The 576,716-nt window shown below is 40.5% G+C and overlaps 7 protein-coding genes, 1 non-coding gene and 1 pseudogene across 16 annotated transcripts; 4 read left to right on the top strand and 5 right to left on the bottom strand.

Moving 5' to 3' along the window:
* Positions 1–33,332: 33,332 nt before the first annotated feature.
* On the bottom strand, positions 33,333–61,107 carry TBX19 (T-box transcription factor 19). 2 transcript variants are annotated; one of them, XM_065879139.1, is made up of 9 exons: positions 60,785–61,107; positions 53,357–53,621; positions 51,840–51,974; positions 49,260–49,321; positions 47,994–48,055; positions 40,119–40,310; positions 37,728–37,863; positions 34,502–34,646; positions 33,333–34,147 (listed from the first exon to the last, which is right to left on the bottom strand). In XM_065879139.1, exons 1-9 carry the CDS (start codon positions 60,979–60,981, stop codon positions 34,073–34,075), a joined length of 1,269 nt encoding a protein of 422 aa, XP_065735211.1. In that variant the 5' UTR covers positions 60,982–61,107; the 3' UTR covers positions 33,333–34,072. The 2 variants fall into 2 exon arrangements, with proteins under 2 accessions (XP_065735211.1, XP_065735204.1); XM_065879132.1 differs by lacking the exon at positions 33,333–34,147 and having other exon boundaries at positions 34,361–34,646; positions 60,785–60,981.
* Positions 61,108–94,486: 33,379 nt separating this feature from the next.
* SFT2D2 (SFT2 domain containing 2) lies at positions 94,487–112,684 on the bottom strand. Its single transcript, XM_065888742.1, has 8 exons — positions 112,559–112,684; positions 104,301–104,387; positions 103,969–104,054; positions 100,538–100,619; positions 99,048–99,083; positions 98,902–98,960; positions 96,927–96,956; positions 94,487–94,829 (listed from the first exon to the last, which is right to left on the bottom strand). The coding sequence occupies exons 1-8, from the start codon at positions 112,619–112,621 to the stop codon at positions 94,790–94,792; spliced, it is 483 nt and encodes a 160-aa protein (XP_065744814.1). The 5' UTR covers positions 112,622–112,684; the 3' UTR covers positions 94,487–94,789.
* A 23,044-nt stretch (positions 112,685–135,728) lies between these two features.
* On the bottom strand, positions 135,729–169,778 carry TIPRL (TOR signaling pathway regulator). Its single transcript, XM_065894593.1, has 7 exons — positions 169,675–169,778; positions 163,229–163,408; positions 162,444–162,543; positions 155,108–155,239; positions 139,202–139,297; positions 136,769–136,831; positions 135,729–135,872 (listed from the first exon to the last, which is right to left on the bottom strand). The coding sequence occupies exons 1-7, from the start codon at positions 169,776–169,778 to the stop codon at positions 135,729–135,731; spliced, it is 819 nt and encodes a 272-aa protein (XP_065750665.1).
* Positions 169,779–221,819: 52,041 nt separating this feature from the next.
* On the top strand, positions 221,820–242,788 carry GPR161 (G protein-coupled receptor 161). The gene is made up of 6 exons (XM_065900923.1): positions 221,820–222,193; positions 228,964–229,688; positions 235,430–235,534; positions 238,804–238,920; positions 241,483–241,744; positions 242,605–242,788. The coding sequence occupies exons 1-6, from the start codon at positions 221,820–221,822 to the stop codon at positions 242,786–242,788; spliced, it is 1,767 nt and encodes a 588-aa protein (XP_065756995.1).
* Positions 242,789–249,561: 6,773 nt separating this feature from the next.
* DCAF6 (DDB1 and CUL4 associated factor 6) lies at positions 249,562–422,338 on the bottom strand. 7 transcript variants are annotated; one of them, XM_065874519.1, is made up of 22 exons: positions 422,010–422,106; positions 396,396–396,457; positions 376,174–376,266; positions 366,517–366,702; positions 345,208–345,321; positions 343,139–343,274; positions 340,575–340,789; positions 333,760–333,853; positions 332,121–332,240; positions 330,509–330,772; positions 320,897–321,067; positions 313,206–313,265; positions 299,073–299,190; positions 294,460–294,575; positions 293,201–293,287; positions 292,641–292,968; positions 287,556–287,597; positions 261,502–261,640; positions 259,507–259,663; positions 258,786–258,874; positions 256,745–256,850; positions 249,958–250,022 (listed from the first exon to the last, which is right to left on the bottom strand). In XM_065874519.1, the coding sequence occupies exons 1-22, from the start codon at positions 422,104–422,106 to the stop codon at positions 249,958–249,960; spliced, it is 2,859 nt and encodes a 952-aa protein (XP_065730591.1). The 7 variants fall into 7 exon arrangements, with proteins under 7 accessions (XP_065730620.1, XP_065730591.1, XP_065730598.1 ...); XM_065874526.1 differs by lacking the exon at positions 287,556–287,597; XM_065874541.1 differs by lacking the exon at positions 320,897–321,067.
* Positions 422,339–422,450: 112 nt separating this feature from the next.
* Positions 422,451–448,305, top strand: MPC2 (mitochondrial pyruvate carrier 2). The gene is made up of 6 exons (XM_065881608.1): positions 422,451–422,492; positions 423,129–423,293; positions 436,922–436,962; positions 445,742–445,826; positions 446,205–446,316; positions 448,088–448,305. Exons 1-6 carry the CDS (start codon positions 422,465–422,467, stop codon positions 448,122–448,124), a joined length of 468 nt encoding a protein of 155 aa, XP_065737680.1. The 5' UTR covers positions 422,451–422,464; the 3' UTR covers positions 448,125–448,305.
* On the top strand, positions 426,275–426,377 carry LOC136140361 (U6 spliceosomal RNA). Its single transcript, XR_010657598.1, has one exon. It is a non-coding gene; the product is annotated as a U6 spliceosomal RNA (small nuclear RNA).
* LOC136128516 (ferritin heavy chain pseudogene) lies at positions 437,381–438,050 on the bottom strand (annotated as a pseudogene). The gene has a single exon (XR_010656206.1). The product of XR_010656206.1 is annotated as a ferritin heavy chain pseudogene (transcript).
* A 20,246-nt stretch (positions 448,306–468,551) lies between the features above and the next one.
* Positions 468,552–563,832, top strand: ADCY10 (adenylate cyclase 10). The gene is made up of 32 exons (XM_065873683.1): positions 468,552–468,723; positions 469,417–469,521; positions 470,760–470,798; positions 471,000–471,143; positions 474,187–474,392; positions 476,442–476,538; positions 480,015–480,103; positions 483,295–483,486; positions 486,153–486,271; positions 487,297–487,373; positions 489,216–489,405; positions 492,561–492,616; positions 503,369–503,522; positions 505,706–505,898; positions 506,418–506,504; positions 510,483–510,757; positions 512,868–513,004; positions 523,551–523,679; positions 525,308–525,589; positions 525,712–526,002; positions 538,819–538,888; positions 539,681–539,912; positions 541,805–541,912; positions 542,403–542,584; positions 546,063–546,219; positions 548,251–548,455; positions 548,534–548,630; positions 548,886–549,001; positions 549,813–549,930; positions 551,835–552,030; positions 562,925–563,113; positions 563,671–563,832. Exons 1-32 carry the CDS (start codon positions 468,573–468,575, stop codon positions 563,830–563,832), a joined length of 4,845 nt encoding a protein of 1,614 aa, XP_065729755.1. The 5' UTR covers positions 468,552–468,572.
* The last annotated feature ends 12,884 nt before the right edge of the window (positions 563,833–576,716 follow it).

Here is a 576,716-nt window from a genome sequence, read left to right as displayed (position 1 = left end):
AAATAATTGAAAAACAAGGTGTGAAGAGTATGAAATTTGAATTTAGACAGATGACAGGTAAAAGATCCGCTCTTCCACTTCCTAGCTTAAGCTCTGCTCAAGAGAATGGGACCTTGTAAATTAAACAGGGGTCCAAATTTGAATAATGTACTTATTAGGAAATTACTGAGTCTCGGTTTCCTCATCTGTAAAATGGAGATAATGATACCCACTCTGCAGACTATTGTGAGAACTAAATGGCACCATCTGTCAAGGACCCAGCATAGGGCCTGGCTTGAGGCACAGAAAGGCTCCATTCTCTCCCCACTCGCTGCCCCCTGTAACTAATGCAAATTTAAAAATACCTATTACTGGTGGGTAAGCTTTACTTTCAAATATGTATATGTTTCTCACAATTCTAGATGCTGCTAATTCCAATATCGAGGTGCTGGCAAGGTAGGTTTAATTCTGATGCCTCTTCTCCTGGCTTGTAGGCCCCTACACTCTCACTGTGTGCTCACAGGACCTCTCCTCAGTGCATGCTCACGGAGATGGAGAAAGCTCTCCAGTGCCTCTTCTTATAAGGGCACTAATTTCATCAGGCCAATGCCCCAACCTCATGATCTCACCTCAACCTAATTACCTCCCAAAAGCCCCCTCTCCAAATACCATCACATTGGAGGTCAGGGCTTGAACATAACAATTAGTTGGGGTGGGAGCGGGGCAGGGGGGAGGCGGTAACACATTCAGTTTACAGCAACATTATTTAACAATGCCTCTATCTATTATTATAGGATCCCAATATCTCTCCTAAGTCTCTATATCTATTTTGGGTAGTCCCCAAGAAATGTCTCCATGTGCTCACAAAACTGACATCAGCCAGTTTTCTTATCTCCTACTCCAATGCTGAGATCTCTGAAACTCTCAAAAATTTCTCCAAGGCATTAAGTTTCCAGCATTCCCAGAGAAAGGCCTTCAGTTATAGCCAAGGCTGTGTTGCCTCCTGTTCCTGCTTCTTCTGGGTCTGCTGTGCCAGCCCCGAGAAGCTACTCTGTTGCCAGAGCCGCAGATGTTGTCCATGCCCACCACCACCTCACAGCCAGAGACGTCAGTGTCCGACCCAGTGAAGCAACAGAAGACCCCCCACTTTGGGGCTGGGTGTCTCAGAGATTTCAGACAAACAGATTTCCTCCTCTTTCTCAGGATCCAGGCAAGGGCTCACTGCACAGGGAATGGCATTTAATAAGCACTCAATAAGCATCATTTAACTCGTGGTGCTTGAACTAGAGAGAGTCCTGAAGAATGAATGTTGTACTCAAAATTGACCTGATCTCTGACTCCAAGGTGTTATTCTTCAATGACACTGTAAGCCTCAGTTCTCTCTCCCCTGAGCAAGACAAGTTGGTTCCTCATGTCAAAGCTTTCTACCAGCATGCTGCAAATGGGTCACTGCTGGGCCAGGAGAGATCATTCCCTCAAAGTGTCCAGAGTTGCTGGGCTGGGACTGGGGAGAAAGAGTTGCAGAGCAGAACCCCTCAGGTGATCAGCAGCCCTGACAGTTAACTCCAGTGTGCCGTACAATTAATTACTGTCATTCTCTCTGTGCAGCATAATTACAACCATTACTATCTAGTATAAAATGGAGATGGTTGAGAAGCACTTCCTCGTGCTAAAAAAGCCCCCCAAACAGGCCATTCCCTCATTCTGTCATGTCTGTACCCTAAGACAAGTTCTATTTAGGGAACAGGCGTAGTTGGGAGCCTTGAGGAAAGATTCGGGGACTGACCAGAAATGAGAAGTGGGGGAGGCAATGGAGAGGGAGGAGTGAGAATGACTCTGACCGTGGCCAGCTCCATCCTTGGATGGCAGAAATCCGGGTTTGGGTCTGTGTTCAGCTTTTTACTTTGCACAGGATGGGCGTTGGGATGGGGATAAATTTTCTCATCATCTGGTGGCTTATCTGTAAAATGGAAATGGTAATACGAAAAATATTTCCTCCTTTTCTAAGTCATGTTTGTTGGTGAGAGCCAAGCGAGACTGTATCTGTGACGGTGTTTAAGCAACTGTAAATACCGTGGAAATATTATGACTAGTATAATTTTCTATCTCATTGAAGCCTTGATTCTCTAGCATGCCCTCAACTTTTCCATCTCAGGGATGTTTGCATTTTCAGAGACAGTCTAGAAAAAAGTCAAAGGAATGAATGGTGAATGCTGAAATACCACCTTTATGAAAGAGAGCCTTCTGATCTTTTTTCTTTTTTAATGAAGTATGGTTGATTTACAATATTATGTTAGTTTCTTGTGTAAAGTGATTCAGTTCTATATCTATCTATCTATCTACATTTCATATTCTTTTCCATTATGGCTTATTATAGGATATTGAATATAGTTCCCTGTGTTATACAGTAGGACCTTGTTTATCTATTTTATACATAGTAGTTAGTATCTGCTAATTCCAAACTCCTAATTTACCCCCTCTTCCCCTTTGGTAACCATAAGTTTGTTTTCTATGTTTGTGAGTCTGTTTCTGTTTTGTAAATAAGTATCATATTTTAGATTCCACATATAAATGATATCATATGATATTTGTCTTTCTCTGTCTGACTTACTTCACTTAGTATGATAATCTCTAGGTCCATCCATGTTGCTGCAAATGGCATTATCTTATCCTTTTTTATGGCTGAGTAATATTTTCCATTGTATATATGTGCCACATCTTCTTTATCCATTCATCTGTTGATGGACATTTAGGTTGTTTCCACGTCTTGGCTATTGTATATAGTGCTGCTGTGAACATTGGGGCGCATGTGTCTTTTTGAACTACAGTTTTCTCTGGATATATGCCCAGGAGTGGGATTGCTGGATCATATATCAACTCTATTTTTAGTTTTTTAGAGAGCCTTCTAATCTTGAACAGGGGACTCTGAAAGCTCAGTGGGAAGAGGCAGGGGGAGAGGGTGTCATAAACAGAGTGGCTATAAAATGCTTCGAAATTTCCATTACTTTTTTGAACTTCCACAGTTCTTTTCCTCTTTTTTTTTTTAAACTCTTTAAGTTGTAAAGTGTCACAGAGGGTCAGAATGAGAACTCTCTCTGGTGAGGCTAAGTAAAGGTGAGAGCGGGAGTCAGCCTAGGGAGTGTGGAGCAACGTGGGCCAAGCCAGGACTAGTTCTGACTAGGACTGAGGGTGATGGTTGGGAGAAGAAAGTGTGGGCTCTGTGATTTCTTTGGTTATTGTGCCTTTTCTTCCCTCCACCAATTGGAAAGATGCCAGGGAGATAATGGGCCCTGAAGAAATAGACTTTGATAGAAATGTCTCCGACATTTAGCCGCACAGACCATTGTCCAAACGTGGTGAAGTACACTTAGTGAAAGATACCCCTTGGATATGCCTTTTAACTTCTTTACTGGAGTATAATTGCTTTACAATGTTGTGCTAGTTTCTGCTGTATAACAAAGTGAATCAGCTATATGTATACATACATCCCCATATCCCCTCCCTCTTGCTTCTCCCCACCTCCCACCCTCCCTATCCCACCCCTCTAGGTGGTCACACAGCACGGAGCTGATCTTCCTGTGCTATGCGGGGATGGACCTAGATTCTGTCATACAGAGTGAAGTAAGTCAGAAAGAGAAAAACAAATACCGTAGGCTAACGCATTAGGTTTTTATTACCTCCATTATATATATGAGGAAGCTGAGCTCTTGGCATTTCTGTCAGATTCTCTGGGAACCATTTGCTAGTTCGTGAGCTCCTAGAAGCTGGGTCTACCTTTCACTTTTCTGCCCCAGGCGCCCAGCAGGCACGTGGCAAACGATCGATCGTTAAAGTGCACTGGATTAACAAGCCAGTTGGGCATTCCTTGCAGCCTGTCTCCTGATAATATTCATTACAGCTCTTGCTGTTCTGAGGGCCCTCTGTCGTTCATATTCACGCAACAGAAATTGACATGAACACCAGACACTACCAGAGCTTTGCAAACTAGGAGTGGCTAGAAATCTCACCCTCCCCACGTCTCCCACAGAACAGAACCAAAAGCAATCATCCAGGGTTAAGGGGTGAGCACACAAGCAGTGAGGGCCCCTGCCAGCCAGGTCCCTTCCTGAGGAGGTGAGCTTTCAGCCCGGGTACCTGGAAAAATCACACGCACAGTATCTGCTGCTTCCTCTTGCCCTGGCGGGCTTGACGGCTGTCAGCTCCCTTCTGACAGATCCTGATGATAATGAGCCAGTCATGCCACTTCGGGGCCTTGCTAAGTCATCAGATCCCTGGGTGATGCCATCTGCTGGAAGGAAGAACACCCAGAGATTCTGATCCCAAGGCCAGCGGCCTTTCAAAGGGATTTTAGCCTCGGACTCATGCCAGACACAGAGGCACTAAAAGTCAGGGCTAACCTGACACTGCAGGGTTTGGAATTCAGAGCCAATAGACCAAGTGCCCCCAAGGAGAAAAGCAAATGATTTTCTGAAGACAGTGAGACCTGTTGTTTCCCCTCAGGAACCCATTAATGAAATGATCACAAAAATAAAGTATCATTAAAAGAAGATATTTAGAACAATTGTTCCCTTCAGCAGGTTGTAATCCCTGTAACTCTCAGGGAACAGCTTTGAGCTCTGCATAGCCGCTCCCACGCAAGACTCAATCTGTCTGCCGCAGAGGGGAGTGAGTCAGCCTGCAGCAGGGAGGGGGCAAGGACAGCCTCCACCCTCCCCACCGTAACTCAGCAGCTTGGCTGGGTTTTCATGCAAAATGAGCTTTTAACCCCAAATAACAGGTCACTTCCCTGTGTTTCAAAAGGAAGAGTATCTCAGAGGTTTCCAAATTATGAGGACAGTGGCCCGCCTCAGAAGCAACTGTCTCCCTCCTAAGCAGGAATGATGCCCACCCAACTCCTCCCCAGTCTGGGTTTCCAAAATGCAAACCTCTGTATACATCTTTGATCCCTCATATCTGTCGGTCCCTGGTGTCTTCAATATCCCCAGCTATAAATTGGACTTCACCAGACTTCTTGATATGCACTGCAGGCATTCATCCATCCATTCATCAAGGCTTATTGAGCAGGATTATAGGCTAAGTGCTGTGCCAGGTGTTAGGGAATTCGGGCTGTGAAGGTTGACACACAGCATCCTCCCGGATCAGCCCCATTCGGCCATTTTTCTCTATCTCCCCTTCCCACAGTAGCAAAGAGGGACACCCTGCAGGTGAATAAGCAAGCCTGGACATTGGCGGGTCAGCCAGGATTGGAGGAGCTCCTGCCTTCTCCCAGCCCACTGTCTGCCTGAGTTACTCTCCCTAGAGGCTCTGCCCCAGAAGCCCAGCAGCCAGTGAGGGTCCAGGCCAGGAGCGGTGATGCAGGCGGCATTACACAGCCTTGTGTGGACAGAACACAGAGCTGAGCTGGGCAGAACAGGGCCTGTTTCTACCCATTACCCGTTCCAGCCCACTCTTACACTGGACAGAGGGGCCGATTCCACCAAGGGCCCCCCTCCCAAGCCTCCCCTCCCTGTAGCTGCGGGATGTCCCCTCTTCTGAATCCTGCCCATACTGGGAACTGTGCCCCAAGTCCCTCCCCCGGGAGTCCCCTGAGGAGTCCTCTGCACATCCAGGGTTCATGGACTGTTGCCAGGGCCTTCCCCTTTCTGCCCTGCCCCCTCCTGCTTTCTGTCCACCTGACTCCTTCCCACGCTTTCCAGGGAGCCCTCGGGAGGCAGTTGGCTCAGTGACACCTAACTCTGTCACCATCCCTCCTCCATTTCCGCAGTCATCTCTGTTGCTCTCTCCTAAACACCCACAAATCTGCATCTAATCCAACATCTAAAAAGGTAACAGGAACCTGTCATGAGATGCTCCTGTCCACACCATGTAGGAAGCAGCTGCAACCTCCAAATTCAAGGAGAGCACTTCCCGGTGGCTGCAGCTGACGACGATGTTCTTACACTTGGACCTTTCTCCAAGCAGCTCCTCCAGTCAATTTCCCCACTGGCAGGTCTTCCCTCACTGCAGCCAGAGTGGCCCTTCTCAAAACTCTGCCTGTCTGGTCATGTCACTTCTCTGCTTAAAATCCTGAAATGAGGCCACACAGGGCAGCGGCTAAGCTCATGGACCCTGAAGCTGGACTGCCTGGTTTCAAACCCCAACTCTCCTATTACTACCTGGGTGACCCTGAGCAAGTGACTTAACTTTTCTGGGCTTTGGTTTCCTCATCTGTAAAATGGGGATAATACTAGTGTCTGTCTCATTAAGAATTGCTTGAAGGAGTGATTAAAGTTAATATTCGGCTTAAAACAATATGGGGGGGCTTCCCTGGTGGCGCAGTGGTTGGGAGTCCGCCTGCCGATGCAGGGGACGCGGGTTCGTGCCCCGGTCTGGGAAGATCCCACATGCCGCGGAGCGGCTGGGCCCGTGAGCCATGGCCGCTGAGCCTGCGCGTCCGGAGCCTGTCCTCCGCAACGGGAGAGGCCACAACAGTGAGAGGCCCGCGTAACGCATTAAAAAAAAAAAAAAAAAAACAATATGGGGCACAGAGTAAGACTCCCGTAAATTCTTTCTTTTTTTTAATGAAGGTTGTATTTATTTATTTATTTGGCTGTGTCGGGTCTTCGTTGCTGCATGCAGCCGTTGTCTAGCTGCGGCGAGCGGGGGCTACTCTTCATTGCAGTGCACGAGCTTCTCATTACAATGGCTTCCCTTGTTGTGGAGCACAGGCTCTAGGTGCACAGGCTTCAGTAGCTGTGGTACGCGGGCTCAGTAGTTGTGGCACACGGGCTCAGTTGCTCCATGGCATGTGGGATCTTCCCGGACCAGGGCTCGAACCCGTGTCCCCTGCATTGGCAGGCAGATTCTTAACCACTGCGCCACCAGGGAAGACCAAGCTCCCATAAATTCTTATTGAACAGAAGAATAGCTTCCCACTACCTCCCATTTAAAATCCAAGTTCCTTAAATGGTCTCAAAATGTCTTTGCTATCTGCTTCACTGACATTTTCCTTCTCACCCTCACACCCCCAAGCCAGCAGGCAGAGCTTCAGACACTGAGCCTAGTTTAAACCCTGAGTATACCTCTGCCTGCACCCCTTCCCCGTCTATCTCTATCTCCTTCCCCATCCCCACCTTTATTTGGACTTCTCTTCTGCCTGGAAAGCTCTTCCCCACTAGCTCTTGGCCTAACTGTCCATCACCCTGCTCAGCCCCTGCCCACACTGAGTTTAGTGGCCTCTCCCTGTGCTCAAATGGCTCTCTGCTTTTTTTTTTGGGGGGGGCGTGTTATACATTTTATTATCCCTCCCTGTTTTGAAGTCTCTTTCCTAAACCAAATACGTAAATGATGAATCATTTGGCCAAAGTATTTGTGAACACTGAATCCAGTTGCTCAGTCAAAATCAAAGACTAAGATGCTGAGTTTTTTGAAGAAAATGATTCCATATTCACCCCTAAGCTGTTCACTAGCTTAGAGGCTTCACATCAACTGTACTGGCAAAGAACAAAACATGCACTGGCCTGTACAAAACAAGCAACCAGCTCGTTATGACAATGAAGAGAATGCAAGGTGAATCCGTATCAGGTGATGGCTGCCTGTTTTGTACCTCCGTCATGGCACTTCCTAGACTGTATTCTAATCGCTTGTTTTCCACTAGCCTAAAAAACACAGTGGTCTCCTCAGTCTGTCACACGGTGCTTATTACCTAGTTGGTGCTCAATGAATATTTGATGAAAGAACAAATGTCCAAGCTGTATGACAAGTCAACCCTCAACCATATTCCCAACCCCCAGTCATTCCAGATACACTCACTGTTTGGACAGAGCTCTTAGTGCCGAGAGGAAGATTCTTCTCTTCCCAGGATACTCAAGCCCCAGATGGATGGGGAGGGTGGCCAGGTGGTGGCAGGGAAGGGGCACAGGCTGAGGCTGGTTGACCAAGAGGTGACAACAACGAGCAGACTCGAACCTCATCTTCAGAAAGGCAGTGTCCCAAAGACCACCGGACCCTGCAACATTGAGGGAAAGACACCTGGACCACTGGGTAGGATCAGAGACCTGGCCGTCCCACTCAATTGCTGGACAGTTTTCCTGCCTCTCTAAGCCTGAGTTTCCTCACCTATAAGATGAGGGGCTTGATGTTTATGCTTTCCAAGGGTTCTTCCAACTCTAAATATATTTGAGTCTATACAAAGTTTGAGTATGACGTGATTCAAGCCATGTCATTCCTCCTTGCCGAACATCGTCAGTGGCTCCCCACTGCCTTTAGAATCAAGAATCAATACTACGCTAGCTAATATGGCTGTGTGCTCCCACTGGCCTCTTGCTGCCTAACACCCAATTTCTCATTCAGTTGAAACTCTTCCCTTTACCCATTAGCCAGATCCATTCTCTGTTCCTACATTAGCTGGTTATTCTTTCACCCAATGTGCCTTCCCTCCTCTCTGCAAATCTGGCATCCTCCCCCTTTTCAAGAACCAAGTCAAGTCTCAGCTCTTTCGTGCAATTTTCCCCAACCATCCAAACCCATGGGGGCCTTGGCCTTCCTTGTTTGCCTACATTTATGGTCCGTATATGTGGTATCATGTAGCATTATTTATTGTCTTCCATCTCGCCGTCGCTGATTTCTATATATTGCTATTTTCTTCTCATTAGGAATGCGAGATTCTCAGGGAAGAGTCCCTATCTTCTTTCTTTTCACACTTTCCTCTCATTCTGCCTCATGCCTGTTAGGCAAAGACTAGCATTTAGTGAACACTGGCTGAATAAGTAACTTGCTGACCGAATCATACATCTTCCGAGTGTTCATGGGTGCTCAGAGAAGGATGCTAGATGCTAGTGACGCTATTATCAACCACGATGGTAGTTTTCGAAAACCGGGATGCCTCGGTGTTTCCTGATAGGCTCACAAGTAACCACCCAGTGGCCCCCCTTGTGAGCCTGAGGCCCTTTCCACTGAGAAAGCTACAGGTTCCTAATTCTCCTCTCTCTACTCTCTCCTGCCTCACCCTCACAAAGCCTTGGCCCCATCGCTGACGTTACCAAAGAAATCAAATCTGAAAGGAAATGCAAAAGAGGAGAATCTATCAAACTGCCCCACCTCCCTTGGGGCCTTCTGCCTGATGCAAGTCCAGCTCTGAATTTGTGGACCCCGCCTACTTTTCATGACTAGTTTTTACCTAAAATGGACTCTCTTGACTGTTTATTCTGAAGTATGCAGTGTTGCTGTTCCTTCCATGAATCTTCCAGCTTCCAGAGTCTTCCAGTCTTCCAGTTCCAGAAGAATCGAACACTCACCTCCTTCTTCCTCTCCTTCTCCTGCACAAGCTTTCCATCATAATCGTCATCATAACCACACTGGCCACAGGTAGCAAAGCACGTTCACAGTCCTTATGTCATTTCACCCTGCATCTTCCCTCTGCTGTCAGGGGAGAAGCAAGATTCTCAGTGGCCCTGTGCCCCCATCCCCCCACAGTGCCATCCATTCCCAGACCACCGCCTGACTTCTATGGACAGAGTGGCTCATGGATGTGGTCAAGGGGAGTGTCCCAGACAGATGAAGAGTGGCAGGAGCCAGGAAAGGTGGCAGAAGAGTGGCCGTGACAGGAGGATGGGCAGAAAGCTAAAACCCAAAGACTAAAGCGAATTGCTGGTGTAGATAATAAGATCCACTTAGAAACCTGTATCTACCTCTTTGGGTATCATTTCCGGCTTGGGGTTTTCTTGGTGTCGGGATAAGGCCAAGTCTTAGAATCAATGTTGAGAGAAGCACTTCCTTTCCTCCCAGACACCAGATGGTGCCAGATACAGATTTCTGTTAGCCACAAGTCAATCTTAGAGACTTAAGAGAAGCGCTCCAACAAAGCCAGCAGGTACGCAGCCCCCACCTACGAACGGATGGTGCCCCATTTGTGTCAAAGTCAGTTTTTGTGAACTGAAAAGGCATTTCCCCATAGAGTTATTTTCATAAAAGATGTCTGGGTTCCAAAACCACCTACGAAAACTTATTTCCACCCCCCAAGGTAGCTGAAATGGTACACATTTTCAAAAAGAAAAACCACTTGAGGGGAGGTGGTGAGTGTGATATAAGAAATGAATACCCAATAGGTAAAGAAGATGTGACACATATATGCAATGGAGTATTACTCAGCCATAAGAAGAAATGAAATTGAGTTATTTGTAGTGAGGTGGATGGACCTAGAGTCTGTCATACAGAGTGAAATAAGTCAGAAAGAGAAAGACAAATACCGTATGCTAATGCATATATATGGAAACTGGAAAAAAAAAAAAGGTTCTTAAGAACCTAGGGGCAGGACAGGAATAAAGACGCAGATATAGAGAATGGACTTGACACCGGGAGGGGGAAGGGTAAGCTGGGACGAAGTGAGAGAGTGGCATGGACATATATACACTAACAAATGTAAAATAGATAGCTAGTGGGAAGCAGCCACATAGCACAGGGAGATCAGCTCGGTGCTTTGTGACCACCTAGAGGGGTGGGATAGGGAGGGTGGGAGGGAGGGAGACGCAAGAGGGAGGGGATATGGGGATATATGTATACGTATAGCTGATTAACTTTGTTATACAGCAGAAACTAACAAACATTATAAAGCAATTATACTCCAATAAAGGTGTTAAAAAAAAAAAAAGAAATAGGTACCCAAAAATGATTTTAAATAATGAGTAAAATTAGACTGAGAGTTCATTGAGGGCATGAACTTTTCTTATTTATTTATCTTTCAGCTTTCCTGATCTTAGCTCACAGCCTACCACTGAACGTCTTTGCTCACTGAATTCCTGTGCTTGAGAATAAAGCAGGTGGGTAAGGAGGAATCTGAAGACTTGGGTGGATTTTCCAAACTGACTTCCAGGACTTTACATCCTAGCTGTCCCAGTTGTCTAATGTCACTTCAGATCTAGAACTTTCCTTTCCTTTACACAGATACATTGGTGGCAATATTCGTGCATTTATTATAATAAGATTCCTCTTTTTCTGTCCACAAATCAACTAAGCAAATTAAAAGGGAAAATGGAGGAGACAAAACAAAAAGAAGTTAGTGAATGGAGGAGATTTTCCTAAGGTATCTGGGAAAAAGAGGGGAAAGAAAAGGAATATTCTTAAGCTAGAAGAAGAAAGACAACAAAAGGAAAGAAGAGAAGAAAAGGGAAGAGGAGGGGAGAAGAGGGGAAGAGAGGGGAGAGGAGAGAAAATCAAGACAAGACAGGAGCAGAGAGCAGGCACCACACTGCATGTTCCTCCCAGGATGGGGAAGGAAAGGTGGTGGCCAGGAAGAGATATGAGAGGCGACACACCCAGCCTCCAGCACCTTCACCAGGGTGGCTTATCCATACCTGCTGGGACTTGAGTGTGCCTATATGGCTGGGCCAGAGGCCAGGGTTACTTTGGTTTCACTGTTTAGGAGTTTCTTTACATTTTTGTTTCATGAAATTAGAGAAGACCAGGCTCCAGGCTAAAGATCTTCTATTGGCATTTTGCAAAGGTAAAGGTGGAAGATCCATTCCTTCACCTTTGGTTTTCCACCTATATGATAGGAGAAGAGAATACAGACTCTGGAGTCTGATGAAGGCTTACAAATCCCAGTGCCACACTTCCTCACTCGACGACCTTGGGTAAGTTACTTAACGTTTACCGGCCTCAGTTTCCCCACTTATAAAATGGAAAAACAATAACTTCCTCAAGGATGTGAGGATTAAGAGAAATATGGCATGTAGCCAGGCTCAGTGCTTGGCATCTGGTGTACTCCAGACACGGTAGCAAACATTTTTGTTAATATTATAGGACAACCATTAGTGTTCCAAGACCGTTAAGGTTACAGTGAGAACCAGGTCACCTCATGCCAGCTCTCATCTGCGGTCCATGAAGAGACACACCACACATCACGAGGCAGGATGACGGGCAGAAGAAGAAATAGCAAAAGGAGAGGCTGCTGGCTGGGGACCAAGCACAAAGTCACATCATGACCCAGGCCTGCAGGACAAGACTGTCCTCCCAGCACCAGGGCTCACTGGGAAGATGGACATTCAGCAGGTGGGGACAGAAGAAATTTGCCACACTGCCCAGAAACGAACCCACTTTCTACTTGGGAGAATTTCCTCTTTTGTGAGTCTTCAGAGGAGAGAATCCACCCCATTCACACTACAGACGTCGGTGAACCGTATCACCCAGGATTATGACTAAAGCACCTTGTGCTACCTGCCTCATGACCCACCAGGGCCGACCTCGTCCCCGCCTGTTTGCCAAGCCTGCTTTTCCAGCTTCCCAATGAGCGGCAAGCCCCAGAGTCTGTTTCTGTTCTTTACACACAAAGGATCCCTTACCTGGCACCAAAGTCAGTGATGCCCTTTACCCCTTCATCAGATCACTTCCCCACCCAGAAGCTACAGATCCACCTTGCTACCCTAAGCAGAGATGCTCTGTACCCCACCCCCAAATCAAGGACCACCAGCCCCTCCCTCAACGTCTTGGGTGGCTGGATCCATTACCTCCCGGACAGTCTTTCTGACCTTGAAGAGCTTTGATTTGGGATAAGTTCCCACTTACAACAAAATACCATCTGGCTGCTTGAAACTTCCACCCATTAAACATATTGGCTCCGGCTTCCCTGGTGGCGCAGTGGTTGAGAGTCCACCTGCCGATGCAGGGGACGCGGGTTCGTGCCCCGGTCCGGGAAGATCCCACATGCCGCGGAGCGGCTGGGCCCGTGAGCCATGGCCGCTGAGCCTGCGCGTCCGGAGCCTGTGCTCTGCAACGGGAGAGGCCACAATAGTGAGAGGCCCACGTACCGCAAAAAAAAAAACTGCCCAGAAACAAGTAAATATAGATGTTCACTTGCTAACATGTGCTGTGAAGAAAAACACAGTAGGGAGTGGAGTATGGAAAAAAAGATGACGGGCTGATGTTTCTGCCAGGTGCCCAGGTAAGGCTTGTTAGAATGGAGCTGCTGGGAATCGAGAGGGTGAAGAAGGGATTAGAGCAGGTTTCGAGAACTAGTTCTGGTGTGTGATGTTACCTAAAACTAGTCAATCCCACTTCTATCTAAAATCTCTTTCAATATTTAAAAGTGACTCTCATGTCCCCCTTTACACTTCTTCACTCTTTCTTAAAACACTCCTATTTTTGTGTTTTTGTGCTTTGTTTCAAATAACCCTCCTGGGGGCCTGCTCTGACCACACTGCTCACTCTGAGTCTCTCCCTCCGGTGCCAAGACCACAGGGGACCCCAGGCCCGGATGCGCTGGACCGGCATCCACAGGCGAATGTCTTCACTCTTATCTAGAGCCTGCTTGTCTCTGAATCCCCATTATCTCTTTAGCTGCTGCATCTCATTACTCCCAGATCTTTTCCCAGGAACAGTTCTCCTTCTATATTTGCACAACTGCTTTTTTTAAATCTCTGAAGTTTTTAACTTCATCATGTTAGTTTCAGTTTCAGCCTAATTCCAGGCCACTAAAATTATTTTCAAATCTCCGTCCTGCCATCACTGTTACTAGGTTCCTCTGAGCTTTGTCACGTCTGCAGGATTATAAAATGCGTCTTTCCTCAATCGAGTCATGTTCTTGAAGAGAACAAAGCCAAGGTCAAGGACAGAGCCTTCCGCCTCAACCAGAGACTGTCTCACAAGCTGAAAGAGGGTACTATTTGTTCCAGCAGGTCTGGGTACATCTGACCACAATAACATCCAGTCAAATAGTATACACTCTTCTCCACCTAGACAGCACAGAACACACTTTCCTAAATGCCAGCAGAAACAGCAATACACCGTATCCACAGCCTTCCCTGAGCTTGCAAATTAATTGCCCTGTTTTGAAAAGTAGAATGATGTTCATTTCTTATATTTTCTTCCTGTACGAAGTGATCGCTGCATTCATTTCAAAATGTAGACATACCTCACAGACACTGAAGGTTTGGTTCCAGACCCCTGCAATAAAGCGAATATTGCAGTAAAGCTAGTCACACAATTTTTTTTTTTTTGGTTTCCCAGTGCATATAAAAAATTTTATTTACACTATAATGAAGTCTACTAAGTGTGCAATAGCACTATGTCTTAACAAAAACAATGTACGTACCTTATCTGCTGTATAGCACAGGGAACTATACTCAATATCTTATAATAACTATAATGGAAAAGAATCTGAAAAAGAATATATGAATCACTTTGCTGTACACTTGAAACTAACACAACATTGTAAATTAACTACACTTCAATTAAAAAGTAAAATTTTTAAAAAGAACTAAAAGATGTACATACCTTAATTTTAAAATAGTTTATTGCTAAAGAAAAATGCTAACCATCACCTGGCAATGCAGAGATGGCAACCTTCAATTTGTAAAAACTGCAACATTTGCAAAACATGATAAAGTCAAGCATAATAAAACGAGGTATGCCTGTGTTCAGAGTCTCTTCAAGAAATGGGTTTTTTAAGCTGACCTTTGTCAAGAGCTTGCTTCTCTGCCTGCAGCTCTCTGTGATTTCGCATTGTTATCTGCAGTAGCTCTGAGGCTGTATCTCTGTATCTCTTCAGCAGAGCTCCCCACTGCCTTGCCTGCGTTGAGAGTAGCCTGACTCCTTTTTAATTTTCCATTCTCCCTCTGGAGAAAAGGCAACACGCATCAGACCCTTTCTGAAACTGGGGTCTGGGGAATAAATATGCATGAATAAATGCAACAAGAGAATCACAAGAGATCTTTTAATCTTGAATCAACTGCTCTACAGAGTGAGGATTTCTGGATCCGAACAAGATTTCAAAAGCCTTTTCTATTAAGCTCAGCAATGTTTAGAAGCCGGCCCTGCCTATTGTGCCTTTTTCTAGGTATTGAATATAATATTCTTTCCTTTTCTGCAGGTCTTCCTGCAGGCAGCACCCTGAGTGGGAGGGCCAGTGGCGGAAGCCCAAACACCAGGTGCCGGACCTGGCCTCTCCCTGAGTTGGTGCTGGTCTGTTTTGAGTCACTGGGCAAGTTCATGTCACCACCCCCAAACCCACCACCTGCTCACCCCTCTGTTCATATGGTCTGTCTTCAAGGAACTTGTTGGAGGTGTTAAAGCAAAAGGATGATATGAATCTGAGTCAAGGGCTGAACATTTCCCCTCAACTGAAAATACTGCAGTGAAAGAAATAAAAGACAGCATAATTACCTGATTAAGACCTCACTGACATCACGTAAGCATGACCTGAAAACAGATGACTTCGGCAGTAAACTCTGCTTTCTCCTGACCGTTTTAGAGTTTTGTGTGAAATTATGCCTTTAGAAAAACAGTAAAAAATGATAATACTTAATGCTAGTAGGCATATGGCAAAATTAGTGTATTCATGTACTGCTTGTCACAGATATACTTGTTCAATCATTTTGGATTGGTAATGCAAAGCATTGGTCAGAAAGAATTCACAACTTTCAGCCCAGTTATCCCACTCCAAGGAAAATACCCTAAAAAAAACAAAGAGAAGAAAAAAACACACAGGCACAAACCTGTTCATTACAATGTAAAAATGTCGGCCTTGCACAATCCCAGGTATCTATTATGCACTAAAAAATATTTGTTGAAAAGCTAAATATGTCCAACAGTCTGATAATGATTTAATAAATTTTGATACATGAACAAGATGGAACATTACACAGAAATTAAAATTATAATAGAAAGTTATAAAAATATGGGGAAGATTACACAGCATAAAATTAAATTAATATATACTACATTTCAAAATAATATTCAAACTGATTGCAATTAACTAGATATGTGTGTGCATAAGGAGGATAAGATGGAAAAGTAAAAATATTTGAGCAAAGTGAGAGGATTGAAAGCAATTTTTATAATTTTACTAAATTTTCTCTAATCTTGTTGTATTTTCTTTGCCACTTTAGCAGCGCTTCTTAAAGAAAGAAAACTACACCGCCTGTAAAGACAAGAGATGGCAAAGATCTTTGGGGTTAAATTTCAACAATCATTTTTAGAGTCATTTTGTATGACTCTTGGAGGGTTAACCCACCTGTGCAGGTGTGGGGCTGCCCTGGTGGGAGACATCATAAGCATCACTTAGAACTGCCCAAGTTAGATTCCTCCTTCTGGAAACTTACAGTTACTTGACTTAATCTCTCAATAAAGATGGAGGTTGAATAACTACTTTGCCCCTGGATTCTTGTACTGTTTCTGAAAATACATCACCCTGTTTTTTTGTTTAGTTTTAAAGGTTTTTTTAATTTTTATTGGGGAATAATTGATTTACAATGTTGTGTTAGTTTCAGGTGTACAGCAAAGTGAATCAGTTATACATATACATGTATCCACTCTTTTTTAGATTCGTTTCCCATATAGGCCATTATAGAATATTGAGTAGAGTTCTCTATGCTATACAGTAGGTCCTTCTTTTTCTAACGTTGTCACCTTACCTTCCTGTGCTCGTTTTGCAAGTGTTTAACAGGGCTCTTCTTCCCTTCCAGAAAGTCACAAAAAAGAGTGGCCCCTGTTTGACACATCACCAAGACAGAGCAATGTGCAGGGCAGGAGGCACTGAGATCAGGTATCTCTTGGGCTTAGGGAGCTGGGAGAATCTACTGTGGCTCTCAGATGCCTTCTTCTCCCCAAAAGCACATGCAAAAGCCACATTTTTAAACAGGCAATAACCAGGCTTAGCTAAACATGGAGGATGCCGTGGCCAGAGGGAAAACTAGGTACAAATCTTGGAGCCCAGGAGAAGAGTATGGAAGGGAGAAGGGAACTCTTCCCAGCTCAGCCTCAGCGTTGCTGGGAGGACAGGTAATGAAGTGATTGCACACATGTGAGCCTCATGTAGAGGAGGAGACACAACCCTCCTGCCCAAGCACTGAGGAGTTCTGATTGAAGGGGAGCAGTGATTCTGCCGACGGATCTCAGGGCCAGGCAACTGTATGATATCCTAGCGCCTGCCTCGATATTAGACAGGAGATTGGGTCCATTTGCTTTTGCTTTAGAGCCACTACCTACAAAGTGCCAGGTGTTTGACAAGTATCATCTCCCTTTAATCTCCCAACAGCCCTGCAATTTAAGTATTATTATCCCCTACTCTATAAATGAGGAGGCAAATGTTCGGCAAGCTTTAAAAGTTGTACCAAGCTGCTCACCATAGCAACAGAGTTTCAAACTGGGTCTGCCCCGCTCCCAGTATGGTGGTGCCTTTTGCACCCCCCCACACACACACTGTTTTACAAGACCCAGCAAAGGAAGAACTGGGGGTAGATGAAGAGTTTAGTCCTTAGCAGCGCCCAGCAGTTTGCCCAGGGTCCCCAAAATAAAAAACAGGCTGCACTGGTTTGTGCTTGATCTCCTCTTTTTCCAGTCTTCCCAGTCACTTTCACTGCCTCTTTTGAATTTGGAGAGCATTTGTATGGCTTTTCATAAATAAGATTCCCCTTTTTTTTTTTTTTACAATAAGCATGCCAAGTTTGATATTCAGGAAAAACAATGAATAAAACTATGTTTTAAAATCAGGAAACAGACGAGACAAGGAGGGAAAACATCACAGCAAATTAACCAACAGACAGCTCAATTTTCAATTTGGATTTTACCTATCTTACCACAGCTCACAACATCTCCATCCATCATCGTCATGAGTGGGTACCCAGGACCTAATTATGGTAAACTTGGAACAGCTTAAGCCACCCGACCAAGACTTGGACTTCAGCGACCATGGAATTGTAATTTGGTAGGTGCCTTATTCATCCAAGAGTCCACCCCTAAGCCATGGCTTTTCCCGACACTTACCCTCTTCCGGATCCCTGGCTGCAAGCACATGCGCACTACGCGTCCCTTCGGAAGGCCTTGGGCAGCCTGGTTCTTCCAGGTCAGTGCTCTAGGCACGTGCCCCAAAACCTGCCTATCCTCCAGAGGAGAAGGAGCTCAGCACCAGCGAGTCGCTCTGAGGCGGTAGCTGCAAATTGGCGATAGTCTGACCCCATTTGTAGGTGACGCATGATGTGACCCGAGGCTACTCAGCAATCAGGGCTCCCAGGAGTGCCTTATGGGAGGATACCCAGGCCATCCCGCCGGGTCCCACCTGAGCAAGGCAGTCAAGTTTCTTTAGCTCTACCTTCAAGGGAAATATGCACCATTGGGTAGGTTACGGCTTGGTATTAGGCAGATGTCTCTCCCCCAAGAATCCACACCTTTGACCTCACGTCTCCGAACCTCTGCCCTGTGCCAGATCCATGGTTACCTTGAACTTTGGTAAATGCGCATGTGCACTTTGCACCCTTTCATCAAGCCTCCAGCAGCCAGGGCTCTTCAGGTCTTCCTGCGGAGCTATCGCCCGGCCCCAATTCTTCCATAGCCTCCAAGATGGAGGAAGAAAACGCCCTGCAAATCACTCTGAGGCGGGAGATGGACATGGACAACAGGTGGTCCCCGTTCAGATTTGCTGCGTGAAGGGACCCAGGTCTCTCCAACAACCCAACAGGGCTCCCAGGTTTCTATTATGGGAGGATAACCTGGCTAGCTGGCCAGACAGCCAATTCTCCTGCAGCTCTGCCTTAACGAGGAATATTCTCCAAAGAGTAAGTTAGGGCTTGGAATAAGGCAGAAACCTGGTTGCTCTAAGAACCGGATACCATGACCAAGACTCTCTGGAACCTCGCCCTGTTCCAGATCCCTGGCTCCCGTGAACCATGCTACACGCACACGTGCAGGACAAACACCCTCAGTGGGCTTTGGCCTACTAAGTCCCTTAGGTGTGTGGATCGAGGGCCCAGCACCAAGAACCTGCATAGCCTACATTGTGGAGGAAAGCCACATGGAAAATCACACAGAAGCAATGGCTGAAAATGGGCAACAGTCAGTCCCCAATTGGACATGCTGCCTGATGGGGATCCAAGGGTTCTCCAGCACCTAGGGCTTCCAAATGACTCTTACTGAGGGATACTCGCGCCAGCCTGCCCAGACCTGCCCTGGCAAGACAGTGCAGTTTCCTGCAGCTCTGCCTTCAGGGGGAACGTGTACACGAGAGGGTTAGGGTTTGGGATTAAGCAGAGGCCTTGTACCCCCAATAGTCCCTCCTGTAACAAGTCCTCTCCAGACCCAGGCCCTGTTTCAGATCACTGGATCCCCTGAGCCGTGTTTGCTCACGCCTGCACAGCACCACCCCTTCACCAGGCACTGGGCAGCTGGAGCCCTCCGGGTCTTGGAGCTACAGCTGACTCCAACCTCTTGCATAGCCTCCAGGAGGAAGGGACCTACCCCCGCAAGTCACTCTAAGGAGGCAGCAGCAAAAGGGTCACTCCTGTTAAATAACAAAAACTCAACGGAGTAAATTTAAAAGATCTAAGTGGCTTTATTGAATCAGCACCATCGCACCCAGCACGTAGGGAGGAGCTCCAAAGAGCTGTACAAAATGAAAGGCTATTATAAGTGGGAGGGGAAAGGGAAGAGGAGAGCGCAGATTACCTCATCCTCCTTTCAGGACGGAAAGGGCCTATGTGCCAGATTACCTCATAAATGCTGACCAGAAAAGTCCAGACTGACAGGTTAAGACTGCATTACTGGGGAAAGTTGAAACTGCAATTAGGTTAGGTCTTAAACCTTGGTCTAGTGATAGGAGCTTAGCACAACTGACTCTATTTTGAGCCTGTTGTTTCTTCTGTAGCGGTCCCCATTTGGACTTGTTGCCTGATGGGTCCCAGGCTTCTCCAGCAACCAGGACTTCTCGATGTCTCTTACAGAGGGATACCCTGGCCATTGCCCCTGGTCCCACCCTGGTAGGGGAATCCAGATTTCTCCTGCTCTGCCTTCAGTGGGCATACGCCCATTGGGGTAAGTTAGGGCTTGGACTCAGGTGGACGCCTTGTTCCCCCAAGAGCCTACCCCTATGACCTGGCCACTCCTGTGACCCAGCCACTCCCACCCAACCCTTGCTCTGTTCCAGATCTCTGGCTCCCTCGAACGGTACTGTGCACACCTGCAAAACACACACCCCTTAGGCAGGCAGCTGGGGCTGTCAAGGTCTGTAGAGCTAGGGCCCACCCCAGTCACTTTCATAGCATCCAGGGGAGGAGGGAGTCCGACACACATCAGTCTGAGGTGGCAGCTGCCAACAGTCGAGTGTCAGTTCCCACTAGGACTAGCTGCCAGTTGGAGCCCTGGGCTCCTGTGTCAACCAGGGGTCTCAAGTGTCTCTTACTGATGGATATCCCCTTAGCCTGGCAGTCCCTGCCCTGGCAAGGCAGTGCAGTGTCCTACAGCTCTGCCTGCAGGGGAAACATGGGCACTTGAATAGGTTAGGGATGGAATAGAGTAGATGACTTCCTGTGGCCTGGCTTCAGCAGACCCTCGTCCTGTTCCCTGCTCTTGTATCCCCTGAACTGCTGTGCTCCAGAAGCCGTATGCACCTTAAGCAGGCCTTGGGCAAGATCGAGTTTCTTACCCTCTGTAAACTTACAGAGTTGCAGTCTCAACTGCATTGAAATTCAGGGCAACTTAGATGATGGCGAAACAGAAAGAGAAAAGGTATCTGAGAGCTATCGCCCTTGCTCTGATTCGGGCTTCCTCTCTCTGGCCTTTTGGCATCAGCATGCCATCTCTAGAGCCCCATGAATAGCTTTCAAACAAGCTGAAAACCTCATCTTCAGCAAGAACATGGCCTCTGCAGGTGTCACAGCCTCAGCTGAAACAGGCTGGCTTCTTAAAGGACTTTGACGGCCCTCTTTAAAAAAGTTCTGTTGAAGCAGCAGCGTATGGGGGTGGGAGTGGGGAGCAGGGATGATGGGGTGGGTGCACTAAATTCTAAAGACCATTTGGTCTTTGGCGGACAGGACTCAGGTGTTCTGGACCCTAGCAGGGTGCTCTAGTCTTCACTGTCTCCTCTCTCCCCATTAGTCCTTTTCCTTCCTCTGGGATGCAGCTTGCAACAAGGTTGTGTCACGTGATAGGCTGAATCATCCACTCCCTGAAGGCTCTGCCTTAAAAGCAGACGGATTTTTCCTCCTGAGCTAATCCTTGTCGATTAGAAAGCCCCATCCTGACATCTGCCTGGGGTCCGTATATTATCTACAAGACACTCACTAATACTGCAGGCATGGATCAGAAGCTGGAGATCCCTAAAGCATGTAGAACTACCTCCTCTAGAGCCAGCAACCTTTCAGGAAACCTTCACCTTTTAACTGTCACGCGACCCAGAAAAAGGGCCTCAGAAAACCACAAGCTCTGTCTCCTTGCACACCTGCAGTATCGGATTGTCAGGCCCTAAGCATCAAGAACAAAATTGCATTGTATTCTCAGAGGTGTTTCATACGTGATGACTTGGTTTAGGGGTTTTTGTTTGTTTCTCTGTTTTGATTGTTTGACTACCCTATTCAGAAGGCAGCTGTCATCCTGATGACGTTTCAGGTATCGCCATGGCTCCCTTTAAAACTGATAGTTTTGCATGGGTAGCTCTTTCTCTGAAAGGAAAATCTGCAGTATCACTTCTTTTTTTAAGTTCTGCGTCAGAAGACAGCCAGGACGCAGTGAGGGGCCGTTGGTGAACCGGCGCTTTGCTGCCACCTAGTGTCGGCATGCGAGATTGACGCGGTAAAGAAGCAGGGACAGCTAATGGACGTGGGTGGATCTTCAGACGTTCTCAGTCAGTGGTCCACAGATGGAAGATTTGCCTACCGGCTCTGGGCCTAATGCGGCATGGCGGTGGGGGTGACGTTCGTGCAGAGTATTGGGTCACATGGTTGTTTCTGAACCGTTCAGTTGCTAGGCCCTGATTTAAGAAGGCTGACCACACACACCCACAGACAGAAAACGAGGCTGGCACCTGACCTCCTATCCCATCACCAGGGCAAAGTTGGTGTGACCAGCACTTTCCTCCACTAACAACAGAACTTTTCAGTCTCCTTCTGGTGAATTCTCCCTCCCACTTGAATCCAGTAGGCTTCCCCCTTGGTGTCCTTCCCTGGTGAATAAGTGGAAAGACAGAAGAGAAGGAGGCAGAGAAACATAGCAGTGTGATTTTCTCTGGGTTCCTCAGTCCCCTACAGAGAGAATGCAGAGCACTAAAACCATGACTGTTGAGAGAGAGAAAGTGATCTTGAGTCCATGCACTGAAATCTCCAGGAGAGGCAAGCTATCACGGTGATACAAGTGGCTTCTCACCAGGGAGGGCTGGAGAGGACCCTGCGAGTCAGCTAGAAACAAACACTCAGGAAAAATAGCTTCAACCTAACTTAATATGTCTGTGGTTCATCGGCAAGTTCAAAGCCCCAGTTGCAGAACCTGGTGTGTATTTATGTATGCCCCAATTTGGGAAAACTCACACAAGACTTCTTCACACCTTTAACAAAAATACTGCGAACTTCAACTAATCAGAAGGGTCAGGTACCAGAAGGTTGAATTCATTTTTCTAGTTAACTGAGAATTAATGAAGAAATTGCGTCTCTTATACCAAGAAAATGGTTGCTGGTACATAGTTGCAACTCTCACACATCTGTGCTCTATTCAGTATTTCTCTTAACACAGAAAACTTTGAGACATGCTGATCAAATTTGATACAGCATAGAGTGTGGAGGATTGATGGTGCATTATATGGCAAAATTCCATCGAAAAATAATTCAACAGGCTAGAATTCAACAGACTTCTCTTATAAGAGATAAGACTAAAGTCCTGCAAATAGGTGGGGTTTTTTTTTTTTAAGTTGACCACACAGATACAGGATGTACAAATTTGACTTTATAGCAGTCAGTGTGGGGAAACCCAGGTGTTTTAGTTGCCTGATACAGCGGCCCAAAATGGCAAAACAGCCTCAGGCAGCACTGATAGAGGTGTCAAAGATAAACAAAACCAGACGCTAGTTAAAGGACAGATTTTAACCAGTAGTATACTATTGCAATAGGGAAAAGGGTCCAGTGTGAATTTGACTCAACTTTGACTTGCACAGAGGTGACCGGGTGTTTTAAAGGGAGAATAAGGGAATAGGGAGGGAGGGGACGCGCAGGGGCTCAGTAGAGTCAGGAAAGTGAAAAAAAACAGGAAGAGAGTTGATCCATGTGAAACCCATCTGGGTTTGCTAACTGGCGCTTACGGAAGTTAAACTCCAACATCCCACAGAGGCTGGGAAACAGAGACTCTATCTTCAGGTGTTGGCTGGAACAAACAGTCGATTCTTTGGCAGCCTTGTTTTCTTTGGCAGGTACTTTAGTGGAGCTAAAGTCATCCTAGGGATATGCCCCTGAGCTGTTAGAAATCATATTCGTGTTTCCTTTAAATCTTTATAGGCCAAAGTTAAGGCCTAGTTGAGAAAGGGCTCAGAGGAGTCCAGCTACAGTTTGGTCAAGGAGAGAATTTTTGTCAGAGGTAGTGTTTGGAGCAGAGAAGATAGGAGTTCTACTGATTACTGCAATGCTAGGATCATGCCTGCAGTCCTGCATTCCGTTCTGCCCACCACAATACAAAATGGAAAGGGGACCGGGATGATGAAAGTTCCAGAAATCATGTCACACGGGGAAAATCTGAAGCTGCTGAGGATGTTTAGAACGGGAGACCCAGGAGAAAACTAAAGAGCTGTGGGGAAGGGGGAACAGAATTAAAAGCTTTCTAACAGAATTGTTTAGAACAATCAAGTAAACTGAATTGTGAGAAAATGGGGCTCCCACTGAAACCACGGGTAATCATCAGTTAAATCCATTACACCTGTAACCTGCCTTCACTGACCAAGGTCGTTTTAATTGTTGCTACAAAAAACTTGCATGTCCTCCAAACAACACTTAGCCTAAACAATAAGATGTTTGCCGCAGTTGTTTTCCAGAAGCTTGGAGTCACCTGTGTCTAGTTCGAGCTGAGCCAGGTAAAACTGGACAGGACCACTGACCCTAAAACTGGACCTGCACAAGTGTCTAATGAATGACCTCGAAGTCAGAGGGCCAAAAACTCTAGTGCTAAATGTCACCATTTTTTAATGTGCATCCTATGAAGAAGCATACAACTCAGATATGCCTGCAAAGAACACCACCTACCTCACCTTTTCCCTACCTCCCATCACCTTTCTCCAGGCCTAAGACCACCCTGCTTCTTTATCCCATAAATATCCCAAGCCCCTCACCTTCGGGGAGGCAGATCTGAGACTTGTTCTCCTATCACCTCACTTGGCTGCCTTGTAAATAAACTCTTTCTTGGCTGCAAACCTCGCTGTCTCAGTATTTGGTCTGCTGTGCATTGGGCAAATGGACCTGGCTCAGCAAAACCACCATATATTGGTTTGGCCAAAAAGTACACTTGGGGGACTTCCCTGGTGGCGCAGTGGTTGGGAGTCCGCCTGCCAATGCAGGGGACACGGGTTCAAGCCCTGGTCTGGGAGGATCCCACATGCCGTGGAGCAGCTAAGCCCATGCACCACAACTACTGGGCCTGCGCTCTGGAGCCCGTGAGCCACAACTACTGAGCCCACATGCTACAATTGCTGAAGCCCGTGTGCCTAGAGCCCATGTTCTGCAACAACAGAGGCCACCACGTTGAGAAGCCCACACACCACAACTAGAGAAAGCCCGCACCCAGCAACAAGGACCCAATGCAGCCAAAAATAAATAAATAAATAAATAAAAATTTAAAAAAAAAAGGTCACTCGGGTTTCTGGTTAACATCTTACAGAAAAACCCGAACGAACTTTTTGGCCAACACAATAATTCACAGAGTCTAACCACTGTGAGAGATGTCATAGAAATAATTCCTGTCCTGGACAGGACTTGGTCACTCACACACACACACACACACACACACACACACTGAAGTCTCTTCCTGACTCAACTACTTAACCACCTGTGTGAACTTAAGAAAACATCTTAACCTCTCTGAGCTTGTTTCCTTTTCTATGAGAAAATAATGGTGCCCATGTCATAGAATGGTTGTAAGAACTAAAGGAGATAACAAATGTACGGCATCTAATTCTTGGTACATTAGCAAGTGTTCAACAGATGTTACCTCTTACATCAACTCTGAGAGTTAATGATCTGAATTTCCCCATTAGCTATGGAGAGGAAAATGCAACACAGTGGGGCAGATCATAGACTCACGAGCCAGATTCCCTGGATATCATGCCCAATTCCACCACTTAAATAACTTAACTTCTGTTTCTCCATTTCTTCATCTGTAAAATAAGTATCATAACAGTCCTTACTTCATGGGTTTGTTGTGAGAATAAATGAGTTAATATATGTAAAGTGCTTAGAAGAATACCTGGTATGTGTAAGTACTCTATAAAGTGGTTTGACCCACTGGATTAGTTAGGAATCTTTGGTGACAAGTACAGTCATTCCTCGGTATCCTGGGGGATTTGTTCCAGGACCAGCCCCCTGTCCCTTGCGGATACCAAAATCCATGGATACTCAAGTCACTTATATAAAAGGGTATCGTATTTGCATATAACCTATGCACGTTCTCCCGTATAATTTAAATCATCTCTAGATTACTTACAATACCTAATACAATGTAAATGCTGTGTAAATAGTTGCCAGAACATGGCAAATTCAAGTTTTGTTTCTTGGAAACTTCTGGAATTTTTCTCCCAAATATTTTCAATCCACAGTTGGTTGAATCTGAGGATGCAGACCCCACAGATACAGACAGCTGACTGCAAAAGAAACCAAAGCAAGCTGTATTAAGCTAAAAGAGGATTTACGGCAAGGATTCAGGGAACTCTCCTGATAGTGGCTGATCTTCAGCAAGAGACTGGAACCAGAACCTGAAAAGTGCATCCACCCTCATAGAGCTTAAATCTAGAGGGGAGACAGATATTAATTCTATACTCACACATGTTTAATGTAAATTCTGGTAAGTGGGTGTGAGATAATATAACAGGGGACTGACCTCTTCAGGGGGACTGGGAAGGATTTCATGAGAAACTCAGTGAGGTGAAACGGTTCTCAACCGGCACAATACCACGCACCCATGGCCACTGTAAAATCCAAGGGTGCTTTTGGTTGCTTCAGTGCCTGGGACCACTACTGAGCGGGACGCTGTACACCCTGCAAGGAGCAAACAGTCCCACGCGAAGAAGCACTTGTGCTACCCAAAATGCCAGTGTGGCCCCGATGAGAAACAACGTGTCATATCCAACTAGAGCAGGGCTGGCTTCCTTACTTCCATCGTGGGCTTTCTCCTTGAGACCCAGCAACACGTGTGTTTCTGCCTCTCTGCTTTATTCTTTCCCATCTGGTTTATTTACTGAGTGTCTACTAACACTTTATTCTTTCCCAAAATGAACTTACAAAGTGTTAGAATTTGGGGGGGGCCAGTCCCTCACCACCCATGCCTCTGGGTCAAAATAGAGGAGTATAAATACAAAGAACAGGTAAGCAGATAAAGGTTGAAGGATTAGTAAAGTTGGGTGTAGCAAGCAGGTTTCAAAATAGAAGGAGGTACACTATGACAAAGATAGGTGGGTAAGAGGGAAAGAGAGAGAGAGAGAGATTTGTTATACAAATTTGACGACGCAATTGTGGGAGCAGGTTAAGCAGTTACAAGCCTGTCGTCTTCACATCTCATGCTGGAGCTCGAAGTCCTCAGGGCAGGCAGTTCGGAAGGGAAGTGGAGAGCAGGGACAAGCTGGAAATCACAATTACGAGCCAGAGCCCATGAAGATGGACTGAAACCAGTGTCCGTTTCAGTTCTTATTGCCTTGACGCTGATGACGTGAGTGTCCTGCTGAAGCCGGGGCCCTTCATCATGGAACTAAGCCCAGCACCCTGCCCAGGAACCAGAGAAGTTGAAGGAGGGTCAGGGAGGATAGAGCAGATGCAGGTCCTACCACTGCCTCACTCACCCAGGTCATCCAGTGGATAAGCAAAAACATCTGTGAGTTGCAGAGTGGCTGCTCTTTACCTCTGCCCATAAGAATCTCTCTCATGGCCTATCCTTACTAGAAATACATAGGAAAAGAAATTCTGGGAAATATGGTACAGTCTACCTAAATTCACACATTACAAAGCCACCACACTGGGCTGGAGAATGCGTCTTAGACCTGAAGCCAAAACAAGACACTTGTCTCAACGCAGACCTTGGGGCAGGTCTGGGCAGCCCTGGTCTAGAGAATGACAGTGAGGGGAGGGGCCTACGTCACATCCTGGTGGATGGCAGAATGGAGAACTCTGGACAGGGGATCCAGGCTGCTTTGCCAACATGGTGGCCTGCCCTGGGGCTTATCAGGAAGCTAGTGAAGTTTAAGTTTTAGAGCCCTCACTTGCAAAAGCCTTTCCAAAGCCCTGGGGGCACTACCAATTTTGTACTCACAATTTTGTATTCCCAACATTGTTCATATTCAGGTACTACACAACTTGAGTCTGTCCTGCAACCTGTACTCTAGTTAACCTGGCCCAGGGGTGTCTGATTGTCACTGATCTCCCTAATAAGATGAGCTATTTCGCCTCTCGTGGGGAAAAGCAAGTGAAGAGTGGAGAGGTGGCAGAATCTTTTTCCCCCAGAGCTCTTAGGGGAAAGAAATATTGCCTGAGTTTGGTTCTTTAAGAGCGATGATGGAACACTAAAGAAGGAGGGAAATTGTAGCATTCTGTGAAGAAACCAGCCACCCAATGAGTTTGCTCGCAAACTTATTTCCTTTTCTTCATAGTCACAGATCTAGACATTTCCCATCCTCCGCTGTGGCCTGTGACAGATTTCTAATGGAATATGAGAGGAAGTGGTATGCGCTATTTCCACCTCTCACTGATAAGAACCATCTTTACACATCTGTCCATGTTCTTACCCCTTCTGGCTGATGGGAAAGAAAGAAGACACCCACCGCCACTACCACCAAAGGAAACTCACTCTAGAGTCTGTGTTAAAAACGGTGGGTCCAGGGGCTTCCCTGGTAGCACAGTGGTTGAGAGTCCACCTGCCGATGCGGGGGACAGGGGTTCGTGCCCCGCCGGGAAGATCCCACATGCCGCGGAGCGGCTGGGCCCATGAGCCATGGCCGCTGAGTCTGCACGTCCGGAGCCTGTGCTCCGCAAAGGGAGAGGCCACAACAGTGAGAGGCCCGCGTACCGCAGGAAAAAAAAAAAAAATCTGCTACTACAGAACATTGTTTTATAGATGTGGAAACTGAAGTCCAGTAAGGTGTAGGAACTTGCTCAATGCCAGTGGCAGAACTGACATGTAAATTTCAGGTTTCTTCCTCTGTGCCCATTGCTCTCAAGGCTCTTTCCTCTGTAGTTTTTAGACTGTCGTCCATGAGAAGTGACACTGTATTGGTCTGCAAGATCTTCACTACAGAGAATCCCTACTTTTTATAGCATTAAACGTCAAAATCTTCTGCACAGGCCCAGATACCTACCTGTCAATGCCAAAAGCCCTACAGAGTTGCAGAGTCAAAGGCAGCCTATTGCTCCCAATGCAATTCCAGGTATTGGGGGGGTCTTGATAGTAATTTAGAAATTAGGAGTTGGCTACCTGCTCACTTACCAGCTCCTCTCTGCCATCACCACCACTGCAGAGGAGTGAGAAGCAGTGGTTTTTTGAAAAAAAATGATTGCCATAAAATGCCTTCCATATCTGCTGATTTTCTCCTCACTCTGCCCTGCCACATACACTCTATGCTTTCTTATCGTCTCTTGGCTGACATCAGCGACTTTTTATACAGTCATCAATGGTCTCTTCACCTCAGTAAGTCAGAAAGAGACAGACAAATACCATACGATATCACTTATATGTAGAATCTAAAATAGAACACAAATGAACTTCTCTACGAAACAGAACCAGACTCACAGACATAGAGAACAGACTTGTGGTTGCCAAGGAGGAGGGGGCGTGGGGGAGGAAAAGATTGGGAGTTTGGGGTTAGCAGATGCAAACTATTATATATAGAATGGATAAACAACAAGGTCTGATTGTATTAGCATAGGGAACTGTATTCAGTATCCTGTGATCAACCTAAATGGAAAAGAATATGAAAAAGTACGTATGTATGTGTATAACTGAATCACTTTGCTGTACAGCAGAAACTAACACAACATTGTAAATCAACTGTACTTCAATGAGAGAATTTTTTTTAAATAGTAATAATCTCTTCACCTCAATAAAACTTACCTCTGATGTCCTTCTCTCAGGAACTCAATTACTAGCTAAATAATTTGATAATTTATATCGCCTGTGGTAATGTAGGCAACAAACAGGTCAAACAGCTATTCTTCACAGATAATATTTACACAGTAAAATGATTTTTCTTGTCTCAATCCAAAAGAAACACAAACTGGAAAAATAAGTTGGGGTAGGTCAGGCACCAGGAGATAAACTCTTAGGGGATCCTAAGTCAGTGCCTTTCAAATCCTGTCGCATACACTGTGACCTACTCCATTCATGGATAATGTTAAACCAGTGTTTTGTCATCCCTAAACTGAACGGACAGCAATCAACGCTTTCTAAGGTCCTTGCAACAAAACAGTCCTTTAACTGCTCGAAGTGTTCAGAGGCTGAATTTACTAAGCTGCATTCTGTTGTAAGTGTCTTGTGGAGGTGGGGGAAAAGTGAGAATCTACTACAAGAAGGTAGACATTGCCTCTACCAGTCAACCAGAGAGAAGGTGGGAAACCTCAGAAAAGAAACTCCTACGTTTTTCTGGGCATCAGTCTCTTGGTTTGAACATCAAAGAATCGAATTAATATACTGAGAGTATTTGTACTAAAAGCTGAAAAGATGATCTGATTGGAGGGCTAGATGGGAGGTAGACAGGGTGCCAGAGACAGAGTTCCTACTATTTGATTCCATTTATATGAAGGTCAGGAACAGGTTAAACTAACATGCGGTGATGGTGGTCAGAGTAGTATTTATCTTGGGGGCGAGTATTGCCTGGGAAGGGGCACACGGAGCCCTCTAGGGTGCTGGAAATATTCTATATTTTGATCTTATTAGGAGTTTTACAAGTAGGTACATATGTAAATATTCATCAAGCTTTAAACATTAAGATTTGTGGGCTTCCTATCATATATGTCCATCTCAATACAAATAAAAATGTTAAAATCGATGCTAGTAAATTGAAGATGATTAACTTGAAAGCCAAGTTATGCAGATATATATAATATAATCCTTTCTGTTATCGAGTTTCCCTCTATAAGCCTCTAGAAAAAAAGACAGTACGACTTGGCTGGTGCATCCAAGTGGGGTGATCGTGGGTCCACAGCTGAGGCAGTGATAGAGCCCTTTGCAGTGGAGACTGTAGTGATTCTGAGAGATTCCCCAGGAATCTAGAAGCTGCAAAATCTAACTGCCCCTCTCACAGAATATTCTCCCTCCATTGCCAGCTGAGGAGGATCTGGGTTCACTTTGGTAACCGTGGTTTTCCTTGCAGCCCCTTCTGTATGTCTGTAATCATGATCCAGGATCCTAACCACAGCCTGAGAACCAAGATGTCGGTGATGTTGCCAGGCAGACACGCTGACCTGCAGACGGAGGTGATTAGAACACACCCACTGGGACCCAGCCACATCACGGAGGTGATCTCCACTAGTCAACAAGAAAGAGGTGCATTTGCCCAAGTAGCTGTGTAACTAGTGCTTAGCACAGAATCCAGCCAGTACAGATCTGCAGAAACCATGTGTCGGATGCCCCAATGGGAGAAACTTCACTTAAAAGGAGCGTCTCAGTCCCTTTTCTAGGCGAGACTAGTCACATGTACTAACGAAGCTTGCTAATTGCCACAACTTTTAACCACTGGCCTTAACAGGTATTTCCAATTCCATTTTGTTTACGATAAATGCAAGCTCCACTTTTTCCATTTTTAAAGCATCTTCACAGGCCTAACATAGCCTGTAACGTAGTGAAGCTTGGAATTAATGAGCCTCTGCGTGTTTGCCCGTGTTGGGTGGCTTGTTCATCCCATAGCAGATGGGACTCTGGCAGCGAGTCCCTCCAACCCAACCAGCTCGGCAGGATAGAGTATGGGCATGGCAGCCCCCACTGCAGATGTAGAGAGCAGGTGGAGGGGAGGTAGTTCCCCCAAGTGCGTGGGAGGGGTGTGGGAATTTGTACCCAGAAGGTTGGGGTACGTGGCAGACATCGTGACTGTCTCTACAGCGACGGTAATGGGAAGGGTTTGGAATCTTCAGACCCCAGAGGCTCTTCCCTTATGCCTTTTCCAGCACTGCATACACCTTCCCTGACCTCTGCTCCCAGATGCCCATATTCTGTTTACCAACCTGGCCAGGAGCCAATGAGTGGCTCAATGAGTGGAGAAAATAAAAGGGAGGGAGTTGAAACAAGTGCCACTGGAATGTCCCAGTTGCCCTTCCCCAACTTTGAATAACCTATGGTTCCATAAGACAAGGACTAATAGTCTTCACAAATGTGAGATGCTATTATTCACCCAAAGTTATTCCAGTCTTGGGGAAACGTGACAAACATCTACCAGACTTCAGATATCTTTTATTGAGTTTTTTTCTTAATAACCTAGTGTTCTCACTCTCCTCATATCACACCTCCCCACCCCTCCATCCCAGGTCTAGGAGGTACCGAAGGGAGTGAGCAGTGGCTGCAAACTCCTGGCCTAAATCCGGTGGGCAGAAGTGTTTGATGATAAGTGTGGCTCAGCAGGACACGGGAGAGCCACGGAGATGACGTGAGGTCCCACAAGGGGAGACGCTTCCAAATAGACCAGGCCTTCAGGAGCGTTAAAATCTCTACCACCTGGCTAAAGGAATTGTATTAACTCTTTCTATCCAAGTGGGATTTAAATTTCTTTTAAATGTCATGTGATAGAAGAGGTGTAGACGCCTAAAACTCTGAAGTGGCACCGTTTTTGAGTCAGATAAAGAAGGTGCATGAGTAAGGAAAGGATGTAAAAGGCTTCAAAGTTTGTCTAATATGTCAGAGACTCTATCATTTATTAAACTGATGTAAGCGATTAATCAGAAATTAGTCCTGGACAATCTGGAGAAAACACCAGCAAGTATATGACTCTAGCTGCATGGCTAACACCAAATAGAGATCCTCCATGTGGAACCCACTATCACGTTGTGTTTAAAAATCATCGCAGGTTCCAAGCTGAGCATCCAGTAAGACTGATAAGGTATAATTGCCCCAAACTCAGCTAACACTTACATTATTGCTTCACAGAGACCCCAATTCACCTGAGCAATATAAATGAAGAAAGGAAGGAGGTTATTGGCTTCTTTCTGCTCTGTGCCTCTGGGCCACATCTTCTGGCTCCTCCAGGCCGGGGGGAGGTGCAGGAAGGTGAGACTAAACGTAGGTTTTCATAGACCTAATTGTACTTGCTAAGCACTTAGGTGTGTGACCAATCACCGCAGTGACTGGTAAAGAGGCCTAAACTTCTGATTTACCAAAATACCATCTTGCAGAAATGCTAGTGTATTAATATCTTAATGGCCTCTAATGATATCACAGAGGGACCAGGGAACCAAAAACAGTCCTGCCTCAGGGAGCTTTTCAAAGAGCAGTCGTGTAGGTACATTGTGCCTCGGTCACTCACACACCAGTTAGGGACCCAGAGCTCCGGCCAGGCAACCCTAAGTGTGGTCAAGTGGCTTCCCAGGACACCATGTGGTGGGACTGGCGTCGTTTCTAGAGATCCAGGTCCAAAAATGGAATGGCACCAAAGTATCAGGGTAACCGCAACATGTTAAAAGAACCTTCTCTGCAGAAAGAGCCATAGACTCAACAGGACATCCCAGGCTAAGGCTTGGCCTGCGTGGGTTTGCATGGGCTCCACTGATGGAATAGCGGTGGGAGCAGCTGAGCCATTGCCAGGCCCCGAGTGGACCCTCAGACTCCCTCAGGGATGACCCAAGAAGGCCACCAGTCAGTGCAGCGTGATGTTGATGATGGGAGAACCGCCCATCACCCAGGTCCGGAAACCTCACTCCTGCGGCAATCAGCACATGCAGTGGTGGATAGAAAAGGAAAAGGGAAACCAATGAAACCGTGATTCTGCCCACTGGCCACAGCAATGGCCTAGGCTGGGGCAGAGGTTGAAACTCTTATCTGATGAGGTTCCTGGAGTATTTATCATTCTCTTTCTCTATTCCAGGCAAGCTGTTTCCAAGTTTGGCTCTGAGGTCATTGTCTGGAGCACTTGTACAAAACATAGATTCCTGGACTCCAGCCCCAAAGACTCTGACCCAAGAGGTACGCAGTACGCCCAGGAATCTGTTTCTAACAGGTGTTCCAGGTGATGCTGGCACAGGGGATCCAAGGACCAGTGTTTGAGAATAACCGCTCTAGTCCACACCGACTCCTTATATCATCAGTCACTGAGAATGGGCTGCATCTCATATGCAACACCAAGCATGACCCCGGGATCCCACTCTGACCTGCTGCCCTATCTCGGGACACGTGTCTCTGAGCTCTGCCCCCCTAGTGAGCTCCACAACTGTCCATCTAGCACATGCACTTCACACGCACTCAACTCAACCAGTGTTTATTGGGCACCTACTACAGGCAAGGCACAGAACCAGATGCTGCTATGGGGAACAGAGACAAGAAGGCTGGGCCTCACCCTCGAGGGGCTCACAGTCTAGTGGGAGAGAGACACACGCACAGGTACTAAAAATACAAGGCAGATTGAGGTGAGCTCTAGAACAGAGGCAAAACCAGTGGGAGGTCAGGGAGCCCAGCAGATCAGATGCTTGATGCAGTGGGTGGTGCTCTGGCCAGTCCCTGGGAGATGGGCAGGATTTGTACAGGTAGGGCTGAACAGAGAAGGATATTTCAGGTACAGGAGTAGGTATAGAGCTGGGAGAGTACACTGAATGTTCAAAAGACAGGGGCAGAATGTATGCCTTGACTGAAATATAGGATGCTAAAGGGAAAACAGGTAGCTAAAGCTGGAAAAGTGGTTTGAGGGCAGATGGCAGAGATCGACTTCAATCTGTAGGCAATGGTGAGCCATCGAAGGTTTCTAAACCAGGGAGTGACATGATCTCATTTCCTCAACTCTCTACGCTGTAATATGTGATTAGCTCTGTTTTTGTTAACTTCACTCCACGGACTTACAGCCTTTCTTGGTCTCAAAGCAGAGGCTCTGTGGCCACACATACTTTCAGGACTGCACAGAGCTCCAAAGCAGTGGCCTTAGGCTAAGTAAATTTTGAGCTCACTTAACAGCCTTGCATCACCTCCACAGAACAAGAAGGACAGCCGTCTAGAATCACTTGACAGTAAGGGGCAGGGCACGAGGAAAATACTCAGCGAACTTTTGTTGCCTGAGCTTAGCATGGATAAGCTGCAGAGAAAATGGGAGCGCAAAAATGGTGGAGAGATGCAGGTGACAAAATTAGCATTATCCAAACTAAACCATCTCCCTGTAGGCTTCCGGTATAACCCCGTTCACTGGGTGGGGAGACTCTGCAGTCTGACTCACTGGGATTAGTAGGTGAGACTTCTAAGAGCTCTACACCTAGCAGGTTCTCTGCTGACAACTTTCCTAGGATCCTGCTTAACTATCCAGGGAGGAGGGAGACTGGCGCCCACCCCGACCCGGGCTACCACAGCCTGAGAAGGGATGCGAGGTCACTGCCGTCCAGGTAGACACAGCGATGCTGGTCAGCGAGGGCTCCCCCAGAACCTCCACACCAGCCGAAGCAGGAGCCTGGGTGGAGAGGGGCGAAGTCACAGCTGGATTACCCAGGAGAAACGCTCCCGGGGAGCCGGCGTGCACCTCTGAGCCCGACCCGGAAGGGCCCCCGCCACCGTTACTGATGGTCCACAGGCACGGGTAGGGGCTGCAGAGAAACAGAAAGAGAGAGAGAGAGAGAGAAAATGCTTGTCGACACACCCAGGAATGATTGCCACCTGGCAAGCACGCGCGCAGTGCTGAGCGGGGCACAGGTCTAGGAAGAGGGCATCGGACCATGGCGTTATTTCTAGCTCTGACACACACTGGCCCAGTTTCTGCAGAGAAGCAGCAGGATGTAGTAGAATAAGCATACGATTAGGTGTCCTGAGACCCGCATTTTGATGCTGGCCCTACCTCTAGCAAGTTGTTCAGTTTTGAACATGGCATTTTATTTCTCTAGGTCTCACTTGCCACCTGTGTAAATGGACAGGGAAGTGAAAGGATGATATTTGGGCAGTATGATCTGTGAGTAAGATCCCTCACTGACCCAGAGAGCTGATGTGGCCTAATAGCCAGGACACATTGTTGTCAGAAAACCTAGGTTTGAACCCTCGCACTACCACTTATTAGCTCCGTGACTCTGATCAAATTATTTAACGTATGAGCCTCAATTCCCTCATCCTCAAGATCTGGAGTGATAAATTAGACATACCTTACAGATGTTGCTCTGAGGATTAAATTAAAAAATGAGTATGTGATGTCTAACACACAGGACTCAGTAAATGATGGTTCTTATAATTAATTCTTCCATTCCAGGTTTCTACCTGTCAGCTCTGGTCCCTGGTAGAAAGGCTGGGGAGCTGTACCACTATCTTGGACTTCTCTTATCCTATGTCACTGGTTCACAAACTTGACTGCATACGGGAATCACTTAGTGAATTAAAAAAAAAAAAAAAAATACCGATGCCTGGGTTCTATCCCCCGAGATTCTCATCTAATTAGTCTGGCATGCGGTATCAGAAGTTTTTAAAGCTTTTCTGATGACTGTCACGTGCAGCCTGTTTTGTGCCTTCACATAGAACCTAGATGAAAATGACTACAGGTGACACAGGCAGAATAACCTCCAGTGCTTTAGTCCTCACCGTGCTCTGACCTTTCAGAGTCTCCATTTTGCCTGATACTGTATTGCTTGAAAATAGGCTCATTACCTAATGTCAGTACTGAACACATTGGTTTCTCTCTAGCAAAACCTTCATAGCATCAGCAGCGGGTTAAACATGCCACTGATGAAGCCAGAGGTGGCAATGCCACCCTGCACTCGCTGCTATATTTCAGATACCGCAGACCTCACTGGACCGTATGAAACCTGCAGGAACCCAAGCTTTGGGGCGTTGGTGTTTTTGTTTTTGTTTTTTAGCCAGCTCAGCTTGCTGGGATTCTGACCCCAATTCCCCAGTTTCCAGAAGAGACTCTTCTACGATATCGGTCAGAGCCCCTTTCTGATGCTTCCTGGGCCAGTGGGAAAACCATGGGCTCTGAGTTACATTACTTACTGTATGACCTTCAGGCAGTTTTTTAATGCCTCCGAGCTTTAGTTTCTCCATCAGGAAAATAGGAATTTTAACAGCAGCCTTATGGATGTCTTTGAATCCTATAAATGACTTACATAAAGGATCTAGTACAAAACTTAGCACATGGTTGTTTAATATCTTCAAAGACACTCTTTCCCTCACTTTCTACACAGTCCCAGTCAGTACATTTCCCTGAGGTCCTCCTGTCAAGCACTGTCCAATAGGCTAAATTTTTGAGTAGCCACATTTTAAAGAGAAAAAGAATGAAAAGAAAACCATGAACTTACTGTTAATAATATTTTATGTAACTGAGAATATTCAAAACATCATTTCCACATGCATTCAGTATAAAAAAAATTGTTAAGATTTTTATTCTTTGTTTTGTACTAAGTCTTCAAAATTCTGTGTGTTACACTTACAGCACATCTCAGTTCGGAACAGCTGCATTTCAAGGGTCCAGAGCCAGAGGCGGCTGGGGGCTGCTGTACAACGCTAGACCCTCGGGGGCCCCAGCAACATTAACATCAAAATCAAGATCACGGTTTACAGCAACATCAGCTGTATGGAAGCTGGTTAAACCTGGAAGCTGGTTTTAACCAGCTTTAACCATTTTAACCTGGAAGCTGGTTAAAAATGCAGAATCTCAGGCCTCAACCCGAACCTATTAATCAGACTGTACAGTTGAACAACATCCCAGGTGATTCTAATACACATTAAAGTGTGAGAAGCACTGCTGTGGATCAAAGTTCTACCTTCCCCAAACTTTTTCTAGACCTGCAAGTCATAAGTCATCTACCATCTGCCCCCTCCACCGCCAAAAAAAAAGGATGGGGACATCTTTTAATTTTGAATCCCTTTTTGGACCTTCTCAAAATTCTGCATACTTACATTGAACGTAACAGCTGACATGTATATACTGATAGAACGTTACTGCTTACAACGCATTATAATGCTTTTTCTAATTTTGGTGCTCACCATACTCTACAGGGTAGCTCACATTATTGCCATGTTACAGATAAGAAAGCTGAAGCTCAGTGAGGCTAAGAAAATTGCCCAAAGTCACAAAGTCAATAAGGAGTAAAACTGGGGCTCAAGCCCACATTTGTCAGACCCCAGGCCCCTTCCCTTTCCCCTCCACCACGCGGATTTCCAGTCAGAACTGAATGCAGGTCTCTGGTGTGAGAGGTATGCCATGGGTCCTACAAGCTGCACTCAGCCCTATTGCCTGGGTTGAGGCCCGGACACCCAAAATCTGTCCCCCTGTTAGAATGAACAGCTTGTAAGGATATGGACAATCAAGGGTCTTGAATTCTCAGTGTGTATTTACACTTTTCCCCTTCAGTTTCCCAATATTCGGTATCTATCTGCTACCACCACAGTTCACAGTATTTCTTCCTGGTTCGAGATAAATGATTCCAGGCCATAATATCTTTTCCCTTCTAAAAATAAAATACGGAAGCTACAAAGAAAAGAGTACATGACTGAGCACGTGCTTTCCCACCACCCTTTCTCCAGGGATGAAAGGTTGATCCTGTCGTTACTTTCACTTCCTAGTGGCTTAGAAGTCAGGACAATAGCTTAGACCAAGCCACCCCAGGAAAAAGAATGAACTCGAGTCCCCAGTGCTAAAGTCAACCCTCAAGACCAATTGAGCAAGTTGCTTGTGTTGGGCTTACCTAGGCCCTGGATTGATTGGTCCGCTGGTGTGAGGTACAGACAGGATGCTGGCGTGGGGTGTGGAGGGTAAGGAAGTCCAGCTGTCAGCTCCAGAGAAAACTTGCAGATTATTGCTGGAGCTTTCTATCAAATTCACTTTTGGGAAATAACAACAGATCAATTGATGGAGCATGGAAAACATAAAGATGGTGACCAATGACATTATCCTAGGTCAAAATATAACCATGGCCTGTGCCACATGTGCCAACAGTTGTTCGTCCTTTCTGAAGGCCACAGAAAGGAGTGAGGAGCTTAGGTTAATTCAGTGTCAGCCATATGTCACGTACCATTCATCTCTTAACGTTCACAACAATGACTACTCATCGCCATTTTATAGATGAGGCTCAGATAGGTGGGAGGATCTGTTCTTTACGACACAGATCTAGCCCGTGTCACCACACTCACCTCCCCTTTAAAACGGGCCATGTCATCATCTCAGGACAAGCCTAAGGACCACCAGTGTCCCAGATGAGATTCTGAGGACCAGGACCTATCTTCTCAGCAACCCCAAGGAGATTTAAACATCTCAAGAATAGTGCCTTCTGTCTTTGAATCGCCATTTGCATAAATAGTGCCTATACAATAGAGAGGAAGAAGGAAAAGAAGGAGGGGAGGAAGGAGGGGACAAAGGAAAGAGAGGAAGAGGATTCCATGTATATCCCTGGCCACGTCACTCCTTTTCATGATGTGGCCCTTGCAACTTCCTCAGCTTCAGCTCTTTCATCCACCACCTCGCCACCCCCTCCCTCTACACTCTTTTCCCAAACTATTCCCCAGACAACCTAGGTTCTCTCCTCCTTCTGTGTCTTTGCTCAACCACTCTCTCACCTGGAATGCCCTTCACCTCTGCCTGTGTCCCACATCATCCCTCTTTCACATCTGCCCACTCCCACCCCTGCCCTTTTCTATTTATTCTTCAAATCTCAACTTCAACGTTAAGCCGTCTGGGTAGATCTAGCTGCTCTTTTTCCTTCATCCCCATAGCACCTTGACTTGTGTGTTCTATAGAATGTTTCTCAAACTTTAATGTGCATAGGAATCACCTGGGGATCTTGTTAAACTGAAGACTCTTTCAGAAGGAGAACCTGAGAGCCTGCATTTCTAACAAGTTCCCAGGAGATGCTGCAGGTCCGAGGACCACATTAGAGCTCTCACTACATTGTATTAGGATTAATCATTTATGTATTCGTGTAGCACTGAGCTCCTTCAGGGAAGAAATTAGACCTTAATCACCTTCCTAGCCCCACTGCCTAGAAGAGTGCCTGGTGCATAGCATTTGACCAGAAGATGTGTTTTGTGTGCTGACCATGGGAAAGAACCAGAAAGTAGATGAGAACCCTGCTCAGTTTCTGGTACATTAACCTACATTTTCTCCCTTCCTGGCAGCAGCTGTCAAGGCTGCCGAGAGTAGCAGGCGATGGGGCACAGGGACAGGTACCTGGTGACCAGCAAAGCCCTCTGCAGGTACAGAGCTCAGAGTGTCCCTGAGGCTGGAACTTTAACACTCTCCTCCATCTCCCATGCCATGAACTTTACCTATTTGTTTCATTTAGTGTCAGTCTCCCCATATGAGAATAGAATCTCTTTGAGAGGTAGGTATTAATTTATTTTGTTCATGGACAAAACCTGGCTCATAGTCAGCCCTCAATAAATATTTGCTGCATGAATAACCGAATGAGAAATCAACCCTTGGCTTCATGTCTCCCTTCCTTCATACAAACCTAATAACCAGGCAAGATCTGGGCTTACACAAGGCCAAGGCAGACAAGGCAGCAGTCAATGAGGAAGAAACTACACAAACAACAGCATCAGCTTAAAAAATAATCAGACTGCAAAAATTATCAAGGTTGAATTTGCACGCCTCCAACTGAATCAAACCAAAGCAAGGATGTTGAGTCATCCACCTTCCCAGAGACCTTCTTAATAGCTCTCCAATACTGGGCCCAGTATTCCCTGGACTGAGCCATACACTACAAATGTAGAGAAGAGCCATGTGAGGGCAATGAGCTGAGGGTCTCAGAGTCCCACGACTTAACTTGGCTTTTAGAGATGCAGCCTGAAACTGCTCAGTACACCAGCGCCCTGGGAGGAGGACTTTCACAACCATTCGAAACTGGGTGTCTCCCAGTTTTTGTAATTATTTGAAGTAATTACAAAACACTAATAATGTTGTAACTATATAATCAACTATTAGTATAAAAAATTAAAATATTAATACACAATAATTTTACATATATTAGATGAAAGGGATTCTATCTTCAGGTATTTCCCCATTTCTAGCTGTTTATCCATTTCTCACCACCACCACCCACACCCACACCCCCAAGGGTTTAATTAGCAGAGTCACACACCTGAGGGAGAATGGTTTCTGTGCATGTACGCAGAAGGGTATGGAGCCTGCCGGTGGTGTCCTCGGAGGCCGGAATAGTGCTCACAGCCATGGTGGGTGTGGGGAGCAGATAGAGGCAAAGGAGTAGCATACTGGTAATTGGCGTTTCCTGCTGTGCATACTCCATCCGGATTGGAGAAGATCCAGCCTCCCACTAGAAGAGACAAGAGGAAGACACAGAGAATGACTCTGTGAACTTCCACACCAAAATCAGGTTACCAGCCACTTTGCATAGTTATGTTTCTGTGTGAATGACACAATGTCTGTCCATGTGGAGTTACATACCACCACCCCAACTGCCACTCCCCTTCTATGTTAGCAGCAAAGTTGGCTTCTTTGGAAGTGGATGAAGAAGCAAAGTTGGCTTCTTTGGAAGTGGATGACAGGTCCTATCAAAGTTTGCAAAACCTCTTCAGAAATACTGTGGAATCACGGCTATATAAAATATTATTTGAATGTATAAGTCAATAGAATTGCAAAAGTTAAGTTGCTTCTGACTTAATTGGATTAAATTAAAAGTCAATCTAAGAAGGAGGTGTTAGATGTATATCCTACTCACTGATCTACAGCTACCGAATGTTTAATTTGGTTACCCAGAAAGAGTGAAGGCCTCTCTGTTTCTACCCAGTGGGAAGGTATCTTTAGTTCTCACTCCAAGCATGAGGAGACATGATCCCTCCCATCAACACCTCACAAAGAGGATTCTGAAAGCAAAAAGAGAGCTGGCTAGACAACTTGACAAGAATCTTGTGGCACATTTTGGGAAACTGCAAAATATTTCACAGAAATGCGTTTGTGAATGACCGTCTCAATAGATGCAGAAAAAGCATATGACAAAAGTTAACACCCTATCATAATAAAAACACTCAACAAACATAGAATACAAGGAAATTGCCTCAACATAATAAAGGCCATATGGGACAAGCCCACAGCTAACATTATACTCAATGGTAAAAAACTGAAAGCTTTTCCTCTAAGATCATGAACAGGACAAGAATATCCACTCTCACCACTTCCATTCAACATAGTACTGGAGCAAACTGGAAAAAAGGAAAAGAAAGAAAGAAAAAGCATCTGAATTGGAAAGGAAGAATAAAATTATCTCTGTTCACAGATGACACAATCTTATATGTAGAAAACCCTAAATATTTCACACACACAAAAAAAACTTTTGGAACTAACAAACAAATTCAGCAAAGTTGCAGGATACAAAATCAACACACAAAAATCAGTTGCATTTCTACACACTAACCATGAACGATCTGAAAAGTAAACTAAGAAAACAATTCCATTTAGAATAGCATTGAAAAGAGGAAAGTACTTTGGAATAAACTCTACCAAGGAGGCAAAAGACTTGTACACTGAAAACTACTAAACATTGATGAAAGAAATTAAAGAAGATACAAATAAGTGGAAAGACATCCTATGTTCATGGATTGGAAGACTTAATATTATTAAAATGTTCATACTACCCAAAGCAATCTTTATCAAAATCCCAATGGCATTTTTTTCAGAAACGTAAAGCAATACTAAAATTCTAGTATTCTAGCTAGTCGGTGAAAGTATGTGCTTCTTGTTCCAGGGCCTGTATTACTAAGTCTCAATCTTTTCCCATGAATTCACTTGAAGTAGAGCCTTCTATTCAGAGTGTTCACTAAATTTTTTTTATTGTGGCAAAAAACCATGACATAAAATGCACCCTCACGACAATTTCCACATGTACAGTATAATACTGCTAACCACAGGCACATTTTAGTGCAACAGATTCCCAACACCATTTGCTGAAGAGACTATCCTTTCCCCATCATGTAATCTTGGTACCCTTGTTGAAAATTATTTGACCATATAAGCAGGGTTTATTTCTAGGCTCTCTATTCTTCCATTGGTCTATATGTCTTTATGCCAGTACCATACTATTTAGAGTATTGTAGCTTTGTAATGTGTTTTGAAATCAGGAAGTGTGAGGCCTCTAGCTTCGTTCTTATTTCTCAGGATTGTTTTGGCTATTTGGGGTTCTTTGAGAGTCTATATGAATTTTAGTATCCGGTGATATCCACATGCAAAAGAAAGAAGTTTAACTCTTATATTACACCATATAAAAAAATTTAACTTAACTTAAAACAAATAAATTAAAAAATGTAAGACCTATAAAACTCCTAGAAGAAAACACAGGAGAAAACTTCATGAAATTGGATTTGGCAATGATATCTTGGATATGACACCAAAACACAGACAACAAAAGCAAAAATAGACAAACTATGTCAAACTTTAAAACTTCTGCACAGCAAAAGAAGCAATCAACAGAGTGAAAAGGAAATCTACCGAATGGAAGAAAATATTGGCAAACTATATACCTGATAAGGGATTAATGTCTAGAATATATAAAGAACTCCTACAACTCAACAATAAAAACAACAACAAAACTCCAATTAAAAATGAGAAAAGGACTCGAATAGACATTTCTCCAAAGATATACAAATGACCAATAAGTATATGAAAAGATGTTCAGCATCACTATTCATCAGCGAAATGCAAATCAAAACTAGATATCACATCATACTATTAAGATGGCCATTATCCAGAAACAAAAAAAACAAAATAGGAAACAACAAGTGTTGGTGAGAATGTGCAGAAATTAGAACCCTTGTGAACTGCTGGTGGGAATGCAGAATGGTGCAGCTATCATGGAAAACACTATGGAGTTTCCTTAAAAAATTAAAAACAGAAGTACTGCATGATCCACCAATCCCATTTCTGGGTATATATCCAAGAGAATTAAAGACATTTGCAACCTGTGTTCACTGCAGCATTATTCACAGTAGCCAAGAGGTAGAAGTAATCTAAATGACCAACAACAGGTTATTGGATAAGCAAATTGGTATATACATGCAAGTAAATATTATTTCAGCCTTAAAAAAGAAGAAAATCCTGTCATATGATACAACACGGATGAGCCTTGAGGGACATTAGGCTAAGCAAAAGAAGCCAGTCACAAAAAAACAAATATTGCATGATTCCTCTTACACTAGGTATCTAAAGGATATGCAAATAGAGATAGAAAGTAGAACAGTGGTAGCCAGGGGCTTTGTGGAGCGGGAGATGTGAAGAGATGTAGTTTGGTGAATATATGTAGTTTCAGTCATGCAGGAATGGGGGCGGGGGGCGGGCAGGTGGTTCTGGGAATCTGTTGCACTAAAATGTGCCCGTGGTTAACAATATTATACTGTACATGTGGAAATTGTTGTGAGGGTGCATTTTATGTCATGGTTTTTTGCCACAATAAAAAAATTTAGTGAACATTCTGAATAGAAGGCTCTACTTCAAGTGAATTCATGGGAAAAGATTGAGACTTAGTAATACAGGCCCTGGAACAAGAAGCACATACTTTCACCAACTAGCTCTCAACTGAGGGGACCACAGATAAGGATTCAGACACACCAGAGATGTTCCTTAAAAATAATGACTAGGGATTGTCACCAGGGCTTCAGTAATATGGAAATGGAACTTTTATTAAAAACCATTTGCTTAATACTTTTTAAGTATAAGTAAGCAAATTGTACAGAATTTATATTACAAAATGTATGTCAGTCGTTCTCAACAAATCCTTTTGTTATCTTCATTTTCTCATTTTTGTGTAGACACGTGGCCCAAGGGATCCCTACCTGAACAATAGATCAAGATTCAGGTGTCCAGAGAGGAAAGCTAGGCAAGTGGTCCCACAGAACTGGACTTTTGTCCATGTAGTTTGCCGCATATAAGGTATATACCTTAAGAAGCTTACTAAGAAGACTGCAACATATGAACTTTGAAAAGGTATGGTTCCACATGTGATCCTATCCTATACAAAAATGCTTTTTATTCCAGGTCACTTAAAAAGTGCTTTTTCTATGGATAAATTTCTAGAAATGTACAATCTCCCAAGACTGAATCAGGAAGAAATAGAAAATATGAACAAATTGATTACCAGTAATGAAATTGAATCAGTAATCAAAAAACTCCCAACAAACAAAAGTCCAGGACCAGACCACTTTACAGTTTAATTCTCCCAAATATTTTAAAAAGTTAACACCTATCCTTCTCAACTATCCCAAAAGCTGAAGAGGAAGGAATGCTTCTGAACTCATTCTATGAGTCCAGCATCACCCTGATACCAAAACCAGACAAAAGCACCACAAACAAGAAAATTACAAAACAAAACAAAAAGGAAAAAACAAAATTACAGGCCAATATCTCTGATGAACATAGATGTAAAAATGCTCCAAAAAATTAGCAAACTAAATTCAACGGTATATAAAAAGGATTATATATCATGATCAAGTAGGATTTATCCCAGAGATGCAAGGATGGTTTGATATCTATACATCAATGAATGTGATACACATTAATAAACTGAAAAATAAAAAATCATATGATCATCTGCATAGAGGTAAAAAAAAAAGCTTTTGACAAAATATAACGTCCATTTATGATAATAACTTTTAACAAAGTGGGCATAGTGGGAACATACCTCAACATATAAAGACCATATATTGACAAGCCCACAGCTAACATCATACTCAATGATGAAAAGCTGAAAGCATTTTCTCTAAGATCAGGAACAAGACAAGTGTGCCCACCCTTGCCACTTTTATTCACCATATTATTGGAAGTCCATAGCCACAGCAATCAGACCAGAAAAAGAAATAAAAGGAATCCAAATTTGAAATGAAGAAGTAAAACTGTCACTGTTTGCAGATGATACTATATAATGAAAATTCTAAAGACACCACCAAAAAATTACTAGAACTAATAAATGAATTCAGTACAGTTGCCGGATACAAAAATAATATACTGAAATCTGTTATTTCTATACACTAACAGTGAACTATCAGAAAGAGAAATAAAGAAAACAATTCCATTTATAATTGTATCAAAAAGAATAAAATATCTAGGAATAAATCTAACCAAGGAGGTAAAAGACCTGTACTTGGAAAATTGTAAGACACTGATGAAAGATAGTGAAGAAAACACAAACAAATGGAAAGACACACCATGTTCATGGATTGAAGTAATTAATATTGTTTAAATGACCATGCAACCCAAGGCAATCTACAGATTCAGCGCAATCCCTGTCAAAATACCAAAGATAATTTTCACAGAACTAAAACAAATAATTCTAAAATTTTTATGGAAACACAAAAGACCTTGAATAGCCAAAGCAATCTTGAGAAAGATGAACAAAGCTGGAGGTATCATGCTTCCTGATTTCAAACTAAACTGCAAAGCTACAATAATCAAAACAGTATGGCACTGGCACAAAAACAGACACATACATCAATGAAACAGAATAGAGAGCCCAGAGATAAACCTACACTTACATGATCAATTAATCTATGACAAAAGAGGCAAGAATATACAATGGGGAAAAGATAGCCTTTTCAAAAAGTGGTGCTGGGAAAACTAGACAGCTACATGAAAAAGAATCAAACTGGACTACTTTCTCATATCATATACAAAAATAAACTCAAAATGGATTAAAGACTTAAATGTAAGGCCTGAAAGCATAAAATTCATAGGAAAAAACATAGGCAGTAAACTCTTTTGACATCGGTCTTAGCAATATATATATATATATATATATATATATATATATATATATATATATTTTTGGATCTGTCTTTTCAGGAAAGGGAAACAAAAGCAAAAATAAACAAATGAGACTACATCAAGCTAAAAAGCCTTTGCACAGAGAAAAAACAAAAAGGCCACCTACTGAATGAGAGAAGATATTTGAAAATTATATATCTGGTTAATATCCAAAATATACAAAGAACTCATACAACTAATCATCAAAAAAGCAAACAAGCCAACTGAAAAATTGGAAGAGGAACTGAAGTGACATTTTTCCAAAGCAGACCTACAGATGGGCAACAGACACATGAAAAGATGCTCAACATCATTAATTATCAGATTAATACAAATCAAAACCACAATGAGATATTAGCTCACACCTGTCAGAATGGCTATTTTCAAAAAAATAATAAGCGTTTGTGAGGATGTGGAGAAAATGGAACCCTTGTGAGTGGTTGGCAGGAATGTAAACTGGTATAGCCACTATGGAAAATAGTATGGAGTTTCCTCAAAAAATTAAAAATAGGGACTTCCCTGGTGGTCCAGTGGTTAAGAATCCACCCTCCAATGCAGGGGACGTGGGTTCAATCCCTGGTTGGGGAACTAAGATCTCACATGCCGCAGGGCAACTAAGATCATGCACCACAACTGCTGAGCCCGCACACCCTACCGCCTGCACGTCACAGCTAGAGAGAAGCCCGTGTGCCACAATGAAAGATCCTGCATGCTGCAGCGAAGATCCTGTGTGCCATAACTAAGACCTGACACAGCCAAATAAATATTTTTTTAAAAAATTAAGTTAAAAAATAAAAAATAGAACTACTGTACAATCCAGCAATTCCACTTCTCAGTATTTTTCCAAGGAAAACAAAAACACTAATTGGAAAAGATATATGCACCCTTATGTTCATTGCAGCATTAATTTACAATAGCTAAGATATGGAAGCAACTTAAGTGACCATCAAGAGATGAATGGATAAAGAAGAGATACAGATATAGATATATCTAGAACTATCTATATCTATAGATAGATAGATAGATAGAGATATAATGAAATATTACTCAGCCATAAAAAAGAATGAAATCTTGCAACAACATGGAAGGACCTACAGGGTATTATGCTAAGTGAAATAAGTCAGATTAAAAAAGTTAAATACCATATGATTTCACTTACACGTGGAATCTAAAAAACAAAATAAATGAGCAAACATAACAAAGCAGAACGGACTCAGATACAGAGAACAAACAGGTGGTTACCAGAGAAGAGGGGGGTGGGGAGGAAATAAATAGGTGAGGGAGATTAGGAGGTACAAACTTCCAGTCACAAATGAGTCATGAGGATGAAATGTACAGCATAGGGAATATAGTCAATAATACTGTAATAATTTTCTATGGTGACAGATGGTAAGTAGACAAAAAAAGACTCCTGAGAAAAGTTTTTTTAAATGCTTTTCTGAGAGCTGCTTCTCTTCATGTGGCTATACTGCCACTTCTGCAATGAAAAATGCACTGAGGTTTAGGGGAAGGAGAGAGTGAGGAATACCATAGCTGGAAAACTGCAGAAGGAATCCTAGCAAGCCACTATCATCTAAATTAAAGAGTATCTCAGACACTGATGCCACTGACTGTGTGTTACTGTTGCAGGTTTAGAGGACCTGCTCCACCATGGGACTTTCTCTCTGATCTGAGACATGGAGAGAGTGGCACCCTGTCAGGAATATCCAACCTATCTGCAGAATCCCAGGTATATTACTCCACTAATACTGCAGCTTTCCAGTCAACAAATGTAGAAGCTTCCTCATATGCAAAGCGATGGCCTTCCTGAGGCATTGCAACAGTGACCAACTCAAAAACTAGCAAGCACTAAGAACAAGGGAAATCCAAAACAGAGAGGCGAGAGCGGAGTGTAAGGGTAGGAGGTACACCCAGAATGCATTTTTATGAGCTCTTTAGCCACACTGACACAAAAACGAGAGTCTAAGAAATTTACTATTTCCATTCTTCTCTCCTGCCTAGGATTTGAGTAAGCCCCCCATGAGCACTGGTTCTCTCTAGGAATTCTTGCAAGGGAATATACTTGTCTTGAGTGGAAGAAATAACCTGTTGGGTCTTGATAGAAGATTTGGAACAAGCCTGAAGCAGTCATGAGAGGTAAAAAGTCTGAGTGCGGTGGAGATGCTCCTTGTGTAGCCCCAGGCCTCTCCCACCCAGTGTTCACCCAACTCACAGTGAGAATAGGCCACATGCTGGCTCTCAGACATAGCTTCCGGAACATCTTTGAGGTGGTTCCTGAAAGAGCAATGAGAGTGCACCATGGCTGTCCAGCTTATTATACAAGTCTAGTATCAAGTGCACCCAAGATTCTCTTCGGAGAGCAATACATTTCTTGGAATAAGAAAATCAAACACCTTTTTTTCCCCTCAAAGCTATTATCTTTCCCACAATATCCTTCTCCTACTTTATCTACTTGTGCAATTGCTATTTGAATTGCAATTTTATAGTCACTCCAGTTTACCTTATTTACACCTATCCCTATTTAGCTTGATCTTACTGATTTGTGATCAGTGCTCCTGCTGACAAAATTCAAGCAACAATAACAATAGCTAAGATTTGCATAGGACTTCAGGACACAATCACATCTGTGATACGCTAGATCCTCCAATGATCCTGTGAGAGAGTATTACTATGCCCATTTCGCAGATTTAAAAAATGGGTCCCAGAAAAGTAAACTGACTTATGCAAGCCAGGAAATGGCAAAGCCAGGACTCAAAGCTACGATCTCTCACTCAAAGTCCTAATTTTTTTTTATTATACTACTTTTCTTATCTGAAAAAGTTATTTCTTCTACATCGTCAAAATTAAATCAAGTATTGACAGCACAGACCTCTGTAACACATCACTGTAAATATCTGTCTATTAATCTAGAGCCTTTAAGATGAAAAGGAAAAATTAGACAGTTATAGGAGTTAGTGTAAAGATTTGAGACAGACAATAAAATCTGAACACTTTAAAGGAAATCATTCACACCCCCAAAAGTCTCTGACTTCTCTTCTCTCAGACCTGAAAGACATGAGCCTCTCACCTTTACGAATATCTCATATGAATTACTCACCTTTCCTAGGTGAAATCTAGTTTTTTTTAAAAAAAACTTATTGAAATCATATTATTCAGATAATTGTAGGAAAGACAGAGTGAATTATTAAAAATTTAAATCACTTATTTTTTTTAATGGGATTGTACTACTTTTAAGAATCTGTAGTAAAACAGGGCTAATGAAACATGGCCAGTTCCGGGATCTCCTGGACCCATATTATAAGGGACAGGTAATTATGACTTTGTTCTATTTTGCTGATTTTGTTGGACATTGAATTGAATATTAAAAACATGCTTCTATCAAAGGTAATGCAAGTGCTACTAGTTAGTTCCTTTTAAGATGATTATAAATTTCACATTTACAGAAATCATAAGATTTCACTGAAATTTCTCTACTCACCTTTCCTTAGCATCCAAGAAGGCTTTGGCAAAAGGGTTGTACTTGATTTTGAGAGCTGTTATCTTGTGTTTACAAAGACAAGAAGTGTTAGTGAAAGTAGAACATGCACGGGCAGACAGAACCCTTTATCTTCACCTGTGAATTTCTGTAAAATCAGAATAATTCTCCTTTCTCTTTTTTTCTCCCTTTCCATGTCTCTTTGCTTACTTCTGCACAAAATCACTATTGCACTGTCCAACAAGAAACGTTTTATTGTCACATGTGGTAAAAATGCCAAATATAGTATAAAGTGAGCAAAGAAAGGACAAAGCATTAGACATGCACAAGCCTTAGGTGCCAAACCCAGCATTCATTCCATTACTCATTCATTCTTTTCAACAACAATTGAACACCTACCATCTGTCAGTTAGTTTTCCAGTCACTGAGACAGAGAGGAGAGTTGTACGGGTGAGAACCTGCCTCCAGAGTCTTGAGTACAGACTAGTATCAACTCCCTAACTCTTAAATAATCACTTACCCTTTGGGCCATGTTAGCACAAAAAACAAACTATCACTTCCAACCACTGTCACTCTTTATCCTCCCTGGCCTTAGCCTGCTTCATTTTTCTTCAGAGCCATCTGACCAAATATATATATATGTTTGGTTTTCATCTGTCCCCACTGGGATTTAAGTGCCTTGAGGACAGTGCAGTATTACCAGCATGTAGTAATACTCAGCAAATATTTGCTGAATAAAGGAAGATTTTGGCTCCCTTATCCACCCCTGTGGCCACTCTCCTCTCAGGGTGCATCTACATCAAATTGGCAGGGATACATCGTCAGGAGACGGAGGCTCTGAGGTTAGATTTTCCTGAGCTTGATTCCCCTGAGTCACGTTCAAGACCAGAATTACAGCATCAGGCTGGTAGCTTGCTGGAGGTGTGGCCTTAGCCCTGCCTGTAGTTCAGAGGGAACTGTCCAGCCCACGTCTAGGAAAAGCTTCTGAGCACTTACCCAGAGGGCAACCAGATGACAGGTTCCACCAGCCAAGCATAAGAGAGCAGGCAGCATGTAAGTGGATAAGGGGCATTGCCCGGAGGCCAGAGGAGGCCAGGATGGGGTCCCCAACTCCTCCCTACTTTCCAAAATCGCAAAAGCCCACCCTCCCCTCATAGACCCAGACTCCATCCTACAGAGAGTAGCAGAGGGAGGAGGGCAATCTGATGAACAAAGTGGTTCAGCCTATAAAAACTGAACAGTACTTGAGGGCCTATTTAAATGATCAGGTATTTAGTTAATTTCTCTTCCCACTGACCTGCTAGAGGGGCTCAGCTAAGAGGCCAGATTACCTATAGAAGAGAAATTACATTTCCCTGCGCATCTGTAGTGAGTTAAATCTGCAACTAATTTCACCTGTAGGCACTAAGGCAGCAGTTTCCAAACCTGGATGATTATCAGAATCCTTTAAGGGGACTCTTAAAACTACAGATTCTGGGCACCGTCACTGGAGATTCTGACTCAGTTGGCTGGGTGGGATGCCAAAAATCTTTTAAAGCTTCCAAATAGGGCTTCCCTGGTGGCGCAGTGGTTGAGAGTCCGCCTGCCGATGCAGGGGACACGGATTCGTGCCCCGGTCCGGGAAGATCCCACATGCCGCGGAGCGGCTGGGCCCGTGAGCCATGGCCGCTGGGCCTGCGCGTCCGGAGCCTGTGCTCCACAACGGGAGAGGCCACGGCAGTGAGAGGCCCGTGTACCACCAAAAAAAAAAAAAAAATGTTTAGGGGTGGGGGAGGAATAGACTGGGAGTTTGGGGTTAGATGCAAACTATTACATATAGAATGGATAGACAACAAGGTCCTACTGTAGAGCACAGGGAACTATGTTCAATAAGCTGAGATAAACCATAATGGAAAAGAATATAAAAAAGAATGTATATGTATAACTGAATCACTTTGCTGTAGAGCAGAAATTAACAACATTGTAAATCAACTACACTCCAGTAAAACAAATTTTTAAGTTTAATCAAAAAGAATCCAACCCATCAGGTGTCCTGGTGACCGGCAGGCCTGGAAACTCCTAAAGTATGTGGATGGACCAAAAAATCCTGCTCCCACAGAGTTCACGGAGACCAGATTCTGGCTACTCTGCTCTAACCACCAGAGCCGCTCAAGTTAAGCAGGAAAAGACCTACGTGTGCCCCAAAAAAGCTAACAAATGGGACAGATAGCATAACACAAACGCAAAGAAGGTGCGCGATTGGATCAATTCCCGCAGAATTGCTTTAAAATAGGAGAGACACGCAGCTCTTTGTAGGCCAAGGGCCTGGAAACAAAGACTTCTGCGTTTCTGCTAATTGTATTACAATGCACAGCTGTGCCTTATTGGCACCAGGAAAAGAAGCGCTGGCGGGCCTTTGGCAAACAAGGAGGAGAGTGTGGAAAGCGACTACCGCACTGTTTAACTTCATCTCTGCTGAGTGTATCTGAGTCCTGGAAAACCTACCTTTCGTCCAAGCTTGGTCATGGCAATAAAAGCACCACCACCCAGTCCTACCACATTCTCCCAGGTGACATCTACACACACACACACACACACACTCACCTCCTCGTTCTGATAGGCAGTCACAGCTATGAACTGGGTTTCAGGGAAGGAGCAGTTCATCACCATTCGATGGGCACCTCCAACACGCACTATGTGAACCTGGGGTTCATATTTATGCAGAGAATTCAACATTATCTGTTGAGGTGGAAGGAGAGAGAGGACATGCAAAGCCTGGGGCAGCACAAGTGACAGATGACCCAGCGTCTTTGGTTAGTCCCAAGCTCAGCACGCACCTCCATTAAGGCTACACACACCGAATCCCCAGTCGCCCGAGCTGCCTCCACCTCTCTGAGAAATTACTGAGGGGACATTTTTTAGAAGCTCTCAGGGAGCATAACTTTGGAGCTGCTTATAGGAGGGTGAGGGGTGGGTTGCCAGGGAAGAGCTGGTCTAAAGAGTGTTCAGTTTTCTGCCAAAATCCTGGCTTCCTTTTTTTTCTGTCCCATTTTCAGCACAATGATGTGGATTTTGCTCTGTTAAAACATACTGTTTTTCTTCCTATAAAGAATCCTAATAATCTCAAAATCCTGACACGGGCTGCATTACCTAAAGTATAATGACAGCTTGACATCTGCTGGCTACATAAAATCCACTCTTTGTGATTCAAACCAGAGGTTTATTGAAAATCTCACGTTGTGAAATCTGGGGGGGGATAATAGTTTACTTTTCAATTTCCTGTTTTAATAAATAACTGGAACCTTCTGAATATTGCAAAGACTTAGGTGGATGACTTCTGCTCTTAAAACAAGAACCCCTATGTCCCAGCTAGGTAAGCACAGAGATCAGAGAAGGGGTGAAAACTCTGAGGGCTAAGAGGCTGACCAAAGGGAAATCTGGGGGAATGAGACCTCTTCCTCCCAGCTGTGTCTCTAATCCCCCAAAACAGTCCACATTTTATAAAGCAAATAACAACCTCGCACAGTACACTAGTATTCACAATCCTACCAGAGAAAACAAAAGAATAAAAAGCCTCAAAATCTTGTTTACTCTAATTGGAGACCTTAAATAAAATCTTCCTTATTTAAGGTTTGTTTGGATATTTTTTTCTGCAAACCCAAAGCTGATTCAATATTCTATTGATAATTATCACAATGCCCAAGTGGAGGGAGCAATTATTTCATTTCGGAGCAGCTTTTTATTAAGGTAGTTGTCTCTTGCCAACATGCCACTTACACCAAAAAGAGGGGAGAGGGAATAACAAAACCCTGGTACCCACAAACATCTCCCTCCTCCCCAGCTGGGTAAAAAGCACCACACACAAGACAAAACTCTGAAAGGCCCCCCGGTGATGATTAAGTAAACTACTGCGCTCTCTCACTCTCTCTTAACATCAGGAAGTCCATTAAAAACTGAAAGCACCAATTAAGAGCTGTTTATTCCTGTTCACATTTGGACTCCGGGGAATAATTGGCTTCCGTGAGAGAAGAGGTCGGTGAGGACCCCCTAATTGCCTAAATGCACCCTTGAAATTTCTTGATTGGTGTAGTGGGGTTAGGGTGGCCGGGCAACAGTCGTACCTGCCCACCTCCGTTGAGCTTGTTGGTCAGCTTCACTTTGCTGAAAGAGATGGGCGCCTTCATCCAGTGGGCCCCGAAGTTGGGGGAGTCCGGGTGGATGTAGACACAGCTGTGGCTGGAGACCTCTGGCTTGCCCGCGGGCACCCATTCCCCGTTGACGTACTTCCAGCGGTGACTGTCCGTTGGGACAAAGTCCAGCAAGAGCGAGTACATGGCATTGGGGTCCAGCCCCGTGACACTAATCTTTAGGACCGGGAACATCCGTCTAAAAGAAAAGGCAGAAATTGAGCCACAGGAAGGATGTTAGAGTGTTAGGGACATCTCCCTGCTTGTTCAGCCCTCTCTCCACTCAGAGGAGACCTTGCATTTTCTGTCCCAGGGGTGCAGAAAATGCCCCGGGGGAGGCCAAACAAAGAGGGGCCAGGCCAGCGGCCCCAAGTCCAGCTAAGCCTCTTTTTACCAATGTATTTTATATTGGGATTTTACTTTTAAATGTTGTGCTCCACTTTAAAGTCTGAAAACCACTGATCTAGTCACTTGACTAAAATGAAGTACCTCCTGAAGCTTAAGGTATATAGTCAGATGCCAGGTTCTCACAGAGCTTTCTCCAGAGGTTTCCTCCCAGCCTACGTCAGATTCTCATGCTAATGACACAAAGCAGCCCTTCTCCATCTCACAAAGAACACCAGTTCTGAATAATAGTAATAGCGTTATAGGGAAAACATGGTTTTTTGGTAAAGTGAGTGAAGGGAACACTTGGCTATACATCAATTCAGACCACTTCCTTTCCTGCAGGACTTGTCAGAGGCTTTAATGTGCACCGTGAACCTTTGGAAAGGAGGTTCGGGGTTGTGCACAGTCTGCACTTATGTACCAGTGCTACCTTCTCACCTATCATCTTGCGGGAATGTGCATTCAAAAAATACACTTTGAGACACGCTGATCTGGATTTGCTGGTCCCTTCTCCCACCCTCTAGGGCAACACCAGCAAGCTTACTCTCACAAATATTTGGAGAAGCTATCTCACCTGGCTTCTGATTCTCTTTAGTTGCCTTTCCCTTCACCAAACTTTCTAAGTTGCTCCATTACTCTCACAAATATTTGGAGAAGCTATCTCACCTGGCTTCTGATTCTCTTTAGTTGCCTTTCCCTTCACCAAACTTTCTAAGTTGCTCCAATCTCCTCAAAAGACCTAGTTTCCAGACAGACCCTCACCACCTTGCAATTGCCCCAGAGGCTGTCTTATTTGTCAATACATCTTTTAAAATCTGAATCCCCAAGTTGAGAAGCTAACAATCTAGGGTCTAGACATGTGCTACTCAGAGTGGTCCATGAATCAGCGGCATCAGTATCAGCTGGAAATTTATCAGAAATGCAGAACCTCAAGTAGCACTCCAGACCTACTCAGTCAGGATCTGTGCTTTTACAAAATCCCCAGGTGAGTCATTGGAACATTAGAGCTTAAAAGGTACTGGTCTAGGGAATCTTTAGCTTTTAAGACAATAACTAAGGAGATATCCAAGGGAATAAGGGGGAGTCACTCTGAGGATTTGTGCTTCTGGTGAGGCTGGGAGGAGAATGAAAAGGGGGAAACTGGAATGTGTCCACTGCTAAGAGAAGGGGTTGCCAGGAGCGGAAGTGTTAAAAGCAGAATGGCCAGGAACTGGAGGGTCACAAAGAGCACCTCCTGTGTCCAGAGGTTCCTGGTTTTGAGGTGAGGTACAATGGGAATTGGTACATATGTTAAGTGATGAAACTGACAGATGACAAAGGATGGATCTAGAGATGGACTCGACCCATCCAGGCTTCTCAGTCTCCTGAGTTCAAATTACATGGGCTCCCTGAGCTCTCTGGACAGAAAGGAATTTTTTCCCTTTGGTTCGCCCACCTCATCAATACTTCCTTTCCAACTCCTTTGCTGGATCCTCTTCCAACTTAGTCCTCCAGTTGTGGATGCGTAATGGGGATCTGTTTTCAGCACCCCCTCTTTTCTAAATGTCTTACCTTAGAGACCACTTCTAATCTCATGGCAGAATACAAAGAGCCTGGAGGATTTTATACCAACCAAGTTTCATACCCCTGGTATGGCGTTTAGCAAGCATTTAATAGATAGTACCTTTGAGTACTAGAGGGTGGGTGACTGAGATAATGAAATTGAAGCTTGCTGAGTTTAAGTAAACTAGCTTAAGTCCATATATTCAGGAAGGGTGGGAGTTGAAACCAAACAAACGGAACCAGGACCTACCCTTGAAATCATTCTTCACACTCACTAGGATGGCTATAATAAAAAAGGTGAACAACAGCAAACACAGGTAAGGATGTGGAGAAATTGGAACCCACATACATTGCTGGTGGGAATAGAAAATGGTCCAGCCACTTTGGAAAAAAGTCTTGCCGTTTCCTCTGTTAAAATACAGAGTTGTCATGTGACCCAGCAATTCCATTCCTAGGTGTATATGCAAGAGAAATGAAAACATACGCCCATAAAAACTTGTATACAGACAGTCATAGCAGCATTATTCATTACAGTCAAAAAATGGAAACACGTGTCCATTGATGAGTGAATAAATAAAACGAGGTATATTTATACAATGAAGTGTAGTTTGTCAATAAAAATGCTATAACATGGATGAACCTTGAAGACATTATGCTATCCTTTAAGTCGGTGAATTGTACGGTATGTAAATTATCACAATAAAGCTGTTAACAAAAGAAAAGTAAAGAAGTAAAGAAGCCATGGTGTCCTGGCTCTTAGAAGGACACATCCAAAACGTGGTAGAACCATTTGTTGCTTTATTCTCTAGTACTTCATTTGCCAAGGATTTTACGATTTTTATTTTTTATCACAACACAAATGAACTAAGAGATGCTATATATTTTTATCTCCATTATGCCACTGAGGAGTAAATATAAGTCAGTCAACCAGCCAAAAGTCTTGTAACTGGCAATGGAACTCATCCTGCCTCTAAGCCAAGTTCAGTTCCTCCTGCCTCCCCCCTGCCTCTTTCTCTGGCCTCACAAGGACCGGGACGTGTTATCTATTTACTTATGGGCAGCACTCATGACCAGGCTATGCTTTCAGGGATAGACTGCACTTCTTATCAATTTGATCTTTTTTCCCTTTTCTTCCCAAGGTGTGGCTAACCACAGAGATGGCCAAGAGTCTTTGAGAAGCTAAGAAATATGTAAATCAGACCCCATATCAGAGAGAGAGAGAGAGAGAAGCAAATGTGGCAGGGCATATAAGCACTCCCCAAAACCAGGCTTGAGGAACCACACATGCTTAGGCTTGGCCAGTGAACTCTGTGTTGATTTGCTGTGAGGCTAGTTTTCCAGTTTGCATTTCTCTAACAGAGGATCTTGAGAGCCAGCACTGCCGGAGAAGGCTCTGAGGAGTGAGGTCTGTGGGAAGGAAGAAAGAGGGCAGAGGGCTTCCGTGGTGGCACAGTGGTTGAGAGTCCGCCTGCCGATGCAGGGGACACGGATTCATGCCCCGGTCCGGGAAGATCCCACATGCCGCGGAGCGGCTGTGCCCGTGAGCCATGGCCGCTGGGCCTGCGCGTCCGGAGCCTGTGCTCTGCAACGGAAGAGGCCACAACAGTGAGAGGCCCACGTACCGCAAAAAAAAAAAAAAAAGAAAGAGGGCAGAGATAAAGCAGATTTTCTAGGTGGGAAAAAACAGCAGAGACGGTTAAAGGCAAAATTCAGGAAGTTTCACTTGTAAACTCCTTCTTCCATTTCCCCACAGAACTATTAATAATCCTGAAACACTCACCAGAGCTTTTGGAGTGCACATGCTTGTGTTCCCATAGGACATGGATGTTGAGGCTTATGGGGAGAGCAGCAAGAAACCAAAGTAGCCTGGTTAGAGGCCGATCACACAAATACATATGATCCTCATAAACTGCAATTGTAAACTTCAGAGAAAAATATCCATGGACTACAGGGACATGGAAAATTATTTCCTGATGTGCAACCTTGGTTTTCTCTCCTCTTGCAACTCCATCCCTGGAAACTATGAACATCAGCTCACTGCACTAACATCACTTAATCACTGGCAAGTTCAACTTAATGATCCTAGCACTTATTTTATGACAACAAATGGATACACCAATTACATCAGAAATCCTTCCAATTTCTTAAAATCTCCTCAAGGCATATTTAATCCAAATGAAATTAAATAATTTAACTGCATGGAAATACACATGAAATACAGCTGTTTCCCCTAAGGTGAAGATGTTACCGTAGAGAAAACAAAAGGTGCAAAAGATTTCACTTACTTGCCACTGAAAGCTGAAACAAATTTTTTTCTGCAACCTAAAATATAAGTTCCTAGCTTAAAGGATGGAGATAAAAGGAAGCACTTACAAGCTGGATGCACTAGTGGTGATTCAAATGAACTCTAGGGGAGTATTTTAATTGTTATTGTTAGTTCTGAAAGACTATTGACTATGAATAAGTAAGCATTTTAAATAAAAAAGAAAGAAGAATGGGAAAAGAAATAGTAAAACGGGGCGGGGGGAGGGACAGGAGTGGGAGGAATGAAGAACCATCATAATCCCAGTTTCTGGGGATAATTCAATGATTTTCAGGGAAAATCTCTGTTTACTACTTCTGATCAATGTCAGAAGCAAGCCTCCTATTTATACACATAAATAAGTCTCCATTTGAAAATGACTCTTTTAATTCATCAGCCCGTCCTATGCTGGGTTTTTTTTTGCTTTTTTGGGGTTTTTTGCGGTACGCGGGCCTCTCACTGTTGTGGCCTCTCCCGTTGCGGAGCACAGGCTCCGGAAGCGCAGGCTCAGCGGCCATGGCTCACGGGCCCAGCCGCTCCGCGGCATGTGGGATCCTCCCGGACCGGGGCACGAACCCGCGTCCCCTGCATCGGCAGGCGGACTCTCAACCACTGCGCCACCAGGGAAGCCCCTATGCTGTTTTAAAACTTGCTATTACACAAAACAATTACACTCAAGTGTGCAAGAGCTATCTGATTACCCTCAAGAGCCTTTACCCTCTAAAGCTCACTGAAGCTTTAGAAAAGTCAGAAAGTCAACTGCCTGCAGGGGCAGGCGAGTAACGCGAATGAAAAGGGCGAGGACTGGGTGTTAACAACCAGGAATGTTTTTCTCCCCAAAGAAGGGCCACAAATCCATCTACCTCAGGCTCAGGAGTTTGTGTGAAAGGCAGGGATGCTGCATCTAGAGTAGACATCATTCTACAGCCAGAGGAAAATGGGTAAAATGGAGAGATACAGGAATAGATGGTGAGGAGAAAAAAAGTGGGGGGGAAAGAGATGAAGATGAGAGTAAAGAAAACAATGAAACAAGAAAGATGTGTCTATATCCAGAGCAGGAAAGTGTTGTTAACAACTTATTCTGAGAAGCTAAGAGATTGAGAGTAATTCCAAACCACGCTCATTCATTAGCACGCACATCAATTTCTTAGAGATTTGTCTTCCCTTCTTTATCTGAAGTACAAAGGGAACTTTCTGTCTCCTGGCAAAATCTAGACGCTAAGGGGTTCAGAAACCCTAAGAAAAGATTCAGTTCACTAAGGAGGTGAAACGTCGCCAGGACCTCCACAGAAAATAAGAATAACCATGTTGACCGTAATTAGACTCTTTCTACAAAGAATAATTTTCACATAGTTAATGACTTTAAACATGTGAAGACTTTTCAGTTTTAAATATGAAGGAAAAATTATATAGGCGCAAAAAGGCAAGAGAAAGCTCTTCTGAAATTATAAAAGTACCTACCAATGTGACATATTATTAAATTGAATTTTATAATGGTTTTAGAAACTGATTTATTCCTCATTGAAACAGATTAACTATATATTTTTTTTGACGGTTGTACTTATTTTACTTCCATATATGACTGCTTTGACAGCCAAACAGATAGTATGAGGCTAAGTATTAGTGTAACTAGAAAGAGTAATGAACAGAAAGTTCTACCTGTCATCAGACATCATAAAATTTTTACCATTGTGTCATCACTCATCTTTGAAAGGGAAGAAAGTAAATCCAATTAGGAATTGGGAGTGATTCTTTGAAACTAAAAACATGTTTTCTATTTCTTTCTACCAAAAATAATGTGTCAATGCAGATCAAGAGTAGGAACAGGTGTAATTATAATTACAAATATTAAAAATAATAAATCCTATATATGAAATAAATAGGGGACCCATTTAGAAAGAGAAAATAGAAGCGTCAAGCAAGGTTGATATTCCTGCTACTATTAATAATCACAATTTATTGAAACGCCCTTATTTCTGGAACACGTTTTACTTACCAAGCACTTTAATGTCACACAACAACATTCGAGTTCATAATTTTCCCGGATAGATGGGAATGGTTCATTCTCTATACCGTGCATTTTATGCAGAAATGGAAAAGTGAGACATCAGCAATGGAAGCACTTTTCACGAGGACAAAAGCCTGCCAGAAGTTCAACTAGCTTGGACTTTTCTGTCATTGGAGAACAGAATTTCTCTCAAGGGTCATAATCAAAGTTCTGCTGAAACTAACCATATTGAAAATGCCTTTCGACGTTTTGTACTTTTGTGACCATGTGAACAGAAAGATCAGTGTCAACTGAATGTTGGGACCTGTTTGGCCAAGCTGGGAGCACTGAGATTTTCTTTCTAAATATTTTTATCTCCTCTACTAAATAGAAGCTCCTAATATTACCTAGACGTCACTTGGCAGGGCTAGATTTAATAGAACCCAAGAAATGCCAACAGAGATCCATTTCAGTTAATCCTTAATTTGTTGCAATAAAAAAAAAAAGGAAGGCATCTTCTCTTTTCTCAGGTCAGTATATTACGGTTTCATTAACTATTACTGCAACAACTCTCACATCGTCATAAACACACACAATCTCAAATGAACACTCACCACAAACACACAGGAAGAAGCAGATGCAGGGATAGGCAGTGAGATTAAATTTGCCTTTTTGCCTCTGAATCTTCAACTAGTCAGAAATGTCTGGCAAGTTCGCTACACTTCAGAGGAAACCATCCAGCTTCCAAATAAAGTTGCCTTTTATCTTATCTGAACAGAGTTGGGGCTCAAAGAATAATAATCTGCTCCAGGATACACAGTCAGTCAAAAATTAACATTATTTTCTGACATTTGAGTGCATTTCCCAAACCCATGGGACATGCCCCCCTTTATAATAATTTCCCAGAATTTCTTCATTTAAAATGCACGCAGGACAGGTGGCTTCACCCTCCACTTCTCTGATGATCTCAGAGAAATTAATTAAGTTGGCTGGGGGAAAGCCGTGGGAGACTGTCCTTCTCCGGAGCATGTTTAATCAGACCCCGCTGCCTCTGAGTTAAGAGCGGCAGCCTCAGCAATCCTCAAGGGGCTTCGCTTCCCTTGCCAAGCCCCGCCAGCCCAAGCAGGGCCGTGGATAAACTCACCTGCCGTTCTTGGTCACGATCATTTCATTAGTGACTTCCTTGAACCTCTGCCAGAGAGGGGCATCCTCCAGGATGATCTGAAGTTGCTTCTCCGTAGGGTCGCCTTTTTCCCTCCCTGCCTGAAGCTCACTTTCCACCACATTGAGCAGGCGAGAGACAGTGCCATCGCTGGTCTTCTGTGTGCCCAGCTCACTCATGGCCACAGGCCCCTCTCAAACTTTGCTGAGAAATGTTACCTACTTTGCCCGCTTCCACCTCTTTCCTCCTGTCACTTGCCTGCTTTTCAAATCCAGCTGGACATGCCTGGGGAGCTGGGGAAGAGACGGCCTGTCTCTTGCCTAAGCTCCTAGCATGACACCCCTGAAAGTCTCCAAATTATAACACCAACCTGTTAAGCTTTAGTTGGGGTGGGGGGTGGAGGGAGGGTAGAGATGGGGAAGAAAAAGCCCTCTCTTAATTACTCATTGGATCAGGTGGGAGACAGCCTGGCTTTCCCATTGGCTGCTGTGTATAGAGTAGACATTTAAGAAGAGTACTCCATCCAAATTATCAGGCTTTTATCTTGCTGTACCTGAAGAGGTCTAATCGGTGTATTGAGGACCATTTTCCTGTTAATTAAAACTGTTCTGGGCCCAGACTGCAACAATCAGGCAAATCATGTTTGTGTATAAATCATGGCATGTGGCACCTATAGGGAAAGAGGTCCTGGGGAGGATCGACAAACTTGATGCCAATACAGGCTTTCCTGACCCAGTCGAGAACCTAAATCCATAAGCTGTTCGCTAGCTCTGAATAGAACAACATATATGGAAGGCCAAGGGCACTGTGCCAAGGAATACAACTGTGTTGCAGAATGAAGGAAGGTACTCTGTGTGCTCTACCTCCTCAACTCTGAGTAGATCCTGGGACTTTGTGAGTTTTTCTCTTGCTACAGCAGAAAGCTATAGAAGATCCAAACAAAAGGAAAACAGTATAACTGACTCACTTTGCTGTACAGCAGAAACTAACACAACAGTGTAAGTCAACTATACTCCCACAAAGGAAATTTTTTTTTTTTTAATTTTTTTTATTTATTTATTTTTTTTTATTTTTGCTGTGTTGGGTCTATAATTTCTGTGCGAGGGCTTTCTCTAGTTGCGGCAAGCGGGGGCCACTCTTCATCGCGGTGCGCGGGCCTCTCACTATCGCGGCCTCTCTTTTTGCGGAGCACAGGCTCCAGACGCGCAGGCTCAGTAGTTGTGGCTCACGGGCCTAGTTGCTCTGCGGCATGTGGGATCCTCCCAGACCAGGGCTCGAACCCGTATCCCCTGCATTAGCAGGCAGATTCTCAACCACTGCGCCACCCAGGAAGCCCGGAAATTTTTTTTAAAAATGTATTTTTCCTTAAAAAAGGAAAATAAAAGCAAAAAGGTAAGATAAAGTCAGGGTGAGGATAATATACAAAATGCATTCAGTGCCTCCAAAGTGCCAAATACCAATGAAGCATCCAATGACGAATGAAGCAGAAATGGCCCTGCCTTCGTGGAATTACCAACCTGAGAGAGAAGATGAATGACATAAAGTAAGCACCTGAGTAGTTACCAACAGTGATAAGTCTATGAAGACTATGTAAAGGGGTGAGGTGGTGGAGAAAAGCGGGTGCAAAGCAATGTGGGTTTGTATGGACAGTCATCTCTGAGGAGGAGACATTTCAGCTGAGACCAAAAAGATGACGAGGATTTAGTCAGGAAAGAGTTGGGGGAAGAGTTCAAGCAGAGGAACCACATGCAAGAAGCATGGCTTGGGCCATTTAGAGAAAAATGAGGGGGGCTGGCGTGGCAAGAATATGGTGGTGAAGAGAGCAGAGTGAGATGTGCTTTAAGAGGGGCCTTATGAGCTATAGGAGGGAGTTTGGATTTTATTCCATATGAGAAAGGAAACTACTGTATTAGTGTGTATTAAAGTAGGAAGATGGCATGTTTTGCTTTGTGGTTTTCGTTTTTTTTTTTTAATCTGGATGATTTATAGAGAATATAGTAAAAGGCAAGAGTTGAAGAGAAAAATTAGAGAGCTGTTATGGTGGTTCAGGCGAGAGATGGTGGTGGCTTAGCCTAGGGTGGTGGCTGTGGCCACAAAGACACATGATTGGACTCTAGATACATCTTAGAAGTGGATATGGCAGAACCACATGAGGGACTGGATGTGGGGGGAGGGAGGGAGTGTCTGCGGTGAATGACTAGTAGATGCGAGGGCCATTTACTGAGATGGGGAAGGACGCAGGGAGAGGGGTTTACAGAGGTACTGCTTTAGTTAGGGAAAGAAAAATTTTCATTTTCACGGAATTAATATTGAGAAGATTGTGACAGTCTGAATAAGATGACCATGCCCTAATCCCCAGAACCTGTGAATACGTTACCTCACGTGATAAAAAGGAACTCTGCTGCCCGACATCGTATGTCATCAGGGAAACGCAGGTTAAACCAATGATGAGTTAACACTACGTGACTATTAGAATGACCGAAACCCCAAACACTGACGACACCAAATGCTGATAAGGACGCAGCACAATAGGAATTCTCACTCACCACTGGTGGGAACGCGAAACGGTACACCCACTTCGAAAGACAGTTTGGTGGTTTCTTAGGAAACTAAACATACTCTTACCACACGATCCAACAATCACACTCCATGGTATTTACTCAAATAAGTTGAAAACTTACGTCCACACAGAATCCTGCACACATGTTAACAGCAGCTTTATTTATAACTGCCAAAACTTGGAAGTTACCAAGAAGTCCTTCAGTAGGTGAATGAATTAATAAACTGTGGTACATCCCAACAATGGAATATTATTCAGTGCTAAAAAGAAATGAGCTATCAAGCCATGAAAATACTTGGAGGAAATTTAAATGTATATTGCTAAGTGAAAAAAAGCCAATCCAAAAAAGGCTACATACTGTATAATTCCAACTATATGACCCTCTGGAAGAGGCAAAACTATGGAGACAATGAAAAGAACAGTGGCTGCCAGGGGTTGGGAGAAAGAGATGAATAGGCAGAGCACAGATGACTTTTAGGGCAGTGAACATACTCTGTATGATGTCACAATAGTGAATACCTGCCATTATACATTTGTCCAAACCCCTAGAATGTACAACACCAAAAGGGTACAACACCAAGAATGTAAACAACGGACTTTGGGTGATGATGACATGTCAATGCAGGTTCATCAATGTGACAAACGTACCACTCTGGTGCAGGATATTGAGAGTGGAGGAGGCTATGCATGTATGGGGGTAGAAAGTATATGGGAAATCTCTGTACTTTCTGCTCAATTTTCCTGTGAACCTAAAACTGTTCTAAAAACTAAAATCTATTAAAGGGGCGGGGGGAGGAGGCTTTGCAGGTATGACTAAGTTAAAAATTTGAGATGGGGAGACTTTATCCTGGATTATCAGGGTAGGCTCAAGGTAATCACGAGGGTCTTTATAAGAAGGAGGAAAAAGGATCAGAGTCAGAAAAGATGTAGGCACAGAAGCAGAAGTCAGAGAGAAGAGAAGATAACGTGCTGCTGGCTTTGAAAACGGAGGAAGGGGTAACAAGCCCAGGAAGTTGTAAAAGATAAGGAAATGGATTCTCCCCTACAGTCTCCAGAAGAAACACCTGCCAACACCTGGATTTTAGTCCAGTGAAACTGATTTAAGATTCCTGAGCTCCAGAACTGTAAGGTGATAACTTTGTGTTGCTTTAAGCCACTGAGTTTATGGTAATCGTTACAGCAGCAACAAGAAACTAATAGAAAAACCACAAGACATCTAAGCAGAGATTTCAAGAAGGAACTGCTTAGAACTATGGCACAAGTGTGGCTCTGAGCTTCCTAGTAGCCCATGCAAAGTGGGGGAAATACAATCTGGCATACATTACACTGTGCTCCTAAACTAAAAACAAGCCATTTGCCCAAGAGAAATTTCTCCTATGAATCTTTAGAGGAAAACACTGTGTGATACACTGAGCAGTGTTTCCTCAAACAATCCATAAATACCAGTAAGATGAGGATCCCTACCTTCAAAGACTGTAACAATCTAGAAGAGAGAAAAAGGCATATGCCCAGGGAATTCCAATACAGATATGCGTGAAGCGTACCAGTAAGGGAGAAAAGAAGGAAATAATACTATTTTTCTTATCAGTTATATCCAAATCAGTGTGCTGCTGAAAACTAGGTTAGCACATGAATATCTTCAACCAGTGGGCCCTTGGAGAATAGCACAGGCAATGGCTCTGGGGTGAACCCCAAGAGTCACCTAGCAATAAAAGATGGTTTACATTCTCTTGACTTTTAATCTGACCTGAGTAGACAATGGCTTCACTTTCCAGGCTATGTCACCTCTAAGGTCTGTACTATATTAGATAGTTTAGATTGAACCATATGAAATTACTGTTATTCAACCTCTGTTTTATTTGAAAAAATAGCAATTTCATATGATTCAACTAATCATTAGATTTGAAACTAATATAAAATGCTTTGACTGAGACAGCTATCTAATAATATCATTTTACTTAGATCATTGTTTTCTAGTTACTAAGTATCTTGCTATAGATAATTTTGAAAAATATAAGCAAGTAAAGAAAAACTACCCATAATCGCAACACCCAGAGATGACCTCTGCTAACAGGTTTGGTGTAGATACTTTTTATTTACAATATATGCATACTTTTTCCTTTAAAAATGGAATTTTTAAATGCTTCTGAGTAGGCATGGCAGATGGAACACATTCTTTTCTATCTGCTCTCCAAACAGCTCTGAAATGGTACTAAGGTCAAATGAAATGTAAACCCACAACGTTGAGGAGTACAAGAGAGGAAACAACAGCAGATAAGAGATGTCAACAAAATTTTGGAAACTGACAAAACAAACGGCTGAGTCGTAACTGACGAGGCAGATCAGAGAAAGTTGAAATCTAAGTTTCAAGGTGAAGAAGCCAATAAGAAGCAAGCCAATTGTGCCACAAAACTCTGAAATATCTCAGGGATTTGGTGCATCATATACCTCTGAAAGGAAGAGTGGGCAGGTAGTTCTGGCTAGGACCAAATAGGAAAATTTCTTGAAATTTTATTTAAGAAACAGTTAACTTTTGAGATCTTTACCCCTCAGCCAGGCAATTGTGCCTCCCCATCGCAGCAGAAAACAAGAGAATGACTTTCAGAAGAGAGGGGATTTGAGAGGATTTGTACTCAAAGAACAGCAGTCGCTGGTGGGGGTAGTGGTGAGGAACATACTGAAAACAGAGTATTATGACACACTCCTTAGATAATAGACTTGGTGATTCCTCAATGCAATGACCCATCCCCAATGATCACCAACCCCAATCAAATGGGAAAAGCCAACCTTTGTAAAACTCTGCCCATGCACATAGGCATTCCATTGGCATTTACAGGCACACCTCAGAGATATTGTGGGTTCAGTTCTAAACCACCACAACGAAGCAAATATTGCAACAAAGAGAGTCACATAAATTTTTTTGGTTTCCCAGTGCATATAAAAGTTATGTTTACACTATACTGTAGTCTATTAAGTGTGCGATAGCATTATGTCTAAAAAACAATGTACATACCTTAAATAAAAAATTCTTTATTGCTAAAAATGCTTTATTGCTAAAAAAAATACTTTATTGCTAAAAAATGCTACCCATCAGAAAATGCTAGCCTTCATGGACTTGCCTGGTGGTCCAGTGGCTACGACTCCACGCTCCCAATGCAGGGGGCCCGGGCTTGATCCCTCATCAGGGAACTAGATCCCACATGCTGCAAATAAGGGTTCACATGCCACAACTAAAAGATCCCACATGCCACAACTGAAAGATCCCATATGCCGCAACTAAGACCTGGAGCAGCCAAATAAATAATTTTTTTTTAAAAAAAGAGTGGGGGCTTCCCTGGTGGCGCAGTGGTTGAGAGTCCGCCTGCCGATGCAGGGGACACAGGTTCGTGCCCCGGTCCGAGAGATCCCACATGCCGCGGAGTGGCTGGGCCCGTGAGCCATGGCCACTGAGCCTGCACGTCCGGAGCCTGTGCTCCACAACGGGAAAGGCCACGACAGTGAGAGGCCCGCATACCGAAAAAAAAAAGAGTGAATTTAGAAAATACTAGCCTTCAGAAAGTTATAATCTTTTTGCAATAGTTACATCACACAGATCACAACAAATATAATAATAATGAAAAAGCTTGAAATATGGTGAGAATTACTAAAATGTAACACAGAAACATGAAATGAGCAAACGCTTTTGGAAAAATGGCACTGATAGACTTGCTTGACACAGGGTTGCCACAAACCTTCGATTTGTAAAAAGAACCCACTATCTGTGAAGTGCAATAAACCAGGTATGCCTGCATGTGCCTCAGCCTTAAATATGACAGTAAGAGACCATCAGACATCAGATGCGGAAGCCAGAGACCAAAGCAATAAATAAATTTAAAAAGGAATTCTGAGTAAACAGAGACCATGCAGGGAGCAAAATATAACAAAAGAAAACTATAACTATTTTCCAGTTAAACATAAAAGAAAATCTTGCATTCATGAAATAAGACAAAGAGGGAGGAAGGGAGGAAGGAAGGGAGGAAGGAAGGAAGGAAGGAAGGAAGGGAGGAAGGGAGAAAGAAAGGAAGGAAGGAAGGAGGGAAGGAAGGAAGGAAGGAAGGGAGGGAGGGAGGGAGGAATTGTGGAGGAGAGGAGAGAAGGAAGGAAGGAAGAGAAAAGGGGTCAGAAAGGAAGGGAAGGAAGAACTGGAGGACAAAATAGAGCTCTTGAAAATTAAAGACATCAAAACATGAATTTAAAATTCAATAAGAGCTTGGAAGATAGAGTTGATGAAATCTCTAAGAAAGTAAAACAAAGTGACAATGAGTTCCAAAAAGAAAGAACAGAGAAGACAAAGGGGCAGAAATTCTCCAATAAATAATACAGGAAAAGTTCCCAGAATTGAAGAACATAGGTTTCCAGAATGAAAAGTCCATGGAGGGCCCAGCACAATGAACAAAATATATATCTGCTCCAAAACACATACATCATTATGAAACTTTAAACACTGGTGATAAAGAGAAAAAAAACATAAAAACCTTTATAGAGAAAAAAACAGGTCATATACAATAAATCATAAATTATAATGCCATCAGCCTTCTCAATAACCTGAAAGCTACAAGAAAATTAATTAATGCTCTCAGAATTGTGATGGAAAATTATTATTCATTCAGAATTCTATACCCATTCAAACTATCCAGTGTGAGACTAGAATAAATACATTTTCAGACCTACAAGGTATCAAAAATTTTACAATACTTCCCATGCCCTTTTGCTCAGAAGTTGCTAGGTAACTTCTTTTAAGTGTTCACCTGATTAGGCCAGACCCACCTAAGATGATCTTCCTTATATTAACTTAGAGTAAACTGATTAGGATTCTTAATTACATATGCAAAGTCCTTTTTGCCGTATAATTAGCATAATCTTAGGAGTGATGTTTCCTCATATTTAGAGGTCCTGCCAACACCCAAGGGGAGGGGATTACACAGGGCATGTCCACCAGGGAGCCATCTTCGAATTCTGCCTACCAGAGTATATTAAAAACCAACAAGCAAGAAAACAAATGAAATAAACTGAAGCAACTATGAACTACAAGAGAAAAAACAAGTTGTCCAAGTAAGGAAATGTAATCACAGTATATAACAGGTCAGCTGGAACCAAAATTGTAAAAAAGTAAATATTAAATGTTGATTTAGTAGAATGATGACAGTTGAATGATGAGAAGGGGAAGCTTGTATTGTGAGAGGAAGGGGATGCTAAATTCTCATCTTCTATGGTAGGAAGACAGTAAATATTGCCTAAAATTGAAAAATCAAGAAAGAGCAGTACAAATACGATGTTTAAAAATCTGGAGATAAATGGCTGAAGAAAGAGTAAAAAGAAAGGAAAGTGACTACTTTTGGAGAGAGGGACAGATGAATGCTGGGTTTTTCCTTAAAATAAGTTTTTAAACATATGAGTAAATAAAATACTAATAAGATTTATTATTTTTAACAATGTATAAAGAATATTTTCCCATATCATCAAATAACTTCCTATATTGTTATTTTAATGCTTGCAGCTTATTCCATCTTATGAATGGGTCATGTTTTATCTAACCAATCTTTTATACTTACATATATGCTGTTTCTCCATTTTTTATCATTTTAAATAATTAGATAAGAATTCTGGACAACAAATATTTGGGAAAACATGATTGTTTTCTTACACATTCTAAAATTACACATGTAATTTTAGAAGCAGCGCTAATTGACAAGAACAAAATATGCTAATTATGTTATATGCATTATCTTATTTAATCCTTATAACAAGTCTATAAGGTAAGTGCTATAATTATATCCATTTTTTAGGTGAGAAAAGTTGAAACTCAGAGTGGTCAAGTAACTTGTCCATGGGCATCTAGACAATGAGTAGTAAGGCCAGTATTTGAGCCTAAGGATAGTTTATTCTCTTAACCGTTACATTATACTGATTATTTACTATAGACCAGGCACTGTATTATGTGTTATATGAGTGACCTCATATAATATTCATAACCTTGTAAAGAATCATTGCCATCCCCTTTTTTTAAAATGAGGAGGGCACTCCAGCTCTGAGAGATTATGTATGCTGCCCATGTCACATAACAATTAATGGTAAATCCATTTCAGTCTGGGTCATTCTCGTTCTGAAGGCTGAGTACCAATTTATAGTCCAAATAGATAGACCTTATTTTAACCCATCTATCTCCAGGAATTTATTCATTCAGCAACTTAATGATGAAATCAGGAGATCCTAATCATCTCCATATTATAGTAGATGAAAAAACTAGGTAAAGAAGGAAAAATGATTTGTCCAATAAGACGTGAACCAGGGAAAGTGTTAGAAAAGAAATGACCCTCCCACCCCCAGTGAATCTCCACCTGAGTACAGAGCATCCCAGTGCACAAATAAGTGCACTTTTAGGGATCAAGGAATACCTCATGGGTGGTTCTCTATCCCCTTGCTAGGCTGGACAGTTAACAGGAAACTAGCAGGTGGGAATCTTCACCCCACCTTCCTCTTGCTCCACTGAACATCCTTCAATCACAGAAATTTTTTTCTACATTAGATAATGGGCTGCCATGGAACTTTTTGTTTGTTTTTTAAAGAAAAGGTGGGAAGGTGTTCTCATATTTTAAGAATAGATATATAAACTTTAAATATACATTTCAAAATCCTTGGACTAAATGATGCCAAAGGTGTTTCCCAGCTCTAGCAATCTAGCATTCCCTTTGATACATATTGGTGGTACTACTATAACTGTTGTTATTTTACGTACTAGCAAAGGACCTTTTTTTTTTTTTTTTGGCTGCATTGGATCTTCGTTGCTGCATGTGGGTGTTCTCTACTTGCAGCAAGCCAATTATTTTACATATTAAAAAAAAAAGCTCAAAACCCCTCTTGGAAGTCTTCTCTTCCTCAGATATAATATGCTATTCCAGCTTTCCATGACAGTGAGTTGCCACTTTCTGAATTATTTTCTAAAAGCCTCACATGTGGGTCCCTGGCATATTTTATAAGTAGGGATTCTGGTCAAGCTTCTTAGAAAACAAATCACTCGTTTCTTTCTCTCTTCAGGTGTCTTTACAGCACGATGCCTACCTGTAGAGTTAAATCTTAGACAATATGTGATTCGGTATCATATCTTCGACAGTTTAAAATAGAGGTTCATATCTACATGTTAAGATTAAATCACTAAATTGTTTTGCCTCCAATATCATAAGCTCTTACTACTTTTAACCATAAAGTCAAGTAGCTAGCATATAGTAGGTCCTCTATAATTAGTGATTGATTTATTGTTTAATATGTCAGAGGCAATGAAGTAAAAATTCATGTTTATTAAGAAAAAACCATTGTGTTTATTTAATGACATACTTTTAGAGGCATCATAACATATTTTTATTAAAGTATAGTTGATTTACAATATTATATTAGTTTCAAGTGTACAGCATAGTGATTCAGTATTTTTACAGATTATACTCCATTAAGAGTTATCACAAGATAATGGCTATATTCCACTATGCTATACAACGTATCTTTGTTGCTTATCTATTTTATACATAGTAGTTTGTATTTCTTAATCCCATACCCATAACATGCCCCTCCCCCCTTCCCTCTCCGCATTGGTAACAACTAGTTTGTTTTTTATATCTGTAAGTCTGTTTCTGTTTTGCTATATACATTCATTTCTATTATTTTTTAGATTCCACATACAAATTATATCATACAGCATTTGTCATTCTCTGATTTATTTCACTAGTATAATATTCTCTAGGTCCATCCACATTGCTGCAAATGTCAGAATTTCATTCTTTTTATGGCTGAGTAATATTCCATTGTGTGTATATATATATATATATATATATATGTATGTATGTATATATATCTTCTTTATCCATTCATCTGTTGATGGACAGTTGGGTTGCTTCCATATCTTGGCAATTATAAATAGTGACGCTACGAATGTTGAGGTGCATATATCTTTTCAAATTAGCATTTCCTTTTGTTCTGGATATATCCCAGGTTGGGATTGCTGGATCACCTGGTAGTTCTATTTTCATTTTGAGGAACTCCCATACTGTTTTCCATAATGGCTGCACCAATTTATATTCCGACCAATAGTGTATGAGGGTTCCCTTTTCTCCACATCCTTGTCAACATTTATTTGGAGGCTTTTTCATAATAGCCATTCTGACAGGTGTGAGGTGATCTCTCCTTGTTGTTTTGATTTGCTTTACTCTGATGATTCGCAATCTTGAGCATCTTTTCATGTGCCTATTAGCCATGTGTATGTCTTCTTTGGAAAAATGTCTACTCAGATCTTCTGCCCATTTTTTTTTTGATTGGGTAATTTTTTTGATGTTGTATTACATGAGCTGTTTATATATTTTGGATATTAACCCCTTGTCAGTCACATCATTTGCAAATATTTTCTCCAGTTCCGCAGGTTGTCTTTTTCTTTTGTTGATGGCTTCCTTTGCTATGCAAAAGCTTTTAAGTTTAATTAGGTCCCATTTGTTTATTTTGCTTTTATTTATTTTGCCTTGGAGACAGATTGCAAAAAATATTCCTATGATTTATGTCAAAGAGTGTTTGTTCTATGTTCTCTTCTAGGAGTTTTATGATTTCAGGTCTTACATTTAGGTCTTTAATCCATTTTGAGTTTATTTTTGCATATGGTGTGAAGAAATATTCTAATCTCATTGTTTTACACGTAGGTATCTAATTTTCCCAGCACCATTTATTGAAGAGACTGCCTTTTCTCCATTCTTGTCTCCTTTGTCAGAGATTAATTGACCATAGGTACATGGGTTTATTTCTGGGTTCTCTATTCTTTTCCATTGATCTATGTGTCTGCTTTGGCTCCAGTACCATGCTGTTTTGATTACTGTAGGTTTGTAGTATAGTCTGAAGTGTGGGAGGGTTATAACTCCTTTTGTGTGTGTGTGTGTGGTTTCGTATGAATTTTAGGATTATTTGTTCTACTTCTGTGAAAGATGTCATGGCTATTTTGATAGCAGTTGCTTTGGGTAGTACAGTCATTTTAACAATATTAATTCTTCCAATCAAAAAGCATGAGACATCTTTTCATTTCTCTGCATCATCTTCAATTTCATCAATTTTTTTACAGTTTTTAGAATATAGGTCTTTTACCTCCTTGGTTAAATTTATTCCTAGGTATTTTATTGTTTTGATGTGGTTTTAAATGCGATTTTTTTCTTTACATTCTCTTTCTGATAGTTCATTACTAGTGTACAGAAAAGCAACAGATTTCTGTATATTAATCCTGTATCCTGAAACTTTGCTGAATTCATTTATTCTAATAGTTTTGGGGTGGAGACTTTAGGGTTTTCTATATAAAGTATTAAGTCATCTGTGAGTAGTGACAGTTTTACTTCTTCCTTTCTAATTTGGATGCCTTTTATTTCTTTTTCTTGGCTGACTGCTGTAGCTAGGACTTCCAATACTATGTTAAATTGGTGAGAGTAGGCATCCTTGTCTCATTCCTGAATTTAGAGGAAAGCCTTTCAGCTTTTCACCATTGAGAATGATGTTAGCTGTGGGTTTGTCATAAATGGTCTTTATTATGTTAAGATATGTTCCTCCCATACTCATTTTCTGGAAAGATTTTATCATGGATGTTGAATCTTGTCACATGCTTTTTCTGCATCTATTGAAATGATCATATGATTTTTATTCTTCCTTTTATTAATGTGGTGTATCATATTGATTGTGAATGCTGAACCATCCTTGTGTCCCTGGAATAAATTCAACTTGATCATGGCATATGATCCTTTTTATATATTGCTGGATTTGGTTTGCTAATATTTTGTTGAGGATTTTTGCACCTGTATTCATCAAAGATATCATTTTCTTTTTTTGTAGCATCTTTGTCTGGTTTTGGTATCATGGTATTGGTGGTCTCACAGAATGAATTTGGGAGTGTTCCCTCCTTTTCAATTTTTTGGAATAGTTTGAGAAGGACAGGTATTAGTTCTCCTTTATATGTTTGGTATTATTCCCCTGTGAAACCATCCAGTCCTGGACTTTTGTTTGCTGGGAGCTTTTATTACAAATTCAATTTTACTACTAGCGATCGGTCTGTTCAAATTGTCTGTTTCTTCTTGACTCAGTTTTGGAAGGTTGTATATGTTCAAACAATAACAAGGAGTCAAGCCTGTGGAATATTAGACTAGAGAGGAAATGATAAATGGCTTTGGATATTCAGTATTTCCCACAAGGAAACAATTTTAGGTGGCACGCAGCCTAACACTGATTATTATAGTAGTTACAGCAGAGAACTGTAACTAGCACGTGAAAACCATGCCTTTAAGGATAGTATTTCCGAGGACAAGTAAAAAGTAAAACTAAAAGGAGAGATGTGGTTTAAATTAAAATAATAATAAAGCAAAGTTGTTTGCAAGGCAGAAACAGAGACACAGATGTAGAGGACAAATGTATGGACACCACAGGGGGAAAGTGGGGTGGTGGTGTGGTGGTGGTGGGATGAATTGGGAGATTGGGATTGACATGTATACACTAATATGTATAAAATAGATAACTAATAAGAACGTGCTATATATAAAAAAAATAAAAAATAATAAAGCAATAGTGAAGGTAAAATTTGAACATCACAAAGATGGTAAGAAGATGACTGAAGTTTAGCAAAAGCAGCTATAGGTGATTAGGAGCCACTGTGTAACTTTAAGCAAGTAGACAACCTGAGGAGATTGACACTTTAGGAAGAGTGCTTTGGTGGCAATGTGGAAGCTGGACAGGAAAGTGATGGGATTTTAGGCAGGCAAGGGGAATGCTGCAGAAACCCTCAAGGGGGGTGGTGAAGGAGAACAAGGCAGGTGCGATGGAAAAGGAGAAGATGCAGTAGATGCGAGAGCTATTTAGGAGGTAGAAGGCATATGCAATGATATCAAGCATCTGGCTGGATGACTGGGCAGACAATAGGACCATTCTCAAATAGAGAAAACACAGAGGAGACGAGTTGGGAGGAATGGTGTTCCACATTCACCATGAGCTGGGGCATTAATTTCCAAGAACAGCCAGTAGCTCACAGGCTGTCTGTGAACACACCCTTAGACACCACTTGAATATTCAGAACTGGGAACTTGAGAAAGCAGATGCCCAGTTCTGTGACCTCTGGTGCTGAATGCTGCTAAAGGGATTAAGGGGGCTAAATGTTCCTCTTCTTCCTGATGACTTAGTGGAGTTATACCCCACAGGCCCAGCAGCTGCCCTGCTGGAGGTGGGGGGCTACTAATTAAGGTGTGCGGTCTAGCTGATACCTGATAGCACTGCTGTGTCCTCTGGCACACGGCAGCCCACGTCTCAGACTTAAAGGGCAGAAATTGAACTCCACGCAACCTGAGCTCATGAGCTTGAGCTCCCCTGAAAAGTGTCCACATCCCTGGCCATACACCAGGCAGAATTCATGTCTGCACATTCAGTCCTTGCAGCGTGCAGAAACCTAACACCTTTCTCCACCCACCTACAGTGCCACCAGGAAATTAACACTCACCCAGGTACTGGGTCATAATTAAACTGAACAAAAAGACAGCTGCTCCTACCTTTCTTTTTTAATCACCAACATGCAGCCCTAGGGATTACTAGCTTTGGGGTGATTTAGGGAGGATTACTCTTTCATTAGTGTCTGGGGTCAGTTCCAAATCAACGTCACAAGAGCTTTTTAAGATACCCTCCCATGTCAACAGCTCATCCCTTTTCCACGTCTGAAAGGTTAGATTTTACAAAGCCACTGGCAATCTATTTGTCAGACCCCCAAATATCTGTGATTTTTCCACCAGAAACCTCACTCAAAAATTAATTTGGCCCTGAGTTTCTAGGTGGCAAATGGCAAGTTGGAGCCCACGATCATAAACACAATTTGGGTTGCTTTTCACTGTATGCTTAGTCATCTACCACTTTTGTGACAATTCATAAGATTTGGTTGGATTTTCCCATCAGCTCAGAATTTTTACTTTTCAGATGGATTTTGCATTATCTACAAATTTCTCAATTTCACCTGTAATTCCTCTGGAGGAATATTTATGAAAATGTTGAAACAGAAGCAACCTCAAGTTTGATCCTCAATGGACCTCACGGTTTGACACATTCCTTTATTTCTTACTTTAATCCCCCAATCTCATGATAATTGAGTAAAGTTTTACTTGCTTGTTTAGAAAATAAGACATTTCTATGTAGAAACTTATTAGTGATTTTTGGAGATATTGCCCATTTGTTGATTGGCTTATCTACCTTAAATCAAGTTCTCTGATGTTCTTCCTAGAGGCCAACATTCTTCCCTTCTTCCTAAGTGAGCTTTAGGATAAACATAACTCCAGAAAACAGAATCATGAGTTCCATGAAATAATTCAGATGAAAATAAATTGAAAGTAGATTTTTATTAATTACCCACTATGAATATATATGTCTAATGAGAATTTTAAAATTATATATATATGAATAACCAAAAGATAAGTTTTTTAAAAATGTACAGCTCAAGCATTTTACCTAAATTACTAAATATTATAGTACTTCTAATACTAAATTCCCAAACAAAAAGTTTCTAAGGCCCAACAAACTACTCTTTTTATGAGGAAGACAGGAAGAATGAAAACAAATTTTACCCTGCATATATAGACATATTCACAACACAATTTTTTTTCTTTTGCATTCAGCTTTGATATAACTCGAGAAAAGATGCCAAATAAAAAAAGAAAATGTGAAAGCTGAACAAAAAATTCAAATAAAATAAAAAAAGGCAGGGAAGGAGGCTAAATAAGGTCATTACTCTTATTAGTCAAAAGCTTAAACATCATAAAAAGCATGAAAAGGCCATTTGTGACTATGATAGAGGGCATCACAAAAAGTTGATAGGAGGGCATTTTTGCTTCCATTAATAGCAAGCCAAATAATCTGAACCAACCCTCATCCTGAGGACAAACAGAAAATCTGGACAAAATATAATTATCTACTTGAAAGCATCAGAGATGCAACAAAGTGGTGAGGAATTATAAAGTCAGGATAGGGAAGAAGACAGAGTCTGGGGAAGTGATCTGGGTGTTTGGAGTGCTTTTTCTGGGAACGTTTTGCTGATTCCAAAAGAGACTAAGGGTCTAGCAAGCACTTCTGAAGGCTTCCTGAATCTAGGTAGGGGCAAGGAGACTAGGATATAACGAGGGGAACAAGCGATGGATCCTCCTTATCTTTGGGTTTGGCCTTGAAGGGCTGTGCACCAGGAGATAGAGTAAACCAGGAGTAACTTAGCTACCAATCACCTTGAAATTAACCTCAGTGCTGGTACTCCCAACCACTTGCCAGAAGTAAATGTAAATCATCTGTGGAAGATTCTAGGCTTCAAATTATTTCAACATAGCTTTCTGCAAATGCAACACCTAGCACAAAATAAAAATAGTCAGGCAGGGGCTTCCCTTGTGGCGCAGTGGTTAAGAATCCACCTGCCAATGCAGGGGACATGGGTTCGAGCCCTGGTCCGGGAAGATCTTACATGCCGCGGAGCAACTAAGCCCGTGCGCCACAACTACCAAGCCTGCGTTCTAGAGCCCGCGTGCCACAACTACTGAAGCCCACGTGCCTGGAACCCACGTTCGGCAACAAGAGAAGCCACCATAATGAGAAGCCCACACACCGCAACAAAGAGTAGCCCCCAGTCACCGCAACTAGAGAAAGCCCGCGTGCAGCAACGAACCCAACGCAGCCAAAAATAAGTAAATAAAATAAATAAATTTATTTAAAAAAAATAGGCAGGCAAACAAGGGAACAAGACACGATGAATGAAAACCAGAAAAACCAAAAGACACTATAAACAGAACTATCAGGGCCTTCAGAAAATGGATTTAACAGACACATGCTGACCATTTTCAGGGAGATAAAAGATAGTATAGGGATCTTTCAGCAGAAAACTGGAAACTATTTTTTAAAGTACTAAATGAAAACTCTAAAACTAAAAACACAACTGAAATTAAGTATTCAATGTGGATAGGTTCAACATTATATAAGACACAGCTGAAGAGCAAACGAACTGGAAGAAGCCAGAAAATAATACCTAGAATTAAATGTAAAGAAATAAAAGAACTAAAGCACACAGAAAATAGGGTAAGAGATATAAAGTATAAAGTGAGACTGTCTATCATATTAATTAGAGTCCCAGAAGGAGAGGAGAAAACTAATGTAAGAGATAACAGCTAAGACCCTTCCAAAACTAATGGAAGACACTGAGGTAAAGGTTCATGAAGCCCTAAAAGTTCTAAAAAGATAATAAAAAGAAATGGACATTTAATTACATCACAGTAAAATACGGAGTACAAAGAGCCAGGTGGGAAAAAATAAGACTGCTTTCAAAGATGCACCAACTATCATAAAACTGATTTCTTAACAGAAACAATGCAAGTAAAAGATAATGAAAATTCTGAGAAAGTGGCAGAGTAGAAAGCACCAGGAATCTGTCTCCTCACCTAGACAATAACTGGACTGGCAGAATCTGTCTGATATAACTATTTTGGAACTCTGTGGTCTGTTGAAGGCTTGCAACTTTGAGGAGAAGGCTTGGACAATAAATTGTGGTTGATTTTAGTCAATTTCAGCTCTTACACAGTAATGGCTACCCATCACCCATCTCCAGCCACCTGGAAGGCAGCTATGCAGTGTTCCTGGAACAGCCTGCATGCAGCTTATGGGAGCTAGGGTGGTAAAAAGGATTCAAAGGTGGATTTAAGCAGGTAGAAGAATCAGTGGATTTAAATATAAGACAATGGAAATTATCAATGCTGGGAAACAAAGAAAAAAAGATTGAAGAAAAGTGAACACAGTCTAAGGAAACTTTCGGATACCAGCAAATACACCAACATATGCATTGTGGGTATCCCAGAAGGAAAAGAGAGAAAGGGAAAGAGAAAATATTTGAAAAAATAATGGCTGAGAACTTCCCAAATTTCATGAAATACATGATTATAAACATCCAAGAAGCCCAACAAACTCCAAGTAAAGTGAATTCAAAGAAACCCACACCAAACTTTCAAAAGCCAAAAACAAAGAGCAAATACTGAAAGCAGCAAGAGAGAAGCTAATCATCACATACAGGGGATCCTCAATAATATCCTCAATGAGATTTCTTATCAGAAACTTTGAAGGCCAGAAGACAGTAGGCCAATCTATTCAAAGTGCTAAATGAAAAAAACTGCCAGCCAAGAGTCATATTCAGCAAAACTGTCCTTCAAAAGTGAGGAATAAATCAAAACACCCAGAGATAAACAAAAGCTGAGGGAGTTCATGACTACTAGACCTGCCCTACAAAAAATGCTCAAGGGAGTCCTGCAAGGTGGCATGAAAAGATACTAAACAATACCTCAAAGCCATATGGAAGAACAAGGATCTCAATAAAGGTAAATACCTAGGCAATTATGAAAACTTGTTTTATTGTAACAATGGTTTATAATTGTATTTTTGTTTTCTACATGATTTTAGAGACTAATACATTTAAAGAAAAAAAGCAATTATTAGTATAAGAGCTTGTATTATAACTTTGGTTTGTAACTCCAAATTTTGTTTTCTACAGAACTTAGGAGACTAATGCATTTAAAATAATTATTAGTTTATGTTTTCAGGCACACAATGTATAAAGGTGGAATTTTATGACATCAGCAGCCAAAAGAGGCGACGACAAGAGCTGTAAAGGAATATCGTTTTTACATGTTACTGAAGATAAGCTGCTATACATTCAACTTAGGATGTTAAACATAACTCCCAAGGTAAACACAAAGAAAATAGCTATAGAAAAGCACCAAAGGAAACTGTGAAGGTTTTTAAATAATTCACTACTAAAAATTCAACTAAACACAAAAGACAAAACTGCAGGAAATGAGGGGCAAAAAAGTTGTAGGGCATATAGAAAACAAATAACACAATGACAAAAATAAGTTCCTCCTGATCAGTAATTACTTTAAATGTAAATAGATTAAACTCTCCAATCAAAAGACGAAAATTGGGGCTTCCCTGGCGGTGCAGTGGTTGAGAGTCCGCCTGCCGATGCAGGGGACACGGGTTCGTGCCCCGGTGCGGGAAGACTCCACATGCTGCGCAGTGGCTAGGCCCGTGAGCCATGGCCGCTGAGCCTGCGCGTCTGGAGCCTGTGCTCCACAACGGGAGAGGCCACAACAGTGAGAGGCCCATGTACCGCAAAAAAAAAAAAAAAAAAAGACAAAACTTGGCAGAATGGATAAACAAACATGGTCCAACTACATACTGTCTACAAGAGACTCACTTGAGAGCCAAAGACAAACAGGTCAAAGGTAAAAGGATGGAAAAAGATATTTCATGCAAATGGTAATAAAAAGAGAGGAGGAATGGCTATACTTATATCAGACAAAACAGACTTTAAGCAAAAAAGTTTACAAAAGACAAAGAAGTACATTATATATTAATGAAAGTTTCAATACAGCAAGAGATATAACTATTATAAACATTTATGCACACAATGACAGAACGTCGAAATATACGAAGCAAAAACTGACAGAACTGAAGGCAGGAATAGGCAGTTCTACTGTTATAGCTGCAGACTTTAATACCCCACTTACAATAATGAATGGAACAACCAGACAGAAAGTAAGGAAATAGAGGACTTAACACAATAAACAAATGAGATTTAATAGACATACAGAACACTCCAACCAACAACAGCATAAACATTCTTCTCAAATGCACATGAGACATTTTCCAAGATAGCCCATATGTTAGGCCATCAATTAAGTCTCAGATTTTAAAAGATACATATATCATACAGAACATCTTCTCCGACCACAAAGGAATTAAGTTAGAAATGAATAACATAAAGAATACTGGAAAATTCACAAAATTATGGAAATTAAACAACACACTGTTAAACAACCAATGAATTAAAGAAGAAATCACAAGGGAAATTAGAAAATATTTACAGATGAACGAAAATGAAAACACAACATACCAAAATTTATGAGATGCAGCAAAGGCAGTCCTGGGGGAAACTTACAGCTATAAATGCTTACATTAAAAAACAAGAAACAGTACTTCCCTGGTGGTCTAGTGGTTAAGAATCTGCCTTCCAATGCAAGGGACACAGGTTCTATCCCTGGTTGGGGAACTAAGATCCCACATGCCACAGGGCAACTAAGCCTGCACACCACAACTAGAGACAGCCTGTGCACCGCAACTACTAAACCCACGTGCTCTGGAGCTCACGCGCTGCAACTACAGAGTCCACTCACCACAACTACAGAGCCTGTGTGCCACAACTAGAGAAGCCCACGTGCCACAATGAAGAGCCCACATGCAGCAATGAAAGATCCCGCATGTCGCACTAAGACGCAACACAGCCAAAAACGAAAGGAAGGGAGGGAGGGAGGGAGGGAGGGAGGGAGGGAGGGAGGGAGGGAGGAAGAAAGAAAGATCTAAAACCAACAACCTAACTACAACTTAAGGAACTAGGGAAAAAAAGAACTAAACACAAAGCTAGTAGTAGAAAAATACTAATAATAAATGTTAGAGCAGAGATAAATAAAACAGGAAATAGAAAACAATAGAAAAACATCAACTAAAACAGATCAACAAGATCTATGAAAAAAAGAGCAACAAAAAGATCAACAACAAAAAAAGATCAATAAGATCAACAAACCTTTAGCCAAATGAACTAAGAAAACAAGAGAGACAACAGGAATTACTGAAATCAGATATGAAAGTGGGGGCATTACTACCAATCCTACAGAAATAAAAAGGACAAGAGAGTTCTATGAACAATTATATGCCAAAAAGTCAGATAACCTAGTTTTAAATGGACAAATTTCTAGACACACAATGCTTGGTAGTCCTTTACCAAGACTAAATTACAAAGAAAGAAAAAATCTGAATAGACCTATAACTAGTAAGGAGGTTGAATCAGTAATCAAAAATATCTCCACAAAGAAAAGCCCTGGACACGATAGATTCACTGGAATTCTACCAAACATTTAAAGAAAAAAACTAATCCTTCACAAACTTTTCCAAAAAATTGAAGAGGGAAGACTTCCTAACTCATTCTATGAGAACAAAGAAACCATTAAAAAAAAACTAGAGGCCAATACCCCTTATGAACATTGATGCAAAAATCCACCCCCCCAAAAAGAAAAAACCAGCAAACTGAACTCAGTATGATATTGAAACACACACACACACACACACACACACACACACACACACACACACACACACAGGAATACTATTCAGCCATAAAAAAAGAAGGAAACCCTGCCATTTATGACAACATGGTTGACCTTGAGGACATTATGCTAAGTGAAGTAAGTCAGACAGAGAAAGACAAATACCGTATGATCTCACTTATATGTGGAATCTTAAAAGACAAACAAACAACAACAAAAAATAAAACCTCATAGAAAAAGTGATCAGATTTGGAGTTAACAGAGATAGCGGTTGGGAGGTATGAAAACTGGATGAATGTGGGTAAAAGTTACAAATTTCCAGTTATAAGATAAGTAAGTGTTGGGGATGTAATGTACAACATGATAACTATAGTTAACACTGCTGTATTGGTGTATCTGAAAGTTGTTAAGAGAGTAAATCCTAAAAGTTCTCATCACAAAGGAAAAAATGTATTTTTCTTCCTTTGATTTTTTTTTTTGGATCTAAATGAGATGATACATGTTAACTCTACTTATTGTGGCAATTAATTCAAGATGTATATAAGTCAAGTCATTATGCTATATGCCTTAAACTTATATGCCTTAAACTTAAAGTACTGTTATGTCAATTGTATCTCAACAAAAGTGAAAGAAAAAAACTCTGAAGAAAACCAAGGAAGTGACAGTATAAAATCAGCATACTGGTCACCTTTGTGAAGGAGGAATACAAGAAGCAATAACTGGAAGGAAGCATAAGGGAACTTTGGGATGCTAACAACGTTCTATTTCTTGACCTGGGTGGTAGTTATACAATCATTTCATAATAATCATTGAGCTATACATTTTTGTTTGTTTCATATTTTATTTTGTTTCTCTATGCATATTTTATTTTTTAATCTTTCAAATAAATTATTAAAAAGCTGATTGAATGGATAGTTAAATTCAAATTATAATTAACACATCTCTCTCAGTAATTTATAGAAGTAGACAAAATCAGTAAGGTTAGAACGTAAACAGTACTATCAACCAATCTGATCTAAACTGATAGCTATACAGCACTCCACAGAGCCACTGCTTAATATACATGCTTTTCAAATATACGTGGAACATCCATCAAGATGGACTATATGCAGGGCCATAATACAAGTCCCAATATATTTAAAATCATGAAGATAATATAGAATATGTTCTCTGACTACAATGGAATTAAGTTATAAATCAATAACAGACATCCAGAAAATCTCCAATATTTGAAAATTAAACACACTTCTATATAATCAACAGGTCAAAGAAAAATAATCATGGAGGAATAAGAAAATATACTGAACTGAATTAAAATGAAAATACAATGTATCAAAATTTGTGAGATGCAGCTAAAACAGTGCTTAGAGAGAAATTTATAGTATGAAATTATATTAGAAAAGAATGATCTAAAATCAATTATTTAAGCATCTAACTTAAAAAGCTGAAGACAGCCTCATCCACCACAGGGCAGACAGCAGAAGCAAGGACTACAGTCCTGCAGCCTGTGGAATGGAAACCACAATCACAGAAAATTAGACAAAATGAAATGGCAGAGGTATATGGCCCAGATGAAGGAACAAGATAAAACCCCAGAAAAACAACTAAGTCAAGTGGAGATAGGCAACCTTCCAGAAAAAGAATTCAGAAGAATGATAGTGAAGATGATCCAGGATCTTGGAAAAAGAATGGAGGCAAGGATCAAGAAGATGCAAGAAATGTTTAACAAAGACCTAGAAGAACTAAAGAACAAACAAATAGAGATGAACAATAAAACAATAAAGTAACTGAAATGAAAAATATCCTAGAAGGAATCAATAGCAGAATAACTGAAGCAGAAGAACAGATAAGTGACCTGGAAGACAGAATGGTGGAAATCACTGCCATGGAACAGAATAAAGAAAAATGAATGAAAAGAAATGAAGACAGTCTAAGAGACCTCTGGGACATTAAATGCACCAACATTCACAGTATAGGGGTCACAGAGGAGAAGAGAGAAAGAACCTGAGAAAATATTCAAAGAGATAATTGCTGAAAACGTTCTTAACGTGCGAAAGGAAACAGTCACCCAAGTCCAGGAAGCGCAGAGAGTCCCAGGCAGGATAAACCAAGAAGGTACATGCCAAGACACATAGTAATCAAATTGACAAAAAGTAAAGACAAAGAAAAATATTAAAAGGAACAAGGGAAAAACAACAAATAACATACAAGGGAACTCCCACAAGGTTAACAGCTGATTTCTCAGCAGAAACTCTGCAGGCCAGAAGGGAGTGGCATCATATATTTATGATGAAAGTGAAGATCCTACAACCAAGAATATTCAACCCAGCAGGCTCTCATTCGGATTGGATGGAGAAAGAAAAAGCCTTACAGACAAGTAAAAGCTAAGAAAATTCAGCACCACCAGACCAGCTTTGCAACAAATGCTAAAGGAACTTCTCTAGGTGGGAGAGAGACCAGCAACTTAGAACAACCTTGTACATATATAGACTACTATATTAAAACCTCATGGGAGCAGCAAACCCAAAAACTACAAGAGATACACATGCAAAAAAGAAAAAGCAACCCAAACACAACACTGAAGAGGATCATCAAACCACAAGAGAACAAAAGAGGAAGGGAAGAAAAAAGACCTACAAAAACAAACCCAAAACAATTAAGAAAATGGCAACAGGAACATACATATTAATAATCACCTTAAATGTAAATGGATTAAATGCTCCAACCAAAAGACACAGACTGGCTGAATGGATACAAAAACAAAACCCATATATATGCTGTCTACAAGAGACCCACTTCAGCCCTAGGGACACATATAGACTGAAAGTGAGGGGATGGAAAAAAGGTATTCTATGCAAATGGAAATCAAAAGAAAGCTGGAGTAGCAATTCTCATATTAGACAAAATAGACTTTTAGATAAAGACTGTTATAAGAGACAGAGAAGGACATTACCTAATGATCAAGGGATCAATCCAAGAAGAAGATATAACAATTGTAAACATATGCACCAAACATAGGAGCACCTCAAATACATAAGGCAGGTACTAAAAGTCATAAAGGGAGAAATCAACAGTAACACAATAATAGTGGGGGACTTTAACACCCCACTTTCATCAATGGACAGATCATCCAGACAGAAAATCAATAAGGAAACACAGGCCTTAAATGACACACTAGACCAGATAGACTTATACTTAATTCATATTTATAGAGCATTCCATCCAAAAGCAGCAGAATACACATTCTTCTCTTGTGCACATGGAACATACTCCAGGCCTGACCACATGCTGGGCCACAAAGCGAGCCTCAGTAAATTTAAGAAAATTGAAATCATATCAAGCATCATTTCTGACCGTAACACTATAAGATTAAAAATAAACTACATGAAAAAAACTGTAAAAAACACAAACACGTGGAGACTAAACACTATGCTACTAAACAACCAATGGGTCACTGAAGAAACCAAAGAGGAAATCAAAAAATTCCTAGAGACAAATGAAAACGAAAGCACAATGATCCAAAACCTATGGGATGCAACAAAAGCAGTTCTAAGAAGAAAGTTTATAGCAATACAGGAAACAAGAAAAATCTCAAATAAATAACCTAGCCTTATACCTAAAGCAACTAGAGAAGGAAGAACAAGCAAAACCTAAAGCTAGTAGAAGGGAAAAAAGCATAAAGATCAGAGAAGAAATAAATGAAATAGAGACGAAGAAAACAATAGCAAAGATCAATGAAACTAAAAGCTGGTTCTTTAAAAAGATAAACAAAATTGATAAACCTTTAGCCAGCCTCATTAAGAAAAAAAGAGAGAGGACTCAAGTCAATAAAATGAAAAAGGAGAAGTTACAACTGACACCACAAACATACAAAGGAGCATAAGAGACTACTACAAGCAACTGTATGCCAATAAAATGGACAACCTGGAAGAAATGGACAAATTCTTAAAAAGGTACACTCTCCCAAGACTGAACCAGGAAGAAGTAGAAAATATGAACAGACCAATCACAAGTACTGAAATTGAAACTGTGGCTTCACAGGACAATTCTATCAAATATTTAGAGAAGAGCTAACACCTATCCTTCTCAAACTCATCCAAAAATTGCCGAGGAAGGAAAACTCCCAAACTCATTCTACGAGGCCACCATCACCCTGATACCAAAACCAGACAAAGATACCACAAAAAAAGAAAACTACAGGCCAATATCACTGATGAACACAAAAATCCTCAACAAAATACTAGCAATCCGAATCCAACAATACATTAAAAGGATCATACAAATGATCAAGTGGGATTTATCCCAGGGATGCAAGAATTTTTCAGTATCTGCACATCAATCAATGTGACACACCACATCAACAAATTAAAGAATAAAAACCATATGATCATCTCAACAGACACAGAAAAGCTTTTGACAAAATTCAACACGAATTTATGATAAAAACTCTCCAGAAAGGGGGCACAGAGCGAACCTACCTCAACATAATAAAGGCCATAGATGACAAACATACAGCTAACATCATACTCAATGGTGAAAAACTGAAAGCATTTCCTCTAAGATTAGGAACAAGACAAGGATGTCCACTCTCGCCGCTATTACTCTACATAGTTTTGGAAGTCCTAGCCATGGCAATCAGAGAAGAAAAAGAAATAAAAGGAATACATATTGGAAAAGAAGAAGTAAAGCTGTCACTGTTTGCAGATGACATCATACTATACATAGATAATCCTAAAGAGGCCACCAGAAAACTACTAGAGCTAATCAATGAATTTGGTAAAGTTGCATGATACCAAAAAAATGCACAGAAATCTCTTGCATTCCTATACAGTAACAATGAAAGATCAGAAAGAGAAATTCAAAAAACAATCCCATTTACCATCAAACCAAAAAGAATAAAATACCTAGGAATAAACTTAACTAAGGAGACAAAAGACATGTACTCCGAAAACTATAAGATGCTGACAAAAGAAATTGAAGATAATGCAAACAGATGGAGAGATATATCATGTTCTTGGATGGGGAGAATCAACACTGTGAAAATGACTATACTACCTAGGGCAATCTACAGATTCAATGCAATCCCTATCAAACTACCAATGGCATTTTTCATAAAACTAGAACAAAAAATCTTAGAATCTGTATGGAGACACAAAAGATCCCAAATAGCCAAAGCAGTCTTGAGAAAGGAAAACGGAGCTGGAAGAATCAGGACTTCAGACTATACTACAAAGGTATAGTCATCAAAACAGTATGCTACTGGCACAAAAACAGAAATATAGATCAATGGAACAGGTTAGAAAGCCCAGAAATAAACCCATGCACCTATGGTCAATTAATCTACAATGAAGGAGGCAAGACTATACAATGGAGGAAAGACAATCTCTTCAATAAATGGTGCTGGGAAAACTAGACAGCTACATGTAAAAAAATGAAATTAGGACACTCCCTAACACCATAAACAAAAATAGACTTAAAATGGATTAAAGACCTAAATGTGAGACTGGACACTATAAAACTCTTAGAGGAAAACATAGGCAGAACACTTTCTGACATAAATCACAGTAATATCTTTTTTGACCTGTCTCCAAGAGTAATGGAAATAAAAACAAAATTAAACAACTGGGACCTAATTAAACTCAATAGCTTTTGCACAGCAAAGGAAACCATAAACAAAATGAACAGAACCCACAGAATGGGAGAAAATATTTGCAAATGATGTGACTGACAAAGGATTAGTCTCCAAAATATACAAGCAGCTCATGCAGCTCAATATCAAAGAAACAAACAACCCAATCGAAAAATAGGCAAAAGACCTAAATGGACATTTCTCCAAAGGAGACATACAGATGGCCAAGAGGCACATGAAAAGATGTTCAGCATTGCTAATTATTAGAGAAATGCAAATCAAAACTACAGTGAGGTATCACCTCACACCAGTCAGAATGGCTATCATCAAAAAATCCATAAGCAATAAACCTAGAGAGGGTGTGGAGAGAAGGAAACTCTCCTACACTGTTGGTGGGAATGTAAATTGGTACAGCCATTATGGAGAACAGTATGGAGGTTCCTTAAAAAACTAAAAATAGAGCTACCGTATGATACTGCAATCCCACTCCTGGGCATATATCCAGAGAAAAACATGGTTCAAAAGGATACCTGCACCCCAATGTTCATTGCAGAACTGTTTACAGTAGCCAAGACATGGAAGCAACCTAAATGTCCATCTACAGAGGAATGGATAAAGAAGTTGTAGTACATATATACAATGGAATATTACTCAGCCACTAAAAAGAATGAAATAACGCCATTTGCAGCAACATGGATGGACCCAGAGATTGTCATACTGAGTGAAGTCAGAAAAAGAGAAATATCATATCACTTATATGCAGAATCTAAAAAAAAAAAATGATACAAATGAACTTATTTACAAAACAGAAACAGACTCACAGACTTAGAGAATGAACTTATGGTTACTGGGGGGAAGGGTGGGGGGAGAGGGAAAGTTAGGGAGTTTGCGATTGACATGTACACACTGCTATATTTAAAATAAATAACCAACAAGGAAAATAAAAAATGAGACTGAGCCTTAGTCCATTGGGTTTTATCCCCAAAGTCTCCATTTTTTAAACTAAATATGTTGTTTTAAATTTTTATAACTTGAATGCTGGATGTATAAGAATAAACAGGAAAAATGTAAATAAATTTTAAAAAGCTGGAAAAGATAAATCTAAAGTAAATATAAGAAAAGAAATAATAAAAAGAAATCAATTATTGTAAAAGCAAGCACAATAAACTGCTATTGGACCAAAAACAAAAAGAAATCAATTAAATAGAAAACAGACAACCAATAGTGAAAATCAATGAAACCAAAGCTGGTTGTTTTATTATAAAATATAACACATCACAAAAGTGCACATACACAGAAAACACACAGTGCAATGATTTACCAGTGAACACCTTGTAAGTACCACTTGATCAAGAAATAAAACACAACCAATACCCAGGGTTTCCCTCCACATCCTGTCCCTTCCCAATCATTAACCTCTCTGTCCCTCTCAAACCAATCACTATGCAAACTTTTATGCAAATAACTTCCTTGCTTTCATTATAGTTTTACCACCTAAGAATGTGTCTTTGAAGTCTAGAGTTGAGTTTTACCTGTTTTTATTAAACTTCATATAATGATAACATAGTATGTATTAGATGTGTTTGCTTGCCATTCACATATCTTCTTTAGTTAAATGTTCAAATTTTTTTAACTGAGTTATCTTTGAAACTATCAATACAATTGATAAACCTCAAGCTAAACTGATAAAGATAAAGAAAGATACAAATAACCAGTATCAGCAATGAAAAACTGGCATAACTACAAGTGCTACAGACATTAAAAGAATAAGGAGATATTATTAAAAACCTTTTAGTAATTAATTTGACAACCTAGTTTACACAAAGTGACTTATCCAGCTAGGTGTGTGGGAATATTCCAAAATAAACACTTGAAACGTCTTACCTTTCAAAAACCTTCAGAACTGTCCTTAGACTTGTCTTTATCCTGAAGTCATTTGAAAGAGAGGCTAAACATATCAATTTATCTCAAAAAACATCTTTTAAGTGCCTACGATGTACACTACCATTAAGGATTCATATTAAAGACATGGTCTTTTCTCATAGTCCTGCAATCTTCATTTGGCTCAGTGACTCCTGGAAAAACAAACATGAATAAGAGACAACACTAGATTTACTAAAGATCATAATGCTGTCATTTATTGGAGGAAAAAAGCAAAAAGAAGAATTGTTTCGTGATACTTGGGGGAAAAAACCAGCTCAATTCTTTCTCTGAAATGAGTTAGTAAAAAGAAAACAATCTTCATTGTGTGAAACAGCATCTCAAGATAGGAAAAGCAGCACACAAGAATACATTTTGCGATATGAAAATTTAGGTATGCCACCAGCAGCATTCAAAATTAGCTGAGTATCTATACAATTACAAAAATTGATGTTTTAACAAAGTGTTTTAAAAGCTCATCACACTAAAACAGGTACAACATTCTGAACGCATATAAACTCCCCATGGGCTTTTGAGCATCCTTACCCTTAACTGCAGAATCAGAAGGTACAAAAGCAGTGAAAGACCAGAGGTTTTAATTTTTTTGTTTTCCTTGTTCCAAATGGCAAAGTCAAGCAGAAATATTGAAAAAGGCGAAATAAGCACTTCTCATAGCACAAAGACCACACAAGATTGCATGTAAACTATGGTTCCCCTTTAAGACATTACACAAGGTTCATCTGTACTTAAGGCTCATTACTTCTTGCAGTATGGTAGTTCAACAGGCAGAGGGCAACATTCTCTGACAAGTCTCAGTTTGGTCTCAAAGGATACCTCCCAAGGATCCACAAGGATATTAAGTCTAGGCAGCCATTTATATCAGGGAACTTTTGTCCATGCTATGTCTATTTTTTGGTGCTGTTTATTAAGTGTAGTGTCATTACTTTGTCGTGAATATCCACATCGGTAGTAATTGTTTATTATGATGCTGTGGACTGACCTTTCACTCCAAATAGCCATGTTCCTCCTGTCTAGTGAACACACTCTTCCCTGCTTTCAGCTCATCCCGTCTATAGAAAATGTTTTGTACATTTCCAAGCCCATCGTCAGTTTATCAGCTCCTGCTAAGAAGGACATAATTTTATTCAGTCAATTTACATTAACAAAGGCTCTGACGGACCATAGGCTCTGCTCACAAGCTCTGTGGTGAGACCTCTGCCGGTGCTTTGTGAGGCCCTTTGTGAGGTCAAGGGACAGAAATCTGAGCCATCAACAGCAAAGCTTAAGAGTACCAGGGGCTTAGGAGTGCCACCTATGCATTCAGGGTAGAACCGGAAAAAACCGCAAAGTGGGACTAAACGCCCTATCTCAAGTAAACTGGAGGCAAGAACACTGCACGGCACTCTCCACTTGACAAAAAAATCCTCCAGATCTCAGAATTGCATAAAAGTATGAATTAGAAGGTGCTTGAAAGTCACATGATTCAATCCCCCAACTTTTAAAATAGAAATTGCTAAAAAATTTAGACTTCTAAATGTAAATTCTTTTGTCAGTCTTATCGAGAGCTACACAGATATCAGTATTTAACTTCAGGTGAAGGTCTGTTCGCTTTATTAAAAATGCTATCTGCAAGGAAGCTACGGCACATCTTCAAACTTATCTTAAAAAGTCTTGGATTTTTAAAACCAAAAGAACAATGCCTGTAATCTAGCAACATGGCTCTATAAACCTTAAACACTGATTTCTGTCGTTGTTGATTTGCTGAAAATGAAGTCGAAGGATGGGTTGTGGATTCTGAAGTATCTGTAATCCTACAGCAGACTCTAGTCAGAAGTTATCTAAGGAAAGAGACGAGAAGGCAAGACTGGTGTAGGCGGCCCCATAGAAAAAGGACTCCACAGCCACAGGGCTGCGGCTCCATTCCCTAATTCATTTTACCAAGTCTCATCACACGTGTTCCAACACGTCACTCTCGTGGAGCTATCAAACGCAGAAGCAGCCAAACCGGTATCCCCACATCCCTTTTGTTTTTTTTAAGGTATGACCCACTTCTTAATTATCTTTTCGAACAGAAGTATCCAAAAGTAATTTTATTTAGAGGCATTTCATGATTGTATTTCCTGCTCCCTGAGCATGTACCGATTAGGGTGGAAGGTAGCACTCAGGTGGATAACCCACAGTCACCACACAGGCGTGATGCACAGGAGCTCCAAGCACTGAGACAGTGAAGCCGGTGAGAACGCTCAGCTGCGGAGAGTGGTCGGTCCTTCCCAAGGACAAGACGGCCCGTCTGTGGGAGGGAGGGAGAGCAGGAACCTCGGCCGGGTCTCAGCAGCAGTGGCCACAGGCACAGCCACGCAGAGGGGCTGGAGAGCCAGAGGTTCCCCTGAGCACATCGGGCAAAAGGGGAGACCTCTTAGACAGCGAGACAGGAGGAGATGGGAAGCAGCGAGTTAGTAAACAGACCCGCCCAGTCTCTCAGGGGTGGGATGAAGGCAGAGAGGGCCAAGAGCACTGGAAGCCGGTTCTCCAAGTCTGGAGAGCAATGCTGCTCCCAACACAGCGGTCACAGGCAAACACGGCCAAGGAAGAGCGTTCAGGCCAGCGCTCCCACCCAGCTGTTGGAAGCACAGCCTTGCACGAACACATTCCTTGTCTACAAAAGAGCTGCCTCAAGGGTTCCCTTCGTTCCAAAACGCAAGGATCTCTCCTTCACCCAGCAGTGAACGGGGTAGGATAGAAGGCAGGGGAGCAGGGAAACAGAGACCACGACCAACCACAGGACCTAAAACCCTAACTCTCCACTCGTCATCTCACCCACGAGGTTGCTTTTAACCAGCACAGTTGCTTGGTAACAGCTTTCAGCATATTTGAAATGGATTTCTTACTCCTACAAGGCCGGCAGACAAAAACAAGTAGGGAAGCAACCAAAGGGTAAGGCGGCAGAAGGAAAATTTCAGTCTGGAAGATCCTGGAAGGCGGGATCACCCACAAGCTGCCGAGGTGTCCGGACTGGAGCTGTCTGAACAAACTGGACACAGGCCTCCAGAGATAAGGCAAAGCACGAGCTTTCACGCAAGAGCTAGCGCCCTCGGCTGGTGAGATCTGGTACAGACCCCTTACCTGCTCTGAGGCTGTTCCTTCTCTAATAATGGAGACAAGACTGCTAGCCTGGCAAAGTGATTGTGAATGTTCAACAAGATAGTGCATGGCAATGCCTACAGTGCCGGACACATACTACCAAATGAGCTTTTTCAGATAAATTAACGGCCAGAGATAGTCACCCTATCACCTTCAATGGTCATCCATTATTTCCGGGATTAAATAATAATACCCACCTTTTACGGAGATATCATTTACCTATGCTGGGCCCCATGCTAAGCCCTTGACACGTTTCTCATCGACATCCTGTGATGATCCAGCAGGAATCATTATCCCCATTATTTTTAAACAGACGAGCGATGTGAGGACGAGAGGTTAAGGAGCTTGTTCAACATGACACTAGCAGGTGATTGAACCACAACTCACACCCAGCCCTGTTTCATAGCCCACGTTCACCACCACTACATTACACAGGCCTGGTGACATCTTAACCTCATGTCTCACAAAGTCAAGTCCAGCCTCTGAAAAGGGCCCAGAGGGGTCAGCCTCTTAGGTGTATTACTCCAGGCTATTTGAAACTCATAACGACCAGGCTAGCCTCCCATCAGCTCTAAAGAGAAGATGACTTCTGACCGCCTTCACAGAGCCCTTCTGAGATCCGAGCTGTCTCCTGGAAGCACCTGGCCTGTGAAGGAACCCCACACAAGCCAGACGGTAGCATATACTTTCCACTCCTGGCTGAAGGTAGGTTAGGGGCCTCAGCAGAAGACAGGATGCCCTCAACAGCCTGGAAAAGGACCCAGTAACATTGGCTCCACACTCTGGCCCCGTCAGGCCTGTTCATACCTCCCCAGTTCAGAAGAAAAGCCGCACCGGTTTGAGGTCTTGGCCGCAGCAGGAAAATGAATTCAGCCATCAGCCACAAGCAAGGAGACAAGCAGTGGACCACTGCCTTTGGTTTGGAGATTCCCAGAGCGAGAGCCTGAGTGGACCGGCCAACCTGGGAGAAGAACAGAAAGGCAAACCCGAACAGACTTCTCCTCTGGAGGTGACTTTGGAGGTCCTGTAATGCCACGAACTCCAACGATCAAGATAGGGCATTCTGATCGTCAGGCCTCAAGGAGGAGCTAAAGGGCACAAAAGGCATGATGGAGATCCTACAGATCCAGGAGGAAGCTTCCCAAAGGGAGACCGAGCAGGAGAAGATACGATGACGTAGAGAGCTTGCAACCAGAAAAGGCACAGGCTTGGCTGATGAAAACAGGGAAAACAGTTACAGGAGGTAACACCAGAGCCACACTGGCAAAACGCGGTGTCATGAAGGGGACAGAAGCCGGGGCACCCAGGCTTGGGGCTCAGTTCTGCCATCGGCTGTGGCTCTGGGCAGATCTTGTAACTTCTCTGAGCCTTGATTTCCTTGACTTCCTAGTGGGATAACAATCCCTGCTTCATCACAAGGCTCCTACAAGGACTAGACAAGATCAGGGACATGAAAGCACTTTGTCTGTGGCCAGACATCAAGTTGCAATATGGCCACCCCGCTGCCCCTGGTGTCTTCTCCCACCGTTTCCAGGACAGGCTCCACTGCAAACGCTGTGACTGTTTAAAGGTCACCGGGCAGGCGTGCCTACTTCCTGCTGCCTCCACGGCAGGGCTCTGTCTTCCCACCTAGTCTCCCCTGGCCCCGTTTTAGGGGAGAATGGAAAACAAAACCATTTTAAAAGCAAACATTTATAAATAATGGAGGGAAAAAATACAGCAGAGAGCAGCAACATTTTTCACCTCCTACCAAGTCTTGTCCAAAAGGAAGCAGTAGTGTTTCCTGCTGCTGCGTTGTTCTCTCTCAATCTCGTTCCAAGAGGTCAAGAGTAAAGACATGTGGCGGGGAGAAAGAAAAACCCAAGAGAAAAAAAGTGTGCACTGAATGTTAGAAAATACATTCTATGGGCAGGTGTGGAATCAGAACAGCAGAAGAGACACGGCTCAGGTCTAAAAACAACACACATCACCAAAAAGTGTTCCTTTTCTACTTCAGTCCACGGCCAGACTCGCCACGGGCTCGTGTGCAGCTGTCAGGAGGGCAGAAGCACTTGTTCCCAGACACCAGAGTAGAAGCGTGTCCACGCTGTGTGGGGCAGGGGTGACGGACGCCACGCTGAGGAACAAATCTACAAAGTCCCTGTAGACCCCTAAACTCTATCCCTTTCTCTTGCACCCCTGTGACTCCAACAGGGCGGCCTGTTGCCAGCTGGGAATCACTGGCTCCCAAGGCTTATCTGCTGCCGCTTAACAAGGTTTTTATTTACGAGAACTCAGTGGAACACCATGCAAAGGCGCACGAGGAAGATTCCACTCCATCAGATACAGAACCCACCTCTCATATCGTGCTACAGACATGTGGGTTTGGGAACACACCGTTGCCTCCAAAAGCAACCCTCAGGTGTTCAGAATGCAAGCAGCATGTCACTGCAAGATCAAAGGCACATGTCTGTGAGACAGAGATTTAGAAGATATTTACAACACGGTCCACGAGCTTCCATCCACCATGCCTTCCAAAGCTTTGCAAAACCGGCCGTGTGTTATGAAAGACATACAGCAAAACACTTCTTCACAGCGTTCCTAGGAAGAAAAAACACAAAGGTAAATGGGAGATCATCACTCCAGAGGCTCCCGGAAGTGGTAAAGACCTTCCTTGAGATTTTCTGGGTACCCAGAGTAGCACGCTGCAGAGAAGAAAGCACCCAGACCATGGAGTCAGATCTACATGGCATCAAACCTCAGCTTCAACATCTACTACTAATATTATCCCGGGGAAGGGACTTGCCTTATTTGAGTATCAAATTCCTCATCTGTAAAAGGGCACGTCCCCACTTACCCTGTAGACCAGTCTGGGAATTAGTGCATTGAACAGAGTAGGTATTTAATAAAGAATAGCTACCATGACCATCAGAGGAAAAGATAGGAAGAAAGTGGAAACTATCTAAAACCAAGAAATTAGTCAGGACTGTATACTTTAATATCAACCAGAATCACAGAATGCACCAAAAGCATTAAGTCAGATAGGCACTAGGGCCTTTCTCCTTTCTAAGCAGGCAGCAGAAACTTGTTAAGGGACATCTTGCAGGAGTTCCCTAGCACAGGGAGCTCTCTATAGGTACTGAGCACTTGCTACCCTGATGTATGAGCTCTATCCCAGGCACTTGCTCCTTGGAATTCAGTGTAGAGAGTGCAAGGAAAGAGTGAGGGCTCAGCAAATTACTATTCTATTCAAGCAGGCACACCCATCCCACCGCCGTATCTGGCCATGTTCTAGGGCTTCTCACCCCAGTTCTACTCCTTGTGTTCTCAGCTGCATTTGTGCCAAGGACACTGGAGTCACATGAGGGAGAGAGGGAGGGAGGGAACATGAGAGAATGTATTCGCATGAGCGGGCACTGCATTTTGCTATCAAGATAATTCTAGGACAGCATTAATTTTTTTTTTTTTTTCGCGGTACGCGGGCCTCTCACTGTTGCGGCCTCTCCCGTTGCGGAGCACAGGCTCCGGACGCGCAGGCTCAGCGGCCATGGCTCACGGGCCCAGCCGCTCCGCGGCATGTGGGATCTTCCCGGACCGGGGCACGAACCCGTGTCCCCTGCATCGGCAGGCGGGCTCTCAACCACTGCGCCACCAGGGAAGCCCTAGGACGGTATTTCTTTTTTTTTTTTTTTTTGACAGTATTTCTTAAGATACGCTCTGCACTGAAGTCCCAGCAGATGCTCTGCACAAGAAAGGGTTTTGACAAATAAGATCCCTTGTGGTAGCTCACAGTACACATATTAAAGGACCTGGAAAGCCTACTCACAAAGCCACCCAGCTGCCTTTAACGTGGTGGGCTGGTTAACTTCTCATCTAATCAGTCACTCGCCACCATCGTCAGCAACAGCCTCGGAAGGCCTAAGCCTGCTCTACCTCCTTCCCAGCTCTCGCACATTTCTCATTGCCTCAACACAGGGAAAAGCCTCTTTTTAGTTCACAGGTCATGAAAGAGAGGAATGGAAATTAAATGGTGACATGAGAACAGAGTCAGAGGCAAAGATCACTGAAAGTGCTAATTAAAGGAGGTTTGGAGGTCAGAAGCTCGGAGTGAGAAGGGGCCAACCCAAGTCAGTTATCACGAGTCCTTTCAGGCCGGGGGGTGCGGGGGGGGGCGGCGGGGGCAGTCAAGTGAGCTGCTCAAGGTCACACTGCTAATTAGGAAACCCTGGTCCTCCAGAGTCCTGGCCCTGTCTACTTTCCCTTTATGAATTCTTTTCTGAAATGTTCCCATCAGTGGGATAGTATAAGAAAACAAGCATGAACGTAGACCCCCTCCATCCCTCGCTCAGTGATATTAAGGTGATATTCACCTTTAGGAAAATCTCCTCAAACCTACAGGTTAAAAGAGTGATAATGAGCATATACATACTGTCTATCACAGCAGAATGTTCCCAGCGCCAGGAATCGGTAGACCTGGGTCAATGCCCATCATTGGCTGTATTATGGGGTGGGGGGGGGGTGGGGGCATTAGCTTACTAACCTATAAAATAGGTGTATAACATCTGCCTATTCGTCTCAAAGGATCTTCATAAAGATAAAATGGCATGAACTCTCTGAAAGCACCCTAACCTAAAAGGCCCCATGCAAACTATCATCATCCCCAAATGACAGACATTATAATCCCAAAGACAGTCTTACCTTGCGAATGGTATGTAGGAAAGGCTATACCTACAATGAAAAACAAACAAAAGATCAAGTCAAATGAAGGGAGTGGAAGATTCCACAGTGGATTGGGTTTCTGAGCTTCAAGAGCACCTGCGGTGATGTATCCAGACCCCCTCCCTCCTCAGTGTGGAGGGTGTGTGCACACACGCACACATACAGGCGTGCGTGGTGCCACGTGTACAACAGGGAAGGGGGTGTCGTCTGTAGCCAAAGTAGGAGGGCAGAAGGCCCGTATGGAGACAACTCTGTCACCTCAGCCTCACGGGGTTACTGCTTTAACCAAATGAGCCAGCAGCCTTACCTACAACAGGCAGATTCCAGATAGCCAGATGACCTAGAAGCCCTATTCCAAAGGAACATCAAATAAAATGCGGGTCAGCTGTCCTCCAACATGTTACAAGTTCGCAACAGAATACAACTTCTACCCCATTGGCATAAATTTTCTGTTCTGTACCTAATCATTTTAAAAGAAGAGAAAAGAGAGCAGGAAAAGAAAAGAAAAAAAAAGACGCACTACCAACTGCCCTATGGATGAAAGTATAAGCCAGCTATGATTCTTTAAGAACCCAAGCCCACAGATATCTTGGCGGTCCCAGTTAGCTCAGCCCCCTCGCCCAGAATGGAACCACAGAGGGGAGGAAGCTGGCCACGCCCCCAAAGACCAGGCCTGGGTGTCAGGCGGGCTGGAAGCCAATCAACTCTAAGTTGGAACACATATAGTTGGAACACATCAGGGTTGGAATAGGGCCATCTGACTGTGCACATATGAACGCTGAACCTTTAAAAAAATGGCGTCAGAATCAGTCTATATGCAAAGAAAGGCATGTGTACGTAGGGATTAACTTCTGCCCCGAGAAGATAAACCAAAATATAAACATAAGCCATCACACCAGGCCCTTTCAGTACCCACTACCACACTGTATGTGTCCCATTAAAATCAGGCCATCATTCTTCTCCGTAGCTGACACTCACCACGTACAAAAGCTGACTTACTTGGAATAAATTCCAAAGGGCATTTTGAAAGTACATTTATTCAAAAGTCCAAAATTACTAAAAGGAAGGATGGGTGTTAGGCTTGCAGCCTCAAGATGCATTTCTATCAAATAAGACAACATTTGATCCTTGGAAGCTTTAAGACTCTCACAGTCTTCCTTTCTTCGCATTAGAGCCAACATTTTTTCCCAAAGTAGATCAAGTCACATTTTTATGAAACTGTTCTGGCAGATATCATCCCTTGATAAACCGTGAACATATTACAGAAACGTCTCAGAAGCTATTGATTCCATACGTGCCACCACCCCGGTACTTTGACATTGGACAGGTTTGAAATGGCCATGAAGCTACAGCCCCATCCATGGTTCTGAATGATGACGTCTCCAGTGGTCCTCTCACCATGCTTGGCCCCTAGGGCGCAACTCCCTGGTTTTGATACGGCGCACAGCCACACGGTTTTCCATTGCGTCAGTCACTGCTACTCATCTGTTGCTGACAATTCACTCTTTGTCCTTCTGTTAAATGATTCATCCCACCACAAATGTAACACTCACGATTTTCCTTACCAGTTTCCTTTTTCTTTAATGCCTGTTTGACTCACAAGCCTCTCTTTACCAGTCCCTACACAACTTCATTGTCCTTGCCCTTACCAGACGTGAGTGGTTGAATAACGTTTGTAACATCTCAAAATCAACCCTGAGCCCAGCAAAAATGCCACAGTGGGCAAAGAGCCTCCCACGACCACTCAAGGCCACTAATGCCACCTACTGGCGGTGGGCTGAGTCGACAGGCTTTGGTGCTCTACGGTGTGATTTGACTTGCATCATTAAGGATTCTTAAGTCGAAAAGCTTCTGTTTTCCCAATCCTCCTACCCACACCATGTGGGATTTTATCTCCTTCAGCTGCGTTAGTCAGAGATCGATGTGGGAAGGGACTGTCGAAAAGGTTACTTACCACATCAGGGCCAGAGACTGCAAAATGCAGAAGATGAGAGCAAGCCCTCTGTTGTGCCACTGGAAGAAAAATGATACGGTTACAGGTACGTGTGTGACAAGAGGCACACACCAAAAAGGTTAAGGAAAATTAAAATACACACTTACCCAAAAGGCAGAACACAGGGTAAGCGTCATGCACAGCTAGAGAGAGAAAGGAAACATTATTTAATTACAACAGGGAGGGGAAGAAACTGTAAAGACATCATTCTTGACAAACTTACAACAACACATCAAACTGCAGTAATCACATTCTGTGGTTATCACAGCAACCAAATGCATCCTTCGTTTCAAAGCACTGAACCTACGCGAGCACCCATCTTTGGCAGAGGAGTTCAAATCCCAGTGAAATGAAACTGGCCAATAAGGATTCATGTAGATTAAAAAGAGAAGGATCCTCTCCTACTTTCAAATTTTCCCGAAATCTCTGCCCAGCAAACACAAGCACATTTCTGGTCCACCCATCCATCCATCCTTCCATTCCAACATATACTAAAGTAGGTTAAACACACACCTCTTTAACTCCTGCCAAACACTAGTGTCTGGAGTAGAAAGCGCATGTGAGGACAAAGGTTAACGCTAGATGTCAATCTCACAGCCAGAGAGTCAATTATTTGTTTACACGTCACCTAACACTGTCCCTGAGTCCTTTCTTAGTAAGTTCTTTTTGCAAGAGACTTATCCAGGCCATCTACATCCAGGGATGGCCAAAAACAATGAGTAGTCCAGCTGTCGGTCATGCCTGTCCTCTCCATCCTGCTGTATCAGTAACTACTCAATAAATATGACCAAAATAATTTCTTGGTGTCCAGCATGGTGCCCGATGCTCTGAAAGGATACAAAACCGTAGCAAGTGTGGCCACGGCCTTAGAGAACTTACCCACCTGAACAAATGAGATATACACAAATGAAACTACAAAGTACGTTGCTCAAGGTCTGGACATTGCGATACTGATAACTGTAACAGCAGTCCAGAGGACGTGGTCTGGAATGATGGGATGGTCCCATGGAAGGAAAGGGCCCAAGGAAGGGAGAGGCATTCTGGGTTAATGGGACAGGAAGATAGGACAAGACTGAAGACACTGTGGTGAGAGCAGGGAACGGGGGTGCTGGGCCATGAGGAAACCAGACCTGCTTCAGGAAAACTGACAAAAACAAACAGGATCCCAAAGTCAGAGAATGACAAGGGGAAAAAGAGCCCATGCTAGGAGACTGGACACCTACTTGAGAGAATGAACCCTGTGTTCCCCAGTTATTCCCTCTAAGCTTTCCTTGTATGTGGCATCACCCACCACCAGGAGGGTGTCAGAGCCCTCTTATTACCACATGAGTTTGCCAAATTTAAGAAGCAACACCTTCTGGAGGGGCTTTATAGAAATGGCAGTACCTTAACACCAAGTGAAACACAAGTCGGGGGAAGAGAGGAAAAATTATTAGATGAAGAATGCTCCCTTCTGCCACAGTGGTTACAGGAATCAGATAGTAAGTCAAGATGAAAGGGAAAAGGACAGGAGTCTTTAGGTTTAAGAGGAAAAAAATTGCAAACAGCAGAAACAAACACTCCTATTTTAGACATCCAGGTAACAGGCAGACCTTACCAGCACCATGATGGTTGCAATCAAACGCGTAGGCTCTGTCATTCGCTTCAGCTGTTTCATCGGTCCCATGAGGAAGAGAGTGCTAAGAGGCAAACACACACAAGCCGTTCAGCCCAGAACAGAACCACACGAGGTAAACCAAGGTGCCTCCCCATCACCGCCCCCAGCTCACCTGTGGCGATAATAGCAGTAATAGTAGCTGACCCTTGAAAAGCTCCGACTGCGCTAGGCAGTGTGCCTCAGGGCCTTTTGTGCCTTATTCTTATTTAGTCCATTAACAGTTTATGAAGTTGATTATAGGAACAGTCATCATACTTATTTTGCAGACAAAGAAGCTTAAGTCCAGAAAGGACCTGTTACTTATCTGAGGCCACCCAACTAGAATACGGTAGAGTGAGGATGTAGAGGCACGTAGGTCTGACTCCGGAGCCGCGTCCATAACCACTAGGTTAGAGGACCCTTCCCTTCCAGGTGCTACCTTGCCTCCTTCACAACCTACCCATGGAAACAAACAAACCAAAGTGACTCCGGTAATCTAAAAAAGAAAAACCACATCTTACAGGCTTAGGTAGTTTCTGTTAAAAGGTAGAGCATTTCATTTTCTTTTGTAAACTCCAGAAGATAATTCTAATTTGATAGGAATATCATCTGTGATGTGTGGAATACTTGCTAAGTGCTAGATACCACGTACATGATCTCACTTCATCCCCTCAACAACTCTGTGAGTTAGGGATTATTACACTTATTTTAGAGCTGAGAAAATAAAAGCTCAGAAAGGTTAATTTACTTATCCAAGATCACACAGCTAAGCCCATAAAAGAGCTGGCATTCCAACCCACATCTATTGGATTCCCAAGCTCCAAAAGACAGCCCCAGCATGCCTTCTGTAGGGATGGAACTCGATAGGTGGCTAGTGAGAAAGAGTAAACACAAATGAAGCAGACACTCACGCCTAACACGGCAAGTGCCAGGGCCCGGTATAGGTCATGCTTCCCGACTCCTAACAGAAACGCCCCGTGTGGCATCACCCCACTGGTTTACAGCCAGCATTTAATACAAGCCAACCAGCAGATGACATTAGCTACTGAGTGTTCTAAAAACAAAAATTTGTTAAATAAGTCTACCTCTCTTTGAAGTGCATTGTTTCCATTTGAATTCAAAGCTGCACTCCCAGGTCAAGGGTTTGCGCTGAGTGCACTCTTGAGCCTACGTTGAACAAGAAGCGATAGCCAAGGGTGGCCTTAAAAATTACATGCAGCATATATACAAAAATATAAAAGATTACAGGTAAAGCCACAAACTCCTAGACACACCCTGGAATAACAATTCGCTCCCTTTATTATCTCCCTGGGCAATGCTTCAAAAAGTTGGTCCCATTAGGATTGCTAAATAGTTCTTTTGGACTAACCAACACACCCATATATTTATGCTCAGTCTAAACTCTACATTATAACCTATGCCGTCTGCCCAAAGCAAAACCCTCCAAAAGTTAGTATTTGAGAGAACTTTGGAGGCAAGATTAGACATCTCCAAGGGCCAGCATTATACTATCATAAGAATTAATAAATTTAGAGATTATCATACTAAGTGAAGTAAGTCAGACAAAGAAAGACAAATATCATATGATATCACTTGTATGTGGAATCAAAAGAAAAAAATGATACAAATGAACTTAAAAAACAGAAACAGACTCACAGACTTTGAAAACAAACTTATGGTTAACAAAGGGGAGACATGGTGGGGAGAGATAAATTAGGAGTTTGGGATTAACATATACATACCACTATATGTAAAATAGATAATCAACAAGGACCTACTGTATAGCACAGGGAACTCTACTCAATATTCTGTAATAACCTATATGGGATAAGTGTCTGAAAAAGAATAGATATATGTATATGTATAACTGAATCATTTAGCTGTACAACTAACATAACACTGTAAACCAACTATACTCCAACATAAAATAAAAACTTAAAAAAACAACTTAAAAAAAACAGAATTAATAAATTAAGTTTAAGCAGGTGGCCAGTGCATTGCACTTAATCATTTGGTTAACAATTCCAGGCAGAAAAAGACCTAGGTTTGGGGACAATTAGGGACAAGTAAGACAGAAGTGCAGCCCTTGTCAAGTGGTAGACTTGTAACAAGTCAGTGTAATAAAATGCTATCTCTGTTGTCACATAAATATATATGGGACAGACAGAGCCCATATAAAGGAGGAGGTCATTGATTCTGGAGGGGAAAAGGGAATTAAGAGAAGTTTCATGGAAGAGGTGACTTCTGAGTCAGGTCTTGACAAATGAGCAAGTACCCATCAAAGGGGGTGGTGCAGACGGGGCAGCACCCCAGGCACAGAAAACAGCCCAAGTAAAGCACAAAGACGTTTGGAGAAATGCAAGTTCAGCCTGGCTGAGGAGAACGACTCGAAGAGTCTGTCCTGTATGCATGCTGAGGGTTTTGGACTTCACCCGTTGAGAGGGAATGGGAAGCCACTAAGGGGGCTAAGCAAGGCTATAAATGAATGGCTCCACAGCTCTGTGGAAAATGGCCTGGCGAGGGTCCATAAAAGAGGCAGAGAAGCCCAACAAGGAACTCCTGTAGTGAGCAGTGATAGAGGCCAGAGCTAAAAGCAGCTCAGATATCACCTTCTACGGGAAGCCCTCCTGTCTCCCCAGGTCACGTCAGACCAGCTCACCTGCCCTTCCCTGAGCATTGCTCTCTCCATACCCTATTATATTATCAGTTTATATGCCTGGCCAACCAGTGAGCTCCATCACAGCAGGAACCAAACCCTGCTCGTCCTTGAATTCTCAGAGCCCAGCACAGGGTGTGAGCATGTGAGTCAATCAGCAAGGGGCAGCCTCAGTAAGACTAGAGCAATGGAGAGGGCAGTGTCGTAAACTCTGAAGAAATCATTCAACTCTTCCGTGCCATGTAAAACCACAATGGTAGTACAGTTCCTGCCTTCTCCAGTGGTACTTCAAGGATGAACTAAGATATAAAAATATGTTGAAGTTAAAAAAGAAAAAAATATATATATATATATATGTTGAAGTGATAGGATATGAAAGTGATGTTTTGTGGGGGTTTTTTTGCGGTACGTGGGCCTCTCACCGTTGTGGCCTCTCCCGTTGTGGAGCACAGGCTCCAGACACACAGGCTCAGCGGCCATGGCTCACGGGCCCAGCCGCTCCACAGCATGTGGGATCTTCCCGGACCGGTGCACGAACCCGTGTCCCCTGCATTGGCAGGCGGACTCTCAACAACTGCGCCACCAGGGAAGCCCGAAAGTGATGTATTTTAACTACCTCTTTTCTCTTCAAATCCTTAAAACTATGGAAGCATCCTCTTTCACCTCCCTCCAAACACAACGCACATCCATTTTCCCATCTAATAATTGGCTAAGGTTAGATTTTATAAACTGTTACCTCCCAAGAGATGCGATGTTACCAAAGGTGTAAAACACTGCGAAGAGGTATAGTCCCTTCCTGGGCACCCAGAGCAGAAGAGTTCCCTGAAAGATAAGGCACAGAGTATCCGCACGTGAGGAACACCCCACCACAGCCACCGAACCAGGAGTGCACAGAGGAACCTTTTCCCCTCCGCGCCCCACTTCCTCCCTCACCACTTCCCTTTCCTCCCCCTCCTCTTATCCATGCATTTCAGTGAAGAGCAGAAGAGAAAAGGAGGTAGATGAAAGTGGAAAGATAGAGGGAAGGAACGCAGGGGGAAAAGATGGCGGAGGGGTGGGCTGTCTTACCAGCAGTGAGCAGAGAATTCCCGCAGCAAAACAGGCAATGAAGCCTTTTATTCTGGTGCCCGAGCTTAATGAAGCTGCCTCCACAATCTGAAATATTTAAAAAACTGATTACATACATGTATATGCATATTTAATCACCAAAAACAAAGGACACATACTTAAATTTAGTATTTGTACAAAGAAAGGCAGCAACACAGAATCCTAGCTGTGCATAGCTTACAGGAGCCCTCATGATCACCTGAGTCCAGCCATGAATCTCTTCTCCAGCAGCCGATTAGAGGCTACCGAGCCTCTGGTTGGACATCTCCAGAGGTGGAAACTCTGCCTCAAGCACAATGCACTTCACAAACAGTGAAGTGGATTGAAGCGATGGGCTGGTGGGACCCGAGCTGTGTCCCACAGCTGTGCCGTGTCTCATCCAGGAGCCCAAAGTTCACGAACCGGTTTGAATTGCCTATGACAGGCCTCGGGGTCGTCCCGTGTCCAAGAAGAAGAAACACCAGGACTTTGATTTCGCCCAGCAGAAACTGACCGACAAGAACCTGGGGGTGCAGATGCTACAGAAGATGGGCTGGAAGGAGGGCCACGGCCTGGGCTCCTGTGGGAAGGGCATCAGGGAGCCCGTCAGCGTGGGAACTGCCTCGGAAGGGGAGAGGTTGGGTGCCGACAGGCAGGAGCACAAAGAAGACACGTTTGACGTGGTCCGTCAAGAGGATGATGCAGATGTACAGACACAAACGGGCCAACAAATAGTTCCAGGGTCTCTTCCATGAGGACGACAGGCATCCGGAAAGCGCTAACTCACCACTTTGGGTGCCTACTGTCTCTGCCTTGTTTCCATCACTGGAAATCATATAGAGAAATTTAGCATTTTTGGTCCTTGGTAAAACCTGTGGCACAAACGGAAGTCCCTTAACTTTATCTTGACAATGTATAGGTATTATCTACTTTCCTACTCCATAATGAACTGCAAAATTGTCCGTGGAAATTTAAAGATAACTTCTGGTTTCTTACTCCGTAGGGAATTATAAAATTATCCAACAGATGCTATTGAGTTCGAAAGAGGAGTTCAAGAAAACTGTGGAAAAATAGTGAATGGAATGATCACTGGGTTCTTTCTTTTGAGTGCACTGTTCTTTATATTACAAAATTTTTAAAGTTTTATTGCTTTAAAGATATATGCCTTTGTAATAGATTTAGATCTTAGAAAAATTATATTTGAAAAACACATGCATTCCATTTTTCCTAAAGAGTGTTTATTATAAAAAAATCTATCTAGTGCTGTACTGTGTCATGTATGCTATACGTACTTTCTCTTGTTTTTACCGCAAAATGATTTGACCATGTTTATGAGGAAATCACTGTACTTAGAATAAGATACCGTTAAACCACAAGTCAAATTATGCCAAGGTTGACCTCAGAGACTGTTCCAGAATATTATCCTATGCATAAATGCTCCACCATGTTGTTTATTATAAGTAAAATCATCTTCAAGTATCTTTGACATTAAGTAAGGACAAACATATTAGTATGGGATATTATGTAGCATGAGACAGTTATATTTCAATTTAGATGATTCAAATTCCATGAGAAGAATGGTCACTTATTACTGTTTTAATAATAGTAAAATATATATATATATATATTTTTTTGCGGTACGCGGGCCTCTCACTGTTGTGGCCGCTCCCGTTGCAGAGCACAGGCTCCGGACGCACAGGCTCAGCCGCCATGGCTCACGGGCCCAGCCGCTCCGCGGCACGTGGGATCCTCCCGGACCGGGGCACGAACCCGTGTCCCCTGCATCGGCAGGCGGACTCCCAACCACCGCGCCACCAGGGAAGCCCAGTAAAATATCTTTTGATAACATTTCCACTCTCTTTGATGTGGAAGATATTAGGTGTGTGAGTACAAATATGGCCATTTTCTCTTGGTCATTTATTAAATTATGTATACTATTTGTTGTTATATATGAAGTAGATATTCAAATACAGAAGCAGAATTAAAGGATCCAGGCCAACATAAAGAGCTGACAGAAACCATACATGTGAAAGAAAATACAGAAACCTGGAAACGCTGAACTCTAAAAAGGACCCATATTTAAGAAAGTTTTGGCTACGCATGTCAAAGACTGTTACGTCCAATTTTCTGCTGGTTTCACAGCTATTTAGAAGTGTAGGTTGGCGCTTCATTAAGGTACAGCTATGTGGATCCCATCCATGTTACTTCATTTACTGTCCTTAGAATAAGATGTACTTTATTATAAGCACCACTCCCCTTTAATTAATTTAATTAGTCTTACATTGTAAATGAGCTTGTTTCCTCAAATTTTAGGTAGATACAATTACTCAGTCTTTGAGCATAGCATATGATTCAGTTTTTTAAAAACTGCAGTTGATTTACAATGTTGTGCTGGTTTCTGCTGTACAGCAAAGTGATTCAGTTATACATGTATGTATTCTTTTTCAGATTCTTTTCCATTATAGGTTGTTATAAGATATTCACTATAGTTCCCTATCCTATACAGTAAGTCCTTGTTGTTTATCTATTTTATAAATAGTACTATGTATCTGTTAATCCCAAACTCCTAATTTTATCCCTCCCTTCTCCCCCTTTCCCCTTTGGTAACCATAAATTTGTTTTCTATGTCTGAGTCTGTTTCTGTTTTGTAAATAAGTTCATTTGTATCACTTTTTTAGATTCCACATATAAGTGATATCATATATTTGTCTTTGATTACTTCACTTCATATGATAATCTCTACATCCATCCATATTGCTGCAAATGGCATTATTTCATTCATTTTCATGGCTAAGAAATATTCCATTATATATAATTAATATGTATATTATTATATATATTCCATATAAAATGGAATATATGTATATATATGTGTATATATATATATATATATATACACACACCACATCTTCTTTATCCATTCCTCTGTCAATGGACACTTAGGTTACTTCCATATTTTAGCTATTGTAAATAGTGCTGCTATGAACATTGGGATACATGTACCTTTTCAAACTACAGTTTTCATCTTTTCTGGATACATGCCCAGGAGTGGGATTGCTGGATCATATGATAACTATATTTTTACTCTTTAAGGAACCTCCATACTGTTCTCCATAGTGGCTGCACCAACTTACACTCCCATCAACAGTGTAGGAAGGTTCCCTTTTCTCCATACCCTCTCCAGTGTTTACTGTTTGTAGACTTTTTGATGATGGCCATTCACGCTCTAGGCGCGTGGACTTCAGTAGTTGCAGCATGTGGGCTCAGTAGTTGCAGCACACAGGGCCTAGAGCACACGGGCTTCAGTAGTTGTGGCATACAGGCTCAGTAGTTGTGGCACAATGGGCTTAGTTGCTCCGTGGCATGTGGGATCTTCCTGGAGCAGGGCTCGAACCCATGTCCCCATGGACACGGCACCCCACGTCTGCAAGACAGCAGACCCTAGAGCAGCCTCAGCCTTTATGGCAGCCTAGGCAGGATGAGGACCACAACTGGGAAAGCTGTGAGCTCCCCCAGGCAGGGCCCAGGGAAAGGGGAAAAGACAGGGGTGGCACTCACGCAGTTGGATCCAAGGGGCACCATCTCCTAAGTCAACCAGCCAAGCTTCAGGACTCACTGCTCCTGCTGGCCTTTCTGGGACCCGGGAGGGCTCAGGCTCTCATCCTAATCAGGACTCTCAGCCGAGTCTATTCACTCTTGGTGCAGAAGTTGTTCTTCAAGGTGCCGGCATCAGCCAAGTCACCCACGTGTGAGATGGATCCTAGTTAATGACTGCCCTACTCATCCCTCTGTCACCATGATTAATCCTTCCCAAGAGCAAAGTTCAGAGGAGGCCGAGATTTCCAGAAAAGCCCCACTAAAACAAGGGAGCCTGTGAGTAACTCCTGAGGATTTTTTCCCCATGTCAAAGATGACAGCCAAGTGTCTGCACCAGAGACCTTCCTAGTCTGTCAACCTCATGCAGTGGCCACAGCTGCTCCAAGTTGCACAGGCAGCTGCCAGGGAGACCAAAGGCCTTTCCTCCTGCCCAGCCAAGGCAGGGCAGCCAGGCCCCCTGCATATTCATTCACCCAGGGCTCACCTCAAGTGGCCAGCACAGTCCCCATCTGGCAATGTGGTGACCACACATGCCCCCAGCTGATGGAGGAAGGCAGTGGCGGCAGAGGTTCCCAGGGTCACCAAACCGGCAACTCCCTCAGCCTTGACTGCTCCCAGCTCAGGGGCCTATTCTCAACCCTGTCTCTAAACTTCCCGTCAAACTAGAAGCTGGAAGACCAGAGGCTTCCTCAGGCGTGGCAGGCTTCCCTACAGCATGGCTTCCTCCCCACTCACGAGACAGGTATTCAGGGCAGGTTATCTGCCCCATATGTTCACACATATTGAAAGTGGGGCTCATCTCACACACACACAGCACTTGCAGAAACATATGGCACCTTATGACCCTACACAGAATGGCACGCTCAGGATGGTGACACTCCGGGGGAGTAGGGTGTTAGGAGCTGACAGAGGCGCCACCTGGTCCCACGTTAGGAACCTCTCCCCCAAAATGAGCCCTGTGATGCTCTGTTACCAGTCTTCACTGGCTCCCCAGACACTCGGGTTAGACCCCTTCTGACTCACCTGTTCAACCTCCCACAAGGACAGGAGAAAATCGAAAGCCACCACTCTTCCTACTCATGCAAGCACCGAAGAACTTACCTTGCCAAGGTGGAAAACTGAACAGGGCTATGTGGAAGAAGAAAATTGTGGTAGTGGGATTGGACTGGATTCAATCCAATGCTTGCCTGAGCATTACTTGGCATCAACAGAGACATTTTAAAAGATTCACCCGTTTGTTTGTTTTTTGCGGTACGCGGGCCTCTCACTGCTGTGGCCTCTCCCGCTGCGGAGCACAGGCTCCGGACGCGCAGGCTCAGCGGCCATGGCTCACGGGCCCAGCCGCTCCGCGGCATGTGGGATCTTCCCGGACCAGGGCACGAACCAGTGTCCCCTGCATCGGCAGGCGGACTCTCAACCACTGCCTCACCAGGGAAGCCCTCACCCATTTTTTTACAGGATAAGCCACAAGGTTAAGCATCAATTTGACACGGCCTTGGTATTTAGAGCACAAAACAGTCTCAACAGGACAGTGAGATGCCAGCTCTTGTAAAAATTAAAATCACTCGTGATAGGAAGCAGTTCTGGTTTCTGCTTCAAAAAGGAAAGTAACGCGTCGGTTGGTTCTACATGTCTCTCAAGCTGATTCCCATCCAAATGTCACCCTATTTGCCAAAATGAGGGAGGGGGCGATAACTTTTCATCTACGCGGTTGCAAGTTCTTTCACTAAGCATGCTTAGTCACAGGCCAGAGGAAGCTGTTGCTCCACTTCCAGCTGGATCCAGTGAAAGCTAAACACTTCTTTGTGCCAATTTGCGAAAATCAACTCCATTGATGTAAAATAACTCCTTAAATTCATGGTTTCTGGAAACTGTGCTAGCGCACTTTTGGGAAATTAGAGTAGCTGGAATAGCACCTGGATAGAATCTGTAGGCAAAGAGCTCACAGGCTGTCTGACAGGCAGTTATGCACAAGGGTCCCTTTGACTCTGGGATGTGGAGAGAAGAGGGGCTCTTGCCAAAAGAAGAAAAGCTGAGAACTGTTCGGGGAAACAGGGTTGGTAACAGGCAGAAGGTGAGAAAGGAACACTGCCTCATTCCTGTGCTTTCAAACCAGGTACAATTCAGACCCTCCGCGTCCCTGCAATCCTGTAGAGAAAACATAAAGCCCGTAGTTTCAGAAAGAAGCCCATAGAAACTGAATTGAAGATTGAAGGTGGATTTATGAAGACCAGGTATCAATCACAAAACTCATCAAGAGATCATCTGTGATTAGACATCACCAGGCAAGTTTTATAATTCCCCAGTTTCATATGTAGGAGAAACAGAACTAGTCATATTTTTATTTTTTGCATTAAAAGAATAACAATTTTTAACGTCTTTATTGGAATATAATTGCTTTACAATGTTGTGTTAGTTTCTGCTGTATAACAAAGTGAATCAGCTACATGCATACGCGTAACCCCATATCCCCTCCCTCTCGTGTCTCCCTCCCACCCTCCCTATCCCACCCCTCTAGGTGGTTGCAAAGCACCCAGCTGACCTCCCTGTGCTATGCAGCTGCTTCCCACTAGCTAAGAGGATAACAGCTTTTTAAAGCACTCACTTCTGGTGACGTCTGACTGTTTTTATAACTGATTGTGAAGAGACTTTAAGGCCACCAAGTCCAATATCCCCCACAAAACAGAAATTTCACCAGCATCCTCCAGCCTTGTCAGCCTCAAAACCATGGGAAATGTGAGACAATCAAGTCAGTACCAGCATTTTCAAGGAGGCCCTGACCTAATAAGTAAAAACGGAGCCAAAAACAACCCTGAGAGTGAATTCAGCTGGACACAAAATGCTTCCTGGTTAGTTGCGGACTCAGGAAGTGCCACACAATAATATAAACAGGAATCTCACACTCAGAGAGAGGAAACTGACAGCAGTGTTTTAGAACCAGACAGAAGCACCTAGTCTTTCTAAAATAGATTCTACATGCCTGAGCTTACAACTCTTTAAAGCCCTTCATTGTGTCCAACACAGGCATTCACTATTTTAGGTAAAAACTAACTCAGCATTTTATGTTTTCAATCTGTACTACATCATTCACTCGAGTGTCCGCTTCATGGTGACTTTCTAAATCAAAATATCTGCATCATCCCCGCTCTCCTCACAAGAGTCCACAGAAAGAGAAAGCATCGCCCTCTTGAACCCCAGCTGCTCTAAAACCTTACTGACAGTCCGTGCAACATAAAGCTTTAGATAAGCATGGCTGTCAACCACATAAGTTTTCTTAGGCCCAGTCTGAGGTTTGGCTTGTGAGTTCATACAAGAAGCCAGATATCAAAAAACGAGGAACTCATGAAATTATTAGCGAGCCTTGACCAATTAATAAAGGCAACAGATTTAAAAGAAGCCACAGGCCGTTCTGAAACGTCAAAAAAAGTTAAACTCCGATTTCTAAAGCACTCAATGTCTGTAGTGTTGCTTCTTCAAGGTGAAGATTCAGAGAGCAACTTTTAGGGTTCCGAGATTTCATGGTGGGCGTGGAGGTATCAGGGTCACACAAAAGTCAGAATAAAATCAACAACCACAAAAGCAAGTGAAAGCAGCATGCTGAGATAGCCGCTTGAGACAGTGATGACAATCAGAGGAAAAATTAGGCTCCAACTTGAAAGAAGCCATATTATCTTGTACACATATATATCTGAGGCCCACGGAATATGCCAAAAAATAAAGAGAAATCTTATTTTATCATTCACGGAGAAAAAAAAATAACAAAACTCTAAGCATTAGAAATAGGAAATAAACATCCTGTGTGGCTCTAGAAGATAGGGCATTAATGCCCAAGTTTCAGCTCGACCAAACCTTTCTAAAAAAAACAAGTGTGCAGGCGGCCTCATGAGGTCCTGGGCGTCTACGGAGTCTACGTGAAGTGTGTGCACAGAGAAACAAGATGTGGTCCCAGCCGTCCAGGAGTTCACGATTTTCCTGGGGGTAGTTTACAGCAACAGCGCGCACAAGGTCGGGTGCGAGTGTCACACCCCACAGCCTAAACTGGGCAGGAACGCAGCCGGGAGCACCTGGGCGCGGCCACCAGCCCCACCTCGCGGTGGGCAGCGAGGAACGGCGGTCACCCAGGCCCCCGGCGCAGGCGATCTACCCTAGAGGCCCCAGCCTAGCTCGGCCCTAAAGCCCTTTCCCTGGCCTGCAGGGATGGGGCCGCCGAGCGGGAATATCCGCCCTCCCCTTCGCAGATGTTTCTAGGTTTTGCTCCAGCTCGGCCCTCCCTTTGTGGGGGGATGGGACGCGGAAGGCTGAAGGGTGCAGGACAAAAAAGTAAACAGGTGCCGACTGTCCTGTGCAGAGTGTCTGGGCCCTGGTACCTGAGGTGGGGAGTGGGGGGAGCGCGGGGGTCCGGAGCTCTGGAGAGGAGGGGGAAGGAGCAGGGGCAGAGCTGCTTTCCACGAAATCCTGGAAGTCCTGCTTGCCTTTACTACCCGCCAGCAACAGGCGCCGGCGGAGCTGGGGGCGGGGCTCCGGTGTCACCCGGACCCCCGAGCCCCGGCGCGCTCCCAGGCCCCCCGCCGACCCTCCACCGAGGCGGGGGCGCAGCAGCCTCGGGGCGGAGAGGGCGCGGCCAGGCGCCGCGGCGCACTCACCTCTGACAGGCCGCCCCGGTCCTCGGTGTCCTGCCCGCTCAGCACCTTCTTCAGCTTGTCCATGGCGGGCCCGGTCCACCCCGGTTCCAGCCCCCGGCCGGCCGCCTGTTGCTCTGGCTGAGTCGCGGGCTCTTCCGAGTGCTCGGCCCCCGCCGCAGCCAACCACGGCGCGCCCCGCCCAGGTACCTGCCCACCTGGCGGCTGCCAGCGCAGGCGCCCGGCGATCCCCGCACCCGCCTCTAGCCTGCGCCTAGCCCGCGTTTAAGGGCTGGTTTTGGTCCGGGAAGGAGGGGCGGGCAGGAAGAGGTGGGTTTGAGGTCGACCGAGCGTGGATAAACCTCAGTTCTGCGTCCGGCGCAGCGTTCCACACCCTAGCCGGCTCCCCTTCCTCCCGGGGCCCTCGTAGGTGCAGTCGACAGACGCGGAGTCCCTAGCACATGCGAGGCACTGCAGAAACAAAGACGGTGAAGCCTGGACCCCCCTCTCCCCGTATCCTACACTCCCTCTGGTGTGGTTGCAGACTTGTGAACAAATGCTGTGGGGAATCCGCGTTCTGATTGTAGTTATACTGGAAACAACTGTTTAAAAATCACTTGAGGCCAACTGGAGCAAATTCAATCTATAACAAGCTTTGTGGAAACGTTAACAAGAAAAATACTACTGTAGTTCCAACTGAAAATGCATCGAGAGGAATGATTTGGGCAAAAACTTGAGAAACGGGTAGAACTTGGGTGAGGGAGTGGGGAAAGGTATACCAGATCGTTTTGTGTTTCTTGGATGGTTTGTTTTACTGACCTCAAACTGGACTCCAGCGCTAATGATTCTATGTTGGAGAATACATGTAACCCCCAGGATGGTGCCAGAGACAGGACGTGGGCTCACATCTCAAACTGCTTGCTGGAGAATGTCTGGAAAACTAACTTGGAGATTAAATAGGCTTAGAAAAAACAAATCCAAGAGAGGTTACCAGGAATACCCACTAGAGAATCTTCCTGCACCCTCCTGCACCCCCATACACACACACACACACACACACACACACGCGCGCGCGCGCACAGGAGAATATTTATGAAAGAGTAGGAATCTGTGTCTGAATGGAGAGAATTTAGATGTTACCAAGAACTTGTTAGAAAGTATTATATGTCAACCAAGCAAAGGGATTTGCAAAGGACCCTATACAAGTCAGTCAAACGGCTGTAATTACACCCTATGTGATTTCATCTTTATGGAAGGCAAATATGCTATGCTTTATAATTTTAATTTACACCTGAAATCTTGAATAGCAAATGTCGGTGCTCTTGCCTGGATGCTCTTTACCCTCTTGTTTCATTCAAGTAAATTCCTACACATCTTTCAAGACTCTTGAAATATCAGCACAGAGTGGAAAGTCCATCCATAGTGGAGTTAGGAAGATCTGGGAGTTACAACGCTAACACCACCACATACTAGATGTGTGGTATTGAGTTACTTAACCTTTCTGGTCCTCAATTTTCTCATCTGTAAGATGGACATAAATGACTACCTCTGAAAGTTATTGTGGGAAGTAAACATGACAGTATATGTAGAGAGCCTGGAACATGGCAGGCATTCAGTTAGCAACTAATGGAAGCCAATATTACTTTGCCATATCCTCTGAAGCCTTCTGTAAGCCAACCCACACTGACGTTGCAGTTGCTCTTTCCTCTGTGTTCCCAAAGCACCTTAAACACACCTGTAAGTACTCACCTCACAGTGTTACCTTTATTCATGGTCAAGTCTGTCTCCTCTACATTGTGAGACCCACCTCACAGTGTCATTCAGCTCTTGACTCCCTGAACCCAAAAAACACCCACAAAACAGGTGCTCAGAAAATCCACATTGAGTGAGTGAATGAATGAATGAGAGACTTTGCGTCTGTCTTTTGCAATTCAGTGAGTTGTAGCAGCCAGATTGGCAGAAAGGGCAACTCTTAAATGACTAGGCTACCCAAGTCAGCCGGGAAAGCCTATTTTTGTCAGCAAAGTGAGAACACTGGGCCGCCCTCCACCTCCACCTCCACTCTGCATTCCTCACAGAAAATGAGATTTTGATCAGAAAGATCATATACCTGTAATCTCACCCCATGCCTAAAATCAGTATTTCTCTTAGGGCTGGGTAGGGATAGACTCCGCTCTTGGCCCATGCTTGCAGGGGAGCCTGCCAATCACAAACACACACAAATGCGTTAAAGAACACACGACTCTTTGGTTACTTGGGACCTGACACTCAGCACTGCGACACCCCCTCTCATGGATAACACTGCTCAGGTCCCAGGGAACTGCTTCTTCATGTTTCCTGCCCAATGTCCTTGACACAAAAGGTGACAACATCTGAATGCTGTGAGGCTCCTGGGTTGTGCCACTACCTGTGCACACAGAGACTGTTTCAGAGCCAGTAGGATACAAAACAATGCAAGAGCTTCGGTAACAGAAAAAAGACAAGTGCACTTGTCAGATCCCTCCACTAAGATGCCTTGGATGCAATAGATTCTTGTATGAGAATACACCACCTCCCAGTAGCACCAAGTATACATTTTCTTGTTTCTCTACATACTCTAATTTAAGGTCCCAGAGGTACGCACAAATTAATGCAGTATTTGCAACATACCACATGGAGGCTGATGAGTATTTTGCAAAATTAAACACTTCATATTACTCTTAAATGTATACATGTAGGTCTAGGCATAACGTATGTGAAACGTGACACTGACTTGACACTGAACACTAGAATCATCAGTAGCTTTTGATAAAAATATTTAATAAGATTTTATTGCATTTTCAAAAAGTCAAGTAAAAAGTTTCAACTTTATTTAAATACTTGGTTTAATTTTTAACATTTGTTAATTATAAATTATATTTCTTCCCTTTAACTTTTGATTTTGAATATTTTAGAAAAATAATTCTTGAAAACATAAAAAGTGACAATTTTATTTGAAAATTGAATTTATGTTGTCATGATAATACCTTCCAATTTTGTAATAATAATTGGATTCAGTCATCTTTGATATTTTGCCAATTGTCAGTCATATGAAAACTACAGAGAATTCCCTGGCGGTCCAGTGGTTAGAACTTGGAGCTTTCACTGCCAAGGGCACAGGTTCAATCCCTGGTTGGGGAACTAAGATCAACAACAAAAAGAAAACTATAGCTCTACGTGTATTTGTCAATGTAGGAGGATCAAACATAATTTAACAATTGTTTAGCTTGATTTATAGCTTTAAAATATTTAGACAGGGGCTTCCCTGGTGGCGCAGTGGTTGGGAGTCCGCCTGCCGTTGCAGAGGACGTGGGTTCATGCCCAGGTCCGGGAAGATCCCACATGCCGCGGAGCGGCTAGGCCTGTGAGCTATGGCTGCTGAGCCTGTGCGTCCGGAGCCTGTGCTCCGCAATGGGAGAGGCCACAACAGTGAGAGGCCCCCGTACCGCAAAAAAAAAAAAAAAAAAAAAAAAATATATATATATATATATATAAATTTAGACATATGGACTTCCATTTGTACTATTTCCCAGACCCTGCAAATCTTAGGGGCACACTTGCCTGTAAGTGGTCCAGTCAAAGGATTTGGGTTGCCTGAGAGGAAATGCTAGATGCGTTCAGATGTAAAAGGACAGGATTTTCTGTTTTAAATTAGGAGAAAAACAAGTCTGCTATCAAAGTATCAGTGTACAAGCTTTATGTTCAAGCAGTGATGAAATTACCTGAAGCAGGAGATTATAAGTCTTATAACCCAGACAGCCCCACCTACAGCAAAACTCTTAACAGAATTTCAGCCTGAGGAAGACGGGTGAGGTATCTGCGTCCAGCAGGATTGGAACATGGGATCTTACCCCAGGGAAAACCTGGTCAGTCTCCTTTCCCTCCAAGGTCTCTCTACTTTCTCCAAGGCAGCCTCCCTGTCCCCCATTGACTTAGCCTCACAGAGTCCTTCAGTCCTTTCACATTTATTGAGCACCTACTACATACCATACACAAGGCCAGGTGCTTGATGTACAAATACAAAACTAAAGAGACATTATCCCTGATTTCAAAGAACTTTAGAGACCAACCTCCTCTCCTGCTGGAAAGAGGAAGGAAGCACTTTGAGTTAATTGCAGGACCCATAAGAAAGAGGGAAGGAGGCAGAATATTAGAATCTGCGCTGGAGCCCAATATAACTAGTTATATCACTATGCAATTAGTTATGTAATGCTTGAGGAACATTATCTTAAAATATAAGGTATCTTAAAATATCTTAAAACTAACTTCCTCCCCCCTCCTTGTTCTCAAAGTTGCTGATTCATTTTTTTAATTGGTCTGTTATTCAGTTAAAAAACATTTATTGAGTGCTATGTGCCAACGAAGAAATATGCAGTTCCTATTTTCAAAGAGGATAAAGTTACAAATGATGACTTTTTGACCATTTTAGCAGGGATATTTTAGCAGGGAAATGAAAAAAGACAAAACAGTACCCACAGGACATATGTCAGCGCTTATGAAATATTTACTATGCAGTATATGACAATGTGTCATGTGTATGTGGTGGTATAATCTCCATACTTCTTGGGAAGAATTGTTCTTTTTTCTGTAATTACTGTTGATTTTCTGAAGCGATAATGATAGAAAAAGGCAGGTGTTTTTAAAATATTCTTAGCAGGATTAAATATTTGTGGTCTTCCACAACTCTGTTCATAGCGCCTTGACCTGACGCTTATGTGAGTTATATACATGATATTATGGTAAAATGGTCAAGATATCAGTTGTCATACTGTGAAAACCATGTCTATGAGATCTGTACGTCTGAGAACCACTGGTCTCATGGATCCCCATCTATAACTAGTTCTTCTCTACCTTCATTTCTTTTTCCCAACCATAAAATAGGTGTTGCCTGCTCTCTGTTTTCTCTCTCTACACATTCACCTTTGGAAAGTTTATTCCTTTCAGGGTTTCAACAACACATTTCTACAGTGCTTTACAATTTATAAAGTTCTTTTACAGCATAAAGTAGTCCCTAGTGTCGGAAGGATATGGGTTTAAATCTAGTTGCTCCTTTTATTAGTTTTGTGATCATGTGTAACCAAACTCAGGTTTGGCTGTTTGCCACTTGAAAGCCGATGCTCAAGAGAAAAGTGTTGGTTGGAAAGGAAAGGTTGCTTTATTCAGGAGGCTGACAACCTGGGGAGAAGGTGGACTCATGTCCAAGAACCAACTTCGAAGATTCTGCTTAACCATGAAAGTTTTTAAAGGGAGAAAGTGGAAGTTAATCACAGTTAATCATTTGGGGAGGGGGCCAGCATCTTCATTATCTTCCACTGTGTGCAGACTTTCTTCTGATTGGTTGGTGGTGAAGTAAGAGAGCAGTGCTCCAGGAATCTGGTGCTCAGCCTGAAGTTAGCATCATCCACCTGGGTGGGGGCCTTAGTTCCTGCAGAAGAACTCAGAGGTATATTTTATGTGTATTCCTTGAGGAGGAACTAGGATCCTTCTTTATCACTGCATTATCGTTTCTTGATTGCTCCTCCTTTGTTTCTGCATTCCCTCACTTTTCTGATGAACAACTGTTTGAATCTGCCCTTTGGAATTCAGGGAAGGTCTAGGAGGCTGAAGTCTTTTTCCTACAAACAAGAAATGGGGGGACACAGAAAGGATTTGTACCCAGGACAGCCCCACAGAGTCCTGCTTGGTTTCACATGGTCAAGTTATTTCATCTTTCTAAGACTTGATTTCTTCATCTGTAAAAAGAGATAATAATAATACCTGCTCCCAGGGTTTTATGGGATGTGAATGAGATAATCAGTATAAAATGCTCACCATATCTTTTCAACAAAAGGTGCCAGGACTACTAGATATTGACATACAAAAGAATGAATTTGAACCCTTTCCTCAAGTCATATATGAAAATTAAGTGAAAATGAATCATAAGCTTAAATTTAAGAGCTAAAACTGCAAGCCCTCACCCCAATTTTGCCTATAAAACTCTTCCCTGAAACCCATCAGGGAGTTCAGGTTTCTTGAGCACAAGCCACCCATTATCCTTGCTTGACCTACAGTAAACCTCTCTCTGCTCCATACTCCTCTGTTTTAGTTCGTTTGGCCTCACTGTGCATTGGGCACATGAACTTGCATTTGACAACAAAAGTATACAACCCTTGGAAGAAAATATAGGAATAAATCTTCATGACCTTGGGTTAGGCAAAACCTTTTTTAGATTTGACATCTAAAGCACAAGTGACAAAAGAGAAAAATTGGACTTGATCAGAATTAATAGCCTTTGTGCTCAACGGACACCAAGAAAGTGGGAAAAAACAAGCCATAGAATGGGAGAAAGGATTTGCAAATCATCTATCTAATAAGGGACTTTTATCTAAGAGGTGTAAAGAACTATTACAACTCAATAATAAAAGGACAACCCAATTTTTTAAATGGAAAAAGGCTCTGTATAGACATTTCTCCCCAAAAGTTACACAAATGGCCAATGAGCACATGAAAAGATGCTCAACATCATTAGTCATCAGAGAAATGCAAATCAAAACCACAATGAGATAAAATTTCACATCCACTAGGATAGGTATGATGAGAAAGACAGATAATAATAACAAGTGTCATTGAAGATGTGGACAAATTGGAACCCTCATACACAGCTGGTAGGAATATAAAATAGGGCAGCCACCTTGGAAAACAATTTGGCAATTCCTCAAAAGTTTAAAAGTAGAGTTACCACATGACCTAGCAATTCTACTCCCAGGCATATCCCCAAGAAAAGTGAAACCATATGTTTACACAGAAACTTGTACACAAATGTCCACAGCAGCATTATTCATAGTTACAAAAAAGTGGAAACAACCCAAATAAATAAATAAATAAAATGTGATATATCCATACAATGGAATATTATTCTGCAATAAAAAAGGAATGAAATAATGATACATGCTACAAAATGGATGAACCTTGAAAACATGCTAAGTGAAAGAAGCCAGACATATAAGATCACATATTACAAAAAGACAGTCCTCGGAATGGGAGAAAATATTTGCAAACAAATCAGCAGACAAAGGATTAACCTCCAAAATATAAAAACAGCTCATGCAGCTCAATATTAAAAAAACAAAAAACCCAATCAAACAATGGGCAGAAGACCTAAATAAACATTTCTCCAAAGAAGACATACAGATGGCCAAGAGGTACATGAAAAACTACTCAACATCACTAATCATTAGAGAAATGCAAATCAAAACTACAATGAGGTATCACCTCACACTGGTTAGAATGGGCATCATCAGAAAATCTACAAACAGCAAATGCTGGAGAGGGTGTGGAGAAAAGGGAACCCTCTTGCACTGCTAGTGGGAATGTAAATTGATACAGCCACTATGGCGAACAGTATGCAGGTTCCCTAAAAAACTAAAAATAAAATTACCGTATGACCCAGCAATCCCAGTACTGGGCATATACCCAGAGAAAACCACAATTCAAAAAGACACATGCACCCCAATGTTCATTGCAGCACTATTTACAATAGCCAGGTCATGGAAGCAAACTAAGTGTCCATTGACAGACGAATGGATAAAGATGTGGTCTATATATACAATGGTATATTACTCAGCCATAAAAAGAAACGAAATTGGATCATTTGTAGAAACGTGGATGGACCTAGAAACTGTCATACAGAGTGAAGTAAGTCAGAAAGAGAAAAACAAATATCGTCTATTAAAGCATATATGTGGAATCTAGAAAGATGGTACAAATGAACCGTTTACAAGGCAGAAATAGAGACATAGATGTAGAGAACAAATGTATGGACACCAAGAGGGGGGAAAGCTGGCGGGAGGGGGGAATGGGATGAATTGGGAGATTGGGATTGACATGTATACACTAATATGTATAAAACAGATAACTAATAAGAGCTTGCTGTATAAAAAATGGATAAACAAAATAAAATTTTTAAAAAAAAAGATCACATATTATATGATCTCATTCATATGAAATGTCCAGAATGGGCAAATCCAAAGAGACAAAAAGTAGATAGTAGATTAGTGGTTGCCAGGAGTCGGGGCAGAAGGGAATAGAGAGTGACGGTTAATAGGTACAGAGGTCTTTTGAGGGTGAAAATGTTCTAAAATCAGTTGTGGTGATGGTTGCGCAAACTGTGAATATACTAAAATTTAGAAGCTAATTGAAGTGTACTCTGAGTGGATTTTATGGGATATGAATTATATTGCAATAAAGCTGCTTAAAAAATGCTTAGTACAATGCCTAGTACGTTTCCCAATCCATGAATGTTATTTATTGTACAATGTAGAAGGTGTCCACCCTTATCTCACCCTAAACGTGTCCAAGTTTGAACCCTGAGTATTAGACTCTTAATTTATCTGCGGATACATGCGCACATGTGCAAACTGGCCTGTGTACAAGGCAATTCATCCTGGCATTGTCTATAATAACAAAAGATTGGAAACAACCTAAAAGTCCATCAGTGGGGGGAATAGTTAAATAAATTATGATATATTCAGTCACAAGAATACAAAATAGTCATTAAAAGACTATTAGAAGGAGAATGAGAGGGCTTCCCTGGTGGCGCAGTGGTTGAGAGTCCGCCTGCCGATGCAGGGGACACGGGTTCGTGCCCCGGTCCGGGAAGATCCCACATGCCGCAGAGTGGCTAGGCCCGTGAGCCATGGCCGCTGAGCCTGCACGTCCAGAGCCTGTGCTCCGCAACGTGAGAGACCAAAACAGTGTGAGGCCCGCATACCGCAAATAAATAAATAAATGAGGGAGTCTTAATATACTGATAATGAAACTCTTTCCAAGATATACTGTTAGGAGAAAAAAATCAAGTCTAAACAGTGTAGGAGAAGATAGATAGATGATAAATACATAGATAGATGATAGACATATGTGTATATTTGCTTTTTTTCCTTTGTCTTAGTTTTAATTAACTCTACAATAAATGTATAATCCGATAAAACACAATAAATTTTAATTTTAAGAAAAGATGGTGGGTTTAGAGTCAGATAACAGAATTCCTATATAGACCTGGTGAAAATATTCATCTTAACTCAAGTGATGGCATTCCATCATACTTATAACATAATGAAGAATGGTAGATTAAAGAAGATATATATTTATATATGCATATTTGCTTTTATATGCATGAAATATACCTGGAAGGGAAGAAAAACAAAAACAATAATAAAAGATACTGAGGTTACTCCTTACCTCCAGGGAAGGAATTAAGCGACCATGGGGCAGAGAACATATCACTATCTTTCACTGACTTTTCAATTATGAAACTTGTGAATGTGCCGCTACTCAATAATAAATATAGACACCAAAGGTCACATATTGTATGATTCCATTTATATGAAATATCCAGAATAGATGGAGCCATAGAAACAGAAAGCAGATTGGTGGTTGCTAGGAACCGGGGGGGGGGGGGGGGGGGGGGGGGTGGGGCGGGGAGGCGGGATAGAGAGAAACTGGTTCCTGGGTAAGGGGCTTTACTTTAGAGTGATGAAAATGTTTGGAAACTCGATAGCGGAGGTGGTTACACGATACTGTGAATGTACTCAATGCAACTGAGTTGTTCACTTTGAAATTGTTAATTTTATGTTATGCAGATTTCACCTCAATCATTTTTTTAAAAAAGAAAGAAAAATGGAGAGGTAGGGGAAAGAGAGAGAAAAAAGGAAGTAGGGAGGAAGGGAAGTATGCAGAATTTCCATCTGAGGCAGCTGGCTTGGAGGGGTTTTGTGCATACAGCCTCTCATGGAGTAGCCTGCTGCGAAGAAAAGAAACGAGGGCGGAAACAATTGACACAGCGACCAGGGAGGTACCGGTGAGAGGACCAGGCACTGGGATCGGCGCCAGAGCACAGCGACACATGCTTCCTTCTGTCTTCTGGGCCCTCCGCTGTGATGTTCAGTGTGTGTCCTTTAACTACCCGCACAACCGCTGGAATCGGCCGTGGCCTCGACCTCCCACCCTCGAGAGGACTCAGAACACTACACACTCCTTCTTCCCACCCCCTCCTCAGAACCACCCTCCTCCGGCCCCTCTGCGCTTAGGACCACTCCCATCCGGTTGCCTAGCTGGCGGTGGCCCCCATCACGGCCAGGCAACTCCTGCTTTTAAAATTTAACACAAACGGCTGATTCTCCCAGGAGAGCAGAGGTAGATCCTGCTCCTCTCCAGGGCCTCCCAGAACTTCCCCTCTGCACAAACCTCATTTTGTCATCCTCAGCAGTGATCCACCCTTCCCAAGGTGAGCAAACCAGCTCTGACACTTCCCCACGAGGGCAAGCAAAAAATCTCAGTGGCTCCCACTGCACGGTTGTCACTCTGCCTGCCTACCAATCTCTCTTGATCCTACCCTCGTATTGTTACTACTCTACCACCTGTCGTTTGAACCTACCCTTATCAGCTCTAATTTATTTGAAGGAAGATTTCCTTCAAGTTTTCTTCTCCCCTCCATTCCCCCTGCTTCCCTCCCAGTCGGGTCCCAGTCACCTCACATGTGGGAAACTGCACTAGCTTCCTAAGTGGCCTCCCTGTCTTTTCCTTGCTTCTACCTCAGATCCCTCCTGCCACCAATGCACGTTTTATCACCTTCGGTTACCGTTTTCATCAGGTCATGCCTCTGACTCCAAAGCCTGCACCTGCTTCCCCCTGTCTTCACCATCAAGTCTGAAGGTCTTACCTGCCACTCAAGGCCCCTTTAAGCTTCCCCAAACTGACTTTCCAGTCTGTTCCCCAAGCATAATATTCTGTTGCAGGGGACACGGGTTCGTGCCCCGGTCCGGGAAGATCCCACGTGCCGCGGAGCGGCTGGACCCGTGAGCCATGGCCGCTGAGCCCGCGCGTCCGGAGCCTGTGCTCTGCAACGGGAGAGGCAAGCACTATTCCTGCTAAGCATTTATCAATTGTACGGTGTCAAGTCATGAGCAGGCTCTGATGGTCTAAGAGAACAATATTACTTGTAGGTGATTTCTGCATTTAAATGTAGCTAAACCATCCCACTAAGGACCAGGAATTCTTTCAGTGCTGCGCATAAACAATATCTATCTTTTAGTGGACTGGTTCAACAAGTTGATCAGAGGCCACTGGGTGAAATGTGCTCCATCTGATGGTTTTCCAGCCACCTCTGCTCAGGGACCTGATTCCAGAACATTAGTCATCACCAGAATGGGCTTTGTTGAGTCCTACTCGTGCCAATCAATGTATCATATTTAGTTTACTCCTCTCAACAACCCCAAAAGGTAGATACTATTATCATAATCCAGCTTTCACAGATGAGGAAATTGAGGCTTAGAAAGGTGAATTAACTCGCTCTGGGTTTCTGAGTTCCACATTAACCAGGCTAACTCCTAAGCCCCTCTTCTAACCAAGACTGCTACCCAGGGTGGGTACAGTGAATTTGCTGTAACTTCCTTCAATCCACTGTTCCACCATGCTATTTCATGTTAGGTTAATAAATGTCTTCAGAGGGTTCTTTCTGACTGGGTCACTCCACTCCCTGTAGGATCTTTGTAAACCTAAGTGTTGCCCTGCTTAAAATCTCCCACAATGTGGTAAACTGAAAAATGTCCCCTACAAGATATCCATGTCCGAATCACTGGAATCTGGGGATGTCATCTTACATGGCAAAAAAAACTGTGTGTGTGGCAGGGCATGGGGGGATTATGCAGATGTGATTACTTTAAGAATCTTGAGATAGATTATCCTGGTTTATGCAGGTGGGCCCTAAATGCAATCATATGTATCCCTAGAAGAAGGAGGCAGAAGATTTGACACAGACAGAAGAGGAGAAGGCAACGTGACCAGAGATTGGAGGGACACAGCCACAAGTCAAGGAATGCCAGAGGCCACCAGAAGCTGGAAGAGGAAAAGAAAGGATTCTCCCCTAGAGCCTCCAGAGGGACGCAGCCCTGCCAACACTTCGATTGGTGCCTTTCTGGCCTCCAGAAGTGTGAGAGAACAAATTTCTGGTGTTTTAAGCCATCAGATTTGTAGTAATTTGTTACAGCGTTCCCAGGAAACTAATGCACATGAGTCCCCACTACCTACAGATAAACTGTGGCTGACTCAGCAGCACATACTTTCCTTTGTGAACTCATTTCTCCCCTTTCTCTGACATGCCTGGGCCCCAAACATAAGAGAGAGTAGTTCCTGAACTCATTGCGTTCCCCACCTTGTCTTCTGGGAAAACACCTGCTCTCTTCCCATCCTTGACCCCTTCTCTCTCCCAGCACACAGTACTCCCAAGTCACCTGATTCTTACCTCTATTTTAACACTTAGCACAAAATGCTCTAGTTGTTCGTATGCTGTTTCTTCCATCCACATAAAGGTCCCTACGTGGCATGGACCCTGTCTTATCTGCCTTTGCATCTCCAGCACCAGCACAGCGCAGGAACACGTAGTAAGTGCTCAATGAATGCATAAGTTTAGCACCAGAGTAGGTGTTAAGTAACCTACTGCATCATTGCTATTAGCCATTCTTCTCACTCCCCACAGTGCAATGCAGAGGCAACCAGCTCCTCCAGGCTGTGTGATGCACTCCTGCGGAGCCTCTCTGTACGTCTGTCTTGCCAGGGCGGACAAACAGGCAGCTTTTAGTTGAAATTTCATGTGTGCCTTGTCGAATTGCATCCTCAGCAAGAGCTAAAAGGAAAACAGCTTTTAGAGAGTCTCTAAGAAATCTGTATTCAGGGCACTTTACGGAGGTAGCCCCGAGGGAAGAGAAAGCAAGACAGACCTCTGATCCTTAATGCATGAAATTAAGACAGAAACCGTTGGATTTATCCAATGGATTTTCTTTAAAATCACATTCCTGGTGATTTTAAAGAAAAAGGCCTAAAAGATGTTAAGATATCAAGATTGAATGTCTTAATATATCTGGAAAGGAAAAAGAGGGAGAGAGGGAAGGAAAGCCGATTCCTCAGACTGATTCATCCTAGAGGCTAAAGAAGAGTCTAAGGCAATGTTGGCAAAGCCCATTTAACCACGGGACAGGTAAGATGTGGTTCTGGTACATGAATTCTGCCTAAACCAGGTGCATCCCCATCACACTTGTGAGAACCTGGGGCCACTGACTGTGCAAATCCTGAACTTTATTCTCTTGCCCTGGTTTCTTGCTTACCAAGCAGCTTTCTCCATTATAACCTGCCGCTCCCAGGAAGACATCAGACCTCCGAGTGGTCGCAAGTCAGGCCTTGAATATGTAAAGCCAAAAGGCTGGACTAGGGAGACCTCCTCAGGGTTATGGCACCCTGTGGGGATTTGTCCGGGCAGCCAGACTTCCCCTCTCCATCCAGTGCGTATTCTTGCCTTTTCTTGAATCCTCCACATGAAGTAAATAAGTGAAGTAGAAAAGGAGCCTTGGTGAGCCAATGAGGATAGCGGTTCTTTTTCTCTTTTGTTGTCATAGACCTTTTTGAGAATATAATTGTATAGAGCCTCTCTTCCTAGCCCATGTGAAGAAAGGTTGCCTCCAATTCCAGGGGAGTTAACGTAGAGCAAAAGTTCAGCCATTGCTTATGGGTGCCTGGTTGAGAACGCAGGTTTAGCAGGGAAACAGGCACCAGCTTTCTTTTGCTACAAGCCCTAGATTGTTTTGCGTGTTCACTTGATTTTAATGGTGGTGTGAGAGTTTAGATATATTTTTTCAAAGTCCCTTTGGGGAGAGGCAAGATCATTTAAAGGAGGAAAGAGAACTGAAGAGAAAGTGTTTGACGTCCTATCATCACTCTTCAGGGATTCTCACCATCTGGTAGCCCCTTGATCAATTACAACACAGCTGGCTGATAAAGGAACAGTTAAGTGGACAGGGGCCAGAGAAAGCATTTCAGTTCAGGAGTGCACAGAATTGGGGATAATAAAAACAAGACTCTTCTCGTCATCACCACAGGGGAGTAAGTTTGCAATACATGAATTTGGGGTTTTTAGTGAGGGCTGTTGATGCCCCCTTTCATATTCCTTCGCCCACCTGAATCCACTTGCACCTGTGGTAGACATCCTGCGTGCAGATAACATCTCTTCCCAAGCCCTTTCTTGCACGCACGCGTGCGTGCGTGCGTGTGTGTGTGCTGGGGTGTGGCAGTTAAGGGGGGAGCTATCCCCTGGAGCCAGATCCAGTGGGGTGGGATTATAAATGCCCCAGGCCCCCCTCCTCTGCTCGGACAATTCAAGGCTCTTTCCTTGGGACAAAGCATCTCAGAAGTCTCCAGCAAGAGGTAACCCGCTCATTCATTACACCACATTTTTGCCTTGCCTCCCTATCTCCCTTTCTCCACGTTCTCACTTGTTTGTTCTTCCTGAGATCACGTCCCAACTACCTGCATCTTAGTGCTGGTCTCAGGCTATGCTTTGCAGAAAACCCAAACCAGACAGGGGTGATATTTGCTGTAATGAGCTTTTATTTCTGTCTCTGACAGAATCAGGTCTCATGCTCACACAGAGGCCTGTCACTCTAACACTAGTCCAGCCTTCAAAGCCACTCGGGTGTTTCTCTGCCAGTGCCCTAAATACATCCTGAGTAGGAAACCCCACACACCTAAACATGTTTCCCGGAGATGATACCAGTGGAGGCAGATTTCTCATGAGCACCGCCTGACCTAATAGTTACAGCGCAACTCAGTGAAGCCCCAAAGCAAGAACAGGGCTCACATTTACGGGAGTATCAATTACACTATTACATCTTAGGGACAACTAGGAGAGATTAGGGAAAGCCTTCGATGTTCTGTAAATGCCTGAGGGAGGCTATGTGTTTAAGCAAGTAAGGAGAGAAACTAGATGATTTCTGGTTTTTGGAGCCAGTGTTATCTGGAGCCTTATTTTGATAGACTTAATAATAATTCTTTACAAAGTTATTGTGAGAAATGGCTGATCAACGAGTATAAAGCATGAGGCTTTCAATCGCTTCACTTAACAATAATACCAATTGTTCCACTGGTTGTACCCTCTCCTGAATCACCAGTCAGATTACTGAACTATTCCCATAGATGTGACTGTTCCAGCAACACCACAGCTACCAGCTCGTTTCTGTGAAGGCAGCTTTGCTGAAAGCTCTATCATTTCTACATTTGCTTTTCACAGTCCAGTCTGGCTTCTGACGTCACTACTCCCCCCAGACTGTATCAAAACCAGCTATACCTCCATGCTGCCATTAGAAACCCCTGTCCCCTTACTAGCTGCCTTGACAGCATTCCCCACAAATGACAACGCCTACCTTTAAATATGCTGCTCTTCCCTTGGCTTCTGCTGCTTTCCCTTGGTTTCTATCTACTCACTGGCTGTTCTTTCTCCCGTCTCTGCCGTCCAAGGGTTGCTCAGGGATCCCTGCAAGGCCTTCTTCATTTCCTTAAAAAATTCTCAAAGCGATCTCATTCATTGCTATGACTTTAAATGTTATCTACATTAGCGATAACTTTTCTCTTTTTAAAAGATATTTATCTATTTATTTGGCTGAGTTGGGTCTTGGTTGCGGCACGTGGGATCTTTGTTGCAGCAAGCGGGGGGTCTTTCGCTGCGGTGCGCCGGCTTCCTCAGGGCGTGTGGGATCTTAGTTCCCTGACCAGGGATTGAACCCGTGTCCCCTGCATTGGTAGGCGGATTCTTAACCACTGGACCACCAGGGAAGTCCCCACTGAGCTCTAGATTTCATTACCCATTAAACTACACATTAAACGTTTCCACTTGCACATCTCAAAGGCATTCCAGACCTCACGTGTTCAAACACAACTTTCATTGCTCTAAATTTGTCTCTCCTTTCTGTCCGCATCACATTGCATAACACCAATATCTCCCTACTTGGTCAAAAAAAAAACGTAAACGTCCCCCTTCATTCCTCCATTTCCTCCATTCCTCATGTTGAATTTATCAGAAAACCCACTGAATTCAACTTTAAAAGTATGTATATATATATATATATATATATATATATTTTTTTTTTTTTTTTTTTTTTCCGGTACGCGGGCCTCTCACTGTTGTGGCCTCTCCCCTTGCGGAGCACAGGCTCTGGACGCGCAGGCTCAGTGGCCATGGTTCATGGGCCCAGCCGCTCCGCAGCATGTGGGATCTTCCTGGACCAGGGCACGAACCTGTGTCCCCTGCCTCGGCAGGCGGACTCTCAACCACTGTGCCACCAGGGAAGCCCCAAAAGTATATTTTGAGTCCAGTTTTCTTAATAAGCTCTGCTGCAATCCTAGTTCAAATGGCATCACCCCTCACCTGGCCTACTGCTACAGCCTCCTTAATTGATTCTCTGCTTTGCCTCTTCACACCTTCAACCCATCCCCACATCACAGCTAAAGTGAATGGAAAATATGTCAGATCACTTGCCTCCATACTTAACTTCTCATTGTTTCTCACTGCATCAAAATCTATCCTCCTTAAACATGGACTATAAACCGCTAAATGATCTGGCCTTAACCAGTTTCTTTAACCTCACTTTGTGTTCAAGCAACCCAGCTCTGTCCACTTCCCTGAATTTGCCGGTCTTTCCTACCTCGAAGACTTCTCATACTGTTCCTCTCTTGGAAAGCTCTTTCCACTCCCAAACAAATCACATGGCTAAATTATTTTTACCCTTCAGGTTTTAGTTTAAATGCCATGTCCTCAGAATAGTTCCCAGACCAACTCTTCTTGTTTTTTAAATTGCTCCTCAAATTCTTTTTGTTTTTAAATTCATGTTTATTGAGGTATAATTACATATAAGGAAATTCACCCATTTTATGTGTACAATTCAATGAGTTCTGAGAGACCTATATGGTCATGTAACTACCACCGCATAAAAATATGGCATATTCCATCACCTCCCCCAAAGTTCCCTCATATCCCTTTGTGTTCAATAATCTCCCTTTCTCTTGCAACCACTGATCTGATTCCTGCCCATTAAGTTTGCCTTTTCCAGAATGTCATTGTGATGGTTAATTCTATACATCGACTTGTATGGGCCAGAAGGGTGCCCAGACATTTGTTCAGACATTACCCTGGGTGTGTCTATGAGGATGTTTCTGGAAGAGATTAACATTTGAATATGTAGACTGAGTAAAGCCAATTGTCCCCCCTAATGTTGGTGGGCCATATCCAATCAGTTGAAGGCCTAAATAGAACAAAAAGGCTGAATAAAAATGCACTCCCGACTACCTTGAGCTGGGACAAAGGTCTTTTCCAACCTTTGGACTTGAACTGAAACACGGGCTCTTCTTGGGATTGGCTTTCAGACTGGAATTTACCCCATTGGGTCTCCTCGGTCTTTAGCTCGCTGACTATAGATCTTGGGAGTTTTCAGCCTCCATTATCACATGTGCCAATTTCATATCATAAATCTTTTATACATGTATATATCTCCTATTGGTTCTATTTCTCTGGAGAGCCCTAATACAGCTATATAAATGAGATCATACAGTGCACAGTCTTTCACGCCTGGCTGCTTTCACTTAGCATAATGGTTTGGAGATTCACCCATGTAGTTGCATGTATTAGTAGTTAGTTCCATTTGATTGCTGAGTAGTAAAGATGCCCCATAATTTATCTGGACATTTGGATTGTTTCCAGTTTTTAGCAATTATGAATAAAGTTGTTACAAACATTTGTACATAGGCCTTTGTGTTGACGCGTTTTATTTCTCTAGCATTATTGGGTTGAATGGTAGGTGAAAGTTATTATGAAACTGCCGAACTGTTTTCCAAAGTGGTTGAACCATTTCACATTCTCCCTGGCAATGTGTGTGTGAGACTGCAGCTGTTTCACACCTTCACTGCCAATTGGTATTGTCAGATTTAAAATTTTTAGCTATTATAATAGGTGTAGTGATATCTCATTGAAGTTTTCATTTGTATTTGCCTAATAACTGATGACTTTTTAGCATCTTTTCATATGCTTATTTACCATCCACAACTTTAAAAATTGGATTATTTGTCTTATTATTGAGTTGAGTTCTTTACATATTCTGGATATAAGTCCTTTATCAAATACGTATCTTACAAATATTTTCTTCCAGTATGTGGGTTATCCACTGATATCCTTAACAGTATCTTTCAAAGAGTAGTTTTTCATTTTAATGAAGGCCATTTTATCATTTTTTTTCTCTTTATGTTCAATGCTTTTTGTGTTTTATTGAAGAAACCTAAAGTCACTAATGCTTTTTGTGTTTATTGAAGAAACCTAAAGTCTAAACCTAAGATCTTTGTTTACCTCCACAACTTTCATCATTTTAGGTTTTACATTGAGGTCTATGATTTAATTTTTGTACATGGTGTGAAATAAGGTTCAAAAAAATTTTTTTTTGCATGTGGATGTCTAATTGTTCCAGGGCATTTGTTGAAAAGACTATAATTTCATATAAAATAAACAAGGACCTACTGTATAGCACAGAGAACTATACTCAATATATTGTAATAACCTATAAGGGTAAAAAATCTAAAAAAGTATATATGTATGTATGTGTATATATATATACACATATATATATAACTGAATCACTTTGCTGTACACCTTGAACTAACACAACATAGTAAATCAACTATACTTCAACAAAAATATTTTTAAATGTTAAAAAAAAAAGGACTAACGTTTCTCCACTGAATTACCTTGGCAGTTTTGTTCAAGGTAGATCTTTAGGTCTCTTTCTTGATTTACTATTCTGTTCCATTCATCTGTATGTCTATCTTAAAACAATTGTCATGGGGTCTTGACTATTGTAGCTCTAAATGTTGAAATCAGGTAATCTGAGTGCTCCAACTTTATTCTTTTTCAAAATTGTTTTGGCTGTTCTAGATTCTTTGGATTTCCACACATATTAGAATCATCTTAAACATGTCTAATGAAAAAGCCGCCTAGGATTTTGAATGGGATTACATTGATTCTGTAGGCCAATCTGGGGAGAACTGGCGTATTAACATCTTAAGTCTTTCATTCTATGATCATGGTATTTGTCTCCCTTTACTTCTTTCTCTCATCAAAGGTTATTTGGGTATTTTCCAGATATCTGTTACTGGTTTTTACTAGTTTAATTGTTATGGTCAGAGAACATAATTCACAAGATTTCAAGTGTTTTATTTGTTGAGGGTTTATGGCCTAGAATATTCTCTATCTTGGTGGACGTTCTAGATGCACTTGAAAACAACGTGCATTCTACTGTTGTGTGAATTTCATGCCCATCTCCCAGTGGCAGACTTCTCTTTTTGCTATCCATGTAGTATCCTGGGCCCAGGTTTTTCTGTTCCTCCTCCAAGGTCAGAGGTTACTTGCTTATACTCCTTCTCCAGCAGTAATGGTTCTTCGTGGCCTGAAGGCAGAGCATTTCCTCTTCCTCCTCCCAGAAGCAGATGGGTTTTGCTTTTATTCCTCCCCCAGAAATAATGGATTTTGCTGGGGTCCTGGGGGGTGATATTTGTTGCTCTTCCCCCAGCAGCTTAAGTCTTTTGCATCCTTCAAAAGAGGGGTCTAGGACAAATGGGCAGGGTTTCATACCTATCCCTCAGCAGCAGCCAATCACCTCCTGCATGCTTGAACCACTGACAGGGACTTTCTGGTCCCCTGCCCTGCCCCAGTGTTTCTTGTGAGCACTGGGGTAGACCCCTGGGAAAGAACCTGTGTGAGCATATGAAGTCCTCTTATTTGAGACTCTCAGCTCTTCCAAACTGACAAACTAGCCCATACTAAGCCTTTCAGAATTTATTAAAATTTTAGTTAATTTTTTTCTTACCTGCTTGTACGTACAGTGGCCACCTGTTTCTCTCATGCTCTAAGATGAAATGATTGGTAGTTTCCACCTCTTGTTGGAGGGCTTATCACTCTTTGGGATTTAGTTTACTTTGCTTTGCAACCTCAGCTGTCTGATATGCTCAAGAAAAACTGTAATTGTATAGATTACCCAGATTTTTCTCCTGGGTAAGTTAGGAGTGACATTCTCTTGAGGCTTTATACATGCTTTTCCAGGTAGAACTCTACTTCTACCAAAGGTGATTTTGTTATTCTCTTTAAAGTCAGTATTATTTCTGTCATTGCAATTACTAAAATTTGTAATTATTTTTACTTTGTCTCCTCCATTAGACTTTAACTCCATGAAGACATATAATACAGTCATCCCTCAGTATCCACAGAGGATTGACTCCAGTCCCCTCCCCCCACCAAAATCTGAGGATACTCAAGTCCCTTATATAAGATGATGTATTTGCATATAACCTACACACATCCTCCCATACACTTTAAATCATCTCTAAATTACTTATAATACCTAATACAATGTAAAGGCTATGTAGATAGGTGTAAATACAATGTAAATGCTATGTAAATAGCTGCCGGGTACACTGCAAATTCAAGTTTTGCTTTTTGGAATTTTTTTTCTTTTCTTTTTTTTTTTGCCACGCCGCGGGGCATGCAGGATCTTAGTTCCCCTACCAGGGATTGAACCTGTGCCCCTTGTATTGGGAGCACGGAGTCTTAACCACTGGACCACCAGGGAAGCCCCATGGAATTTTTTTTTTCAATATTTCAATCCATGATTGGTTGAATCCGCAGATGTAGAAACTGAGGATACGGAGGGCCAACTGAATAATCTCTTCATTACTGTAACCCCTGTACCTAGCACCATATTGGACAGTACTTAAAACTAAATGGAATGATACATACCGCAAGTATTTATATTTTCAAAAGCAGAAAGCATTAACCTATCATAGAGAAAACAATGGCTAATTAAAACATCCACAGAAGTACTGGGTTGGCCAAAAATTTCATTTGGGTTTTTCCATAAGATGTTACGGAAAAACCCAAATGAACTTTCTGGCCAACCCACACTAGGGGACAGAGGGAGAGGAAGAACAAGAGCCCAGTAGCTAAACTAGAGGATTATATTCTGGACTATCTGTTAGATTTTCATTTATAATTTGTCTGGAGAATCTGGCTATAATGTTGACCAAGTTCAAAACATAAAGCACAAACAAGAAAGGTATACCAAACCATTTTTTAATTAAGCTTCAAGAAAAACGAAAGTAAATGAAATAGCAAAACACAGATGGGTAATTACTTATTGTTTATTCTCCTCTTACAAAAAGACACTTGGAACAAATAAATATAAAATGGTATATGTCTTGTTTAGCAATGGGCAAATATAAGTTTTCTTGGCATTCTCCACAGGAATAAACTAATGAAGCTTTCAAAAGTACACTCATCCTATCCACCTCCCACCTTCTTCTATAAAACAGTCAATTCTACAATTTTTAACAATGGATCCTCAAAATAAGTCATTTAAGACTGACTCAGGGACTAAGACATCTGAATCAAGTTAAAAATATATGTGTAATATGATGCTGCCCAGAAACCTCTAATTCAACTAATAAATATTATTACAGTTTTTCATTTTTTAATAATTTGTATGACTAAGGAGTCTGTTCTGTTCAAATCTGCATGGCAAATAAAATAAACAGAAAGCGGAGTACAATATATACACTTCTCTGTCCTAAGGGAAAACATTAAGTACCGGTATACTTAACATACAGTGAACATGCCATGTATTTTCTCAAAGCCAACAAAATCCTGATTTCCTATACCTTGAAGGTGATGTAGCAGAGAGCAAACAAATACCCAAATCATTTGCGACCAAATTTAGCTAATAAAATTAGCTAAAAAAACAATATACACAACAACACACCAGAGTCTGAGTAATGATGAATATCCAACTGTATTTGTTTCACTAAAATTTATCTTCAGGCTAATACCTGAAGAGTTTTGCTAATACTTACAATTAAATATTCTTCTTTAATGATTTATGTATCAAGTGGAAATATGTACAATAGCTGTTTCAAACAAGAAAAAAAGGGGGTAATTCTTTTCCCCTGCCCTTTAAATAAAATATTTTTTAAAATCCATTTAAAGTAATTTCTTACTTGGTGCTTTATAACCACTTGCTACTTTATGGACACCATTTTAAAAGGCAGAAAAGAATATAAAATGTTTAAAGGGTCACCATCAAAATAACCAAATGGATTTCAAATTTACTTTTGTAAACTTTCTGTACTACCTAGATCTTGTACTAATTAATTACACTTTATTGGATCCCCTGTAATGTTAAAAACATGAATCTTTTTTTTTTTTTTGGCCATGCTGCACGGCTTGCTGGATCTTAGGTCCTTGACCAGGGACTGAACCCAGGCCCTTGGCAGTGAAAGCGTGGAGTCCTAACCATTGGACTGCCAGGGAATTCCCAAAAACATGAATTTAAAAAAGGAAAAACTGGCTTTCAGATTTTAAAATAAGCCCCTTCTTCCTCCACAGCTACCCTTCAAATATTTTAAGCAGAAAATTAATCTGGTTGCTTCAGAGGCTGATGTAATTTTTGCTTAAAACAATCCATATTAACACTTCAAACTTTTTAGGACCAATATCAAATTCAATATCCAAAAGATTTATTCACTCTGAGGGTGCGTGGAAGCTGGAAGTAAAAAACGTCAGTACAAATAGAACCACACATAAGAAAAAGCACCTAAAGATGGAGGAGAGACAGCTCTGACATCCTGTCAGTGGCAAACCATGATTGTGTGTTTCCATGGACATAACACCTTAAGTTCTCCAAAAACCTAGTTTATTTGTTTCTATGTCTGAAACTTTCTTTAAACTTCAAAAGCCAATTAAAATTTAGGAGGGTATTTTTTTTTTTAATTTCTGGGTACAGATCATTTGAGATCAATTTCCTAGGAGGCAAGTCATGACTCTCCAGAAGTGTAAATAAACATCAAAAAACCCAAGGTAAAGAGCCACTACATCAATGTGAACAATTAGGAATCGTATGAAGGTCACAAGGTGTTACGATTCACTGATTTAAAGTAACTTCCTCGTGGTAGAAGATAGTGTTTCATGATAGATACAGGTTATGGCCACTGCTTCTGAGAGATACACACATCACCCCCTACTGGTGAGACCCCACTTTGTGACAATTTAGAAATCTGAATTTAACTCCAGAAGATATAAATTTCTGGAATATGAATTTGAAGACAGAGAGTACAACAGCAGTTGAGTGGAAACTGCCTGCGACACTCTTTTATTTATTTATTTTTCCTTTAAGGCTACAGAAAATCTGCACATAGACAAGGCAATTAATTCTCATAATAAAAATACCCCCTCCAAATAGCCCCAAGGTCTCCAGTCGGATTCCACGGTCAGTATATGTTGTAATAAATTCTATTCCACAGGTGTACATTCTTTTGAGTCTCCAGGGTTAGGATCAATTCTTTCTGGAAATATTAGCTTCTCACAAACTGCCTCCTTTATCGGCAAATACTGTGATATTTCATTAGGTTCCGTGAAGAGGGAAGGTGAAACATGCTAGGAAATACATAAATCATATTAGCATATATTAAATTACTGCACTGATAGTTTTGAAAATGCTTTCGTTCAAGCATTCCTAAAGCATGCCAATTTTAAAATGAGATGCCATATATATATATATAGATAGAGAGAGAGAGAGAGAGAGAGAGAGCGCGCATCATCAGGTGTTCCTAATAATATCAGGTATCTCTTGTTACTGACTCAGCTCTGTTACTAGATGGTTTCCTCAAAGATCATAGGGATATATCATTTATAATGCTCCCATAAATGTTCTAAGAATTTAATACATCTTAATCTAATCCCTTTTTCCTGTTATTTTTGTACCTTGAAAGCACTAGCCTTCAGTTAGATGCCAATATGTGGTCTACAAGAGACCCTATATAACTTTTCTAACCTATGTATATTCTATATATAGACAGAAATAAACACTAAGAGTGAATAAAAAATATCAAGTTAGCAGGAAGGTATCAATTTTTAAACAACCCATTATCAAATGCTATAGACCTGTAGAAACCCTTTACAAGTCCCAGGGGAGCAAAAAAAAGCAGGGGAGATTATGTCCCCAAAAGTAAGTCATGGAAAGAACATCCTATTGCAGCTCCACCACCAACTAGCTGTGCGACTTGGAGTCACACCTCTGGGTCTCAGTTTTTCCAAAATAAAATGTGGAAATCGGATTGGATGATGGTTAAGGTACCTAACAACTCTAACTGTAATTGAGATAAGTTCCAGAAAAAATACGCTCCAATAGGATTTCTCCTATAGAGCCCTATTAGGTAAATGAATGGATTTAGGGATGTAGATTTGGTGGGTGGGTGGGGCATGGGGGAATACCATACTTAAAATAAAACATTAAAATTTAACTTCTAAAAACTGATATTTAAATACTGTACCATTAAATTAGCAATTTTGCTCTCTCGTGATGTATATTCTCGTAACATGTAGGTCTTGTCAGCCTATGTTTAAAAATCAAAAAAATTGCAATAAATTTATTTATATTGATTAACAAAATCCTTCTATTAAACAGAACTGCCCACATTTTAGAACAGGTTGTGAAAGTACCATTAAGTCTGATAAGAACATCTAATTCTACAGTGAGATAACTAATTCAAGAATTCTGAATTATTAATTCCAATCTCTATAAATCACATTAATATCTGATACACATATGTAAACAGATTTAATAATTATCATGTAAGAAAAACACAAGCAAAGGTTTTACTTTGAAAGAAAATGTGTATGTTTGTAAATGAGATATGCAAGAGATTTTAATATTACTTCAAGTTTGGAACTACATCTTTTCCTTAAGCTATATTACCATCTACCTACATAACTGTGGCTACTTTTATGTTCCTCCCCAAAAAAGGTTAAACAAGTTTTATTCTTTCCCATTTCTAATAAATTCTTATCAAATTGTTTATTTACAGCCACTTTTTTGGTACTTCAATCTTCCCATTTAAGACTTTTTAAAGTGAGGTTTTAGAAAGCAATTTATTACAATTTGTTTTTTTGGTAAAACATTTAATAAAAGAAAAATCATAAGATTATGCTCCCTTAAAGTTTCAATCTTTTATATCAACAAAACAGATTAATGCTCATTGTTTTAAAAAATCAAATACTATAAACGTATAGAGTATAAATCAGCAATCACAATCTCTACAGATAACACTAACCTTAACATTTATAAATCTCTACATAAAATCTTATATAGATTCATACTTGCATCTTAAAAGTCAACATTAATATGCGCATCTTTCCAAATCAGTTAAACAACTTTCTGACATTAATTTTAATGGTTGCATATTTTTCTACTATATGGACTGTAAAAAATTAATAAACAGAAACCTCAATTAAATAGATTTGGGAGACTAGAATGGGGAGCTCTCATACCCAGCAACCATAGCAGAGCCCAACAGAAAAAAGAAAGACTCCTCTTATTTCCTGGCAAGGACTCAACCAATGGAAAGTCATGGATTCTCTGTTTACTGTAGCACTCCCATTTTCCTTTTCCTCTCTATAAAAGCATTCTCCTTCCCTTGCCATGTGGGGACTTGCACATGGCTCACCATGGTTACAGACCTGAATTGCAATTTTCTGCTGATCCCGAATAATTCCAACTTTGCTGGAGAAATATCTGGCAGTCTATTTGTTGTAGGCCAACAGGATATAAATGGCCATTTAATCAATGCTCATTCAATGGGCATTATAGCGCCTTCCTTCTTTCCTTTTAGCTATTATAAACAATAGCATTGCCATGAATATTTTATATATACAACTCTATACAGCTGCCTGATTAATATTTGTGGGTTACTGTATGTAAGAATCTTTTGAGGATAAATTCTGAAAAAAAAATCAATATTGTTGAGTTAAAGTATAAGCATTTCTAAAAATTTAGATTTCATTTTTTCTGAGGGAGTAAAGTATAGCTTATTTTTAGTACTTTACTATCACTTGTAAAAAGAAAAAGATCCATCACAGTGACCATGTTGTTTCAAAAGAAAAAGAAAGTGCAGGATTTAGAAAAATACCAATCCAATCGCATCTTACTGGGCTTAAATTCCAGTTCTGCCACCTATTAACTACATAACTTGGGCAAGTTACTTAATCTCTCTTTGCCTTAGTTGCCTCAGCTGTAAAACAGAGATAATAATAGCATCTATTTCATAGGGCTGTTAGGAGAGTTAACTATTACTACGATTACCCTGACTGATACTGCTGGTTTCTTCTTTCATTCGTCATTCTATGTGATCACAAATATGACGTTAAAAATTCATTCAAAAAGGATAGGCTGCTATAAAGCTACAAGAAGAATTTTCATGACTCAATTTAAGCCTCTCCCCTACTTTCTTCACTTATATTTTTAAAAACTTCGTATGTTAACAGTTCCTTGAAATGGAGCACAGAGCTTACAAATATTAAAAAAACGATCAAAATAATTGTATAATACAAATTTCTGGAGGCCATGAGATTGGTATTTCTAATATCAGGATATTACATAAACAACACATACTACAAAAAAAGTAAGAGTTAAGGGACAACTTTCTTAAAGAGATTAAGTTTAAGAGGTTTTTAAAAAGCATCAGACTCCCCTTTACAAGGGAGTGTCTTTTGGAAAACATGTTCAACTCGTAGAACTTTTGGAAAAGAAGATTTAATGTTTCGATAACTGTGTAGTCAACAGTGAATGTGACACACCCAATCTTAAAGGTTAGATAAATAGCCATATAATATAAAGCACTACTGAATTTCAAACTGTCAGACTGACAACGTAAAAACATGAACAAGCTCAATGTCAATTAGTACTTTCATTAAATGAGAATAGATACCTCATGGTAAAGTCTTGTGTCATTCATCCTAATAAGCACCCCATCAATTCTCAAGAAAAACCGCAACAGCAAGAAAAAGCTAGAAGGCATTACTCTCTGGAAAAGAAAAATGTAAAAAGTATTTTATGAAAATTAAATATTTTATTACTTTGCTGAAAGAAAAAACATTTTTAAGGCATCGGAGGAAGGCTGAATTAGCCCTATATAAAACTCTCTGAACTAGAGGTTCTCTGCCCTAGCGCCAACCAAGGCTCAAAACCTTGTTTATACTACGTAACATACTGGTTTCAGTTTCCTACAATAGAAAAATATTTTTTCTAGGTGAAAAGATGATGAGGTTAAAAAGATTTAAAACTCACCTAAATAATGTGAAAAAAATAACTGTACTTATAGTAAATGTCAATACCAGTAATATCAAAACGAAAGAACAACCTAGTTCTTTGCTGCTACTCATCTTTTATTAACTTTACATAAAGACAAGAGGGCTTTAATGGTATGCTCTAATTCAGTGCAACCAATTAAGTACTATTTCATACTGCCAAAGTCTGGTTTATGAGATCATTATAACACATTCTTAACATCTTTGATCTGTGTCACATCCATGTATTTCTATTTTCCAAGTATTACCACTGAAGAAAGTCAGAGTTAGTGGAGAGTGGGTCCTGGTGGCAGGGAGGGAGGGGATGGATGAGGTGTGGGGTCTTCAGGTCTTTCAAAAGAATATCCCTCATGGGAGTGCTGTCAGAAACATGGCTACCTCTGTCTCTCCCCTTCAATCTACAACCCGCAAAACACCCACAACTCAACAAAGGTATACCTCTGCCCAACTCAACAGGACACTGGAGAATTCCACACATCTGTATATCTAAAGGTGGGTGGACTGGAACACATGGAGGAGGCGGAACCAAGGGAACAGTGAAGTCGGTGCCTGCAATCCCAGCCCTATGACCGAGACGGATGAGCCCACAGCTTCAGAAAACCCAGTAGCAGCAGGAGAACCAGCACACATGACTTTGGTCTCCCAACTGTGGGAGCGCCTGTGGCCACAGGTAACTGGGAAGCAGTGGCAGTGGGGCCTGGGACCCTGTCCCTCCCACAGCCCTGGCCCCCCATCCACAGTAGCAGAACCCTTATGACACTCAACATGGTGGAGGAGGAGCCTGCACAACCCTGCTCCCCTCCAATCATCCTCCTCTTCCCGCAGCAGAGCCTGTGTCTCAGGGGATCCCAGACACAAGGGAAGAGCCTACCATCCTCATGACATAGCAGCTCCGGCAGAAGCAAAGCAGCAACTACCCCAGAGGCAAAAGAAGTGACAAAGAAGGCATGGAGTCATACCTCTTACAAAGACAGTGGGGGCTGGAAAGTGCTAATTCTCAAAAATAACCAGAGGTAACACAGATAAGAGAAACCAAAAACTTGTGTTACAGCACCACCTACCAAAAAACAAAAGAAAGCACTCTCACTTCTAACCTGTCATTTAACTTCAAATGCACAAGCAGAGGAACATTTCATTAAGCACCATGAAGAACCACAGTAATACTATACGACAAAAAGAAAATGACAAATCTCCAGAAACCAAACTTAAAAGTCACAGAATATATCAATCTAACTGATAGAGAATTCAAAGTAGCTATCATGAAGAAACTGAACGAGATACAAGAAAACTCAGAAAGGCAGTTTAATGAGCTCAGAAATAAAATTAATGAGCAGAAGGAATACTTTACCAAGAAGACTGAAACTCTAAAAGACCAAACAGAAATTCTGGAGCTGAAGAACTCAATAAACAACATGAAGAATGCATTAGAAGACACTGGAAATAGAGCACAGCATATGGAAGAGAGTATTAGTGAGCTCAATGGTGGAAATCTAGAGATGATACAAGTAGAAAAGGAAAGAGAAATAAGATATTTTAAAAATGAGAAAATTCTACAAGAGCTCTATGATTCTTTTAGGAACTGGATAATGGATATCTTAAAAGAAGAGACGGAGAAGGGAGCAGAGAGATTATTTAAAGAAAGAACAGCAGAGAACTTCCCAAACCTGGAGAAGTAACTGGACATACAAGTCCATGAAGCTCAGAGAACACCTAACCACCTCAATGCAAAAGACCTTCTCCAAGACATAATATTAAAACTGTTGAAAGTCAATGACAAAGACAGAATTTTAAAGACAGCCATGGAAAAAAGGATAGTAACTACAAAGGATCTCCCATTAGGCTATCAGCAGATCTCTCAGCAGAAACCCTACATGCCAATAGGGAGTAGAATGACATTCTCAAAATATTGAAAGACAAAAATTGTCACCCAAGAATACTCTATCCAGCAAAGTTGTCATGCAGATATAAAGGAGAAATACTTTCCCAGACAAACAAACGACGAGGAAGTTCATCAACACTAGATGAACCTGCCTTATAAGAGATGTTAAAAGGAGCTCTTTTACTAGAAACAAAACAGCAAAAATACACAAAACTTTGAGCAAGGTGATAAATAGACAGAACCAGAGAATTGCAACTGTTTATCAGAATAGGTTTTAAAGAAAGCAGAAAAATAACTATCGCTATCTCAGTTTGGTAACAAACTCACAACATGAAAAAGGATAATTTGAGACAACAAAAACATAAAAAGGGAAGAGGAAAAGGACAGACTTTATACAGGTAAAAGAAGGTGAGATGCTATCGGCAGGAAAAGGACTATTTTCTCTAGGAGAGGTTTAATAAAAACCTCAGGGTAACCACAAAACATAAACATAGAGCAGAGATACAGAACAAAAAGAAGAGGAATTTGAGAAAGGTTTAATAGAGAATCACCAACACAAAATGGCAAACAGAAACACAGGGAAAAACAATAGAAATATAGAGCAACCAGAACACAAAAGATAAAGTGGCAGGACTAAATCCTCATCTATCAATAATCACACTAAATGTAAATGGATTGAATTCACCAATTGAAAGACAGAGAGTAGCTAGATGGGTTAAAAAACAAGACCCAACTATATGCTGCCTCCAGGAGACACCACTTAGCTCTAAAGAGATATACAGGCTAAAAGTAAAGGAATGGAAGATAGTCGATGCAAACAGAGCCAAAAGAAAGCAGAGGTATCCATGCTCATATCAGACAAAATAGACTTCAAGCTAAAAAGGTCAACAGGAGACAAAAAAGGACAGTATCTAACCATAAAGTGGACAAGTCATCAAGAAGATATAACAGTGATTAACATGTATGTACCTAACATATAAGTACCAAAATATATGAAACAATTAACAGACCTAAAGGGAGAAATTGACAGCAACACTAATAATAGTAGGGGACTTTAACACCCCTACTATTAGCGGCCTTAAATAAAACATTAGACTAGATGGATTTGATAGAATTGTACACAACACTCCATCCAAGTGCAGCACAATACACATTCTTCTCAAGTACACATGGAATTTTCTCAAGGATAGAACATACGTTGGGACACAAAACAAGTCTCAATAAATTTAAGAAGACAAATCAAGCATCTTTTCCAACCATAATAGAATGAAACTACAAATCAACTACAAGAATAAAACTGGAAAAATCACAAATATGTATAGACTGAACAACGTACTACTGAAATATTACTATTAGATCAATGAAGAAATCAAAGGAGAAATCAAAAATTACCTGAAGACAAATAAAAATGAAAATACAACATACCAAGATCTACAGGATACAGCAAAACTAGTACTAAGAGGGAAATTTATAGCAATACAGACCTACCTCAAGAAACAAGAAAAATCTCAGCAATCTAACCTTACACCTAAAGGAGCTAGAAAAAGAAAAACAAATAAAACCCAGAGTTAGTAGAAGGAAGGAAGTAATAGAGACAAGATTGGGCACATTCAGGGTGGTATGGCTGTAGACGGAAGGAAGTAATAAAGAGCAGAGCAGAAATAAATGAAATAAAAACTAAAAAGATAATAGAAAAGATCAATGAAACTAGGAGCTGGTTCTTTGAAAAGACAAACAAAATTAACAAACCGTTAGCTAGACTCACTAAGAAAAAGAAAGAGAAGGCCCTGATGAATCAAATCAGGAACGAAAGAGGAGAAATAACAATGGATACCACAAAAATACAAAGGATTATAAAAGAATATTATGAACAGCTACACACTAACAAATAGGACACCTAAAAGAAACAGACAAATTTTTAGAATCATACAAACTTCCAAGACTGAATCATGAAGAAACAGAAAATGTGAATAGACCAATCACTAGTACAGAGATGGAAACAGTAATCAAAAAGCTCCCAAAAAACAAAAAGTCCAGGACCAGACAACTTCACAGCTAAATTCTATCAAATATTCAAAGAAGGGGCTTCCCTGGGGCGCAGTGGTTGAGAGTCTGCCTGCCAATGCAGGGGACACAGGTTCGTGCCCCGGTCCAGGAAGATCCCACATGCCGCGGAGCAGCTAGGCCCATGAGCCACGGCCGCTGAGCCTGCGCGTCCGGAGCCTGTGCTCTGCAACAGGAGAGGCCACAACAGTGAGAGGCCTGCGTACCGCAAAAAAAAAAATTCAAAGAAGATTTAATATCTATCCTTCTCAAACTATTCCAAAAAATTGAAAAGAAGGGAACACTTCCTAACTCATTTTTCAAGGCCAACATCATGCTGATACCAAAACCAGACAAAGACACTACAAAGAAAGAAAATTACAGGCCAATAACTCTGATAAACATAAATGAAAAAATCCTCATCAAAATATTAGCAAAATGAAATCAACAATACAACAAAAGGATCATACACCATGATCAAGTGGGATTTATTCCAGGGATGCAAGGATGGTTCAATATATGCAAATCAATCAATGTGATACACCATATTAACAGAATGAAGGAAAAAACCATATGATCATCTCAATAGATGCAGAAAAAGTATTTGACAAGATTCAACACCCATTTATGGTTAAAAAAAAAAACTCTCAAAAAAATGGATAGCAAAGGGACGTACCTCAACGTAAGAAAAGCCATATATGACAAACCCACAGTTAACATCATACTCAATGGTGAAAAATTGAAAGCTATCCCTCTAAGATCAGGAAAAAACAAGGATACCCACTCTCACCATTCTTATTCAACATAGTACTGGAAGTCCTAGCCAGAGCAATTAGGCAAGAAAAATAAATAGAAGGCATCCAAATTGGAAAGACAAAAAGTAAAACTGTCACTATCTGCAGTTGACATGATTTTATATACAGAAAACTCTAAAGACTACATACACACACACACACACACACACACACACACAAAACTATTAGAAATAATAAATGAACACAGAAAAGTTGCTGTGTTCAATATACAAAAATCTGTTGCATTTCTATGTGCTAATAATGAGCTGGCAGAGAAATTAAGAAAACAATCCCATTTACAATCACAACAAAAAGAATAAAATACAACTTGTCAAAATTTCCTTATTACAGGGCTTCCCTGGTGGCTCAGTGGTTGAGAGTCCGCCTGCTTATGCAGGGGACACGGGTTCATGCCCTGGTCCAGGAAGATCCCACATGCCGCAGAGCAGCTAGGCCCGTGAGCCATGGCCACTGAGCCTGCGCGTCCGGAGCCTGTGCTCCACAATGGGAGAGGCCACAACAGTGAGAGGCCCGCATACCGCAAAAAAAAAAAAAAATGTCCTTATTACATAAAGCAATCTACAGATTCAATGCAAGCCCTATCAAAAGCCCAAGGACATTTTTCATAGAAATAGAACAAAAAATTCTAAAATTTATATGGATCCACAAAAGACCCTGAATAGCCAAAGCAATCCTGAGAAAAAAGAACAAAGCTGGAGGTATCATACTCCCTCTTTTCAAACTATATTTCAAAGCTATAATAATCAAAACAGCATGGTATTGGCAGAAAAACAGATATATGAATCAATGGAACAGAACTGAGAGCCCAGAAATAAACCTACACATATATGGACAATATATGACTAAGGAGCAAAAAATAAACAATGGAGAAAGGACAGTTTTGCCAATAAATGGTTCTGGGAAAACTGGACAGTCACATACAAAAAAAAAAAAAGAAAAGAAACTACAGTACTATCTCACACCATCACAAAAATTAACTCAAAATGGATTAAAGACTTGAATGTAAAACCTGAAACCATTAAATTCGTAGAAGAAAACATACGCAGCATGCTCTTTGACATTGGTCTTAGTAATATCTTTCTAGATATGTCTCCTCAGGCAAGGGAAACAAAAGTAAAAATAAACAAATGGGATTACATCAAACTAAAAAGCTTCTGCACAGCAAAGGAAACCATCAATAAAACAAAGACATCGAATGGAAGAAGATATTTGTAAATAATATGTCTGATAAAGGGTATAATATTCAAAGTATATAAAGACCTCATAAAACTCAACAACAACCAAAAAACCAGACAACCCAGTTAAAAGATGGGCAGAGGAGATGAACAGACATTTTTCCAAGAAGACATACAGATGGCCAATAGGCACATAAAAAGATGTTCAACATCACTAATTATTACGGAAAAGCAAATCAAAACCACAATACAATGAGAAATCACCTCACACCTGTCAGAATATGTATTATAAAAAAGATAAGAAATAACTGTTGGCAAGGATATGGAGAAAAGGGAACACTCGTACACTATTGATGGGAATTTAAATTGGTGCAGTAACTATGCAAGACAGTATGGAGATTCCTCAAAAAATTAAGAATAGAACTACCATATTAACCAGCTATCCCACGTCTGGGTATCATCTAAAGAATATGAAAACACTACTCTGAAAAGATATCTGCACCCTTGTGTTCACTGTAGCATTATTTACAATAGCCAAGATATGGAAACAACTTAAATGCCCATTAACAGATGAATGGATAAAGAAGATGTGGTATATATAGAGTATGGAATACTACTCAGCCATAAAAATAGATGAAAGCTTGCCATCTGCAATAACACGATGCACACTGAGGGTATTATGCTACATAAAATAAGTCAGATGGAGAAAGACAAATACAGCATGATTTCACTCATATGTGTAATATAAAAAATAAACAAACAAAAACAAAATAAGTGAATAAACCAAACAAACAAAAACAAACACATAGATACAGATAACAGAGTAGTGGTTACCAGAGGGGAAGGGGTTGGGGGGAGGGCAAAATGGGTAAAGGGGAATCAACTGTATGGTGACGAATGAAAAATAAATTTTTGGTGATAAGCATGTTGTAAAGTATGCGGAAGCAGAAATACAATGTTGTCCACATAAAACTTATATAATGTTATAAATCATTGTTACATCAATAAAAAAATTAAAGTTTTTTAAAGACTGACATAAATTGGTGTGTGACAAGTACATATTAATTCATTACTGAATTCTGCCTAATCATCAGGGAAATGTAAATCAAAACCACAGTGAGATACCACCTCACACCTGTCAGAATGACTATCATCAAAAAGAACACAAATAACAAATGTTGCCAAGAATGAGGAGAAAAGGGAGCCCTCGTACACTGTTGCTGGGAATGTAAATTGGTGTAGCCACTGTGGAAAACTGTATGGAAATTTCTCAAAAAACTAAAAATAGAACTACCATATGACCCAGCAATTCCACTCCTGGGTTTATACCCAAAAAAACCAAAAACACTAATTTGAAAAACTACATGCACTCCAGGGACTTCCCTGGTGGTCCAGTGGTTAAGACTTCGCCTTCCAATGCAGGGGGTGCAGATTCGATCCCTGGTCGGGGAGCTAAGATCCCACATGCCTCACGATCAAAAAAACAAAACACAAAACAGAAGCAATATTGTAACAAAGTCAATAAAGACTTTAAATATAGTCCACATCAAAAAAATCTTTAAAAAAAAAGAAAAAGAAAAAATACATGCACTCCAATGTTCATAGCAGCATTGTTTACAATTGCCAAGATATGGAAGCAACCGAAGTTTCCATCAACAGATGATTGCATAAAGAAGATATGGTAATATATATACAATGGAGTACTACTCAGCCATAAAAAAGAATGAAATTTTGCCATTTGCAGCAACAAGGATGGACTTGGAGTGCATTATGGTATGCACTCCATACCATTATGGTATGGTAAAATAAATCAGACAGAAGAAGACAACTGCCATATGATATCACTTACATGTGGAATTTTAAAAATACAACAAACTAGTGAATGTAACAAAAAGGAAGCTGACTCACAGAGATAGAGAACAAACCAGTGGTTACCAGTGGGGAGAAGGGATGGTGGGGGGAACACAGGGGTAGAGTATTAAGAGGTACAAACTATGAGGTATAAAGTAAGCTACAAGGATATACTGTACAACATGGGGAATATAGCCAATATTTTATAATAACTATAAATGGAGTATAACCTTTAAAAATTGTGAATCACTATATTGTATACCTGTAACTTATATAATATTGTACATCAACTATACTTCAATAAATTTTTTTAAATAAAAGAGAATTGTGTCTACTTTTGAACATATTTGAAAGTTTTATAATGAAGGATTAGTAAAAAAAAAAAGAATACATTTGACCATTTACTAAATAAATACTATTGTCTACTAAGTGTCAAGTTCTTATTATAGTAGGTCTTGGGTTTATACAAATGAAATACAATCTCAATTCTCAAGAAGTTTATCAAAGAGGGAAACAGTCAGACAGACAAAATGATGTGGTAGCTGCTATAACAGAGGTACACACAAGGTTCAATAAGCACTCAAAGAAATAAGTAGCTAAGCCTGCTGAAGAAAATCAGAGAAGGCAATCTTTGAGCTGACCATGAAAAGAAAATCTGGGGTGGGAAGAAGAATTCTAGAAAGAGGAAATAGCACGTACCAAAAAAAGAAAAAAAGTACTGGGGCATGAAATAGTAAGATGCATTCAGGGAACTGCCTGTAATTCCAGATAAGCACAGGGCAATGTTAATGAAGAAAGAAGAAGTAACAAGGATAACCTAGTAACCAAAGTAGCTTTACTGCCCGGAGAGTCACCAGCCACAGGCCAACCTCCCCTACCCTAGGACCTTTCAATACCCTGTTCCCTGACCTGGAGCTGTTCTCCTGGCTAACGCTTACTTGTCCTTCAGATCTCAGAATAAATGTCACTTCTACAAGGAGGCCTTTCCTACTGTTTCATAATCACAGAGATTTCTTGTTATTCTCTCTCATAGTTCTCCATTACAAATGAATGAACATACCTGTGACCATATTCATTTATGTGTTTACTTGCTTAAGGCCTCTCTCCTCCTCTTGGCTGTAGGCTCCACAACAGTGGGAATACCTGCTTTGTTCATCACTGTGTCCCTATTGCCTAAAAAAGTTGCTAGCACACAGCAGGTGCTCATTAACTATTGGCTGAATGAAATAGGGGCTAGAAGCTCTTTGATGGAGAAAAGGCTCTGAGTCAAACTGTATTCTGCAGGTTAACAACAACAGACTTAAAAGCAAGACTTACGGTAATGAAGAGCTAGAGGAAGAACCTGACTTATGATAACTTGGTATCACAACAAATTGAGAAGCACATCATTAGCACTGACAGAGTGCTGTTTGTAATTATTGGAAAGACTTATTTGCAACATTTCTTCAGATTTCAAAATTAATTATTAACAGTCATACTGGGCATAACATGTGAAGCAAGTTGAAGTATCGTTTCAGCATGGCACAATGGGGAGACTAAGAATAAGGGACCAAGTTCTAGTCCCAATTCTACAATTCAGCTGTATATTTTAAGGCAGTAGTTCTCTCCAAGGAGACGTTTGGAAATTTGAGGGTGTTTTTTGTTGTCACAAAGATGAGCAGCCAATACTAACAATTAGCAGTTAACGACCAGAGACATCAGATGTTCTGTAGTACCCAGGATGATCCTTTACAACAAAGTCCAATTCTGCATCCCACAAAACTGTCAAATATCTCACCTGGCATTTATGTGGGTGAAAAAAAACCTGATTTATAATTATCTGACGTTTGAACCTAATTCCATTTTACATATAAATATAAAATTCACTCAAATTCCAGGAAGGCAATTACCTTGTAAATCAAGGAAAGATTATACTTTGTTTTATTTGACACTTCACTAAGAGTTGTTCACCACTTTGAAAAATTACATCACTGATGACAGTCCCGATTGTGTTATCTGAGTCACTGACTGATACCTGGCCTATCTGTCAGCCTACACTTGTAGCTGTCACATTCACAGTGATTTAGTATGCAAATATAAGTATCTGACTACTTATACAGTCATACTATGCATTTACATATTGAAATTCCTATCATTTTACTCTAAATCAATTTTTAAATTTCCCTTTTATCTTATAATTAGAACATTATGTTGATTTATTAGAAAGAAGGTGGCTTATATTATCTATGAATTTCTTTCAGGATAGTAAAAGGTAGAGGGTGCTTAAAGTATTTGGTTAAAAAAAAAAAAATGGAGCAATGGGTCCGATAAGGTTGAGAACAACCAACTTAGAGCAAGTTTCTGAACCACCCAAAGTCTTCTCTTTCACCTACAAAGATAAGGGATGTAAAGAAACAATCTCTTGGGCCCTGTGTCTGTAAAATATGACAATTCTATGGGACTACGCATCCAATAAAAGCTACCTGTGTACAAGCATTGTAGAATTCTCTGTACACAGAGATGAAAGATATGTCACTGCCCAGTATACTTGGACTCTAAATAAAACATGGGAGCAGAAGGCAGACAATGTTCACTCTTGACTCTACTCAGCATGGAATTAACCACTAGCTGTTAAAGCCATTACAGAACATCACAGTGCTGCCAGTATTTGGTAGATAGGAAATTAATTTTCTTTGAAAGTTAAAAACTAACATTAGCACAAAAAGAGCTTCTCTTTAAATCTCTGTTAGAGCACAGCCCTACAAGCTGTAAGCCCTAACAAGGAAGTAGGTTAAGACACAAAATCCTAACCTAAAAACAAACATTGCTGAGAGAAGCTAATTTAGAAACACAAAAGAAAATCAATTTCTGAAACAAATGTCTCCTAATTAGATATAGGTAATGCCACTCACACAAAGTTATCAAAATTCATAATAAACTCAATGAAGTAAATCCAAAATATCCCAGGCCTCATGGTGCACAGAGCTCTAAATCCACTCTTTCTCACTAGGGAACTGTACCACAAAGAAATTATGATAATTTTTTAATAAAAGTTGTCTGGGTTGAAATTTGAAGGTGGAAAACACACTTTAAAACCTGAAACAGTTAAATATATTAAGAGAATCTAAAAGGCTCAATCCAACAATATCAAGAATCTAAAGTACGTTATTTTGTTTATTTAAGCATCTTCCACATTTCAACAGCATTTCTTTTCAAAGTGTTTTACAGTTATTATGGAAACTGGAAAAACAAACATTCGTAATCAACTACTTTGCAGTTCTAATAACTTTTTAGCCGTCCTCCGGCCAAGGTTAAAACACCAAATAAAAGCAATGTATGTATTCTTTGTCCTATAGTGTTAAAAAAAACAACTAAATCTCTAATGTGCCTAGGAATTCTGATAAAACTCCAGGTTTAGGAATCACTGGCATAGAGGCTGACTTAACTGCATCCTGTTCTCCCTTCCTCCTATCACTATGGAAGAAGCATCTCTCTCTCTTAAGGCTAGTCCTTCTACTGATGATCTAGATCCTAGAAGATTATGAACAAAGGCAGAGAGACAAACATATCCATTGTATGACTGATGTAGGGCAAGTTACTTAATATTTCTGAAAATAAGAATAAGTATTCACTGCATAGAATTTTCAGGAGGATTAAATCAGATAATATAGATAATTATCTAGCATGGTATCTGTGAGATAATAGAGAATCATACACTGGTCTCTACCCCTGGTTTCTGAAATAGGACTTCTGAAACCCTTATAAATCCCTAACCGATAAGAGCACTAGAAGCAAGCAGCTTTTGTTCCAATGAGGTGACTCTGGGTGGGCTCCTGGATGGGAGCTGGTAACCAGAAAGGCCAAGCCATGATTATAAGCTTGGAATTTCCAGGCCCACCTCCACTCTCCAGAGAAGGGAGAGGGGCTAGAAATGGAATTACTAATTGATTATGCCTATGTGAAGAAGCCTCCATAAAATCCCAATGGCGTGCGATTCAAAGAGCTTCCAGGCTGGTGAACACACCCACATACTGGAAGGACAATGCACCTCTACTCCACAGGGACAGATGCTCCTAGGCTTAGGACCTTCCCAGACTTCACCCTATGTATCCCTTCAACCGTATTCTTTAACACAGCCGTCCCCAACCTTTTGGCACCAGGGACCAGTTTCGTCGAAGACAGTTTTTCCATGGACCGGTGCAGGGGGGGGATGGTTTGGGGATGATTCAAGTGCATTACATTTATAATGCACTTTATTTCTATTATCATTACATTGTAATATATGATGAAATAATTCTACAACTCACCATAATGCAGAATCAGTGGGAGCCCTGAGCTTGTTCTCACTTGCCACTCACTGATAGGGTTTTGATATGAGCCTGCAAGCAATTGATTTATTATGGTCTCTGGGCAGTCAGACCTCTCTGCTAATGATAATCTGTATTTGCAGTCACTCCCCAGCGCTAGCATCACTGCCTCAGCTCCACCTCAGATCATCAGGCATTAGATTCTCACAAGGAGCGCGCAACCTAGATCCCTCGCTGCACAGTTCACAGTAGGGTTCGCGCTCCTATGAGAATCTAATGCTGCCGCTGATCTGACAGGAGGCGGAGCTCAGGCGGTAATGTGAGCAATGGGGAGTGGCTGTAAATACAGATGAAGCTTCTCTCACTCGCCCCTCACCTCCTGCTGTGCAGCCCGGATGGGGACCCCTTCTTTAATATTTTCTTTAATAAACTGGTAAACATAAGTGTTTCCCTGAGTTCTATGATCTGTTCTAGCAAATAATCAAATCCAAAAGGAGAATGTCATGGGAATCTCCAATTTGTAGCCAAGTCCAATAGAGATTGTGGGTAGCCTGGGACCTACTACCTGCTATTGGCATCTGAAGGAGGGAGGGCAGTCTCATGGGACTGAGTGGGACCTGACGTTATTTCCACGTAGATAATGTCAGAACTGGATTAAATTGTAGGACATCCAACTGGTGTCACAGAATTGCTTGGTGCTGGGAAAAAACTCACACATCTGGTGTCAGAAGTGTGAGTGGGATAGTAGTTTCAGAGTAAAGGAGAAACACAGGAGAAGACTGGAGTTTTTCCAATCAGTCTCACATACAGCAAAGGCTCAAAGCCTTCCTCTTCCTCCCACACTCATCCTCAGAAACCTCACTCCAGCCATTTTCACCCCTTTCTCTACAAGTCTACAAGTGAGTCCTTCCTCTACCTAAACATGCTAAAGTCTTCCCCATATTTAAAAACACAAACACACACATTCCTCTGTCAACCTCATGTTCTCTCTTAGCTATATCTATTTCCCCTCCTATATCAGTAAGCTTTAGGAAAGTTTGGTCTTTATCTACACTTTGTCTCCACCTCCGCATCTTTTATTTACCCCCTAAGTATGTAACTTACCTTGATCTTGCCACAGTGAAGAACAATATCCTAATTGCTAAAACCAATAAACAAATGTTTTAGTCTGGCAGACACCATCCCATTCTAAGCTTATTAAGATCTCTTTTCAGCATACTGACCTCCATGCCAACCTTGAGAAGTCCTACTCCCTTTGATTCCCAGGCACCACATTCCTGGTTTCTCACCTACATCCATATTTACCAGCCTAATCTTTGCTTCTATAGGAAAGAACTTCATTTGTCCATACCCTATTTCCTCTAAGCCAGAAATTATGGCATTTATTTTATTTACAGCAATATCTGTTACATTCTGAGAAAGAAACCAACCCAGAAAGGAAGTTCACTATTCTAATGAAATCCTTCCAGGCATTCTTAAAATGGAACCCTATCACATAACTTTTTAAGAGTTACACTAGGTAAGAAGAAAGCATTTTAAGATGATGTTATGCTTCAGCTTGAGACTTACTATTTACTCTGATACACACATAATACATTTATGCCCATACCCTCTCCAACTCCTTCAGCTGCAAAAAACAAGTGCTCCCTACATACCTACCCACTTGTATACACTGTAGACTATCTACCCACTCGGATACAAATGCACATCCAGATATGCAAACTCATAATGAACATTCAACATAGTCAATTCCGTAGGTAGGTAGACAAGTGGAAAGGTACATGACTGGATGAGCTGGAGAATGAACAAATCTAAATGACAAGAGATAAACTGGGGGAAAGCTATAGGTGAACAAGGAACAATCATCTATTGCTAGAATAATGATATATGTTAGATGGTACAAAGAAAACTTTGTCACTAATTAGTGTCACAACCTTAGATAAACTAACTTTTTGGGCCTCATCTATAGAGGCTAGACTAAATGATTCTCTAAAAATTCATTACAATTCCAAAATCCTATGATTCAACAGAAAAACTCAGCTTAAAACACACTGATTGCTGCTTTTGACTTATTGTTTTCATTCTTTATTATTATTTAAATCACAGTATCCATAATCATGCTCCAAGAACAATGTTTGATGCTGGGGTCCTTGTCTTTGGCAGTCGTTATGATAAGTGCTATAATAGAGGGGTTAAAAAAAAAAGTAAAAAGGGCTTCCCTGGTGGTGCAGTGGTTGACAGTCCGCCTGCCGATGCAGGGGACACGGGTTCGTGTCCCGGTCCGGGAAGATCCCACATGCCGCGGAGCGGCTGGGCCCGTGAGCCATGGCCGCTAAGCCTGCGCATCCGGAGCCTGTGCTCCACAACGAGAGAGGCCACAACAGTGAGAGGCCCGCGTACCGGAAAAAAAAAAAAAAAGTACCATATAGGAGTATGGTAAAGGGATATTTGACTCTGCCTAGGGGAGCTGTGGAAGGCCTTACAGAGGAGGTGACATTTTAGCTGGATCTTAAGGATAAGGCATTTAATAAAAAGTTTCAGTTGAAGTTTCTCTGGAAAGTGTTAGAAACCCAATTATAACCTAATAGTAAACAAATAGAGGGTCTATTTATTATTCTTTTTTAGCATGTTCCACCAATAACACTGTTAATGGAAGTAGTCTGTCCTCCACTGGTAGAAAAGAATACAAAAAAAAAAGAGGGAATTAACACTTGTCATTTCTGTTTTCCACTTCCATGCTGGAGACTAAAGTGTATTTTAACAGGGCACTGAAATTCTGACACATGGGTGACTTTTTAAAATGACATCCAGGGGCTTCCCAGGTGGCGCAGTGGTTAGGAAATGCATCTGCCAATGCAGGGGACACGGGTTCGAGCCCTGGTCCAACAAGATCCCACCTGCCACGGAGCAACTAAGCCTGTGCACCACAACTACTGAAGCCCGCACACCTAGAGCCCGTTCTCTGCAACAAGAGAAGCCACCACAATGAGAAGCCCACGCACCGCAACGAAGAGTAGCCCCTGCTCAACGCAACTACAGAAAGCCTGCGTTCAGCAACAAAGACCCAATGCAGCCAAAGATAAAAAAATAAAATAAAATAATTTTAAAAATAAAATAAAATGACACCCACTGTGCTGTCTGCAGATCCTTTCAATTATCATTTTTAATTCAGAAATGTGAAAATTGAGTCACAGTTTTCATTTAAATTAAATAATAAACAAACAGCAAAGTAGCCAGACAGGTCTACAAAACAATGATTTGCTAAAGTCTTAACAATATACAAAATATACAGAATACAATATATAAAATATGTAAGATTTCGTGAATTTTATGATGGATATTAACAAGATGTATTCTAGACCCAAGTGAAACTTTGCATGACATCACGTTAAGATGGTATGATTTCAAGTTAGTCTTGTATTTCTGACCAATGGTAAAAATGGAAGAAGTTAATTTTAAACACATTCACAATACTCACAATTTTCACACTCAGGCTTGAAACTCCATGATCGTGAAGTTCATCCTCAAACAGGAGAACTTCTTCAAAAAACTTAATCTGTTCCCTGGCTTTCAATTTCTCTGTATCTATATGATCTGTTGTAGGTACAACCTAAAAGAAAAAATATAAGAAGGGGCACATAAAAAAAAAAAAATTTAGACAGCTTTCCTACCAGTATTTTCTGCATAGCCAGAGCACCCGGTTCTAAATTTGGGTGTTATCAGTAGACACGAAAAACGAGATATATGCCTTGTCCCTGAAAAACCAAAGATGTCTGATATTATAGCTTCACAACACAAAGAGTCAAAATTCATCGTCTTTCATACGAAAATCATTAAACAGAACACATTAAAATCAAGTGCTCTATTGCGACTATGAGAAAATTAACCATCTGAAAATTAGTCAATGTGATGAACTACTACTATCATAGAAGTTCAAAGCAGTTTTGTGCCATAAAAGTCTACTTTTACGACATTTATTTGGAACTTAAAAAAATTTTTTCCCATTAGAATGATGGTATATATTTTAGATCCCCAAATCTACAAACAAAGGTGTTTTAAATTCTGAGGTAAATAAGAACTTTCAGAGAAATTCTAAGGGAAACTCGTAGCATTCCAAAGGGCTGTAGAGGATACCAGCTATTTTTTCAAAGTATTATTTTGTAGCCCCCGGACACAAACATACATAACCCAACAAAAGCACCAACAATCTCAAGGCAGGTCACGTCAGTAGCTCACTAAATCCAAGTGTCTCCTAATAGTAACACGAAAGTATGATTTGTGATACCATGCTTTACTACATTCAATTTCACTACAAAATGTTCAGCTTTTCAATTCTTCGACATAGTTGTATCATAAATAAACACAACAATGCTTGTCAAACCATAAGAATTCAGTAAATGGTAGCTATTATTTTACTTTACTTAGTAGCTATGACTAGGTCATTTGTTTGACTCATGCATAGAATTAAGAAATGAAGAGTAGTTTCAGAAAACTGGACAAGAATTAGAAAAATATAATACGGATGTCCAAGAGAGTACATAGATTTTGTGGGAAAATGATCTTAGGGAGTATTAAGTGATGCAGAGGCGGAAAAGGTTGCTATGAAAGAAACTAGCAGTTTGTATGTGATTCCCAAGAGGTGAAAAAAATGTCCATAGTTCTTCCATGTTTACCTACAGATAACATTTTAGCCCTCTGCAATTTTATTCCAACATGAGACCACACGTGAAGGTGAAATTCGGAGTGGGGAAGGAACGTGAGGGATAGGGATAGGGCAGCATATATAATCAGTCCCTTGCATCACTTGCATATTTGTGATCTATTTAAGACCAATGTTGGTGCCTCTAGGATTCCCTAAGAGCATAAAACTTTAGTTACTATTAAATAAACACAACTTCTAAATTCCTTACTTTTTAATTAGTTTTAGTTCAAAGGAACACATTTGAAAATCCTCCTTATAGATACATCTGACTTCCAAAAAATTAATCATTACATGAATTTTCTCATTAGTAAATGGCTACTTCACTAATATTTCATATATGCCTTCAGCAAGTGATTGGTGAACATGAATCCATCAGTTTTGCCAGTTACTTGTTCTTATAAAATGTTTGAAAGAGAAAGACAAAAAATAATTAGATAACACATGGATTAGGGAAATTCAATATATTTATATACTATCTTCTTCATTTATAAGGACAAATATGTTTAAAACTTTGTATTTCTCTGCCTTTTCTCTTCCTCAACTCCACTTATCTCCTCCCTGAACTCAAGCATCTGAAAAGAAAAGGTAAAACAGCTACACTTAAGACATATGGAACATTTTTGGCTTCTGGTATTGTCAAAATAAGTAACCTGGACAAACCCTCTGGCTGAAGACAATTTAAAAAGCTGGATGAAAAAACAAAAATTTCTTAAAAGCATTATACGGTCAAAGCACTAAAGAATGACTGGACTGATATCTGGAAGAGGACTGGAGCCCAGAAAAGTGAAATTGAGCCTACAGTTTTCCGGTTTTGGCCTTGAGGCATCAGCAATGACTGGACAGAGGAGAGGCTGAGCTCTGCTGGCGCCATAATTGCTCAGTATTCACTAAGGGCAGAGGGCTTGGAGAATTCCTTGCCCTGCTCCCAATTTTGGGATAACATCTCAAAGTGCTATGCTGGCTGCAGAGCTTCTTATATTACACACCCAGTAAACCTCAAACTCTGGCCCCATACCAGAGGTTAGCAAACTAAGACTTCCAGGCCAATGTGGGCGGCCACCTATTTTTGTATGAACTGCAAGCTGAGAATCCTTTTTACATTTTTGAAATGACTGGGGGAAATTTTTTCTTAATATTTCATGTCACATAAAAATTATATGAAATTCAAATTTCCATGTCCATAAATAAAATTTTACTGAGAAACAGCTATACCCATTCGTTTGCATATTGTCTATGTCTGCTTTCGACTACAGCAGCACAGCTGAGTAACTGCAACATAAACTCTGGTCCTCAAAGCCTGCAATACTTACTATCTGGTCCTTTACAGAAACCGTTTGCAAACCTATGCCCTTGACTATGAATGCCGTCAGCTGCCCACCAGAAATAAACAAAAATCCTCTGTGGAGGAAAAACAGGATTCAAAGAAAAATAAGAAAGCATATTAGGAGTCTAGACCCCATAAATCGGAACCAATAGAAATAACAAGACAATAAAAGACACTGGGGACTCTAGATGTTGAAAATATGAGGCCCAAACTGTAAAACAACAATGCACACTAGTTTCAAGGAAATAAAGGCTAAGGTTGAAAATTTCAAAAGATACTAGGAAATATTTTTTTAAAAGAACTATGATCGGGAAGGGTCCTGCTTGGGGGTGCTCACAATGTTCTATTTCTTTTCCTGGGTGGTTGCGTCTTACAATTCATTAAACTCTACCTTCATGTTTTATGGACTTTTCTAAGTTATTCCACAATCTTTAGAAAGCTTAAAAAACATACGGAGCACTACAAATATTCTTGATACATTACAAGAAAAATAAGTCCTGGTCACATCTTTCAAGTGGAACCTCTCTCACATCAGATGGAGGCTTATAATAAGGAAATTACTTGACATAAATATTCTTAAATTTATCATATAGTTAATTAACAGCAAACGCTAAGAACCCTATGTTAAATTCCCTTTTTAAAAACTGCTGAAAGTAGTGTGTGTGTGTGTGTGTGTGTGTGTGTGTGTGTATACATCCCATTAGGAACATACAGTGAAACTGCTATGTTTTACAATGATTTTTCTTTTTTAAAAAAATGGAGATAACTCCCATACTCTACAATTTACCCTTTTAAAGTGTACAATTCAGTGGTTTTTAGTATATTCACAAGATTGTGCAGTCACCACTATTATCTAATCCAGAACATATCATCACCCCAAAAAGAAACTGCCATACCCATTAGCAGTCACTCTCCATTCCTCACGTCCCCCAGCCCCGGGAAGCCAATACTCTAATTTCTTTTTCTATAGATTTGTTTGTTCAGCAAATCATTCTGGAATCATATACATGTACCCTTGTGTCTGGCTTCTTTCACTTAGCATACTGTTTCCAAGGTTGTAGCATGTATCAGTGTTTCCTGTCCTTTTTCAGGACTAAATAATATTCCACTGTCTAGATATACCAGTTCTGTCTATCCACTGATGAACATCTGGGTGGTTTTCACATTTTAGCTATTATGAGTAATGCAGCTATGCATATTCATGTACAGATTTTTATGTGGATATATAGTTTTCAATTCTCTTGAGTGTATACTTAGGAGTGGAATTGCTGGGTTACATGGCAATCATGTTTAACTTTTTTTTCTAATTGCTGGCCAAAAAAAGAAAAAAGGCATAACAAGAAATCTACCATCTTAACCATATTTAAGTGTACAGTTCAGTAGTGTAAATTATATTCACATTGTTGTAAGATGGATCTCTAAAACTTTTTCATCTTGCAAAACTAAAACAGTATCAGAATTGTTAACCCATACCTCTGAGGAAAACAACTATCAACAAGCATACAGTACTCATATGCAGTTCTTTTTGCCTTTTGTCTTATAAACTCCATTCATCTCCAATGTTTATGTCAGCACATTCCTGCCCTAAGGTTACTTTTAAAAGCTCAAGATATTAAAGATGATATACAAATGGCCAACAAGCATAGTGATGTTCAACATCACTAGCCATTAGGGAAATGCAAATCAAAACCTCTCATACACTGCTGGTGGGAATGTAAAATGGTACAGCCGCTATGGAAAACAGTACAGGGGTTCCTCCAAAAATTAAAAAAAAAATTACCATATGATCCAGCAATTCTACTTCTGGGTATATACCCCCCAAAAAAATGAAAGCAGAATTTTGAAGAGATATTTGCACACCTATGTTCACAGCAGCACTATTCACAATAGCCAAGAGGTAGAAGCAACCCAAATGCTCACTGACAAATGAATGGAAAAACAAAATGTGGTATATACATACAATGGAATATTACTCAGCCCTAAAAAGGATGGGAAGTCTGACACATGCCACAACATGGATAAACCCTGAGGACATTATGCTAAGTGATATAAGCCAGTCACAAAAAGACAAATAATGTATGATTCCACTTATATGAGGCATCTAGAATAGTCAAATTCACAGAAACAGAAAGTAGAAAGGTAACTGCCAGGTGCTGGGAGAAGGAAGAAATGGGGAGTTGCTGTTCAATAAGTATAGAGTTTCAGTTTTTCAAGATGAAGAAGTTCTGGAGATTAGTTGCACAACAACATAAATATACTTAACAGTATTTAATACACTTAGAAATAACTACGATAGTAGATTTTATGTTACACATTTTTTTACCACAATGAAAAGAAAAGGAAAAAAGAAAGCTCAAGATACTGAATCACACTAAGTTGGGCAAATGTTCCAATGTGCTTTAAAAAAAAAAGCTTTTTAAAATGCATGAACACTAAGCATGTTTTATTCCTAAAAAGCAGTATCAATAGAAGAGGCAGTCTTCTACTTATATTTCCTGCATATTCAATTTATTTATTTAATAAGAAAACAGCCAAACGTTGATAGGTTACTATAGGCCAGGTACATATTAGGCATTTGACCTGTCTTCTCATAACATTCTCATACCACAATCTGAGAGAAGTGCCTATGGTAGCCCAGACAACAAATGACAAGGCCGGATATGAATCCAGCCAGGTCAGTACAACTCTGTGACTGGCTCTCTCCTCTTACACCATGCTACAACTCAGAGTAATAGGTTTAACAACCTAAAGAGTGAGAAATCATTAAACACACACACACACACACACACACACACACACACACACACACACCCCAACAGGCCCCAGCAACTAAAAACCAACAATTTAAGGGCAAAGGAAAGGCTTCATTCTAATGCCTCATTCTCTGATATTCTTACTGTACACATAAAATACCTTCTCCCACACAGGCAAACACTCCTATACATACCAGGGCTTCTGAATAGTGTTTTAAGGAAGAGCTAAAGGATTAAATAATTTAAAATCTCAAATAATATTACAGGTCAAAAAATCCTTAGGTATTAAAACAAAGTTAATAGTAAAAAATGTTCCTATGAAAGTGATCTTCCACATATAACAAATGTGCTTAACAAGAAGCTCTAATATCGGTGTTATGTTACCAAGAGACACATAATTTAAGATCTTGAACCCATTTCTTCGTCTACAAAATAAGGATAAAAATGCCTATCCTACAAGACTATTTTGAGAATTAAGCAACAAAGTCCTAACAATTTTACCTGGAAAATAGTCACTCTATTTTTTAAGGCAATAAAGGAACACATTCATCAACTCTGTTTAGACCATAAAGCAAGGGTAAATACTATTTAGACAATATAGCTACTTTTACTCTTGGTATTTCAATAATATTAACTTAGTTGCCTTGACATTTGAGATATGATATTATCATAATAATAGCAGCTGCCATTTATTAACACCTTATTGTGTTAACAGACACAGTGCCATAAACACTTAATACATGTTATCTTATTTACTACCTCACAACTGATATTATCCCTAGTTTACCAAAGTGAGAACTAAGGCTTAGCAAAGATTAAATTGCTTTTCCAAGCTGTTAAGTGATGGTGCTGGGATTTGAACTCAGGTTTGCCAAAGCCTGAGCTCCTTACCACTAGTGAGTGTTTGATCACATTGACATTTGTCAGCAACACCTTAGAACAAATTACATGACAGGCTGACGTGCCAATAAAGGGTACTAAAAAAAAAAAAAAAAAAAAAAAAAAAAAAAAAAAAAAAGGGTACTGAGCACATGTCTTTCACCTCCTACTACTCTCTCACTCCCTGTCTCTACTGCCGTGGATCTTGCTCCTTGATCACAGCTAATGCTACTTCATAGCCTCCAGAGGCTTTTGTAAGTCAGCCCACAAAGTAAGTCATCATCATTATTGCATTGGGTTAAAACAAGCTCTCGTTTCCTCACTCCTTGAAATGAAATATCAAAAGGCCTACACACTTTGCAAAGTTTTTCAATCAGGAGTGAAAAGAGAGAATATTAATCTATGAAGTATTAATGGACTAGAAAAACCTTCCTCCCCCATTAGGCTGTAATGGAAGGATTTTTTTGTCTGTTCCCTGCAGTATCTATGGCTCTATGTAGCTAAGCTCCTAATATGAGGTCTACCAATTCCACCGTCTTGGGGTCATTTACCACGAAGTGAATCTCTTCCTAAGCAGGGCTTACACAGATGCAACTTAACATTAATATAGAGATTTAGAATTCATTAGGAATTTTCCCTTAGATTTATCTTATATCTGCTGTGAGGTAGATATTTCTGTTTATCCAATTTACTGATAAAACAAAACCAGTCAGATTAAATAACTTGCCTGAAGTCACACCAGGTTCACACATAGTGTAGGCAAAACAATAATCCAAGCTGTCTGACCCAAATTTCTATCTGCCCACATATCTGTTCATCTGTAAAACTGTAAGCTACTAGTTAGCAGGTTCTGTCTAAATCACCTAATACATTACACCAAGAACAGACACATTTTAATGCTTCTTGATAGCGATAATGATAACATTAAGGCAGTCTGCCATTGCTACCAACCACATTTTTAGCAAAAATTGTTCCACTATGGCTTTCTTTTATTTTGTGCTGATAATCAACAAGCAAAATCCCTTTACATTAGGTTCTGAAGCCTCGCACAATAGAAAGTAAAGTAGCAGCATAAAATAACCCATTACTAGAAAGTTCTAACACTGAAACTGTCCAAGGCAATCAATGACTCATAAAAGCAAAAAATAAGATTTACCTTTAGCTTAAGTGATTCTCCAAGTAACGTTCCCTTATAATCTGTTGTATAGGTCCAGTCATACGGCTTAATAACCTCCTTAGAGTGCTCACCCTCCGTCCTCAAACACCAAAATGAGAAGGGTCAGTCAGTGATGTAGAATACAGATCATCTGTCTTCATTTATCACACCAAATTACATTCTACAGATAATATAAAATATCCTACTAAATACATATACTTGTCATAATTCACTAACACAAGATCTGTCTTAGTTTTTCTGCACATTTATTGTTATTTAACTTGTCATGTACTGATAATGTAGTCTCTCCAATTAATCTGTACACTGCCTGAGGACATGGTTTAAAGGCTTATACTTTTTTTCAAAGAACCTAGTACATAATAGGCACAAAGTAAATAACTGCTGATTTGATTATGAAAGAAAATACATTTTTCTTAATTTCAGTACTCCTCAAATTTTCAACGCAAATCATAAGTAAACACTGTTCTTCAAAAATAGGAACATTAAAGTACACAGTGTAATGCCTCTTCACTAAAGAACACTGAAAGCTCAAAAAAGTAAACCCTACATAGCTCAGCTCAATTGTAATTCAATTTAATTCAAGAAGTATTCAAGAGCAGGGTAATTAATCTCCATTTTATGGATGAGAAAAATGAACTCTAGAATGATTCAACTATCAGATTTAATAATAGTACTAGCCATTCTAATAAAATACACATATCACAACTGAATATTTTTTCAACTCTTTTCTGTTTTGTTTAACCCATAACTACCCAGACTCTCACCTGCTTTCCTGCCACTCTTCAGCGCAGGCTACTTTAAGCATTCCTTGGTAGTTGTTCACACATCTTAATGCATCTGTAGCATTGAACTCAATCCCAAAGCCAGAGCCATGCTGGATTCTTAAAACGTTGTCTCCAAACATCATTTCAGGGAGAGATGGCATATGCAATTCATCAGCTAACCTATGTATAACCAAAAGTCAGCAGGATTATTTTATATCACTGTTGGTACTTTTGCTTCCTTCTGATCCCCACAGAATACCTTCTACTCCTAAATGAGTTAAATAATACATGATTTAATAAAATGATATATTTGTAAAGTCTGTAAGTGGTTTCATCATCCATTCTCTCTGTGTATATCTTTTTGGCACTGTATTAGGTAGTGGGCTAAATTAGATAGATAATAAATATACAAATAAATACACAATATAATGTCAGCTAGTAACAAGTGATATACAAAAATTAAAGCAAGGTGATGGGGGAGGTACTGTTTTAGGTAGGATGATCAGAGATCACATCTGAGACACTTGAATTTGCGCCTCAAAACTACCCTGTGTGGCTTCCCTGGTGGCGCAGTGGTTGAGAGTCCGCCTGCCGATGCAGGGGACGCGGGTTCGTGTCCCGGTCCGTGAGGATCCCACATGCCACGCAGCGGCTGCGCCCGTGAGCCATGGCCGTTGAGTCTGCGTGTCCGGAGCCTGTAGCTCCGCAACGGGAGAGGCCACAACAGTGAGAGGCCCGCGTACCGCAAAAAAACAAAACAAAACAAACAAAAAAAAACTACCCTGTGAGCTAAGAAAGGCTCAGAGAGTTTAAGCAGCTAACTCAAATCACAGAGCCAGTTAAGTGGTAACACCAGGCCTATTTCCATTATATTAGACTGCTTTTAAAGACCTGGACCTCATCTAGCTAGCCTCATTACATAAGAAAGTTATATTAGACATACTATAAGACCAGGATCACAAATTATTAAGCCACAGATGTGTTTTGATTAGCCTACACAATCTATTTTTTTAATATTTGAAATAACTGGCAAAATTATTGAGGTGCCAATAAAAATTGAGAGATTTTTGAGAAATCTGGACTTCTAGTTTCTCCCAAAAAAAAAAAAAAAAACACTTGGCAACATTGGATCTGTATTTCCACGTGACACCAACTGGCTGGAGCTGAGTGGAGGTTGCCCCCTTCAAGTGGGGCATAGGCTCTCTGGTTCACCAGTCTCCTTGGTCCTTTAAAAGCTGAGTCTGGGGCTTCCCTGGTGGCGCAGTGGTTGAGAGTCTGCCTGCCAATGCAGGGGACGCGGGTTCGTGCCCTGGTCCGGGAAGATCCCACATGCCGCAGAGCGGCTGGGCCCGTGAGCCATGGCCGTTGAGCCTGCGCACCTGGAGCCTGTGCTCCGCAACGGGGAGGCCACAACAGTGAGAGGCCCACATACCGCCAAAAAAAAAAAAAAAAAAAAAAAAGCTGAGTCTGTGACCCCTGTTATAAAGACTTTTAAGTGGCTACTCGTTACTTCTGAAAAAAGTAGGTCAATGTATAGGTTACCATGCCTTATGACCCCAACCCCTGAGTTACAACCAGGACTGTCAATTTAGGGATGAAAGTTTGGCTTCTCAACCAAAGGCAATTATCTATGGGCTGGCAGGAACCCCTGAATTTTAGCCTGAGAACTCTGCCCGAAACACTCATGCTGAATTGAGTAACGGCCAATTAAACTTACTCTGATCCCTCTTTTTATAAGTCTGAATGACAGTTAAATGAAGCACAGACCAAGAGACATGGCATGACACTGAACCATGAGGTAGAGAAGAGGGGAGAGTGAAATTTTTAAGTAATAGCAAGAGAAGCAGATAGAGCAAAGTAGAGACTGAGAAATAAGAGTGACAAGAAGATTAGAGACATCTATAGTTGGGGCCACAAGAACTGCTGTTCATTTTCTGAGCTAATTCCTGTGTTTAGTTATTTCCTCATGTATTATTAAATTCTCATCACTTGAGGCAACACGGGGGTGGGGAGTGGACGGGAGTCTCCGTTCCTTGCAACCTGAAAGCACAACTAACACAGAGGTTCCATGGAAGTGATTTTCTGGTTATCTTATGTACCAATTTTTTTCTGTTAATACTGATTTTGGAAAATTTTCAAAACGTATTGTACACTTCTCTTTGTTTTTAAACAAAACATATAAAATGTTATTTTACCTTTTCTTGCTGACCAGAGATCATCATATTTAACAATCTTGTAAGACAATGTCCTCAAGTTCAATTGAGTCTGTATACCTCTAGCTACTCTAGAATGTAGGTATCTGCCCCTGAAGCACCCTCATCCCTTTTTATTTGGTTTCTTATCTATCAAAGGATGGAAAAGCAAACAATCATACTCCTTAAAATTGCATAATGAATAAAAAGAGAACATGAAAAATGCTAACAATTCATTTATTAGGGCAAAGTGACTATATGGAACTCTTTTCCTTCCTTACATTTCCAATATGGTTACAATTATAAAGTATGCAATAGAGTCAAAAGTGTAAATATGCTCTGAATGAAGTTCTAACGGATCCTGAACAAAGCACAGAATTTTAGTGCAAGTGTTATATGATAGCTACTTTAGCAGAACCGAAGGCTTTTTCTTTTTTAAGACTTCTGGATTTTTGAACAGCTACATAGTTATACTTGTTAGGTAAAGTAAAATAATGCTATATCAAAGAATATATTCTGACATAAAACTAACAAAGGATCTATGCATATCCCAAGACCACAATTACTCTCTTTCCAACTGCTTTAAGTCTATTTCCAATCAGACACATCAATCAAGTCTTGTATATATATTAAAAACAAACAAGCAAAAACCCTGCATAAACAAATTAAAATACTTAAGCCTTAAATGGAAAAAATATTGATTCTGATTATAAACATCTACTTCATTCCTGGATCATCAAAGTCCCACCACTTTCAAGAATAAAGACGGGTTCTAATTCCACCATGACTGCCCAGGAGAGGACTTAATGCACCACAGTCCCATGTTTCCATAAGCTTCCTATCTCTGGTGAACTTTTTGTCCTTACACAATTATATTAATTTTGGCTATGAAGAAAAGACAGCAATTAAAGATCCTGTTTCTTGTAGGAAAACACCTTTGCCAGTAAAATTCTCTACTTGTTGCAAGCTTTAAAAAAAAAGCAAAAGCACCCACTGAGGGAAACAAGCACTTGCTCACCCGATTTTCAGAAGAACTGTATCAATTTACATTCCACCCTGGGGCAAAAATTAAGAAAAAAGTACCAAGAACTTAATCAAATTTATATTCTTTGACCCAAAATATCAGCTTTGGGAAATCTGTAATATAGAAATAATCCCCAATGTAGGAAAAAAAAATTATACACATTAATACTCATAATCATCTTATTTTTAATAGAAAATACTCTAATTATAAAGAAATAAATGGTTATGTAAACAATAGTATATCTGATGAAATATTATGGAATCATTAAAAATACTTAAAGGGAGAATATAATGGAGAAAAATGCTTATGATACAATAGTAAAGAAAATAACTGGCACACTGTATGTTTATTTTATCTCTGTGTTTATGTATATGTGCACATATCAGTGATCTAACCTTTTAAGTTGTCCATCTTTAGTATGATATCTAATAACATTAATTTTCATCATAAATTTAAGCGAAGTTTATTCTTTTGTTATTAGGAAACAGAAATTATTAAACACTAGAGAGATCAACACTCCCATGCAAATGTCCATAGACATATGAATGGATAGAGAAAACGTGGTTTAAAAAAAAAGAAACAGGGCTTCCCTGGTGGCGCAGCGGTTAAGAGTCCGCCTGCCAATGCAGGGGACGCGGGTTCGTGCCCCGGTCCGGGAAGATCCCACATGCCATGGAGTGGCTGGGCCCGTGAGCCATGGCCGCTGAGCCTGCGCGTCCGGAGCCTGTGCTCCGCAACGGAGAGGCCACAGCAGTGAGAGGACTGCGTACCGCAAAAAAAAAAAAAAAAAAAAAAAAAAAGAAACAAAAAAATAAGAAAAGAAAATGTGTTTTATACATACAGTGGAATACTATGCAGCCTTTAAAAAGAAGGAAATTCTGCAATTTGTGACAACATGGATGACACTTGAGGACATTATGCTAAGTAAAATAAACCAGTCAAGTAGTAAAGTTTTAACGACTTTACTGGATAATGCATACCAAACATGAGCTAACATAAGATGTGATTCTCTGGATTTTTCCCAATGTATCTGGAAAAAATCTGGTAGTCCTATGAAATATTCCAGTCATATATGTAAAAGAATCACTGCCACTAACTTACACTTCTTCAAATGTCCTAAATTCCGAGTATCTTAAACACAGGCCAAACACAGAGTATCTTAACCCCATTTCTAATGTCAAGCTTCACCATTAACAAATAGGTAGGACCATTTATAAGGCAAGGAAGACAGGAAGCCTCTATGGGATTAAGATGCCTTAATTCATTAAAGGAAGTTTCGTTAATCCAAAATTTCCCCTAATTCGTTTATATAGCACCCAAGAGGTTTCTATACCCTAGGGCAAGGCATCACGGAAAAATTTAGGTTGAGAGCAGATAAACCTTTCTTTTGTGAAGGAAAAAGGACTAAGTATACTCAGGCAGAGCTGTTTTAGAAATAATAAACAAGGAGACTAAAGATCTGGAATTTGATTCCCTTAGAACTCTCCATGCATCCAGCACCTCTTAGGGAGTCTGTAAGTAAATTATATGGGTAACCGCAATTTGAAGCTGACTGCTTTATATACCACAATTATATATATGGTGCAATACGTAACAGAGAAAGTTATATGGAGAGGAACTCAGAGAGTAACTCAGTCTGTGGTGGGATGAAGGGAATTTTTTCCCTTTCTTTTCTGTATTTTCTCAATTTTTCTTAGTGACTCTGCAAGAATGTTACTTTTTTTTTTTTTTTTTTCAATTAGGAAGCTAAACATCCTTTCATGACTCTCTTCTCTTCCCTGGTCACTTCCCTCTGCCTAAATCTTAAAATGTCAGTGCTCCCTAGGGTTCCATCTCATGACCTTTTCCTTTTCTTCTGGATAACTTCTAGATGATCTTAATTCACTCCCAAGCTCCAGGTATCAACTATAAGCTGATGATTCCCAAACCTAAATCCATGGACAAGTCATCTTTTTTAAGCTCCAAAATAAACACCTAAGACACCTCCACTTTATAACCCACACACAACTCATATTTCAACAAAACTAAACTCATCCTCTATCCAACACCTGCCCCCAATCTGCTCCTCCTCCTGGGTTTCTCACCTTGTCCAATGGCAATGAAATCTTGCCAAGGGTATAGATTCCTCCTTCTTCCTTCCTCCTCCTATCAAGTGGCCATCAAATTCAGGCACTTAATCTTCTAAAAACCTCTCCTCTCACCCCTTCTAACCGGTTTCTTTACCCAGTCCTGCAGCCCACCAATCCATCCTCCGCATCACCTCCAGAGAAATCTTTCAGAGTGTACATCTGATAATGTCGATCCTTTGTATAAAATGGCACCCGGTAGTAGTCAGATAAAATTCAAAACTCCTGAGCCTGGCATAAAAGTTCTATCAGTGGTATCTCCACTGCCCAGGGGCCTACCTGCCTCTGGCTTCTCACTACAGTACTCCCCCTCTGATACCTCACACTCCAATCACACAGAAACAGTCCTTCATGGCTCCCACTCTCTCTGACCCACCGGCTTGCCACGTGCCCCCGGACCCCGCCCCACCCCCCGACTTTGTCAAGATTCAGTTCAGGCATCACAAACGCATCACAGCTGTCACTCTCCCTGGCCTTCCGACTTTACACAGGCCCCCAAGCCCCACCCCATCCCACCGACTTTATCAAGATTCAGTTCAGGCATCCCAATTTCCCGGATGCCTTGTTCCCTTAAACAATCTCAAATAACCCTGCATATACACCTATATCAATTCACGCTGTATTATAATTGTCTCTCTCTCTCTCACAATACTGTAAATTCCTCGAGGCAGAGGCTGTCTTTCATCTTCTGTATCTCACGTGCCTGGCACGGCACCTGACATGCTAAAAACCAAGCACATATATCATCCCCGTTATCAACCCCTAAGAAAACAGGTCATAGCCACCCAGAAAGAAATAGTCTAAAGGTGGCGCAGGCTGCGGCAGGTAGAGACCTACGGGAGGGGAAAGTCCACCGCAACAATCATGCTCTGCTCAAATCCAGGCGGAGTGACAATTTCACGAAGGCAGCGCCTGGCGGCCCGAAACGAAAGACAGGAGGTGGAGACAGGAATATTTCCTGGTGTTGTCAATTCAAAGGTCCCGTCCGGAGGAACGCGAGCCTCCGCCCCCCAGAGAAGGGCTGGGGCTCCGCCGAGCTCGCCCTGCCTCCCGCCCAGGCCCAGCTCCCCGGCTCGCGCCCGAATCCCAGCCCCGGAGCCTCACTTCTCCACATCCGCTGACTTCATGATGTGGGTCTTGGACGCCGTCAGCTTCCAGGGCCCAAAGGAGAAGTCCTGGTGGCTACTCTGGAAGCCGTGGATCATCATGGCCGCAGCGGGGCCCGCGTGGGCCACACGGAACAGGCTGGAGCAGCGGCGGCAGCGGCAGCGGCTACCGACACCGGTGCCTCCGCCTCCCCCCGACCCAGGCCCCTCGGCTTCCGAGCCGTTACCATGCCCGGCCCCACCCCGCCCCCTGCCGGCCTACCCGGACGCAGGCCCTCCTTTCCGCCTTCTTCTCCGCCCCTCGGGTTTTGCTTCCGGGACCAGTTGCCAAGGTTGCGTGACCTACGTCTTACGTCACGACGCACCTGAAAAGAGGGGAAAAACTGCTGAGGGGCGAGGCTCTGGCAGCAGGGGGTGTGGTCAGGGACGCACCGCCCCCTGAACTCACTGGATGACGTCGTCTTGGGGCATTTCAAGGAAGGTCAGTGTTGGAAAAGGCGAATACAACGTGATGCTAGACGACTTTGCAAAGTAGGGAATTACCTCTCGTGTTGGCGAATTGGTGTAGAGAGGAAATGCCCTACATTTTTCCGTTGAGGACAAAATTTTAAAGTCACTTAGAATTTAGGAGTTTAAGCATCAAGTGCTGCATGACAAGTGGACATCTAGCTACTAGGGACTAAGACTCCTATCAAAAATTTCATCCTTCAAGGCTTCCTTGGTGGCGCAGTGGTTGAGAGTCCGCCTGCCGATGCAGGGGACACGGGTTCGTGCCCCGATCCGGGAAGATCCCACGCTCCGCGGAGCGGCTGGGCCCCTGAGCCATGGCCACTGAGCCTGTGCGTCCGGAGCCTGTGCTCCGCAACAGGACAGGCCACAACAGTGAGAGGCCCGCGTACCGCAAAAAAAAAAAAAAAAAAAAAAAAAAAAAGATAGAGGCTTACTATCTCTAAATAGCCTGTGACCTTTAATGATTAGAGCTTAGGTTGAGGTAAAAACCTGCTTCCTTGTTACTTACATTATTTGAACTTGGTCTTGCCCTCTGGGGCATCATAGAACAGGCATATTCCCTCTTCTTCATGACTGTTCTTGTTCTTATTTTAAAACAACTTTTACACATTTCCCTTGTCTTTTAATTCATCCATTTACTTATATATCTACCTATCCATCCATTCACCTGTCTGCTTATTTAGTCAATGAATATTTACATTTCTAAGGTCTGAAGCACAGTACTTGGAGAAAAGCATTAAAATGAAAAATATGAATATGCTATGACATTCCCCAGCCTCAAGCAACTTTGTTCATCTGTGCCACATGCTAAGCATATTAGATACATAAGACATTGTCTATAATTTCTAGTATGAGATCAATTGCACTCAAGTATAAGTAACAAAGTAAATACAAACAATACCATGTGACATCTGGGCAATAAAATGGTATGTGTACATGGACATGGTACAGGAGGCAAGAGTAATTAACTCTCTCTGTGTAGGTTAGGAATGATTCACAAAGAAGATGATGCCAGAGCAAGATTTTAAAGAGAAGATAAACGGTTTCTCCAGGAGGAGACAGTCCACTTCATGGACAAGAAACAGCAGGTGCATAGGCATGGAAGCATAGAGCAGCACAGAATAAGTAAGGAGTAAGAAGTCGTTGAGAACAACTGGAACATAAACTTTTATGTATGTAGGAGGATGTAGGGGATGAGGTAGGTGTGGGCCAAATCAGGAGGGAACTTAATGCTGTGCTAAAGAACTTGGGATTTCTTCCAATGGATGATTAGGGGTCATTGCCTAGATGAGCAATCTTGATGGCCTAAACTTGTATCTTCAAAGCCAGATACACGCACATACACCAGGGTATCTACCAAATGCACTGGAATGGAGGAAGAAAATATTTATATTTATCTCATCTTTTTTGAATTCTATTTCTGTGTATGTTTCATAATGTACATAATAAATCATATTCACATGGCTTTTATTTATAAACAAATATTGGGATACATGCTCGGTTTTTTACAGATATTGATGGCAAGTGATCAAAAGACTTTGTGGACCATTGGTCTAATTGAAGGAAGTAGTAGAGGGGTTAGAGAGGACATATATGGGAGAGGAGTAGGGGACTGACTGAATGTAAGGGGAGAAATATCCAGTCTGTGGTCTGGAGATCACAAAGCCATAATCAGGGTATTCAACTGGTCTGTGTATTCTGTAATGAAGAGGAGGAACAGGGACCACCAAGAGAAAATACATAGCCATATGAAAAGAGAGAAGAAAACAGGATTTTCTGAAGAAGAGCCAGTGGAAAGGAAGTTTCAGATCTGTCTGAACTCCCTTTGTTCCCCCTCATGTGACAGTTCATATGATGCACATTGGCAGTGAATGCTAATACCTGCATGTGGGGTCACTTCTGAATGAATGATCATGATTATTAAAGAGAATCAGTATTGTTCAAATTTGTATACTGCATCAGTTATAAATTGATTTAACTGTCTCTTCTATCTCAGAATGATTTCTTTCTGCACTATAGAATGGCATGCAGAAAGACTGATCTCAAAATTGCTAATAATTTGGCCAGATTGCCCATCCTCAAGGCTACCCAGCTTCTCCTTCCTTCAAGGAGTTCAGGATCTGTGAACTGACTCAGATCTGAGAGTTAGGGGAGGGCTCTGGCTCCCATGGTGACACCATCCAAGTTGGGGTTCTTTTTGGTTTTGTCTTTTAACTATACTCAGGGTTGTGTTTGTAATATCGATCAAGTAGAACCTTAATGATCTGCCCATCTATTTCTGACCTAGGGACCCATCAACAATTGCCCCTGCCCAAGATCTCTGTGGGTCAGTTCATTCTGATGATCACTTTGTCCTTGCTGCCTATTGTACTTACCATATTCACATTGCCTCTGGTCAATTAAATGCTCCTATTAGGCTTTTGCCATCTTGGACATTCCAACATCTCTATGGAAATCAAGGAGTCTATTCCAATGGAACATCTCCCACCTCTATCCCTGCACTACAGAAGTAAGCCATCGAAGCACTTTCCAAGGACGGTGGTCCCCCTTTCACCATTGCATTTCTTGGTGAAGAACATGTCCTCTAATCCTCGCAGGGAACATAATTAGGAGGTGGATGAGCAGGTAACATGTGAGAAATTCACTCCCACATTCTTATCACCCTATGTTTTTGCTTTACTTCTACATTAAACCAAGGAGAATCTTTATCTCTAGTTCTGTCATCATCGGTCATGGCTGAGTTCAGGTTTCAGTCAGCCTACTGAGCAAACGAGTCCCAGCTGTTCACACCAGCCCTGAATGGACATATCAACGCGTTCAGCTCACTCTAAAATTACATTCCTCCCTCGCTGGATCAGCATCCTCGGCTTTTATTCCTACACTTGTTTCCTGGGACTTTGCCAATATAAATTAGCAAAATATTGCAATTTTCTTGCTGTTTATGAATTCCGGATTTGACTTTGCAACTTGTTCTCTGGATATGCTGAGAATGAGTATAGTTAAGGATCTAGAGGGAATGAGAAGTGCTAGGTGTGGGGCACAGAGAGAACTGGAACCCTTTTGCAAACTACCTGCCTCAGATGGGGTCATCCTAGAGTTTTCAAGCAAGGCAGGACTATCTCATCTGAGAGAGGAAGAGGGGCTGGGGATTGCAGGATCAGATTACTTGAAGTTTTCCATAATCTGAATAGTCCAACTCTCAATTTCCCACTTCTGGTTTAATAAATGTCCTAAAGTCACATAGGCAACCTGCACACGGGCAAATTGAATCTGTGTTTATAGTCAGCTACCACCTGCAGGACCGTCACTGAAGCTAATTTTTTTTTCTTTCGGTACGCGAGCCTCTCGGTGTTGTGGCCTCTCCCGTTGCGGAGCACAGGCTCCGGACACACAGGCTCAGCGGCCATGGCTCACGGGCCTGGCCGCTCCGCGGCATGTGGGATCTTCCCGGATCGGGGCACGAACCCGTGTCCCCTGCATCGGCAGGCGGACTCTCAACCTCTGCGCCACCAGGGAAGCCCCCACTGCGCCACCAGGGAAGCCCCCACTGCGCCACCAGGGAAGCCCCATGTGCACTCTTTTTTTTTTTTTTTTTTGTTTTTTTTTGTTTTTTTTTTTTTTTTGTGGTACGCGGGCCTCTCACTGTTGTGCCTCTTCCCGGACTGGGGCACGAACCCGTGTCCCCTGCATCGGCAGGCAGACTCTCAACCACTGCGCCACCAGGGAAGCCCCATGTGCACTCTTTATTCGTGGTAAATGGAACCTCGAAAACTCTGGAGAATAATAATAATAAAAAAAAAGACATGGAGATAATCTTCTTATGTGAGCTCCGTGAAGGCAGACTTTCTCTACTTCCCCTTAGTAAACCAGCCACCCCGAGGGTGCTTAGGAGATATCAGATGTGTGAAAGAAGGGCTGAGCAAGATAAATGCCTCGGGAGTTCAGAGAAAAGAAGGCTGCCCAGTGGTCAGGGAAGACAAAAATGCTTACAATTAGGACTTGAAGGACAAAGTACGATTCAAACAGCAGAGGAAGGAAAAATTACTCCAAATGCTGAAGCATCATGTCCAGAGGCCAAGAGCTAGGAATGCTCAAAAGAATGAGAAAAGGGGCAATAAAAATGGCCAGTGATGGGCTGTTCTGGACACTGTCAAGAGACACACATCCATCCAGTCTTCACATGCAACAACTCTGTGAGTTATGTATTATTATTGCCCGTTGTACAGATGAGGAAGCTGAGAATAAGAGTTAAATAACCTACTTGCCCAGTATCATACAGTAACACAACCAATAAGAAAAAGAATAAAAATATGATAGGTATTTGATATAGCCTATATATTTTCTTTAAATCATATTAAATCCAACTCAGACCCTTGCCAAATAGAATAGGGACTCCTCACCCCAATACCATTCACCACTATCCTTAGGATAATACAAAGGTCTAAGGATCTAGACCTTAGGCAGGGGAAAATGCTTGAGGCAGCTTCTCTGGTTTTGGCCCACATGCTCACCCTGAGATGCCCACAGCCCCAGCCTGCAGGCTTCCAGAAGCTCTGCTGCCTGTGCTCAGCCTCCTGGGTGTTTCCATGCCTCTAAGACTCGGCTTTCTCCCCAGGCTTCAGGAGGGGCGGGGATGAAGGGGGGTGGGGAATGGAAGCGGAGGAGGAGGTCTCTCCCCCTCAAGGTTCCCCCAACTTTCCATATCCTTCTCAATTTGGAGAACTCTTAGTGTCTCTCTTTATGCCTATCTCCCACCTACCCTCCCCTCTCCCTCTCCCGCCAAACACAGCAAATCTCCCTTGAAAGTAGGAGCACAAAACCTTGGCTGCCCTTTTGAAAGAGTGGAAGGAAAATACTGAGAGCACAGCACAGATAGCTTTTTCTTTTGGACAATTCCACAGTAGTAAACAGAAAATGCAAATTAATATCTCAATAAATTACTCTACCACAAATAGCTAACATTGTTTTAAAAGTTTGCTGCATGGCAGGGACTATACCAAGCCCTTTACAAAGGAGATAGATATAATTATTATCCCCATTTCATAGCTGAAGAAACCAGAGCTTAGAGAAGTCAAATATCTTAAGATCACAGGGCTCCTAAGTGATAGAATCAAAACTCAAGTTCAAGAATGTCTGGCTGGAAAGCCCAGGTTCTCTTCCCTGCACCATATAAGGGAAGCAATCCTTCCCCTCTAGAATCCAGAACAGAGGTTTTTTGTTTTTTGTTTTTCCTTTCTCTTTAAAAAAAAGAAAAGCTACCTAATTACAGACACTGCATTCAGTAACAAATCCAAGAAGAAACCTTCTCAGTCTCATAAAAAATCAAATCAAATTTCATCTTTGTCACCTTCTAGAACTTTGCATTTACATACTTAATTTTTACATATTTACCATAATATCATAAATAGAATTTTATAGCCTACCTTTTCAATTGCCTTTATACTGCTACAGCCTCATTGTTTTAATATATTCTATATACTTTATAGGTTATATGTACATATATCAATTTTATATTTTTTATTCTTTCATATATGCAAACATAAATATATTTCTATAATTTTGCTATTGTTTCTCTTTAAATACCCTTGCCCTCTTCCTATGTCCACCCCTGTCCACAAACAAAAACAATTGCAGCCTGGTGTGTATTTCCCATACACTTCTCCATAGTCATACAATCACCTAATAATACAAGCATTGGGGGATTGGCCACTGATTATTTTATACACTTCCTACAATACATAGTTTTATACACTTATATACTCTTATGAAATATCTATTTTCACTTATTGCTTTATTTTTTTTAACAGTATGCATTGTGAAAGTCCTTCCAGATCAGCTGATATCACTTTTAATGCTTTCTTGTTGAATAATATAATCCATAGGAGGGGCTACCCTACAGTTCATTCAGCCTTTCCTCTTTGGATGGGCATTACCCTTTTTACCACAATAGACAATGGTGTAATAAACTTTCTTGCATATGTATAGTCTCCTGTACTGGTGCTTTTATTTCTATGGGATAGATTCCTGGATTTCTGGGTCAAAGGGCATATAGTTATTTTAATTTAATAGATATTGCCAGATTGCTTTTCAAATTGTTACACAGATGTACACTTTTACCAGCAGGACCCTCGTTTCAAATGCTAGTCTAAGGACAATCACACCTCCAGAAACGTTCATTTAGTAGCGTCTCCTTGTACATTAATAGGTTCGCCTCAGTGCAGGATCCGCCACAGGGGAGGAATAAGGGGCGGGGATTAGGAAAGTCATTCGACAGGGACTCCCTTTTACAAAGGGCTTAAGATTTAGACTTTACATGTTATCACCAAATAAGTCATAAGTAACAAAGGTACCCTGACAGGACTAAAAAAAAGTAATAATTCAACCTTAAATTTATATCTCATTATCGATCATCCTCACTGGTAATATTTATCTTTTAAAAAACTTTTGTCATCAGCACAATTATATGGTAGAACACTGCCACTTGTGATGGAATATTTTAAATTCAGTTAAGTCTATAGCTTATGTATGACATATGGCCATCATTCAAACAGTAATTAGAACAATTCTTCTGCAATATTACTTTTCTGTATTATTTTTCTTTATATCAATCAAAAATATTTCAATGTTCTAATTTTTCTGGGTAGAGAAACAAATTATTGCATCATTTTGGAGAATATCATTAAAACTATTTATTTACTAAAAATAGCTACTGAATATACCGTATGTTTTATAAGCCTGTACAGGCATTTCTTCATTCTTTTTTCTTCTCTTTTTCTATTCTTTACACTCTCCCTCCCTCCCTCCCAACCTTTCCCTCGCAGCTTTTTCCTCTCTCCCTGCTTTCCTCCTTCCCTCTCTCCCTCTCCATTTCTGTCCCTTCCCTCTCCCCCTGCCTCTCCCAACGCCCCTCTCTCATTTACCAGCACCAGATCCACCACCTCCCAGGCCCACCAGGTCTTAGGCTGGGGCTACTGCAGCTCCAACATTGGCCACTAGGGGGTCCTCTGTTCTCCTGGCCTGAAGGAAGAGAAACATGCCTTTTCTCTTTTCCAACTTTCTTAATAGAAATAGTCTCACGGGTATTTTCAAAAAACTATCCCCAAACAAACCAAGGGAAAATAAAAAGAAATAAAGAAAAGATGCTCCAAACAGCACATGTGGTTTCCGCGTTTAAGCTGACTAAAACCTACTTTTAGCTGTCTTGATTGAGATGGCTGACTGGGCACAGCCTTTGTTCCTCTCATACCCAATCTGCGGAAACAGACCAAAGATAGTTAAATTGGCCATGATATGAAGGTTAACAGGAAACTTAATGCCTCCCAACTCTCCGCTCTTAGTCATCTCTCTTGGTATGACCTTGGGAGGATTCTCCCAGCTCCTGCCTCTCCTCTTGGGGGAGATTTTCCTCTGGAGCCATCCTGGTCTCTGACTATCCCTCCACTGGCCCAGAGGGAAGATCTCTGGTCCTCCAGCACCAGCCTCACAGGTGTTTCTTTAGCCTTCTTAGAGGTCTTTATGACTGTCGGCATTGGCCGTCATGGTCCCTTCAACTTCTTCCCTTGCTAGTTTCTGACTTGACCCTTTTAATCCCCATCTCACTGTGGAGTCACCACTATCAGCAAGCTGGGGGCAAAGTCAGGAGCAGAATTCAGGTCTTTTGACTCCCAACCTGTGAACTGCCATGTACACTATAGTCTCTCCTTCAAAGGGCCATATGTAGAGGTGATATATATAAATAGATATAAATACACATATATATATGACAGTGTCAATAAGAACAGAAAGGTATGCATTTAACATAACTAGCAACACTAATGGATCTTGAGCTCTAAAACTGAACAAATTAAGTGTGCAAAATAGAATACATCTATGCCTTTTCAGCTGGTTCAGATTTTCATTGGAAAAAAAAAATGATTTTCTCCACCCCGCAGTGTACTGGTCTTCAAAGACTCACGTTTTAATCTGACAGGATACTTTCAATGTACTCTGGATTTACATTCCATTGCTGGCCAAAGCCAATTGCTAAGAGGCAACTCGAAATTAGCACTGCAGCAAACTGACAATAAACCGTGGAGAGAAAACCTACTCAGGGTAAAAATCATAAGGTAGGTGGAAAAGTGTTGGTAATGTTCCTGACTTTGCCTCCTATTCCACTGGGCCTTTTTTCTCGACTGACAGTCAGTTAAATCAGTAATTATTGCTTCAAGTTTAGCATAGCCAATTTTTTGTCTTTTCTTTTCCCCTTGCTCAGCATCCATCCCCCATTGTAACATTTATGCAAGAATACTTTCTAGATGGTGCTCTGCACTTTTTATTGCATATTGCATCCCATTTTTTTTACGTGATACGAAGATTAATCATTTGTCCATCAACCAATTCCCCTAATGATTTTAGTATCCATTGATGATTGTCGCCTACAACTATTATTTCGTGAAAGGATGAAAAATGGTGATTTTAAAATTCTATTCTTTCTGGAGGATTACAGTGGAAGGGGCAAGCTGTCATCCATTTCAGATGGGGCTCGTCATGCCAAGGGCTCAGGGGTCACTGGTTCTCCAAGTGCCAGGGATGGACAGGTGGTGGCACCAAACCCCCTCCAACACTGTGCCCTGGTGGAGAAAGCACTGACCTGTCCTGCCCCTGAGTCCCTCTCTTCTGACATGCCTTTTGCACCCCTCCCATTAGGATAATCAGTCCCCTCCCATTTGGGAGCCCCCTTTTCTTTCTGTCTCCTAGCCCCTCCTGGCACCCAGCCACCTGCCCAGGGGTGCCCCTCCTCTCCCAAACTCCCTACCCTTGTGGCCAGCCCAGCTGGTTTTGTAACATACTGGGTTGGTATACAGTGATTTTTGTTTCTTGTAATTTAAACAGGCCCAGCATTGTTGGTTTTATTTGATGGACACGAGATGTTAGAGGTTTTAAAGTGATTAAACATGCAGACTATGAAAAACATATAAATAAATATAAATTAAAAATAAAATTCTGGGCTTCCCTGGTGGCGCATTGGTTGAGACTCTGCCTGCCGATGCAGGGGACGCGGGTTCGTGCCTCGGTCCGGGAAGATCCCACATGCCGCGGAGCGGCTGGGCCCGTGAGCCATGGCCGCTGAGCCTGCGCGTCCGGAGCCTGTGCTCCGCAACGGGAGAGGCCACAACACTGAGAGGCCCGCGTACCGCAAAAAATAAATAAATAAAATAAAATAAAATTCTATTCTTTCTTGTGCATTTATTTGCTGGAATTTTCGTATCAAGAACTTTCCCTCACCTACCCTTAGGTTACATTGAAATGCAATTCTTACAGGAAAGGTGGAATGAGTGTTTGATTTATTCCTTTTATATATTAATTTTTCAGAGGAATGAGTTGGTTACCTAGCAATCACCAATGGTGACCAACAGATTAAAAAAAAAAACTACAAACACAAAGACTGTTATATATTGGATATGTTCCACTCCGTTGCAATTATTATTCTTTCTGATGCTCAAATTGTCCCTTTAGATCAACTCTTGTATCTTTGTGCAACTACTTTATCAGTCTTTGAAAACTCTTTTCTTTTTCTGTTCAAGAAGACGTTCCGGACCCATTTTATACATTTTCTAGTCCAGAACAGTAATATGCCATTTCTGCAAAGAGCCTTAGTATTTCTTAATGAGAAATGGTATTTTGAGACCACATCTGGTTGCTACGGGTATTTGTTGCTGCAAAAGTGCTCATGACTTCCGGGTTGTTTTTTCTTTTTTGCCTTTTGAGTGGATAGAGTTAGAAAATAGACTTTTTAAGAGGAAAAAATCATGAATTCATGCTAACATTTCCAATTCAACTTACTCTTTTAAGGCTTTTGCTTAACCTTCTCAATTTTTTACTTGATCTCTTTTTTTTTTCATCGCTAAAAATCTCAGGTCCCACAGCATAAGCATAATTACTTATTTGCTTTTTCCTACATTACAGGTATAATTATTTCAAACAATACCAAATTACCACTGACATAAAATGACTAAATTAGATTAAAATTTTTATAAGGTTCTTTTTATCCTTAGAACATATCCCACTAGGGAAATACAGTCAAAATACTATATTCTAAACTCATTTTAAATTCTTTCTCTACTTTGTCGTGGCAGAATTTGAAGGAAGATGGCGTCACAAAGGTGTCCCACCATAATCCCTGAACCTATGAATATGATATCACACCTGTGATTATGTTATATGGCACAGTTGACTTCAAAATAGGGATATTATCCAGGTAGTCTGACCTAATCACATGTGCCCTGAAAAGCAATGAGGTCTGTGTAGCTGATTGGGGACTTAAGGGGAAGCCAGAGAGATTCAGAGTGTGAGGAGGACTTGACATTCCTTGGTTGACTTTGAAGATGGAGGAAACCTTATGACAAGGATGCAGGCAGCCTCTAAGAACAGAGAGTGGCCCTTGGTTGACAGCTGGCAAGGAAGTGGGGACCCCAATACCCAAACCATAAGGAACTGAATTCTGCTAACAGCTTGAATGAGCTTGGAAGCAGATTCTCTCCTAGAGCCTCTAAGAAGAGACCAACCTAGCCAACACATTTTTAAAAAATATTTTATTTACTTATTTTCTTTTACTATTTTTTTGGCTGCGTCATGTCTTAGTTACAGCACGTGGGGTCTTCTTTGAGGCGTGCAGGTTCTTTTGTTGCAGCGCGGGGGCTTCTCTCTAGTTGTGGCGCGCAGGCTCCAGGGTGCGTGGACTCTGTAGTTTGCGGCACTCGGGCTCTCTCGTTGAGGCACGCGAGCTCAGTGGTTGTGGCGCGTGGGCTTATCTTAATTCCCCGACCAGGGATTGAACCCCCGGCCCCTGCATTGGAAGGCAGATTCTTTGCCACTGGACCACCGGGGAAGTCCCCTAACCAACACCTTGACCTTGTCATTGTGAGCCCCTATGAGCAGAGAACCCAGCTGAGCCCACCTGGACGTCTCCTTAAACTGTGAGATAATAAATAGTCGTTTTAAGTTGCTAAGTGTGTAGTAACCTGTTATGCAGTGCTAGAAACCTAATAAAGGTCTTCTACCACCAACTTGAAGTTTTTTTTAGTTTTTCTTCAGATTTTATGGGTTAATTTCTTTTTGAGTTAACTTTTTTCAATTTTGTTGAAAAAACCATATCTTTCAATAAAGATATAGTTAGTTTCTAAGTCAAAATTGCACAACCATAATATTTCCAGAAATCTTGCTTTCTTTTCTGTTGCCTTTACCTATTTCTCCCTTTTCTTTTTTGGAAACCACCCTTTTATTAGCTTTTGGTTTGTTCTTCCATTTTTTAATAATTTAAAAACTATAAGCAAATACCCATATATTCATATTCTTTCCCTTTCTCACACTAAAGATAACATATAATAAATACTCCTACACGTTCCATTTAACAATATATCTTGGTGGCCACTCCATAATGGTTTACAGAGATTTTATTCATTCTTTTGTACTACTGAATCACAAATTATTCAATCAATCCCCTATGGACAGACATCTGGAACATTTTGATGTTTTCAGTCTTCTTTAATTACAAATAATTCTGCCTTTTAAAGGCAACATTTTATATTTTGAATAGATTCCTTGAAGTGTTACTGTTATAGATCAGAGGGTAAACGTGTACGTAACTGAGGGTCTCCCATTCCCCAATTCCAAATGCATGGTGTCTTTTCCAACACCAACAATTCTCTGAATCTCTGACTCCAATCTGTGTGTCTGACAATTCAATTCAAGGCTGACACAGGCTCCTGGAGTTAGCTCAGGTCCCGGCAGTCAAGGGCTCAGTCCCACAAGACTCCCTCCATTTCAGATGCCAGCCATAAATGAGCTGCCCAGGCTACTCACAGTTCTTTCCGGGGACTACAAATTCAGGGGTTTCCATGGCTCCCCGACAGGTTCAATAATTTGTTATAATGACTCACAGAGCTCAGGAAAGTACTTTCTTACTATTACTGGATACTGCTTTCTTATTATTACAAAGGATACACTCAGGAACAGTCAGATGGAAGAGATGGATAGGGCAAAATATGGAGGTAGGCAGCGCAGAGCTTCTGTGCCCCCTCCAGCTATGTGTGAGAGTGCCTGGCTCCCTAGAGCCTTCCCATGAAGTATGGTGTCAAACTTTTGAATTCTTGTCAATCTGATAGGAGAAATACAGTACGTTAGTGTCGTTTTTAAAAACTATCTACTGAAGTGTAATACACATATAAAAAGTGCACATACCAGAAGTATACAGCTCACTAAATTTTCACGGTGAACACCATTGTACAACCAACACCCAGCTCACAAAACAGCAAGTGACCCGCACTAACCACCACTGCAACCCACACATTCCCTTCCAGTCACTGCCCGCCTCGCTGCACCCATGAACCCAAATTCTAAACGCAGAGATTAGTTTTACCTCTTTTTGTACTTTTTATAAACGGAATAGTATAATGTAGCTCCTTAGGGTCTTCTTTAAAAAACGTATCATTCTGCTTGTGAGATTCACCCATATAGTTGTGTAAAACAAAGAATGTGGCCCGCAAGGATCAGGTCATTAACCGCTGCAGTCAGTCACTGACCTGCTATCCACCCTGAAAGGAGTTCAGGATGAAAAACAGGATGAAGCATTCTGTGTTGTAGATATGTGGGTCCCTAGACAGTTAACATGCATATCTAAGGAAGAATTTCAGTGACCCCAGATTCTTGCGTCTTCCCATACATAGATAAGCACTAAAATCACTAACTTGAGATGTCTGTTTCTTGTGACGAGCAGTCATCTTTTACCAAGATGTATGCTTGACTACATGTATTTCCCAGCCAAAAAATTCATAAATCCTGGCTCCTTCCCAGTTCCTCAGAGCTCTCTGAGAGGCTCTTTTATGGGCTCTAGTCCTCAGTAAGGTTTCCAAATACAACTGAAACTCACAGCTCTCATGTTGTGCATCTTTTATTTTAGCCAACAGTTGTATGAGGTTGTAAGTCATTCATTCTCATCACTGCATAGTATTCCATTGTGGAAATATTTTAGGATTTAGTTATACATTCTGTTATTGATGGGCCTCTAGGTAGTTTCTACTTTGGGGCTATTATAAACAGTGCTGTTATGAACATTCTGATACATGTTTTTTGTGAACATATGTACACATTTCTGCTAGAAGTGGAATTGCCAAGGCATAAGGTATGTAAGTTTAAGTTTAGTAGACAATGGTTCACATTTTTGCAACGTGGCTGTACCAGTTTTCACTCCCAACGGCAGGGTGTTTGAGTACTGGTTGCTCCACTTCCTGGTCAACACTTGGTCCTAGAGCAGTTTTAATTTGCTTTTCAGTTATTAGGAGTCCAATTGAGCATCTTTCCCTGTGTTTATGGGGCATTTTCACGTTTCTTTTTCTGTCTTCATCATTTGCCCATTTTTAATTGTTTGGCATTTTGCTTCTGAATTTTTAACAGCTCTTCACATATTAGAGATACTAGCCTGTGCTGGTTATTATCTGTTTGCCACCTCCCAACCAACTGTCTGGATGTATGCCTGGGAGGTTGTCCCTGACATATTCCATCACCCTGCCTCCCCTGATAGTTGGCTTCTGGTTGGGTGTAGGCAGTGGGGGACACTGGCAGAAGAAGGGAGGGTAGGATGAGAGAGAGGCGGAGTTATTTTCCCCTTCGTCTTCCTGGTTCAGCAATGACTGCATGCCCCTTGATAAAGTTCTCATTAGCACTTCCTTCTCAACAGTGCAGCTCCCAGCAGACTCTGATAACAGTATTTCCTCCTCGTCTCTTCAGCCCTAGGGGAGCTGAGGACATCCTGATGCCACTTGTCTCTGCGAAGGTCACACCCCTGGTTTGCTCCCTGCTTATAGCTCTGCCTGTAAACCCTTCATTAAAATATCTTTATTTGAGCCATTCGGGAGTGAATTCTCATGCCTGCCAGGACCCTAATTGTTACCTATTGCTTTGTTTGTGACACAAGTTGCAAATATTTTTTCCCCCATTTTATCATTTTTTTCTTTGACTTTGCTATGGTGATTTTTCACCAAAAAAAAAAAGTGTTTTCAACTGTGTGGTCAAATTTATCTTTTTTATTATTATTACTTCTGGATATGATGTCATAGGAAAGTTTTTCCCACTTATAAAGGAATTAATCCTTATTTTCTTCCAGAATTTATTTGGGTCTCATTTTTGACATTTAGATCTCTGATCCTTTTGGGGTTTACACTTTACACAAACTCTTGAGCCACCACCTGCGCAAAAACTTTATTGGTTTGGTATATGCTACTTTCTGGGGAGAGTCGTAATAACGGTGAAAATTATTATACTATTTTACGTTCCTCTTCAGTACATTACAGTTTAAGACAGATTCTAATATAGTAATAACCTTGATAATAAACTAGATGACAATAGCTAAACTTAACTAGAGCTTTAAATAACTAGAGTTTGCTAAGTTCCAGGCATTTTACAAGCACTATAGCATTTAATCCTCATCACAGCTCTATGAAATAGGTCCCATTGATATTATCATACCCATTTTTCAAGGGAGGAGAATAAAGCTGAGGGAGAGTAAAAGGGAGTAATTGCCCAAAGATACTCCATCACCAAGTGCTGGTGATGGGGTTTCAAGCTAGGCAGTCTAACTCCAGAGTTTGCAGGTTTTAAACCACTGTGTGTATGACCATGTTTAACTCTCAGAAAGAATCTGTGAGGTACTTTGTTACTATCCCCATAGTGTATTGGAGAAACTGAAGTGAAGAAGCATTACCTGAATTAGCCAAAGTTTGCATTTTGTAAATGGGAGATCTGGGTCTGGCTGGAACCCAGATCTGGGGACTGGGAGACCTGGGTTTTTGACTCCCACCTCTGCCTCCCATACCTATGTAGACCATCAGAGTCAGGTCCAGCAGAACCCTGCAGATTTAAGGGGGGGGGGCAAGCTGAAGAGGGTGGAAGCAGTTAATTCTGGCTGTCTTGAGCAGTTGCCAAAGTCTCCCTGGCCGGAACCTGAAGACCCCTCACTGCCCTGGGAACCCAGGTTTCCACTCTACTTGTAACCAGAGTGATGACCGGTAACATTGTAATATGAAGTTCCTTGGGAAAGCTAATAAATTGTGTGGCAAAAAAAAAAAACCCCAAAAAACATTTTCACTTAGCAACATGGAGAAAATTCGTTTGAATGAACTGAGAGACCTCAGTAAGCCTTAAATCAAGGCATTCAAGGGGAACACAGGGTATCCTTAGTAAAAGGGTCCAGAAAACTGGCTTGGAATAGAGCTGGGATATATGTATATCGGGTGTATGTGTATGTATATGTAAATTGTGTGTGTGTGTGTGTATTGCTATGTATCTATGTATATGTATATTGGCATATGTATATACATATAGACGAACAAACGTATCCACATATATTAGGATATATAGATATATTTCATCAGTTTTTAAATATTTTCCACCTTTTAACATCTCTGAAATCATAGCATATCTTACCATCAGTGGTATCTTGGATTCGATGAAATACTTTATATTCACACCTGAATAAAAATAGCTACCCTGATAGGTTCCACTTTAAATTCATATCATGAAACTAATGGGTCCTTGAGGCTGACCCACAATCATACACCAGACCATTTGTTCACATACTCTCCTGGATGATATTTTCACGACTTCTTTTCTTAGCCCATCCCAACTCTCATTCTCAATCTTGGCTTTTTACGTTGCTTCCTTCTTCATTAAGAAAATTGAATCATTCAGAAGAAAACGTCCACGGACTCTCACCACCACATGCACTACAGCCAGGTCTGGGGACTTCCCACCATTTCCACAGATGACCCACCCCTGCCGCTGCCTAAGCCAACCCCTCCACCTACGCACTGGATCCCATCCCTCCTGCCACTCAAGGGCATTTCTCCAGCAATTCTCCCCTCTCTCTCCTACATAATTTTTTTCATTCTACCTGATTATTCCTATCAAAATAAAAGTATGCTCTTTCTGCTCCTATTTAAGAAAGAAAGAGGAAAAAAATCTTCTCTGGACACCATTTCCCATGCCAGGCAACGCTTGATGTCTTTGCTTCAAAACTCCTCAAATGAATTTCTATACTCATCTGATTTCTCTCCTCCCTGTCACTCTTGAACTCACTCCAGTCAGGCTGTGGCCCACACACTCCTCCAAAATGCTCTTGTCAAAGTCAAGTGGAAACTTTATGAAATGCAGAGATGAATTCTCAAGCCTTCTCGTCCTTGACCTGTGTTCAGCTGATCACTCCCTTCTCCCAGACATGCTTCCTCCACTTAGTTTCCAGGACACCTCCCGTCTCTCAGCCTCCCTGAACAAGTCCTCCTTTTCTCAACCCCTCAGTGTTGCAGTGCTCCAGGGTTCAGTCCTGGGTCCTTTTCTCTTCTCTACCATCACTCACTCCCTTGGTGATACTATCCTCAGTGTTATGGGTTGAATTGTGTCCCCCAAAAGGTATGTTGAAGTCCAGTACCTCAGAATGTGACCTTGTAATTTGGAAATAGGGTTATTGAAGATGTAACCAGTTAAGATGAAGACAAGATCCTACTGGAATAGGGTGGGTCCTTAATTCAGTATGACCGTCGTCCTTTGAAGAAGAGACATAGAAATAGAGATACATGGGGGAGAGCAAATGTGATGACAGAAGTAGAGACTGAAGTGCTGCAGCTGAAAGCCAAGGAATGCCAAGGAGAGCCAGCAAACCCCCAGAAGCTAGGAAGAGGCAAGGAAAGATTCTCCTCTACAGGTATCAGAGAGAGCATGGCCCTACTGATATTTTGTTCGGGGATGCCTAACTGCTAAAACTGTAAGTCAACAACTATTTTTGGTTTTAAGTCACCCAGTTAGTGGCACTTTATTACAGCAGCCCTAGGGAACTAACACACCCAATCCTGTAGCTCTAAAAACCATTTATATGCTGAAGATTCCCAAATTTATGTCTGTGGCTCACACTACTTTTCAACTGTTTACTTCCCATCCCCACTTGGAAAACCAACAGACATCTCAATCTCAATATGTCCAGAATGAATTTCTGACCTCCATCACTTACCTCCAACCTCCAGGCTGCTCCATCTCTGTTGACGGCAACTCCATCCTTCCCCCTGCTCAGGACAATAGCCCTGGAGTCAACCCTGACACTTTTTTTCTTATACTCCACATCGAACAAATAAGGAACTCTTATTACCTCTACTTATGAAATACAGCCAGAATCCAACTCTCTCTCACCTCCTTCACTGATTGCATCCTGGTCCAAGACACCATCATCCTCTGTTCAAATTTCTTCCAATTCCACTCCTAGTAAAATTCAAAGTCCTTGCCATGAGCTGTGAGGCCCTAGACGAATCCCCTCTTCTCTCTTATCTCTTACCTGTCTGACCCTGTCTCAGACTGCTCCCCTGGCTTGCTCGCTCTGCTCCAGCCTCCCCAGGTTACTCGCTGTTCCTTAAAGATGCAAGGCACACTCTCGCTTTAGATTCTTTGCCCTAGCTGATCCATCTGTCTAGAATGCCCTTTCTCAGACATCTTAATGATTCTCTCCCTCACCTTCTTCAGGTCTTTGCTCAGGTATCAAATTCTCAATAAACCCTATCCTAATCACCCTATTTAATGTCCTCTGCATGCAGATCTTCCTTTTCCTGCTCTAATTTTGGTTAGAATGTAAGTCCCCCGAGGGCAGGAATCTTTGTCTGTTTTGCTCACTGATGTATCTCAAGAGTACTTGATATGTGCTCAACACATACTTGCTGTAGATAAAAACACGTATTAATATGTATATTTGGATATATTTATCAAATGTTTAACTGCATTTTTGCTTTAAAATTATATATTGAAAATAATGAACTAATACATCCTTTCTATAAAGAATTCAATACAGAATGTGTATAAAGTAAAAGTGCCTGTTTCCACATTCAAATGTAATCACTGTTTCTGGTTTGGTGTGTGAAAATTGATAAAGGGAAACCTCACTGAAATAAATTCCGGAGGCCAGAAGGAGGAACCCTCAGGCAGAATTACTGCACCTCAATCACAGGAAGAATTGTCAATTACAGAGGAATCATCAACAGGAAATCATCATCACCTACAGGTCCCAACAGGGAAAGATGAACATTGTATCTCCTAAGAAATCAACTACCCCAGCAATTCAGCCAATGAGAAACCGGTCATCACTCTTAATTCTCACTTTTCTCCAATGGACTGTCATTCAAAACAACCCCTCCCAACTTCCTTTTTAAAAAAAAAAAAAAAAAAAAAAGATTTATTTATTTTTGGCTGCGTTGTCTTAATTGTGGCATGCGGGATCTTTCGTTGGGGTGCGCGGGCTCTTCGCTGTGGTGCACGAGCTTGTGGCGTGTGGGTTTTCTCTTCTCTAGTTGAGGCACACGGCCTTATTTGCCGCGGCATGTGGGGTTCCCTGACCGGGGATCAAACCTGCGTCCCCTGAACTGTAAGGCAGATTCTTTACCACTGGACCACCAGGGAAGTCTCTCTTTTTTTTTTTTCTATAAAATAACGTTCCTCTCCTTTGTCTGTTGGACTTCCCCGTGGTTTTTTGCTGTGGCTTGCTTGTCCTGAATTGCAATTCTCTGCTATTCCTGAATAAGCCCATTTTTGCTGGTAAAATGACCCACTGTTTCATTTTTAAGGTCAACAGGTATATACTCTTCCAGACTTTTTTTAGTGCACATGCAAACATGCACACAGACACATATATGTTTACAAAAATGCGATCTTACTAGTTATATATTTCCTGGAACTTTTAAATTTCCTATATCATGGGCAGCTTCCCATTTCAGCACAGATAGATCTATTTCATTATTTTTGTCTCGTGTGTTCTACTGCATGGATAGCTAAGATATTTTTTAATGATGAAGTCACTGGTCTGTGGAGATGATTATTACCGAAAGTTTAATTCTAGCAAAATGTCATCAATTTTAACTTGAGAACTGAGATATTTGGCAAAGAGATTGTTCCAGTTTACATTTACCTATAAATAAATTGTAAGAAGAAAAGTCATTTGTAAATAGTATTACTAATGAACAGATAATTTAAGAAAATAAGTACTTTTATATTACCATCTAATAAAGGTCATACTAGAGAAGGCCCATTTATTTTGAACCTATATATTATATATATTAACCAGAGGCCATTCTTTACCATTTACTAAACTAGTTTGGGACTGTAAGGTCAGAGCTCTTTGGATGACCCATTTGTGCTTCCCTGTCCTACTGCACCCAGAGATAGACACTGCAGATACAGGTCTGACTGAAGCATGGCAAGGCTGCAGAGGCAGCAGGGTGGAACATAGTTCATATAGTACTTATCCAGTGGCTGGGAAGTCCAAGACCAAGGTGCCAGAAGATCTTGGATCTGGTGAGGATCTGCTTTCTGGTGTGCATATGGCTATCTTTTTGTATCTTCACAAGATGGAAGGCAGAGAGAGAGAAGCAAAATCTCTTGCATCTCTTCTTATACAGGTACTCATCTCATTTATGAGGGCTCCATCCCTATGACCTAATCACCTCGCAAAGGCCCCACATCCAAATGCCATCAAATTGGGGATTAGGCTCCAACATGTGAATTTTGGGGAACACAAACATTCAGTCCACTGCAGTGTGTGTAAGTGTATGTGTGGGTACACATAAGTGTACCCACACACCTGCATTTATTGAACACCTACTATGTGTGGTATTTTCATTTGTTACTTCATTTAATCTTCACAAGGATCTAGTGAGTTAAGTACAAGCATGGTCCCCAGTTTACAGACGTGGACACTGAGGCAGAGAAAAGTTCCATAAAATGTTCTGGTGGGGGTGGGAGAAAGGACTGATTACAGAATTGAAGTTCTCACCTTTGAATTTGACGAACAGAGGTCTCTGTCAACTAGCAGCTCAAAAGTCATTAATGGGACTATGAAATAATACAAATAAAATGCCCAGTAGGGACATCAGAACATAGTAGGAGCCCAATATATATTTGTCAGATCTGAATATCTGTGTACTCTGTACAGACCATCTTTAGAAAAAGTTGCCTGGGTTTAACCAACAATTTTACACACATAACCCACCATCCTAAAAGCAAAATGTTTCTATAGAAATTTTCAAATGCCCGTATCTCCTGTAATTTTGGACAGATTCTTGTCCCTTTCCTTTTTCCATCCCATACACACACACAAACACAGAGCAGATGTTGCAAGGTGAAACTGTTGCAGGTGAGGTCTGCAGCCCATAGAATCATGGATGGCTTCACTCACAGGTAGACACAACTACCCTATTCAAGACCCATCCCTACTTCTGAGACTTCATCTTCCCTTCTCAGCTTTATTATTTTTCTCAGTACTTATCACTACCTAAAACAGAATATATTTTGCTTTTTTATTGTGTCTTCACCCAAATATCAGCTCCACGAAAGCAGGGATTTCTTTCTTGTTTCCTGGCATATTGTGGGTACTCAGAAAACAGTTGTTGAATGAATGAATGAATAAACAACAAAATTATACTCATTTCAATATGTTAACCCTACTAGATGACACTATAAAGTGGTCAGACACTCGCAGTCATAGATAGGGTCACTGTGAACACGACATATAAAAATGTAGACCTAGTCACCTAACTTGTATTGGTAAATCTGATACCTTAAGTGACAGTGATTTTCCAAACTGATGAACAAATCTTGGTGAAGTCTGAACAAATCAGAGTACACTCTTCCCTCAGTTTACACAGTAATGGCATTCCTGAACATACTGGTGTATAACAGAACCATGCAAAACAAAGCAAACAACACCTTTGTGATAAGATTAAGATAGTTTGATTCTAGACTCAGAAAATGGTAAACAGTTTTTGTTGTGGGTCCTTCAAAAGTCACAGCGTTCTTTTTGCCTAGGACAGTCCCACATACTTCAAGACGTCTGGTATCCTTGGCCCCCACCCACTAAATGCCAGGAGTGCCCTCTAATTATCGTGACAACCCCCAAATGCTCCCACAGATCTCCAAAATGTCATATTGAGAACTACTCAGTTCGATGCTTTGTGTTCCAAGTAACAGAGAAATAAACACATATAAGCTTAAAAAAATATTTGTTGGGTCCTGTAACTGATGGGTCCAGGGGTACATCAACTTCAGGGAAGGCTTCATCCAGGATCAAATACTTCAGCCAGGGCCTAAATTCTCCTATTTCTCACCCCCAACACATACCTTTCTGTACTTCCTAAGCTTTGGTTCCACCCAGCATTGTCAGCAAAATGTCCTTGAGGCTTCAATCTGATTGGTCTCCATCTCTGAACCAATTATGTGGTTGAGAAGGATGGGAGATGCTGACAATCAGAGTCCAACCCTGGAGAAGGAGGAGAGGTCAATTCTATGTAAACCCCATGGCTGACCCCTAGGGGGAAGCAATGGTTTCCCGAAGGAAATTTAAGGGTACACCGCCTGCAGGAAAGGGAATGGATGCTGAACAGCAAACAGCAGCTACCCACACTCCTGAAGAGTCATTCTCTCTGGGAATGCAGCCTGAAACTCAGCAGATTAACAAATTTCCCAAGGGATTCTTTTGATTTTTTAAAAGAGCTTTATTGAGACATAATTTACATACCATAAAGTTCATTCATTTAAAATGTAGAATTCACTGTTTTTTAATATATTCACAGTTGTGTAACTATCACATGATCAAATTTTAGAACATTTTCATCATCTCCAAAAGAGACCTTGTACCCCATTATCAATCACTCGCAGACCACTCCACCTCCAGCCCTAGGCAATCACTAATTTTCTTTCTCTCTTTAGATTTACCTATTCAAGATATTTCATATAAATGGAATCATACAGTATGTGGCCTTTTGTGTCTAGCTTCTCTTATTTAGCATAAATAATGTTTCCAAGGTTCATTCATGTTGTAGCACGTGTCGGCACTTCGTTCCTTGTTATGGCTGAATATTATTCCGTTGAATAGGCCACATTTTGTCTATCCATTCATCCACTGACAGACATTTGGGTTGTTTCTACCTTTTGGCTATTATGAATAATGCTGCTATGAACATTCATAAACAGATTTTTGTGTGGGTGTATGTTTTTATTTCTCTTGGTTAGATATCTAGAAGTGAAATTACTGGGTCATACGGTAACTTTATGTTTAACATTTTGAGGAACAGCCAAACTGTTTTCTAAAGTGGTTGCATCATTTGACATTCCCACCAGCAATGTACAAGTATTCTAATTTCTCCACATCTTCCACAATACTTGTTATTGTATTTTTCATTATAGCCATCCTGATGGGTGGAAGGTGGAAGCTTATTGTTTTGATATGCATTTTCCTAATGACTAATGATGTCCAGTAGCTTTTCATGTGCTTATTGACCATTTATATATCTTCTTCAGAGAAATGTATGTTCAGATCCTTCACCCATTTAAAAAATGAGTTGTTTACCTTTTTATTATTGAGTTGTAGAAGTTCTTTATATATTCTGGATACATGTCCTTTATCAGATATATGATTTGCAAATAATTTATCCCATTCTATGGGTTGTCTTTTCATTTCCTTGATGGTGTTCTAGGAAGCACTAAAGTTTTAGATTTTTATGAAATCCAACATATCAAATTTCTCTTTAATCACTTGTGCTTTTGGTGTTGTATCTAAGAAACCTCCTCGGGCTGCTTATATATCCCAAAGTTTGGGAACCAGAGGCCTCTGAAGACATACTTTATTTTTATTTTTTCATTAATATATTTTAAATGTTTTATTGGGTTAGGCCCTGGTCCTATAATGGTAAATAAAACAGATAGGGCTCCTATTATCATGGAATTTATGTCTACAAGCGGAGGTGTACTATAAACAAATACATAGAAAAAAGATATATATATATATAATAAATTGGGATATATTTTATATTGGGGATCTGAGAGAGAACAGAGGTTAGAAAATGTCATTTAGATTGGTCAGGGAGGACATTTAAGCTGAGTTGTCAAGGGTAAAAAGGATTCAGTGTGTGAAGAGTGAGGGAATAATATTCTATGTGGAACATGCAATAAACTTCCCAGTTTTGCTTTGACTAGTTTTATGTGAACTGCTATATTGAAAAGATATTTTATATCAACAATGCCTCCTCATGTGTAGATTCTTCAAGCAGCATTTAGGATTCATTTCGATGAGGTCTCGCATTATCTTAGTTCAGAAGTCTTTGGGGGGAACCCCAAAGGAAATGGCTTATGAAACTGATTTGGGAGAAGAAAATTATTATATATCTTTTGTTTAAAAAAAATAATCCTTGCACAAAGTCATGTTTTCACACGACTGTCATCTGCAGTGTAGATGTATAGATGACATCTATACAGTATCATCTATACAGTGATATACAGTAAAATAATTAATACTTTTTCTGTTTTTTCTCTGTGTCTGACTGAATACTCCTCCCAGCTCAAGACTAGCTTTAGAAGAAAACAAATTTAAGAGAGCAATTGAAAAAATGCATTTGTTGGCAACAATTTCTATCCTTGAATGCACAGTAAGTTCTGAGCTTATGAGCTATGGGAAGAAAAGCCTTTGTGATAAATAATATATTTGATAATGCACAGCAGGAGAAAAAAAGTTTTCAATTGAAGAGTTCAAAATGAAATAGAATAAGTCTGGGAAGGACCTCTCTTGCATCATGGGTGGATATGGAGCTGAAAGAGCCATAATTGTTTTTGATTCTCATTCTCTCATGCCAGTCTATGGCATATATTACCAGACCTTTCTTGAATACCAGCTTTCAAAAGGGTTTAGTTCTCTATGGCATTGGGTGACTTAACTTACATTCTCTCATTTCATCTTTTTAACTCTACAGTATAGGCAGGTGTGAGTATGCCTGTTTTATATATGAATAAGCTGAGATTCAGAAAGGTTAAATAACTCCCCCAGGGTCACAAAGCTTATCCAGTGTCTGAGTCATTGCAAATGAAAAAAATAAACAGGGATTTCAGAATAAAAGTCTAAAATATGCTCTAGAACAGCCTGCTTCAAGCTCCTTCAAACATCTGGCTTGCTGGTGACCTAGACTCTGAGAGGAGTTTCAGTTTTTAGTTTTTGACCAAATAGAGCATCTGTCCCATAGGAATACTAAGGCATCCATTTACTTTTTGTGTCCCCATTATCCCATTTGTCCCTGAAGACAAGCTGGGTGTTTGGCAGGTGCTAGATAGTAAATTATCATTCTAAAGGGTACCTCAGGGTCCTAATGATAGTAAGGAAGCAGCTCCCACAGTGCCAATCTGTAGACAAGGGAATAACTAGTGCATTTATCAAAGCAGATGGATTTCAGAGGAATTTGAACCCTGCTCTGGGCATAGCATCAGTTTTTGCTGGAGTTCGGTGAACTGGGCTTTATAACTTCTTACCCGATTCTTTTGCTGCCCCATTTCTCTCCCTTCGTTTTTAAAGCAATTCTATTGTTTGCTTCAACTTTTTGTCCCCTTATTGAGGCTGCTCCACAGGAAACGCAGAAGGCTAGGGATGGTACAGAACGTGGGTAGCGAGGCAGGGGGAAAAAAAAACCAACATGGGAAGGAAGTGTTCTGTCCTCTGAACTGGCAGCACCCTGGTTTGTGTACTGTAATTACTGCTCCCCAGCCTTTTGGCTCAGAGGGAGCGTAGCACTGTAAACATCTGTTTACATCCACCCTCCCACTCCCAGGAGCTGTGGGCTCCTCAAAGGCTGGCTTCGCGGGTTGATTCACTGTGATATTCCCAGGGCGCAGGACACCGCCTGGCACCAGGCAGACGCTCAGGCACGTTGGCTACGTGAATGAAAGGTGAGCAGGAAAGGCAATGCCAGGAGTCCACGGCGAGACTGGAGGAGGAGAACGGGACTGTGCGGAGCCTACGGGAAGAATCCGAAAGTATAAGCGTGATGGAGAGACAAACGGAAAAGGGGACGTCCCAACGGCTGGAACTGGGACGGAGGAACGGGATCGGGGAAGGCCCGAGGAGGGACCACAAAGGTTTACTGGAGAGCAGTGGTGCGAGCCGAGAGAGAAGGGGCGAGACAAAGAGCAGCAGCTGAGGCCGATCGTGGGAAGAAATGGAACAGTGGCCGGGAGGGAGGGCAGACGCGAAGGAAGGGGCGTGAGGGATGGGAAGCGGCGGCGCCCGGGCGGGGAGGAGAGGCGGCGCGCGGGGCTCGGGTGGGGCGGTGCGGGGCGCGGGGGGACTGGGGTGGCCGGCGGGCGGAGGGGCCGGGACGGCGGAGGAGGGGCGGGCGGCGCGGGCGGAGGAGGGGCGCGAGCGCCGCAAAGTTACTTGGCCTGCGCCCGGGCAGGGTCCGCGTGCTGGTGGCGGGGCGGCGGGAGGAGCGAAGCGGGGCTCGGCGGGGTGAAACCCGAAACCTCCGGTCCCCGAGCGCGGCCGGGAGGAAGGAAGCGGCGGCGGCGGCCGAGGCGGGGAGGCGGCCAGGCGGGGCCCTGAGCTGCCGCGGCGTCGGCTCCCGGGTGAGCGCCGGCGGGGGCGGGGGCGCGGGCACGGGCGGGGAGGGGGGCACTGGCAGGGTTGGAGCGTGGCCGAGTTCATTGTGCGGGGCGGGAGGGCGCGAGGGCACAGGCCCGGCGGGGTCTCTGCGCCCCCTTCCCCCACGCCTCCCCGCCCCCACGGCGCATAGCTTCTCTACGCGCCCCCTTGGAGGTAGGGGACTGTCCTCCCGGGCGCACTCCGTCTTGCTTCGGGGAGCCGGGGCTCTTTGTCGGAAGATCTTGGGGGCGCGCCCCTCCCCTGGGGCCAGGGGCTTCTGAGAGGCCCTTCCCACTAACCCGCCCCGCTTTTCCGGCGCCGCCCGTAGCCCCATTCTGAGACCCCCGGAAAGGGAAGACCTTCGTGTGGGCCCGCGACCCGGCTGATAGGGATCGGGCCGAGGGGCTTTACGCCCCGCTCCGGGACAGGTGTGTGGGGCAGAGCGGCCTTGACCCTCAGCTGAAATCCGTGAGGACCAGGTGAGCTACATCTTTTCTGTCGGGGCTCAGGGCGCTGTCTCTCGAGCAGGGCGGAAGATGCGCCCAGAAGTCGCTCGGCCCACCTTAGCGCCGCCGGGTAGGCGTCTCTGTTCCTCAGGTCTTCGAGAGGGAGATTCGGTTAGCTTTGGGGGCACTTGGCCCACCTTCTGGGCCAGAGCTTAACTCCTGCGCAACCTTTTGACAAAGGCATGTGGGATGAGAATTGTCTGTTGGTTAACTGGGATGCTCTGGGGCGCATCAGAAGGGTCTGGTCTCCAGTAACCACACAGTGGTGTGTTGGCATCACTTTATCTCACATCTTTGAGACTATTTTTGTTTTTTATTGTACCTTTCATCTGTTTTGCAAAGTACTTTCAAGAGCAGGTCATTTGATCCTACTGCCTGTGAAGGTGGTGTGGTTTTGGAGGGAAAGGACTTCAGCTCCTTGATGTGTCCAATTGGGATAATGATAACACCAGGCAAGGGAGGGGGGCTGGGGGCTGGCGGTGGAATGGGCATCACCGTGCGCCCTCCCCATCCAGCCAGCGCAGATTCCGCCTAGCCTCTTCTTCCCCAGTGACCTGGACCTGGAAACGAGCTTCCGAGAGCTACTGCGTCGGGAAATACTAGGTGGCTTTCCCTCATCATCCATCTTACTGCGCCGCGGAGACAGGTTAGGAAATGCCTTTCCCAGGCCCCCAAAGCAGAGAGAGGAGGTGGGAGGTACCTCAGATCATACAGACAGGGGTTCTTCATCCAGCTCTCTTTAACTGGGATCCAACCACCCATTTCAGTCACTTCCTCCACCGTGCCCCTCTTTTGCTGTCTTAGTCTACACTCATTTTATACTTCTAAGATGCTTCCAAGCACTTTTATATACACTTTAAAATCTCATTCACGTAACAGCCCTGTGAGATGGTGTGAGCTCATTTTACAGGCGAGGAAACTGAGACTCAAGAGAGAAGTGCTCTGCTCAGCAAGGAAGGAGCCCAGACTGAACTCAGGTCTTTTGACTTGGCAGTGCTTTTCACGTGGGCTCCATCACACAGGTGGCTCCTGGAGCTCAGGATGTTCTTTTGCCCTACTGCTCCAGCGCCGTGACGGGAAGAATAGGAACTTTTCCCAAGGAGGCCTGCATGGCATTTAGAAACTAAGTCCAAGCCTCAGGTAGTCAAATCATGCTCTTGTGTTGCAGCCCTGTGCCGCGGGGGTCAGGAACGAGGCCTGGCCGCGTGATAAGAGGGGCCGTGTTCCTTGTTTGGGTTCTGTGGAGGACCGAATGGGCTGAGCTGGAACTGATCTAAATGTCAGGCAAAGGAGGTACAGTTCTGTGATGTAAACTCTGCTGCTGGGGCCCGTCAGGAAGCCTGCGTGCAGGAGGAGGACTGGGCGGGGGGCGGGGGGGGCGCTGTGTGTAGAGCATGCCTTCCCATAAAGAGACAGGAGCAGGTGGGACAAGGTTCCAGCACACCGCTTGATCTGGATTTGGGGGGAAGCTGCAAACTTTCATGGGAGAAAGCTTCATGTTTGTAAAGTTGGCAACTAATTCAAAACATTTTTCGAAATGTGCCAGGCAACCAAATTATGTGTTCGGGCTGGTTGTGACCTGCAGACTGCGAGCCTGCAACCTTAGGAAGTACTTGCTGTCCTTCTGAGATGCAGTAAAGCATGACTGCAGGGGAGAAGTGGTGTCTTCTTGCTGTTTTGCTTGGAGAGCAGAAAGCATCAACCAAGTTGGAGATAGCGCTCTGTGCTACCTGGAGTTTGGAAGAAGCATTGACCTGGTGACTCAGTACTTCATTCGTTCAGCCAGTACTAATCTTATCTGTGATTCTAGTCCTACACCAAGAAAGTGCTTACGCTAGTTGTTATCTGTTTCGCTGGCCAGTTTATGTGCACAGCAGGGCAGAGGATGGCATTCATGGCAGATATGTTCAGGGAACGATGGGAGCATAAAGGAAGGAGTTTTCAGTGTGGCCAGAAGTAAAACCTGGAGGTGCATTTGCTTTGGGTTTGTGTTTGATTTATACTCATAACAGGTAAGACCACACCGTATGAAGAGCACAGTCTGAAGTCAGCTAGCCTGCACCCAGCCCTGCCACTTACAAACCTGTGACCTTGGATAAATAATGGAAAGCACGCCAGGAATGTAGTAACTTTTCAAAAATATAGTTATTATAAAAGATTTAAAAAATATATAGGAAAATAAATCAAAGTTCCCTCTACCTCACCTCAACTCCCTCTCTCCATCTGAAAGGTAACCACTGTACCTGTATTATTTTGTAGGTCTTTTTCAATGCGGAAATAAATGCTCACCCAGTCTGGAAATACAGGTGAATATGAATACATAATATGTAGTTTATTGATGTTATATTGTAAAACATGATAAAAATTTTATTTGCATTTCCAACTTTAGGACCAACCTTAGTATATTGGATATACCTTTAAAAATACATAAGCGGGGATCATATATAATTATATGCTCTGTGACTTACTTTTTTGATTTAACAGTAAGACTTGGATGTCTTCCAATATCAATATCATAGATACATGTCATTCTTTTTAATGGCTACATAGTATTTCATAGTACAGATGCACTGTAACTCATTTAAACATTCTCCTACTGAGGGACTTTTAGATTGTTTCCAACTTCATCTATTATAAACAATTCTATAGTGAACATCCTTGTACATAAGTCTCTGTGTACTTGTAGAGTATTTCTGGATAAAAGTTACTCCTAGAAGTGGAGTTAGTGGGTCAAAGGGAATGTATATTTTAAACATTTATTTAAGCAGAATTCCCTGTGTGTATTGGGATCTGGAGACTGTGCAGAAAAAGAGATTGAATTTGTTTAATTACTTAGGTTTACTTTTTGGAGATAGGTAGTATGCATAAAGAATGACATTCAAAGGCTATAAAAGGTAACACCTCCCTCCTACCCTAGCCCTCTATTTCCCTTTTTGGGTACAACTAATTTTGCCAGTTTTTGTGTATTCTTCTAGAGACAGTCCATGAGTCTATAGGCCAATTAAATGTATCTTCTGTTTTCTTCCTCTCAAAAAATAAATATGGTAGGATGCTAAATACCCCCATTCTGCTTATGGAATTTAAAAAATTTAACCTATATCTTGGAGACCATTCAATATCAAAGTTATGTGCACTTTAAGTGCTGATAGATTCTTCCATGTCTACCCTTAAAACAACAGCAACAAAAAGCTTAATGAATTTACACTCCCTCAAATTGCCCAACAAATCCTTTAACAATTTTTCCATTGAATTGTTGGTGATTTCATCCATTTTTGAGGCTTTTTCTAAATTTTGGATTTTAATCCTTTTCTTGTTAATAAATCAAATATCTTGCCTTTTTTGTCTTCCCAGCTTATTGTACCTTTGATTGTGCAGAAGTGTTTAATTTTTATGTGGTTAAATCTACAAGACTTTTCTCTATGGCTTCAAGTTTTCTGTTTTATTTAGGAAGTCCTCTCCTATCTCAAAATTAAATTTTCCTAAATCTTCTCTTTCCTCTCCATTCCTACTTTGCTTTTTTCATCTAAAAACACTTAAAATTATATCTTTTACTTTTCTTCAGTTTCCCTCCTTTCTGACACTGGGGAGGTCACGGTTTGAATTTGCTGGTGAGCCTCTTTAGCCAGTGTAGCATGTTTATTTCCTTCTATTTTTACAGTGACTTTTTTCACCAAGTCTTAAGGATGAGCTCTTCTCCAGGTGGGAGAATAGAGAGAGAAAGGGCATTCTGGACAATGGAACCATTGTCAGGTACAAAGTCATGGAACTGGAGAACAGCAGTGCTTACTTGGAGAACTGTGATTTATTCAGTATAGCTGAAGTGGAGAGTCCTGTAAATGAATAGATTCTGCAGATGCCAAAGAATGATATGGCATGACCACGTTTGTGTAGGGGGTGATCAGTCTTGTAGCAGTGGGGAGGACAAATTGGAGTGAGGGTGAGATCAAAGACAAGAAGATGAGATAGAAACATCTGATTGTCATTCAGGGGAAAGATGGTGAGGCTCTGAGCTGGGGTAATGGCAGTGAGGACAAAGTTTTTTGTTTTTTGGTTTTTTTTTTGCGGTACGCGGGCCTCTCACTGTTGTGTCCTCTCCCGTTGCGGAGCACAGCCTCCGGACACGCAGGCTCAGCAGCCATGGCTCACGGGCCCAGCCGCTCCACGGCACATGGGATCTTCCCGGACCGGGGCACAAACCCGTGTCCCCTGCATCGGCAGGCGGACTCTCAACCACTGCACCACCAGGGAAGCCCGAGGATGAAGTTTTGAGTTAGGATTTAGTGGTGCACTAGATGTCTGTGATAGGGAATGGAACCAACCAACGTTTATTGCTCTACATACATTACCTCATTGAATCCTAGCAATTCTGTATGAAAATCCAAAGCTCAGGTATGTCCATTACTCTACCCAGGGTCACACGGAAAGTGTCATTCATGGCCTTAGCCCCATCAGGATTATCTGACAAGAGTGGTCTAGGATGTCCTAGGTTCTGTCTTGAGTGATTTGGGTGGGTGGTGATTTTTTTTCTAGGGTAGAGAAAAGCATGAAGAATAGCATATTGAGATGATAAGAAGCAGAGATGATGAATTCCATTTTCCACGTTATATCTGAGGTGTCTGGGTGTGACATATGGGGGAAAACATCTACTAGGTGGGTGGATATGAATCTGGAGCCCCCAAGAGTTGTCTAGGCTATAGATGGAGATTTTGGAGTCATCATTGTTTTGGTGAGTATGGAGACGGAGCACACAGAGAGATGAGGTATCAAATAGGACTCTTCTTCTGCAAGTCGTAGAAAATCCAGTTCAAATTGGCGTAAGCAAGAAGGAACGTTATTGGCTCTTATCACTAAAAAGCTCAAGAGTTGTATTTGGCTTCAGGCATGGGTTCAGGGTTCAAATGATTGATCAGGACTTGTTTTCTTACCTCCCCTTGTCTCATGCTGTCCTCTCGCGATGGCTAGGCGAAGCTGCAGGTTCAGATCCAATGGACGGGGGAAAGCTGTCTTTCTCCCAGTTATCCCAGCAACAGTCCTGTTACGTCTCATAAACTGATTTGCTCAGAGGGACTTGGAATGTGCTCTTTACCAGGTGTCGATGGTGTGTCACATCCATGAAGGCACATGAGCTCAGAGGAGGAAAAGGATGAGTCTTCAGAGGAAACTCAAGGGCAACTACAGAGCAAGGGGAGGAGAAGGAAGGGAAGTAAATAGTTAATTTCCTCTGCAGATGAGAGGAAGAAGTAGTGCCCCAGATGGCATCTTGGGAAACAGTAACACTTAGAGGACAGGATGATTCCAGGTAGGTATAAGGCTGGTAGGGAACAAAGCGGGGAGAGGCAGGAGAGAGCTGGGTCAGGGGAGTCAAGGGAAGAGGGAGTCTCAGGAAGAAATGAAAGTTGTCAAAGGTGTCAGATGCTGGAGAGACCCCAAGGAAGGACCCATTGGATTCGGCTAGGAGGTCATTGGTGACCTTGCCCTCAGCAAAGGTAGTCATTTATTTTAGACTTGACTGGGACTACTTTCTAGAGGGTTCATATTCCTACATGTATTCTGCGTTCCCCACCCAGGCCTAGGGATGGCCAGGTAAGGGCAGAGGTGTCGTGATGGCAGTCAGGAAACTGGGGTTTGTCAGTAATTAGGTATATGACTATGTGTAACTCACTTCACCTCTTTGGACCTTCAAGTTTCATCATCTGTAAAGTAACACAGTTAGAATGAGTTACTTCTAAGGCCTCGTTTAGCTCTCAAATACTGGGGGTTAATGAACTTGATCCCTTCTCACCATCTCTATTACCACAGCCCTGGTCCAAGCCTTCATCTCTCACCTGGGCTGTAGCGGCAGCTTCCTGATCGGTGTCTCTGTCTCCATCTCCATGCTTGATCCCTGCAGTTCCTTCTTCACCCAGGAGCAGAGTAACCCTTCTAAAACATGAGTCAGATGCATCACTCCGGGGGCCTCCGATCCCACCTGGAATCTAATCCACCCTCCTCACCACGGCCCACAGCACCCTGCAGAATCCAGCCCCTGACCGTCTCCATGTCTGCCATTCTCCTCTTCCCTCACTCCTCTCCAGCTTCACTGCTATTCCTTGGACATGCCAGACTCATTCTGGCTCAGGGCCTTTGAGAGGGCTCTTCCCCTGGCCTGAAATTCCCTTGCATCATTCTTGGTCTCAAATGTCAGCTCCTTGGAGAGACTGCTGACTCCTCACTCCCAGCCCACCCACTCATTCCCCCCACCTCTTTACCCTGTTTTACTTATCTTCATAGCACCCACCACTCTCTGGAATTAGTTTACCTCTTTGTCGTCTATTTTTTTAGATTTTAATTAATTTTATCAGATTATTTCTTTCATATTTTTTCCAGATTGATTGAGATACAATTGACATACAGCACTGTACAAGCTTAAGGTGTACAGCATAATGATTTGACTTACCTACATCGTGAAATGATTGTCACAATGTTTAATGGACATCCATTATTTTATAGAGATGCAACATTAAATAAATAGAAAAAATATTTTTCCTTGTGATGAGAACCCTTAGAATTTACTCTCAACAATTTTCATATGGCTGTATTAATTATATTTATTATGTTGGACATTACATCCCTAGTATTAATCTTATAACCAAAAGTTGCTACTGTTTATTATTTATTTGTTTGCTGTCTGTGTCCCCTGCACCCTGAACGTAAGCTCCAGGAGACGAGAGATCTTGGCGTCTTGTTCAGTGCTGTGTCTCAGCTGCAAAGTGGAGCCTGGGACCACATAGGTATTCGTTAAACATTTTTGGGGGTAGCTGAGTGAGGAATGAGAAGGGGGAAGTTAAGAGTGTCCAGGAACGAGTGGCAGTGTGGTAAGGGAGGGAGGGGACATCCCCTGTTCTTCAGGGCTGTATATGATGGCATCTGTCTCAGATATGGTCATCAGAAAAAAATGTATTCAGAAGGAATACCACTTTAAGCCATTTAAAAATATTATTCTCAGTTTTAGCAGTATGAGCTTGATTAGTTTGCTGGGCTCTATGAGGATAATGAGTAAAACAAATAATTAAGGGTAAAACCAGTTAGCATAGTAATCATTGCTTATCTTGGGATAGAAGTAATCTTCTAAGTCTTAAGTCTCAGCATAGCTTCTGTCTCTTCTTGTCTCCGTGGAGCATCTATGTGAATTTGTTTATGGAGGGAGTTGTTTTATTTTTCTTCATCTGTTTATTAAGGATAAATAGTAAAATATAGAATGAACTCAGTTACTCCTACAGAACAGGATTTCTCAACCTCAGCACCACTGACATATTGGGCTGCGTAATTCTTTGCTGGGGGTGAGCCGGAGGCTGCCCTGTGCATTATGGGACGTTTAGCAGCATCCTTGGCCTTAGATGCCAGTAGCATCCCCTGAGATGTGACAACCAAAGATGTCTCCAGAAATTGCCAGATGTCCCTTGAGGTGGGAATGGGGACAAAACCGCCCCTCCTTGAGAACCACTGATGTAGAATATTGGGGGAGTGACTGAGTCTGATTGTTATCTAGAATCTTCTGATTGGACATTTTCAGACCCTCCCAGCCATCCTGATTCCCTCTTTTAGCTTTAAAAAAAGAGATTTGCTCCTTCAGGGTAGGGGTTGTGGGCATGGAAGGTCAGTTCCCCTCATCGCAGATGGAGGTAAATTAAAATTGCACGTTTCTCAGTCAGCGAGCACCTGCCTTACTGGTTACCGAGCAGCAGTTCTGAGCCGAGCGCTTTTCCGCGTTGACGGAGCTCTCAGGCCCTGAGCCCCTGAGTGGAGTCAGAGATGCTTCCATTTTGCAGTCTCTTGCAATGCAGCTTTTCTCTCCTCTGTTTTATCCACTTAAGTGGTCAAATGAAACCTCTTTGATATAATTAAAATTTGAAGGGGAAAAGAGAATTGAGTTTTCTTTCCATATCTTAAATAACTTTCTTAAACAGTTTTTGAGTTTATCTCCCGACAGCCACTCCGCTAGCTGCTTTCACATGTGTTACTTCATGTATGCCCCTTGATAATTCTATGAAGTAGGCTCATTCCACTCTCTTGTTCCTCTCGGAGAAATTGAGGCTCAGAGAGGTTAGGACATACACAGTCACATGAAATTCAAACCTCGGTTCAGTCCAGATTCCGAAAAACATGTTCTTTCTATTGACTATCAGATCAAAGTAGATGTTAATGAGTAGGGGGAATATAAAATATTTATTTTCTCCCACATGCAAAGTGCTGTTGGGAATTCAAAGGGGAAACCGAGGAAGAGTTTATAATCCATCTGCAGGGGACAGCATCCTCACCTAAAATAAAACCTTGTGCTAAGACGTGCGTGTCTGAAAATATAATATAAAAGAAGAACTAGATATAAGGTGTGGTCAGGGTCATTGTGGGGATGGAATGTTCCAGAAAGGCTTCTTGAGACTTTTGCTCTTACGGTAGATGTAAGGACCTGCAGCCAGATGCTATTCATATAAGTGTCAATAAGGGGGTAGGTGGCCTGGGCTTATGATAGTGGTCTCCAAACTCTGCCAGGCTATGTGGGTCCACCTGCCCTTTCAGTATCACTTCAGTTGGAGAACAGAAAATGCTTCATTACAGAAAGCTGCTGTGAATCAATAACAATGTAAAAAATGAATTCAAATTTTATTGACCCCAACAGCATACATAGACATTTGAAGAATAATAGTTGGCATATGTGTGAGACATCATTTATTTGGTCTACAAACAGTAACTGCCAACTGGAGTTTGGGAATGCCTGACTTAGAGGATGTGTGATAGGATAGTTTATAGAGGAAATAAAAATAAGAGGGAAGCAAGGTAGCTGAGAAATAGTAAAACTCTAGCTTGTTATGGAAGCCTGTGCAAATATCTTCTGCAAATATAGCTATAGTCTCTTCAAAATTCATATTCTTTACACTTAGCCTTTTGGAAGATTCTAATGTCAGTCCTTCACTATATAACAGATTTGTCTGCACTTACATATCTGTCTTTCTGGTGGTATAGAATCCAATAGGACTCGACAATCTTGCTTTTAAATTCGCAGTTTTCCTCTTACCACTTAAAAAAATATTAAAGTTAAATGGAGAGCTCTGAGCTGTTTCAAGGGTCGTTGTTTTTCTGGAAAATGCCACAGTTACTCACCTGAGCCATATAAATACAGTTAGCATGTCACTTATCTGGCAGAGTGCTGAGAAGTAGAAAATCAACCCTCCCCAAAGGTGCAGGAGGAGATGACATCTGTATGACAGAAGCCATACCTGGAGAACTTTGCACTGAAGCCCCCCACTCAGGATATCAGCCCCTACTTTACATAAACCTTTCCTTAGCTTGGCAAGGAAAACTACAGGTAATTATACTCTGTATAGGGAAAAGGGCCACCAAAGGTTGAAACAAGTTGCAGAGAAAGTTTCAAAAAAGAAACAATATGCAAGGCACACTTGGTACAACAGGAAATAACATTACCCTTATCCAACTTGAGGGAATCACTGTGTTTCAAATCATGAACATCTCACAGTGATAACCCACCAGCTGAGTGGGAAGCTGAACAGTCTTCTCTAAGATTTTAAATGAAAGCAATTACATTAGCACTGATCTGTAAGGTCAAAATTTCATTTATCTTGGCATTTACTGACCTTGAGTCATCATGAAAATCGTTATGTTTTGTATACTTTGTTTTAAAATATAGGGAAATGTATGATGAATTTTCATGAATTTCGCCTAAAGGCTTGAAACAAAAAGTTTTGATGTCTTAAGGTGATAAAGGCCCACCGATTCATAAAACTCGCCTATCCAGAATGAGGCATTTCAAAGGATTAGCTTGGGTTTTAGTGCAGTTTTGGAGGGGAAGTTGTTACTGGAGGCCCTCTCTTTTTCTTTTTTTTTTTTAACTGAAGTGTAGTTGATTTACAATATTGGGTTAGTTTCAGATGTACAGCAAAGTGATTCGGTTGTACACATATCAATATATGTATATTCAAATTCTTTTCCATTATAGGTTATTACAAGATATTGAATATAGTTCCCTATGCTATACAGTAAATCTTTGCTGTTTATTTGATATATAGTGGTGTGTATTTGTTAATCCCATACTCCTAATTTATCTCTCCCCTCCTCTTTCCCCTTTGGTAACCATAAGTTTGTTTTCTGTATCTGTGAGTCTGGTTTATAAATAAGTTCATTTGTATTATTTTTTTTAGATTCCACATATAAGTAATATCATATAATAGTTGTCTTTCTCTGTCTGGCTTACTTCACTCAGTATGATCATCTCTAGGTCCATCCTTGTTGCTGCAAATGGCAATGTTTCATTCTTTTTTTATGGAGACCCTCTCTTTCTAATGATTAGAATCTTTGATTGTATATAGAGTTATCATGGAAAAGGGTGAACAAGTTAGGGTTATAGGGTTGTTTGCACCTTAGGGTCAAGGGGAATGCAACAGGGGTAGATGGGAGAAGGGGATGGGTGGATAAATGGAGACCCTATAGCACCAATCCGTACCAGCAATTTTTTTTTTTGCACCGTAATATTTATGCACAGCACGGTTTGCCTTCCTCAGCATCTCTTCTCACCTTTGACCTAAGTGTCAATTTAGGATAGCTTTCACAGCATGTAAAGGAAACCCTACTCCAAGGACTTAGCCAGTAAGGGGTTGACTAGCCGTGGCTGGACACAGTGGCTTTACAACTCAGTAGCTGATTTGGGCTACTGTAATCTTTCTGCTCTGCATTGCATGGGACATCCAGCCACGTGGTCAAAAGATGGCTGCTTCACCTTCAAGCACTGGGTTTGAGTTCTAGTCAGGAGGAAGGGGGAGGGAAAAGGGTAGAAGCCACAGCTTGAGTTTGTGTCTTTTTGTCAGGAAATGGATAGCTTTCCGCCACCTTGTCGACTTCCGTTGACTGGAACTGGATCTAATGGCCACCGAAGCTCTGTGCAAGTGAGTTTATTTGTGTAGGTGCATTTGATGTCCCACATCAAGTGAGGGTTCTGTTGATAGGGGGAAGGGGAGAATGGATATTGATTGGATAATGAATAGTTTAATAGTTTATTAGTTTAATAGTTTGCTACATCTGCAAAAATAATTCTCTGAAGGCAAGAAATGCCTAGTGTGCCAAGATGTTCAGTGTCCCATTTTTTATGCATATATTCATTTATTTATCACAAATATTGGGCACCTACTGTTTGCCAGGCACTGTTCTAAATGCTGCCCCCAAAATTTATAGGCCAAAAATTTCTCAATTTCAGGGAGCCTACAGTCCAGTGAAAGGGAAAGACATTAACAAGGTAAATAAGTACACACATATGCACTAAAGAGAAAAAGTAAAAAAGGGAATGGGGCCATGAAGTATGGGGTATGAAATGTTAGGTAGTGTGAACTGGGAAGGCTTTGCTGCAAAGGTGATATAAATTAAGGCCTAAAGGAAATGAGAGAGCAACCTACAAAGATATGTGTGGTGAAGCCATTCTAGGCATAGGAAACAGCAAGTGCAAAGGCCCTGAGGTAGACACATGCTTGATGTGTCTGAGAAATGGTGAGGAGGCCAGTGTCATCAGAATGGCAGTAAAAAGGTAATTTTGATTATAAATTGGACCAGTAATGGAGAGCCAGATCATGTAGGAAGCTGCAGGGCTTATTCTGAGTGACATGAGAATCCTTTTGGGGTTTTGAGTGAAGCAGTGACTCGTTCATGTGTTTTGACCTCTGTTTTAACCAGCTCACTCTGGTTGATGCATTGAGGAGGGGGGGCAATGGCAGATGCAGGTAGACTAGTGAGAAAGCTATTCTAATAACCCAGAGAAGACATAATGTAGCCTGGACCACAGTGATGGTAGCGGAGATAGTAAGACATAGTTGAATTCTGGACACATTTCAAAAGCAGAGCCAGTAGATTTGGTAATGGACCAGATAGGAGATGTGAGAGAAAGTGAGGAGTCAGGAGTGACTCCAAAGTTAGGGTCTGAGCAACTGGAAGGATGGGGGTACCGTAACATGAGATGAAGAGATACGGGAAGAGCAGGTTTGAGAGGCAAAGGACTTGAAGTCTGGTTTTGGACATGTTAGGCTTGTGGTGCCCGTGCCATCCAAGTGGAGATGTTGAGTAGCCAGTTGGGAGCTCCAGGGAATGGCATTGGCTTCTCTGCCTGAGCACAGCCTCCTAACCAGACCCTTGGTCCAGTTGCCCCGTGAATCACCATAGCCACTTCTGGCATCAGTGCCAGGTAGACTTAGAACAGCCTAGGGCAGGTCTGACCTGGTCCAACCCAGCTTTGCCTTTGGGATTTGCTGGGATCCCAGTTCCAGGCAGGCTGGCCATGGGCCAGTATCTGTGGAGGTGGAGGCTTTTCTGAGCCTGCCCTGGGAAAGCTGGCGTTTCTGGTCTTCTCCCACCCAGGGGAGTAGCATGGTCCAGGCTGGTGTCCAGTGGCTGGCAAAGGAAAGATGGCTGCTTCGCGTGCGGCTGGGAAGGCTATTTCTGTAGTGAGATCTGGCCCGACCTTCAGGCTGCTAAGGGCCTCCCCAGAGAGCTGTGGTCAGCCCGCCACTGCTTTCCCTCCCTTTCCCTAAAGAGCTTTTCTGCTGGGGCTTAAGACTCTCCCCTGAGTGAGTTGTCTTCATCATGACTTCAGCCGGTATTTTGTGGATTTTTTGGGAGGCCGAAGTGGACCCTCCCCATCCGTGTTCACCGGGAAACACAAGGGCAATGATGGCCACTTTCAGTGTCACTGGGGGAGGCCTGGGAGAGAGGCCAGTGGCCCTTTGAAAAAAAGTCAACAGACAGTCCGTGGCTCAGAGTCCAGCTTGGCTTAGTACTGAGTGTTCCTCACATTCTACGACAGAAACTGCACCAGAGAAGTTTGATGAACAAAAAGTCGAGTTTTGCTTCACCATGTCATCTGGGGTCAGTGCGGCATGGTGAATCATTTTACTCGGTGGGTTTACCTTGGAAGTCACTGCCGGACTAGTCCCTAGTGAGGAATAATCCAGGGCAGACGTAGCCTGTGTTTCCTCATCCGATGCAGGAAAAGGTTACTCTACGTGCCGTCTGAGGTTCTTCTCTTCTTCATCAGCGTGTGAGATGCCGTGAAGTCAGCTGACTTCCTTCATTTCATGACTCTCCAAAGCCCGTGGGGAGAGAAGTTAAAGAGAAGGTACCCTGGTATATTTTTCCAACATTTTTTTATTGCTGTAAAATATACCTAACATAAAATTTACCCCCTGAGCCATTTTTAAGCACACAGTTCAGTGGTATTAATACACTTACATGGTGCAATCATTACCACCATGCATCTCCAGAATTCTTTTCACCTTGTGAAACTAAACCCATTAAACAGCTCGCCCTGTCCCCTTCCCACCAGGCTCTGGCAACCACCATTCAACTTTCCATCTCTATGATTTTGACTACTTGTAAGTACCTCATATAAGTAGAATCATACAATATTTGTCTTTTTGTGGCTGGCTTATTTCACTTTCACATAATGTCCTCAGAGTTCATCCATGTTGTAGCATATGTCAGAATTTCCTTCCTTTTAAGGCCGAATAATATTCTTTTATGTGGACATACCGTATTTTGCTTATCAGTTCATCAGTCACTGCACCCTTGGGTGGCTTTCATGTTGTAGCTACTGAATAATGTTGTAGCTAGTGAATAATGCCACTATGAACACGGTGTACAAATAGCTCTTTGAGATCTTGCTGTCAGTTATTTTGGGCATATAACCAGAAGCGGAATTGCTGGATCATATGATAGTTCTATGTTTAATTTTCTGAGAAACTGCTGTACTGGTTTCCACAATGGCTGTACTGTTTTACATTCCCACCAACAGTGTACAAGGGTACCAGTTTCTCTGCATCTTCACCAACACTTATTATTTTCTGGGTTTTGGTTTTTGTTTTGGACCGTAGCCATCCTAATAAGTGTGAGGCGGTATCTCATTGTAGTTTTGATTTACTTTTCCTAATCATCATTCATGTTGGGCATCTTTTCAAGTGCTTATTGGACAGTTGTATATCTTTTTTGGATGTGAGTTGTTCTTTTTTGTTGTTTTTGTTGTTGAATTTTAGGAGTTCTCAATATATTCTGAACACTAATTTCTAGTCAGATATATGATTTGCAAATATTTCCTCTCAATCTGTGGGTTGCTTTTCTACTCTGTTCATGGTATCTTTTGATGCACAAATTTAAAAAGTTTTCATGAAGTCCAGTTTGTCAGTTTTTTCTTTTGTGCCTGTGCCTTTGGTGTCATATCCGAGAAATCATTGCCAAATCCAATGTTCTGACTTGTTATATTTTTTGTATTGCTTTAAAGCCTCACCGCCTGTACACACTTATTTCTTTCTTTCTCTCTTCAATCAAGTTATTAGACCAATAGATCAATAACACATTTTAGACTTCATAAATCTTTATTCACTCATTCCACAAACCGGGAGAGTATTCCGACTAGAGAATAGGCAGAAGCCAGAACAAATTGGAAATGGAAACACGTAAGCACAGCTGGCTGGAGCGGAACGTACGTGAAGGGGTTGGTGGGTGAGAAGTCTGGAATTTAGATGAGGCCACACCATGTCAAATCTTATCTGCTGTGGTGAGTAGATGGATTGAAGGTAGTCTCACAGTCATAGAACCAAGTTGGAGAGCTACTACCTAATGCTCTGTTGAACTGGGCATTTAACCTTTCTGAGCCTCAGTGTTCCCATTTTATTCATTTAACAAACACTTACGTGGTACCAAACTCTATTCTAAGCACTGTATAAATATTAACTCATTGATTTTGTCCACCAACCCTATGAGGTACTCACTCCTGAGCAAGGAGTATTATCTCCATTTGACAGAGTGGGGAGCTATGCCCAGAGAGGTTAGGTAACGTGTCAAGGTCACAGAGGCCAGTAAGTATTGGAGCTGGGATTTGAACCCAGGCTGTCTAGTTCCAGAGTTCGTGCTCTTAACCACATGTTGTATTGCTTCTCTGAAACAGGGAGAAGAGTAATTCTTTCCTCTAAAAGTTATTCAGAAGATGAAGTGAAACAATGTATGTAAAATTACATTGTATGTTGCATACTGTTTTGCCAATACTGATTATCATTAGTTAATAATAGTTAAACAACACTTTGGAAATGGGGAAGATTCTCAAGGACATAGGGAGAAAGGAATGGATCAAGGACTGAGCCTTGGGAAATGCTTTTGCTGAGTAGCAAGAGCTTGGTTTTGGAAAGACATTTGACAGAGTCATGGCTGACGCCCTTGTGGACAGGGTCATGGTCAGTGAAGAGCCCCAGCCTCCAGACTTTCAGTCCCTGCTGAAGGAAGTTTTGGAGGTTGGTAATGTTGATAAAGTACATACAGAGGGGACCAAAGCCAGGTCTCTCCCACTGGCAAACCAAGAATTCAGGCAAGGACCATAAGGCCGCTAGGCTTCTGATTCTAGCTTCTTTTCCATCTTCTGGTGCATGTTCCCAAACAGACCAGGGCTTGGACCAGCTTTACAGGTGAAGTGAAAGGTTTCAAACCAGGAAGTTACTAGGTTTATAGTGCCCTTGTGGGGACAAGAGCAAAGCACTGTACATTGTAACAGACCCTGGACTGGCTGGGTGGGGACATCCCTCTGGGGTTGCAGAGGCTGAGTCGCTGCACCCACCATCTTTGGAACCACTTTCATGTGTGTGCCACTGAAGGATGGAGGGAATGCAGGGAAGGAGACCGGGGATTCTGTGATCTCTTTCCGGCTCTCAACGAGTTGTGTGGTCTGGTTTGTGGGCGAGATGGGGGATTCACTGTCTCTCTCAGTTACCTTAGTGCAAATCAAATGGTTATTTGAACCTTCCTCCCAGTTCCACCCCCTCAACTGCTCCAGCTGGTGATTGATGTGTATAAAATGCTTTGAGGTGCTGAGATGAAGAGCCCCTGAGAATATGGCCAACATAGCATCACAGTGACCTCACCTGAACTTATGTGAAGTGGTGTCTTAGGAACATTTCCTCACCTGGAGAGTTGTTTATTCGAGCATCTTACGTACCTACCTGTTGGCATGTGATTTCTTTAGAAGAGGGCATCTGGTGGTCCCGGCTTTTAGGGTGTTCAGCTCTTCATAAAAATGGGAGACCACAGAGGAAGAAGTGAGCTGCTACCCTGATTTGGGTATATTTAAGGATATCAGAAGAAAACCTTACACTAAAAGAAATGATTTGCTCTGGAGAAGACTTTTGAAGAGGTCGGTTATGTCTTGTCGTGTCCAGCGCCCTTGTTAGGTGCCAAGAGTCCTGCATCCTCTGACCAGCATGGTCTCCCAACACAAACCCAAGCCTGGGCCTGCTGTCTGTGGACTCTCAGGCCGCCCCTTTGATGGCCCCATTTGTAATGGGCATTGTGCGGGTGAGTGAGGCCTCCTTTTCCTTGCAGTGGCTTATTGACTGGGTCACGGACCACCTGATCCCCAAGAGACTACATATACTCTGGGGGGTGAAAAGCTTCTCTATGCCTCCATATGAAGAAACTCCACCATACTAGGGTCCATGGTTCCATGGCGTTGTCCGTGGTGAGAAGAAAAGGTTAAGAAGGTCTCCAGCAGGAGGCTGAGGAAGGTAGAGCTGTGCTGAGGAGTCGGCCTAATCTTGAGAAAGGGAAGGTTCCTGGTACCAGTGTCCAAAGAGGTGGGGTCTTGACGTGTTATATGCAGATCATGGTGTATCAGAGTATCAGTCAGGATTCTTTAAGTTGCAAGTGCCAGAAACCCTGCCAAATTAGCATAAGTGAAGGAGAAAATTCACCAGCTCATATAACTGAGAACAAGAAAATTCAGAATCACACATTATTTCATCAGCATTTGTGAATGGATTCGTTGTGTGTTCTCCCTGCCCCCTTCTTTTTCTCTCTTGCTCTCTTTCTCTCTTGCCCCCTTTCTCCCTCTCTCTCTCATTCTGTCACCTTTATTTGCCTGTAAGCACTTTCCATGTAGTGTCCAAGATGGCCAGGCTGCTGTAGCCCCAGGCTCATGGTATCAGCCTACCAACCCCATGGTAGGCTAGTCTGTCCTCCGGCTGTTCCAGCCAAAGTCCTGGGTCATGTGACCATGGCCTAAGAATACGGGAAGGGTCCTCTCCCAAAGTAAAATCAGGGTGAACGCTTCAGATAGAAGCCATAGTATGAAGTGAAGGCTCACCGTGTGCCAGACGCTGTTCTAGGCACTTGATACAAATAAACACACTGTTCTTTTTTACAGGAGCTGGGCTTCAAACCCAGGCAGACTTCAGAGTCTATACACTTAACCACCATGCCACACAACCTCTGACAAGTATAGGGTAACAGCCATATGAGCAGGAAAAAAGTCCACTATAAGTCAATGAAAATCAGAGTTCTAGGTAAAAATATGAGGTGGGACTAGAACATATCCAAATTTATACAGTTAAATAAGGGAAAGCGAGGGCATCCACCTTTATATTGTAGTAATTCTGTTTTTGCAAAGCAAGGCATTTCTAGAATTATTTCTTGGGAATTAGCATGCAGGCCAGTTTATAAAACACAATAGATACCTGTCTCAATATTCTATAGTGTTGCCTTGTTTGTTAACCCAAAATGATATTGATCACTCCCTCGAGTGACAAGATTTGGCTTTGAATGACCTGAAGCTGTTGCCAGTCTAATCCAGCAGACGTGTCACCGTCTGTGGGAATATTCAAGAGAACTGAAGGCAGTTCCCAAAGAGGACTGACTGATACTTGGAGCCGTGACAGTAAAGACAAGGACCCGCACATCCAGCCTTCCCTGGTGACCTGACTGAGAGGGCTGGCTCTCTTTCCCAGGAATAATTTCCGATACATTTATTCAAACCTCAGTCATGTTCCAGTGGTGTAAAGTGATTTATTTGGTCATGGCAGGACGTGGAGAGTGTGGGAGTCTGAAACACCTTCGTGTCTGGCAGCAGCACTGGCCAGGAGAGTGGTAAATGTGAGTCACACTTGAATCTGCTTCCATTCAAATGGGCCCTGGGTAAGCTGGCCGCCTGCCAGGAAGCCTTCCCTGGCTGGGACACTCCACATCCTCTCTCTTGTTAAAGTACACCCCTGGGGAATTTGCTGGGGCTTGTGCCTTTCCCTCTCTAGGCCTCCTGGCAGAGGCTGGGGCTTTGGATTTCCCTGGGTGGTCAGCTCTTTGACCGCGTTCCCCCACGCCTCCCGGAGAGGGCTGTAGCTGAGGACCTCAAGGATAGCACTCAGCCCTGGGCTCTCTGATTCTGGCATTCACTGGTGTCCCTGCTAATAGGGCCACTAGAGAGCCACCAGGTCAAGTAATACTTTATTCCTTCCCCCTCCCCTTTTGGATTGAAAGTTTTGCATCCTATTTTTATTCTTTTAGTGGCTACTTTTATAATGTTAACACTCATATTCAACTTAACAATGACCGAGTTTTGAAGGCTAGTCATTAATCAACAAATAATTATTGAGTTACCTACTGTGTGCCAGGCACTTGTCCAGGTGCTGGGAAAACAGCCATAACCAAGTCTGCCCTGAGTACAAAGTAACTTGGAATATTTTTACTCCAGTCATACTTCTAAGAGCTCCCCTTTTGCTTAGTGTTTTAATTTCCTCTTGTTTTCAAAGCTCCCAAGTTAGCTATTTTTATAAAATTTGTTGTCGATGTTTAACTTTTAAAATTTAATTGTTTGCAGTTCTGATTTTAGATTCATCCATATAGTTACCATTTTCTTTTCCTTATTTCTGGATTCAGTTTCCTTCATGAATTGTACCTTTAAGGGGATCATTCAATAAGGAGTGATTAGTAAACATTCAGTCTCTGCTTGCCTCAAAACTATGTTGTGCCCTCTCTTGAATGGTATTATAGAACTTTAAGGCAAGAGTTCTTTTCCTTAGCACTTCCAAGAGATCATTCCACTGTTTTCTTCAAAAGAAGAGTCTGCTGTTTATCTAATTGTTACTTCTGTATAGGAATTTTTTTTTTTTTTTTTTGCGGTACGGGCTCCGGATGCGCAGGCTCAGCGGCCATGGCTCACGGGCCCAGCCGCTCTGCGGCATGTGGGATCTTCCCGGACCGGGGCACAAACCTGTGTCCCCAGCATCGGCAGGCGGACTCCCAACCACTGCGCCACCAGGGAAGCCCAGAAAATTTGTTTTTACCATTTTCTCTTTATCTTAGTGTTTGTCATTTTTCGTTGTGATGCACCTTGGTATAGACTTTTTCTGACTTATCCTTAGAACCTGATATGCTCTTTTGTTCTAAGGACTCATGTGTTTCTTTAATTCTAGAAAATGTTCAATTATACCTCTAAATAATGCATCAACCTTAATGTAGGCAGTGTAGGTCCACCCTAATGTAAGTTGGATGCTTTTGACTCAAGTAACAGACACCTAACTGAAAATAGCTTTAAAAAGAATTTTTACAAATGTATTACTTTGCATAACCAGAAGCCAGGATGAAGGTGACTTCTGGATTTGTTGATTCAGCAGCTCAGGGATCCAGGCTTTCTTCTTTGCCATGCTCAGCATGTTGGCCTCGCACCTCTAATGATCCCAAGGTGGCTGCCACAGCTCTGTGCTCTCTAGTGCTTTTGTGAGATCAAAGCAGCTTTTCCCGGAAATCCACTGACTTCTGCTCCTGACTAATATGCCAGAATTGCAAGGAGAAAGGCAACACAATGATTTGTTTAGCCCACTCAGGACTCTGAGAACCAGGCATCCGATCAGCCTTCTCTGAGTCACTGGAGAAAGATTGGACACCAAAACAAAGTCAGAGGTCTGCCAGTAAGGGAAAAAAACCTGACACTGGTTGCTGGATAGGCACCCAACAGTATCTGCTGCCCTTTCTCTCTAATCTCTCCTGATGCCACTTCTTTCGAACATATGTTGAATCTTCTTAACCTGCTCTTCGTGTATCTTGACTTTTATTTCATATTTTCATTTTCTTAATCTTTTTTTTGTTGCATTTTGGGTAACTTCCTCAGAGCTGTTTTCCGGTTCACCGTCTTTGTCTTTAGCTAAATCTGCTGCTCTGCATACCCATTGAGTTTTACATTTTGTTAGCTAAAATTTTAAGTTCTAGGATTTCTATTTGGTTCTTTTTCACAGTTGCTTATTATTTTTTTCATGATGTCTTATTCTTTCATTATGGTTTCTACCTCTTTTCCTTTTAAAGCTTTTAATTGTATTTATATTATGGTCTCTTTTATATTTTTCTATTAATTCAGGTTCTGGGAATGTCAATTCTCCTGGTTTTTGTTTTGTGGATTCTCCCTCATGGCAAATGCTGTGCACTCACTTTCATTAAATGTTGGTTTTGTGAGTGTGGAAATTCACTACAGAGCCATTTTGTGTTTACTTTGGCCAGCATTAATTTTTGCACGAATTTATTAGCTTGGATTTCTGCACCACGCAGAATTTATAAACTTGGTACCCTCATCAGCATGGCACATGTCTCAGTGTTTGATTTCTCATGGAAAAAAACTTTAGTGCTCCACCCAGAGCTTCAGGTAGATGACTGTTTTTGCCACTTCCCTTTGCCAGTAAGAGGAGTTTTTCTGATTCTTTTTCATGGAGGAGGCAGCCCTTCTAGAACCCACTCTTTAGGCAGGATATTGGTTCCAGTTCTCTGCCTTGTGGAACCCAAAGTCATCCTCCCACATAAAAAATCTCAGCCCAGGGCTTCCCTGGTGGCGCAGTGGCTGAGAGTCCACCTGCCGATGCAGGGGACACGGGTTCGTGCCCCGGTCCGGGAAGATCCCACGTGCCACGGAGTGGCTGGGCCCGTGAGCCATGGCCGCTGAGCCGGCGCGTCCGGAGCTTGTGCTCCGCAGCGGGAGAGGCCACAACAGTGAGAGGCCCGCGTACTGCAAAAAAAACCCCTCAGCCCTAGGGGTCTGGAACTAGGTCTAATACCCTTTTGGCCACAGTTGTGAGATTACAACTCTGGCTTTGAGTTTTCTCTCTGTTTCTGTTACCTATGGATTTCCCTTTCTTTTTCCAAGGTTGGCTTTTTTTTTTTTTTTTTTTTTAATTTTGGGTCATATCTAACCCAGCCTTTCTATGAATTTGGAGTAGGAAAGGTGTTCCCATCAGCTGAGTTCACCACGTTCCCAGAAATGATTCCCATAATAAGTGAGAAACACTGCTTTGCTTGGGTAAAGTAATTATACCTTATAAAGTTCTTCCTGTTCACTGTCTCATTTGCCTTTTTTCTTTATTAAAAAATTTTTTTCTTTTATTTGTGTTTATTTTATTGATGTATAATTGCTGTACAATATTATATATGTTACGGGTGTACAAAATAGTGATTCATGGTTTTAGAGGTTGTACTCCATTTATAGTTATTATAAAATGTTGGCTATATTCCCCGTGTTGTACAATATATCCTTGTAGCTAATTTTATACCTAATAGTTTGTACCTCTTAATTCCTTAGCCCTATATTGCCCTGTTCCTCCGCTATCCCCATGGTAACCACTAGTTCTCTATATCTGAGTTGGCTTCTTTTCCATTATATTCATTAATTTGTTTTAATTTTTAGATTCCACATATAAGTGATAACATATAGTATCTGTCTTTCTCTGACTTATTTCACTTAGTGTAATAGACTCCAAGTCCATCTGTGTTGTTGCACATGGCAAAAAGTAGGGTTTTTTTTACATTCTTTTTTTTTATTGTGGTAAAAGTCACATAATATAAAACATACTGTTTTAACCATATTTAACTGTACTCTGTTTTTATGAAAGGCATGGTTCGTCCTCACTCCCAGGGACAGTCCATTGGGGATAAAGAGGAGCATGCTGGTGATTACAAGACATATTAGGGCAACACTATGCTTTGCTTGGGAAAAGTAATTATACCTTATAAAGTACTTTCTGTTCATTCTCTCATTTGCCTTCTATATTATATTTTTAATTTCTTAATTTTTCTGACTGCATTCTGGGAAATTTCCTTGAACCTGTTTTTTTTTTTTTTTTTTTTTGCGGTACGCGGGCCTCTCACTGTCGTGGCCTCTCCTGTTGCAGAGCACAGGCTCCGGACGCGCAGGCTCCGCGGCCATGGCTCACGGGCCCAGCCGCTCTGCGGCATGTGGGATATTCCCAGACAGGGGCACGAACCCGTGTCCCCTGCATCGGCAGGTGGACTCTCAACCACTGCTCCACCAGGGAAGCCCCGAACCTGTTTTTATATTTATATTTGAAGAGTGATTTCATACTGATGCCTGCAATAACCAAGCTAACACCACAGGGTTCTTCTTCACCTTTCTCTATTCTGTAATTCATACCTCCTTTCTCCCATGATTAGAAATGTGTTTCCCAACATAAGCATGTATACTCAGTTGCTGTACACTCAAAAGAATTGTAAACTTAAAACACCATTAACAACATCTAACCTACTAAGTAAACTTAGTTCTCTTGTCTTTACAATATATGCCATTAAGAGTTTACAGTCAAAATATCATATTTAAAAGCTACTTGACTTAATTATTTTCTCTGTATGATTATGTTATCAATCTAATATAACTTAGCCTTATTTTTTTTCAGTTTGCAGTCAATTTTATATCTACTTTTTGCATCCATTTTTATTTAACTTTTTTAGTATGTAAAATATTTACTTGGTTCAAAAGGCAAAACTGTAAAAACATACTGAGAGAAGTCCACTTCCATCTGTATCTTTGTTTCTGGTTATCTTTCCTATTTTTCTTTTTGTATAAGTAAGCATATATTTATGTATATTTTATGGGCAAATGTATTTTTATTTCCCCCTTTTTCTCACATATTTTCTTTTTATAACAACTACTGCCTCAATGAATAAAATAACCATGGGCATCTGTTACTTAATATTACGAACTTATGTCTTCAGGATAAATATCTAGAAATGGAATTGCCGGATCAAAGGCTCTGTGCCTGTGTAGCTTGGTTAGGTATTGCCAAATCCCCCTCCCTAGGGCTGTTACATTTTGCATTCCCATGTGGAGCGTTGGAGAATGCCTGCTTCCTCCCAGCCGCACCGGCAGTGACTGTTGCCAAGCTTTTGAATCTTTAGTGGCACGAAAGGAAAGAAATGGTACCTCAGTGTAGTTTTAAAGTGCATTCCTCTTATTTTGAAGAAATGGGGCATCTTTTCATGTGTTTAAGTACAATTGGTATATCTTTTTCTGTGAACTCTGTCTTTTTTTTCTAGTTTTATTGAGATATAATTGACACATAACATTGTACAATTTCAGATGTACAACAGGATGATTTGATATACGTGTATATTGCAAAAAGATTACCACTATAAATTTGGTTAACATCCGTCATCTCATATCGTTACACTTTTTTAAAATGTCTTTTACTCACTTTTCTATCTTTTTCTCTCTCTTTATTTTTAAGTTAGAATGATTAGTCCTGTGATATGTTTTAAATATTCTCTCCCATTTTGTCATTCGTCTAACGATTCGGAATTTGTTTTCTTTACCACACTGTTATCACTTAGGCAGTTAAGTATAACATGCTTATGTAGGACTTTATTTTGAGACACCAGTTAATAATTTACTTATAAGAGTGAACAAAATTCAGAACTCAAAAAATAAAAGCAAAACCCAGAAATAAGCTTACAAAGACACAGACATAGAAGGCATAATTCTAAAGTATATTTACTGCACAAAGCTAGGGTACCTAACGTATTGCATAACTGAATCAAAATTCAGAATATTTTAGCGGCCTGGAAATACGGGCCAAAAGGCACAAAGTAAAATTTAGTAGACATAACGTTTTGTATTTAGACTTAAAAACACTAATGCCATACATTTAAGCCTGGGGACACCTGCCTTCACAGAAACTCAAATGTGTGTAAACTTTGGGTTTTAATTGACCACACATTTATGTAAGTCCAGCAGGGTAATATGGTTGCCAAAAGAAAATGCACTCCTAGAGTGAATAGTATCAGAAGATTATCCTGATCATGGAGAAAATTGTCCCTTTATGCACTTACTAGACCATGTCCAGAACGGTACGTTCAGTCTTGGGGTCCACAAATCAAGAGGGTCGTTGACATCCATGGGCAAGTCCAAAGCAGGGAGTCTGAGTTAGTAAAGAGTCTAGAAGTCACATCAGGAACCTGGGAGTTTTAATCTGGAGAAAAGAAAGCAAGTGATCTGTGAAGTATTTGAAGGTTGTCAAGGGGAGGGGGGATTAGAATTATTTGATGTTACTCAAGCTCGTAGCATCTGTGGTTGTGACCTACGAGTGCGCCTGTTGGTAAAGGGAGACTTTCTAACTGGCCTTTAGGGCTGCTAGGAAGAGGAAGAGCCGCCTTCCTCACCTACCAGCTCCCTATGGCCAAAGGTGTCTGGACAGAGGTGCCAGGTCAGGCGGGCGCTGTCGGGAAGGCTCTGCTGCTGTGTGTAGGCAGTCTAGGCACCAGGGTTCTTGCTTTCTGGCTCAGGGAAAGCAATCTTTCCTTCCTTTCCGGTGTATTCTCTTTGCTGAGAACAAGAGCAGGTGGGGAAAGTGATCTGTGGGATTTTTTTTGGCTGATTCAAGTAGATGAAACTTTTGGAGAAACATTCGTCTGTAGGATTGAATGTTAAAATGTGTCAACCTTGAGTTTTCAGCAAGATCCGGAGCCAGCGTCCCAAGAGCAGGGACTGCCCCTTGTTGAGAACGGTGTTTGTGGGCAAAGACCTCAAACTGTGCCTCCTCTTACCCATTTATCATTAGTGTCAGCTCCTTGCCCTCCCTCACCGTGGCTGATGAGAGCAGTAGTGATGCCTCGGTATGAACTGTACTTGTTTAAACCCTGCTTAGGGATCGCAGAATGATTCCTATGCTAATCTTATTGTCCAACTTGAATGGGCACATGAATCAACTGGGGACGGCATTAACGTTTAGGTTCTGATTCAGCAGTTCAGAGGTGGGCATGAGATTCTGCATCTCTAGTGAGCGCCGGGTGATACTGATGCTGCTGGTTCAGGGTCCACCCTGCATTGCGGGAGTCAAAAGCAGCAGTCCGCCCAGCCCAGGTGGACTGAATCAGAATCACCTGCCCTGTGGTTGTCTAAAATGCAGACTCCTAGGGATGGAGCCCAAGAATCAGCTCTTTGAGCTGGTACTGCAGGTGATTCTTAGGTACATTAAAGGTTTTGAACCACTGGTCCTGGGGAGAACGGACAGGGTGGTTTAGACTCGGGGAGCGGGAGTGGACTTCCCTGGTGGCTCAGTGGTTGAGAGCTCACCTGCCAATGCAGGGGACACGGGTTCGAGCCCTGGTCTGGGAAGATCCCACATGCTGCGGAGCAACTAAGCCCACGTGCCACAACTACTGAACCTGCGCTCTGGAGCCTGCGAGCCACAACTACTGAAGCCCGTGCGCCTAGAGCCTGTGCTCCGCAACAAGAGAGGCCCCCGCTCGCTGCAACTAGAGAAAGCCCGCATGCAGCAACGAAGACCCAACGCAGCCAAAAGTTAAATAAATAAATAAATAGATAGATTGGGGGAACACATCGTTCACAGGGACACAGTGAGTCGCATAGAAAGTCGGTTTTAGAAAGCTGGCCACTTCCGTAGAGCTTGCGTGGAGACGACTGGCTGGGTGACCTGGGGCCTCTGCAGCTCTTCTGTAAAGTGCACATGCTATGGATTGATGACTGCTCTCCTGTCTCTGGGTCTTGTCTTTCCAGTCGTCCAGCATGCTCTGCCCACCCCCCTCCGAGGCGCACTGACCATGAGCGTCAACTCCTCCCTCAGCCACAGGAAGGAGCTGAGTAACCTCACCGAGGAGGACGGTGGCCAAGGGGGCGTCGTCGTCACCGAGTTCATCGCCATTGTCGTCATCACCATTTTCGTCTGCCTGGGCAACCTGGTAATCGTGGTCACCTTGTACAGGAAGTCCTACCTCCTCACCCTCAGCAACAAGTTCGTCTTCAGCCTGACCCTGTCCAACTTCCTGCTGTCCGTGCTGGTGCTGCCTTTCGTGGCGACCAGCTCCGTTCGGAGGGAATGGATCTTCGGTGTGGTCTGGTGCAACTTCTCGGCCCTCCTCTACCTGCTTATCAGCTCGGCCAGCATGCTCACCCTCGGGGTCATCGCCGTCGACCGGTAAGCTTGCATCACACTCAGAGAATCGAAGGGTTTAGGAGTGTGGGTGAAGGGGGGACCTGAGAGATCATGTGGGCTGTGCCCTCCAAGCTGCCTCAGTTCCTCGGGAGGGTGTCACGTCTGTGCTGGGGAGGGTGAGAAAGCAGAGTTCTGCCTCTTCTTGTATCCCCTCAACCAGAGCACCTCTGATTTTATCTGGTCTAGCTTGCATGTAGTTGGGGACTTCCCTGGTGGTCTAGTGGTTAAGACTCTGCGCTTCCAGCTGCAGGGGACGTGGGTTCGATCCCTGGTCAGGGAACTAAGATGCCACATTCTGTGCAGCGTGGCCAAAAAATGAGAAAAACAAATTAGAAAGAAAAGTTCTATTAACTTCCGCTTCTCAGTTGATAGTTGAGAAACAGAAGCTGAGGAAGGTGACGTGGCAGAGGAGGTGTCAGATCCAGGTCTTCCCCAAAGTGCTGCCTGCTCTCTGTTGCTTTGGGTTGGGCCAGAGCTGCACCAGGGCAGCCCAAAGAGGAAATACTCTCTATCCTCCACAGTGCAAGGGCCTGAACATCAGCTCAGTCCTGGATGGAAGGAGAGCAGGGGAAGGGAAGACAACGCAGGGAGTAAAGATGGTGGCACCTGGGAGAGACAGTGTGTGCTTTAAGACATCTGGGCTGTCCCTTCTTGTGGCATAGCTGTCTCTAACAGCAAGGAATAGTACTGCTGACGCCCCTCAGCTCTATCTAGAAGGTTCTTCCAGATTCCTACGTTAGGCTGTCAGATTTAGTTGTTAAAGTCCTGTAGGCTTTGACAGTGAGTTTCCGACCCCTGGAGTCTTCTTTATTAGGATTTTGCCAATGGTCACTTCATTCATCCCAGGCAAGGGTTCAACTGTACAAGGGCAGAGGGGGGGAGATTCAGATTCTCTGTGATTTATAGAATTGGGGAGGGAATCAGGGAAAACACAGAGGGGTTCCCCAGGGCTGTCGTCACTGGGTGACACGAGTCCCCTGGCTCCCTTGGCATCGTCCATTTTTGAGCCGATGAGTGGTGGCTGGATGGTCTACCCAAGGTGCAGGCCTCCACTAGGGCCGAGGCCAGAATCCTTTCAGGCCTCTGCACCTGAGGGGGGTTAGAGTGAAGGAAGCCATTGGTCAGAACTAATCAGGTGGCTTCTCCAAATATCTTCTTTCCCCCCAACAAAAGAAAATAATACCAAAAATAGAAAGAGTACAATAAGAAATATCCATAATCCCACCAATCAGGAGCAATCACTGTTTACTTTTGTTTGTTTGTTTGCGGTACGCGGGCCTCTCACTGCTGTGGCCTCTCCCGTTGCGGAGCACAGGCTCCGGACGCGCAGGCTCAGTGGCCACGGCCCACGGGCCCAGCCGCCCCGCGGCATGTGGGATCCTCCTGGACCGGTGCACGAACCCGTGTCCCCTGCATCGGCAGGCGGACTCGCAACCACTGCGCCGCCAGGGAAGCCCTACATTTTTTTAGTATACTTGCCTCCAGAGATTTTTGGCCGCATGCAGTAAATTTAGAAAATAGACTCAAGGCACGTGTGGTTTTGTGACCTGCTTTTTCACTTAACAAGTGATTGTGAGCATTTTTCCCACCTGCAGATATCCCTGGAGAACATGATTTTGAATGGTTACGTGGTATTCCGTCCTCTGGATGGACTGTAGTTTATTTTTACAGTCCCCTGTTAGCTTACTATTTTATATAGCACTTTGATGAAGATGTATGTCTGTGGAATTGTGTTTTCAGTCACAGTAAACACACTTTGAAGATTCTTGATGTGTAAAAGGCGGGCTCCCCTTCAGAAGCTTGTACAGGTTATTACTTCAGCAGCCGTTCATCGGCATCCTGTCAAGACTGATAATAAGCACTGCAGACATAACTGGAAGTCTGTTGGCAGTAGGATGGGATGGGGAGTCGTTACTTTTGGGATATCCCGTCCTGGGTCCTGTGGAAGGTGGAGTGGGGGCCAACAGCTCAGGAGCAGAGCGGGGAAGTCGGTTTTTAGATGCCTCTCGCAGAACTGTGTATACGTGGATGCTCAGTAAGTGAAGGCAGCTCTCGGAGGCCGTATACTGCTTACTTGGATCTGAGGTCTAGGTAAGCGAGAGTGCGATTTCCACCAGCAAGCATGCCCGATTCTCAAATCACGCCATCAAAATGCATCAAACGAGAGAGCGTTTGCCTCTTTCGACGCCTTGCTCTTTCACGCTGGGAATATCTGCTGGGTGTCTGCTCTGTGAAAGGCCCTGTGCTAAATCCTCGGATGGTAGGATACAGCATGAGCAGGACGCAGCCCTTGCCCACCAGGAGTTCACAGCTTCATGGCAGAGGCTGACCCGTGGGTCCTGATGTGAACGCAAAGCAGAATTAAGCGCTATGACAGCTCCCGTGGCTGCTTCTGATGGCAGGGCCTGCAACGCTCTGGGGAAAAGGGGACATTTGAGCTAAGTCCTAACAGTGAATAGGATGGTAGGGGCCCTTCCGAATGAAGAAGCCGCCTCCATTTATTCATTTGATTAAACAGTTATGGAGGACCTAACGTATGCCTGGCCAGGTGATTGGTGCTGGGAACACGCAGCTGAAGGAGATGAACAGACACGCTGAGGAATTCGCGGTGTTGGGGGGTAGACATGTGGCCAGGTAATTTTAGGACCATGTGGTGTGTACGCAGAGCCAGTGTGTTGAAGGTGCTGTGAGAACGCAGAGGAGGGAGCAAGGCCGGAAGTGGTGAAAAAGCATGGCGTGTGGGACACAGCTGGAGACCAGGGGAAACAGCTGGTCACGGAAGAGGTGACGCACGTGAACAAATGGGCGTCACCGGTCATCTCACCAGAGATTTAATCCAGGCACCCCAGACCCCACGGCCCGCGCCAGGGTCACCCAGTGACAGAGCCGTGAGTCGAGCAAGGGCTTCTGCCTCTCCCAGCGATGACAAGTCACCAAGGCCTGGTTGTCTCTGGAAAATAGATCATTTCCTCCTGCGAGCGTAGCAAGATGGATTTGGCCATCACAGTGCTTTGCCCAGATCTTTGACTATAAGATATAGACTGCTGTAAAATTTGGTGTCTTCAAATATTTTCATGGCAGGTACGATTAATTTTTTTTATTATTGGTCATTCGTGTGGCTAAAAATACAAATTGACTGGACCAGCGAATCGATCATGTTCATATAAATGATCACCATCTGACCAGGATTTCAAACACCCCTTCCTCTGGCCCCACGAATTTTAGGGAATTAAATTTACTTGATATTAGTGATTTTGAAGGTTGCATATTTGCCTTCTATGTTGGAAACCTAAAGATGCAGCTTTGTGTGGGGGTGTGTGTGTGTGTGAGAGAGAGAGAATGAGAAAGAGAGGGAGAAGCAGAGACAGAGAGAGGTGGAGGGGATGGGTAGGAAGGAAGGGAGAGTGAGAGGGAGGGAAGCAGGCGAGAGGAGGCAGTAGTAAAAGATAAGTGAGGAGAGAGGAGAGAAGAATAAGAGAATGGGGGTGGAAGAAAGAGATGGGAACATCGGTAAGAAAGTGGAAGGAAACAAGGGCGGGGGGCATGATCTCTACTAGAATGTGTTGCATGCTAGTCACCTGCCGGGGGCCGCACTATGCCGTTAACAAATGTAGATCCCAGCTAATCCGCACAACGACCCTATCAGTCCTCATTTTGCAGAAGAGCCTAGCGAGGTTTTGCAAACTCGCCCAAGTCCACATGGCCGGTAAGTAACTCGGCCAGTTTCTGAGATGCTAAAGGCTTTGGTTTTAGGGTTCTTTTGGCTAAATGCACATACATGGCAATGCTCAAATCTACACCTTTATCAAGATATAAACATGCCAACATCTGTCCACAAAAGGAATTTTTTTAATGGGTTTCATAGATTTGAAACTTCATTTTTTAAACCTAAGCCTCATTTAGGCCTAGTTGCAGGTTCAAAGGAATATATAGAACAAAAGCAACTCCCTATTCCCTGCAGGTTAATACAGGCCAAAACGGAGGGGTTTTCCATACTCTTAGCTGTCTTCTGAAGCTCTCCATCTTTTCTCCAACAACTCATTTTTAGACACGAGCCCAAGCACCGCCGTTGGTCCCCAAAGAGCCTTTTGTGATGTCACGTGTAACTTCAAAGTGGTAATGCCCATAGGGGCTCCAATGCTTAGCTCTCCTGCCACGAGATCACCCACTTAGATAACGACCCCTGTTTTTACTTTTTTTTTTTTTTTTTGCGGTACGCGGGCCTCTCACTGTTGTGGCCTCTCCCGCTGCGGAGCACAGGCTCTGGATGCACAGGCTCAGCGGCCATGGCTCACGGGCCCAGCCGCTCCACGGAATGTGGGATCTTCCTGGACCGGGGCACGAACCCGTGTCCCCTGCATCGGCAGGCGGACTCTCAACCACTGCGCCACCAGGGAAGCCCCGTCATAATGATTTTGATGACTGGTTGAATGTGGCTGGTCAGAGGAGACGGGGACAAGCTCATGTTCCCCGGGCCTGGCCTCCCACACCTACCTGTACACTCACCCCTGAAGTGTTGCCTGAGGTCAGAGTGCCTGCACGAGTTTTAAATGGGCAGAGGAAAGTAGGAATATCCACCTTGTTTCTTTTTAAAAGTGGAGAAAACCTTCCTGGAAGTGCCCCCAATCCCACCCCAGCAAACTCCCCTCACATTTCATTTGCTAGATGATGTCACACAGGTCAGTGCCTCAGCTGGTCACCTGGCAAGGGAGGGGATACCACCAGCATGGCCTGATTCATCCCCTGGTGCTTAGAAAGGCCCAGCGTCCCCTGTGGTCACAGCAGTTTTGCAGGAGCAAGATAGGGATTCTGTCTTCAGGAAGGAAGGGGGAAAGGTCAGTGCACAATGTCCCAGCTCTGTCCCCGCTGCCATCTAAAGGGAGGCCCGATCCAGCCCTTTCCCCCCACTCGAGCCCATTCTGTCCTTGGAGCAGATCTATGCCAGACGTTGTGATTCCCATCTTCCTGGTGAAGGAACTGAAGCTCTGAGAGCTTAGCTCAGCTACCCAAGGTCACACAGCTAGTGGACAGCAGAGTCGCCATCTGAACCCAGGGATCGCCAACTCCAAAGGCATGCTTCTTTCACGGGGCTGCACGGCCTTTGCAAGATGTGAACCCAGATGCCAGCAGAAGGCAGGAATTGCTTTACCCCAGGCTCTGTGCAGGGGTTCTGTAATCCATACCATAATCACGGTGGTTTCCTCTCATCAGGCTCCACGCTCAGAAACACTCCTTCCAGGCTGGACCTTGGTGGGGCCTCGAGGCTTGAGACCAGCAGTCCCCGTCTTGCCTCTGATTTGGAAGGCCTTTCATCCAGGGACCCCTCCATGAGAGCCTGCCCCAGGTGGTAATTCAGGCCATGGCCCCTGTGCCTGAGCTCTAGTGCCCAGGGGTGACTCAGGATGGTCCTGGTGGAGCAGTTGGTTCACAGGTGTTGTGTGAGGCTCATAGCCATAGTCATCTCCTAAGGTCCCGCCTGTAGCAGGCAGCCTCAGTGTGGTCACCCCTGTCCCGCCGCACGTTGCCCTCCTGCAGAAGCTCCACCATTAAAGAACATTTCCTTTGGATAAAATGTCCAGGTGGGGAGGCTGGTGGTTTACTTTCAACCCCATGGTCTAAATCCTCCCACCCACTCCAGTTAAAGGGTCAGAGCTCAGCTGGCTGGCAAGGCTCTGCACGCCCCGGCCCCCTGGCTCCTTTCCTCCCCGCGCACCATCACCCCGCGCCGGCCTGGTTGAGCTACAGGCAGCTTCCTCATTGAGCCGGTGCTCAGGTACATCTCCGCGTCTCGCCAAGGCTGGTGTTCTGCCTCAGCTGTTCCTGGGCCAGTGCCTCTGTTCTTTCAAGACCTGAGTTTGTGTGCCATCTGGTCCAGGAAGTCCGCCCTGACCCTGCAGTCTGGATCCGAGGCCCCTTCAATATGAATCAGTAGCTCTCCAGGCCTCTCTCCTTCTTCACAGAGCTGAGGGGTTAGGAACCACCCCTGGTCTGTGGACTCCCGAACAAGACGGTTTGCAGGGAATTGCTGGCATGTGCGCTGGGGACTGTAGAGTCAGGTTGCCCAGGGTTTTATCTTGTTTCTTCCCCTTCCTTATCTAGAGCAGATTATTTATCCTTTCTCTGCTGTTAAGATGAGGATAATGACAATGCCAGTCACTCTAAAGACTTCTTGTGAGGATTAAATATCCCCTTTCTGCTCCAGAGCCTCATACCCTGCTTATGTGTCTGTCTCCCCCTGCACCTTTTTACCTGTATTCCCGGTGCATAGCACGGTGCTTGGCATGTGGCAGGCCTTCAGTAAACGTTCACTGAATGAATGTACCCCATAATCCTTAGATGTTCTTCTGGTTTCTGAGGACCCTCTGAAAGGGGTCTAAAAGGATTACTGTCAGAAACACAGAAGTGATCTGGCCTGATGCGTGATCCCTTAGAACTCCTGGAGATGCCTGAAGACTAGCCACACCCCGAAACGTGAGCGGGCTCTGGAAACAGGGCCGCCTGAGCTCTGTGTTCTTCCTGGTGTCCAGCCGTTCTCCGATGAAGAGTTCCACGGGGCTGTGTCACATGGCCAGTCTGTGACTTGTCCGGGGAGGGTTGAGAGAAGGTGCTACTTTTAGAAGCATTCACCCCATGGCAGTGTTGAATGAGAGAAATCCAACAGAGCTCGCCACCTAGGAGAGCAGTGGGTGCCCCTCCTGGTGTGTCTTCTCTATTTTACTCGTCTCCCTCACCTGCCTCCATTCTTTTTCTAGCTACTATGCTGTCCTGTACCCCATGGTGTACCCCATGAAGATCACAGGCAATCGAGCCGTGGTGGCGCTTGCCTACATCTGGCTTCACTCCCTCATCGGCTGCCTGCCACCTCTGTTTGGTTGGTCATCGGTGGAGTTTGACGAGTTCAAGTGGATGTGTGTGGCTGCGTGGCACCGGGAGCCTGGCTATACCGCCTTCTGGCAGATCTGGTGTGCCCTGTTCCCCTTCCTGGTCATGCTGGTGTGCTATGGCTTCATCTTCCGCGTGGCCAGGGTCAAGGCACGCAAGGTGCACTGTGGCACCGTGGTCCTTGTGGAGGAGGACGCGCACAGGAACGGGAGGAAGAACTCCAGCACCTCCACCTCTTCCTCGGGCAGTAGGAAGAACGCCTTTCAGGGCGTGGTCTATTCGGCCAACCAGTGCAAAGCGCTCATCACCATCCTGGTGGTCATTGGTGCCTTCATGGTCACTTGGGGCCCCTACATGGTCGTCATCACCTCTGAGGCCCTCTGGGGGAAGAACTATGTCTCCCCAACCCTGGAGACCTGGGCCACTTGGCTGTCCTTTACCAGTGCCATCTGCCACCCGCTGATCTATGGGCTCTGGAACAAGACGGTTCGCAAGGAACTACTGGGCATGTGCTTTGGGGATCGGTATTACCGGGAACCGTTTGTGCAGCGGCAGAGGACTTCCAGGCTCTTCAGCATTTCCAACAGGATCACAGGTAACTTGGGAACTTGTCAGGGAAGGGATGCCCACCCTCAGGCGGGTGTAGCCTGTGGTCCTGCAGGCGCTCGGGCAGGTTGATGGGCGAGGTCTCAGACTCACTGCTGCTTCAGGGCTTAAAACACAGGTTTCCTTTGGGGAAGGAATATCCCAGAGTGTCCACTGTGATTCCCAAGCAGATTTCCTGAGCTGAGCAGTTCAAGGCAGGGTACACCAGAGTTCAGAAATCCGTGTTCTGTGACCACAGCCATGGCCCGCTGGCCTGGAGAGTAGATCTAGATAGATCTATCTAGAGAAAAAAGAACCCAAGCATTGGACCAGGCTGCCTTCACCTTTCAGTGTTCCTTGAAGGCAGGGTCCTCTTTAAAGCACTTCCTGACCTCCTCAGCTACTCCTCCTGGACATACTCCGTCTTGGGCCTTTCCTCACGGGTCGGTGGTTTCCTCATATTGTCGCTAATAATTCAGGACGTGTCGATGGCGGACCTCCACTCTCTCATTGAAATGTCACTATCTGGTGTGTGTACAGCTGCTCCTCCATTTGGTAATTTATTTCGGAGCTCACAGTTTCTGGACATGATCCCATCCCCTTTGATGAGACCCAGAGGAATTACTCTAGTGGGGGATAGATTTTTTTTTTTTTTAAACCTTTTTCTTTTGAGAGAATTTTGGACTCAGTGAAGAGTTGGGAAAACAGTACAGAGAATACCCATCCACCCAGCTTCTCCTAGTGCTAACATCTTGCCTGACCGTAGCACAGCTATCAAACCTAAGACATCGCCAGGGGTGCAGCGCTATTAACGGCTACAGACTCGACTCAGATTTCACCCATTTTCCCACTGATGTCCTTTTTCTGTTCCAGGATCCAGTCCAGGATCCCACGTTGTATTCAGTTGTCACGTCTCCTTTGTCTTCTTCAGTCTTTGACAAGTCTTTTTTTTTTTTTTTTCCTTGTCTTCCATGACTTGACACTTTTTGTAGAGTCCTGATCGGGGATTTTGTAGAAGGCCCCTCAATTTGCATGTAGCTCATGTGTTCTCAGGGTCACAATGAGGTAATACCTTTTCGGCAGGCAAGGCTGGGTGGGTGATGTGCTCTTCCTAGTGAGCGTGCCGGGGGTACATATGTCAGTAGGTTGTCTTACTCGCTAGCTTTTACCCTGATCTCTCGGTTGATGTCTTAGCTTGGGCTGCTACAACAAACTACTGTAGACTGCATGGCTTAAACAACAGACATTCATTTTTTCACAGTTCAGGAGGCTGGAAGTCTGAGGTCAGGGTGGCAACATGGTTGGGTTCTGGTGAGGACCCTCTTGCAGGCTGTCCTTTTGCTGTGTCCTCCCATGGCGGAGGGCTGGGGAGAGGGACAGGAGAGAGCAAGGTCTCCGGTCTCTTCTTATAAGCACCCCACCCTCATGACCTCTTCTAAACCTCAGTACCTTCCCAAGGACCCATCACATTGGGGGGTTAGGGCTTCAGTGTATGAATTTGGTGGCAAGTACTTTCAGTCCCTATAGTTAAGGTGGCATCTGCCAAGTTCCCCCACTGTAAATTCACTGTTTTTTCCATTGTCATTAATAAGTACAACATAGCAGATATTTTGAGGCTCGCACTGTTTGTAGCATGCACTCGTGGATCTTGCCCCTGCAGTTATGACTGTGTTGTTTGAGGGAGACTGTCATCTGGACAGGCTGTTGGAAGAGAGACTCTGAGGGCACTTATCAGACCATATTCAAGGAAAGCTCCAGTTCAGCCTGCAGTTCTAGTCTCTTGCCAGATGACTTTGGGCAACTCATGCTGCTCGAGATAATTTTTCCTCCTCAGGAAATAGGTCTTCCACCTACCCTCTCAAGAGAGTGGAAAGAAATAACAACTCTTAATTATCATGAATATTCAGTGGTAGTGATGATAGGAGTCTTTTCCATGTGGCAATTAAACAAACCAATGTCACTGATTTATCTCAGGGACTGATGGAGTGTTCCTTCTTGAGAAAGGAAGGAATTCTGGGACTTTTAATTTTGACTATAGGAGAAAAAAATCTCTCAGGAGTCCAGTATTTTAATTCCTGAAATGCCCACCCCCTGCCACTGGCAAGACCATGATTCCAAGTGTGACTTGTGAGCTAGGAGGAGTACATTCAGGGTTTGGTTTCATTTCACTGATGAACTTATTTGTTCAGATTTTGTAAAATCGCTTACCTTCTAGGCAAAAAAATAAAAATTAAAAAAAATTAAATGTTTTCGATTCCAATGAAGTTAAGAATGAGGAAGGGAAAAAAATGAGGAAGGAGAATGGAGGAGGAGAGGGTAGATAGAACAGAAAGAAACATCTGCTTTGGGGGCCAAGATTTTCCATGCAAGCCACTTGAGATTATCCTGGAAGAGTGTGTGAGGCCGTGAGAACAGGCGGAAAACACCCGCTGTGGTTGGGTTGGCAAGTCCAAGGCGGTGAGCAGTCTCCTCACTGAGGGAAAAGCAGTCTTGTGGGATGTGTTTGGGCTGGAGAGCATGTGGGATGATGGGTTCTGAGTTGCTGGCCTTCCCCTTGAATGGGAGCTGGGGGCATCCCTGCTGTCTCTTCCCGGGACGTCCTGACATCAGGAGGTGGGCAACAGCGTCAGCAGGAGTCTTGGAAAAAGAGCAGAATGCAGTGCCCACCCCAGCTCCACGCTCTGCTCCAGCCACGCCAGGAATGCCCACAGCCTTTCTGGTCAGGAGGGAGAACTCTGCCTTCCACCTGGCATCCCTGGTAAGAAGGATGGTAAGATTTGTTCCAAAGCCAGCAAGAAAAGGCTCGGAGGCCCCGTCTTGGTTTTGTTCCTCTCCCTTTGCATTGGCATCTGCAAAGTTTTCAGCAAAGGATTCAGTACACGGAATTATAAACTTTCCTAACCGTGCTTGTGAGCACAGGTGCGGTGAAGTGGCATTCCACAAACACCTGGCGCTTTCCTACCGACTCTGGGAGGCCAGGAGTTTTACACATGCAGTCATGTTTATTTCATACATAGATTTCACCCATAATCCATGGATTTTGGTTTTCTCATTCTATTAGCCCCAAACTGAAGAAGTGCAGCCGCTTAGGTTTCCCTGGGTGCCAGCTGTGACCGGGCCACCACAATACGTTCTGCTTGTGAGGTCTCATTAGCAGATTCCCGTGGGGCTCCCCTAGGAATTGAGATCTCTGGCCTCCCTGGAGTTTGCCGGGCAGGGCCACTTCATGGTGGGTAGGTCAGCCCTGGAGTGGACATTGATTCCAGTGCTGAAACGTGAGCTAAATGCTTACGTTTGGTCTTGGGAGGCCAGACTACAACTCCAAAGCTGACAGGTGGCTACAGGTGATCAGAGCAAAGAAGGGGCCTTCAGGAGAAAGGGTCACAGGCTTCTCCAACAGCTCTGCCACTCGCCAACCCAGTTGGGGTGGACAGCCCAGACATCAGCCCAACCCAGACTTCGAGGGAGGCCTGGGCATGGTGGGAGGCCAGCCTCTTCAAATGCTGCACTGGTGTGCGCTCGAAGCTCCTGGAACCGGGAATAGAGCCTTCCCAGCTGTCTTCTGCAGGGAAGGGCGCTGACTCCCATTTGCTCAGAGGAAATGCCCCACCTCAGGGCCCTTGTGAGGTCTGGGCTGGAGGGAAGGAAGGAGACCCTGGGGCCTTTGAATTTTCCTGCCTTGCTTTTACCAAGTTCCCTTCCTGGCGCCACCTAGAGGTCTTCTGGTTACTTCAAAGTGCCAGTGTCACCCCAGAACTACACTCTGTTCTTTTAGCCTCTCAAAGGCACTCATGACTCTTCTGGCCACTCCAGGCTTCTGATCTGATCCCTGTGCCTGTCGTTTGGTGCCTTTTTCTTGCTTTCTTTTTAAAAAAAAAATTTGTGAAAGGGGTTGGATCGGGCCCAGCCCAGTAGATGTGTTGTTGTTTCATGTGAAAAAACTCAGGGTAACTGAGTCTACTCTCCAGTGGTAAAATGCTGGATAAACGCAGAATAGAGAGTTGCCGCCCGGCTGCCCTGTTTCCACATCTCTTAGCCGAGCCGCATTGGTCTGGCTCCAGTGATTTCTCCCGCTGGTAGAGACCAGGACTTGTGCCTGGCTTTCACTGCAGCCTCAGAGATGGTGTCCAGAACCCACTGTGGCCTCAGCCGTCCCGGTTGGCAGTGGATGTTCCCCCGGCGGCCCACCCCTCCGCAAGCCGGGCTTCCAGCTGAGACATAGTCATATTCTGAGGCCAAGACCCTGGAGGTGGCTGATCACGTTTGGGCTCTTCTCTGGCCCCAGACCTCCACACCAACCCCCAGGAGAGGGGAAGGCTCCTTGCAAAAGTGCTTTCCCCACAGGTCATGACAGGGAGCTTCTGAGAGCAACGTGCTCTGACTGCTCGGGTTCAGCCCCCATCATTTCCTCCGTGGCTCTGAAGGAGAAAGGAGGGCATGTGTGTCACGTCGCTTTGTCCCCTCAGAAGAATTAGGATGAAGGTACAGGGTGGAGGTGTCTCCTGTCTGTAGGTTTGCTGGGGGGAAACGCTGGTGGTCCATCGTGGCAGGTAGGTAGGTCTTCCTCGTGAGATCGGAGGAGTTTGACTTTTCTGTGCTTTTTTTTAATTGCTAAGAGTGCCTTTTTTTCTTAGCTCCATGGTCTTTATGGCCTCCAGCTCTTTTGTTCATGGAGTCATTATTTTCTCAATTTTCTAAGGACACCCAATTAGAATTCTGTTTTGTTTTCTGAAGCTCCTTGCATTGTCTCCTGAGACATCCTTTTTTCTCCTTTCTCTCCTTCCTCCCTTACTTTTTTATTCCCCTCTCTCTGCTAGTGCCTTTCCTTAACTATCTGGTGATCTCCACTGTCCCTCACGGTTAGTAAGTCAGCCCAGGAAAGCCGGCGGGAAGCCCTGGGCGGTGGTGGGACTGGGCCGTCTCACAGGGTGCCCAGATCTTGGGGTTTGCGGGGCTTTTCCTCTGGCTGGATTACCCTGGAGACGGGGTCTCTGGTCTCCTGCCCAGGTTAGGTGAGGCAGTGGGGCGGGGCTCCCACTGGTAACTATGTAGCCTCTCATTGTTCCCTCGATTTTTGCCACGTTGCCATGTGCCTGGTGTCGCTAAGGCCAGAGTCCCCCAGTTCACTCTGTCCACTCTCCTGCCAACATGGGGAACGAGAGCCTGGACCCCGAACTGGGAACAGCAGTGGAGGCGACCCACTGCTTCCTGTAGAGACTTTCCATCAAGCCCCACCTGCCTGCAGAGACTCCGGGCCTCCAGTTCCTGAGCTTCTGGGGGCCTCCTTCAAGGCCTCCCCCTCTGCCAGCCTCAGCTCTTTCCTGGGCTAGTTCCACTGCCCACTTCCCACCTTCCAAATTACAAACATCCTCTTCATTTGGGGGTTTCGGCCTCTTCAAAAAACATCCCTTTTGGTATTCAGGTAGGATCTCAGGAGTTAAACACGCACCCGTGTTTAACTGGAAGATCTTCTCCCAGGACTGTTCACCTCGTTTCCTCTCCCACCTGCCTTGTTGGTGTTTGACATTTGTCACGAGCGCTTCCCCTCTGGGGGACCCAGTGAATCCTGTCACAGACTCCCCGGGATAGGAACAAGGGGCGAAGTGAAGGAAGGGCAGCTAAGAGCTTCATGTCCTCAGTGCGTGGAGAGCACGCTTTGCGAGGAGGACAGAGCGGATGGGAGCGGAGGCGAGGCCCCTGGGGACTGGGTGGGCCGTGGATTGTGCAGTCAGTGCTGACCTTGCCTTGCAGACCTGGGCCTGTCCCCACACCTCACGGCACTCATGGCAGGCGGGCAGCCCCTGGGTAACAGCAGCAGCACGGGGGACACCGGCTTCAGCTGCTCTCAGGACTCAGGTAAGCCCCTCACCTGTCGCGCTTCCCCAGTGCCTGCCGGGTGGGAGCTGGCGGGGAGAGGGATGTCTCCCAGGGTGTGGAGGGACGAGAGGCAAGGGTCTGGTTGTCCAGTCACGGCTCTTCAGCATCTCTGTGCCCCAGTTTCCTCCTCTCTACAGTGGGGATCTCAGCTCCTGTTCTCTCTGCCATGCAGGGTTGTTGTGAGATTCAAATTAAGGGAAAGCCTTTGAAAAGTTAAAATGCTAAGTGATTGTCAGTTGTTACTTGAATTATAATAACCATCGTCCAGTGCAGGCTCCGGAGTCAACCTGCTTGGTTTTCAGTCTCGAATTGACTTTTTTTTTTTTTTTTTTTTTTGCGGTACGCGGGCCTCTCACTGTTGTGGCCTCTCCCGTTGAGGAGCACAGGCTCCGGACGCGCAGGCTCAGCGGCCATGGCTCACGGGCCCAGCCGCTCTGGGCATGTGGGATCTTCCCGGACCGGGGCATGAACCTGTGTTCCCTGCATCGGCAGGTGGACTCTCAACCCCTGCGCCACCAGGGAAGCCCTCGAATTGACTTTTAAGAGCTGTGTTATCTCAGACAAGCTGCTCAGTCTGTTTCTAAACCTTCGCGTTTCTCCATTTGTGAGCTGGGGCAGCCGTCCCTCTATCAAGGGCAGCTCCATCCAGGTCGGATACCTTGTCACCATCATTAGATGCCCTGCGACATGCCTATGGGGGACTCGGTCTCCCCAAAGAAGCACATCTCCAGCAGCATTCTCCAGACCCTCCCTGTAGCTGTGGCCCAGCGGATGGTGCCGGCCCAGGACTCCTCCCCCCAGCGGCAGGCTCTGTGATGTCACAGTCTGCTGCCGACCGCTCTGGGTACCCAAGTGCCACACCCCGTGCTTGCCAGTTCATGACTGGATGAGAGGCTCGTGGGCAGAGGCCGTCGGTGTCCCTACGTCAGTCATTCATGGAGCTGACGAAGGACCCCGTCCCGGGGCTGCTGTCTGGCCGTGTTCTGGGCGTGAAGGGAGGGTGCTAAATACTGGCCCTCGACAGCAGGCTGTCTGTGGGCATTTCCCTCCCTGCTCTTGCATCTCTCCTGCCGGGACCTTTGGAAAACTCCTCTCTGCCTTAACCTGTGTTTCTTGGCCTGAGCCTGTGTCACGGAATTCCGGGGGTACCGGCCGTGGTCAGGGACCCAGCCCAGGCCTCCTGTCGTGGAGCATTTCCCCGCAGGCAGAACGTTCCCTGAGGATGTTCTCCCACTGGCAGCCCGGAGGCTTGAACCACTGGTAACACCCGCCCTTGTAGGCCTGAGTCCCTGCTGTGACTTGAAGGACGGGAGGGTCTCTGTCTCTCCTCGGGCTCCCTCCCTCTTCTCAGACAACCAGCAGGAATCCAGAGGCAGAGTGACATTCATTCATTTAACAGATATTTACTTGCCAGGCCCTTGCTTTGAGCAGACACTGCGCTAGGTTCCGGAGATGTAGTGGTAAACTGCCCTCATGGGGCTTCCCGTCTAGTGGGAAAGACGGCCATCCCATGCGCTTTAAATGGGTGAATTGTGTGGGATGCAAATTGTACCTCAATAATTCTGCTTTTAGTAAGGGTTATAAGGGTGATGAGAGCTATGAAAGGGGAAGCTGAGTGCCGTGAGGACACGTAACGGAGTTGTATGTGCCCCCTGTTGGGGAGAACTTGTCGGGGGGGAGGGTGGTGTTAGAAAAGCTTCTCTGAGGAAGTGATGTTAAAACCTGAAGAGTGAATAGGAGGTGACCAGGCAAAAAGGAGTAAGGGGACAGTGTCGTAAGCCAGCGGTCCCCAACCTTTTGGGCACCAGGGACCGGTTTCGTGGAAGACAATTTTTCCGCGGACCAGGGAGGGCGTGGTTCAGGCAGTGATGCCAGCGATGGGGGAGCCGCAGGTGAAGCTTCGCTCGCGTGCCCACCATTCACCTCCTGCTGTGCGGCCCGGTTCCTAACAGGCCGCAGCCCGGTACCGATCCGCGGCCCGGGGCTTGGGGACCCCTGCTGTAGGCAGAAGAAAGAGCATGGGCTTTGGGGGTCACACAGACCGGAGTGTGAGCTTCAGCCCCGCTGTTTCTTAGCCGTGTCCTCACGAGTGATGACTTTCATTGATGAGGCACCTGTTGTGTGCCAGGCAATGTGTCACATCTTCACACGTCCCAACTCAGAATCCTCCCAGCAACTCTGTGAGGTAGAGAGAATTACCATCCCCATTTTGTAGACGTGGAGGGATGCTTAGGGACTAAATATCCTGCCTGTGATCCTAGATCTGTCCGATTTGGGAAGCCGTGTGCTGAACCACCATGTTGTGAAGTCCGCTAGAGGAACACGCCTTTTCAGGTTGCTCTGCAAAAACACATGAGGGGGGCTTCCCGGGTGGCGCAGTGGTTGAGAGTCCGCCTGCCGATGCAGGGGACACGGGTTCGTGCCCCGGTCCGGGAAGATCCCACATGCCGCGGAGCGGCTGGGCCCGTGAGCCACGGCCGCTGAGCCTGCGCGTCCGGAGCCTGTGCTCCGCAGCGGGAGAGGCCACAACAGTGAGAGGCCCACGTACCGCCAAAAAAAAACAAAACAAAACATATGAGGAGCTCCCAGCTCCCCTTTCTTCCTAATTTCCTGAGCACCAAGGCCTTGAAGGACTGATAGCTGGAGACTAAGACAGAACAAGACTGGTCCCCCCGCCCCGCCCCTGCCTGCCCGCCTGCCCAGCTCTCTCTCATAGAACTTCCTTCCTTTCTGCCTTTTCCCCACTTTTTGGGGGGCATATTTCTCAATCCCTTTTTGGCCCCCAAAGAACTTTACATGTTCAGGTTTGAAATGTTTATTTAGCACAGCATACTTTAACTAGAATGATAGAAATTCAAACTGTAAGAAGAATCACTGTGAACACAAAGCCCCTTTAATAGGGCCCCCTCGTCCGCTCAGCCCGACTGCCCTTCCCCATTCCAGGTCTGGCAGACTCATCACTTGTGAGTCTGCTCGCTGTGGCCGGTAACCCGTCCGCCTGGATAACGCTGCTGTATTTTTGGTGTGTCTGAAGCAGCCCCAGTGGCTGGCTGCAAACTCCCCGAAATGGGACGAGAGACAGTGTGTGTCCTGGGCAAATGCTGCAGGGCACTTGGTTGCACCTGACTGTGGGTTTGAATAAATGAAAGGGGAGAGAGGGACGCAAGGGGTGTGAGCGCGGGCGAGAAGGGTGGCGAGAAGGACTTGGTGTCGCCTGTTGTAGGCGCACAGTCCGCCCTTGGTTTTAGGAACGGACGTCATGCTGCTCGAAGACTTCACGTCTGATGACAACCCTCCCTCCCACACTTGCCCGCCCAAGAGGAGGAGCTCAGTGACGTTCGAAGATGAAGTGGAACACATCAAAGGTGCGTTTCTGTGACTGATGGCTTCAGGGAAACGGGGGAAAGGAAAGGATCTTAGGAAAGCTCCTGGGCCCAGCCTGCTCCCATCCCCAGCACACCAGGGCTCCCGCCTTTGCCCAGCCCCACGTCACTCCCGACCTGCCGGTCTCACTTAAGTCCTTAGGCTTCCAACTCTCGGAGCAAGCAGCATCTAAGGCTGGGCAAGCAGTGGCCTACATACACAGACAGACAGACACACACGCACACACAATTCCCATCTCCTCCCTCAGGAAGTTGCCTGACTGGATACAACAGTTTCTGAGCCCTCCGCGGTTTCTTTCCTTTATGGATGATGTGTGGTTAGGAGTCTGAACCTGCCCTCTTTGAGCCTCGGCTTCCTCCCGTGGAAAAGGGAAGTCATTGCCCAATGAGTGCGCCGACTTCACCGGAGGCAAAGGCCGCCGTCTTGATTGGCCTGTTGCCTCTGAAGCTGATGGGGGCGCTGGGATCCTGTGAGAGGAATGAGTTCTGCTGTAATCCAGTCCCTACGTTTTTCTGCTCCGGTTGCTCTGAATTCAACCCTCAGCACTCTCGGTGCGTCTGGAACTTGGGGTCTAGTTTCCCATCCAGATATGCTGATTAGAAGAGTGACAAAGGAGCCGTCCAGGCCGCCCACAGATGGAAGAATCTCTTTTTTTCTGAATCCCACCCAGTGGTGAGGACACCCACCGACATGGCCGGATGTGGATGTGGTGGAAGAGTCCGGGGACTTTAAGATATAAATTTTTCAGAAATGCTGAGTACCAAAATAAATATGGGCCGGGGCAGAGTTTTAGGTTCATAATTTGTCCTATCTCTTCTACCACCCCCTCCCTGATTCCAGATGAATGGAGGGGTGGTCATGGGCGTCAAGGAGGCAGATATCAACTCGTCTGCTTTACGGGCAGAGTGGATTCAAGAACAGAGCTTGGATTAGTAGCTTCATGGGCTTTATAATATGTTACTCCCGTGTTAAAAAAAATGGATTGAAGCCCTCCGCAATCCACCCAGCCCGCATAGGGCCAAGCCTGCCCCATCCAGCCTACATGTTGGGGGATGGCAGTTCCAAAGGCGCCTTCTCTGCACGCAGGGCAGGGAGCAGGCACGTGTGTAAGACCATGTCAGTCCTCCCGGGAGTGAGTGGCAGGGCAGAGGTCCTCGCCTCTTTCCCTCCTGGAGAATGGGGTGGAAGTTGCCTACTCTAGACAACGGGAGGTGTAGGGGATATGCCGTTCCTCCCAAAATGTCAGGAGAGAAACAGGCAGTGAGGTTAATAGTCATAAGGCCATGGATGTGAAATTGAAGGGCCCCCTCCCTCTGTCCCTCCCTCTCTCACTCCCTCTCTCCCTCTCTCCCTCCCTCCCTCCCTCCCTCCCTCCCTCCCTCTCTCCCTCTCTCCCTCCCTCCCTCCCTCCCTCCCTTTCTCCCTCCCTCTCTCCCTCCCTCCCTCTCTCTCTCTCCCTCCCTCCCTCCTTCCCTCCATCCCTTCCTCCCTCTCCCTCCCTCTGTCCCTCCCTCCCTCCATCCCTCCCTCCCTCCCTCCCTCCCTCTCTCCCTCTCTCCCTCCCTCCCTCCCTCTCTCCCTCTCTCCCTCCCTCCCTCCCTCTCTCCCTCTCTCCCTCCATCCCTCCCTCCCTCTCTCCCTCCCTCTGTCCCTCCCTCTGTCCCTCCCTCTGTCCCTCCCTCCCTCCCTCTCTCCCTCCCTCCCTCCCTCCTTCTCTCCCTCCCTCCCTTTCTCCCTCCCTCTCTCCCTCCCTCCCTCTCTCTCTCTCCCTCCCTCTGTCCCTCCCTCCCTCCCTCTCTCCCTCTCTCCTTCCCTCCCTCCCTCTCTCCCTCTCTCCCTCCCTCCCTCTCTCCCTCTCTCCCTCCATCCCTCCCTCCCTCTCTCCCTCCCTCTGTCCCTCCCTCCCTCCCTCTCTCCCTCCCTCCCTCGTTCCCTCTGTCCCTCCCTCCTTTCTTCCCGCTCTCCCTCCCTTCTGTGCACTTTAGGTGTCAGGAGTCCTAATCCTGGGGGAAGGGGCACCCGAACCTTTAATGTCCTTCCAGTCCTGAGGTTCTCCATGGCTTTGGGGAATCTCTGAGCGAGGGTGGAGAGGACAGAGACCACATTCAGGTTTGTGGAAGTTGAGAGCCAAAGCTATTACACACTCCAGGGAGCTGGAAGACCAGAGAACTCTTTCAAAGATGTAAAAATTTGAATGTCATTAATAGAAAGTATTTATCAAGCCTTTTTCTATGAACCAGACCTAGGCTAAAGCACCTTAGGAAGAGCTGTATAATTATCACGAGAACCCCATGATGTAAGGGGTGTGCCAGGATCTTCTCTTTACAGATGAGGTAACCGACATGAGATTAAATACTTCTAAGATTTCCCAGATAGTAAGTAAGGGAGTCAAGGATTGTCACCTTACGGACTGTGACTCCAGAACCCACACCCTTAACCTCAGTTTGCTTCCGCTCCCAGGGGCAGTGAAACAAGAGCAGGCCTATCCCGGGACAGCTATGATCCTGGTCCCTCGCTAACCTTTTCTCTGCCTTCTCTCTCAGAAGCTGCCAAGAACCCTATTCTTCACGTGAAAGCCGAAGTGCACAAGTCCTTGGACAGTTACGCAGCCAGCTTGGCCAAAGCCATAGAGGCTGAAGCCAAAGTCAACTTATTTGGGGAGGAGGCTTTGCCTGGGGTCTTGCTTGCAGCACGGACCGTCCCCGGGGTTGGCTTTGGGAGCCGCCGAGGCAGCAGAACTCTCGCGAGTCAGAGGCTGCAGCTGCAGAGCATCGAAGAGGGGAACGTTTTAGCCGCGGAGCAGACGTGAGGGTGGATGCCCTCAACACACACTGGTGTGCAGCCATCAGAAAAAACACTGAAAACAATGTCTGTAAGTGACTTCCGTGTCTCTGTGAGACCACACGTGGGCTTCCTTGAGGTCTCAGCGATGGGACCAGAGGCATCTAGAGTACAAAGCAGAGCCAGCGGAGGTGTGGCTGAGACTTTGTGGGAGGTGGGCCATAGAGGGGAACTAGAGACCACGGCTTAGAAGGAGACCGCCGCGTGGGTCACTTCCTCCTCTGCACAACCTGTGCCCTGGGGGTCCAGCCACGCACTGTCCCGGAGGCCTCAGGAGGCGAGCCCTTCCCAGTGCCCTTCGGAGGATGGCACTTCTTCTGGGTGGTTGACGTGGACCCTGCTGGGCCGTCAATTTTACACTAAATGGTCCCCAGAGGAGAGCCCAGGAGCCGAGCTCCCCAGATCCAGGTGCTGCGCCCTGGGGTCCTGGTTATGACCTCGCCTCTGGTGGCGCCACCTGCTGGTGCTAGTAGGGACAGCTCACGGGCCGCTGGGCCGACGCAACAGGTCCGGGGCTGCTGTGGCTGAGGATGGGGCTGCCTCCCTAGTGACTGAGTCTTTGCTATTTCATAAGAAGGGAGAAACCACTGTAAAAGACAGGAGGAAGGAGCAGATACCAGATGTTTCATTTCTAGAATTAAAAGAAACAAAAAAATCCATTTGGTTAGGATGAAACCACGATCTTAACTGAGCCTGAAAGGGCCATGGGGCCAGGCGCTGCTGGGAACTAGAGATACTGTTATCGTTGGAGGGAATCCCCTTCACATAGGAAGACCTCATGGAATAGACTCGGCTTGTGATGTTTGATGGACTGTTTCGATTAGCTGGCCTCCAGGGAATACTCCCATAGGCAGCAGCTACTGTTTCCCCGCCCTGAGCAGTGTAAGACGAGACAGACTTGAAGAAACGCTGGACCTGGCGTCAGCAACCTGCGCGCAGGCCCGGCTACGCCGTACCTTCCTCGTGTCATTGGGACTCCCTGTCACCTCTAGGCCATCTGGAAAATAAGATAAGGGAGTGAGGAGTTGGATTGAATAGTGGCCAGGATCATTTCTGACTCTGACTTTTGATGTTCTCTGAATTTGTAAGTTAGGAAAAAAAACAAAAAGTGACCCACGGACCGACATTTGCACAGCTTTTGAGTGCGGTTTCTAGTGGGCATGTGAAGCACTGCTGCGAGCCCGGGCACGTGGGCTCATCCAGTGTGTCTAGAGCACAGTTCTGACAGGATGCCAGCCGGCAAGACACACAAATGGGGGCAGAGGCGGAAGTGGGCCACGCATTGTGACTTGGATGTTAGATCTCTCTCCCTTGGAGTTGGGATGGCAGTTACATGTGTGGGCTCGGAGCGGTGGCTGCGGTGACGTGAACCACCTGTGCCTGCCCTTCAGCTTGGGTGATTAGGTCAGCCAAGTGCAGGCCTTTCCCCGCCTTCAGAATTCCGGGGGGGTCAGCAGAGGGTACATTCTGAGGAGATCTACCTGCGTCTGCTATGAGGCAGCCATCCCAGAAAGGGAATCACTTTTGTGGCGTTCCATTGGGGCCTAGCTAGCTCTCAGTGAGGCAGCGTCTCTTTGCTGTGTGGCAGAGACCCAGTGGTTGGCTGGTCCCCTGGTCTGCAATTTACAGAAGACTTCCTGAGACCTGGGGGCTGCTACCTTCACGGTGGTGAAACTCGTCAGCGACTCCTGTGGGTCAGCTGGGTGCCAGCCACTGGTCTGCATTCTGGATGGGAGTGGGAAAGCTTTCCCCCTTGGGTTCTGCCGATGAGATGTGTAGATCACTCGGGCTCTGCTGTCACTACTGGGTGGCATTCCGAAACCTGAGGGCATTTTATGTTTTCTGCATGTATTTTTTCCTAGCACTTGTCCTTGTCTAGTTTCTAAAGGGACCATACTCCTGAGCTTCTAGTACGCACCAAGGTGGAACAGGGCAGGGACCTTTACCTCTAGGTTGGAATAGCCCACGATGCCGCCCCTCCCCCACCCCTTAGGGCATTTTGAGTGCCGCAAAGTGACTTGCAACCCAGGGGCTGGAGAGTGCTTCCCCTGGACAGTACTTAGCTGGGCTCTAGGGAGAGAGTCCTGAGACACCTCCCGGCCTCCAAGTCCTCACTGGCTGATCCCAAACTAGCTCAGATACACTAGGATTGAATCTAAGCCAATCTAGCAATACTGCACTTCCTGAAAGCATTCTGCGCGTTTCCTCTTTTCTGCCGAGGTCCATTTATTTATTCATCTACCAGACACTGCACATCCAGCGCGTGCAAGGCACCAAGCTAGGCTCTGTGAGTTCTAACACTAAAGCGTTTTCACTCTAGTACAGGGAGAGACCTGGGAGAGACTGAGGCTAACGAATTGCAAAGTCCATTCATGATTATAGAAAGAACTGTGGGCTCCAGAGGGAGGTGAATATTTCCAGTTAGAAGGAGTTAGGGGTAGCACCATGTAGGAGGTGACTGTTTGAGCCAAGCCTTGGAGGATGTCTGGCAGCTGGAACCATATTTTGCGTATTCATGAATTCAGATTTTCCTTGATTCAGCCTGAGCAAGAGAAAGGAGAGCAAAAGGAGGTGGCTGGGGGAGAGGGTGAGGACATAATCCCCACACGCCCTGAGGTTTCTGAGAGGATTTTTGAGGACCCCTGTGCTTAGTGCAGAACCCCAACTGCCCCCGCTGAACCCAGGCCCATTATAATGCTTTATCCTGCTGTGCAGCGGCAGCCTGAGGACTTCCTGAGGGGGCCACGTGGACAGTGGCAGGTGGGACACTTGGCCACTTGTTCATGTAAAAACCTCAGTCCTGCATCTTCTGGTTTTGACAGGACCACGTTTAGGACTGTTGCCCATCTCTGCTTCTTTCATAGAGATTGCCACTTGAGCGGGTCGCCCCCAGTGCTATACCCCAGATACCAGGTTTGGGGGCTAGTGTGACCCAGAAGGCACTGGAGTCCCACGCCACCGAGCACACAGCTCAATCCCTAGCCTTTTCCCAGGCCAGACGCACCAAGACTGGAGTTCAGGGCCTTCGACACTAGGTGGCAGCAGTGTGGCTGTGATGCCGCTGGCAGTTCCCCACCGGGAAGAGCTAAGGGTAAAGCTGAAGGCTTGTTTGCTTCTGGCTTCGAGCACTTACTCTGAGCTCCTGGTCTCCACTGCAGTCCTCGGCCTTTCAAGGACCACCCAGCTAGCTTGCTTACAAGTGTGACCCGATTCGGGGTTGCAGGTACCGCCAATGCTCAGCTGTGTGAGCTTAAGCAAATCACTGCTGTAGAAACGGGGTTGAGGAATGTTAAGACGAGGGCCATCTGGTGCTAATGTTCTTTGATTCTCATTTAAGGAGCTGCTGTGTAGTCTCTGAGTGAACGGCGAGACTAACTCAAGTGTTTGCAATAGGCCAAGGTAGTTTGGAGTGGACGGGAGAGGGAGGAAAAGCGCTTTGATACAGTGAGAGACTTTACTGGCCTGTTCAGATTTAACTAGATGAGTATTTTGTCTATCCTGATAGTGGGTCCTTGAAATACTTGCAGATTAGAGACAGGTCTACGGATGGACCACAGGATATACTCACGACAAGGGTTCAGCCTTGAGCCCCAGCCGTCTGGAAGGAACTGTGGAGGTGATGTAGCTACAAAAGGATGCGACAGGGAGCTAGCACATAGTGAGGACCTACCACGTGCCTGACCTGTTAAGACATCTGAGTGCCCGTCATGTGCTAGGCATTAGTTGGGCACTTCCAAATGCTTCATCTCACTGCAAATGATATAGTGGGGATAGGGCAGGCTTTGGTACGGGACGTTCTGGGTTCGGATTCCACGCTGCCGCTTGTGAGTAAGGTGTCCTTGGGCTAATTGCTCAATCTTTCTGTATTGCCGTTTCCTCATCTATAAAATGAACTTTGTATTCTGTTTCTCTGTGGGGACACAGAATCCAGGGGGGCCTCTGATTATGTGGATTAGAGCATCCAGCACAGTGCCTGGGGCATAGCTGATGCTGAACCCCTGCTGTTTCTTCTCCACTCTGCCGGTGGGTGTATTATTCTTGTTTTACAGGGCTCTCGGTGACAAGAAGTGAGAATCTTAAAAAGATAACTGTTATCCTAGTTAAGAGGTGTTGAAGGTTGTTGCCGTAGGAATCATCACGTCTGCCGTACAGCATGAAGGGATGTGGTGAGAAAGGAGGAGACGACAGAGAGGAGGGGGTAAAGGCTAAGTGGCACTTGGGATTCAGGAGATCTGAAGGGGCGAAACTGAGCTTTTCTGTTACTGGCTATCGAAGATGGTAGAGCCCCAGGCTGCTGTGGCATCTGGAATCAAAGCGCAAGCTCAGCTTTGAGCTCCCTTACAGCCCAGAAGGGATGCTCTCCCTGAGATGTGACCTGGAGTCTCAGGGCAGCTCCATCCTGCAGTGACAGCGACTGCTTGGCCTTGGCTTTGGGGTTCAGATTCTCTGAGTCTCCGAGCCCCTGAGGGAAGAGGCAGTGCAGGGGCAGGAGTCCATGCTGCCACCCACAGTGTACACAGAACCCCAGGTGAATTCCGTGGGAGAGTGAAGGGAAATCACATTTTTCACCCTGAAGCAAAGGAAAACGGCTGTGAGCACAGTCGTATGTGACTACAAGAGGGGGCAGAGCCGGACCGTCCTTCTGGGTTGGGGAGGGGCACACAGCGAATCCAAGGAGGCCTAGGGAGGTGAAGGGAATTGTCCAAGTTCTCAAAGGAGATTAAGCCAGGGTCGGGGCTGAAACGCCAGGTCTTGGCCATGTGACTGAGAGAAGGAAAGAGCCAGCTCTGCAGCTCGAGGAGGATGAGGGATAGTTAACAGTCATCATTATTAGAAGGCCAGTAGGGCTTTACTGGGTAGGTAGGACTATTGTAAAGCAAGGAGTTTGGGAGACTGGAATATCTGCTTGCCAGACCTATAAAAAACTTCAGGCCTAAGGTGGCTGGATTCACTGGAAAGAATTCAAAGCACAAACTCAAATCTGCATAAGATTACCAAGAGCACAGTTCTGCTCACTGTTATTTTTAGGAGAACAAAGTACGCAAAGCTGTGTTCATTTCCCTCAGAAAGCATTTTCCTGAGCTGTATTAACAGCTTAAGAATTAAAAGCCACTTCTGTTTTTCCTTTTTTTTTTTTTTTTTTTTTTTTTTTTGCGGTACGCGGGCCTCTCACCGTTGTGGCCTCTCCCGTTGTGGAGCACGGGCTCCGGACGCGCAGGCTCAGCGGCCATGGCTCACGGGCCCAGCCGCTCCGCGGCACGTGGGATCTTCCCAGACGGGCACGAACCCGTGTCCCCTGCATCGGCAGGCGGACTCTGAACCACTGCGCCACCAGGAAGGCCCTGTTTTTCTTTTTGACACCACCATTTTGAAGTATCACTAATCATTGGTGAGTCTGACCCTCCCAAAGGAAAAGACAGTCCTAGGGAGGATCACAGGCCCGGGCAGGCGGCCAGGGGAAAGAGCCTGTCTGGCTGGAAATAGGTCTGTCAGTGACGTGGACATGCTTAAGGGACAGAGCCCTATGCTGTGTTCTGATAATGGACCCCTGGATGCAAAGGTGGTTAAAAACCAACCGTCAAGATAAAGACCAGCTGATCCTAAAATATAGTTCACTTGAAGTTTTTGGACGCTTATTTTTAAGATTAAAAAATGCTTAGGATTATTATAAACCAATATTTATCAAAAAGTAAGAGTGTACTTAGAATAGTTTTGTTTACCTGATTAGGTATCTGGGTTTTGGTCTGTGTAGGGCTGTGCAAATTGTGAACTTGCGCTTGAGCTTGTGGACTTTTTTGGGTGTCTCCCCCTTTACCCCCACCCCTGTTTTCCACAGACATGTCTCTGTCTCCAGCCTCCCTTCCCGTGGGCTAAAGAGAGGAAGGAGACTGAGCAGGAAGGGGCCAACTGTTGCACAATCCATAACACAGTCGCCTGGGTACATCCATCCATGTGTTTTTCATGAATTCCCGCAAGAAAATGAGCTTCATGGAATATTGTTAAGTGGCGAGGAAGTGATCAAGAAAGAGACAACAAACAAACACTGTTAACCCAGAGTTCTAAAGGAGGTTTAATGAACAGCAGTGCTGTCTCTCGATATGTCCATCCCATAACCGAAATCAAAGGGCGGGTGGTAGATTATCAGAGACTTGGAACAGCCTCAAGGCACAGAGCCCACCACTTGTCTGACCCTACACCTGCCACCACTAAAGCCGCATTCCTTTTCTAAATGGGTAAGTGAGCCCTGGGGTCCACTGTCTCCCCTGCAACAAACACTGGATCATGGAAGCGGCCAGGACTCGTGAACTCTGCCCCTGTAGAATGTCTTCTCTCCTAGCTGCCTCCCTGACTGCTTGTCTGGCCTGCCCTGCTCCTTTATAACATATAACACCAAAACTACAAAATCGCTAAAGGCAGGGGGCCTGATTCCTTGGACAAATACCACTTTGTAATGTTTGGGTTTAAAAAAAAAAGAACAGTTTTAGAGCAGTTTTAGGTTCCCAGCAAAACTGAGCAAAAAGCTCAGAATCCCCTCACTCCCACCTGCCCAGCCTCCTCCACTATCGACATCCTGCACCAGTGAACAAACACCATCGATTTTCTCCTCTTGCTCTTCCTGCCAGAGTCACCCTTGACCCCACTGAGTACTCCAGTCTGGGCTGTCGGGTTTCCAGCACTTCTCTATAGCATAATCCCTCTTACTGTCATATCATGTGGTGTCATATTATGCGCCGCATTAGTCTTTTTAGTTAGTTATTCTGTAAACCCTTCAACCTCTCGTGGGGTCCTAACACAGCCCCAGGGACATAGGTGGTGCAAATATGACTACCTCTCTCTGAGGGAGGAGGAAACAGAAGCCCAAAGAAGTCACATGGCTTGAGCAGATCACATAACTATTTGGGTACCAGAAACTGAGACCTGGCACTTTTTGGAAATCATGCATTTGCCCTGTTTGGCTAAACTTCTAACTCACTCCTTTCTTTCCCTTTGACCCTTTAGCATATTCCTAATATGGAGACATATGCGTCCTGCCCAGGCCAAGAGCTAGATGTTGAGGTCCAACTGAAGTTACCGAGCCAACCAGAGTTATTTTTCCTCTGTCCAGAAAGCCAATCTGTCTTCTCTCAGCATCAGGTGTCCTTGGGCTTGCAGCCATCTTCCGGGGAGGAGCCATCCCTGGTCTCCACACGGGAGAGGGATGTTTTGCCTGGCCACACCTGTGAGTCTGTTCATGGCCCAACGAGAGTGGGCATGACAGTTTAGGAGACAGGAGAGAGGATGGCTGAAGGGTTAAGTCTGCAGGTGCAGCTTCAAGTCGTAACCTGTAAGACACAGACCTGGGTGTGGATGGCTTAAGTCGAGTGAAGGTGGACACCAGAGAGGAGGAAGACCAGGAATTAGAAGACTGGATGGTCAACACTTTCAGTTGAAACCTAGAAGTTGGAGAAAGGAAGGCTAGAAGCCAGAGCTCTCAGAACTGGCTTGTGCTAATATGGTGTGTGAGTATCCATGATGCTCTGGGATTGCTCATAGCCTGACCCCTGAACTCAGGTAATGAGGGACCACTGATCATGAGAGTTGATGATTGGGGGTGGAGATAAAGTACTTTGAAAGGAGAAATGAAAAAAAAGCTCTTCTATGGGATCCTGTCACACAGAAGTCAAAACTGAAAAGGTTATTTAATCTAGAAAAGAACAGAGAAAGACAATCTTAGGTTACAAGAAAAGATTTGGAAAACGTGGGTCAAGGTATCAAGGCATTAAATAGTCAAAGTCAGGATATCTTAAAACAACCAACTTCTTTAATTAGAAAGCAACAAACATGCAAATGGCAAGTGTAGAAATTTATTTGAACCAACATTTTCACTATAATGAAAATTACTCTTCAACAATGATCCAAGCTCCCACATTTGAAGGTTAGGGAGAATATTGCACTTCGCATTTTCTAGCACTCCTCATACATGGCAAAAAGTGTTTAAAACATTTCGCTAGTTTTGTTTTACACACACTCCCAAGTTCATGCACACGATCATTCCAAACCAATGTTAGGTCATCCCCCAAAAGGGAAAAACTCCAAAAAACCACAACCTTAAAATTGCACTGAAGCTCTGTAAAGAAAAAAATATAAATGTCTTATACAAATTTCCGAACATCTAAGTGCTTGCCAATAAGAGATGATTATTCCTCATCCTCATTTTCATTCTCCTGACCAGAGCCTTCTGATCTGTCACTCTCCAACCGGTCTGGAAGACACAGATATGAGACAAAACGAAATACCTTTATTATTACAATTAAAATAAGTTTCAGTGCCTTTTATTCAAAACTGATTAAAATGTATATAATTCAGAACATCATGTAAAAATCAGTTCACAGCTGTGTGTAGAAAAGTTATTTTTGCCTCTGGAGACAAAGAGTAAAGGAAACACAGCACTCGCAACTTTGAATATTCATGTAATTCCAAAGATATAAAAAGTACAAAGAAAAAACCCTAAAGATCTTGGTCTACTGTGGTCTACTGCAATGATTTCAAACTGTGTTCCTGGGGGTCTGGGAGCCCTAGGAGGTGTATCAGGTGTCACCAAGGGGAGTGAGAGGCAAGCAGTGCGAGAGAATTTGGTGATCGTTCTTGAGGATCTGTGTATTTGTTTATAAAAACATTTCTTAAATATCTGCTATGTTCCAGGATACAATGGTGACCAAAACAGTCACAGTCTCTGTCATCAAGGAGCTTATCTAGACTGAACACTCAAGGGAGTGTACAGTTACAACCCGGCGAGTGAGCACGGCACGTCCTCTCAAGTTCCATGATTTACACTTGCTGTTCCTCTGCTTGGGACACCTTCACCCAGTTCTTCAGCTATAATGGTTCTGCTTACTCATCTCGATACGACTATTATTCCCTGTGTGAAACTTCCCCCAGACTTTTTCAAATACCCAACCTGCAGAATTATGAACTCCTTCCTTCACATTCCAGAATATTTTATATGTATTGTGTAATAATTACAGTAATAGCTTGTTTGCCTGTCTTCTTACAGACTAGACTGTGAGCTCCTGGGAAAGGTGGTAGTTATTTCTTTTATGTCCTAAGGGTCTAGTACGAGAGGTTCAATGAAGGTTTATCAAATAAATGAACGTAAGTTTTACTAAGATAAGATATATTACGTTAGGGTATGTAAAGAAGGCAACAGTACCGAATCACTACCACCACTAGCATGGAACCCTTTCTATCACAGAAGGATTTCTCCAGGGTAAGCTGGGGGAAAAAAGGCTTAGACACGGGGGAAACAGTTCCGTCCCACTGTCAACACCAAGAGAAAACGGAATCCTGAGATTTTATTATCTACAGAGGCTTAAACACTCCCCTTGGATCCTAAGTCAACAACACCAGTATACAGAAGGGATTGTATGTTTAATTGTCCAAGTGAATTAGATTAAATCCCCTCTACGCCAACTCCATTTCAACGTCAAACTAATGAGATAATGTATGTGTGTATGATTTGTAACCTGAATTATACAAATTTTAGTTGTTATTATATAATAAGTGTTCAATACACATTTGTAAAATAAACGAACAAAATAAGATGATGACAGACCTTCACAGGTCACTAAGGAATCTAAACACAGTGGAAGACTTCCTGATCAATAAAAGGCTACCTAAGCGTTGTCAGTATAAAAGAGATTACACTGTTTTTATTGTATGATATACTTTCACGAGAGAAAAAAACATGAAGCTACTATTCTGCTTAACCAGAGTGTCGCGAACAGGATACAACTGACTCTACTCACCAAACCTATTCTGTCATATTACCAGCCTATTTCAGAACGTGGAGGGCGGCCCAAATTCTTTCTGGTTGTCACACTTACGAATGAAGGTGGGGCAATGGAGGGGAAGGAGGAAATGTCACAGCCTTCAAATCAAGGAGTTTACAGCAGACGTTAGAATTCTGCAGAGTCCAAAGCAAGTGATAAGAAGTCGAGTGAGGGCCCATGGAGTCTCACACAGGTCACACAGTAACTGACAGTGGCTTGTGGAAGGAGGAAGAGGGCAGAACAGCTGTCCGTTTCTCAAACCCTTCTCACTTAACCGTTGCTGAGTCATGTCTCAGAATATAAACCCAATTTCTAAGAGTAAATTAAGTGAAATCTTTCTGTCCACAAAGTGCTACGGAGGTAGTAAAACTGATAAAGCAGTTCAACACTTTCACAAATCTCTGGTTGGTGATTACAGACCACGGAGATCTGAGAACACTGTGTTCTTTTAAATGAAAACTGGAAATAATCACTTCTGTATCCACTGTTTTCGAAAGTTGACAACACCGAATTGCTCCTGTAAGTAAGGTTTACATTTGTGGAAAGGTTCCTGTAATTCTCTGTTAGAAATATTTCTTCAAGAAATTATTTTTGATCAGAAAAGATAAGATAATGAAGAGATATTAAGTTTGCTGGGGGTGTGGGGAGGGGACAAGGGAGATATGAAAAAAATACCCCAAGGAAACCTGTGTTCCAACAAAACAGAGTCAATACAAGACTCATTGTTAGCTAAAGATTCGATACTAGAAGTTCATTCATTTGTTCACCCATTCATTCACGAAACAGTATTATATGCTAGGCACTGTTCTAGAAGCTAGCTATCCAGCTGTGAATAAGACAAACTAGGTCTCTGGTCTTAATGAGCTCACTTTCTAGAGGAGAAAAACAGAAAATAAGAAATGTATTTTTCTCCTTTAATCGGTGTAGCAAGACAAAAATAAAGAAATGAAGTTAGAATAAGTACTTGATGAAATAGGCAATGACCAGAGAGTGACTGAATGAGAAGGAGGGTGTGAGAAGGCACATGAAACAACTTCACACTGGGCAACTAGGGAAGACTTTTCTAAGGAGGTAACACTGGAGCTGAGACCTCAATTGTATGTTCAGTTATTAGTGAAGTTGGACGAAGTTGCCTAAAAGGCAGAGGAAACAGCCAGTGAAAAGGTCCTAAATATGCTAACAAGCTTGATGAATCTGAGGAGGAAAGTAGCCATTTATGGCTGAAATGTAGTGGGCGAGGAGAACACTGGAATGTGTCGACTCAGTGGCTGGCAGGTCTAGGTCATGTAGATCAGCGTATGAAGTCTGGGTTTTAAGAGCAGCTGGGGAGTCCCTGAGAATTTTAAGCAAGGGTGACATAACCTAATGTATATTTTAAAAAAGTGGGTCAGCAAACTATGGCCCCTGCGCAAATCCTCCCACAGCCTATTTCTGTAAATAAAGTTTTATTAAAGCAGAGCCATGCCCTTGATCTACATATCATCTATGGCTGCTTTTACACCACAATGTCAGAAATGAGTAGCTACAACAGAAACCACATGGCCCACAAAGCCTATTTACTATCTGGCCGTTTAAAGAAAAAGTTTACTGACCCACGTTTTAGTTTTATTTTTGGCTGTGTTGGGTCTCCGTTGCTGTGTGCGGGCTTTCTCTAGTTGCGGTGAGTGGGTTTCTCATTGCGGTGGCTTCTTCTTGTTGCGGAGCACGGGCTCTAGGATTGCGGGCACGTGGGCTCAGCAGTTGCAGCACCTGGGCTCTAGGGCGTGTGGGCTTCAGTAGTTGTGGCTTGCAGGCTCTAGAGCGCAGGCTTAGTAGTTGTGGCGCACAGGCTTAGTTGCTCCGCGGCATGTGGGATCTTCCTGGACCAGGGACCGAACCCGTGTCCCCTGCACTGGCAGGCAGATTCTTAACCACTGCGCCACCAGGGAAGTCCCTGACCCATGTTTTAAAAAGCTCCCTGTGTGCTGTGGAAATCAGATTGTATGAAGGCGAGAGCAGAAGCAGGGAGACCAAGGTAGATGAATATGGATTATATTCTGGAGTAAAGCTACCATAATTGATGGAGTGAATCTGTGTATGACTGGGTAAGTGCCTGTGAGCTCAATGTGATGTTACGCTCTATAGATCCATCATGGAGAACACTGTGGCTATCTAGATGTACGTGTGCCAAGGTCCAGCGGTACGAAGGGATGCTTCAGGGTTTTATAAATCATATTAACATATTTGGACTCTACCCTAAGAGCATGAGGAGGCCCAGGAGAATTTTAAGGAGGGGAGTAAATTGATCAGATTCTAACATATTTTAGAAAAGATTAGAATGGTTCACACACCATCTCTCCAAAGCCCGTCAAAACTTCTAGGAATCTCAGAACTGCCTTTCTCTCTCAAGAAGTTGCCTAGACTAAAAGTCTTTAGTACAGCATTCATGAGAATAATTTTGGTTGCTTTTTTAAAATGCAGGAGCTCAAACCCTATTCAGATGAAATGAATGAGAATCTTTAATGGATAGGAACCAGGTATTTGTAGTTTTAAAAGGGGGATTTAAAGTGCACTCTTCATTAAAAATCACAGCTTAAGCAGGAAGGAGCTGATTTCCCAGGAAGCCTTGTGGAGTAATGGAAAGGCTGAAGTATTCTGTGGCTAGATTGTGCTTCCATGATCAAAGTCTATTACTAACTCTCCTTGAATACACAGACATTATTGTACTTGGAATACAGGACAATGAAGGGAAGGAGAGGAAAGTAGTAGTTGACTCATCGAATAACTAGACATCTTAAGGATAAAAGCAGCAGAAATACAAACTCTTGGGTACCTTTTTCTATCTAGTCTTTTACCTAAGAGAAACAAGAGGGTGAGTTAAGTTGACTAAACCTTGACTGCTGACAAAAAGAAACAGAAGAAAGGCAACCTTTATATTATAAAACATCTAATTCTAAAATCAAAGAAGGATGGTAATAACTATTAGTTAACAAACCATTGACACATTAGCACCTATTTAAAATAGATTCTTGGACTTCCCTGGTGGCGCAGTGATTACGAATCCACCTGCCAATGCAGGGGACACGCCTTCGAGCCCTGGTCCGGGAAGATCCCACATGCCGAGGAGCAACTAAGCCCATGCGCCGCAACTACTGAGCCTGCACTCTATAAAGTCTACAAGCCACAACTACTGAGCCTGCATGCTGCAACTACTGAAGCCCACACGCCTAGAGCTCGTGCTCCGCAACAAAGAGAAGCCACCGCAATGAGAAGCCCGCACACTGCGATGAAGACCCAGTGCAGCCAAAAATAAATAAATTTATTAGAAAAAATAAAATAGATTCTTGCACAAATGAAAGGAGAATCAGTTTCCTATAGGAAAACTCAGGAAGAACCATTCACCAGATGAACTCTTCATAAGAACAAGCAAATTTTAGTTGTCATAATCAGCAAATGTTTTTCTTGTTCTATAAAATGCTGCCTCCTCAAATCTGAAATCCAAGTGAATTTTAAAGGTCACTGATTGTTACTGAAGAAAACAGATCAAAAGATGTTACAGTGGTTAGAAGTACCACAGTTATATTTTGTTGGACTACAAACATTTTCTGTTTACATTTTAGGTTTACTTTTTGTTTTGACTATTTGAAATTTTCACTCTTTCCTGGTAATAGTTAATATTTACAATTTGAGGGTTATTTTCTCTCCAGCTCTTTTAATCACAGACGTAAGGGGCTTCTTTCAATTCTTCAGATGTACTACAGTCTCTCTCCTCCAGGACTTAGACAAATGCTACATACTCTTTATTTTGCCTGGAATACTTAGCTCTCCCTTCCCCACCCTCTGAGAAAGTGATATATAATCTACTGCTTATATAGACCTGAAGGTCTGAAATGGAAGTTATCCTAATAAAGAGTGAGGATGGGAGGGGACATCATGATTAGAAAGATCTCTGAAGTGGGAAAGAGTCTGATGTACCCCAAAATTCAGAGAGGGCCAGAGTGGATGGAGTGGATAGAAAAGGAAAGAATGCACTAGAAAAGCAGTTTGAGATCAGGTCCTCCAGAGGACTGCGTGTCTTATTCATGACTTGAACGTGTTCCCGAAAGTGAAATTTGTAGGTAAAAGGGGAGTAAGTGCTTGGAAGCTAGTTTCAAATACAGGCTTTACCATTTATCAGTTATGTGACCTGGGGTGAGTTATTACAAATAATCTACTTTGTAAAGGGTTGGAGCTAACTGAGGATAAATTTGTGAAATGACTGGTATATTGCCTAATACATTACAGGTATTCCATAAATGGTGGTGGTTGTTTTTATTAAATAATACCCAACATATGAAGAAACTTGTGATATCAGTGAAGAGTGATAAACACTTTGTTTATAATGGATACTGGATATTTTCTACTGTTATGAACACAGGTTATTCCATTCCTTCTTGAATATTAGTTATAATATACACAATTTTGTATCTGTGGCACTGAACCTCACAGTTTATCATCTAAAACAAAAAAATACTGAAAAAAACATACTGAGCTATCTGTTTCAACCTCTGTAGTAACACGTTACCTTTATTTTTGTCTGGGCTGTGACTGATTTTGACCAAACCTACCATTAAAGGGTACTTACTATAACGTATCTTAAGGTTTATGGTATGATCTTCCACTCTGAGAAGAAAAGCACAGCTGATAAAAGTTTTCAAGTGACTTCATCTTTTCACTTTGACACTTTTCAATAAAGTTGGCTCATGGGGATATAAATTACTGTACTAAGATCAAGAATTCATAGAACTCCTCGTTCAAAAGTTAAGCTGCCTTCCATGCACCTGTTCCCTCTGAGAGGACTTAAATGTCAGCAAGAAATAAACTTCTCTTGTGTTAAAAAAAAAAAAGTTAAGCTGCCTTGATTTTGTAATTTAAGGAAATTTTTACTTTACTTTTTACTTTTACTTTACTTTTTACTTCACTTCACTTCACTTTATTGGCTGTGCCGCATGGCACACGGGATCTTAGTTCCCCAACCAGTCGAACCCATGCCCGCTGCAGTGGAAGCTCGGAGTCCTAACCACCAGGGAAGTCCCCCCCTTTTTTTTTTTAAAAATAAATCACTTTAAAGTAGATCTTAAATAATAATGTTTTTCAAATATAATAATGATTTTAATAGTACACTGACAGTTCTTACCAGCTCGAATATGATTCAGTGAAGCCAACATCCTCAACATGAAAGAGGCTGGAACTGTAATGGTATTTCTAGTCTCTTCCAGCATGAGTTCATTTCGAGTTATAACCTATGAGGCAAGTTAAATAACCATGTCAAAGATCACAGGGTAACTGTACCTTCTCCTTAGCGATTAGGAGAACAGTAAAAAATTAGCAGGAATTATTTCATTCTTCATATGTATCTATATATGTCTGTATTTCCACCTTAAGGCTACTCAGTACCAAATAATTACTTTAACTTGCATTCGACAGAGTAAGATCAGAGAACACTACTCTTTCAACTGGCAGAAAGACAAAGGTCAAACCTTGAGGCTACTTAAAACATTCAAGAATTCAATTTATTTTTACTTATAATTTGTTTTCCAGAGCAGTCTACTTTGTGTCTGTTTATTATTTTCCCATCTAGTAGAACTGATACTTCTAGTGACAGAGCAGTGTTAAATTATTATCCCTGGGTCACTCGGGTCCCTCAAGAAAAATGTTACCTTGACTGAAGCAAAGTAATCTTGAAAAATAAACCTTTGGATAAGAGTTACCAATGAATTTTGTCTTAAGTACCAAGAATTGGACTAAATGAACATCCATGAACACCTAGGGAGCTAATGTATAATCACAGGCAAGGGAAAAAAGAAAGAGGAAAAGCAAAGGTCATGGCAAAGGAAAAATAGGAAGAAAGAAAGGAAAGCATGAGAGGAAGAAAAAGATGCTAACCTGATCAGCAGTCCCCCAATGATATTACAATAGTTTTTCAACTCATCGGGGTGCCCGACAGGGCCCTTTACAACCATGCCCCAACCTAGCTTTTTAGTCCAACTGAGCTGCTTTCATATGTGTCCTCTAGGTTTCAGCACACTGGTGGTTCATTTACCTTACAGTAACTTGAAACACACCGATCCTTCTGTCTCAAATGTTCCTTTGATCCTTGTATGCCTAGGAAACTCAGTCCAATTCTTATTTCCTCTGTGAAGACCTTCCCATCCCATCTATTCCATTTGCAAGCATGGCTGTTCCTTTCTACGGGCTTCCAAAACACTATGTGTACATCTCTGACACTGAGCACACTATATTCTAGCTGTTTATATGTCTGTTTTTTCCACTAGTCTTTAAGTTCTGAAGGAGGGGGTTATCTTTTTAAATTCAGCACTGTGCCTGACATACACCAAGTGTTTTATATATGTCTATTAAATGAGTAAAAGTATATGTGGGAATTTCACTGTGAACTGTCAACCTTGGTCTAGAGAACTAGTTTTCCAACTCATTAATATTTTTAGCAATGAACTCTTATTTTATTGTTTTAAGAGGGGGTAGTATCAACCTTAGTTGCAATCCCCTCCTCACAGAAGTTCAACAATTAGTTAGTAGCTGATTAATGCAATGGATCCTTATTTTCATAAGAAATCTTATATGGAAACCCAAAAATGAAAACCCTCGTTGCAGTTGGGAAGGAAATGCCCAGAGTTTAGCTTTCATATCATCCATCATCCTGCTTCCAATTCTGTAAAAAACCTAGAGGTTCAGAGAACTCAGTCTGGAAAACTAGTGATGTCACAGTAGCTTCAGAAGCTGAGGAAATCTTAAAATATAATTGTAAAAGGAAAAGAGTCTCCAATCGTTTGTTCTGCTACCTATTTGGCTATGATTATGGAGAACAGTTATAGCAAAACTATTTTCTTAAAAGGACACAGTGGTTTTTTTTAATGATTCTTCATTGCAATAAGCACAAATAGTCACCCTATGTTTCTTCAACTACAATATACTATATCTGTTACTACCAATAATCAATATTCTACTTATCCAAATAATATTCCAATTTTTACCTCTCTAGTATTGTGGGCATGTTTTATTCTTGACTTTTCTTTTTCTTAAAATTTGACCTCATTAAATGAATTAACTTGTTTTATGTTACCAACTAATAACAAACTGAGCTGCTTTGATTCTTCTTAAAACAACAGTTCGGGAACAAAGTGACATATGTTCTATAATAAGTATAACAAAAATCTTACTTCATCGGCGAGTTTTCGGTTAAAGATCCTTGACTCTTCTAGGGGTGACCAGATCTTTATGTCATAATCTATGCCAGACGAGGCTAGAACTAGAAATAAAATGCTCACATTAATATAAAGCTTAGAAATATGCCATTAATTCATGTACATTTATAATGTATATATGCATGTATGTATATGTTCAGCAAAATTGAGTTAGAATGGAAATTGTACTGATACATTTAATTGTTAACTGAGAATATTATTTTGAAGATTTCCTAAAAGTTACTCTAGAACACAATTTTAAGACCATCTTGAAATCACTCAAATTTTTTTCTCACTTACTGCTCTTTTATGAGAAACACGGGCAATTTCAAATGGAAGGCAAGAACAAGCCAATGCTCCTTTGTTCTGGTAAATTAATTCAGACATGTGAAGACTAAAAGGCTTGGAGGTTCAATTTGGTTAAGTAGTGAAAAGTTCAATCAGCCAAACCTCTTACAGCTGATAAAACTTAGAAGCACTCTTAGGAGTATAAACTCGTTAACCTATTTCCCCATATTTTCTGCCCAAAGCAGGTTATAAGTGTTTTTTGTTTTACACCCCAAATAGTAATACTTGACCCTAGTGGCTGCCTACTAGGATAATTTGGATTATTTTTATATTAACAACTAGGAAAAAGTTGAAGCTGATTAGTTACACTAATGATTTCTAGCCCTTGCCTTATAAAAGGTCATCTTACTTGGGTCAAACGGGTGTGGCTGCAGGCAGTTTACCACGTGATTATCAGCTTCCAGAAGCATTAAATGCTCAGCAGTGTGACGATCCCAGATGAAGATGTGGCCACAGTCAGAACCACTCATTACAAAGTTAGCACCCCAGAAATTGGCTTCTTTTATCTAAGGGTTAAAAAAAAAGAAGTGATAAGAGAATTCAAATCAAAGTTATTAAAAAAGATTTATTCTATTCTCAAGTTAAAACAATTAATTGGCTCAGAAAATAAAAAATTGAAGAGAGCCTTTGTCTTCTAGTATATTGAAATCATGATAGAGATTTGTCAGCAGGGATAAAGTGGCAGTAAGTAATGAAAACTCCCCCATGAAGATAGGGATTTGCTTTGTTCAATGCTATATTTATAGTGCCTGAAACAGTACTTGGCACACAGTAGGTGCTGAGTTAATAACTGCTAAATGAATGAATGGGATTTCTGCGTTTTGAACAGTATAATGGAAACATATATATATGTTATTGAACTTCCCAAAAACGGTTCCATTTTAGATTTTACAAGATAATAAAAACAATTCATAGAAAAAAATGCATTGTTCCCTCCTGTATCTTGCTTTATGCCAAAAGAACAAAAAGTACCAATCTTTTTATTAGCTATTAGAAGCTCTCACAATCAAGAAGGAAAGATAGAAATACATATTTACTTTTATGAAGCAATGAGACAAAGGATATGTTAGAATGGTTATGATGGAATTTTTCCACAGATGCACATGAATGAACCATCAAAAATCTTTCTTTGTACTTCATATCAGAATTTTTGAAATCATTTTAAGTGCAGCTGCTACTTTGCTATTTTTGGCAAAGCAAAGGAGGGGAGGAATTTTTTTGTTACTTGGAATACTTTTGTATTTACTTGTCTTCTTTTTTTTTTCCATTCCTGTCCCTAATTATTTTCATTCAAAATTTTAACCAGCAAAATGCAAGAAATATAAATTGGCTACTTCTATCAATAATGAGTATGCTTTCCAGAATGATTAAATTATTACTACCAATGATATCTATAGAGACAGCTAATTATTTCTCCATCCCAAAGTTACTTTTTGCCTTGACTCTAAAGAAAGCAGATTAAAACCGGTTCTGTAGATACTTTTTGATAACTCAACGAATATATGAGAACACTTTCTAGATATAAATGGTTCGGAGTAACAGTTATGCTAATCATCTCACAAGATTCTCTTAGTAAACAGTTAATATTGCATTGGGTATATAGACTTCTGGGTTATAAAAACTTGAAAAGATCTTAGAGATCATCTGGTCTATTCTTATTTCATAGATGAGGAAATTAAAGTCTAGAAAGACAAGGTGACTAAAACAAATCTTTACTTGTCAATCTTTAAAAGAGTTATAATTAATATGACTATATTTTGCAAGGAACCTGGATTTCATGTATCCAAATCTTTCTCTCCAAAACCAACAAAGGGCACTAATATGAACTAAAAAAATCTACTAGGAAAGTAGACAAGTGTGAGAGAGCAAAAAAGAAGCAGTGGGGACTTCCCTGGTGGCGCAGTGGTTGAGAGTCCGCCTGCCGATGCAGGGGACACGGGTTCGTGCCCTGGTCCGGGAAGATCCCACATGCCGTGGAGCGGCTGGGCCCGTGAGCCATTGCCGCTGAGCCTGCGTATCCGGAGCCTGTGCTCCACAACGGGAGAGGCCACAACAGTGAGAGGCCCGCGAACCACAAAAAAAAAGAAGCAATGGTTACTTGTACAAGCTAAAATTTTAAAAATTCTACAATAGTTCCTCAGTAGGGTAGAGTTTTCTTATAAAAAGTGATGGTCTTTCACAATATATTATAGGACGAAAAGAACTATGTTTGGGTAAAGAGATAACTGTGAAGGTGCAATAATATATTGGAATCACACTAGCATATATGAAAATAATCATTATGGAAAAAAATTCATATTACAAAATTGCAGTTCTTCCAAAGAATGTCATGAGTATGTGGTACCATTGTCCTGGAGTTGCGATGGCCCTTATAAACCATCTTTACTAGTGGCCTTCGAATGTTCAAGGTATCCAATTCCTCCATTTCTTTTCTTTCTTTTCTCCGCCTGAAGAACTCCTGAATTCGGGCAACAGCAGAGCGTCTATAAATTACATATAATAAGAAAAAACAGAAATAAGTTAAAAACATTCACAGGCCACTACAGAATGAAAATGAGCAACATTAAAATACAGTAAAGTCTAGAAAACATTTAAACTAAACATTATGTCAATAAGGCATCCCCAACCAAAAGCATAAAGAGGCAGACAACAGTGAGACTACATCAGACTAGTTGAGTTACTAAAACAAAATGTTTTAGTTAAGAGATCACTTAGAAATTTGAAACTGGTTGAGAGAGTAAAGGAAGTAGCATGCGGCACACTTTTTAAATGGCTGTTTTATAAAAACACAATACAGACAAAATTAATATGCAATTTACTACAAATAAAACAAAACCTATTCAATATTATTTGTTCTCTCCATATTAGGAAATGTAAAGGCATAAAGAGAAACCAGAAGAAGAAACTAAGGTTAACATATAAGTTCAGTGGATAAACTTATGTTTTGAGATTTTGTTAAAAGATATTTGTTCTCAGCAAAGAACAGACTAGTCAAGAAAAACAATATTAATATACATGAATAAAACAAGGACCTTCAAATAGAATCTATTCTATATGAACTCCATATTCGAGTACAGATTTGGAGGTAATGAGGCTGATTTTATTCTCCTAAGAACTGAGTTGGCCACAAAACTAGAGAATAAAGAACAATGGACTCTTTAAGACTGATTTAATTATTAGAAGGAACTTTTCCTAACACATGTTACTGAATAACTTTGTTAGTTTGAACTTCTTATTTAAAACATTATATTTTGCCATATAATAGACCAAAACTCCAAAATATATAAAGTGTCTACACATCAGTATGAAAAATGAACACTATAATAGAAAAAGAGTAAAGAACATGAATAGGGAAATTATAGAAGAAAGAGACTTAATAAATATACAAAAGGATGCCCAGCCTCACTAATATTAAGATAAAAATAAAAACAAATTGATCTTTTTGTATGTCTATCAGATTAAAAATTTTTTTACATCTATCAGAGTGGCAAGAATACAGGAAAATAGGCACTACTGGTAGGAGTTTGAAAGTTTTATATATAAAAAAGTGCACTCTTCTGTTGTAAACTTTTGACTGAAGTAGAACACATATTCAGGAAGGTATAAAATCATAAATGTGTAGCTCAATGCATTTTTGAAAAATAGTCCCACGTAACCAGTACCAGTATGAGAGATAGAGAATAAATAGAATTCCAGGAGAGATAGAGAATAAATAGAATTCCAGAAGTCTCTCTATGCTCCATTCCCATTATTACATTCCCCTTATAGGAACCCACTATTCTGACTTCTAACATGATGGATTAATTTTGCCTGTTTGTGAACATTAACTAAATGGAATCATACAAAATATATTTTGTGTCTAGCTTCTTTACCTCAATATTACATTTGTAAGATTCATCCATGTTGTTGAATTTAGCTATAGTTCATTCATCTTCTTTGCTGTTGAGTACTACTTTGTATAAATACATTATAATTTACTTTTTCCATTCAACTGTTGGTGAACATTGGGTTGTTTACAGGTTTTGATTACTGAAATAGTGCTTTGGCGAACATATGTACATATTTCTGTTGAGTATATATCCTGGAGTGGAATTGCTGGACCACAGTATATGCATACGGTCAGCTTGAACAGATACTCCCAAACAATTTTCCAAAGTGGTTACAGCAATTTATAATTCCACTGGCAATATATTAGTGTTCCAGTACAATATATTTTTGAGGAGAAATTAAATAATATCCATTAAAATTTTAAACATATATTTGCTTTGATGTAGCAATTTCATCTTTTAAAAATGTATGTTGTAGAAAAACAAATATGCAAATATATATATATATATATACACACACAATATATACAGACACACACACACACACACACACACACACATGCATATATATTCACTGCAGTACTTTGAGAAACACTGGAAATAATCTAAATGTCTTATACACAGAAAGGATAGGTTAAATAAATTATGGTACATCCATACATTGGAATACTTATGCCACCATTAAAAACAATAAGAAAGATCCATAAGCAAGAACATGAAAAATGTCAGCATTATCCTACTGAATCTACAACATAGGTTAAAAAATAATTCATAGGGGAAAAATTTAAATATATACATAGAAAGAGTCTAGAAAACCAGACACTAAATTGTTAATAACACTTTCTAAAACAATTACATAACAATTATGTAGTCTTATAATAAAAAGGTATTTTCTTTTTCATAAAATGGTATCATAAATTCTATAGGCTTATTTAAAAAGTGTTTAAAAAACTTTACCCTATGCTATATATATGTTAAAAAAAAAACAGGGTCTGAAATTTTAAGTTAGATATCGTTAGAAACTACCACACAGAAAGCTGACATGTTTAGGTTACTCTGATTATCTCTTTCTGATTGGGAAGTGATAAGTGGGAAGGGCTGAGAGCTCAAATGTTCTCAAAAGAAACATAATTAATATAATTGAAACTCTCTTTTTTCTAAAGTGGAAGAGAAAAGGACACTCAATCAGTTAAAAGTATGTGATTAACAAGAAACCAATAAAGAAAAAAACTCTTGCTAAGAAAGAGTATCTAGAAACTAACACAACATTGTAAATCAACTATACTTCTATAAAATAAAATTAAAAAAAAAAGAGTATCAGGTAGTAGAGGAAATAGAAATAATCCTGCTGATAAACTGAAGGCCTTGGGAGCTATAAATGGAAAAAGAAACTATATGACAAATTAAGAATTAGACAAAAGCTCAAATCATTTAAAACGGTATGTGGGCAAAATTAAAGTTGAGTGAGTAGTGAGATGATAGTAATTAAGAATTGATGGTACCAAATCATAAGTGTTCATTTCACTTAAAAGTTTGCTGTAGAATATGGTCTAATTTACTGCTTAATGTTTGTTTGGCTTAATCCTGATAAAGAATAATTTTGAAAAATAGATCTCAAGTTATGTAGTCTGTATTGTACAGTTTAGATAAAAGATTAGGGCACCTACCACTATCTCGCTATAGGAAAATGATCTAAAACAGAAAAAAAAGCTTCAAGTACACACATTTCAAATTAGATGATAAAAAGTGACAGTAAATACTATACTTGTATATATAGTCAGGTAATGTCCAACACAGCAAACAGTTCTAAAAGAGATGAATAAACTTAGAATAAATACATTGAGGGGAATTCCCTGGCAGTCCACTGGTTAGGACTCAGCACTTTCACTGCCAAGGGCCTGGGTTCAATCCCTGGTCAGGGAACTAATATCCCTCTGGCTGTGTGGCCAAAAAAAAAAAAAAAATTAACACACTGAAACCACTTTCCTAGAGGATATTTCATAAGAAACACCAAAAGAATATAAGATGTTGAAAATAATAAATTTGTAATTTATTACTTTGCAAATTTAATAAAATTAAAATTAAAATGATACATACATATGAAGAACACCAATCAGCAAATAGCTATTTATTAAAAGCCTACTATTTGCAAAGTTGTTTCTGAGAATATTAGTTATGAGTTCTTTTATATATATATGATAGCTTATGTTAACTTGGCATGCAATTTAAAATTCATAAAAGATAATATAAAGTTCAGTAAGCATGGAAAATTTCAGAAGTAAACAATAAATAAAGAGTATACATTCCAACCCAATGGAGGAAAAGAAATGAAAAAAGCAAAACAACAACAGCAAAAAGATAAAAATCTTAATCCTAAAAAAGACAGGAAAGTTAAAAAAAATTAGGTAAAACAGGATAATCAGAAGTAAAAAGTTGGAAACAAGTCCAAAAGTAGCCATGATAATAATAAAGAGACTATTTTCACCAATGGAGAAAAATGAGATTGTCTCAGGCATCCCTAAAGTATTATGACAAGGAAAGATTTCAGGGAAAAAGGATATTGTGCAAATACTAATCAAATGAAAGGTGGCATAGCTACAGTAATATCAGACAGAACAGACTAAGATAAAAAGTAGCATTAAAGGTAGAGAGGATTACTACATATATAATAGGTTCAGTTTACCAGGAAGATATAACAATTTAACATATATGCATACAATAAAAAGCCTCAAACTGCATTAAAAAAGAAAATGACAGAACTACAAGGAGAATTAGATACATACACCATTTTAATGATTTCAATACATCTCTCTCACTATTTTATAAGTCAAGCTAGCAAAAAATAGGGATAATATGAACAGCACAATTAGTCTTAATCGAATGGTCACATATAAAATTCTACATTAAAAATTAAAGTCAGATGCTTTTCAAGCACACATGGAACATTTACAGATTTATCATGTACAAGGCCACAAAGCCACTTTACAAATTTCAAAGTATGCATCTAAACCAACCATGTTCTCTGACCACAAATTAGATGTTAATGAAAAAAAGCTGAATGTATACAACTAAAGAAGTTAGAAAAAGAACCACAAAGGAATCTCAAATAATATAAAAGGAAGGAAATAATAGAGAAGAAAAGTAGAAGTATAAAACAAAGGGGTTAACAAATATGAAAGAAATCAACAAAGCCAAAAGTTGTTTCTTTTTCTTTTTTTTTTTCTTTTTTTGGCTGTGCCACATGGCTTGCCAGATCTTAGTTCCCTGACCAGGATAATGGAGAAAAAATTAAGGGGGTTCAAAGAAATAATGTTATGAATAAAAAGGTGGCTATAACTAAAGACACAGCAGGAATTAAGAAGACAGTAAAAATACCATAATAAATTTGAAAAGTTAGATGAATCGACAAATTGAAAAATATCACCTAAAACTGACTAAAGAAGAGAGAGTTGAAATAGTCCTGTAATTATTAAAGAATCAAAATAATACTTAAAAAACATACCCCAAAGAAAATACCAGTTCCAGATAATTTTATAAGTAGGGTCTAGTAAATTTTCAAAGAAAAGATCATTCCAATCTTATACAAACTCTGCCAGAGAAAAGAAAAAGAGGAAATATTCTTCTACTCATTCTCTGAGGCTACTGTAACTTTTTACCAAAAAAAGGGTCATGAGACTATAAGAAAGGAAATTCAGTCAGAATATAGATGCAAAAGTCCTCACAAAATATTAGCAAACTAAATCCAACAACATGTCCAAAAGATAATCTATCATGACCAAGTTAGATTTATCTCAGGAGTATAAAGATTGTTAAATCTGCTTCCACATGCAAGGAGCTTGAAGGTTCCCACTTCGAAGCTAATAAGTAAAAGCTGAATGGACTGAAAAATCAACAACTCTTCTTGGTTCCCTAAGAGAGGGGAGGACACCAGGCATCACAGAACTCTAGAATGCATCCCCTCCCCCGCACATCACCACATTACTAAAGGCCTATGTACCGTAGTTCCTATTACCTAGTACAACATATACAGCTATGGAAAAAAATTACAAGGCATAACAAAAGGCAAAAAACAATCTGAAGAGACAGCATCAGAACCAGATATGGCAGGGATGTTGGAACTCTCAGACCAGGAATTTATTTATTTAATTTTATTTTTTTAACATCTTTATTGGAGTATAATTGCTTTACAATGGTGTGTTGGTTTTTGCTTTATAACAAAGTTAATCAGCTATACATATACATATATCCTCACATCTCCTCCCTTTTGCAACAGACCAGGAATTTAAAACAACTCTGATTTGGGACTTCCCTGGCGGTCCAGTGGTTAAGACTCTGCACTTCCCATGCAGGGGGCGTGGGTTTGATCCCTGGTTGGGGAACTGGGATCCCACATGCTGCACCACATGGCCAAAAAAAAAAAAAAAGATCCTTCCTGCCATCAGCATCCTCAGACCTCCCCTGTCCTCCAGACTACTGCAACAGCTCTGAAAGCTTCCTGACCTCTCCCAACGCCAGCCAGCTTATAAAGCCTCCTCCCCCAGCAACTGGGGAATTTGTCTTCAGGGCTCTCATTCCCCTTTAAAAAGAATTAAAAAAATATATAAAACAACTATGATTAATATGCTAAGGGCTCTCTAACTGATAAAGTAGACAGCATGCAAGAATAGATGGGCAATGTAAGCAGAGAGATGAAAATCCTAAGAAAGAAACAAAAAGAAATGCAAGAGATCAAAAACACTGGAACAGAAACAAAGACTACCTTTGACAGGCTTATTAGTAGACTGGATATGGCTGAGAAAAGAATCTTTGAGCTAAAGGCTATATCAACAGAATCCTTTAAAACCAAAAAGCAAAGAGAGCAAAGATTGAAAAAAACAAACAGAATATCCAAGGACTGTGGGATAACTATCAATACAATAAGTGTAACACAGGCATAATGGGAATATCACAGTGAGAAGAAAGGAACAGAAGAAATATTTGAAAAATAATGACTGAGAATTTCCCCAAATTAATGTGAGACACTGAACAACAGATCCAGGAAGCTCAGAGAACACCTTGCCGGATAAATGCCAAAAAAGAACTATACTTTGGCATATCACTTTCAAAATATGAAAGTCAAAGATAAAGAAAAAAATCCTGAAAGAAGTCTGAAGAAAAAAAATCATACCTATAAAGGAACAAAGATAAGAATCACATCCTACTTCTCCTCAGAAACCATGAAACAAAAAGAGAACAGAGTGAAATAATTAAAGTGTTGAGAGAAAAAAACAAGACAAAACCACCAACCTAGAATTCTGTACACTGGAAAATTATCCTTCTAAAGTGAATGAGAATAAAGTCTTTCTCAAACAAAAACTGAAGAAATTTGTTGCCAATAGACTTGCCTTGCAAGAGAAGTTCTTTAGAGAGAAGGAAAATAATAAAGGTCAGAAACATAAACTGACATAAACAACAGGAGGGCATCAAAGAAGGAATGAGTGAAGGTAAAATAAAAGCTTCTACTTTTCTTATTCTAACAAATAACACTTTGTTCAAAATAATAATAGCAACAAGCATTCCATTATCTATGCACATATATATGTGCTTATGTATGCTTACATTAAAGTGAAATGAATTACAGCAATGATACAAGGCACAGAAAGAAGGAATTAGGATTTTGTTATTATAAGGTACTCACACTACCTATGAAGCAATATAGTGTTATTTGAATTAGCTGTAAATTTATATTGCAAACTCTAGGGCAACCACTAAAAAGTAAAAAAAGAAATATAAATGCTATGCTAAGAAAGGAGAGAAAATGGAATCATATAAAATGCTGAATTAAAACCACAAAAGGTGACCTTCAAGATGGCGGAAGATTACAACATGGAGGTCATCTTCCTCCCCACAAATACATCAAAAATACATCTACATGTGGAACAACTCCTACAGAACACCTACTGAACGCTGGTAGAAGACATCAGACCTCCCAAAAGGCAAGAAAGTCCCCACGTACCTGGGTATGGCAAAAGAAAAAAGAATAAACAGAGACAAAAGAATAGGGACGGGACCTGCACCAGTGGGAGGGAGCCGTGAAGGAGGAAAGGTTTCCACACAATAAGAAGCCCCTTCGCGGGCGGAGACTGCGGGTGGCGGAGCAGGGAAGCTTCGGCGCCGCGGAGGAGAGCGCAGCAACAGGGGTGCGGGGGGCAAAGCAGAGAGATTCCCGCACAGAGGTTCGTTGCCGACCGGCACTCACCAGCCCGAGAGGTTGTCTGCTCCCCGCCGGGGCGGGTGGGGGCTGGGAGCTGAGGCTCGGGCTTCAGTGGATCACAGGGAGAGGACTGGGGTTGGCGGCGTGAACATAGCCTGAAGGGGGCTAGTGCGCCACAGCTAGCCGGGAGGAAGTCCGGGAAAAAGTCTGGAACTGCCTAAGAGGCAAGAGACAATTGTTTCGGGGTCTGTGAGGAGAGGGGATTCAGAGCACCGCCTAAACGAGCTCCAGAGACGGGCGCAAGCTGCAGCTATCAGCGTGGACACCAGGGACGGGCATGAGACTCTAAGAAGCCTGTGTGCAAGCACAGGTCACTATCCACAACTCCACTCCCGGGAGCCTGTGCAGCCTCCCACTGCCAGGGTCTTGTGATCCAGGGCCAACTTCCGCAGGAAAACACACGGCGCACCTCAGGCTGTTGCAATGTCACACCAGCCTCTGCAGCCCCAGGCTCGCCCCTCCTTTCCCCTCCCCCAAGCCCCCACCCCCACCCCCACCCCCGCCCTGGCCTGAGTGAGCCTGAGCTCCCTAATCAGCTGCTACTTAAACCCTGTCCTGTCTGAGCGAAAAACAGATACGCTCAGGCAACCTATAAACAGAGGCGGGTCCAAATCCAAAGCTGAACTCCAGGAGCTGTGTGAACAAATAAGAGAAAGGGAAACCTCTCCCAGCAGCCTCAGGAGCAGCGGATTAAATCTCCACAATCAACTTGATGTACCCTGCATCTCTGGAATAGCTGAATAGGCAACGAATCATCCCAAAATTGAGGTGGTGGACTTTGGGAGCAACGATAAATATATTTTTTTCCTTTTTCTCTTTTTGTGAGTGTGTTTGTGTATGCTTCTGTGTGTGATTTTGTCTGCGTAGCTTTGCTTTTACCATTTGTCCTGGGGTCTGTCCGTTTTTTCTTTTTTAGCATAGTTTTTAGAGCTTGTTATCATTGGTGGATTTGTTTTTTGGCTTGGTTGCTCTCTTCTTTCTTTTTTTCTCACTTTTTAATATGTTTTTATTTTAATAATTATATTTTATTTTAATAACTTTCTTTTCTTTTCTTTCTTTCTTTCTCCCTTTTCTTCTGAGCCGTGTGGCTGACAGGGTCCTGGTGCTCCGGCCGGGTGTCAGGCCTGTGCCTCTGAGGTGGGAGAACTGAGTTCAGGACATTGGTCCACCTGAGGCCTCCGAGCTCCATGTAATATCAAACGGTGAAAGCTCTCCCAGAGATCCCCATCTCAATGCTAAGACCCAGCTCCACTCAACGACCAGCAAGCTACACTGCTGGACACCCTATGCCAAACAACTAGCAAGACAGGAACACAACCCTACACATTAGCAGAGAGGCTGCCTAATATCATAATAAGGTCACAGACACCACAAAACACATGACTGGACACAGACCTGCCACCAGAAAGACAAGATCCAGCCTCATCCACCAGATGAGGGCACTAGTCCCCTCCACCAGGAAGGCTACACAACCCACTGAACCAACCTTAGCCACTGCGGGCAGACACCAAAAACAACAGGAACTACGAAACTATAGCCTGCAAAAAGGAGACACCAAACACAGTAAGTTAAGCAAAACGAGAAGACAGAGAAACACACAGCAGGTGAAGGAGCAAGATAAAAACCTACCAGACCTAAAAAATGAAAAGGAAACAGGCAGTCTACCTAAAAAAGGATTCAGAGTAATGACAGTAAAGATGAGCCAAAATATTGGAAACAGAATGGAGAAAATACAAGAAATGTCTAACAAGGATGTAGACAAACTAAAGGGCAAACAAACAATGATGAACAACACAATAAATGAAATTTAAAATTCTCTAGAAGGAATCAATAGCAGAATAACTGAGGCAGAAGAACGGATAAGGGACCTGGAAGATAAAATAGTGGAAATAACTACTGCAGAGCAGAATAAAGAAAAAAGAATGCAAAGAATTGAGTCTCAGAGACCTATGGGACAACATTAAACGCACCAACATTCGAATTACAGGGGTCCCAGAAGAAGAAGAGAAAAAGAAAGGGACTGAAAAAATACTTGAAGAGATTATAGTTGAAAACTTCCCTAATATGGGAAAGGAAACAGTTAATCAAGTTCAGGAAGTGCAGAGAGCCCCATACAGGATAAATCCAAGGAGAAACATGACAAGACACATATTAATCAACTATCAAAAATTAAATACAAAGAAAAATATAAAAAGCAGCAAGGGAAAAACAACAAATAACATATAAGGGAATCCCCATAAGGTTAACAGCTGATCTTTCAGCAGAAACTCTGCAAGCCAGAAGGGAGTGGCAGGACATGTTTAAAGTGATGAAAGGGAAAAACCTACAACCAAGATTACTCTACCCAGCGAGGATCTCATTCAGATTCGATAGAGGAATTAAAACCTTTACAGACAAGCAAAAGCTAAGAGAATTCAGTACCACCAAACCAGCTTTACAACAAATGCTAAAGGAACTTCTCTAGGCAGGAAACATAAGAGAAGGAAAAGACCTACAATAACAAACCCAAAACAATTAAGAAAATGGGAATAGGAACAAACATATCGATAATTACCTTAAATGTAAATGGATTAAATGCTCCAACCAAAAGACACAGATTGGCTGAATGAATACAAAATCAAGATCCATATATATGCTGTCTACAAGAGACCCACTTCAGACCTAGGGGCACATACAGACTGAAAGTGAGGGGATGGAAAAAGATATTCCACACAAAAGGAAATCAAAAGAAAGCTGAAGTAGCAATTCTCATGTCAGATAAAATAGACTTTAAAATAAAGACTAGTATAAGAGACAAAGAAGGACACTACATAATGATCAAGGGATCGCCCAAGAAGAAGATATAACAATTGTAAATATTTATGCACCCAACATAGGAGCACCTCAGTACATAAGGCAAATGCTAACAGCCATAAAAGGGGAAATCGACAGGAACAAAATCATAGTTGGGGACTTTAACACCCCACTTTCACCAATGGACAGACCATCCAAAATGAAAATAAACAAGGAAACACAAGCTTTAAATGATACATTAAACAAGATGAACTCAATTGATATTTATAGGACATTCCAATGAAAAACAACAGAACACACTTTCTTCTCAAGTAGCCATGGAACATTCTCCAGGACAGATCATATCTTGGGTCACAAATAAAGCCTTGATAAATTTAAGAAAACTGAAATCGTATGAAGTATCTTTTCCGACCACAATGCTATGAGACTAGATATCAATTACAGGAAAAAATCTGCAAAAAATACAAACAGATGGAGGCTAAACAATACACTACTTAATAACCAAGGGATCACTGAATAAATCAAAGAGGAAACCAAAAAATACCTATAAACAAATGACAATGAAAACACGATGACTCAAAACCTATGGGATGCAGCAAAAGCAGTTCTAAGAGGGAAGTTTATAGCAATATAATCTTACTTTAAGAAACAAGAAACATCTCAAATAAACAACCTAACCTTACACCTAAAGCAATCAGAGAAAGAAGAACAAAAAAACCCCAAAGTTAGCAGAAGGAAAGAAATCATAAAGATCGGATCAGAAATAAATGAAAAAGAAATGAAGGAAACAATAGCAAAGATCAATAAAACTAAAAGCTGGTTCTTTTAGAAGATAAGTGAAATTGATAAACCATTAGCCAGACTCATCAAGAAAAAAGGGAGAAGACTCAAATCAATAGAATTAGAAATGAAAAAGGAGAACAACTGACACTGCAGAAATACAAAGGAGCATGAGAGATTACTACAAGCAACTCTACGCCAATAAATGAACAACCTGGAAGAAATGGACGAATTCTTAGAAAAGCACAACCTTCTGAGACTGAACCAGGAAGAAATAGAAAATATAAACAGACCAATCACAAGCACTGAAATTGAGACTCTGATTAAAAATCTTCCAACAAACAAAAGCCCAGGACCAGACGGCTTCAGAGGCAAATTCTATCAAACATTTAGAGAAGAGCTAATACCTATCCTTCTCAAACTCTTCCAAAATATAGCAGAGGGAGGAATACTCCCATACTCATTCTATGAGGCCACCATCACCCTGATACCAAAACCAGACAAAGATACTACAAAAAAAGAAAACTACAGACCAATATCACTGATGAACATAGATGCAAAAATCCTCAACAAAATACTAGCAAACAGAATCCAACAGCACATTAAAAGGATCATACACCATGATCAAGTGGGGTTTATCCCAGGAATGCAAGGATTCTGCAGTATATGCAAATCAATCAATGTGATACACCATATTAACAAATTGAAGAATACAAACCATATGATCATCTCGATAGATGCAGAAAAAGCTTTCAACAAAATCCAACACCCATTTATGATAAAAACCTTCCAGAAAGTAGGCACAGAGGGAACTTATCTCAACATAATGAAGGCCATATATGACAAACCCACAGCTAACACTGTTCTCAATGGTGAAAAACTGAAACCATTTCCAGTAAGATCAGGAACAAGAAAAGGTTGCCCACTCTCACCACTATTATTCAAGATAGTTTTGGAAGTTTTAGCCACAGCAATCAGAGAAGAAAAAGAAATAAAAGGAATCCAAATCAGAAAAGAAGTAAAGCTGTCACTGTTTGCAGATGACATGATACTATACATACAGAATCCTAAAGACGCTACCAGAAAACTACTAGAGCTAATCAATGAATTTGGTAAAGTAGCAGGATACAAAATTAATGCACAGAAATCTCTCGCGTTCCTAGACACTAATGATGAAAAATCTCAAAGAGAAATTAAGGAAACATTCCCATTTACCACTGCAACATAAAGAATAAAATACCTAGGAGTAAACCTACCTAAAGAGATAAAAGACCTGTATGCAGAAAACTATGACACTGATGAAAGAAATTAAAGATGATAGAAACAGATGGAGAAATATAACATGTTCTTGGATTGGAAGAATCAACATTGTGAAAATGACTATACTACCCAAAGCAGTGTACAGATTCAATGCAATCCCTATCAAATTACCAGTGGCATTTTTCACCGAACTAGAACAAAAAATTTCACAATTTGTTTGGAAACACAAAAGACCCCGAATAGCCAAAGCAATCTTGAGAAAGGAAAATGGAGCTGGAGGAATCAGGCTCCCTGACTTCAGACTGTACTACAAAGCTACAGTAATCAAGGCAGTATGGTACTGGCACAAAAACAGAAATATAGCTCAACGGAGCAGGATAGATAGCCCAGAGATAAACCCACTCACATACGGTCACCTTAGTTTTGATAAAGGAGGCAAGAATACACAATGGAGAAAAGACAGCCTCTTCAATAAGTGGTGCTGGGAAAACTGGACAGCTACATGTAAAAGAATGAAATTAGAACACTTCCTAATACCATACACAAAAATAAACTCAAAATGGATTAAAGACCTAAATGTAAGGCCAGACACTATAAAACTCTTAGAGGAAAATATAGGCAGAACACTCTATGACATACATCAGCAAGATCCTTTTTGACCCACCTCCTAGAGAAATGGAAATAAAAATAAACAAATGGGACCTAATGAAAGTTAAAAGCTTTTGCACAGCAAAGGAAACCATAAACAAGATGAAAAGACAACCCTGAGAATGAGAGAAAATATTTGCAAAGGAAGCAACTGACAAAGGATTAATCTCCAAAATTTACAAGCAGCTCATGCAGCTCAATATCAAAAAAACAAACAACCCAATCCAAAAATGGGCAGAAGACCTAAATAGACATTTCTCCAAAGAAGATATACAGATTGTTAACAAACACATGAAAGAATGCTCAATGTCACTCTCTCATTAGAGAAATGCAAATCAAAAGTACATTGAGATATTACCTCACACCAGTCAGAATGGCCATCATCAAAAAATCTAGAAACAATAAATGCTGGAGAGGGTGTGGAGAAAAGGAACCCTCTTGCACTGTTGGTGGGAATGTACATTGATACAGCAGCTATGGAGAACAGTATGGAGGTTCCTTAAAAAACTAAAATTAGAACTACCATATGACCCAGGAATCCCACTACTGGGCATATACCATGAGAAAGCCATAATTCAGAAAGGGTCATGTACCACAGTGTTCATTGCAGCTCTATTTACAATAGCCAGGACATGGAAGCAACCTAAGTGTCCACTGACAGATGAATGGATAAAGAAGATGTGGCACATATATACAATGGAATATTATTCAGCCATAAAAAGAAATGAAATTGAGTTATTTGTAGTGTGGTGGATGGACCTAGAGTCTGTCACACAGAGTGAAGTAAGTCAGAAAGAGAAAAACAAATACCCTATGCTAACACATATATATGGAAGCTAAAAAAAAAAAAATCGTTATGAAGAACCTAGGCGCAGGACAGGAATAAAGATGCAGACGTAGAGAATGGACTTGAGGACACGGGGAGGGGGAAGGGTAAGCTGAGAAGTGAGAGAGAGGCATTGACATATATATACTACCAAATGTAAAACAGATAGCTAGTGGGAAGCCGCCGCATAGCACAGGGAGATCAGCTCAGTGCTTTGTGACCACCTAGAGGGGTAGGATAGGGACGGTGGGAGGGAGACATAAGTGGGAGGAGATATGGGGATGTATGTATATGTATAGCTGATTCACTTTGTTATAAAGCAGAAACTAACACACCACTGTAAAGCAGTTATACTCCAATAAAGATGTTTAAAAAGAAAAAAAACCACAAAAGGCAAAAAAAGAGTGGAAGACCAAAATAGGAACAAACAACAAGGGCAAGAAATAGAAAACACCAATGAATATGGTAGACATTAATCCAACTATATCAATAATCACTTTGAATGCCAATGTTCTAAATATACTAATCAAAAGACAGAGATTGTCAGAGTGGATCAAACAATATGACCCAACTATCTGTTGTCTACAAAAAAACTCACTTTAAATATAGACTCCCATAGAGTAAAAGTAAATGAATGAAAAAATATATATACCATTCTAACACTAGTCAAAACAAAGCAGGGGTTAACTATAATTTTTTCAGAGGGAGTAGACTTCAAAGTAGGCAAAATTATCAGGGGTAAAAAAGAGCATTACATAATGATAAAGGAATCAACTCTTCATGAAGACATAACAATCCTTAATGTGCATGTCTAACTACAGAGGGTCAAAATACGTGAGACAATAACTGATAGAACTGCAAGGAGAAATAGGTGAATCCACTATTATAATTGGAGACAATTAGGCATTGACTATATTATACTGAACGAAAACATTTAGAGAATACGGAGAAAGACAGGCATTAAACAAACCATCCCTTAAATAAATGTATGATTACATACATACATACATCTGTCCACTCTTCTCATTTCCCACTGCTATCACCTTAGATTGGACCCCTCATCATCTCTCACCTGGCCTACTGCAATAACCTTTTATGTAGTCTTGCTGTTTTCAATTTTACTCCCTTCCAATCAGCCATCTATGAAGCTCCCAAAATGATCTAAGACATAAATCTAGTCATGTTTCTCCCAAGTTGGAATAATTTCTATAGCATCCCACTGCTTAAAAAATTGATTTACTCACTCATGCAACAAATATCTACTGTTTAATGAAAACAGATATGCTGTTATGTCTTAGAAAATTAAATCAGAATCCCAAACAGCGTACAAACAAAAGAGGCAGCTTATATAAGGGCATTTTAACAGTGTATAACCTTTTGCCAAAGCTGTTTTTTTTGGTGAATATGTATACACTGTGATTGGAATGTAATTTTTTGTTCAAAACTGAATCTCTGTGTCCATTGAACAATTCTCCTATTCTCCCTTATCCCAACCTCTGGCAACTACCATTCTACCTTCTGTTTCTAATGTTGCATCCTGACACTGGAAAAGAGACTGTTACAAACTAAGTGCTTTAAGCACCTTCAGCCCTCTAATCAGCCTTTGCAATGTCCTCCCAATTCTCAAAGATGGGAGCTCAGAGGAATTTTGGCTTTTCCCGATCCTCCCTCTTAATTGACTTGGAGAAACATTTCTCCAGATTGGGGAATCTCTTCCAGGCCTGACACCAAAGCCACACTCAGTGCTCAGCCCACTACTATAAAACAGCCTCTGCCTCGGAGTAATAATTCAAATAGTGGGGATCTCTAATGAACCTCAAGGGGGTTCCTGCCTCTGAATCTATTCCTTCTTGTTTAGGTGTTTGAGAGATACATGCCCTATTCTCCTTAGTTCCTCTATCCCTCTACCCCTACCCATTTATTAAACTAAGACTTCTTAGAGAAGTATCATGCTGGAATTTATTTCTCCCAAAAGGGAGGAATAATTCTAGAAATTGATAGTAGTCATCAAAGTAACCCACCAGGTGAATTAAATGCTCCTTTGACATCTTTTATTTGTTTAGTTTCTAATAGAAGTAGAGCAGAGTCTTGGAAACACTGACCATTTGTCCCTATTGAATCAACTACCACCTTCCTTATGGGCAAACTGATGTTGGCAAAATTCACAGTGCACCTCCCATCAAAATTCAAATAAGTCCCTCAAAACTCTTCCCAGAATTAATTAATATCCTTTAAGTATAGAAGCCCTTCAAGGCATGAAACCCATAATAGAAGATTACAAGGCTCAAGGTCTCATTACCCTTTATACTAGCCCCTATAACTCTCCCATTCTTCTGGTGAGAAAACGTAAGGGCTGAGGGTGAAGGTTTGTCCAGAACCTCTGACCAGTAAATAACACTGTCATCCCTTGACACTGTTGTTCCTAACACTCATACCTTACTAACAGCCATTCCTGCCGGAAGCAATTTTTTTTTTTTTACTGTAATTGATTTATGCAGTGCATTCTTTAGTATTCCAGGTGATGAAGCTAGCTAATACCTTTTTGCCTTCACTTAGGAACAAAAAATCTTTACCTGGACAGTAATGCCTCAGCGTTTTACTAAGAGTTCTTATTTATCACAAATTCTGAAGGCTGATATAAAGTTCCCTAGAAACTTATTTACAAAACAGAAGTAGAGTCACGGATGTAGTAAACAAACTTATGGTTACCAAAGGACAAGGATGGAGAGGGATAAACTGGGAGACTGCGACTGACATATACACACGACTGTATATAAAATAGATAACTAATAAGAACCTGCTGTATAGTACAGGGAACTCTACTCAATACTCTGAATGGCCTATCTGGGAAAAGAATCTAAAAAAAAAAAAGAGTAGATATAACCGATTCACTCTACTGTACACCTGAAACTAACACAACATTGTAAATCAACTATACTCCAATAAAAAACAAAACAAAACAGAAAAGTTCCCTAGAGGTTCTACTTTGCAATATGTGGATGATTTGCTTCTTTGCTCTCCTTCTCAAACCTCCTCAAAGGAAGACAGTATTCACTTGCTAAAGCTTTTAGCCTTAAAGGCTTAAAGTTGCCAAAGAAAAATTGCAGTTTGCCCAAACCCAGATTCAACATTTAGGGCATCTGATATCAGAACGAGGGCTAAACCTAGACCTTGACAGACTTCATGATGTCCTAAGTTTCCCAAAACTCAAAACCTAGTGCCAACTGTGAGGTTTTCTTTGTTTGGTTGGTTATTGATGAAACTGGATTCCAAATTTCTCTCTTATGGCCAAATTTCTATGTTTTCCTTAACAATAACAACCCTGGCCCAATTTTATGCGAAGAAGGAGACAACATAGACTTTAAAGGCCTTAAAGGAGAGTTTGATGAACCCACCCGTCTTTGGGCATCCCAATTACCACATCCCCCTTTTTCTTTTTGTATATGAAAAGAAAGGAAATGCCCTTGGGGTGCTGACCAAAAAACATCGCCCCATAGGGTATTACAGCCAGCAACTGGACCCTGTGGCACAGGGATACCCCCCCTTGCCTTAGAGCTATTAAGGCCCCTGCCCTTTTGGTTAAGGCCACTGAGAAAATCATTATGGGATCCGCTTTAACCATTTTTGTACCTCATGCAGTAGAAGCTCTCCTGAATTCTCATCACACTCAACATTTCTCTGCCAGCTACCTCACCTCCTGTTAAATCCTTTTGTTAGCTGCCCTTCACACCATTCTTCTACGTTGTAATACCTTATCCTGGCTACTCTTCTCCCCTCCATCATTTTCAAAGTCCCTCATGACTGCTTAATGCTGATGAACTAACTCCTGACTCCTCGTGACGACCTACAGGAAATTCCATCAGGTAATAATGCCGACTTCTCACGGCTCACTGATGGTTCTTTAAAAGATGACAATGGCGAATACTGTGCTGGGTATGTTACTCCAATTCCTTTTAGTGTTGTTGAGGCAGCATCTTTTTCTATGGCTACTTTGACCCAACAGGCTGAATTATACACCCTTACACAGGCTTGTACTTTAGCCAAGGATAAAACTGCCAATATTACATTTGAGTTGGCCAAAAAAGTTCATTCAGTTAGTGAATATGTTGTTCAATAAAATTCTTGATGAAAATGAAAAATGTCTTTTATTTTTACTTAAAACAGAAAGAAACTTTTTAGCCAACTCAATACTAATAGTAGATATACTTTTGGAGTAGCTCATGATTTTGGAATGTTATGGAAGCAATGTGGCTTCCTTACTTCCGGTGGACATAAAATTTTAAAATGGCCCCTATGTTCAGAAATTATGAATGCAATACTCTTACCTCCCACTTTCAGCTATTATTAAGATTCTGAGGCATTCTAAACTTGACTCTCTGGACGCCAAGGGAAATCACCTTGCCGATATTTCTGAAAGGAAGGCTGCCCTTAAAGGAACCAACAGTAGCCAAACCACTGTCATAGTCCAAAGGGATATTTCTCCAAATGATAATTTAGAAAAACTGGCTAGAGAATCCCAACAATTGGCCTCAGAAAACGGAAAACAAGATTGGAAATTCGGGCTTCCCTGGTGGTGCAGTGGTTGAGAGTCCGCCTGCCGATGCAGGGGACGCGGGTTCGTGCCCCGGTCCAGGAAGATCCCGCATGCCGCGGAGCAGCTAGGCCCGTGAGCCATGGCCGCTGAGCCTGCGCGTCCGGAGCCTGTGCTCCACAATGGGAGAGGCCACAACAGTGAGAGGCCCACGTACCGCAAAAAAAAAAAAAAAAAAAAGATTGGAAATTCAACAACTGTTGGTGTGATAAAAAACAGAAAGCTCTGGTTTGGACCAAGTAAGAACCCAGTTTTACCCTGGAGTCTAAAATTCCCACTTCTCACCACTGTACATGCATTAAATCATTAATCTACTAAAAAAATGTTAGTCTTTATGAATCAGTATTGATGGGGAAACATTAATAAGGTTGCAAAAATATCTCACTTGTCCCACTTTTCCAAAGTACAACCCAGGGAAGCCTGTTCATACTGTTCCCAGACATTTAAAACTGCCTAATGGACCATTAGAGAGCCAGCAAATGGATTTCACACAATTTACTCCATCTAATGGATATAAATATGTTTCAGTTACGGTCTGTATGTTTTCACACTGGACCAAAGCCTTCCCTTGCAGACAGGTTACTGCCTTTTCTGAGGATAAATTTCTTTTGGAAAAGATTATCCCTACCTGGGGAAATCTTCTTTAACTTCACAGTGATTGCCCAGGTGCTTCAAAATGTCTATGCTGTTTGGCTAGTTTTACAACACTATTACTGTTCTTACCACCCACAATCCTCTGGTTTAGTCGGAACACACTACTGGTATTAAGATTCAACTGTCAAAATTTGTAAAGGCCCTCCAAATACCTTGGCCAAAAGCATTGCGGCTGGTCCTTCTAAATTTCAGGTCCACCCCTTTTGGAACTCATAAACCCTTAGCCTTTGAGATAATCACAAGATGCCCAATGCACTTGGCTCCTGCTTCTTTTGACCTAAAACTGATAAAAGGAGAGATACTCTAATATTGCAAAAGCCTAATTGCTTCTATTGAAAATAATGTTTTGGGAATTCCCTGGTGGTCCAGTGGTTAGGACTCCATGCTTCCACTGGAGGGGGACCGGGTTTGATCCCTGGTCAGGGAACTAAGATCCTGCAAGCCGTGTGGTGCGGCCAAAAAAAAAAAAAAAAAAAAAGTTTTGACAGATCAATCTTTTCACAGTGTGCCCTTGGGAGACAAAAACTTGAAACATCACACCTTGCAATCTGCAAATTTTGTCTTTTAAAAAAGACACTTCCAGATGAACTCTCTTCAACCCTGCTGGAAAGGCCCCTATCGAGTACTGCTAACCAACCCTTGTGCTGCCAAACTCCCAAGGAATAGACTCTTAGAGTCACATGAGACACCTACAGAAAGCACCAAACCCTGACTGGACCTGCACATAATCTGGTGACCTGAAAGAAAAGATTTCCTGGAATTGACGCAGATGACATCTGATGAAACAGTTTTCCCCAGATATCCAGAAAATGCTTGTTGGAAGTCTGTTGCTAAACCTTTGATGATGACATAATGCTTCAGGTGATCTCCAATGTCTATGATCTTGATAACATATGGCCTTTAGACATAAAGTACCTTAGAGTTTTCCCTGCTACCCCTCCTTCCTTGTTACTCAAATGTGACCTTAATAGGCTTCTAATCTGTGCACTTTCTCTCCAGCGTGAGATGCTACACCCAGCAAAAGTCCTTCATGATACTGAAGGACAAAAAGCTAAAACTAGAAAACGTGACTCTTGATCAGCAATGCTTTCAGAGAAAGGTCTTGATCAAAAGGGGGAAATGTTAAAAATTAAAACACAGAAATTTGAATTAAATACAGTTGGGAGTTTGTAAGGGGGAGATCTCATGTCCTGCGACTACAGCAGAGCCCAATAGGAAGAAGGAAGACATCTCTTCTTTCCTGAAAAAGACTCAGCCAATGAAAACCCGTACTCTTTATTTACCATAGCCCTCTCACCTTCCTTTTCCTCTCTATGAAAGCATTATCCTTCCCTTGTGGGGGTGGGGTGGGGGAGGGGGAGACACCTGAGTGTAGCTCATCATGGTTGCAGACTCCAAACTGCAATTCTCTGACTGATCCCAAATAAACGCATCTTTGCTAGAGAAATATCTAGCAGTCTATTTGTTTCATGTCAACACTGGAAACAACCTAAATGCCTATTAACAGGAAAAAGGATAAATTATGGTAGAGTCATACAATAACTTATAATACAGCAGTAAAGCTGATTGAGCAACAGCTATACATAACAGCATGGATCAATCTTGGTAACATATTGTTGACTGGAATAAAAGACAGCAAGTCCCATTTATAGTGAGATATCCTTTTTTATAAAGTTCAAAAGTGGGTAAGATAAATTAAATAATACATTGTTTTTGCATTTACATCTGGTAATTATCTGGTAATTCTTTGTTTTTTAAAGCAAGGCACGATACACATAACATTCAGATGAATGATTACCACTGGTATAGTGGGCAGGGGGACAGAATGAGGAGGAGTATAGGTAGATCTAAGGTACTAGCAGTTTTCTAGTTCTTGGATTGGGTGGTGGGTTCATGGGTATTTATTACATTAATAAATAATAAAGAAAATGAGCCAACCATGAATCAACAATGATAGTGTGTCACAAACCAAGAATTATAAAAATACAATTCTCCCTTTCCTCAGATTAGGCCCTTAATAATCCCATTGCCTATGCAAGGCTCTATCACTGCAATCACTGTGTTGTAATTATTTATGCGTGTCTGTGTATCTCACTGAACCAACAGCTCAGAGAGAATGTGATTTCATTATCCTTATATCACCAGCATCCACGACAGTGTCTGGTTCATATAGTTTATTGAATTAACTAATCAATACAAAACTGATTATCTGGGAATTTCAAAGTAAAAACATCTCAAAGTATTAGCTATTATTTTATTTTGAAAATAGCATTTAATAGATGGGGAAAAAAAGACAGTGAATCTGACAGAAGTACATTTGACCTAAGAAAATAAAACCTAGATTCCTGACTTTACATTTTGATCCTTTTCTCTTCCCTGAGTCTTTATATTTTATTTTTAATACTTCATATTCTAGAAAATTCTGTTTATAAAATGGTCAGCAAAATTTCTTAAGATGTCTCCAAGCTCAAATTAGAAAGTTACATCAATCAGAAAGAGTCTATAAGCCTTGTTTTTTAAAAAAGATATTAAACTGGCACATTTAGTAGTTAAAAAGACAACTAGGCCGAACTACAAAAAGACATTCTTAAATAGCACTAAAAATATAAAGTGAATTACTTTGCCCATTGTTTTCAACATGGTAAAAAAAAATCCTTTTATAAAACATATTTACATATAGCTAGAGTTGGAAATTCCCTGGCAGTCCAGTGCTTAGGACTCTGTGCCTCCAGTGCAGGGGGCATGTGTTCCATCCCTGGTCAAGGAACTAAGATCCCCCATGCCAGGTGGTGTGGCCAAAAAACAACAACAACAAAACATATAGCTAGAGTGGTAAAAATAATCAATACTATTGATATTATTAAAATAGCTTGTAAAAGAACAAAATATTAGGGTAGAAAAAGATGGCTTAATCAAAGATTAAATCTTTCCATCTTAAAATAAGTTGAGTTTGCAGACTTCCCTGGTGGCACAGTGGTTAAGAATCTGCCTGCCAACACAAGGGACACGGGTTCAAGCCCTGGTCCGGGAGCAACAAATCTCATGTGCCACAGCTACTGGCTGAGCCTGTGCTCTAGAGCCCACAAGCCACAACTACTGAGCCTGCGTGCCACAGCTACTGAAGCCCACGTGCCTAGAGTCCGTGCTCCGCAACAAAGAGAAGCCACTGCAGTGAGAAGCTCGCACACCGCAAAGAAGAGCGGCCCCTGCTCGCCGCAACTAGAGAAAAGCCCACGCGCAGCAACGAAGACGCAATGCAGCCAATACATAAATAAATAAAAATAAGTTGAGTTTGCATTTATTTATAAAACTTGAGATTGACTTTTTCCATTCAAAGATCAAAATATTAGGTTTTTATAAGCATACGGATGCTATTCTCAATCCCTACCTCTTCCCCTGCCCCCTGCAACAGGAGAGTTTCTGTAATAAATATTTTCTCTATTTTCAGAACAGCTGTAAGACTTTGGGACGAGAACCAAGTTGGTATGGTATGTGTCAAAGAAACATTCCCTAGGCAAAAGATATTAAAACAAAAGAATAAGTTAAATTCTACTTACTTATGCCTCACTGAATATGTTCATTTTAACTCTAGATACCAGTATACGAAGTTCAATTCTCTTAATTTATACTATATATACATTTATCTCATATTAACTTAGTGGTTTTTAGAAAGAAAACCTCATTGACTTGAGCCTCCAAATTTAGAGTTTGTGATTATTCTGAGTTAAGCTCAAATTTACCTTTAAATTATCAATTAAAACAAAGTTTGTTGGCCAAATGAATCTATGAATAGAAATTTAGAAAAGATATGTTACTTGTGTTTCTAAAAATAATATTTTTGGGCTTCCCTGGTGGCACAGCGGTTGAGAGTCCACCTGCCGATGCAGGGGACACGGGTTCGTGCCCCGGTCCGGGAAGATCCCACATGCCGCGGAGCGGCTGGGCCCGTGAGCCATGGCCGCTGAGCCTGCGCGTCCGGAGCCTGTTGCTCTGCAATGGGAGAGGCCACAACAGTGAGAGGCCCGCGTACCGAAAAATAAATAAATAAGTAAATAAAAATAATACTTTTAAGTTCTTTAAAGCACTTGTTTATAGTAAAAGCCATGTTAGTGTTACTAAGTCATCTACTGTCACCAACAAGGTCTCTGGATTGGAATTTCAGTCATTTCAACACATACCTTTTACAAGTATCCGAAATAAGAGAGGTGGATGAGTTGCTAGAGAATCTTGCTGTTTCTAGTCCTTTTGTGTCTGGGTGGTGGTGGGGGCAGGCAGATTGTATTTTTTGTCTCAAAATGTGTTAGTAAATAAAAATAAAGGATAGCAGGCCTGATGCTTCTACCTCTAAAGAGAACTGGGACTTTATGTAATGTTTCCTCCATTGTTCTGCCTGTCTGAGACATTGAACCCTGATGTACCTGCTTGCCTAGACGGTCTGTACAAATAATGTGATTCATGGTGAACACCCACTTTCCTTCAGGGTCTGGAATTTAGGGGGTTGTGGTTGGGTGCAGAGGGTGCCTATATGATCAGCCCCAATAAAACTGCTGGATTTCGAGTCTTCATTAAGCAGGCTTCTCTGGGCAGAAACACTACACAAGTGTTAACTGCTTTTTATCGCTGGAAGAATGAGCATGGACCACACTGGGTGGGAGAATGTTGGAAGCTTATGCTTGGATTCTTCCAGATTCCATCTGATGGTTTTTCCCTTGTCATAATAAACTATAGCCATGATTACAAGTGACTCTTAGTTCTGTGAGTCTTTCTAGCAAGTCATCAAATGTGTGGAAATGTTGTCAGACTCCTAAAAAAGTAATTCATAGCTTTTCATTTATTTCAACTTTTAGGAAGCGGAGGAAGAAGACAATAAGCTGGATTATCTAAGGAAATATGAATAAAAATTTAGTTAGCTATAGTTTTAGATAAAAAGGTGTCTTCTTTGTCAACTTTTATTTATGTATTCATGTATGTATGCTGGCCTTAAAGGTGCTTGTATTTTACATAGGGAAACATATACACACATATACACAATAAAGTGTTACAGGTAGCATAACAGATACATATAAATGCACACAGAAGATATGTTCAATCCTACTTGGGATTATGCGATGTATAGCCAGGAAAATTTTCAAAAAAGAGCAGCTTAAGATGCATGTTGAGGGGACTTCCCTGGTGGTCCAGTAGTTAAGAATCCGCCTTCCAATGCTGGGGACACGGGTTGGATCCCTGGTCGGGGAACCAAGATCCCACATGCCACGGGGCAACTAAGCCTGCATGCCGCAACTAGAGAGCCTGCACGCCGCAACTAGAGAGCCTGCACGCCACAACTACTGAGCCCGCGTGCTCTGCAGCCCACGCACCACAACTAGAGAGAAGCCCATGTGCTGCAACTAAGACCCGACACAGCCAAAAATCAATCAATAAATATTTAAAAAAAAAAAAGATTCATGTTGAAAGTTGAGGTGGCCAAAATGATGATGGTGATGGTTATAGGAGGTCGTTTCAGTTAGAGGGCACAGAGTAAGATATGGACGCATAAGGTGTATTCAGAGACACTCCGAACATGGCTGATGTAGAGTATGAGCAATTCTTGGCAACAGCCATAACGCAGAATGCCTTCCACGTCAACGTTTTAGCTTTTCTATAACTCATTTAGAGCGACACGGTACTTTTAGGTTGCAATCTTCACTGTAAAAGTAGAAATTGGCTTTGTGTGCTTAGGATGCAGGGTATAAGTCAGAAAATCAAAAAGCCCTGAAACGAATTCCATTCTACTATAATTTAATTAGAAAGTGCTAATTACCAACAGACTAATTTGCAAAAAGTTACTCCAAATATACCTTAATGTTAAAAAAGTCTATAAACACCAGCACAAAAGCAAAAACAATTTTGAGATGTTTATATGAGAATCCTTGTGAGAATGGGAGGTAACCAGGGATTTCTACGTAGCTACAATATTTCTGGCTTATTTCATCATTTCTGTATTCCCCATGAGGAACTCTACTAATTTTACATTTCTGATTGTTGCCTTATATTATGTTTTATATTCCCCTCTGTTTTAGAAACATATGATAAATAACAGACACGTGCCACTAGAATTAGGTACAAGGTCGATTTTGTCAGTAACCCAGGTTTTGGGTAAATGAATAATGGAACTGAGGTTCACTTTAAAGTAACATTTAAAAATGTACCCCCTTGTTAGTCTTCAAATTACAGAAGTGTTTGAGAGTTATGTATCACTTGACATGTGATACTAAGTTACTAACCGATTTATGAGAAAACTGCTTTCTTAAAAAAAATCAGAATCTTAAAACTATGCACAGAATTAGACTCAAGTCCATTTTTTGTTACTGATCTCAAGGAAAAGGAGCATTTTTGAATAATACCAAAAAGTTGCTAATTGTTACCTCCAATCAAGTTTTAGAAAAACATAAGTTGCATTCTTCAACAAAATAGTCAAAGCAAGTAACTAATATTTAAAATACATCATTTCACATTATAGTTACTTTATCATATGACACACTTGAAGTGAACATCAATTATATCTGCACACAGGAAATTTCTTTTCATTCTATTCCCATGCAGTGCATGCAGCTAAATATAGTTTGTGAAAAGCAACCCGCTTTATAATACTTAGCACTTAGAGTTCAGTTAAGTTCAAGGAAGTATTAACTGTTAATAGGAAAGGTGGTTAGCTGTGGAAAAAGAGGACCTGCAAATTCATCATAAAGAAAAAGTAAAATAATGAAGGAACATACTGAATTACCTCATTATTCTATCACCTATTGTTGTTCCTCTGATATTAAATCTAGTGAAGGGAACACAATAACTAAAGTCACTCACAAAGACTTCAAAGAACCAAATATTTAAAGCATTAAGGCCACCACTTTTATCATTAATCATCTAAATCTAAAATATTTTTGTTTCCCTTTGTGACTTAGGGTATTATGTGAGAATATGTCATTCAACTAAATGTGTATGAGCAAATTAAGGAAACAGAAACCCTCACTGAAGACAGATTAGAAGGAAGACATTGCACTTAATCCCTTTTATCTTTTAAAAAAATTAGAAGCTAACCCTGTTAGGTTCAGATTCATATTATCAATACCCTCAACTGGAACACACTAGCTCCCCAGGGCTGAGTTGCTCTTTGGGAACTAAATAATTAGGTCCTGAGCTGGCTCATCTGTCCTAACCATAAGACTGTATAACCAGCAAGCAAAGAATAATAGAGCTTTTAACTCCCTAGGAGTTCAGTTCTTTCTCTATGATTACTTTTCCTCTGCAATTTTAATAAAGAATAAACTTGAATCGCTAGAAATACTGAAAAAGTGATTATAATGATGATGAAATAGATGACAGCAAATTTACAGTATGCAAAGAATTTTGGCTTTAAAAATGAAGGCCATGTTCCATAAAGTCCAGAGTAGGTAAATGGAACCAAATTTCTATGCAAATAAATATTTTTTTAAAAAGTAACTAAGAGGCAATATACAGTTAATATCTTTAATCTTTACATAAAAAATCTTTACAGTATCTTAATTGAGTCTATTAACTAAAAACTATTCAATACTATGTGAGAACTTCTTCAGGAAGCTTACTTAGATACTTGTCTTTTTTTTAGAGAGCAAAAAACCTCTTGGGTTTGGCAAGAGGAAGAGCTATCAGCCAGGCCATCATTCTGTTTACTAGAAGATGGATTTGGCGCTGTGAGAACAGTTTACATGAAGACCATCTAAATAATATACCTGACCACTTTCCTTTCATTCCAAGGGCACCTGTTTATGTTTCTAAATCCAATATATAAAATCACTAAGAGAAACACATAGTCCTTTCATTTATTGCTTTTTTTATACTATATTAGAAAGTATACATTTGATTAATTGTTTCTTTCTTCAATTTAGTTTCCATTTAACGTTCTGTGTTCCTGCTGTAGACAAAGTTAAAGGGGACCGAATGTGGTGATTCATAGATTTCACTGTTTTAAACTTTGGTTATCTGTCAATAGAGGCATTTTACCATACACTATAGCTTGGTTTCTCTCTATAAGACTTATTTGCTATAAAGCAGGGATCAGCGAACTATGGCTCTTGGGGCAAATCTGGCCAGCTGCCTGTTATTCTAATGGCCCATAGAAGAATAACAGTTTTTACATTTGTAAATGGTTACATTTTTTAAATGATTATAGAAGTGCCTACATAACTGCCTCCATTTTGCCTCTTGGCCAACAAAGCCTAAAATATTTACTATCTGGCTCTTTAGGAAAAAGTCTGTTGACCTCTGCTATAGAGTCCCAGTTATACTTATACCGAGACTAGCTATAGTTAATGAGCAGAGCATTCCATTTTAAAATACCTATGTTAGTTGTTAAGGCCTTTATTTTCTAAGACATTTCCTTCTCATGCTTGTTCTCAGCTCAGAAATGAAAACCTGGGTCATATTTATTTAACCAAATTATAAGAATGCAAATCTTTATTAAAAATCATAACTTTGTGTTACAAAGAACTGTTTTGATATTTTTGTTAAATGCGTTGAAAATGGCTTAGCTATAAACTTTTTAGGTTTCGTTTAAAAAATTCAATGTGTGGCAAGAAAAATATGAGATCCACTATGTAATTCTTCATACAAATTAAAGTACAGATCTAAGTATATACTCTTTTACCATTTTCAATTTTGGGACCATCTCTAGCCTAACCAAACTAATCTTGACTGGGTTTCTTAATGACCTTTAAGACGTGCATCCTTTTAGTTGGGCATTTCATCCAAGTGTGAAATGTTTCCTTAGATTCTAAGAACCAAATGGTATTTTTACAGTTGAGCTTTGAAATTCTTTGTCCCTTTGGAAATAGAAATTCTCAAAATTCATATGCCTATTTATAAGCTGGTAAATTATTCTTTTCATGTTCTGAAGAAGCAAAATTTCTTTAACTTTCTCTTTAGAATAAAAGTTAACATACCCATTCCTCCAAATTTAGAAGTAAGATAAATGGGCAGTTTTCTGAAGGATGAACAGCCCTTAGAAAGGTACAGAAATGAAAAGTACATTTTATATAGGTAGTTCAAGATTTAATCAAGATGGTGCTCAGGAAGTTAGGAACTATCAAAATTACTTAGAGAAAAGTCAGAAGGAAGATTTTCCACCATTTACAAATTTTTGGTAAACAGCTAGGAAAGAATAATGCAAATTTCAAAGGAAAACTGATGTAACTGTGAAACAGTCACTATAATCACTTTAGCATTACCTCAGTATGCACAACTTTGTGTGTGTGTGTATATATACACATATATACATATATAATATTGTATTTATTTCATATATTTATTAAAACTGTATTCCATGCTCTTATAAATGGCTTGTGTATCTGTCTTCTCTTTTCAGTAAGTTAACTTTCTCAATGGGAGGAATTTTATTATTCTTCTGTTACTACTACTACGTCCTATAGAATAAAACAAAATAATATATAGGACAAACTAAGGTTAAATACCTAAACTGAGTGTACAGAATATTAATAATATTTAGTTTAAAAAACAAAAAAAGCAGGGAAGCAAATGTAGACCCAAGGTGGTTTCAAATCTGGACCTAACCATGAGAGCATGAATTCAAGAGTATGTGCGTGAAGTGGGGTCACTTCCAGGTTGTTGTCCCTGATCATCTCTCCTCTACAAGAGTCTGCTAGTCTAGTTCAGCACCTGGGTTTCTTGGGTCAAGGAAGCTATCAGGTGCCAATTTTGTGGCAGATCCAAATCTCAGGAGAATCCCTAAAACATATAAATCATCTAAGTATTATGAAAATGATAAGTAAGTGATAACACTCTATGGAAATACACTATCATTTCTAGTCAGATATCCAAAATCAGGACAATATGCTTCAAGACATTTTGCATTCTCTAGGACCCACTCTCCCCACAAATCCTCCTTTCTCATTCATGTTATACTACTGTGTAAAAAAAAAAAAATCTCCTTAGGTCTAGAATATACAAAACCCCTGCTTAGCACCTCAGTTTCCTCAGCTATAAAGCAGGCTAGGTAAAAGTGTTAAATAATTAACCTAAATAGAAGATGCTAAATAATTATGATTTTTTGCAAGTGTCTAATATTTACCAAAAATATATGATTTCTTATTAAAATAAACAGACCTGGTAAGTGACATGGTGCATTTTACTAGAAGTTGATACTTAAATTTTATTTTCCATTATGACCTTAGTATCATTTTAAGCTATGTAAGTACAGAAAAAAACCAAGGACATATGTTTGCCTACATCATTAGAAAGCCATAAATTTATGAACTTAAAATAATTATAGACTCTAGCTCTCCACCCAGGGTTTTAGAAACCATCAACTTGATTTTCAAATTGTGCTATGCTTGCCAACCTTCTCTGCATACATCAAGCGGTAATAATATTGTAAGGGACTCCCTCTGGGTATGGAAAGAAATGAAACTAAGTTTTACTTGTCTAAAATATATACTAAGAATTTGAAGATTAATGTGTGGCAGGTAACGAGAAGATGTTTGATTAGTCTCTAAATACAAATATAAGCAAAGATTACTTCCTCTACATTTAAAAACTGGGTCACTGCAAAGTAAACACGTTGACCAAATATGACTAAAGGAAGATACATATCTATCTTCATAGTTAAGAAAAGGCAGTTTCACTGAACCGCAAGCTACAATGTTCAGGAATTTTGCTTGTCCTCTGTTAGTCTTTATCCCTGTAGCCATTCTTACTGTAATTGCTTTTTAAAGTCTAAGTAGCTACACAGAATATCTTGGTTGTTTAATACACCTGTCATTTATTCAGTGCTTTCAATTTGAGACAAGTCCTTGCACTGATTGATTTTTTTTCTAAATTCTGACAACAATTCTAGACAATCATAACCCCATTTTATAGATAAGGAAACTGAACCTTAAAGAGACATTAAGTAATTTGAATGATGAAGCAGCTAGTAAATGGTAAAAACAGAATATAAGTCATTATGCTCTTAATCATTATATAACATTGCCATTCTTTAATGGGAAATTAATCTTTTCACTTGACAGAAATGTCAGAATATTTTATAAATAGCAGAACATTGAGCATAAAAATATGTGATGTGGGTTCTTCATGCTTGTGTAAGCTAGGATTTTAAAGATAAAATTTTATTCTCTGGAAGAAGACAGAACTTACAATGAGATATGATGGCACTGATTATAGAAATAGCTTTAGAAATGTACGGAATGCAATATAGTTTAAAAGATTTACTTTATCTACTAAAAAATAAAATATATCCTTATGAACACACAATATGAAAAATGGAAAAAGTATATGAACGTATTAGCAATTTAATTCTTTACTGTAATTATAATATTTGTTATTTGGTGTGATTTTTCATTTTTGAAATTGACTTACTAAGTTTAGTAGAAGTCAGAGAAAAACATACTGTTCTCAAAAAGAGAACTTTTTCACGCTACCTTAATCCAGGGTCAAGAGAGAAGCAGAAAAACTGAATGTTAAAAAAACCCAAAACTGATAAAGGCCAGGATGTCTACAGGGCAATCTGACAACTAAATATAACTAACTTCATAAGTAACCTGTTGGTCATTCTCAACATTCCTTTCTCTTGATCTGTAAATTGAGGACCAAGCCTTAGTGCTGAAGATACAGAGCAATGAGACATTCTATTCTCCACAGTTTGCTCAAAGAATGTAATACATGAAATTATTTATAATTTAGAAAATTCTATGAGTTTATATGACTGAGACACCCTTAGAGGAAAAAGCTGTCAAAAATGGAGAAACTCCTTTATGTGACTTCAAACAAAGGCTTGTGAATTATACTCTTTATAGTTCATGTTAATTAAAAATTTACCAACCTATCACCAGGTCCTGCTCGATACCTTGCACCTGGGATCAGCACTGGGTCATCATCACTGTCATCTGTGTCCTGAAGAGCAGAGTCCCTGGCCAATGTTTCCTCATGAGCCAAAGGCCCAATGGCTTCTGTTTGTGATTGAGGTTCGGGATTGCTTGTACTCTGACTGGTAGCACTTTCAGTGCTAGTTTGATCTGAAGTTCCTGGTTCCTTGCCTTTTTCAGACAAAGTGGATTCTTCGGGAACCCCACAAGGGCTATCAAGACTGAAGTCATTCCTTTCTCCTGAACCGGAATCCAATGGCTCAAAAGTAAACTTATCTGATTGTGCTGTCAGAAAATAAGTAGTAACAATTGGTCATGTTGGCAACAGTAATTATTTAATCTAACTTCAGAGCTGACACAGACAATTTCTAATATAAAGTCTAATCCCCCTATATGAAGAACAAAATTCCACAACATATCTATTTGGAAATGGTCTCTAACTCTGGAGAGACTAATACAGATTAAGGCTTCTTTTTCCTATATGAAGGAATTATCTAAAAAGAACATGACAACTCACCTATATCTATACTGTTCTGAACTGTGCTTTCTGCAGACGTACCTCCCTGAAGTGTTGTCACATCCTCTGATGATTCTTCAGGAGCTTCTGGGAATTCAACCAAATTATCATTAAATCCTAATTTTGTTTTTTAGAAAAATAAACACCAATTTAATACTCCAGCCTTCCTATATATAAGCAGTTCTTAACCCTTTTGGGGTCGTAGAAACTTTTGACACTCAGATAAAACCTCGCCCTGCCAGTGTAACGCAAATACTATGTATGTGCCCACAAAACTGTAAAACGCTATTAGGAAGAAGAAATGTGCAATTGTGCCCACTGCCTCTTCCTAAAGCCTATGTGTGGACCTTCATGAACTCCACGTGAAGAATCTCTGCTTTAGATTAGCCCTCACAACTGACATTTCTCAATCTCGCTTTTTTTTCCTCTAAACTTCAGAGAATCTAAGCTTAAAACTGAGTATTTTTCTGCCCTTTTGTCATGCATTTGGTCTAATTTGAACTATCATGAACAAATAGTAAAGTTAGTCCCACCATAAATTGTTTGGCCATTGAAAATACTTATTTCTGGATTTAATTCCAAGACCCATGAAGGATCAGTCTTTTTTGTTCCTAATTGGACATTTGCTTACCAGACAGTCATCTTATACGTACTTTATTCTTGTTAGCTCCGTTATACTGAGGTATGTATTCATTTAATGAAAAACAATTCATTTATTCCTTCATTTATCAAGTATGTACTGAAAATCTACTCTGTTCTAGGCTATACTAACCCCTAAATTTCATTTGATGATCACATAAAACTATTCTAGGAAAGGGTTCTAAAAACATACTCTAAATGGCACTTCTTGTATGAAACAGGATTTACTCATAACCTGTTTAAATTTTATCCCTTTTTTCCCTCCATAAACCACCTATACTCTTTGAAAAGATCAAGATAGGTACTCTGTATTTCACTGCTAGTATAAAAATGGTAAAGATATTTCAAACCAACATTTCTATCTAACGTACTGTCAGTACGATGACCATCTATCCTGGCCACTGTGGGGAACTGTGCTTTACTGTGACGCCCCATCTTAAATGCTTAAGGTCCTTATCTTTTGCGTTTGTTATCTGTTTATCAACAGCAGTAACTGGACTATTGCGGCAAAAGTAATTGATTAAAAACAAGAAACAAAACTGTAGCACTGAGGTATCCGAAAAATAGGCAAACATCCAACACTGGGTTTTGTCATGACAAAAACAAAATTAACTTCTTACTTGCTTCATTCTCTCCTCCTAATGGTTGCATGGAGCTCTGTGGGACCAAGGATTCCTCCTGACCCTCAGATTTGCAGTGGCTCCCATTTCCTCTAGAACTTGAGGCAGTACTGCTCCTACCATCAAGACAAGATAAGTGATCCCACCAAGAAGTTAATAAACATGAACTTTTAGGATAATTTTTATATTTTACAACTAGAGAAGTTGATCAAAACACTTGACTACAAATAAAATACAGGATTTATTATTTTAATAGTACTTGAGAAACATCACTTTAGAAAGTCTAGGTGGTTATTCTAATCCACTTTAATATTTAAAAAGAGATTTAAAAATATGAAAGGACCACTTCTTCACTATTTTGATGCTTCTACGATCTGGTATATATTTTTACAAGTCTCTCTATTGAATTTTAACTTAATTATATAATCTCTCTTCTTGTTCTCACTACAGATGGTTCACCACATTCAAATTCTTAATGATTTTACAGACTCTGATCATAGGTCCTTTTAGACTTTGTTGTTCTAGGCTACTTTTAAATTAACACTTGAAAAGAGGCCTGGAAATTTCTTTGGTTTTTGAACTGCCCTCTGTGGACCACTGCCAGTTCTAGATTGTTGTTCAAATATGGCAAGTGATTGAGCACCATGGTTTTGTAGAAGGATAATGTTTTCTGTTTTAGTTTTAATACCTACCTGATGATGATCCTAATTCTGTTAGAATTTTTAGCTAGAGCAGAATACCAGACCAATTTAAATAAATAATTTTCAATGAACATTCTATGACAAATCATGACATATGTGTAAGAAGGGGACTGAGTGGGAAGGAAAATGTATAACAATCTGACTAAGATTAAAATTAAATCCACAGAAATGCAACAATTTCTTAAATATAGTATAGATGTGAACAAGAAAAAGAAACTGAACAGCTACAGTAACTTAAAAAACGTTAATTATAGACAAACAGCAGTGACTCAATAAACAATGCAAATTATCATGGAACTTTTGTCAAAATTTTATAAAAACCTTTTTAGGTTAATTGCAGAAGTCAATTTGATTTTTTAAAAGGGCATCCATATATAATATAGTTTTAAGAAAAATGTATATCTACATGGGTATATGAGCAGAGAAAAATGTCAGAAAGGATATTCACCAATGTTAAATGTCATCTCTGTAGGATTACTGTAAGTGATTTTTTTCAATTTCTCTCTAGATTCTGATTTTTTTGCAATGAACACGTATTTCTTTTTAGCCAGAAAGAAATGCATAGCAATTTTGGTAAAGAGAAGCCAATGTGATATATAAATCTTTTTTTTTTCCATTGAGAAAGCTATGATACAGGCTTAAATAAAATGCTCAATGTAGAATAGTTATGATAATTAAAACATTATGGCATTGATGTAGGAATACAGAGCCATTAGTGGAAAAGACAAAGTAATCAAGTAAATACATTTACCATGTGTTAATATGGCATTTTAAATCACAGATAAACAACTAGATTGCTCAATAAATGGTACTGGGACAAGGGAAAAGCCATGTAGAAAAATTGAGCTATAAGCTCTACATCATACTTTATGGTAAAATAAATTGTAAAAGGATTAAACATATATTTTTGATATAAAATCACAGAACTATAAGAGGAAAACAAGAAGAAACTTTCCCCCTAATCCTGGGAAGGACAAGGAGTATCAGCTCACAGGCTGAAACCATAAAGCGAAACTACCATAAGTAAACTGAAAGACAAACAACAAACTGGGAAAAATATCTGCAACAAATGAAAGACAAATGATATTACCCTCACTTAATTCTATAATATATAGCTCTTATAAATCAATAAGAAAAAGATAAACACCACAGTAAAAAACTGGGCAAAGGACTTGAAAGGCAATTTATAAAAGATGACTACTGTAGCTAACAATTATTTAAAGCCTATCACGTGCTAAGTGCTATGTACTTTTTCTGCATGTTCTCATTAAATCTTCCCAACAAAGTCTGAAGTAGGTTCTATTAAATATGCCCTTTTTCAGATGAGAAAACTGATACTTAGGTTCAACAGCTAGTCAGGTTCAGAGCCCAAACTCTTGGTCAGCGTGCTCAATTGCCTTATCTGGATCAAAGAAACTAAAATAAAAGCAAGACACCATGCTGGCATAGATGAAAAAGACTGCATACTCTTTTGAATTTTTTTTTTTTACAATGAATACAGAATACTTTCATAATCAGAAAAAAGTTAATTACTTTTTTGATAAAGAAATAAGAGAATATAATTCATGGTCGGTTTTTAAAGAAGGAAAAGTAGCATTCAAAAGAAGAGTGGGACTAAAGATGTTTGGTTAAAAAATGTTCAGATGAGATTGTTTGTAAGATATCAGTCCCTTCTGTACAGAAACATGAGAATAGAAAAGACTTAAGAATAACTATGACAATCTTCTGTGATCTTAAATCATGTACTAAGAAAAAGGGCCATAGATATCATTATTTTTAAAAGTTGAGGTCAAACACTAAAGTTCCTAAGGAAATTCTATTAACTGTACCTTCAAATATATATCTAGAATCCAATCTCTTCTGACTACCTCCATTGCTCCTATCCTGGTCCAAGACACCACTACCTCTCACCTTGCTTACTGCCAAAGCCTTTTATCTGGTCTCCCAGCTTCTACCTAAGGCCTATTCTCTACACAGCAACCAGAGATATCCTTTAACCTTTTAAAGACCCTTCTCACTTACCTGGCTGACCTTATCTGCTACTACTCTCTCCTTTGGTCACTCTACTCCAGCTACATTGTTTTTTATTTAAAGATCCTTGAACATACTAAGACTGCTCCTGCTTCAGAGCCATTGTACTGGCTTTCTCTCTGCCTAGAATGTTCTTCCCCCAGACATATGCATGGCTCACTCCTTCTTACCCTTCAAATTGTCCAAATGTCATCTTCTCAATGATGCCTACCCTTTCCCTAGATCTCCCAAACATCTTTACCTGTCTTATTTTCTTTCATAGCACTTAATACCATCAAACATACTACACAATTCACCTATTATGTTTATTGTCTGCCTCCCATACCTAGAATGTAAGCTCCAATAGGGCAGAGATATTTTTGTCTATTTTTTTCATTGATGCATTCCCAGTGTCTAGAAGTCTTTGGAATGTAGAAAGGTATTCAATAAGATGTGAAAATCCTATTTAATTGAAGCGTTTAATATTTAAAAACACACAGAAACACAAATGGAAACCAGTGAATTGGAATAAATAAATATTATCATATATCAACATATAATTAATTATATATTAATAAACAATATATAACTATATTATATATTATTTATATGCAATATTATATATTATACTAACATAATATATAATAATATACAATTAAATATGTTAATATAATAATATATTAATCATATAGGATAATTAATATATTGGTTATTAAGTGATTAATATAATCACCCTGTATTAATCACATATAATTATATTAATATATAATTAATTATATATTAAGAAAGATTGATTATCTATATATTAATTTATATAATAATAGTAATAAATTCAAATACAAAATTTTGGGTGCTGTCTCTCTCACACACAAGGCAATGAGACAGTGGCAAAGAATTTAAGAAGCTCACATAACCAGATTTTTTTTTTAATGTAAGATTTAACTAGATTAAATGAACAATAAATATAATCAGAAATGTCATTAAAAAGAATCTATACAACTATTAAATAAGTTCAAACTCACCAGTAATAAATTAAATAAAAATAATTTAAAAATCAAATATATGTTACAAATAAATGAATATATTGAACATTGGTCTGGAGACAGCAAAACATGTACTTTCATATGCTGCTGGGAGAAATGTAATAACAGATTATCCTTTTGAAAATAATTTTGTAATATCTTTCAATCTAGATATAGTTTATTTATGGAAAAATATCCCAAATCCATAACCTTAAAGGTAGGAAAAAGCTTGTAAACAAAGATATTCATTATAGTTTTATTTGGTAAAAATAAACAAATAAATTCACTGCCTAATTAAAGGGAAATGGTTAAGTAAAACTATGGTACATCCACTTGATGGAATCTATTATACAGAAAATAATACTTATGAAAACTAAGTAGTATTGTGGGAATATTTACTATAAAGTTAACTCAAATAAATGCAGGGGAGAACTGAATATATTAGGTATGATTAAAATCATGTTTTAAAACTCAAACCAAAAATATATACGTATATATACACATACACATACCTTTTACATAGGACCAAGACTGCAAAAAGCTCCAAAATGTTAGGTTTATTAATTTTTGCACTGGGGGTCTATTGGTGATTGATTATTTTTATCTTTTGCATTTTCTATCAGAAGAAATATCCCAGGACCAGCAATATTAGTATCACCTGGGAAGTTTTTAGAAATGCAAATTCTCTGACTCCATCTCAAACTCTGAGAGTGGGGTCTAGTAATCTGTGTTTTAACAAGCTCTCCAAGTGATCCTGAAGCACACTAAAGTTTGAGAACCAAGGTATTATTGCAAAACAAAGATGATGAAGTGCTAAAAATAATATCTAATACAATCCTACAAAATGGCTAAGAACATCTTCACAAAAATATTAACTTACCATTCATCTGTAAAGTTCAGTTTTATTGTGCTTGTAGTTGTTCCTTCTGTGCTGTAGTGCAAACTTAAAACTGGTTCACCTGTCCCTGGTTTGGGGCTCAGCTTTTCATTATTGTTATCTGAAAATTGTGTTTAAAACATTTGAAAAAAGTCTCTGAAACCAATAAAAAGATGACATTTCCTAAAATTTATAAAACTTAAATTAGGTTGTCCTTGTCATAACTCTTTCTCACATCTGCATGGTTCTCACTTAAAGTTCAAAGCAAGTGTTATAGAAACACTCTGTATTTCAAAAGTGGCATTGCATCATTTTCTAGCTTTGTGTACATGACTCCCTTTGATTCAGATGAAAATCACACACATTTGAGAACCATATTTAGTTTTTAGGGAATCAAAGAATATTAACATGCAATGACATACTTTATAAACTTGGTACTTTTATTTAATGGAACGCTCAGGATCTTTTTCTTCAGTGGCTACAGCATCAAGAATAACTATCATTGGCTCCTTCAGAAACACTGAGAAGTAAGATGCAAGGGCTCCAAAAGAAGTTGTTTAGTAAAAACTTTGCTGCAATTAAATGCTATCAAATTCTTTCTGTTCTTTCAAATTCATAGACTTATAATCTAGGGAGGGATTACAGCCTGTACACTATTGGGAAGGAGGCAGGAGAAGAAAATTTATTGTGCTCTGTTATTTTCTAAAACTCTATGTTATAAGATCGTACGTTTTGGTATAATTCCATCCTCTTCTCCTGACTAATCTTGCAAGAACGTTGTTTTCTAAATTATGGAAAGGCAATTCCACCTTAAGAGTCTATAGGTGATAATCATAATATACATCCATCTCAACATATAAAATCTTTGTAAAATGGTAAATAAAAATCAAGAAACTCTACAGAAATGGATACAAACCACTTTGAAGTCACTTCTCCCCTCTCCCCCAAAAAGGAGTACATGGATATTCAAAGACAAATTTGAATAAGGCTTTAAATGTTTTTTCTTTTTATGATGAATAACAGCTTGGGGGAACATTAAAATGTACAGGGAATAAAAACTGCTATATAATCAAACATGTAACATTTCTGCCAGTCGCTTGCAGAAAGGAAACTCTTCTGTGTCATAATTGTTTTCTCCATACAAGAAACTCTTCTGTGTCCTAATTGTTTTCTCGATACAAGTTCAAGGACTTGATGTAATAGTACTAAAAATAAGCTTTCTGTCTTGAAAACGGTATCAACAAAAGCATTAACAACTTAATGAAATCAAAATTACTTAGGATTTTTGGTTATTAGGTCCACTTTATATTGCAATGAAGGACATATCTTTTTGCATTCCTCTTGAAGACGGTGGAGCACTTACTAAAAGAGATTCTCATAGAAACTCTGCTCTAGCTTTTATCCTGTGAGAGGACAATTAACAAGACTTAAAAATACAGAACTGTAGCAGAAAGGAAAAAGGATTCTCCCCAAGAGATGAGAAGCCAAGCTGATAAAACTCAGGATTATCAATTCTTACATCTTCACTTCTAACTCCTGAGAAATCCTCTCCTATAACATTAATTACTATTTGAAAATAAAAGTATGAATCAATTATAAAGCTGGCCTACCAAATGATAAATTCACTTTGTTTCTGTACTACTTTTGTTATGATTATGTCCTTGATATAAACAGCTGCTGGAAAAAGAATTAACAATCCATTACGACTTTCAGACTCAATATTACATTCAATGTTTTAGAGGACGTATTTTACCAAATGGCATTGTGATAAAATAACCAAATTAACATATCTTTAACTTATATAAAATTATCAAGAATGGGACTTTTTTTTGGCCATGCCGCATGATTTGTGGGATCTTAGTTCCCCAACTGGGGACTGAACCTGATCCCTCGGCAGTGAATGCCAGAGTCCTAACCACTGGACCACCAGGGAATTCCTGAACGGGATTTTTAAAATATCTGTCCTATCCTTGACAATCTTTGAAAAACGTGCTGTTAGTCATTTGTCCACATACAGTTTTCCCTTATTCTTTAGTTATGTTGCTAAAATTTCTGTCCCACTGCTGCCCAAACCACAGTCATCCTTAGGGAGCTGGAATTGGTGAAGATAGCTGAAAGACTGAATGAATGATCAAGGAAACTAAGAGTAGAGCTGGGGCTATTCTTTCATTATCTCTCACAACATTTTGTAAAGTGCTTTGCTATTATTTTTCTTTTAAAGTAGAGAAGAAATAGGGGGGAAAAAAAGGAGGTGTGAGAGAATTGTAGGATTAAATTTCATAGATCTACCTTGGTTATGGGAGCATAAGTTTTAAGAAGCCATTTAACACCTGAAACTAACAAACACAACACTCTAAATCAACTATACTCCAACAAAAATTTAAAAAAAGAAGCCATTTAAATGCTGTATCAAAACTTCCTTTTTGAATAAAATTAGAGGCAGCTATAGATATTTACATGCTATGACTAAAGGAATATAGTAGACAAATAGCTAGCTGTTAAGAGGTCAAAATGGTGTAGAAAATATCTACCAACCTCCAAGAGCACCCCCAACCTCCAAAAGCAAGAAGCTTCCTGAGATGATCAATGTTAATTCAAACCTTCTTCCTAGGTTATCTGCTACCAAGTTATTATTTAATCTCTCTGGAATATAGCAAAAATCATGTAAAACACAGTAGTAGTACTCATTTAATTTATAAAATGACAATAGTTGACAGAATTTGTTCATTTAAGTTGTCAATGAAGTCATCAGCCTGGAGTAAAATTGGCCCATCACATTATTTCTGTTAGCAACAAATACTTCAGGACCCCTAGTCTAGTTATCTCCTTGTAGACTGCATATAAATAATGTCTCTGGCAGAAACACTATGCAGTGTAGAACATGGTTTCTTCAACTGAGGCATTAATGGAAGTGTATATCCGAGGTTTAAAAATCCATTTCCTAGCCTTGTTCCATTCTACTCTTCCTAGTTTAACACTCCTCTTCTTGACCATATACAACCTATCAAATTGAATTTTCTTGGAAATGTAGATCACTGTTTTACTAGTAAATTAATTAACAAATTGCTTCTGATAAAGTGCATATTTTAAGTTAAAAAGGTCTATAAAAAATCTACTTTAAAGAACTAAAAAATAAATTTTATTATTACTTTATTTGAAGAAATATTTGTAACCATTTAAATTTTCCATAACTTGCTCTGTGTGTTAAAAGTTGGATTAGCAAACACATTCTAAAAACTGTATTATTCAAAGCCTTACTTATATAACGCACAGAAATATATTAATACTACTGAAATATTTTGCTTAACAAGTAGAGGTTTTAATTTAACAGCCTTAGGGTTTAGAACTTCACCAAACCCAATGACTATGTAGAACGCGCAATCATAACAATAACCAAAATTTCTTGAACATTACTATGTCCCGGAATATATATGTATCCTTTGTTAAATCTCTGTAGCACACATTTTAATCTCCATTTTATAGATGATGAAATGATGATAATGAGCTAGATTCTTTTTCTCTAGTAACCTAAGTTTCTTTCTATATGAAGTTCCTACTTACTATACTGCCTTGGAAATAATTTGAATACTCAGGAGAAAATAAGATTCCTTAAATAAATATTTTAATTAAGAAATATCAACTGCTGGTATTGCTATCTCTCAGAAGTGATGTATAATTCATAGCAGCAACTTTAACTGATAAAAGTTCTGGTAGTCCAAACTGTCACTTTGGTATCAGAGTATTGGGAAACTACACTGTATCTTTTCCAGGGCACTGAAAGACTGAACTATTTCTTCTCACTCTAAAAACATTATAGGAGAATAAAATTAATTGTGGTGCACTCAGCACAAGGACAGTGTAGTGGGGGGAAAAATCAGTTTTAACTTGTTCAACACTGCTAAGATGGCCATATATATTGCTTTGTAGTTTAATTATTAAAAACAACTGATGATGTTAGTAGCTTAGAGCAGTCTCTATCCAGGCAAACGAGCAGCCATTAAAATACATGCTTTAGGGCTTCCCTGGTGGCGCAGTGGTTGAGAGTCCGCCTGCCGATGCAGGGGACACGGGTTTGTGCCCCGGTCCAGGAAGATCCCACATGCCGTGGAGCGGCTGGGCCCGTGAGCCATGGCTGCTGAGCCTGCGCAAACAGAGCCTGTGCTCCGCAACGGGAGAGGCCAGAACAGTGAGAGGCCCGCGTATCACAAAAACAAACAAAAACATGCTTTAGCAAGCACAGTCATAACCACATAAAAATCAAGACAATATCCTGTAAAAGACTTCATTTTTTGGAGTTAGAAGTGAATAGTCAGTAACATGAGACTCTGGGAAGCAAATTTAAGAGATCCTTTCCCAAAAGAACCCTTTCAGATTAATGCATTGGCTCAGAAAAAAATCTCAGAATGGGCTGGAATACAATTTGAAAGCAACTTCTTTGAACTTTAATTAGGTATCTTTCAAGCTTTGATTCACAATAAGAACCACAAATAAACTTTTTTTTGGTTAATACACATATTTTCAAACCATTCAACCTGTGCATTTCAACTATGAAATTAATCATTTGTGGTTCTAAAAAAACATACTGAAAGTAGTAATAAAATATACTATCTTGGTAACTAGGTTTGTATATCATCTAAATATTGATATGGATGTTTGGTGTTTTAGCTAGGATATCCCTGGAGGCCCATCCTATGTGTAAATTTAAACAAAGTTATCAAAATGATGATAATTAAGTAGCATATGGCCACAATAATTTGTTTAGAACCACTATGCCCAACATTTTCTCTGCTGCTGGGTCACCATTCTAACTGTACAATCATCCATTAACCACCTACAGTAGCTTAGATATCCTGTGGATCATATAGTAATAATATATTCTTTGCCTCAGGGATTTTCTATTGCACAATGAACTTGTCAATATTTTTCCTTCTATTTTGCCAAATGTTTAAAATAAAAATCAATCTAAAAGGAAACAAAATATATGATGAAATCCTCTGAAAAAACACTGACATAGCAATGATAAAGCTCAACTATCTCCCCAAATTTTGCACCCCAACTTGCTTGGCATACATAGAAGAAAAGGCAAATTTCTCAAGTATAATTTCTAGGCCAATGCAAACTTTCCAATTTTATAGGTCAGGAACCTGTAACTTTTCTGCATACCTCAGACTACTGGATATCCAGGTCTTCCAATCATTTGTATAAGGAAGCATATTCTGATTCAAAGTGCAGAAACTGTTTCTAGGAGTAGATTCTAAACAGAGAACTCCTATCCACCACATCGGTGACTGTGAGGCAAGGCTTTTATTCTAAAATTGAGTGTTCTCACTAGTGCAATCTGACTTTACACAGAAATTAACTATTTTATGAAAGCCAAAAACAAAGTGCAACTTTAATACTGATATTTACTAGGAAATCTCTCCTACGTAATCTTTTGGAAATAATATCCTAGTCAAACTTTCTTCCTGGCAATCAAAACTCAACCTGTGTATCAATGACAATAATTTTAATCCAATACCTTTTTTCATGACATAACACAGAAATGTGAATTGAACTTAAACATGGGGTTGGGATACATACAGACTCAGACTGTGCCTGGTTCCATTTTCCCTCTAATATTTAAAATGTATGGATTGAAATGTAGTAGTCATTTTACCTATGCTACCTAGGCTTTCTTTCCGGGTACTTCAGAACTGTTAGTCTTATACCCCTCTGTTCATAAAAGTCTTCTATTCCTAGTTCACTTTCAGTTTGGAGGGAGAACAGATAGAAAATAAGTAAAAATGCGTACCCCATGTGGCACATAAACCCTGCCAAAATTCTCATCCAAGATTTTTCTTTTTATGACTGTTTCCTCACCTATATTCTCTATTAAAAAATCAAACCTGTCTGTCGTACTCTGATTGAATAAATGTGACTTCCAGATGAAAAAATGTGACTTCCAGATGAAATGATAAAATGTGACTTCCAGATGAAAATGAACGAATGAGGTAGACAGCTTAGGAGAACACTGTCTTTAACCATTTTGCCCTCCAGCTACTGTCCTCCTTGCTTATCGTTTTGAAGTACTTTTCTTAATTCTCATCTCCATTGAGAAGTACTTTTCATCTTCTCCTACTCTACTCTGGCCTCTATCAGCCAGGTGAAACTGCCCTCACTAATGAGATTGATCACCTCCGTGTTGATTAATCTAGTGGAGGATTTTTAGAACCCATTTATACTTGACCTCTCAGCAGCAAATAGACAACTCTCTTGTATTTGAAAATTTCTCTTATGACATCACACTGTTCTACTTTACCTATTACCTCTCAATGTGATTGTTACTTCTCCATCTCCTTTATCAGCTCTCCTCTAGCAAAATATTTAATTCTGGAATTTTTTCTGATTTTTTTTTGAGATGTTTTAGATGTCTCACTTTTTACTTTCATCCTAGATGATTTCATCTACTTTCATACCTTCAATTATCATCTACATGCAGAAAATTCTCCAATTTACTTCTCTAGCTCTGCCATCTTTGCTAAACGCCACAACGATACAATCAACTGCCCAACAGACTTTCCTACTTGGATGCCTCACACAGATAGCTCAAATTCAACATATTCAAACTAAGTTTGTGATCTCCACCTCCTTCTATATATCCTCTCCCATATATTCTTCCTTTTCCAGGGTCACCTATTTCAGGAAGTAGCCAATCAATTGTACTCAGTCAAAACTTGGGAGTTAACCTTGCAGCCCTAGAAATGTCACCTGCTAGTCTCTATTATTACCTTTCCCAAACCACCACAAATAAATGTATAATCTAAGTCAAAACACTGCATTTACTGTATAAAAACAGATTTAAGGGCTTCCCTGGTGGCGCAGTGGTTGAGAGTCTGCCTGCCGATTCAGGGGACACGGGTTCGTGCCCCGGTCCGGGAAGATCCCATATGCCGCGGAGCGGCTGGGCCTGTGAGCCATGGCCGCTGAGCCTGCGCGTCCGGAGCCTGTGCTCCGGCAACGGGAGAGGCCAAAACTGTGAGAGGCCGGCGTACCACAAAAAAACAAAACAAAACAAAAACAGATTTAAGACACACCCTGACCCTGCTCCCTCCAAGCAGATTGCCATTGCTAAACCACCCCCCCACATAGAAATTCCAGAGTTGTTACTTCAATTTATACTCTGGACTCCTCCTCAATCCTTTGCCTCGTTCATCAAATCCCATGTACTCTACATTTGAAATATGTCATGAATCTCTTTACATCTCTACCTTACTTCTATCATCAGGTCAAAATCCTTATTACCAGAAGAACCACCTAAGTGATTTATTAGTCTCTAATCAATTTTTCATATTCTATTCAGAACAAACCAGATCAGGCCATGTTCCCTATTTTAAATCCTTCATTGGCTTCCTACTGTTCCTAAATTAAAATCTAAAACCTTAAAAAAGTCTAAAAGGTCCTTCTCAATCTGGACTCTACCTATCTCTTGAAGCCAGAGCAAACGCCAGCCATACTGGGACTCCTCTAGTCATTCTAATGTGATTATCTCAGAGCTTCTGCACATGCTATTCATGATCCCCTTCCCTCCCTCTCCTTGACCTAACTTACTCATACTCATCTTTCAGATTGCAGCTAAAATGTTTCATCCTCAGGAATGCCTTATGTGGCCCCCTACCAGAAGAGACAGACTCATTCATATGCTCCCCACTGATCCTTACTTCCTCTTTTATAACACTTAGGACACTTGTATTTATTTTTCTCATCATCTGTCTTTACTGTTAGATGAAGCAAAGGACAGTGGTTATGATCACAGACACTGGAACCAGGCTACTTGGATTTGAATCACATCTCTAACACAGACACACAGTGTGTGACCTTGGACAAGTTTCTTAACCTCTCTATACCTCAGTTTCCTCATCTGAAAATGGGGATAATAATGGTACCTGTTGTATACGGCTTTGGTGAGGATTAAGTAAATAAACATATAAAAATTGCTCAAAGTAATGTTTGGCACAAAGAAAATGTAATGTAAGTGTCTATGTTGTTATTATTACGGTTAATCAACTCTATTATTATTATTATTATTATTAATCAACTCTGTTCCAAGCACAGGGAGCATTAGCTTTATTCATTCATGCAAACTGGTGCCAAGCCCAGTATTTGCCACAAGGTAACAGGCATTTAATACGAGTTGAATTGATGAAACAGATATACAAATATGGCTCTACCACTTATTTCACTTGTCTTTACGTATTTCTTGGAGTCTTGGTTTCTTCACCAGTAAAATGAGGATTACATTAGTATTCACCTCATTAAATTACAACAAATGAGACAATACATACAAAATTCTTAACACAGTGCCAGTTACATATTAAAAACTCAATAAATGTCAGTTATTTTTATCATAGACAATTCTGAGTTAGAAAACAATTTAACTAGAAATATAGATATTGATTTCGTTAGCAGGAGAGTGGAACAAGTAAGCATATGCAATAAAAATTAAATAGTGTTTAACTTCCAAAAGATGAAATACATCACTAATTTTAAGAACCTAGACTAGTAGTTGGGGAAAAGGGGATTAGCTACTTCATTCTAAGCAACTGAGTGATAACTAGTTCTAAGGAATATAAAAATAAATCTAAATGAAGTCTGATTTCACTAACTTTATTTTCTAGAATTTAAAATACGACATATACAGAGGTAGTCCAGTGTGATGAATACTGAACTTATCTGTCCCACTAATACAGCAGTCTTCAATCATTAGATATTTATTTAATAAAAATTAGAGTTGTCAAAGTACATTTAATGGCAATTCAAAATATTGCTTGATGTACTATTATCAAGATGATATTATTAAAATAAAATTTAAACTTGGTGACAGTATATAATCTTTTTTGGTTTTGTTTTTGTTTTTTGCGGTATGCAGGCCTCTCACTGTTGTGGCCTCTCCCGTTGCGGAGCAGGGGCTCCGGACGCGCAGGCTCAGCGGCCATGGCTCACGGGCCCAGCCGCTCCGCGGCATGTGGGATCTTCCCGGACCAGGGCACGAACCCGTGTCCCCTGCATCGGCAGGCGGACTCTCAACCACTGCGCCACCAGGGAAGCCCAGTATATAATCTTAAGGGAATAATACTTAATGCAAGACAGGTCCAGTTTTTCCATTCCCAATCTACCCTAGTAGATTTAGTAAAATCTGTTTCACTGCTTTCTGATCATCCACAAGTCTCTTTCTGTGAGTAAACGTTTTATTAATGTCAAAAGAAGTCTGTTTATATAAAATAATGGATAATTAGCATTTATGTTTCTAATGCCTACAAATTAGCATTTTTATTTCTTTAAATCTAGAGTAGAAAATGAGCGTCTGACAGATGCACAGTTGCCTATAGGTGTTGAGTTTCAAACTTAATGGCATTATCAACTTCCACTTAATGATTATCACTGTAAAATGAATATAAAGTAACTTCCTATAGTCATGGCCAAAATTTAAAACTCAGGCAAAATTAATTCCTCATATCCTCTCAAAAATTAAATGTTAAGATTATGGGTTTCTTTTGTTATTGTTGTTATTGTTAATAAAAGAAGGGGGGATTTCTGGCCTAAATATTCTTAACAGGAAAAATTTGTTAGTTTTAGTAAGAGGCAAGAGAAATATGTCCAAAGAGGATTTTCCCCCTTAAAATATAGTAGTTATAACAGAGATATAAATAAAAGGAAAATCAAAACTACTCATTAAAATATATTGTTCAAACTAAACAAAATGCATGACAGATATAACTGTGCTTATTCAAATACTTTCTAATTAGCACAGAAGGGTTGTCAATGTGTGTACCCACAGCCCTAAATTTGGAGAGTAGCGCAAAGTATTTTATCACAGGATAAAAACAATGTGCATGCTGTACACTTATTTCCCTATCATTTATTTCTTTAAAAACTATTTTGATAAAAGAAAATAAAAACTATTGAGGCAACCAGGCAGCTGCATTTATGGCCTTAAGGTTTACATTAAATATATTAGACAAAGTGTGGTGCTTTTTAAAAAAAATTCAAGATAAATAAGCAAAAACACTGTTTGCAATCAACCAGTTCAATAATGTGTATATAATTGTTGAAAGAAAAGAAATCTTTTCAATGAAACAAGTCAATTACAGTTTTAAAAATTTTATTAGTAACATTTTTAGCCTAGTAATACCTCAAAATAAAGAAAATCTAGGACTTCCCTGGTGGCACAGTGGTTAAGAATCTGCCTGCCAATGCAGGGGACAGGTTCTATCCCTGGTCCAGGAAGATCCCACATGCCATGGAGCAACTAAGCCTGCGCGCCACAACTACTGAGCCTGTGCTCTAGAGCCCACGAGCCATAATTACTGAGCCTGCGAGCCACAACTACTGAAGCTCGCTCGCCTAGAGCCCGTGCTCCACAAAAGAGAAGCCACCGCAATGAGAAGACATCGCACCGCAACGAAAAGCAGATCCCGCTCGCCGCAACTACAGAAAACCCCGCACGCAGCAACGAAGACCCAACACAGCCAAAAAATAAATCAAAAAAAAAAAAAAAGAAAGAAAATCTATGAACTACTATGGGAAATTAAATTAAGCAACATGTAAAAGCACCTGGACAGTTGGAAGATGAATACTGTCAGGTGAATATAAAACTGAATTATCAATTAAAAAATATATTAGTGTCTTTTAAAAGTATGAAAAAGACATTTAAAATATGCTTAAAATAATCATTAGAGATATATTCAGGAAAAAACTTATTAAATGTACTACTTTTTCCATTCTACAGGGTAAAATAGAGAACAAGGGTCTTGACAAAGATTAAAACTTGAAATAATAGCCTATCTGGGGACATCAACTATTCACTATACCTTTAACCTCTTCTACAAAGATTCTTTCTTATTTTATAAACATGCTCAGTTTTGAAATTGTAACTCCCTCCCAGACATTACCTTTTCTCTATCTTTTCATTCTTAATTGAGCTTATTGAAAGTCATCTACATACCAATGTGTCCAGTTTTTTAAAGAAATCTTTCTCCTCAAACCACTGCTATCTGGCTTTTGCCTCCACATATAACTGCAGTGCCGAAGCAGTCAGTAACCCACATAGTGCCGAATTCAAAAACATTTCTCTGTCCTTTCACTGCTTCACAACGCACTACTGACCAATTCCTCCTTGAACTTTTCTTTTCTCCTGACGTTGGTTATGGCATTCTTTCTGCCCTATTTCTCTGATCATTCCTTTTCTGTCTCCTTAGCCAGATACTTTTCTCTGCTTATTCCTTGTAGCATAGACTTTCCTCTTTCCCTAGACAATTTTATCTACTCTTGTGGTTTCAACTGTCATTTGTAAATTGACGATTCCTAATTTTTATCTCCATCTCAGGCTTCTCTGTTGATTTCCAGAAACATATCATATCTCCACCCAACTGTCTATGATATTTCTCCATTTGGATGTCCAAAGGTACTTCAAACTCAACATATCAAGAAAATCGCATGTACCTTTTCCCCCCTATAACTGGCTGTTTCTCCTGAAATCCCTATCTTGGTTCAGTATTACTATCTATCACCCTATCAAGACACCTGGATGTCATTCTCTCATTTTTAATAACTAATCAGTCTCAAAGTCCCATCAATTCTAGCTCTTAAATATTAAAAAAAAATCTGTCTATTCTTCTCATTTCCCACTGCTATCACCTTAGATTGGACCCCTCATCATCTCTCACCTGGCCTACTGCAATAGCCTCTTATGTAGTCTTGCTGTTTTCAATTTTATTCCCTTCCAATCAGGCATCTATAAAGCTGCCAAAATGATCTAAGACATAAATCTGGTCATGTTTCTCCCAAGCTGGAATAATTTCTATAGCATCCCACTGCTTAAAGAATTGATTTACTCATTCATTCAACAAATATTTACTGTTTAATGAAAACAGATATGATGTTAGGCACTGAATATATTATAGTGAATGAAAACATTTAGAGAATACGGAGAAAGATAGGCAGTTAAACAAACAATCCCTTAAATAAACGTATGATTACAAATTTTGACAAATGCAACGAAGGAGTAGAGCAGGTCACAAAGAGAAAAAGAGGGGAGAACTATTTCAGATTAGAATATCATATTACTTTTGGGAAAGTAATATCTAAGTGAGTTTTGATGAGTACAAGTTGCTAAAGGGAAAAGCATTTTTGGTAGAGGGAATACCATATACAAGAGATTTGAGAGGGAAATGAGCTTAGAGTGTTAGAAAAATTGAAAGAAGGCTTAATTGGCAAGAGCTTAGCGAGTGAGGGAAGGGGCCAGGTCATGTACAGCTCTGCAAGCCAAGTGGTATGGATTTAGATTGCCTAACGGCAAATGCACACAGTTTAAAAGTTTTAGGCTGATGAAAGACATGATTAGATGTACATTTTTAAAAGTTCACTCTGGCTGTTGGTAGAGAAGAGATACAGCCTGAGTGGATGTGAGGAAACCAGTTAAGAGGTTACTGCATTAGTCCAGGTGAGAAAGACAGTTGTGGGAAGTTTCTGTTAACTTGTATAGTAGAGGTTATCTTTAGGTAATATAAGCCTATAATGTAGAAGTCCCCAGTACTTTAAAAGATTTCATCCTGCTGAACAAAAAGGCATGTAAAAGCTGAGGATTTAATTCATTTGGATATACTGTCATTAGAACATTTCTGCTCAGAGAACTTATTGCAAAGCTACATTGATGACAGTCTATCATCATGCAGCTTCTGCCAAACCTATGCAATATCTGACCTTTTATATAACATCTCTACTCATATGACTAAAAGGCATATCACACTTTACATGGCCAAAAAAATAAAGAACCTTTTCATTTCTGCCTCCGAACTAGTTTACCCTAGTAAATGGCACCATCATTTACCCAGGCATTGATGGCAAAAATATGGGAGTTATCCTATATTCTCATCTCTTTCTGTCATATGCCATAACATATGTACATTAATTACCAACTTAAATATAATATTCAATATAATTCTATGGAAATTATTCTGTAAGATTAAATAAAATATGAATTTGGCTACAAACTCTCTGGTAGTATTTACATTCATATAGTCTTACCAAAAACAGATTATTTCATTAGAGGGCAGTTTTAAACAGTAGTAAAATATATTATAATATAGTGCTATAATTGTTTTATAACTTAATTATTCTTTACTGATAACACCTCTACAATAAATGTATAAAGATAAAGCACGCATAATTTCTTAGTTCTCAAATTCATTTACTAATTCATTCATTCATTCTCAAGAACAGAAAAATCTATAGCAAATATCTGTCAACTCAGGTCTATAAAGAATAGTAAGATCAGATGTACAGAAGTTTTCTAATTTGTTTCGAAATTAGTTTCTGAATAATTCTCTAAGAAGACAGTTAAAATTAGATCTATTTCACACTAAATAGGTACTTCCTCAATATTTCATTTCCCCGATACTGTTGACCTATGAGTCATCCTACATAGGTAAACTTTTAGCCAACTAAAGCTTACGGCTATAGTGCTAAGTTATTCTTTTTTAATTTTTAAAAAATATTTGTAAAATCTACTTCATCAGCCTCCGCTCAAGGCTTCAAGGTGGATTCTATACCTCTCCTACTTCAAAAGTGCAAGTGGAAGTGGAAGCTACTTTCCCTTCTGATTGGTGGCTTTGGAGCTTATCTCTGCATTCATAATTGTATTCCTTAAAGTTAAAGCTATCAGGAGTTTAACTACCAGATAAGCGAGTATCACTTATTATAGCAATGCAGTAATACAGAACATTACTATGTTCAAATAACTTTTTCTAAATTAGCCACTAGGTAATATGCTAACCTCACATCCACAGTTCTACACAATTTTATGATAGCTAGAATTAAAAAAAGGATCGATATTATATCCATTATAATACCATTATAGGAAGAGATTCCAAAGTTGGCATAAAGGGCCAAAGGTAGAAATTAGCTTATACAGAAAATAATCTGTATAGGCCAAGGAGGCCCTTTGTGCATAATACCACCTAAGGTAATTCAGCCCACAAAATACTGACTATCAGACCATAATCAAAATGAAATGCTTTGAAAAAGTGAGAGAGAGCTTGGTTTATGCATTGCCATAAAACTATGGATGGATGGGCATAGCGCATCTCCTGTTGCACGCACCCTGTTGCTCGTCAAGTGACATGGATCCGAGCTGTTTGTTAACCACAGAAGAAGGAGAATCTGAAACAAAAATGAGATTTCAACTTAAAAGTAAGCAGCAGAAAACTGCACAGCAATGTTATGATCATCTCTAAGCTTAAGAAACAAATGTATAAGGTTGGGGAATAGAAGTAAGTACTGTGGTGTGTTTCCCAAGCAGTGAGTAAGCAGGGCCATGTGCTTAAGATATGTTATTCCAGGCAAGCGTTTAGCAACTTTGAGAACGAGTTGAGAGAATATTCTTCTACTTCCATGCATATACTTTTTATCAAATTCATTTAGCACAGGCACAAGGTGCAAGGTAGATAAAATAGAAACAGTGTATCTCCCTTGCTAAAAGGAAGACTCCTTGTTCTTCTCAAACCCTCTCTCCAGCTCCTCAAGATGGCTTTCATTTTGGATTGGAGGATTCAGAGCCTGAAATAAGATGTTCACTACACTTAGCTAGATGTTATCTTGAGCTGAAAAAAGACCTCCAGTGAAGATTTATGACAAAGAAAATAGTTTATAAGAGAAATATTCAATGAAGTAATTACCATTACAGAAACATAGATGACTTTTAAAACTCTGTGGTATGTTGTGCATGTTAAAACTGTACTGTGAAGGCTTAGGTTTCTTTAGGTGCCCGGTGAGAAAAGGAAAAGAGAGGCAACGAGAAGGCTTATGGTCTGGGCTTCATGCTTTCCACCTTGGCTTCAAACAGAACATTTTACTTTTATCCTTTGGATTTCTATGTACAATAATTTGTTTTATAAATAAATGGGTTCTATTGCTTGAAAAACACTGGTATAACGAAAGGCAGCATGATAAAATGGAAAAGCACCGGTCTAGAGTTATTCAGTGTTGATTCCAACCCTGGTTTGACAATAATTAGCTATGTGACAGACGACAAGTCCCATTTTTAGATCCAACACTCTCCTTCCTTCCTGGTCATCCTAGGGACCTGGTAACTAAGAAAGGCACTGGGGAACAGAAGGAGGTGGCTACTATTCCTGGCTTGGGTTCTAGTGTGCTAGTGAAGCTACAGGAAGAGGGAAAATGTGGATAGCAAGCATAGCTCTCTAATAACTATAAGAATAATTCCTAGTTTCTAACAGCCTATGCTCTGTTCGTAGCAAATGCTGTTAATAAAACAAAAACTCTGCACTTTTGACTGATCGGTTTCTATTCATAGTGGCACATTATTTCCCCAAATGTAAATATTTTGATTTAAGAGTGTCCTTAACTCAATAGCTAAGAGTTTCTTAAATATCCTTGATTCTCAGCAATTTTATACCACTTGACTGCTTCAATCTGTACACTTTAAAAAGTCTGAATCCTGGGGCTTCCCTGGTGGCGCAGTGGTTGAGAGTCCGCCTGCCGATGCAGGGGACGCGGGTTTGTGCCCCGGTCCGGGAAGATCCCACATGCCGCCATGGCCGCTGAGCCTGCGCGTCCGGAGCCTGTGCTCCGCAACGGGAGAGGCCACAACAGTGAGAGGCCCGCGTACCGCAAAAAAAAAAAAAAAAAAAAAAGTCTGAATCCTGCTACTGGGACTACTGGTATCAATCTTAAATTGTCTACCTTCTGAGATAACGACTGTGCTCATAGATTTTTGTATTACTAGATTTTGATAAAGCATGATCATTATTTAAATAATAGCTTTTACTTAAAGTATCCTTACGTATCACCTCTTCATCAGAATATTCAGCTCAACAAATCTGTATTACACAAAAAAGAAAGCAGGAATGATAGTATTTTAATCTGTTCCCTAATCTAGCCATGCTTTGCTTTGCTTTTCTAAGACTTCTCAAATATCCATCTCAGAGTTAGACACAACATTCCTATCTATGTTCTTTTTGAAGAGCAGATGAGTCAGTCTTTAGAGACTAACAAAATTATATTCTTTAAGAAAAACAATAAAAATGTGACTCACCGTGAAATAAATATTGGAAAATCTTCCTAGAAAGCCTCTTATGAAATATTTTTTATCCCTTTGGATTTGTTATACATTTCATTATACTCTCATTAAGAACCCTCAGAAAAGTAACAACTCTCCAAGCAATCTTTTTTCAAATATTTAATATTTTCATGAATATTATGGAACGTACAAATCTTATTAAAGTGCATGTTATGTAAGCTTTTAAATAAAACACATTGAGAAAGGATCTAGAATGCTATCATCTCCACAAAATTGTGTGTTTTCAAACTCTTGAAGTATTTAAAATATTAACAAAGTGTAGGTTAAGACAGAAAGAGAGTAAGCTAAAAGGGCTTCCGTTTTGGTTTTACAGTCTGTCACAGATATCGTATATATCTGGGGAGTTGTCGTTCTTTCCATGTTGAAGACCAATCTTTAGGAAGAAATCCTTCTTGATCATTGCTTCCATTCTAGTTTTAATTTTGGGTACCATGCAACTGTTTTTGGAAGGATTACTTTCCTGTCACATAAAACATTTGAAGTAAAATGTTTCTATATCACTAGATATTCAGAAATACAATACCCATATCTTCCAACTTACAGAAATACTTCCAAATGTTAACACAATAATCATCAGAATATCTAATATTAAAAAGACAAACAAGTATTAGTTCAATGCTGATTGCTTCAGTGTTTGCATACTCCATTCCATCTTTCTGTGAAATGTCTTCTAGAAAGCACTATCACAAAATAAAACTCTGACCATATGGTCCAATGATAATTTATTACAAAATGCAATACAATTGGTCAGCCTACTGGAAATATCTTAGGTTATTATTATTTTTAAAGTAGAGATAAACTTTAAGCAAAAGCTCCTTCAGTCTAAAGCTCAAGGTGTCTCATGGTTAATTACTGTGTATCTCCAAGAATTTCGTGTTTTAGTTTTGAGAAAATTCTTTAGCTCCCTGACATCTGAACTTTTTCAACTGTAGAAAAAAATAAGGAATTATAATCTAAGAAACAAGAACTCTTTAGTCAGACTCCCTGGGTTCAAATCTGGCTTTCCTACTCAGTAATACTGTAACCGTGGGCAAGTTATTTAACGTCTCTGAGTCTCAGTTTCTCCATCTGTGGAATGGGGATAATTACAATAGCTACCACATACTGACTGTTCTTGCGAAGATTTAATGAGATAATCCATGTAAACTACTTAGACAGCATATATGTTATTACTTGCTTGTTTTTCAGAAACATGGTGTTGAATGAAAAATGATGATAGGAGGCTGTTCTGAAAAACATGGAGCATGGTCCCGCATTTAAAGTGCCAAGAGACCCATCACTGTTTTGCTCAGGACCCTATCATTCAAAGTAGTTAAGAAGTACTTGCAGAACTATGTCAACATTACATCTGATTTACTAACTGCTTATGTTATTATAATCACTAAAAACCTGGGTCGAATGCATCCGTTTGAGAAGAGCTACGTGTAACTGACATCACGGACACTGTGGGGAACTGGATGTTGTATAGAACCTGCTTGCACAGGACAGGGTAAGTGCTGATTTTTTCCAATATGGCTCAGTTTTGAAAAGCCCTTTAAAATATTCACCAATGTTTTATACCCTTTAAGGGGTATAAAATTTACTTTTTTCTTTTCCAATCGGCAAAACCGTGCCATAAAGTGAAAAAACAGTTCCTACCTGACACCCTCTCTAGGCTGGCTCCATGCTCCAGTGGGGCTCTGTGGTGGTTGGGCCAGTACCAGCAGACTCCACAGGGTGTTGTCACTCTGAGCAGGAGCCAGCAACCCATGACTTCAGGGGACCTGAAATGGAAAAAAAGAGTTGGGTTTAAAATCAGCCATATGCTGAATGCCTCTGCCATAGCTGTTTACGGCATTCATCTGATAAACATACATACAGCTCATTCAAAACCCTGAACGCGGGCTTCCCTGGTGGCGCAGTGGTTGGGAGTCCGCCTGCCGATGCAGGGGACGTGGGTTCGTGTCCCGGGCTGGGAAGATTCCACATACCGTGGAGCGGCTGGGCCCGTGAGCCATGGCCGCTGAGCCTGCGTGTCCGGAGCCTGTGCTCCACAACGGAGAGGCCACAACAGTGAGAGGCCCGCGCGTACCGGAAAAAAAAAAAAAAACCCTGAATGCTATCAACCTTACATGGCCATAAAATGAGGACATCTTGAGGTAGTAAGTTAAAGTCACTATGATTAAGATAGTCCATTACTATATGTGCTGTTCTACTTAGGAGTATAAAAACTTTATACAGTATTCTCTATCCCATTCTTATGCCATCTCTATAAATTATGGCAGGCCACTCTACTTAAATAAATCAATAATTGGGAAACTGAGGCATAAAGCAGCCAAACGACCTGCCCAAGGTCACTTGTCATAGGGCCAGGGACAAGAACTCAGTCAGTCTAACACCCAGGCAGTGATCTGATGAAGGCAAATTCATCTCTTTATGATTAAAAAAAAAAAAAAATGGAAGACTAGAAATGAGTTGTGATGTATTTCCTAAAAGCCTAGAAAAAAAGTGCACTTTTAAAAAAAAAAACTAAACTGAAAATATTTTAAAAATATATATACACTGACTTTGAAAAATAAAAGGTTTGGAAATTAGCTATGAATAATTATCATTTACAGGTGTCAAAAATTCTTTTAGAGGAGTGGTTCTCAAAGTGTGCTTCAGAGAGCAGAGGTGGCTTGGGGGTGGCAAGAAGGACAAGGAGTTGGGTTGTCATTTCTTAACTCTCTTTATGTTCAATCACAACAGTGTCACTTTTATGTATTTTATATTAGAACTTCTCCATGAAATTCTGATTTCACAGCTGAAAAAAAGGGGGGGAACCCATTGTTTAAACATACCTTAACATCTATCTTATTTAGCTCATTTTCAATAGCACTTGGTGCCTTGGAATGATGTTTTAGTTTTCAACTGCCAAGAAATATTGCCATCAGGCGCCTTCCCATTTGATCTCATTAAAATGTAGATTATTTCTATAAAATGGCTTGATGGCTTGATCCCATTTTCCTACAGAACTTAGGTATTAGGCAGATTCATCTTAAACTTAGCCTTTCACAAAATATTCTCATGAGCCCTATATATTGAAAAGAGCATGAAGTATTTATCAGACAATGTAATCATTCAGAAATTCTACACTTGTTAAAATTTCTTGGTTTCCATATCACATTAATGGCTCCTTTGAATATCTTATACCTAAAAGGCTTCAATAGGTGAGAAAATGACAGAAGTATCATTTATTGACAGTATCATTTATTGACAGTATCATCACTTGCTGACACTGTGAAGACAACAACATATAATGGGAAAATGTTTTATGAGAATTGCAGTCTTCTAGTGTTAAAAAGTTAAAATCTAGAATGTTAATTCTGTGCTATTCTATATTGATGATTTTAGTAGTAACATCTAGCATGAGTGAATGGATCAATTAATGTCCATAATATACATACACAAAATTGTATTCATACATCATGAAGTATAAGAAAATGTTTTGCTAATTGTTATTCAAACAAAACCTATCTCCCTGTTGAATTTCATAAATTTAATTCCTATTCTGTATTTTTATAATCTGAATGTTTTGAAATGAAGAATTTTGCATTAAGTCAACTCATCTTTCTTCGCATCCAAAATTTACTAAATGGACAAAATATATATACTTTATTACTTGTCCTTTGTAACAAACTAACAATACATTATTTAACTGTTCTTAAAGTTTTTAATTACCAAATAGTGTTCCTAACATGTGAGGATAGAATAAGATAAAAGTAACACTAACAAATGAACCCAGGCCGTGTTACAGGTTAGACTTACTAGGGGTCTCATATGAATGCTATGTTAAAAGCGTATGATATAGATGACGTATTTCACCTTGTAGGTGAAGGGAGCAACATACACTGAGTGACAGCACTAAGGGCCTCTAATATTGGTCCAGGTGGGCAGCCTCAGCAGCCCAAGTAAGTTGTTTAATAACAAAATTAAGATAACATGTTTCTCAACTTCAAAACTGGCAAGGCATCTAACTCAACTTTGGCTTTTTAAAATATATTGGTTATCAAACTAGGCACTATTTAATAAGAATGATGCTTAGAGTTGGGAAAACAGCATCTTATTTTACAAAGACCATATAATCACACTAAAGCTTTCTGATTCTAAAAAGAACTTGCTTTGATTCAAATTGATAAACTAGACATAAAGACTGAGTGTCAATATTTTCCTAATGTCCACAATGTACATTTCCCTACGGATAATGTAGACAGTTTTGCTTTATACTCAAATTCACTTTAATACTTTGTTTGTTATCTGCTAAATTTCAGTATTTAAAAAATATTTATACATGTAGGGATATTTTATCTTCCTTCTTATTGTTTTATATGTTGTATATTTTTACTTTTAAAACCCCTGAGCTAGAGTTTTATACACAGCACAAAATCATAGCAAAATGTATTATTATTAAATGTCACAACTGTAATCTAATCAAACTTTCTTGTGAGTTTTAAGTATAGGAAAAGATTTCCCTATAGTAAGAAAAAAAAAAAAACCGACAGAGAGAGAGACATCTTCTTTGCTTGACTGATATTCTCTCTATTAATATAACACTAAGTTAAAAATCAGGTCCATAATTTGTTCCAAACATCACACCTATATTGCAGTTATTTAAATCTATTTTATTTCACCATGGTATTATATAATATGCTTTTATTACCATAGCACTTAGTGGAACAGATATTTATAAACTGGAGGTTGTCCAGTTCTACCAATAAACAGATTAATTCCAAGTAATTTAATCAGAGTTCTCAAAGTGATTAATTCCCAACTCATCACTCCTTAGGGTGCCAAAACAAAGTGTATCAAAGTAGTATAATCTCGTTAGTATGATAGCACCTACTATAGCACCTATAGTACAGGATACATAGTGTCTACTATCCATCTTGAAAGAATTAAGTTGACAGATTATTTTATGCGATGTCTTTCACTAATTCTTTCAACAAATGTTTATTGAGCATCACGAGCTTTTGGGCCATAAAAAAAAAAACTTGAGCCACTAAAATACTCAATGAAAAAGAGAGCGACACAGATTATTACTGTCTTATCAGAGTTTTATCACATAAAAACAGGAACATAAAACTGGAATATTTTTGTTGCCCTGTATACCAGAAAGTTGATTATGTGTAGGAGGAATAAGTAAGCAAATATTGAAAAATTTCAAATAATTACAGAAGGGGATGATTGAGTCAGCATGCTAGAACAGCCAAACAACATTGTGATTCTAAAATCTATCATTACTAGGTTTATATGGGAATAGAAATACTGGTTAACTTTCAAAGCAAAAAAAAAAAAAGAAGAGGAGCTAGGTGCCGTAAGTACAGTTATCATCTCAGCATATAGGAAATTTCAACAGAACTATCAATGCAGGCTCTAAGTTCACTAGATTATCACATAGCATCTCATTAGCCATAAAAGTAATAAATATTTGCCCTTCTCTAAAACTACAAATAAAATAATGGACTATTTTATATTTGTCTCTCTAGCAAGTGCTGCTGCCAATCTGTCCCTCTAGCCATGTGATGGTAAATTTCACCATATGCAAGAAACGGAGGGAAAAGCTGCAAGCGCATCAGCTTTCTTTGGAAGGGGAAAAGGGAAGCATCTTATTACACAGCAGCAGTGTTAAAAAACCAACTCTACGAGCTGCTTAAGGACACTGGACATTAATAACCTGAAGCCTGAGGGTCCTGTGAAGAGCCCTCACGAGAAGACTGATCAGAAGTGGAAGGCTGTTGCTGGGTACGCACAGCTAGCTCCTGCTGCCTCTGCTGCTCAGCCTTCTTAAGCCTCAGTTGTTGCAGGCGCTTACGGAGCAAAGCTATCTCAGGCCCCCTTAGAAATTCTGACACAGATAGGAAAAGAAAGGTGAAAAGATAGTAATAAAACAGAACATAGTAAGAATCTGATTATACATTAAAGACAGAAGGGTATAAATAAAACACATGTCTCATAGAGGAATACTAAAAACAAATTACTCAAAAAAATTACTGATCATTAAATTATGAAAAACTATACATACTTACACACCCAAAGGCTTCTATTTAACTATGATGAATTAGACACATAGAGTTTTCTAGGAGTATTTAGGTAATTAAACGGAATGAAAGTAAAATCTTCCATAAGCAAAACATTTAAAAGTGAACATTGCTTTCCTAATTGCATCTCTTTTTATAATACTAAGAAAAATTGAAAAATATCAGTTACCTCATTTACTCTATATACAAAAACTACTAATTTCGATCAAATAATAATTAAGATTATGAAAAAGTTATGCATTTGGAAGTAACTCTTGAAATTTATTAGTAGAGAGCCCTTTAAAAAGTAAAAGTCTTATATTTTTCAGCTAAAATGTTTCTTTTTATGTTGGAATTATCATTTACTTTTTCTTTTGAGCTGAAAAATATGTACATAATCTTTAACATTTTCTTAAACTTTATCTGAGGCAGTGGTCACAGATAAAAAATAAAAATAGTATAACATGAAATCCTGCAGAGAATACTAAGTACCTACTAGGTATGAGGCATTGTTTTAGGCTCTGGGGATAAATAAAACATTGAACAAAAAAATAGTCCCTACTCATTTGTTCTGAGAGGAAAACAGACATCACTGCATACATACATACACATACATAATATACGTGTATGCATTTATCTGTGTCAAGTAGGGATCATTGCTATGAAGTAAATTGGGCAGGGTAAGGTCAGGGTAATGAAGATTGTGGGGGAGTGGTTGTTGTTTTATGTATGGTCATAAGGGAAGGCTTCTCCTCCTAAGATGATTTTTGAACAAAGACCTCAAGGATGTGAGGGAGTAAACCACACGGATATCTGGAGGAAGAGTGTTTCAGGCAAAGGAAAGAGCAAACACTAATGTTCAGAGGGGAAAGTATATCTGGATGTGGGATATATACTACAGGTAATGGCAGAAAAATTTGCTGATAGTTTAGATGCAGAGTGATCCCAAAGTTTTTGGTGTAGATAACAGGAAAAATGGAGTTGCCATTTATTGCGACGGGAAGAATAGAGAAGGAGCAAGTAGTATTAGAGGGAAGAAAAGAACTAACAGATATCCGAGTGGAGAAACTGAGTAGGGACTCACTGTAATAGTCTAGAATTTACCAGTAAATCTGGATGTCACTGATGATGTTACTTTAAGCCACATTAAGAGACTAAGTGATAATAAAGAAGTCTAAGAACTAAATTCTGGGACACTTCAGTGTTTAAGAGAAGGAAGAACAGGAAGAGTAAGGAGAATCCAGTGAGGAGGCTGGAGAACGGAGTGAGCCAAGTTTTGTAAGCTCAGTGATGAAAGTGTGTCAAGAAGGATAAAGTAAGCAGCTGTGTCTGCTGATACAATGAAAAAGATACTGACCGAGAACTAACCACAATGAAGACTTTGACAAGAGCCATTTCAGTGAAGTCACAGGGGCCAAAACCTGGCTGGAACAGGTTCAAGAGAAAGGGGAAGTAAAGAAGTAGAGGGACAAAGCATATATACTTCTTCTAGAAGTTTTGCTGCCAGTGGGGAACAGAGAAATCGGCTGATTGTTGGTGGGAGAACAGAATCAAGGGAGGTTTGTTTGTCTTAGTTTGGGAGATAATTCATATGTTTGTATGCTGATGGACAATGTTTAATTGGGAGGAGGAAGAAAGATAATGAATGAGAAGTGGGCAAATGTGGGAATGATGTCCTTGAGTAGACCAAAGGAGGTGAATTACAGTGGATAAGAGGAGGAATTGGCTTTAGATAGGTGCAGAAAAATGTCATCCACTCTAACCAAAGAGGAGGCAGAGTATATGAGTAGAGATTAGTTGTAGATTTGATGGAGGGAGCACATGGAATTTCTCTCACTGACACTGACAGCAAATTATACCAAACTACCAAATAACTTTCAGCCTCTTTTATATAGATTATAAGAGTGTAAAATTTGGTTTGTTGTTTCAGAATCAATCGTGCCAGAGACACTAACCTCTTGTTACCATGTCCCCTATTTATAAAGAATTTTATTCAATTGGCAGTTAAGGTTTAACAATTCAAATGTCATCATAGTCTCTCATTGCTAGTTCCTCCTAGAAAATTCTCCAGTACCAAGTAGGATAGTATTCATTAACAAATAAATTGTGACGCTCAATAGTATAATGCCTTCTTTTTAGGTATATACATATCCCATAGTTACTGTCAGCATAGTAGTAACACTTTTAGCAACATAAAATAAAGCATTATTATGCAGCCATAAAGTTTGTCATTTTATACTTCAAAAGAAATTACCATAAAGAGAGAGATTACAGATATGTCAAGTTTTGCTAAGAAAACTGGAAAAAAAAAAATCACAAAAAATTCACCCAACTTCATGGTTGTTTCAAACCCTCTCTCTTGCACTGCCAAATGTTTTATGTCTCCATCCTAGACCCACTAGGTGATGTAGCAAACCAATAGCAGTCTCCAAATATAAGCAGCGGTGCTCTGTAACTTGGAAAATTAAGATTTAGTTACCAAAAAAAAAAAAAAAAAAAGATTTAGTTATGATAATATCATGAACCATTAATTCAATGCTCCCAGTGCTTTTCAAAGAAGAATTTGTTTGCTTACTTGAAGGCTGGTTGTATGTCTCCCCAACCAAGTTAAAAAAAAAAAAAAAATTGAGGCTAGAGAAAGAAGTCATCACACAGCTAACTAGGAAAGGCAAATATTGAATTAAGAATTCCAAGCAGAAATACCAGTCTAAACAAATAGTTCTGCTAGCAGTTTGAAGTATTAAAGGCACATAAGACATATACACATTACATCTTTTTAAAAATGTATAAACAAACATATAGAATTTGTAATATGAATACATGCTTGGAGAACTAATTTTTGTTAACATTAGCCAAAATCGAAAGTGAATACACTGAATACCTCTGGGTTGAATTTTAAAAACAATAACAAAAAAATCCTCAACAATGAGTCAGAAACTGCTAATGGGAAATTTGTACTTTCATCTCCTGAAACTACTAACCTTGCTCTTCTTGTTTTTTTCTGAAAGACTCTAGGCTAGTCTCCCTAATGACAACTCCCACTGATGGAAAAGAACAATAAACTATAGTTGACCCAACAAAGGTCCATTTGGTTCTAACCTCAAGTCCTGCCTCTCTTCCAATACATAGGGTCTTTTGTCCTGGACACTGGATTATTTTTATATCTAATTTGGTGGTACTTTATCTGCTTGCTATCAACTGTCCCCCACTCCCAACTTGCTCCTTTGTCCAGGTGATCCTTGTGGTTTTTTTTCCTAGAACTGGTCACTCCTTTACTGACTTCCAAGTTCCTCTGATCTCTTCTTTAGTTTCCCCAAAGCGGAAGTCACTAACTTAATATTTCTACTTGTTTCTAATCTCTAAATTGCCTATATCTCATCTGACTAGATCCTGATCCCCTTTAAGGAAACTATAAACTGAATATCTGGGCTTTGAAAGGTTTGTTTTGCTATGCCATACAACAGAGTTCTTACTTCCCCAGGAATTTTTCTACAGAGCTCAATTCAGCTATAACGATTATGAAAGGACCTAAATAAATGTATAAACCTGAGCAGACACAGTAATTTGTAAATAAGCAGGAATCCACGCATAAGCCATGAAACACTCTCTTTAAAAAATTCAATTCTCATGGTCTGAGTAGTCCATTAATTAGAAACACATGGATCCTTTAGGTGACTCACTTCTCAAGGTGAGCCCCCCAAACTGAGTTTTGTATGTACTGATATCCCCACCCAATCCAAAGAAACCACCTTCTCTTTCTTAGATTAAAGTAAGACCAAAGGAGGCAATTAAACTATAACACACTGGAATGAATGCCTCATTTAACAGTCTCTCATTATAAGAAGCTCCTTACCATGGAAAAAAATGACAGATAACACACAAAATGAAGACATTTCTAGACTTAGTTTAAGAAACAACTAAAAGTGATGTCTGATAGGCATTACTAAGAAAGAAAAAAATATTTTATAGTTACTTTAAAATACTTTTTATAAATAAAACTATGAAGATTTCATTTTAACCTATATAGTTTCAGCTCACAGTCATACCTATCTGGTTTTTAAATAGATAATCTTATAACCATATTTTCAAAGGTACAGTCTTTTGTTAAATATTCAAATAAAGAACATGTATGACATAAGAATCAAAATGTTAGATTCTGGGTTATGTATATAGAATGTAGTTTCAAATGGTCTATGTGAATGAAAATAAAATTCAAGAATATGAAGGGTGAAGATGGCCAAATTGTAAAAAAAGATCTACCAACTGACTTCAAATTCCACTTCAGTATATTTTATCTTCCTAATTCAGCTACTATACCCAAAGCCAACTCTGTGGCCCCCTCTAGATACACTATTCTTCAGGTATGCATTTTATATATTAACCTCACTGTGGCTCCATTTCTTCTTCCTACCCATATTTCTGTCTTGATTTTATCATTTATCAAAATGATTTTTTAAAAGTATTTCCAGGGGCTTCCCTGGTGGCGCAGTGGTTGAGAGTCCGCCTGCCGATGCAGGGGACATGGATTTGTGCCCCGGTCCGGGAAGATCCCACGTGCCACGGAGCGGCTGGGCCCGTGAGCCATGGCCGCTGAGACTGCGCGTCCGGAGCCTCTGCTCTGCAACGGGAGAGGCCACAACAGTGAGAAGCCCACGTACCGCCAAAAAAAAAAAAAAAAAAAAAAAGTATTTCCATAAGTTATCATAAAATATTTCTGGAATGAAGTTATTCAGTCTTATGTGGTCTGGACAGCCAAGGGCAAATAATGGGTCCAAAAGCAATAAATGACTGGATATCCATTCACAGCATCTTCCCTAGGTATCATAAAATTTGCAGAGCCTACTGGAAACATCCAGAATGAATGAAATGGGACTGAAACTATAAAGACTATAATATAGCTAAATATTCTATATAGGTTATACTAGCTTAAAGATAACAGTCTTAACAGTCTCACTAAAGAGTGACTATTGTTGGGAAGAAAACGAGGCTTACGTAGAACAAGATAAATAAAATCTCTGTCTTTATGACAGCATTTTCTAATAAGAGAAAATAAACAAATGAATAAAAAATAAAATAATTACAAATTTTAATAAGTACTTTTCAGGAAATAAATAGGGCTATATAAAAGAAAAGAAAATTTTAGGGAAGATAGGAAAGGAAGATGAATCTAGCTAGGGTAGTTATCAAAGACCTCCCTTGGGTAACATTTGAGCTGAGAACCAAAAAAAAAAAAAAGGAAGAGCTTCTCAGGTACAGAGATCAGTAAGTACAAAGACTCAGAATCCAAAAGAAAGAGGCAGAAGAAAACTTGGCACATTCCAGGAACTGACAGAAAACCAGTACAGCTGGAGCGTAATGATCATTAGGAAGTGAGAATGTGATATGAAATGAGGCTAGAGATAGTCAAGGGCCCAGCCATATAGGTTCTTTTAGGTCCCCAGTAAGGACTTTGAGTTTTTTCTCTTGTATTTATATTTATAAACGCAATTAGAAGTCTTTGAGGGGTTTTAGACAACAAAACTATATAATCTGATTTAACATTTGAAGATACTCATACTGGTTGCTGCATGGAAAATAAATTATAAGGGAACAAGAGTAAATGAAGAGAGATCAATTAGCGGACAACAAATGATGTAAGATGGAAAGATGTAGAACATATTTTAGATACAGAACAGAACTTGCTGATGGATTGGGTGTGGGACATGAAGGAAAGCAAGGAATCAGTAACTCACAGCCTATTAAAATAAGCACATGAGCAGTAGTTACAATTTACTAAGATATGAAATGACCAAGACGAAAGAGATTAGTGAGACGGGAAGGATAGGAGGATAAATTAAATCTCAGTTTGGACACATTAAACCTGAGATGTCCAAAGATAACCAAAAAGAAGTCAAATAAGCAGTTGGACACAGGAGTCTATAACTCAGGGTAGAAAATCAGATTGTCAATATACATTTGGGAATCATCAACTTAGAGGAGATATTAAATGCTACGGGAATTGATGCAATTAACCAGGGATAGAGTGCATGTAGAGAACAGAGCACAGACTAGGGGTTTTACTAAAATACTGAGAATTCTAGAATAAGAAATATCAAAAATGGTTACTGAATACCAGCCAGAGTTGCTAATAAGAGTAAGTAGGCAAAAGTGGTGTCATAGATGCCAAAAAAGGAAAGTGTTTCAAAAAAGAAGTGACAGGCTATGTTAAAAGCAACTGGGTTAAAAAATCTACTAAGTATGAAAAAAGAAGTATACTTTAAAACAGGCAAAATGGAAGTCACTGGTGACTTTGACAAAAAGTTTCAGTGGAAAAGGAGGTTAAAAAGCAGAGTGGAATTGGTTGATAAGTGGAAGATGGTAACAAAATGGAGACAGTATATGTAAGCTATTCTTTTGAAGACTCTGATTATAAAAGGAGCAAAGACATGAGTCTGGAGGGGAATATGGGACAGTTAAGAGATATTTTTAAGACAGAAGATAATTATAGAGCATGTTTGAGGTGGAAAGGAAAAATTCAGTAGAAAAGGTAATAATAAAGACACAGGAGAAGGAGCAAAGTCCTTGAGAAGCTGGAAAGAGGTGCACTGGCCAGCTTTTGTTAGGAGCAGATACACTTCTTCCCAAAATGGGACTGCTTCTGTCACAGACAATGTGAGTCTAGATGCTGGAAAGTTGGGAGATTCAAAAGAAGGAAAGTGAACGCTTTTTTCCCCCACTGTGAATAAAAGAAGGTTATCAGCTAGCAGGTGGGATGAGGGTAAAGGGCGGTGCTAAAAGTTTGAGAGACATGAAGGTGTGAAACAGACATTCTGTCTAGGTGCTGAGCAACAGTGTTGGAAGACTGCTTTAACGCGGAGCGCCAATGAAATCTGTGGTTGTGAATTTCTTCACTATCAGTGACTCAGCTGCAGACTAAGAGAAGGCAAATAATTAGGTTCAGTCAGAGATGGAGTTTTGCCAGGCAAGTCTTCACATTCCCACTGTCCCTCTTCCTCAATCCGGTAAAAGTGACAGAGGAAATGCAAAGGACCTGAATGAAAGATACAAACATTTACATAAAGAGGTATACACAGCAAGGCAAGAAGTTTGTTTTCTCCATCTCTATGCAAGGCAATAATAGAAATCATGGTTCTAGGGTGATACTACCACCTACATGGACAATTCCTACCATCCACAAACCCATCTGGACTTAGAAGCGAATAAAAGATTGAGAAAAAAAACAACACAAAACATAAAGAGCATTAAGTCCTTATTGTTAAAATGCTAAACTCTGGGATTATGAAAGGCCTATTGTCAAAACAATCACAGACATAATCTTTAGATGTTACATCTAATATCAAATCATCTTCCTCAACAGCAATACTGTCTTGGTAACATGGAAATATTCCAATTTTCCATAGTTTAGTCAGCCAAAATTCTTTCCGGGCTTCCCTGGTGGCGCAGTGGTTGGGAGCCCGCCTGCCGATGCAGGGGACACGGTTTCGTGTCCTGGTCCGGGAAGATCCCACGTGCTGCGGAGCGGCTGGGCTCGGAGCTTGTTCTCCACAGTGGGAGAGGCCACAGCAGTGAGAGGCACGCGTACCGCAAAAAAAAAAAATTCTTTCCATAACCTACCAGTTAAAAGTATCTCCTATGTTTCTTTGAAAAATGTATAGACAAAAGTGCCAGCTAATGTTCAATGTTGCATCATCACAAAAACGTTGTTTTCTATTTCAATGATTCAATGAAATAGAAATAGTATTCAAGTATTTAATACTTACATCAAATATTAAAAAGGATTTAGTAATTTCAAGTGTAGTATTAGAATGTGTTAAGTATCTAGGACAAAAAGGAAAAATGAAATTCCATACTAAGTAGTTTACTCAGAAATGTGTTTAAGAAACAATTGGAATCAGTTAAGATTCAGTGGAACGTCAACATGAGCTAGGGAATCTTCTTGCTAAGTTTTGACCAAACTTATAAGTGATCAGAATCTTTAAGACTATTCCCAAGAATGCTATCACTTTAAAAAGTCTTGTTTTTACCAATTTTACCTGTTTTGAAAAGCAAACTTTTAAAGGATTCTGTCCAGACTTCCTTAACCCTCCAAAATATTTTTTTTTCCCATAACTTGAAATGCTGTATCAATTAGAATGTGGAAAATCTAATTTCATAGCTCATCTTTAGGTTATTATTATAGGTAAATTGTACACAAGTGTTATTTAACAGCCACATAATTGAGTCTGGCTTCTATTCCCCTAGAAACTGAAAATGAATTACCAAAAATGGGATATACTGATAAAAAGAGTGCTTAATTTAAAACACCCCATATTTGGTGATCTGGCATCAGATTTCAGAGAAGCAAGAATAAAGTGACAGTTTGGCAGTTAAGCTGTTAGGAATTTTTTTTATAGGCTTTAGCTGAGGCCTGCCAGATGTATCTTTAGTTGCTAATATTTTTGATTATACATCGAGGAATATACTTCCTTAGAAAAACTCAAAGAAAAATATGAATGAACATCTTGTTGGTTATTATAATTACATGTATATATTTAAAATGTCAAGTAAACTACAGACATATCTGCTAAAGATTACTATGTAAACACTAGCACATTCTATAGCTGGGGGTGGGGTGGGGTGTTTGAACATGAGGAGTTGTAATATTGAGAGGAAAACACAATTTTAACAGAATTTAGAAGTTGATTTTTTTCACTAACATCAAATACCAAGAAGACAAGGATTTGTTAAAATAATTTTTTCACGTAAATACAGGAGAAGTAATTCTTTTGGTAAATTGTATACATTGTTCACAACAGACCACGTAAAATTCATCATAAAGGATGTATTAAAAGTATGTCATGATTTGAGGAAAAATAATAAAAAAGAACATAAATACAATGGATCTAATAATAATCAGGGCTATATTTTCACTATCACTTTAACACAGACAACCAAAAAAGCTTAAGAAAGATATTTTGGTCTATAAAAATAATTGTTAAGTCAACTGCATTAAACTCTGTCAAAACAATATCTGCTGGTACTTACATTTTTTAAAGAACTGTCTTGTGTAAACTGAAGATTCCTGCTATTTGTTAAAATTCATGCAAGTGAGGCATACTTGAATTTTGTTTTTAAGTTACACATTCACATATTACATGTCACTTTGATCGTTTATTCCAGCAAGAATAAGTTGATGTGATTTAGTATCTTTCAAAATAGCCCCAAAAGAAGTTTTCATTATCAGAAATCATCAGATGAACCACAGCCTATTTAAAGAGTAACATCCTCACCAGACTGATGATGTGTATGGTGTCCAGACGCCTCAACAGACTGCCTTTGTTCACTGACTGGAGAAGACAGCAAAGAAGTAGAATGAGGGCTTTCTGTAGAAGATGATGCTGAATGAGCCTGAGCTGACATCGCAGAGGATGTAGAAGGTTGAAGAAACTGTTCAGCTGGAGTGTCTACTTCCATAGTTTCATTCTCACCCATTTCCAAATCAGTACTTGATGGGACCGTAGGAAGAGTTGAAACATCTGACTGACTAGTTCCACCTTCAAAAAACACATCATAATACAAATTCAAATACTAAATGCTTTCCAAAACTAACTACTCTAGAGATATGTTCAAGAAATACATGCGCGCGCACACACACACACACAGAGAAACAGATAAGTTCAGGATATCAAAAGCACCCACCAGGCTAATTAATAGGGGTAAAAAATCTACCTATGGCACATTCTTGTTATAATAATCAACCTTTCAAGCAAAATGCTCAGTATGGTAGCTTGACTTACACAAAGCTAAATAACAGCTTGAAAGATTCCTATAAATAATGTCTAGTTCCTTAAGTTTGAAGATGATGATTCTGATTTAATAGCTGGATAATAGGATAATGGACTTATATTAATATATTTCTACTCTATAACATAATGTACTTGGTAAAATATTTAATAAAAAATTTTATTAACAAGAGTAAAGCTACAAACAGGTCATAACAAGATTAAGTTCCTGATTCCCATTTCATTAGCAGTAACGTTTTAACCACTAAAATAACATGATGCAGTCATGATTTTAAAAGGCTTGAATGTCTACTATGTGTTGTGCTAGGCCTTGTGCTATCTGCAAAGGAATAATTAAGAATACTCAATAAACATTAAAAATTTCCTTGATTTTGCTTCAAATCTATATTATTAAAAGAAAGATAGAATGAACTAATCAAGTTCATGTCTTGCAAGATCCAACTACTACAGAATATAAAAATTTTTCTTTTAATCATCTTGATTTAAATATTTCTTAAATTTAAGCACAAATGTAATAACTCTTAAGCAAATCCATAGTCTAAGAAATTTTTTTAAGTTTGTATGCAGAATTTAACAAGAACCATTTATGGATGAAATTCAATAGAATTTTTCATTTTGGGACTTAAAACATTTAGGAGTTAACTTTCACACTCCTGATTTTTGAGAGAGATAAGTAACTTGCCAAAGACCACAAAGCTGGAAAGTAGTGAACCAAAATATGAAAACAGGTCAGCTAACACCAGACACAGCAATTGACAGCCATTGTATATAAGTAGCCAAAAGAAGAAACTACTTAATTATATAAAACTTATCTAAAGAGTTTTATCTGTATCCCTTCTCAGAGCACATACAAAAGTATTTACAGTAGGGGATATCAGACTCTTACTTTTTTTGAGAAAAGCAGAAAATGAAGGCTAGGTCTAGAGGAGCAAATTATACCAAATACCCTTTGTTCTCTACTGCTCCACACAATACAATAAGAACCTTATGATTACTAAAGATATAAAATATGGTATACATTAGATGATATAAATAAAACTGACTTCAATAAATAGTTTTTGCAGGTTTTCTGGTAACTTTAATTAATAATAAAAATTACCTCTGGGTCGAGATCTTCCTCGTCCTCTATTGCTTTGTGCGACTTCGCTTGCTTCTTCAAACCACCTTGATAACATGTCAGACATTCTCTGCATCAATGACACATTGGGACTTTGCTCCCCTATGACAACACAGGTCTTATCAGTGAATTTAGGAATAGGTCAGGAACTTTCATTAATGCAAAAACCTTGATTTGAAGGCTTTAAAATGAAAGCAATTTTAAAAACTCAAATTGCCTAAACAAATTATATGACTGTATATATAAACCTATTAGGGCTATCATCACATTTTATAGAAAATGTTTATATGAATGACTCTCCATCTCTATTTTGAGTTCCTCAAGAACAGGACTTACATCTCCTACATGTTTGCCAATTCTTAGGTACTTCCACACTACCACCCCTACCCCAACCCACATCTTTAGTTCTAAGAGCAGACAGCTAGGAAGGGCTCATGAATTCTAAGTTGAACAGATTGAAAGAAAAGTTTGACCTCTCACTTAAATTTCCCTAAACTGAATTTATTTTTATCATCATTTACTGCAAATTCCACATAACTGAAATTAACAGAAACCAGAAAATTTTTTATTTATCTCTTTCCTCCCACCTTGTCTCCCCTCAAATATATGAGTATATTCTTAAGGACATTTTCAAATTAAGTATCACATCAAATTGAAGCTGTGACAATTCTATTTTACAATCATATAATTTAAAATGGAAATCATTTGTTTTTGAATTTTCTGTGAAAACAGAATTTATTTTATGCTTTATTACCTTTATATAATGTAGCTTTATATTTTAAAATATATTAAATAATACCAACAATAATATATTGGGAAATATGCTTTTGATCTTAAAAGATTTCAGAAATCATTAGAATAAGATTTTTGCTATAGATCCGTTTATTAAAATCACACACATTACTTCTATTTTAAATGTACCGTCTTAAGAGACTTCCCTGGTAGCACAGTGGATAAGACTCTGCACTCCCAATGTAGGGGGCCCGGGTTCAATCCCTGGTCAGGGAACTAGATCCCACACGCATGGCACAATTAAGAGTTCACATGCCACAATTAAGAGTTAGCATGCCACAACTAAGGAGCCTGCCTGCTGCAACTAAGACCCAGTGCAACCAAATAAATTATATATATATATATATTTTTTAATTCTGTAAAAAAAAGTGTGCCATCTTAACACTCCCAAAATAGTTTCTTATGCTTATCAAAGGCATCTGATAGGAGGAAAAAACAATTTTTTAATGTGCTCTTATAAAACTCTCAGATTGGAAACTGGGAGTTTTTATTGCTCTTTATATCAAATACAAAGGCAAAAATTACTATGTTTGATAATACCCAATGTTTTTGTGGCAAAAGACATTCTTACACTTTCAGTGGGAATACAAAAGAGTGCATACTTTTCAGAGGGTAATTTGATAACTATCAAAATTAAAATGTAATTATCCAGTGACCCACACATTCTACTTTTAGGAATTTATCCTAAGATACACTTGCACAAGTATGGTAAGATATGTATGAAGATGTTTGTTACAGCATCACTTATAATAGTGAAAAAAATGGAAACAAGTTAAAATATTAATTTTTAAATACCATATTTTTTAAAAGCTGACCAAAGTATAGTTACCATCTCTTTCTCGTTCACTTTCAGGCCTTGCTCGGGGTCCAGTATCTGACCAATCACCACGAAGTCTCAAACGCTTAACTGGAGGCTGTCGTAACTAAAAGATGAGGAGAGAACTCTCTTGCTCAATTCTTAAAGCACACTGTAAGTCTAATAGATTCTTTCCATCTTCTTACTTCCTTTATTGAGATGCTAATCAAACTATGAAAGATAGCCATAAATATCCACTGATGTTGACAGCCTGTACTTATTATCTTCAGCCTAAAGTTTGAATGCAACTTTAAAATCATGTAAATGTGATATCTAATCCTACCTGTATCACTTTCCAACTGACAAGAGGAAAGTCATCAAACTACATTGAGCCTAAGTTTTCTATTATTATGATAAATATAGTCTAGGTAAAGTACCTAAATACCTAACTGGCACTAGAAGTAATCATTATTTTATTATTATTATTGACAATTTGCTCTCTGGTTCTCCCCCAGTACCTATTCCAACCCTGCATTACTCACCTCAGTGTCTCTACTCTACCTTGTTGCTCTCATTCTCAACTATTAACTTTTCCTCCTACTTCAGAGAAAATAAAGTCAATTCTATAGAAATGACATAAATTTCCTCAGCTGCATTCTACAACTTACCTATATCTACTTCTTAATTCCTTGCAATCTTTCTCAGGACATGGATCACTTGTTTTGTTTAAGCTTAATCTCTATCTGTGCTTTTTATTTCATTCCTTGAACAATTATTCTCCCTATATCTACATTCATCTCTTCTCTCTTGGTTCTTCCTCACAATATGCTAAAGGTTCTTATCATTTTTAATAAACAGAACACCTCAATTTCATATTTCTATCCAGCTACACTCTTTTCTCATGCTTTCTGAGCTTTACTGTCAAGCCTCTTTTAAAAAGTCTATATTCAGGGTGGGGGGGGATCAACTGGGAGACTGGGATTCACATATATACACTAATATGTATAAAGTAGATAACTAATGAGAACCTGCTCTATAGCACACAGAAGTCTACTTCACTGTACAGTAGAAACTAACACAACACTGTAAAACAACTATACCCCAATTTTTAAAAATAAGTCTATATTCATTCTATTTTTATCTACCACTCCTCTCTCAATTCACTGAAGTCAATCTTATGTTCCCATTTTTCCACAGAATTCATTCTCACCAATATCACCAGTGAATGATCAACGACTAAGTTCACTGATCAATGATAAAATGATTAAAATTCAATTTCCAATTCAAATGGCACCTTTCAGAGATTATTTTATTTGGTGTCTTTGGCATCTGACACTCTTAATCACTCCCTTTAACCGTTACATTTTAACATCTTTTTATTGAGATATAATTCACGTACCATAATATTTACCCTTTTAAAGTAGACAAATCAGTGGTGTATATTCACAAAGCTATGCAACTATTTGTATCACACTAATCCAGAACATTTTCATCACCTTAAAGAGAAACCCTATAGCTATCAGCAATCATTCCCCACTTCTCCCTCTACTCACCTCCTGGCAACTACTAATCTACTTTCTGTCTCTATGGATATGCTTATTCTGGACACTTCATATAAATTTAATAACATAATATGTGGCCTTTTGTGTATGACTTCTTTCACTTAGCTTAATATTTTTCAAGGTTCATCCACGTTGCAGCATACATCAGTATTTCATTGCTTTTTATGGCTCAATAATATTCCACTTTTTGAATATACCACATTTTGTATATTTATTCACCAGTTGGTGAACATTGAGTTCTTTCCACTTTTTGGCTACTGTGACTAATGCTGCTATGAACATATGGACAAGTTTTTACAGGGACATGTTTTCAATTTTCTTGGGTATATATCTAGGAGTGGAATTGCCAAATCATATGATAACTTATATATTTAACTTTTGAGGAACTGACAAACTGTTTTACAATGCACCTGCACCATTTTATACTCCTACCAGCAATGTGTGAGGGCTCCAATTTCTCCACATTTTCATCAACAATTGTCATTGACTTTTTTATTTTAACCAACCTAGTAAGTGTGAAGTGGTGCCTCACTGTGGTTTTGATTAGTGATGTTGAACATCTCTTTATGTGCTTAATGGTCATTTGTATACCTTCTTTGGAGAAATGTCTATTCAAATCCTTTACCAATTTTTTAATTAGGATACTTGTCTTTTTATTGTTGAGTAGTAAGTGTTCTTTATATAACATATTCTGGATACTGGATTCTAAATCATAAACCAGATATATGATTTGCAAACATTTTCTCCCACCCTGTGGGTCACTCCCTTTTATTTTTTTCTAACATTCATTGATTTTTTTTTCTTTCACAATTAAGCAGGTTTTAACAGAAATCTGGTGACAGCTTAGCTGTAAATTTTCTATTTTCTCCTGGAAACCATACCAAGCAACAAGGAGAATGGGGAAAAAAAGTCTCCATCCTCAGCAAAGGAAACAGAAAAAAAAAAAAAAGACCCCACAAGTTCCATGTTATGTGTAAGTATGGTTAAAAGCAACTGAGAATAACAAAATCTGCAGAGGAAGTCACAAGTGTGACAAAGAATAATCATTAGATTAGAGGATGCCTAGTGTGGCAGTTATCTAAAATCTCAGACAAATAATCATTTCCAGAAAGAGAGAGCCTCACCCTGTATATAAACTGTACTTAGAATTAAGAGCTCTGTTCCATGGTTAGAAGAGAGAAATTTTTATATTATACAGGCAAAGAACTGATGTTATAATCTCAGCAACTATTTATGGAACAAGATCTTCAAGTTAAAAACAGTCCTAAGTTTGATTTTTTGATATATGCGAAATAACCTACTCAAGAATCCTGAAAATCATACAGCATTCATTCAATAAAAAAATTTTTAGCACCTTTCATGTGTCAGGTACTACTCTAGGTATTGGGGAAAGATCAATGTATAAAACATACAAAAATTCCCAATGTCACAGAGTTTATAGAATACATGAAATTAAAAAGTAAAATATACAGAGAAAGTGGTAAGTGTTACAGAAAAAAATTAAGTATCAGTAGAAAAGGTTGATAGGTAGTACCAGATAATTAAGGGTTACAATTTTAAATAATGTGGTAAGGTAGGATCTAACAGAGAAGGGAACATAGGAAAAGCCCTATAAGAAGTAAAGGAAGAAGAAATCCAGATATCTAGAGGAGATCATTTCAGGCAAAATAAATGCAAAAGCCATAAGGTAGCTTAGCCTGTCTGAGTAAACAAGTAAGTAGATGTAGGTAGAGCAGAGTAAACAAAGGAGAGAGCAGTAGAAGTAACAAGAACCAGATGATCTAAGATCTTGAAGCCACTGTAAGGACCTCAGTTTTGTTCTGAGTGAGGTGGGGAGCCATTTGGAGTGTGGATCAGAACAGTGGCGTGATTTGACTTATGTTTTAAAGGATTACTTTGACTACCGTGTAGCTAACTAAAGGACTGGAGGGGGTGGGTATGAAAGCAGGGACCTGGTAAGAAAGCTGCCATAATAATCTAGGAGGAGAGATGCTGATGACTCGGATTAGAGTATTAATAGTAGAGTGGGAAGCAGTACTACAGATTTTGGATACAGGTTTCCCCTAGTATCTGAAAGCAGAATGTTCCTATGAAAACTTTCATAAGTCGAAATGGAGTAAAATGAAGAAGCAATTACCTTAGGACACATCTTGCTAATGGATGCACAGAATAAATTGAGATAAAGCACAGATGCTCACAGACACAATTCAATGCTACGAAAGCTTGAGGCTGAGACAGAGACACAATTCAAAGCTACGGCAGCTCGACGCTGAGATAAGACACAATTCAATGCTATGGCAGTTTGATGCTGAGATGCCGAGTATAGTTCACTGGGAAGGAGCTTGGTGATGCCACTTGCTGCTCAGGGTGCACACTGCAAACAAACGCCAAATGCCATTTTCGCTTTTCACCTTTTTTTCTGTAAAAGCAAAAATCCTCTTTGGATTTTTTAGTTAGTGAAAGCAGGTACTAAGCAGGTCTTTAGTAAAAGCAAAGTGATATAGAAGCAAACATTCAAAAAGCAGGGGATACATGCAATACTTTTAGGGATAAATTATGGGGACCAGGAGAAAATGAGCGATTGGCTTCAACAAAGCAGTCCAATAATGTGCTAGGTAGGTGGGGGAAATGTCAAAAAGATATGAGAGAAAAACGAAAAGAAAGAAAAGACAATAAAAAGGAAAAAGGAATACCAAAATAAAGGAAAATGAGAAGTGGAAAAAATTTGAATAAGACAAAAGAATATGCTAAATAAAGAAGGGGAACAGAAATTCCCTGGCAGTCCAGTGGTTAGGACTCTGAGCTTTCACTGCCAGGGGCCTGGGTTCAATCCCTGGTTGGGGAACTAAGAGCCAGCAAGCCGAGAGGCGTGGCCAAAACAAAAAGGGGTGGGGGGTGAAAGACAAATTATTAGAGGGCAAAGGAAATAATATAGGAAATAAAAAGAGACCCCTACAAGTTAAGAAAATATAAAAATATGAAAACATAAGAAAAAACTCATATATTAAACTTTTATTCATACTTTAAAACCCTGCTCAAGTGTTTCTTACATTCCCAATCAAAAACAATTATTCCTTCTTTTGGTCTACTTATATAGAACATAATTCTTACATATAATTCTATTATTTTAAGTTTCACACATTTATTTATAAACTTTATTCCTTTATAAATTTATTTATTTATTTGTAAACTGAATGAGAGATCATGTCTTTGTTACAGTCATCCTTGATTTTCTAAAGTTTAGTAGCGTATGTAGTATAGTAGCCACCCAGTAAATATTTGGTGAGCTGAGATGAGTTTGTCTGAACATTACTGTCAAGGATTTAGCATAAAACACTGAAAGAAAAGATGGTGAGATTAAGAGGAGGACAGGTTATTAATTTCTTTTTCTATATAGGCCTGTGAATTATTTCATTTATTACAATAAGCATAATTTATTTTTTTAATTTTAATTCATTTTGAGAATTATTTTTCTTAATTTAGTGAATTCAACAAAGAATACTGAGAAAAACATGTTCAAAAAAACCAACTGTTCATAATTAAGCCTCTTTCACTCATTTTATAAACATCTTTAGGCTAAGTATTCTATGGGATAAAAGCTAGTTGGCTCACTTAAAATGTTTCTGCATTTCCAACTCTTTCGTTCTGTAACAGTCACAAAGTATGACTGTAACTTTACTGAAGCGCGTTATCTCAAGAGGAAATTACATAGCAACAACAAAATGACAGAGCAGATTTCACATTTTCAATCAGACCAATAAACTCAAAAATTGTTTTATTAGCCATCATACCCTCTTCTTCACCAATTTCCTAATTCACTTAAACACAGTGCCAAATTTAAAATCCCAAAAACACATTTATAAAGTAATCTTGATTTTTTTCTAATTTTATAGCCTTCTCAACCTGCAACTATAAGAACTGGATTTGGTTTTGCATCTCATAGGAATTACAAAATTGTTATTGTTCTCTAGTATCTTTAAAATGTATTCATTAAGAAGAGTTGGACCAATACCTAAAAGTCACTGATAATTAATAAAAAGCAATGGTTAATTTCAAAAGACATTTATAATCCAAAGAATAGAGTGATTAAACACAGGACACTGTAGGGACCTCCCTGGTGGCGCAGTGGATAAGACTCTGCACTCCCAATACAGGGGGCCCGGGTTTGATCCCTGGTCAACTAGATCTTACATGCATGCTGCAACTAAGAGTTTGCATGCCACAACTAAGGAGCCTGTGTGCCTCAACTAAGGAGCCCACGTGCTGCAATTAAGGAGACCTGGAGGTGCAACTAAGAGCCGGTGCAACCAAATTAAAAAAACAAAAACAACCATAGGACATTGTAAAATAAAAAAGCCAAAGTGAAAAACTGGGGAAAGAACCTTAACAAGGTTAAAGCAAACATTTTTCTACTGCTGTGTACTGTCAAGGATATACTATTTCTGGTTATTGCTTTTCATAAGTAAGAAAAATGATTTAGTATTTTAGAGTCATTTTAGGAAAAGTAGTTCTTTCACCTAGTTTCCAATACATAATATATATCTATATTTATATCTAGAAATTGATAAAGAGGGTATCTACAGATATAGATATATAGATATAATGGAATGTATAAACTTCTAAAAGACTAAATGTTTATATTCATGCACCAATAGGAGTTTTACCTATTACCATTCACTATTTATATGAGGACAGCAATCCCCTCCTCTCCCAATTCTGTGTATGTGTTGTGTTGTGTGTGCATGTTCAGACACTTTAACTTACCTTTTTCTCACTCACTCATATGGGTCATTGTTTTACAAAATGTACCTAGAGATAATATTACATGTCACTAATTCATAACTGTGAAAGAGGCAGAATCAGGAGAAGACAGGAAGGACTGCTATCAACATATGAATAGTAAACATTGTTGCATGAATATAAACATTTAGTCTCTTGGAAGTTTATACATCACATTTATTTATTATTTTAATTGCCTCTTCTGCAACTGTCAGAACTGTTCATCTTTCTTGCCTGCTGATGTGCATCCATAAACTTGAAAAACATTTTGCTATTAAATATTTTCTCTTTAAAAATACTTTCGCCTAGCACCTTATCCTTATTTATTACTCCCATTCTTTCATGCGTATTTTCATGTCTTTGCTCCTTAAGACTGTAAATGCCATGAAAATTAACTCTATTTTTTGAAGCCCTTCAGGCCCTAGGAGTTACTGAATTAATGCTCTAGGAGTTAGTGAGTTAATGTTTTCTGAATTCAATAAAGAACATGGTTTTGAGTAAACTTACCTCTTCTCTTCTCTCTTCTGCAGAAGGAGTTTTAAGTTCTCGTGCTGTATCATCTTTTGGGTCAAAAAGATATATGTAATCTGAAGAGTAACTAACAAGAATCTCTTGACCATCTTCACTGTAACACAGAGATGTCACCCTGCAGGACTTGTTATTAAGATGGGAGGGGATAAAACGGGCAACCATTCCAGTAGTTCCTCGACCTGCATAATTCCCTAAATAAGAAAAAAGGAGCTGTTTAAAATTCAGAATATTTTTCAAGAAAAACACTTGAAAAACTCTTAATCTGAATTATGAGATATGTGATTTAACGTAGCAACATAAATCCAAGCTATCATATTCTATTTCTGGAAAAGACTCTTTAATCACCAGTCAAATTTTGTAACAAAGTAAAAATGAATATAGTATAAAAGTTACATATCTTCCAAAAAGAATTCATGATTTTCTAGAATTCCAGATTACATCAATGTTTTATTGGAAATATGAGTTATTTAATCAATTTTATATTGTGATTACAGTCACACTAAATCATCTCTTAAAAATTCCCCACATTAAGATAATATAATTTTATAATATAAATCGGAAAGCTGATATTTACTAGCATACTAGATAAAACAGTACAGTACCTTTTTAATATGATTTACCTTTTACTGTATGTCAGTAAAAGATCTTTGATTGCCATGAAAGTCTCCTCTTATAAGATAACAGAGTGGGAATACCACTCTAATTTTAATTAATTTTGGTGGTCGTCAACGTAATGCAATATGATAGGGAGAGGTACGACTGGCACTTTGTGCTCTGCAGACCCAGGAATGCTAAATTCTAAGAATCCCACAAAGCTGTATTATCTTGCCCTGCCCAAAATTTCAATCATGTCCCATCTGTTGAGAAATGATAACTGAGCCTACAGTTCCATATATTACTACTGTTCCCCCTAAACATGCATGTCCAAATAGACAAGACTCCTCAATCACAGTTCAAGAAAAGAAAAAAGATCCCATCTGGTTTTCCCATTTCAGTAATCTAGGTCCATTTTCACTGGACATAAACTGACATTGAGATCAACATTGTTAATTTCTGGCCCAAGTCAACTTTTATTTTTGATGCCATAAAATATGTGAATATATATATAAATGTGTACATATGTATGTATATTTGGGGTGTGTGTGTGTGTGTGTGTGTGTGTGTGTGTGAGAGAGAGAGACAGAGAGACAGAGAGAGAGAGAGAGAGAGAGAGAGAGAGAAAGAATGTGCAATCTTGACCTTCCTTGACAGAAAATGCTAATGGAAGTTAGCTTTGAGGTGAATATTTCAGAAGTGGTTTGATCCCAAAGCAGATGAGGAACAAATAGGAGTTTAAGGCAAATTCACATTCAGTACTGCAGCATCATTTACAGTACTTTAGCTAGGCTACTAAGTAGGCATAAATATGTTATATATTAATACACACCCAAGTCACTGTCCTTTCCTAACTTTTCTCTCCACCACGCTTACTATTATCCCCTTGATTGAAAAGATGGCAAAGAGAAATTAGGAAAGCCAAGTGTTGTGAGCTGAAGAGTGTCCCCTGAAAATTCATGTCCACCAAGAAACACAGAACGTGACCTCATTTAGAAATAGGGTCTTTGTAGATGTAATTATCAAGATGAGGTCATACTGGATTATGGTGGCCCTTAAATACAATGTAACTAGTTTTCTTATAAGAAGAGGGAAATGCAGGCACAGATACACAGGAGAGAATAGCATGTAAATATGGAAGCAGAGATTGGACTGATACATTTAAAAGCCAAGGGATGCTAAGGATTGTCAGCAACCTCCAGAATCTAGGAGAGAAGCAGGCAATAGATTCTCCATGAGAGCCTCCAGCAGAAAACCACCCTGCGACATCTTGATTTTAGACATTTAGCCTCCAGAAATGTGAGAGAATAAATTTCTGTTATTTTAAGCCACCCAGTTTAGAGTAATTTGTTATGATAGACCCAGGAAATTAATATATCAAGTGTTACAACTTTTTAAAGTGATAAACTGCAAAAGTATCACACTGATGGGTCATAAAAACTTGGTGAAATGCTATTTTTTATAATAATCCATAGTATTTAAATACATTCTATTTACTAAATTTTACGTGAAACTAATGAAATTTTTAAATTGCAATACATCATAAAGATTTATCCTTTGGGGACTTCCCTGGTAGTGCAGTGGTTAAGAATCCGCCTGCCAATGCAGGTGACATGGGTTCGAGCCCTGGTCTGGGAAGATCCCACGTGCCACGGAGCAACTAAGCCCGTGCGCCACAACTACTGAGCCTGCGCTCTAGAGCCCGAAAGCCACAACTACTGAAGCCCGCACACCTAGAGCCTGTGCTCCGCAACAAGAGGAGCCACCGCAATGAGAAGCCCACGCACCACAATGAAGAGTAGACCCCGCTCACCGCAACTAGAGAAAGCCTGCACATAGCAATGAAGACCCAATGCAGCCAAAAATAAATAAATTTATATATAAAAAAAAGATTTATCCTTTGAACTGATAGGATCTCATATTTTCTCCAATATATGTCTTTTTACCTGTAGCTCTTGTACCCAGCATTCGCCGATCATATATTCGTACTGAGCTATCAGAACAACCAACAGCAAGATAATATGGTATTGGTGGACAAATAGCTACAGATGTGGCAGCACGTCGGCAGTTAATTAAAATATCCTACAAAAGATAAAAAAATACCAGTTACATAAGCTTTACAACAGATAATAGTCTATTTAAAACATTTTCCCTTCAATTAGAACAAGAAAATCTTTTTCAGAAATCCTAATTCAGTCAGTATGACAATGAGGGAGGAAAAAAACCAAAATGCCTCCTAAATATTCTCATACTCAGGAATAAAACGATCATCTTTAGAAATATTAAAAAACTCATACACTACCTATGTAATATGTCATTAAGTCATTAATGTCATTAGAAATGCCTGCGATCATTGATCCACTGGACAGTAAACATGGAGGTATAATCAACCTTTGTCTATCATAAGTATAATCATTTTATATGGTACTCATGATATTTTAATTTTAATTATTGCTATTAAAATATAACAAAAATATCATAACCTGATATTAAAATTTTATATTTTTAACTTATAAAATCTGCCTCCTTACCCATTCAAAAACAAAGTACATACATACATATAAAATTGAAGCCATGTCAAAGACAGGCTTCACTATAATGTCACTACTTATCTCTATACAAGCATTAGAAAATATAAGAGTTATCACCCCAAAGATATAGCTTTAAGGTACTGTTAATTCTATACTATTTTGTCTACAACTCTAACTCCTCACTCTTCTCAGAATAGCTGAGTTTGTAAGTTACATTTATGCTAAGTTTTATGTATTTAATTATGGGCCTCAGAACATTATTCCTATTACATAGAATTTATTCACCAAATACTGCTCATAATTCTAAATTTTTAGGATTTAAGAATTACCCTAGTTACCAATTTTCTTTATACTCTCTCTATTCCTTTTTACATATAAAGAAATCAAAAGTTTTATTGAGAAAAAATTTAACAATATTTCACTTATTAGCTTTGCTTTATTCTTTAGTTTTACAGAGTTTTTGATTATAAAAGCAAAATTAAATCCAACTACATTGTATACGAAACTACTGCTTAAAAGATTTTGACATAACAAATTTTAGGACCTATTATTTACTAAGAAACAGGTAAACCAAATGCCCCTAATAAACAACCTGCTATTTTAAACTTATTTCTGCCTTCAGTTCAACGTTCCTAATTGTGTATGTGTATACATGTATACAGTATAAAAACTGACAAAATATTTTTATTTCTATTTTTTTTCTTCTCTGTTTCAATGTATAAAATAATCTTTTCTCCACCTAAAGCATGTTAACAATAGTAACAGGTTTGATTAGCAAACACTCAACCTGATTACTAGTAACTTTTTTTTTTGTAACTATCAGTAAAAATATATTTAGCAATACTTGCTTACTTCATTTACTACTCTAAAATGATCTGAGACAAAAGCTACTGTCTCTAAATAACATTTAGGGTTAGTTGTCTGGGGCCTTACACTGACTGATTTCTCAGGTCTTTTTCAAGTTTAAAATACTATTTTAAAAAATACAAAATTGATAGTGAAGCTCTATCTTTAGAGGAGTGAGCTAAATCTGAATGAACATGTTGATTAAATGGTATCTAACTGTCTAAAACAAAAGATAGCATATAAATAAATCTTGGTTTAAAGGACAGGGTAAAAATAAAAAGAGACACTAAACTTCTACATGCTTTTATCACTGCTATTGGTAAGCCAAAATTGCCTCCATAAATAAATGGAATATACTGATAAATACTTCAAGTTTTTATAATGCTATCGTATATACTGAACAATTATATAAATTTTTATAAATATATTTGAACTGTACAATTTAAGTATAAGTTCCTTAACTTCACTATTAACATTTTAATTAAGATTTTTTTGATTATAAAAATATACTTATTGAAAATTTTATAAAATAAAAAATTCTTAATTTATCCATAAGCTCATAACAGAGTTAACTTACTACCCAATTTTAAGTATAATCTTAATTTTTTTCATCATTTGTACAAAAACTTGATTCTTACATCTTTGCAATCTTCTTTTGTGCAGCTAGTTTTGATGCGTGTATCAAACCACCTAACAGTTCCATCTTCACCACAAGAGAGAAAAGTATACGGGTCATTAGGTACAGTCATAATCTGAAGATGAAAACAAAAGTACAGGTAATGTTTGTGAACATTTAAACAGATGACTTTGAAAAACATTACTGCTATATCATAAAATGATTATGGCAAGAGCAACTAGGAACCATTTATTTTAATTATTTATGACTTACCCGTATCATAATGCAAAATAGTGCTATACATATAGAAATATGCAAGAGGTAACTGTTGAATTAATGTGACTCATCACTTTGAAGTTTGACATTAATGTACCTTCAGACAGAAAGCTCTTTACATTATAAACTCCTAACAACTTGACAAGAAAAATCCTACCCTTGGAAGCTTGTTCAAACTTTGAATAGCCAAATTTTTGTTTTCCGGATGTGAATTTACACTTGTATTAGAAATACACTGTAAAATTTTACTCTCTGATAATGTTTATAAAAACTATGTGATGCTGAATTAAGCATTTAAACTGACCTCTCAAAAATTTTTTGAGTGATGGTAATGGTTCTATAACAATGTAAAAGTACTAAATGTCACGAACAGTACAGTTAAAAATGGTTTGAATGGCAAATGTTATATTATGCATATTTTACAAAAATTAAATTTTGTGAAGAAATGAAACATTTTAGATATTCCTGTATCCACTTCTGGTTTAGCAATAATACTGTAAGTTGAGGCCCTCTGTGAACCCTCCTGTCCAACATATTCCTCCCCTTCTCTGTCCTTAGAAGTAGAAACTGCCAAAATTGGGTATTTAGCATTCTCACATAGGTTTTTATGTACCCATAAACAATGGAAGGTATATTCCTATGTATACATGAAAAGTTGCTCAGATTCATTAGTGATCAACTAAACACAAATTATAATCCTAAGTAAATATCACTACACATCACCAGAATGACCAAAATGAAAGGGACTAGATTAATATCAAATGTCAATAAGGACATGGAGCAACTAGGGCTTTCACACGTCGTTGATGGGGCTGTAAAACGGTACCATCACTTTGAAAAACCATGTGTCAGTATCTACTAAAGCTGGTCATATGCCTCTTCCATGACCCAGCAATTCCACTACAAATAAATGTATGCATAAAGGCACCTAAAGATGTGTACCAGAAAGTTCACAGCAGCATGATTCATATTAGCTAAATACTTGAAACAACCCAAATGGCCAGTAAGAGAATAAGAACATAAATTGTGATTTACTCTTAAAATACTAAAGCAATAAAAATAAAGAAATACATTGCTCTCAAATTATGTAAAACCAGTAATTAAAAATAAGATTTCTTGCCAGAAATCAGTGGAGTAACATCTTTAAAGTAGTAAAAGAAAAAAAAAAACTGTCAAACTAGAATTCTATACCCACAGAAATATCTTTCTAAAACAAAAATAAACTAGACTTTTTCAGAAATAAGAAAACTGAAAGATTATTCAGTAGCATAGAAGTCAGCAAAAGATGCCTCTTACCTATGACCCATTATTTTTGTAAATAAGAGTTTGAATGAAACTCAGCCACATCCAATCATTTACATATTATCCAAGTCTGCTTTCCTGACACAATGGCATATTTGAGTAGTTGTGACAAAGATTAAATGGCACACAAAGCCTAAAATATTTACTATTTGGTATTTTACAGGATAATTTTCCAAACCTCTACAATAACAGACAAGCACAATATAAATACATCTTCTAAAATCCTTCTTGTAAAAGGAAAATAATACCTGTCATAATCTGGATCTATGCAAAGGAAATTAAGATTAGAAATAATAAATATGTAAGTAAACATAATTTTTACTTTGTTTTAAAATCTTTTTAAAGATAATTGACTATTAAAGGAAGAATATTAACAATGTATTAAGGAAATTATGAAATATATAAGAATAAAATGTAAGAAAAAAATACCCAAAATTCCAGGAGAAGAAAAATGAAAGTACAGTATTATAAGATTCTTATACTATATTTGAAGTGGTACCATATTACTTGATGGTACACTGTGATAAAGTTCATGATGTATACTATAAACCCTAAAGCATACACTAAAACATCAAGAAAAAAAAGTTATAGCTAATAAATAAGCAAAGGAAGTAAAGTGGAATCACAAAAATACTCAGTTCTTCCAAAAAACAGAAGAAGGGGGAAAAAACTGATGCAACAGGAACAGAGGGAAAACAAAGAGCAAGACACAAAATTTAAATTCAGATACTTACATATCAATAATCACATTAATTGTAAATGATATAAACAGTCCAATTAAATAAAAGGCAGATGTTGCTAGATTGGATAAAAAAGCAAAACCCAACTATAAATTGCCTGTAAGAATCTAACTTTAAATATAAAGACACAGATACCTAGACTAAAAGTAAAAGGACAGAAGAAAGAGATACCACAATAACTCTAATAATGAGAAAGCTAGATTTGCTATAAAAATAGCAAATTTCAAAGCAAAGAGTATTAATGGGGATAAAGAGAGTCATTTTACAATGATAAATGGGTCAATCCAAGAATAGAAATATCAAAATCCTGAATGTTTATGTACCTAAAAACAGATCTTTGAAATATATGAAGCAGTAATTGACAGAACTGAGTGGAGAAACAGACAGTCCAAAAATATTAGATTTCAACACACCTGTTTCAATAATTGATAGAACAATCAGAAAATCAGTAAGAATATAGAAGAATTGAACATGGTTATAAGCCATCTTGACATAACTGATATTTATGGAACACTCCACAAACAAAAGAATAAGCACTTTTTAAAGTGCATAAGATAAATTTACCAATAGACTATATTCTGGAGCACAAAACCAGTCTCATTAAAATTGAAAGGATTTAAGTCATACAAAGTACATATTCTGACTGAGATGGATTTAACTAGAAAATAATCATTGTAAATCAATCCATACAAAGACAGTTACACAAGTGATTAAAATAGCTTCAATTGCAATTAAGCCCAAGCTGGAAAACAACTCAAATATTCAAATATTTCCAAATATTTGGAAACTAAATGACATGTTTCTCAATAAATGATGAATCAAAGAAGAAATCACAATAGAAACTAGAAAATTTATTTACTAACTTACTAATAGAAGAGAAATGGAAGTTCAGCATATCAAAATTAGTGAAATTTACCTAAAGGAATACTCAGTGGAAATTTTATTTTACTAACTGCCTGTATTAGAAAGGATAAAGGTCTCAAATCAGTAACTTCAGCCTCTACTTTAAGAAACTAGAAGAAAGAGAGCAATGAAACTCACCATAGTAAACAGAAGAAAGGAAAAAATGGAGATCAAAAATAGAAAAAGAAAACAAGAAAATAGAGAAAACCATGGAAACCAAAGTTCGTTCTTAGAGATGATCATTAAAATTGATGAAATCTCCACTCAGACTGCTAAGAATAATAAAGAGAGAGAATACAAACTACCAATATCAAGAATGACAGAAGTGACATCACTATAGATTCTACAGATGTTAAAAGGATAGTAAGGAAGTACTGTGAACAACTTACACCAACAAATTCAGCAATATAGATGAAACAGGTTCCTTGAAAAGGATAAAATACCAAAGCTCATTAAAGCAGAAAGATATAACCTGAATCACCAATATTCATTTTAAGAAATAAATATGCAGTTATAAACATCCTACAAAGAAAACTCTAGGACCAGATGGCTTTATTGGTGAATGCTCCCAAACATATAAGAAACAAATATTACCATTTCTACACAAACTCTTTCAGAAAATTGAAGAGGACAAACTTTCCAAGTTATTGCAATAAGGCAGCATTATGCTAACAACAAACCCAAAGACACTGCAAGGAAACAAAGCTAAAGATCATCTCTCATGAACACGTCTGCAAAAAAAAAGTCCTTAACAAAATGAATACAACACAGAACGAGGATAATACATCAATATATGACCAGGTGAGGTTTATCTCTGGAATGTTAAGTTGGTCTTAATGTTTGAAAAATAAATGTAATTCACCCTGTTAAGAAACTAAAAGATCCAATTAAAGATGTTTAAGAAAAAAAAAAGAGTGGAATGCACATTGATCTCAAGTCCATGTGAAATGTTTTTCAAGATGGACTGTAGTTACACAGAGCAAAACAATTCTCAATAAATATTAAATGTTTAAAATCATAAAAATATCTTTTCTACTATAAAAAAAGAAACTAAAAGAAAAGTAATACAATCCTTTCAAAAAATGAAAAAATACAGAGAAAACACATGACAAAATCCAATATCCATTCCTGATAAGTGTAAGAATATGAACAGAATTAACTCAACCTGCTAAAAAGCATTACTGAAATATACCTTCTGTCATAGTTATTAGTGAAAGATCAAAGATCAAAACAAGGGAAGGATGTTTAGTCTTACCACTTTTATTCAGTATTGGACTGAAAGTTCTAATAAGTGTGATAAGATAAGAAAAAGAAATAAAAGGAGTCCAGATGGGAAAAGAAGAAAAATTGTCTCTATATTCACAGATGACATAATCATCTAAGGAGAAAATTCTATGTAATCTTTTTGTAAAAAGTTACTAGAGCTAATAAGTGAGTGTAGCAAAACTGCAGAATACAAGATCAATATATAAAAATGAACCGCATGTGAAAATACTAGCAACAAAACAATCAGAAATTGAAAATTTAAAGAGAATACCATTTACAATAACATTAAAAAATATGAAATATTTAAGGGTAAGTCTTAAGACACACAAACTGAAAATTATAAAACATTGCCAAGTAAAATTAAAGTCCTAGATAAGGGAGATATACTGCTATCATGGATTGGAAGATTTAATAATTGTTGTCAATTCTCCCTAAATTGATATATAGATTCAAATAAATCCCAGGAGGAATTTTGGTAAAAACTGACAATTTAATTATCAAATCCATGTGGAAATACAAAAGACCTAAAATACCTTAAACAATTTTGAAAAAGAAGAAGAAAGGACTTATACTACCCGGTTTTAAGAGTTAATATTAAGATATAGTAATAAAGACAGTGTGGTACAAGCATAATCATAAATCACTGGAAGAGAAAAGGTACTGACCAGAAATAGGTGAAAATAGATGTGGTCAAATGACTTATGATCATGATGCAAAAAAAGTTCAGTGGAGAAAAACAATGTTGGAAAACCAGATATCCATATGTAAAATAATGAACTTAAAGCAGTATCTCATACTTTATGAAAAAATTAACACAAAATGGATCATCGATCCAAATGCAAAACATAAAAGTATAAAACTTTTAGGAGTGGGCTTCCCTGGTGGCTCAGTGGTTGAGAGTCCGCCTGCCGATGCAGGGGACACGGGTTCGTGCCCCGGTCCGGGAGGACCCCACATGCCTTAGAGCGGCTGGGCCCGTGAGCCATGGCCACTGGGCCTGCACGTCCGAAGCCTGTGCTCCGCAACGGGAGAGGCCACAATAGTGAGAAGCCCGCATACCACAAAAAAAAAAAAAAAAAAAAACTTTTAGGAGAAAATCATTGTGACATTTGGTTAAACAAAGATTTTTAGACACAACGTTGGTTCCCCTCCTAAAATAATAAATTTGATAAAATGGGTTTCTTTAAAATTAAAGAACTTCTTTTTGAAAGATACTGTAAGGAAAATGAAAAGATTAGCCATCAACTCAGAGAAAAAAATTGAGTCACATACCTGAAAAATACACAGAACATACTTTTAAAGACCCTCAAAACTCAACAATAAAAAATGAAACAATGGACAAAAGATTAAACAGACAATTCACCGAAGAAGGCACATGAAGAAACAGGAAAACATGGCTCAAACAAAGGAACAAAGTGACTCTCCAGAAACTGACCCTAATAAAAGGGAGATATATGAATTACCTAAAAAAGGATTGAAAGTAATGGTCATAAAGAAATTCAGCGCGCTACAAGAGAATACAAATAGACAGCTAAACAAAATCAGGAAAACAATGCATAAACAAAATGAGAATATTACCAATGAGAAAGAAACCAGAAAAATAGCGAAACAAAAATTATGGAGCTGAAAAATATAGTAACTAAATTTAAAAATTCACTACAGGACAATCAACAGCAGGCTGAATCAAGCAGAAAAAAGAATCAGCAAAGTCAAAGATAAGCCATTTGAAATTATCTAGTCAGAGGAACAAAGAAAAGGAATGAAGTGAAAAAGCCTAAGGGACTTATAGGATATCACCAAGATGACCAATATTCCCGTTATAGGAGTTCCAGATGGAGAAAGGGGAGTGGGTAGAGAGCTTATCTGAAAAAAATAATGGCCGAAAACTTCCCAAATCTGAGAAAGAAAATGAACATCCAGATTCAAGAGACTCAGAGGACTCCAACTAGGATGGGCCCAAAGAGGCTCAAATCAAGACATACTATAAACAACTAGTCAAAAGTGAGTTAATCTTGAAAGCAGCAAGAGAAATGTGAATCATTACATACAAAGAAACTCCCATTAGATCAGTGGATTTCTCAATAGAAACATTACCAGCCAGAGGGAAGTGGGATAATACATTCAAAGTACTGAAAGAAAAAACCTGCAAACCAAGAATACTATATATCCACCAGAACTGTCCTTTAAAACTGAAGGAGAAATAAAGACGTTCCCAGATAAAGAAAAACTAAGAAAGGTTATCACCACAAAGACCTGCATTACAAGAACTGCTAAAGGAAGTCCTTCAAGTTGAAATCAAAGAAGCTAGACAGCAACACACAGCATATAAAAATATAAAGATTTTGTGGTAAAGGTAAATATACAAATACAAAAATCTGTAATACTGTAATGGTGGTACATAAATCACTTTTGAGTATAGAATTTAAGAAATAAAAGCATTAAAAATTATTATAACACTATGTTAGTGAATATAAAACATAAAAAGACATAGTCTATGACACTGAACAAAGTGGAGCAAGGAATAGTATTTTTGTATGTAATTTAAGTTGTTATCAGTTCAAGACAGATTGTTATAACTATGTTTTATGTAATCTTCATGGTAAACACAATGAAAAAAACCTATAAAAGATGCCAAAAGAAAACAAGAAAGGAATTAAAGCATGTCATTACTAAAGAAAAAAGAAAATCAATAAAACACGGAAAGCAGCAAGAGAGGAAAAGAGTGACTAAATATTTGCAGGACACACAGAAAAAAATTTTTTAATGGCAATAGTGAGTAGTTCCCTATAAGTAACTACTTTAAATGTAAATGGTACAGTACTAAGTGGGAAGTTTATAGTAATAAATATCTACATTAAAAAAGAAGAAAGATCTCAAATCAACAACCTAACTTTACACCTCAAAGAACTAAAAAAAGAACAATAAATGAAAGCTAAAATTAATAGATGAAGGAAATAATAAAGATTAGAGCAGATATAAAGGATATGAAGAATAGAAAAAAGTATAAATGAAATTAAGTTCTTCTCAAAAGAGTATCAAAATCAACAAACCCTCACCTAGACTAACAAGAAAAAAAACAAAATGACTCAGCAAAAATCAGAAATGAAAGAGGAGACATTACAACTTATACCACAGAAATAAAAAGGATCCTAAGAGACTACTACGAATACAACAACAGATGGAATGACCTAGAAGAAATGAATAAATTTTTAGAAATATACAACTTACCAAGACTAAATAATAGATTAGATAGATAGATAGATAGATACAGATAAACTGAACAAAGCTACACTACAGTAAGGAGACTGAATCAGTAACCACAAACATCCAAAGAAAGGAAAGCCCAGAACCAGATGGCTTGACAACACCACTTACATTAAAAAATTTACATCAAGGGCTTCCCTGGTGGCGCAGTGATTGAGAGTCTGCCTGCTGATGCAGGGGACACGGGTTCGTGCCCCGGTCCGGGACGATCCCACATGCCGCGGAGCAGTTGGGCCCGTGAGCCATGGGCGGCTGGGCCCGTGAGCCATGGCCGCTGAGCCTGCGCATCCGCAGCCTGTGCTCCACAACGGGAGAGACCACAACAGTGAGAGGCCCACGTACCGCAAAAAAATTTTAAAAAAATAAATAAATAAAAGAAAGTAAGACTACAAACCTGTATTCCTGATGAATACTGATATAAAAATCCTCAGCAAAATGCTAAAAAGAAAAAAAACCCCAAAACAATAACACACTAAGTCTAAGCCAGATTTACTTTGAAATGCAAGGATGATTCAACATACACAAATCAATCAAAGTAATTCATCTCATTATCAAAATGAAGGACAAAAACCATATGATCATCTCAACTAATATAGAAAAAGCATTTGACAAAATACAACACACTTTCATGATAAAAAACACTCAACAAACTAGGAATGGAAGGAAATTACCTCAACATAATAAAGACCATATATGAGAACCTCATAGCTAATATATTCAATGGTGAAAAACCAAAAGCTTTCCCTCTAAGATCAAGAACAAGGCAAAGATACCCACTCTCATCACTTCTATTCAATATAGTATTAGAAGTTCAAGCTACAGCATCAAGGCAAGAAAAAAGAAATAAAAGACATCAAAATTGGAAAGGAAGAAATAAAATTATCTCTATTTGCAGATAACCTGATCTTATACATAGAAAACTCTAAAGTTTCTGCAACAAAACTATTAGAATAAATGAATACAGCAAGGTTGCAGTTACAAAATCAACACTTAAAAACCAGCTGTATTTATATACAGTAACAATGAACAACCTGAAAATGAAATTAAGAAAACAACCCATTTACAATAGCATTAAAAAAATAAAATACTTGGGAATAAACTTATTCAAGGAGGTGAAAGATCTGTACACTGAAAACTACAAAACAATGCTGAAAGAAATTATAGAAGACACAAATAAATGGAAAGATGTTCTGTGTTCATGGACTGGAAGACTGAATATTGTTAAAATGTCCATATTACCCAATGTGACCTATATTTAATGCAATTTCTATCAAAATTCCAAGGACATTTTTACAGAATCAAAAAAAAAACCCTAAAATTCATATGGAATCTCAAAGGACACTAAACAGCCACAACAATCTTCAGAAAGCAAAACAAAGCTGGAGGCCTCACACTTGCTGATTTCAAAGCGTATTACAAAGTTACTACATTTAAAACATTATGACAGACCTACAGACCAATGGAACAGAGTAGAGAACCCAGGAGTAAATAAACCCTCACATATGTGGTCACATGATCTTTGAGAAAGGTGCCAAGGCTACACAATAGGGAAAGAATAGTCCCTTCAACAAATGGTATTGAGAAAACTGGATATTCACATGTCCAGTTTTGAAGGAAGTAAGGAAGGAAGAAGGAAGTTGGACCCTTGTTTACGCCACATACAAAAATTTAAATGTATTAAAGACATTTTAATGTAATACTTAAAACTATAAAACTCCTAGAAAAAAACCCTGGGGAAACACTTCATGACTTTAGATTTGGCAATGATTTCTTGGATATGACACCAAAAGCTCAGGCAACAAAAGTGAAAATAGACAATATCAAACTTAAAAACTTCTACAAAGCAAAGGAAACAATCATCAGAGTGAAAAGAGAATCAACAGAATGGGAGAAAATGCACACTGCATCTTATAAGGGATTAATAGCCAAAATATATAAAGAGGGACTTCCCTGGTGGTCCAGTGGTTAAGAATCTGTCTTGCAATGCAGGGGACGCAGGTTCAATCTCTGGTCAGGGAACTAAGATCCCACCTGCCATGGGGCAACTAAGCCCGCACGTCGAAACTACTAAGCCCACACACTCTGGAGCCTGTGTGCCACAGCTAAACAGCCCATGCGCTGCAACTACACAGCCCACGTGCCACAACTACAGACCCCATGCACTCTGGAGCCCGCGTGCCACAACTGGAGAGCCCGTGTGCTGCAACTAATGAACCTGTGCTCTCTGGAGCCCACACGCCACAATCAGAGAAAAGCCCGTGCACCACAGTGAGGAACCTTCATGCCCAACAAAAGATCCCACATGCTGCAACTAAGATCAGACCCAGACGCAGCTACATAAATAACATATATATATGTGTGTGTATATATATATGTGTGTGTGTATATACATATATATAGAACCTCTTCAATTCAACAATAAAGCAATCCAATTAAAAAATGGGCAAAGTACTTGAATAGACATTTTTCAAAAGATATACAAATGACCAACATACACAAAAAGAGCTAACTCAACATCACTAATTAAGGAAGCAAATAAAAACCTCATTTAGCTATCTCCTCACATGTTAGAATGGCCACTATTTTTAAAAAAAACAGAAAATAACAAGTGTTGACAAGGATGTGGAGAAATTGCAACCTCTGTGTACTTTTATTGGGAATGGAAAATGGTACAGCTGCTATGGAGAAAAGTATGGAAATTCCTCAGAAAACAAAAAATAGAATAATCATATGATCCAGCAATCCCACTTCTGTGTATATATATCTAAAAGAATTGAAAACAGAACCTTGAAGAGATATTTGTACACTCCTGTGTTCATTACAGCATTATTCACAACAGCTAAGAGGTGGAAGCATCCCAAATGATCATTGATGGGTAAACAAGAAAAGAAAATATGTTATATATATACAATGGAATACTATTAAGCCTTAACAAAGAAGGGAATCCTGTCATATGCTACAATACAGATGAAACTTGAGGACACTGTGCTAACTAAAATAAGCCAGTCACAAAATGACAATTTCTGCATGATTCTACTTCTGTGAGGTATTTAAACTTATCAAACTCTTAGAAACAGAAAGTAGAATGGTAGTTGTCAGATGCTGGGATAAGGGGGAAGAGGAGAACTGTTCAATGGACACAAAGTTTTAGTTTTGAACAAAAAACTATATTCCAATCACAGTGTATATGTATTCAGCAAAAAAAACCTTTGGCAAAAGGTTATATACTGTTAAAACATCCTTATATAGGCTGCCTCTTTTGTTTATGTGCTGTTTGCGATTCTGATTTAATTTTCTAAGAAGTAAATTATGTTTATACAGAAAAGATCCATAGGGGAGAAAAAAATAAACTCCTACTTCATATTAGCAGAAAAATCAAATCCAGGTGAACTATAAGATTTAAATGGAAAAGACAAAACAATAAACTTTCTAAAAGAGAAAACAGAAGAATGCCTCCATAACCTTCATATAAGATTTTTTGACATCTTTATTTAATAGAGTATAATTGCTTTACAATGGTGTTAGTTTCTGCTTTAAAACAAAGTGAATCAGTTATACATATGTCCCCATATCTCTTCCCTCTTGCATCTCCCTCCCTCCCACCCTCCCTATCCCACTCCTCTAGGTGGTCACAAAGCACCGAGCTGATCTCCCTGTGCTATGCGGCTGAAGAAAAGATTTTTTTCAGCATGATGCAGAAAGCACTAACAATAAAGGAAAAGATCAATGCATTAGACAACACTGAGAACTTCTATTCATCACAAGACACCATCAGGAGTGTGAAAATACAACCACAGAGTGGAAGAGATAGCTTCATATGCAGAAGATATAAGAAATTTCTATAAATCAACAATAATAATGAAATAAAATGGACAACCCAATAGAAAGATTAGGAAAGAAATCTGAATAGGCACTTGACAAGACAGTACATCCAAATAACCAATAAACATATGAAGAGATGCTCAACCTCAGAAGTATCAACAGAAAAAGGCATTTTAAACCACAAGAACCTGTCAAAATTAGAAATTAACAATACCAATTGTTGGCAAAGATGAGGAGCAATAGGAATTCTTATATGCCATTGGTGGGAACGAAAACTGTTACACTTTGGAAAACTATTTGGCATTATCTCTAATATAAACAAATACGTACCCTGTGACCGAACAAGTTTACCTCTAAACATAAATATACTGAAAGTCATGTAAAGGAATGTTCTCCAAACTGGAAATCAAATTTAAAATTTTCATCAACAGCAGAACAGATCAATCAGCTGTGGTTTATTCACACGATGGAATACTAAAAAGCAATGAAAATGAACACATTATACTTGTACCCAACATGGATGAATTTCACAAATGTAAGATTTTGTTCAGCAAAAGACATCAAATTCAAAAACAAAAAGAAACAGAAGACCATTTAATATGACTTCATTTATATAATGTTCAAAAACAGAAAAACTAAGGTGGTTAGAAAAATGAGGTGTTGGAAGTCACGATAAAGGGGCTTCTGGGAAACTTCATGCCTTATATTTCTTTTTCTTTCTTTAAATATTTATTTATTTATTGGTTGCACCGGGTCTTAGTTGCAGTAGGCAGGCTCCCTGGGTGCAGCTCCAGGGCTTCTTAGTTGCAGCAGGTAGCCTCTTTAGTTGTGGCATGTGGGCTCCTTAGTTGTGTCATGTGAACGCTTAGTTGCAGCATGCATGTGAGATCTAGTACCCTGACCAGGGACTGAACCCAGGCCCTCTGCATTGGGAGCGCGGAGTTATCCACTGCGCCACCACGGAAGTCCCAATGCCTTATATTTCTTGATCTTTGTGGTTGTTACATGTACAGATCCACTTTGTGATACTTTACTGAGCTATATGCTTAGTGTTTATGTACTTTAACTACATGTTTTATACATCAATGGAAAAAAATAACTTTAATGGTAGATAGAATAAGAAGGTCTTAACATGTATCTCATCAGAATTCCAGAATAAAAGAATACAGAAAGGAGGCTACAAGATCTGCCTCAGATACCTGACACAAAACAAATATTAAAATATTTGCTTCCTAAGAAATGGGCTTTCAGATAGTGTTCCTCAGACAACACTAAGGCAAGGGAAAGAACCTCAATCTAGCTGAACTAAAAGGAAAAGAAAGTACAACTTCAAGTGGAGGAACCAAGATGGTGGAGTAGAAGGACGTGCTCTTACTCCCTCTTGCAAGAACACCAGAATCACAACTAGCTGCTGGACAATCATCGAAACGAAGACACTGGAACACACCAAAAAAGATACCCCACAACCAAAGACAAAGAAGAAGGCACAATGAGACAGTAGGAGGGGTGCAATCACAGTAAAATCAAATCCCATAACTGGTGGGTGGGTGACTCACAGACCGAAGAACACTTATACCACAGAAGTCCACCCACTGGAGTGAAGCTTCTGAGATCCACGTCAGACTTCCCAACCTGTGGGTCCAGCAAGGGGAGAAGGAATTCCTAGAGAATCAGACTTTGAAGCCTAGTGGGAATTGACTGCAGGACTTTGACAGGACTGGGGGAAACAGAGACCCCAAACTTGGAGGGCACACACAAAGTAGTGTGCACACTGGGACCCGGGGAAGGAGCAGTGACCCCAGGGGAGACTGAACCAGACCTACCTGCTAGTGTTGGAGGGTCTCCTGCAGAGGCAGCGGGTAGCTGTGGCTACCGTGGGGACAAGGACACTTGTCTAGCAGCAGAAGTTCTGGGAAGTATTCCTTGGCATGAGCCCTCCCAGAGTCTGTCATTAGCCCCAGCAAGGAGCCAAGGTAGGCTCCAGTGTTGGGTTGCCTCAGGCCAAACAAACAACAGGGAGGGAACCCAGCCCCACCCATCAGCAGTCAAGTGGATTAAAGTTTTACTGAGCTCTGCCCAACAGAGCAACAGTCAGCTCTACCCACCACCAGTCCCTCCCATCAGGAAACTTACACAAGCCTCTTAGATGGCCTCATCCACCAGAGGACAGACAACAGAAGCAAGAAGAACTACAATCCTGCAGCCTGTGGAACAAAAACCACATTCACAGAAAGACAGACAAGATGAAAAGGCAGAAGGCTATGTACCAGATGAAAGAACAAGATAAAACTCCAGAAAAACAACTAAATGAAGTGGAGATAGGCAACCTTCCAGAAAAACAATTCAGAATAATGATAGTGAAGATGATCCAGGACCTCGGAAAAAGAATGGAGGCAAAGATCCAGAATATGCAAGAAATGTTTAACAAAGACCTAGAAGAATTAAAGAACAAACAGATAAACACTACAATAACTGAAATGAAAACTATGCTAGAAGGAATCAATAACAGAATAACTGAGGCAGAAGAACGGATAAGTGACCTGGAAGACAGAAAGGTGGAATACACTGTTGCAGAACAAAATAAAGAAAAAAGAATGAAAAGAAATGAAGACAGCCTAAGAGACCTCTGGGACAACATTAAATGCAACAATATTCACATTATATGGGTCCCAGAAGGAAAAGAGAGAGAGAAAGGACCTGAGAAAATATTTGAAGAGATTATAGTCGAAAACTTCCCTAACATGGGAAAGGAAGTAGCCACCTAAGTCCAGGAAGCACAGCACGTCCCAAACAGGGTAAACCCAAGGAGGAACACATCGAGACACATAGTAATAAAATTGGCAAAAATTAAAGATAAATTACTGAAATCAGCAAGGGAAAAACAACAAATAATATACAAGGGAACTCCCATAAGGTTAACAGCTGATTTCTCAGCAGAAATGCCACAAGCCAGAAGGGAGTGGCATGACATACTTAAAGTGATGAAAGGGAAAAACCTACAACCAAGATTACTCTACCCGGCAAGGATCTCATTCAGATTCGATGGAGAAATCAAAAGCTTTACAGATAAGCAAAAGCTAAGAGAATTTAGCACCATCAAACCAGCTCTACAACAAATGCTAAAGGAACTTCTCTAAGTGGGAAACACAAGAGAAGAAAAGGACCTACAAAAACAAACCCAAAACAATTAAGAAAATGGACAAAGGAACATACATATCAATCATTACCTTAAATGTGAATGGATTAAAGGCTCCAACCAAAAGACACATGCTTGTTGAATGGATACAAAAACAAGACCCATATATATGCTGTCTACAAGAGACCCACTTCAGACCTAGGGACACATACAGGCTATAAGTGAGGGGATGGAAAAAGATATTCCATGCCAAATGAAATCAAAAGAAAGCTGGAGTAGCTATACTCATATCAGATAAAATAGACTTTAAAATAAAGAATGTTACAAGAGACAAGGAAGGACACTACATAATGATCAAGGGATCAATCCAAGAGGGAAGATATAACAATTATAAATATATATACACCCAACATAGGAGAACCACAATACATAAGGCAACTGCTAACAGCTATGAAAAAGGAAATCAACAGTAATACTGGGGGACTTTAACACCTCACTCACACCAATGGACAGATCATCCAAAATGAACATAAATAATGAAACAGAAGCTTTAAATGACACAATAGACCAGATACATTTAATTGCTATTTATAGGACATTCCGTCCATAAAAAGCAGATTACACTTTCTTCTCCAGCACGCACAGAACATTCTCCAGGATAGATCACATCTTGGGTCACAAATCAAGCCTCAGTAAATTTGAGAAAATTGAAAACATATCAAGCATCTTTTCTGACCACAACACTATGAGATTAGAAATGAAATACAGGGAAAAAAAGTAAAAAACACAAACACATGGAGGCTAAACAATAGGCTACTAAAAAACCAAGAGATCACTGAAGAAATCAAAGAGGAAATCAAAAATACCTAGAGACAAATGACAACGAAAACACAATGATCCAAAACCTATGGGATGCAGCAAAAGCAGTTCTAAGAGGGAAGTTTATAGCTATATAAGCCTACCTCAAGAAACAAGAAAAATCTCAAGTAAACAATCTAACCTTACACCTAAAGGAACTAGAAGAGAAAGAAGAACTAACAAAACCCAAAATTAGCAGAAGGAAAGAAATCATCAAGATCAGAGCAGAAATAAATGAAATAGAAACAAAGAAAACAATAGCAGAGATCGATAAAACTAAAAGCTGGTTCTTAGAGAAGATAAAACTGATAAACCATTAGCCAGACTCACCAAGAAAAAGAGGGAGAGAACTCAAATCAATAAAACTAGAAATGAAAAAGGAGAAGTTACAACAGACACCAAAGAAATACAAAGCATCCTAAGAGACTACTACAACAACTCTATGCCAATAAAATGGACAACGTGGAAGAAATGGAAAAATTCGTAGAAAGGTATAACCTTCCAAGACTGAACCACGGAAAAACAGAAAATATGAACAGAACAATCACAAGGAATGAAATTGAAAGTGTGATTAAAAATCTTCCAACAAACAAAAGTCCAGGACCAGATGGCTTCACAGGTGAATTCTATCAAACATTTAGAGAAGAGCTAACACCCATCCTTCTCAAACTCTTCCCAAAAATTGCAGAAGAAGGAACACTCCCAAACTCATTCTATGAGGCCACCATCACCCTGATACCAAAACCAGACAAAGATACCACAAAAAAAGAAAATTACAGACCAATATCACTGATGAATATAGATGCAAAAATCCTCAACAAAATACTAGGAAACAGAATCCAGCAACACATAAGAAGGATCATACACTACGATCAAGTGGGATTTATCCCAGGGATGCAAGGATTCTTCAATATTCGCAAATCAATCAATGTGATACACCATATTAACAAACTGAAGAATAAAAACCATATGATCATCTCAATAGATGTAGGAAAAGCTTTTGACAAAATTCAACATCCATTTATGATAAAAACTCTCCAGAAAGTGGGCTTAGAGGGAACCTACCTCAACATACTAAAGGCCATATATGACAAATCCACAGCAAACATCATTCTCAATGGTGAAAAACTGAAAGCATTTCCTCTAAGATCAGGAATGAGACAAGGATGTCCACTCTCACCACTATTATTCAACATAGTTTTGGAAGTCCTTGCCACGGCAATCAGAGAAGAAAAAGAAATAAAAGGAATACAAATTGGAAAAGAAGAAGTCAAACTGTCACTGTTTGCAGATCACATGATACTATACAAAAAGTATCCTAAAGATGCCAGCAGAAAACTACTAGAGCTAATCAATGAATTTGGTAAAGTTGCAGGATACAAAACTAATGTACAGAAATCTCTTGTATTCCTATACACTAATGATGAAAAATCTGAAAGAGAAATTATGGAAACACTCCCATTTACCACTGCAACAAAAAGAATAAAATACCTAGGAATAAACCTACCTAGGTAGACAAAAGACCTGTGTGCAGAAAACTATAAGACACTGATGAAAGAAATCAAAGATACCAACAGTTGGAGAGATATACCATGTTCTTGGATTGGAAGCATCAATATTGTGAAAATGACTATATTACCCAAAGCAATCTACAGATTGAATGCAATCCCTATCAAATTACCAATGGCATTTTTTACAGAACTAGAACAAATCATCTTAAAATTTGTATGGAGACACAAAAGACCCCGAATAGCCATAGCAGTCTTGAGGGAAAAATGGAGTTGGAGGAATCAGACTCCCTGACTTCAGACTATACTACAAAGCTACAGTCATCCACACAATATGGTACTGGCACAAAAAATAGAAACATAGATCAATGGAACAAGATAGAAAGCCCAGAGATAAACTCACACATGTATGGTCAACTAATCTATGACAAAGGAGGCAAGGATATACAATGGAGAAAAGACAGTCTCTTCAATAAGTGGTGCTGGGAAAACTAGACAGCTACATGTAAAAGAATGAAATTAGAACACTCCCTAACACCATACACAAAAATAAACTCAAAATGGATTTGAGACCTAAATGTAAGACCAGACACCATAAAACTTAGAAGAAAACATAGGAAGAACACTCTTTGACATAAATCACAGCAAGATACTTTTTGATCCACCTCCTAGATTAATGGAAATAAAAACAAAAATAAACAAATGGGACCTAATGAAACTTCAAAGCTTTTGCACAGCAAAGGAAACCATAAACAAGACGAAAAGACAACCCTCAGAATGGGAGAAAATATTTGCAAATGAATCAGCAGACAAAGGATTAACCTCCAAAATATATAAACAGCTCATGCAGCTCAATATTAAAGAAACAAACAACCCAATCCAAAAATGCACAAAAGACCTAAATAGACATTTCTCCAAAGAAGACATACAGATGGCCAAGAAGCACATGGACAGCTGCTCAACATCATTAATTATTTGAGAAATGTAAATCAAAACTACAATGAGGTATCACCTCACACCAGTTAGAATGGGCATCATCAGAAAATCTACAAACAACAAATGCTGGAGAGTGTGTGGAGAAAAGGGAATCCTCTTGCACTGCTGGTGGGAATGTAAATTGATACAGCCACTATGGAGAACAGTATGGAGGTTCCTTAAAAAACTAAAAATAGAATTACCATACATATGACCCAGCAATCCCACTACTGGGCATATACCCAGAGAAAACCATAATTCAAAAAGACACATGCACCCCAATGTTCACTACAGCACTATTTACAACAGTCAGGTAATGGAAGCAACCTAAATGCCCGTCGACAGACAAATGGATAAAGAAGATGTGGTACATATACACAATGGAATATTACTCAGCCATAAAATGGAACGAGATTGAGTCATTTGTTGAGACGTGGATGGATCTAGAGACTGTCATACAGAGTGAAGTAAGTCAGAATGAGAAAAACAAATATCGTATTTTAACGCATGTATGTAGAACCTAGAAAAATGGTACCGGTGAACCGGTTTGCAGGGCAGAAGTTGAGACACAGATGTAGAGAACAGATGTATGGACACCAAGGGGGGAAAACCGCTGTGGGGTGGGGATGGTGGTGTGCCGAATTGGGCGATTGGGATTGACATGTATACCCTGATGTGTATAAAATTGATGACTAATAAGAACCTGCAGTATAAAAAAACAAACAAAACAAAAAAAAACCAACTAATACTAAACTTTCTTTGGGTTATTTGTATGGAAATATGTTAATATAAATGTTTCAGACATTACATGAAATTTCTAAAAATCTTATATGTTCTGGTATAATTTTAAAAGTCATAATTCTAGTTATTACTTTAAAATGTATGTCTCAGAAATAACTAAATTTCCTTGTCAATTGCATTATTATGAACTTTCATCAAATCTTTAACCGTGGTCATTTTTAAGTCTTTTGTCATTTACAGACAGTTCTGGGTGTACTCTGATGCTTTTGCAAATATGTTCCTATAAAAGGGTTTCATCGTCAAGGAATTCATGGAAAAGACTCTGAGAGGTACAGGTTTCTGGTAACTGACTATACTGCTGAACTGAATGAATAAGCATTTTCAGAACTCTAATGGAAAACTGATGAATTCATAAAAGTGCTAACAAAAGATCAAGATGAAAAAAATAATTACATGGGACTGAGTGAACTGATGAGGATGATTATAATTTTTGTGACTTTCTGCTTGAATAATAATAAAAAAAATCTCACAAGGACTCAGAGGTAAAAAATATACAAATCAATTCTCACTGCAAAGTAAAGGAGCTGTTACAGTGGAGGATTACTGGACTGAATGTCAATCTTATGACATAGTATGAGTGTGTTTTGTGTTTGGTAATTGCAATCGTTGCTTTTGTTGTGGTCATCCATTTACAATGCTTGGTGTCAGTCTATTTATCTCTTACAAAAATAAAATACAGTGTGTATGTGTGTGTGTGTGTGTGTGTGTGTGTGTGTGTGAAAAAATTAATCAATTAATTAATCAATTAATTTTAAAAAATAAAAGGTAAAGGACAAAAAAAATACAGAGAATGGTAGAGAATAATCAAAGACTTACTAACTACAAATTTCCCTCATTTTTCAAGATTCCAGTTTCTAAGATCAAGAACATAAATTCCAAGTATGAAAAATAAAAAGCAAATCCATACCTTGATACACTGTTGTGATATTAATTAAGAAGAAATAAAAATAGTGAAGAAAAACAGAATTACCTGCAGTCAAGGAAGAGAGATAAGTTAACTACAAAGGAAGCACAATTAGACTGACTTCTCAATTTTAAAAGTAAGGGCAGAATACAGTGGAATATCACCTGAAACAAAATAACTGTCAAACTATAAGTGTGTATCTAGTAAAACTACCTTTGAAGAACTGACATGAAAAAGATATTTTCTGGAAAAGGATGAAAAGGGAAGAAGTGAATGAAAGAAAGAAAAGGGAAATAGGAAACTAAAACTGTTTTAGATCAACAAACTCTCACCTAAACGAACTGGTAAAGACTGTACTTTACCAGGTACAAAATGACCCCACATAGAAAATCTGTAGCAGAAGAGCCAAAGGTATTGGTAAATATGTCGGTAAACCTAAACAAACACTAACTAATAAAACAATGATAATATTTTAATTCATGAGGGGAAAAACAGAATATAACTACATTCTGAACAACATAAAACTTATATCTATATAAAATTAGACAAGGGATGAAGAGATTATAATGTGCTAAGGTGTACATTCAGGAGAAGACTTTATACTTTGTTAATTACTCTTGTAAAACATGAATGTCCATCTTCCTTGCAAATAGCGGAAACAAAATGGGCCAAATGCAAAACCTTCAAGCAATTCAAAATGAAGGCAAAAAGAGGAGGGGGATATTAATAGGGGAAAATTTTTTCAGATAGAAAGCTTATAATAAGATATATAAATAGATCCAAATATATCAGCACTCACAATAAACATAAATTGACTGAAATCTCCAGTTAAAAGCCAAATTTGTGAGAAACGGATAAAAAAAAATCCAGCTATAGAATACTATTTTTATAAGTACACATCATAAAATAAGGGTACAGAAGAACTGAAATTCAAGTAATGGGAAAAGATATACCAGGTTAAAAGAATATAGGAAAACAATGAATCATCTGATACAAAGAAATGAAATGACAAAATTATAAAGGAGCATTTTGAAGAGTAGGCAATTTTTCTGAACCAAAGCAGTATAATTGAGTCTCAGATTCATTTCACCTCATTTAATTCAGTTTAGGGCTTCAGTTTATTAATATCCTTTAGGAATCGGATTCTTTTGTCTACTGTACTAGCGTCCCTTCTGACCTGAACATTTGATAAGCATGCCGGTAGTGACTTTATGCAAAACAGTGAGAAAGTGGTTACGAAGTTAAAGCCTAGCATAGAGCCCTATAGCACAATAAAGAAGCATCTATAAAGGCTGATATCTGTTTGCTTAGAGTATAGTTGCTCAAGAAATTACAAACCCCATTACTATTACTCACATCTTATTCTTTAACTTTATTCACAAGCCTATCAAGATACATTTTCTCAAATACTGAAATCTAGATATTGTCAATAATATCTTTACCTATTTATGCATGAATGTGTACATACACACAAATCTTCACATATGTACATACACATATCTATCTACACATACATACACACCTATACAAAACAAACACAAATATGTCATATAGATAAATCACAGTAATACTGTACCTCATAGGTAGTTCCATAATGGCACGTAAATTGGCATTGTCTGTTGGTTTCTGCATCTTGCTCAACATTGGTATAAAATATTACTCCATCTCCAGAGCAGGATACAATCTGCTTATCATTTGTGCATGGTAAGAACTTTGCACTAAATATATTTGCTCGGTGCCCTGAACGAATTGTTGTCAAAACCTAAAACACAGAGGGGAAGTAGTTCTTAGTAATTTAATAGTTCCTAAAAAGAAACATTCAAATTCAATATAATCACAGCCAGGAATAAATTCTCATTAACATTCTCATCTCAAATGAAAAAATATCATTTGATTCCAAACTATTGTAATTAGAAAAAAAAGAAATCAGAATCTCACATATTTTCTTTATTTCTCTCTGAGATGTGAAGAAGATTAAGTATCAACAGGAATAGTGCTGAAACTGAGTCCTCCTAAAACTGAGTTCCTCTGCAGAGTTTATGATTAACCTGTCTATCCAAATTTTATTCCCTGTCTCGTCCAACATCTGTTCCTCTCATGACTGAGGAGAATCAAAGAAAACGGGGGACTGAAACCAAGCAGGACCCTGTGGGGCCGTCCCAGGCATAAAAGCCTTTCAATGTCCCCTGTTTCTTGTTTATAGGAAGAAGGCTTTTAGCCTCCTACGCCTTCCCTAAGTTCCAAAGGGCAGATTAAACAGTTACTAATTAGGGGACTGAGAAAATGCAGAAACAGCAAAGGGAACTGGTCCTGGTTCTCTGCAGGAAGGAGAAGGGATTGTGCATAACAATTTGATACATATCTTTGAGTTCTTCTATAGGAACTAAGCCCCTCCCACCCAGGTGGAGGATGGTAACTTCAGGCTGGGCACAAGCACGTGGGCCCCAGACTGCCTGGAGATTCTTAGAACACCACCCTGTTACCTCACCACCAGCCAAGCAGAGGAGGGTTACACACCCAGCAGCCCTCCCCCAGATTTCTGCCTATAAAAATTTCTTCCCTGAAACCCATGGGGAGTTTGGGTCTTTTGAGCAGGAGTCACCTGTTCTCCTTGCATGGCCCTTGCAATAAACCTTTCTCTGCTCCAAACTCTGACATTTAGGTTTGTTTGGCTTCATTGTGCATCAGGCACACAAACTTGGGTTCAACAACAGTGCCTTGAAAATTAAATATACATATTTCCACCTACTTGGTGTATCTGACTCATTAATAAACCCTCAGTAAATATAAAAAGACTATCTTGATTGACTTTTGAAACTGTTTACTAGATGATTATTAAGTTATTCCCTTTCAGGATGAAGAAATAAAAGTAAACTGAATTTAAATGAATCATAAAGTAATGAAATGGTACAGATGAGGATACAGCAGAACTTCCTACATCTAACTCCTTCATAATTTAAAAGACCAGAATTCCTGTGACAGAAATACAGTTTAAAATAAATATTTTAATATTTGTAACATACACTGCAGGTAAAAGACAAAATCCCCCAACAGTGTTTAAAAATTGAGAGGGGGGGAAAAAAAACCCAACAAAACCTGATTTTTTAAAAAATGGGCAAAAGATCTGAAGAGATAGTCCAAAGATATACAAATGGCCCTTAAAAATGTGAAAAAGCATCTAAGTTTATTCATAAAGGAAATGTAAATTGAAACTACATTGAGATTACTAATTCCCACTTTTCAGACTGGGAAAAATTCAAAAGCTTGACAACATACTGTATAAATGAGCATGCGGGGCGGTGAGGGCAGGGGGGGCGCGGAACACCAGGCTTTTTAAACAATTCTGGTGGGACTGCTAAATGGTACAAGACCAATGGAGAGGAATTTAGCAGCACCTCACAAAACCACATAAGCGTTAACCCTTTGATCAGACAAGTCTATTTCTAAGAATTTATGCTGAAGATACACCTCCACTAATACCAAAAAAAAAAGTACCAAGTTACTTACTGAGTTATTTATAATAGCAAAACACAGGAGACTGGCTGAATAAATTATGGTACATCCCCACAATGTATTATATACAATGGAAATTTAATGCAATGGGAATATCTGGTGTGCTTTTTTTAAAAAAAATGTGCTCAAAATAAGGGAATATGTCAAAACACACACACAAAGTTGCTTTAGTTCACTTTAAATGTCTTACTGAACAAAACTAACACAACACTGTAAAGCAACTATACTCCAATAAAATGTTTTAAATAAATAAATAAAAGAACAACAAAAAATGTCTTACTGAACAAACTGGGGCAATTTGAGCATCAATAAAAATATCAGTGATAGATTATAATTTATTGAATAAAAATAAAAATCTATAATCCCACAGTAATTTTTTCAAAAGGTGGCAAAGACAAAGGAAATGCTCTTATTCACAGAATAATGTCAATTAATAAATGTAGAATGACAGAATTAAAAATCACTATTTATAACCACATTATAACAACTGATTAAGGCAAGAATCAATGAATACTGAAACCACTGTGTGAAAGATTGCTATGAAAGAGAATATTCACACAGTCCCAACACACTACTCCCCCGTAGCTTATAATCACAAAGGGTAAATGTACCTACACAATGGAAAGATCAAACTTAACATCATCAATTAGGGGACAAATTAATATCAGGTACTACAATATCACCCATGGAGAATTCCTAGCAAAAATGTTTAATGTTAATCTACTCATGAAGAAACAATCAGACAAATCCAAATGGAGGGACATTCTATAAAATAACTTGACTGATATGTCAATATAACAATAAAACAACATATCAATGTCATGAAAGACCAAAAAGTTGAATGAACTGTTCTAAAGCAGACAAAGGAAATATGACAAATAAATGAAATATGTGGTGCTGGATTGGGGGCTGGATTGAAGGCGTGGCAGTGACAAAATTACTGAAATGGGAAAATTTGAACATGGACTATACATGTATATATGTGCACGTATTATGTGTGTATATATGTAATATACCATGGACGAAGAATGTCACCTGCCATATCAGTAAACAAAGGATGTTGCATCCAACCGTCACTGCAGCCACCCCCGATGGTGCACCCTGAGGGAAACTCAGAACAGCAATAAGCAGGCTGCCAGCCATCAAGCCATCAGTCTCTGCAGCCACCCCCAATGGTGCACCCTGAGGGGATTCAAGATAGAGAAAAAGAGGATACAGACCATAGATAGTTAAGGTACATAGCAAAGGAACAATTTCAATAAGCCCAGATTCTTGCATCTTCCCAAACAAAGAGCTAAATTCTTTAACTTGAGATGTCTGGGGTTTTTTAATTAGCAGTAATCTTTTGATGTTCTGACTACCTAGGGTTTTTTTTGCAAAAACTCTTATATATCCGAGCTCCGCCTTTACCTCTCCAGAACAGTCCCTCAGAGCTATCTGAGAGGCTGTCTCCCTGGCTTAAGTCCTCAGTATATCCACCAAATAAAACATATTTCTCAACTTTTAGGTTGTGCATTTTTTTCAGTCAACAGTACAAAACTGTATATATTATACAAATATGATAACAGCATATGGTCAATTCTCATTACTACTGGTAGTTGTGCTCTGTAAAGTCACCACAAACACTGAAAAAGCAAGTGCTGAATCACTGCTCCTACGGAAATACAGGGTTAGGTTCCTATGAGGCTCTGGTCACAATATTTTCATCAACTAATCAATAAGTAACTTTGTTTCATGTGTTTCTGTTTAAAGACACTTTATTTGATATATATTGTTGATTCATTAACATTGAACTTATGGCCAACAGCACTATAACTCACGCCTAAATGAAGCTTACCTAACATATTTTCTCCATAAAGCACATCCCAGGCTTCCTGTACTTATGAATAGCAGATAGTACTTCAGCACGATAGCTGGGGACCACTTAAACACTGAAATCACTAACAAAAAGCACAAAAATGCAAAACCTGTGACACTAAATATATCACAAAAAGGAAACAATACAGTATGCTTACAGTATTTGATTTGAAACAAGAAGTCTGAGTGTCACTTTGTTTGATCTCACCTGGGAATGTGAGTGTCGATGTATGTGCTGGGCAACTCAAATATTTTGGCACTCTGTACATGTACATGGCCATAAATGACCAGGAAAACACTGGAAGTATTGATTTTAGGGTTAAAAATAAACTTAATGAGTAGGTGAATTTGCAAATATGGAATCTGTAAGTAATGAGGATCAACTCTACATTCAATATTACATATCTTGACCATGGTAACTGTATTATAGCTATATAGGATAATGTTATTGTTCCTAGTAGACAGATGTCAAAGTATTCATGAATGAAGTGCATAATGCTTCCAACTTACTCTAAAATACTTTTTTAAACAATCTATTTGTGGATGTTCATTGTACTATTCTTTCAACTTTTTCATCAGTTTTAAAATCTTAAAATAAATTTAGGAAAAGATATTTCAACTTTATTTTCGGTTTGGTTTTAAGTGAGTATTTACTGTATAACACTGACAAATTCATAACTGAAGTATGACACCAAATCAGAACACAGATCTGGTATAAGTATTAGCAGCTACTTACCTTGACCACCTTAAGTATTTAAGTCACCTCATTTTATCTAAGACCTAAGGTCATGAACAAAATGAGGATTTGCTGAGTACCATACAGTACTGTACTGTAAGTCTTATTAATGCACATTTAATTAAGGTCAAATTTTAAAAAGGGGAGAGAATTTGCACCTACATCAACCAAAGCCAATGGAGAATAAAAACTGTTAAATGTTTTAAAATTTTTCATTCCTCTCTCCAAGACACTGAGACCTAGTCAATTAAGGTACAAGAAATAACACAGAGAATAATTAATGTAAAGCCTTTAAACAAGATAGAATCATAGCCTTTAATGCTGTCAAATATTTCAGCATGGTTTACCAAGTATCTAAGTATATATGTCACTACATACAATGTACGTAGTTTCTTAGTCTCATAGGCCTTTGACTTTGCTTTAGTCACATTCAGCAGACATTATTCTTAACAATTTGATTTATCTCCATTCAATAGGTTTATGTATAGCTCCAGAAACAAAAGGAGGAACCTCATTCAATACATTAACATGTGTACTGGCATATCACATATCACTCAAAAATTGAAAGAAATTTCTTTATTAAAGTAATCAGAGTAACCATTAAAGTAATTAGTAAAAAATTGAAGTCCTTTCCCTCTGAACAAATCTCTTGATTTCAGATGTCCCTCTCCAAACTTACTCCTTTTTCTCTAGTATTCCCCATCTTAATAACATCAATATCCACCCACACAGTTGATCAAGTCAAAAACTAAGGAAGCATCCTTCATTTCTCTTTCCCTCATCCACTATATAAAATCCACCAGCAAATCCATGTCCAAGATACATTTCAAATTACTTCTCACCACCTTTAATGCCATTATCTCTGCCTCAACCATCATCCATTCTCAACTACAATCTCAGAGATTTTCATCTCAGTCTCTGGATTACATCAATGGCCTCCTATCTCCTAGCTTCTGATCTTACTCAAACTCTACTCTCCAAAAAGCAACCACAGCTAACTTTTAAAAAGACAAATCATATCATTTCCATGTTTAAAATACTCTAGTGATCAGCTATTTCAATTACACTAAAAAGTAAACTCCTTAATCTAGCCTATCAAACCTACTACCTGACCCCTGCATAATCATGTTAACTTCATTTTGTACTGCTTCTTTCCCTAATTTATTAATAGATAATTGTTGGAAGAACTATAGTACTCATCTATATACAGTTAGTAATTTCACCAAAGGTCGGAATTTGTTTTTAATTGTTGAAATGGAATCAATACAGCCAATACAGATATGCACGCTACTGGAGATAAATAGCAGTAAAGTCGATTTAAAAAAATAGATGTGCAGCTGCAAACAGTTACAATTTTTGAAAGCTAGATTTATTTTCTTATTTGTGCTTTCCTTGGATTAATGCATTATAATACTTTTTCAGAAAACATCTAAGAATAATGGCCTACAGAGGTGGAAGATGGCAGAGTAATTTAATCTAAAATGAACAAAATATATTGTTAACTTCAATTAGTAATAAATGTGAAAGTGAACTAGCTGTAATGTCTATCACTTTGCTGATCATCAGGTTACTCTGACTAATCTAGCTGGCCAAGCAGGTATCTCTTCCCTCCTGCATCACGTTATATACAACACTTTCAAAACTTTATGCTTGATCCAGGAGTATCTAGATAGAAGATGCTAGCTCTTCAATCTCTTAGTAAAAATCACTCCTCCCCCAACCCATACCTACCCTTGTCTAAGGCATTGAATACAGAAACTTCTTGCCTTTCTTTTACTAATATTTATTGGGCACCTACTACATGACAGGAAATTTACTAAGTGTTGAGGAAACAAAAAGGAAAAAGAAATGGTCATTGTCCCAAAGAAGTTATAGTCTAATGGTGAGCAACATGCAAACAAACATAATAATTGAGTTATCCATAAAATACGAGAACACAGAGGAAGGAATGCCTGCATCTGCCTCGGTAAACTAGAGATATATCACAGATAAGAGCTGAGGCTTGAAGGATGAAATTAAGCTTGCCAAGTAAGTAGGAGGTGCATGGGACAGCAGAACATCCCACAAAGAGAGAAAAGCAGAAGCAAAGCATAGAAGAAACAAACAACATTTTATGCTCTAAGAACTAAAGGTAGCTGAATGAAGCCAAAGCAAGAAAAATTTTGCATATACTCATGATTTCTTTTACAGAAGATGCTGCAAGGCTACCTGAGGGCTAACTTCCTTCTGTTTCATCTATACCTTGAGGAGGAGGCCCTTTGGGGGTCCCAGAATATTGTGCGAAGTCTCTTATAGGAATCCATACCTGACTAGGATCCTGAGCTTTGTTTCTATTTACCTTGACCTTCAAGGCCACCAAAACTAAAGTTTAGATATGCTAAGACTGACAACTATCTTCAGGGCAAAAGTGGCTATCCTGCTCACTTCTCTGGATTCCCTTTTTCCCTTCCATTTTGGACTGATAATTCCTTACTATCAAGACAGTTATTTACTTTTAGGATAATTTTTAAAGTTTTTAATCAAGCATTTTTGAGTTGATTTCAGTGGGAGGATTGGTCCAAATAAACTAGCCTGTAATTTTTGAAAAAAGAAGCTTCTCTTTTTTATGTATTTGAGATTTATGATATATATAACTAAGACACGATGCCATTCATAAGGAACAATTAAATCTATTTTTAAAAAGTATCAAAACATTTATATGCAATAAATTAATCTTTCCATGAACTCACAGGATTTAAAAAGAGAGTAAAACTATAGGAACAGATAATATCTGACTCAAGATCAAAACACTTTATTTTCCTATGTAGTGAATCATCAGTGTTTTAAAACAAAAAATATTCCTATATGACAGCAAATTTGGATCTATTAAAACCACTATGTGAAAACTATAAAGTTTTGTTATACTCAAAATCTTTTAAAGTATTATCTGATTAATCATTTCTCAAACTGAAAAAGAAGAGTAATCACTTTTCAAATATACATATTCTACTGGGAACCATACATCAAAGTGATTATCATTTTTTTTAAATAAGCAAATAAAGGAAAAATAAGATCTTTTAAAAATTATTCCAATGGGGATATTCATAAAATAACTGAAAGCAGGGACTTGGAGAGATATTTGTACACCTCTGCTTATAGCAGCATTATTCACAATAGCCAAAAGGTGGAAATAACCCAAGTGTTCACTGACAGATGAAAGGCTGAACAAAACATGATACATACATACAATGGAATATTTGTCAGCCTTAAAAAGAAAGGAAATACTGACACATGCTGCACATGGATGAACCTTAAGGACCTTATTCTAAGTAAAATAAGCCAGTCACAAAGGACAAATACAGTATAAAAACACTTATATGAGGTACCTGGAGTAGACAAATTCATAGAGATAGGAAGTAGAACAGTGGTTGTCAGGGGCTGGGGGAGGGAAGAATGAAGGGTTATTGCTTAATGGGTATAGAGTTTCAGTTTTGCAAGATGAGAAGAGTTTTGCAGCTGGATGATGGTGATGGTATCACAACAATATGAATGTACTTAATGTCGGTGAACTGAACTCTTAAAAATGGTTAATATGCTTAATTTTATGTAATGTGTATTTTACAACAATTTTTATAGGAAAGAGTAAAGCTCTGGGACTTCCCTGGTGGTCCAGTGGTTAAGAATCTGCCTTCCATTGCAGAGAACATGGGTTTGATCCCTGGTTGGGGAACTAAGATCCCACATGCTGCAGGACAACTAAGCCTGCATGCCGCAACTACTGAGCCCATGCACTCTAGAGCCTGTGCGCCACAACTAGAGAGCCCGTGCACCACAGCTACTGAGCCCACGTGCTCTGGAGCCCGTACACAACTAGAGAGAAGCCTGCGCACCGCAATTAGAGAAGCCCATGCACCACAACGAAGAGCCCACACGCCACAACCAAAGATCCCGTGTGCCGCAACTAAGACCTGATGCAGCCAAATAAATAAATATTTTTTTTAAAACAGAGTAAAGCTCTGCATCTTTTCAAAACAAAAAAATTATTCCATTGGTATCTAGATGAGTGATTTAAATACTGTAAACATTAAAATTCTGATAGTGATGATCAAAAAGCATTCCACATATACATTATTCCAGGAAGGTTCTCTGAGTAATTGCAGAGCTAAGACAAGCAGGATTCTGAAACATCAAGTTTCCCTCTGCTAAGTCAGGACAATTAAGTAAAGCTATCTCTGAAATAAAGCTATGACCTGTCCTTTAATCAAGGATAGCCTCCAGGGCTTCCCGGTGGCGCAGTGGTTGAGAGTCCGCCTGCAGATTCAGGGGACGTGGGTTCATGCCCCGGTCCGGAAAGATCCCACATGCTGCGGAGCGGCTAGGCCGGTGAGCCATGGCCGCTGAGCCTGCGCGTCCGGAGCCTGTGCTCCGCAACGGGAGGCCACAACAGTGAGAGGCCCAAAAAAAGGATAGCCTCCATACAAACCTTTTTTTAGGCTGAAGAACCACAAACATTTATTTAAATATCTTAACTATTTAAATGTAGAAAAACAAAAAATACATGAACAATTTATTCTGTATGATTGCTAATATTAAATATGACTTCAGTCTGCCAATCTACAGTATTCTCATTCATATAAAAGTATTTGTATACTTACTCTTATAAAGTCAGAAGAAGGGCCAATAAAAATCAGAACATAATGCAAATTAAAATTTAATATGATATCCCAGTTTACTGAATTGGATGTTATGAAGCATTTCATTAGAACCTAGCCACTGTTTGTAAACTGATAAAATTCAGTTTCTTAAACTGCTTGGCTGAAGATTAGATTCTGTGAGCATAAAAGAAAAAAAATCACATTTTTCCCCCAAAAGAATGGCTTATTCAGATAATGTCACTTTTGGCAATTTTATCCACATGCATAAAATGAAGCATATTTAAATTTTCTAGAGTCAAAAGGCTGAATGAAATGTAATGTTTTCTTAAAGAAACTAAGGAACTTGCATGTGATAACTTCCAAATTATATAACTTTAGAAAAATAGGGATATTCTTTACAAATGCCCACTCCATGATTATTCACTATTTCTTGATTTCTAGCTTCTTGATTTTTTTTTTCTCATTAAGTTGTAGATTTTTAAAACCACTTTACCTTTCTGCTGTAAGGATTACTAATTACTAACTTGGTGTCATCTGAGCCAGATAAAATATATTCTCCAGTCTCATTCCAACAGATCGTATTAACCTAAAAAGAAAGCAAAAAAGAAATTTAAGCAGACTGAAAGTAAAATGAGTATGCCACCTTCACTTAGCTGATGGTTTAAAATTTATATCACTAATGACGTTATGCCTATGGTAAATAGTATTTACCAGTTTACTTAGTGAAAATGCATACTGAGTGCCATTTGGCAAGCACAATGTTCTATAAATTCACAATGAAATATGAGTCTTTCTTAAGTTTTATTTAAATTTATTTTAATTAGTCCATTTTATATCCAGAGACATAAAACCAAGTCACCTAAAAAGGAATTAGAAAAACTTACTACAGAGCTACAGTAACCAAGGCTGTGTGGTACGGTCATGATCATAGACATATCAATCAATGGAATGGAATTGAGTCCAGAAATAACCCATACATTTATGGTCAGGTAATTCTTGACAAGGGGTCCAAGAACATTCAATCGAGAAACAATAATCTTTTCAACAATTGGTGCTAGGACACCTGGATATACACAAGCAAAAGGAATTTGGATCCCTACTTCACATCACATACAAAAATTAACTGAAAATGATCAAAGATTTAAATGTAAGAGCCAAATGGGACCTAATGAAACTTCAAAGCTTTTGCACAGCAAAGGAAACCATAAACAAGACCAAAAGACAGCCCTCAGAATGGGAGAAAATATTTGCAAGTGAAGCAACTGACAAAGGATTAATCTCCAAAATTTACAAGCAGCTCATGCAGCTCAATAACAAAAAAACAAACAACCCAATCCAAAAATGCACAAAAGACCTAAATAGACATTTCTCCAAAGAAGATATACAGACTGCCAACAAACACATGAAAGAATGCTCAACATCATTAATCATTAGAGAAATGCAAATCAAAACTACAATGAGATATCACCTCACACCAGTCAGAATAGCCATCATCAAAAAATCTAGAAACAATAAATGCTGGAGAGGGTGTAGAGAAAAGGGAACACTCTTGCACTGCTGGTGGGAATGTGAATTGGTACAGCCACTACGGAGAACAGTACGGAGGTTCCTTAAAAAACTACAAATAGAACTACCATATGACCCAGCAATCCCACTACTGGGCATATACCCTGAGAAAACCATAATTCAAAAAGAGTCATGTACCAAAATGTTCATTGCAGCTCTATTTACAATAGCCAGGAGATGGAAACAACCTAAGTGTCCATCATCGGATGAATGGATAAAGAAGATGTGGCACATATATAAGATGGAATATTACTCAGCCATAAAACGAAACGAAATTGAGCTATTTGCAATGAGGTGGATGGACCTAGAGTCTGTCATACAGAGTCAAGTAAGTCAGAAAGAGAAAGACAAATACCATATGCTAACACATATATATGGAATTTAAGGGGAAAAAAATGTCATGAAGAACCTAGGGGTAAGACAGGAATAAAGACACAGACCTACTAGAGAATGGACTTGAGGATATGGGGAGGGGGAAGGGTAAGCTGTGACAAAGTGAGCGAGTGGCATGGACATATATACACTACCAAATGTAAAATAGATAGCTAGTGGGAAGCAGCCACATAGCACAGGGAGATCAGCTCGGTGCACTGTGACCACCTAGAGGGGTGGGATAGGGAGGGTGGGAGGCAGGGAGATGCAAGAGGGAAGAGATAATGGGAACATATGTATATGTATAACTGATTCACTTTGTTATAAAGCAGAAACTAACACTTTATTGGAGTATAATTGTAAAGCAATTATACTCCAATAAAGATGTAAAAAAAATAAATATAAGAGCCAAAACTTTAAAGCTCTTAGAAGGAAACATAGGTCTCAGTCTTCACGAAAACTAAAACCACAATGAATTACCACTTCACATCGTTAAAATGGCTATAATAATTTAAGAAAAAGAAAACACAAAATATAAGAAGAATTAGAATGTCAAGAAACTGGAACCTTGATACATTTCTGGTAGGAATGCAACATAATACAGCTATTTGGAAAGCAGTTTGGCAGTACGGTCAAAAACTGAAACAGAGTTACGCTAAGAGCCAGCAATTCCACAACAAAATGTATACCCAAGAGAACTGAAAACATGTCACAGAAAAACTTCTACACTCAAGTTCACAGCTGCATTATTCATAACAGACAAAAAGGGAAGCATTTCAAATGTTCACCAAATAATGAATAAACAAAATGTGACTAACCCATTTGCTCATAACAAAATATCCATACAATGAAGTATTATTCAGCCATAAAAAGAAATAATGATACATGCTGCAACATGGATGAACCTTTAAAAAGTATGCTAAGTGAAAACCAGTCTGAAAGGCCACATATTATATGGTTCATTTACATAAAAAGTACAGAATAAGCTTATCTACAGAGACAGAAAGCAGATTATAGCTTGGTGGAGGGGGAATGGGAGTGACTGATAATTGGTATGGACTTTCTCTTTGGGATAGTGAAAATATACTGGAATTAGATAGCAGTGACAGCTATACAACTTTATGAATATAGTTAAAAGGCACTGCACTGAACACTTAAAAGAGATGAATTTTATGGAATGTGAACTATATCCAAATTTTAAAAAATAAGAAGGAATTACTGACTTCCACTTTCAATCAAGGTGGAGTAACTAGGACCAGATTTACTATCACATCTGAAACAACCAAAAACAGCAGAATATACATTCTTTTTAAGTACACATGAAATATTTACCAATATAGAAGATATTTACTATGGGGCATAAAACAAATCTCAATATATTTAAAAGACTTCAAGTCCCATAAAATGTTTTCTGTCCAAAATGGAATTAAATTAGAAATCATTAACACAAAGAAATATTTGAAAACTATAAAATTGCACATGGTCAAAAAAGAAATCACAAAATAAATTACAAAGTATTTTTAACTGAATGACAATAAAAGCACAACATACCTCAATTTTGGGGTTGTAGCGAACATAGTGCTTAGAACGAAATTTACAGCACAAAAACACCTATATTAGAAGGATAAAGGTCCCATAACAATGACTTCCACTTCCACTCAAAAAGGTATAACAAGAAGGCCAATGAAATCAAAAGTCAAAAGAAGATTGGAAATAATGAATATAAGAGCAGAAATCAATGAAAAAGAAAACAGGAAAACACAGAAAATTGATAAAGCCAGAAACTGGTGCATTGAAAAGACAAAGTTAATGAACCTCTACTCAGACTAATCAAGAAAAAGAAGGGGTGGGGGAACTTATTACCAATATCAGGAATGAGAGCAGTGACATCATTACACATTCTACAAATATTTAAACATATAAAAGAACACTGTGGACAACTTTATCAAATAAATTCAACAACGTGGGGAGTTAACAAAATCCCTGAAACACACATACTAAACAATATTTACTCAAGACTGTCCATTTTTATTAACAAACTGCAGTTAGAATTTTCAACAAAGAAAACTCCAGGCCCAGACTGCTTTGCTGGTGAATTTTGCCAAGTATTTTAAAAAAATAAAAGATGAAAATTCTGTACTAAGTATTTTAGAAAACTAAAAAGAACAGTATACTTACCAACTCATTGATACAAGAAAACTATGGACCAATATCCTTAATGTACACACAAAAACTCTAAAACAGAATTTTAGAAAATTGAATAAAACAATATATGAAAATAGATAACACATCATGACTCAAGGAAAATGCAAGAATGGTTTGACACTCAAATATTAATCAATGTAACCCATGATATTAACAAACTAAAAAAAAAATCATATGATCACTGCAATAAATGCAGTGACATCTGAATAAACATCTGAAAAAAGAACAGACATTTGAAAAAAATCCAACAACGATTCATAAAAAGAGCTCTCAGCAAAGTAGAATGCAACTTTTTCAACCGGACAATGCACATCCGTTAAGAAACCATCATACTTAATAATGAAAGACTGGATGCTTTCCCTCTAAGATCAGAACAAGACAGGGATGTCTGCTCTCACCACTTCTGTTCAACACTGTCTAGGGTACTAGACAGCACAGTAAGACAAGAAAAAGAAATAAAAGGAAACCGGACAGGAAAAGAAGTAAACCTATCTTTATTCTCAGATGCCAAAATTGTTTATATAGAATATCCTACAGAATCTTAAAAAAAGGGGGCTGGAACTATTAAGCTTAGGAAATTTGAGGGATACAGATGAATACCATATTCCCTTGGTATCCAGTAGAATGGGTTCCAGGACCCCCGGACGAATGCCAAAGTCTGTAGATGCTCAAGTACCTTATATAAAATGGAGAAATACAGTCGACCCTCGGTATCCACAGATGCAGAACCTGTGGATACGGAGGGATGACTGTATGTAAAAATAGATAGCACAACGAATTAAAACCACATATTGCTATTGCTAAATATCTATTAGAATGTCTAAAATTAAAAAGAATGACTGAAAAAAAAAAAGAAAGACTGTATCAGGTCTGAAGGAAGAAAGAGAACAGTATAATAGTAGCAAACTTCAACACCCCACTTTAAACAATGGATAAATCATACCGACAGAAAAATCAGTAAGGAAACATTAGACTTGTATTAAACTTTAGATCAAATGAATCTAACAGATACATATAGAACATTCCATCCAACAACAGAACATTCTTCTCAAGTGAACACAGAACATTCTCCAGGATAAATCATGTTAGACCACAAAACAAGTATTAGCAAACATTAAAAGAATGAAATCCTACCAAGTATCTTTCCTGCCCACAGTGGTATGAAAATAGAAATTGACAGGAGGAAAACTGAAAATTTCACAAACATGTGGAAATTAAATAACACACTCCTGGACAACCAGAGCATCAAAGAAAAAAATCAAAAAATATCTTCAGACAAGTGAAAATGGAAACAAGACACACGGAATGCAGCAAAAGCAGTTCTCAGTGGGAAGTTTATAGCAATCAATGCCTACATTAAGAAAAAAAGAAAGATCTCAAATAAACCATCTAAATTTACACATTGAGGAACTAGAAAAGAAAAACAAAGCCCAAAGTTGGCAGAAAGAAGATGATAAAGATCAGAGCAGAAATGAATAAAATAGAGAACAGGAAAATAACAGAAAAGATAAAAAAAACTAAAAGCTGGTTTTTTGAAAAGATTAACAAAATTGACAAACATTTCGAAGGACTTAACAAGAGTATAAAATTATAAATAAAAGAGAAGACATTACAACTGATACCATAGAAACATAAAGAGTCATAAAAGACTACTATGAATAATTATACACCAACAAATTAGACAACCTGGAATAAATTCCTAGGAACATATAATTGACTAAGACTGAATCATGAAAAAAGAAAATCTGAACAGAACAATAATGAGTAAAGAGATTAAATAAAAAACCTCCCAACAGTAACAACAACAAAAAAGCCTAGGACCAGATAGCTTCTCAGGCTTTAAATGTTTACCAAATGTTTCAAGAAGAATTAAACTCATTTTCTGAGGTAAGCATTACCCTCACACCAAGGCCAGATAAGGCTACTACAGGAAAAGAAAACTACAAGCCGACATTGCTGATGAATATAGAGGCAAAAATTATCAAGAAAATACTAGCAAATCAAATTCAAAATCACATTAAAAGTATCATACACCAGGACTTCCCTGGTGGTCTAGAGGTTAAGACTCTGCCCTTCCAATGCAGGAGGTACAGCTTTGATCCCTAGTTAGGGAACTAAGATCCCACATGCCATGCAGCGCAGACAAAAAATTTAAAAAAAAATTTTTTTTAAAGTATCATTGACCCATACACCATAATCAACTGGGATTTACCACTGAAATGTAAGCACGGTTCAATATAAAGAAATCAATAATTTTAATACACCTCATTAATGGAAAGATAAAAATGATTGTCTCAATAGATGCACAAAAAGCATTTAACTAAATTCAACATCTTTCATGATAAAAATTCTCAACAAACTAGGAATAGAAGGATTACACCTCAACATAAAAAAGGCCATATATAACAAGTCCACAGCTAACACCATACTCAAGGGTGAAACGTTGAAAAAAGCTTTTCCTCTAAGATCAGGAGCAAGACAAGGATGTCCATTCTCATCACTTGTATTCAACATACTACTGGAAGTCCCAGCCAGAATAATTAGACAGGAAAAAGAAATAAAAGGCATCTAAATTGGAAATGAAGACATAAAACTATCTTCGTTTGCAGATGACCTCATCGTATATATATTGATAGAAAATCCTGAAGACTTCACCAAAAATTTATTAGCACTAACAAATGATTTCAATAGTTTCAAGATATATCATCAACAAACAAAAACCAGTTGCATTTCTGTATACTAACAATGAACTATCTGAAAATGAAATAAAGAAAACAAGCCCATTTACAACAGTATCAAAAACAATAAAATACTCAGGAATAAAGTTAACCAGGGAGGTGAAAGATCTATACACTGAAATCTATACGACAAAGATGAGAAACACTGAAAAAACAAACAGAAAGACACATTCATGTATGAAAAAAGTTAATATTATACTATACTACTCAAAAGCCATCTACAGATTTACAGCAATCCCTATCAAAATTCCAAAAGCATTTTTCACAGAAATAGAAGCCCTGAAGTTTGTACGGAACAACTCCCTCTTGCGAGAGTACCGTAATCACAACTGACTGCTGGGCAATCATCGACAGAAAGACACTGAAAATCATCAAAAGATACCCAACACCCAAAGAAAAAGGAGAACCCCCAATGAGGTGGTAGGAGGGGCGCAATCACAATAAAGTCAAATCCCATAACTGCTGGGTGGGTGATTCACAAACAAAAAAACAAGTATACCTCAGAAGTCCACCCACTGGAGTGAAGGTTCTGAGCCCCACATCAGGCTTCCCAAATTGGGGGTCTGGCAATGGGAGGAGGAATTCCCAGAGAATCAGACTTTAAAAGCTAGCGGGATTTGATTGCAGGACTTCGACAGAACTGGGTAAAACAGAGATTCCACTCTTGGAGGACACAGACAAAACAGTGTGTGCATCAGGACCCAGGGAGAAAGAGAAGTGACCCCATAGGAGACTGAACCAGACCTACCTGCTAGTGTTGGAGGACCTATGCATAGGAGGGGGGTGGCTGTCGCTTACAACAGGGACAAGGACACTGGCAGCAGAAATTCTGGGAAGTACTCCCTGGCATGAGCCCTCCCGGAATCCACAATTAGCCCCACCAAAGAGTTGGGTAGGCTCAAGTGCTGGGACGCCTCAGGCCAAACAACCGACAGGGAGGGAACAGAGCCCCACCCATCAGCAGAAAAGTGGATTAAAGTTTTACTGAGCTTTGCCCACCAGAGATACACCAAGCTCTTCCAACCACAAGGCCCTCCCAGCAGGAAGCTTGCATGAGCCTCTTCGATATCCTGATCCACCAGAGGGCAGAGAGAAAGAGCAAGAAGAACTACAATTCTGCAGCCTGTGGAATGAAAACCACATTCACAGTAAGATAGACAAAATGAAAAGTGACAGGACTATGTACCACATAAAGGAACAAGATAAAACCCCAGAAAAACAACTAAATGAAGTAGAGATAGGCAACCTTTCAGAAAAAAAATTCAGAATAATGATAGTAAAAATGATCCAGGACCTCAGAAAAATAATGGAGTCAAATATCAAGAAGATGCAAGAAATGTTTAACAAAGACCTAGAAGAATTAAAGAAGAACACCTAGAAGAATTAAAGAACAGACAAACAGAGCTGAACAATACAATAACTGAAATGAAAACTACACTAGAAGGAATCAATAGTAGAATAACTGAGGCAGAAGAACGGATAAGTGACCTGGAAGACAGAATGGTAGAATTTACTGCCACAAAAGAGAATAAAGAAAACGGAATAAAAAGAAATGAAGACAGACTAAGAGACCCTGGGACAACATTAAACACACCAACATTCGCAACATAGCAGTCCCAGAAAGAGAAGAGAGAGAGAAAGGACCCGAGAAAATATTTCAAGAGTTTATAGTCGAAAACTTCCCTAACATTAGAAAGGAAATATCCACTCAAGTCCAGGAAGTGCAGAGTCCCAGGCAAGATAAACCCAAGCAGAAAGACGTCAAGACACACAGTAATCAAACTGACAAAAATTTAAGAAAAAAATTATTAAAAGCAACAAGGGAAAAATGACAACATACAACTCCCATAAGATTTACAGCTGATTTCTCAGCAGAAACGCCACAAGCCAGAAGGGACTGGCACGATATATTTAAAGTGATGAAAGGGAAGAACCTAAAACCAAGATTACTCTACCCAGCAAGGATCTCATTCTGATTCAAAAGAGAAATCAAAAGCTTTACAAACAAGCAAAACCTCAGAGAATTCAGCACCACCAAAGCATCTCTACAACAAATGCTAAAAGAAATTCTCTAAGTGGGAAACACAAGAGAAGAAAAGGACCTACAAAAGCAAACCCAAAACAATTAAGAAAATGGTAACAGGAACATACATATGTATAATTACCTTAAATGTGAATGGATTAAATGCTCCAACCAAAAGACAGGCTCACTGAATGGATAAAAACACAAGGCCCATATATATACTGTGTACAAGAGACCCACTTCATACCTAGGGATACACACAGACTGAAAGTAAGAGGATGGAAAAAGATATTCCATCCAAATGGAAATCAAAAGAAAGCTGGAGTAGCAATACTCATAAAAGAAAAAATAGACTTTAAAATAAAGACTACTAAAAGAGACACGGAAGGACACTACATAATGATCAAGGGATCAATCCAAGAACAAGATATAACAATTGTAAATATTTATGCACCCAACATAGGAGCACCTCAATATGTAAGTCAAACGCTAACAGCTATAAAACGGGAAATTGACAGTAACACAATAATAGTAGGTAGGGGACTTCAACACTCCACTTTTCTATTGGACAAGTCATCCAAAATGACAATAAATAAGGAAACACAAGCTTTAAATGACACATTAGACCAGATAGACTTAATTGATATTTATAGGACATTCCATCCAAAAAAAGCAGATTATACTTTCTTTGCAAGTGCACGTGGAACATTCTCCAGGATAGTTCACATCTTGGGTTACAAATCAAGTCTCGGTAAATTTAAGAAAACTGAAATCATATCAAGCATCTTTTCAAACCACAACACTATGAGATTAGAAATAAATTACAGGGAAAATAACGTAAAAAACACAATCATATGGAGGCTAAACAATGTTACTAAATAACCAAGAGATCACTGAAGAAATCAAAGAGGAAAATAAAAAATACCTAGAGACAAATGACAACAAAAACACAATGATCCAAAACCTATGGGATGCAGCAAACCCAGTTCTAAGAGGGAACTTTATAGCAATACAACCCTACCTCAAGAAACAAGAAAAATCTCAAAGAAACAATCTAACCTTACACTTAAAACAACCAGAGAAAGAAGAACAAAGAAAACCCAAAGTTAGTAGAAGGAAAGAAATCATAAAGATCGGAGCAGAAATAAATGAAATAGAAACAAAGAAAACAAAAGCAAGGATCAATAAACCTAAAAGCTGGTTCTTTGAGAAGATAAACAAAATTGATAAACTTTTAGCCAGACTCAAATCAATAAAATTAGAAGTGAAAAAGGAGAAGTTACAACAGACACCACAGAAATACAAAGCATCATAAGAGACTATTATAAGCAATCTATGCCAATAAAATGGACAACCTGGAAGAAACAGATGAATTCTTAGAAAGGTATAACCTTCCAAGACTGAACCAGGAAGAAATAGAAAGTATGAACTGATCAGTCACAAGCACTGAAACTGAAACTGTGATGAAAAATCTTCAAACACACAGAAGTCCAGGACCAGACCCTTTCACAGGTGAATTCTCTCAAACAGAGAAGAGCTAACACTCATGCTTCTCAACTCTTCCAAAAAAACTGCAGAAGAAGGAACACTCCCAAACTCATTCTACGAGGCCACCATAACCCTGATACCAAAAGAAGACAAAGATACTACAAAAAAAATTACAGACTAATATCACTGATGAACACAGATGCAAAAATCCTCAACAAAATACTAGGAAACAGAATCAAACAACACACTGAAAGGATCATACATCATGATCAAGTGGAATTTATCCCAGGGATGCAAGGATTCTTTGATATATGCAAATCAAACAATGTGATACACCATATTAACAAACTGAAGAATAAAAACCATATGATCATCTCAATAGATGCAGAAAAAGCTTTTGACAAAATTCAACACCCATTTATGATAAAAACTCTCCAGAAAGTGGGCATAGAGGGAACCTACCTCAACATAATAAAGGCCATATATGACAAACCCACAGCCAACATCATTCTCAAAGGTGAAAGATTGAAAGCATTTCCTCTAAGATCAGGAAGAAAACAAGGATGTTCACTCTCGCCAGTATTATTCAACATAGTTTTGAAAGTCCTAGCCATGGCAGTAAGAGAAGAAAAAGAAATAAAAGGAATGCAAATTGTAAAAGAAGTAGTAAGACTGTCACTGTTTGCAGATGAGATGATACTATATATAGATAATCCTAAATATGCCACCAGAAAACTACTAGAGCTAATCAATGAATTTGGTAAAGTTTCAGGATACAAAATTAATGCACAGAAGTCTCTTGCATTCCTAGACACTAATGATGAAAAATATGAAAGAGAAATTAAGGAAACACTCCCATTCACCACTGCCACAAAAAGAATAAAATACCTAGGAATAAACCTACCTAAGGAGGTAAAAGTCCTGTACTCAGAAAACTATCAGATACTGATGAAAGAAATCAGAGATGACACAAACAGATGGAGAGATATACCATGTTCTTGGATTGGAAGAATCAATATTGTGAAAATGACTATATTACTCAAAGCAATCTACAGATTCAATGCAATCCCTATCAAACTACCAATGGCACTTTTTACAAACTAGAACAAAAAATCTTAAAAGTTGTATGGAGACACAAAAGACCCTGAATAGCCAAAGCAATCTTGAGGGAAAAAAAACAGAACTGTAGGAATCATACTCCCTCACCTCATACTATACTACAAAGCTACAGTAATTAAGACAATAGGGCACTGGAACAAAAACAGAAATATAGATCAATGGAACAGGACAGAAAGCCCAGACATAAACCTACACACCTCTGGTCAACTAATCTACGACAAAGGAGGCAAGGATATACAATGGGGAAAAGACAGTCTCTTCAATAAGTGGTGCTGGGAAAACTGGACAGCTATATGGAAAAGAATGAAATTAGAACACTACCTCACACCATACACAAAAATAAACTCAAAATGGATTAAAGACCTAAATGTAAGACCAGACACTATAAAACTCTTACAGAAAAACATCAGAAGAACACTCTGAAATAAATCACAGCAAGATCTTTTTTGACCCACCTCCTAGAGTAATGGAAATAAAAACAAAAATAAATGGGACCTAATGAAACTTAAAAGCTTTTGCACAGCAAAGGAAAACTGTAAACAAGACGAAAACTCAACCCTCAATATGGGAGAAAATATTTGCAAACAAATCAACGGACAAAGGATTAATCTCCAAAATACATAAAAAGCTCATGCAGCTCAATATTAAAAAAACAAACAACCCAATTAAAAAATGGGCAGAAGGGGCTTCCTTGGTGGCGCAGTGGTTGAGAGTCCGCCTGCCAATGCAGGGGACACGGGTTCGTGCCCCGGTCCGGGAAGATCCCACATGTCGCGGAGCGGCTGGGCCCATGAGCCATGGCCTCTGAACCTGCACGTCCGGAGGCCGTGCTCCACAACGGGAAAGGCCACAACAGAGAGGCCCGCGTACCGCCAAAAAAAAGTTTGTAAGCATAAAAATGGGCAAAGACCTGAAAAACATTTTTCCAAAGAAGACATACAAATGGCCAAAAAGTACATGAAACAGTGTTCAACATCACTAATCATCAGAAAAATGCAAATCAAAGCCACAAATGAGGGAGGACCCTGGAAGTCCAGTAGTTAGGACTCGGTGCTTTCACTGCTGCGGCCCAGGTTCAATCCCACGAGCTGCACAGCATGGACAACAACAACAAAAAAAGAACACAATGAGATACCATCTCAGACGTATTAGAATGGCTATTATCAAAAATATAAGAGATAAGAAGTGCTGGTAAGGACGTGGAGAAAAGGGATCCTTGTGCACCACTGGTGGGAAGGGAAATTGATACAGCAACTACAGGAAACACTATGGAGGTTCCTCAAAAAATTTAAACTAGAACTACCATATAATCCAGCAATCCCAATTTTGGGTATATATTTGAAGGAAATTAAAATACTATCTTGAAGAGATATCTGCAGCACCCCATATTCATTGTGTATTTACGATACCAAGACACGAAAAGAACCTAGGTGTCTGTCAATGGATGAATGGATAAATATGATAAACACACACACCCATGCACACAATGGAATATTTTTCAGCCATAAAATTGAAGGAAATCCTGCTGTTTGCAACAATGTGGATGAATGCCGAGGGTGAGATAAAGAATGACAAATACTGTATGATATCACTTATATGTGGAATCTAAACACGCTCAACTGATAGAAACAGAGAGTAGACTGGTGGCTGCCAGAGGCTGGAAGGTGGAGGAAATGAGATGTTCAAAAAGTATAAACTACCAGTTATAAGGTGAGTAAGTTCTGGAATCTAATGTACAGCATGGTGTTTATAGGTAGCAATACTGTGCTGTATACTGGAAAGATGCTAAGAAAGTAAATATGAAATGTTCTCACCACCACCACCACAACAACAAAATGGAAATTATGTGAAGTGATAAATGTGTTAACTAAGCTTATTGTGGTAATCATTTTGCAATATATATGTGTATCAAATCATTACATTTTACACATTAAACTTATACATTTATATATGCAAACTATATCTCAATAAAGATGGGGAAAAAATAGAGTAGAAGGATACCCATGAAACTAAAACAAGTGGTTATGTGTTTTAGGGAACAGAAAAAAATGGGAAAGACAGGAACAGGAGTGAGAGCCACACTTCTCAATGTATACTTTTTTTTTGTTAATTTATTGTATTTATTTTGGCTGTGTTTGGTCTTAGTTGTGGAATGCGAGATCTTCATTGTAGTATGCAGGATTTTTCATTGTGGCGCACGGGCTTCTCTCTAGTTGTGGCGTGCAGGCTCTAGAGCACGCAGGCTCAGTAGTTGTGGTGCACAGGCTCTCTAGTTGTGGCATGTGGGCTCAGTAGTTGCAGCACGCAGGCTCTGTCGTCGTAGCACACAGGCTCTAGAGCATGTGGGCTCAGTAGTTGTGGCACATGGGCTTAGTTGCCCCATGGCATGTGGGATCCCGACCAGGGATCGAACCTGCATCCCATGCATCAGAAGGTGGATTCTTAACCACTGGACCACCAGGGAAGTCCCTCAATGTGTATTTTTTTATGTAGTTTATTTTTGTACCATGAGAAGGCATCACCCGTTTTAAAAAATGCAAAATAAAAATAAGGACAAAAATTTTTTTAGTATGCAAGCAGAAAAGATATCTTTAAGCTAGTAAGAAAAGTTTATGTTCCACTCATCCTTAGAAAAATATTTGAGAAAATACTCAGTAAAACCTGAAAATAAATTCAAAACTGGAAAGATACAGAATCCACAGCTTGTAAAAACTTCAGAATACCACAAAGGCAGTTATACATTATGCAAGAATCCATCTGAAATTAACACCAGAAAATTCTCCTTTGAGTAAGGAGAAAGACTTGACCTTAGTTCCTTAAAGAAACACATAAAATCCAATATATAACACATGCTTTTGTGTCTTCGATAAACACTTCATAAGTGCCAAATATGTGGTAGGCACTCCCCTCGACACTAGACGAAGAAAATAAATTTATGAAGATATATTTGGTGTCCAGAGTGCTAGAGTAGAGGGAGGCAGGTATGCAGACTATGAACAAATAAATAAATGCATAATTATAATGTCAGTATTATGGTGAAAAAAACAGAAGAAAGAGAAAGATACTGATGAGGAGTGGGGAGCTATTAGGGTGGTCAGGAAAAGCGTCTCTGACAGGTTAACAGTTAGAGCTAAATGAAATGACGAGGTAAGCTTCAAAGATATGTGAGGAAGAAAGTTCTAGGCAAAAAACAAAATACGTACGACAGAGGTGTACTAGGTGCATTTAAAGAAACAGCAAAAAGATGAGTATGACTAAAACAAACATGTATAATGGAGAATACAGTAAGGGATGAAATGGAAAAGAAGGCAAGTGCCAAATCATGTAGCGTCTCTGAAGCAGTAAGGCCTTTGGATATACTATACGTAAGCCAGAAACCCATTAGAGAGTTTTGAGCAGCTGAGTGTGCTCACCTATAAAACAGATGATATATTATATAATTTTCTTCCTATTCTCTCCTTATTGTGACGAGCTTAATGAAAACTACGACATATACATATGTATAAGACATTAACACTGTTTACTGAATTTTGACTTTTAGAATAAATACATTGACAAATTTCAGAAAATAACAACGGCTACAGAATAGGAGGCAAATGAAATCAACACTGATAATACAAAAGCATATATAGCTGAAAAAGGTGTGAAATAGAGATAGGAAGGTGGAAGAAGGGTGAAAGCCTTAAATATACTTTACAGAATAGGGATTCAAGAAATACTGTCTATGAATGACAGAAAAACAAAACGATGCTTAAGTGTGTTGTTTAAAATTAAAGTGACAGCTGGAGAGACGGAGAACAGTAACGAAATTTTTGAGAAGCCTACATCTTAGAAAATTGTATAAATTAGTTAATTCCTCTTCTATCATAGCAGAAAAACAATGGACAACACCCAAAGTTGACACTTCAAGAAAGACCAACATAATACTATCACACAGAAATGAAAGAAATTACCAGAAGATCTGAAATAAAACACGGATTAAAAGAGGCTGCTTAAGGAGGATAAGAACAGAATAAGGGAGTGCAGTACATGTCCATTTCTTTTTGTTATGATCCATTTTTAACCATGAGCATCAGGGGAACCTCAAGAGTGGTGCTAAGGTTTAAAATAAATAACATATATTGATATCAAAAGTGTATTTACAGCATAATTATAATACCACAACTGTGAACAGGAAAAAGATAACATTTTGGAGGATCGGAATATAGACACTTTTCCCCTCTTTGCTTAAGTTTTAAATGTTTGAATCCTTAGAGTTAAGGCCTAGACCCTCCAGTTTGCAATTTCTTTCCATGTGCTCGTTCTAGTCTCATGTTTTCAATTTGTAGCTATAGCACTGTTTTCCAAAGTATGATCTACAGATCACCTAGATTAAAATCACCTAAAGTGTTGACTAGAATACAGATTCCGGGGACTTCCCTGGTGGTGCAGTAGTTAAGAATCTGCCTGCCAATCAAGTACCTTTTTGGACCACAACACTATGAGACTAGCTATCAATTACAGGAAGAAAACGGTAAAAAATAAAAATATATGGAGGCTAAACAATATGCTTCTAAACAACTAAGAGATCACAGAAGAAATCAAATAAATACCTAGAAACAAATGACAACGAAAACACAATGACCTAAAACCTATGGGATGCAGCAAAAGCAGTTCTAAGATGGAAGTTTATAGGAATACAATCCTACCTCAAAAAACAAGAAAAATCTCAAATAAACAACCTAACCTTACATGTAAAGCAATCAGAGAAAGAACAAAAAAACCCCGAAGTTAGCAAAAGGAAAGAAATCATAAAGATCAGATCAGAAATAAATGAAAAAAAAATGAAGGAAACAATAGCAAAGATCAATAAAACTAAAAGCTGGTTCTTTGAGAAGACAAAATTGATAAACCATTAGACTCATCAGGAAAAAAGGGAGAAGACTCAAATCAACAGAATTAGAAATGAAAAAGGAGAAGTAACAACTGACTGCAGAAATACAAAGGAGCATGAGAGATTACTAAAAGCAACTATATGCCAATAAAATGGACAACCTGGAAGAAATGGACAAATTCTTAGAAAAGTACAATCTTCCAAGACTGAACCAGGAAGGACTAGAAAGTACGAACAGACCATTCACAAGCACTGAAATTGAAACTGTGATTAAAAATCTTCCAACAAACAAAAAGCCCAGGAACACATGGCTTCACAGGCAAATTCTAACAAAGATTTAGAGAAGAGTGAACAACTACCTTTCTAAAACTCTTCCAAAATACAGCAGAGTGAGGAACACTCCCAAACTCATTCTATGAGGCCACCATCACCCTGATACGAAAACCAGACAAATATATCACAGAAAAAGAAAATTACAGGCCAATATCACTGACAAACATAGATGCAAAAATCCTCAACAAAATACTAGCAAACAGAATCCAACAGCACATTAAAAGGATCATACATCATGATCAAGTGGGGTTCATTCCAGGAATGCAAGGATTCTTCACTATATGCAAAACAATCAATGTGGCACACCATATTAACAAACTGAAGGATAAAAACCATGTGATCACCTCAATAGATGCAGAAAAAGCTTTTGACAAAATTCAACACCCATTTATGATAAAAACTCTCCAGAAAGTGGGCATAGAGAGAACCTACCTCAACATAATAAAAGCCATATATGACAAATTCACAGCCAACATCATTCTCAATGGTGAAAAACTAAAAGCATTTCCTCTAAGATCAGGAACAAGACAAGGCTGCCCACTTTCACCACTATTATTCAACATAGTTTTGGAAGTATTATCCATGGCAGTCAGAGAGGAAAAAGAAATATAAGGAATCTAAATTGGAAAAGAAGAAAAAGTGTCACTGTTTGCAGATGACATGATCTATACATAGAAAATCCTAAAGATGACACCAGAAAACTACTAGAGCTGATCAATGAATTTGGTAAAGTAGCAGGATACAAAATTAATGCACAGAAATCTGTTGCATTCCTACACACTAAAAATGAAAAATCAGAAACAGAAATTATGGAAACAATCCCATTTATCACTGCAACAAAAAGAATAAAATACCTAGGAATAATCTACCTAAGGAGGCGAAAGACCTGCACGCTGAAATCTATAAGACACTGATGAAACACATTAAAGACCATACAAACAGATGGAAAGATATACCATGTTCTTGGATTAGAAGAATCAATATTGTGAAAATGACTATATTACTCAAAGCAATCTACAGATTCAGTGCAATCCCTATCAAACTACCAATGGCATTCTTCACTGAACTAGAACAAAAAATTTTACAATTTGCATGGAAACACAAAAGACCCCAAATAGCCAAAGCAATCTTGAGAAAGAAAACAGAGCTGGAGGAATCAGGCTCCCTGACTTCAGGCTATACTACAAAGCTACAGTAATCAAGACAGTATGGTACTGGCACAAAAACAGTATATCAATCAATGGAATAGGATAGAAAGCCCAGTGATAAACCCACACACATATGGTCACCTTACCTTTGACAAAGGAGGCAAGAATATACAATGGAGAAAAGACAGCTTCTTCAATAAGTGGTGCTGGGAAAACCGGACAGCTACAGGTAAAAGAATGAAATTAGAACACTTCCTAACACCATACACAAAAATAAACTCAAAATGGATTAAAGACCTAAATGTAAGACCAGACACTATCAAACTCTTAGAGGAAAACATAGGCAGAACACTCTATGACATAAATCACAGCAAGATCCTTTTTGACCCACCTCCTAGATTAATGGAAATAAAATCAAAAATAAACAAATGGGACCTAATGAACCTTAAAAGCTTTTGCACAGCAAAGGAAACCATAAACAAGAGAAAAAGACAAACCTCCAAATGGGAGAAAATATTTGCAAACGAAGAAACGGACAAAGGATTAATCTCCAAAACATACAAGCAGCTTATGCATCTCAGTATCAAAAGACCAAACAACCTGATCCATGAATGGGCAGAAGACCTAAATAGACATTTCTCCAAAGTAGACATACAGATTGCCAACAAACACATGAAAAGATGTTCAACATCACTAATCATTAGAGAAATGCAAATCAAAACCACAATGAGGTATCACCTCACACCGGTCAGAATGGCCATCACCAAGAAATCTAGAAACAATAAATGCTGGAGAGGGTGTGGAGAAAAGAGAACGCTCCTGCACTGTTGGTGGGAATGTAAATTGATACAGCCACTATGGCGAACAGTATGGAGGTTCTTTAAAACACTGAAAATAGAACTACCTAATGACCCAGCAATCCCACTACTGGGCATATACCCTGAGAAAACCATAATTCAAAAAGATGCATGTAACACAAAGTTCACTGCAGCACTATTTACAATAGCCAAGACATGGAAGCAACCTAAATGTCCATTGACAGATGAATGGATAAAGAAGATGTGGCACCTATATACAATGGAATATTACCCAGCCATAAAAAGGAACAAAATTGAGTCATTTGTAATGAGGTAGACGGACCTAGAGCCTGTCATACAGAGTGAAGTAAGTCAGAAAGAGAAAAACAAATACCATATGCTAACACACATATAAGCAATCTAAAACCTAGTGGGAGGACAGGAATAAAGACACAAACGTAGAGAACAGACTTGAGGACAGAGTGGGAAGGGGAAGCTGGTACGAAGTGAGAGAGTAGCATTGACATATATACACTACCAAATGTGAAATGGATGGCTAGTGGGAAGCTGCTGCATAGCACAGGGAAATCAGCGCGATGCTTTGCGATGACCTAGAGGGGTGCAATAGGGAGGGTGGGAGGGAGGCTCAAGAGGGAGGGGATATGGGGATATATGTATACATATAGCTGATTCACTGTTTTGTACAGCAGAAACTAACACAACATTGTAAAACAATTATACTCCAATAAGAATGTTTAAAAAAAAAAAGGAGATTTTTAAACAATGGGGGAAATTTGATTATGGACTGTGTATTAGATGATACAAAAAAATATACTATCTTGTTAAATTATATAATGCCATTTTGATTACATAAAAAAATGTCCATTACTTTTAGCTTATATACAGAGGTGAAATGATTTCACATCTGAGATTTGCTTTAAAATACTTCAGCAAAGAGAAAAAAATGGAATGGAAAAAGAAAATGTGCCAAAATCTTGATTAACTGCTAAATCCAGGTCCTGAGTATATGAAAAGCACGATTAAAGGGGTTTTTTTTAATTAATTAATTAATTTTTTTATTTATTCATTCACTCATTTATTTTTGGCTGTGTTTGGTCTTCGTTTCTGCACGTGGGCTTCTCATTGTGGTAGCTTCTCTTGTTGCAGAGCACAGGCTCTAGGCACATGGGCTTCAGTAGTTGTGGCACAGGAGCTCAGTAGTTGTGTCTCACGGGGTCTAGAGCACAGGCTCAGTAGTTGTTACACACAGGGTTAGTGGCTCCGCGGCATGTGGGATCTTCCCAGACCACGGCTTGAACCCATGTCCCTTGCATTGGCAGGCAGATTCTTAATCACTGTGCCACCAGGGAAGTCCAGTGTCTGAAGTTTTCCTAACAAAAGCTTACAAGAGTTTTGTTTTGACCTTGTTAAATTTGGGGTGCTATTAGACATGCAACTGGAAATGTTAACTAGAGAGTTATTTATATAAATCTGGAGTTCTGGGAAGAAGTGGAAAGTTGGAAGTCATGTTTTTCAGCCATGGGACTAAACAAAATCACTTAGAAAAGTGAAGAGAAAACAGGGTGGGAGGAACCAAGATAGAATGTTGGTACATCCAACATTTGAAGGTGAAGAGGTGGAGGAGTCAGGGAAGAATGAGATAGAAAGAAAACCAAGAGAGTGTGGTGTTAGCAGAATCCAAGAGAATAAGTATTTCAAAAAAGAAAATGTATTCAACCAATGTCTAAAGTTTCTGAGAAATGACCACTAGATTTGGAGACATTAAGATCACTAGTGACTGTCACAAAATCAGTACCAATAGAGTGAAAGAGATGAAAACCTTTTGATAATGTTAGAAAACTCATCATTCTTTAAAAAATCTCCCATATGCTTTCCTAAATTCAAAGTATACTTTTACGCTTTAATGTAAAACTTAATTCTCCCATTTTCTTATACTTAGTCCAATCTCTTTTGGGAGGACTGAGGCAGTTCCTCAAACATCTGAACACTTAGTATTAAAGTCCTTCATAGTTGAGAATTAACTATTACTTACACAGCCATCATGCACATTCAGGGTTGCTTCAAGTTTTAATCTTTGGATAAATTCTCTTCTTCCTGTTTAAAAAGAAAGAACTAAATAAATCATACAATTTATTGCTTAGACAAGTGTAACACTGTTAAGAGCCTAGGAACTGTCATGAGGTAGAGTCAAGCTCTAATTTTAATTCCTCCATTTACAGGCTGAGTGACACTGGGCAAATTAACTCCTCCTCAGCCCTAGTTTCCTCATTAGAGTACCTACCTACCTCATGTGTTTATTAAGTGATTCAAGGAGAGAAAGGGCTTAGCACAGTATCTGGAACCACAATAAACACTTAAATGTTCCCTTCATTCATCCATTCATTCAACAAATATATTGCGTACTTACTCCATTCCAGGTCGTGTTCTAGGAGCTAGAGATACAATGGTAAAATAAAAGAGAAAAAGATCCCTGACTCTAGTTAGCTTAATAAAAGAAAATAAACAATATGTGACTTGGTAAAAACTCTATATGGAAAAATAAAGCAGAGAAAGGGGATAAGAGAAGACTGGAGGTGGGGAATAGGTTTTCAATTTTAAAAAGGATGGCAAACTGTTTTAGAATATGCCACCTATTTTTAAACATCTCACTTTCAGAAATGCTAAAATACTTAAAAGTTCATTTCACAGTGATGAAATGTGAGAGCACAAAAATTAAATCAGCCTAAATATCCATCAATAGCAGAAAAGTTATAATACTTCAAAAATATAATAAATTCCTCCTTTGAAAGAGAAATTATGTTTCTTTAAGAAACGAATCATTTTTACCAAAAATGGACCAAAAAGCTTCATGCTTATTCAGAAGCTGTAATGAAAGGAAGCCGAATATATATATGACAAAGAACAGTAATTAGCTAAGTAATCAGGCTGATGAGATTTCAAAATTAAACCTGACTATGCTCTCTATATACTGTCACAAGGGACTCTATTATGTTTTCTTGCATTCCACGTAAAGAGCAAGATCTTCTTGAAGCCAGACTGCTTTCTCTGTCCTTGCCTGTAACTGGTAAGATCGCTAGATAATGGATGAACACGTGGGTTAAAGATTTTGCGTGTGTTCGGGTGGGGTATAGTTCCTAAACTTATTGGAATAAAACAACCTGCAGAAATTCAGCAAAGTATTTTCATGAATTAGGTTATACTTTATATAATTAACTTTTCAAATCTGATTTTCAGTTTTAAAAAGATGCTAATTAGTAAACAGAAAAAAATTTTTTAAATCTTTTCCTTTTGGCCAATTCCTTTGGCAATCCTACTGAGTTATAAATTAAGAGTTAAGGAAAGAAGTATTCAAATTAACAACACGACAGTAATTAAAATTCATTAAAATGCTATGAAAAAAGTATTAAAATTTTTTTTCCAAATTTTTAAAATCTGGGCTTGAAAACATGGCTCTAGCCATTTCCAACTTAGAGAAAATGGTAGTGCAACATGAGAGAATAGAAGACAAAGTGAATAATTTGAGCAAGAATTCTTCCATATGACCTTGTACATAAAAACATGCACTGAGACACGACAGAGACAAGACAGCTCCTAAATGATATTTTTATATGTGACTTAGGAGATCAAAATGATTGTATTGGGCTTCCCTGGTGGCCCAGTGGTTAAGAATCCGCCTGCCAATGCAGGGGACACGGGTTTGAGCCCCAGTCCGGGAAGATCCCACATGCCGCGGAGCAACTAAGCCCGTGCGCCACAACTACTGAGCCTGCGCTCTAGAGCCCGCGAGGCACAACTACTGAAGTCTGCGTGCCACAACTACTGAAACCCGCGTGCCTAGAGCCCATGCTCCGCAACAAGAGAAGCCACCACAATGAGAAGCCCACGCACCACAATGAAGAGTGGCCCCCGCTCACGACAACTAGAGAAAAGCCTGCACGCAGCAACGAAGACCCAACACAGCCAAAAATAAATAAATAAATAAATAAATTTATTTTTTAAAAAATTGTATTGCCCCGCATTCCATAAAATGGGCTTCTAGAACAACCTAGTATAAACCTCCTCTACCCTTTTAGTAATTAAATGCACTACACCAAGAAAGAAATAGGAGCTGAAAGCTAGGATAAAAATAAGAACTATAAGTTAAAAAAAAAAAACTGAGTCCTCTCAAATTAAAATAAAAATAAACTCATGCCTATTATCAAGAACTGTGATGAGTCTGGCCTACTTGTAAGCTAACAAGCTACCTGCCACCATTTCATGGATGCTAGCAGAAGACACAGGACTTCTGAGTCAGAGGCAAACGATTTTACTCCTCAAGGAGAATGAGCTTCAGGTTCACACTGGTTCCCCTTGTCCCCCAATTCCCACAGGGCAATGCAGAGGGGTCTGGGGGGATACTGCACATGCAATAGGTTTGAATCACACCTGGGGAACCCTGAACTGAAGGAACGCAAATCTTATATCAAGCAAATCTGCCTAACCTTTGTCCCAAAGGAAAACATTATCTTTATTATTCTGGACAATAAATAAATCTGCCCTCTGCTCCACAGGGAGATATTATATCTCCCAAGTTTGTTCTCTGAAAAGAGAGTCCAGAACAAAGCAGCCAGTGCCTCTGCTCACAAGATGTGCAGAAATACAAAAGAGACATGGAGAACTGTCTCCCAACAATTACCCATTTGTTATGGATGAATTTACCTATCACTGAGGCTTTCTCTCCAAGTCTTTCTTGCAGCCCAAGCTGCCTCATTTAATTCCGTCTCTTTTACATTCTATTCTATATTAATAGATTGTAAGCTCCATAAAAAAAACACTCTTTTGTTCACTCAAGTATCCTAAGTGCCTAGAACAGTGCCTAAGACAAAGGAGGCACTCAATATACATTCCTGAATCAGTGAATAAATGAACAGGCTCATAATACTGATTCTGTTCTTCAACGTGTTTTCACTCAATAATACAAGGTGAACATCTTTCACTGGCAATAAATATAGACATATTGCTCATTTTTAATGGCTCTGTAACTTATAAAACAGCTTCATAACTTATTTATTCAAGTACCTATCTCTGTTACTAGACTGAGATGCTTGGGACAAGAAATGTTAGGCTTAAATCTAACTTGGAACATACTACACATACACTGGGCAAAACTTAACATCTCAGGGCCTTAGTTCTACATTTGTAAAAATTTTATATTTGATGGGAATAATACCATCAACTTTACAGGCTTATTGTCTGGAATAAATTAAGTAGCATATGCAAAACTCATAGATGTGACTGGTCTACTATAGACACTTAATATTCGTTCTCTCCCTATGTACACGTGGGATTGTTCTAAGTTAATATTGTCTGAAAAGAGAAAATGATTTTTTTGTTTGTTTTTGTTTTTAGGCCGCATCGTGTAGCATGTGGGATCTTAGTTCCCCGACCAGGGCTCAAATCCGTGCCCCCTGCACCCAGAGTGCAGAGTCTAACCACTGGACCACCAGGGAAGTTCCGAGAGAAAATGATTTTTAAAGAATGACTTCATTGGGCTTCTCTGGTGGCGAGTGGTTGCGAATCTGCCGGCCAATGCAGGGGACACGGGTTCGAGCCCTGGTCTGGGAAGATCCCACATACCGCGGAGCAACTAGCCCCGTGAGCCCTAATTACTGAGCCTGCGCATCTGGAGCCTGTGCTCCGCAACAAGAGAGGCCGTGATAGTGAGAGGCCCGCGCACCGCGATGAGGAGTGGCCCCCACTTGCCGCAACTGGAGAAAGCCCTCGCACAGAAACGAAGAGCCAACACAGCCATAAATAAATTAATTAATATTTTTTTTAAAAAGGCAAAATTCCTTAAAAAAAAAAATGACTTCATTAAGGAGTTGGGGTAACTTCAACTGGTTAAGAGAAAAGAATAAGGCTGCTGATACTGAGAAACAGAGACAGAACAGCACTTTAACAAAACTTTTTGTAAGGTCGGATCTTAACAAACGGCACCGCGAAACAGAGGAAAGCTTCAAGTGAGCTTTATTAGGGAGCGCTCCCGGGCGAGGTTCACTGGTCCGAGAGAAAGGGGCCAGAGAAGTCGCGCCCGGGCGAGGGTTGGGCAAGATTTTATAGGGGAAGAAGGGAAAGGGGCGTGGTGAATCTGGGAGGGCGCAGGGTATTCCTTATTTGGTGGTCTTCTCGGGTATCCTGGGGGACCGTTAGTCACGCCCCTCGAAAGGCGGGAAGGCTGGGTCGGGTGCAAAGTCCCCAGGTCAGTTCCTGGAACTGGGTGGTCCGGAAAGTCTCCAGGTCAGTTTCTGGAACTGGGTGGTCCGGAGAGCTTCGGTCTGATTCAGCCTGTGAATCTGATTGTGTTCCCCTGCCTCGGGCCAGTTGGCCTTACATCCCGACATCTTTGGGGTAATGGGGCGGCGTTCTGATCTCTGGCTACTTCATGCTGAATGGGGGTGTCGAAAGGGGAGTCGGGCGACCAGAGGTCCGAGGCTTAGGGGAGACCAGTGGGGGGTTCTGTAGGAAGCAAGGTGTAAGGACCGAGGCGCATTTGGTTTGTGGCCACCCGAGAGACTTCCTCCATGCGCCTGCGAAGGAACCTAAGAAAACAGGGAGCAAGTATGCTACGAAAAGGGTGCAGTACGGGTTTGAAAGAGGGGTGTCAAAGAGTCCCTCTCTCGGCGGGCTGAGGGCCTCTATGACTTGGGGGCAGGAGTGGGAAGGGGAGGTCCCAGTATCGGAGATAGGCAAGAGGGAGGCCGGGTTTAGGAGGGGGAAGAGGTCGAGGGAGATAGCAGCGTTTTCAATGAACAGTAGGTGGAACTCCTGGATGTGGGAGGGGCCCAGGAGGGAGAGAGACTTGTGGCCTAGGAGGTCGGCCAGCCGGTGGGAGGAAAACACGGTTAGTGGGTGGGCCAGAGTCAGTTTTTGTTTGGTCAGTTCGGCTGCCGCTGCTAGGGCCCGAAGGCATGGTTGCCATCCCCGAATGGTTGGGTCTAGCTGTTTGGAGAGGTAAGCCACGGGGCGGTGGCTTACTCCTTGCCTACAGGCTGGGCAAGGAGTCCAGTGGCTATTCCGGCCCGTTCATCCACAAAAAGGTGAAAAGGTCGGTTTGGGTTGGGCAGCGAAAGGGGAGGGAGAAGATATCAGCGTGTTACGGAGGGTGAGAAAGGCCTGTCGAACGGCGGAAGGAGAGGTGAGGGGTCCTTGAGGGGTTTCTTTAGCGGCTAGATATAAGGGTTTAGCGAGGAGAGCAAAGTTAGGGATCCAGACTACTGGGTGGAGAGGAATTATGGCCTCATTGATTAGTCGGAGGTCCTGGACCAGGCGATAATCCCCAGAGGTCTTGCGGACAGGCAGGATGGGGGTGTTGCAGGGAGAGTCAGTGGGGATAAGGAGTCCCTGGTTTAGGAGTCTGGTGATAATAGGTTGTAGGCCCCTAAGGTGAGTCTCAGAGATGGGAAATTGGGTCCTTGATGGAAATTTGGAGGGGTCCTTTAGGCGGATGAGGACGGGGGAATGGTGTGTTGCTATTATGGGCTTAGAAGTATCCCAGACTTGGGGATTGATTGGGTTCGGTGTGATTGGAAGAGGGGGATAGGAGAGGGAGGGTTCTAGAGACAGGCCGAGAAGAGGAAGCAGGAGTTGGGAGGAGGGGACCTTAGGGTCAAGTCTAACCAGCTGGAGGGAGGCCCCTAAGTGGAAAAGGACATCTTGGCCTAGCAAGGGAACTGGGCAGGATGGTATGACTAAGAAGGAATGAGTAAAAGGGAGTCCTTCGATATGGCATGGGAGTGGACCAGTCTGGAGTGGGAAGGATGGTTTGCCATCAATACCCATGACCGAGATCTGGGAAGGAGAAACTGGCCCGGAATAAGTAGGCAAGACCGAATAGATAGCCCCCTTGTCCACCAGAAATGAGATGGACTTACCCACTACCTGTAGCGTTACCCTGGGCTCGGCGAGGGTGATGGGGGTCTTCGAGTCCGGGCGCCGTCAGTCGTCAGCCAATCCCAGCAGTTCAAGTGGTAATGCCATTGGGTAGGCCTGCCCCCCGCGTGGAGACGCTGAGGGAGGGCCAGTCGTAGGGCAGTCACTCTTCCAGTGGCCCGTTAGCCCGCAGCTGGGACAGGGCTTAGAAGGAGGTTGGGGATTGGGACATTGGCGAGGCCAGTGGCCTTCTTTTCCACATTTGAAGCAGGCCCCCGGCGGGGTTGCCTTTTGCAGACCCCGTGGATGCTGTGATCCATGGGAGATGGCCGGCCTTAGGGCGGCTACAAGAGCTTGGGTTTGGAGGGCCACCTTTTGGTGCATTCGAGCCTGTCGGCTGGATTCTGCCAAATCCTCACGGCCATTATAGACTCTAAAGGCCATCTTTACCAGATCTCAAATAGGGGTTTGAGGGCCATCTTCTGCCCGTTTTAATTTCTTTCGGATGTCCGGGGCTGATTGGGTGATAAAATGGGTGGCTAGGACCGCTGCCCCTGCCGGGGTGTCGGGATCCAGCCGGGTGTAGAGAGTTAAGGCCTCTGTAAGGCGATTGAGAAAGATAGCTGGATTTTCGTTAGGTTCTTGGGTTATCTCCTTTAGTTTTTCAAATTTGACTACCTTATGAGCGGCAGCCTGCATGCCAGCCAGGAGGCATTGGATCATGAGGTCGCGTTTACGATGGCCATCTTGGCCATCCTGATAAGTCCAGCCTGGATCGGTGCCAGGTACGGCAGTCGCTCCGACAGGCATGGAGTTGTCGACAGGCATGGAGTTGTCGACAGGCATGGAGTTGTCGGTAAGGTGAACCTGATCTGCATGGTTTCGGGCCGCAGTTTGAATTCTTTCCCTATCGTCAGGGGTCAGAGTAGAAGATAGGATCACAAAGATATCGTGCCAGGTTAGATCGTAAGCTTGAGAGAGATAGCGAAATTCTTTAATGTAGCGTGAAGAGTCGGCAGAAAAGGAGCCTAATCGCTTTTCTATTTGAGAGAGATCTTGGAGAGAAAAGGGAACATGAACTCCAACTAATCCTTCCGCTCCTGCTACCTCCCTCAGAGGGCAGAGGAGATGTGGATCTTGGGAGTCGTGAGAGCGTGTATGTGCACTAATTGGCGAAGCAAGGGGCGTGGGAGGAGAAACCGCGGGGGAACGGTTGGAGGGGAACGGGTTCGGGAGGAGGAGGGACTGCTTCAGGGTAGGGTGGAGGTTGGAGAGGAGCTCTGGAGGAGGGAGAGCGAGAGATTCAGGTGGGTCGGCTAGTGGAGAGGGGTTATCGTCAAAGGAAATTAGGGGCTTGAATGTAGGAGATGTCTGTTTGGCAAGAAGGATCTGGGAAGTGGAACAATCGACGCAGAGGGAAGGGCGGGAGCGTAAATACCAGAAGGCCTGAACATAGGGGACCTCGGACCATTTGCCCGTCCTGCGGCACTAATTATCTAGATGACGGAGGATGTTAAAATCGAAAGTCCCTTCAGAAGGCCATTTGGATTGATTGTCTAGAGGATATTGTGGCCAGGCCACAGTGGAATAGAAAATAAGCCGTCGGCAACGGAGATCTTGGGAGAAACCGAGAGCTGTAAAATTGGCAAGGAGACACCCCAGGAGCGTCTTAGAATCTGGTTTCGATTGTGAGGTTCCCATGACCCCCAGTCTGTCCCTGAGTGAATGGAGAGGGAGAGAGGCGTCCCTGGTCTCCGTCTCCAATTCACGGCAGGTCGGAGGGCGGTCAGGCGATTGGGACATCTCCACAATCACCCAAGGCCCGACGGGTCGGAGAGCGGTCAGGCAATTGGGACGTCTCCACAGTTGCCTGAGGCCCGGAGAGAGGACGGAGGAGTCCCTGACGCGGCCGCGGGGACAGGGAGTCCGGTGGGTAGGGACTCTGGGGGTCGGAGGGAACAAGGGAGGGGGACTTACCCCGTTTTCTGCCATATCAGGTAGATGAGTAGAAGTTCCCTGGTTGTCTCCTGGGGGACGGGAGGAGTGGCCCGCGCGGTAACCCACGGGGCTTGGTACCCCTCCCGGGTTTCGGCACCAAATGTAAGGTCGGATCTTAACAAACGGCACCGCGAAACAGAGGAAAGCTTCAAGTGAGCTTTATTAGGGAGCGCTCCCGGGCGAGGTTCACTGGTCCGAGAGAAAGGGGCCAGAGAAGTCGCGCCCGGGCGAGGGTTGGGCAAGATTTTATAGGGGAAGAAGGGAAAGGGGTGTGGTGAATCTGGGAGGGCGCAGGGTATTCCTTATTTGGTGGTCTTCTCGGGTATCCTGGGGGACCGTTAGTCACGCCCCTCGAAAGGCGGGAAGGCTGGGTCGGGTGCAAAGTCCCCAGGTCAGTTCCTGGAACTGGGTGGTCCGGAAAGTCTCCAGGTCAGTTTCTGGAACTGGGTGGTCCGGAGAGCTTCGGTCTGATGCAACCTGTGAATCTGATTGTGTTCCCCTGCCCCGGGCCAGTTGGCCTCAAACTTTTCACTTTACTTGACTCTATTGCCCCTTTGAGCAACTTCTCTTTAAGGCCAAACTTCCTAGTCAACTACAAACGCTGCCATCTCTAGCTCATTGTCAGGTCTTCCTTTTCCTGAACTGTCTGTTTTGCCCCCTCCTATTCATTGGTTTTGTTCTCAGAAATCGTGGGGTATCAGTAAATTCAAAGGTCTCTTTCAAGGCACATTTTTCATAACCTCATAGCATCATTAGCTGTCATAGGTAAATGCTGTCTCCTTGACATAATCTTCTTTGGCTTCCAAGACATCTTGCCAGATAACCAGGAGAACTGATAATTAAAGTGTAACAAACTCTGAGGAGAGAAAGAACACAGAACTGTTTTACCTTTGACAATGAACAGCACAAAGAGGTGACTGCAATCAAAATGTGTAAGAAGAAAATAGTAAATACTCAAATGAATGTTTAAAGGCCAAATGTGGGCTAGAGGCACAGTTTAGAATCTCCAGGATCCTAGGCACAGAGAGAATCTACATTCAGTCACCAGCTCTTTTTCATGAGCCTCCCCCAAGTACTCATATGAAACACTGAAAACAACAGGAAGGCTGAGACAGTCCCTGTCTGGTAAGACTTAAAAAGGAAACTCCAGTCACTTTCCAGGCCCTTTTCTCATGGGAAGCAAAAGTCTTAAGCCACTGGGGAAGCCCTAGCTAAAAAGAGCCTCAGCAAAGGTCCACTAGCTTTAAGAGAGGCAGGAAACCCTCACGTCCATTTCAGGCAAAGACAACTGCCTCCAGGAAAGGAACGAAGTATAAACTGCCTATCCTTAAGGGAGGGACAGGAATCCCCCTCCCATCCCTACCAAGAGCCTTACAGTGAACAAGCAGCATTTAAGTGTGGTGCCTTTGAAATGTGTCAACTCACAACGAACCATGTTTCCCAGAATTTTTTCCCTGTATGATTCATGTTATTTGAATTACCAATCATATTTGCACAAGATTGGTGGGTGGAAGTAAAGTAACAGCAATACTGATTTTTATTGATGCTTATATTGTTTATATACATTGTTACTTGTCTGGCTCACCTCGTTAGAATGGGGATCAACTAGGCCTATAACCGTCCTGCCTACCCATAGATCCTCTTTTAGGTTCTTGGAATACTAGGCCAATTTGTGTTTAGGTCCATGACAAAGGGTACCAGTTTCTCCTAAAAAAACACCTACATCTGTAAGACTGAAGACAGTGAGAACTGGCATAGATCTTATGTTTTCATGGGTTCAGGCCTGTCCTTCCTATCCCCAATTTACCATCATCCTTTCCCAACTGTCTGTCCTAAGGATGTCAAGTCCCAGCAAAAGACATGAAGAAAACAACTTTACAGAGACAGTTTAATGAGTTCCCACAACTACACAAAGTCAAATACCAGTAACACATCTTTGTGTGTATGTTTGTATATCTCCTAGTAATTCTGCTTCTTTGATTGAACTCATTCATGATTAACATTTTCAGCAAACTAGCAACAGAGGGAAACTTCCTCAATCTGGTAAAAAGACCTAAAATATATCATATTTCATGGTGAAAGACTGAATGCTTCCCACCTAAAATCAGGACAATACAAGGAAGTCCACTCTCACCACTATTATTAAACACAGTCCTGGAAGTTTTAGACATTGGAATAATGTTAAGGAAAAAAAAAAGACACATAGCTTGGAAAGGAAGAAATAAAACAGTCCCTATTGAAAGATGACATGATTTTCCACATAGAAAATCTCCTGGAATATACCCAGAAACCTCTGAGAATTAATAAGTAAGTTTTGCAAGATCACAGCATATAAGATCAACACCAAAAAAAAAATCACACTGTTACATACTAACAATGAATGGGTAGAAATTGAACTTAAACACAATGCATTTGGGCTTCCCTGGTGGCACAGTGGTTAAGAATCCGCCTGCCAATACAGGGAACATGGGTTTGAGCCCTGGTCCGGGAAGATCCCATATGCCGTGGAGCAAATAAGCCCATGCGCCACAACTGCTCAGCCTGCGCTATAGAGCCTGCGAGCCACATTACTGAAGCCAACACGCCTAGAGACCGTGCTCTGCAACAAGAGAAGCCACCACGATGAGAAGCCCGCGCACCACAACGAAGAGTATCCCCCACTCGCCGCAACTGGAGAAAGCCCGCGCGCAGCAACAAAGACCCAACTCAGCCATAAATAAATAAATAAATAAATAGATTTATTTTTAAAAAAATACATTAATAATTGCTCAGAAGAAAATTAAACATTTGGACATAAATATAACAAAATATGCTGAAGATGTGTATCTTGATAATTATAAAATGCTGATGAAAGAAACCAAAGAGCTAAATAACTGGAGTGATGTACTGTGTTTATGGATCAGAAGACTCAACATAGTAAAGATGTCAGTCCTTCCCAAACTGATAATGTGAGTCCAATGCAATTCCTATCAAAATCCCACCAAGGTATTTTGGAGATAAGGACAACCTTACTCTAAAACTCATATAAAAAGGCAAAAGACATAGAAGAGCTAAAACAATTTTGAAAAAGATTTATTGAGGGGAGAAAACGTCACTCAACTTGCTGTAAAAACTTACTATATAGCTACAGTAAGCAAAACAGTATGGTATTTACAAAGGGACAGATACACAGATCAATGCAAGAGAATAGAGAACACCGATTAGATACACATAAATGTGCCCAACTGATTTTTAATAAAGGTGCAAAAGCAATTCCATGGAGAAAATACTGACTTTTAAACAAATGGTGCTAGGGCAAGTGGACATTCATAAGCACAAAAATGAACTTCATGGTAAATCACATACCTCATACAAAAATTAACATAAAATGGACTCTGGACTTAAACGTAAAAATATAAGACTATAAAACTTCAGGGAAAAAGCATAGGAGGTAATCTCCAGGACCTAGGGTTAAGTTAAGAGTGTTTAGACATCAGACCAAAAGCATAATCCATAAAAGAAAAAAACTGATAAACTGAACCTCTCCAAAGTTAAAAACCTTTACTCTGCAAAAGACTCTATGAAAAGAAGAAAAAGACAAACTACATACTGGGAGAAAGTATTTGCAAACTGCGTATCTGACGAATGACTAATACCTAAACTATATAAATAAGTCTCAAAAAACAACAGTGAAAAAACAACAGTGAGAGACATGAAAATACACCCCACTGAAAATATAAAGATGGCAGGACCCCTCCGAGCACCAACAACCAGCTGCGTTGGGACCTGGCCTTACCTGCCAGCTGGCCAGCATCAGCCCAGGACTCCTGCACTGCACAGCCAGCCATACCAGGACCTGGCCCCAGCCACAAGCAGCTGGAAGCCTCTGCACTATGCAGGGCCCCACAGCCAAGTGGGCTGGGAGCCAGGCCCATGTACCAGAGTGCCACAGCAATCACCCCCACCACAACAAAAGGGCCCACATAGCCCACACAGGGGGCACCCCTAGGTCATACAACTCCGGTGACCTGAGGGAAGTGTACTTATCCCACAAGCCGCATGGCACGGCCAAAAACAAGAAGATATAACAATTACAAATATATCTGCACCTAACATAGGAGCACATAAATACATAAACCAAATATTAACAAACATAAAGAAATTGACAGTAACATAATACTACTAGGGGACTTTAACACTCCACTTACATCAATGGATAGATCATCCAGACAGAAAATCAATAAGGAAACACTAACTTTAAACAACATATCAGGGACTTCCCTAGTGGTCCAGTGGTTAAGAATCCGCCTCCCAATACAGGGGACGCAGGTTCAATCCCTGGTTGGGGAACTAATATCCCACATGCCAAGAGGCAACTAAGCCTGCACTCTCTAGACCCGTACACCACAACTAGAGAGCTCACGTGCCACAGCTACTGAGCCCACATGCTATGGGGCCCATGTGCCACAACTAGAGATCCCCACGTACCACAACTACTGAGCCCACGCACTCTAGAGCTCACACGCTCTAGAGCCCACATGCCACAACAAAAGATCCCGCATTCCACAACTAAGACCCGATGCAGCCAAATAAATAAATAAATAAATAAACATTTTACAAAATGGTTAAATGTTCTGTGTATCTTACCTCAGTTAATTAAAAAAAAAATCAAATCAGACGAACTTAATAGATACAGAAAGAACGTTCCATTAAAAAGCAACAGAATACACATCCTTCTCAAGTACACATGGAACATCTCAAGGATAGAGCACAAGCTGGGCCACAAAGCAAGTCTCAATAAATCTTCTTAAGACTGAAATCATACCAAACATCTTTTCTGACCATAACACTATGAGCCTAGAAATCAACTATAAAGAGAAACTGCAGACACAAAAAACACATGGAGGCTAAACAACATGCTACTAAACAACCAATGGATCACTAATGAAATCAAAGAGAAAATCCAAAAATACCTGGAAACAAATGAAAATGGAAACACACTGATCCAAAATCTATGGGACTTAGCACAAGCAGTTCTAAGAGAGAAGTTTACAGCAATACAAGCCTAGCTCAGGAAACAAGAAAAATCTCAAACAACCTAACTTTACACCTAAAGCTACTAGAAAAATAACAAACAAAACCCACAGTTAGCAGAAGGGAAGAAATAATAAACAGCAAAATAAGTGAAATAAAACTAAAAGATCAATAGAAAAGACCAATGAAACTAAGAGCTGGTTCTTTGAAAAGATAGACCAAATTGATAAACCTTTAGCTACACACATCAAGAAACAAAGAGAGGGCCCAAATCAACAAATCAATAAAATCAGAAATGAAAAAGGAGAAATACAAAGGATCATAAGAAATTACTATGAAAAACTATGCACCAATAAAACGGACAACCTAAAAGAAACCGACAAACTCCTAGAAATGTACAATCTCCCAAGACTGAATCAGGAAAAAACAGAAAACTTGAACAGACCAATTACCAGTAATGAAATTGAGTCAATAACCAAAAAACTAAGAATAAGCAAAAGTCCAGGACCAGACAGCCTCACAGGTAAATTCTACCATTTAAAGAAGAGCTAATACCTACCCTCAAACTATTCAAAAAAACTAAAGAGGAAGGACTTCTGAATTCATTCTATAAAGCCAGCAGCACCCTGATACCAAAAAAAAAAAAAAAAAATCACAAAAAAAAGGAAATTACAGGTGAATAACACTGATGAACACACATGCAAAAATCCTCAACAAAATACTAGCAAATCATTAATTCAACAATACATTATATGGATCATACACCATATTCAAATGGGATTTATCCTAAGAATGCAAGGATGACTCAATATCTGCAAATCAATCAGTGTGATACATCATATTAACAAATTGAAGAATAAAAATCATATGATCATGTGATCATCTCCATAGATGCAGAAAAAGCTTTTGACAAAATTCAATATTCATTTATGATAAAAATCCTCAACAAAGTAGGTATAAAGAGAACACACCTCCACATAATAAAGGCCCACTTTACTGACAAGTCCACAGCTAACCTCACACTCAACAGTGAAAAGCTGAACGCATTTTCCTTAAAATCAGGAATGAGACAAGGATGCCCACTCTTGGTACTTTTACTCAACATAGTACTGGACGTCCCAGACACAGCAATCAGACAAGAAAAAGAAATAAAAGGAATCCAAATTGGAAAGGAAGAAGTAAAACTGTCACTGTTTGCAGATGACCTGATACTACATATGGAAATTCCTAAAGATACATCAAAACACTATTAGAATGAATGAATTCAATACAGTTACAGATACAAAATCAATACACAGAAATCTCGTTTCTATGCAGTAACAATAAACCACCAGAAGAAGAAATTAAGCAAAAAATCCCATTTACAATTGCACCAAAATGAATAAAACACTTAGGAATAAATCTAACCAAGGAGGTAAAAGACTCAGAAAACTATAAAACACTGATAAAAGAAATTGATGATGACACAATTGGAAAGATATACTGAGTTTGTGGATTGGAAGAATTAATATTGTTAAAATGTTTACACTATCCAAGGCAAGCTATAGATTCAATGCAATTCCTATCAAAATACCAATGGTATTTTTCATAGAACTAGAATAGATAATTCTACAATTTCTATGGAAACACAAAATACCCCAAATAACCAAAACAATCTTTAGTAAGAACAAAGCTGGAGGTATCACACTCCTTGATTTCAAACTATACTACAAGCTAAAGCAAATAAATAGTATGGTACTGGTACAAAAACAGACACACAGATCAGCGGAACAAAATAGAAAACATAGAAATGAACCCACACGTACATTGTCAATCAATCTACGACAAAGGAGGCAAGAATACAGAATGAAGGGAAAGATAGCCACTTCAATAAATGGTGTTGGGAAAACTGGAAAGCTACATGCAAAAGTATCAAACTGAACAAACTTTCTCACATCATATACAAAAATTCAAAATGAATTAAAGACTTAAATGTGAGACCTGAAACCATAAAACTTCTAGAAGAAAATATAGGCAGTATACTCTTTGACCTCAGTCTAAGTAATATTTTTTTATATGTCTCCTCAGCAAGGGAAACAAAAGCAAAAATAAACAAATGGGAGTACATCAAACTAAAAAGCTTTCTGCACAGTAAAGGAAACTATCTACAAGACTAACAGACCACCAATTGAATGTTAGCAGATTTTTGCAAACTATATTGCATAAGGGGTTAATATCCAAAATACACCAAGAACTCATATGATGCAATATCAAAACAAAACCCGAGGGACTTCCCCTGTGGCGCAGTGGTTAAGAATCCACCTGCCAGTGCGGGGGACATGGGTTCAATCCCTGGTCCGGGAAGATCCCACATGCTGCTGAGCAGCTAGGTCCATGCGCCATAACTACTGAGCCTGTGCTCTAGAGTCCGCGAGCCACAACTACTGAACCTGCGTGCCACAACTACTGAAGCCCATGCACCTGGAGCCCATGATCTGCAATGAGAAGCCACTGCAATGAGAAGCCCATGCACCACAATGAAGAGTAGCCCCCACTCGCCGCAACTAGAGAAAGCCCGCACAGAGCAACGAAGACCCGATGCAGCCAATTAACTAATTAATTAATTTAAAACCCAATTATAAAATGGGCAGAAGACCTGAACAGACATTTTTGCAAGGAAGACATACAGATGGCCAATGCGCACATGAAAAAATGCTCAACATCCCTAAACATCATGGAAATGCAAATCAAAACCACAATGAGATATCACCTCACACCTGTCAGAAAGGCTATTATCAAAAAAACAACAAATAACAAGTGTGGGAGAGGATGTGAAGGAACGGAAACCCTCATGCACTGCTGGTGGGAATGCAAATTGGTACAGTCACTATGGAAAACAGTATGGAGGTTCCTCAAAAAACTAAAAAGAGAACTACTGTACTATCCAGCGATTCTGCTTCTAGGTAATTTCCAGAAGAAAACAAAAGCATTAATTCGAAACAATATATGCGCCCCTATGTTCATTGTAGCATTATTTACAGTAGCCAAGATGTGGAAGCAACCTAACTGTCCATCAAAAGATGAATGGATAAAAAAGATGTGGTGCACGTATATGTAATGGAATACTACTCAGCCACGAAAAGGATGAAATCTTGCCATTTACAACAACGTGGATGGACCCGGAGGATATTAAGTGAAGTAAGTCAGAGAGAGAAATACAAATATCATATGATTTCACTTACATGTGAAATCTTAAAAACAAAACAAATGAGCAAACGTAACAGAACAGAAACAGACTCATAGATACAGAGAACAAACAAAACAAATGAACAAAAGTAACAGAACAGGGGCTTCCCTGGTGGCGCAGTGGTTGAGAGTCCGCCTGCCGAAGCAGGGGACACGGGTTCGTGCCCCGGTCTGGGAAGATCCCACATGCCGCGGAGCGGCTGGGCCCGGGAGCTATGGCCGCTGAGCCTGTGCGTCCGGAGCCTGTGCTCCGCAATGGGACAGGCCACAACAGTGAGAGGCCCGTGTACCGCAAAAAAAAAAAAAAAAAAAAAAAATTGATACTTCAATTAAAAATACTTCAATTAAATACAACACTTCAATTAAAAAAAAGAATAAGAAAATATAAAGATAGTTTTTTTAAAAAAGCACATAAAAAGATGCTCAAAATTAACCATGAGGGAAATTATAAATTTAAACCACGAGTTACCACTACACACTTATTAGAATTACTAAAATAAAATCAGTGTCAGGGCTTCCCTGGTGGCACAGTGGTTGAGAGTCCACCTGCAGATGCAGGGGATGCGGGTTCGTGCCCCCGTCCGGGAGGATCCCACATGCCGCGGAGCAGCTGGGCCCGTGAGCCATGGCCGCTGAGCCTGCGCGTCCGGAGCCTGTGCTCCACAACAGCAGAGGCCACAACAGTGAGAGGCCCACGTACCGCAAAAAAAAAAAAAAAAAAAAAAAAACAGTGGCAACACTAAATGATGATGCAGAGAAACTGGATTACTCATACATGGCTGATGGGAACATAAAACGGTTCAGCCATACTGGAAAAAGGTATGGCAGTTTCTTACAAAAGTAAACAATGTGCTTATCATATAGTGCAGTAATTACAATTCTTGGACACTTATCCCAGAGATGAAAATCTATGTTCATACAAAAACCTGTGTATGGATATTCGTAACAGCTCTCTATTTAATAGTCAAAACTGGAAACAATACAAATATCTTCAACAAATGAACAATTAGTTATATATTGATATCATGAAATACTAATCAACAATACAAAGAAAGAAACTATTGTACACACAGCCTGGATGAATCTTAAGGGAATTATGCAGAGTGAAAAAAGCCAATCTCAAAAGTTTACATGCTGTTATTTATAACATTACATACATGTTATTTATGTAACATTCTTGAAATGACAAAATTATAGAAAGGGAGAACAGATTAGTAGTTACCAGGGGTTAGCTGTTGGGAGGGAAGGAGGTAGCTGTGGCCAAAAGTGGGATCACAAAGGACTATTGTGATGAAACTGTTCTGTACCTTAAATATGGTGGTAACCACTTTAATCTAGTAACATTAATTAACATTAATTTATTAAAATTATTAGAGAAATGCAAATCAAAACTACAATAAGGTATCACCTCACACCGGTCAGAATGGCCATTATCAAAAAATCTAGAAACAATAAATGCTGGAAAGGGTGTGGTGAAAAGGGCACCCTCCTCCACTGTTGGTGGGAATGTAAATTGATACACCACTATGCAGAACAGTATGGAGGTTCCTTAAAACACTAAAAATAGAAAGCAATCCCACTACTTGGCATATACCCTGAGAAAACCATAATTCAAAGAGTCATGTACCACAATGTTCACTGCAGCACTATTTACAATAGTCAGGACACGGAAGCAACCTAAATGTCCACTGACAGATGAATGGATAAGGAAGATGTGGCACATATTTACAATCGAATATTACTCAGCCATAAAAGGAACAAAATTGAGTTATTTGTAGTGAGGTGGATAGACCTAGAGTCTGTCATACAGAGTAAAGTCAGAAAGAGAAAAACAAATACCATATGCTGACACATATATATAGAATCTAAAAATGATGAACCTGGTGGCAGGGCAGAAATAAAGACATAGACATAGAGAATGGACGTGAGGACACGGTGGGGGAGGGGGAAGCTGGGGTGAAGTGAGAGTAGCATCGACGTATATACACTACCAAATGTAAAACAGATAGCTAGTGGGAAGCAGCAGCATAGCACAGGGAGATCAGCTCCGTGCTTTGCGAAGACCTAGAGGGGTGGGATAGAGAGGGTGGGAGGGAGGCTCAAGAGGGAGGGGATATGGGGACATGTGTATGCATATGGCTGATTCACTCTGTTGTACAACAGAAATTAACACAGCATTGTGAAGCAATTATACTCCAATAAAGATGTATTAAAAAATAATAATAAAATAAAATTTTTTTAAAAACTAAAATCAGTGCTAAAATTGCATGGAACTAAATACACACACATGCAAAAGTGCATGTAAAACTGGGGAAATATGAATAAGATTCATAGATCTATCTATGTCAATTTCCTAATTGTGATATATTAATATAGTTGTACATGATACTACCATTGGGAAATTGATTGAGGGTATATGAGATCTCTTTGTATTATTTCTAACAACTGCACATGCATCTACACATCTCTAAATTAAAAGTTAAAGTACTAAACAAAACAAAACCTTCCCACAAAGAAAACTCGAAGCTCAGATGGCTTCAATGATGAAATCTATCAAACATTTAAGGAAAAGGTAATTTCAAGTCTACACAAACTCTTCAGAAAAAGAGAAGAACACTTCCAACACATTTATGAGGCCAGCATAATCCTGATACGAAAAACAGGCAAAAATATAACAACTGTGAGCTAATATCCTTAAAGAACAAAAACACAAAATTCTTACCAAAAGTGAAGCCAGCAATATATAAAGGACAATTTATCATAACCAAGTAGGATTTGGCCCAGGAATTGAATGTTGGTTCAACATTCAAAAATCAATCAATATGTTAACATAATCTATGAAACAGAAATCATATAATCAATTCAACAGATGCAGAATAAACCCTGACAAAATTCAACAGCTAGTCATGATAAACACTCTCAGCAATTTAAGAGTAGAAGGGGATTTCTTCAATGGGTATCTACAAAAACCTACAGTCAACAACATATTTAATAGTTAAAGACTGAATGCTTTCCAGGATGAGGAATAAGGCAACAATGTCCACCCTTACTACTTCCTTTCAAGATTCTACTGGAGTCCTGGTCAATGCAATTAAGCAAGAAAATTGAAAACGGAAGAAAAAAACAACATAGGTAAAAAAGGAAGAAATTTTGTTTTTTGGTTTTTTTGGTTTTTCTTTTTTTGGTCACACCACGCGGCTTGTGGGATCGTAGTACCCCAACCAGGGATTGAACCTGGTCCCTCTGGGCAGTGAGAACACCAAGTCCTAATCACTGTACCACCAGGGAATTCCCAGGAAGAATCTTAATATGCAGTGACATAATCAACTACATAAAATCCAAAAAAGCCTGCAAAAAAAATTTTTTATAAGAACTAATGAGTAGGGCTTCCCTGGTGGCACAGTGGTTAAGAATCCACCTGCCAGTGCAGGGGTGACAGGTTCAAGCCCTAGTCCGGGGAAGATCCCACATGCCCTGGAGCAACAAAGCCTGTGCGACACAACTACTGAGCCTGCACTCTAGGGCCCACAAGCCACAACTACTGAAGCCCGTGCACCTAGAGACCGTGCTCTGCAACAAGAGAAGCCACCGCAATGAGAAGCTTGCACACCACAACGAAGAGTAGCCCCTGCTCGCCCCAACTAGAGGAAAGCCTGTACGCAGCAACGAAGACCCAACGCAGCCAGAAATTAATTTTTTTAATAAAGAACTAATGAGTAGGTTGAGTAAAGTTGCACGATATAAAGCCAATTTAAAAAAATTTTATTTCTATATATGCACAATGAATAATTTGATATTACTTATAAACTTATAAAATGATACTATCTAAAATAGTAGAAAAACATTAAATATATAGGAATAAATAGAGCAAATATATATATAAGATCTGTACACTGAAAAATATATAACATTGCTGAAAGAAATGAAGGAACAACAAAATAAATGGAGAGAAAAGCCACCATTATGAATTGGAAGATTCCATACTGTAAAGACTACAATTCTCCCTGAAATAAGGTACAGATTCAAAACAGTATCAGTCAAAACCCCAGCAGTCCTTTTTATAGAAATTGACAAGCTGATTCTGAAATTTAAAAAATGAAAAGGACTCAGAATAGCCAAAGTAATTTTGAAAAAAAGAACCAAGTACAAAATATCACACTAGCTGATTTCAACACTCACTATAAAGACCGAAAGTAATGGCATAAAGGCAGACACCTAGATCAATGGAATGTGGTAGAGAAATTGACTTACACAAACTGGGAGAAAATATCTGCAAAATATATATCTGATTAAGGACTTGTATCAAGAATATATAAAGAATTTTTACAATATTAAGAAGGTAAATCTGAATATTTAACCAAAGTATAAGAATGGCAAATAAGGGCTTCCCTGGTGGCGCAGTGGTTGAGAGTCCGCCTGCCGATGCAGGGGACACTGGTTCGTGTCCCGGTCCGGGAAGATCCCACATGCCGCGGAGCTGCTGGGCCCATGCGCCATGGCCGCTGAGCCTGCGCGTCCGGAGCCTGTGCTCCGCAATGGGAGAGGCCACAACAGTGAGAGGCCCGCATACCGCAAAAAAAAAAAAAAAAAAAAAAAAAAAAAGAATGGCAAATAAGCCATGAAAATATACTCAAAATCATTAATCATTAGGATTAAATCAAATGCAAATTAAAACAATAGTGATATTATACCTACATTATCAACTAGAAAAGCTAAAATTAGGAAGACTCATAATGCCAAGTATGGATGAGAACGTGGACAACTAGAACTCTCAAACACTGCTGATGGGAATGCAGTATGGTACAACTGTTTTGAAAAAGTTTCTTACGAAGTTAAACACACTTATTATACAACTCGGCAATCCCATTGCAAGTATTACTCAGAAATGAGGATTTGGGAATTCCCTCGCAGTTCAGTGGTTAGGAATCTAGGCTTTCACTACTGAGGAGGGCCTGGGTTCAATCCCTGGTCGGGAAACTAAGAACCAGCAAGCCGTGAGGCATGGCAAAAAAAAAAAGTGAGGATCTAAAAGTGTTGTACTGTATTTTTGCCAAAGTATAAATTAAAAGTTTTGTTATTTATATCTTCTTTATTTGCCATCAGCGCTATTCAAAAAACATTTTTTTTAGTCTACTACAACTACTTGGGAAACCCACCCACCCTAACTTTGAAGTCAGTAACATTCAATTACAATTATTAAAAAAAACACACCACTTAGAACAGCTTTGTGAACCTCAAGCCAACACTCATTAGTGGATATTCTACTGGGTCAACACCAACATTTCTAACAACACGATATGGAACAGAAAAAAGAATGCACCACACCTAGTAAGGGTAAATGTCATTTGGGGAATCTTTTATTTTAGTTATGTGTATCACAAGTTGCCAGGTAAATGTATTTTTACTGTTGATCATGGTCAAAACATTTGAAAAACACTGACATAATACATACCTGAAATATAAATTTTGTGCTACCAGAAGCTCCTATCCCTTTTAAGCACTTTCATTCTATACCAAGTAGGAATGAAGTCTACAGTAGAGCTATTCAATTGTCTGCTGTTGTTATGATTGATAACATGCATTTGGTGGCCTAATCTTCAGGAATTAACAGCATATTCTATTACAAATATTTGTCATATTTAACTGTCATTATTAACTATTAAAATCAAACCTTTTTCAGCTTTCATTGAAATTTTAAGACTAAAGAAACAAAATACAAATACTTCACTAACTTTTCCCTAGTAGTTAACAAGGAGGAAAAACTCAGAATTTTCTGACCCTCATAACATATGTTTTAACCCGGCAACACTTTATGAAGAACTTGGTAAGTCTGAATATAGATGTATTCAAGATACGCTAGAGACTAATCTAAATGCAAAATTATCCATTTCAGTACATACTGACCCTAACGATATTCAAAGGACACAGACTTCCTAATCGCCTGAACAAAAAGAGATTTCAATCTCCACTATAAGGCTGTCACTGGTTTAGTGGTATAGTCTGAATGTTCGTGTCCCCCCATCACCCCACCCGGACCAATTCCTCTGCTGAAATCCTAATCAGGAGGTGGGAATCTTCGGGAGGTGATTAGGCTTGGATTAGTGCCCTTATAAAAAAGATCCCAGAGAATTAGCTCACTTCTTCTGCCTTGTGAGGTTATGGTGAAAAGATGGCTATGAACCAGGAAGCAGGCCCTCACCAGACTCAGAACCTGACCATGTGAGCACCCTTATCTCAGGCTTCCAGCCTCCAAAACTTTGAAAAATAAATTTATGTTGTTCAAAAGCCACCCAGTTTATGGTGTTTTGTTACAGCATCCCAAGTTGACCAAAACACTGCCTAATCATAACTCAAACACTTTGTATTAAACATATAATACATTAGGGCAAACAACTCCCTTGAAAATTTCCCTTAAATTGCTTTTTGTTAGTCAATTACTGTCTTTAATTTAGAAGGGTTAGAAAGTGTAAATTCAAATTGTACGCAAGCCTGTCTAAAATGAGAGAAATAGAAAGAGAAAGAAGAAATGTACAGATAATTTCTTTTATAAGTAATGTTTATCTCTATAAAACTATAATGAAATATGGATGGCTAATAAATTATAACAATCACTGAGTTCCAAAAGCACTACTCTATAACTAGTATACGGCATCTTAAGAAACATTTAGACGTACAGGTGTCTCTGACTCTGGACTTTGACAACTGCTCTTTAAAAAAATAAATCCTCCATTGAAATTTAGATCGGGCTCATAAAGATTACAATCCCTGGCCTAGCCTCTGAGTTCATGCTAGACAAAACACTTCATTGGTTCAGGTGAATCTTGTGAATTTGTGGGCTATAAATAAACATATACATCTTCTTCTAAATAACACATGACAAATTATCTTTATTCTCACAATATAAAAGGATGTTTTGTGAACTGCAATTTTTTTTGATGGGAGGAAAAGAGAAAATTAACCCAATTTAAATAAAATCACCTGTAAAACATGAATACTACTATTGAAAAGGCACATGCTATGGTTAATTTGAAATGCACATGTTACAAGAAAAATCTGTCAATTGCTTCTATCCCAATTTTACTGTTATTTAGAAGTAATTCATTATTAGAAATACAAATAATGGAGATAAATTAGAAAAATATTTAACCTACAGTACTATAGATAAACAATCAAAATGTTTAAATATTGAAGTCCCCCCCCCCCGAAAAAATCTACTTACTTTTTAAAACACTTGGACTTCTTAAAAAGAAGACTTTATAAGAGTACTTCAAAATATCATTTTTTTTAAATCTCATTAATTCAGGCAATACCAATGTGGATTTTGCTGTTTCCTGCTAAGCCAAGATTAGCACTGGAGTGTGAAAGAGATGGATAAACTAAAGGTGTAAAGAAAGTCTCCTAAGGCTAAGAAATTACTCTTCAAGCTATTTTTGAATATTTAAAAAAAACACTTTTAAAGGATGTGCTAATTATAAAGTATATATTACTACCACATTTAAAATATTATGTAAGATATGGAATTTCCTGCATGAATATACATATATTTGAAAATCTATAATTTCAACTTTCTACTAAAGACAGTGAACTCTTACTCTTCAATTCTCCTCCACCCAACACACGAACTCCACTCCCATTATGGAGCTAGAAGAGGAATGGAAAAAGAAAATGTATGGTTTTATATTTTAATTGACTCTATCATAGATACAGCTGAAGTAACTGAACCAGCAGAAAACATTAATACATAAACCTACATATAAGTACTACTTATTTAAATGCTCCAACTAATAGAGATAAAGGACCACATATAAATTCATTGGTGTAGAACACAAGTTTTTTTTATTAAGCAAAAGTTAAGCTCTTTCTCAGCAAGTAAGTATTAAAAGAAATACTGCACATCTTTTAGGTTAATGGTTTAAAAAAGCACTCTCTATTGATATTAAATTTTAAAATGATTAATCACCACTCCAGGTACTTATCCTAGAACAAATGCACAAAAAGCATGTGCAAGGAGGTTCACTGTAGTGCTGTTAGTAACAGCAAACGTCCAAAAAAAGAAGAAAGGCTGAGTCGACGATGATACCTTCATACTGTTAAATACTCTGCAATAGTTTAAAAGACTGTATAGATCTATTTTTACTGCCATGCAAAGATCTCCAAGATGTTATGTAAAAACAAAAAAAAAAGTTGCAAAACAGTTGTTTACAGTATGACACCATATAGTCAGGTCACACACACACTCCTACAGCATTTCTATATGTACACATGTGCTTGTAAGAATTCAAAGAAAAAGGTCTGGAAGAATATTCAGGAAACAGAGAACACTGTTACCTCTCAAAGAGTGTGTGTGTGAAACTAGAATGGGAGAATCACAAGGATTTGTGCTTCAATCTTATTAAGTTTTTACAAGGACAATGTATTCATGTCACTTGAGACACTAAAAAACAGGAGCAAGGGGAAAAAAATGCCTGCTAACTTCTCTCAAATAACTCACAAACCAGAACTGTTAGGTGTAGCGAAATTTCATTTTCTTTTATTGATTTTAAGTCAAAACCAAATGACATCAACAAATACCTAGCAAAAAGTAACAAAATTGCAAAGAAAACAATTTTATTGATGTTGTCTTATCTTCAAATTAAAAAAAAAAAAAGAAAAAGAAGAAAGAGTAATGAAAAGATTGCAGAGGAAGGAAGAAAAAAGACCCCTACTAAATCCGTCCACTTTTAGCTCAGGCGTGACCCAGAATCCTCACAAATCCACTTTACGCAAAACGAAAAGAACTGGACTACCGTTCCCTCAAGTATCGAAGGTTGTTTTTAGAAAGCTTAACTAAGTAACAGTAAATGCCAAGTGTGTTTCACAGGGGTGGGAATGGGAACGTGAAACCCTACACCTCCTTAAAGCGGTCGAAACCACCGAACAGCAGAGTCCAACTGGGAAAGCGCGCGGGGGAGGGGAGAGCTCAGCTATCACTTTCAGGTTTTGGCTCGGAGCCGCACAACAGTTTACACCGAGTCTGTTTGGAGCGTGGAGTCCTCGAGGGTGGTCAGCGCGTCGCCACGGACACCTAAGCCCTCCCGAGACTTTAGGGGAGGGGCGGTCAACACAAACTTAGGTCCTTCGGCTGAGCGAGAAGAGCGCTGGAGAAGAGCAAAAGCGCCAACTTTTGCTCTAAACGCGGCAGCTCGGGTAGGTTCGACAAGTCTTCTCCCGAGTCCCACTCCAGAAGCGACCCCAACACCTTTCTCGGCCAGTACCGTCTGCCCCCTGTCCGGCCCCCCGAAGAAACACCCAGTAAGGGCGGCGGCTGGCAGCATGAAAGGGGGACTTAGCCATGGGAGGACACGGGCACGGGATCCGTCCGCCAAGGTCCACCCAGCACCTCGGCGTCTCCGGGGCGTCCCTGCCCAGGCGCTGTCCCACCTCCAATAACCCCAGCGGCGTGGCCCCCTCCCCCACCTCTGGGCGGCGACCTCAGCGCCTCCGCCCCAGGGCCCCCGCTCACCCAGGTAGCGGCTCCGCAGCCGGGACGGGTCCTCCAGCCCGAGGGACCTTTTCCTCACGTCCCACAACAGGTGTGGGCAGCAGCCACCTCGAGACATGGCTCCGCCGGGCCGGGGGAGGAGAGGAGACCACCGCGTGGGGGAGGGGAAAGGGGGGAGGGGACACGCGGATCAACACCCGAGCCGCACCAGCACCATCCGCGCGACGGGCCTCGCGGTAGCAGCGAGTTAGATGGCGGTGGCAGCGGCCGCGCCTTCGCCCCCGAAGCCCGGCCGCACCCGGGCCTGAGCTCGCCTCATACTCTCCTGCTCAAGACTACCCAGAACATCCAGAGATCAGCAACTGTTCCCTCCCTCAGCACCCCCTCCTACAGGAGGAGGTGGAGGAGGCGGAGGCGGCCTCGACTCCTCCCTCTCCTCATTCTCGACACCCTCCCTTTCAAGCCTTTCTCGCGAGATGACGACCACCCTGGAGACTGAGGCAGGTGTGTGCCAGGGCTGCCCTTACCCTAGAAAATTGGGTTCAGACCACTCTAGTCAAATCCTTAATACTCTGGATAAATGTGGAATAGAGACGGAAGAAGCTGAAATCGGAAGTCTCGCGCTCACGAGTCTCATTCCAAAGGAAGCAACAGAGTTGTGCGGCGTCATCTTTAGTCGGGTCATGGAAGGCCCGAAAAGCCCATTTTGTCTAGGGGCCTCCTTAACCAAAGTGAAAGGGGATTAGCGCCGGTGCAGCTTCACTTTCCCTTCTCCAACATGGCCTCCGGGCCAGGAAGAAGAAATTGTAGGTTTGGTCTGGACCCCGCCCACGCCCCGGGGCGGGCCAGTCACCGCGGGCCGCCCTGCTTGCGCAAGCGCGCTCCCGGTAGGGCGCCGGGTTGACTCGGTGAGGCTGTCCTTTTGCCACCTGTTTCCGTGACTCCTCCTCCCTCTAGGCAGTCGGAGGCCAGGAGGCGGGCTCGGGGCGGGCCGTCGCAGAGTCTCCGCCCCCACAATCTTCTCTAGGCGCGGGCCGTCGGGCGGTTCACAGGGGAGCAGGCTGAGCTGCCTTGGGGGAGAGGAGGGCGCGAGGCGTTGAGACAGGGGAAAGTGACGAGCTGCCCTTCATTGCCAGCCAGGGAGGAGCACACGGCCGCTGCCTTACCTGGCTGCCCACGATCACTTGTCCGCAGAAATGTCAGCCGCCGGCGCCCGGGGCCTGCGGGCCACCTACCACCGGGTCCTTGATAAAGTGGAGCTTCTGCTGCCTGAGAAACTGAGGCCGTTGTACAACCACCCGGCAGGTAATGAACCCAGAGTGGCTCCCACCGAGACCTTCCCTCCCTGTCCCTTCCCTCCGTTTTGAGGCCCACTGACAACTCTGCTGCTGGAGGCATCACCCACAGCCCCAACCCCCTTCCCTCAAGTGAATCCGTGTACTTTCCCATGCTCCCTGCTTTTCATGTTTTCTTTTCCAGCATCTCTCATAAACTCGTTATTTTCAAGTCTGCGACCTTTGTCGCACCCCTTCCCTTAGGCACAACTCAGACCCGGACCGGGCCTCTGGGTTTGATCCTTCTCCATTTCTGCGGCCAAGAAAGGGTCTGGGCCACCAGGAAACCTCATTCTCTCCTCTTTCCCTCCATGAGTAGTGGTATATTGACCCACGCGGAGAAGAGCTGTCTTTCTGCCCTGGAGGGTTTGGAGTAAAGGTCATACTTTCTTCAGCTCCAGCTGACAGGCCTGCAGAAGTGTTAACCGGTTTCTGAGTCAGTGTCATTCCTTGCCCCATAGGTCTAGTTTGTTTAAGTCTATCCTTATTTATGAAATTACTACTGAACAAGCTCTCCCTGGACCTTTTTGTGTGGACAGACCTGGTTTTAAATTCTGCTCTGCTGCTTACTATCGATGTGACCTTGGGCGAAATCCTAGATCTTAGTTTCTGTAAAATGTGATCGATGTGAGAGTTAAAGATAACGTATGTGTTTGATTCTTCATAAATGCTCAGTAAATGTTAGCTCTCTCTTTAACCTATTGGAAAACAATGTTCTTGTGGTTGAAAAAAATAATTCTATAAGAAACTGGAAGATCCCAATTCTTCCAACTCTATCTCCCCACATATCTGACTATGAAGAAGCTCTTGGGAGTGTGAGATGGTTACTAAATCTAATTTCCAGTTTGATAATGGGGTGAACTATGTCTTGGAATTATACATTAGTATAATATTACTTGTTGCAGTAGTTTACCCCTTATAAAATTGATCTTTAAGGAGAGGTTTTTATTGATGAAGAAGCTTATTTAGTTTATTTGCCTTTTGGTTCTTTTAACACGCAATTTTTGGAATTGTGCTGTGTTTTGTGGCAGAGATTTTCAGGAGGGAGAATTGGGCAATGCTTCTGTAATAATCTGGGCTTCAGACTCAACTGAATTCTGTGTAGTCAACCCTGACCCTCTTAAGCTCTGTGTTTGGGTTGTAGGATAAAGACAGGATAGAGGAGGAGCAACTTTAAACTACTTTAAAACAGAATTGGAGGGTAGTTTTATAGTGATATTTTGCAAGACCTTGGCTTTAACCACGTATAATCATTCTTTATAATACTTTATTCAACTTTTATAATGAAAAGGAATTATCTTTCATTTGAGATTTGTTAGTAGATTGTGCATTTTATCTGGATACTCTTGGACTAGTTCAGTTATTGTAACCCTTTTTTTCAGTGTAATGGAAGGAGCATAGGCTTTGAAGCCAGACTGACCTGGATTTGAATCTTGGCTGTGTGACCTTGACCCCAACCTTTAGTTCTAATCTATGAAATGGGGATAATAATTATCACCATTTAAGGATTGCTGTGAAAGTTAAGTGATGTATTATCTGTAAAACATGTAGCAGTGTTTGCACATAGACTCTCAACAAATGTTGGTGTTAGTTCCCTCTTATTAAGCTTTTCACCAATATGCAGAGTAAGAATACCTATCACTGCAAAATTATTCGTGATTAAAATGTTGTAGGGTAGGCACACCATTGTAGAAATGAAGAAACATGAAAAATATAACTGTTGATTGATTCATAAGTATTCAATAAAATCTGAGGAAATACTGATTATTGTTCCAAGAGTCATCAGAGTGAATATTCAAGGATTTTGCGTACTATTTTGCATAATACTATGTTATTGAATCATTATATTAAACATTAGAGTAGATTCACATACTGGAGGTTTTTACAGTAATATGCAAGGCTAAATTTTTGAGATTTCATTGTATCATTGACAAGTACATTGAGACAGGTTACAAGAATATGTCTTTATATAAATATATATAAGAGTAGAATATTGCATTATATATAGAGTTAGACCTGTGGCCTTCATCATCCATTTATCTACATATTGTCTCTGGCACAGAATGATCTACTTCTGTAGAGTAAGAATAGTGTTGTATATACATAGAGAATCCTAAAGAGGCTACCAGAAAACTACTAGAGCTAATCAATTAATTCGGTAAAGTAACAGGATACAAAATTAATGCACAGAAATCTCTCGCATTCCTGTACACTAATGATGAAAAATCTGAAAGAGAAATTAAAGAAACACTCCCATTTACCATTGCAACAAAAAGAATAAAATACCTTCGGTATAAACCTACCGAAGGAGACAAAAGACCTGTATGCAGAAAACTGTAAGACACTGATGAAAGAAATTAAGTATGATACAAACTGATAGAGATATACCATGTTCTTGGATTGGAAGAATCAACATTGTGAAAATGACTATACTACCCAAAGCAGTCTACAAATTCAGTGCAATCCTTATAAAACTACCAATGGCATTTTTCACAGAACTAGAACAAAAAATTTCACAGTTTGTATGGAAACACAAAAGACCCTGAATAGCCAAAGAAATCTTGAGAAAGAAAAACGGAGCTGGAGGAATCAAGCTCCCTGACATCAGACTACTACGAAGTTACAGTAATAAAGACAGTATGGTACTGGCACAAAAACAGAAATATAGATCAATGGAACAGGATTGAAGGCCCAGAGATAAACCCACGCACATATGGTCACCTTATCTTTGATAAAGGAAGCAAGAATATACAGTGGAGAAAAGACAGCCTCTTCAATAAGTGGTGCTGGGAAAACTGGATAGCTACATGTAAAAGAATGAAATTAGAACACTCCCTTACGCCATGTACAAAAATAAACTCAAAATGGATTAAAGATCTAAATGTAAGGCCAGACACTACAAAATTCTTAGAGGAAAACATAGGCAGAATACTCTATGTAATAAATCAGAGCTTGCTTTGGCAGCACATATACTAATATTGGAATGATACAGAGAAGATTAGCATGGCCCCTGTGCAAGGATGACATGCAAATTTGTGAAGCGTTCCATATTTTTAAAGAAATTATACTCCAATAAAGATGTTTAAAAAAATAATAATAAATAAATAAATCACAGCACGATCCTTTATGACCCACCTCCTAGAGAAATGGAAATAAAAACAAAAACAAATGGGACCTAATGAAACTTAAAAGCTTTTGCGTGGCAAAGGAAGCCATAAACAAAACGAAAAGACAGGCTCAGAATGGGAGAAAAATATTTGCAAATGAAGCAACTGACCAAGGATTAATCTCTAAACTATACAAGCAGCTCATGCAGCTCAATATCAAAAAAACAAACAACCCAATCAAAAAATGGGCAGAAGACCTAAATAGACATTTCTCCAAAGAAGATATACAGATTGCCAACAAACACATGAAAGGATGCTCAACATCACTAATCATTAGAGGAATGCAAATCAAAACTACAATGAGATATCACTTCACACCAGTCAGAATGGCCATCATCAAAAAATCTACAAACAGTAGGGCTTTCCTGGTGGCGCAGTGGTTGAGATTCCACCTGCCGATGCAGGGGACACGGGTTCATGCCCCGGTCCGGGAAGATCCCACATGCCGCAGAGTGGCTAGGCCCGTGAGCCATGGCCGCTGAGCCTGCGCATCCGGAGCCTGTGCTCTGCAGGAGCACAGGAGAGGCCACAACAGTGAGAGGCCCGCGTACCGCAAAAAAAAAATCTAGAAACAGTAAATGCTGGAGAGGGTGTGGAGAAAAGAGAACCCTATTGCACTGTTGGTGGGAATGTAAATTGATACAGCCACTATGGAGAACAGTATGGAGGTTCCTTAAAAAACTAAAAATAGAACTGTCATATGACCCAGCAATCCCACTATTGGGCATATACCCTGAGAAAACCATAATTCAAAAAGAGACATGTACCACAATGTTCATTGCAGCACTATTTACAACAGCCAGGACATGGAAGCAACGTAAGTGTCCATCAATAGATGACTGGATAAAGAAGATGTGGCACCTATATACAATGGAATATTACTCAGCCATAAAAAGTAATGAAATTGAGTTATTTGTAGTGATGTGGATGGACCTAGAGTCTGTCATACAGAGTGAAGTAAGTCAGAAAGAGAAATCAAATACTGTATGCTAACACATATATATGGAAGCTAAAAAAAAAAAAATTGGGGCTTCCCTGGTGGCGCTGTGGTTGGGAGTCCGCCTGCCGATGCAGGGGACACGGGTACATGCCCCGGTCCGGGAAGATCCCACATACCGCGGAGTGGCTGGGCCCGTGAGCCATGGACGCTAAGCCTGTGCGTCTGGAGCCTGTGCTCCGCAACGGGAGAGGCCACAGCAGTGAGAGGCCCGCTTACCGCAAAAAAAAAAAAAAAAAAATTGGTCCTGACGAACCTAGGGGCAGGACAGGAATAAAGACGGAGATGTGAGGACACGGGGAGGGGGAAGGGTAAGCTGGGATGAAGTGAGAGAGTAACATTAACATATATACACTACCAAATGTAAAATAGATAGCTAGTGGGAAGCAGCAGCATAGCACAGCGAGATCAGCTCGGTGCTTTGTGACCACCTATAGGAGTGGGATAGGGAGGGTGGGAGGGAGACGCGAGAGGGAGGGGATATGGGGATATGTGTATATGTATAGCTGATTCACTTTGTTATACAGCAGAAGCTAACACAACATTGTAAAGCAATTATACTCCAATAAAGATGTTAAAAAAAAAAAAGAAAAAGAATAGAGTTCTAACCAAATGTGTGTCCTAGTAAGTTCAGTTCTCATAAGGTATGTCACTCCCCCCACCATCTCCTAACTATAAAAGTATTTGACTCGACACTAACCAGCTGCATAGCTACCCTCTAGATATTTGTTCAAAGAAATAACCTTGAAGTCATGCTGCCCAGTGTTTACTTAAAAGCTTAGTTGGAGTGTCATTCCTTTGTATGTATGAGCTCCAAAATGGAGTGAATCGTCCCAAAGCGTGCACAAAATGAAACATTGGAATGTAGGAAGAAAACAAGAGGACTTCTATTAATACTTACTATTACTTTATCTTTTTAAAGTTTACAATATAAAAATAAATTAGTACACATATATATATGTATGTGTAAATAGTCCCTTTATTACGATGGTTAGACTTAAGATTTTTCAACTTTACAAGATGGTTCAAAAGCAATACAAATTCAGTAGAAACTGTACTTTTTTTTTTTTTTTTTTTTTTTGCGGTACACGGGCCTCTCACTGTTGTGGCCTCTCCCGTTGTGGAGCACAGGCTCTGGACGTGCAGGCTCAGCGGCCATGGCTCACAGGCCTAGCCACTCCACGGCATGTGGGATCTTCCCGGACTGGGGCACGAACCCGTGTCCCCTGCAGCGGCAGGCGGACTCTCAACCACTGCGCCACCAGGGAAGCCCAGATACTGTACTTTGAATTTTGATCTTTTCCTGGGCTAGTGATATGTGGTACAGTGCTCTCATGTTGCTGGGCGGCAGCAACGAGGCACAACTCACAGTCAATCATGCGGTAAACAATCAGTACGTCCATTCTGCACCCCTATAGCCATTCTGTTTTTCAGTACAGTATTCAATAAATTACATGGGATATTCAACAATTTATTATAAAGTAGGCTTTGTGTTAGATGATTTTGCCCAACTGTAAGCTATAAGTGTCCTGAGCATGTTAAAGGTAGGCTAGGTTAAGCTATGATACTTCAGTAAGTTAGGTGTATTAAATAAATTTTCAATTTATGGGGCTTCCCTGGTGGTGCAGTGGTTGAGAGTCCGCCTGCTGATGTAGGGGACACGGGTTCGTGCCCCGGTCCGGGAGGGTCCCACATGCCGCGGAGCGGCTGGGCCTGTGAGCCGTGGCCGCTGAGCCTGTGGATCCAGAGTCTGTGCTCCGCAACAGGAGAGGCCACAACAGTGAGAGGCCCGCATACCACACAAAAAAAAAATTTTCAATTTATGATATTTTCAACCTTCAATGAATTTATTGGGATGTAACCCCATCATAAATCAAGGAACATCTGTACACTAAATTCTATGGCGTCTATATGTATTAATTTATATATATGTATATATATGCACTGTATATAGGGGATGTATGCTCAAAAAAATTTTTTTTAACTGATGGGGCAATGTGTTCAAAAGAAGTTAGGAGACCTCAGCCCTAAAGAGTCCAGAGAGTCTCTCAAGAGTTATATCTCGGGAATTTCCTGGAGGTCCAGTGGTTAGGACTTGGTGCTTTCACTGCCATGGCCCGGGTTCAATCCCTGGTTGGGGAACTAAGATCCCACAAGCCGCGTGGTGTAGCAAAAAAAAAAAGAGATATCTCAATAGAACTGGGGGAAAAAACAGAATTAAATAAGAAATAAATAATTAAAATAAATAAATAAAAACTATCCTTCAATTAAATCAGCCCAGAAAACAGCTATCTGAGCCATATAATTTTTGCTTACCATAGCTTTGCTTATATTGAATTACATTTTGGCTTAAGTGGAAGAACTGTTGAAAAAATACTTCTATGAAACATGTTGCAGTGTTTAGTTTGCTGTTGCTGAGAATATTCTCTGCTTTGCATGGTGTTCTCTCTGGGAAGGCTTATGGGAAAAGTTACTTTAAGATCTTCATAACAGGGATATTTTCATTTTTCCTAGGTAAGAGAATTGGTTTTTCCTTTTTATCTTACAGACCTAGAGAATATTTTTTAAAATAAAAACATACTAAATGAACCATTATTAGCAGTGTTCATAAGGGAATATCTTTATCAAAAAAATTCAAAATTAAATGCTCAGGGAATTGCTGTTATACTAGTTTAATACAACTTAGTTCAGAGAATATTTTGTTTTATTTTATGTAAATAAAGCCAAATGGGGATCAAATAAATAACCAGTGTAGAAACCCACACAGTTATGTATTAACATGGTTATTTAGCGTCTCTGTTAGAACATTTTCTTCCTACAGAGATTATCTGAAGAATTTTAATGCCAGTCTAGGATAGACATCTAGATATCTATATCATATTAAATATATCTGTATTATATACCATGTATAATACATCTCTCTATATAAATATATTCTTAAACATATTGTTAATGTATATTATGTTTAAATATATACACTAAATATGTAAATATACATATATTATTTTTTTACAGTTATAACCTCTGTTACCTTAAAATTAAGGAATGAGAACCAAAATGGAAAGTTGGGATTTCAAATACAATTGTAAGATATTGATGAAAAATAGAATATCTTTAAACTAGTTAGCTCCAAGAAAGTTGAATTATTTAATATTTTTTGAGGGCCTGCTGTATATTAGATACTGTTTTAGCATTTGAGATATTTTAGTGAATAAAATTAAAATCCCTAGCCACAGAGATTTTGTATTCTCAGAAGAGATCATAAAAGTAATACAATCCTTGTTGTAGTTGTTAGTGTGACACTTAACATAACTTTTGCCCACTAACCTGATCTTAAACTAATTTTAAGAAATTAAGACTGTTCATGCCTCATCTAATTTGATTCACTAGATGTACTAAAGGAGAAGCAAGCCCTAAGAGAAGCTATAAATCGTTTGTTATATACACTCTGCTATATATAAAATAGATAACCAACAAGGACCTACTGTATAGCACAGGGAACTATACTCAATATTTTGTAATAATCTATAAGTGAAAAGAATCTGAAAAAGAATATACATATTCAGTTTTATGTATATAAAACTGAATCATTTTGCTGTACACCTGAAACTGACACAAGATTGTAAATCAACTATACTTCAGTTTAAAAAAAATTGTCTTTTATTTCCAAGTCATGTAATAATATTAATTTTGTCTATGAGAGAGTGTGAAATACATTTAAAGTGTGGTCTGGCATAGCAGAAAGAGGACTGGGATCAAAGAGGCCTGTATTCTGGTCCTTGCTGTATCTGGAACTATCTGAATATGAGACACATTACTTAACTTTTAAGTGCCTTTTCTTTTTCATGTATAAAAGTAGAAGAATTTGGATTTTCTTTAAGTTTCTTTCTAGCTGTGATAGTCTACAATTTGGTATTTCTGCTAGGACCTTTCTTAGTTTCAGAGGCTTCAAGAAACTCAGATTTCATCAGGGAAGACTATATAATTATTGTTAGATTAGGTTTTAGGGATCTAAGTTTTTATCCTTGTTGTGCTATGTATTTTATGTAAGTAATTTTACCTCTCTGGGCCTCATTTACCTGGTTTATAAAATGAATGCCTGAACTAGATGATTTCAACAGTCTTTCTAAATCTAGAAGTCATTGATTCTTTGTTACTGAAGAAATGTATAAATTTAAAATGTATCAACCCTAAAATGCATATTGGCTATCATAGCTAGTCACTTCACCCATTATTTTTCTTTGGCATTTTCACCAGAGCCTGTTTAAAATCAACATTTTAAAAATCATTATACACCTATGACGTTCTGGGTGCTATTTGAGTGAGATCTTTCCAGGGCCTTCCACGAGATATAAAGACTGCTTGGCTCTAAAATGGTAGCCCGGTCATGTTCTCAGTATGAAATCAGAACTAGCTTTAGTACAAATAAAAATGAGTAATCTTTGTCAATATCTGTGTGAATTTGTAAGTAGCTGGCTACATGATAGCAAACATGGACTTGCTTAATACAAGGAATGTTAGAGGAAAGTTGAGGGATGTTGAAAGCAGTAAACCGAAGAGAAATGGTATGAAATGGATTCGGTGGAGTAGTGGACAACATTCAGTAAGAACTTTATTCTCAACATTGGGAGCACCTCAATTCAATATTTGTATATGTGTACATTTGCATGTGTGTAAAAGTTACTTATTCTGTTCCAAGAAGGAAGTCTTTCCCTAGGAAGAGAATCATACGTACAATAAATGACATACTTTCTGGGTAGAATTTATAAAGTATTTCATTAGCAGTCATTCCTCTCAGGTAAGGAAATTAGGAAGTAAAATTATGTCACTGTTTTATTAATAGGTTCATCAAAGTTCAACAAGGCAACTAGATTTGTTAAATTGTTTGAAAATGTAGGTCTCTTATGTCTCTTACATATTTGGTTGTGATATTCCCTTGCAGAATTTTTCAAATTCTTCCATGAAAGCTTGAACTTTAGAAAACATGAGTTTCACTTTAAAAATCAGAAAAACATATAACAACACAAAAGAAAATGACCATTATATTATTATTTGTATTTTTTGTTATGCTTGAAAATAGTTCATAGTTTTACAGTCAATCCTTGTTGCTCATGTATTTTATGTATAGTAGTTTGTATCTGTTAATCCCATACTCCTAATTTGTCACTCCCCGCCTTCCTCTCCCCTTTTGTAACCATATGTTTGTTTTGCTGTATAATTCATAGTTTTAAATAGTCAGCATTTGAGGCCTTTCCAAACTCCAAGAGTGAACTTATAAGAAACAAGATGAAAATGTGTTAATTGTTAGTTACTTCTTTGTCTAAAGGAATGTATATTTATATCTGATGGGGACACATTTCCCTCATCTTGGACTTCAAATTAAATTTCTTAAGAGCTGCTTTTTATTCAATATATTTTCAGTAATTTAAAATTTATGCCTAATCACGTTTTTTCATTCATCGTAATGAATGTTAACTAGATACTCTATTTATACTTATGCTTATCTTGATTTTAAGGTGTTATAATCACTTCAGGTATCATGATTATTTAATGACTTCATTTTTTTAATGCTCTCCAGTGAGAATAGCTATGTCATTGTAGAACATAAACCTATTTTTCTCAGGTCTAGAAAGACAATGTGACATTATATTCTCACTGTTTATGTGATACCTGTTTCCAAATATGTTTTTGTCAAAACTTTTTGTTTTAGGTAAATAACAAGGACCTACTGTACAGCACAGGGAACTATGTTCAATACCTTGTAATAACCTGAAAATGGAAAAGAATCTGAAAAAGAATATAGTTATATATGTATAACTGAATCACTTTTCTGTACACCTGAAACTAACACATTATGAACCAACTATACTTAAATAAACAAATGTTTTTAAACTTTACATTTTAAATGTCAAAATCAGTTGGGATGTTTCCTCATTACCATTTCCATTATTGACTGATTGCTGTTTTCAAGAAGATAGCCTCTGTTCCTGAATTCATACACGTCTATATTTATTTGACTTCTTTACTTTTAAGGTAGAAAATGATTAGCTAAGATAAAATGGAAGGGTGAACTAAAATAAGTTTGCTTTAAAATTTGTTGTTAACCTATTATATGATCATGGGTATTACTAGCTATTTTTTCCTTTTTTTAACAATGAAGAAAACACTGCTTGTTTGCACTTACAGATCTCCAACCCTAATTATTTGTGTCAGGTGTCAGCATCCTCTGATATTTCAGAAAAAATTAGAAATTTAGAATGTCTTATTAATATATATTTGCTACTGATGTTTTTAAATTCAGTGCTTACCAATTAAACTAATTTAGGCTTTGTTTTATAGTTTAAAATTATGCACTAAATAAAATATTTAAACTTCTCTTTGGCTCATGTTCTAGCAACCATAATTTCATGTTTGAAGTTTTTGTTTGGTTCAGTTGTGTGAGAGAAGGGCAGTTTTTATTTTAATATTATCACCTAGCTCAGAGCAGTTGAGTAAATTAGTTACCAGGCAAACCTACTGAAAAGCTTGACGTTCATTAACCCTGAAGGGTCAACCATTTCAGCTCGTAAAGAAACCAGAACCTTAGAGGCATTGCTCTAAGGTTTTTGGGGTGGCAGAAGAGGAAGCATGAGTTTTGAAATATGAAGAGAGGAGTCTGTTGGGGAATCCAAAGCCAGAGACGAAAACAATGTATTGGCTTACCCTTGAGTGATGAAGCCAAGCTTCATGCAGGGATAAAAAATAAACTTGGTAATTGATACTGCATATGACCCTGCGGCTTTGTATATGACAAAGAAAAATAAACCAGGTGTGATGATAGGAATCTCAGAAACTCAAACTAAAATAACCAGAGTTTGAAAAGATTGACTTATAGGATTAGTGCATTATGGCCTCAGACTCATGGGAAGAATTTTCAGGAGCCAAAAAGGGAAGTATCATGGTCTAAGAGTAGAGTAACTAATGAGTGAAAGTCTAGTACCAGTTCCCTGATGTAAAGGGAACCTGATGTCCCTGAAATCCCAGCCTTGAGGATGAAGCGGTGTCAAGGCAAATCTGGGTCAAACCTAAAATTTGAGTAGCTTTGATTAGCATCTCTCCTGGATATGGTTAATCCAATTCAATTCTGTTCAAAAATATTATTTGTCAAGAAAAACTAAGAAACAGGCTTTGACTTCTAGACCTTGCCTGATTAAAGTGACAGATGCGTAAATAGATCAGTTTAATTGTTAAGTGCAGAAAACTAGAAGAATAGACAGGCTGCTTTGGGAGTTCAGAGAAGGAGCATTTAATCTAACCTGGAGATGTTAAAGAAGGCTTCCTTGAGGAGATGAAACCTTCAATGAGTTTTTGAAGGATATTAGGAGTTAGCCAGATAAGGCCAAGTAAGGCCAAATAAGGGGACTAGTAGCTTGTGCTTAGGTCCTTTAAAGCCAGCACTGTGTTTTATTTACCAGTGCATCCCCAGTGCCTACAACACTGTAAAGCATGCAGTAATTATTATGGGTGAATGAATGAGTGGTCTTCTTTGCAACAAATTAAACCTACAACTATGACTGGATCTTAACTTAGCTATGTGCTTTTACTTTTTTTTTAGGTCCATGCTTTTTCAATTTCATTATCTTTTGTTTTGTTCCTAAATAATAGGTTTGAGTCAATTCTATCTTTTAAATGTTATTTATGTGTATGTGAACAGAAACATTCCTTGATTATTAATGACAGTGAATGCTCACCCACTGGGGGGAAATTGGATAAATCCATCTTTACCTGCTGGTGCTATTTGAGAAATATTACTGGGAGTAGATGAAGAGAAATAAATGTGTTATATTTGGGTGATGATGCCATTTTAGATGTGATTTTTGTGATCCATAAAAACTGTTTATTCTTACAAAGTAAAGTGGAATATTAAGGCAGAAATAATACAATTAGATTTATAATTATATAATCAGATTTTTTAATTTCGAATTTGCTTAAAATCACTGTTGTCTTATGTGAAATTGATTAATGTTTGTGTTAAGAAATGTCTTTTGTTGATCCAGTGTGTTGAGAGCATACATACCATGTTAATTTGTATTGGATTTAGCTTTTAAATTACCATGGACAAAGTCTGTTTCTCTCCTGTCACTGTATCCCCTGGAAGTTTAAAAGAGACATATAATTTGGAAGAGTTACAAGTGGGCACAGTTATGTTCTGTGGTTAAAGAGCACAAGTTTAAGAGAAGACTTAGGTTCTAGTTACAATTCTGGGCCTACTAGCCGCACGACTTGAGTAGGTTATGGAACTTCTCTGAGCCTTATGGGTAAAATGAAGGATTTAGATTAGATGATCTCTGAGTTTCCTTCCAGCGCTGAAACATCATGCTTCTCAAATTCTAGGTTTGAGAAAAGGTTGTCTAAGAAGCCATAGTCATTTTCAATACTGTCAACATTTATTGAACATTTTGCACGAGGCAGATGAGTACCAGGTTAACTAAAACAAGGACCCTGCTATTAAGGAGCTTACAAATCTAGGCTTTCCGCTTTCTCATGTGCCCTTTAAAGTTAGGTTCATTAATTTTGTACTAGAATATATAGAATTTTTATAAGAAGTTTTACTAGAATACGTGGTGACATGTCATTTATAATAATAAATATTAATAGAATTAGTGAATATATAAATATCTGGGACTTCCCTGTGGCGCAGTGGTTGAAAATCTGCCTGCCATGCAGGGTACCTGGGTTCGATCCCTGGTCAAGGAAGCTCCCACATGCCGCAGAGCAACTAAGCCCGTGCACCACAACTACTGAGCCTGCGCTCTAGAGCCCACGCGCCTCAACTACTGAGCCCACAAGCCGCAACTACTGAAGCCCACGTGCTCTAGGGCCCATGTGCCACAACTACCGAGCCCGCGTGCTACAACTACTAAAGCCCGCGCGCCTAGAGCCAGTGCTCAGCCACCGCAGTGAGAAGCCCACGCACCGCAATGAAGAGTAACCCTCCGGCTCGCTGCAACTAGAGAAAGCTTGCACGCAGCAAAGAAGACCCACTGCAGCCAGAAACTAATAGAAAATATCTACTGTGGCTTGTATCACCAAAATTCCATAATTTGTCATTTCCTCAACTTGAAGATTATCCTTAAGTGAAATAACATTAAGTTCCATGTTCAAGGCAAAACGTTAGGAATGGTTTCCAAAACCATCTTCATTATACTTTAGCTAATTTTAATAGTTCACAAAAATACAAATAATTGACAAGGAGATCAAAACAACTTGTATGAAAGATTGATAGTGTGGTGACTCTCTAAATTTTAACTTAAATACAAAGTATGCAGAAAGCATAGTAAAAATTATTAGAAATAGATTGATAAACCTTTGAGTTTTTGAAATGTGGTGATGGCTATTAAAAGACATATTGAAAATAGTTGGTTTATTGCTAAATTTTTCATTTTTTATTTTCAGGTCCCAAAACAGTATTTTTCTGGGCTCCAATTATGAAATGGGTAAGTCTTGAATTTTTGCAGAAGCTACTGAAAAAGATATTCTTTAAAGGAGCTTATTAATTTGAAGTAACTTTTCTGAAGGATGTACTTTTAAATGTTCATGGGGGCTTCCCTGGTGGCGCAGTGGTTGAGAGTCTGCCTGCCGATGCAGGGGACCCGGGTTCGTGCCCCGGTCTGGGAAGATCCCACATGCCCAGAGCGGCTGGGCCCGTGAGCCATGGCCGCTGAGTCTGCGTGTCCGGAGCCTGTGCTCCGCAACGGGAGAGGCCACAACAGTGAGAGGCCTGCATACCGCAAAAAAAAAAAAAAAAAAATGTTCATGGTACGTCTTGAAGTAATTTTATACAAATACTCTCAGATGTATCAGGGTTTTTTTGGGGGGGTACCAAATGACTTTATTTGAAGGAATGGTACTAAGGAAAAGACTTGTAGATATTTTGGTACAACTTACAGAAAAGGTAAGGTAACCCAAACATGCATGCACTGCCTTGGTGACCAGGGAAGTCACCCCTGTGGCTATGGGAAGCCAGCCTAAGGCTTAGCTCTCATTATCACTATTTCCCAGGGTGTGCTTGTCAAAAAGATACTGTGCCATGCCAGATTCGGGGACCCCCATCGTGCGCAAGTTGGTTACGTGTTCACCCAATTCTTTAATGGATTTCACCTGCTCATTCAGATAATGAGTCTCAATGAAGTCACACCAGTGGGGGTCATTTTTCTCCGTGGCCAGTTGGTGCAGTTCCAGTAGTGACTGATTCACACTTTTCCAAGTGTAGCGCACATCCCACTGCATTCAGCCCATTCTCCCAGTCATCACGGTCTGGTTTCTTGATATCCTGAAGGAAGATTCGGCCACCCCGGTGGTTCTGCAGCTTCATCAGTTCCTCAGTATGTTCCCTCTCCTCACAAGATTGGTGAAGAAAGTATTTGGCAAAGTTCTTCAAAGCCACATCATCGTGGTCGAAATAGTACGACATGGACAGGTAGACGTAGGAGGTGTAGAGCTCCAGGTTGATCTGGCGGTTGATGGTGTTCTCCGAGTCCTGGTGGTAGTTCTGGCGCACCTGCGAAGGGGACGCGGTCGTCATGGCGGGCGGCTGAGGTGAAACAGTGGCGGTGGCTGCGCGGCCCTGTAACGGCGGCGGGGACCTTGGGGCGGTCGGAGGGCGCCGTGAGGTGGTGGCGAGGGCTGGCTCTGAGCGGCCGGCCGGAGCCGGGGACGAGTGCCGGTTCCGTCCAAGCACTGTTGAAGCAAGAAACTGCGGCGACTCTCCGCGAGGACTGTGGCCAGATGTATCAGTTTTACTGCATAAAGCATACTACCTACTTTAGTTTTTCTGAACTCCTTAGATAGGTGAGAGCCCTTTGGGGAACGTATTGTTATCAAAAAGCTTATAATTATGGGCCCTAGGAACATGAAACTTCATTCTAAAATTTTGTGGCTATGTAAAACTTTAAATTAATTAGGACACCCCCAAATTAACTTTTGTTATTAATTTAGTATGAGAACTTCAGATACTAACACTACAATAGAGGCAAGGAAAGTTATTCTCACAAAGTAGAAGAATTTATCCAAGGGTATATATATTAACATTTGGGAAATGATAGAATATGGGACTTCTGACTCCAAGACCAATGCTTTTACACCATGCCAGAGTTTGCATTCCTAAAGCTCTCATTTAGCTGAAAAGAAATATTTGCGACAGCTATTAATAACAAATCATTGATTTTATGTTGGAAGGGCCAGTTTGGGCTTAATGCAGTGCTTCTCGAAGCGTCATCCCTGGACCTGCAGCATTGGCATCACCCAGGAATATGTTAAACATGCAGATTTTCAGGCCACATCATAGATTTACTAAATCTGAAACTATAGGGATGGAGCCCAGTAATTTGTGTTTTAATAAGCCCTCCAGGTGATTCTGAGGACTTCTAAAGTTTGAAAACTACTGGTCTGCAGGCTTTTTTTTTTTTAACTGTAAAAAAATACACATAAAATTATCATTTTAACCATTTTTTTCGTGTTGAGTACATTCACATCAGTGTGCAACCAATCTCTAGGACTCTTTTTATCTTGCAGAACTAAAACTCTGAACCCATTAAACAATAGCTCATTTCCCTCTTCCCCAGCCCCTGGAAACCACCATTCCACTTTCTATCTGTGAATTTGACTACTCTGGGTACCTTATATAAGTGAAATCATACAGTATTTGTCTTTCTGTGCCTGGCATATTTCACTTAGCATAATGTCCTGAAGGTTCATCTATGTCGTAGTATGTGTCAGAATTTCCTTCCTTTTTAAGTCTGAATATTTCATTGTATGTGTATATCACATTTTGTTTATTCAGTCGTCTGTTAATGGACACTTGGGTTGCTTCACCTTTTGGCTAGTGTGAATAATGCCGCTATGAACAATGGTGTACAATATCTGTTCCAGACCTGCTTTCAGTTCTTTTGGGTATATACCTACACATGGAATTGCTGAATCATACGGTAATTCAGTATATTTAATCTTTTGATGAACTGCTGTACCATATTCCACAGCAGATGCACTATTTTACATTTCCACCAGCAATTCACGGGGGTTCCAATCAATTTCTCCATCTCCCTGCCAACACTTGTTACTTTTGTTGTTTTATAATAGCCATTCTAATGGGTGTGAAGTGGTGTCTCATTGTGGTTTTGATGTACATTTACCTAATATGATTAGTTATGCTGAGCATCTTTTCATTGACCATTTTTACATTTTCTCTGGAAAAGTATCTATTTAAACCCTTTGCCCAAGTTTTAATAAAGTTGTTTTTTGTTTGGGTTGTAGGCTATTTTAATTCTCTTAAATGTACTGTTTTAATTTGTTAGAACAATTCGGAAACTCAGCTGTAAATCTAAGTAGTTGAGAATGTTAGAACTGGAATTACCTGTCCCTCAATTTAATGGCCTTAGGCAAGTTCAATCTCTGCCCTTTTGTCTCATCTATAAAACAACAAGATTAGAGTAAATTACTGGTTGGGAGCTATATTTTACAGAGAACTAGGGAACAGTTCTCTTTGTAGATTTATAAGTTGAGAAAAGCTTCCATCAGTTTAAAAAAGAAGTTTCAATATATCATCTTTAATGATTCTTCTCATGCTCTAAGCATTTAAAAGAGTGATGTTAAAAAAAAATACTAAAAAATGTAGATTACTATTTCCTTTCTCTTCGCTCCCTACCAACGCTTAAAATTATATATCTGCAAAGTGGAATTAATTGCTGAAATATTGTTTCTAGCACCATTATTTAAAAACTGAGAGAATGATAAAATAGATAACTCATAAAGACCTACCGTATAGCAAAAGGAACTCTACTTAATACCCTGTAATGACCTATATGGGAAAAGAATCTAAAAAAGAGTGGATATATGTATATGTATAACTGATTAACTTTGCTGTACAGCAGAAACTAATACAGCATTGTAATTCAACTATAGTCCAATACAAATTAATTTAGGGCTTCCCTGGTGGCGCAGTGGTTGAGAGTCCGCCTGCCAATGCAGGGGACACGGCTTTGTGACCCGGTCCAGGAAGATCCCACATGCTGCGGAGCGGCTGGGCCCGTGAGCCATGGCCGCTGAGCCTGTGCATCCGGAGCCTCTGCATCCAGAGCCTGTGCTCCGCAACGGGAGAGGCCACAACAGTGAGAGGCCCGCGTACAGATAAAATAATAATAATTTTAAAAAATAAATTAATAAAAAATAAGAATGACAATGTATTTCCAATAAGTTGGGGGCACCCCTGACCCCAAATTTACCACAGTTTAGAAGTTTATTGATTTTTACCAATAGCTTTGATGTTTCTTTGATCTGGTCCACCAGTGTTTTGAAACATTGACAGTATTATATACTCATAAGTGCTTTCTCGACTGTCTCCTTTAAAAATATCTATTTTAAGTTCATGTTGACATCATGCATAGTCTCCTGATGACAGCATAGCAATGGAAATTTCTGTGTTTTGTTCTCTGGTGGGGAAACTTTTTCTGATATTTAGTTTATGCTTTCCTTTCCCAGAGCATTTGATGATAATTAACCTGTGGTAAACTATACATGACACATAGCAGTTGCTGCTGCAAGCCACCTAACTTGTACATTAAGAATTTTAGACTATACTTTTTAGAGATTTAACTGTGATTGAATCCTTCTTAGCCACTTTAGTTGAAGCCAAATAATTAATTATAAAGGTCAAAGTGGATACTTCTAAAAAGCAATACTACACACCCTTAAATATTTTATTTTAACTTAAAGATTATAAGTATATATTCATTTATCAATCATTTACTATAAGGCCAAAGCTTTGATTTGTGTATGGATCCACTGGTTTTGAGTTCCACATCATCTGTCTTGGATGAATTATACCATAGTGCATCCTACATGATTTCAGTTTAGTTTTTTTTAAAGCAGAGCAAGTTTATAGAGACTTTCATGATAACAGAAGCCTGCTAGATTTTTATGTCTCCCCACCATCTTTTAAAATTTATTTTATTTTATTTATTTTTGGCTGCATTGGGTCTTTGTTGATTCACGAAGGCTTTCTCTAGTTTCCGCGAGCAAGGGCTGCTCTTCCTTGCTGTGCGCGGGCTTCTCATTGCAATGGCTTCTCTTGTTGCGGAGCACAGGCTCTAGGTGCATGGACTTCAGTAGTTGTGGCACATGGGCTCAGTAGTTGTGGCTCGCAGGCTCCAGATGCACAGGCTCAGTAGTTGTGGCTCGCAGGCTTAGTTGCTCCGTGGCGTGTGGGATCTTCCTGGACCAGGGCTCGAACCCATGTCCCCTGCGTTGGCAAGCAGATTCTTAACCACTGCACCACCAGGGAAGCCCCTCACCCCCATCTTTTTATATCTGTCTTGTTCACACCAAATTTGACAGCAAGTTTAACCTGCCTGTATTCAATCTTTCCAAAATAGTCACTTTAGATTTTATAGAAATAACAACCCTCTTTCTGTGTTTCACCTGTTTACCAGTTCATTAAATTAGATAAATTACAGTAACAAGTAAAACTGGTATAAACAGGTTTGAAGACAAACACAGTGACTTGATAAAAATAAAACTCAACTAGTGAGAGAAAAATGCATGAGTGCAGTACAGAATAAATAGCCCCTAGCCATGAGTATTCAGTCATGGGCATCGTTAGCTTGTTTACAGAAGGAATGGATATCATTGGCTAATCTGGGGAAACTATTATGTGAAGGTCAGTTGAGGGAGCTTTTTTTCTTTTCCTTCATAGTCTGTTTGTGCAGACTGGGTTTTATATATATATATATATTTTTTTTTTTTTTTTTTTTTTTTGGCCGCTCTGGGCAGCATGTGGGATCTTAGTTCCCCGACCAGAGATCAAACCCAGGCCCCCTCCAGTGGAAGTGCAGAGTCCTAACCACTGGACCACCAGGGAATTCCCGACTGGGTTATATTTAACTCTTGAACAGTATACCATTTTGTGTGGCTAATTTTTCTCTTTTCTGTTCTCCTTAGGAATAAGTCAAACTATATTTCAAGATTAACTCTGCAGATTTTTAATGTCTATCTACTTGCTTTTCCAGCTGGAACTACTTATATAGACTAATTCGCAGTTTAAAATCTTGAGAACTTTGTTATCCCTAAGCATTTTGGAATTGGAATATTCTATAGTGGTATTTCATTTTTAGCCCTCCTCTAGAAGTGTCATATGACTTTTTTTTTTTAACTAAAGGAGAAAATATTGGAAGGAAGGAAGGACATAAGGGAGGAAGAAAGGAAGGAAAAAATGTTTTACACTATCTGATGAGTATTTACTCCACCCAGTGGAGATAACCAGGTGCCAGAAAGAATCACACATTTGAAAACCAGTTTTTAATTGATGGAAACACAGAGAACTAACTTGAATCTACTAGATGCCAAACTCTCTGTATTGGGTTATTTAATACATTATCTAATATTTAATCTTCACCAGAAAAAAAGGTGTAAACGTACTGAGGTTCAAAGAACTAGAACTGTTGCAAGTGACAGAGTCAGGATTTGAACCCTCAGTTCTAATTTGACTTCAAAGCCTAGGCTCTTAAACACTTACAGGACCCCCTTTAAAAGTCACTGTGGATCTTTCTGTAATTGGTACTTTCTCCCCATGTTAGGGAGTATTTTACATAATCTTGTGATATACTCCACACACTCTCTGACTCTACAGTTCTATTATTTGAATAAAGTTCATAACAAAGAATAGGAACACAGACCTTCTGCCCCTGAGACTAGAAATACAGGATAAGGTACAGAGACTAATATTCCCTTATCTCTGCTTCTTAAAGATGTAAGCTACTATTTGTTGTTGATAATAATAATATTTTCCAGGCACTATGGTAAATATTTTTGAAGCGTATTATCTCATTTAATCATATATCTCTTTTGCAAGGGTAGCTATTCATATTCTCATTTTATACATGAGGAATTTAAGACAATGTGTTATGTAACTTGACCAAAGTCACCCAGCTAGTAAATGGCAGAGATTAGATTCACAGTACGATTTTATAAGGTAATTTACATGAGGTTAGAGTGGTATAGAAGTAGAAAGGGTGTTTTTTTTTGGTTGCATCGGTCTTAGTTGCGGCACTCGGGATCTTCGTTGAGGCATGTGGGATCTTTCATTGCAGCACAGGCTCTGCATTGCGCCGTCGCGGTGCACAGGCTTCTCTCTGGTTGTGGTGTGCATGGGCTCAGTAGTTGTGGCACGCAGTCTCTCTAGTTGAGGCACGTAGGCTCAGTAGTTATGGTGCGTGGGCTTAGTTGCCCCGTGGCATGTGGGATCTTAGTTCTCCAACCAGGGATCGAAGCCAGGTCCCCTGCATTGGAAGGCGGATTCTTTTCCACTGGACCACCAGGGAAATCCCCTAGAAAGGGTTTTTTTTTGTTTTTTTTTTTTAAGAAATGCGGGAAAGGAAACTAATATAGTATTATAAATCAACTATACTTTAATTTAAAAAGAAGAAGACTAAAGAGGCATAACATCCAAATGCAATGTATTATCCTGACCTAACTACTCTGGACAAGAAAAATAATGTTTTAAAAGACATCTGGGGCAGTTGTCAAAATTTAACTATGCACTGTGTATTAGACAACAGTGTCTTATCCATGTGAAATTTTGTGATTAGACTGTGGGTATATAAGAGAATGGGAAGATAGTCTTGTTCTTAGCAAATGTACACTAAAATACTAGGGAGTCAAAGGGCATGATGTCTACAACTTCTTTGTAAATGGGTCAGAAAAAAATATATGTACATATAAAGAGAGAGGATAATAAAGCAAATATTTCAAAAAAAAAGAGAGAGAGAGAAAGAAATGTGGGAGAGGGGCCTCAAGACCTCTGTGGGAGAGCACAATTACTAACATGTCCCAGAAAAATAAAATGTATACTCTGAGCATAAACAAAATCATGGCTGCTACCTTCCTCCAAAAGACAATGCTAGAATATAGCCTATAGTCATCATAGATCTATTACAGTGTAGTAATACGTGGACTGAGTAGAATAACGATAGAAATCAGTCCCTTTCTTCCCCTTTACAACAGCAGTATTCCACCCTGCCAAAGTGGAACAGATATGCAACGGAGAAAATGTACATTGGGACCTGGAAGAAGAATGTAAGAGTGATGATTAGGAACTATTTGGGAAGAAAATCACAGGACTATGGGTGAAAATTAACAAGAAAAGTAGTATTGGTCATGATTTACCTCTACTTATACTTCAGTATTTAACTATTTGCCCCTTTTTTAAGCCAGAATCGTTGCTTCCTTGATCTACTCACTTTATTAAATCAAAACCATTTGGATTTGGTTTAAATTTGTAAAAATTCACAAGTATACATATGTTCTATTTAGGAGAAAAAAACCCTGTGCTGGTTTATATTTTTCATGTAAGAGCATCTTTTAGAAACTCAAAAAAACCTGAAAATGAATTTCTTAAAACCATATTTTCTAATGACATATTTAGGATTTGATTTTAAAATTGGAGAAAGGGAGGAGGAGAGGTGATGTAAATATGGCAGAATGTCAATAATTGTTGACTGGGTGATGGGTATGTAGGGGTTCTTTGTACTAGTCTCTCTTATTTTACATAGGTGTGAATTTTTCATCAATAAAAATCATTCTGTTATGTATTCTAATCTCTGCAATAGAGTAGCATAACTAGTATTCTAGTGAAGACTCATTACTAAACTTTCTCAGTGTTGCTGATGGTAGGGTATGATTCTATAAAAAACAGTGTTAAAAACATACCAGAGAAGAAATGACCAGGTATACTTTGACATTAAAGAAAAATTATCTAACCAAGAAACCAAAATTATAGCAGAGTTTTTCTGATACTTCCACTTTTAAAAAGAATAACGTTGCAAAAAACATGAAAGGAGGAATTTATACAAATAGCTTTCAGGCATCTTCCACACCAGTGGTTCCCAACATGCATAAAGAATATATAAATTCTTATGTGAAAGAAGTATCATTTGTAGAACAAAAATACAAGTATACTTATAGAAAAAATATATACACACTACTGATTTTCAAATATATGAAGCTGTTTAATGTGATTAACAAAATACAACTTAATTCAAAAAGCATTTCTGAATTCATTGTAACTTTTTGTCATGATACATTTTTTCTTAATGCATGGATACTAAAATCATAGCTACAGTCTGAAAATCTCTGAAATAGTTTGTGTTTTAGTTAGAATTGAGAACCATTACTACATACTCATGATGCTTTTTTTCTTTCTTATGTGTTAATGTGTATTTCCAGGGGTTGGTGTGTGCTGGATTGGCTGACATGGCTAGACCTGCAGAAAAACTCAGCACAGCCCAATCTGCTGTTTTGATGGCTACAGGTAAATTAAATGAATATCTTCCATACCGGGCGTTCAAAAATTTTGTTTTATATCAATGTACTTAACTGTTTCGTGTTTGAAATACATATACACACACTCACACAGAAAGAAATTAGCAGTGTTATCTCTAGGAATTTATTAGACTATAGCCAAAGAAGGCAGAGGAGGCTTATAAAAATGTCCCTGTGATGTAAGAACTGAGTGTTTTCTGAAATGCTGAATTATAGCAACTTCATTAAAGTCTCAAATTATAGCATTTCTTTGTCCTACTTTGTGTTGTCATAGTCTTATTTATAATTATTTTACTCTAATATTAAATGTTCAAATAAGATTGCAGCAGTACCTATGCTTTTTTAAAAAAAAAAATTATTTCAACAGGGTTTATTTGGTCAAGATACTCACTTGTAATTATTCCCAAAAACTGGAGTCTGTTTGCTGTTAATTTCTTTGTCGGGACAGCCGGAGCCTCTCAGCTCTTTCGTATTTGGAGGTAAGCTTACCACAGATGTAAAAAAAAAATCTGCCTCAGAAGCCATCTGGCTGGCAATACTTTTTTTTTTTAAGATTCATATATAATGCTAAGACGGGATGTGCCTGAAGCAGACATTAAACATTTCTAGAAAGCCTGGGGGTTTGAGTTAAAAGCGTTAGGCAGTATATTACCTAGGTTTTAAATCTGTGTGTTACCTAGATGTACAGCCCTTTGATAGAGTCTCTTTTATTAAGATAAGATAACATATATAATTTAGGATATATTAGGTAATTTTCTGCATGAACTTTTTATCACTTACTTTCAATCAAATATGATAAAGTGAGACTTAAATGTATAGTTATATAGTATTGGAAATGATGTTTAAAGTGAGGCTGCTAGTTTCATTGGAAAGTATGTATTCCGTGAGCATTGGAAATTTTTAAAATTCAGTGATTAATATTATTTGTCAGTGACTGGTTAACACTCTGCAGTGAGCTTAGATGAAGGCTCTGGCTTGATTTGAACCATAGAACCTTCCTAAATTACAAAACAATGTTATGAATAACAACTTTCTTTAACTAAAAAAATTGAATGATTTCAGTAAAGAAGTAGAAAACATTGAGCTATGTAATTTACCTTCCTTTCAGAAGGCATTCTATTCTGCAGAGTATAGTACATTTTAATTTCATTCATCTGTACCATCCCTAGCTTTACTAGTAGCTTAATTCTGTAATCTTTTCATAATATTCTAGCACATAACGCATAGGTGAATAAATAAACTCACTCATTCTACACAATGCCTGACAACCATTTTTAGGGCTTACTTATATCAATATAAGCTTCAATTAGTACAGAGATTTTATTCACAGAGTACTTTTCTCATGCACCATCTCATTTTGACCTTATATTAACTCATGATAGTAGAACTATGAGAACACTAAGTGCCACATTCAGAAATATTATTTCTAATATCAGAAATTCAGGTTTAGTTTGACAAAAGGATTTTTGGCCTTTCGGTTACAATAGCAGATTAGATTTAGTTAGAAATATAAATGTTGGACTCTCTGGAGGACTTAGGAAAATACTGTTGAATGTTTGAAATCAGGACCTTTTGAGAAATCTAGGAGGTATGGTAGGCTTCATGGAATAAGTTCCCTCTTGTGCTTATTCAGTTTTCCACTTTATTTTCAGCTGAGAAGAATAGTAAATGAAGCCCAGGGTGATGTAAAAGGGAAAGACTCTGTAGCTTTGTGGTTAATTCTTCTTTGAATTAATGGTAATTGAAGAAATTGTCCTTAGATTCAATAAACTTTAAGTGTTACAACCTCCTAACCCAGTAGCCTGCCTGCATCACAGAATTATATTTTATTTTTAGTGATTAGACAGGCCCATTCCCAATTGCTTTTATTCTCAGGAAAGATGCTTTGTGAGTATAAAATTAAAAGTTCTAGATGACCACGTTTTGGTAAACTTTATACATATATTCACGTTTGTCATACTCTTGTATAGTTCCAGAATGAAAATATTCTTACATTAAAATAATATTTTTGTACAGGGAACTGTATGTCAGTTAAGACGTTTTGACAGTTGGAAACCAGATTCAAAAAAGTTCTTGGATTACTCTCCCATCTGCCTGTTTCTTCCTGTAAGCCTCTGGGAAGATTGTATTTACAACTGTATAGCCTCTTGACTAGAGAGAAAGAAGAGATGGAATATGCTTCCCACTCCCTTCTTATTATAAATGTATCTATTGTGATTCATGATTTTTTTCTTTCTGTTTTCTTTATAGATATAACCAAGGACTAAAAGCTAAAGCAAACAAATAAGAGTTCTTCATCACCCTAACAACCTAGACGTGGACATAACCACTGGGACCTAGTTTGATTTATTATTCAGTTGTCAATGAGGTGATGCTAACTGTGCTAACATTTGTAAGGCATAAATTCTAACTGTAATTGGGAGATAGTACTTGATTCAACAGAAAAATAAAGCAAACTTTTAATAATATTGTCTCTTTACATATTACTTAAGGAATTTATCTATGGATATTAGTAACATTTTTTTTTACTATTTGTCCATAATAAATCATACTGCTCGTACATACCACTGGCCTCCTTCTGTTCTAGTCAACCAAAGTGTGTACGTCTAAGAGCACACATATTCCAGTGAGTCAAAAGATAGTCGGAAAGTTAAATAATCTGTGTACAGTGAAGGATGATGAAGTAGCTAAAAGTGAAAGGAAATAGAGCTAAAGAGAGCGAGAAATGGGTTGTGGAATGGCCAGCAACATGACACCTCAAACTGTTTTAAAATATTTTAACTTGAAACGAAGAATCTTGTGAAGAATATTATTTTTCGTATGTTGTATGAAAGTCTTTTACAGCTACAGAGTAACAAAGGATTTGTAAATTTTTGAAATATATTCAATAACTGATGTGATGTGGCAGAAAAGCTCTAGAGTCAGGCAGACCTGAATTTGAATCCCAGCTGTGTGACTTATAATCTCTGACTTTGGGGCAATTTAAGAAAGTGTCCAATAAAATACTGTGTGTGTGTGTGTGTGTGTGTGTGTGTGTGTGTGTGTGTGTGTGTGTGAAAAAAAAAAGAAAGAAAGAAAGTGTCCAGCAGAGTGCCTGGGACATAAGTCAGCTTTCTGTAAATGTTTGTGACCTTTGTCCCCGTTAGGAGGATTCATATTTGATTTGAATTCCCATTTGGGGTACTGACCTTTCTTCTGAAAATCCTAGTAAAACCAATCCTGGTTAGAACTGTAGTCAGAGAAATCAGCAAAGCCGGTTATTTCTAAATTTGAAGAAGCAAGTGACAAAAAGAACTTTTTGAGTAATAATATACTATAATCAAAATTTGACAATTAGCAATTGAAAACCTTGCACTTTATCTTTTAACCCTTCAGCATTGTCCGTCTTTGTTTTGTTTTTTTAACCAATAAAATTATAGTGATTTTAACTGAAAACCACAAATGTTTATTATCTCATAGTTTCTGTGGGTCAAGAATCCTGGAGCAGCTCATATGAATGCCTCTGGCTTGTGCCTGTGGCTCAGGGTATCACAGGATGCAGTCACCTCAGGCTCACCTCGGGGGAGATCTGCCTCCAAGCCCTCTCACATGGATATTGCCCATTCTCACATCCTCTCTGGCTCTTGGCCAGAGACATCAGTTCTTCACCAAAAGGGCTGCTTTCCCCAGAGTGAAAATACCCGAGAGGGAGAGAGGATGAGAGAGAGTTCCTAAGACAGAAGCTGCAGTCTTTTTATAACCTAATCTCATAAGTTATATCCCATCACTTCTGCCATGGTCTAGTTTTGGGGGGTATTTTTAACCTTTTTATTTTATATTGGAGTATAGTTGATTAAAGCACTGTCCATCTTTGAAGAGGAAAGATTAGAAAATTTGACACAGGCAAAAGTGAAGAGGTCCTCAAGTGTCAAATTATTACTGCTTTCTCTTTTCAAGCCACACTGTTATATTTGTTTGGCATGTGAATGCACACATGTGTACGTATTTTCTAGGGTTAAGCATTTAAGGAAAACATATACTATGAAATATGGCACAGATACAAAAAAGCTTATGAAAATGTGTGTGTTGAATTGGTGTTTCACTTCCTTTTCATTAAAACCTGCTCTTTCCTATATGGGTTCTCCGAAGCCCCACTTGTCAGTCAAATTAATTGTAGCATTTAGATGCAATCACAGACAATCCTTTTGATTCTCAGAAGCTACATCGACAGACTGTCTCATGCTTCCTTTCTGCCCAAAAACTTTCATCCATCCCACTATTAAAAATTAAAGATTCTAATATGTATCCAATCGAAAACTCTCGCTGTCAGTGATCAGTTTCATAACTACTCTCAAAAACTTAGAAAGAAGCAACTAACTGTATACCAGAAGTCCTTACTATCAATATAGCTACTAAACTTCATAAAAGAAGCTTTCACAGTGGTAAAAATCACTCAGTCTAGTTGAGTTTAATTCTATATCAAAATTTTCTAACATCCTTATTGATCGCTTCATTAGGTACATTTTCTCAAGGCCAGGTCTGATAGGCCTGTGTTTCAACCCAACTCTGCCACATATTAACTGTGAGACCTTGTTAATGTTTGTTTCTGAGCTTTAGTATTTTCAACAGTAAAATGGGGAAAATAATAGTACTTACTTCATAGGATTGTCGTCAAGATAATCGAGGTAATGTTTTAACACAGTGCCTGGTGCATGACAGGTGTTAAATAAAACGTAGAAAATGTCAGAAAATGGGAAGTTTTTTTTTTTTTTTCTTTATACAGCAGGTTCTTATTAGTTATCTATTTTATACATATTAGTGCATATATGTCAATCCCAATCTCCCAATTCATCCCTCTCCCTGCTTTCCCCCCTTGCTGTCCATACATTTGTCCTCTACATCTGTGTCTCTATTTCTGCCTTGCAAACCAGTTCATTTGTACCATTTTTCTAGATTCCACGTGTATGCATTAATATATGATATTTGTATTTCTCTTTCTGACTTACTTCACTCTGTATGACAGTCTCTAGGTCCATCCATGTCTCTACAAATTACCCAATTTCGTTCCTTTTTATGGCTGAGTAGTATTCCATTGCATTTATGTACCACATCTTCTTTATCCATTTATCTGTCGATGGGCATTTAGGTTGCTTCATGACTGGTTAGTGTAAATAGTGCCGCAATGGCCATTGGGGTGCATGTGTCTTTTTGAATTATGGTTTTCTCTGGCTATATGCCCAGTAGTGGGATTGCTGGGTCACATGGTAATTCTATTTTGATTTTTTTAAGGAACCTCTATACTGTATCAATTAGTGGCTGTATCAATTTACATTCCCACCAACAGTGCAAGAGGGTTCCCTTTTCTCCACACTTTCTCGAGCATTTGTTGCTTGTAAATTTTCTGATGATGCCCATTCTAAGTGGTGTGAGGTGATACCTCATTGTAGTTTTGATTTGCATTTCTCTAATAATTAGTGATGTTGAGCAGCTTTTCATGTGCCTCTTGGCCATCTGTATGTCTCCTTTGGAGAAATGTCTATTTAGGTCTTCTACCCATTTTTTGATTGGGTTGTTTGTTTTTTTAAATGTTGAGCTGCATGAACTGTTTATATATTTTGGAGGTTAATCCTTTGTCCATTGATTTGTTTGCAAATATTTTCTCCCATTCTGAGGGTTGTCTTTTCATCTTGTTTATGGTTTCCTTTGCTGTGCAAAAGCTTTGAAGTTTCATTAGGTCCCATTTGTTTATTTTTGTTTTTATTTCCATTACTCTAGGAGGTGGATCTTTCTGTGATTTATGTCAAAGAGTGTTCTTCCTATATTTTCCTCTAAGAGCTTGATAGTGTCCAGTCTTACATTTAGGTCTTTAATTGATTTGGAATTTATTTTTGTGTATGGTGTGAGGTAGTGTTCTAATTTCATTCTTTTCCATATAGCTGTCCAGTTTTCCCAGCACCACTTATTGAAGAGACTGTCTTTTCTCCATTGTATATCCTTGCTTCCTTTGTCATAGATTAGTTGACCATAGGTGTGTGGGTTTATCGCTGGGCTTTCTATCCTGTTCCATCGATCTATATTTCTGTTTTTGTGCCAGTAACATATTATCTTGATTACTGTAGCTTTGTAGCATAGTATGAGGTGAGGGAGTCTGATTCCTCCAGCTCCATTTCTTTACCTCAAGATTGCTTTGGCTATTCGGGGTCTTTTGTGTCTCCATACAAATTTTAAGATTTTTTTTGTTCTAGTTCCGTAAAAAATGCCATTGGTAATTTGATAGGGATTGCATTGAATCTGTAGATTGCTTTGGGTAATATAGTCATTTTCACAGTATTGATTCTTCCAATCCAAGAACATGGTATATCTCTCCATCTGTTTGTGTCATCTTTGATTTCTTTCATCAATGTCTTATAGTTTTCTGAGTACGGGGTTTTTTTACCTCCATAGGTAGGTTTATTCCTAGGTATTTTATTCTTTTTGTTGCAGTGGTGAATGGGATTGTTTCCTTAATTTCTCTTTCTGATCTTTCATTGTTGGTGTATAGGAATGCCAGAGATTTCTGTGCATTAATTTTGTATCCTGCAAGTTTGCCAAATTCATTGATTAGCTCTAGTAGTTTTCTGGTGTCATCTTTAGGATTATCTATGTATAGTAACATGTCATCTGCAAACAGTGACAGTTTTACTTCTTTTCCAATTTGTATTTCTTTTTCTTCTCTGATTGCCGTGGCTAGGGCTTCCAAAACTATGTTGAATAATAGTGGCAAGAGTGGATATCCTTGTCTTGTTTGATTTTATTGTGATTGCACCCTCCTACTGTCTCATTGCAGCTTCTCCTTTGTCTTTGGATGTGGGGTATCCTTTTTGGTGAGTTCCAGTGTCTTTATGTTGATGTTTTTTCAGCAGTTAGTTGTGATTCCATTGCTCTCGCAAGAGGGAGTGAGTGCACGTCTTTCTACTCCGCCATCTTGAACCAATCTCCTCGGGAAGCTTATTAATTGAAGACAGACCCAAAAAGCACTTTCTTAAACAAAGGAGTTTTAATTTAGCTGCCCAAAGGATATAATGTGTTAACCTATTTGCACACCTTCTGAGGTCCTAACTGTTGGAATTCTTGAGGCTTTCACAGGTTAAAGCAGGAAACAAGCTGTTTTGGGGTGGTGGGCCAGAGGTGGGGTAGAGAGGCTCAGTAAGAGATAAATTCTTAACCTCATCTGTTTTATGGTTTGGCATTCATTTCAAAAAACAACATTGATCCAAAGTACATCAATACTGTTTTTTCTCCATGGTAAACAGATTGTTTTTTTAAGTTGTTATAATGATGGTGAAAGGTTGAATCGAAACAAGGATTGACCTCAAAGCCTAGATTCCTCTCTGTAAAACAGAACAGTTTTACTGGAGCTTGTTTATATAATGAAACAGAGATAGAAAGTACTTGTATTTATTAAGACTGGCTTTCTCCCTAAGGAGTCTGTTTAATTATATGAGGTATGAATATAACTATGTTAAGACTGGTTTCCACAATGCCAGAAAATTTACTCAGCAAACATAATTAAATGAGCTTCTTTTTCTCCTCCCTTAAGAAAACTGTGTTTTTCAACATTCTGAAATACACAGTAAACTTAATTATAGGGCTGGGCTTTGTTTGAAAATGTTTGCTTGATTTTCAGCTCAACTTTTTAAAATTCAGGTTTTACAAATGTGTCACTAAATATTAATTGTCATTGTGATATATATAAGAACAGCTAGAAAATCAAAATTGATTTAAGCTGTTAGAAAACATGCCGCCCTGGGCTTCCCTGGTGGCGCAGTTGTTAAGGGTCCGCCTGCCGGTGCAGGGGACGCGGGCTCGTGATCTCGGTCCGGGAAGATCCCACATGCCGCGGAGTGGCTGGGCCTGTGAGCCATGGCCGCTGAGCCTGCGTGTCCGGAGCCTGTGCTCCGCAACGGGAGAGGCCACGGCAGTGAGAGGCCCGTGTACCGCAAAAAAAAAAAGAAAAGAAAATATGCCGCCCTCTTAAAACGCATTTTGCCAGTGTCCATAGGATGAAGAAACTCAAATCCAGTGCCACGTTGTATTGCTGTTATCTGTGGGGTGAATTTGAGTGGAAGTATGGGCTTGACGAAAGGACAGGTGAAAATTTTACCTCACAAAAATCTCTGAAGAGAAGTATTGTAACGTAAATTTCATAGTCCTGGTAAAAGTCACAATCATTATTGACCAAAATTGGGTGTTTACTCAGGAGATACTTGTCTTTACGATAATCACCTACCAACTATCGCCTAATTTCAACCACCCACCACATAGAGAAAGAGTTGTGAAAACTACTCTGGCGTCTTATCAGTCTCCCTGACCCTTGCCCCAAATATCCAGTCTAGAGAACCTGAAACAGTCCTTGCGTGAGCAATAGGCCACTGGGGCTGGTGGGGGAGGGGAGGGCAGTGCCAGCCAATCAGAAGCATAGTCAGTGCCCGTGAAACAATGAGCTTCTGATGAGGTTGTGGCCAGGAAAACGGTTTTTAGACAAAACTGTCATTTTATGTGTCAGCTATAGACAGACATGGCACTTCTGCTGTCTTCTGAATAATGTCATCCAGGCCCCTTTCCTGTTTTCTGCACTCCTGAAAGATCTAGGCCCTAATCTAAGCTCTGGCTTTTCCTCAGCCTTGAAGAAAGAAGAGGTATGTGGCAGTAGGAGTCTGAGTAGAAAGAATGGTTGCAGAGCTAAAGATGAGGGCAACCCTTGGGGAAGAAGACAGGTTTGGGAGCTTAAGGAAAGTGGGAAGGCCTTGGGCTAGGACTGGAGGTCCCCCTTGTATATATCTGTGTCAGTCATTTAAGTGAGGTTAGAAGCTTGAAGGTTTCAATGTTACCTCATCCTATTTACCCTAGATGCTCTATTTTTTTAGCTTCCTGTCTACTTACCTATCTTCTGCGTCTTCTCACATAATATCCTTCTTATCAGTCATCAAATAGCAAATGCCTACCATGTGAAGGGGCTCTAGAAAGATACTATGGAGGAAACGAACATATATGTAGAACGTGATCTCTAACACAGAGAAGCTTCAATTCAGAGAAGCCATAAACAGATTAATAGATAATCAAGGATTTTAAAATATATAATAAAGCACTTAAGTTTACAAACACTAAGTGCCCTAACAGCTCAGAGGAAAAATTTCCTTGGCTAGAGTGGTCTGGCAAGCTTTCGTGGCGGATAACATTATCCCTTTATGTTGAGAGTATCTCCTTTGGATTCTTGTAAAACCTGACTTTACATATTGATGAAAAATGGGATGAAAACTGAAATCTATTAGAAGTTTCTAGAAAAGATATTTAGAGAAACAATAATGGATATAATTGATTGATCTTTAGTTTCATTTGCCTTTGGGGGTACTGCTGAGTTCTCTTTAAGCAGAATAAAACTGGACACACACTCTCCATTCAGGAAAATCTGTGTTGGTATATCTTTGGGGCCTTGCTCTTTCACTCTGTCAGGTACCCTCATTCCTAGATGCTTTCATGCTTTCTGAGTGTCCGCTCTCTGTTCAAGCTCTATTCTTGATTGTGATTGAATTGGCCAAATATTTGATGAGGGTACCATCAACATGCTTTGAAAGTGCTCTAAAATTAAATACATATTTTCTCTAGGTCATAAACATCCCCAAAGTGTCATAAAACATATACAAATGGGGTATACCGTGGTATAATAGAAAGAATATGGACTTTGAAATTCCACAGACCTGGGCTTGCTTTCCAGCTATGTGACCTAAGGCAAATTCATCTGAGCTTCATTTTCTGTATCTATAAAATGGGGATGAGGCCTACTTCACAGCGCTGTTTTGAGGATTAAATGAGGCAACCTCTGTAAAATGCTTTACATTAAAAAGGTCTTAATAGGGCTTCCCTGGTGGTGCAGTGGTTAAGAATCCGCTTGCCAAAGCAGGGGACATGGGTTCAAGCCCTGGTCCAGGAAGATCCCACATGCCACAGACCAACTAAGCTTGTGCGCCACAACTACTGAGCCTGAGTGTCACATCTACTAAAGCCCGTGCGCGTAGAGCCCATGCTCCGCAACAAGAGAAACCACAACAATGAGAAGCACATGCACCGCAACAAAGAGTAGCCCCTGCTCGCCACAACTAGAAAAAGCCCGTGCACAGCAACGAAGACCCAACACAGCCAAAAATAAATAGATAATTAATTAATTTAAAGAAGATTATTTTAGGGCTTCCCTGGTGGTGCAGTGGTTGAGAGTCCGCCTGCCGATGCAGGGGACACGGGTTCGTGCCCCAGTCCGGGAAGATTCCATATGCCACGGAGCAGCTGGGCCCGTGAGCCCTGGCCACTGAGCCTGCGTGTCCCGAGCCTGTGCTCCGCAACGGGAGAGGCCACAACAGTGAGAGGCCCGCATAACGCAAAAAAAAAAAAAAAAAAAAGATTATTTTTAAAAATGTCTTAATAAATTATAATTACAATGTGGTATGTGCCATATCACTAATCATTTTCTGATGTTGCAGAACTTAAAGCAGAAAACTGAGTCTTCTAAAAGAGAAAATTCCAATTGTGTTCTTACGGATGTTCATGAGAAAAGCTCAGGTGTTCATCTTAGATGTCTTTGCCTCTTCAGCCCATGAACAAATAATTTTGTTATTCTAGTTTCCCTTCTGTATTTGTCATCTTAATCTCCAAACGCATCTACTTTCCTTACCTAGTAATCATAAACTTAGAAAAATCTGTCTAAATCTTCAAATCACCTCATTTAATCACCTGAAACATTGTAAATCAATTATACTTCAATAAAAATGGAATCTTAGCAATCATCTAATTCATCTTTCCACTAAAGAGGAGAATCACCTCTACAACCTTGAAGGCAGATGGACATGCAGTCTCTCACAAGGATATCCAATATTTCCTAAGACTACCCAGGTCCAATGTTCATCCTTACACTGTTTAAATTTGCCTCCCAGGCATTGCCAGCCATTGATCCCACTTGATCCTTTTCAATCAATCAATAAATCTAACCCGTTTTAGTGTGAGTCTTAAGACTAAAGCAAAACATTCCATACTGTGCATGTGAAGAGTATGTGGTATTGCCAACATTGAAGGGGCTGGTAGTAGGGTTGCTAAATAAAATGTAATATTTGAAATATATTTATATTAAAAAATTACTCACTGTTTATTTAAAATTCAAATTTAACTGGATGTCCTATATTGTTATTTGCTAAATCTGACACTCTTTCAAGTGATAGCAAAAGAGAGCAAAGTTGAGATAGTCAACGAAGAGGGGCAGGAGAGGGAGGAATAGAGCTACACCCTGATCAGTTCTGCTCAGTCCTAACTGTTCATGGCCGCTCAGCCCATCTGTGGAAGCCTGTTCAGAGCATCCATTCCTACAGAACTTATACTATTTAAGGTTACCTATTCTTTGATAGAGTAGCTCCCAAAGAACGCCAGCTTTCCTTTCCCTCTTCAGCCCTCCCATGAAGTTTATTCTTGCTTAGCCAAATCCAATCCCTACCTGAGGGAGAAAGTAGGGGAATTCTTTTGTTAAATTCAGGGGTCTGCATTAGACTTTGCACATGTATCTCCTGCTTACTCCACAACTTTCACAGTTCAGTTTAAATACCGGAAGACAGGAGAGCTTCCGGGAAGATGGCGGAAGAGTAAAACACGGAGATCACCTTCCTCCCCACAGATACACCAGAAATACATCTACACGTGGAACAACTCCTACACAACACCTACTGAACGCTGGCAGAAGACCTCAGACCTCCCAAAAGGCAAGAAACCCCCCACGTACCTGGGTAGGGCAAAGGAAAAAAGAATAAACAGAGACAAAAGAATAGGGACGGGACCTGCACCAGTGGGAGGGAGCTGTGAAGGAGGAAATGTTTCCACACACTAGGAAGCCCCTTCACGGGCGGAGAATGCGGGTGGCGGAGGGGGAAAGCTTCGGGGCCGCGGAGGAGAGCACAGCCACAGGGGTGCGGAGGGCAAAGCGGGGAGATTCCCGCACCGAGGATCAGGGCCTACCGGCACTCACCAGCCCGACAGGCTTGTCTGCTCACCCGCCGGGGCGGGCGGAGGCTGGGAGCTGAGGCTTGGGCTTCCGTCAGAGCGCCGGGAGAGGACTTGGGTTGGCGGCGTGAACACAGCCTGCAGGGGGTTAGTGCGCCACGGCTGGCCAGGAGGGAGTCCGGGGAAAAGTCTGGACCTGCCGAAGACGCAAGAGACGTTTTCTTTCCTCTTTGTTTCCTGGTGCGCGAGGAGAGGGGATTAAGAGCGCTGCTTAAAAGAGCTCCAGAAACGGGCACGAGCCGCGGCTAAAAGCGCGGACCCCAGAGACGGGCATGAGACGCTAAGGCTGCTGCTGCCACCATCAAGAAGCCTGTGTGCGAGCACAGGTCACTATCCACACCCCCCTTCCGGGGAGCCTGTCCAGCTCGCCACTGCCAGGGTCCCGGGATCCAGGGACAACTACCCCGGGAGAACGCACGGCGCGCCTCAGGCTGGTGCAACGTCATGCCGGCCTCTGCCGCCTCAGGCTCGCCCCGCCCTCCGTGCCCCTCCCTCCCCCGCGGCCTGAGTGAGCCAGAGCCCCCGAATCAGCAGCTCCTTTAACCCCGTCCTGTCTGAGAGAAGAACAGACGCCCTCCGGCGACCTACACGCAGAGGCGGGGCCAAATCCAAAGCTGAGCCCCTGGGAGCTGTTACAACAAAGAAGAGAAAGGGAAATCTCTCCCAGCAGCCTCAGAAGCAAAAGTATTAAAGCTCCACAATCAGCTTGATGTCTGTGGAATACATGAATAGACAATGAATCATCCCAAACTGAGGAGGTGGACTTTGAGAGCAAGATTTATGCTGTATGGCTTTGCTTCCACCATTTGGCCTAGGGTTCTATCCGTACTTTTTTTTAAAAATAATTATTTTAATAACTTTATTTTATTTTACTTTATCTTCTTTCTTTCTTTTTTTCCTTCCTCCCTCCCTCCCTCCCTTCTTTCTTTCTTTCTACTTCTACTAATTCTTTCTTTCTACTTTTTCTCCCTTTTATTCTGAGCCGTGTGGATGAAAGGCTCTTGGTGCTGCAGCCAGGAGTCACTGCTGTGACTCTGAGGTGGGAGAGCCAACTTCAGGACACTGGTCCACGAGAGACCTCCCAGCTCCACATAATATCAAACGGCAAAAATCTCCCAGAGATCTCCATCTCAACACCAGCACCCAGCTTCACTCAACGACCAGCAAGCTACACTGCTGGACACCCTATGCCAAACAACTAGCAAGAGAGGACCAGAACCCCACCCATTAGCAGAGAGGCTGCCTAAAATCATAATAAGTCCACAGACACCCCAAAACACACCAACAGACGTGGACTTCCCCACCAGAAAGACAAGATCCAGCCTCATCCACCAGAACACAGGCACTAGTCCCCTCCACCAAGAAGCCTACACAACCTTAGCCACTGGGGACAGACACCAAAAACAATGGGAACTACGAACCTGCAGCCTGCAAAAACGAGACCCCAAACACAGGAAATTAAGCAAAATGAGAAGACAGAAAAACACACAGCAGTTGAAGGAGCAAGATAAAAACCCACCAGACCTAACAAATGAAGAGGAAATAGGCAGTCTACCTGATAAACAATTCAGAATAATGATAGTAAAGATGATCCAAAATCTTGGAAGTAGAATGGACAAAATGCAAGAAACATTTAACAAGGACCTAAAAGAACTAAAGATGAAACAAACAATGATGAACAACACAATAAATGAAATTAAAAATACTCTAGATGGGATCAATAGCAGAATAACTGAGGCAGAAGAACGGATAAGTGACCTGGAAGATAAAATAGTGGAAATAACTACTGCAGAGCAGAATAAAGAAAAAAGAATGAAAAGAATTGAGGACAGTCTCAGAGACCTCTGGGACAACATTAAACACACCAACATTCGAATTATAGGGGTTCCAGAAGAAGAAGAGAAAAAGGGACTGAGAAGATATTTGAAGAGATTGTAGTTGAAAACTCCCCTAATATGGGAAAGGAAATAGATAATCAAGTCCAGGAGGCACAGAGAGTCCCATACAGGATAACTCCAAGGAGAAACATGCCAGTACACATATTAATCAAACTATCAAAAATTAAATACAAAGAAAACATATTAAAAGCAGCAAGGGAAAAACAACAAATAATACAAAAGGGAATCCCCATAAGGTTAACAGCTGATCTTTCAGCAGAAACTCTGCAAGCCAGAAGGGGCTGGCAGGACATATTTAAAGTGATGAAGGAGAAAAACATGCAACCAAGATTACTCTACCCAGCAAGGATCTCATTCAGATTTGATGGAGAAATTAAAACCTTTACAGACAAGCAAAAGCTGAGAGAGTTCAGCACCACCAAACCAGCTTTACAACAACTGCTAAAGGAACCTCTCTAGGCAAGAAGCACAAGAGGAGGAAAAGACCTACAATAACGAACCCAAAACAATTAAGAAAATGGGAATAGGAACATACATATTGATAATTACCTTAAATGTAAATGGACTAAATGCTCCCACCAGAAGACACAGATTGGCTGAATGGATACAAAAACAAGACCCATATATTTGCTGTCTACAAGAGACCCACTTCAGACCTAGAGAAACATACAGACTGAAAGTAAGGGGATGGAAAAACATATTTCATGCAAATGGAAATCAAAAGAAAGCTGGAGTAGCAATTCTCATATCAGACAAAATAGACTTTAAAATAAAGACTATTAGTAGAGACAAAGAAGGACACTACATAATGATCAAGGGATCGATCCAAGAGGAAGATATAATAATTGTAAATATTTATGCACCCAACATAGGAGCATCTCAATACATAAGGCAAATACTAACAGCCATGAAAGGGGAAATTGACAGTAACATATTCATAGTAAGGGACTTTAACACCCCACTTTCACCAATGGACAGATCATCCAAAATGAAAATAAATAAGGAAACACAAGCTTTAAATGATACATTAAACAAGATAGACTTAATTGATATTTATAGGACATTCCATCCAAAAACAAAAGAATACACATTTTTCTCAAGTGCCCATGGAACTTTCTCCAGGATAGATCATATCTTGGGTCACAAGTCAAGCCTTGGTAAATTTAAGAAAATTGAAATTGTTTCAAGTGTCTTTTCTGACCACAACGCTATGAGACTAGATATCAATTACAGGAAAAGATTTCTAAAAAATACAAACACATGGAAGCTAAACAATACACTACTTAAAAACGAAGTGATCACTGAAGAAATCAAAGAGGAAACAAAAAAATACCTAGAAACAAATGACAATGGAGACACGACAACCCAAGATCTATGGGATGCAGCAACAGCACTTCTAAGAGGGAAGTTTATAGCAATACAGTCCTACCTTAAGAAACAGGAAACATCTTGAATAAACAACCTAACCTTGCATCTAAAGCAATTAGAGAAAGAAGAACAAAAAAGCCTCAAAGTTAGCAGAAGGAAAGAAATCATAAAAATCAGATCAGAAATAAATGAAAAAGAAATGAAGGAAACAATAGCAAAGATCAATAAAACTAAAAGCTGGTTCTTTGAGAAGATAAACAAAATTGATAAACCATTAGCCAGACTCATCAAGAAGAAAAGGGAGAAGACTCAAATCAATAGAATCAGAAATGAAAAAGGAGAAGTAACAACTGACACTGCAGAAATACAAAAGATCATGAGAGATTACTACGAGCAACTCTATGCCAATAAAATGGACAACCTGGAAGAAATGGACAAATTCTTAGAAATGCACAACCTGCCAAGACTGAATCAGGAAGAAATAGAAAATATGAACAGATGAATCACAAGCACTGAAATTGAAACTGTGATTAAAAATCTTCCAACAAACAAAAGCCCAGGACCAGATGGCTTCACAGGCGAATTCTATCAAACATTTAGAGAAGAGCTAACACCTATCTTTTGCAAACTCTTCCAAAATATAGCAGAGGGAGGAACACTCCCAAACTCATTCTACGAGGCCAACATCACCTTCATACCAAAACCAGACAAGGATGTAACAAAGAAAGAAAACTACAGGCCAATATCACTGATGAACATAGATGCAAAAATCCTCAACAAAATACTAGCAAACAGAATCCAACAGCACATTAAAAGGATAATACTCCATGATCAAGTGGGGTTTATTCCAAAAATGCAAGGATGCTTCAATATATGCAAAACAATCAATGTGATATACCATATTAACAAATTGAAGGAGAAAAACCATATGATCATCTCAATAGATGCAGAGAAAGCTTTCGACAAAATTCAACACCCATTTATGATAAAAACCCTGCAGAAAGTAGGCATAGAGGGAACTTTCCTCAACATAATAAAGGCCATGTATGACAAACCCACAGCCAACATCGTCCTCAATGGTGAAAAACTGAAAGCATTTCCACTAAGATCAAGAACAAGATAAGGTTGCCCACTCTCACCATTCTTATTCAACAATAAGAACTTCAATTAGAAGTTTTAGCCACAGCAATCAGAGAAGAAAAGGAAATAAAAGCAATCCAAATCAGAAAAGAAGAAGTAAAGCTGTTACTGTTTGCAGATGACATGATACTATACATAGAGAATCCTAAAGTTGCTACCAGAAAACTACTAGAGCTAATCAATGAATTTGGTAAAGTAGCAGGATTCAAAATTAATGCACAGAAATCTCTGGCATTCCTATACACTAATGCTGAAAAATCTGAAAGTGAAATCAAGAAAACACTCCCATTTACCATTGCAACAAAAAGAATAAAATATCTAGGAATAAACCTACCTAAGAAGACAAAAGACCTGTATGCAGAAAATTATAAGACACTGATGAAAGAAATTAAAGATGATACAAAAAGATGGAGAGATATACCATGTTCTTGGATTGGAAGAATCAACATTGTGAAAATGACTCTACTACCCAAAGCAATCTACAGATTCAGTGCAATCCCTATCAAACTACCACTGGTATTTTTCACAGAACTAGAACAAAAAAATTTACAATTTGTATGGAAACACAAAAGACCCCGAATAGTCAAAGCAATCTTGAGAACGAAAAACTGAGCTGGAGGAATCAGGCTCCCTGACTTCAGACTATACTACAAAGCTACAGTAATCAAGACAGTATGGTACTGGCATAAAAACAGAAAGCTTAATGGAACAGGATAGAAAGCCCAGAAATAAGCCCACACACATATGGTCACCTTATCTTTGATAAAGGAGGCAGGAATGTACAGTGGAGAAAGGACAGCCTCTTCAATAAGTGGTGCTGGGAAAACTGGACAGGTACATGTAAAAGTATGAGATTAGATCACTCCCTAACACCATACACAAAAATAAGCTCAAAATGGATTAAAGACCTAAATGTAAGGCCAGAAACTATCAAACTCTTAGAGGAAAACATAGGCAGAACACTCTATGACATAAATCATAGCAACATCCTTATTGACCCACCTCTTAGAGAAATGGAAATAAAAACAAAAATAAACAAATGGGACCTAATGAAACTTAAAAGCTTTTGCACAGCAAAGGAAACCATAAACAAGACCAAAAGACAACCCTCAGGATGGGAGAAAATATTTGCAAATGAAGTAAATGACAAAGGATTAATCTCCAAAATTTATAAGCAGCTCATGCAGCTCAATAACAAAAAAACAAACAACCCAATCCAAAAATGGGCAGAAGACCTAAATAGACATTTCTCCAAAGAAGATATACAGACTGCCAACAAACACATGAAAGAATGCTCAACTTCATTAATCATTAGAGAAATGCAAATCAAAACTACAATGAGATATCATCTCACACCAGTCAGAATGGCCATCATTAAAAAATCTAGAAACAATAAATGCTGGAGAGGGTGTGAAGAAGAGGGAATCCTCTTGCACTGTTCGTAGGAATGTAAATTGATACAGCCACTGTGGAGAACACTATGGAGGTTCCTTAAAAAACAACAAATAGAACTACCATATGACCCAGCAATCCCACTACTGGGCATATACCTTGAGAAAATCATAATTCAAAAATAGTCATGTACCAAAATGTTCATTGCAGCTCTATTTACAATAGCCAGGACACAGAAGCAACCTAAGTGTCCATCATCGGATGCATGGATAAAGAAGATGTGGCACATATATACAATGGAATGTTACTCAATCATAAAAAGAAATGAAATTCAGCTATTTGTAGTGAGTTGGATATACCTAGAGTCTGTCATACAGAGTGAAGTACGTCAGAAAGAGAAGGACAAATACCGTATGCTAACAAATATATATGGAATTTAAGAAAAAAAAATGTCATGAAGAACCTAGGGGTAAGACAGGAATAAAGACACAGACCTACTAGAGAATGGACTTGAGGATATGGGGAGGGGGAAGGGTAAGCGTGACAAAGCGAGAGAGAGGCATGGACATATATACACTACAAAACGTAAGGTAGATAGCTAGTGGGAAGCAGCTGCATAGCACAGGGAGATCAGCTCGGTGCTTTGTGACCACCTGGAGCGGTAGGATGCGGGGGGAGATGCAAGAGGGTAGAGATATGGGAACATATGTATATGTATAACCGATTCACTTGGTTATAAAGCAGAAACTAACACACCATTGTAAAGCAATTATACTGCAATAAAGATGTAAAAAATATAAAATAAAATAAAAAATAAAACAATAATAATAATAAATAAACACTGGAAGACAATGGCCATTTTCACCCAAATGTCATCATCTGACAACGTTTCCAATCTCTCCCATCATTCCTCACATTCCATAGTCCATGAACTTCAATTAAAGTGGGCAAAACTAAACCCAATACTCCGAATCAGATATGAACACTGCTTACTACCATAAGATTTGCATTACATCCAAATGGCCAATAAACATATGAAAAGGTGCTTAATTTCATTAGTACCACCAGGGAAATAAAACCACAGATATCACCACTCACCTACCAAGATGACCAAAATTTTAAAAGACTGACAATAGCAAATGTTAGCTGGGTTATGGAGCTTCTGACTTCTCACATCTTGCTTGTGGGGTGTAAATTGACCCAGCAATTCCACTCCTAGGTATATGCTGAAGTGAAATGCATACACGTGTTTACGAAAACACATGTACAAGGATGTTCTTAGCAGCATTATTTCTAATAGCCTAAAACGAAACAACCCATAGGTCAGTAGTAGAAGGGATAAATAATTTATGTATAGTCAAGCAATATCATACAGCACTGAAAATAAATGAGTACTGAGATACACACAACAACATGGATAAACATCACAAACAATTGAGAAAAAATAAGAAAGTATATATGATTCCATTTATATAAAGTTAAAAAGTAAGGTAAAAATGATCTATGGTGCTAGAAATCAGGAGATAGGTCACCTTTGGGGAGATGTGGGGGGAATGAGCGGGAGATGACATGAAACAGGCTTCTGTAGTGCTGGTCATGTTCCTTATTTGTTTTTTGAATGAATGAATGAATTTTGGCTGTGTTGGGTCTTCGCTGCTGTGTGCAGGCTCTCTCCAGCTGCAGCAAGCAGGGGTCACTCTTCGCCATGGTGTGCAGGCCTCTCACTGCGGTGGCCTCCACCGTTGCAGAGCACAGGCTCCAGCCGCACGGGCCGCAGCAGTCGTGGCACACAGGCTCAGCAGTTGTGGCCCACGGGCTCCAGAGTGCAGGCTCAGCAGCTGTGGCGCATGGGCCCAGTTGCTCCGTAGCATGTGGGATCCTCCCAGACCAGGACTCCAACCCATGTCCCCTGCATTGGCAGGTGGACTCTCAACCCGCCACTGGGGAAGTACTGTTCTTTCTTGATATGAGTAGAGAACATGGATTTGTTCACTTTATAATAATTCATCAAGCTATCCAGTTAGGAATCTTGCATTTTTCTGTGCATATGTTATGCTTCAATAAGTAAGTTTTTTAAAGATAACATTGGATTTGCAGTAAATCTAGTCTTTTACACCACATGCTTATGCATTTGAGTTTGTTAAAATTCTAAGCACAGCACTTATTTGCATTTATTCTTCAAAAACTTCATTGTTATTTCAGTCAATTAAAATATTTTAAGATCCTGATTCTATCATTCAGTACATTAGCTCTCCTTCCAATTATATCTTTATCTGAGTCCTCTAGCACACTCATGGAGGCCCCCTCTGAATGGACACTAGAACACAAATCAATATCCTTTAGGTCTAATTGTTAACCAGCTAACTATATTTTCATCACTCCTATAATTTTGTATGTTACCCACAAAGATGTGAGAAATTCGGCCAAATGCCTTGTTAAAGTCAAGATATACTTTGTCAACAGCATTCTCTTGATTTTAAAGTTTAATAAATCAAAAAAGGAAATATGGGCTTCCCTGGTGGTGCAGTGGTTGAGAATCCACCTGCCAATGCAGGGGACACGGGTTCATGCCCCGGTGCGGGAAAAGCGGCTGCTCCCATGAGCCATGGCCGCTGGGCCTGCGCGTCCAGAGCCTGTGCTCTGCAACGGGAGAGGCCACAACAGTGAGAGGCCCGTGTACCGCAAAAAAAAAAAAAAACAGGAAATAAGGCTAGTTTGTTCTCAGCTCTGAATCCCTTTTGACTCCTTTTAATCACCTGTTACTGATTAAGTGCTCACATATTATCAAGTATGATTAATCACCTGTTACTGATTAAGTGCTCACATATTATCAAGTATGATAACTCACAAATATCCCAGCTCTCACTCTCACTGCACACATGGTAGAATTGCACTTTCCCACTTAGGTGAAATTAGATATGTTGCATAACTTGCTTTGGCCAATGTCATTTGAGTGGAAATGAAATATATCGCTTCTGGGAAAACACTTTAAGAACGAGTCTGCAATCAAATCCTCTTTTCCCACTGTCTCCACAACCAAAATGTCCCAGCCTGTGTCCCAAAGTGAAGGCAACGATAGAGTAGGGCCTCAGACAACCTACAATGGACATGTAGCACCAGCAGGAAATGAATAAGAAATAAGCATTGGCTATTTCAAGCCATTGAGATTTTGGATTTTTTTGTTAATGAAACAAAACCTAGCTTATACTGACTGATACATCACATTTACCAGACGGTGTTTTCAGGAATCCACATGTAGTCTCATCTTTTGAAATTCAGAAGAGAATGTACCCGTCTCTAGTTTTCCAACCTCTCTCTCATTCTCCATTATTCTTTGAGATTACTGACATTACATCTGTCAGTTCTTTCCATATATTTCAGTGGATATAGGTTATCTGGGAATGGCTACTTGAATTTAAATGACTAGTTTTTTATCACTGCTTTCTTATCGTGGACTTCAACTCTTTCTTGTCAATATTTGTTATATATTCAATTCTCCATAGTGGAGAAGACAGAAACAAAAGAAGAGCTGTGTAGTACATCATAGTTAAGCTTTGTCCTTATTCCTCTTTTATTAATTACCTTGCTTTCAATAAAACCTAAAAGTCCCTCTGGGTTTTCTTAACTTCATCATTTTTCCTAGGTCTCAGCTCATTCTGGGCATTCTCACACCCTTCTTTGATAAATTCATATAGCATTTATCAAATTCACTCTCTGAAATTTTTTATTTGATGTATTTGTCATCTATTGACTATTCCTAGCATATGCTGTGTTTTAATGATATTTTTATTTTTTTTAACCTTAGTTATATGCTTCTCCTTCTACCTTTTGTTCACTTCTTAACATTTGCATTTACCAAGGTTTTTCCTTTTAAAGATTATCTAATACTTAATATTTAGTACCCATTTTTAGAGGTTTCTATCCATTTTAAGGTTTGTTTTTTTGTTTGTTAAATATACTAATATACTAATGTTTTCCCTGATTTAAAAAAAAATGCTTTCCTGAAGTCTAAGATATATGTTAACTCGCTTTTTCCTTCTAATACTCTTATGTACCCAAACATGACCTATGTTTGGTTGAAATTACTAAGCACGTCCTCCATGTTGGTGAGTATCAGTTCCTCCTTTTTTAAATTCACTTAGTATCTGTATCACTTATTCCAAGAACTTGAATTGCTCTGAAAATACTGGGTATGCTATTCCTGTTCAGGGTGGTAGAGCATGATTTTTACAACATTCAGGAATGATCATTTCATCAGCCCCAGCAGCTAAATGAACGCCTTAGGAAATCCTAGTTTTCTCAAAGCTAACTGCATAACACATTAAAATTTCAATATTTCCTCCCACTTACAGTTTAAAGTCTTACACACACACACACACCTTTTAATTCTTTCCCTCTATTTCTTTACGCCTATACCTTAAAACACTTAATCTCTTTCTTATATATAATACTCCACTTTGCTACTCACCTTTATATAAATATTCACAAACATAAACTCATGTCTACACTTTTCTCTTTTAATTTTCAAAAAGGAGAGAGAAAAGATGAGAGACCAAAAGGGAGGGGGAGGGAAAGGGGGGACATGTGGACAGAAGGAAAAGGGGCTTGGATGGAGGGATTAGTGCTACTGGCCCCTCTACCACAGCACTTGTACCCTGAGGGCTCACCCCTTCACGGAAATGCATGGTCAACAACTCAGCCATTATCACCTCAACCACTTAAATAAGCAGTCCACAGGTTAGACAAAGCAAAAGGGAAGAAAGAAATAGGAAAGTGAGTGAACGAATGTAAGTCAGATTGCCTCCATTCTCAGCTTTGCTTTCCAGAAGGTCTATCTGGCGACTGTCTGCGGTGACCATACAACCCTGAACATCTGCCTTAACATGAACACTCGAAGAGAACATGAATCACAGGATCGGTCCATTGTCAAAATAGCAGCTCATTTACCGGACCTCATTGTCTATGGAGATTTTTCTCCAGAGCGACCTTCTGTGGATTATTTTGATGGAGTCTTGATGTTTGTTGATATTTCAGGCAAGCACAAAAGGGATGTTTAATGTGGGGGAACAACAGGCTTGAATCGGAATTACATGCAGAGCTTGACTGCAGAGTGGGGGGGGGTGTGCGGCATTTTCGAGTTTTTGTGCTGTTACTGCAAATATTCCTACTGAGAAAACTGGAGGGAGGAGGGATAACCCGTGGACCTGGCTCCCTTTCTTCTTCCCTTACCCAGCATGTCCAGTAATGGGCAAATCTTTAAGATGTCCACGTCCCAGGCCTGGAACTTCAGGCTCCAATGGCCCTGTCCCAACTGACTCAACCCCCCACACCCAACAGCATCCCAGGCAAAATTGACCTCAGGAAATGGCCTCTCCAGATGTTGTTTACAGCTTAACAGGAAACTTGCCACCTCTTCAGAAGTCTTTGAATTTTATGAGTTTTCATTGCCATGAAATGGAAGTTCTATATCTAGTTAAAGAAATTGCAGTCATCCCTGTACAAGTTGAGAAATTAGGAGGGAAGAGTTATCTGGTGCCTTTCCCTGACCCCTAAAATAATAAACAGAGAAGACCCAATATCTGACACTTGACCAGCCACATAGATCATTTAAGAGAAACCCTGCCAGTTCTTAAAAGCTGAGGCCCACTGCTCACCAGTGTGGTCCTCTTCTCCTGACTGTTTGGTTCCTCCCAGCACACAAGGAAACTAGCTGCACATTTGTTACAGGTTTTACTGCAATGACTGAGAAGTTCAGCACAGCCATGTACATGGACAGAGGGGCTGAGCAGTTGGTGGAGATCCTCAACCACTATATAAGTGCAATAGTGGAGAGTAAGTGTCCCCATAGGTTTCTGGCTTAAGCATATTTCAATTCATTGTTTTTCTGTATTTGGTGGTTATAAACTGATAAAGTACTGTTGCTTAGCATTCTTCATTGTCTCCATGAAATGTGTATGAAACTAGTCTTTTTGAAATATAGTACAGTACAAATGAAGGAATGCAATCAAACCTCATTAACACAGACTATTTGAGGGATTAGTTTTGCATTAGTTACAAAACTAAATTAGAGACTACTTTTAAAAGAACTGTAGTAGTAATTCTTTTAGTTATATTCAGTAACTCCAAAAAGCTAGCATCAGTATAACGCAAACACAGTCATTAAGAGAATATGGTATGAATACATGAGTGATTTACAATCAACTTGTCAGTAATTTGTGTCCTAATAATGGATGCTGAAGTACTTCCAGCTGACTGAAACTTTGGTCTCCTTTTCAACCTCTGCCTACCAACTTGTTTGCATTATTAATTCGAACTATTCATGAAGAAAAGGATTTATTCTATTAAGGTAAATCTTAGGTCTAGTCCATTATCAGGCTCTGAGTTCCCTAGTAATATCTTAATATCACCCACTAAATAAAATTTGATTGCCATTAAAAGCAGAAACTGTATCTAATTCCTTTTTGCATTACACTCAGCACAACGGTGCTCAACAAATTTGTGATGATGCAGAAATAAGAGGAAAAATGTCCATTTATGTCAGAAAGCCTAAATAAACAAAATGCAAGTTGGTAATAAACAAAACCCAAGTTGACCATAGTTGTGGTTTTTTTCTGATTTTCAGTTCTTATGGAGTCCCGTCACTCATGTACTCACCCATGCTCACTCAAGCCCCTGCTCATAACATACATAGATCAGTGAAGAACGTCCCATTATCATGGGAGTAGGATAGCTGTCCTTAAGCCTCCTCAGCAATCCCACCGTCTTCGTTCCTATCTTTTCCCATTCACAAAAACAGAGCAGGTACATAATCTAGTTCACTGTTCTCATTCTGCAGTTGAGGAAACAGACTCAAATGGGTTTAAATGCCTTGTCTGAGATGACATCTTTAGTATAAACCTATTCTCTGAATTGCTCTTCTCTTGACCTAATTTCTATCCCACTGTTGAAGAGTAGATTCTTTTTATTAGCTTTAAGAAATCAAAGTTATTCTGTACACCTGAAACTTACATAATTTAAAAGAAAGAAAGAAACCAGAGTTTGATTTTACCTTCTTTTTTTTTTTTTCTCAGAAGTGTTGATTTTTGGAGGAGACATCTTAAAATTTGCAGGTATGGGGGCTTACCGACATAGCAGGGGTAAGAGAGGAATGCCGAGGGGCTTGTGCTCTGACAAAGGAGACATCTCAGAGAAAACAGTGGCCAGCAGACCGGGTGGAGAAATGTTTGAAGCATAATTCTGTACAGATTTCATACAAAATAGACTGGCCCCCCAGGGCAGGTCAGGACCTCCGGTGTGTCTTCCTTTTCAAGGTGATGCTCTGCTAGCCCTGTGGAAGGTGGAGCGGAGGCAACTGAAAAGCATCATCACGGTGGTAATTAAATGTAGCCTGGAGATCCATGGATTGTTTGAGACCCAGGAGTCTGAAGAAGGCCTGGATGTCCGAGTCAAGATAGGTAAGCTCTTGAGAAAGAAGAGATGCTATAGCAGTTTGGATATAGGTCCTGACTCCTGAGGCATCTCCCCCCTAAAGAGAAAACAGTAGAACACTGTGACGCAGGTCCACCATCTTGTCTTGAACTTTGGATTAGGTTAACCAGAATGTGAATTTTGGTTCCCTCACTTATCAGTTAAGAGAACTAATATCTACCCCATAGACTCTTACAAAAAAGTAAATTTAAGTGGTTAGTATAGTACCCGGGACATAGTCACCACTCCACAAAATACTCTTTATCGTTACTATTGCTGTTATTATGATTAGGTCTTGCTTTTGTCAACAATATGTATCATTAAGCACAACAGGGAGCAGCTTGTGATTACATGGATTCAGCAATGTCGTAAGACTGGTCCTCCCCCGCTTCATAAGAATCACGTGCAAGAAAAGCTTAAAAGTTCAACCTGCGACACAGCTCCACTTAATAGAGGCCTTCTTAAAGTCACACGTACAATAACAATCACATGTATTTCCAGTTGTGTTGCAGACATTACACTATGTCATTTCCACTTCACCACAGTCCTCAGGTACAGGCATCAAAGGATTTCACAGGTGGGGAATGAGATTCTGAGAAGTGTAAATGACGAGTTACAGCTGATGCTGTTGGTGTTCGCTTTTGCCTAACTAAACTTTGTAAACTTTATAATCCTCCAGTATCATAGATGATGAGAAGATCAGAGGTTATCCAATTAACTGCTTCTCAGTTTTCTTTAGGTTATTCAGAATTTCCAAATTAGTTAAATCTTCTGTTGAAAAAATAATCAAAGTTGTTGTAATACTGAATCTTATTTTTCCAAGTTAACACCTAGAGATTTTTGACATATTATCCTTCTTGGAAAATGATGGGGACCCTTCATGTGTATGCTGATTGGCTGTTAGAGAAGTGAAGTGGTTCCAGTACTTTTTCTTTCTTTTAATTTAATTTTATTTATTTAAAAATTTTTTTAATTGAAGTATAGTTAATTTACAATGCCGTGCCAATCTCTGCTGTACAGCAAAGTGACTCACTTATACACATACATTCTTTTTTTATATGCTTTTCCATTATGGTTTATCACAGGATATTCAATATAGTTCCCTGTGCTATACAGTAGGACCTTGTTGTTTATTCATCCTATATATAATAGTTTACATCTGCTAATCCCAAACTCCCAGTCCTTCCCTTGGCAACCACAAGTCTGTTCTCTATGTCTATGAGTCTGTTTCTGTTTTGTAGATAGGTTCACTTGTGCCATATTTTAGATTCCACATATAAGTGATATCATATGGTATTTGTCTTTCCACTAGTATGATAATCTCTAGTTGCATCCATGTTACTGCAAATGGCATTATTTCGTTCTTTTTTATGGCTGGGTAGTATTCCATTGTATATATGTACCACATCTTCTTTATCCATTCATCTGTCGATGGGCATTTAGGTTGTTTCCATGTTTTGACTATTGTGAATCGTGCTGCTATGAATATAGGGATGCATGTGTCTTTTTGAATTATAGTTTTGTCCAGGTATATGCCCAGGAGTGGGATTGCTGGGTCATATGATAATTCTATTTTTAGTTTTCTGAGGAACCTCCACAGTGTTTTCCATAGTGGCTGAACCAACTTACATTCCCACCAACAGTGTAGGAGTTCCCTTTCCTCCACACCCTCTCCAACATTTGTTATTTGTAGACTTATTAATGATGGCCATTCTGACTGGTGTGAGATGATACCTCATTGTAGTTTCGATTTGCATTTCTCTAATAATTCGTGATGTTGAGCATCTTTTCATGCGCCTACTGGCCATCTGTATGTCTTCTTTGGAAAAATTTCTCTTAAGGTCTTCTCCCCATTTTTAGATTAGGTTGTTTTTTTGTTGTTGAGTTGTATGAACCATTTGTATATTTTGGAGATAAAGCCTTAGTCTGTCACATCATTTGCAAATATTTTCTCCCATTCCGTAGGTCATCTTTTCTGTTTTTTGTTTGTTTTTATGGTTTCCTTTGCTTTGCAAAAGCTTGCAAGTTTGATTAGGTCCCATTTTTTGTTTTTATTCTATTGCAGTAACTTTTCTTTTAATGAGCCTAAGCATCAGTATGCTTCAGAGGGAAAACAAACCATATGTATATATCAGGGGAAATCAGCTTTGACAAATCAGCATGGCAGAGAGCGAAGATAAAAAACAAATTTTGGTGCTTCCCTGGTGGCGCAGTGGTTGAGAGTCCACCTGCCGATGCAGGGGACACGGGTTCGTGCCCTGGTCTGGGAGGATTGCACATGCCGCGGAGCGGCTGGGCCCGTGAGCCACGGCCGCTGAGCCTACGCGTCTGGAGCCTGTGTTCTGCGACGTGAGAGGCCTGCATACCACAAAAAAAAAAACCACCAAATTTTGATTATGTTAATTATAGTCATTTAAAAGAACTGTGTATCACTTACAGTTCATGTATACATACATTTCGTATACATGTCATATTTTACAACATTCTCTCTTCTGTTGCTTTGGTACCAAAACCTTCAGCTCCCAACTTGAAAACAACTGGAGGACACATTCTTGGGATAGAACTTGACGGTCAAAATGCCTGTTCCTTTCCCCTACCTTTTCTTCTCTGGCTGTTGCCTGAAATTTCACCCTAAGTGCTTCTTTTCAGCTAGAGCCTCAATCTCTGATAAAATGCAAATTGTTCCCAAACAGAAATCATTAAAACTGTCCTCTGTATAAATAAGAAGTGTAAATAAGTCAAAGTATAAATAAATTGAATAAAAGATAAAATAACTTTGGGGACTGATAGGGCCAGATATCTAGGGAGCTAAATGTCATAGGTGAAAACAAGTAGGTAACTTGCTAGCTTTGGGAGAAAAGGAGTTTGGGAAGGGCCAGGCCCAGAATAGACTGCTCTGATTTCCATGTAAAATTTTAGAAACTAGATTTTGCTCTGGGATGCTCAAGATTCTGATTTGTCCAAGAACCCATGCTGCTGGGGACCAAGCCAGAACTTCTCATGCAAATCCATTGCTTGCCTTCTTGCCAGGCCTGGCTGCCGGCCACATCACCATGTTGGTCTTTGGAGATGAAACTCGAAACTACTTTCTAGTGACTGGTCAGGCGGTGGATGACGTGCGCCTGGCGCAGAACATGGCGCAGATGAATGATGTCATTCTATCACCAAACTGCTGGCAGCTCTGTGACCGGAGCATGATTGAAATTGAGAGGATTCCAGATCAGAGAGCAGTAAAGGTAGGTGTGATCCTGTCACTTGCAGAAAATTCTGCCATTCTGTGCCAGGGGCCTCCTGTCAGAAAAGCCACTGGGAAGCCACTGGTTCCATGAAGCTTCCAGGCTGGACTCGGATGGGGTCAATCTGGGTTAGATTAAAAAGTATTGGTCCAGGGACTTCCCTGGTGGCACAGTGGTTAAGAATCCGCCTGCCAATGCAGGGGACATGGGTTCGAGCCCTTGTCCAGGAAGATCCCACATGCCACAGAGCAGCTAAGCCCATGAGCCACAACTACTGAGCCTGCATGCCACAACTACCGAAGCCCGGGCGCCTAGAGTCCGTGCTCCGCAACAAGAGAAGCTACTGCAATGAGAAGCCCGCGCACCACAATGAAGAGTAGCCCCCGCTCCCTGAAACTAGAGGAAAGCCTGCACGCAGCAACGAGGACCCAACGCAGCCAAATAAATAAATAAGTAAAGTATTGGTCCAGAACACCTCCTCTGGGAGGAACCAAGGCTGGTGAGTTCAAGAGGAAATGATCAGGCTTCTCCGTGGTAATTAAGGATGTGGAATTTGGGTATGGAGGCCTTTGGGGGGACCAGTGCCCTTGCTTAATGAAAGGAAGAGTCTCCTGGCTATTCCCTAGGAGCACAGGGTTGTAGTTTTGACGGCTGCCATTGGCCTTCAGGTTCTCTGCTCAATACTCTCCTAACTCAGGGTGAGGAATCACCGAGGGTGAGGATTGGAGGTGAGCAGGGGCAGCAAAGATTAGTGAAGGAAGAGACTTTTCCTGTGGCCCTGCCTAGTAGAAGGCACTGTAGTTAAGTTGAAGACCAACTATAAGCAGAACTGTCCTTGGGATGTAGCCAATTAGAGAAAGGGGGCAGAGCTGCACTGCTGGATGAGCCAAGAATGAGACTGCTTGGCAGATGGAAAGAAGAGATGGTGAACACATGGAATTGCAGGCAAAGTTGAGAGCCCCCTCGCCCCCCCACACACAGTGTACTAGGTATGCATCAGTCTACAACCCTCACAGCCCTCCCCTACTCACTCTCCCAGTAATACACATCCCAGCTGCATGACCTAGCTGGGTGATAGCAATGCCCCCCATTCCCCCATCTTCTTCAATCGTTCCTTATACCTTTAAAAATTGTTTTTAATTTTTAATTAATTTTAGACTCACAAGAAAGTTCAAAAATAATATGAGTGTTTCCATATATCCCTTACCCAGCTTCCCCAAATGTTAGCATTCTTCATAACCAGAGTGCAATAGTCAAAACCTGAAAATTAACATTGGTGCAATACTACTCACTAATTAAAGGCCTTATTTGGATTTCACCTGTTTTCCCACTAAAGTCCTCAGTGGAATGTTCCAGGATTCTATCCGTGATCTCATACCACATTTTGTTATTTTTACCTAGCCTCCTGCAATCTCTAAAACAGTTTTTTAGTTTTTCCTTGTCTTTTATGACCTTGACATGTAAGAAGAGCATTAATCAGTTATTTTAGTGTATGTCCCTCTGTCTGGTTTTGCCTGATAGTTTCTCATTATTGGACTAAGGTTATCCATTTAGGGGGGCAAGAATGTCACAGAAATGAGGTTGTGCCATTCTCCATGTATCATATATTGGGGTTCATGGTTTGATATGAATCTTATTACTGGTGCTGTTCCTGATACCTTTTGGGGCATTAGCACACTTTGTCTTTTTACGCTTGTAAGAAAGAAATGATGTACAGTTTAACCAGGCTTTATTTGAATTAAAATATTATAAAAGAATAAGAAAAAGAAGAAGAAAGTTCTAAGACTGGAAAAGTATACAAGTCAGCCCCTTGGAATGGCCCTCTGTGTATATACCAAAGATTGAGATTTTAATGACCAATCGGAGATATTTTTAACGTAGTCACATGCAAATATATCTCTTCATTGTTTAAGTATGCTAGTCTCTGTTTATCATGTCCTGGATATTCAAAAGCATACACCCTGCCCTTTCTGTTGAGAAATTACATTCAAAGGACCAGACAGCCCTCAGAATAACCAAAAGCTTCTCTTTTTTTCTTTTTCAATTTAGGTTAATTTCTTAAAACCACCCCCTTCTTTTAACTTTGATGAATTTTTCACAAGGTGTATGGCTTTCATGGATTATTATCCTTCAAGTGACCACAAAAGTAAGTACCCTCTATAGACAAAAGCCTTTGCCTCTACAGTTGGTCAGTAGGGTCTTATACCAATGCCAGGGGCTCCATTACAAGTGATTGGCCTCCTCAGTACAGCTCCCAGTCCCAGCAGCACACAAAAGGGACCTCCTTCCCATTCCCCACAACCTTCCTCGGGTCCTCTACCTCTCCCTTGGCAATGACTCCTTCCCTCGTCGTCCAAACATTTGTAAGTCTTCTCCATGATAAGAGAAAAAAATAAAACTTCTATGAACCCTACTTTTCCCTTCTAACCTTCACCACCAAACTTCTCAGAATAGTAATCTGTATGTCTCTGCCTCTTCTTCTATCCTCTCATTTATTTATTCACCTAATAAGCATTGATTACATGCACCTCGGAGGTGAGGGGGCATGTGTTCACCTACTTGTCAGTCTTGAGCCCCTGACATCTAGCTTCTGTCCACTTCTTCTGTCTACTGAGACTGTTTATGTCAAGGTCACTAATAACCATCAACTTACCAAACCAACTGACCTCTCTTCAGGCCTCATACTAGGTGCTTGGCTTTAGATTACTCTCTTTTTCTGGATACTACCTTCTCCTCTTTCCTTGCTTTCAAGAATATTCTTTCCTAGTTTTGCTTTTACCCCTCAAACTACCCATTTTCAGTGCCCTTTCTATTCCTTAAATGTTGATGATTTCAGGGATCTGTCCTTGACTGTCTGGTCTTCTCTACCCACATTTTGTGGAACCATTCATCTATGCTGGATTTCCCCATGACTCCACAGGGCTGGGACTAGGGTGAGGAAAGCAGGACAATTTAGGTGATACAAAACAAACTTTAACACTTCATGAAGTAGACAGTCTTCTGCAAAATGGTGCGGAGGGCAGGAAGCTTTTATAGGGTAAAGCATAAAGGAAGAGACAAATAAAAAATATCTGATTGGGTGGGGTCATATAGTTAGTCTTGTGTGGGGTGAGAAGGCCCAGAGTTGGCTTGGCATTTAGGGATTGGCTGACTGGATTATTGCATTTCTGGTTAAGAGGAGCATTTACAGGGAAACAAACGTTATCTAAGTCTTGGTTTGCTGACATGGCACCCTGGGCAGGGAACAGCTCCATCTTGGGCCTAGAAATTTATTTCAACATTGTCTAAATTCTATGCTACTTATCTTTCCCTAAAAACTGTTTCTTCATCCAAACTAGAAACTTCAGAAACATCTTTGAATCATTTTTCTTTCTCATCATTTATGTGTAGGTCTTGAATATTTTGAACATCACAAATAGTAGACTGTAATTTTACAAAATTGCAGCAGGTAATGGGGTGGGAGGGACACTGAGGGGAACTGCAGGAAAATTGACCAGGAAAGGCCAAGAACCCAAAAGCTCCAAGGATGGAGAAAGTCTAGTGACACTCCTTGAGTTGTATCCCATCCCAACTCCTAGATCTTAATGATGCCTTCAATAAAGAGCTTCTTCTGGCCTTATTTTGGTCACTGCAATAGTGCAGTGCAATTCTGGTGCTAATTACCTGGAGTTAGCACAGATAGGTGGAGTCCTCCATAAGACTCTCCTTATTTCAGACACCAGCTGCAAGCTCTGAGATCACCAGGCCACCTGCACTTCTGACCAATTGGCTACAGATCCAAGGGTTCCCACAATGCTCTCAGGTTCAATAAATAATTCACTATAACTCACAGAACTCAGGAAAGTGCTATGCTTATAATGATGGCTTTATTGTAAAGGATACAAATGAAGACCAGTGTTGTATTTATCTCTAGACACATAGGGTGAGGTCTGGGAGAGTCCCAAACATGAAGCTTCTGTATCCTCAGGACACATCACTCTCCCTGCACATCAAGGTATGATTACCAACCAGGGAAGCTCATCCAAGCTTTTGGGGGTTCAGAGATTTTATTGGCATTTAATTAAGTAGGCATGTTGATTGAATCATTGGCCTTGCAATTGAACTAAATCTCCAGTCCCCATTCCCTCTTCAGAAGTCCTGGAGGTCAGGCTCTAATCACCTGGCTCAAAGCCCCAACCCTCTTATCATGTGCTTGGTCTTTCCAGATAGACCCCTATCCTGAATCATCTCATTAGCATAAATTCAGGTGTGGTCCAAAGGGCCCACAGTGAATAACAGAGACAATCCTATTAACTGGGAAATCCCAAAGGTTTAGAAGTTACTCTCAGGTACCAGAAACGAAAGCCAGCCAAATTCTTTATAAGTTTTGTCCCCATAACCATTGCCACCGTAATGGTCTAGACCTTTACAACTCCTGCTCTCTTCCTGAGCAGCTCTTTGCCTTTTTCCACAGTCTATTTAGTGTCATTTCTTGTTAATCTCCAATATTCACATGGGGCTCCAGGCAGGCTAGAGTAACATACTGTGCTCATTCTTGACTTTAACCAACTTGGTTCCCCCTGCTAGGAATGCCCTCCTCAATCCTTCTAGTAAAAAGCTGTAAGTCATTCAAGATTGAGTAAAATCCCTAGTTCTCCTTTGAACCCTTTTAAGATTAAACCAGTTTGTCCAGGCCCCTGCTTCCTCTGAATCTCTCTGGTCTTTATAATCTTTTAGCCCATTTGGCCTCTTTTCTATTTAAATTTTCTAAAAATATTATACTGGAGTGTCCATAAGTCAGTGCCTCCAGGAAAAAGTCCAAGTTTCCTAATGACTTTTTTCCCCACACAGTGCCTAGCATGGTGTTTTAAATATACTAGGTTTTGAATATATTCCATAAAGACTTTAAAATTAAATTTTCTTCTTAATTTGTATCCCTTTCAGACTCCGTTGTTATTTTTCAACTATTTTTTTTCACATTATCATTATTTTACTCCCTGCTAAAAGCCTATCATCCTTCCTTTCTCCCTCACTTTTTGATTTCTTCAAGCTCGTTCTTACCACCTCCTATCAGTCTATTTTAGAGTATGGAACTATCAACCATTACAGTAACGAGAACCATAGAGATAATGAAACCCCAGTGCTTATTTTCCCTGGACAAGGAAGTAGGAGTCAACCAGGGCAGTGAAGCGACTTGCCCAGAGTCACACAGTGAGTTGGTATCAAACCTGAGATCAGAAGCCAGTGTCCTGAATCTTACTTGTGCTGCTCTTTCAACTCTGTCATCCCCTACATTCTGTCACCATTGTCCTCCATTGGCGTTCCCTCATCTCTCCATTCCCATCACCTGTGGCAAGACTTTTAGGCCAAGTATGGAGGTGAAAGTCTCCTTAAGTTCTGAAGCGTGATGACAATTAGAACAGGGTTTTGAGCTACACGCAACTGAATTTTGGGGAACCTGCAACTTCTGAGAACTTCTCATTGGATTTCCCTTGGCCCTATTTGACCACTAGGTAGCCCAGAGTGTTCTGACTGAACAGTGACGACCACTGCCCAAGGGAATGGGGACTGGGAGGTGCCTCTCTCTAGCACTGCAGAGCCAAGCCTCCCTTTCTGAGCCTGCCCCTCCTTCTGCCCTCTTAGACCTCCTGAGGCTTGCTTGCATGCTGGAGTCCGATCCTGAACTGGAGCTGTCCCTACAAAAGTATGTGATGGAAAGCATATCGAAACAGGTATTTTCATATTTTAATTTATTGGCTTTTGGTGTGTCAGGGATCTTGGACAGCTGTTAAGATCAAGAAAACCAGTAGCTTGTAAAATGTTTCATTGAAGTAAAAGGAGGTGGGGCTGACATTCTCCATGCCTAGGTGACTGAAAAGTTTATTGTTCATGTCGGGATACTTTTAAGAGTTAAAGGGGCATTATTCATAATTACACTGTGACAACAGGCGTAAACTAGGACTGTGTTGCCTTACACAACTGGGCAAACTGAACCTGTCCCAAGCATATAAGAACATATGGTTACCCTTTCTATAGGCCACATAGCAGAAAGACGCCAAGTGGATGATACTGTTTCTCTTAAGTCACTTGAATTGGATCTTAAGCTTTGAAAGTTAATACAGATAATTAGAACTCTCAGAACTACCTCCAGCCCCCAAAGTTTTCCCTTTGCATTTCCTTAGATCTAGGTTCTCTCAAATGCATTAATCTGTGCAAATTATAACTGTTTCTGAGCACTCACCATATGCCAGACACTCTACTCTTTCTTTCTTTCTTTTTATAGCCTACATATATCTGAGCTACATTTATAGCCAAGTGGTTCACCTTTTTTTTTTTTAATATTTATTTTTTTGGTTGCACCGGGTCTTAGTTGGGGCAGGTGGGCTACTTAGTTGTGGCATGCGAACTCTTAGTTGCAGCATGCACATGGGATCTAATTCCCTGACCAGGGATTGAACCCAGGGCCCCTGCGTTGGGAGCTCAGAGTCCTATCCACTGCACCACCAGGGAAGTCCCTCTACCCTTTCATATATTTATTCTTCACAATCCTTGGCAGATATTTTTATCCCTTATATGTGAGAAAACTGAGACCCAGAGGATGCCATGAACTTTCCTGAGGTTGTAAAGTAGCAAATGTGCCTAGGATTTGAACTCTGTTCTCTCTGAACCCTACATTTTTTGCACAGGCTATACACTGTCTCTAATATATGGCTGTTTTAATTCTTAATCCCATCAAAATGCAGTTGTGCCCTAGAGGAAGTCTTTGTAGGACAAGCCTGATCAGTGGGCAGCTGCCTTCACAGTATGGGTTGAAGAGCTGTCAGAATGCACCCCTCCACATTCTGCTCAATTTAGAAACAACTCCCTTTAGTGGCTGCAATTGTTCGACTCTTCAAGGTTTTTGAAGCTCAAGAGAGCCACCCCCTCTTCCCCTCCCTCCCTCTAAGAGATATAACACATTATGCCTCTTCAGCTGTTACCAGCTGAGAGCAAGGTCTACAGGAATGGGATATGTGAGACTCCGTGAGTCACTGTGAAAATTGTGGGTAGGAATGACGAACACCAGCTGAAGATATAACAGCTAAGGGGGCTGAAAGGAGGCAAAAGAGAAACCTTTTACAGCTTTACCAAGGCCTGTCCCTGCACTTCAAGAACAGAGATGTGGGGACTTCCCTGGTGGCGTAGTGGTTAAGAACCCGCCTGCCAATGCAGGGGACACGGGTTCGATTCCTGGTCTGGGAAGATCCCACATGCCGCGGAGCAACTAAGCCTGTGTACCATAACTACTGAACCTGTGCTCTAGAGCCCGTGAGCCACAACTACTGAGCACGCGTGCTACAACTACTGAAGCCCGGACGCCTAGAGCCTGTGCTCTGCAGCAAAGAGAAGCCACCACAATGAGAAACATGTGCACTGCAGCAAAGAGTAACCCTTGCTGCAACTAGAGAAAGCCCGAGCGCAACAATGAAAACCCAATGCAGCCAAAAATAAATAAATAAAATAAAATTTTAAAATAATAATAATAAAAAAATAAAAAGCACCCCTAAAAATTCAAGGTAAAACAAAACAGAGTTGTAGGCATATAATAGAAAGATATGTTTTAAAAAAAAGAAAAAGAACAGAGATGTGGTTGCATTTTCCAAACCAAAACTCAGAACACATGGCCTGACAGAATAAATTTTAAATTAATTAATTACTTTAACATTTAAAATTATGTATTTAATATTAATTATTGATATTTAAGAAATTCATTTGAAAACTCAGAAAGTTATCATATTGTTGAGTTAGAAAATATTAAATTAAATTTTATGAAAAGTCTCAAATTACATGAAACCAGGACTGTCTCAGCCTGCAAGATTCCCTATACACAATTGACTGCAAGATTCCCTATACACAATTTCCTCTTTCATCCAGAAGTTGTGTTTCACATAGCCAATGGAGAATTTGACACTTTTGTGCTATTTGGGGGAGAAAAAAAATGCAGTGATTCTCCCCCATTGGTTTGCTATGCAGTTAATTTAACAAAATTCAGGGCTGATGATATAAGCAGGGATAATTTGGGAACACCCTCCTTTCCTTTCCCTGTGCAGGAGGATGTTATAAATGGAATGTTGGACTAGAAGTCTGTAGATTTGCATTTTTGTTTGCTACTGTTTCCCCATGTGACTTGGGAAAATTATGTTATTTCACCATCTCTCAGTTATCTAATTAGTAAAGTGGGCATAATAATGCTGACTTTATTTCATTTGAGGATAAAATAGGGTAGAATATGAAAATATTCTCTGAAAACATAAGGTTGAATTACATAGCATGCTATTCTTATTCCTACATTGTAAGGGAGCCAAAAGAGCAGCAGTCCTTTTTTTATTGTGACGGCTCATATCGGCATGAGGGAGCTAGCAGTTGGGGCAAGCGAGTGGTGTCTGGCCAAAAATGAGCAGGTGTGTAGGTTTCCATTGGAAGAGATTTCTTTTTTTTTTTTGCAGTTTTGTTTTCTTTCGTTTGTTTGTTTTTTGCGGTACGCGGGCCTCTCACTGTTGTGGCCTCTCCCGTTGCGGAGCACAGGCTCCGGATGCGCAGGCTCAGCGGCCATGGCTCACGGGCCCAGCCGCTCCGCGGCATGTGGGATCTTTCCGGACTGGGGCACGAACCCGTGTCCCCTGCATCGGCAGGCGAACTCTCAACCACTGCGCCACCAGGGAAGCCGTGGAAGAGATTTTGATAGGCCATTCCGTTTCCATCTTTTTTACTTTGGGTTGCCTCTTCTGTGTTGTACCTCCCAACTTTGATAACTTCAGCTTCCCTAGAGAATCTCAAAAGGCTAGTTCTATCCCAGTGATAATTTTGGGTGTAAGGGTGATATTGGGAGGAAAGATCCACTGCCAAGGACACATGTTAAGGAAAGCTTCCCTCTAAATTGCAGATTGATGACAAACAGCTTCGGGGTTATTTGTCTGAGCTTCGCCCAGTGACGATCGTGTTTGTGAACCTGATGTTTAAGGACCAAGACAAAGCAGAAGTCATAGGCTCAGCCATCCAGGATGCCTGCGTGCACATTAATTCTGTCCTGAGGGTCTTCCGAGGCCAAATCAACAAAGTCTTCATGTTTGACAAGGTAAATTTCCCACTAAAGGTGTGGGAACCTGCCAGTAATTTAAGGTTAGCATTCATGTCTATGGACATGGGGGAGAGGGAGGGAATAGACACCTTTAACCTAGAACTATCAGTCTTTATTCATAGTTATAAGTACAGCTTACATGGTGGATATGGCACTCACTACGTGCCAGGCATTGTTCTCCACACTTTACATATTTTACTCATTTCTCCTCATGACTACTCCAAGAGGTAGGTACTGCTCTTATTGTCCCCAATTTACAGATGAGGAGGTTTAGGTAGAGATGAGGCTACTGAGACAAGATGAGATTAAATGGTGGACTGGGATTCAAACCCAGGTAACGTGCCTTCTTCGTCTGTGCTCTTAACCCCTGTGTTCAACTAGCTTTCACTATACATACGTATATCTGCAACCCAGGGTATAATGCATCTCCCAGAGATTTTAGGTCAGGTTTCTAGTAACCGTCATACCCCAGAAGCTGTAATTTCCGATAATCTCCACCTGCCGTAGGTACACTTCCAGTTCCCCTTTCAGTTTCTTAATCAGTTGGGGTGGGTGGGTGGTGGTTGTCACATCTAGCTCTCAGTGTTTTCAATCTGCTCTTATTCAATTCAGAGAAAAATGATGTGATAAATTATCACAGAAGTGCTCATGAGAATTGACTCCCCGGGCTTCCCTGGTGGCGCAGTTGTTGAGAGTCCGCCTGCCGATGCAGGGGACACGGGTTCGTGTCCCGGTCCGGGAAGATCCCACATGCCGCGGAGCGGCTGGGCCCGTGAGCCATGGCCGCTGGGCCTGCGCTTCCGGAGCCTGTGCTCCGCAACGGGAGAGGCCACAACAGTGAGAGGCCCACATACCGCAAAAAAAAAGAAAAAAAAAGAATTGACTCCCCGTCTCCGGTGTTTCTGTATCTTAAGAGCAGGGCACTCAATTACTACCCCACAGTCATTCATTCACTAATTCAATAAGCACTTATTGAGCATTTCATAGCCACTGAAAGCTAGGGCTGCAAAGATGGGTAACTCACACAAGTTGTCCCAGAACCAGGCAAAAAGAACAAATTCTTTGTAGGAAAAATAAACTCTGTGCTTCTGAGGGAGTGGGGCCCTCCAGCACAGTGTGCTCTAGTACTTTCTTCCATATTCATTTGGGAGTATCATCAGAAAAGAGCATAGAACCTAAGAGAACAGTCTTCGGTGTCTAACAGACACTCCAGACAATTCCTGGAGAGACAGTTCCTGGCTCCAACAATTCTCAGCTGTGTGACTTTAGCAAGTCATTGAACTTCTCTGAGACTTGGTTTGTTCCTGAATAAAAATAGGGATATTATTTAAATGGGGATAGTATTTGCCTCAAATGATTGTTGGAAGTTTTAAAAAATATATGTGTGAAGCACTTGTTGCAACGCCAGTTCACGTCAGTACTCAGCAGATGAGAGGTGCTAGTCTCACTGCCAGCGTGAGACCTTCCCAAGCCACTAGGCAGAATTTCCAGGCAAAGCAGACCCACTAGTGGCCCCAAAGGGGCTGCCCTCTAGTCTCTTCACAGACCTGGATTCAGGGCTCCCCTCGCACATCACAACAGAACCCAGCGCCAATTAGGATTTGATTCTTGGTCAGCTTCTTTTTGGAGAGGGTTGAAGAAATTGAGGCATTTTACTGTTCTTTTGCATTTTATCAGGATATAACATACATAGACTCAAATTTTTAACTCATTGGGCTTTATTCATTATGCCCTTTTCTTACAGAAAACAGTGTCTGAGATCTTTTTTTTTTTCCCGGTACGCGGGCCTCTCACTGTTGTGGCCTCTCCCGTTGCGGAGCACAGGCTCTGGATGCGCAGGCTCAGTGGCCATGGCTCACAGGCCCAGCCGCTCCGCGGCATGTGGGATCCTCCCAGACCGGGGCACGAACCCGTGTCCCCTGCATCGGCAGGCGGACTCCCAACCACCGCGCCACCAGGGAAGCCCTGAGATCATTTTTTAAGGGACTGGTAGTAAAAGTGCCAAGTTTTAGAGTTTACTCTCTGCTTGAAAGAGTTAAATTTTTGTGAGAAAAACCACTCCCAGCTTAAGCCTTTATCCTTAAGAAAAATGAATAATAACAATATCTGAAAAGAACTTTAGAGTTTATAAGGTATATGTGTATATATGTGTGAATATGTATATATAATATATTAATATTTTCAGTAATCAAACCAACCTCAGCAAGTCTAGGTTATACCCATTTTCAGATTCATAAACTGAAGTTCATAGAGTGTAATTGAATTGTCCAGGTTTCTACACTTGGGAAGTGGCCTGAGAACACAGATTTTCTGATTCCAGAGCTGGTACCTTTTGCTCTGTGCTGCTTCTTGGCCTGAAACTTAGTACCTTGCAGCCAAGACCTTGGCCGCAGGCGAGAGTAGAGGAGGGTGAACACAAATAGCTCAGTACAACCCACTATCTCTGGAGCAAAAACAAGCCCCTCTCAGGTTCAAGCCCTACTGTTGATGATGCACCAGAAGTTACATGAAGTTTGCTAAAAATAAAATGGGTGTGAGAGAACTCATGATGAAATTTGTTTCAGAGAGTGAAAATTGCTGCCCACCCTCCACTGGGCCCTCTAGCTGGTCCAGTTTAAAGCTGACTATCTGCCAGCTGTGTTTGCTGATTCTCTCCCTCACAGGGCTGCTCCTTTCTCTGTGTCTTTGGTTTTCCTGGGGAAAAGGCACCTGATGAGATCACTCATGCCTTGGAAAGTGCTGTGGATATATTTGACTTCTGCTCTCACGTCCACAAGATCCAGTGAGTGTTTCCAGACCCTGATTCGGTCTGGTCCCTGACCCTGCTGTAGGGTATGGGGAGATAGGACAAGTGTCAGGGAAGAGGAAGACAGGAGAAGGCTGTCCTTGCCTGGGTGCCCTTATGTCTGCATTCATCACTCACCTAATGTACAGGTAGGGTGAGCAAACCCAGCCCTGATGCAGTCAGACGGGGGATGGTCAAGGCCAGGTGGAGAAAGGATACTCCTAAAAAGTCCAAATGTACCAGAGAGAGTCTAACTGAGTTGTCTCTCTCTACTCTGGCTTACTTTCTGGTAGAGGTCGCGCTCCCAACTATGTTGGAGACCTGAGTTGATTTTTAATAACTAGGAGATAAAGTAAGTCCTTGGGTTGGAAATTTATATATTGATTTGGCCTCAAGATGATCCACTGAGCAAAACTGTCAAGATAATGTTTACCAGTCCTCAACCCCAGCTGTCCAAGAGCTCAGTGCCCTCAGGCTCCCCCAGACTGAGCACCCCAGTGACCCTACTTGCGGCCCACTCTGGTCTACTCTAACAGGTACCACCCCTTGCCCTAAATATTCCACCTTCTCAGCCTCTAGTCATCTGTATGCATTAGCCAAGTTAGCTTTTGATGCCACACACTGAGTTACTTCCTTTCAAAACAATGACCTTGTTCTTTCTAGCAATCACAAAAGATAGTTAAAATTGTTTACTCAAAGTCATTCTATATTGAAAGTCCATTTGGGGTGATGAGCTTATTTTACAGAAAAATAGCTCAGATGAATACTTAAAAATAGCAGAAAAGTGAACTGAGTTATCACTTCTAAGAACTTAGCTCTCAGTCACAAACTGCCCCTCCTTTACATCTCCAGGCCATGTACAATTGCCCTAACCTAACTACAAAGGGAAGAGAGTTATTTCTTGAAGATCCTTTCCCACCCCTCCCCCATCCCATTCATCACCTTGTCCCCACCCTCCCTGCCTTCTTTGTCCTCATTGTCTTTGTCTCTTTCCTCACAACTCTCTTTCTGCCCGGAGCCAGCACTGTTTCCATCGGCGTGGCCAGCGGGATTGTCTTCTGCGGAATCGTTGGACACTCTGTGAGGCACGAGTACACAGGTGTGCTGGGCTAACTTATCTCCATCTTCCTTTCAGCAAACACTGTGCCTTGCCACTGGGCTTGGTGGGAGGAAGGACAAAAATAAGTGAGACGTGGGCCCTGCGTTCAGAAAGTTTACAGTCTTCCAGACGGAACCAAGCCATATAGCTTTGCCCCTTGACAGCTCAATGATTGCAAATATGCATTTCTGGGGCTATGATTGAGTATAAGAAATATGCAGTCATTGGAGGGGAGCCATGGGGGGCCATAATCTCATGGGACGATGGGCCCTTATGTTAATTTTCTGTTCACATTAAACGGTTACACCTCTTAATTCCTGGGATAGGTTAGGACTGCTGCTTTTTTTTTTTTTAATTTATTTATTTTTGGCTGCTTTGGGTCTTCTTTGTTGCGCGTGGGCTTTCTCTAGTTGCGGCGACCGGGGGCTACTCTTCGTTGTGGTGCGCAGGCTTCTCATTGCGGTGGCTTCTCTTGTTGCGGAGCACGGGCTCTAGGTGCGCAGACTCAGTAGCTCTGGCTCGCGGGCTCTAGAGCGCAGGCTCAGTAGTTGTGGTGCATAGGCTTAGTTGCTCCGTGGCATGTGGGATCTTCCTGAACCGGGGCTCGAACCCCTGTCCCCTGAATTGGCAGGGGGATTCTTAACCACTGCGCCACCAGAGAAGCCCCAGGACTGCTTCTTAAAAATTATGAATATTGGCATTACTGATAAATAGTACTAATCTCAAAAGGAAATAGTAAGTAGGTGTTATCTCAAGATTTCACTGCTTTTTCCTCTTCAATCCTATTACGGTTTTAAATGTTCAGAAATAATACATCTAAAATACTGAGTACATATAAAACTGAAATAGTTATGTCTGAAATGATACGACGTCTGAGATTTTCTTCAAAATAATACAGGGTGGAGAGTGGATGGGAATGGAGATGGAGTGGGATTGGCCACGGGTTAATGGTTTTGGGGACTGGGTGATGGGTATATAGATTCATGATACCATGCTTTATTGTACAGTCAAATTTCCCCATAATAAACTGTTTTTAAAAAATGAATATCTTAATTGGGAATATTCAAGTTTATGTCAAAGTGCAACATTTAATACCTAATTAGTAGTATTATTAACTGAGGACTTACTAGCAGCCCAGCACTTCTCGAAGTTCCTTATGTGTATTAACTCATTAATCTTCATAAACTACCCTCTGAGAGAGGTACTATTATCAACCCCATTTTACAGATTAGAAAACTGAGGCATGGAAGAGTTCAAGTATTTTGCCCAAGTAATTTACATATAGTAGTTAGAGGTAGAGCTGAGATCCAAACCTGCATAACCTGGTTTCAGACTCTTCGCACTACAGTGTATTACCTCTTACAATATCCCCTAAACCAATCCTACATACACACTCCTTCCAGCCCCATTTACTCACTCTTAAAAAATTAAGTGAAGGCTCATACACAGGAACATGCAGACCCAATTGGAGATCACTGTTCCAGGCCCAAGCTTCTGCTTATCTCTCTTGTAGCAGAAGACCAAGTATACCTCATCTGAGGGCCCTCAGGCCCTGTCCAGCATCCCACTTAACAGAATCCTCTCCATATTCAGGGTCCTGCTATCCCTGAGCAGATCATCCCCTTAGCCTCCCAGGTGGCTAAATGAGTTAACTCCCTATGTATTTTAAAATAGCCATTGGCTGAATCTGGGTAGTTGAAGGTGAGATTGCTGTGTCATCCATGAGAGGCAAAGGGAGTAAAGGGTAACAATGCCGTTTGGGGACAGTATGCCTCAGATTACACTCAGTTCAATGGCTGTTTTCTCCCAGCTCTTTGTCTTTCTCTCTCCTTCTTATTATAGTCATTGGTCAAAAAGTCAACATAGCTGCCAGGATGATGATGTACTACCCAGGAATCGTGACCTGTGACTCCGTCACCTACAATGGCAGCAACCTACCAGCCTACTTTTTTAAAGAGCTTCCAAAGAAAGTCATGAAAGGTGTTGCAGATTCTGGACCAGTGTATCAGTGTTTGGGCCTTAATGAGAAAGTGTGAGTGTGGGGCATTGATCTTGCAGTACTCTTTAGTAAAGAAGTGGGACAATTATGATAGCAAAACAACAGGTCACCCATTTCAGATTCAAAGGCAGCTCATGAAATTAAAATCTATTCCTTCCCAGACCAAGGCCCAGATTTCAAATTCCTTCATCTTCCTCTATCCTGCTGATAGTATAGTACGGTGGAAGATCCCATTCTACCCTCAGTTCTGAGACTATGAGGGTAATTCTTCAAAGGTTGTGTAAAGAGAACAGAGAATCCCCTCATTCGAGTTTCTGTTTGGACCCAATCACCAACCATTAACTATTGATCACATCAACTGTGTGTCCAGGCATTAACAGGGATTGCTCCTCCTCTAAGTGTTTAGTGAAATGCATTCCCTCAAAGCCCAACTTGCTCTCGCATTGGGGCTTAAAACCCCTCAGTATCTTCCAATCATTTTCATGATAATTTTCAAAGTCCTTGCAATGGCATACAAAGTAACCACCTGCTTTTCCTACCTCATCTCCTCCTGTGCCCTTTCCTCTGGGTGGGGGTCCAGGGGGCGTTCTAAGGGGATTATCTTCCCTTTCACTCATTCCATCCTCAGTCTCCTAGGAAAACCACAGTCAGTTTTGTTTTTTTAACATCTTTATTGGAGTATAATTGCTTTACATTGGTGTGTTAGTTTCTGCTGTATAACAAAGTGAATCAGCTATATGTATACATATATCCCCATATCCCCCTCCCTCTTGCGTCTCCCTCCCACCCTCCCTATCCCACCCCTCTAGGTGGTCACAAATCACCGAGCTGATCTCCCTGTGCTATGCATCTGCTTCCCATTAGCTATCTATTTTACATTTGGTAGTGTATATATGTCAGTGCTACTCTCTCACTTCATCCCAGCTTACCCTCCCCACTCCCCACGTCCTCAAGTCCATTCTCTACGTCTGTGTCTTTATTCCTGTCCTGCCCCTAGGTTCATCAGGACCATTTTCTTTTCTTTTTAGATTCCATATGAACTTTGTAGTGAGGTGGATGGACCTAGAGTCTGTCATACAGAGTGAAGTAAGTCAGAAAGAGAAAAACAAATACCGTACGCTAACACAGTCAGTTTTTGAAATCCAGCTCAAGGATGTCCTCCTCTCTGAAGCTGCCTTTGGAAGCTACCCAACCCCAGCTCAGGGAGTTTAGCTGTCTCCTCCTCTGTGTAACTCTACAGCACATTAGAACATTCATTACACTCATCACAATCACAGACTCGATGTGCCTTTTCACCTACTACACTGGGAACTTTTTGAGGATAGTGATTACTTCTTGTTCATTCTTATATCCCCAATGCTTGGTAGGCATCAGTAATGATGAATAAATGAATGAACGGCATGGAAAGCTCTATATGGTAGTGCTTGGTGGATGGAAAGTGAAAGGGTATTATTCTTTATACTAGCAGGCTAGAATCTAGATCTTAAAGGGTCAGATAACAGAATCGGGGCTATAATTGGTTCAAGGAGTCTTTATTATTCATCTTTGTATTCCCAGGGCTCAGCACTGTTCTTGGCATGTGTAGATCATCAATAAAATGCTGTTCAAATAAATGAATGAATAACAATTTTTGTGAGCCCTTATTAAATATTAGGCCCTTTACCTCAATATCAACTATATGAGGTAGAAACAAACTATTATTAACTCTATTTTATAAATTTAAAAACTGAGACTCTGAGATGTTAAATGACTTGTCCATAGTCATAAATCTAGTAAATAATTGAGCCAAGGTTCAAAGTGCCACAGTAATGCTGCATTATAGTCAACCACAAAACCTCAGTTGTATACAACAGTAAGTTTTTACTTATCTCATGAATATGTGGGGTTCAGCTGATCTTGACGGATTTGGATGATCTTGTCTAGGCTTGTTCACATGCCTGGGGTTCAACAGGGTGTTGGCTGATCCAGGATGACCTCAGGTGGGATAACTGGGAATTTTGGCTGACATAACTGGGACAGTTTGACTCTATGTGTCTCATACTGGGCTAACCCAGGCATGTAGTCATGGCAATATCAGAAGATCAAGAGGGAGCAAGCATTTTTCAAGCCTCTATGTCATGTTTGCTAACATCCCATTGGCCAAAACATTCACAAGTCTGAGCCCAGAGTGGGAGGACACTGCAAATGTACAGTACATAGCAAAGGACATAGATACAAGTAGAGATGAAGACATGGCGCCATTAATGCAGTCAGTCTACCACAGAAACTATCTACTGTTTCTGAAACTACCAGGACTATCTGATCCCAAAGCCTGCCCTCTTTATGGTTTCTCTGTACCATCTCTGCAAATAAGAGACTATAGAAATACACATACAAATATGAACAGGGCCTGGTTCCTGTCCTGAAATCTAATGGGGAAGACAACATACACAAAATTAGGTGTATATTACCTAGGAAACTTTGGTATGTGCTATAACAGAGGCATAACAAGGTAGTATAATAGTATAAACAAGGGAATGAGCCATTTGTCTAAAAAGGCCCCTTCAAGAGATGATATTATGCAGTGGGCAAACATATGCCCCTGGCCTCGTTTTAGATACTGACTGTCACTATCCTCTGTCACCACTAGCCGTGGGATCTTGTTCAAGTTAAATTCTCTGTACCTCAATCTTCGCATTTGTAAAATGGACATAATAATAATAATACCTTCTTAATAAGGTTTTTGTCAGGAGTAAAGAAAATGATACATGTACAGCCCTTGAAACTGCCAGGCATATAGCATGTGTTCCACAAAGGTGAACTATCATTGTTTGAGCAGTTGGTAGAATCCTCCCATGCTGTGAGACAATATGACACATCTAACTGTATTGGGTCCCATACTGAGTGTCTGGTTTCCCTAGAAAAGGGTCAGTTCTACCAATGCAGATTCAACAAGCATTTTTTGAACAATGTACCAGGTGCTGTGGTAAAGGCAGCTACATAAGTTGTTTGGAGACTCTATTACCAGGTAAGAACTTCTCCTTTCCCTTCCTCTTGGCATCTGCACCTCTTGATAGACCCCTTGATAACAGGGGATAGATTCCTGTTAGAGACTGAAAAGGAGGCTTTCTGGGAACTAAGAACTAGTCCCTCTGGCTCTCAGTATTTCCCTGTTTTGATGCTAACATCTTTTCTTTTCTTCTCTTCAGCATGTTTGGGATGGCATACCTCATCTGCAACAGAAATGAGGGTTACCCTTTGCTAGGTAGGTAGTGAGCCTTGATTTTTAAACCTCTTTATTGAACTATAACAAAACATACAGAAAAGTACACCAATGATAAGTCTTCAGCTTAATGAATTATCACAAAATGAATGTATAATTACCATCCAGGCCAAGAAATAGAAAAATAACAGTACTCTGGAAACCCTCACATGCTTTATCCCTCTCCCTTTACCCAAAGATTTCTAACACCCTAAATTACTTAGGCCTGTTCTTAAAATTTATATGAATGAAATCATATATTGTGTAATTACATAAGCCTTCTTTTGTTTTTTTTGAATGAATGGGGTCTTCATTTCTTTTTTTTTAATTTTTTTTTTACATTTTTATTGGAGTACAGTTGCCCTACAATGGTGTGCTAGCTTCTGCTTCATAACAAAGTGAATCAGCTATACACACACATATGTTCCCATATCTCTTCCCTCCCTCCCATCCTCCCTATCCCACCCTTCCAGGCTGTCACAAAGCACCGAGCTGATCTCCCTGTGTTATGAAGCTGCTTCTCACTAGCTATCTACCTTACGTTTGGTAGTGTATATATGTCCATGCCTCTCTCTCGCTTTGTTACAGCTTACCCTTCCCGCTCCCCATATCCTCAAGTCCATTCTCTAGTTGGCCTGTGTCTTTATTCCTGTCTTACCCCTAGGTTCTTCATGACATTTTTTTCCTTAAATTCCATATATATGTGTTAGCATATGGTATTTGTCTTTCTCTTTCTGACTTACTTCACTCTGTATGACAGACTCTAGGTCTATCCACCTCATTACAAATAGCTCAATTTCGTTTCTTTTTATGGCTGAGTAATATTCCATTGTATATATGTGTCACATCTTCTTTATCCATTCATCTGATGATGGACACTTAGGTTGTTTCCATCTCCTGGCTATTGCAAATAGAGCTGCAATGAACATTTTAGTACGTGACTCTTTTTGAATTATGGTTTTCTCAGGGTATATGCCCAGTAGTGGGATTGCTGGGTCATATGGTAGTACTATTTGTAGTTTTTTATGGAATCTCCATACTGTTCTCCATAGTGGCTGTACCAATTCACATTCCCACCAGCAGTGCAAGAGTGTTCCCTTTTCTCCACACGCTCTCCAGCATTTATTGTTTCTAGATTTTTTAATGATGGCCATTCTGACTGGTGTGAGATGATATCTCATTGTAGTTTTGATTTGCATTTCTCTAATGATTAATGATGTTGAGCGTTCTTTCATGTGTTTGTTAGCAGTCTGTATATCTTCTTTGGAGAAAAGTCTATTTAGGTCTTCTGCCCATTTTTGGATTGGGTTGTTTCTTTGTTATTGAGCTGCATGAGCTGCTTATAAATTTTGGAAATTAATCCCTTGTCAGTTGCTTCATTTGTAAATATTTTCTCCCATTCTGAGGGTTGTCTTTTGGTCTTGTTTATGGTTTCCTTTGCTGTGCAAAAGCTTTGAAGTTTCATTAGGCCCCATTTGTTTATTTTTGTTTTTATTTCCGTTTTTCTAGGAAGTGGGTCAAAAAAGATCTTGCTGTGATTTATGTCATAGAGTGTTCTGGCTATGTTTTCCTCTAAGAGTTTGATAGTTTCTGGCCTTATATTTAGGTCTTTAATCCATTCTGAATTTATTTTTGTGTGTGGTGTTAGGTAGTGATCTAATCTCATACTTTTACAAGTACCTGTCCAGTTTCCCCAGCACCACTTATTGAAGAGGCTGTCCTTTCTCCACTGTACATTCCTCCCTCCTTTATCAAAGATAAGGTGACCATATGTGCGTGGGTTTATCTCTGGGCTTTCTATCCTGTTCCATTGATCCATATTTCTGTTTTTGTGCCACTACCATACTGTCTTGATTACTGTAGCTTTGTAATATAGTCTGAAGTCAGGGAGCCTGATTCCTCCAGCTCCATTTTTCGTTCTCAAGATTGCTTTGGCTATTCGGGGTCTTTTGTGTTTCCATACAAATTGTGAAATTTTTTGTTCCAGTTCTGTGAAAAATGCCAGTGGTAGTTTGATAGGGATTGCATTGAATCTGTAGATTGCTTTGGGTAGTAGAGTCATTTTCACAATGTTGATTCTTCCAATCCAAGAACATGGTATATCTCTCCATCTATTTGTATCATCTTTAATTTCTTTCATCAGTGTCTTATAATTTTCTGCATACAGGTCTTTTGTCTTCTTAGGTAGGTTTATTCCTAGATATTTTATTCTTTTTGTTGCAATGGTAAATGGGAGTGTTTTCTTGATTTCACTTTCAGATTTTTCATTATTAGTGTATAGGAATGCCAGAGATTTCTGTGCATTAATTTTGAATCCTGCTACTTTACCGAATTCATTGATTAGCTCTAGTAGTTTTCTGGTAGCATCTTTAGGATTCTCTATGTATAGTATCATGTCATCTGCAAACAGTGACAGCTTTACTTCTTTTCCAATTTGGATTGCTTTTATTTCCTTTTCTTCTCTGATTGCTGTGGCTAAAACTTCCAAAACTGTGTTGAATAAGAGTGGTGAGAGTGGGCAACCTTGTCTTGTTCCTTATCTTAGTGGAAATGCTTTCAGTTTTTCACCATTGAGGACGATGTTGCCTGTGGGTTTGTCATACATGGCCTTTATTATGTTGAGGAAAGTTCCCTCTATGCCTACTTTCTGCAGGGTTTTTATCATAAATGGGTGTTGAATTTTGTCAAAAGCTTTCTCTGCATCTATTGAGATGATCATATGGTTTTCCTTCTTCAGTTTGTTAATATGGTATATCACGTTGATTGATTTGTGTATATTGAAGAATCCTTGCATTTTTGAAATAAACCCCACTTGATCATGCTGTATGATCCTTTTAATGTGCTGTTGGATTCTGTTTGCTAGTATTTTGTTGAGGATTTTTGCATCTATGTTCATCAGTGATATTGGCCTGTAGTTTTCTTTCTTTGTTACATCCTTGTCTGGTTTTGGTATCAAGGTGATAGTGGCCTCATAGAATGAGTTTGGGAGTGTTCCTCCCTCTGCTATGTTTTGGAAGAGTTTGAGAAGGGTAGGTGTTAGCTCTTCTCTAAATGTTTGATAGAATTCGCCTGTGAAGCCATCCGGTCCTGGGCTTTTGTTTGTTGGAAGATTTTTTTTTTTTTTTTTTTTGCGGTACGCGGGCCTCTCTCTGTTGTAGCCCCTCCCATTGCGGAGCACAGGCTCCGGACGCACAGGCTCAGCGGCCATGGCTCACGGGCCCAGCCGCTCTGCAGCATGTGGGATCCTCCTGGACCGGGGCACGAACCCATGTCCCCTACATCGGCAGGCAGACTCTCAACCACTTCGCCACCAGGGAAGCCCTGTTGGAAGATTTTTAATCACAGTTTCAATTTCAGTGCTTGTGATTGGTCTGTTCATATTTTCTATTTCTTCCTGGTTCAGTCTCGGCAGGTTGTGCATTTCTAAGAATTTGTCCATTTCTTCCAGGTTGTCCATTTTATTGGCATAGAGTTGCTCGTAGTAATCTCTCATGATCTTTTGTATTTCTGCAGTGTCAGTTGTTACTTCTCCTTTTTCATTTCTGATTCTATTGATTTGAGTCTTCTCCCTTTTCTTCTTGATGAGTCTGGCTAATGGTTTATCAATTTTGTTTATCTTCTCAAAGAACCAGCTTTTAATTTTATTGATCTTTGCTATCATTTCCTTCATTTCTTTTTCATTTATTTCTGATCTGATTTTTATGATTTCTTTCCTTCTGCTAACTTTGGGCTCTTTTTGTTCTTCTTTCTCTAATTGCTTTAGGTGCAAGGTTAGGTTGTTTATTCGAGATGTTTCCTGTTTCTTAAGGTAAGATTGTATTGCTATAAACTTCCCCCTTAGAACTGCTTTTGCTGCATCCCATAGGTTTTGGATCGTCGTGTCTCCATTGTCATTTGTTTCTAGGTATTGTTTTATTTTCTCTTTGATTTCTTCAGTGATCACTTTGTTATTAAGTAGTGTATTGTTTAGCCTCCATGTGTTTATATTTTTTACAGATCTTTTCCTGTAATTGATATCTACTCTCATAGCATTGTGGTCAGAAAAGATACTTGATACAAATTCAATTTTCTTAAATTCACCAAGGCTTGATTTGTGACCCAAGATATGATCTATCCTGGAGAATGTTCCATGGGCACTTGAGAAAAATGTGTATTCTTTTGTTTTTGGATGGAATGTCCTATAAATATCAATTAAGTCCACCTTGTTTAATGTATCATTTAAAGCTTGTGTTTCCTTATTTATTTTCATTTTGGATGATGTGTCCATGGGTGAAAGTGGGGTGTTAAAGTCCCCTACTATGAATGTGTTACTGTTGATTTCCCCTTTTATGGCTGTTAGTATTTGCCTTATGTATTGAGGTGCTCCTATGTTGGGTGCATAAATATTTATAATTGTTATATCTTTCTCTTGGGTCGATCCCTTGATCATTATGTAGTGTCCTTCTTTGTCTCTTCTAATAGTCTTTATTTTAAAGTCTATTTTGTCTGATATGAGAATTGCTACTCCAGCTTTCTTTTGGTTTCCATTTGCATGGAATATCTTTTTCATCCCCTTACTTTCAGTCTTTATGTGTCTCTAGGTCTGAAGTGGGTCTCCTGTAGACAGCATATATATGGGTCTTGTTTTTGTATCCATTCAGCTAATCTGTGTCTTTTGGTGGGAGCACTTAGTCCATTTACATTTAAGGTAATTATTGATATGTTTGTTCCTATTCCCATTTTCTTAATTGTTTTGGGTCATTATTGTAGGTCTTTTCCTTCTCTTGTGTTTCTTGTCTAGAAAAGTTCCTTTAGCATTTGTTATAAAGCTGGTGGTGCTGAACTCTCTCAGTTTTTGCTTGTCTGTAAAGGTTTTAATTTCTCCATCAAATCTGAATGAGATCCTTGCTGGGTAGAGTAATCTTGGTTGCAGGTTTTTCTCCTTTATCACTTTAAATATGTCCTGCCAGTCCCTTCTGGCTTGCAGAGTTTCTGCTGAAAGATCAGCTTTTAACCTTATTGGGATTCCCTTGTGTGTTATTTTTTCCTTGCTGCTTTTAATATGTTTTCTTTGTATTTAAGTTTTGATGCATTGATTAATATGTGTCTTGGCGTATTTCTCCTTGGATTTATCATGTATGGAACTCTCTGTGCTTCCTGGACTTGATTATCTATTTCCTTTCCCATATTAGGGGAGTTTTCAACTATAATCTCTTCAAATATCTTCTCAGTCCCTTTCTTTTTCTCTTCTTCTTCTGGAACCCTTATAATTCGAATGTTGGTGTGTTTAATGTTGTCCCAGAGGTCTCTGACACTGTCCTCAGTTCTTTTCATTCTTTTTTCTTTATTCTGCTCTGCAGTAGTTATTTCCACTATTTTATCTTCCAGGTCACTTATCCGTTCTTCTGCCTCAGTTATTCTGCTATTGATCCCATCTAGAGTATTTTTAATTTCATTTATTGTGTTGTTCATCGTTGTTTGTTTCATCTTTAGTTCTTCTAGGTCCTTGTTAAATGTTTCTTGCATTCTTTCCATTCTACTTCCAAGATTTTGGATCATCTTTACTATCATTATTCTGAATTGTTTTTCAGGTAGACTGCCTATTTCCTCTTCATTTGTTAGGTCTGGTGGGTTTTTATCTTGCTCCTTCATCTGCTGTGTGTTTTTCTGTCTTCTCATTTTGCTTATCTTACTGTGTTTGGCATCTCCGTTTTGCAGGCTGAAGGCTCGTAGTTCCCATCGTTTTTGGTGTCTCTCCCCAGTGGCTAAGGTTGGTTCAGTGGGTTGTGTAGGCTTCCTGGTGGAGGGGACTAGTGCCTGTGTTCTGGTGGATGAGGCTGGATCTTGTCTTTCTGGTGGGCAGGTCCACGTCTGTTGGTGTGTTTTGGGGTGTCTGTGGACTTATTATGATTTTAGGCAGCCTCTCTGCTAATGGGTGGGGTTCTGGTCCTCTCTTGCTAGTTGTTTGGCATAGGGTGTCCAGCAGTGTAGCTTGCTGGTCGTTGAGTGAAGCTGGGTGCTGGTGTTGAGATGGAGATCTCTGGGAGATTTTTGCCGTTTGATATTATGTGGAGCTGGGAGGTCTCTCGTGGACCAGTGTCCTGAAGTTGGCTCTCCCACCTCAGAGTCACAGCAGTGACTCCTGGCTGCAGCACCAAGAGCCTTTCATCCACACGGCTCAGAATAAAAGGGAGAAAAAGTAGAAAGAAAGAATTGGTAGAAGTAGAAAGAAAGATAGGAGGGAGGGAGGGAGGGAGGAAGGAAGGAAGGAAGGAAGGAGGGAAGGAAGGAAAAAAGAAAGAAAGAAAGAACATAAAATAAAGATAAAATAATTAAAATAAAAAATAATTATTAAGAAAAATTAAAAAAAAAAAAACGGATTGATAGAACCCTAGGACAGATGGTGGAAGCATAGCTATAGAGACAGAATCTCACACAGAAGCATACACATACACACTCACAAAAAGAGGAAAAGGGGAAAAAATCATAAATCTTGCTCTCAAAGTCCACCTCCTCAATTTGGAATGATTCGTTGTGTATTCATGTATTCCACAGATGCAGGGTACATCAAGTTGATTATGGAGCTTTAATCCGCTGCTTCTGAGGCTGCTGGGAGAGATTTCCCTTTGTTTTCTTTGTTCTCACAGCTCCTGGGGCTCAGCTTTGGATTTGGCCACGCCTCTGCGTGTAGATCGCTGGAGGGCGGAGGGCATCTGTTTTTCGCTCATACAGGACGGGGTTAAAGGAGCAGCTGCTTCCGGGACTCTGGCTCACTCAGGCCAGGGGCGGGGGAGGGAGGGGCACGGAGTGCGGGGCCAGCCTGCGGCAGTAGAGGTCGGCGTGATGTTGCACCAACCGGAGGCGCTCCGTGCGTTCTCCCAGGGGAGTTGTCCCTCAATCCCGGGACCCTGGCAGTGGCGGGCTGCACAGGCTCCTCAGAAGGGGGGTGTGGATAGTGACCTGTGCTCGCACACAGGCTTCTTGGTGGCGGCAGCAGCAGCCTTAGCGTCTTATGCCGGTCTCTGGGGTCCGCGCTTTTAGCCGCGGCTCGCGCCCGTCTCTGGAGCTCCTTTAAGCAGCGCTCTTAATCTCTTCCAGGTAAGTGGGGAGTTTCTTGCCTTTTGGGAGATCTGAGGTCTTCTGCCAGTGTTCAGTAGGTGTTCTGTAGGAGTTGTTCCACGTGTAGATGTATTTCTGGTGTATCTGTGGGGAGGAAGGTGATCTCCGCGTCTCACTCTTCCGCCATCTTCCCGGAAGCCTCTCGGGTCTTCAACATTACATTATGAAATTCATCCATATTGTTGGATGTAGCTATAATTCATCCATTTTCATTGCTGTGTAGTACAGTTGGCCCTCTGTATCTGCAGGGTGTGCATCCATGGATTCAAACAACTACAAATCAAAAAAAAATTTTTTTTTTAATTCCAGAAAATTCCCAAAAGCAAAACTTGAATTTGCTGTACACCGGCAACTATTTACATAGCATTTACATTGTATTTGCTATTATAATGAACCTAGAGATGAGTTAAAGTATACAGGAGGATGTGTTTAGGTTATATGCAAATACTACACCATTTTATATAAGGGACTTGAGCATCCGCAGATTTTGATATCCCCAGGGGTCCTGGAACCAATCTCCTGTGGATACAGAGGGATGACTATATTAACTTTTATAAATATATAACAATGTATTCATTCTGCTTTTGTACAACATTTGAGTTGTTTCCAGTTTGGGTTCTTATGAATAATACTGCCATAAAGATTTTTGTACAGGTCTTATGGTGAACATATGTATGCATTTCTGCTGTTGAGTATATATATAGGAGTGATACTGTTGGGGCAAAGGGTACAATTTTGGTAGATAGTTTTCTCAGTCTTTATAATTTTAATAATTCTGTTGGGTTTATAGTGGTATCTCACCATGGTTTCCATCTGTATTTCCCTGATGTGGTTGAGTGCCTTTTCCAAATATTTATTGGCCATTTGGAAATCATCTTTTATAAAGTATCTGTACAATCTTTTGTCTATTTTTCAATTGGATTGTATTTTTTTATAGATCTGTTGGAATTATTTATATATTCTGAAAATGGGTCCATTTGTTTTTACTGTATGTAACTTTTCCCATTCTGTGCTTGTCTTTTTACTCTATTAGTGATGTATTTAATGAACACAACTTTTGATTTTAATGAAATCCAATTTATCAGTCTTTTTCTTTATAATTAGTGCTTTTGTATACTGTTTGAGAAATCTTTCCTCACCCAAAAGTCATGAAGATATTTTTCTAGATTCCCTTCCAGAAATTTTGTTTTACCTTTTACATTTAGAGCTATGATCCATCCGGCAGTGATGTTTTTGTGATTCTTGGTGAGAGAGACCCTATCATAAGAAAGCTAACTCAAGACTATGCAGGGAAGTAGACATAAAATGAGGTAGAGAAGAGACCCACATGAAGATTGGCCTGTGGATTCTGAAGGCAGCCATTTCAAGTAACACTTGTAATTTCCTTCTGTTAGACTTGAACATCCCTAAAAGTATCATTATAAATTAAATCTCGGTCATAACTGTGTTAGGGCAATTGAGAGGAAGCTCTGTCCCGCACCTTGGGGGAGTATTAGGACAGAATCTTGATGTCAGCAGAGCATAAAAGAAGGCAAGAGTTCCAGAACTTCAAAGAGCACTTGAGCCAGCAGCAATGCCTAACTTTCAGTGTATTCAGGTAGTTTTCAGAGTCTGCAGGCACATCACTTTTTATAAGTCCAGATCCCCAAACTCTTGAAGGCTAGAAAGGAGAAGGAATGCCCACTGTCACCTTCCTCTGAGGCCTAACTTCATCCTAGGATATGCTTGTTGTGATAATGATTGACAGTAAATGGAAGTCCTAACCCCCTTTCTACAAAATTGAGGACTCACTATGACAGACATATTAGAATACATTGCTACAATATGCATATATTTCTCAGTCTGGTCTAGTTGCCTTTGTTTGTTTGTTTTCTGTGTGTGTGTTTTGTTTTGTTTTGTTTGTCGGCGGCTGCTGAGCGGCTTGTGAGACCTTAGTTCCCTGAACAGGGATTGAACCCAGGCCCTCAGCATTGAAAGCTCAGAGTCCTAACCACTGGACTGCCAGGGAATTCTCTGTACTTGACTTTTTGCCCTGATTTCACCAGTATAAGGTAAAGATCAGGCCCACATATCTTTCCTTAAAGCTATAACCAAAAACAGACTGTCAGAGGTTAGGAGTATGGGAAACACCCTTCTTTTACAAGAGTGCCTGTAAGTGAAATTGTATATGCTAACTGATAACAAAACTAAAATGAACAAAAAGTGTTCTTTTAGCATCAAAAATGCATACAACAGTCTCAGGTATTAGGGCCTTGTTCAAATAGAAACAAGGTATGCATACTTCAAGGCAAGTTGAGTTAACCTCATTTTAGAATCCAACTAAAAAGACAATCAGTAAGTCCTTACCTGTATGTGTTCTATACAAATAGAACATAAAACAGCTAGAAGAGTCTGCTCTGCAGCCTTCTGGGCCTTATCTTCTAAGTTCCTGTGTAAACTTTAGGCCAAAGAACAATACTACACATCTCACAAAATTGAAATTCAAATGCGTTTTCAGAAAGGAAATGTTGCACCTAAAAGAAGCAATATGGTCTGCAGAGTAATTCTCACTAAATCTTACCCAGAAATTTACATTACCAAATAAACACTCAGCTTCTTTGTATAAAACATCTAAGCTTAGAGTAGTGGTCTTGGTTTTCAATAGACTTTAGCTAACACCTAGGTATGTATTTACTCTATCAATGGATAACAGAATGGACCCTCCACAGTGATCTGTCCAGCAAAGAAGGAAGAGTCAACCCTGATTTGGTCTCCAGCTCTTTTGACAGAAATTACCGTTCTGCCAACTCCTTCCCGCCCACCCAGGTTTCAAAGATTGTAGGTTGAGTTTCAGATTTCAGTCAGGGCATCCTGTTACACATATTTAAAAACACATAAGAAAAATAAGAGTGATAGGGTTGTAACCCAAGATGACTTTTATTTTCTTCTTTTCCTTTTTTAAGTTTTCTATATTTTCTACAGTGAGCATGCATTAGTTTTATAATAAGGAAAAAAACCTATAATTTATTTTTACTAAGAATTTAGGTTGTTCTTATGATAGAATTAATCTATATATGAGTTTTTTAAAGCAAATTGAATTTTTTTTATCACCGTTAATACTTTTAGTAGCCCTGAGATAAGTATAATTTCTCATTTACAAAGAGCAAGTTTTCCTTCACAGAATCGGAAATAAAAAATTTTCATCCATATTGTTCAACATGGGAACCCTAAGTTTATTAAGCTGATTTCCTAATGTAATAATCTATAGTTACTTCTAGTGTGTTACAGAAAAAGGAAAAGAAAACAAGCATTAGGGTCAGATAGCCCTGGTTTAATTCCTGGTTGTATAATTTAAGCAAATCTCAGTTTTCTACACTAAAGTTAAATGGACATCATAATGAGCATTATAAGAATCCTTTCCCTCACAGCTTGTGGGAATCAAAAAAAAAAACCAAACCAAACCAAAACAAAACTGTAAAACCACACTGTTAACTGGAAAGTTCTAGAGAAAGATTTTTTAAAATTTTAAAGTGCACAGGACCTCAAGAAACTCCATGAGCAATGCCATGGAAATTCCAAGGGTATTCTTAGAAGCTGTATCACTATGTGCTTTTTTATGTTTCTAGACTATTTTATGTTGATTGGGTTTGCTCCCTTTTTAAAAAATGAAAATAACAGGACGCAATAAGGAGATCAAATACTTCATGTGTACTATGAAGGAATTTTTGATATCTAACTGCAGCCGAGTCCTGATGTACGAAGGATTATCGGGATATGGGAAAAGCCAGATACTAGTGGAAATTGAGTACCTGGCCCAAGGTGAGAACCACAGGTGAGTGTCTTGCAATGACCATTTTTTTGTGAATCCAGAGAATCCTGACATCTTTAAGAGTTTCATTTGTTTCAGTGTTCCTCTCCTTTATATAAGTTGCCTTATGTAAACTATCTATCAGTTATTATTGGGTGTCATGCCCCTTGTGCTAGATAAGTGATTAATGATAAACATATCAAACTGAGAAAATGGAAGATGGGCTGACCCCTGGAGATCCTGATTTAATGCCAGGACGGACTTGGACATTGATATAAGTTTCCTAATGCACAGTTTGAGAACAACTGGTATAAATGTTGAGGATAGATTGGGTCTGCAGAACAAATACGTAAGTTTATCCATGTGGCCGACAGGGAATCACTAGTTCAAACCACTGAGCCCTAAGAGTATGGTTAGAGAATGAAAGGCCTCTGGATTTTCCTTCGGAAGGCAGAGCTGATGCACTTACCTCATGCTGTTTGTCTCTTTTCATATAAGGAATGTCATGAGGGCTCTCTTTGGGACAACCCATCTCATGGAGGTGGACGATATGGTATTCAATAACAGTGATGATGACCAAGACAATGGTAAAGGTGTCTCACAGCCTTTCACCATCTAACCTAAAGGCTTTAAGGGGAAAATTCTTATTAATCTTATTTTTAGCTATGTTTCTACTCTTTTTTAATGCCAGGCCTGAGAAAGACTAGTTTTAAAATATCTTTAACATTGATGAAAGGATAATTCAAAATCGCCAGAAGACACTCATTTATTCCATCACTTACTGAGTACCTACTATGTTCCAGGAACTAAGTGCTATATTAGTTTTCTAGAGCTACCATGACAAAGCATCACAAGCTAGGTGGCTTAAGCAACAGAAGTATATTGTCTCAGTGTACAGGAGGGTAGAAGTCCAAGATCCAGGTGGCGTAAAGTTGGTTCCTTCCATCAGCTGTGAGGGACAGTCTGTTCTGTGCCTCTTTCCTAGCTTCTGGTGGCTTGCTGGCAGCCATTGGTGTTCATTGGCTTGTAGAAGCATCACCCCAGTCTCTGCCTCCATCTTCACATGATGTTCTCCATGTGTGCTGTCTGTGTCCAAAAATTTCCCTCTTCTTTTTTTTTTTCCCACTGCGTGGCTTGCGGGATCTTAGTTCCCCGACCAGGGATTGAACCTGGGCCACACCAGTGAAAGCACCGAGTCCTAACCACTGGACCGCCAGGGAATCCCCCAAATTTCCCCTTCCTATAAAGAGACAGTCATATTGGATTAGGGGCCCACCCTATTCCAGTATGGCCTCGACTTACCTAGTTACATCTGCAATGACCCTATTCCCAAATAAGGTCACATTCTGAGGGCTAAGACTTCAGCATATGAATTAGTGGGGGGAGGGGTGCATAAATCAATCCATAGCAAGTTGCAAAGCCTTGAAGACGAATAATATCTGATCCCTACCCTCAAGGAGTTCTCACAAAAGAGAAGGAAAGAGAGATGACAGTAAAAATAGAATGTGGTGAGGACAGTGATGGAAGCACGCAATAGAGTACTGTAAAAGCTACGAGAAAGAGGCGTATGTCATCCAACCTGAGGGCATCAGGGAAGATTTCCAGGAGGTTACTCCTGAGCTGAGATTTACAAATGAACAGGAAACCAGGGATTAGGAGGGACTGTGAGAAGTGATGACACTCCAGGCCGAGGAAAGCAAAGGCATAAAGAGAAGAAACAGTTGGATGTGCAGGGAACACTCACCGGTTTGTTGTTGGTGGAGGGTAGACTGCTGGGCAGAGAGTGGCAAGAAATGACCATGAGGACTTGGAAAGGCTTATATGTCATGTGAAGGAGTCTAGACTTAACCTAGACTTGCATCTACCTAGGTGCTTCAGGCTTCCATAAAGGTGATGCATTCAGAGAGTCTTGGCGCTAGACAGGGGTAGTAGTATGCTGTTAGGGAGTACAGGTGAGAGTGTGAGGGCCTGAACCCAGGCATTGGCGGTAGGGCTAGAGAAGAGGGGATAGCTAGGATACATTTACAGAGCTTAGAAACATAGTGGAATAAGGGAGGGTATCTGAAGCACAAATAAAGAACAGCTTCCAGATAGCTTGGGAAATCTGTCATTACAACTGAATATGAGGAGTCAGGGCTTTCCTTCAACCTTTATTGTTTTCAAAAAATACATTTTAAAACTCTGATTCCTGACTTTCTTATAAACAGGACTATTGCTATTGCGTTGACTAAGATCAGCTTCCATCAGAATTTTTATACCATCCAGATACTCATGGCCAATGTACTAGGTCTGGATACTTGCAAACATTATAAAGAACGACAGACCAACCTTCAAAATAAAGTCAAGTCACTGCTGGATGAAAAGTTCCATTGTCTTCTTAATGACATTTTCCATGTGCAGGTAACTAGCTAGTGTTAGACTCCCGTTAGAAATAGTGAAGGGGCAGATGTGGCCACTCTTCCCTGATGCTTTATGACTTTGCATCTCTTTGGCCTTTATTATCCTCTTGTTTTCTCATCTGCAGCGTCCAGGTGGTGAGGAAATGACTCCCAATCCTTGAATGAGCCACCTTCCTGAGATATATTGGTACCAGACTCAAGAAAACCCAAATAGCCACCTGCTGATTCATTTCTTTTCTCACCTTCCCATCATAGCTATGCTATACTAGCTAGTCCAGGGCACGAAATCACTCTGCTCCCACAGGTGACTGCCAATGCAAAGACGAGGATATGCCCTGTTCTGTCCTGTATCTATTAGATTCAATGACATAGAGTACCAGAGCTGGAAGGGATGTTATGGATTACCGAGCACATGAGGATTTTAAGGCACAGAACAGTAAAGTGAATTGCCAGAGTCATACAACTAGTAGTTCCCCCTGCTATTTGCGCATACTCAATATTCTCATAATTCTTTATACAGTTCCCTATTTCACGAGAGGTTTCCAGGATGAGCACCACGAGAAAGCAGAAGCAGTTGGAAGCGTTGTTTATGAAGATCTTGGAGCAAGTAAGAGCATCCTATAGGTCAAATAATGGGGAGGGGGAAACTGGATGTCTCACCGCAAAGCCAGGTGACCTCAAGGGTTTAGACTCCAATGGCAAGAAGCTTTGAAGTATGTGAAAGCTTTAACCCAAAGTGTTTCATTTTCCTCCATCCTTCCAAACCTCAAGCTAAGAGTCTGTTCAGAATTTAGCTGTGCTTAAAAGGAGTCCTTTAACATTACTCCTGGGAGTTTGGCCTCACCTTAAAACCAGTCCTCTTTTTCTCTCCCTCTGTATGAGATGCAGTCTATCAAACTGGTTATGTATATAGGCTCTGTAATCAGTCTACCAAGGTTTGAGCCCTTAGGCCTATCACTTGCTACCTGGGTAACCTTGATCAAGTGACTCAACCTGTTCATGCTTTTACTTTACCTTCTATAAAATGAGGAAATAATAGTACCTAGCTCACAGGGTTGTAAGGTTTAAATGACTAGATTATGTGTAAAACGTAGAATAGTGCCTCTTTCATTGGAAACACTCAACCAATGTTAACTTTTGCTCTCTGAGTAATATCATGACTGTCCATTATATGTTGATGATCACCAACTTTATATCCCATTCCTCAGCTCTCGTATAAGCACCAAAACCATATTTCCAAGAACTGTATATTCCACTTGGATATGGGGACTCACAGTCAATTCAGTGTCTAATACTAAATTCATTTTTTTTCCTACTTTAGTGCCCTATCTCCCTCATCTTGATCCTGACCCTTGATTTAGTCAATAGCAAATTCATTCACACATCATTTGAAGTTATCTTTGCTCAGTTGACAAGTCCTACCATGTCTACCTCAGACTGACTCTGGAATCTCCCCGTCCTCTGTTCCCTACTGTAGTTCAGCCTCTTTCTCTTCCTGGACTATTTTCCATAGCTTTCCAACTAATCTCTGTGCCTCATACCTCTCCACTGCAATTCATCCTCCATACAACTGTCAAAGTGTATGCAAATCGCTCCAACCTGTGCTTTATACTATCCAAGTAATTCTCAATACTAATGAGATAAAAGCCAAAAGACTTTTTTTTTTTTAACCTGGAGAAATGCTACTCATCATTCAGTGTCACCTCTTCAGTGAGAACTCCCCCAAATCACAAGGCATGACTAATTCCTCTTCTGCTGTGTTTCTGTAACACTTTGAACATATTTTTTACTGTATTTTCCATACTGTATTGCAATTTGCTACTTATATATGTGACTCTCCCCCTCAGGAGGTTGTGAGCTTCTTAAGGAAGGGGAGCCTCTTTCTCATTTTTGTATCACTATTGACCAGCAGTGTCTGGCACATAATAAATAAACAATTCAAGTTTGTGGCATTGTAAGTTTATAATACAACTTCCTTCTTCTCCACTGCAGGCAAATAAGGCTATATCAGTAGTTTCTAAATGTCAGGCTTTGGCCTGTTTGCATCACAAGTATCCAGGAAGCTTCATAAAATATATGGATTTGTGAATTCTACCCCAAATTGAAAAGGGCTTCGTTGGGGCCTAGGAGTCTGTTTAGTTGTTTGTTTTTGTTTTGAAACTTCTCAGTTGGTTCTGATCCACAACCTAGTTGGAAACCATGAGTAAAGCTGTGCTTTGACTCTGTGCCATGACCACAATCTTTGGATCATTTACTATCAGTATGACCTTGGGCAAGTGGCTTAACTTCTCTGTGCCTAAACAGGAGAGGCCACAACAGCGAGAGGCCCGTGTACTGAAAAAAGAAAAAAAAAAACGGTTCTTGTTAGCTATCTATTTTATATATAGTAGTGTGTATATGTCAATCCCAATCTCCCAGTTTATCCCTCCCCCCACCTTTCCCCCTTTGTAACCATAAGTTTGTGTTCTGCATCTGTGATTCTGTTTCTGTTTTGTAAATAGGTTCATTTGTACCTTTTTTAAAGATTCCACATGTAAGTGATATCACATGATATTTGTCTTTCTCTGTCTGACTTACTTCACTTAGTGTGATAATCTTTTTTTTTTTTTTTTTTTTTGCGGTACACAGGCCTCTCACTGCCTTGGCCTCTCCTGTTGCGGAGCACAGGCTCCGGACGCGCAGGCTCAGTGGCCATGGCTCACGGGCCCAGCCACTCCGCGGCATGTGGGATCTTCCCGGACTGGGGCACGCACCTGTGTCCCCTGCATTGGCAGGCGGACTCCCAACCACTGCGCCACCAGGGAAGCCCAGTGTGATAATCTTTAGGTCCATCCATGTCACTGTAAACAGCATTATTTCATTCTTTTTTATGGCTGAGTAATATTTCAGTCTCCTCATTTTAAATGTGAAGAAGCTGATGCCATTGATGTACTATTGAATTCATGTAGGTTTTTTGGTTCCTGCTTTACTCTCCCCAATTCACAAATAATTCACTGACAAGGCTATTCTATGACTAAAACTCACATTTCTAACTGCCCCGTAGTTTTATTTATTTATTTATTTATTTGGCTGCGTTGGGTTTTTGTTGCTGCACAGAGGCTTTCTCAAGTTGTGGTGAGTGGGGGCTACTCTTTGTTGCGATTCGCGGTCTTCTTATTGCGGTGGCTTCTCTTACTGTGGAGCACGGGCTCTAGGTGTGCAGGCTTTAGCAATTGTGGCTTGTAGGCTTAGTAGCTGTGGCTTGTGGGCTCTAGAGCACAGGCTCAGTAGTTGTGGTGCATGGGCTTAGTTGCTCTGTGGCATGTGGGATCTCCCTGGACCAGGGCTCGAATCTGTGTCCCCTGCATTGGCAGACAGACTCTCAACCACTGTGCCACCAAGGAATTCCCTGCCCCGTAGTTTTAAAGGTATTAGTCAAATACAAAACAAAACAAAACAACGGGATGCTAACCCCTATTCATTAAAATGTTCTCAGGGTCAGTGAAGAACTAACGATCTGGTGACAGAATGGGGCTGTAAGAGGGGACTTACATATATGTGATAAGGCAGGCTATAATACTTTATAATGATCATCTTCTGAAATTTGAAGTTTGAATGTAGCCTTTGCTGCTCTAGTTTATAAAAACATGCAGAGGGAAAGAATGGCTTAACCCAATCTCTTCCCAGAGGGAAACAAAAGAAGCCAAGAGCAGTCTGGAGCAGTAAGAGTGGGGAAGGTTTTCTCCATTTAGACATCTTACGCTATGGAAACGCAGGGCCCGCTATGCAGGGGCTCACACTAAATGTAAGCTCTATATTTTGTCTAATACTCTATCCCCAGTGCTTCAAACAGTACCTGACCCTAACAGATGCACAATAAATGCTTAATGAGTAAATAAATAATTCAGACTTGTTAGGGAAAGGTACTCTACACAAGAAGAGGGACACACGATCTCTTTTTAAGTGTAACATGTGCCGCAGTTCAAGCTAGAACAGCATAAACGGCCGGCAGGGCAAGGACCAGGTGAGTTTCCCTCAGCAGCCGCCTCCAGCACCTAGCCCAGTGGGTGCTTCGTAAGTATGTGTTGAATCGATGTTGGTTGAATAAATGTCAGATAGGTATTTCCAGGAGACCTTCAGTTTTCAATAGATTAGAATGACTTGAAGTAAACCTCAGTAATTTTTATGTAATGGCTGTTCAAGTTGACTAAAACCCCATCTGTCCTATATATTTACATTATCTTTACACAAAGATTTGACCAAGTAAGAGTCTATTCCAGCCAGTTCTGTCCCAATTGCCACAGATTCCAATTAGCAGAATCTAACTTAATGCAAAGTTATTAGAAAGAACAGATTTAACTTAGCTTCACAAAATTCGGTGGATACACATGCATACCCATACATGTGTATAAAAAACTGAAGTCACGGGAGTTCCCTAGTGGTCTAGTTAGGATTTGGCGCTTTCGCTGCCATGGCCTGGGTTCAATCCCTGGTCGGGGAACTGAGATCCCGCAAGCTGCTCGGTGCGGCCAAAAAATCAAACAAAAACAAAAAAAACCCCTGAAGTCCTACAGCATTTTTCTTTCTGTTTTTCCACCTTGTCCAGACAGTGAAAGAGGAAAGGATTATTTTCATCATCGATGAAGGCCAGTTTATCGATTCAGCCTCCTGGACATTTATGGAGAAGCTTATCCGGTCTGTTCCCATCTTCATCATCATGTCCCTGTCTCCCTTCATCGACATACCCTGTGCAGCTGCCAGTGCCATAATGAAGAACAGGAACACCACCTATGTCATCCTTGGAGCCGTGCAGCCTCAGGACACCCTCAACAAGGTCTGCCTAGACCTCAACGTCAGGGGCATCCCCAAAGAACTAGACACGTGAGTAAACTATTTCTATCCTGAGGCCTTGACATCTGCACTCATTCTCCAGGTCCAGACTTCATCAGATTCCTTAAGATGTGTCTGAAAGCGGCCATTTCAGGATTCTTGCTGGTCCCGCCTTTCAGAGGGGCCACTGAACATGCTTGATAGGATGGATGCTACTCACTTTTCCTTGTTATGGTCCCTGTTACACCGTCTGAAACGTTGCTTAGGACATCAGTTTTGTTTCCCTTTCATCATGCTGGCTGTGGGTACACTCACTCTAACCCACAGTGACTAAGGGCACTGTCATGGGCAAGTAACATGAAAGGCAAACTGGTAAGCCTTAAGAACCACAGCCCACAGCTGAGCAAGGTCTTAGTCGCTGGCAATAACGTGGTCTGGTACTGGTGTTCCCTGTCATGGTAGATGGTGACGTCAGTGCTCTCTGAGCTTCTCAGTGACTCCTCTCCTGGGGTCTTGACAGCAGTCCCCTTAACAACATGGACAATGCCTCTTCCTTATCTGGCTGTTTACAAGCCACCTTGGTATCTGTATCTGTTCTTTCTGATGAGGATGCTTTGCTTCTGGAAGAGAAATGTCTTGGACAAAGTCTCATTTAAAATAACTCCAGGCATGAATTTATTATTTTTTTCAAATTGTATTTTTATTTATTTATTTATTTATGGCTGTGTTGGGTCTTCGTTTCTATGCGAGTGCTCTCTCAAGTTGCAGTAAGTGGGGGCCATTCTTCATTGCGGTGCGCGGGCCTCTCACTGTTGCGGCCTCTCTCGCTGTGGAGCACAAGCTCCAGACACGCAGGCTCAGCGGCCATGGCTCATGGGCCTAGTTGCTCCGCGGCATGTGGGACCCTCCCAGACCTCGAACTCCCAGGCTCGAACCCGTGTCCCCCACATTGGCAGGCATACTCTCAACCACTGCGCCACCAGGGAAGCCCGCAGGCATGAATTTTGTGTGTTCTTTCCCTTTGTCTCTCTGTCTCTCCCTCTTTCTCTCTGTATGTATGTATTTATTTATTTATTATGTATGTATTTATTATATATGTATACATTTATTATATATGCCTTTACTTTTTGATCTAGCCTTCCCAATTCTAGGAACCTATCTCAAAGATATACTGACAGGGAACTATGCTCAATATTTTGTAATAACCTATAAGGGAAAAGAATCTGAAAAAGAATATATATATATCTGATTCACTTTGCTGTACACCTGAAACTAACACAACATTATAAATCAACTATACTTCAATAAAAATTTTTTTAAAAATTTAAAATATATATAATGACAAAAATATGAAGTGACATATGGGCACAGTTTTTATTGAGGCATTATTTGTACTAGTAAAAGACTGAAAGCAATCCAAATGTCCATCTCTAAGAGGATAGTCAGAATAAACTAGGATGCATCCACACGATTGAGCCCTATGTAGCTATAAAGAGAAATAAGAAAGATCTACTGATATGATGGGATGACCAGGATACATTGTTGAGTGAAAAAACAAGGGGTTGCCTAGTGTGCAGTATATATAACTTGCTGTCTTTTGTCTAAGGAAGAGAGTGAAATATGTGTGTGCATTTTCTATAGTTTTAAAAAGAAACGTTGAAAAGATAAACCAGAAACTAATTTAAATGCTTACTTATAAGGTGAGGAAGGGAAGCAAGACTGAGGATGTACCTTATTCATAGTTTTGACTGCTGAAATATTTAAATGGTTTATTATGTAATTTTAAAAATGAAAGAAAGGGCTTCCCTGGTGGCGCAGTGGTTGAGAGTCCACCTGCCGATGCAGGGAACACGGGTTCGTGCCCCAGTCCGGGAAGATCCCACATGCCGCGGAGCGGCTGGGCCTGTGAGCCATGGCCGCTGAGCCTGCACGCGTCCGGAGCCTGTGCTCCGCAACGGGAGAGGCCACAACAGTGAGAGGCCCGCATACAGCAAAAAAAAAAGAAAGAAAAAAGAAAAAGCAATCCCTAAAAATGAAAAACAAACTAAAACAAATGGAGAAAGAGAAGGGATTATTTTCAGGTGATTGAGAAAACGCAAATATTTTTACTTCTTTAAAGATGGTTCTTTGATATAAATAGATTGCATTGTTTTCACTACAGGTACCTGGTCGAGGGAAGCTGTGGGATTCCATTTTACTGTGAAGAATTGCTTAAAAACCTGGACCATCACAGGGTACTCGTTTTCCAAACAATAGAGTCTGAGGAGAAGACAAATGTGACCTGGGATAACCTGTTCAGTAAGTCCCATAATGATGGTTCTTTCTCCCTGTCTCCTTCTGCAGAGAGGGTGGCAAGGGTGGGCTTTTCCATAGGCTGCTTCCTATACGGGTCAGAGGCTTTGGGGAGGCAAAGAACGTTGGACTTGATATCCCAGATTGTGAGAGAACTTAACATTGCCCGGGACTCACTGAACTGGGAGAAAGAATGTAGACGTGTAATAGAAATGAAAGAACACTGGAGAATCTTAAAGCCCAGAATCAGAACTGATGGGGGATGTAGATGTTATCTGGGAAAAAGGATAACTTGTTTTCCAGAGGTAAAATTATTAGCTCAAAGTGAATTGTCAACAAGGTTCTCATGCTACAGAGACATACAGAAGGATGAACTTTGATATGATGTCACAAAGAGGGCAGTTGGAATTTTTAAGAAAATAGTTTTAGTGAAGGGAGAAGGGTAGGGGTTGGGGAATGGGGTAAAGATGCAAGCTGGGATGTAGAGGATTAAGGTTAACGTGAATGATAAGAAAATATCTGTGATGGATATACTAGTTGTTTAGGGAGATGGCAGTGATGAGAAGAAAAAAATCATACTCTAGCAAAAATAAAAAGAAAGAGAGAAAGAAAGGAAGAAAGAAACTATGTTTTGACACAAAGGAGACCATGAAGGTTTAAGAGATAGCATCTCTTCCATGAAAAGAGAGAGTATAAAGATGTAATCATCTCTGGGCTTTCTATCATCTCACACCGGTCAGAATGGCCATCATCAAAACATCCACAAACAATAAATGCTGGAGAGGGTGTGGAGAAAAGGGAACCCTGTTGCACTGTTGGTGGGAATGTAAGGTGATACAGCCACTATGGAGAACAGTATGGAGGTTCCTTAAAAAACTACAAATAGAACTACCATATGACCCAGCAGTCCCACTACTGGGCATATACCCTGAGAAAACCATAATTCAAAAAGAGTCATGTACTAAAATGTTCATTGCAGCTCTATTTACAATAGCCAGGACACAGAAGCAACCTAAGTGTCCATCAACAGATGAATGGATAAAGAAGGTGTGGCACATATATACAATGCAATATTACTCAGCCATAAAAAGAAATGAAATTGAGTTATTTGTAGTGAGGTGGATGGCCTTAGAGACTGTCATACAGAGTGAAGTAAGTCAGAAAGAGAAAAATAAATACCGTATGCTAACCCATATATATGGAATCTAAAAAAAAAATGGTCCTGAAGAACCTAGGGGCAAGATGGGAATAAAGACACAGACCTACTAGAGAATGGACTTGAGGATACGGGGAGGGGGAAGGGTAAGCTGGGACGAAGTGAGAGAGTGGCATGGACATATACACACTACCAAATGTAAAATAGATAGCTAGTGGGAAGCAGCCACGTAGCACAGGGAGATCAGCTCGGTGCTTTGTGACCACCTAGAGGGGTGGGATAGGGAGGGTGGGAGGGAGGGAGATGCAAGAGGGAAGAGATATGGGGACATATGTATATGTATAACTGATTCACTTTGTTATAAAGCAGAAACTAATACACCATTGTAAAGCAATTATACTCCAATAAAGATGTTTAAAAAAAAGATGTAATCAAAAGAAAAATTTGGCCTTGAAGTTAGGAGTCCAGAGTTTCAGTTCCACATATGCCATTTAATAGCTAGTATTTTGGGATTAGTCACAACGTTTATGGCCAGGTACCTGCTATAAAATGGCAGGGGGGGAAAGGCAACTCAAATCCTTTCTTATTTATTCATTCAACAAACATCTACTGAGCACCTTCTCTCTGTCTGACACCACAGGAAGCATTCTGGGGACCTCTTGGAGTATAAATGAAGTGACTGAATACAATAATACTTTGCTGTCTCATTGATTTGTTTTTAATTAAACTTTCTGAGGTGATTATAAATTTACAGGCCATTGTAAAAAATAATATAGAGAGATTCTGTGTACCCTTTACCTAGTTTTCCCCAGTAGTAACATCAGCAAAACTACAGTATAATATCACAACCAGGTCCAATAAAGATGTTAAAAATATATATATATCACAACCAGGATATTAATATTGATAAGGTCAAGATACAGAACATTTCCGTCACCATGAGGATCCCTTATATGGCCCTATGATAGCCACCCCCCACTTCTCTCCTACCCCTACTTCCTTCTTAACCCCTGGTAATTGCTAATCAGTTTTCCATTTCTATAATTTTGTAATTTAAAGAATTTTTATAAGTGGAAAAATATTGTATATGTAATCTTTTGAGATTTGTTTTTCACTCAGTGTAACTCTCTGGAGATTATCTAGGTTGTGTGTATCAATAGTTTGGTCTTATTAGCTGCTGAGTGGTGTTCCATGGTATGGACATACCTCCATTCATCTGTTGGAGGACATCTGGGCTGTTCACAAAAAAAAAAGAAAAAGAATGTTAAAGAACATTACTGAGTCAGTTGACAAAACTGGATTATGGACAGTAAATTATTGTATCAATGTTAAATTTTCTGAAGATGATAAGTATATTCTACTTACGTAAGAGAATGTTGTTATTCTTGGGGAATTCAGAGTAAAGTATTTGGGGATTAAAGGGCATGAATTATGCAACTTAACACTCAAATGAAATGCTTCAGAAAAAATAAGTACATATAGAGAGAACAAAGGCTATAAAAAATGGAGCAAAATGTTAACAGTAGATGAATTGGAATAAAGACTATATAGTGTTATTCTTATAACTTTTCATAAATTTGAAACTTACCAAATAAAACAATTTTTGAAAAACCAAACAACTTTTAGTGGTTTCCCATTGAGTTTACAATGAAATCCAAACTCCTTACCTTGGACTGGAGATCCCTGAGGGAGCTTCCTTCCACCCCCTCTGTGGCCTCACCAATACTCTGAAATGTGCTCCAGCCACATTTCTGCTCCTCCAGCACCCGAGCGCCTTTCTGCTCCCTCTCCTCTGGCATTTCACATACCTGCTCCCTCTCTCCCTTAGCTCAGGTGTTACCTCCTCACAGCCACTTTCTCTGACCATGCCCTGCTTAAGGAAGGCCTTCCTCTCTGCACTTTCCTGTTAGTCTCTATCACCAGGTTTATTTCTTTCACAAAACTGACTCACATTAGGAGATTATCTTATTAAGTCACTTTTCCTGTATTATGATTAGTTGCCTAAATATCTGTCTCCATAAATGTTAAGATCCTTGAGGGCTGGAAGCATGCATTAGCCACATTTATAGCCTTCCCAGGTTATGGTGAATAAAAAGTCTGTACTGTGTTGATATGAACTCTCCAGCCCTTACTGTCTGTGCCTACTCACATGGCACTTGTTTACTGTCTGGTCGTCTGGCTCTCTGTGTATATACCTTATCTTTCCAGGAGGTCGGGAACTTAGTACGTTCACCCTCATATTTCCACATCACCTATTTCAGTGTCTTGCAACTCAACTGTTAATGAGTGACTGGAGGGACAAATAAGTAATGCATTTTGGAGTACCGGGAGAAAAATGACTAGGCAAGCTCACTATTCAAACTTCACCTTTTTTTTTTGGTATCATATGGTATATTTACTATCCTATTTCATTCAGCTGAAGACTTTCCAAACTCAGTATTCCTTAACAATTGTACCATAATGGCTATGTAATATTTAAGGTAATCACTGTGTTATGGCTGGATATTTAGGCTATGTACAATATTTTAATGTTTAAGGAGACTATGAGCATCTGTTTTCAACATATTTTTTCTGGATCACTGTAATCATATGAGTTTCTAATATGAAAAATTACCTTGCTGAAAGTTATAATCTTAAGGATTTTGGTTAAATTGTTGTGTTTTTTTAAACATCTTTCTTGGAGTATAATTGCTTTACAATGGTGTGTTAGTTTCCGCTGTATAACAAAGTGAATCATCTATGCATGTACATTTATCCCCATTTCTCCTCTCTCTTGTGTCTCCCTCCCACCCTCCCTATCCCAGCCTCTAGGTGGATACAAAGCACCGAGCTGATCTCCCTGTACCATGAGGCTGCTTCCCACTAGCTATTTCACATTTGGTAGTGTGTATATCTCCATGCCACTCCTCACTTCATCCCAGCTTACCCTTCCCCCTCCCCGTGTCCTCAAGTCCATTCTCTACATCTGCATCTTTATTCCTGTCCTTCCCCTAAGTTTTTCAGAGCCATTTTGTTTTTAGATTCCATATATATGTGTTAGCATATGGTATTTGTTTTTCTCTTTCTGACTTACTTCACTCTGTATGACAGACTCTAGGTCCATCACCTCACCGCAAATAACTCAATTTCATTTCTTTTTATGGCTGAGTAATACTCCATTGTATATATGTGGCACATCTTCTTTATCCATTCATCATTTGACGGGCACTTAGCTTGCTTCCATGTCCTGGCTATTGTAAATAGTGCTGCAATGAACATTGTGGTGCATGACTCTTTTTGAATTACGGTTTTCTCAGGGTATATGGCCAGTACTGGGTTTGCTGGGTCATATGGTAGTTCTACTTTTAGTTTTTTAAGAAACCTCCATACTGTTCTCCATAGTGGCTGTATCAATTTACATTCCCACCAACAGCACCACAGGGTTCCCTTTTCTCCACATCCCGTCCAGCATTTATTGTTTGTGGATTTTTTGATGATGGCCATTCTGACCAGTGTGAGGTGATACCTCATTGTAGTTTTGATTTGCATTTCTCTAATGATTAGTGATGTTGAACATCCTTTCATGTGTTTGTTGGCAATCTGTGTATCTTCTTTGGAGAAATGTCTATTTAGGTCTTCTGCCCATTTTTGGATTGGGTTATTTGCTTTTTTGATCTTGAGCTGCATGGGCTGCTTGTATATTTTGGAGATTAATCCTTTGTCAGCTGCTTCATTTACAAATATTTTCTCCCATTTTGAGGGTTGTCTTTTCATCTTGTTTCTAGTTTCCTGTGCTGTGCAAAAGTTTTTAAGTTTCATTAGGTCCTATTTGTTTATTTTTGCTTTTATTTCCATTTCTCTAGGAGGTGGGTCAAAAGGGATCTTGCTGTGATTTATGTCATAGAGTGTTCTGCCTATGTTTTCCTCTAAGAGTTTTATAATGTCTGGCCTTATATTTAGGTCTTTAATCCATTTTGACTTTCTTTTTGTGTATGGTGTTAGGGAGTGTTCTAATTTCATTCTTTTACATGTAGCTGTCCAGTTTTCCCAGCACCACTTATTGAAGAGGCTGTCTTTTCTCCATTGTATATTCTTGCCTCCTTTATCATAGATTAGTTGACCATATATGCATGGGTTTATCTCTGGGCTTTCTATCCTGTTCCATTGATCTATATTTCTGTTTTTGTGCCAGTACCATACTGTCTTGATTACTGTAGCTTTGTAATATAGTCTGAAGTCAGGGAGCCTGATTCCTCCACCTCCATTTTTCTTTCTCAAGATTGCTTTGGCTATTCAGGGTCTTTTGTGTTTCCATGCAAATTGTGAAATTTTTGTTCTAGTTCTGTGAAAAATGCCAGTGGTAGTTCGATAGGGATTGCGTTGAACCTGTAGATTGCTTTGGGTATTATAGTCATTTTCACAATGTTGATTCTTCCAATCCAAGAACATGGTATATCTCTCAATCTGTTTGTATCTTCTTCAGTTTCTTTCATCAGTGTCTTATAGTTTTCTGCATACAGGTCTTTTGTCTCCTTAGGTAGTTTTATTCCTAGGTATTTTATTCTTTTTGTTGCAGTGGTAAATGAGAGTGTTTCCTTAATTTCTCTTTCAGATTTTTCATCATTAGTGTCTAGGAATGCAAGAGATTTCTGTGCATTAATTTTGTATCCTGCAACTTTACCAAATTCATTGATTAGCTCTAGCAGTTTTCTGGTAGCATCTTTAGGATTCTCTATGTATAGTATCATGTCATCTGTAAACAGTGTCAGTTTTACTTCTTCTTTTCCAATTTGGATTCCTTTTATTTCCTTTTCTTCTCTGATTGCTGTGGCTAAAGCTTCCAAAACTATGTTGAATAGTAGTGGTGAGAATGGGCAACCTTGTCTTGTTCCTTATCTTAGTGGAAATGGTTTCAGTTTTTCACCATTGAGAACAATGCTGACTGTTGCTTTGTCATATATGGCCTTTATTATGTTCAGGTAAGTTCCCTCTATGCTTACTCTCTGGAGGGTTTTTATCATAAATCGGTGTTGAATTTTGTCGAAAGCTTTCTCTGCATCTATTGAGATGATCATATGGTTTTTCTCCTTCAGTTTGTTAATATGGTGTATCGCATTGATTTATTTGCATATATTGAAGAATCCTTTCATTACTGGGATAAACCCCACTTGATCATGGTGTATGATCCTTTTAATGTGCTGTTCGATTCTGCTTGCTAGTATTTTGTTGAGGATTTTTACATCTATGTTCATCAGTGATATTGGCCTGAAGTTTTCTTTCTTTGTGACATCTTTGTCTGGTTTTGGTGTCAGGGTGATGGTGGCCTCGCAGAATGAGTTTGGGAGTGTTCCTCCCTCTGCTATGTTTTGGAAGAGTTTGAGAAGGATAGGTGTTAGCTCTTCTCTAAATGTTTAATAGAATTGACCTGTGAAGCCATCTGGTCCTGGACTTTTGTTTGTTGGAAGATTTTTAATCCCAGTTTCAATTTCAGTGCTTGTGATTGGTCTGTTTATAATTTCTATTTCTTCCTGGTTCAGTCTCAGAAGGTTGTGCTTTTCTAAGAATTTGTCCATTTTTTCCAAGTTGTCCATTTTATTGGCATATAGTTTCTTATAGTAATGTCTCATGATCTTTTGTATTTCTGCAGTGTCAGTTTTTACTTCTTTTTCATTTCTAATTCTGTTTATTTGAGTCTTCTCCCTTTTTTTCTTCATGAGTCTGGATAATAGTTTATCAATTTTATCTTCTCAAAGAACCAGCTTTTAGTTTTATTGATCTTAGCTATCGTTTCCTTCATTTCTTTTTCATTTATTTCTGATCTGATCTTTATGATTCCTTTCCTTCTGCTAACTTTGGGGGTTTTTTGTTTTTCTTTCTCTAACTGCTTTAGGTGTAAGGTTAGGTTGTTTATTTGAGATGTTTCTTGTTTCTTGAGGTTGGATGGTATTGCTATAAACTTCCCTCTTAGAACTGTTTTTGCTGCATCCCATAGGTTTTGGGTCATCGTGTTTTCATTGTCATTTGTTTGTAGATATTTTTTGATTTCCACTTTGATTTATTCAGTGATCTCTTGGTTATTTAGTATTGTACTTTCAGTTAGCCTCCATGTGTTTGTATTTTTTACAGATTTTTTTCCTGTAATTGATATCTAGTCTCATAGCCTTGTGGTTGGAAAAGATACTTGATACAATTTCAATTTTCTTAAATTTACCAAGGCTTGATTTGTGACTGAAGATATGATGTATCCTGGAGAATGTTCCATGAGCACTTGAGAAGAAAGTGTATTCTGTTGTTTTTGGATGGATTGTCCTACAAATATCAATTAAGTCCATCATGTTTAATGTATCATTTAAAGCTTGTGTTTCCTTATTTATTTTCATTTTGGATGATCTGTCCATTGGTGAAAGTGGGGTGTTAAAGTCCCCGACCATGAATGTGTTACTGTTGATTTCCCCTTTTATGGCAGTTCACATTTGCCTTATGTATTGAGGTGCTTCTATGTTGGGTGCATAAATATTTACAACTGTTATATCTTCTTCTTGGATTGATCCTTTGATCATTATGTAGTGTCCTTCTTTGTCTCTTGTAATACTCTTTAAAGTCTATTTTGTCTGGTATGAGAATTGCTACGCCAACTTTCTTTTGATTTCCTTTTGCATGGAATATCTTTTTCCATCCCCTCACTTTAAGTCTGTATGTGTCCCTAGGTCTGAAGTGGGTCTCTTGTAGACAGCATATATATGGGTCTTGTTTTTGTGTCCATTCAGCCAGTGTATGTCTTTTCGTTGGAGCATTTAATCCATTTACATTTAAGGTAATTATCCATATGTATGTTCCTATTACCATTTTCTTAATTGTTCTGTGTTTTTTATTGTAAGTCTTTACCTTCTCTTGTGTTTCCTACCTTTACCATTTGTTGTAAAGCTGGTTTGGAGGTGCTGAATTCTCTTAGGTTTTGCTTGTCTGTAAAGCTTTTAATTTCTCCGTCGAGTCTGAATGAGGTCCTTACTAGGTAGAGTAATCTTGGTTGTTGGTTTTTCCCTTTCATCACTTTAAATATGTCCTGCCACTCCCTTCTGGCTTGCAAAGTTTCTGCTGACAGATCTGCTGTTAACCTTATGGTGATTCCTTTGTATGTTATTTGTTGCTTTTCCCTTGCTGCTTTTAATATTTTTCCTTTGTATTTAATTTTTGATAGTTTGATTAATATGTGTCTTGGCATGTTTCTCCTTGGATTTTTCCTATATGGGACTCTCTGTGCTTCTTGGACTTGATTGACTATTTCCTTTCCCATATTAGGGAAATTTTCAGCTACAATCTCTTCAAATATTTTCTCGGTCCCTTTTTTTTCTCTTCTTCTTCTGGGGCCCCTATAATTAGAATGTCTGTGCATTTAATGTTGTCCCGGAGGTCTCTGAGACTGTCTCAATTCTTTTCAGTCTTTTTTCTTTATTCTGCTCGGTGATAGTTATTTCCAATACTTTATCTTCCAGGTCACTTATCCGTTCTTCTGCCTCAGTTATACTGCTATTGATTCCTTCCAGAGAATTTTTAATTTCATTTATTGTGTTGTTCATCATTGTTTGTTTGCTCTTTAGTTCTCCTAGGACTTTGTTAAACGTTTCTTGTATTTTCTCCATTCTATTTCCAACATTTTGGATCATCTTTACTATCATTATTCTGAATTCTTTTTCAGGTAGGCTGCCTATTTCCTCTTCATTTGTTTGGTCTGGTGGGTTTTTATCTTGCTCCTTCATCTGCTGTGTATTTCTCTGTCTTCTTATTTTGATTAACTTACTGTGTTTGGGGTCTCCTTTTCGCAGGCTGCATGTTCATAGTTCCTGTTGTTTTTGGTGTCTGCCCCCAGTGGGTAAGTTTGGTTCAGTGAGTTGTGTAGGCTTTCTGGTGAAGGGGACTGCTGCCTGTGTTCTGGTGGATGAAGCTGGATCTTGTCTTTCTGGTGGGCAGGACCACGTCCGATGGTGCATTTTGGGGTGTCTGTGAACTTATATTTTCACGCAGCCTCTCTGCTAATGGGTGGGGTTGTGTTCCTGTCTTGCTAGTTGTTTGGCATAGGATGTCCAGCACTGTAGCTTGCTGGTCGTTGAGTGAAGCTGGGTGCTGGTGTTGAGATGGAGATCTCTGGGAGATTTTCGCCGTTTGATATTATGTGGAGGTGGGAGGTCTTTTGTGGACCAGTGTCCTGAAGTTGGCTCTCCCACCTCAGAGGCACAGCACTGACTCCAGGCTGCAGCACCAAGAGCCTTTCATCCACACAGCTCCTTAATTTGGGATGATTCTTTGTCTATTCAGGTATTCCACAGATGCAGGGTACATCATGTTGATCGTGGAGATTTAATCCGCTGTTTCTGAGGCTGCTGGGAGAGATTTCCCTTTCTCTTCTTTGTTCTCACAGCTCCTGGGTTTCAGCTTTGGATTTGACCCCTCCTCTGCGTGTAGATCGCCTGAGGGCATCTCTTCCCCGCTCAGACAGGACGGGGTTAAAGCAGCAGCTGATTCAGGGGCACCGGCTCACTCAGGCCGGGGTCTGGGGGTGGGGGGGGTGGGCATGGAGTGCGGGGCGGGCCTGCGGCGGCAGAGGCCGGCGTGACGTTGCGCCAGCCTGAGGTGCGCTGTGTGTTCTCCCAGGGAAATTGTCCCTGGATCACGGGACCCTGGCAGTGGGGGGCTGCACAGGCTCCCGGGAGGGGAGGTGTGGATAGTGACCTGTGCTCGCACACAGGCTTCTTGGTGGCTGCAGCAGCAGCCTTAGCGTTTCATACCTGTCTCTGGTGTCTGCGCTGATAGCCACAGCTCGCACCTCTCTCTAGAGCTCGTTTAGGCGGTGTTCTGAATCCCCTCTCCTCGCACACCCTTTTGGAAAGTCTGAGGTCTTCTGCCAGCATTCAGTAGGTGTTCTGTAGGGGTTGTTCCACATATAGATGTATTTCTTATGTATTTGTCGGGGGGAAGGTGATCTCCACGTCTTACTCCGCCATCGTGAAATCTTCACCACTTTTAATATCTCTTTCTGACGATAACCACATCTTAAGTAGAGTACAGTCTTCCACAGAATGTGTTTGCCTCCGAGTGTGGGTATTTCAGTGTGCATACAGGTATATATATAAGTATATAATATAAGCTATATTTGTAAAACTGCATGTCTTATGGAAGACATCCTGTAGTTATTACCAATCCTTTTTTCTTGGGGGGAGGGGAGGAAAAACATGTTTTGAGTAAATTTTGATTTTCATATATCAGTTTTACTTAAAACGCAGTATTCCAGAATACTTTACAAGCCAGCACACATCTCTGCCTGCTCTTTCTCATGTGAGACCCATCTCGAAGTTTATTGGAAAATCCAGACAATAATAGGACAATGACTCTCAACTTTTCTTCCCTTTTACCTCTCTGTAGAGAATTTTGCTAAGCCAACAGAGGACTTAAAAAAATTTACTTTGGGTCTTGAGGAGGGAAATGAAGAAGTCTGTAACCTCGCTAGTGGTGTCAGATTGAAAAACTTGTCACTGCCAGCATCATTAAAAGGTAAAGAAAATTTGACCTGGTGTTCATTTTCCAGGACCTAGATTCCCCTCTTGCTTTCTCTAGGATGCCTCCAACAAAGGAGAGAGGAAGATAGAAGACTGGCTTTGTTTTTATTGTGTGTTGCCCAGGCAATGGGAAGGTTCCATTACAAGCTTGGCTTTTCTGCTTCTAATCAGGAGCCACCTTCCCCCTGTGCATACGCTGGAGTCTGATTTGAACAAAGTTTTATTCAAGTGCATAAAAGAATGAGGTATAGTACATTTTCAATTAAACAGAAATCAAATAGTGAGAGAGAAGAACTAACAGTGATACTTTTCCTGCTATCTACTTCCATAAGAAATGACAAACAAGTGAATTTATATCAGGGATGTACTGTTATTCATTTCAAGAAAAATGAATTTCAAGCAATGTTTTAGCATGCATTCAGCTCCAATCCACGCCATCTATAAAATGTTCAACTTCAAATGTTTAGTACAAGGATGAGACCTCAAGTTCTCTATCTCCAAAAGAGCATCATTTGTGTTTCATTCACTATGTCTACTGAAATAGCAAGGTGGATTAGCTTGGTTTCTTTTAATCAATATTTTTTTTATTGAAGTATAGTTGCTTTACAATGTTGTGTTAATTTCTGCTGTACAGCCAAATGATTCAGTTATACATACTTATATATATATATATATATATATATGTATTCTTTTTTTTTTTTTTGGCCACACCATGCAGCTTGTGGGATCTCAGTTCCCTGACCCGGGATTGAACCCAGGCCATGGCAGTGAAAACCTGGAATCCTAACCACTAAGCGACCAGGGAATTCCCACATTCTTTTTTTTTTTAATATTTTTTTCTATCATGGTTTATTATAGGATACTGAATATAGTTCTCTGTGCTATACAGTAGCCTTTGTTTATCTGTTCTACATATAAAAGCTTACATCTGCTAACCCTACTTATATCTGGACTAGCTTGGTTTCTACAATGTTCTGTGGACATATTGAGAAGTTCATATTTTGTCCCTGAGGAGGGTGGTGTAATAGAAGGACATCCTGGTCAAGATGTCCAAGAAGCCATGTGAGCTATGATACCCGAACTTAGATGAGAAGGTGGAATTGGAGCTAGGAGCTCTCTGACACTTGGTCATGAGCATAGAGATGGTAATGGGTTGTCACAAGAATAACTGAATCCCTGAGGCAGATAGAGAGAAAGCTTATTGCTGGGAAGTTCCAGGAGAAAGGGCAGCCAGTGAAGAAGACAGAGAATGAGCAGCTGGAGAAGTCAACACAGAACACGGATGGCAGGCCCTTCTCCTTCTGACCACTTCTCAGCATGACCTCTGCTCTCCTCACACACCCTTGTCACACTTTAACACAAAATCAGAACACCTTGAAATCAATCTTATTGTCATGGCCAATGGGACATGCATATTTTTAGGTCATAGCATCTCCATCTTTTGTACTCCCGACACAAGTGCTATCTGTGAAATAGGTACTAAGCAAATACTTCTTTTGGCCTAGCTCAGCTGGGTGTAGTTCTATTGAACAGGAACTAGAGAACAGGACAGTTGTCCATCTCTAGAACGTATTTGATAAAGACAGATGACTAGTTCCCTATTGTGTGGCTTTCCACCTGCAGAAATCTCTCTGGTCCAGCTGGATAGCATGAGCCTGTCCCGCCAGATGTTGGTGAGATGTGCAGCCATCATTGGCCTGACCTTCACTACGGAACTGTTGTATGAGATTCTCCCTTGTTGGAACATGAAGATGATGATCAATGCCCTGGCAACCCTCGTGAAATCCAACGTCTTTGATTGTTTCCGGAATGGCAAGGAGCTACGAATAGCCCTAAAACAGAACGTGGCCTCGTTTGAGGTGAACTATCGTTCCCTCTCTCTGCAACCCCCCTCTGAAGGAATGGGTAAGTAGAGCCTGGAAGTGACCCATATTTCCTTTAGTTTAAGGCACATCTTGCTAAAAGAACTGATCTGTATTTTGTAGCAGGGGCTGACTTGTTGCCCACTGCCTTTCTGTCCTCTCTAGCCCATGGCGAAGAGGAAGAGCTCCGTGAGCTGGAAAGTGAGGTGATTGAGTGCCGCATCATTCGATTCTGCAGCCCGATGATGCAGAAAACAGCCTATGAGCTGTGGCTGAAAGACCAGAAGAAAGCCATGCACCTGAAATGTGCCCGCTTTCTGGAAGAAAACGCCCACAGGTGTGACCACTGCCGAAGTGGAGACTTTGTCCCCTTTCACCACTTTGCAGTGGACATCCGGCTCAACACTTTGGACTTGGATACCATTAGGAAGATGGCTAAGTCCCATGGATTTCAAAGTAAACTTTCTTCGTTCCTAATTAGTCCTAACTATAACTGGGGAATGTGGAGACAAGACCTAGAAGAAGTGGGTCTGGACCATGAGGATTTCAAGTCCTCTGCAGGCTCGGGCACCATGAATGATGAGACGTGAGCAGTGTAGGTCAGCAGGGCAGGAAGTTGGGGAGTATACATGTAGCTGAGTTGGCAGAACCAATCTCACTGTGAGACTGTCAGGGAGGATTCGGGGATAAGGACTCTGGCAAAATGGGGTGTGACCAGAGCCCAAATTAAAATGTCCAAAGGAATAAAACAGACCCAGCTTCCTTTGCACCAAGGGATGGAATCCAAGGAGGGTAGCGGGTAGGGAGCGGGGTCTGACATGAACTGGGGGGGGAGAGCAAGATCCGAGAGGGAGTGGTGTTTCTTGGCAGATAAAATGTTGTTGCTCTGTCTAGTTTGAAACAAGGTTCCAGTGGAAAAAAATGTATGAGTGTCAGTGCTAGGAAGATGTCTTCCTTGGAATCAGTTAGATGACACAGAAGACCTCACACCTAATGAGGCCAGAGTGGCCTGTGGCTGCACCAGGATCAACCTGCCCTCCCAGAGTTTGGGAGAGGATGTGTGAGGGTTTCCTATAAATCGGATATAACTCACCTGGGAGAAAAAGCCAGCCTGGCATCATTTTAAGTTGCTCCCAAGAGTACCCCTAGGAGTGTGAGAAGACCCCCTAGTAGTGGGCTGCTCGAATAAAACAGGCACCTAGAGGGCAGGTGATGGAGAGCTGAAAAGGATGCATGACTGGATCAAGGGATCTTCAGTGAAGGATCCCAACACAGGGCCATAGTCAAAGAACCAATGAAAGCATTAATAGGAGAGAGTCAACTGACAGAGATAAGAGAAAAGGGAAAGAAAACAGTTAAGTCCCCTATATAGGAACCTTCAAGTTGCGAACTTTCAAAGATGTGAACGTGCGTTCGCATGTCCAGTCATGGAAGTTAGTTCATGTGTCTGGCGTACATTGTCAGGTGCGTGCATCCTCTACAAGTGGTGGTGCTTTTGCGTACTTTACTGTACAGTACTGTATAGAGTACAGTAGTACAGTATCTTTATTACAAGCCCAGGATGTCCAGAAGCAAGCGTAAAAGCAGCGGTGATGTAGCTGGTACTACTGTACTTTTCAAGGTACTGTACTGTGAGATTAAAAATGCTTTGCTTTTGTGTTTGTCCAGTTATTTCAGGTTCTCCAATGTTCCTTAACCGTTTGACTCTGGAGCATATGTTACCAGATATCTCTGAGTCATACCTACTGATGTCCTTTCAACAGAACCTCCACCTGAGTGAGGCCAGGGTTTAACTATTTCCCTTATAATTTTTCACCTATTTAAAAGAGTATCAACTAGACATCTTTAAATAAAGACATTTTTTAGATTTCCTGAAAGTTTTACCATAAAAGCAATAGTCCCATGACCTACTGCCCTGCATATGTATGTTCAATATTTCTTCTCAGGGGCAAACATTTTTAACTTAGCTGTTCCCTCTAGTCATTACTTCCATATACTAAGTGGTATGTTAATGCTGCTTTTTTTTTTTTTTTTTTTTTTTTTTTTTTTTCCGGTACGCGGGCCTCTCACTGTTGTGGCCTCTCCCGTTGCGGAGCACAGGCTCCGGACGCGCAGGCTTAGCAGCCATGGCTCACGGGCCTAGCCGCTCCACGGCATGTGAGATCTTTCCGGACCGGGGCACAAACCCGTGTCCCCTGCATCGGCAGGCGGACTCTCAACCACTGCGCCACCAGGGAAGCCCAATGCTGCTTTTTTAAAAATCAAATTTGACATCATCTGTTTTAGTCTTGCTATGGTAGGTAAGGATTTAACTCTATTAAGCCACTCTTGGGCACCTCTCCTCCAATATTGTTATAGAATTATCATTAGATAAATCAATCAAGTATTTACATTATTAAGACTATGAAAATGCTGTCCATTAGAGAACTAAGTAGTAATACACTGTGAATAGATTTCTTTTTTTAATTTTTAAATTTAATTTTATTTATTGTTTATACAGCAGATTCTTATTAGTCATTAATTTTATACACATCAGTGTATACATGTCAATCCCAATCGCCCAATTCATCACACCACCATCCCCACCCACCTATGGCTTTCCCCCCTTGGAGTCCATACGTTTGTTCTCTACATCTGTGTCTCAACTTCTGCCCTGCAAACCGGTTCACCGGTACCATTTTTCTAGGTTCCACATACATGCGTTAATATACAATATTCGTTTTTCTCTTTCTGACTTACTTCACTCTGTATGACACTCTCTAGATCCATTCATGTCTCAACAAATGACCCAATTTCGTTCCTTTTTATGGCTGAGTAATATTCCATTGTATATATGTACCACAACTTCTTTATCCATTCATCTGTCGATGGGTGTTAGGTTGCTGCCGTGACCTGGCTATTGTAAAAAGTGCTGCAATGAACATTGGGGTGCATGCATCTTTTTGAATTATAGTTTTCTCTGGGTGTATGCCCAGTAGTGGGATTGCTGGGTCATATGGTAGTTCTATTTTTAGTTTTCTAAGGAACCTCCATACTGTTCTCCATAGTGGCTGTATCAATTTACATTCCCACCAACAGTGCAAGAGGGGTCCCTTTTCTCCACACCCTCTCCAGCACTTGTTGTTTGTAGATTTTCTGATGATACCCATTCTAACTAGTGTGAGGTGATACCTCATTGTAGTTTTGATTTGCATTTCTCTAATAATTGTGATGTTGAGCAGCTTTTCATGTACTTCTTGGCCATGTGGATGTCTTCTTTGGAGAAATGTCTATTTAGGTCTTCTGCCCATTTTTGGATTGGATTGTTTGTTTCTTTAATATTGAGCTGCATGAGCTGTTTATATATTTTGGAGATTAATCCTTTGTCCGCTGATTTGTTTGCAAATATTTTCTCCCATTCAGAGTGTTGTCTTTTCATCTTGTTTATGGTTTCCTTTGCTGTGTAAAAGCTTTGAAGTTTCATTAGGTCCCATTTGTTTATTTTTGTTTTTATTTCCATTACTCTAGGAGATAGATTAAAAAATACCTTGCTGTGATTTATGTCAAAGAGTGTTCTTACTATGTTTTCCTCTAAGAGATTTATAGTGTCTGGTCTTACATTTAGGTCTCAAATCTATTTTGAGTTTATTTTTGTGTATGGTGTTAGGGAGTGTTCTAACTTCATTCTTTTACAGGTAGCTGTCCAGTTTTCCCAGCACCACTTATTGAAGAGACTGTCTTTTCTCCATTGCATATCCTTGCTTCCTTTGTCATAGATTATTTGACCGTAGGTGTGTGGGTTTATCTCTGGGATTTCTATCTTGTTCCATTGATCTATGTTTCTGTTTTTGTGCCAGTACCATATTGTCCTGATTATTGTAGCTTTGTAGTATAGTCTGAAGTCAAGGAGTCTGATTCTTCCTGGTCCATTTTTTTCTCTCAAGGCTGCTTTGGCTATTCAGCATCTTTTGTGTTTCAATACAAATTTTAAAAGTTTTTGTTCTAGTTCCATAAAAAATGCCATTGGTAATTTGATAGGGATTGCATTGAATCTGTAGATTGCTTTGGGTAGTAGAGTCATTTTCACAGTATTGATTCTTCCAATCCAAGAACATGGCATATTTCTCCATCTGTTTGTATCATCTTTAATTTCTTTCATCAGTGTCTTATAGTTTTCAGCATACAGATCTTTCGTCTCCCTAGGTAGGTTTATTCCTAGGTATTTTATTCTTTTTGTTGCAATGGTAAATGGGAGTGTTTCCTTAATTTCTCTTTCAGATTTTTCATCATTAGTGTCTAGGAATGCAAGAGATTTCTGTGCATTAATTTTGTATCCTGCAACTTTACCAAATTCATTGATTAGCTCTAGTAGTTTTCTGGTGGCATTTTTAGGATTCTCTATGTATAGTATCATGTCATCGGCAAACAGTGTCAGTTTTACTTCTTCTTTTCCAATTTGGATTCCTTTTCTTCTCTGATTGCCGTGGCTAGGACTTCCAAAACTATGTTGAATAATAGTGGTGAGAGTGGACATCCTTGTCTCATTCCTGATCTTAGAGGAAATGCTTTCAGTTTTTCACCATTGAGAATGATGTTTGCTGTGGATTTGTCATATATGACCTTTATTATGTTGAGGTAGGTTCCCTCTATGCCCACTTTCTGTAGGGTTTTTATCATAAATGGGTGTTGAATTTTGTCAAAAGCTTTTCCTACATCTATTGAGATGATCATATGGTTTTTATTCTTCAGTTTGTTAATATGGTGTATCACATTGATTGATTTGCATATATTGAAGAATCCTTGGATCCCTGCGATAAATCCTACTTGATCATGGTGTATGATTCTTTTATTGTGTTGTTGGATTCTGTTTGCTAGTATTTTGTTGAGGAATTTTGCATCTCTGTTCATCAGTGATATTGGTCTGTAATTTTCTTTTTTTGTAGTATCTTTGTCTGGTTTTGCTATCAGGGTGATGGTGGCCTCACAGAATGAGTTTGGGAGTGTTCCTTCCTCTGCAATTTTTGGGAAGGGTTTGAGAAGGATGGGTGTTAGCTCTTCTCTAAATGTTTGATAGAATTCACCTGTGAAGCCATCTGGTCCTGGACTTTTGTTTGTTGGAAGATCTTTAATCACAGTTTCAATTTCATTACTTGTGATTGGTCTGTTCATATTTTCTGTTTCTTCCTGGTTCAGTCTTGGAAGGTTATACCTTTCTAAGAATTTGTCCATTTCTTCCAGGTTGTGAATTTTATTGTCATAGAGTTGCTTGTAGTAGTCTCTTAGGATGCTTTGTATTTCTGCAGTGTCTGTTGTAACTTCTCCTTTTTTATTTCTAATTTTATTGATTTGAGTCCTCTCCCTCTTTTTCTTGATGAGTCTGGCTAATGGTTTATCAATTTTGTTTATCTTCTCAAAGAACCAGCTTTTAGTTTTATTGATCTTTGCTATTGTTTTCTTTGTTTCTATTTCATTTATTTCTTCTCTGACCTTTATGATTTCTTTCCTTCTGCTAACTTTGGGTTTTGTTTGTTCTTCTTTCTCTAGTTCCTTTAGGTGTAAGTTTAGATTGTTTACTTGAGATTTTTCTTGTTTCTTGAGGTAGGCTTGTATAGCTATAAACTTCCCTCTTAGAACTGCTTTTGCTGCATCCCATAGGTTTTGGATCGTTGTGTTTTCATTGTCATTTGTCTCTAGGTATTTTTTGATTTCCTCTCTGATTTCTTCAGTCATCTCTTGGTTATTTAGTAACGTATTGTTTAGCCTCCATGTGTCTGTGTTTTTTACGGTTTTTTCCCCTGTAATTCATTTCTAATCTCATAGCGTTGTGGTCAGAAAAGATGCTTGATATGATTTCAATTTTCTTAAATTTACTGGGGCTTGATTTGTGACCCAAGATGTGATCTATCCTAGAGAATGTTCCATGCACACTTGAGAAGAAAGTGTAATCTGCTGTTTTTGGATGGAATGTCCTATAAATATCAATTAAATCTATCTGGTGTACTGTGTCATTTAAAGCTTCTGTTTCCTTATTTATTTTCATTTTGGATGATCTGTCCATTGGTGTAAGTGAGATGTTAAAGTCTCCCACTATTATTGTGTTACTGTTGATTTCCCCTTTTATGGCTGTTAACATTTGCCTTATGTACTAAGGTGCTCCTATGTTGGGTGCATAAATATTTACGATTGTTATATCCTCTTCTTGGATTGATCCCTTGATCATTATGTGGTGTTCTTCCTTGTCTCTTGTAACATTCTTTATTTTAAAGTCTATTTTATCTGATAGGAGTATTGCTACTCCCACTTTCTTTTGATTTCCATTGGCATGGAATATCTTTTTCCATCCCCTCACTTTCAGTCTCTATGTGTCCCTAGGTCTGAAGTGGGTCTCTTGTAGACAGCATATATATGGGTCTTGTTTTTGTATCCATTCAGCAAGCCTGTGTCTTTTGTTTGGAGCATTTAATCCATTCATGTTTAAGGTAATTATCGATATGTATGTTCCTATGACCATTTTCTTAATTGTTTTGGGTTTGTTTTTGTAGGTCCATTTCTCCTCGTGTTTCCCACTTAGAGAAGTTCCTTTAGCATTTGTTGTAGAGCTGGTTTGGTGGTGCTAAATTCTCTTAGCTTTTGCTTGTCTGTAAAGCTTTTGATTTCTCCATCGAATCTGAATGAGATCCTTGCCAGGTAAAGTAATCTTGGTTGTAGGTTCTTCCCTTTCATCACTTTAAGTATGTCATGCCTCTCCCTTCTGGCTTGTAGAGTTTCTGCTGAGAAATCAGCTGTTAACTTGGTGGGAGTTCCCTTGTACGTTATTTTTCATTTTTCCTTTGCTGCTTTCAATAATTTTTCTTTGTCTTTAATTTTTGCCAATTTGATTACTGTGTGTCTTGGTGTGTTTCTCCTTGGGTTTATCCTGTATGGGACTCACTGCGCTTCCTGGACTTGGGTGTCTATTTCCTTTCCCATGTTAGGGAAGTTTTCAACTATAATCTCTTCAAATATTTTCTCTGGTCCTTTCTCTCTCTCTTTGCTTTCTGGGACCCTTATAATGCGAATGTTGTTGCGTTTAATGTTGTCCCAGAGGTCTGTTAGCCTGTGTTCATTTCTTTTCATTCTTTTTTCTTTATTCTGTTCTGCAGCAGTGAATTCCACCTTTCTGTCTTCCAGGTCACTTATCCATTCTTATGCCTCAGTTATTCTGCTATTGATTCCTTCTAGTGTAGCTTTCATTTCAGTTATTGTAGTGTTTATGTTTGTTTGTTCTTTAATTCTTCTAGGTCTTTGTTAAACATTTCTTGCATATTCTGGATCTTTGCCTCCATTCTTTTTCCGAGGTCCTGGATCATCTTCACTATCATTATTCTGAATTCTGTTTCTAGAAGGTTGCCTATCTCCATTTCATTTAGTTGTTTTTCTGGGGTTTTATCTTGTTTCTTCATCTGGTACATAGCCCTCTGCCTTTTCATCTTGTCTATCTTTCTGTGAATATGTTTTTTTTTTTCCACAGGCTGCAGGATTGTAGTTCTTCTTGCTTCTGCTGTCTGCCCTCTGGTGGATGAGGCTATCTAAGAGACTTGATGGGAGGGACTGGTGGTGGGTAGAGCTGACTGTTGCTCTGGTGGGCAGAGCTCAGTAAATCTTTAATCCACTTGACTGCTGATGCAGTGGGGCTGGGTTCCCTCCCTGTTGGTTGTTTGGCCTGAGGCAACCCAACACTGGAGCCTACCTGGGCTCTTTGGTGGGGGTAATGGCAGACTCTGGGAGGGCTCACACCAAGGAGTACTTCCCAGAACTTCTGCTGCCAGTGCCCTTGTCCCCACAGTGAGCCACAGCCACCCGCCGCCTCTGCAGTAGACCCTCCAACACTAGCAGGTAGGTCTGGTTCAGTCTCCTATGGGGTCACTGCTCCTTCCTCTGGGTCCCAATGCACACACTACTTTGTGTGTGCCCTCCAAGAGTGGGGTCTCTGTTTCCCCCAGTCCTGTCAAAGTCCTGAAATCAAATCCCACAAGGCTTCAAAGTCTGACTCTCTAGGAATTCCTCCTCCCGTTGCCAGACCCCCAGGTTGGGAAGCCTGACGTAGGGCTCAGAACCTTCACTCCAGTGGGTGGACTTCTGTGGTATAAGTGCTCTCCAGTCTGTGAGTCGCCCACCGAGCAGTTATGGGATTTGATTTTACTGTGATTGCGCCCCTCCTACCGTCTCATTGTGGCTCCTCCTTGTCTTTGGATGGTGGGGTATGTTTTCAGCTGAGTTCCAGTGTCTTCCTGTCGATGATTGTCCAGCAGTTAGTTGTGATTCTGGTGTTCTCGCAAGAGGGAGTGAGAGCACGTCCTTCTACTCCGCCATCTTGGTTCCTCTTCGTGAATAGATTTCTTAACAGAAGTTTATTTTTCCTAGAGTTTCTAGGAAACTTTTTTTTTGCCATGTCTTCTTTATAATATCCTGCTTCAATCTTGGCTGGACAGTCTGTCCATTACCCCTGAATCTCCCAAAGAGTGAGGTATGCTTTTATTTTAATAATTATTTTTATTTTATTTTATTTTATTTTTGGCTGCATTGGGTCTTCGTTGCTGCATGCAGGCCTTCTCTAGTTGCGGCGAGTGGGTCTACTCTTTGTTGCAGTGCATTGGTTTCTCATTGTGGTGGCTTCTCTTGTTGCGGAGCACTGGCTCTAAAGCGCAGGCTCAGTAGTTGTGGCTCACGGGCTTAGTTGCTCTACGGCGTGTGGGATCTTCCTGGACCAGGGCTCAAACCCGTGTCCCCTGCATTGGCAGGCAGATTCTTAACCACTGTGCCACCAGGGAAATCCATGAGGTATGCTTTTAAGAAATGCTGGAGGGGCTTCCCTCGTGGCGCAGTGGTTGAGAGTCCGCCTGCCGATGCAGGGGACACGGGTTCGTGCCCCAGTCCAGGAAGATCCCACATGCTGCGGAGTGGTTAGGCCTGTGAGCCATGGCCGCTGAGCCTGCGCGTCCGGAGCCTGTGCTCTGCAACAGGAGAGGCCACAACAGTGAGAGGCCCACATACCACAAGCAAAAAAAGGTTGGAGAAGGACATATCATAAGAGGTTCAAGGACACAGCATTAGCTATGAATCAGATAGTGAGGAAGTTGATTTTCTTTTCAATTCTCTATCAATCCTCATGTCCTTCCTAAAAACTTATTATCTGACTCTTGATCCATTCCAAGGATCAACAGTCCATGGGCTCCCTCCTGGGCTCTTTCGTTCCACTTGCTCCATCTAATTCTTCAGGGAGCACTCCTCTCATTCCTTGATCTTCTTGACATGTGCTGAAATCTCATTTAATGTTTCATTTACTCATTCATCAAATATTTATTGGGTTTCTGATATGTGTCAGACAGTGCTCTAGGCACCTTAGATGCATCAGGGAACAAAACATTCTATTGGGGGGAAGCAGACAATGGAGAGAAAACATTAACAAAGAAGTAAATTCTGTAGTATGTATAAGTGATCCCAAGGAGAAAACCAGAAAAGAATGTTGGGTAGGGCAAGGGAGATTAGGAATGCAGAGTCGTTAGGGTAGCCCTCAGTGAGAGGTAAGATTCATGGAAAGGCAAAGGAAGTGAGGGATTTTATTGTATGGATGGCTGGGGAAGAGCATTCTAGGCAGAGGGGAGGGCCAGGGTAATGGCCCTAAGATAGGAATTGACCCCTTCCATTCTGTATATTGTGAGTTTATGCTTTTAAAAATTATTTTATTCTTGTTTTAATGGGGTAAAATGTGCTGGACCTGGAGGTCAGGAGATAAATAAAAGAGGTCAGTTTTTCATCTTGAACTTGAAGTCTTATTTCTGAGTCTTTGAAACCACAGGTTGAGCAAGTACTATCTTTGCTTTTCTCCTTTCTTCTGAGAACCTACAAGCATTCCGTATATTTCTTTTCTTTTGATTTTTACAGATCCTCTTTGAAGTAGGGAACTTTTAATGTATTTCCTTCATAAATGAAGAAAATTGAGACCTAAAAATAATATGATTCACCCAAAGGTTGAATGATATGACAGAAATCATATCTTATATATCCTGATTTTATTTGCTTTATTTAGCCTATATTGCTTTTTGCCACATCTCATTCTATCACTATTACAATTTGAAATATAAAACAAAACATATAGGATGTTGAAGAAGGAATAGCATTTTATTTTTTATTTATTTATTTTTTTTGCGGTACGCGGGCCTCTCACTGTTGTGGCCTCTCCCACTGTGGAGCACAGGCTCCGGACGCACAGGCCCCGTGGCCATGGCTCACGAGCCCAGCCGCTCCGCGGCACGTGGAATCTTCCCAGACCCATGTCCCCTGCATCGGCAGGCGTACTCTCAACCACTGCGCCACCAGGGAAGCCCCCAGCATTTTATTTTTAATCATTGATTTTTTTCCCCAAAAAACACGCATTTATTGAGTATCTATTATGTGTCAGGCAGTGATCTAGGCATTGGGGATATAGTGGTGAAAATGGCAGACGTGTCTATTCTCATATATTGAATTTTAATAGAGGCTGATAGACAATAAACAAATTAATAGAAACATCAGAGGGACTTGGAGGCCTTGAGAAATATTCTGAATTTTATTCCAAATGCATTAGAACACATTAGAAAAGTATTGATTAGAATTAGTATTGGCTGCATATAACAAGGACCCAGCTAGAGTGGCTTAAATTTCTTATTAAAGTTCCTAAATGTACTTCTCTCTATGTAAAATGCTTGTCTCATCACTGGGACTGGTATGGAGGCTTCGTGATCATCAGAGATCCTTGGTTCAAAATAGTAGCTGGAGTTCCAGCCATCGTGTTCACATTTAACACTAGAAGGAGGAGAAAAGAAACCAAAAAATGAAAGGGATGCCCCTTCCTTTTTCAGTAGTTTTCTAGAATTCTTCCTACCCAATACTCCCCTTATATCTCAAGGACCAATACAATACAATACAATACAATACATCACATGGCTATATATCCAGTTGCAAGGGAGGTTGGAAAATGTAGCTTCCCCAAGTAAAATTGAGTTCTATTACTAAGGAGAAAAGGGACAATGGAAGTTGAGATAGGAAACAAGCAGTTTCTGCCACTGAGATCTGAATCATTTTTTTTAAATTATTATTTCATTCATTTATTTTTGGCTGCATTGGGTCTTCATTGCTGTGCATGCGCTTTTTTGTTTGTTTGTTTTTTTGTTTCTAGTTGTGGCGAGGGGGGCTACTCTTCATTGCGGTGCGTGGGCTTCTCATCGCAGTGGCTTCTCTCATTGCGGTGGCTTCTCTTGTTGTGGAGCATGGGGTCTAGAGCTCAGGCTCAGTAGTTGTGACACATGGGCTTAGTTGCTCTACGGCATGTAGGATCTTCCTGGACCAGGGCTCGAACCCGTGTCCCCTGCATTGGCAGGTGGATTCTTAATTACTGCGCTGCCAGGGAAGTCCTGAATCATGTTTTTAAAAACTTACTTTGCCTTCATTTTAGAAAACAGATTGAAGAGGATAGGAATAGGAGGGAGATCAGTTTTTCACACTTGTCTAGATGAAATTTGGTGATGGACTAGGGTGGTGCTATAGAGAAGATTGACAGAAGAAGATGGATTCAGATATGTATTGGAGTAGACATAATGGGACTTTCTGATGGACTGAATGGGGATGGGGTGAGGGAAAGAAAAGAATCAAGGACGTCTAGGTTTTTGCCTTGAGGAGATGAATATGGCAGTGATGCCTTGAGAAATGAATATGGCAGTGATGCTTACTAAGACAGGCGAAACGTTGGTGGATATAGGTTTATGGAAAAGAGATTCAAGAGTTCTGTTTAGATCATTTTAATTTTGCAGTTAGACATCCACGTGGTAGCTGCCGAGGAGACACTTGGATGTATGAGTCGGTAGGTAAGGGTTGATGTCAGGTCTTAAAGATGTAAAACCAAAAGTCATTGTCATATGGGTAGAATTTAAAGTCATGGGCAGGTGAAATTATCTAGGGAGAAATTTGGATGGAGAAAAGAGCCAACAGTCAAACTGAGGCTTACCAAAATTTGGAACATTGATAGAGGAGTAGGAGCCAGTAAAGTGAGCAGCCAATGAGGGAGGGAAACAAGGGAACGGGTATTATGAAAGCTGGTGAAAAAAAAGGAGTGGTCAATTGTCATAAATGCTGCCAAGAGGTGTAATAGATGCAGACAAAGATGTAACCTTTGGATTTGGCAACTTGGTTGTCACTGGTAACCCTGACAAGAAAGTTTTAGAGGAATAGGAGGATAAAAGCATAATTCAGTTTATTCAGCCTCTAGTCACTAGAGAGAAACTAGACAGCAGACTAGGAGAGGTGGGCAAATTAATCCTTATACAGCGTGATAAAGGATGATGATAGAGGTCTGCATGGGGTCAATGGGCACACACAAGTTGTGGCACTAATTCTGTGGGGCAAGGGCACAGAAAGCTTTCAGAAGAAGGTGATAAGTATCAATAGATGCTGAAACTGAATTTTATAAATTAAAAGATCTGTGGAGTAATGCATTCACCTTGGAGTCAGGAGACTTCCATCACGAACAGATATATGATCTGAGACAAGTCCCTTCCCCTCTTTAGGATTCTTCCTTCTCCCTGAATGGAAAAGTGGCTAGATTTCAACAATCCTCATTTGTTTTCTGTTTTAAGATCATTATGGAATTTTCTAACCTATTGAAGTCTAGATAGACTGAAGGTTTCAAATTCAAGGCTCTCAGCCCTTAAGTTAGCCCTTTGGGGTATTCCATTAATTGTCTGTATTTCCCCATTAGAAGCTGACATCGCTTTCTTCAGCATCATTAATTCATAGTTTGAATTACTGCAGGGTAAATTAGTTAGGATAATGTTATCATCTAAAACAAACCCCAATATTTCAGTGGGTTAACATCGTCAAATGACAGTTTTTTTCTGCCCAGGTAATGATCCAATGAGAATGTTGTCAAATAGCCTTGAACACAGTCAGTCAGGGACCCAGCCTCCCTGACTATGTTGTAGATTTGCTATGCCTTAGATCCCCACAGTTAATTTGTTTTCCTGTGGAAGGAGAAGGTAGTGAAGATATCTAACCATCTCAATTCAGAGGTGACATATATTACTTCTGATGGAATCCCATTTTCAAACTAAACACATGTCTTCACTTAAGATGCATTGGGGACTGGAAAATGTAGATCCTGGCTGGGCAACAACAACTTTGTCGTGGAAGGGGAACAGGAAGCTTCAGTGGACACCAGACATCTCTGCCACATGAACATTTCAATGACCCATACAACTCACTTGTTGGTTTATTTTCCAGCTGGAGAAGAGATCACCTTTTCCAGAATAGAGACTTCTAAGAGATCTGCAGTATTTTCTGAAAATCTCAGGTACAGGCTTCTATAATTGTTTAGGAGGTAGAGCATGAACAACTGACGTTAAATTCAGAACACTGTTAGAATCACTTGTCTGGCCAGTACTCTGGGTCTTTCAGGCACAAATCAGAGGGTGTGTGTGGTGAGTTTGGTCAGTAGTTATGTAATGGAGCGGGAACCTATGGGCCCTTCCCAGGACAGACCCCCCTCCCCCATATCCTCTGCTGTAGCTCCTCTTTGGGTTTTTTTGTTTTGTTTTGTTTTAAATATTTATTTACATATTTCATTGAGCTGGGTCTTAGTTACGGCAGGCGGGCTCCTCAGTTGTGGCATGCGGGATCTTTTGTTGCGGCAAGCAGGCTATTCATTGTGGTTTGCGGGCTTCTCTCTATTTGTGTCACACAGGCTACAGAGCACATGGGCTCAGTAGTTGCAGCATATAGGCTCCTTAGTTGTGACTGGTGGGCTCCTTAGTTATGGCTCACCAGCTCCTTAATTGCAGCATGCATGCATATGGGATCTAGCTTCCTGGTCAGGGATCGAAACCGGACCCCCTGCATTAGGAGTGCAGAGTCTTAACCACTGTGCCATCAGGGAAGTCCCTGTAGCTCCTCTTTGAAGTACCTAGATAATAGTATCTGATGCACACTTCCTGAGTTGTTTTACAGATGCTAAAACCACCACCAAGTGGAAGAAATCTACATTAGATTTTCTTATCTTGCTCTTTTGTTTTTGAAGATATCTTCATATCAAACACTATACTATATCTACAAATTATTACTCCTATTTATTTCTGCATTTGGACAGTTCTGAAGAAATAAGAGAAAAGATCTTGAGTTTCTTTGACATCATTATATCAAAAATGAGGACATCTGAGAATGACATCGTCCCTCTGGAATCTTGCCAGTGTGAGGAAATCTTAGAGATTGTCATCATGCCTCTGGCTCACCATTTTCTGGCTTTGGGAGAAAACAACAAAGCCTTATATTACTTCCTAGAACTTGCGTCTGCATATCTCATCTTGGGTGATAATTATATGGTAAGCTGTTTCTGCCCAGGTCCCCTCCACCTTTGAGACAGACCTACAGCCCATAGGACCAGAAAGAAAGCTCTAGTGCTTTTATTATTATTATTATTACTTCATGTTCTTGATTCTGAGCAGCACCCCCTTCTTTGAAAATCAAATTGCTCAGAAAGGAAATGAGCTGAGATTGTGAAAAAGTCAGAACAAACCACAACTACCATTATACATCATTTAAAATACTGCCGTCATTAGAAACTTGCTATGAATTGTCTACCTACATTGTACCCTGGTTTCAACTCTTCAGTTTCAGTAGTCTTCCTCAGTAATGTCCCAGCCGCATTTGCTCTCTGTCTTCCCCAAGTATCTGTCAGCACGAATACCTGTAGGTCTTTGAATAAGCACAAGTCTGGTTTTAGTCTTGTGATCCCTTAAGGGGCTCACTCACTTTGGTCTTCATGTAACTTGTGCTAAATTATCATACATACCTTTAGGCCACCGAAGCCCTAGTGAATATTTCTCTAGGATAATTGTAAATAACCTTCCAGGGCAATATGCCCTTAGAAATGTGGGGATTTGATACATATGATGAAATAAAAGAATTTATTGTTAAGTAAGTTGGGAAGCACTGAGCTGAATAAAGCTAAATAGATTTTTGTACTACAGATATTTCAGGGTCTTAATACGCTAAGATCCATAGAAATCTCCCAGAGGGTTGGGCTAGGACTGAGACATATTTTTTCTCTCAAACTTATTTGACCTTAGATCACTTTTCATAGAACAGCTGGCTGACTAAGCTTCCACGAACTCCCTTGAGGAAATGCCTTTCTGGGCAGAGCCTCCCACACCCGAGTAGCCATGGCTGCCACCCTTTATGCCTGCACTTGTGGACTGTTTCAGATTTTACATTTGTGGCCTAATTAAACTCCACACCTTAGATTTATATAAAATTTTAAAATTAAACCATTAAAAATGTCAGTAAGCTGTGGTTCTCTCAAATATTTATGAACAAAAGGCTCCTGTGCATATTTTATACACATATGTGAAGAAGGCAGTGATGCGGCCAGTGAGTACCAGGAAGAGAAGGTCTAGGCAGCCTTGGGGGCTAACTTGCTAAACCTGTGCTCACCCTCATCTCATTATCCAGGGAGTGACGAATGTTCAGGAAAACAACGATTGGAAGCAGAGCCCCAGTGCAGGGTCCCAACATGTGCCATTTGCTTCCCCATCTCCCAGCAAAGAAACCTTGTCTCCCTCTTTCTGCGTCCAACACCTACGCCTTAGGCTGCATGAGACTTGGGGACAGTGCCTCACCTTATTTTACTCTTCAAGTCTGACCTTGCCTTGGTGTTTACAAGTGCCAAGACTCTCTTCGCGATTTCATAGGACATTGAAGATGAAGGGAGGAAGGTTGCTCAGGGCCTTACCTTCCTCTTCCACTTCCCAGCGATGGCCCTGGCAAAAGAAATGGGAGTGGCTCCTAACTCATTCCAAAAGTAGAGACTGGCTTGTCATAGATGTGAGGATGCTCTCAGAAGCCATGAGTACACTGTTGGAAATAGGGAGGTTGGCGAAGGAATTACTCAAAGAGGGAAATTGCCCTGGGGAAAACTTCAGGTAAGGTGACTTACATGACAACATGAGGAAAGGAGGAGGTTTCTAGATTCATCCTCTAGAATGAGATTCAGTAGATCAAGAGGAACATGAAGGTGACCCATATCTTCAGCAGGAACTTTCCCCACCCTTTCTGTCTAGAGTTTGAAGGACTCTGGTCAGGAGCTGAAGGAAGAGATGGAGGTGGGAGCTGGGTGGTCCTGTTTCTCTTCCTTCAGTAGAGTCTGGGGCAATGGCCCCTCCTTGGTCCCAATCCCTGATGACTCAATACCTTCTACTTTTTGTGCTGGTTGCAGGCTTACATAAATTTGAATGAGGGAGAGAGGTTGCTGAAAATTCTCAAGAAGGAAAAATCTTGGAGTAAGACTTTTGAGTGGACTACCTTTTTTACCCTCAAAGGTCAGGTAAGAAACCATTAGAAACGCGGTTCATCTGTTCTTTATCACTGGGGCTTTACGTAGAAGAAGTAGTAGAAGTCATCCCTATACTTTCTACATCCTCCTCCCATCCTCTGCCACAGATCTTTCCCAAGACTCCAGAACCCCAAGCCCTGGGCCTCAAACCTCCTCACCATCACTTCTTTAGCCTCTTGGTTGACAGCTTTATGAAATGTTTTTCTAACAACCTCCCAAAATGGACAGGAATGGGTAAACATTTTCTCAGAGGTAGATGATGAACAATGAGGATGCAAAGTCCTAGTCATTCAACCATCCTTCCACAGATACATCCAAGAAACATTTCCAATTGTGCCAGGCCCTGGGAGATCTTGTTCCTGGGCCTTATATGACCTTTTTTGGATAAGATTCCTTAACTATGTATTTTTGGAACATACCAACCAAGCCTAGAATCACTGCTTTTCTTCTTTTCCTTTCTTCCCCTTTCTTCTCCTTGTAGGTCTGTTTCAACATGGGCCAGATGGTGCTTGCCAAGAAAATGCTGAGGAAGGCCTTGAAGCTCCTCAATCGAATCTTTCCTTACAACTTAATCTCCTTGTTTCTCCAGATTCATGTTGAAAAAAACAGACACTTTCATTATGTGAATCAGAATCAGCAGGCCCAAGAGAGCTCACCTCCAGGGTAAGGAAGGAGCTGGGGAGAGCTGGGTGTCTCATCTCACTCCCCAGAGGAGAGAGACCTACACACAGTCCAACAGTCAGCCCCCAAAGCCTGGGCCTCTAGCGGGCGCAAGGACTCCTGGTGGCTCGCTGGTGTGGGAGGGAATGTGTGGGAGCGGGGCTCCCAGGCCAGGGCTGGGTTGCCTCAGAACAACTTAACAGGCAGCTTTTGCCAAAGGTAGTTCGGGTGACAAAACCTTAAGGGAGTCCTTTGCAAGGTGAGCTCCAGTGCCCCTCCCCACTCATCTTACCCACTAACCCCTCTGGCCATCCATGTTCCAATGGGAATCTGCACCACCTGTTCCTAGAGCCTCAGTCACAAGTCCTCTTCCAATTCAGTGCTAAAACCCTGGGTATTGTCCCTGCCGCCCCCAAAAATGGCAGGTCCTGAAGACATCTGCCAAAAGACAAAACAGCCCACCCATTTTTGTAACTCTATATAGATACGTGGGTTACATGGGGTATCCATCGGTCAAGATTATACCATTAAGATATGTACATTTCAATGTACGTAAATTTTATCTATAAAAGAACTATAAAAATAATGAGGTGGGGTAGGAGAAGGAAACAGTAGAAGGACAGATGTAATAAGAATGTTGATAAGTTGCTGAAGCTGGATGCTGGGTACATGTGGCTCATTATATTTTTCTGTTTTACTGTGTGTGCATGTTTGAAATTTTCCACGATAAAAGTTTTAAAAATGTATTCCACCTACCTAGCAATTCATACCAAGAGAAATGCCACCTAGTTGGGGATCTGGAGAGCTGGCAGTAGATCTCTTCCACCTTGGGAGAGGCCAGCTGCAATATTCCCACAGGTTCTGCCTGAGATACAAGTATCTATTTCTATGGGCAAATTGCTGCAAGTCTTTGGCAATCCCGCCAAAAACTGCCTTCCCCAGTTTCCTGAAAGTGTTCCCTTGACTATGGGGGAGGCTGGGATGGAAGTGAGATGCAGCTGAGCTCCTTTGCAGGCTGGGGACAGGCTTCTGAGAATCTAAGCCTGCTGCTTCAGGAGACACCAGGAGGGGGAGGGGCGGGGAGAAGTTCAGCAGAGATCTCTCAGAGAGGTAAGAGAGAATTGGAGTTTGGGTTCACACAGAGGGTTGCCAGATGAAATAAAGGATGCCTAGTTGAATTTAAAGTTCAGATCAATAATAAATGATTTTTTTTTAGTACACCTTATATCACACAAGATATTTAGGACATATGCATTCTAAAAGAATTGGTTTGAAATTCAGATTTAACTTGGCATCCCATATTTTCATTCCCTAAATCTGACAAGCCTAATGTACAGCTACATTTTGTAAAAGGAATAAGAAGTACATGCACAAGAGGAGAAGGTTAAAAAGTGATGATCAGGAAGAAACTACAGAACAATTGGCTTAAAATGCTGTCCAGTCAAAAGGTTCTCATCTCAAACATAAGGACATTAAGAAACAATATTTAGGGGCTTCCCTGGTGGCACAGTGGTTGAGAGTCCGCCTGCCGATGCTGGGGACATGGGTTTGTGCCCCGGTCCGGGAAGATCCCACATGCCACGGAGCGGCTGGGCCCGTGAGCCATGGCCACGGGAGAGGCCACAACAGTGAGAGGCCTGCGTACCGCAAAAAAAAAAAAAAAAAAAAAAAAAGAAACAATATTTAATGTCAGAATTTTTACAGCTTCATGAACTCCCTATGTTATAAGGGATTTTACCTTCTCCATGTTTCCTTAGAAACTTTAAAACATAATTTCCACAACAGAATGAATGTCATCAATGTCTAAACTGAAAGTACCTGGAATTCTTCTTTAAGAATCTCTAGTAGGATATCTTCCTTTCTTCTCATCTTTATTTAAAATCTGCTTTTTTTTTTTTTTTTTTTTGCGGTACACGGGCCTCTCACTGTTGTGGAGCACAGGCTCCGGACGCTCAGGCTCAGTGGCCATGGCTCACGGGCCCAGCCGCTCCGCAGCATGTGGGATCTTCCCTGACCGGGGCACGAACCCGCGTCCCTTGCATCGGCAGGCAGACTCTCAACCACTGCACCACCAAGGAAGCCCTAAAATCTGCTTTTTGATAGTTATTTCTAGTTATATTTTGTTTTCTTGGCTTTGTTAAATTACTAATATTGCAGCCAGTTTAGGATCCCATTTTTATCACAAATAGAGAAGATTGGGGTCTACATTACTAGTTAAATGACTTGTGGATGCTGAGGCTGAGACCCCAAACATTCTCGGTATGTGGTCAGCCATCCTTCCCTTGAATAATTCCAGCACAGGAAGTTCACCATCTCCTGCGACATTCCACTCCGTTGTCAGAATGTGTTTTAGTCTGTTTGGACTGCTGTGACAAATTACCACAGGCCGGGTGGCTTATTAACAGCAGAATTTTATTGCTCACAGTTCTGGAGGCTGGAAGTCTGAGGTCCTAGTGCCAGCGTGGCTGGGCCAGAGCCCTCTTCAGGGTCACAGGCTTCTTCTCGTATCCTCACGTGGTGGAAAGGGGCCGGAAACTCTGTGCAGAGTCTCTTTATAAGAGCTCTAATCCCAGTCATGAAGGCTCCACCCTCATGACCTTATCATGTCCTAAAGACCCCACCTACTGTTACTGTCACTTTGGGGAGTTAGAATTCAACTTATGAATTTTGGGGGATGCATTCAGACCACAGCAGAATGGGATTGTTTAAAAGGCTCATTTCCTTTCTTGAGCTGAGACCTAGTTCTTGACAACCATGTGTAACAGAGGAAATGACACACTGGACTGGCCGGGCTGGAGGTGGCCAAGGCTGGAGTCCTGGCACCATCACATTCTAGCTATGTGACTTTGACTTAATTACTTAACCTGTCTGAGTCTCACCTTCCGCTCATGTAAAATGGGGTTAATTATTCCTTCCTTTCTTACGGGGTTGTCATCAGTCTCAAATGTGATAAAATGATATAAATGTGCTTTTTAAATAATTTCATTTAAATGGCAATGAACTGACAGGGGACAAGTGAGTTACATCAATTACCTTAATTAATCATCACAAAGTAGGTATTATGGTCCCCATTGTCGGGTGGAAAAATTGTGCTTCATAAAGATTCATGCACATGTACTACAAGATCCTACTGTATAGCAGGAGGAACTATATTCAATATCCTGTGATAAACCATAATGGAAAAGAATATTTTTAAAAACTAATGTATCAATATGTATAACGGAATCACTTTGCTGTACAGCAGAAATTAACACAACATTGTCAATCAACTATGTGTCAATAAAAAAATACTATGTGCTGAAACTGAAAAAAAAAAAAAAATTAACGTGCATGTTAATTTCCACGTAAAGGAAACAGGCCTCAAACTCAAGTCTGTTTTGACCCCCAAGCCAGTAATGAGGACTCTGCCCCTGCGCTTCCCTCAGGCACGCTGGTGGCGATACCTTCTTCTTATGTCCCATGTGTGTACTTTATCTAATAGGAAGAAGAGGCTGGCGCAACTTTACCAGCAAACCACTTGCTTCTCCTTACTGTGGCAGATCTATAGCTTAAATTATTTTTTTCACTACAAGTATTATTGCCACCTGGCAGCTCTGATGCAAGTGAATACTGCCCTGGAAACTCAAGATGATTTCCAGGTAGGGTATTTTTGTAGCTGCTTTTTACATTTCTGAATCTCATCTGGAGAGAAAAGCCTAGTGAAAAGCCAATCAAAATTCAAAATCATGAAGATTTAATAAAAACCTTCCAGACTAGATTGTTCCGCGGAGGCTAGCAGTTGTCAAACACTTTGGTCCCAGGATCCCCTTATACTCCTAATAATTGAGGACCTCAAATAGCTTTTTATATGGGTTTATATATTTATATTTTTTATATGGGATCATATATTTTTATGGGGTATATCTATTGATACTGTCATATAAGAAACAAAAACTGAGATACTTCAAAAAATATTTTTTAGAGAAAATAAACCCATGACATATTAACATAATTAACATTTTCACTGAAAAAACTCTTATTTCCCCAAACAAAAAATTTTGTGAGAAGAATGGCATGTATTACATTTTTGCAAATACCTTAATGTCTGACTTCACAGAAGACAGCTAGATTCTCAATCTGCTTCTACTTTCACTTCCTTGTAATGTCACATAATTCTCCCTTGGAAAACTCCACATTGTACTTGTAAGAGAATGAGGGTGAAAAAGGAAAATGTAACAGGATAATTCTTTTAAAAAGATAGAATCATTCCCTGGCGGTCCAGAGGTTAGGACTCCGTGCTCTCACTGCCGAGGGCCCGAGTTCAATCTCTGGTCAGGGAACTAAAATCCCACAAGCTGCGCAGCATGGCCAAAAAAAAGTAAAAGTAGAAGAACACCCATCAAAGATGTTATTGAGCTCATTAAAGTTAGTGAGAGAACTAGTAAGATGTTACAACTGGTTCCCAGGAGAATTTAATTTATGAATGTATACAAAACTAGTCTAGTCCCAGGGCAAGAATAGAATCACTTGTATCCACTGAACATTTCTATTTCTATGAAAAAGAATCATTTACATTACTACCAGTTTCCCAAAGGCAGTGAAAGGCAGAGATATAACCTTGATGAGTGAGCTAGACAGGACACCCACTGAATTTTTTTTGTTTTGGCCCATTTCAAGTTCTTTCACTGTTTTTCCTGAAAAACTGCTACACACAAAACAAATGGTCCACAAAACATTCTCCCTTCTTTCTGAAGGTTTTACCATGCATTGTTATTAACCAGTCTTTTGCTATTAAACTTAAATGGCCAGTTAAAACAAACAGTTCTAAGACTGTTCTTCCACCACTGGTTAAGACTGGGGTGGCAGGTATTGAGGAGAACATTCATTTAGCCTTCTGGGCTTTCTGGGCAGACTTGGTGACCTTGCCAACCCCAGCTGCCTTCTTGTCCACTGCTTTGATGACACCCACAGCAACTGTCTGTCTCATGTCACGAACAGCAAAACGGCCCAGAGCAGGATAGTCGGAGAAGCTCTTAACGCACATGGGTTTTCCAGGAACCATATCAACGATGACAGCATCACCAGACTGAAGAGTTGTTTAAAGAGTAACCAACTTCTCTTCAATCTCCCTGTTAAGTTTAGAACTAGAGTCCTTAACATTATTTTTGAAAGCAAACAAAACCAAACCAAGCTTCCTTTATTGTTAAACAACAAAAGCAATACATGCTTGTTATAACAATAAATTAAACATCACAGAAATGCATAAAGTAAAAAGTCCCTCAAATCTCTACTCCAACTGCAATAAATAGGTAACTGCTTTTTACAGTTACCCATTCGGTAGTTCGGAATGAATCCTTCCAGGCTTTTTGGTGTGCAGTCATATATCCACACATGTAAGCTATTGCTTTTATTTTGCACAGAAATTAAAATTCATATATTTTGTTTAAGGACCCTGTGTGGGCAAAAGGGGCCATTGAGCTTGTCCTGGATCACGCATTAAATAGGTGGCAGAAACTCAGCTTAATTTCTGTATCTAAGCCTATGGTTTTGCCAAATGTCCAGCTCCATTCCCAAGCTTAATAAATCCATGTTTACTGGCAGATGATTGGTGATATCCTGGGCTTTCTGCTTCGGGTTCCATCCCAGTCTTGCCCCGTCTCACCTCTTCTCCTCCACTGCTGCCATTTCAGATCATTAAGGCCTACCTGGACTATTCACTGTACCACCACCTAGCCGGCTACCAGGGCGTGTGGTTCAAATATGAGGTCATGACCATGGAGCACATCTTCAACCTCCCCCTGAAACGCGAGGGCATTGAAATCATGACCTACGTGGCCGATACACTTGGCTATATCAAGCTCCTAATGGGTCACTTGGACTTGGCCATTGACTTAGGTAAGCCCTGGTTGGTCAAGAAAGAACTTGCAGATACAAGTAATGCCCAGAAATATACTGGAATTGTTTTCTTCCCAGGCTCTCGAGCCCACAAGATGTGGTCATTGCTTCATAATCCCAACAAACACTATCTGGTCCTCTGCTGGCTTTGTAAATCCCTCTTCTTGAAAAACAGGTATTTATCTCAAGGCATTTTCCAAACCGGGACCAGAGGCACAGTCCAACTTGGCCTGACTCTGGCCACCCTGATAGAGAGGTCCAGGAAAGAACAGTTTGAACAGAGAGCCAACTTGAGATTTAGGAGTGGGTTTGAAGTCTGTCGAAGAATCGTAGTTGGTCCTGAATGGCTGGGCAGGACTGAGACTAGGACTGAACTTCCTTCTCTCCGCACACACTATTTTTTAATCCTACCACCTTTTCTTATCCATAGATACAAGCAACTGATCCAGGTGCTGGGGTGGCTGTGGGATCTTTCTGTAGCAGAAGAGCATATCTTCAGCAAGGCATTTTTCTACTTTGTCTGCCTGGACATCATGCTTTATTCTGGTGAGCATGGCCTTGGAATTTATAAGAAACTGGGGGAATAACACTTGCGTTGGTGTGGTGTGGCAGGTGACAGGGCTAGGGCTTTGAGACCACTGGGTTTCTGGCTAGAAGGTGCGAGGATTGCAAGGGACCAACAAGCAAGAGAATTTAGAATTTAAGCTGCCAGTTAAGGCGTCAAATCATTTGTCACACAAGTGATAGTGACTGACCTACTAGGGCATTTAATTTTTAGCAGGATAGACTTAGAGACTTCCTGCTTGAAAATGAAGGGTAGGGCTGCTAACAGTGAGGTGAGGGTTCCAGGCACTGGCAGCTGTTGGTGATTTGGAAAACAAGATCTTTCCTGATAGCCTCCATGTTACACCAGGTAGGCAGGCCTCAGTGTACATATTAAACCAGAGGGGCCAAACTGGGCATTCTTTTTCCCAGCCATGTTTTCAACGAGGGATGTGGACATTGCCGCCAGCAAGGGAAGTGTGAACGCGAAGACTGAGAATTCCCAGGCTGCACTGAGGCTGATTCCTTGGGCTCAAGCAGGGAGGGTTGGTTTAAACCCCACTCCTGCCTAGTTGATATTATGGACTTGTATCTTATGCACATAAACTTCCACAAAAGCAGGGGCTCAGCAAACACAGGGCAGTACAGTCACTTGGTGGTTGTAATCTGTGGGACCCTTTGGATTCATAAAGTAATCAGAGACCGAGGCCTGTCCTCACAGTGGGAAATTCTCCTGGGAGCTATTAGGCCAAAAAGATGACACCCCTCCACCCCCAATCTACCAGCCAAGCTCTCCTGTTTCTCTCTTTTTTAGGCTTTGTTTATAGGTCATTTGAAGAATGTTTGGAATTCATACACCAAAACGAAGACAACAGAATACTGAAGTTCCAAAGTGGAATCCTCCTGGGACTTTACTCATGTCTAGCTATCTGGTAACAATGTGTTGCATACCACTAAATTCCCAAATTTGAAAATGTTGAATCCTGGAAGAGTTCTATGAGATTTGAAAAAAGGAAAGAAAAGAAAGAGAAAGCACTTTTAATTTATACCCAAGACAGATTGAAAGTGACAGAGCAGATTTATACTGAAAAACACCTTGGGGATCACCTAGTTCATCCCACTCAACTGAGGCCAGTAAAGCGATGCCACTTCAATTGTACTCAATGCAACAAGCATTTATTGCGTACATAGCGTGCAGTATTCATACAGAGATAAATAAGAAAAGCGTACTTGCTTCTGAGAAGTGTTGGGGGTTTGAGGGAGACTAATAAATAGCACTACTTACCCCCTCCCCACCCCCAAGGTGAAATCATAATCATTGTTAATAGAGCCGATGTTGGAGGATATGGCTTGTATCTGCAGGCAAGTGAGCTTCCTAATATTGAACCCCAGGATTAGACTTACCCATCAGCAGCAGGCAGTTCTAGAAAACTCCACCCCCTCCCCACCCCACTGAGGCAGGAAGTACCATGCTCCCCGTGGGTCTCACTGGCTCTCAAGATGAAAGAGAGCTACACCTGCCTAATTTCTGTCCCAAATTCACCAGCCTGCTAAGTCACCCCTTGTCATTGGAGGAGTGAGTGAGGCAGGGAAAGAAATGTGGAGCTTTGCGCCAGTGGAGCTCCCTCACGTGGAAGGAAACCAGGAGGGTGGAAGAAGCAGACTTCCTGTATCCCCATTAACCCACGGAGCCTGAGGCTTTAATCTCTTTAACCCATTACATTTTTTAAACTCAATAAGCCTGTAGCTATGGCTTTAGCTTCAAGGAAGTAGATGGACAGTAAGGCTCCAGAACATTAAATAAATTACTTCCACAGCCATCCCCAAGACTGAAAGTCATTCCCTACTCCACTTCCCATCTCAAATTATATATGCAGTCATGTTGTCCAGTATCTAAAGATTTTGTGATGAGATTTAAATGATAATACGAAGACATTCCTATGTAAAGTGCCACAAACTAGAGCAGTTTCAAATCTGAATAGAAATCTCTTCTTATTGTAAAACTCGTTGGGAGAAATGAAAATCCAAAAACTCAATTACCCTGGCCAGCTAAAGTCTAAAGAAGTGAAAGTTCAAAGTCAAATTAATTTGCCCTTGTGAGTTAAAGTTCAAGGAATCTAAAGTCCAAAAATCACCCTAATTTCTTATTCTACTCTACCTCACCTGAAGCGTTCTTGCAACAGCTGTAGCTTAGGCCAATACTGCTCCCACTTTATGGGCATGGGAATCATCTGGAGAGTTCGTTAACTCAGATTTCTGGCCCCATCCCCAGAGCCTGTCTGATTCGGTAGGTCTGGGTTGGACCAGAGAGCTTGCATTTCTAAGGAGCACTCAGATGGTATCGATGATGCCTGTCTGTGGCCCACACCTTGAATAGTGTCAGCCCAGGCTATCTCTCTTTGAAATCAGAGCAATTTCTTCAAGCTCCAGGATTTATAGTTCCAAGTGCCTGATCTGTTTCATTTTTTTCCTGGCCACACCGAACAGCCTGGGGGATCTTAGTTCCCTGGCTAGGGATTGAACCCCGGGCCCCTGGTAGTAAAAGTGAGGAGTCCTAACCACTGGACTTCCAGGAAATTCCCTCACTTTAAAGAGTCCAAAGAATTAAATGGTAGCTAATATTGCCCAAGTATTCCCCCCAATTATATTCATTTGAAATCATCAAACAATTCTATTCTGTCCTTGCTCCATATCACATAATTTTCCCTGAATAGGCCAGTGGCAGGCTTCCAGAGACCAACGTACTAGGAGCTACACCTCTAGAGAGACCCATTTCAGGAAACCAGCCCATTCCAAGGGTGACGGGGATTTTTCTTATTCTTCTGTGGTGATACAGGTATGCCAGACTTCAGGAGTGGGACAACTTTCACATATTTTCCAACAGAGCCAAAAGTCTAGTGTCAAGAAGAACCCCAGCAGCTCTTTACTACATAGGCCTCAGTAGGTACATGGAAGGGCAAGTTCTCTACCTTCAAAAGCAAATTGAAGAACAATCAGAGAATGCTCAGGACAGTGGAGTTGACCTACTCAAGGTAAGGCCTCTTCTCTGGTTTCCCCGGTAAGTCATGCCTTAAATGGATTTTTCTCTACCTCCTGTGATAATTATTTTCTCTGATTACAGAAGTTACACGTGTTTTATAGTTTAAGTTTTTGAAGGCCACTCCCTCCCCATAATTAGAATATAAATTGCCCACAACCTTACTACTCAGAGATAATCACTTTATACATATTAAGATATCACTTTCCAGTTTTTCTTCCATGTGTGTGCATGCATTTCCATTTTTTAAACTTGCTACTAAATAAGATATATTTATGAATAATTCCCTGCCGTTAAATTGTTTTCTGCACCACTAGTTAAAAGGAAGCCTAGTATTTTATCTTATAGATATACTATTAGATGATATTGCCAAACTATTCTTAGATAGAATATTTCTGTAGTACTTTATTGCTGTTGCTGTGATAAACATCTTGGTAGATAAATCTTTGCACACAGCAATTTAAAACATTCAGCTGATACGTAGTAAGGACCTGGTACTATGTGTTGGGGTACAAGAGTGAGCAAATTAAACCTGGTGCCTGCCTCCCAGAGTCTACAGCCTAAGAGAATGAAGGGCTGAACCTCCAGGGTCGTCTTAACAAGTGTTTGCCTTGTTCTCTTAGAAACTGAATGCAGGTGAATTCCTTTTCTACTGCTAGGTCTCCAAGTACACAACCTTAACAGCTTAAATGACAGCACTTCTTTTCTCATCTCCGGGCTTAGCAGTCAAAAGTCTGGATGAGCTTGGCTGGGTTCTCTGCTGAGGGTCTTACAAGGCTAAAATCAAGGTGTTGGCCGAGGTATTTTCTCATCTGGGGAAGAACCTGCTTGCAGGTTCCTTCAGGTTGTTGGCAGAATCTAGATGCTGACAATTTTAAGGCACATCCCTATTTCAGAGATGTTAAAATGTTTCAAAACAAGGCATCTTGAGACCAGTGAAGAATAGCAGCTCATTTAATCTTCGGAGGCGTTGTTATGGGCTGGGTCTTCTTCACTGCTGCTGGATAGAAAAGTCTTGAATTTGCCCAGGTGGGAGCCCACTCCCTACCACTCTCATAGCACACTCAACCTCAGCATCTCTTCCTGCAATTTGTTCACACCAGCTGACTAAATCGCCGCCTCCAAAAACACACAAGTTCACTGTCATCACTGCTTGGAGGTATGTACTCTTTGACATAGAACATGTATTTATATTTCTAATTCATAAAACATTCTTCTGGTTCTCACACAGTATATGGAAATTGGTGATATAAAACATTTTGTTTTATGTAATTATTATGTATTACATATGACTTATGTAATTATTATGTGTATTATGTAATTTATTTCACGTAATTTGATGGGGCAAATGTCTTTCCTTAAGAAAATTACTTGTGGGGGATTTAAAACATGCTTAATTTCATGTTTTAAAAAAATCGATTTTTACCATCTTAAATATGATTTAATTTATTCCAACATTCTCTTTTTCCTTTCAAATACCAGGCACATTACGTATGACATATGGGTTGACTGTCATTATCACTTTTAAATATTCAGTGCTAATAAAGGGGTACCACAGTTTTGGCCAACCTGATACATGGAAATCCAGGTAGATAAATTAGCAGCTGGTTAAAAGAAAGCGCGTCTTTATTTAATGAGTAGTAAAGTATAAAACTCACCTATCCCAAAGACAGTACAGGTTAAAAACACAATAGGTGCTATTGGGATTACAACAAAGATGTGTAAACTGTTGTCTTTGTACTCAAGGAGTTTGTGCTTTGAGTTCCAGAAGGGGATGGGGCTGGGAAGCCCAGGAATGAGAGGGAGTGGTAGAGGTGGGGAGTAGAAAGAACACAAGAACACAAGAGAACACAAAATCAAACTTAGTATCTCCCACAGTACACAGAGCAATGCCTTTTACACATGTTACTGAACCAAACTTGGGCTCGTTCTCCCACATGCAGCAAAGCTAATCTACTGACACCAGGTGTGGTGAAGGGAAGTGCAGCATTTACTGTAAGGTGCCAGACAAGGAGTCTGGGGCAGCTAATGCTCAAAAAACCCAAACTCCCCAAGAGGTTTCAGGGAAGCATTTTTAAAGGCAAGGTGAGAGAGAAGATTCACAGGGTATGTGATCAGCTTGTACACATTTCTCTGACTGATTGATGTTGAGGTAACAGGGCAGTGTCACAGGGGTTAACGTCATCAATCCTCAGGCTCCAGTAGGTCTGGGGGCTGTATCTCATGGTCATTAAGTAGTTAGCTTCTAACATCTATAAAACAACTCAGGAAATGTGCAACACGTAGTGTTATCTAGTTACTTCATGGAGGAACTAAAGATTCTGTGACTGCCATATGGCCGATGTACTGTTTAAATTGTTACTAGTGCTCCTGGCCCAACTGCCATTTTTGTCACTACATGGTCGTATCCTTTCAATCATTCATTCTTGAGCCAGGCTTCTATGACTCAGGGGGCGCCTGGGAGACTACAGCTTTTCTACAAACAGGAGGAAGGCAGAGGACGTGGTGGGAGCGGTCTGTCCCGAGAAGGCCCCATAGGGTCCTGCTTGGTTACACACAGCAGATGTTTAATTTCGTGAATAAATAATTGATAGAATAAACATGTAACAGGTTAGTCAGGAAAACTCAATGTTTCAATCCATTTCTATGAAATTGAAGTAAATGCAATAAAAGAAGAAGACATTGTATTGTTGACCATCAAGTTAGCAAAGACATGAGAGAAGACACATTCATACTCTGAAGGACTCTCATAAACTTTCTAGAGAGCATTCTGGCAAAATGCATGAATATCTTTAAAATATGCACATCATTTAATTGTCCTCCTAGGAACTAACCTAAGGAAATAATCAGATGGCAAACAAAAATTTATCTATAAAGATGTTGATCTCAGGTTTATAGTATTTAAAAAACTAGGGGAAAATAAAAAGCATATGCCTTTCAAAAATATTGGTTAAGTCAGAAATGGTGTATTTAAACATTGGGATTTATTTTTCTTTTCTTTTAAAGATATTTTATTTACTTTTGGCTGCATTTACATTAGTTGCAACATGCGGGATCTTTTCGTTGCGGTGCATGGGCTCTTCGTTGCGGCACACGGGCTTCTCTCTAGTTGTGGCATGAGGGTTTTTCTCTCTCTAGTTGTGGCGCTCAGGCTCCAGAACACGTGGGCTCTGTAGTTTGTGGCACGCAGGCTCTCTAGTTGAGGCATGTGAGCTCAGTAGTTGTGGCGCATGGGCTTATTTGCCCCACAGCATGTGGGATCTTAGTTCCCTGACCAGGGATCAAACCTGCATCTCCTGCATTGTAAGGTGGATTATTTCCCACTGGACCACCAGGGAAGTCCCTGGGATACTTTCACATTAAAAAAAAATCTGAATTTCTTACTCTTGTTTTAAAAATTGGCGTATCTGATGACTCTAGGCCCCAATCCTAAAGGGCAGCTACTGGCTGGAATTGATGAGGGGTGACATTTAGGGCATACCCTCTTCAGTATGACATAATCCCCTCTGCTTCTTATCTTGCTACATTCAGCCTCTTATTTATGTTTCTTGCCCAGCTCTGTCAGCATTTGAATTTGTGAGATCTGATGTAAAAGAATCATGTCGTTTAAAAGAGCCCTTTAAGATAGAACATCTGCATGTCACTTCAGCTTCATCTCCAGACTTTCTTTAACTCCCTTTACCCAAATCTACTCTTCAAACTTTCAGAACCATTTTGAATTCTTGCAACAACCATCCACCCTTGTCTAGCGCCTTTATATATATAAATCCGCTTTCTTTCAACATTGTTTGTCTGGCCATGTCTTCTTCCTTCAGATCTCACATCCCTTCCACATCTTCCAGGACAAATTAAGAAGTTCCTGCTTTGTGTTCTCCCTGAGGATCCTCATTCCCATGTTGCCTGCACTGCATTTTAACTGCTTATTTGAATACTCCCTTAGCTGGTGCTCAAGGGATGGTGTCTTGCTCAGGATAAATCGCCCAGCAAAGAAAAATCCAAGATACCAGCCAGATTTTTACCACAGTTGTCTATGCCGTGTGGCTGGCAGGGTCCTGGTGTTCCAGCAAGTGTCAGGACTGAGCCTCTGAGGTGGGAGAGCCGAGTTCAGGACATTGGACCACCAGAGACCTCCTGGACCCACGTAATATCAATCGGCGAGAGCTCTCCCAGTGATCTCCGTCTCAACACTAAGACCCAGCTCCACTCAATGACCATCAAGCTCCAGTGCTGGACACCCCATGCCAAAAAACTAGGAAGACAGGAACACAGCCCCACCCATTAGCAAAGAGGCTGCCTAAAATCATACTAAGTTCACTGACACCCCAAAATACACCACCAGACATGGTCCTGCCCACCAGAAAGACAAGATCCAGCTTCATCCACCAGAACACAGCACCAGTCCCCTCCACCAGGAAGCCTACACAACCCACTGAACCAAATTTACCCATTGGGGGCAGACACCAAAAGCAACAGGAACTACGAACCTGCAGCCTGTGAAAAGGAGACCCCAAACACAGGAAAGTAAGCAAAATGAGAAGATAGAGAAATACACAGCAGATGAAGGAGCAAGGTAAAAACCCAACAGACCAAACAAATGAAGAGAAAATAGGCAGCCTACCTGAAAAAGAATTCAGAGTAATGATAATAAAGATGATCCAAAATCTTGGAAATAGAATGGAGAAAATACAAGAAATGTTTAACAAGGACCTAGAAGAACTAAAGAGCAAACAAACGATGATGAACAACACAATAAATGAAATTTAAAATTCTCCAGAAGGAATCAATAGCAGAATAACTGAGGCAGAAGAATGGATAAGTGACGTGGAAGATAAAATAGTGGAAATAACAAACACAAGCAGAGTAAAGAGAAAAGAATGAAAAGAATTGAGGACAGTCTCAGAGACCCCTGGTACAACATTAAACACACCAACATTTGAATTATAGGGGTCCCAGAAGAAGAAGAGAAAAAGAAAGGGACTGAGAAAATCTTTGAAGAGATTATAGTTGAAAACTTCCCCATCGCATTTTAACTGCTTATTTGAATACTCCCTTAGCCAGTGCTCAAGGGACGGTGTCTTGGTCAGAATAAATCACCTAATACGGGAAAGGAAACAGTCAATCAAGTCCAGGAAGCACAGAGAGTCCCAAACAGGATAAATCCAAGGGAAACAAGCCAAGACACATATTAATCAAACCATCAAAATTTAAATACAAAGAAAAAATATTAAAAGCAGGAAGGGAAAAGCAACAAATAACATACAAGGGAATCCCCATAAGTTTAACAGCTGATCTTTCAGCAGAAACTCTGTAAGCCAGAAGGGAGTGGCAGGGCATATTTAAAGTGTGAAAGGGAAAACCCTACAACCAAGATTACTCTACCCAGCAAGGATCTCATTCAGATTCAATGGAGAAATTAAAACCTTTACAGACAAGCAAAAGCTAAGAGAATTCAGCACCACCAAACCAGCTTTACAGCAAATGCTAAAGGAACTTCTCTAGGCAGGAAACACAGAAGAAGGAAAAGATCTACAATAACAAAACAATTAAGAAAATGGTAATAGGAACATACATATGGATAATTACCTTAAATGTAAATGGATTAAATGCTCCAACTAAAAGACATACACTGGCTGAATGGACACAAAAACAAGACCCGTATATATGCTGTCTACATCAGACCGACTTCAGACCTAGGGACACATACAGACTGAAAGTGAGGGGATGGAAAAAGATATTCCATGCTAATGGAAATCAAAAGAAAGCTGGGGTAGCAATTCTCATATCAGACAAAATAGACTTTAAAATAAAGACTATTACAAGGGACAAAGAAGGACACTACATAATGATCAAGGGATCATAATTCTCAATGGTGAAAAATTGAAACCATTTCCACTAAGATAAGGAACAAGACAAGGTTGCCCACTCTCACCACTATTATTCAACATAGTTTTGGACGTTTTGGCCACAGCAATTAGAGAAGAAAAATAAATAAAAGGAAGCCAAATCGGAAAAGAAGAAGTAAAACTGTCACTGTTTGCACATGACATGATACTATACATAGAGGATCCTAAAGATGCTACCAGAAAACTACTAGAGCTAATCAATGAATTTGGTAAAGTAGCAGGATACAAAATTAATGCACAGAAATCTCTTTCATTCCTATACACTAATGACAAAATATCTGAAAGAGAAATTAATGAAACACTCCCATTTACCATTGCAACAAAAAGAATAAAATACCTAGGAATAAACCTACCTAAGGAGACAAAATACCTGTATGCAGAAACCTATAAGACACTGATGAAAGAAATTAAAGGTGATACAGATGGAAAGATATACCATGTTCTTGGACTGGAAGAATCAACATTGTGAAAATGACTATACTACCCAAAGCACTCTACAGATTCAATGCAACTCCTATCAAACTACCAATGGCAGTTTTCACAGAACTAGAACAAAAAATTTCACAATTTGTATGGAAACACCAAAGACCCCAAATTGCCAAAGTAATCTTGAGAAAGAAAAACAGAGCTGGAGGAATCAGGCTCCCTGACTTCAGACTATATTGCAAAGCTACAGTAATCAAGACAGTATGGTACTGGCACAGAAACAGAAATACAGATCAGGATAGAAAGCACAGAGATAAACCCACGCACATATGGTCACCTTATCTTTGACAAAGGAGGCAAGAATATACAATGGAGAAACGACAGCCTCTTCAATAAGCGGTGCTGGGAAAACTGGACAGCTACATTTAAAGAATGAAATTAGAACACTTCCTAATACCATACACAAAAATAAATTCAAAATGGATTAAAGACCTAAATGTAAGACCAGACACTATCAAACTCTTAGAGGAAAACACAGGCAGAACACTCTATGACATAAATCACAGCAAGATCCTTTTTGACCCATCTCCTAGAGAAATGGAAATAAAAACAAAAATAAACAAATGGGGCCTAATGAAACTTCAAAGCTTTTGCACAGCAAAGGAAACCATAAACAAGACAAAAAGACAACCCTCAGAACAGGAGAAAATATTTGCAAACAAAGCAACTGATAAAGGATTAATCTCCAAAATATACAAGCAGCTCATGCAGCTCAATATCAAAAAAACAAACAACCCAATCCAAAAATGGGCAGAAGACTTAAATAGACATTTCTTCCAAGAAGGTATACAGATTATCAACAAACACATGAAAGGATGCTCAACATCACTAATCATTAGAGAAACGCAAATCAAAACTACAGTGAGGTATCACCTCACACTGGTCAGAATGGCCATCATCAAAAAATCTAGAAACAATAAATGCTGGAGAGGGTGTGGAGAAAAGGGAACCCTGTTGCACTGTTGGTGGGAATGTGAATTGGTTCAGCCACTATGGAGAACAGTATGGAGGTTTCTTAAAAAACTAAAAATAGAACTAACGACCAGCAATCCCACTACTGGGCATATACCCTGAGAAAACCATAATTCAAAAAGAGACATGTACGACAATGTTCATTGCAGCTCTCTTTACAATAGCCAGGACATGGAAGCAACCTAAGTGTCCATCGACAGATGAACGGATAAAGATGTGGCACATATACACGATGGAATATTACTCAGCCATAAAAAGAAACGAAAGTGAGTTATTTGTAATGAGGTGGATCGACCTAGAGTCTGTCATACAGAGTGGAGTAAGTCAGAAAGAGAAAAACAAATACCATACGCTAACACATATATATGGAATCGAAAAAAGAAAATGATTCTGATGAACCTAAGGGCAGGACTGGAATAAAGACACAGACGTAGAGAATGGACTTGAGGACATGGGGAGGGGGAAGGGTCCTCTGGGATGAAGTGAGAGAGTGGCATGGACATATATACACTACCAAATGTAAAATAGATAGCTAGTGGGAAGCAGCTGCATAGCACAGGGAGATCAGCTCGGTGCTTTGTGACCACCTAGAGGGGTGGGATACGGAGGGTGGGAGGGAGACCCAAGAGGGAGGGTATATGGGGATATATGTATACATATAGCTGATTCACTTTGTTATACAGCAGCAACTAACACAACAATGTAAAACAATTATACCTCAATAAAGATGTTAAAAAAAGAAAAGAAAAAAAAAAGAATCATGTCATTGGAAAATATTCATAACGTGGTGCTAAATGAGAAAAAAATGTTACTGTATTGGTGATTAATTTTGAAACTATGCACCTCAGATTGGGACTAGAACCCACGTGCCAGGACTCAAACCCCGCCAAAACCCATAGTCTTACAACTGAGATCACACACTTGGTTTCAGGGATTACTGAAGCTCAGGTTTTTGATGTCTAATCGCAGAAAGAATTCAGTGAGAGACAAAGTAATAGGTAAGAAGTGGATTTATTTAGAGAGAAACACACTCCACAGACAGAGTGTGGACCATTTCAGAAGGTGAGAAAGGCCTCGGAAGAAACACACTACACAGAGTGTGGGCCATTTCAGAAGGTGAGAAAGGCACCAGGGTATGGGGGTTGTCAGTTTTTATAGGGCTGGCTAATTTCATAGGCTAATGAGTGGGAGGAGTATTCCAGCTATTTCAGGGAAGGGGTGGGGATTTCCAGGAATTGGGCCACTGCCCACTTTTTGATCCTTATGGATCCTTGGAACTGTTATGGTACATGTGGGTGTGTCATTTAGCTTGCTGAATTACAGTGAGTGTATACTGAGTCTCAAGGTCTAGTGAAAGTCGACTTGTCCACCACCTTGGACCCATTTGGTTTTAATCCGTTTATGTCCTGTCCTCGGTCTATGTTATTCTTTCAAAGATTGTTCCCTGCCCCCTTCCCTCCTGTTTCAGTATGATCCCAGTTGTGGTGGGTATGAGTGTGTGTTTGTGTGTGTGTGTGTGTGTGTGTGTGTGTGTGTGTGTGTGTGTAAGTGATAGGCAGTGTCGACTGAAGAAAAAAACACAACGTAAAAGTTGCAAGTTAAATTTTCTTCAGGGGTCTTACTGAGGACTATAGCTGTAGCCTGGAGGATGGCCTCTCAGATAGCTGTTGAGTAACTGCTCTGAAGAAGTAAGGAAGGAGACAGCATATATAGGAGTTTTTTCCTGGGAAGAACATCAGAAGATTACTGCTAGTCACAAAGAACACATATCTCAAGTTAATGACTTTAGCACTTTTCTATGTATGGAAGATGCAAGGATCTGGGTTCACTGAAACTATTCCTTAGATATGCATCTTAACTATCTATGGCCAGTATCCAAAACACAAAATGCTTCCTGTTTTTCTCAGGCCCCACCATCGGTGGGTGGCTGCAGTGGCTAATGGCTTGATTCTTGTAGAACTGCGATGGTGGGCAACATTCCCTGTCCACAGCAAAGAAATAACAAAACGGGAGAGTATGTATCCAAATGTGGAAATATTTCTTTTTAGGTGTTATGGTTACGAGTGATTTTTTTTTCTATCCTCATTTATCCCCTAAATTCTGAGTTGTTTTTTCATTTTTCCCTTTTTTCCCCCCTCTCCAATGTCTACTTTTTTTTTTCAATTGAGGTATAATTCTCTAAATTTTGAAAATTAACTTGTATTGCTTTGGTAATCAAAAGAAAATATTGTGGTTTTGTTGTTGTTGTTACTGAACTGAACTTGGGTCTGCTTGCCCACCACACAGCAAAGCCAATTTACTGACACCAGGTAGTGGTGACGGAAAGTACAGCATTTATTGTCAGGCCCAGCAAGGAGAATGGGTGGCTCATGTTCAAAAGACCCAAACTCCCCAAAGATTTTCAGGGAAGGGTTTTTATTTTTATTTTTTTTAATATTTATTTATTTATTTGGTTGCATCAGGTCTTAGTTGCGGCACGTGGGGTCTTCGTTGTGCGTGCAGGTTCTAGAGTGCGCAGGCTCATTAGTTGCAGCGCGCAGGCTCTCTAGTTGTGGTGCACAGGCTCTAGAGTGCACAGGCTTAGTTGCCCTGCAGCACGTGGGATCTTAGTTCCCTGACCAGGGATCAAACCCATGTCCCCCGCACTGGAAGGTGGATTCTTAACCACTGGACCACCAGGGAAGTCCCTCAGGGAAGGGTTTTTAAAGGCAACATTTTGGGGTGAGAGCTGCAGGGTACATGACTTTATTCTGATTGGCTGGTGGTGATGTAATAGGGCGGTGTTTCAGGAATCGTAATCATCAGCTTTCTGGTTCCAACCAGTCCGGGTCTGTATCTTGTAGTCAGCATGTAGTCACAATCCTCTACCTGGGTGGGGGTCTTAGTTCCTGCAGAAGAACTCAAAGATATGTATCAGTTTGTGATGTATTATCCCTTGGGGAGGAGCTAGGACTCTGTTTTATCACTGAACTATTGTTTCTTGACTGTTTTTCTGCATCCCCTCACTTCCCTAATTAGTAACTGCTTGAGTCTACCCTTTGGAACTCAGGGAAGGCCTAGAAGACCAAAGCCCTTTTCTACAAACAGGAAACAGGGGACACAGAAGGGCTTTTGTATGTGGGAGAGCCCTGCAGGGTCCTGCTTAGTTTCAGTCACCCCCTTTCTTTGATACTCCTCAATCCTGGGGGGAACAGGGAGGCAGGACAAGAAAGAGAATAAAGTTTTAGATAGAGAGGTTAATCATAAACTCAGCAGGGGAACTGAATTTCAGGGGGACCTAGTTTCATTTTTAAAAAGTGGTTGCCAAAGAGGGTTATTGCGCCCACCCATATCACATTCTTGGTCTGGGTAGGCCACTGGGGCTACTCCACCTGACATTCATCACCTGATCTCCACTACTTTCTATGTATGTCTCTGTAATATGCTTTTTTGCTTGATTGCTTGAAATGATCCCAAACCATCTGAGAAGGAAAAATCTTTCCAGTCAAGGACCCGTTTCTGATTCTGAATGTTGCTTTTTTTCTTTAGAACTTGGAGAATCTGGTGGCTCAAAATACCACTGGGCCTGTCTTCTACCCGAGGCTCTACCACCTGATGGCCTATGTCTGTATACTAATGGGAGATGGCCAGAACTGCAGCCTCTTCCTGAACACAGCCTTACAGCTCTGTGAAACACAAGGGAATGTGCTGGAGAAATGCTGGCTGAACATGAGCAAAGTATGTAGCATCAGCTAGCAAGCTGGGGAAGGGGATGCTCACAGGGGATGCGAAGGAGCCCCAGAAGCCCACTGCCCCGCTGGGTTTCACCCGGTGTGAAAGGCCATCAGAGGCTTACTGAAAGGGGTGACACGTCCATAGGTCAGGTATTTGCACCTCCTCCTCCCCTTTGAGTTCTCATGGGATCTTCCCCTCCTGCAAATCCCCTTTAGCAAGATCTCCACCTTCTCGTAGGTCTTACCACATTCCACTTTGTGTTCCATGTCTTGCCTCCCTTCAAGAATGTGAACTCTTAGAATGCAAAAACCACTGGGTCCCTAGCATAGTGCCTTATACTCGGTATTTGTTGAATAAGTGAATGGATGTACGCTTCTACATGTTTATTTAAAGAGTCATGTGTTAGTATCCTAGTTTGGGGGGCAAAATTCATTGTTTGCCTGTGGGTTCGCCTGGTTTTAAAAGCTCAGGGACATTTGACCATTTTGGGATTACCCCACTCTTGACCACACAAGCTGAGGAGCACTGATGAATTCTGTGTTCTCTTTGTCTCCCCTTAGGAATGGTGGTACTCAAGCTCTGAGTTAACAGAAGACCAGTGGCTTCAGACACTCTTGAGTCTCCCACCATGGGAGAAAGTTGTATCAGGCAAGGTAAACATGCAGGATATTCAAAAAAACAAATTCCTGATGAGAGTTAATATCCTGGACAATCCTTTCTAACATTTCATGAAGAGAACAAAGATTTTAGTAAGACTCTTTCTCTTGTGATTATCCATTATTAACCTTTCTTTATAGGCAGCACCATCCAGGTTCCTGCATATTCCCTTCTGTTCCAGACACAGAACCAGACCTGTGGGTTTCTCCTCTGTCTGGAGGGTTAGAAAGGGTCGGTACTGTCATGCTTTCCTCTCTCCCAGCTTTAACCAAATTCCCTTTGCCTTTCATGTTGTTTTAGCTTGATCTGTTTATTTTCAGCCCATGCAAAATTGTATCAGATCAAAAAATTTTAATATCAAAATGGTACATGTTGCAACAGATACACTTCTAGTTCATCTATTAAACTGAAAATGGTTATTTTTAAATGTCCAGTTGTATAATCTTTTGTATATAGCCCAGGATTACAAATAGCAAATTCTCCTCACGGTCTGTAAGGGCAAGATTTGATAAGACACCTCTTTGTTGTGCGTGACTGCAGCCTCCAAAGCCCCTCTAACCACATGGATCAAATATCTGTGGAAATACTTTTTTTTTTTTGGCTGTGCGGCTTGTGGGATCTCAGTTCCCCGGCCAGGGATTGAACCCAGGCCACCGCCGTGAAAGCCCAGGATCCTAACCACTAGGCCACCAGGGAACTCCTGGAAATAAATTTTTAAATGGAAAGGTTAGCAATTTTGATGTATCTTTTACATTCTTAGAGTTGATATATTTCTATATTTAGCAAAGTCATAGCATTCAACTTAATTTCCCAGATGTTGGAGAAGCTGCCCTAGAGCCATCTGTGGTCACTGTCTCTCTTTGTTGGCAGACAGAGCATTTCTCATAGGCACTTTGTGCCTCTGATGGTTCATGTGGAACACGTGTAGATTCAGCCCCTCTCTGCGTTGCTGCAGCTCCCTCCTGTTCACTCATTTCACAGACCCAGGTGGCCTCCTCAAGCAGGTGCCCCAGGATTTCTATTTTGTTGACTCTAGTCACGTTTTGATCCTGGAAAGAGGTTCTTCTGATGGACATCGACATGTCCGACTTTAACGTACACCTCAAATTCTCCTAGTGATTTCCACAGTGCCCCATGTGGGTGCGTTCTTTCATAGGTCTGTATTTCATTGTCCTTCTGCAAAAGGCAAAGCTGTGTTTTTCCTCCTGGTAATATAACTGAGTTCTACTAAGGAGGTTGGATAATCCCAGTTGATACCAGGAGGCTAGTCACAGGGGGCCTGGACCCTGACATGGTGGTAAGGACAGCTGGCTAGGAGATCAGAGCATGAGGTTCTAACATGAGCTCTGCCACAAGCATATTCCTGGGGGCTCATCACCTAACCACCCTATTTCAGCGCTGGGTGTGGGTATCAAGTAAGATAATAAAGTTGTAAAAAGGAATTGAAAAATTACACTGCGACATACAAGCAGAAAGTTAGTATTAGACAGATGACTGATTTTAAACAAATGTATCAAATACTGAACTTTGCATAAATATTGTCCCCTTCAAAGCTGTCATCCTGAAAGTTGCACACTTGTCCCATGTGCTACATAAAAATTCCTTGCTTTCTAATTGCCTTCATTATTTTATATAACGTTCATCTTAATCATTCACTTATTTACTCATCCAACTAACATTTTTTTTAACTGATCACCATGCATCAGGCATTAAGTACCAGAGATTAAGACACAAAGACATAAAAGACACAATCCTTGACCTTGGTAAACTCATAGGTCCTGTAGAGGAAACAGACACACAAGTCAACCTCACTTAGCCCGTATTTCACTGTAATTATACTAGAGGTGTGTACACAGCAAACAGCATGGTGGAGAGAGTAGCACACACAAAACCCAGACATCCCTGAAGACTTAGCTGAACTGCCTCTGACAGGAAGTCATTTTGATTACCCTGTGCCTTCCAGGAGAGGGTGGAGGGCAAGTGTGGGTGAAGATAGGTGAGTGTGTAAGGGAGAGTGGGTGCACATGAGGAGAAAAGTGAGAGCAACGCTTGGCCTATAGCAGAGAGGTGTTTGACGTGGAGCTTATAGGAGATGTCCTCGGCCAAGCACCTGGGGGTCTGTTCTGCAGAGGCTGTGCTGTCCTGGAAGTGAAGTGCCGTCCTTCCAACCGCCCCTACACGCCCCCTCCTGGGGCAGAACCTTTCATTTACATTACCAGCACCTCCCAGATGAAGTCCTCCAGGGAGAAGCTGGGGGCTGGGCTGTGCCCACAATCCTTCATCCTCCAACTTCTTTCACTTTATTTTATTGGCCTCTGACCAAGCCAAAGCAAAGACTGGAGGAGGTCGACAGGGGGAGGGCAGCCCGTTACTAGAAGTACAATGAGGTAATTCCCTAAGGACTGATCCAAGAAAGTAAAAACAGAGGAAGAAGTAGGAAACAGCCAAACTGCAGTTTAGAGATTTTACATCCCACGTGTCTGAACCCGGAGGAGCAGGCATCAGGCTTTACAGGAATCCTGAACTTGCCTTCTGGCCCCAGCCACACCACAAACCAGTTATGTGACCTTTGCGTCAGTTTCCTCACCTCTAAACTAAACAGGTCGTGACAGGTTCCCATCCCTCCCCATCAGGTAGCCATTCCCTCCTCCTACCAACAGGCGGGGTGTGGGTCTACCTTCTCCGTGGCCAGCAGATGGCAGCACCAGCTCTTCGCTCTGGCCACGGCCCAAGGAACAGTTTCTGGTCAAGCTCCAAGCTTTTGTCTTCAGCTACACAGCCTCAGCCCTGAACAGTTAGAACCATGTCAGCTCCCACGGTAGCGCCCCTCATTATCTACAAGGAGCTTCCAGCATAAGGTTCTCAGGAACATCACTTGAGAAGGTAGATTCTGGCTAGAATTCTTTTTAGGAGAAGGCAGATAATTGATGAAGATTTCAGGAACAGAGAGTAACGGAGAAGTGAAGCCCTATCTTTTTCCTCCTTCCTCCCTTTCTCTCTCTCTTCTTCACTCTCTTTCTCTCTCCCTCTTTCTTTCTCTCTCCCTCTTTCCTTCCTTCCTTCCTGCTTGCTTTCTTTCTTTCTTCTTTCTTTCCCCTTTCTTTCCTTCCTTCCTTCTCATTAGCCTGTGAACTCTCTTCCCCAAGTCTATGAGTTCCTAGAGGGCAGAGGCTCTGTCCTCATTCCCTATCTCCAAGCACTATGCTCAGTGCCTGGATATATAGTCAGTGCTTAGGAAATGTGAATTAGTGATTTAACCACATTTTCATTTGATCATCTTAAGTTAATTCTTACAAGCACTCTTAGAAGTAGGAACCTAGTATTTATTGAATAAGTATACTATATGGACTTTCAGGGAAATCAACAAAAATGACTTATCATCAACTCTGCTAGCCAGACTCTGTACTCGGGTTACAATGATGAATAAGAAATGGTCCGCACAGCGGTTACAGATGTCTGTTTTTAAAAAAAACATGGACAACCTAAGAGCTGTGAGCTGAGTTTATTCAGTGTCTTACTGAGGACGATATCGCAGGAGACAGCCTCTCAGATGTCTGAGAAACTGTCCCATAGAAGTAGGGGAGGAGCCAGGATATATATGATTTTTTTTTTGCTGGAAAAAAAACCAAAACGTGTAGTTGAACATAGAAAGATTACTGCTAATCACAAAGAACAGACATCTCAAATTAATGATTTTAGTGCTTTTTTATGTATGGGAAGATGCAAGAATCTGGGCTCTTTGAAATGTTTCCATAGATATGTTTCTTAACTATCTAGGGGCTGGTCAGAGAATAATACCAGCTTGGATCAGAGGGGAATTATTAATACATAGGAGGAAATGTATCAGGCCAGTTAGGCTAAACCTCTTATCGATATGTATTTCTCCAGTTAATGTGATTCCAGGATGCCAAACTACTGCTTAATAACGGATCAGATGTTAGTCTAATGCCCAGGTCATACAGCGGTGAGGTTGCTTTACCAGGCCTTTGCCTCCACAGGAAGGGATTGCATTTTGCAATGACTTTAATGCATGCCGGCTCCCAGGGAGGAAGAGGCCTGAAGGGCGGCTCTGGAAGAGTCATAATCTAAAAGCTTGAAATTAATTGAAATAGACAGAAAATTTATAATGAACCCAAATCTTTCACTTTCTCTTATGGTATTTTTGAGAGAGGTCATGGAAGGAGGCCAGTTATTTCCATCCTAGTGCTAGCTCTCCTCCTCAGTTTATTTCACTTTTCTCCCTTGGGCTTTTTTCTCTCTTGCTCAACCTCAATTAGCCAACATTCAGTCATGAGCTTAGCCTCCTGTCTGAGCCTGGCGTGTCTTGAGGTGTCCTGTGTCAGAGGATTCACCCCGTGCCCTCTGCACTCTGTACTCCTTCCCCATGATACGGTGCTGGTTCTTATCCTTTAACTCGGGAGCTCGGTTTAGCTGCCTCAGCTAAAGGACACAGAGCAGCGTGGCACTTGCTGGCTGCCAGCGCCCCTGTGGTCCACAGAAGTTTTACATTCTTTGGGACCAAGATCCTTGAATACGCTTTTCAGAGCCATTTCCCCCTCTGCCAGACCCACTTCCTTCAGGAATGGCTTGTAGGAACACGCAGCCATGTTATAAACAAAGCCCCTAGGGTTCTGCTGGGCCAGCAAGATCAATGACTGGGTTTTGCAAAATGATCCATATTCCTCTGGGTCCATTGTACATTCTAAGAGATTCCCTATAAAATAAGTTTAGATTTTATGTTTCTTTTGTCTAGTTGAAAGAGACTCTGTAATTTAAGAAAACAAAACAAAACAACAACCCCCACCCCCCCCCCCCCCCCCCCCCCCCCCCCCCCCCCCCCCCCCCGCCACACACCCAATTCTATTCAAAGCAAGAGAAAGAACCTAGATTGAATCTAGATTCAAAACTCAGTCCCCAGGGTGTCCTTATTGGGGGAAGAGAAACCTCAGACCTTAAGCAAGCCGCCCTTAGCCTTGCCATGTCCCCCGTGCCCACAGCAGAGCAGTGATTAGGTACACATGCCTGAAATTACTTAATGCCCCAAAGGACAAAGTGACCACAAATGTGTTAGCCACACAGCACTCGATGGCAGGGTTCGGAAGCAAATGTGAGAATACTAAACCTGTCAAACTTCCTCTTCCCAGGTGTTGGGAGATTAAAAAAAAAAAAAAATCCCAGACCTTCCTTACATTCTGGAATAAGAAAGGTCAGATCCATAAAGCCCACAATGAAGGAAAGGATGGACAATTAAACGCAAACCCTGAGCCAAGAAGGGACAATAGTTTAACATCCTGTTTGCAGGAGGAAACAGACGCTGGAAGCAGCTGTTCCCCTGGGGCTCTCGGAGCTTGAAAGATTTGTGCTTCCTTCTTGTAAACACAGCCGGGTCTCCTGGAGGTTCTAGAGCTCCCTCCTGCCTTCCGCCCCAGTTGTTTTTCTTACAACCTGACTCAGTCGGACTTGAGAGCAGCCTTTCGTCAGGATGTGAGGAGGGGAGGGGAGCTTGATTGCCGCCATCATCACCTTCAGACTTAGGTCCCATTTCCAGGCCCAGGGGGACTTGTCTTTCATCTTGAGCTGCTTTTCCGTGGCTGCAAGAGATTTTTTTTTTTTTTTTCCCGGTACGTGCGGGCCTCACTGTTGTGGCCTCTCCCGTTGCGGAGCACAGGCTCCGGACGTGCAGGCTCAGCGGCCATGGCTCACGGGCCCAGCCGCTCCGCAGCATGTGGGATCTTCCCGGACCGGGGCACGAACCCGTGTCCCCTGCATCGGCAGGCGGACTCTCAACCACTGCGCCACCAGGGAAGCCCGCTGCAAGAGATTTGAATTTGGCTTTTTTTTCTTTAATAGTTCATATGGACAAACAACAACTACAGTACCACTTGTGATAGACAAAACAAAACACCTGGTTGTAGGACTTATTTTTTTTTTTTTTGGCTGCGCAGCATGCGGGATCTTAGTTCCCCAACCGGGGATTAAACCCATGTGCCCTGCAGTGAAAGCGTGGAGTCTTAACCACTGGACCGCCAGGGAATTCCCAACACAAGACAACTGGAAACAACCTAAATATCCAGAAACGGTTTACAACGTGATGACACATCTGTTACACAAAAAACTGGGTTCACCTCTTTGTGGGTGTAGAGCCAACAGATACAACCAAGCCAAAGATCAGGAGGAGAAAGGATTTATTATTACTTGTGGCAAGTAAGGAGAATACCGGGGATTCTTCTCAAAGCTGTATCTCCCCGAACAGCAGAATTGGAGAAGTTTTAAGCTAAGGATAAATGCATATTTATAAAGGGTCTTGAGCAGAGGAGAATTCAGCATAGAATTGGGGCAAAGGTCGACAGAGTCCAAGCTTTAGCTGATTGAAGTCAGACAGGTCAACATCACCCCACCCTCCACCTGGGTGGGGGCCTTAGTTCCTGCAGAACTCAAAGATATATTATTAAGTAGGGGAAGGAACTAAGAGGAACTAGGACTCTGCTTTATCACTGCACTGGTGTTTGACTGCCTTTTCTCTGTTCCTGCATTCCTCTGTTCCCTAAAGATCATTAATTACTGAGACCTGTTCAAGGGCAAGCACTGTGGCCAGGCTTAGATCACAAAATGGCTTAGGCCAAAGAGGCTTCTCTTATGGCAAGAAAGCCATTCCTGGTTCTCTTTCTCTGGGGACCCCCTAACCTATCTGTTTACACATCTATATAAGAGAAGGCCCTGCAGGTGTTAATAATAATGGCCTAGTTCTTTCCTTACACGGAGGCTTCTCAGACACAATGTCAAGGGGTGAAAGCAAACAGAAGAGCACTACTGACCCATTTTTCTTTTTAAAACAGGCAAGACATCTTTAGTGGAACCATATCTCTATCCTGATTAGAAGAAACCATTTGGAAAAGGGCCATTTTTGAGACAAGGGGAAATTTAAGTATGAACGGGGTATTAGACGAAATCAAGGAATTGTTCATTTAAACGTGTTTTTAAAAAATGTTTCCATCAAATGTGACAGGACGTTATGGTTATGTAAGAAAATGTCCATAGTTTTTAAAGATGCACGCCAAAGGATGTAGCGGTGAACTGATACGATTTGGAGATTTGTTTTAAAATAATTCAGAAAAAGGAAAAAGATAAAAGGCATGGATGAAGTAATTACTGAGGATGGGGATATGGAGGTTGATTTTACTATTATTTCTTCTTTTGTCCATGTTTGTGGGACAGGAAGGGAGCAGGGCACAACCTTTAAAAGAATGACGGCCATTGAGGACATGACATAAACTGGTTAGAACCATAGAACCAACTAGGTCCAAAATGGCAGATAACTGACTTCCACGAGACCTTGAGCCTCAGCGTACACTCATTGTAATACATCAGCATATGATAAATGACCCACCCATAGGCGCCATGACAGTTCCAAGGCTGACCATAAAAGGCCAAAAAGTGGGGAGTTGTCAAATTCCTGGAAATCCCCGCCCCTTCCCCCAAATAGTTGGAATACTCCTCCCACTCATTAGCCTATGAAATTATGCAACCCTATAAAAACTGACAACCCCGTACCCTGGTGCCTCTCGCCTTCTGAGATGGCCCACACGCTGTCTATGGAGTATCTCCCTGAATAAACCACCTTTCACTTTACTATGTCTCGCTCTTGAACTCTTTCCTGCACCATGTCAAGAACCCACACTTGGTGGCTGTCCCGGGGACCAGCCTGAGACCTGGGATGTGACCATCCTCTTGTGCCCCACTTTCTTTCCTGCAACATCTGAAATTCTTCATAATAAAAGATCTTGAATATACAGGAAAAACGTGTATGGGGGAACCTGCTGTATGATCAGGCCACTCAGGATTGCTGTTCTCTCGCCCTCTGCGCTTCCCCTACTCCCAGTCCCTGACTCTGTACGCGACTGACCTTACCTCTTAATCATAGAGCCTAACTGGTAACTGCCCATGTGCTTGGCCCCCACCTACTCTTCCTCTCCCCCACCCCCAGCTTGTGATTGTTCTAATTAGGCCAGAAGGGCTCCATCCAGATAATTTATCTAAGGGAAACATCTGCCCCAGGAGGCTATGAGGGACTTGCTCCTCCCTGTTTTCCCTGGTAACCAATGAACCAACCTGATGTCAATTCCCCCTATAACTGGTAGCTTCCCCCTCCCCCTGGTAGAAGACTGCTGCCTCATCCTGCCTGCTATCAGCCTCCCACGGTGCAGAGCTGCTCCAGGACCTTGCTTCGGACGTGTAAGCTCCCCGCTCCCATAAATCACTGACGTCTCTGTCGGTACCTCCAGGCTCTTTCTTTGGTCTTGTGGCTGGGCAGCTACAAGCTTTGCAGGCCTGTGAGGTGCACCCAGCAATTGTCTAGACAGCCAGGAGGCCGGGGAAACTCCCGTGAGTGCTGAGATGTCGGGAAATAAGAATGGGGAATGGAAAGTTACCAGGAAAATCCCAGGGTGGCTGTGCGCTAGCATGTGGGACCCTCTGGCGGCTGTTCTTGATAAATGGGGGCCGCCAAGAGAGTACGGAGAACCCATAGATACCCCTAAGGGTATTGCAGAGCTATTGGCCTCTATTACAGTGGGAGAAAAGAAGTTAGACAATAAGGTAGTGGCTGCAGCTGTGGGCTGGCCGTTGCTTGCTGCGTTAAGAAAGGCCATGGATGGTGAACTGTCAGCCAAGGCTGAGGTTAGGCGTCTAGAGGAGGAATTAAAACTTGTGAGGGGCTTCCCTGGTGGCACAGTGGTTGAGAGTCCGCCTGCCGATGCAGGGGACCCGGGTTCGTGCCCCGGTCCGGGAGGATACCACGTGCCGCGGAGCGGCTGGGCCCGTGAGTCATGGCCGCTGAGCCTGCGCATCCGGAGCCTGTGCTCCGCAACGGGAGAGGCCACGATAGTGAGATGCCCGCGTACCGCAAAAAAAAAAACAAAAAACTTGAGAGAAGGACTTCCCTGGTGGTGCAGTGGCTAAGAATCCGTCTGCCAATGCAGGGGACACGGTTTTGAGCCCTGGTCCGGGGAGATCCCACATGCCTTGGAGCAGCTAAGCCCGTGTGCCACAACTACTGAGCCTGTGCTCTAGAGCCCACGAGCCACAACTACTGAAGCCGGGGCACCTAGAGCCCGTGCTCTGCAACGAGAAGCCACCGCAATGATGAGAAGCCCGTGCACTGCAACGAAGAGTAGCCCCCGCTCACCGCAACTAGAGAAAGCCCGCGCACAGCAACGAAGATCCAACGCAGCCAAAAATAAATAAATTAAATAAATAAATAAAAACGAGAGAAAACACTAAGCTGGCCCAAACTGAAACTACAGACACATTAGTGGCTAGATTGAAGGAACAAAATGGGACATTAGAGACATTAGCCTGCTGCGTGGCCCAGCTAAAGGGGAGGCAGCTTCCCTGACAGAGAGTCCAGATGGTCATGGTCTGTCCAAATTGGGACTCCAAAGTATGGGACCCTACAAGAGCACACTGATGAGGAAGATTGGGATGAGGTCATAGGACTCCCTGTCTCAGTGAGGCCAGTGGCTGGCCCTGTGATGACCACCAAGTAAAAGTATCAGCTTAGAGCACAGAGTGTAGATGACGATCTACTCCCTCCCCCAGAGTGGGGCTAACTGGCCACCCTCAGACACTGCACCCAGACTGAACTAGTTGAACTGGGTGACAAAAGGGGAGGGAATCAGTCGTGGCTTGGTTGCTGCATATCTGGGATGTTGGTGGGGAAGGCATGATGTTAACTGGACTGGATATGTCAAAGACGGCCTCTGTGACTAGGCACCCAGCCCTCTGGGAGCATTTATATGGGACCATCGATGAGCGCAAAGTGATTTCCTTGCTCTCTTGGATAATGGCCGCCTGCTGTGCCACCTGGCCCAGTGAAGGGGATGTACCTACTCCTCCTGTCCATTGGCAAACCATGGAAAAACTACAAGATGTATTAAAACTAGGCATGAAACCCACTATATATGCCCAGCACTATCGGGGCCCAGACGATGAGTTATTTACAGCAGGCATGAAGAACACAGCCCTCCAGTCTGCTCCTGGGCAATGGTATGGGGCTCTAGTTTGCATCCTGAGTCCCTTTGTAGGGCACCCACTTGCCTGGGAGGTGCAAACAATAGCAGAGTTGGGAGAAATGGAAAAGATACGGCACCAGGGGATCAGGACCACTAATCCCAAAGACGTGGGAGAAGGAAGTAAGGCTCCTCCTTGTTCCTTCCGGGGACTCACCCGAGTAACTAGAAAACGGATGGGGCAGGACCTAGTGGCGGTGGGGAACCCTATAACCAAGGTAGATAAGCAGTCCAATGCTATGTTAGTGGAGCTGTGGCAGAAGCTGAAGTCAACAAGAGTTTACCGAATGAGAGATCCAAGACACTCCTTCCACTCCTCCAGAGGAAGAGGCCCTACCATTGGAGGTGGAAGGAATGTGTCAGCCCCCAAGGCCACTAGATTGGGGGTATAGCCAAGGTCCCAGAAGGTCCCAGGTCACAGTAATGTAGGTTTCAGGGAAAGATCCTGGGCCACAGTAATGCAGGTTTCAGGGAACTGGAGGCCTCATGTAGAATTAACCATTTATTGGTCCCTAAAGAACAGGCAAACTATCTTAGCCCTGGTGGACACCAGGGCTGAATGGACATTAATATAAGGAAATGTCAGCTGGCCCTGTGGCCCACTCTCTGTATGACAGAGAGCCCTGGGTATGGCGGTGGAATGGTAAGAGCAAAAAGATGTCACTGATGTTATAAACTGGGCAGTTACCCCCCCCACCAAATATGAAGTGTTCATAGTTCCAATCCCAGAATATATATTGATACTTACAATGGATGTGATAGCCGGTCTCACTCACCTTACAAACTAGAGTGGGGGAATATTTCCTATGTGTGCAAATGATAAAACAGGGGACTTCCCTGGTGGCACAGTGGTTAAGAATCTGCCTGCCAATGCAGGGGACATGGGTTCGAGCCCTGGTCCGGGAAGATCCCACATGCTGCGGAGCAACTAAGCCCATGCGCCATAACTACTGAGCCTGTGCTCTAGAGCTCACAAGCCACAACTACTGAGCCTGCGTGCCACAACTACTGAAGCCTGTGTGCCTAGAGCCCGTGCTCCGCAACAAGAGAAGGCACCACAATGAGAAGCCTGCGCACTGCAACAAAGAGTAGCCCCTGCTCGCCACAACTAGAGAAAGCCTGCGTGCAGCAACGAAGACCCGATGCAGTCATGAATAAATAAATAAATTTATAAAATTAAAAAAAAAAGATTAACAGAGTCTTTCTCAAAAGGACACTTATCAGATATCCTTAAGGACACAATAGAACTGAAGGAAATTAACTCTTGTAATCATACTTCCCACTTAAGAAGGGCCTCTACATTGGACTGGTCTACAGAGAAGACTGCTAACCCCAGATGAAATCCACACCAAGAAAAAGATGACAACAGTGGTAGGCAACTGACACAAAAATCTGGACCAGGCCTGTTAAGACCCATTCTACTAATATTTTTTTTTTTGTGGTATGCGGGCCTCTCACTGTTGTGGCCTCTCCCGTTGTGGAGCACAGGCTCCAGACGCGCAGGCTCAGCGGCCATGGCTCACGGGCCCAGCCGCTCCGCGGCATGTGGGATCTTCCCGGACCGGGGCACGAACCCATGTCCCCTGCATCGGCAGGCGGACTCTCAACCACTGCGCCACCAGGGAAGCCCCAAAATTGTATTTTTAAAGTTCAGATTGTATCCAAGTTTCCTGATTTTTCCTCCCTCCTTTTTTTTCTTTCCTTCCTTTTTTTTTCTCTTTCGTTCGTTCGTTCTTCCTTCCTTCCTTCCTTTCTTTCTTTCTTTCCTTGTTTCCTTCCTCCCTTCCTTTTTAATAAGTATATCTCAAAGCCACTGCACAAAAAAAAAAAAATCAAAATTAACTATGGCTCAGGCATCCAGAATAGAGCAGATGGCCACATAGATGTGATTTTAGACACATTCCTGTATTCCTGAAAACTTGAGGTATTTGAACTGTATTACAGACCAGGACAAAAAAACACAGGCAGGAGTGGAATCATCTCTCATTGTGGTTACTGCTTGTATTTTGCTTGATGGTCATGATCTCTCCCCTGTGTTGTGCCTGTTAGATGCCTTACATTTCATCCTTAGCCTGAGCAGAGGAACTGGGCAGCAACAATGGTCTCACTGCAAAATGAGTCTAATTGCCTGGTCTACAGCGAGGTGCTGTTGGTGTCCTCCTCTGGACTTTCACGGAAAATTGACCTGGCTAATGCAACCATGTGGGGACAGCTGGCAATGTGGGGAAAAGACTCTCACCCTCTTCCTGTCCTGCACGCCAATAGGTCAGAAGGACTCTCATTGGTAAACGTTACTGTAAAACACATTTTACACTTTGCCAGGATTACGGCCTATGAATGCCCCCCGGGCTATGTTGTGTGTAGCAGAATAGGCTGGCTTCTGGCCGCACAGGTCCAACTAGTGGGATTAACTGCTTTTTGTTTGGAAAGACCTAATGGGTCCGTCCCTAATGGCACCCAACAAAACATGGGGTGGCAGACCTGTACTGTGACTGCTGACACTTGGCTGGGCCACCAGAATGTTTCCTTTAAAGCTGGGGTCTTGCCCCCCACCCCATGGCTCTGGGTTTGTGGAAGCCAGAGGTGACCTTTCCTTATGCCTGGACAAGATGCTGCTGCCCTTGACTTCCTCTTCATTGACCGGATAATCTCCTGGCTCCATACTTTGCGCACATCCTAGACAGTTACTGTCTTTAGCATACTAGGTGCCTTACTCTTAATCTGCTTTAGCTGCTGTTGTCTGTATTGTATTTGTGGCATCTAGTTGCAGGGCACCTCTGCATACCTGACCCCAGGGATATCACAGAAGAGGGGAGGGCCGAGATTGTGAGGGTCAAGCAGTGTATGTAGGGGTGGAGTGTATGATCAGGCCACTCAAGATG

This window comes from Phocoena phocoena, chromosome 1, assembly GCF_963924675.1.
Source record: "Phocoena phocoena chromosome 1, mPhoPho1.1, whole genome shotgun sequence".
NCBI classification, from domain to species: domain Eukaryota; kingdom Metazoa; phylum Chordata; class Mammalia; order Artiodactyla; family Phocoenidae; genus Phocoena; species Phocoena phocoena.
The sequence above is the reverse complement of the archived record's forward strand: the minus strand, read 5'-3'. Positions and strand labels throughout refer to the sequence as shown.

Bases quoted from the DNA above. Each gene is read 5' to 3' on its own strand.
- MPC2 (XM_065881608.1), top strand. From the start codon at position 422,465: ATGACGACCACCCTGGAGACTGAGGCAG. The intron at 436,963-445,741 runs GTAAGTCTTGAA...GTGTATTTCCAG, and splicing joins GGGCTCCAATTATGAAATGG to GGGTTGGTGTGTGCTGGATT. The intron at 446,317-448,087 runs GTAAGCTTACCA...TTTTCTTTATAG, and splicing joins CAGCTCTTTCGTATTTGGAG to ATATAACCAAGGACTAAAAG.
- TIPRL (XM_065894593.1), bottom strand. From the start codon at position 169,778: ATGATGATCCACGGCTTCCAGAGTAGCCACCAGGACTTCTCCTTTGGG. The intron at 163,409-169,674 runs GTGAGGCTCCGG...GGTTATACATAG, and splicing joins AAGTCAGCGGATGTGGAGAA to GTTAGCTGATGAATTGCATA. The intron at 155,240-162,443 runs GTAAATCTTATT...TTTTTCTTTTAG, and splicing joins GAGAATCACTTAAGCTAAAG to GTTGTACCTACAACAGATCA.
- SFT2D2 (XM_065888742.1), bottom strand. From the start codon at position 112,621: ATGGACAAGCTGAAGAAGGTGCTGAGCGGGCAGGACACCGAGGACCGG. The intron at 104,055-104,300 runs GTAAGACAGCCC...CTTATCTTTCAG, and splicing joins GAATTCTCTGCTCACTGCTG to GGAACTCTTCTGCTCTGGGT. The intron at 96,957-98,901 runs GTAAGTAACCTT...TTTTCATTGTAG, and splicing joins CAGTCTCTGGCCCTGATGTG to GTATAGCCTTTCCTACATAC.
- GPR161 (XM_065900923.1), top strand. From the start codon at position 221,820: ATGAGCGTCAACTCCTCCCTCAGCCACAGGAAGGAGCTGAGTAACCTC. The intron at 235,535-238,803 runs GTAAGCCCCTCA...CCTTGGTTTTAG, and splicing joins CAGCTGCTCTCAGGACTCAG to GAACGGACGTCATGCTGCTC. The intron at 238,921-241,482 runs GTGCGTTTCTGT...CTTCTCTCTCAG, and splicing joins TGAAGTGGAACACATCAAAG to AAGCTGCCAAGAACCCTATT.
- TBX19 (XM_065879132.1), bottom strand. From the start codon at position 60,981: ATGAGTGAGCTGGGCACACAGAAGACCAGCGATGGCACTGTCTCTCGC. The intron at 37,864-40,118 runs GTGTGTGACTCT...ATTTCCCAAAAG, and splicing joins CAGAAACCATTCTCCCTCAG to TGAATTTGATAGAAAGCTCC. The intron at 34,647-37,727 runs GTAAGCCCAACA...GTTTCTCTGCAG, and splicing joins CCAATCAATCCAGGGCCTAG to CCCCTACCCGTGCCTGTGGA.
- DCAF6 (XM_065874519.1), bottom strand. From the start codon at position 422,106: ATGTCTCGAGGTGGCTGCTGCCCACACCTGTTGTGGGACGTGAGGAAA. The intron at 293,288-294,459 runs GTAAGAAGTTAA...TTGAATTCCCAG, and splicing joins AGGAGGAGAGAATGAAGCAA to AAGCTCCTGAAGAATCATCA. The intron at 261,641-287,555 runs GTAATTCAGTAT...TGTAATTTATAG, and splicing joins ATAGGTGATAGAATAATGAG to ACGCTCTGCTGTTGCCCGAA.
- ADCY10 (XM_065873683.1), top strand. From the start codon at position 468,573: ATGAACACTCGAAGAGAACATGAATCACAGGATCGGTCCATTGTCAAA. The intron at 483,487-486,152 runs GTAAATTTCCCA...TCTCCCTCACAG, and splicing joins AAGTCTTCATGTTTGACAAG to GGCTGCTCCTTTCTCTGTGT. The intron at 542,585-546,062 runs GTAAGGAAGGAG...TTTATCTAATAG, and splicing joins CAAGAGAGCTCACCTCCAGG to GAAGAAGAGGCTGGCGCAAC.